The following is a 499,334-nucleotide window of genomic DNA, read 5'->3' as shown; positions in this document are numbered from 1 at the left end:
GATGACTAATGGAAAAACAAAAAAAGCGAGTTTAAAATAACACACAAGGAAAGCAAAGAAACATTCACTGTTATAAGACCAGAGAAGAGGAGATATGGCAACAGTAAAGTAGAAAATGTGGAAGAAGAGTTCAAAAAGGACACCACCAGGGAGTTGTACATGATCTTCAAAAAGAGGCTGCACGGATATTAACCACCAAATCTGTGCTTTAGGCGAATGGATAATAGCGTAGTTACAAGTGGCAAAGAAATCTGTCAGCTCTTGGCAGACTATTTCAAAGTGCTGCTAAATTGTGAAGAGCCTCAGGAAAGAATGTATGCTCAGAAACAAATCCACAATAAGCTAGATTGCATACCACCAAGCCTTAGTGAAATCAGGCAGGTGATCAAAGAGCTCAAGGATAACAAGGAACCAGGCGAAGATGGTACTGTGACAAAATGAACTGTTCACTTCTTTGGATAATGTCAAGTTGGTTTCCAAAAAGGCAGGGCATATATGGAACAAATATTCAACCACAAGAGCACTCTGATAACTATAGCAATAGGAGGCCAGAATACATTAACAATTTTTGTGGACTTCTTTAATAATAATAATAATAATAATAATAATAATAAAAGAGCATTAGACTCCACTGGCACCCCACTTGGGTGCATTTCTCCTCCCTTTGTATCTGAAACTACTTCAGCTGCAGGCAAGTCGACTGTGTAGTTGCTCAAAATAACAAGGAGAACTATGGCCGTTTACTTCACCCAGTAAGTGATGTATACGTTTGGGAAGTATGACCAGTGTCAGAAATTCAGCATAAGATCTCACAAAAAGTGTTAAACAAGTGACCTATTATCCCCTTTCGGCTCTGCTGGATCTGCACCTTTATACACTGAGAGAAAGAACTTGTAAAGTTACTGACCTCTTTTCTTCTGGTAATTATTAGGCTCTTTAAAAGTTGCACAACACAGTTGAGTTCATTCAATTTATTGTTTTTAAACACATGATGATCAGCTTTTAGTTAGTATAATGGAGGCCAGGAGCTTACTTAGGATATCAGTGGCCTAACAAAATTTCACAAGGGGCAACACAGATAATTAACAGAGTAACTTCACTCTTTGGCTGCAAGACAACAACTGTTACTGACATAAAAGTTTGCGTATTGTAGGATGGGTGATGACTGACTTGGAACTGACACAGATGTTCACGTGTTGACTGCTGGGGTACACGCTGACTGCGATTTATAGATACATGTAGTACAGGATACACAGAATGTTAAAACACAAGCCATTACACCTTTTATAATTATGTAAAAGATAGGAAAAAATACTTAATACATGTAGACATCAGATACCTAATTAAGTAACCTGGTTTAACTATGGCCCAACTAATCAAAAATTAGAAAAAAACTGTAGTTACTACTTTGAGGTGGAAATTTTTACGGGCAATGAGACTTTTTAAGCACACCTAGAATTACTTGGAAACTCAAATTTTCTAATTTAACTACTACACAAACTAACATTTCATTCTAGGGAAGTTATAAGTTTTTGGAATCAGAAATGTCAGTGATTTTCAGATCAGAATTTTGATAGGATTACATTTAAAGATTTGAACATTTCCAAGTACAATAATTTTGATTAAGTACAACTTTTTAAATACATAGTTTTTGGAAAAGGTAATGTTCTTTAGAAAGATAGGAATGAGTCTTTAATAGCACTCATTCCTGAAGAAGACAGACTGGGTTTAATGTACCATCAACATCGAGGCCATTAGAGAGGGAGCGGAAGATCTGATGGTATCATGGATGGGGAAGGAAATTGGCCATGCCCTTTTAAAGGAACCATCCTGGCATTTGCCTACAGCGATTTAGGGAAATCATGGAAAACCTAAATCTGGACGGCCAGACGTGGGTTGAACTGCTGTCCTCACGAATTCAAGTCCCGTGTGCTAACCGCTGCACCACCTCGCTCAGTGAGTGCTATTAAAGAAGGTAAAGCAATCCTTAAACAAATGACGAGGTCAAATCTTGAAGAGCACCTGGTTTTAGAGAATCGGAAATATAGAATATGTCGTCACTCTGTACACTATACTGTGAATAACAACATTTAGTGAAATACGGACACAAGAATTTGGAGATTTCATATATTCGAAGTACACGTTTCGCTTATGGAAGGGAAAACAGAAAATACATATATACGGCACTAATTATGGCATGTGCAGCTATTCCACTTTGCTACCTACCTACCCACCCACCAACCAACTCTCTCTCTCTCTCTCCCCCCCTGAGAGAGAGAGAGAGAGAGAGAGAGAGAGAGAGAGAGAGAGAGAGAGATATTTTCCACACGTTGACATGTGGCTGTTCACAGTGTTACCAAGCACCAGATGTACCATTAAATATGTTTTTTTTTACGTAAATAAATAACTTTCCTTGAGTAGGGAATATTTTTAATCTTGCATTTGCGATTTAAAAGGTTCACACTATTATGCAGTTAACTATCACCTTCAATTCCGCCACTCAGAATGCAGGTATGTTAAGACTGCAAGCACCACTCCTGGCCTGTTGAGTTGTATTTTGACAAGTCACTATGAAAAATACTGAAGTTTGTGTATCTATAAATGGAAAAAGGCCTCAGTTTGTAATTTCTTTTCTATTTAACTATTGGCCCCTTTTTTTCTTTTTCAAACATGTCATTTAATGATGACATTGGAATGACAAAAATAATGTGACACTGCAGCTGAAAAATCAAACAAAAGAATTTGGTTTGATTTTGTTTACAGCATGGCTACTGTTTTCTCTTTTGAAAATATGCCTATTCTATGAGAAGATGTAGAAAAATTACAGTTTTGTATGCCTCTAATACAAAGCAGTAGAAAAGTCACATTAAGTCCCACAAATGCTCAACACAGGTAAGGTCTGGGTTGGCACTAGCCAGGGGTTTGTTGAACATCATGGTTCAAATGGCTCTGAGCACTATGGGACTTAACTACTGATGTCATCAGTCCCCTAGAACGTAGAACTACTTAAACCTAACTAACCTAAGGACATCACACACATCCATGCCCGAGGCAGGATTCGAACCTGCGACCGTAGCGGTCACGCGGTTCCAAACTGACGCGCTTAGAACCGCACGGCCACACCGCCCAGCGTTGAACATTATGGAAAGCATGCTCAGTAATATGACAAGTCTTTTTGTGGGCAGCAAGAAGTATGAAAGAGCATGTCTCCCTGTCATTCTAGGAACACCAAGAGGATGAGATCAATGCTCTGGACATCTGCTATAGTGTATAGTGTGGCACCAATTATTAAATTAAGTGTAAGGCCATTCTGTGTTACTGCTTTCCACACCCTGATGCTTGTATTTCCATTGTACATCACTGCCTGAGAGGCTTCTGTAGTTGCAGTTCATCTGTTCATTGCTGCACCTGCAAATGACATCACTAATACCAAAACAGAATCCAGTCTATTAACTATATACAACTTTGCACCATTCATAGTCCGAGTTGTGTCTTTCATTACAGCAATAGAGGTGGAGAGCATTGGTTCTTGGTGACCTTAGCTACAATGGTGTAAAATTGGTTTACATTTGTAATGTGTTTACAGTGTGACCAGCAGCATCTAACAGCTTTTCTGCCGTGCCAATAATAGAAAAATTCCATATTCTAATGCAGTCTGGAACCATTAAAATGAGCATCTGCATCTTCCTCAAACTACTAACATCAAGGCTGATACACAACTGACACCACACAGGAATGTTGTGCTCAGTTCTTCAAAAGAAGCATCATGTCTCCAACAGCATAACAGTTACAACATTAGTCTTAAAGCTATGGACTACTCTTTCAAGAAGCCTACAACAGTGAAATCGGATAGACTGTTACCCACGACAGAGCAATTGAATTTAAAGTAGATTAAAATTTGTGAAGTTTAGGTGACGGTACTTTTAATGTGCCTGTCAGTTATTCAATGCCTACCTCTACATGATGAGTAGCAATAATTCCATTTCAGTGTTGTCTTTCATAAAGTCTGACACCTTTGTTACGTATTTACTAGTATAACGTCCATTATACGTTTTGTACTGTAGTGGCTTTGTTTTTAGAGAAAGTAATTTACATGTCTGCTCTGGCAGTGTATGCTTGCTACAACAGAGACACAGTGCAGATAATTTAACTTTCTACCATCACATATACTATTGCTTGCTGATTTCAGTCTCACAGAGGATGACAAAAATAAATCATTGTATCTTTAGACATTTTCCTAGCTAGACATGAGTTATTGTTCAGCTTGATTAAGTTATCATTTTGGGTATGGAGATTGAAGACAATAAGAAATCTTATATTCTGGCAAGCAATACAAAAAGCACTGATATTATTTTATTATCCTGGACATTTTCTATTAATTACATGTAAAGATTTGTTACAGTGTAGTATTTTTACTGGTTCAATGAAAGCAAGAAAAGAGAGGATTCATAAACAAAGAACCTAACTGTAATATGCTATTCCATTACAAACATGTAAATCATACTATTACTAATAGATTTTCAATAACTTTAATTACTACAAATGTTATGAATTATATTAAACTTTATTTTGTCAAAGACAAAATTTCATAAATCCAATTAATTATGTATATGGGTTGGACAAAATTATGGAAAGACCACTAGAAATGACACTTGTACATAAATGCAGATGCTAGCCAAGCCTGAAAGTTGCACTGTTGTATTTGAACATGAATGGTGCCAGTGCAATGTCCTCAACACGTTGCAAGTGCCAAAGATGGTCAGAACAGTGTTTTGTGTAAATTATATCAGTGCGTTTTGTCATGTTTACCCAAATATAAGATTTTTGATTGTCTTCAATCTCTGTACACAAAATGACGACTTAATCACACTGAACAATAACTCACGTCTAGCTAGCAAAATGTCTCAACAAACATGATTTATTTTCACCTTCCTGTGTGCGACTGAAGTCAGTAAGCAATAGTATGTGATGTCAAAGATTTAAATTACTTGTACTACATTTCTGGTGTAGCAAGCTTATGCTGCTACACCAGAGACATAAATAAGAGAATGACAGCTCCAAGTCACTGCAGAACCGAATGTTGCACTAGCAGACCTTGTTGGCACCGCAACAACACACAGATAGTACCATATGCAGCATGAGCTAAATTCCTAAACCTCTCACCAGTGATGCAAATGTTCATAATAGGACAACATGGTGTGAAAACCTGATCCATGGAACAATGGAAGAAAGTAATTTGGTCAGATGCAACTTTTGGGTGCGTTTATAACCCGAGTGTGAAAACCTGGCAGGTGTTTGGTGATGATTTGGGCAGCCATATCAAGGTGTTCCACGGCTCCCATGGTTGCTCTGCAAGGTCGAGTTACTGTCGAGGATTGTGTGACCATTTTGGCTGATTATGTCCACCCCACAGTACTATGTTGGTCTCCAATGATGATGTTATGTTCCAACACGAAATGGCCTGTTCACATAGCTCTCATCGTCCAGGGCTGGTTTTGTGAGCACATTACTGTTGTTGTTGGGGTCTTCAGTCCAGAGACTGGTTTGATGCAGCTCTCCATGCTACTCTATCCTGTGCAAGCTTCATCATCTCCCAGTACCTACTGCAGCCTACATCCTTCTGAATCTCCTTAGTGTACTTATCTCTTGCTCTCCCTCTATGATTTTTACCCTCCATGCTGCCCTCCAGTACTAAATTGGTGATCCCTTGATGCCTCAGAAAATGTCCTACCAACCGATCCCTTCTTCTAGTCAAGTTGTGCCACAAACTCCTCTTCTCCCCAATTCTATTCAATACCTCCTCATTAGTTATTTGATCTATCCATCTAATCTTCAGCATTCTTCTGTAGCACCACATTTCGAAAGCTTCTATTCTCTTCTTGTCTAAACTATTTATCATCCATGTTTCACTTCCATACATGGCTACACTCCATACAAATACTTTCAGAAACGACTTCCTGACACTTAAATCAATACTCGATGTTAACAAATTTCTCTTATTCAGAAACACTTTCCTTGCCATTGCCAGTCTACATTTTATATCCTCTCTACTTCGACCATCGTCAGTTATTTTGCTCCCCAAATAGCAAAACTCCTTTACTACTTTAAGTGTCTCATTTCCTAATCTAATACCCTCAACATCATCCGACTTAATTCGACTACATTCCATTATCCTCGTTTTGCTTTTGTTGATGTTCATCTTATACATTCCTTTCAAGACACTGTCCATTCCGTTCAACTGCTGTTCCAAGTCCTTTGCTGTCTCTGACAGAATTACAATGTCAACGGCGAACCTCAAAGTTTTTATTTCTTCTCCATGGATTTTTAATACCTACTTCAAACTTTTCTTTTGTTTCCTTTACTGCTTGCTCAATATAAAGATTGAATAACATCGGGGAGAGGCTACAACCCTGTCTCACTCCCTTCCCAACCACTGCTTCCCTTTCATGCCCCACGACTGCAATCTGCTTTCTGTACAAATTGTAAATAGCCTTTCGCTCCCTGTATTTTATCCCTGCCACCTTGAGTCTTTGTTATCTACTCTGGAGAGAAAGATGTGTGATCACTATCTGCCTTCATCACTGTTACCTGAACATGCCACTATTTTGCAGGAGAATGGTGGAAGATTCCCTTGACAACCATACAGTACCCATAGATATCCATTCTGAGATGACCGAAAGCTATTTTGAATGCCAGTGGACTTCCTACGCCATAGTAGGCATGGTAATGTGTTGTGTTTTTGATGTTTCTGTATATTTGTCTATCCTTGTATTCAGGCAACAGTTTCACCCAGAAAGAGTTAGCAACATTATATTACCCAATGCTCCACTTAATTGCTGTCTATTGGTATCCCACGGAAACTGATCATTTTTATGTCACATCTCAAGAGGCTTCAATTTTCATTTCCCTAATGACTTACAGGTTTCAAAAATAGAGATCAATGGACACCAAATGGTTGAGGGTTCATGTGTTAGTTTCCTAGACATATAATAAGTTGAGGTGGAACCAGAAACTTATCAAAAAGCTCAGTTCTATCTGTGTTGGGCTTTGAAATTCTGAGATTGCATTGACATGCAGACTAAGCTGCTTGCATACTTTCACCCAGTACTGCCCTACGACGTAATCTTTTGGGGCACTACAGCTATGGTCAAGAATGTATTTATTCTACAGAATAGTGCAGTAAGAATGTTGTGTAAAGTTGATAACAAAACATCCAGCAAAATTCTCTTTGAGGACCTAATGCACACATTAACAATAAGAGTGAATTTAGGATGAATTGTGAAAGTCATAACCATAACACTATTAGCAAAAGTAATCACGGAATTAAGTATACATCCCCCTCTAGGGTTTAGAGTGGAGTTTTATATGCTGAGGCAATCTCCTCGAACAGGTTGTCAGTGACATAATGCAGGAAACTGAAAATCCTAAGATGTTCAAAAACAAAAGAAAATATCCCACTTCCTCCACAATTTGTCAGAATAATTGCACTTAGGGGTGCAAGTTCAGCATGACTCTAATGTTTGTATTAAACAGGTCTTGATTTTGCCAGTGTATAAGACAGCTAAGATTGGTCTCTGTAACTTCTTTCAAAGTAGCTGCTTTTTATCCTAATATACATAAGGACACACATTCTGTTGTTAGTATACTTCAGAGAAGGGGCCTGCTGTGGCTTTTTCTGACTAATGTATTACTTGACTTATTCTGCACCATGAAGATTCTCCTTCATGGTGATTTTTGAATGCATGTTTATACAGATGAGTTGTCTGGAGTATTCACGCGAAGAGAAATGGAGGGAAAGGAAACACACACAAGACTGCAAGAAACACAATACTATGTCCACTTGTAAGGCACTAGGTAGCCCAGGTAGAGCTGGTTAACAAGTTAATTGGGGCCCATAGCCCTGATGAACTATAGGGGCCCTATTCAGCAACCTGTTTTTGTTTTACTTCCATATAATACATTATGGTAATGTCCACTAAAATTTTATTTAATCAATTTAAGCACTAACAGATGCAATACATCTTTGTTTTTTAGTCTTTATCTAACCACCACAATTAACATCAGTCAAAATGCCGAAACTACGAATGATATTAATTTTTAGCAGCTCCATTTACAAATCTAAACAAGTCATTGTTTAAACAAGTACAGGATGGGGCATGAAATGTCGTACATTGAAAATTGTTTATCTAACTTTTCACAAACAAAAACATCATTTTTTTCTTTTTACTGGTACATTTAATCATCAAATGTGTACGCTCAGCGGGCGTGTAGTAAATGTTCAATACATCCACTTTGAAGTACCACCTCTTCGAGACGAAACGCAATGTTTAGTCATCCTAAGACACAAGTCTTCTGTGGTTCTCTAGAAAACTGTTGTGATAGCCACCCACAGTATTAGATTATGTGACCTGTCGAAGCAGACTGTCACCTCCAAATGTTACCAAAAGAAATAATCACAGGGATTAATATCCGAGTTGTGTAGTGGCCATACTGAAATGTCCTGAAAACATTTAGGATACTGATGGGCATCACACAGTGCCAAATTGTTCATGCAGGAATTTCAGTAAATATTTACTGTATGAGGACAAGGTCCATCTTGCATGAACCAATGTGTCTCCTGTTAACCCTGTTGCTTAAAGTTGGGGAACAAAATTGTTCTGCAACATGTCTTTGTAGCAAGCACTATTAACTGCACAGCCAAAAAAGATTGACCCAGTGATTATATGGCTGGAAATAGCCTCTCATACACTCACTTCCCCTACATAATTTTCAATTTCATGAACAACATCAGGAACTTCTTGTGTCCAAGACCCGATAATTCTGCCATCTGACGCTACTGTTCAGAGGAACGTACACTTCATCAGAGAGCCGTGTGTTATGAATCGTGGCATCACCATTTGCAAGAGCCGAGGTCGCGAACTGTAATCGTCATACTTTGTCATTTTCCATTGGTTGGTACAACACTGTCATTTTGTATGGGAATAATTTCACACCAGCATTAAGTACTCTCTGAAGAGAAGAATGTGAGATCTTAAATTTGGCTGAAGCTTGCCTCATTGATTTCCTAGGACTTCGTGTTAAAGCCACTCTCACAGCCTAAATACTCTATGGAGCGCAGACTATGTTTGCACAGGATTGCTTTTGATCTGAAGTACTGCTGTAAATTTTCTAAATTTGTGGTTAGACTATACACTGTTTGTCTGCAGCGCACCCATGTGTACTTCATACAAAAATGACAAGAACGTCAATGAGTCTCTGCTACACACTTTATTTCCATGTAAAACAATAGTGTTCACTTTCTGTTCTAGTGTCAACCGACCTTTGTCTGCCATTTTACTGAAGTGAAGTGATGGTGACATGCATGTGTCTTCTGCTGAACCATGCATCAACCACAGCTATTCCTCACAACATTTCAACATAGTCTAATAAATATTTAATTTGCAGGTTAGCACGATGCATGACATTTTGTGCACCACCCTGTAGTCAAAGGTTACCCTGTGTTTTATCTCTCACCAGTAAGAAAATTGTGAACCCTGTGAGGTGGCTATGCAGTAATGTGTCAAGACCGTCTCTGACAGCAGGTGTTGTCCATTTGATCCCACGTTGCTACAAGACAATTCTGCAGGTCAGCCTTAACACGGTTTTTGAGCAGTTCTCTACATTCATTTAAGCTGTGGTGGGTTGCATGACCATTTCCAGATAACTGTGTTGTGATTCTTTCTGCACTTATACAGACAGCTTGTTAGTTGCCACGCCCATGTAGGAAGTGCCATCTATTTTCAATCAAGCTGCAACCACTGTGCTGCTTTCTATGTGGGTATGATATCTAACAAGCAGTCAGTCTGCACGAATGGGCACTTCCAAACTGAGACCAAGGGACTACATCTAACAGTTCTTGCTAAACAAGCTGCCCAAAATGATGTGCTTCATTTTACTGACTGCTTCTTCCTAACAATACCAGCTTTTCTGAATTGTACAGATGGAAACTCTCCCTACAACATATCCTTTGTTCTCGTAACTCCTCTGGCCTCAAACTCTGCTAATCCCTGTCTCTCACAAGCTCATCCCCTTCCCTGCTCTCACTACAGCACTACAAGTTGTCTATTCTGCCAATGTACCTACAAGAACTTTCTCCTTCTCTAAACCCCCCCCCCCCCCCCTCCTACAGCACAACCCAACTCCCTGACGATACCGCATCTAACAATCTTATTCTGCCCTCACCAAGTCTTGCAAGTTCTGCCAGTGGCAGCACTACCATCTTCCCCCATCCATAACTCGGTTATGCCTCCCGCACCACACTAGCCATGCCTGATTACCGACCTGTCAGGTGCAGTTGCATTTGGCCCCTGAAGCCTTGAGACAGTGGCCATTTGTGTGAGAATTGTAGTTGTGCTTTGTGTGTGTGTGTGTGTGTGTGTGTGTGTGTGTGTGTTTTCTACAGGAATACGACTTTGTCCGAAAGCTTTAATATTTTAGCAGACTCTTTCATTGTAGCTGTCTACAACTCGACACCTTCTCTGTATGGTGAGCAACCTATCCTTTCCATATTATTGTTATTCCATCCTGGAGTTTCCACTGTTTGATTTATCATTAAAATTATTGTGATTTACCTGATGTGTTCGACATATGTGGCCTTGTGACGCATATTACTAACACTTGAACTGATTTATTTTGTGATTCCAAAAGATACTCAAAATATTCTGTTAGTTTCTATGCTGCATAAAGTGATTACTTTATATATGTCTTAACTTTATTCGGCAACTTTTGAGTGAATTAGTAAAACAACTCTACATATAAGGCACATGGGTTTCCAATTTGTTAGTGTTCATGCACATAAAACCACATTACAAATACTGTATTATTCAACCTGAAGAAAGCAGTTTGTTAATGCTGAAGATGCATTATGATGATTACAATGTGACAAATAAAAATTTGTGCCATACATACGAGTTGAATTCTGTTCTCTCATTTTTTGCAAGTGTTTGCCTTCATCTAAGCATACTATCCAGACTGTTGAATTCATATGGTCCGTTTCTTTTGGCACTGATTTTTCCAACTGAATAGTCAAACATTTCAAGAAACTTAGGAGTAGTACAACATAAGGGATGTGTTGTAGGTGGACAGGACTAAGCACCATCACAGCCAACTAAAAGTCAGGTCTTTAATGCTGAATTTACATTTGGAGAAAATTTGTGAAAAATGCATGACAGAGGATTTGTATCAGTTGCTCGTGTAGCTTAACTGGTTAGTTCAAGTGCTTGTTAAAAGGAGGTAATCCAGTTTTGAATCTCGTACCTAACTTTTTTTGATCGGCATCTTGTACCCACACTGCAATTTTTCAGCACTGTAGCGATGACATACAGTATGTTATTTTTGAATGCCGAAGAAAAAACCAGAATTTTCTTTTTCGTTATATGCAGCTGGACTAACACCATCAGAGTTCTAAAAAGGTTATTCAGCTGGACTTTTGTGAATAAAATCACAAAATTTAAATAAAATTTTAGGAGCATACCTACTTAGGACATGTATGTACTGAAACTAGCGAAGTTGCTGGTGTTTTCTTGGCCATTTCCACTAAATGAGAGGAATAAGTTGAGCACTGATCGAGGTTTTTACTTTTGTTTGAATTAATGGCAAGCAGGACTGATAGTTCCCTGTCACTGCAGATGTTGAATAGTAGTGTTTCAAAATCGATGAGAAAATATTACAGCTTATGCTGAAAAGTAAAATGTGTAGTATTACAAGCTCATAACGTTAAACAAAATTTGGGGACATAGTAAAACTTTGCTATGCATCAACTGGGAAAGTTCGATTTCCATTGTGGCTAGTGGTGGAAGCTGAGCTGGAAACCTAACATTCAGAGGGAGAGGGTGTACACAGTGGCATATATAAATGTATTAAACCTTAAAGCATGAAAACTTTTAAAAAAGCTGTTAAAACACTGCAAATAAAACATATTGTGGTTCACTGTGCCTGAACTTGAAACTAGTGGAAGCAATGTGAGGTACTGTACAAAAACAGTTCTAAGTGAACTAGATTATCACTAACCTTAATTCGAATACACAGTTGATTGCAGTGTGGACGCCCAACTGCTTCACTTAAGTGGCCAATGTTGAGCTGTGTGAGGAATTTGTAATGAACAACACAGGGGACAGGGGGGGGGGGGGGGGTTGTTGGAGCTGAGGAACAAACAATTTTTACTTTTTAGCAGGTGATCTTTGTTAACAAAGTAAAGCAAACAATGTGTTGGCACTATTGTGACAAGTTCATATAATAATGAACTGATTCTTCAATCATGTGAAAATATATACATTTCAATGATCAATTATTTACAATGGTTTAAAAATATTACACAATCATGCACAAATAGTTCCAAACAGTATTTTTACTTTCAATTCACAACAGTTAAAAGTTAACTTTTCCAAAAAGCTGTGCAATATAGCTGCAAGTCCTGTGCGATATAGGTAAACTGCCTCTGCACATATTAAGAGTATCAAGCTTGAGGCATCTCGAGATAGAGAAAATAAGAGAAAATTGGAATATTTAAGAAATTGGTACTGGGGAAAATACATGACAAGAAGTTCAGCAGAAAAAGTTAGAAAGGAAACAAATGAACATCTTAAGGATGTAGAAAAGGGAATGTGTAATAACAACTGGGAAGGACTGCTGGATTTCTAATGAACTAGACAAGGGGGTTGTTGGAGCTTACGAAGTGCAAGGAATACCAGTAGAAGTTTTCACTTACGTAGTTCATAATAGCTGGCATTGTGGCAAAAAAAACACAATACTTTGTCAAAGCAGCAACTGTAGCTGTTGCAGATACTGTAAGAAACGACTACTTACGTCATAAAAAAATGAAAGAGTTTTTAAAATATCATAAATCCACAAAAACTGTCAATTCATGAGCAAATTAAATACAGAAAATATAAAACTTGAAATACAGAATTTACAAAGGAGTAGAAAAACAACATTATCAGTACCTGACACTAGAAAAACAGAATTTGTTCAAAGAAAGAAAGAATGTACATAATAACAGAAACATTTCTTTAGTGACCTTAAATTATTATCAACAGTGAGGTAAATTCTTAAATAAAAAACAAGAAACATATCAACATAAATGACTACAATTTAAAATAAAATATAATTCAACAGATACAGAAAATGCTACTAATGTCTAACATACTGGATAAAGAAAAATAAATAGTATCTGGTAAATATCAGCCTTACACATCACAGTGAAACAGAGATCTGAAACAAGAAAATTGAAGACTATTGTAGATGTTCAAAAAGAGATAACTCAGGATTGCAAACAAGTAACAACATAAAATCTTACTTGCTACTGAGTAATATCAAACGGCAGAATTTTCTGTCGACAGTTAACACTGTGTTACAGTTTACATACTACATTTTTATCATAACTAACTAATTTCGCATGATTTGACAAGGGATGGAAATTAACAAAAGCACGAGACCCGACATGAATGAACAATACTAAACCCTAAATGAATTTGAGGCATGTGTGTACACAAGATACAGTGATTTTTCCTTTTGGTGAGAGCCAAAAATTAGCAGGTTCGCAGCATTCTTCTTAAGTGCAGCTTCACTTATGATTTCAGTACAAAAATATAGAGAGATTTTTGTACAGATCACAATCTACAGTAAAAGCATCAATGTTTTATCTGCCACTGGTTCATCAATCCACCATATTCACTCACAAAAAAGAGCAGTTTATTTTCCTTTTTTGGGAGGTAGTGCCATGGGTAAAAAACTGAAAGCTGTAAGCAAAATAAAATCAATGAGAAAAATAAACAAAAGAGCAAATCATAATGAAACATTAATGATACACCAAATTGGAGATTGACACATCAGCATTTCCTCTCCTTAAAAACAACAATACATAATTATAGTAATATTCTAGGAAAATGGTACTTAAAGTAAAAATATTCCTGCTTAATAATAACATTAAAAGAAAGTACAAAGGGACAGATGACGCAAACAATGTTTGAGATAAGAGAAAGAAAGATTGTGCTAGGTGAAAACAGAAAATTTAACACAATTATGTCTGATACAAATTAACCAAGCAGTGACTCACAAGGCATTTGCTTTAGTTAGTTAAATATTCCAAAGAAAACTTTAACAATTCTTTCGTCGAAATGATGTAGAATGAGTCACTTTACAGGCTATGCACAATGTGGAATCCAAGATTTTCAGGACTGGTGCTGCCATCTGGAAAGTAGGAGTAGTAGATCTTTGCACCGCTAGGTGGCGAGAGCTGCATATCTGATGAGTGAGTGTGAGGAGTGACATTCAGCTGGGAGGACATGTTGCATGCCCACAGAGATTTCTCTGTGTTTGGTGTGTGGAGATTTTATGATGGATCCACGAACAGAACAGCGCGTGTGCATCAAATTCTGTGCAAATCTTGGTAAAAGTGCTATGGGGACCCTTGCAATCATTCAACAAGTGTTTGGGTGACAGAGCATGAGCCGTGCGCGTGTGTGAGTGGTATGCTCAGTTCGGGGTCGGCCGTGCAGACATTGAAGATGATGCTCACACTGGAAGACCCGTTAGCCGCACAACACCAGGCATTGTTGCCAAACTTCAACAATTGGTTTGTGCACATCGATGTCGAAACAATCATGACCTTGTGGATGAAGTGGATATTGGTTATGGGACATGTCAAGGAATGCTGACTGATAAATTGGGAATGCATCGTGTCACCGCAAAATTTGTGTCCAGGATCTTGACAGCCGATCAGAAGGCACAGCGTGTTGAAGTGTGCACGGACCTTTGTCAGACCGCATCTGATGATCCAACCTTCTTGTCACAGGTTATCACCGGCGATGAGAGCTGGATTTACGGTTATGAGCCACAGACAAAGCAACAATCGTCCCAGTGAGAGCCTGGGCTCTCCAAGACCCAAAAAAGCGAGACAAGTGAAGAGCAAAGTGAAGGCCATGATCATCATTTTCTTTGATACCAAGGGAACTGTGCACAAAGAAATCATCCCACCCAACAAAACAGTGAATTCCGCGTACTACTGTGACATTTTGCGATGGCTCCGTGAAAATGTGTGGCGACAACAGCCCAAACTTTGGCGTCAAGAGAACTCGCTGCTGCATCATGACAACGCGCCTTGTCACATGTCCTTGCTCACCATGACCTTTTCGGCAAAAAACAACATGGCAGTTGTACCCCACCCACCGTACTCACCAGATATGGCACCGTGCGATTCAAGAAGCATTGCTGGTGTTCATAAACACCCTCAAAGAACAGGACCTCCAAAAAAGGTTTGACCAGTGGCAGAAGCACTAGGACCGGTGTGTACGAGCAGATGGGAACTACTTTGAGGGTGATGGGACCATTAGTCCAAAGGTAAGGTTTTCAACAGATGGCAGCACCAGTCACAAAAATTTTGGATAGTGTGTGTATGCATCGTTAGTTTTAACATATTATTTTTCAGCCCTACTCATGCAACTCCACTTAAAAACTGCTACCAGCTTTTAAATAAAAATTCAGCTCTGGAATACAAGTTCGTTGAGAAGAAATGATTTTAGTTCATCTTGTGATGAGAAATTGCATTACAGAATACATGTATGGTGCAATTAAAATGCCGAACTCCTAGGAGAGGTACCTACAAGATTGAGTGGAAATATGCAAAATACAGGACTATTACAAATGATTGAAGCGATTTCATAAATTCACTGTAGCTCCATTCATTGACATATGGTCACGACACACTACAGATATGTAGAAAAACTCATAAAGCTTTGTTCGGCTGAAGCCGCACTTCAGGTTTCTGCCGCCAGAGCGCTCGAGAGCGCAGTGAGACAAAATGGCGACAGGAGCCGAGAAAGCGTATGTTGTGCTTGAAATGCACTCACATCAGTCAGTCATAACAGTGCAACGACACTTCAGGACGAAGTTCAACAAAGATCCACCAACTGCTAACTCCATTCGGTGATGGTATGCACAGTTTAAAGTTTCTGGATGCCTCTGTAAGGGGAAATCAACGGGTCGGCCTGCAGTGAGTGAAGAAATGGTTGAACGCGTGCGGGCAAGTTTCACGCGTAGCCTGCGGAAGTCGACGAATAAAGCAAGCAGGGAGCTAAACGTACCACAGCCGACGGTTTGGAAAATCTTGCGGAAAAGGCTAAAGTAGAAGCCTTACCGTTTACAATTTCTACAAGCCCTGACACCCGATGACAAAGTCAAACACTTCGAATTTTCGGCGCGGTTGCAACAGCTCATGGAAGAGGATGCGTTCAGTGCGAAACTTGTTTTCAGTGATGAAGCAACATTTTTTTCTTAATGATGAAGTGAACAGACACAATGTGCGAATCTGGAGGGTAGAGAATCCTCACACATTCGTGCAGCAAATTCGCAATTCACAAAACGTTAACGTGTTTTGTGCAATCTCACGGTTTAAAGTTTACGGCCCCTTTTTCTTCTGCGAAAAAAACGTTACAGGACACGTGTATCTGGACATGCTGGAAAATTGGCTCATGCCACAACTGGAGACCGACAGCGCCGACTTCATCTTTCACTTCCATCATGATGTTCGGCATTTCTTAAACAGGAGATTGAATAACCGATGGATCGGTCGTGGTGGAGATCATGATCAGCAATTCATGTTATGGCCTCCACGCTCTCCCGAATTAACCCCATGCGATTTCTTTCTGTGGGGTTATGTGAAAGATTCAGTGTTTAAACCTCCTCTACCAAGAAACGTGCCAGAACTGCGAGCTCGCATCAACGATGCTTTCGAACTCACTGATGGGGACATGCTGCGCCGAGTGTGGGAGGAACTTTATTATCGGCTTGATGTCTGCCGAATCACTAAAGGGGCACACATCGAACATTTGTGAATGCCTAAAAAAACTTTTTGAGTTTTTGTATGTGTGTGCAAAGCATTGTGAAAATATCTCAAATAATAAAGTTATTGTAGAGCTGTGAAATCACTTCAAACATTTGTAATAACCCTGTACATTAGGAGGCCGATTTGTTTCTTTTCGAGATTAACAATTATGCAAACAAGAAAAGTAGCTGAACTTAATTTGTTGCTTCTTTCTGTTAAAGTTTTCATCAATATGCACAAACAAAAATTTGGAACATTCTACCATATTTACTGACAGCTGTTCTTGTGTACATTAATTATTGTTATGACTATTTGTTGTGCAGAACTGAATATGGTACTTTATCAAAATTTATGGCAGTATATTTACAAAGAAGCACTTAGTAATTCTCTGAAAGAAATAAAAAATCATTAACAATCTCTTCTGTTAATGTCTCTCTAACAGGATTTATTAATATGCCTGCAAAAAGTACCAATTCAACTTGATTAATGTTAAGTGGAATATCATTCACATACATAAGGAACAGGAAGGGGACCCACAATTGAACCCAGTAGGACACTCTCTCTCTCTCTCTCTCTCTCTCTCTCTCTCTCTCTCTCTGTGTGTGTGTGTGTGTGTGTGTGTGTGTGTGTGTGTGTGTGTGTGTGTGTGTGTGTCCTTCCATCATTGTTAGAACCATTCAGCACAACCACTTGCATTCTGTTTTTTACATATAATTTAAACCAGCTGTTTGTAAAGTCATCAATTCCATAAAACTTCAGTTTTAACATGATCTATACAATAAAATGCCTTGGAAAAATCACAAAAAATACCACTTAATAGTTGTCAACAATGTATCTCACTCCAAAATTCAAGCACCGTTTCATTATCTGAATTGCAATGCCATACAATCTGCTGATGATATTTACTGCTTGGATAATTCCGAATCGTGGAATTTGGCTTAACTGAAGATCACTAGTCCACGCACTACTTTGCCTGGTGGTGCAAAGCTTGTACAGACATGCCCCAAAACATTGCACTGCATTACTCACAGCCTGGCTCTTGTTGTATCTGATTATTAAATAAGTGTTCTCATTCCATCCATACCATGTTAGAATGTATGGCAAGGTTGGAAAAATGGAGCTGGGTTCAAAGTCCTTCTTTGTAAAATAACTTAAGACCACAACGACAATGATCAACAATAACTCTCTGCTGAAACTTGCTGGCAGAAGAACTTGACAAAATTTTTCAATTTGCAGTTGGTTTCGAAGTTTAACGGGGGGTGGGTGGGGAGGGGGGGGGGGGGTGTACCACCGACAGAGTCATGCACAGAGGGCTAGCTAGTGGTAGCACTTACTGCAAGCTATGGTCTATTAACAGCAGTGCTTACGAGGAGAACATGGCAAGTGCCATCATCCAATTTTCCAACTTTGCTCAGTGCAAGTGGGTTCAAAATAAGTGAACACATGTCTTGGCTTATCTGTACACAAGATTTGCTGAAAAAACATTGGTCAAAGTTTTTGAGGTGCTTTATGTGCCTTTTACCACACGATATCCCCAGGCAAAATGGTGGTTCAGTGGTTAGCGGCGCCGCTTCTTAATTTTACCCTCTTTGTTTGACACATTATTTTTTATTTATTTCTCATTTTGATGTATCCACCCATGTTCCTCAAAAGGTTACTACAAGAATATTTCTTATCAAATTATGGAATGCATGGGCATTATACTAATTGCAAAATTAAAACTGGATTTCACAGTAAGTGTTACACATTTATTATATAATATATGTGTGTACAATATATTGAGGTGTTTTGAATCTTTTTAGATTCTCATAGTCTGATATTTCATTCTCATATCAAATCTTATATTTTATTCTTTGTTTATCCCTCACGAACATTTGGTACATTCCCCTGGATGATAATGATCGTAGATATATCCGAAACACAGATATTCCAAACACCACGAGCATGAAGTGAAGGTAGGTTTGCCACAGTGATATTTCTGCTTATGGATCTCACTTGGGAAAGACACTGGTGAAGATTTCGCACACTGGCAATAATTTCGTGGCAAATCATGCATAATGGGTCACTTTTCCGGAAACTGAATTATGACACGTTAATGGAATTTCACTGAAAATAATTTCAAATAATTTTCTCTCTCTGTCTCTCTCTCTCTCTCTTCTTAATTCTTTCATCTGACATACAATTAGTAGGTGAATAAGGACAATGTTATATCAATATACTGCAAAATATTCTTTTAGTAATCTTTTACAGACTTGGGTATGTAAATGAAAAAATAATGATAAAAATAATCGAGTTTCGAACATGGTGCGCAAAATGAAGAAGCACAACACTAACCACTGTGCCACCATTTCGTCTGAGGATATTGCGTGGTAAAAGGCACATGACATACCTCAAAAACTTCGACCATCGTTTTTTCAGAAACAGCTTAGTATCTACAGATAAGCTGAGATACGTGTTCACTTACTTTGACCGCTCATCCACTGAGTGAAGTTTTTGGGAAATTGGGTTATGGCACCTTGCCCTGTTCTCCTCATTAGTGGGCTGGTGCAGTTTCTCAATTTTTTTCTTAATGCACAAAATGATTGCAGAAATTAAATGTAATCTGCATAGGAAGGAGAGCATGTGGAGAAAAAGAGAAGTAAAAGAAAACTTAATCAGGTTCACACCGCCAGAAACGAATCCCACTGGTGTGGATTTGCAAAATAATATATTAAAAAGTTTGCGTAATTTCCCAATCAGGGGAGAGGGGGGGGGGGGGGGGGATTTTTGGTCAAAGAGTGGTACAAGTCACGAAGAGGCAAATCTTTGTCAAATTCCTCAAAACCTTAACTACCTGCAAATGTAAGGAAGTTTGCTTTGAAGGCAGATGTCAATGATAGTCTTACTCCAATAGATGAGTTGTAGAAATATTTAAATAAAAACTTCAACATGGAAGAAAATGTAGCTTCTTATGGCAAAATTAGGGAACAAAATTTTCTGAATCTTCAGAAGATGAACAGAAAAATATTGTGCATACAAGCATCTAGCTCTGCTTCTGCTAGAAACTGTAGTTGTGATGGTTTCATTCTCAACGTAAGGTGGTCACTTTTACACTATGGCAATGCTGATGCTCTTTTTTTATTTGTAGTAATTCTATAAGAGACGAATGAGTGACATCCTGTTTGGACATTATGTTTCGTTTTTCGTTGTTTGTAGCAGTGAAAAAGTTTTCCTTTATTGCACATTTTGTACTGTTTGTTTGATTTACGTACACTCTTTATCAAATTTGTTTAGTTTTTTAATATGAAATAAAACTAGCTTTATTTCCAAAACATTGTTTAGCAGCAAGGCCAATACTAGCAGCTTTATATCAGCTTCAATTTATCATGTTTTAAAGTTAGTATTTACAAAAATTTATAATTTTATTCACACGTCTCTTGATCGTAATTATTAGATATAGTATTACTGTAACCAGTTTTGAGTGTAATGAGTCATAATCAGAACTAAAAATGCTGTTCTTCTTACGAGGGTAACAACTGAAGTCGTATTAAAACAGTCTTTGTGGATCCTTAAAATACACCAAACAAGTGCGACCAAGACATCTATAAATAAAAATATCTTTCAGCGAGAGCGGGTGATGGTGGGATGCGCATGCAGCGTAGCAACATTTGGCGTGTCATGTGTGCTCCCTCAGTATTGCGGTATGTCTGACTATCATTGGCGCCACAGCATGGCTGGCGAGCTGTGACACAGCCCATCCAGTGCAGTGGGCTGATGTAGCCCAGAGGCACGGGCTACTAAGCAGCCACGTAGAATATGGCAGACTGGGCAGGAGAATGCCGCTAGCTTGGAGTGCTGTGCGAGGCCACTCTGCACTACTCTGAGACCGATGTCGGTTTCTCATTCAGTTCACAACAAATGACAGAATAAAGATGTCACGGAGAGGCACTGTGTAAAATTAAGGAAGTCAGGGATAAGAGAGACCTCACAAACTGTTTCTGAGGATACCTCACCCAATCCAGAGCATTACTCGCAAAATAAAGAAGGGTTGGTTACAATGGATTAACTTTCATACACAAAGATAGTTATGAGTGGTCCACATTACTTCCCTGCTCCAACTGCCACTACCAACAGCCAAATTAGAGTGTTTGGTATGGACATTTTTGTCAACAAGAATTCCTGGCACTGCAGCCACCACAGCCCCCAACTTCCTATGCTGCAAGTGAAAGTGGAGGCTCACCATCAATGACACCATAAGCCAGTGTTATGAATTGACAGAACAAGAGGAGACCGACATGGTATCAGATAATCCAGCAACACCAATAGTCATACAAAACCAAAACAACACAATATATACTGTCACAATTCCCACTGTCTCATATTGTCCAAAACCCACATTCCCCAGTTTCACAGCAGATGGCACAACCTACTGTAGTTTAATGGGCAAGTTTTATTTTTTAGCATTAACATATCTGATAGCTCTATGTATTAGATACATAATACAATTCTGAAAGAATCCACAATCAATGAGACTCGAGAGAGAGAAACCCTTCTCCAACCAACACAAATCTTTTTTATCAGTCAATAATTGAGATTACAGTGGCATAGTTTCAGCCGTACTTCCAATATAGAATCTCTAGAAACAATATAATATGGAATAAGGGCACAATGATCCTATTCATCCATAAGTGTATAGCGTAAAATTGTGTGGCACTATCATCACTCTAGTTTGTGGCAACAAGTGTCAAACTAAACATGTGGCCCATTTACTACTTTCTCATTTTATTGACAAATGATACTAAGCCATATCACATGCCACATGGCAAAAGCTGTCGCAGATACCCATCCAGCTTACTTAATTTTCAGCAACCTGCAAGCTATAGTGTAAATCTGCCAAGCAAAAGACATTTACAAATACAAGATGAAAACCTCGTGGTCTTAAAAGCATCCACTTTACTTAGCATTCAATAATCTGAATGCTCATGGTATAACATGGAGCTGCCAAGAAAGAGACTTTTACTAATACAAAATGAAAAACTTGTGCTGTTAAATAACTTTTCACCCATGATGGTATTTTCACCTTATCAAACACATTCAGATTTTGATATACCTGTGTGTTCTTCATTTATTGCTCCAATATGTGACTGCAAAGTCTCGAGATACCCATCAGGTCACCACCTTATAACATTTTGGTAGTATCAAACTCACCTCCTCCATTTCAAATAATTGGATGAGACGAACAGTACAGGGGCAAAACTGATTGGAAAGTTTGACACAGGTAAAAGAATAAGTGAACATTTTCCCTTTCCAATTTCTTAGGCATATGATATAACTGTTTCATTAACACATTGAGGATAGCAATGTCTGTAACCACAACAATACTGTCCACCATCTCCACAATAAATAGCCTACAGTATGGTGGAATCTAGAATGATTTCAGGTTATTGCTTTAAGGGAAGCAGCATTAAAAGAATTCATGCAGCAGCTCACATAGAAAATGCCCCTAAAATAAAAACACACCAGGATTAAAGTAAGGTGACACTTGTAACAATTAAAGAACAAATACTTGTATGCCATTCTTTGCCTCACTCACCCACAATGTTATCATGAATAAGTGGTAAGTTAAGCAGTATGTAAATAGGAGCAACATCTGAGACAAAAGCACAGACTGCACAAAAGTCTTGCCACTTGTTAACACCCAAGTATTTGATCTCATGGTGAAGGATGACTTTCTACGCATCCCAACACTATAAGGGAACTTCAACTGGCAATCAAGGAAATCTCTACTGAGGCCCATCCAGGAATGAAACATTTTCTATCTGAAACTAAAATATTTTCCATCAGAAACACCATTATATCCACTGTGCATCTTTATACTGAAATGTGGCTATGGAATATGTCAATCATTCTGAAAAAGGAAAGAGAGCTAAATGACACTAGTCTTACAGGTCAATTTCACAAAGGTCATGTGGCAACAATACTCTTGAAACAATTGTTAAAATACAACTAAAATGCTAGCTGGGACAAAATTATTTACTGATTAGCATTAAAAATGGCTTCAAAACACGAAAGAGGACATAAGGTACCTTGAAGTATTAACAATTCACACCTTACTGCTTTTATCCAGAGCAGCTGTGTATTTCAGCCCTTATTTTAGCTGATAAAATACAAGCTACATGCTGTTTGGATTCCAGGCACCTTAATTACTGATCTATGGAATGATTCATACACTATGCACATACACTAGCCAATCAAAAGTATTTGGAAATCTCCTCTGTAACGCAGAATTGATAACTATATGCCACGGGAGGTGGCCCTGCCAGTATAAAAGGTGGCGGTAAGTTTTGTGTTGACAGTAGAGAAGCAGTTACAGCAGAATAGGTATGAGCTCAACGACTTTGTACTTTCGACTAGTCATTGGATTTCACCTAAGTACCACATCAGTCAAGGACACTTCAACCCTTCTGAAGCTATCCAAGTCGACTGTTGTGACTGCAAACTTGAAATGTGAAGGAACAACCACAGTTAAACCAAGACGAGGCAGACTTCATTTACTCATATTGATAGAACGAGACTGTTGAACAATGTGAAGGGTGGTTGTAAGAAATCGCAAAAAACAGTGGAAGGAATAACTTGTGAAGCTCAAAGTGCTACCAGAAATCCAGCTAGTACAATGATTGTGTGTAGTGAGTTAAAAAGAATGAAGTACGATCACTGAGCAGTTCCTCATAAGCGACACTACAACACTAAACAAAGTTTGATATGGTGTAAAGAGTGATGCCATTGGACAGTGGATCACTGGAAACGAGTGTTCTAGTGATGAATCACACTACACACAATGGCAATCCAATGGAAGGGTCTGGGTTTGGCAAATACTTGGAGAATGTTATCTGTCATCACGTGTAGCGTGAACAGTGAAGTATGGAAGAGGTGATTATTATGATACGGAGTATTTCTCGTGGTGATGGCATGGTCCCCTTACTGCGCTTAAAAGAATACTAAATGCAGAATGATATTAACACATTTTACAGCATTGTGTATTGCTTACAGGAGAGGAACAGTTCAGATATGATTACTGGTTGTATCAGCATGACAATGCACAGTCATAAAACAGCATCTTTGAGGCAATGATTTATGGACTTAGTATTTAGTTAAATCTCCAATGCTCTAATAAATACAAAAATTCTCTTGGGCATTGAATGTGTAATGGCACTGATCTCTTCTTCCAGGACTGACGTCCACACTGTTTGAACTGTCGTTTTCAGCTCGGCCAGTCTCACAAGATCGTCCGTTGCGATAAACACATCATGTGGAGATCCTCCATAGTTTCTACATGGCATTTAAATCTGGATTTTTCAATGGCCAGCTCAGAAGTGGAATTCCTTTATTCTGAAACCAAAATTTTGTCTTGGCAGACCTGTGAATTCCAATATTATCACATTCGAATAGTAAATTATCATCACTGAATTCCTCATACATATGAACCAATTCAATTTCCAGCATTCTTTTACAATCACTGGACTTCATTTTGGGGTGTACCATTCTTTGTTAGATGTGCTGTCAGCACAAAATGCTGCCCACACCATAATGCTGCCACTGCTAAAGTTTCTATTCTTCTAAACATGTTGTTCTGTACGTAGATCATGCCAGTAATGTTGAAAACCATCTGGCCTGTCCAAATTAAACTTCTTCTATTCACTGAAAATTACTTTGTTTCGTTCTACAGTCCAAGGCTTATGTTCTTCCACAAACTTCAGTTGAGCTTTCGTACGCATGGTGTTTAAAGGTGCCTTGTGGAGCCATTACTTGAATGGCACATTCATGTCTTGAGGCAGGATTTGTCTAATGCATCCGGAAGCAACTGATAACTGCAGATCACCCACGATTTTAGAGAAACAAAAATGGTCAACTTTTTTCTTTGCACATAATGAAATGTGTATATGATTGCTGATGATTTTCATGTCAGGTCATAATTGCCATTTTGTTCCCAATCTGACAAAATTGTCAATAGCACCACAACTGGAATACCCTGCTGACATCCATGTCTATGTGTGTCAACTAGTGGACCTGGCTTTATACCAACTTCTGCCCCTCCCTAACCAAAAGATCACATTTTTTTTCAATTTTTAAGTAACTGGTCTAATTCTGGTGGTGAAATGACAATGTATTTTATTTTGTTCTGTTGTAAACTGTACGTGCAACATACGTACAACACCAAATAAATAGCTAAACTTGTTTTTTCCCGAATAACCACAAGCATTTACACTAATTTCCACCACTGTATGTGCTGCTCATACTGAAGTTGCTCTACAATCAAATGTTGAACTTTTCCAGAGTTCAGGTGATGTAACTTTCTACTCAAGAGTCACATCTTACCATGATACCTGCCATACATTAGATTATGTGTAATTACTAGGATTAATTAATGACTCACAGATGATATACCAGGCCTACGTCAGATGTCTCTTTCCATGTGTAGCACAAGCAATGACTGTTCTTCATGTGTTAGCCCACAGTTGGTGGGGTGCACATCTCATGACAATGCTCATCATTTACTGACTGCAACAGTTACCCCAATTAAATTACAGAGCTCTCTTTTACCACAGTGGTATCAAGTCGGCACTCTCAAAATTAAACAAAATTTAATAATGCAGCATTAGAATTTGCATCGGACCAATGCCATCAATGCTAAACACAATAACCAATGCTCTACTCTTGAAAGCAGCAAAATTACCTCGACTGATTTTGTGCCAGTAACTAGAAGATAAATTTATGTTGTGGAAAATCAAAACTCTGGTGCGCCACACTGATAAGAAATTAGCACACCTAAAGCAGATTCTTCAGAAAAATTAGTCTACTAAAACTAAGAGCTTGCAGCTCAATAGTAACCATTATTTATCAGAAATATTTCCTTATTACAAAGTTCACTGGACAAATCAAGACCTCAAAATCCCGTTTTCTCAGTTACTCGCTTCCTGCAACATCCATCAGGTTCCCAAACAAGAAACACCAAACATTAAAAATGAACTCATAACAGTTGTTCAAAGGCAGTGACCAGATGTAAATAAAATATTCAGTAGTGAATCAAAAGTGTCTGATCAACCATATGGGCGTAATGACTCTTTCCCTGATCACTGTGCAGAATGAATGTACTCTCTCCCATGGAATATGTCATTCTTTCCAATAGAGGGAGTGGCCATCGCTGCAACTCTCCAGTTTGTCAAGTCACTATGACTGAATGAGATACTTGTCGTACCTGAGGTGAACTGTTGGTTCCAAAATCTCAGCAGTATGGAGAGAGAACGATGTTAATCTTGTGAAAACAATGCAGAAAGTGGTCCAGCCAAATAGGCAAGGAATTTCTGCAAACTTTCTCTGGATAATAGTTCACCAAGGCATACTGTAAAATGAGTACAGAGAAGCAAAGAACAATGGGCATTTGGTTGATCCTGATTGTAATGCATCAGGACATATTTCCATGGAAATAAACAAAATAGTATATAGGCTGGTAGTACCCTTATCTAAAACTGCCCCCCCCCCCCCCAATCAATATTTAAAGACTGTATCTGTAGTAGAAGACAGCTTCTGTTCATCATAAGGATGTGTTCACATCATGGCCACTTCCCCATCATCTCCACAGGTCAGTGCGTTAAGCTTATCATCATGTCAGTTGCATGAGCTATTATTCAAGATAAACATTTACACGTTTTTTTTTCTGTAAAACTGACTAATTATTTCTACTTCCGCTGTTAGACATTTTAGTTGCAAATCTAAATGTTGTTGTACCTCTGAATATCCCTGTTATTGTCAGACTCAGATGGATTGTTGGTAACATATTTCATAAGTGAATAAGTTTACTGTGAGGCTGTGGTTAATAATCCCAGCTTTTTAAAGACACACCTGCAAGATGTACAAATGTGAACCTTAAAAATATTTCTCGTTACTTTCATTTGTGCAATGAATACTTTTTGCTTAATTGATGAGTTACCCTTGAATATTATCCTATGAGACACCACTGAATAAAGATATGCAAAATATGTTAACTTACTAAGTTTTGTACACACAAAGATGGCAATTATTCTTATGGCACAAGTAGCCAAACCTAAACATTTTTGTAGGTCTACTATATAGTTTTCACTTTAAGTTTTCATCACTTTGCGCACCTAACAACTTAAAACTACGCTGTTTACTATTTCTTGTTAGCATACTAGATTAAAAGGAGATGGGATATTTTTGATGGTACAAAATTACAAGGTCTGTATTTTTTCAAAGTTTGAAGTTAGCCCATTGTTTTCTCGGCTCTTCTTCACAACAGTGCCTGTATCATTTACAAACAGGACTAATTCTACCTCCTGATTCAAATACAGTGGCGGATCATTAACATAAAGAAAGAACAGTAGTGGGTCAATGATTGGATTCTACGGAAGTATAATAATGTCTCCCGATGCACATGATGAAGTATTTGTCTTTGTATTGCTACAACAACCTAAGGTAAATCTGTGCATCCTGTTTCTTAAAAGAAGAGCTATACCATTTGTGCTGAACTATGTATTCATAAAAAATTAACTTCTCTAATAGTATATTATTACTGACACAATCATATGCCTCTGATAAGTCACATAATATCCAAAATGGTGATATTTTATCACTTAAAGATTTTCCTATGTGTTCAATAAATGTATAAAATCTGTCTCATAAGAGTGGTGCTTTTGAAATCGAAATTGTTATTGGTTCAGTATCCCTTTACTACACAGGTGTGTGGCAACCCCAGAGTTCATTGTGTTCTCGAAAATTTTAGAAAATGTGGGAGGGTGACATTGAGCAGTAGTTATTGGCACCTGTGGAGACACCATTTTTACAGGCAGGCCTAGCAATGGCCTATTTCAATCTATTTGGGAAAACACTATTACACTTTAGAGGTGCACATCTTTTAGGTGTCTTTTTGCAGATATTATGTACCCAATACGAACTTTTTCTTTTTAGAGCCATGATGAGCTTCCATATTTCAGATGGGAATAAGAGGTTGATTTTTATTTTGCTAATTGTTCTCTGCATTGCTTCTTCATGTACTGTTTTGCTTTCTCTTCTGAATTATTTGCAGCAATTTTCTCATCTATTTTTAAAAAGTATGTTGTATAAATATCTGCTACACCCAACCAGCATGGCTGTGCATGACTTTTTTGGCACCCTGTAGCACCAGTCAGGACTGCATCAACAGCAATTCATGCTATGCACCTGATCACAGTTACATATTATTCAAGTAGCAAATTACCACATTTCACCTCCAAATCAATCCATCTCGTCTCTAAATGCTGCTCCTGTCATAATTTATGGTCCGACACTTATTTTGCCATGCATGACAAGCACTTACATTCTAATGAATATACTAATGTCACTGAACCATCCTACAGCCAACAGTACAATTTCTTCCTGCATTTTAATTTCTCGAACCCAGAAATTGTTGTTAATAGTTCACTTCACAACACAACACAAGCTAACATTTTCATTTGTTTATCTCTCATGCCTATTTCATGATTCTACTTCAGTTTTTTCATCTTTTCCCTCATCAAGCACCACACAGTTTTACCTCTAATATTCCTCAGTGTTTACTGACATCAGTTACAATCCTTTCCCCCTACCTAGAGACATCTCATTCAAACTTGAACCTGCTCTATCCATTCAGAATCCCTACCCCCAGCTAAAGCCCAGTCCAACGTCCTGTTCCTTAAACGCTGCCTAACTGTCCCTCTCCCCCAAATGGCTTAACAATAAATACTGCCATCTGTATGTCACCACTCCCCACCCACGTCCTTCAAATTTTCTGATTCTGCTAAACTCTATCCTTCACTAACCTGAACCATCTGTGCACCCTCTGCAAGACACTGTTAGTGGGTAATGCCAACTACCTGCACTGTATCGTCCAAATTGGAGCCCTTGCCTCCAATACCTAGAAGAGCACATCACTAATAATCTTGAAAACTTAACTAAATTCACTGATACCCTATTCGTGTCTTAAGCACCTTTAACCATCAACAACTTCCCACCCTCTGAGACCCACATTCTCCAAAATTCCCTCCCGACACCCCACAAAATCCAGGACCTGAACATATCCGAAGTATTGTTGTCAACCTATCCATCTAAAACCTCAATCCTACAGATGTTTCTGTCCTATCCAGCCCCACACCCAACTACAAACACCTACCCTCCTTCTCCTGAGCCCTACACTGGAAACACCTATTTGCTACTAAATCCTCCATCTAAAGCCAACCTAATCCCAACATTGACGTTTGCCTCTCCCAGTTCATACCATCTGCTAAACTCTATCCTTCACTAACCTGAACCATCTGTGCACCCTCTGCAAGACACTGTTAGTGGGTAATGCCAACTACCTTCTCGCTTCCCACACTCGGGTTCGATTCCCGGCGGGGTCAGGGATTTTCTCTGCCTCATGATGACTGGGTGTTGTGTGCTGTCCTTAGGTTAGTTAGGTTTAAGTAGTTTTAAGTTCTAGGGGACTGATGACCATAGATGTTAAGTCCCATAGTGCTCAGAGCAATTTGAACCATTTTTTTTTGCAATCCTTCCCCTCTTCCACCTAACCGCCCCTGGTTACCTGATAGGGATTCCTTGCCTCCAACTTGCCCTCATCATTTAACCACAGTCCCTTCCCAAGAACACAAAACTCACAACAGAAAAAAGATGAAAACATCTGTAACCTCAAGACAGAAACTGACTCAATCATATTTCCAGCAAAGTCTCTCCAGCACTGTCATTAGAGTGATCTCTTCCCAGAAGTCCAGATAACCTCCAGTCCATATTCAAATCCTTAAAGTTTCAAGAATCTTCCCCCTGAATAAATCTCACTCCAAACACCCCCACCTTCTAAGTGCTTCGCAAAATCCACAAACCCAAAATCCTTGACACTTCATTTCAGCTGGTTACTGTATTCCTGCTGACAGAATATCCACTATTGTCTACCAACACTTTGAACCAATTGCCCATAGCCCAGTACGTCATATTAAAGATATGAACCAGTTTCTTCACTGACTCGCAACCATCCCCATCACTTTTATACCTGGATCCCTACTTGCCACTATTGATGCAACATTCCTATACACTGCCATACCCAGGCCCATGGCCTCGCTAATATCAAATACTACCTCTCCCAATGTTGTTCTGACTCCAAACCCAACACCTTGTTTCCCAAACATCTAACCAATTATATCCTCATCCACAACTACTTCTTTGAGGGGAAAATATACAAACAAAACTATGACATGGCTGTGGGTACTGACATGGCGCCCTCCAATGTGAATCTGTTTATGGGTCATCTAGGGGGAAACCTTTCTAGCCTCCCAGAACCCCAAACCTCGCAGGTTCATTGATGGTATTTTCATGATCTGGCATTACAGCCTAGGCATCCTATTCTCAATCCTCTATGCCCTCAACCCTTTGTCTCCCATTTGCTTAACCTGATTCTCCTGAGCCCATTGTGCCACCTTCCCGGACATTATCACCTCCATGATGGATCCATGCTTACTTTTGTCCATGCCAAAACAATTAACCATCAATGATAATTTTATTTTGACAGTTATCATCCATTCCACAACAAATAATCACTCCCATATAGTCTGAACACCTGTGGACAACACATCTGAAATGACAAGAATTCCTATACCCGTATGCCAAAGGTTTTACTAAGGCTTTCGCAGGCAGGCACTACTATCAAACCAAAGTCTGCAGATAGATTTCCCACATAATGGCTTAACATATTCCTAATCCTACCAAGAAACCAAATAACCAGCTGCAAAAGAGCAACCCCCTCATCACCCAATATAATTCTGGACTGGAAACACTAAACCATATAATCTATCAGGGTTTCTACTATCTATAATCATGCTGAACTACATCATGATCCCTCCCACCCCTCCTCAAGTGGTATTCTGCCACAAATTCACTCTATCTATGCAATCAACTGATGCATCTCTATGCTACGTGTTCTGCCACACACTCACTCTATCTATGCAATAAACTGATCCATCTCTTATGTCACATCTACTTCTAACTCACGGTAGGAGACCATGGTACAAGACCTGTCTGATTCACCCACCCAGAAAATTCTACTCCAGTCTCATCACAGGCTTATCCAATCCCATCAGAGACAGAGCCCCGTCAAAGCAGCCATGTTATAAACCAGCTTTGCTCCAATTCTTCCACAGCGTATAATGTGGGCATGATCACTCACTAACTCTCCACCAGAGTCCACCTGCTTAGCTGAGTGGTAACGTGTTTGCCTACCAGGCTGGAGATTTTCTCCACTTGCGGACTGAGTATTAACAGTCCACATATCATCTCATCATCACCGACACACAAGTCGCCCAATGTGGCGTCACCTGAAATAAGACTTGCATCCCGGCAGCCAAACTTCCCCGGATGGAGCCTCCCAGCTATCAATGCCACACTATCATTTAATTTTTTTCTCCTCCAGAATGAATGGTCACTACCAGACTGTGGCCAAGACCAGTATTGACCACTCATTGGCAAAACACTCTGCTAAGCACCACACCATTGATATCAATGGCTGCTTCGCAACTCATGCCATCTTGATCCTTACCCATAGCACCAACTTTTCAAACTATACAGACGGGAGTTATCCTTTCAACACTGCCTTTATTCCCGTAGTTCTGTGCTAGATGTCTACCTCACACCCACCTCCACCTTACCCCAGGACCCTAACTCCATACTCTTACACCCACACTCTCTTCCCCACAGTCTCCCAAGTCCTCTGTTATATAACTTGCCTTCACATCATCATCATCATCATCATCATGCACTGCAGGAACTCATTAGTGCTGGCACCCATGTGCCACATGCTTTTTCCATGCACCTTCGGCCTCGCCCTCCAGCAATCCTATGCAGTACACCTACTGCATCCCTCCCACTACCCACTTCCTTTCTCTTCCTGCCCACTCCACCCAACACACAACCCCTCATCATATCCAATGACTTCTTTCCCTGTCTTGTCTTAATAGTATTCCATATTGATTTGATTATATTGCCTAATCTGTGAACTTAAGCCTCTTGGAATTTTTACAACCTTTCTTCTGTCTGGATCACTACTGTTTAGGATATTTTGAACATGTCCCTTTTCTGTCGTGAAGTGTAGTACCTGTAGTAATCCTACATTTCTTTAATGTCTTGCCGGTATTGCATTTAACCATTTTTTTTAGGGAAACTACTATCAAAAATAGATACAAACTAATTAATAAGTATGTTGAATTTAGCTCAGTTAATATTTTAAGCTTTCTTCAAAATTAGTACTTTTGTTGTTAATTAGCCTCACTGTTTTCTTTGCATGTTTCTGGACTGAATATGGAGCTTAGACAATGTGACTGACTGTGCATCATGATTTCACAATCTGTTTACGACAGGATAGACATGTGTTCCTTTAACTTCTGCTTGTTGAATGAATGTATTATTATGACCACCTAGTGGTTCTGCGCTAGAGACTATGCATGTTGAAACTAATTTCCTATCGGTCTCACCACCACAGTTACATCATTTAACAGAATCATCATTGACTGGCTGGTTCAAAGAACATATAAATGCACTCTGTCTTAACAACCTGAACAAATCCAGTTTTGTCACACAACTTGCTCAACATAGCCATTCTGCAAACAGAACAGAACAAAGGCTTTAGCTACTTTATCTTGCTGACAAAGACGTAAAACAAATAAACTGAAATTTTTATCAACACACCTAGATCTATCTTCTCAATGACTGAACCAGCGAACAAGTTTTTCCCTGAAGAGCTAATATTACTACCTGATAACCTATCAAAGAATAATCCTGTACCATTTCAATAGTTTAAAAGGGTTTTTGTTAAAATGTTGATGACATACAAAGACAGTAGGCACCAAATATAAAAAAAAAATGCCGTAACAATGTTTGAGTAGTTCATCATGTAAACTTATGATCGTAATTGCTGCAACAATTTGAATGCAGTAGTCCAATAAGTTTCTATAAACAGCTGCATCAATTTCACCCTGCATTTAATGTGAGGCTACATTTAATATCCATGTTAACACATGTCTAGTTCAGTGTATTTGCTCACAGAACAATTATATTTCGTAAAAAAAACTACAAACTGCTTAAAAGTGAAAACGTGTCTCAGTACCAGTACCTGGTAACTCAGGACATTAAAGAGGCCAACTCTATAAAGTAAAATTATGATGCTGTCACTAGAATAAAATTTAATGAATTCCTGAATTGAAACTGCTATTAACAGTGGAAATATCACAGAATAATCTGACAGGTACACAATCAAAATTTACATTATAATCTCTGTATACTGCAGGGTAGTGAAAAAAATCACATTTGCATTATGCAAGGAATATTCAAACAAGTACCTTAACACACATACAACATAAAGTTTGCTAAAACATGCAAATACAATGAAAAACACTAAATTTAAAGGACAATGAAAATCAGGCATAGATAACAACAAATACATTCACTGCAATTAAGAACATTAATCAGCACAAAGATACAGAAAGTTAATACAATAACGTGAATCAATGGGTGTAATCTTATGACAGTATGCAGAAAAACAAGCAGTCATCATATATAAAAGAGTTACGCAGCAACCAAGCACAGGGAAAGGGAGATACCCAGAAAGCTAAGTAATCTGCATAGAAGTTGAACCATAAATTAATTGACAAGATATAGGAACCCAAATCAAGTACTAAATTATACTGGTTGTAGCAAGTGTGGCCGAAATAAACTAGACAGTTACATCACACCACAACAACAATTATCTATAGTACTAGCAGCACAGCAAGTGATACGAACTGGCTATTTTTGTCCTGAAAAATGAGAGACATTCATAACTCATCATCAGTAGAAATGAAAACATTCAATTTCAGAAAGTGTGATGTACACAACGACAAATGAAGAGGCTTCTGTGTGGAAGAGAGATATTGACTCAAACACAATGCAAGGAGTGTTGGAAGCTCACACACTTCTTACTAATAAGAAATAATGAATATTTATGAATTATCAATTAAGCATGTGGTAATATCTCTTCAAATGGAATGCTTTGCAAATGGTTTTTCTATTTTGGTATTTATTAAACAACTGCTGATATTCACAAGTGCTTACATGAAGTGTATTAAAAAGGTACATTATAACTTACAAGAATTACTGAAAATTTGGAAATAAGACTGTGGTCTGTTCCCTCGGTGGCAATCAATTAGTTTCATATGTTTTACAACATACACTGAAAAGTTGCAATGCTTTTTTAGAAAAATATTTTGTACAGCATGGCTCTTACCTTCTTGAATTCTTTCAACTTAAGAATTAATTAGTGGAAACATTCTTTCTGAGTAATTATGATATACAAGAAACTTATTATCTACTGGAGTTGGAAAAAGATGGATGGAGGAGGGAAATGATCACCACTAATAGCCAATTCAGTGATATGCTCAGTTTATGTAGGACAGTACATCTCCTCTTACTGCTGGATACTGAGGACATTCCTTCAATTTTAAGAATTTGCCAGAATTTAGAAACAATGGTGGATTGCAAAACACACTACACAGCTGTGAGTGCATGCATATAAGGTTAAGCAAAAGAGCATAATTCTCAGTTAAAATGCAGTGTCTGATATGTAAGGAGTTCAGAAGAATACCGTATTTACTCGAATCTAAGCTGCACTTTTCTTCCGGTTTTTGTAATCCAAAAAACCGCCTGCGGCTTAGAATCGAGTGCAAAGTAAGCGGAAGTTCTGAAAAATGTTGGTAGGTGCCGCCACAACTAACTTCTGCCGTCGAATATATGTAGCGCTACACAGGCGTGCTTTGCAAGCACAAAGATAAATACTGGCACCACAACCTCTGCGTCAGTAAATAAATTAAAAAAAGGTGGAAGACGAGCTTTTTCCTCCGCTCCGAGTTTCGACCACTGCATTTTCATACATTATCCAACGAAGTAAATACAAATTCCGTATTGTTCTTCTTCGAATGTAACAGCATTTCAATGGGCTACGAAAATCTGACTGGCAAGACTGGGATGTTTGTCAATATGGCCAACTCTACGTTCTGAATTTTTTCCTACCTGCAAGAAGAGATGGTTGCTAATAGGAACTTTTATGAATTGTGAATCACATGCAGTATTCTCTTCACCATAAGATTAATACGAATATAAACATTTTGCCATGTATTCTTTCGTGTTTGCTGCTATGTCATTTAAATCCTGTCTGCCTAATAAACTACGAAACTAGTGTGAGACAACAGCAAACGCGGAAGAATATACATACCATGTCATGTTTATATTCGTATTATTCTTATGCCTAATAGTGATACAGTCAGAAAAGAAGAACGGCACTTAACTAGATTTTTAAATCTAAGATGACTCTAATTTCTGTGCAGAATGTAATGTACTAAAGAGGCGTCTGCAAAGATTTTCAAACGGAGAAAAATTTTCGCTATACTCTCGTTCAGAACATCATCTGTCATATGCTGTCTATCTTTTGGTTCTTGTTGATCATTATCAAAGAAAACAGCAGTGTAACTAACAACAAATAGTCTCTTGCTATTGTTTCGCTAATGTGACGATTCTTCTCTCTCTCTCTCTCTCTCTCTCTCTCTCTCTCTCTCTCTCGCAGCGGTAGCGCGCACACAAAAGCAAGCCATGCCGCGAGCGGCGATAGGCCGTAAACACTCATTATCAGAATGCGATAAACAATGCAGGACACAGTACAGTAATGCATTTTCAGCTTAGAGTGACGTAAACACCTATAACAAAGAGAACGGCACTTATCAGATCAAAGAAAAATAAGCAATCAATTCAAACCAGACGAAGCGTGTGAAAAAGGAAGGGTACCTGTATAAATGAGGACGGAGCGCCTGACACATAGCAATGGCCACCTGGTAAAGCTTAACTGCTAAGCTTACGACGCGAACCAAACTACTGTAGCTGTATCGTCATTCATTCAACCTAAATTGTGTCTCATATTACAATGGACCAACTTTGTTTCGATTTGGAGGTGCGGCATAAAACTTTTCTCTGCCCTTGAATTTCGAGTCTCAAATTTCAGGTGCGGCTTAGATTCGGGAAAATTTTTTTCTTTGATTTCAAGTCTCATTTTTCAGGTGCGGCTTAGATTCGAGTGCGGCTTAGATTCGAGTAAATACGGTATGTATCTCTCAATTTGTTGATGATGTAGGTTCAGTTGAACATTTGCTAGAGTCAATAAATTGGAGGATGGAATGATTTGCTTTTTTGGGTGGTAATGGTAACTACAGTGAGAGATATTAACATTATTGTTATAGTAACTGTCAATTACATGTTGGATAAGCTAGATCTGAGTTTTTGGCCAGATCCATATAGCATACACAGTGTCCACCAAAATAAAAGAAAATGTAAATCCGAATGGTAGACTTGGATTATACACACGAACAGACACAAACTGAGAGGTTGATATGAGCCTATCTCCTGAAGCCAAGCTCTTCAATGAAAGCCGAAGTTAGGGATTTACAAGAAGGAAAAGAGCTTTTTAATTTATCTGGGGGCTTCAAAGACATTTAAATCAAAATACCATGACATACTCAAATTTTTACACTCCTGGAAATTGAAATAAGAACACCGTGAATTCATTGTCCCAGGAAGGGGAAACTTTATTGACACATTCCTGGGGTCAGATACATCACATGATCACACTGACAGAACCACAGGCACATAGACACAGGCAACAGAGCATGCACAATGTCGGCACTAGTACAGTGTATATCCACCTTTCGCAGCAATGCAGGCTGCTATTCTCCCATGGAGACGATCGTAGAGATGCTGGATGTAGTCCTGTGGAACGGCTTGCCATGCCATTTCCACCTGGCGCCTCAGTTGGACCAGCGTTCGTGCTGGACGTGCAGACCGCGTGAGACGACGCTTCATCCAGTCCCAAACATGCTCAATGGGAGACAGATCCGGAGATCTTGCTGGCCAGGGTAGTTGACTTACACCTTCTAGAGCACGTTGGGTGGCACGGGATACATGCGGACGTGCATTGTCCTGTTGGAACAGCAAGTTCCCTTGCCGGTCTAGGAATGGTAGAACGATGGGTTCGATGACGGTTTGGATGTACCGTGCACTATTCAGTGTCCCCTCGACGATCACCAGTGGTGTACGGCCAGTGTAGGAGATCGCTCCCCACACCATGATGCCGGGTGTTGGCCCTGTGTGCCTCGGTTGTATGCAGTCCTGATTGTGGCGCTCACCTGCACGGCGCCAAACACGCATACGACCATCATTGGCACCAAGGCAGAAGCGACTCTCATCGCTGAAGACGACACGTCTCCATTCGTCCCTCCATTCACACCTGTCGCGACACCACTGGAGGCGGGCTGCACGATGTTGGGGCGTGAGCGGAAGACGGCCTAACGGTGTGCGGGACCGTAGCCCAGCTTCATGGAGACGGTTGCGAATGGTCCTCGCCGATACCCCAGGAGCAACAGTGTCCCTAATTTGCTGGGAAGTGGCGGTGCAGTACCCTACGGCACTGCGTAGGATCCTACGGTCTTGGCGTGCATTCGTGCGTCGCTGCGGTCCGGTCCCAGGTCGACGGGCACGTGCACCTTCCGCCGACCACTGGCGACAACATCGATGTACTGTGGAGACCTCACGCCCCACGTGTTGAGCAATTCGGCGGTACGTCCACCCGGCCTCCCGCATGCCCACTATACGCCCTCGCTCGAAGTCCGTCAACTGCACATACGGTTCACGTCCACGCTGTCGCGGCATGCTACCAGTGTTAAAGACTGCGATGGAGCTCCGTATGCCACGGCAAACTGGCTGACACTGATGGCGGCGGTGCACAAATGCTGCGCAGCTAGCGCCATTCGATGGCCAACACCGCGGTTCCTGGTGTGTCCGCTGTGCCGTGCGTGTGATCATTGCTTGTACAGCCCTCTCGCAGTGTCCGGAGCAAGTATGGTGGGTCTGACACACCGGTGTCAATGTGTTCTTTTTTCCATTTCCCGGAGTGTATATGAGTTAACCCTACTTCCCCAGTGCAGTGATCTCTCTTAGCTGCAAGGTGTTGGCACACCTGCATTTTGATACTTATACACTAAAGACGCTGATACTGTGCCCAAAACCCAGAAGACTCATCAGCCATAGCAAACAATATGTAATATCATATTCCCGAAGAGCAAACATGTAATAGCTAAAAAAGTTGTTCTGGTGTGTGTGTGTGTGTGTGTGTGTGTGTGTGTGTGTGTGTGTGTGATGATAAAAATTAAAATTTCTGGGGGAGGATTTGTTCCTGGGGGATGACATAATGTATCGTATTTCTTTACTTCATGGGGTGCATTGTATTACATGATACAGGTACTAATACCAAAAAGTAAAAAATAATGTAATTGGATAGATTTTTGAATTAATCGATTTCTGTCAAAAATTGATTGTTTTCATTGTTATATTAGCCCAACAAGTAAAAAAGTGTGAATATGCCAACATGTTTTGATTAAATGTCTTTGAAGCTGCCAGATAATTCAAAACGTTAATCCTTCTTTTACATCCCTAACTCTCTTCAGGATATAAATCATCTTCTTTGTGCTATGATACGAGCAGTTTTCACTCTGGTTATAAATGTTATCAAGAAATTACATGTTTTCCTATGCGGAACAAAATTCCGTTTGATCACAGACTGCTAGCCAATAATTTTGCTCTTTGGTTGCCCAAGTGAGTCTACCATATAAGACAACACAACTAGTACAGCACTGGCCAGTGCTTTTGGGCAACCACCATTAAGAGGTATAATACTGGCCCAGTGGTCAAAACAACACTACTGCCCTTCCACATCTATTGACGGATTCTGATCACAACTTCCACACAATCCCAGGAGGTGCCTAACTCACACATCAGAAGATGATGCTCTGCAAGGCACCATGTTATGCATATCTTGGGAACTTCTTTTTTGCACAACACAGATTCAGCGTTATTGGGGGTCCTTGTGCTGGGCACAGAAGAGACAAGAGTATCAGGTGGTGACACCAACTACTTTCTGGCCCACATCCTAAACCTGCTACAAGAGACATTACTGGGAATGTCGAGAACAAAGGCAATGGACAGGTATTATGTTTACTGCCTAGGCATTGAAATCAATGAGTGTGTCGGACGGACCTACATGCACAATGTGTCTCCCATAGCCTAATCTTGACGAGTCATGGACAGCCTCCACATTGACTTTGTGGGTCTATTAAAGTGTGTTATGTTGTTTTTTGTTGTGGAAACTCTCCCTAAGTTCCCATCCATTGCCCAGATCCCATCTATGTCAGCAACTACTGTCCAGCAACATGTGACAATCTTTGCCACTGAAGCAGTGCCACATAAACACTGTACACATCAATGCACCACACTTCACACTGGGAAGCTTCATTCCTTTTGGTCAACACAACATATCACAGTCACTTCTCTTCATCCTGCATCGAAAATAGAAGCAGAGTAGCTGATCATGAACACTTCCTCATTTCACATAGAGCCACCTATATACACAGCCATAACCGCACTGAGAGTGACAGGGCACAGGCACCGTATCTGCACCTACATCTTCTGCATCCAACCTTCAGCAACCAATCCTCAGAGCCATGATGGTATAGTGTACGGACCCTTGAATGTGTTCACACCTATGGTCACACTTCCAATGGAGGTACAAAATACTGTGCTAAGATAGGTCTGACGGATTGTGATCAACTTTTCATTCATACGGTTCTGATTCAAATACCTGGAACTAATTGGCAAAGCTATAGGACACCAACAGATTTGAAGATGTAAGGGGCAAATGAATAAATCTGACACAAATTACAATATATGTGTCTAGAAAAGTAATTAGTTTACTATTCAGCATATTAAGCAATGAAAAATCAGTCCACCAAAAAGGAGTATAGGAAATCTAAAGACTTACACATGCCAATTGCCGTCTTAAGGATTTCTGTTTCATAAAATACCACTGAATCAGCTGAAATGATTTCTTTAATTGCAGATGAGTTTTAAAAAAGAAAAAAAGTATTGGAGTAATCAAACAGATATGAATTTATACATTTTCAAAAATCAGTACAATGTTTCAAGAAGAAAGAAAAGTGAATTATTTTGTACAGAAAATTTTTAACAGAATTTACACTTTTCTCCTGGGCAACATACAAGTTATGCATGATCAATAACACATATTTAAGGCTAGAGGGTTTAAGATATAATATGTTATGTTTCACATGTGGTCCCTGCCTCCATTATATATGAGGTACCTAAATTTTTTCAGAACAGTTCACTGCTGTGAGATGTAGTTACATTTCGACACACACACACACACACACACACACACACACACACACACACAAAATGTGCCATTTAACATATAGTACAATACTATTTTCCAAAATTATTATGTTTTATTTGCATTAACAAGGAATATTCAGTTATGCCCAATGGAATGTTACTGTACATATTTTTCGAATTCCATGGGTATTTTTTTTCTTTCTTTTTTTTTCATTCTGCATACTTTATTAAGGAATGCAGTTTTTTCCCTACAAAACTGACACAGAGACCAAAATTTTAACAGTGGAGGAGAACAATAGTTATTATTTATTTCATTAACTGCACACTTTGAATTCTAAACATTTTGAGCTGTAAAGTTAAGCTCAGTACCACTAAAATATTGTACAGAACTACTCCTGACTCTTCGTCCATGTTATTCTGCTATTCGAAAAAGAATAAAGGTATGAAACAACATAATACCAATGTGTACAGCACTATCAGTCAGACAATAATAAACATATACCTCCACCACATGACAGAACGTGTGAGTAGCATAACACTTCATCAGATCATTGTACACAGTTCTTCATTCTCCAGCTCACATATTAAAAAATATGATATTGTTTACTACACAAATGATATGTTATTTACAGAAACACAGACTGGCAGAAAAGCTTCTTCTTCTTCTTTGAACTGCTGCAGCACTGTCCATCACAAAATGTAAATTGTTCTGTGAAGATTACTACACTTTTTTTAAAAAAAAGAAGTACTTTGTGGGATTAAACCTCAATTGTGCAATCAATATTTTCCCGCTTTGCTTTTACTCTCTTCATAAATAACATGATACACTCTTACAATTATATACATCTGGGATTTTACAACAACAAATAACAACTGTAACACAGTGCACACAGGTAGCATTCAAGTACAATGTATTAATGTTATAACAACAACAACAAATCCGACTGACTGAAAGAAAACAGAAACTGGAGAATTATACAGATATTATGACCCTGTCACATATTAACGAGGTATGTAGTATGACCAACACTTCACTGTTCACACAGAACTTTCCAGGCCTTTAAAAGAATAATTATTAATGTAACAACTTAGTTTTCAGTATGCCTGGGTTGCTCATGTTCCCACTAATTGATATTCCAGGTAACTCAAATCAATGGTCAGATGAAGGTAATACAAGTTTTATATAAACACTTGGGGGGGGGGGGGGGGGATGCTACAGCGTAACTAACAGGAAACATACGAGGGTGGTCTGAAAAGTTCTCAGAATCACCACGAGAGGTCAGCGCTAGTGCAACGAGTTGTTCATGTGATATTAATTGGACTGTTGCCTGTACACAAGTGCCACATCAGTGCTCTTGGAAGATAGCTGTGGCAGTGATGTGGCTCTGTTGTTGTTCCTGTGTAGTGATTTGCAAAGATGAAAAACTGTCAAGATTTGAGTCATTAACTACTTCACAAAAAAAAAGGTATGAAAGCAAAGGAGATTCATGCTGATTTGCAGAATACACAGGAGGACTCTGTTCCTTCAACTGTTGTCAAGTGGACAAATGAATTTAAATTTGGTCGGGAGAGCTTAGATGATGATGATAGGCGCAGTGGCCGGCCAAGATGTGTCACTACTCCTGAAATTGCTGCAAAAGTGCACAAAATATTCATAGAAGATCGCCGATTGAAAATGCGTGAAATTGCTCACGCTTGCCAGATGTCACCTGACATCAAATTTTAACTGAAGAATTAGAAATGAAAAAATTATCTGCAAGATAGGTGCCAAGATTCTTGTTGCACGCCCGCACACATATGCTGGCGTATGAAGGTATGAACTGTTGCCACACCTGCCTTATTCAGCTGATATGGCTCCCCCAGACTTCCATCTCTTCCCAAAACTGAAAATTTTTCTTGGTGGACAAAGATTCACTTCAAATGATTCAACTGATAGCCCCGGAATTGACAACTATTTTGCAGGCCTGGAGGAAACTCATTTTTGAGATGAGATCAGGGCACTGGAACATCGTTGGACCAAGTGCATTAATCTACAAGGAGACTACATTGAAAAATAAAAAAGTCAGGGCAATATAAGTAATTTTTTCTATTCCGTTCCGAGAACTTACAATAATGGCTTACACCAACTGTTAAAATTTCTAGGCACTGTTGTTTTGATTTTAAATTAGTATTTTCAACTAGTTTTTGAATTCAATTGTGTGTGTGTGTGTGTGTGTGTGTGTGTGTGTGTGTGTGTGTGTGTGTGTGTGTGTGTGTGTAGCCCTAATTTTTTAAGCTTCTGAAGATGACAAATTACACTGTCAAAACTAGTAAAGCAAAATAAAAATATACTTGCAACTGATGACTGGATTTTATTATGAAATATGTACTACAGTTGCTGAAAAATAGCTGCTATGAATAAAATAATAAATGAAGAACACATTACAGAAATGTAGTTATAAATACACAACTCTTAAGGGACTTAAGTGGAAGAGGTTTCACAAACTGAAGTAGTGAGTCGTGGATTGTGTGTGTGAGAAACACAATGAGGGTTTCTCATTACACAAGAAGTTATCAGAATGGAGGCAATGTCAAAATTTCACACAGTAGGGCACATGAGAATGATGAAGAAGGCAAAGAAAAGAACAAGAACAGAGAATTTTTTGCAGTGTTCAATGAAAATCTAATAGTATATTAACATCAAGTAATCAGTCTGATGAAACAATGGGATTATTTCAAATGGTTCAGACGGCTCTGAGCACTATGGGACTTAACATCTGAGGTCATTAGTCCTCTAGAACTTAGAACCACATAAACCTAACTAACCTAAGGACATCACATACATTCATGCCAGAGGCAGGATTCGAACCTGTGACCATAGCAGTCGCGCAGTTCTGGACTGAAGCGCCTAGAACCACTCAGGCACGGCGGCCGGCTGGGATTATTTGATAGGCTTTATGGGCACCACCAATCATATGGTTGTTCATGTTGATGTGACGTCGAACGCAATGGCCGACATGAAGAATGTTAAAAGTGGCCTTATAAGAAGCTCTCGCAGTAAAAAGGTACAATAACGTGCGCGCCGGTTGCTCTTGGAAGTTTGGGAAGGCAATGGCTCCACAGAGTGTGAAGGAGTGCAAGGTGAAGTATTTCTACAACTAGAATGATTTGTGTAGCCCAACGGTTAAGTTGTCCATTCAGTTTTTTTAAAAAGACATCACTACTAGGAACAGGATAGAGTGAAGAACAATAAACACGGAAGAGAACTTTTATTTTGTCTGAGGGAAATGTAATCCAAACAAGAACAATGAAAATATAATATATCAAGGAATAATGAACGATGTCTTCATTTGTATGGGAAGATACTTCTGAAACAGTAGGAATAGGTGGCAGGATCAGGATTAGCAATCACCAGAAGATCTCACACACACACACACACACACACACACACACACACACACACACACACACACGGTACATTTGGGAATGCAGGAGGGAGAGATAGTATGTATGGGATAAGAATGCAACAGGGGGACTGGCACCAGTGATTCTGTGCAAGAGCATGATGATGACATTGAGGAGTGGGGTTGGGAGGGGTTCACAGAACAGAGGAAGAGGAGGCAGAAGGAAAGAGAGTGTAGGTGCAGTTAAGAGTCCTGGGGCTGGGTGACAGAGCTGCTGTTGCGCGAGGATCCAGAAGGCACAGGTTGTTAAGCAGTCAGTGAAACTGAGAATGTTGTGCTTAGCAGCAAGTTCCGCGTATGGGTGGTCCACTCTGCCCTTGGCCACAGTTTGGTGGTGACCATTCATTTGAGAGGACAGCTGCTTGGTTTTTGTGCCCACACAAAGTGCTCTGCAGAAATTTCAGCAGAGCTGGAGTATGACTTGACTGCTTTCACAGTTGGCCCTGGCACTGTTGGCATTAGATAAGCCTGTGATGGGACTGGTCTAGGAGTTACTAATTAGGTGTACCACACAGATCTTGCATCTGTGCTTTCCACATGAATATTACCTATGTGGCAAAGGGTTGAGAGTGGGTATGGCATAAGGATGAACCACGATGATGTGTGTGAGCAGCAGAATACTTCTTCAGACAGAGTGGGAAGGATTGTGGGTACGATGTTAAGATGTTCTTAATTTCCAGGCATGTTAATACATAAAAGAAGAGCTGGCGAAGAATGAGATTCAGTTGTTCCAGCCCTGGGTGCTACTGACTAATAGGAAACAGGGGAGGGAGGGGGATGATCCTTTGGAGCTGGTACTTGGGAGGAGTGGGAGCATTAGGGGTGTGTGAGGATTATGGCACAGGAAATATGTCTGTGGGCTTGGTTTGAGGGATATAGCCTGTTTGTGAAGACTTTAGCGAGACCTGCAGCATACTGGGTAAGAGAATTTTGTCACTGCAGCTGTGGCATCCACAGGCAGGCGGTCTATATAGGTGAGTGATTTTTTGGTGTGGCGGGGATGAAAGCTATCAAATTCACGTTCTGTTGACGGTTAATGGACTCGATATGGACCAAGGTATGGATGGAGCCTTCAGGGAGGTGGAGATCAAAGTTCAGGAAGGTGTCACATTGGTCTGCAAAGGACAAAAAAAATTGGAAATTTGTGGTACGGTCTTACGGGACAAAACTGCTGAGGTCATCAGTCCCTTGAAGAGGACAAGATGAAGCAGATGGCACAGAAGGGGTTGAGGCTGTGGAGGAATGAGGATAGTGTATCCTGACACTGGGTTCAGATCATGAAGATATAATCAATGAACCTGAACCAGATAATTGGGTTTGCATAAGTGTGGAAGGTTTTCTCTATATGTCCCATAAACAGGTTGGCATAGGAGGAGTGCTACATGGCTACCCATGAATGTGCTGCAGTTTTGTTTGTGTACCTCCCCCTCAAAGAAGTAGTACTTAAGTGTGATGATATAATTGGTTAGATGTGTAAGGTGGGTTTAGCATCTAAAGGATACAATTTTCTCTGAATTATGTAGATGGGAGTTGCTCTTGCAGCACATTCATCATTCGCATAATCCTCCTGGCCCCAATCTCTGCCAGACCTTTGCCCCACATCCGTAACTTCATTCATTCTGCGCCCATACCCTCTTCGCTGCAGTCTCCCCTTATTCTTGTTCTTTCATCCACTCTCATTCAACTTCTCCATGCTCTGTCATTTGGCACTGAACCAACTCACTGGTGCTGGTACCTCTATTGTATTCTTATCTAGTGTACATGCTGCTTCCCTTCCAGTCACTGGTCTCCCTTCCCTTCCTCCTGCTCCCTTTATCCCTTCACTCACTTGAGCTGCCAAAACCCTATATTCTATCAATCTGCAGAACTGCAGACCCTGCACAATTCATTCAGCCAGTACAATGCTGCTGTAAGACGTGTGTGTGTGTGTGTGTGTGTGTGTGTGTGTGTGTGTGCTGTGCTGTGCTGTGCTGTGCTGTGCTGTGTGTGTGTGTGTGTGTGTGCTGCCAAAACCCTATATTCTATCAATCTGCAGAACTGCAGACCCTGCACAATTCATTCAGCCAGTACAATGCTGCTGTATGACGTGTGTGTGTGTGTGTGTGTGTGTGTGTGTGTGTGTGTGTGTGTGTGTGTGTGTGTGTGTGAGGGAGGGGAGGCATCTGCATGGGCATCCGTATGTATACTCCATCTCAAAAAAGGATATGCCCGAAAGCTAGCGCAGTCTTGTTTGTGTGCCTGTTGATGAGTCAACACTCCACTATTTGGTAAATTGTTACCTTTACTCCAAAACATTGTTTAATTCTGCTAGGGCTTCCCAGTATCATCCAGACACTAAAAAAATTTGCGTTAACCAGCAACAGTAATGCAATTCAAATGGAAATTTTGAAAATGTGATAATTAGGTGGAAAAGCAGGGCGGAAGATCAGGCAAGAGAAGAAATTTGCAGTTTTGAGGCACATGTTGACATGAGAGTCTTGTTGATGAAGCAACACGTTGGAGCACAAAGTGATTGACAGGAGTGCAGCTAGGTAACCACATGCAATTACCATGTTGTACAGTGCTGACAGAAAATAGCAGATGGTGTTTGGTGTTAGAGGTTCTGTTTGATTACTGATGAAGTACAGGCATTTAAGTACCAGATTATTAGTTGTCAATAGTAGGCTGAGAAGCTGAAGTGTATTTCTAAATGAGTTTCCCATAATGGATTCTTAGATTGGAGGGGCCATAAACATTGACTGATATTTCAGTGAAAATAGGAATAAAACTAGGAAGTATATTAGTGTTAAACTATTTATTTTGGTAATAAATGTATTTTACTTCTAGCATAGTTACTATTTCCTACATATAAAATTTTGCACAATTCCAGGATGTCTTAAAAATCACCCTTGTCTCTATCATGCAGTGGATTGAGGCAAATTTTATGACACTTGATGACAGGCCCAATTTGTGTAACTAAGATTTCATTTTCCTTCTCCAATGCAGTTCTTAGTGAGGCTGCCAACTCACAAAAATCAATTAAGTGATGAATATGTATACAAGTTGCAAAACCCCAGAAAACGATCTTAGCTATGGTAGCCACTAAGATTGCAGGTATATCAGTTGCTCTCTGACAGGCAGGCCATTAGAGGAAAGCTTATTCAGACAATGAACAATGACTTAACTGCTTTGGTAATACTTAATGGACAATCTATAAAGTGAGAAGTTATATTCGCCATGTCATGGCAAAGATGTAAGATGCAAGGAGATATCAGAAATAAATACGCCTGGCAGATTGTAACTGCAGGAAAAATATGAGGGAAATAAAACTAAAATGAAGTGCAACTGCAGAAGGAAAGTGAAATACATCTTGCCACCATTAAAGCTTACATTCAGAATATACCCGCTTCAGGAACTCGGCTCTCATTTTCTAACGTCTGAAATTAATTATGTGATAAATTAAGTGGTTTCATGTGGTACGCTTAGACGAAATTTAACTAGATATGCGACCCACTTTGAAATTCGTCCTCATAGCTAATGAGTCTACAATTGTAGAAGTTAAAATGGAAAGAAGGCCTTATAATCACACACACACACACACACACACACACACACACACACACACACACACACAGAGAGAGAGAGAGAGAGAGAGAGAGAGAGAGAGAGAGAAAGAGAGAGAGAGGGGGGGGGGGGGGTGTTCAGTAAGTATCAAAAGCAGTCTCAATGGGAAGGATGAGTGATAAAGACATGAGCTAATAGGACTTGCTTAGTTGTCTCCAAACCTTTAGAGTTTATAGTGTGTTTAATGCTCACACCTGCTGTCAACAAACAGCTGACCATCAATCAGAACTATTTCATCAAATTTTCAAATTTAACCAAATCAATTTGGTATGGAAACTTTTGATATGATCCATGACACTTACAATATGAAGCCATGTCCAGAGCAAGTATTTGTGAGTGGCAAAAAAACAAAAGAAAACAAAACACCTCAATGGTGGCAGGGAATCATTCAAAGACAACCATAATGCTGAATCTTCTGCTGTGCCCCAAACCAATAATAATGTGACCAAATGCTACAGATGTGTACATAGTTGGTAACAAAGGTGTAGTCAGATGATCAGAAGAACACAGTCCAATGACCTGTCAATAATGAATTCTTGAAATGTTTGGAGGTGGAACCAACCAATGATAAAAGTTGGATTTTTGCATAACAAAAATGCCCAAATATACATCAACACAATTGAAGGGAGACCACTGATACCTAGATGCTTCATTATGAGAATTCATGCAGTCACAAATTGTTAATTGTGAGGTACCCTATATCCAAACATAATGTGGTGACACTACTCATCCAATCTACAGTCCAGAACTGAAATAGCCAACAGTACGGTATTTTACTTGAAAATGTTAGCTATGTGAGAATTCTGTGGTGTACATAATAGACAGAAGTGAGATGATTCTCTGTGCAATGAAGTGGAAAACTATGTGACAAACACACACATGGCTAGTAAATGTATGCAGTAGAATGTGAAATTTTACTTACTGTATCTTTCAGTGTTGGGGAAGATGGTGGTTCCAGTAGCAGATGGTAGTAACAGTGCTGTACAAGGACTGATTATGTGCAGGTGTTTTGTGCCAAATTATTGTGTCCAATGGCAAACTCGGAAAGATGAAATACATGTGGAAATGAAGATGGGTTTCTTAGGTCAATGCGTCGGGTTCTCCCAGGTTAATGTGTTGGCTAAAACAGAAATGGAACTAGAAATGATATTGAAATTAAACTGATTATCTTAATTAATATGTATTTTATTTGTAGTGTAGTTATTATTTTCCATGTTTGTGATTTGTTGTGGTTTCAGCTAGTCATAGAAATATTTCATGTATCAGTACCAGCCAATGGAGAGACTGGGATAAACTACTGGGAGTACAGGCAATAGGTTTAGGATCAGCTTGTATATTATTGACTTCATTTCTGTCTTAACAGTTTTTACTGGGATTCCTGATTCTTAGAGATAAAGTGAGTCGTGAAAGTATAGACATGTTGCAAAATAGTAGGAAGTGGTCACAGCAGCTTTGCTATTTACTGGCAACAGCATGTAACTAACATAGCATAAATGATGAAAGTTTTGAACTCACTGAAAATGAGTGACATTGTGATGTGTGAAGATACTCAGCAGTGTAGACTGAGAGAAACAATGGATTAAATACATGATGCACAAAAATAACATAATATAAAGCTGCCCCTCACACAGGGCATGAAAACAGAGAACATCTGTGACACCATAACTGGGAATTTCTTTGGAGCATTCCTGAACATGAAATACAGAATAACTTCTGTCAGATTTATGCAAAGTGCTACAAAATGTGAACCAATACAATGTAAGATTGCTTTCTGCATCACACACTGAACCAAACAAATCACATATTGAAATATGACTTTCTGTACCTGGAGTACTGTATTTGATGGTTTTTGTATTGGAACTTGGATGCTATGAAAATATGCTGTTTAAGGCATTAACACATTAAAGACAACAAAACCGCATTTTCTGGATATGACTTGGTATAACTACATGTTGGGAAATTATATGTTGATGGTTGAATGTGCTAGCACAGTATATGAAAAAATACAAATACTTAGACAGGAACATGAACCTCTCTAGAGATTTTAGTCAACCAATGTCTGTGTTCATCCTCTTCTGATCATGTAGAAATAAAAACTTGGCTTGAACAAGTTTGGAATGTATGTTGGCAAACAAGGTCAGAATACAAGCTTAGATGATAAGATCTACTTGTACTCAGGCAGTGTATCACTAGCCCACTGCTTTTGCATTTGAATACCCATGTTCATTTCCTCGTCACCTTCTCACAAACATGTGAAACATTTGTTAGTTGAAATATTTAGCACGATAACTGAAATTTTGTTAATAAAGAAATAGAATATTTTTAAAGCTCCCCTGCATCTTGGAGAATCTCTTTTAAGTTAATGCAACTACTTCACATATCAAGTCCTGGATGGAATAATAACAATGTGGAAATGATACTTTGTTACTCACCACACAGAGGAGGCACTGAGTCACAGACAGGCACAAGGAAAAAAATTGCTAAAATATTAAGCTTTTGGACAAAGTCCTTCTTCCAAAATAAGAACACATACACACATTCACATGAGCTCAACTCACACACACATGGCCACTGTCTCCAAGTGCTGGAACCTAATGGCAACTGCATCTACTTATGATGCAAACAGCTATCTGCTGGGGAGGGTGTTGGGGGTAAGGAGGCAGGATGGAGCAGGGAAGGGGAAGGGGAAGGGGAAGGGGAAGGGGAAGGGGAAGGGGAAGGGGAAGGGGAAGGGGAAGGGGAAGGGGAAGGGGTGGGTTGGTTGGTTGGGTGGTTGTTTGGGGGAAGGAGACCAGACAGCGTGGTCATCGGTCTCATCGAATTAGGGAAGGATGGGGAAGGAAGTCGGCCGTGCCCTTTCAGAGGAACGATCCCGGCATTTGCCTGGAGTGATTTAGGGAAATCACGGAAAACCTAAATCAGGATGGCCGGACGCGGGATTGAACCGTCGTCCTCCCGAATGCGAGTCTAGTGTCTAACCACTGCACCACCTCGCTCGGTGGTAGGGGTGGGGAAAGATGCTGTATTTACAGTGGGAGCATGTGAGAATGCAGTGGGGAGAGGAGAGGACTGCTAGGAGCAGTGTTGGGAGGCTGAACTGAGAGAGGGGGAAAACATTGGTAGGAGTAGTGGTGGGACAGAAGAAGTGTGTATTGTAGGAGTGAGAGCAGGGAAGGGGATAGGTGGGTGGAGGACAGGGACTAACTAAGGTAGAGGCCACGTGGGTCAAGAGAACGAAGGACATGTAGCGAGAGTTACCACCTGCGAATTCAGAAAAGCTGGGGTTGGTAAGAAGAATCCAACCAGGCAACTTGTTAACAAGCTGTCTTATCAGCATGACAGAATGAGAAACAGACGGACTACCTAGTTTCTGAACATGCTGCCCAACATGATGTGCTCCACTTTAATGATAGCTTCACAGCCTGTGCTATCTTGGTTTTTTGAATTTCGCAAGTGGGAATTCTCCTTACAACACAGACCTTCATTTCCTTAACACCTCAAGCCTCAAACTTCACTAGTCCCTGTCCTTCAACCACCTATCCCCTTCCCTGCTCCCACTCCAGCAATATACACTCCTATTCCACCAATGCTCTCACTATTCCTTTCCTCTTCTCTATTCCCCCACCCCAGCACATCCTCCTGACACTGCACCTAGCAGCCCTATCCTGTTCCCACCACATCCCTGTATGTTCCCATAGGCAGTACAGTATGTTCCCCCACCTCTGCCCCACTATCTCTCCTCTTCCCTGCCCCACACGTCCTCCTTACACCCCACCCTGGTAGATCGTTGTTCATGTCAGTTGCAGATGTGGTGCAAGTGCACATTAGGCTCCAGCACCCAGAGACAGTGTTCATGGGTGTGCAAGATGTGCTTGTCCAAATGTGTGTGTGTGTGGGGGGGGGGGGGGGGGGAGGGGGCGCTTAATATTTTAGCAGTCTTTTTCATTGTGCCTGTCTACAGCTCAGCACCTCCTCTATGTGATGCAACCTATCCTTTACATGTTGTTGCTATTTCATATGTATCCATTTTCAGAAGAAAAATTTGTGTCTTTGTTGCACAACATGTAGGTACACATGCTGCTGTTGCAGACCACTGCAATCATAAAGAATGTCACATACATGTGCTTGTTTCAGAGCACACTGTTATGAAAACAGCATTATGAAAAATGATTAACTGTTAGACTTGCAACCCAGCAACCCACAAAAAATTACAAAAGGTTGTTGGAATTCTAAGTTACTTATTTGGAAGAAAGCATTACTTAACTGACACAAAGCCAAGCTGAAAATAAGTCATGGTCCTAGATCATGTTTAACATTTATTAGAAAAGAGTAACCTACAATCATAATGTGAAGACACAGGAAAAACCAAATAATAATGTGCTAATGTGGAACATTTTAGAAGAAACAATGGACTGTTATTTTATTTTCCCTATTTGTCCAATAAGACAATCAGTATCATTATAGCAAAACTTTTAAATACAGAACACCCTTTATTGCACAATGCTTTATTAAGCGTTACATGTTTCAAAATTTCATCATCAGACTTAATCTGTGGAATAATGTGTACAAGGAAATTAATGATAGCAAATATGTACATAGTAACATAAGGAGGCAGCTTAGTATTCCATACACAGAAATTTCAATTAGTATCGTACTTACATTACCAAATAAAAATTTAGTAATGAATGTAATACAGTTCTCATTTCATACAGGCATTTTCACAGTGCTGTTGTCTATTTGAAGGGAACCAGTGCCAAACTGCCTGTAGCGATTAAGTTATCTAAGAAGTAAATGAAGACCAGTAGGTGGCTCTAGCATTAATCACAGAAATAAAGTTTAAGAGTAAGTTTACAAACAACTATACATTGCTATGAACAACATGTCAGAATACTGTGAACAGCTTGAGAAAGCTACACTTATGCTACTTTTACGGAGGAGAAACTCTTATGCTGACAGCACGAAATGTGCGTCATTACGTAGCACTGTGAACAATATCACAGAAATAATCGTTAGTCAATAATCAAAACATAAGACACATTAGCAGCCATTAACTGGTGTGGTACAAAACAAACATGTATCACCAAATGAGGTCATATTACAACAACTGAACATATAATAAATGACATACAACAGAGTCATTTAGGTGACCCTATACTATTGGTAACAAGGACACATAAAAAGAGGGGCTTGGATTTTTTAATCTTTTTAAAAAGTTTTTTAACAATTTTTCAGTTGTTATCAGTTTACAACCATCACAAAATAAAAAGTTAGAAGAGTATGACCAACTGCAGTCATATGACAACAGACGACCACATAATGGATGACATACAATACAACCAATCAGTATGGCTAGGTAAGTCACAACAATTTGAAATGAAATAGAAGATAGTATTACAATTTTCTTTTCTCTTTTTTCCCTTTTCCTTTATCTTATACTAAAAGGTGTAAAAGTATATCATCGGAATGTATAACAGCCTAGCTTGAAGGAGATACGAGAGGACACCCAAAAAACATCTTAGCATACGGTGGTTGAGGGTGTAGAGTTAGGATAATTAGTTAACAAAAAATTTGTGCCAAGGCAATCATACTGCTGATACGTTTACAGTGTACCACACTAAGTAATAGCTGCAAATATGTCTTCTCTTTTGTTTACTGACTAAAGACTACTTCTGCGAAGTTCACAATGTTACCTTATGACACACATTCTGCGTTGTCAGTGTGAGAGTTTCTCCTCCATAAAAGAAGCATAAATGTATCTTCGTCAAGTTGTTCATGAAGTTCTGTGTTGTTCATCACAATGTTTAGTTGTTTATAAAATTACTCTTGGACTTCATTTCTATGATTAATACTAACGCCACTTTTAAGATAGCTTAATCACCACAGTCAGTCTGGCACTGGTTCTCTTCAAATAGACTCGGTACTGTCAAATATGCCTATATGAGATGAGATCTGTATTATACTCATTCTATGTGCTCGCTTTTATGAGCTTTTTACTAAAATTTGATTTAAATCTAAATATGATACTAACTGAAATTCCTGCATATGGAGCATTAAAGATGCATACTTATGTTAATATGTACATATTTGCTATCGTTCCTTGTACACTTTATTCCACAGCTTCAGTGGGATGATGAAATTTTGGAACGATGTAATGCTTTTTAAAGGACTGTGAGAACAAGTGTTTTCTATATTTCAAAGCTGTACCAAATCTGAAGGGTCACCTGCCTCTACCGCAGATGAATTTCTCCATCAAATAATGGAATGCAGTGGTAGTGTGCTCATTATAATCAGAGCTCATAGTTGTGCAGATTGGTTTACTGCTGGGGGGTATTGTATGGGGTAACTACTAGCCAGTAGGGGAAATGCTGTTCAATAAATGAAGTTTCTTCCAATATATGTTTAATTAGATCTCTCTCTCTCTCTCTCTCTCTCACACACACACACACACACACACACACACACAAGCTTCACTATGAAGCAGTCTAACTGTACATGACACGCTTTCAGCCCCTATCACTCTGTATAAGACAATGGTAGATAAAACAATAACTACAGTGCACTTGCTGGAAGCTCACAAGCAACCGAGGCAGCTGATAACTTCCAGAAAAATGAAAGTGACTTGTCTAAAGTTCAGTGTGAGAAAGTACATTTTATTTATGGTCATGTTGTCCTGAACACATTCAACACAGCCTACACAATTTTGCTTTAAAGTAAATTCCTGTAAATACACTTTTCTTTAAAACCCTGAATCAATAATTGCAAATATTTATAAATAGTTCTATATGTTTCTAACATAAAAACGCCTTAACACAATGGTTTAAAATCCCAAGTGGAATATAAAAAATGGAACAAATAACAGCAATTCTAACAGAGTTGCACAACAGTTAGGCACATGAATGAGAAGTTTAATCCTGGAGATTATTTACAGTATCCAACTTTCAAAGCTGAGCTTCAATGTTCACAACACTTATGAAAAAATGTTTGATATGTCACTGACAAATCACACAAGAATAAATAATTAGGAACAAGGAGAAACATTTCATTCTTATAGAGTTATGACTCCAAACAGTCATACCAAATACAGTTTCTTATCCCACCCATAAGTGTTTAACACCAGAGATTAAAGGCAAATCAATATTGTAACTATAATTGCAGTGACGTAAGAAGGTCCCCGACACCTTGCAGCACTATTGCAAGCTTTCAACTGCAAAGCGCTAATGGCTGTGGGCGTAAACGGGAGTCATCTACAGAGCTCTGACAACACCGAGGCGTTTCCATAGGGACATTTACAAAATCTCTTTATGTTATTGGGTGCAGTAGTCCCATAAAGTTGCCACACCCAGTGCACTGCAGCTGTCAAGGATCAACTTACGCTGACTCAACTACAGTTATTTTTATGAAATAACTTTGTACAATACAATCTCACTTTCATATAGGAGGTGAAAAATGAATATTGAGTTTTTAAGCATGGAAATGCATTATGAAGTAAATTAACGAGATCTGGTTATAGTTTATAATTTACTTTTGTTCACCGACTTGTCCATCTTATGACAAGCTTATGCCCCAATCAAAGGATACAACAGACTTTGTCAACATGATGCCACTTATATGCAAACAATTACATGCCTTTCAACTGTGGCTGAATGTTCTGTCAGCACAGACAGCATCATGTGATCCCTAATTTTTTATTTTTTGGTAGATCTTTGATTTCATTACCATTTCTTTCTACACTTAAATCAATGACTGTGCACATCCCTCTTTGTTTACTATTACTAGTTTCTACAGTATTTGGCCTGTTATCAAGGGAGATTATATTGTGCTCTTCATCTGTGAGTATTCTCGTTGCAGAAAAGGTATTACCCTCTTTAATTCCATCCTCTACGTTACAATATTTGAATGCATTCATTATACGTTGGAGGCTTCCATCTACTGTTCTGCTTTCATGTGCCAGAAGGTTGCAATTTTTCTTCTGAACACTTTTATTTTTGTATGCTGACTGTTTATCTATTTCCTTACCAAGTTTGATAGGTATTTCACTTCTAGAAATTTCATTCACAGATTCACTTGTTATCAATTCTTGTCTACTTTCCCTTTCACATACACTGATATTCCTCTGAAGATTTAAAGGACTACCTTCAGGTAGTTTGGAATCAGCAGGATATGTTTTATTCAGCAGAATATCTGTGTCTATACCAACCTCATCAATGAGAGACTGAGCATATGTCTCAAATTTTCTTTCCGACATCTCACTATAAACATTCACCTTGCCACACCAGTGAAAGATGCTATGGCTCAGAGATGTGCATGTATTGTTTAGAGGGCCACCATCCTGAATGAAATTTGTTTCCTCACTCTGTTCCTTAGTTTTTGAAGGTGATTTGATTTTTATGGTGGAACATAGATCAATGTTTAATTTATTGTCTTCTGTTCCCAAATTACCACTGATTTCATCCATATCCCACTGCAGATTATCAGGAGCTGCACTGTCTCCAACAGCAATACTATTTGTTGATCTAGATCTTGTCAAACATGTGGAATCTGTAATATGGCATCTTACATTTCCAGCACTATGGGGCTTAAAATGAACTGATTTCATAACATCTGAAGTCTCCTCAGCTAACATTTCACCTCCTCCCGCAAAATCTATTTGATTTGACCAATCAAAATGATCACTAAAGCTTATAGTAGTTGCTTCATATGAGTGACCTGTAAAACTGTGATTGCTTCTTAGATCAACTGCTGTTTCACAGAATAAATCATCCAATTTCATGTCCTTAACAAAATGCTGTTGGTCCAATTCTCTACTGAATGAACTGTTAATATCAGCAGATGTACCGTCGTATATATCATTAACATTTACACACTTGGTCTTTGAGGTGTCACTTGCATGGTTAAGGATACTGTCTGGTTTAGTGTGTAGGCTCTGCTCACTAAAAACAGAATTTAGTAGAGAAGTTTCAGATGTATTTACATGTTTGGGTGTGGCTACGCCTGAGTTTTCAACACCACAAAGTTCATTGCATGTGGTGTCGCTTGAAGACAGTATTTTTGGATCTTCCATAGTTTTAGTTGTGTCACCATCAAATGAATTAAATGTGAGAAAACTACCTACACCAGTGCTAGTTTCAAAGTTAGTTTGATCTAACACAGTTTTATTTTCTGGAACATGCTGCTCAGGTTGCTGACACGTGTGTGTAAAACAATACATGCCATTTTGAGTAGTACAGATTGAATTAAATGCATTCTCACAGTGTACATGTTTTATAGACATTTTTGTGGCCTTTTTAAGCTCATTGCAATTTATGTGAGGCAATAGGAGGTTTTTATTTAAGTTATAATGAACAGATTTCTCAGACTTACTCTTTACCTTCTGAAGCTCAGCAGAAGGTACTGGAGCTGACTGTCATTTGACGCATGTTGGAGACAGATGCTTGCCTCCCAGTTCACTGAGACGACGATGCTGGTATGTAAGAGGTGCATTAAGCCTTGAATCTGATCTTCGATAGTGCTCATTGAAGTCCAGACGGAAACTCAACAGTTGCAATGTTAGTTCTGGTTGACTTGTCAACATGAGCAGAAACTTCTTCACCAAATCCTGAAAATGCAATAACTACTTTGAAAAGTCAATAACGAAAAGGGTTGTTACTCAAACCTGAGGAAAAGGTGGGAAATTAATTGTCAGACACTGTAGAACATTTGGGTGTTTTTTGAAAGTCTCAAATCCTTGATTGTCATATAATTTCATTTAAAACTATAAAATCAGGCTGAATATTATTACAATGTAATATTTAAATAATAAAATATTGCCAGTTGGTATTTTTTGTGATCATTCCACTGCAGTTGATTGTGTAGATCATGTTAAACTCTAAGAAAACCTTAAGGTATCTGGAACTGATGGCTTTACACGCAATTGGTTTGAATCAAATCTGTGCTGAATTTCAAAAAACGTTGGAAAGGTAAAAATTTTAGTGGATAGGAAGAAAACACACACATAGTTCAATTTTGGTTCTTTCCTGTTCTTTACGTAGGTGAAGGATCGTCCACGTAACAGTCAACAAGCATAATTGGTATTTTTTGCAGACAACACTAGTGTTATGATAAATACAGTAGAGTCTCGATTATCTGATCTTCGGTTATCCGACCTTCTGTGTTAACCGACCCTGTCACCGCGCCAGCCGTGCGCCAGCTGACGACTGGTCAGTGACTAACGTGTTGTTTGTTGATACTCAGTTCATTGTCGCCGTCTTGTACTCCTCAGTGCTAACTTAGATCTGTAGTAGAGTGGACATGTTGCACTTTGTTTATTGTAAAAATTTGTGGTGATGGCTTCAAAATGGAAAAAGGTGGTCATTTCAATGGAAGAAAAACTTAAAGCTTTAAAAAGAATAGACAATGGTGAAACTTTATTAAAAGTGGCGCAAGATTATAATGTTGGGAAAACAACAGTTGGAGACTGGCAAAGGAACTGCAATGAAATTGTGAAGTGGTGTTATCAGCGAGCAACCTCGGCTGTTTTGGAAGATCGGAAAACCATGAAAAAATGTGATTATGAAAAAGTAAGTGAAGCTCTGTTCCTATGGTTTACTCAACACAGAGATAAAGGTGTACCCATGTCGGGACATATTTTGCAGGAAAAAGCCTTAAAGTTTAGCAACGAACTAAATGAAGGTGAAGCTGATTTCACAGCTAGTGTAGGCTGGCTTGATAGATGGAAGAAAAGGTACGGAATTCGGCAACTTATTGTCTGTGGTGAACAGCTTTCAGCAAATTTTGAAGCTGTTCAATTGTTTAGGAATAAACTTCACAAGGTATTGGACAAGGAAAACTAAACAGGCGATCAAATTTTTAACTGCGACGAGACTGGTCTCAATTACAAAATGTTACTGGAAAGAACATTAGTGTCAAAGGCTGAAAAGGCAGTGCCAGGCTACAAACGTAGCAAAGAAAGAGTGACAATTCTTGCATGCAGTAACGCCACAGCAATTTTGAAAATAAAACTGTCTATGATAGTTAAGCCAAAAAAACCAAGAGCATTTAAAAAGTATCTAAAAATGCTTTACCGGTGAAATGTTACAACCAAAAAAATGCTTGAATGAGCTCAGACATTTTAAAAGAATGGTTTTTTAATGACTTCGTGCCACAAACTGAAAAGTTCATGAAAGCCAACAACTTGCCCCGCAAAGCACTGTTGCTTCTAGACAATGCCACTTGTCATCCTAATGAAGATGAACATCAAGATATAAAGGCCATGTTTTTGCCTCCAAATGTCACATCCTTATGTCAGCCTATGGACCAAGGGACCTTAGAGACACTGAAGAGAAACTACCACAGAAACTTGCTTTCCTCTTTAATTAATGCTATGGACAAGGGAGAAGACATGCTGGAGCAGTTGCAATGTATTAATTTGAAAGACGTAGCTTATGACATGGCCCAATCTTGGGAGAGTGTTGGAGCAAATACAACTGCAAAATCCTGGAAAATTTTGCTACAGAAAAATCAAGAAAATTCTCCAGATGATGGAAATCTACAGCAACAGAGCGAACCAGAAAATACTACCCTGCTTTCATTGTTACAAAAAGTTCTGGGATGTGCTGATGCCACAGAAGATGACATAAATGAATGGATTGTCCAAGAAGAATCTGAAGTGACAGATGAAGAAATAGTTAACATGGTAAATGAAAGAGAAGAAGACCAAGAAGCGGATGTAGTGGAGGAAAGTGCACACAAGATTTCTCGCAACGAAGGACACAAGGCCTTAGAAACTGCTTTAAAATATGTAGAGCAACTGGAGAAAACACTGTCTACCGAGGTTTTACTTCTTAAGAGACTACGTGATTTACCGGCAAGAAAATGGCAAACAGCAGGCAAACAAAAGACAATTACTAACTTCTTCACACAGCAAATATCTATTCAGTCTAATTTGATTTGTATTGCATTAAATGTTTAATTCATTTGGCCTACTTTAATTTAATTTTTGTGTTTTTTTGTATTATTTTCCGCGTTATCTGACCTTCCTGCTTATCCAACCTTGCCGCATCCGGTTTAGGTCGGATAATCGAGACTCTACTGTACCACTTGAGAGAAAGCAAAAGAACAGATTCTAAATGATATTTTATAAACAATTATTAAGTGGTTGTTGGAAAATGGACTACCTCTCAATATTGAGGAAATATACTATATTCAATTCTGTTCAGAAAATAGTGTCTCCTCAGCAACTGATGTAAAACTAACAGGAGTCAGTAAAACACTCCTAATTTTTTGGTGAAGACATTGATGAAAATTTTAACTGGAAGAAGCATATTATTAAACATTTTGTATATTTTCACTCATTAATGTCTTTATTGAGAAAAAAAATGACTATTAAAGCTGTCAGAGGCTCAGAAAGGAGTTCAGAAGGCAGCAACAAAAATTTTTCATCATTTGTACAATACCATACAATATCTGACAGGTAGCAAAGCAAGTTTTAAATCTAACCCAAAATCATTTCCCCTGGACAACTCTTATTTGATGGACAAATTTCTGTTTAAAAATTGGTACAAAAAAGGAAACATAATTGTAAGTGTAATGACATGAAAAGGACTAAAAAATAATTTTTTCTTTAATGTTAATATTAATCATGTACCACATGCTGTTGCAATACAAACAGCAGGCACCACCAGCAACCCGCACAACATGTATCACAGTGGCAGTACCAAGGACCGCACGCTGACAGACCAAAGGCCACTCAAACAAGTGAACCGCAACGCCAGACCAACAGGGACCGGCACCAAAGTCTGGGTCAGCACACCGAGACAAGCACATAGATACAATCAGTACACACAGTCTGAACTATTTCCTGCTTTCGCAGAAATCGACAGGAGCCACTCACACATGGGGTATCACTCCAGTTAGCAATTATTTACCCTTGCCCTCTGGCTCTTGAAAGACTTTGCCAGGAGATCACTTGCTGCGACGAAGATGCTTCTCCACTATGTACATCACCAAGGGACCAGACTTCGTCAATGTAACACTGTCGTACTGGGAGGCCTTGGTATACACTGCTTCCCTACTTCTTCAATTCAATCTAGACAAATTTCTCATGTTCTCTTATTAGAACTTCATAAGCGAAGTATGACCCCAAGAAATTCCAAGTGTTTTGACTCCATTACAACTTGTATACTTTAACATCTGCCTAAGACTTCGGAGTTTAACTTTTGGTTCATATTTCCTAAGTTAAATCGTTCAAGTAATTGGGAAACTTTACATTACACTTTAGACTTTAATTTGGTAAAACTTATGAACTTTAACTTTGTGTCATTAATCACTCACTTCAAGAAGACCCTAGTGGACTTTTGACTCAGGATAGGCACTACTACTGAGATGAGAGTTTTATTTTGTGCGCGGCAAATAATCCAAATTCCTTACATGCTGGTTTTTACGTCATAAGATGTTTCTCTAATGCGTGCCATTCAGTTACAGAGCGAACAAATTCAGCAGTTCTTGCAAGCCGTGATGCAGCTAACACAACAACAGCAGCAGCAGAATCTACAAGCAGCCTCAGCTGCAGCCTATGCCACTCATTCCACCATTCTTCAGTTTCAACAAACTTTGCTCAACTGATGAATCATATGTAGGCACACCAATTGCATGAAGCTTACAGGCTCATAGTGAAATTATTTCCAGACAAACAACAAGGATAGTTTGAGTTTGACTATTTACTTAGCACTTTGATGAACACACACTCATGGCTGCTGCAAGGTATAAGTTTTTCCACCTTCAACAGGCAGTAGGTCAAACTCAAACAGTGGATCACTGAATTATGATGTTTAACTATGCATTGCATATTTTTGTGTCGTCGTGGACAATCATAGAGCGATGTCATACTGAATGACACTATACCTCAAAATATTTGTGAGGACAGAATTTGTGCTGATATTCTGAAACAATTTGATCCATCTTAAGATACAGGGTTACAGTTAATTGAGACTCAGGGCACTTACGATTTAGCGAAGTGTGAGATGAAAATGTCAAATATTAATGAATTGCATAGTGACCGTGTTAGTAGTGTTGTAGAATTTAAAAAGTCCCATGCCTGCTCAGCCTGTGTGACAGTGTGTGTGATGTCACATACAAACAGTAGACAGAAAAACACAGAAAAGTCTTGCCCAAAGTGCTTTAGTCGCCATAAGCATACTCAGTCGGGATGCTGTTTGTTATTTTTGACAAAACAATAGTACTGGACAGATAAAAAAATCTAATCATCAAGCAACGGCAGGACACACACATAAAAGAAGATTATAATTACGCAAGCTCTCAGAGTTAGCGGCTCCTCCTTCAGGCAGAAGAGTTGATGGGGAATGAAGAGGGGTCAAGGAAAAGCATTAGAGAGGTATAGGAAAAGGGGTAGATTTCGGGAAAGTCACCCAGAACCGTGGGTCAGGGCAGACTTACCAGTCGGGATGAGAAGGAAAGACTGGTTGTTGGGGACTGCATCTGAAGAGATTTGAAAACCTGAGAGCTTAGAGGTGGAAAACAAGGTAATAGGCTAGACAGAGATTACTGCTTAAAAATAGTGCACCAGTTAATAAGAGTGAAAAGCTTACTGCATTGTACGTAACAGAGGTGGACAGGGCGTGGCGAAAAACTGACAGGTAAGAAAATGAAAGATGTAGGAAACTAAAACGAAGGGAAGAAAGAAGTAGTTACTGTGAAGAAATGCTGAGATGGAAGAAATTAACATAAATTAAGGTCAGGTGGGTGGCGAGAACCAAGGACATGTTATAGCACTAGTTTCCCACTGTGGGAACGGGAGTATGTTAGTGAAGGTCTATGCCAGCTGTCTTGACACCTCTACATACAGCGTCTGCCATCAAGATCCCATCCCTGTAATTCAAACTGACCTGCAGTACCTCCTTGAAACCTCAGGTCTCCACAAGAACTAACACCTCAAACCATAGAACTTCTCACCCACCCAAACAACGCACCCCCACCTTTCATCTTCTTCCTAAGGAGTCACAAACCCACTCGCCCTGGCTGTCCTATAGTTGCTGGCTTCAGACCACCCACCAAACGAATATCTGCCTTAGTTGACCAGCACCTGCAACCCGCAGTACAAGAACTTCCCTTCCATATCAAAGATACCAATCAACTCTTAGCCTGTCTTAAGTCTGTGCCTGTCCCACTGCCACCACACACCTTACTTGTTACCACTGACGCCACCTCTCTCTATACCAACATCCCCCACTTACACCATCTGTCTGCTGCTGAACATTTCCTCAGTCATTGTCCACCTGATTTCAAACCTATGATGTCTTTCCTACTCACCTTAATCACATTCATATTTACCAACGACATCACCACCTCTGAGGGGCTGATGCAGAAATAGATAAGGGGAACAGCCATGAGAACCAGGATGGCTCCTTCCTATGCCAACCGTTTCATGGGTCGCTTGGAGAGGGCTTTCCAGGGACCCGTAAGTCTTAAGCCCCTGGTTTGGTTTAGATACATTGATGACATCTTTACCAAATGGACTCATGGTGAATCTCTGAATACCTTCTCTCAATTAATTTTCACATAGTCCTATTCTGAATTTCGTGCCAATTTCCTCGAAGTTGAGCTCATCCTCGCCAAAGGCCTGCTACATTCTCCTGTCCACATTAAAACTACTAACAAACAACAGTTCTTACGTGTTGACAGCTGCCATCCTTTCCATGTCCAATGTTCCCTCCCATACAGCCTTGGCATCCAAGACAAACATATTTGTTCAGATGTGGGTTCTTTACACCAATACACCACCATTCTCATCTCAGCCTTCACTGGAAGTAATTACCCCACCGGCCTAGTTCAAAAGCATATTTCCCAGGTCAATCCTGGTACTGCTAACCCTCCAAAAAACAACTTCAGAGCACACCACTGGTCACTCAGTATTATTCTTGTCTGGAATGTATGAATCACCAACTTCGACAAGACCATGACTTTCTAAGATCATGCCCTGAAATGAGATCCAGTCTGTCTGAGATTCTGCCCACCACACCTAGAATAGCTTTTCGCCGCCCTCCTAATCCACGCAATACTCTTGTCAGACCCTATGCTCCTTCTGCACCCATCTCCCTACCCTATGGCTCCTACCCCTCTGACCCTATTCCTGCTGCAAGACTTGCCCTAGGCACCCTCCTTCTACCCCCTATATCAGCCCTGGAATTGGCAAAACATATACCATGAAAAGGAAAGCCATCTGTGAAATGATATGTCATCTATTAGCTATTATGTAAACACTGTTCAACATTTTAACTGGCATGACAACCACCAAATTATTAGTTAGGATGAATGAGCATAAGCAGAGGGTGTATTCTGGCAACACACAATATCTTGTTGGAGAGCAAGCTCTACAACATGATAATAATGACCTCAGTGCCTGTTTCACCATATGGGGCATCTGGGTTCTTCCCCCGGACACCAGTTTTCAGAACTCTGCAGGTGACAGCTAGTACTACGACATGTCCTCGGTTCTCTCCACCCACCTGGCCTTAATTTATGTTAATTTCTTCCGTCTCACCATTTCTTCACAGTAACTACTCCTTTTTTCACTCCATCTTAGCTTTCTACAACTTCCATTTTCTTACCTGTCTATTTTTTGCCACCCCCTTTCAACCTGTTATGTACAATGCACTAAGCTTTTCACTCTTATTAAATCATGCACGATGTTAAGCAGTAATCTCTGTCTTGCACCTTTAAGCTCTCAGGTTTTCAAATCTCGTCCGGTGCCATCCCCAACAACCAGTCTTTCCTTCTCATCCCATCTGGTAAGTCTCCACTGACGTGCAGTTCTGGGTGACTTTCCTGGAATCTACCTCTTTTCCTAGACCTCACCAATCCCTTTTTCTTCATTCCTCTCCTTCCCCCTCAACCCTTCTGCCTGAAACAGGAGCCACTGGCTTCGACAGCTTGCCTAATTATAACCTCCTTTTATATGTGTGTCCTGCCGCTGCTTAGTGAGTAGATTTTTTATCTATCCATAGTTGTCAAAAATTGATTGATTTCATTGTTATATTTGTTGGAGCAGTGTGACAGTGGCTGCAGTAAATGTGTGAAAGGTCGCACCACTTACAAAACTTAGCAAACACCAGTTGGGTGATTTGCACGTGCCAAGCAAATCATACCAACGCAAACACTGATCCACTAATAAGTGTTTGCCCACTTCACCTGTCACACATTGTAGTGGCTCACAGCAACAGGCAGGAGGCGATAGTTCTCTCTTAGATGTGAAACATAGTCGGGACGAAGTGTTTGTTACCTTGACAGTGACTAAGAAAGATGTAAAATTGCAACTGGACACTGGTGCTTCAGTTACACTTCTGAACAAACTTACTTATGAATGCTTAGGTTCACAAATACTGAGTCCAGCTATGCATGAGTTGTCAGCTTATAATGGACAGGGAATTCCAGTTAGGAACTTGCAACACCTGCCCTTCAGCAGTGCCTCAGCACCGGCAATGTTTCAATGCTTTTTAGAACAAGTGGCTGCCAAGGTGCCTTCTTGCTCAAATTATCTGGATGACATCGTCGTGTCTGGATGTTCTACAGAAGAACATTTAGGCGGTCTCGAGCGACTTTTTCATGTGTCGCAAAGACAAGATCTCTTTTTTCCAGGACACAAACAGAATATCTGGAACATGTCATTAACGTGCACGGTATTCACCCCACCCAGACCCATCTGCGAGCCATCAAAGATTTGCCGGCTCCCAAAAATCAAAAGGGACTGCAAGCATTGTTAGGCAAACTGAACTAATACTTCAAATTCATTCCTCACACATCTCAGATCACATCTACGTTTCACAAGTTAGCTGTAAGGCACACATACAGGCATTCAAACAATCATTCTTCCCGCTCTCCATACGTGAATGGAAGACGAAGAAACCCTAATAACTGGTACCATGGGATGTACCCTCTGCCATACACCTCATGGTGATTTGCAGAGCATAGATGTAGATGTAGAGAGATGTCCCGTGCATGGACTATGGAATGTCAGTTGGCTTTTGATCAATTGAAATGAGTGCTACTTAGTAACACATGAGTGCTACTTAGTAACACATGCTTCATACATTTTGATCTGGGTAAACCTGTGGTGTTTGCAGTTGATGCTGCTTCTATTGGCCTAGGCACTATTCTGTGGCATCATGTCGGAGATTGTACAACAGCATTTGCTTCCAAACTTCTGACTAACACCCAGGCAAAGCAGCACTGCCGATCATTTACAGTGTAACCAAGTTCCATCATTACCTTTATGCAAGGAAGTTCTAACTGCAGGATTGCCACAAGTTTCCCTAAGTGAAATTCCCTGATATGTCCCTGATTTCCAGACAAGCTTTTGCATTTTCCCCTGAGAAATTTTCAGATCTCAAGGGTATGTAAAGACGTAAGTTGACAAAAAATGTAAGGACTTCTGTCTTTCTCCCCTTTGTGAGCAAAAATCTTACATACTAACATCAACATCTTTTGTAATGAACTGTTTTTAGTTGGAGAAAGCATGACAAATGGTATGTGTGTTTCATTGAGACCATTGTCGTTATTTCAATAAAACAAAACACATTGGGTGACAAAAATACGTATTTCCTTGGGAGTTGCAAGACAGATTTAAAATACCTTCGCTGATTTCAAAAATGACCTAAGAAAAAGTAGGCTTCTTGAAAGAAGTGTATAAGGCAGGGAAGAGCTGTGTATACCAACACTATAGGGTGACCACCAATAAAATGTTGGTTCTACTATATTCATTATTGTCAGTTATTACCCACTGTGTTATGTCTACTATTTTACAGGTATCGTGTGATTTTCCTTTCGAGAAATATATGAGTACACAGCGTACATACCACCAGTGACTGCCACAATTTTCTTCTACTTATTGTCCATGCTTTCTAATATATAAACTATTTTCGAAGTGCCAAAATGTACTAGAATAAATAAAATGTCTATAGAACACTGCACTGTACAATGTACTTAGGCTGAGACAGTTGCAATTCCTGGAATCCATTGCCCATGGTCTCTGGCCTGCCAAGGAGCACCGCAGTCCTGGATCCATGGATAAAACATTAAAGTCTGCTGCATTATGTCACATACAAACAGACCCGGCCAGAGGGCAGATTGACCAGACTTGATCTGACGAGCAGGGCTTGCACATCAGGGGGAAACGATGAGCTTCAGATCGGCAGACCCAGTCTGTTAAAGAAACCTGCAGAAATGGCCTGTGGAGTTGGCTCGCCGTAGAAGTCCACTCATGTGGCCAGCTATTCACGTCACAGACACCATGTTGATGAAATGAGACCACAGTTATCAACCCACGCAACAGATAACTTGCGCAAATACCCTGAGAATCAATACTAAGGAGGATAGGTATCAACTCACTAAGATGATCACTGAGCTGCAGACAGGCACATAGGAAAGACAATCGCACCCTCATAACTAATTTTTCAACCATAGTCTTTGTCAGAAAATGAGAGCACACACACATTCACACAATCACTCTGACACAACTCGTGCACACGTGACCGCCATCTCCAGCCACTGCATCGACAGTCTCTGAGAATCAGAGCCAAACAAACCACTCCTCATGCCTTCCTGCCTCAGCTGTTAGGCTAGCGACAAGAAGTGGTGAGAGCACTGACTGCAAGCTGAGGGGAGTGGTAAGAAGAGAAACATTATGAATGGTGGAGCAAGGGAAGCAGTGCACGTACTCAGTTGCGCACAGCCAGCAACGATGCATGACATCTCAGTAAACAAACCGTATCATCTACAGAGACAAAAACAAGATTTCTCCAGTGATCCAGTGATCTCACCCCCCCCCCCCCCCCCCCCAACCAAGCCTGTTCTGCCACATATGGTGCAGAAATTGCAGCAATGGGTTTTATTGCTGTTGAACTACAACTACAAAATCTTGTGCTTCCCTACAGCTCAACATTCAAATGCTGCTGTGTTCTCAAGGTTACCAGTGCACAAGGATGATCAGTTCCACTCCTCCAAAGCATTGTGTTGTCAGATAGATGCTCCGGATGCTTCTGTAGTTCACAGTTTTCCCATGAACTTTTGTCACATAGCACAGTAGACAGTAGGATGCAGATTTAAGCATTGTACTGAATTACATGTGCACAGGGTGGCCAAGGAGAGTGAAAGACATTGTTTGGCCAGAAGTATGTCGATACTTCACTCACCGTCAGCCTTGTCAGTGCAACAATTGTTACACACTGAGAATGACCCGGACCGGGTCATCATCCCACCTATCCTTCAGCATGATGCTGCCTTAGGAACACTGGGCATTGTGAGGACAAAGCAGCTTGCTCAGCACCATAATTCTTGTCCAGGGATGATGCCCAGATTGAAGACACTACGTCATGCTGCACCGCTTGGGTGGTGCAACAAGCAGTTCCAGCTCGACAATTTTCTGACTGGCCACACCCCAGCAGTCATGGACAAGCATCCACATTGATTTTGTTGGACCATACTGGGACACACTATTGCTTATTGTACTGGATGCCTTCAGTCATTTTCCCTTCCTTGTTCCAATGAACTGTATGATGTCGGCTGGTACTGTCAGAACACATACTTGTTGCTGGAAGTGTTAGTGTCCGATAATGGACCTTAGTTCCCCTCACAGGAATTTGAACAATTTTGCATGGCCAATGATACTGAGTGAGAGACCACAACATAGCTCCACCCACAATTGAATGGTGAAGCTGGACCTTTTGCGCAAACATTCAAGGCGCAAATGAGTAAATTCCATGGAACTCTTTCACGGGAGCACGCCTTGCAACTGTTCCTGTCCACCGACCATGCAATGCCTCCAGATGGACCTTCCCTAGCTGAACTCCTGCACGGCCGCTGGCACTGCACCCTACTCAATCTGCTGCACCTACCAATGAGGAGCACCGGTCAGCACTAAGATTCTTATTTTCAGATTTGGGGCAAGTTTTTGGTTTCCTTCCGTGCAGGATCGCTGCTCAAAAGACAACGGAACCAGCTGCAGCCTCCGAGATTCCACGATACTGCCACTACATTTTGTTTTGCAGATTCAGTATGCAGCCAGAATCAAAGCTTGCAGCCATTCACAACGGACCAGATGGCTTCTCAGCCTGAGGCACTTCCCATGGAGGTGGAGGTCGATGCCTCCCATGAAAGTGGACATGACCTCATCCCTGATGCCATCATCACAACAGTCCATTTTGCCATAGGCGATATCTCTGCACCCTTCCTCTCCGAAAGGGGGTCCTCCAGGGTTTGAGACTCCAGCCCTGGATGCACATGTGCGCCTTCCTTATGGTTTGCCAAATGCCAAGGAGCCTGTCACCAGCTTCAGTCACAGTTCCTGTCCAGTCTGCTGCGCCTGTACCTGGACCTTCCCCTCACCATCAGTTTGCACCACAACCATGGCCAGGAGATTTGGGGGGGGGGGGGGGGGGGCAGGAGATTGGGATCATAAACACAGCACGCACCTCTAGGCAGCGCCCACAGACATCAATAGGTTGACAACCTACTCCAGAGATGGCATATAGCACAACTGCCACACCGAGAGGTCACAGTGGCAGTGGCGGCAGAGAAGTGATATGAGTAAGCCCCCACAGCAGGGCAGGTAGTTCGAAGTTTACCAAGAAAACAGTCTTCTACTTGCGTACTTTGTGCTGCATTGTCTGCTTGTAGTGAGCTCATACCAGCCTGTCTCCAGTGAAAATTCTAGTGGGACAATAGCTGCTTACTATCCAGCCTTACCTTCTGGAATAGTAGTTGAACTTCAGGATCTGCTGTCTGAGCCAATTTGTGTGTGTTTTTGTCAATTATCATTATCAATGTTTTGGTGTTCTCCTCTCACAGTGTTTCCCTCAGTGCACTACAAATATTAAAGGGTGGCGATGAGTAAAATCTCCTCTTGTGGTTGTATCAAATGTACAACAGAACATCCTCTGTACTGCTTCTTGTGTACTGTTTTGCTTCCTGTTCTGGACCACTTTTACCAATTTTCTGATGCTATACATGAACTACCTTTTGTAATGCTCCCATTCTCTGTAATATAAATAATGGCATCTTGTATGGTGCCTTTCTGTGTGTCTGTTTTAAAAATATCACATATTGATTTTAAATCAAACAATGGAAAACCCAGGATGGAATGTAACAATACGAGAGAAGGAAAGTTGCTACTCACCATATAGCAGAGATGCTGAGTCGTGATAGGCACAATGTTGGTGCAGCATCTTATGACCCACATTACTCCCGCCATTATATTAAGCCTATACCTTCAAACTGATTGCGCTCCCTGTGTCAGTTCCCATATTTTTGCAGGTTATCTCCCGCACTTTTCCTGTGCCACACGATCTTACATCTCTAACTACAAACCCCTCCCCACCCCTCACACTTTCTCTGTTCTACACCTGTTCGCACCCACAAAATCCACCTCATCCAGTCACATCTGCCGTCCCCCATCTCTACGCTTATCCGCCCTCAAACCTGCTACCCACAGTAATACACATATATTTATTAATGATTAGTTATCTCTACTTTGACCTTTGTGACTTCTCACCAATTTTAGTAAGTTTTCACCTTCCACTATTGTTGCCTTCCTCAGATAATCTCTACCCCCCCCCCCCCCCCCCGCATCAATTTCGTACTTTTTACACGTATTTGGGTGTATTTTTGCATAATTTTTCGGACAGAATTCTACTTTCTTAAGTATTTTTTCACATTTTTGCACCACCATGGATCCTTGCTCCTCTTATCTGCATCAATACAGAAAAGTTTCCTTATCCCTAGCCAGATCCCAGTCCCACATACTGTTCCTGTGTTGTTGCTTGACTCATGAAATCCTCCCAATGGCCTTACCATCAAATTACCCATCCCTGGCTGCCACCCCTCCTTCCACAATGACCTCCACCTGTTCAGATTCCGCCAATCCTTAGCCCTCACCAACATAGTTCTGCAAAACCATATAAACCAACCCCAATTCTTCTTGCAGTACCTTCTCTCCATCCGCAAAATTCTCCTGCTATGTAGTCCCAAATTCCTGGAACCCATAACACACATTGAAACTCTTGCCCTGCAGGAACTTGAGCAACATGAACAATGCCACCTCAAAAAGCTCTCCATCCTGCTCACTTCCTACTCCCACCTCGGAGTACCACTGTCCACCACTTCTACAACAACCTCCAAACCTCCCTCAAGCCCCCTCATAGCTGACAAACCTTGTCTCGCAGACCTACTACACTTACCCCACCCTCCGAAACTCCCTCCCACCACCACACAGAACTCAAATCTTAAACAGACCCACAACACAGTCATGAACCTTTCCTCCAGAAGCCTTAGTCCCACAGAAATATCAGTCCTTTCCAAAGGCCTCACCTTTTGCCCCACTCCCAAATTCAACTATGCAGAACTAGTTAAAGACCTTCTCTCCTTCTCCCGGTCCCTACAGTGGAAACACATTTTCGCCACCAACCCCACCAATCAGACTCAACCAAAGACCAACATTGAACCTTGCCTAACTCAGTTCACTCCTACATCCAACTGTGATCCACCCCAACTGCCTCCAAACCACCCCGTTAACTTTCCAGAATTTCTTATCCTCGAATCTTGCCTAACCAACATGGCCCAAATCCCTCAACATGCATACTAAACTTACATCCGCAGAAAGAACCGCAGTCCACCATCTAAAAACTGATCCCGATCTTATAATCCTACCTGCAAACAAAGGCTCCACCACCGTAGTTTTGAACCGCAAGGATTACGCGGCAGAAGGATTCCATCAGCTGTCAGATACTTCCACCTACAAACCAGGCCACAGTGATCCCATTCCAGCAATCCAGCAGGATCTCCAGTCACTACCCAAATCCTTAGGCCCATCCCAGAACCTCTCCCCAGAGTCCATCTCTGATTCATTAATGACATCTTTGCTATCTGAATTGAAGGTGAGGACACCTTATTCATATTCCTCCAGAACCTCAATAACTTCTCCCCCATTTACTTCACCTGGTCCTACTCAACCCAACAAGCCACCTTCTTAGATGTTGAACTTCGCCTCAGAGATGGCTACATCAGTACCTTCGTCCATATCAAACCTACTAACCACCAGCAACACCTCCACTTCGACAGCTGCCACCCGTTTCATACCAAGAAGTCCCTTCCGTACCGCCTAGACACCCGTGTTTGTCGCATCTGCAGTGATGAGCAGTCGCTCTCTAAATATACCGAGGGTCTCACTGAAGCCTTCACTGATCGTAATTGTCCTCCCATTTTTGTACAAAAACAAATCTCCCGTGCCTTATCTCTCCAGTCTCCTACCACCTCCCAAAGTAGCACAGTCTGGCCACAGAGGAGCATTCCTCTCTTAACTCAGTACCATCCAGGACTGGAGCAACTGAATTACATTCTCTGCCAGGGTTTCGATTACCTCTCACCGTACCCTGAAATGAGAAATGCCCTACTCACTATCCTTCCCACCCCTCCTACCATGGTATTCCGCCATCCACCGAACCTACACAATATACTCACATACATCCTTACACAACCCCTGCTCCCAATCCCTTACCTCATACCCCTGTAATAGACCTAGATGCAAGACCTGTCCCATACATCCTCCTACCAACACCTACTCCAGTCCAGTCAGTAACATTGCCTATCACATCAAAGGCAGGGTTACCTGTGAAACCAGTCATGTGATTTACAAGCTAAGCTGCAACCACTGTGCTACATTCTATGTAGGCATGAGAACCAACAAGCTGTCTGCCGCATGAATGGCCACCGACAAACTGTGGCCAAAAAAGAAGTGGACCACCCTGTAGCTGAACACGCTGCCAAACATGATAACCCTCATCTCAATGACTGCTTCACAGCCTGTGCCATATGGATCCTTCCCACCAACACCAGCTTTTCTGAATTGCGCAGGTGGGAACTTTCCCTGCAATACATCCTATGTTCCCGTAACCCTCCTGGCCTCAACCTTCGTTAGTCACTGTCCTCACCCATCCAGCCCCCTCCCTGTTCCCATTCCAGCACTAAACAGACGTCATTTCACCGCCACACCCAGTCTTTTAATTTCTTTTACTTTTTATTTTTTATTATTGTTATTTATATTTTTATTTCTCTCCTTTCCGCTACTTATCCCCTCCCCCCTTCTCTCCTACCCTCCATCTAAAATGCAGCACTTCACTTCATTGTCCGCCACTCCCACCACACTACCCTTCCCCCTCCCCGCCTCCTCCTTACCCCCACCTAGTCGCCACTTCCATCATGCCCTGGTGCTGTTGCTCGAAGTGTAGTTTCAGCTCTCTGAGACTGCAGACGTGTGCAAGTTGCACTTGCGTGAGTGTGTGTGTATGTGTGTCTACTGCTGACAAAGGCCTTAATATCTGAAAGCTATGATTGTGTGAATCTTTTTATTGTGCCTATTGTGACTCAGCATCATATGGTGAGTTGCAACTTTCTTTCTCATATATTGATTTTATTTTGCTGTCTGATCCGTCATATTCAGACAAGATATGCACGCTCCTATATTTCTTTAACAATCCTTCTTAGCCTTCTGAATGTCAAGGTAACACTCTATTGTTACTCCCTACTGATGCCAGTACTGTCAGAGTGGCAATTCGTCGGTACTTTGTTTACTTTTTCTTAGCTTATAATAGCTACTGTGCTCATTATTGAAACCCAAGGATCTGATTTACAAGTACATTGATAGTAACCAACTTCTGAGTATTGTTGCAGTGAAATATTGTCGATCAATAACTTTGCTACTGCATTGTTTGTTTGTTGACACTGTGTTTTGAGATACTTGTTTACTTTTCGTTATTTCATCCAACATTGTTGATTATGTCCAGTATTGTTATTTAATACTGTTTTCTTTAAGTTAATTATTCAATTTGTTTATTTGATTCACTTTCATGATTTATTTTTTTAAATGTGTCCAACAATGAAATTCATGAGTAACTGGAAAATACTAGTGATAGAGAATATTTTAGTGAAAGTAGCAGTGGTTCAGAAAGTAATAGTGATATCCCTGCTGGTATTCTGATTGAAAGTGAAGGCAGACTGGAAAATACACAGTACACTGCAGCTGATACCACATCCATTTCATGAAGTAATTTGACCAAAGCATGTGCCACCAGTGGGATATTCAGCAATTGAATATTTCAACCTATTTTTCACTGCACTGTTACTTCAACTAGCTGTTACTGGAGCAAGTTATTCAGTTAAACAATTTATTTCTAAACATGTTGCTCCTTTGTCCAGCACACACAAAAAAAGAAGACTGTCACAATAGCTGAGGTAAGAGTTTTTATAGCATGGTTATTGAATACAGGACTCAAAGATGGAGCTACATTGTTTTCATACTGAAGCACAAAACCATCTAAGGCATTTACATGATTTGGTAAACAATATTCTGATCCAAAACACAAATGTTAGGCGATAGAGAACTGCAAACATCATGCAGATTGTTATTATTCCTGTAAATAATATCATTATTCCTGTAAATAATATCAATCATTCCATGTTTCTTATGCCATTTTACTTGGAAATTATGTATTTTAGGGAAGCTGGTGAGCTTTCCTTAAATCATGTGCAGTGTTCATTATACGGAAACAAAATCAAATTCACTTTTTTTTTTAAAGAAAATGATTTTTTTTCATCAGTTACGAACAATTGAAAGTGAAGAAGTATAACAATCTGGGTATACCATAATAAACTACACACTTTTGTGCATAAGTAGTATTTTTTCACATTTTTAAATTTAATACAGCATCATATATGGCCATTTAAATAGAACACTGCATGACAGTATAACAACATTTGACATTTTTAGCATTGAAAATGGCTGACAGCAAAAGGATTAGTAAGTTACAGTACTGTTTGTAATAAGAAAATATTTCTGGGTCATTACTTATGCTGGCTATTTTGTACAAGACCATTTTTCGTTATGAAGAGACTCTGATAATTGTATTTCAACACAAGATTTCTTTAATTATTTCCTATTATTACATGTAATTACCTTTTTAGGAAAGTTATTTTCAAAAATGAGTACAAACTCTTGAAGAAATATGTTGAATTTATGATATCTGCCAGGTTTCCTCAGCGCGACTTATTAACGGTGCGTTTCCGGGTAATCTACTGAGTTGTTTCATTTTATGCACAATATTTTGAGAAGTGACCTAGCATCATCTTCAACTCTGTGAGTTTTGCTGATATGCGCACTTGCTACATGGACTCCAACCAAACAGTGAACTACTGTTGGTCTCATGCTGCTGTTTACAGTCGAGTTCCATTCCTGTCGCCCACTATCCCCTTTGATGCTCTTTTCTTTTCCAGCACTTCCACAGATATCCTACGAAACACTCACTCTTTCACCATTTTCCAACTTTGGTGGGTGTGATGGCTGACAAAATTTTAATAAACTGACTGCTGGAGCCCAAGCATCATTTAAATTGAAAACCTTGTTTTCTGACATCTTTATTTCAATAGACTTCTTAATTATGCTGTCCCAGAAACTGTGTTTGCACTATTACACACATCTCATCATATTTCATTTCATGATTATATTTGAGGCAGTGTTTAGTGGCAGCTGATTTGCTTGCTTGTTTTAGTCGGGCACGTCACTGATGTTCTTTACATCTCTCCTCTACTGTTCTGATAGTCTGTCCCCTGTAAAACATGCCACATCTGCACGGAATACAACACACACTTGGCTTTTGGAGACGTAGACTGTCTTTACCATCAAAAAATACTTTTTTCTTAAATGATAGGAGCAAACACACTGGCTGCCATGTTTCCATACAAATGTATGGAACTTTCCGGATATAGTGCAGGGTTAAGGTAGTTGTTTCTCTTCCTCAGTTTCAGTCTCAACCTCTTTCCAGACATTCTTCATTTTGATTGCATCACCCATTCAATTTGATGACCTGAGTACCCATTCCTTTGGAAAATTATTTGCAGGTGTTGTAATTCTTAGGTGAGCTCTCCTTTTCTTTTTGTGTTCCAGTCTTTAGCACCAAATTTCTTTGGGAGGGTTGGCGATAGCTTGAGGTGTGGAGAAGAGTCAGTGTGTGTAGGTTTTGCACAAACAATGTGACTAAAGGATCTATCCATTCTTCTCTTAACCAACACATCAAGGAAATTATAATAAATAATGTATTTCAAGTAATTTTAAGCGTTTTCCATATCTTTGACTATTGGTCGAGTTAGATTCCAGGGACATTTCCACACATAATTCAAACAATGCTGAAGCCAATTTCGTTCTAATCACTGACTATTAGAATATATTATTTCAAGGCAAAAGCCTAATTTATCTTTGCGATATAACTACGTGGAAAGCATTCTAAGCTGGCGGACTTTAATTTTACTGTTAATAAAACCCCAGACATTTGTTATTAAAGTATTTGTGTGAATTATTTCCTCATCCTTATCACTGAAATATTTAAGACAGAAAAGGGATAATCTGGAAAAGTTGTATAAACATAAATTTCACATACAGTTTTGTGATCTTATCTGGAAGGCAGAATTACCTATTCACTACTCAGACTAAATCTGATGATATATGAACCTGCTATGCATATCGAATATTAAAGCCTACAATAATAAGAATCTTTTTCACTGTCAATTGCCACCAGATAAGACTAGTATTATTGTCATACTGAATATCAGCACAATGGAACATAGTGTAAATTTCGCTACTCTTGTGGCGGACGAAACTTTATCATAATGCCTGGCAAGCACTATTGTAAAAGGTAGTTTGGCCTCTTTTTCAGATTCCATCATGACTTTTATATTAAGATGGATGGAGTTTAAATGTTCCACAAATTTTTAAGTTTTTCCACTCCATGTGACCACGCTACAGAAGTGTCGCCCACATACAAGTAGAAACACAATGGTTTCAACTTGGCAGAATCCAGTGTCTTTGGTTCAAAGTGTTCCATGTATAGGTTCACAACAGGTGATGATGGACTACCCATCGCCATGTCACCTGTTTGTCATAATATTTTTTCGTGAAATAGGAAATAAGTAGCTGCCTGAAAATCCCAAAAATTTTCAGCGAAACAATCAACGGAATTTTCTGTGGTTAGTTCCAACGAATCCAAGTGGAACTCTAATAAGAGGGAGATTACATTGAAGCTAATCATAACATATTTAGCCTGGAACTGCAACTGACTGAGATGGTGTACAAATTCAGTGGAGTTGCAGATGTAGTGTTTGCACTTCCCCACATGTTCGCTACAAAGGCATTTCAGGTATTTTGTGAGCTGGTATGTAGGTGCACCTGTATTATTAATTATAGCTCTTAGAGGAATTCTTCCTTGTGTATTTTAGGTAGACCATACAGTCATGGGGGCACTGCTACTCATGTATTTAAGACTCTCAATGATGTTATGTGGGGAGCCTCACTCAATGGAAACAGTCATCATTTTCCTCTCGTTTTTATTCATAGGGTCTACGCAATGTCATTCAAAAGGTCAAAAATCATCTTATTAGGACCATCTAGTTGCTCTTGTCAACTGGTAGAACTACAGTTGCTCTTGTCAACTGGTAGAACTACAGTTCCCTTGTCCTCCTCAAGATTTTCTCTTGAAAATGTTTGATCTTAGCATTGCCACCATGGTAAGGCCTCTGAAGGTTTTGCTGTGAACTACTTCTGCTGCTTTTGGTGGGAGAGAAGCTACAACATGCTCCACAGTTCTGCTGTAATGTGCTATTGGTAGCATTTGCGGAGTGGGTGCAAAATTTAGCCTATTCGCAAGGATCTTTATTGTATCCTCATCCTGGTGTTTAACTGAGATTAATTACAGTATGGCTCCATGCATTTTGTCTTGGCTTTTTGTGCAAGCAATCAAATTTTGCTTTCTGGCATGTACACATGTTCACCTGCACTGATTCTGCTGGTGACCATGTCATATTGTCAACCATTCTCAGGAATCTGCAGAGTGTTCAGCTGTCATGGTTAAGACAGGAAGAAGCTCTTTTGAAGTGACATCTAGCATTTGTCGGGTGTCCCAAATTCTCTCTTGCACTAGAGCCAAGCTTCTGTAGTGCATATTACTATTTGTCACTGGTGTATTAATGTGATGTTTGATTATAGTGAAAATAGCTAAACTTGTTCATCTCAACACCTTGTTATGAAGGTCAATGTATTGAGAATTTGACCTTTTTTACTGGCGGAACTTGTCCAACTAAAGTACATTGTGGAACATCTACCTGTGGAGTTAAGTGATATGATATTGTAGGTTTTTCTTGGTGCAATTGATAAGTAGTGTGCTTCCTGATGTTCTGCCAGGTTGTTGTTTCCATTTATGCACTATATTTGAACAACTTACCCAGCTGTCTTCTTCAAGCGTTGTGAGTTTTGCTGTTCCATGTACTTGCTGCCTGAATTCCGACCAGACTGTGGTCTACTTTTGGTCTCACAATGCCATTTATAGCCGAGTCTGATTCCATTACACCTTTTGATGTCTTGGTTTTAAGAGCTCGCATTGATATTCTGTGAAACATGAATTCTCTCAGCATTATCCAACTCTGGTGACTGTGATGGCCAATCAGATGTTAATAAATTGAATGCCGGACCCTAAGTATTACAGGGTGTATACGTGGACAAGGAAAAAAAATTCCCGGATTTATCCCTGATTTCCCGGTTAAAAATACACTTTCTCCCGGGTGAAAATACACTTTTTCCGTGTTAAGTGACAGTATACTTTTCCTCGGAACTGTAAAACTTATCAGTTTATAGAGATTGCAACGCGCTTTTGTAAGCCAGTCGTAGTTCATGCCACGTGATCTCGCCAGCCGGATACAGCGGATATTCAAAGCAAAGGACACGTCATGTTGTCAGCCAATAGCATTATCACTGTTAAGTAGCGCGTACACACAAATAGGAAAACTTAATGGTTTAAATCAATATACATAGTGTTGCTACAAGAAAAGCAAAGCTTTCACATACAATATTGGTATCAACGATTAATAAGCTGCAAGAGAAGCTTGACTTTCACGTATAACGTTGATTTCCTTTGCATACGTTCCACTTTAAGAAACATCTCACAAATGTGCCAGTAAAAGTTTTAATAACAACATAAATGTATGATTTTCTGGGCTCGAAATTTTTCTAAATGGTCATCCTCAAAAAGTTGATTTTTAAATGAGAGTCAAACGCTCTGTGATTAAAGAAATTCATCGCACATAGTTCATCTTGGGTAAAAGGAAATTTACTTTGAAAGTAATGCTTTTCAGTCAATCATTTGCAATATTTTCCCGCGACCTGTTAGAAAGAGGTTTGTTTCAGCAGTTGCCAGAGAGCGCCAATTGCAGGCGCCACACCGCTTGCGCAGCTACGATGTCTCAAGAAGCCCGCATGTTCGCCGTGTAAAACATTAAAAGATCTTCCGTTACGTCATAAAAGAAACAAGACATCAGAGGATATTCCAAGAGCATCATAATTTCGTGAACCATAATAACACGCATAATTCGGTTTAAAGTGCACATTCGTACGTCCAGATTCGGTTGTAAATTTTCTTGGAATACCAGTACTGTATTATTTCATTTTTGGTTCTTTATTATGGCATAATGCCATACTTGCAAGAAGACGAAAACACGCTCTCTTGAAACGCAGAGAACAGTTGAAACTAGCCAATAGTGTAGAACTAAGCATTTCGTCGCAAATAAATTGACTGCCTCAGCAGAAAAGATTAATAAAAACCACTTTTCATTAGCAAACAGACAAAAATAACCAAGGTGATTAATGCTTGACTGAAATTGCCGCCCGGGGCAGATACCCCGGTTTGCTCCTAGTGAATATGGCATCTTGCGCGCGACAGTAAAATTTTTCTGAATAGCATCTTGTTGCTACTGCTTATATACTGTAGCTAACAGACACACTTTAGTAGCCAGAAGAGGGAGAAGGTACTACAGACACGCGACGCAACTGCGCATGCGCATGGGCCCGCACGCAACTGCTCACACGAATCTAACGTAAACAGTTGCGACGCCGCGCTCATCGGAGGCAATTTGTTGTTATGAAGCATTGCATAGTCTTCCTAAAGCCTCTGACACATTTTGCTGCTGGCAGATGCTTGTATGAGCACTGTGTTTTGTTGTTGTACATGGCACATTTCCTTTGCAACTTAAATTTTATTTTAGTTTACTTCTCTCGTTCATGTTTTATTGCTGCAGTATTATTCTGCAGTAGCGGGATACAGTAATATCCTTTGTTTGAATATTATTTCTTACCAGTCAAAATGACAAAAATTTAACTGAAAACTAAAACAACAAACTCCCGGAATTCTAAAAAATTCCCGGGTTTTTCCCGGTTTTCTCCCGGATGAGAAAATTCCCGGTTTTTTCCCGGATCTCCCGGTTGTCCCAGGTCATATACACCCTGTATTACATAAATGAAAACTACTGTTCCTGTCTTTTAGGTTTTCTGACAGCTTTATTTCAACGGACTCCTTAATAATGCTGCCCCTGAGAATTGGCATTTGCACCACAATACTGATCTTATTTTATTTCATTTCATGATTGTATTTGAAGCAGTGCTTAGAGACAGCTGATTTGCTTGGTTGTTTTACTCAGGTATGTTGCTGATGTACCTTGCATTTCTCCTTCACTGTTGCTTTCAAACTGTAGAGACCAGAGTCTTTAGCACCCAATTTCTTTGTGACAGAACATGACAGCTCAAGGCATGGAGACATAGGTCAGTGTGTGTCGGTTTCAAACATACACTACAATCCGTATATCCACCTGTTTTCTCTTACTTAACATATAGAGGAATGGCAGTTGGGCCTCTTTTTCATGTTCAGTCATGAATTTTATATTACAATGGATGGAATTTAAATGTTCCATGAATTCTTGAAGCTTTTCTGTTCCATTAACCACACTATAACTGTAGAACTTGGCTATAAATAGTGGTGCGAATATATGTAGGAGCAAAACTCAAAGCACCTATAGAGGACAGCTGCATCAGTCGTTGCATAAAATGGCAACAAAAATTTGGCAGAACACACTATTAATGTTGAATTTATATTTAAGTTTATTCTAGTCAACATATTTTAAGGTTTCTTTAAAATATTCAGTAGTTTTGTCATTAATCAACCTCACTTGTTTCTCAGACTGTCCGAATTGTACATACAGCTAAGTTATACTATGTGACTAACTGCGCACTCTCATCTGAATAATGTATCACAGATAGGTGTGCGTCTTTTTTAATGCCTGATTGTTGAATTAGTACATTATCTGGGTATGATTATCTTGAGCAATTTTTGTAGGGAAATTTATGGCTGATCAAACTGTACATGGTCTGAAGAACCACGACATCCTCTAAATTCATTCAAGAAATGTACACTAAATTACCACAAATTAATAATCCCATACCTCTGTCTAACAGACAGCATAATAATTCATCAAATTTAGATCACATGACTAATGGAGGGGTAGTGAATTGAACATGGAGAAAATATGTTTGTGGCACCAAGTTGACTAAAAGAAGGGGTCAAAGAACAGGTTCAGAGCCATCAAAGAATTATCAGTCTGGTAATTGTTGCACGTACATAGTTCCGCGTAGTCAGCGCGTACACAACTTTCCCACTAGAGCGCGCCCCGCTAAACACAACAGCACAGGCGCAGTGCTCGTCCGTCTCCGCACTACGAGATGGCGCTATCTTAGAGACAGACCAAATTCTGCTTCCGCTGATCTGCGTATTAATATGTAATGCACCCAATGAGATTGCTGCTAATGTAGAACCTTTTCTCCTCGTGGATCACACTCGCGCAGTGATACATGAATACGCGAGGTGTTAAAACGAGTGTACAGACCTCCGATTAGTCAGTCTGCATTTGTCTGTACCAGTCTATAGTCAAGTTTCAGTCAGCGCCTAATAAGATTACCATATTCCTGTACATAGCCATGAAGGTAAAGGAATAGACACTTGTCAAGTACCAGAGATATGTGAAAATAAGATTAACATACCAAGACCAAAGGAACTTCAGATTGTCAATTGTAAACAGCATCCAGAATCAAGTTAAGTAATTTCTATGATTTTTATTATTATAATAAATGTGTGTGAAAATTAATCAAGTTCTGTTTAAAGTTGGTCACCGTCAATCCGCTACTCTAAGCGTGCAAGTGGCATTTCTATCGTCTGACCTCACGGCGGAAGATGAACACGCCACGATAAGACCACGAGACATATTGCTGACACTCGCCTACTTCGTTAGAGCGACAAGTCAAATAATCTGATGGTGTATGTACTGAAGGTCTTACAGTACGCACACCACAGTAATGAAGGAAAACGTGTGTAGGGGACGGGAGGGTGAAAGGTGTTAAAATTTCTTGGGACAGATCAAGATTTGAGTACTGTAAGCACATTCAAGTTCACGGAGGTTGCAAATGTTCAGTAGTCATGCAGAAATGAAAAAGACTGCACAGGATGGACCAGTGTGGAGGGCTGCCTCAAAACAGTTTTTGGAATGATGATGACAAAGACGATAATGCAATAATTGAGTGTGGTTGTTATGCCTCAACAAGTATGCAGAGATTCAATTCTAAACAGATCATCAGTAGGTAGTTTTATATAGTCTCTTGAGTCACAGAACAGGTGGTGGGAAGATAGTCTCTTGAGTCACAGAACAGGTGGTGGGAAGATAGTCTCTTGAGTCACAGAACAGGTGGTGGGAAGATAGTCTCTTGAGTCACAGAACAGGTGGTGGGAAGATAGTTTCTTAAGTCATAAAGCTGACAGTATGACTGAAAGCAAGTTAAAGTGCGGTTCAGAGCTACCGAAGTTATTTCTCTGTTCTGAGGTCATTTTTGTGTAACAGTAGCATCATTTTTCAATGCAGTGGAATTAATTTTGGGGCTCAGTTTATTAGATGAAGTGATGCAAAGAAAATTTCAAATGGAGGAAGCCAACTATTAAAGAAAAGGTAGGGGTTTTAAGAAAGAGGTGGTAGGTACACGATAGAATATGGCGAATTATAGAAATATATTCATAACGTCTTTGAAAATATATCAGAAGCCACTGTAAAACTTTTATCGGTTAAGTGTAGTGATACCTGTGCTGATGCACCATTAAGATATTTGTTGGATGGCGAGCAAGTTGAAAGAAATCAGGAACTACAAACTATACTTATGGGAAAAAATGTATAGACTGGTGAATGAAAATATTTAGAAGGCCAACAAATATTTTAGTGCACAAAGTATTTATTTTCTTAATGGTCCATTCAGAAAACAACAGATGTATATAAAAAATTTAGGCTGTGTCTCATATCATAACTGTAGGAAAACTCACAGTAAAAGACTGTGGCATAAACTTATGTTTTGAAGACTGTAAGAATACTACACTGAAATTCATTTTAAGTAATCATGTACAGTTTAAACATAATAAAGAGCAGTTGTTAACAATTCCTGAAAATTTAATCACTTTCTGACAAATAATCCATCTGTTTGAGTAATTTAAATAAAATGCTGCCTCATAAACTAGCACCAGTAGGCTAGGCATGAGCATGGAAACAACTGGCTTGAAAGACTAACATGACAGTTGGCTCAGTAACTAACAGAAAAAAAGAATAAAAAGGTACAAGCATTCAAAGATCTATGTTTGTGTACTGCAGGATGTGAATAAAAAAACAGACAGTAAACAATGAAAATAATTAGGCTCGAGAAATATGCCAAATGATGTGTATAATACCATTTGATGTATGAAGTAGGGAAAAGTGCTTGGAGACGATGGTTCTTCAATTGAAATGATTATAGCTAAAGGCAAAGGAATACAAAAGGAATTAATAAATAATTTTACAAAGTATTTGTGAAGGACAAGAATTCCCCAAACTGAAACAGTGCTGTAATTGCTCTACTAATGGATACAGAGAAGTCAAACTATACTTATAAGTCTCCTCATGGCAAGGTTCACCAAATTTATCATCAACCACAGAGAAACAACAAAAAAAGTTTACAAGAGGATGTAGTACAATGAACCAACATGCAAGCCATAAATGAAATTATAGAATGGGCAGTAAGTATGAACTATTACTTAGCATGAGTAATTGAGAAAGGTTTTGGCTAATTATCAACAAAATTCATATTAATGTCCTTTGAGAAACTAAGCATTGTTTTAATAAATACTCTTACGCTGAAAAATATTCAAGTGGCTCCTTAACCAGCTGGCTTCAAATAATATATTGCCACACTCACAGTTTGGATTTCAAAAGGGTTTTGATACTGAGAAGGTTATTTACACATATATAGTGAGAATACACTTGCTACACTTATCCAACTAAAAGACAAGGTTTTTTTTCCCCCAAATTCATAATTTGTAAAATGTTTGTACAGAACACTTGAAAAGCATAAAAAAAAATGAGCATTAGCTTCAACAACAGTGCCAAAGCTGCTATTACTCTATGGCACGGCTGATTTTTAAGACCACCTACAGTGTTAATATGAAATGCTACACGAGTTCTGGTGATTCAGCTGTAGGTAGTTGAGTGGACAGCGTATTGTCATCATTCAGTCTGCTTATATTATCAGTGCAGAAGTAAATCATAGCACTCGATAATTAGTACAAATACAGCTGTGACTCTGTTGAGATATGAAGATCTTCGATTTTGCGGTCCACAACTGGCTCTGGCAGATACTAATTTTAAGTTAATGGTTATCCATGAAGCAGAGGCCACAAACAATTGTGTAGCAGGAAGAAAATTTGGTGTTGCAGAAGCAAATGTTTATAGGAGACATCAGACAAATAATAAATTAATGGAAACCAGTTCCACACACCAAACTTCCATGGGGCCGAAGCAGGGAAGGTTCTACAAATTGAAGTAGCTTGGTGTTAAGTATGTGTAGGAGAAACACTATGAAGACTTCCCAATTACTTAAGATATTACCAGATAGTACGCACTAGAAATAAAGGGAATTTTCCAACTGGATGTGTTACTGAAATCAGAGTAAGTACTGGCTGGTGCGTGACAATGATGGTGGGCTTACACTATCTCAGCAACTTCCTGTGGCATTTATCAGACACCTATTTTTTATCTGTCTTCAAATTTCACTGTTGATATGAAGGGTGTTAAAAGTGCTGGCATTCCGAGGACCAGAATAACAATAATGATGGGTGCACTAGCACATGGAACAAAGTTCCCTGCGTGTGTGATTTTTCACAAGAAAATGGCGTCAAAGGAAAACAGCTTTTAGGACCTACTTTTAGGTGCCAAGAAATGGGATGGATAAAAAATGACCTGATGCTAGATCAGCTGAAGACTGACTGGAGCAGAATACCAGGCTCTTTTCTTAACAGAAGGAAAATGATGGCACTCGATTCTTTCAGGGGACATCTCACACAGGGAGTTAATGGTTAAATGGCAAGGTAATAATTCCTCAAAGATCGATCTAAAAGCTTCATGTAATAGACATCATTGTGAACAAACCTTTTAAGATTAAACTGCAATCACTTTACAAAGATTAAAATGCAATCACTTTACAGTGAGTGGCTTCTTCAATGAGAATATGCCCTCACACCACAAGGGGGATGTTAAAAAAATTCCCAATATTCATGATTAATTTTTGAGGACATTTCTCGTGGAGAAACAGCGGTCTGGGTAAAAGTACTTTAAAAATGTAGACAAACAATCTTGACAACAAAAACATTTATTTTAAAAACAAAGATGATTTGACTTACCAAACGAAAGCGCTGGCACGTCGATACACACACAAACAAACACAAACATACACACAAAATTCTAGCTTTCGCAACCAACGGTTGCCTCGTCAGGAAAGAGGGAAGGAGAGGGAAAGACAAAAGGATTTGGGTTTTAAGGGAGAGGGTAAGGAGTCATTCCAATCCCGGGAGCGGAAAGACTTACCTTAGGGGGAAAAAAGGACGGGTATACACTCTCGCGCGCGCGGAAAGACTTACCTTAGGGGGAAAAAAGGACGGGTATACACTCTCGCGCGCGCGCGCGCACACACACACACACACACACACACACACACACACACACACACACACACACACACACACACATATATATATCCATCCACACATATACAGGCACAAGCAGATGTCTGCTTGTGCCTGTATATGTGCGGATGGATATGTGTGTGTGTGTGCGCGCGAGTGTATACCCGTCCCTTTTTCCCCCTAAGGTAAGTCTTTCCGCTCCCGGGATTGGAATGACTCCTTACCCTCTCCCTTAAAACCCAAATCCTTTCGTCTTTCCCTCTCCTTCCCTCTTTCCTGACGAGGCAACCGTTGGTTGCGAAAGCTAGAATTTTGTGTGTATGTTTGTGTTTGTTTGTGTGTGTATCGATGTGCCAGCACTTTCGTTTGGTAAGTCAAATCATCTTGTTTTTAGATATATTTTTTCCCATGTGGAATGTTTCCTTCTATTATATTCAAAACATTTATTTAGATATAGTAACCAGTTTCAGGCAGTTTTTGACCATCCTTTCAATGATGGTAGGCAGTAGCGGTGAATTGAGAGGGTACTGCAACTCCACAAATGTCAACTGAACAGTGGTATCGAGATAACACAAATACTGGCAAACTAGACATGTGGAAGCTGAATGCTGCACCACAAGAATCAAGTCTAATTGACTTTTCTAAATTAAAGAAAAGTTTCATTGGCCTGAAAAAAATATCTGAGCTAGGAAAAAGAAGTATGATAATTTGAAAAAGAAGAAATGAGAGGTTTATATGAGGCAAATAAATATTAAAAGTACATATTTTTCTATCAAGAAGAAGGAACAGCTAAACCAAAGATAAAAGAGTTGGAAAGGGAACGGGTTTATCTACACAAAGTGACTGAAAATAGTAAGAATACAGGAAGAAAGATGACACTGCGAAATCCACCACCAGTTCCGAATGCATTAAGTTGGAATACTAGAGTGGAATGAGGGTGGACAACAAAATTTCGAATGGCGTTGTGAGAAAGGCACAACAATGAAAGAAGATACAAAATAAACTGAAATGCAGATGTAAAAGAGCAATGTGGACACGTGATACTCGCAAGGAGAAAGCGAAGGGGGGGGGATTGCACCAAGACATTCAAAGCAAAGGGCGACTAAAGAAAAGGAGTGACACTGCCCAATTAACACTGTATACAGCTAGCATGACAAGGAAAACATCATGATCTCATTTAATCTGCTGCTGGTTTTGTACACAAGAGATGGTAATCAGGTACAAACTTTGCAGTATTTAATGTCAGTTTAGGCAGTAGCAGCAACGCCCAGGCGAAGCTAGTTAATATTTAGTTTTGTGACAGGAAGATCTGTAAAGAGTGTTTGGTCTAGGCCATACTGGACCACTGTGAGATAGGAACATACTATGCAGTGATCACATTATGCTGTAGTAAACTGATCTCACTGAGCCAGTGAAAGTAAGTTAATTTAGTTCTGCATGCGTAAGCACCAAAGTTACACGAAAGCTGGCATTTGTGGTACTTCAACTGCTTGCTAGTTCTACAGCACATGCGTCGATGGAGTAGCTGGTCATGATGTGTCATGTACACATCAACTATCTGGCACCATGATGGTTTCACGGAGCCCACTGGAGAAGTGAGATGATGTCAGGTGCGTGCAAGGTGGGCATGGGGGAGTATCAGCAGACAGCCACAGATCAACAGCTGACTATGCTTAGTGCTGCCTAAACACGCAAATTGCTGCCGGGGGAAAGGGGGGGGGGGGGGGGGGGCAACCACCTTCTCATTCATTAAATGACAACACACGTCTATGAGCAGCAGCTCATTGACCACATCAACAAAGATGGATTGTGCCCTTTCATGTATAATTCGGGCCACACTTGCAGATAAAAGTATCAGCTTGTGCAAAAAGTGGTGCACTCACTACTATACAATGAGGTCACTTTATGGGGCCAATACAATCACCTAATGCCACACAGCTAACGGATTGAAGCTTCAGTGTCACCCCAACTACAGGAAGCTACTTGCACATTCCCGCATGCCAACTTTTCGCCAAGAAGTTTCAGTGTTAGTCAGTGTAGTGAATGTGAGTACAGTCCAGTGTTAAGAAAGGGACAAAGCATTAAAATGCAGGTGAGTGTCTATCTGCATTTCTTTTCTCTTTTATAGCACACACTTTTACAGAGAAGGCCTAATTTATCATTGTCTATATATTATCTTGCCTAGTAATAGTATTTTGGCTGGGAACATTTTAAAATGTAAAATGATAGGGAAGAAAATAGATGTAGGTGCTTAATATCCTATTTATGCAATTTCTGGATGCTGTCTGTGTCATCTATATATTCAGGCCAATGTTGATGCTGTTAACTTACATTAACATTTCAATTTTAATTATTTGCACATAATATGCTTTCTAAGACAGGGAACAATATTTGAGCATTTTGGTTATTTACACTTGACATTCATGTTTAGAAAAGTACTTAGCATAATTTAAAGTTCTGAATGATTAACATGGCTAATTGAATTTGCACAAACACACCTTTCATTATTTGCTTAATATACCTACACATTTACTGAGTTTTTTTTCACAGTATGTTATATCTTTCAATATGATTTTCATGTATCCAGTTCATGTGAAATTTTTGTGTTTCACAACTGCTTGCCATTTTGATACTTGTAATAATATACCTGCTTAGATATTAGTAACCTAAACCAAACCAAGTCAAAATTATAAATCACTATAAACTTTTTGTGTGCGAATGAGTTGGAGTATTGTTTTACTGCAATATGTAATACAGTCATTGAAGCTTTTCAAAGTTTAGTTTGTTCTTTGTTCTAGATAGGGTATTTGTAAATGTCATGGTATGAATGAGATTTTAGCCCAAATGTTCAACAATATCAGTGATGCGCACAACTTAAGTGCAAAAGCAAATACTGTAACAAAATTTTCAACCTTATATACGTTCTGTATTGCTTACCTTCATTAAAAGATGGCTGCAGTTACATGATAATCTTCAAGTACAATAAATCCAGCAAATCATATACTATATATTCACTATTTATAGCCTACACAATAACATGTGACTTTTAACACAAACAATTCTACATTTCAGGAATGCCTGGGGAAATGTCAGTGCATGCAGTAAACTGCAAACTCAACCAACATGCTCACCTCCCATATGATGCCAAAAAGTGCCGTTGCTGTTAAGAGCGTACTAGCAAGCTATGGTCTGAGCTTTGTTGAAGACAATTATCTGGGTTCAAGTCCAACAGAATACAGTGTTGCACATTCCACTGTAGCATTGAAGTTTCATTCCACAATACATACAGTATCAATACAGTATTAAATGGTCACAGCAAATGTATTAGGATACATTACCACTGTAAGGGTGCAGGTGTTTTTGATTATGGTTTTAGGGCGCAAAACAGCTACGGTCATAAGCACCCATTCCGCAGCTCAAGTGAAGGGTGAAAACAGGAATTTAAATCAGCAGCAATGGGAGTGAAACTCAATAAGAAGGGAAGCTAAAAACGGATGGAAATATTAGAAAAGTGCTATTGAAGGGGGGATGTTTTCCCCAAAAAGAGCTTCAAAGGACCGATGTCATCTCACTAACACTAATAAACTCAAGGATGCAATCGGCTGAGCCCGCGTCATCTGCTAAAAGGGAAGATATATCAGGCGACAGCTGTAAACAGGTGAGCAGCAATTTAAAATAGGGGCACTGAAGTAAATGGTGTCTCATGGTCCCCAATTGGGAGCATTGGGGATAAAGCGGGGAGGATCACCACTTAAAAGATGTTGATAGCTAAAAAGATAGTGCCCAATCCGGAGTATAGTTAAAATGACCTCTTCCCGATGACAAGGCCGGGAGGAACAGGTCCAAGCACAGGGAAGAGGTTTCGTCTCGCAATTTATTACTTTGAACTGCAAACCAATGTGTGTGCCATAAAAGAGCAACACAATGATCTGTCATCGTGTTGCTCTTTTATGGCACACACACTGGTCTGTAGGTTGGCAAAGGGAACTATGCGAACAGCGCGCCAAGGAAGAGAGACAGCAGCCTTTGCCACTATATCGGCTGCCTCGTTCCTTTGTCAACCAACATGCCCTGGGATCCAGAGGAATGCCACAGAGATGCCCTCCAAGTGGACCATGTGGAGGCAGCCTGAATCCTGTGGACCAGAGGATGGGCAGGATAAAGAGCTTGGATGTTGAAAAGAGAGCTGAGCATATAGTATACTGTGTCTGCTGACGGCGATGGATGTATTGGACAGCCTGAAGAACAGTGTAAAGCTCCAGAGTAAAACTGAACACTGGTCGGGAAGACGAAATCTAATAGGGTTGTCGCCAATAGTATAGGCACTCCAGACACCAAAGGTGGGCTTGGAGCCATCCATGTAAATAAATGTGGCATCCTCCGTTTGTGCGCATAGAGCAGCAAATACCTGACAATAAACTATAGGGGGGGATACCATCCTTGGGAGGCTGACAAAGAGCACGGAGAAGGCAGGACCAGGGCCGAAGCCAAGGTGGTGTCATTCCCCCATTTGTCAGGAAAAATTTAGGAAATTTGAAGGAAAGTGAATGTAGCAGTTGACAGAAGCAGACTCCCAGTGGTAGCAGAGGAGGAGGGCTGCCTGCATACCCTAAATCCAAGGAGGTGTCGAAAAAAAGGGCATGGGTTGGATGAGGAGGCACTGAAAACAGATGAACAGCGTAACAACTCACAACAACAGCTTGACGATTGGACTGCAGAGGTTCAGCAGTCTCAGCATAAAGGCTCCCCACAGGTCTAGTGTAAAAAGCTCCAGACGCTAAATGCAATCCATGGTGGTGGACAGAATGTATACGCCAAAGAATAAACGGCCATGCAGAGGAGTAAACTATGCTTCCAGAGTCCAATTTTGAGCGCACTAAGGAATGATATAGGTGGAGTAGGTAGGACCACTCTGTCCGCTTCCCAGGAGGTACCACTCAGAACACTGAGGGTGTTGAGGGATCACAGACAGCAAGCCGAAAGATATGAAACATGGGAAGACCAACACAGTTTTCTGTCAAATATAAGTCCCAAGAATTCGGCGATATCCACGAACGGAAGGTCAACAGGGCCTAGATGTGGGGAAGGTGGATAACACTCCGTGCGACACAAAAAATTTACACAGACGGTCTTACTGGGAGAAAATTGGAAGCCGGTTTCAATGTTCCATGAGTGGAGGCGATCAAAGCACCCTTGAAGATGTCATTCAAGAAGGCTGGTCTGTTGAGAGATAAAGTACACAATACACAAAAAATTTGCATCACCTCGGTTCCCAGAACTCCTGAAGACAAACGTTGACTGTGGATATTGTATCACAGACACAGCCCCTTTGACTGTTCAGAGATGTCACAAAACCCGCCAAAAGATGTTAACAACCATGTATGAGCAGTGCCTATTAGACAGAGGGGATCCGACAGCTGATCAGTTCCAGTCATTCCACCAGGAAGGAGGTACACAGCTCGTGTTGTCTGTAGTTCAACCATGCCTAGATGGTCAGTACCACAGTTTGATAGCATCTACATTGTTACTTTGTGCTAGGAAGGGCTCTCAACAAGCGAAGAGTCCAGGTGTCTCTGAGTGAACCAAAGCAATGTTGTTCGGACATGCAGGAGATAAAGAGAAACAGGAACTCTCGATGGCATGCCTCACTCAGGCCGCCCAAGGGCTACTACTGCAGTGGATGACCGCTACCTATGGATTATGGCTCGGAGGAACCATGACAGCAATGCCACCACGTTGAACAATGCTTTTCGGGCAGTCACAGGATGTCATGTTATTACTCAAACTGTGCGCAACAGGCTGCATGATGCGCAACTTCACTCCCGACATACATGGGGAGGTCCATCTTTGCAACCACGACACCATGCAGTGCAGTTCAGATGGGCCCAACAACGTGCCGAATGGACCGCTCAGGATTGGCGTCACGTTCTCTTCACTGATGAGTGTCGCATATGCCTTCAACCTGACAATTGTCGGAGACATGTCTGGAAGCAAGTCGGTCAGGCTGAATGACTTAAGACACACTGTCCAGCGAGTGCAGCAAGGTGGAGGTTCCATGATGTTTTGGGGTGGCATTATGTGGGGCCAACGTACACCGCTGGTGGTCAGGGAAGGCGCCGTAATGGCTGTACGGTACGTGAATGCCATCCTCCGACCGATAGTGCAACCATATTGGCAGTAGAGATGGGAGATGCGCTCTTGAACTAATTCATAGAGTTGAATCTTTCAAAGGAGTGAACAATCAGTGATTCAGAAAAAAAGAACGGTAGCTCCAAACATTTCCCACGACAGAGAGAGAGAGAGAGAGAGAGAGAGAGAGAGAGACGGAGCATATCAGCACCGCCTCTGCTGGTCACAGCACAGTGCACGCCACACAACACAGCCGGCGCCCGCCTCTGCCCTGCTTCTACCTTGGCTGCCTGCATTGTGCAGTGCCCCATTGGATTTTGTGTTTCACATATGCCGTGCCGTCTCTGTGCGTCGTCTGCCGCGTGCAGTGAGTGTCTGGCGCAGCTTAACTTAGCATCGCACTCTGTCGGCGATCGTTTCAGTCGCACGTCCTGCCCTCTGGGCAGTTGATGCGAGCAACAGGACAGAGAGCCACCTAGCAGATAACATAGGAACTACTTGCAACAACCTGCTCGCAAGGGAACGGACGATTTGTCTCGGAGCGGGTGAGTTCACCGCTCCCCCCACCCTCGGAACTCGCCCGCTCAAAGCTCACCCCACCGTCTCGACTCTAGCCAGAGCATCGAGCAAAGCGACTCAGGTGTCACTCTGGTCTCTGCGGTCTCAGCTCACGCAGTAATACAGCTCGCGGCTTGACCTGCTCGACTCAGCGCCTCTGCATCGGAGTTCGTCCCTACTGGATATTGTTCTTCGTAATAATACCGCTATGTATATTACATTATTATGTTATGTATACATCAATTGTTTTTATTTTATTTTTATTTGTTTAAACTGATCAGATTAGGTTCCTGACGACTCCTCTTACTATAGGATTTTTATTACGGACACTCGAATTTACGCTTTAATTACGAGTGAACCGATAAACGTATCGCAAAATGTGATACACCAATATTTTCCTTGTTTTATTCTGCATAAGGCTATATGCAGCACTTTCGTTTTACAGTCAAATTGATATTTTTTTTTCTTATTCTGGTACGGATTTTGCGATTTTAGGCGTCTTCGGAAGGAAACGTTCACTTTTATGGCTTGCGATGTATTTGTATGAGGTTAATGAAATTTTAATACATTGTAGCCACATATATTGTTAATGTAAATCTCAAGTTACAACATTTTCTGATCACCCAAAAAACCACGACAGTGCAAAATAAATCAATAATCAAAAACTTTGTCATATCGTGGAAATTTCAATAAACAATACAAAATTCTTACTCATTATCTGTGTTACTTCAAAATAGGATCAAATAAGATCAAAATACAGGTATAGTGCTGGAATAAACCAAGTTTAAAGGGCAATGTGCCTTCCATTTATTTTCTATTGTAAATGAGTGGTGAGTCATGAAAAAGAGCTAATTCATTTCAGGGAGTGAACAGTTCTGATCGGATTTCTGAAAAGAACAGTTTTGCCCATCTCTAATTGGCAGCATATTGGCGATGCATTCATCTTCATGGAAGACAATTCGCACCCCCATCATGCACATCTTATGAATGACTTCCTTCAAGATTATAACATCGTTGGACTAGAGTGGCCAGCATGTTCTCCAGACATAAACCCTATCGAACATGCCTGGGATAGATTGAAAAGGGCTGTTTATGGACAACATGACCCACCAACCACTCAGAGAATTACATAGACTCACCGTTGAGGAGTGGAACAATATGTACCAACAATGCCTTGATGAACTTGTGGATAGTATGCCACGATGAACACAAGCATGCGTCAATGCAAGAGGACATGCTACTGGGTATGTGGACAGCAATCTGGACCACCACCTCTGAAGGTCTCACTGTATGGTGGTACAACAAGCAATGTGTGGTTTTCATGAGCAATAAAAAGGGCGGGAATGATGTTTATGTTGATCTCTATTCCAATCTTCTGTACAGGTTCCGGAACTCTCAGAACCAAGGTGATGCAAAACTTTTTTTTATGAGTTTAGATTGTAAAATTGTCAACAAAGAGGGAGCCCGAGACATCAGGAAGGAGACATTCCATAATTGTATTTATGGCGATGGCAAACAGTACAACACTCAGCACTGAGCCCTGGGCACCCCGTTTTCTTGGGAGAAAGTACAGGCTAGATTAGTGTTCACTCGCACCTTAAATGTGCACTCTGTCATAAATTCATGGAGGAAAAGGGGTAGCAGACATCGAAAGCCCCAAGAGAACAGTGTGCGGAGGATGCCTGTCATCCAACAGATATCGTATGGCCATCTCCAGATAAAAAAATATAGCCACTGTTTGTCGTTTCTTTAGGAAATTGTTCATGATATAAGTTGATAGAGTAACAAGATGGTCAACTGCAGAATGCAGTTGCTGTGGGCACTTGTTAAAAGATTTCGGGACTCCAGCCACCATATACTCCAAAACCTTACATACACTACCTGTGAGAGAGATTTGGCGATAGCTAGAGGGTAGATGTTTGTCCTTTCCAGGTTTTGGAACAGGAATGATGATAGCTTCCCGCCATCTTCTGGGAAATTGTTGGTCCAAATTCGATTAATAAGGCGAAGGAAGAAATGCAGAGTAGAGTATGAAAAATGCAGCAACATTTGGATATGGATGCCATCCGGTCCTGGGGCAGAAGAGTGAGAAGAAGAGTGTGCATGTCAGAGTTCACGCATAGAAAAAACGGTATTATAGCTTTCGCGATTTTGAGGGTAGACAGCAAGAGGTTGCACTTTCATGGCTTGTTTCTTTGGGAGAAAGGCTGGTGGGTAATTAGAAGAGCTTGAAGTATCAGCAAATTGTTGACCCAATGGGTTAGAAATTGCACCTGGGTCCACTAAGGTATCTTGTGCGACAGTTGGCCCAGATATCGTGGAAAAACTAGATGTGCTGGATAACCGTTGAATTCGACTATCGCGTAAGATGAGATGGCATTGTGCATGTTTCTGCTTATAGCCAATACAGCTGGCCAATGTAGGATGATGGCGGAAAATGCAAAGAGCACATCTCCGCTCGCGTATTGCGTCATGGCACGCCTCGTTCCACCCAGGAACTGGGGGCACCGGGGCAAAGGGGAGGTATGAGGTGTTGAACATTCCGCAGCTGTACGAGTAAGTTCTGCAACACGAGCGACCTGATTGTCAATGCTAGGAAATTGATGGTCATCAAATGTTGCTAGATAGGAGAAAAGTGTCCAATCGGCATGGGAAAACTTCCAGCATCTTGGGTGCACAGATGGCAGTTGTGGCTGCAATTGAATGACACAAGGAAAATGGTCACGCAAGTGTGTATCAGTAAGAGCGCACAATTTAAAGTGCCGAGCTAGCCGAACCATACCGACCAAAAGGTTCAAATGACAATAGGCTGACGTGGAGGCAGACAAAAACATAGATTCAACCGTGTTGAGGCAAACCAGATCTGCTTGGTGGAAGAGGTCAAACAATAGGGAACCTCTCGGATACAGACCCGGAGATTCCCAAAGGAGGTGGTGGGCATTGAAGACTCCAACCAGCAAATAAAGTGGTGGGAGCTGACCAAGGAGCCAAAGAAGATCGGCTCTTACCATTGGTGTGGACGATTGAACATATATGGTACAAAGAGAGAAGGTGAATCAGGAAAGCAAAAAAGCATACAGCAACATCTTGGAAGGAACTGTGTAAGGGGATTGGATGATAATGGATAGTGTCATGGAGAAGAATCGTAAGACCCCGCTTGCCAGAATGCCAGCAACAGAGGGGAGATCAAATTGGATCGATTGGAAATTAGGGAAGACAAAGCTATCATGGGGACGTAGCTTTGTTTCTTGAAGACAGAAGATGACTGGGGAGTAGGATCGTAAGAGGATTGACAATTCATCCCAATTGGAGAAAATTCTGCAGATATTCCAATGGATAATCGACATAGCGTGGGGAAGGAGGGGGGGGGGGGGGGGGGGGGGGGAAGGAAAAATCACACCACCGTTGCTGTCAACTCAATGATCGCTGAGAGCCAGTGGCCGGTGGCATTCAGCATTCAGCAGAAGATATTGATCGATAGGTTGTCTGGGGACAGCTCCTGCTGCCAGTGATCAGCTGGTTGATCGGCCTCCAGCGGTGCATCTCAGCGACATGAGAGACGGCCGAGGTTGGCTACCTCTGGCTGGCACTGTAGAAGAGACACGCCATGGCAGAGAAGGAGAGGAACTTTTTTTATTATGAGACATCTTGGAAGCAGGACGTTGAGATGGAGGAGGAGCTGATGGGTGTGGGGCCTGGGCACATAAAAAATCTTCATGAGTAGGTTCTTTCTTGGAAGTCTGGGTGTCCAATTTTGGGGCCTGTGATTTAGCAGGAGCCGATAAAGGTTGAGCCTTAGAGTGAGCGAGTGATAGTGGGGAGGTTGAACAGGCGATCTTTGGGTTGGCCGATCTACGACTGTGGCGCTAAAGGTGAGATCGCAAGTCTGCGTGGCTACCTCCTTAGTAGGTCGAGGAGAGGCAAGGACAGTGTTATATTTACATGCTGGGAGCACAGTGAGCTTTCTGCTGGCAAGTAACTTATCAACAGCAAAGGTGCACACCTTTTCCTTCACTTGGATTTCCTCAATAATTCGTTCATTTTTAAAAACAGGGCAATCTCTAGAGGAAGCATCGTGGTCACCCACACAATTGATGCAACGAGGGGATGGAGGTGGACAATCACCCTCATGGGCATCCCAGCCACAGGTAACACATTTGGCCGCACTGGAACATGACTGGCTGGTATGATTAAACCTCTGACACCATTAGCAACACGTAGGGTTGGGGATGTAAGGCCAAACTGAAATAATCACATACCTCGCTTTAATGTTTCATGGGAGTTGAACTCTGTCAAATGCCAAGAAGAGAGTGCGAGTTGGTACCAGTTCCTTTGCAATCCTTCTCATTACTAGATGTACGCCCGTTATTCCCTAATCAGATAGGTACCTTTGACTGTCCTCATTTGATAATTCATTGAGTGATCTTGTATAAAGCACCCCGCACGATTAGTTTAAAGTATGGTGCACTTCCACCCGGACAGCGAAGGTGTGTAGCAGTATAGTTCGAAGCAATTTGTGTGCCTGGAGGGCACTGTCTGTTTCTAACAACAAGGTGCCATTTTGTAACCGGGAACATGACTTCACAGGACCTGCAATCGTGTCAACACCTTTCTGAATAATGAACGGGTTGACTGTTGACAAGTCTTGACCTTCGTCAGGCCAAGAAACAACTAGGAACTGATGGAAGCATTTTCTGTGGCTGAGAATCATCTACCTTTCTCTCATGGGCAGAAGTAGTGGAAGTAGAAGAAACCATTGCGAAAGTATCCCCCATGATTACCGGCATCTCTGATGCCTTGTTCCTTGCTAGTGGGGGCCCTCTGTGAGGGCACTCCCACCTTAGGTGATTGTCCACACCTTACGTCACACCTCCTGAGAATCAGAAGGAGGGACCAATCAGCATGTTCGGAGGGTAGCAGCTCGAGTAATCACCCCTCCTTGGGCCTGGCCTTTACTAGGTGGTACGTACCCAGGGCGGGGAATTGCACATTACTCCATCGGCGACTACACTTGGGAACACACGAGTCGGACTTCAGACATGCACAGGGAGGAAAGAAAGAAAAAAGGGAGGAACAAAGAGAAGGAAAGAGTTCTCAAATGCGGCAGCAGTGAAGAAGGTAAACATAAGAATCAAGGAAAGAGAAGAACAAAGTAAGGATAGATACGTTAATTGGAGAGGTAAAGGAAAAGAAACCACTTCATTTGGTCACAAGCATCTGTTTCTGGGCGTAGGCATAAAATGCACTCCCAAAGAGAGGGAGAAGGGAAAGGGCTGGGGGGGGGGGGGCATGGAGGGATGTGGAGAGGGAAGGTATGCAGCCCAGAAAAGAAAGATAGCGGCACAAGCTTGAGGTTCCGTGTTTGCCACGCACATATCCACGAAAGAGTTGCAGACTCCCTCAGCAGGAAGTGTGTGTGCAGGTGTGTTTAACCCTCTGGGAAATGGCTCTGAGCACTATGGGACTCAACATCTTAGGTCATAAGTCCCCTAGACCTTAGAACTACTTAAACCTAACTAATCTAAGGACATCACACACACCCATGCCCGAGGCAGGATTCGAACCTGCGACCGTAGCAGTCCCGCGGTTCCGGACTGCAGCGCCAGAACCACTAGGCCACCGCGGCCGGCTGTTTAACCCTCTGGCTGCTGTTGACAAGTTAACTCATCATACTCTGCTGATTCCCAGGTGCTAAGGACATGTTTAAATGCAGTCCCTTGGTTTTCCTTAGTGCTACTATGTGTTTACACATCCTCTTCTGCTGAGCTCTCACTGCTGAAGGGCAAGTAACTTCCAAATCTCAGTAAATAAAAAGTTTTGTCTGTCAGTCATGTCATACAGCATACAAGCCTCTGTTCATGCTATCATTTGCAAAGAAACTTCATTTCGATATCTTGAACTGTTTATGAAGTATGATGATTGTTTTGACCACACGATTCCTGACGTACATGGATGAAAATGGGTGCATTGCACACAACCCTCTGACATATACTGAACCAAATAATATCTTTAAAATTACATGCAATGTTTTACTTAATTTGATGCAGTGCAGTAACTATGATGAATAACAAAAAGAAATTCAGTCCTTCAAAAACTGAAGATATTGGACTGTAAGATGAGAGAAAATCAACTTTTTCACTATATAGTTTTCTTAGAATCAGATGATAAGTACTTCATAACAGCAAGAAAGCTGTCTCTCAGCACAGGTAGCAGCATTTGGTGAGCAGTACAGCACAAATTCATGCTCAGCACATAATGCAGAGAACAAGTGTATTAGCAGCAAAAGGATTACTGTATTTTACGGTCAATAAGACGCTACGGTCTATAGGAAGTGTCTTAATTTTTACATAATTTTTTAAGAAGTAACATTTTTACATGTTACCATTAGACCGCAAAGACAGACTAAACAACAACAAGTTAGTTAATAAAACCAAACTGACCTTTAAAATCCCTGAAAATCGTCATCTGAACTTTCTTCTTCCTCTTCGTTGTCCTCTACATGTATAAGATTGTCTTCACTGCCATCAACAGCATCACTATGCTGCACTTCTTGAAAGATTAAACAACAATGTCTTCTCTCACTTTAAACCATGACTGTTTTATGCACTGACACACTTGTTTGATTGCACGCCGTTTTATAGCTCTCTTTGGTAAGAATTAATGTTGTGTTTCATACATCAGCCATTTGTTCCTTTCTCTCTCATATGCACTATAAATGATTTATTTATTGACACATCAAGAGGTTGCAATTGTGAAATAAGTCCTCCTAGAATAACAGCAAGCTCTGTATTTCTCTGACTCTATTTCTCTTTCACAGAATTTTTCAAATGACTATTAAAGCGATCTAGCATGGGAAGAGAACTATTCTTCAATAAAGCACATTTCCTTCTCTCCCACACACTGTTAATCCATAATTTCATACCAGCCTCACCCATCTAAACCTTGTTATGTATGTGAGCAACAACACCTAGCAGTACTTCGGAAGGTTCTGACATTGTTCTGTGCTTAAAAATGATCACTGGGTTAAGTTTAGTACTGTCAGCACAGCATGAAAGGACAACAGTGTAGTGCATTTTTTAATGTCCACTTGTTTTTATAGATACAGTTTTAGCACCTTTCAAGGCAACAGTTCTGTTATTCGGCACATCAAATGTCGGAGGACTTCCATCCATATGCACTATTTGGCTTAGTTCCACACTGGTTTTCTTTCGATGCTGAAAAATAAAGTGATGAAAGATAATATTTTCTCTTATACTCTTGTGGAATTTTCTGAGATACTTTGGTTTGCACGTTTAAGTCCATTATGCTTCATAGACCTGTAGCACCCTTAAGGTCTGTTAAGTTCCACTCTAGCACTATCTTACAAGCATGTATTAGAATCATTTTTGCATGATCCAATCCCATTTTGATGGTGTCCTTGAATTCATCTTAATACATCATCTTCAAGTTTTGGCCATTTTGTATTCAGTCCTCTATTTCCATATTTAGTCTCCCTCTTTTTTATCAGTTCTTCTTTAGTAGCCCACCAACCGCAATCCCCCCCCTTCTGTTGGTGGAGAAACACCACTCAGCTACTCTGTATCCATGTTCTTCTGCATATGCTATTACTTTCAATTAACAGCCCACATCATATGAATACCTTTTATTTTTTTTCCATTGTGAAACTAGCTACTAACAAAACTATTCTACTGTTACCGATAACACAAATCACTTTCAATTCAAGTTCACTGGCTCTGTTGACTGCAATGATGCATCATTGGCTAGACAATGTTCTGGCTTTGTGATGGTGGAGTGTGAGGGAGACAGTAAGTTTGTGAATCCCCACAACTCATGTTGGTTGTATTGACGCACTGCTGCTGCCAGTTGAATTCAATATTGGCAGATGGAGACAGATTTCCCACAGCATCAAACATATGGCCATTTTTAAGACTAATGGGAATTTTAAATTAAACACTGGACATTTTTTCATTAAGTTTGAGTATAAGATATTCCTGAATTTTGAAGGCAATTTTTCGATGAAAGAAGTATTTCTTATAGTCTGTAAAATATGGTAATAAACTGGGGGCAATGGGTACAATGAGTAAAACAACTGTACCCTTGATGATATAATGAACTACTTCATGCAGCAGTACACAGTATTTTACCAAACGAGTATCTCTAACCTGGTGCACTGGTGGGACGATTGCCTGAATCCTCATGGCAATTTTGCCTGACAGGCATACCAACTCTGGACAGCACAACCTTCGAACAGAAACTTTTTGGTCCCCTGTTGTGGGTTCAACTGAGTAATCATGAATAGTCTCGATTATAGGGCATTCAAATAGGTTCGGGTATTCTTAGTTGAAGTATTAATACGATTCTGGATTTGTGTGTTTGTTATTTTATGTTTAAGGTGCTCCTGGATCATTGTGATGTGATGAAGACTGCCACTCAATGTAATTCCCTGGAGTCTGTAGCACCATGGGCTGCATTATGGAGTCCTCCACAGTTAAGTTCTGTGGTTTGACTTCACAACAATTGAAGAAGTTCTCTGTTTGAATGTTATTATACAAAAAGGGGAACCAGAACCGTCAGGTTTACTATGTCAAAGTGTTTGAGTTCATGTTGTAAATTGGATAATAAATCCAAACTTGGTTCTGTGTACGCAACTTTTTACTTCATAGTAGAATTGTACATGAAAACATCTGACAGTGGCAAAGGTTCTGACTGACATACCCAAAATTGACTTCAAGACTGTCAGAACCCTCGCACCACCTCAGCTAATGAAGGCAGCGAAGTTATTTGGCAAAGCATATGGAACTAAATATTCAATATTTGATTATAGATTTGGAAACTTATAAACAACACACAGCTCATAAAAATCTCAGTAAGTGAGTTACTTAATTTAAATATCTGCACATTCTGTTGATCATAAATGTGACCTCTTGACATTGAATCAATCAGTTTTACAATTATAGTGCACTCAACACACACAACTAAATTTGAATGCCTTACAATATAAGGATGGCTTGGAAACTGAATTCTCATCATTTATCAATGCTAAAATATGTTACCTGATAGCTTTTAGCCAGTACACTCAATTGAGTGCGCATGTGAGGCAGGTATTTATTTGTAAATTCATTAACTCGTGTAGATTCCCTTTCCTCCATTGATATGTTTGTGCCAGACTTTTCAACTAGCTTCTCATACTCTTTACGAGCTTCCAGCTCCACTGATGCTCTATTGTGTAGCTGTTCTTCTAGGCCTTGGAGCTGTAGCATCAAGTCATACACAGACCGCAGTTGGGCTGCCAAACTCTGGAATCAAATTGCAGCAGTTTTTGTTTAATAATCTGAGGCAGCTTTACTAGAATTATTGTAGTGTTCATTAAGAAGTAATAGTTATATTGTTTCTAGTAGATGAAAACTGCCCACTATAATTTAATTTTGGGGAGTACTTTCTGGTAAAGGTTAGGAAGAGGGGATTTCTGCGATTATTTTCTAAAAAATTGTGAATGGGGATGCATACTGTGTTTCAAGTATTGTTCCTTCTTTGCTATTGTTGTCAGTAAAAACCAGATGCAATGCGAGTGAGTCACAAGGAAACTATCTATATATACAGGATGAACTTCGAGATGTATCGCACGCAAAGGTGCACACTCAAAAACTCTGTAATATTTTACTTAAAAAATAACATATTGAATTTTTTTGAACAGAATTAACTTTTAATTAATACTATTGGACTAAGACATTAGTTTATTTTACATTTTTTTCACTATTGTAAACATAAACGACCAAGTACTGTTCCAAATGTCCAGTAGTAAGATTGTATCTTCGATCATTCAAAACATTTTTATATGCAGAAAAAGACCATTCTACATAAACTGAGGTAACTAGGCAGTATCTGAATTTGGGTGCTATGTTGGCACTTATTGTTTATGGTAAAAGTTCACCCATCCCATTAATAAAACTATCAATTTGGCACAAGTGTTCAAAGCCTGCATTATTGTTTGAAAACATTTTAAACTGTTCTTTAAGTTTTCTTGGAAATACTTTCGGTAATGAGGAGTTCACTAGAATAATTTTATTCATTAACTGAATAGATTCATTCAACACCAAACCTTGAGTTTCAAGTTGTTTAATACTTGCAGGCATATGGGAAAATGAGCGCTGTCACAGCAATGTCTTCTTTAATACTGGAATCATTAAAAGCTCCCCTGCACTGGAAAACTGCCAAAGCCTCTGCACTATCAAAGTCGTTTACTACCCCTCCACCCCAATGAGATACCACTGATTTTGGAGGTAAAGGCAAATTTGATAGTTTTTCTTTCTAGGTCTTGATGCGAGCAGGAGCCTTTAGGAGCACTTTCTTTGTGGATGAAATCAGTTTATTTACATTCACAAATGCGGAACGTACTTCTTCAGCAATGATGTACTCCTTGAGCAATGCACATGAATCACATTGGGATAAAATACTCTGAGGACTTTTCCTGCTTTGATCATATAGGTAGCAGAATCTGAAATAAACACACACCCTTTCATCTGCAGAAGATTCTGGAAATATTTTTCTAATACACTCATTCACAAATGTGTCAATTGTAGAATGATTTACTTTTTCAAGGTCTTTGCAGGCCACTAGATAGGAAGAAGGCGGCTCTTCTTTTAAAGCACCAACAATTAAATTTGCAATGTAACGGCCACAAGTGTCTGTAGTTTCATCAACTGAAATCCAGATAATGTTGTCCTCGAGTTCATTGTGTATTTCTTCCAGAACATGTATATAAATTGTTGGTATGTAATTTTCACACAATGTTGATTCATCTGGTATATTTTGATTTAAGCAATAACTGCGCAGGAAGCCTTTGAGGATAAGGTTTGTAAGTTTGTGAGGAGGAATATTGCTTGCAATGAGTGCTTCGCATAGATCCATGTTAAACCAACTTTTTTGGTTACCTCTGGACAAATCCCTGCTACTACAGCTTGCTGTTGTCAGAAGTTGTTGTTATGGTCCTTTCTTCTGCATTTCTGCGATATGAAGACTTGTCTTGACATGCTGGTCTATTTGAAACTTTTTGTTTGCGCAAAAAGTTTCTCTCCTAAACTCGAAAATATAAAACAATTCCGTCAAATGTAATGTTCCAGGATGGTCAGCTATCCACGAAACGATGTTTCATCTTTTCGGGCAGCATGGTGCACAACACGTTAACATGTTCAACTGTGTACAACTAAATAGAAAGCTAAACTGAAACAATGGACGTGCCACTAAAAGCTCGCGTAGTTTAATTTAATTGTTGCCGACGCAGTCGGTATGTCAGCCGAGGAGATTAACTGGGGGCTCGGACACAGGGACATTGACTCCATCTGCCTGTTCCTGCTCCTCTTTTGTAGTGACTTTGCTAGGCAGTGACCTCTCAGTTAGCGACTGCATGCTGTTCTAGGTTGTGGTCAATCTGTGAGACATCAAAACTAGATTGAGCTAGTGATCGCCCGTGTAAATTTTTAAACTACAGGGTGTTCCACTCAAACCTCCTTGATTTCAAGTACCCAGGAGAGAAAAACCATAGTAGATACGACAATGAAAAAAGCACCACATTGTAGAGCATCTCAAACAATTTATATTCTTGCGTCAGAAGTGCGAAGTATGGTCACCAGAGTGCAGTATGATCGCCAGAGTGCAGTACGGTCGCATGAAGTGAAAATGGTGACTCCACAGCAGCATGCGCAAACGGTAGTGTTGTTTGCAGAAACACTGTCACTGTTTACTGTTCAAAGAAATTATCGTTGTGTGTATGAATGTGATCCACATTATGTGAAAACAATTAAGGAGTGATATAGGAAGTTTCTGGCAACAGGAAGTGATCTGAAACATTCTGACGGTGCACGTTACAGAGTTCAGAAGCGACAGTGGAGGACATCAGACAAACATTTCTCAGATGCTCACGTAAGTCAATTAGTCAACCATCTAGGCAACTTGATGTACCTCGATCAACATTGCATTGTGTAGTTCACCAGTGTCTTTGTATGTGCGCTTAGAAAGTGCAAATTCTGCAACATCTGACACCGAACGACAAATCGTGCTGACAACAATTTGCTGTGGATATGCTGCAGTGTATTGATATGGATGCCAGCTCCCTGGAAAGATGTTTATTCTCAGATGAGGCAACCTTTCATCTATCAGGAAGGGTTAATAGATATAATGTTTGGATTTGGCATTTGCAAAATCTGCACATTGTCATTGAACACGTTAGTGATAGCCCTAAACTAAACGTCTGGTGCGGGTTAATGCACGACAGGATTGTTGGACCGTTCTTCTTTACGGAACAAACTGTGAATGGGTCAGTGTATGTGGACATTTTGGAGGAGTTTGCGTACCCTCAGATACAAGACTTGCAACCCAACATCATTTTTCAACAAGATGGAGCTCCGTCACATTGGTCAATGGCTGTTCGCAAGTTCCTGGATAGGAAATTTCCCAATCGTTGGATCGAACGTGAAGGACCCATTGCCTGGACACCACATTCACCCGATGTTATGTTGATTGATTTCTTCACGTGGGGTTTCGTGAAGGACCGCGTGTATGAGACCAAAGAGGACAATATTCCTACGTTGCGACATCGTATCACTAATGCGATTGCAACAATCACAGAGGAAATGTTACAAAGAACTTGAATATGGACTCTGTATTCTTCGTGCTATAATTGGTTCACATGTAAAGGTGTGTTGATGATGAATAAATAAATTCTTTGAGATGCTCTAAAATGTGGTGCATTTTTCATTGTCGTATCTACTGTGCTCCCACATGGATCTTTCACACCAACACCAGCTTTCCTGAATTGTGCTGGTGGGAACTTTCCCTGCAATGCACCCTACGTTCCTGTAACCCTCCTGGCCTCAACTTCATTAGTCACTGTCCTCACCCATCCACCTGCTTCCCTGTTCCCATTCCAGCACTACACGGCTGTCATTCCACCATCACACCCAGTCTTTTTACTTCTCTCCTTTTCCAATACTCCCCCCTCCCTCTCCCCTGCCCACCGTGTAGCCTGCAGCACTACACTGTCTGCCACCCCTACCATACTATTCCTCCCCCTCCCCACCCAGCCCCCTCCTTACCGCACCCAGTTGCCACTCCTATCATGCACCGGTGCTGGTGCTCACAGTGTGGTTTCTGTTGCCCGTGTGTGTGTGTGTGTGTGTGTGTGTGTGTGTGTGTGGTCTATTTTTGGCCAAAAGCTTTATTTATTTGTGACAGTCTTTTCTGTTGTGGCTATCTATGACTTAGCATCTCTGCCATATGACGAGTGGCAACTATCCTTTTTGTAATATTGTTTCATTCCATCCTGAATTTAACTTTTTGATCCCCTTATAATAAACACATATCACTTTATCTTTGCATGTATACATCAATACATTTTAATACACGTGTTCAGTGAAATAATCATTGCTGGTCTTTATGTAACTTTTTTGTAAGTATCAACCCAGTTCAGTTCTAGGTTAACACTTCTCAGTTTTGCTTGGAGGCTGGAGGTTGCAAGTGGCCATTTTTGGGAAGATTGTTGTTAGGCACTGCGCATTGGTATGGAAAAGAAACTTGTTATTTATGTGATGTGTTGTGGTATTCTAAACGTAACAACAAATATTGCAGATAATGACTACAAGAAAGCCCCGCAGCTTATCACGCCAAAAAATTAATACACAAACTGGAATACTTGCAGCTCTCCTCTCACACCAGGAACCACTGAACTGGATATTCAGCAAACAAAAAGGAACTTCTGGGAGAACTATCACGAAGAGACAAACTAAGTAACTTATACATTTTTTAATTCGTGCTATTTTACCAAATCAAGATAATTTGCTTCATCTTAGTTGCCTTATGCAGAAGAAACCAATAGCCATAGGTGTCTGCTGAACGCTTTCAATCATTGGTTTTTATTGAATCCCCCCCCCCCCGCTCTCTCCTACACACACACACAATAATTTTTGAGTACGATGAGTCAATGATATTCAATACTAATGAAAATTTTACCTACATTTTCTGGAGCACAACTTTTATAAAGCCATGTTAGGGACTCTGTCATTGAATAAAATCCAATCCCCCACAAGATTCTCAATCAGCATTTTGGGTAGCAGCAGCAGCTACTCTTGCAAATAAAGATAGTAAGTATGAGGAAGAGCTATAAATGAGGTAAGTCACCATTCACCTGCAGATAAATGGTCAGTATTGCACAGAAACACTAAAAAAAGAAACACCCCAAAACTATATTCTGATCTTTTTATGTCTGGGGTGGCCCATCATACATCTGCAAATGTGCAGTTGTTTTTCTTTTTCTTTTGTCTATGTAAGTTTGAACAGTCTCTCAATGGATGGTCAACAGTTTCTAAAAGTTTAATAGTCTTCAGCTATGTCCAAAGCGCCTAAGGTAATTTTTACAGTTATTAAATTCCAGATATAAATATTCGATTGGCTACATGAAATCAATAGTAAAGTAACTGATTGCTGTTCACCTGGCACTTGTGATTGTATAGACTATCTCACCACATGCGCCACCTGAATACTCCTCCTCAATACTACTGCCTCCAAATTTCACAGATGAAATCTTACTCCGAAGTATGCGCTAGGTTCTCACCAATTACGTGGTCACAATTCACAGCAATTTTTTGAACTACTTACTTTTTGATCATTTCTTTTCCTTTTATTTACTTTTTTAATGCTCTTTAACTAGTTTCTTGTATCTAGTGGTCACCCTCTTACGGGTTGTTTATGACGTATTTCCACTTGTTTATGATTTGTCTACTACCTTCTCTGACTGAGACAGTGTTGTCAGCTGATGTTCCTGGCACTTGCTCTACATGAAGTAGCTATGATACATTACTGAAACTTGATGTCACTCATCCTGATTTCTTAAGCTTTATAGGTCTCTCTACCTTCAATCCTTTCTTCTCATATGGAAGGAGGAGCCCCTGGTTCTTAAAGCTAGCAGTTTTATATCTTTCTACATGTTTCCATATGCAGTTTAATTTGAGAGAAAAGGATGAAAATCATTTGAAGGATAACAAGTTGTTGGTATGAAACTTCTAAATCTAGTATGCAGTTTATCATCTCCTGTGTTGAAAATTGTGCCTTTTCCCAATAAATCACCACATCCTGCACATATAGTGAGGCACTTCAATGTATCGTTAGTTTATACACTAGCAAATTGTAGAAAAAAAACCTTAACGTTTGTTTAGCATTTGGCTGCTTGCTTGCAGTTATTTCACAAGAATAATACTTAAGTAAATAAATTTTCTTCCATAAATTAACTGATGACAAAGACGTTCTTGCTATGACTGCTACCTTTTCCTGAAAGTGAAAGACTGTGGGACGGTCCCTGTTGGATCGTGAAAGGGAATGGGTCAGCTGGTGCTGCCCTTTCTCTACCTGTCTTTGGGACACTTTTGGGTAATATCACTTAGTTAATGTGATCTGTGACATGAGAATACTTCCATTTAAGGAAACTGAAGTAAATAACGTGAGTATAATGGGTAACAAATGAATTTTTCAGCAAAAGTACTATTTTGCAAAGTATTTTCTGTTTTTGAAGGCCCAGGGGCACTCCTTCACCTTATGCTACATAGGCACAGACTAGTTTTATACAGAACAGAACCAAACTGGAGAGCAGTGCAAGAAAAATTATAAACAATTTAAAAAGGGCAAAATAAGAGCCACCCTGTGATCCATTCGTGGATTCAGGCATGTCTAGTGATATAAAATGCCTGGAAGTTCAGTGGGACAAATATCCAAAATTCACAAATGCCCAGGTATTTACGCATTTTAAAGGTTGATAAGCAGCACTCGTAAAGAAGTTTTAACCTCACATTTTGTATTGGAAAAGAAGTTTTGCAACACTGCTTCTGTAGTGGCTGGGTAACCAAGATGAAAAAGCTACTCGAGAGTTAGGAAAGATTTTCTAGCAGAAATAAATTGGACTGTAAATATACTACTACTGCTACTATGTAGCAGAGCTGCTGAGTCGAGTATAGGCACAACAAAAAGACTGTCATAAAATGAGCTTTCGGCCAACAAGGCCTTTGGCGGAGGTAGAACATTCCTCCCCCCCCCCCCCCCCAGCACCACACACACACACACACACACACACACACACACACACACACACACACACACACACACGAAGCAATCTCTCACTGCCACACTGAGAGCAGCTGCACACGATGGGAGATGTAACCAGATGGTGGGGTTAAGGAGGAGGCTGGTGGGCCGAGGAGTTGGAGGGATAGCTGGATAGGGGTGGAGGACATTAAAGGCAGATGGAAGGGGGAGGGGGGGGGCTAGCGGAAAAGGAGATAGGTAACAGACTGTGGGTGTGCTGGTGGAGTAGAGGAATGTGTAGTGCTGAAATGGGAACAGGGAAGGGGTTGAGCATATGGACAAAGCCTAACAAAGGTTGAGGCCAGGAAGGCTACAGGAATATATTGCAGGGAGAATTCCCACCTGCACAATTCAGAAAAAATGGTGAGATGGTGTTGGTGGGAAGGATCCAGATGGGACAGGCTGTAAAGCACTCACTGAAATGAAGAACAATGTGTTGGGCAGCATGCTCAGCAATGGGGTGGTCCAGCTGTTTCTTGGACACAGTTTGTTGGTGACCATTCATGTGGACAGACTGTTTGTTAGTTGTCATGTGCGTGAAAAAATGCAGCACAGTGGTTGCAGATTAGCTTGTTGATCACACAACTGGTTTCACAGGTAGCCCTGCCTTTGATGGGATAGGTGATGTTCGTGAACGCACAGGAGTAGGTAGTGGTAGGAGGATGTAATGGGACAAGTTTTGCATCTATATCTATTACAGTGATATGAGCCACGAGGCATGGGGTTGGGAGCAGGAGTTGTGTAGGAATGGACGAGGATATTTTGTAGGTTCGGTGGGCAGATGAACACCACTGTGAATGGGGTGGGAAGTATAGTAGGTAGGATATTCCTCGTTTCAGGGCACAATGGAGACATAGTTGAAACCCAGGCAGAGAAAGTAATTCAGTTGCTTCAGTCCTGGGTGATATTGAGTTATGAGGGGAATGCTCCTTTGTGGCTGGAAGATGGGACTTAGGTAAGTGGGTGGGTGGGTGGGGAGAGATAAAGCGTAGGAGATCTGTTTTTGTACAAGGCTGGGGATGGGGGAAAATAATTATGGTCTATGAAGCCCTCAGAGAGGCCTTCGGTGTGTTTTGAGAGGGATCAGTCTTCACTACCATGGGTGGTTAGGCTGTATGGAAGGAACTTCTTGGTATGGAATGCATGGCAGCTGTTGAAGTGGATGTTTTGCTGGTGGTTGGTAGGTTTGATATGGATGGGGTACCTTGTTCTTATATTCCATCTAGGAGTTTCCATTGTTGGACTGTAAGTATAACTATACATTTTAATGATGTCAATTCTTGGGGCAGTACACAACAAGAAAATAAAATAAAACTCAAGTTTAAAAGTAATTCATGAAATAAAGTATAGTTTATATTAACAGGGTGTATACGTGGACAAGGAAAAAAAAAATTCCCCGATTTTTCCCGGATTTCCCGGTTGAAAATACACTTTCTCCCGGATGAAAATACACTTTTTCCGTGTTAAATGACAGTATACTTTTCCTCGGCACTGTAAAACATATCAATCCTTAGAATGTTTATGGTTTTCTAAACAGACGTAGAATTTACCGGCACTTTAGAAAACAAAACCCAGGGGGAAAAAACACGTTTTGGAAAGATCTTTGATGTGCAGCAACATGTATGCTGCATTTCTTCATTTTACGGAGGTATAAATCCGAATTCCACCAAACACTGCATGATACTTTCCGAAGCAATGAAATCGAGACTGCGACGCGCTTTTGTAAGCCAGTCATAGCTCATGTCACGTGATCTCGACAGCTGATGACAGTACAAGACACGTAGTGTAGTCAACCAATAGCAAGATCACTCTTAAGTAGCGCGAACACACAAAAAGAAAAGTTAATGGTTTAAATAAGTTCACATAGTTTTGATAGAAGAAAAACAAAGCTTTCACAAATAATATTGGTCTCTAAGATTAATAAGCTGCAAGAGAAGCTAAGCTTCCACATATAATGCTGATCATTTTGCGCATGTTACACTTTAAGATACACGACACAAATGTTCCAGTAAAATTTTTAATAACGACGTAAATGTCTGATCTTCTGGGCTCTAAATTATTCTAGATGGTCATCCTCAAGGAGTTAATTTTTACATGAGAGTCAAACGCTCTGTGGTTTAAGAAATACACCGTACATTCTCACACATAGTTCATCTTGCGTAAAAGGAAATTTACTTTGAAAGTAACACTTTTCAAACCATCATTCGCAATATTTTCCCGTGACCTGTTAGAAACTGGTTCGTTTCAGCAGTTGCCAGAGAGCGCCAGATAACAGGCGTCACCGTGCCAGCGCAGCTACGATGACGCAGGAAGCCCGTATGTTCGTACGTGCGATCTTGCATTATGTCATAAAAGAAACAAGACATCAAAGGATACTTCAGGAGTATCGTAATTTCGTGAACCATACTAAAATGCGTAATTTGGCTTAAAGTGCACAATCGTATGTCCAGATTCGGATGTAAATTTTCTAGAGTACCAGTACTGTATTATCTCATGTTTGGTTCTTTATTATGGCATAATGTCATACAAGCTAGAAGATAGAAGATAGAAAATGTGCACTTGAAATGCAGCGAATAGTTGAAACTAGCCAACAGCGTGAGATTAAACACTTCGTTTAAAATAAATTGACTCCCTGAGCGCAAAATATTAATAAAAGCCCAATCTCTTTAGCAAACAGACAAAAATAACTTCATTGTTCTGCAAGGTGATTAATGCTTGATTGTCAGAAAGGTGGAAATAAAACCTGGAACTAACAACATATTTTAGCCTTCCGTAATTATGCAAACGTATTTTAATTTATTTGGTAGCTCCCGGCCACAGAAATCCGTTTTGTGTTCATTTAATGTGAGAGCAATAAACGAAGAGGAAACAGCAAAATCACTAAACGTAAACACAGGTCACGTGGAGACTACCCACCTCCCCACTACAACTCAGACTGCTCTGTGCATCAGCCCTGGATCTACGATATTTCCGAACCGGAGCAATTTAGATAGTGGCGCTCAGCCACACATCTGTAGCCAGAAGTGGGAGAAGGTACTACCCATAGGCGACTCAACTGCGCATGCGCAAGAGCCCGCCCACAACTGCTCAAATGAATCAAATGTAAACAGCTGTCATGCCACACTCATCGGAGGCAATTTGTTGTTAGGAAGCACTGCATATTCTTCCTAAAGCCTTTGACACACTTTGGTTGGCAGACGCTTGTATGAGCACTGTGTTTTGTTGTATATGGCGCAATTCCTTTGCCGCTAAAGTTTTATTTTCGTTTTTCTTCCTCTTGTTAATGTTTTGTTGCTGCAATATTATCCTGCAGACGTGGAATACAGTAATACCCTTTGTTGGAGTATTGGTTCTTACCAGTCAAAATAACAAAAATTTAACTGGTAACTAAAACAAGGAAAAGTTCCCGGAATTCCAAAAAATTCCCGGGTTCTTCCCGGTTTTCTCCCGGACGAAAAAATTCCCGGGTTTTTCCCGGATCGTATACACCCTGATTAAGTAGGTAGCCTGTAGGTTATTGCTTTTACTTACACTATACTACTGCAAAAAATCAGAGTAAAAAAAGTTTATTCATACGGATTTTAATTATGGATAAGTCAAATGCAGTTTCCAAATCCTCAAGTTCAAGAATAGGCGATTCTGTAGGAATCACATAGTATTGAAATCAAAACATTCCAGTATCTTGGGCATCGATTCTTTGTTATTAAACCTTTTTTTTGTTAGCATTTCCATTTTATCTTCATAGCAGTGCACACATAGTAAAGTAGATAAAGAAAGGAGCAGAATAGAAAACTACAGTCTGCTGAAAATGTCGCTACATCTGACAATAAAGCACTCCCCACCACCACCACCACCACCACTGAAAACCTTTTCAACATGGTGTGTGTGTGTGTGTGTGTGTGTGTGTGTGTGTGTGTGTGTGAGTGAGAGAGAGAGAGAGAGAGAGAGCAAATAGTAAAAATAAAAAGAACACTGTAAATGATAAGCAGCTATCAGTAACATGCACCATTCCTTGGTACAAGCAAGTTGGAATGCTAGTGGAAAAACACGTTTCTCTCTTCTTTCCTTTCGTCCTTAGTAATGAAGGCAATGAATGATATATGTATGTTTAAATGTAAACATTTCCTAATTTCTCATATCAAGAGTATCGTGCCATCCTTTATTTTACTTGGTAAATTATACATTCTACCACTGAAAACTTTAAAAAGTACTTTTATTATAAACGCCAAGATTTTGGGCATTTAAAATTGCTTTGGATAAATCCCTGAGCAAATGCCCAACCCACATCACTATGCATGTCACTCTGAATCAGATGGAAGTAAGCAACAATGTAGTAGTGTAAGTACAAACCACCTGCTGATAATTCTGCAGAATTTTAGGTGATGTACTGTCATACGACTAAGGTGTTGTGTCAAAGTGAATACAATCAGGACTGGTGACATCAAGTTCATGATTGTTGCATCACAGTTACTTCATTTTGATGAAACTCCAGGAACATCAGCTGACAACACTATCTCAAAAATTTCATCCCCATACAGAAAAGGATGTCAAGCAACAATAGCTCCCAAGTATATTTACATGTTTCAGGGGCTATCCATCACACAAGTTGATGGCAAAAGACATTTACTGCTTGAAAACATTTGTGTTACATCATGAATTTGATTTATCACATACAAACTGAAATATAATTTATGGTGCTTGTCTCCCGCATCTCTAACCTTAACAGTTTTTTATGCTTATTTGTCTTCTTGTTCAAAAATAAAATGGCCCTGCACTGAACCAGGAGGATGACCCATCAGACGAAGGTTCAAGTAAGACTCAATCAAATCCCAGAAATTATAAATAATGGGGTTGAACAGTTTGTTTCCAGTAAAAGAAGACTTTTTTCCTTGTTTGGGTTTGAATGATGAGCTCCTTAAGAAAGGTTTTTCACAGTGGCATGAAAATGGAGATTTCATCAACATTCCAGAACTAATTATTACACTGAAAGTTAAAATAAGAAGGAGCCAGCTAGCTCAGGAAGGACTGAACAAATAAATTATAAAAGAACCAGAAACAGAAGCAGTATGTCCCTCAGGTTGCATAAGTTTGTTACTTTAAGTTGCCAGGGCATAAAAAGGGACTTTTACCAAAGAATATAGATTTATAAACGAAAATTTTATTTTCTCATATTATTTCCTCTGCACAAATTGTATACAAAGAGTTACATAAATTGAATTATTCAAGTTAATACAACAATACTGCAAGTTGTTGGTTAATCAGCTACTATAATGTAATATTGTTTCAGATAAAAGTAAATAAGACTTTTAAGCGATTCCTCCCACTCTCCCTCAAATGTAGGGGCCTAGGGGCTCAGCTTCTCCTTTTCCTATGGAACCCAAATTACACATAACTTATTTTTGATACGTGTGAACCAAACTAGGGGTAAAAAAAATCACCTTGGAAAATAAGACGCATCCTAGGGAACAGAATATGAAATGGATGCACTGGCAGTATTGCATGTTTTGCTTCTTACAAAATGCACCAATTTCTGGTCAATGAATCATAGTTCAACACAGCTACACTGCTGTACAGGGTGAGGTGCACTTACTTAGTGATCGTGTTTGTTGATTTCTTTTTGAGATTTCTCTGTGTGAGACCCATATCCACAGCCAAAAGTGGGCATTAAAGAGTACACTGATGTTTCAAGTAGTAACAACTAACTGAACTTGCCTGAAATATTTCGATGATAAATAAGATACATATATATGCAACCGACAAAATTGTCTTCCATTTCAGCTCATTATCAACTTTTCAAACTGAAAGAGGTGATACAATCTGTCTTCTGGTCAGTTAGGAAGGACTTTTTGTCTGATAATTCACCATTCACCAAGTGGGACTGCAGCCGGACACGTAGTTGAATAATGATGACAAAATCAGTGGCCGTATTTGAATGTAATATTGGTTATTTTTTATAAAGCATGCTATCACATGGTGTCATCATCATCTAAACAGAATCATATGCAACGGGCCGAAATTAACTGGATTCCGTACCTTCCATATGACATCTGATCGTGCCGGACCTGTTATTGACACGGAAGGTACGGAATCCAGTTAATTTTGGCCTGTTGCATATAATTCTGTTCATTGCACATGAAAATGGATGTGGATGGCAGGTTGCGCTTGGGGCCTGAAGGTGACACCATGTGGTGTCAAAACTGGTACCATGTTTTAAAAAGAATAAATAATGTCAGACTAAATACAGTCACTGGTTCTGTCATAATTATTCAAGAATTATTTAATAATAAATGAAAAGCACCAGTTTGCTTTTGTTCTACAATATTATTTTTATTGCTAACCGGTTTTCGGCTTACAAGGCCATCTTCAGGCATCAGAACAAAAGCAAACTGGTGCTTTTCATTTATTATTATAATGTTGTTCTACCAAGAACCGACGGAATATTCTGTTAATACAAGAATTATTTTTTTCTGTCTTTATATCACGAATCTCAAACTACCCTTTCCTCAAAAAATAGAATGCAAAACCATAGTAGCAAGATCAAGACAGCATAGAAGATGATGCAATTCCATAAAATTACAGTTTCTGAGCCATGTCAAGATTTGCAGCTATGATGTGCAGGAGTGCACTGTTGAGAATATGAATAACACCACTAGGTAGACGTCCTCTGCACTGCTGGCTTTATCTCCTTGTCCAATATGCACAGGTTACTGTTACATCAGTGCTATAAAATCGGCCCGTTCGTATCCCAGACAAAAATAGAAAGGACTTACAAGGAAAAAGTTGACATGAAAACTGTTTCTTTGCCAAAATTACGAAGACTGCATTTTGCTTCCTAGTACACTATGACACACTGTGGTTTGACACACTTAATAAAATGTGACAAGAACATCTCTTTCATTGTTGCATTGTGCCTAAAGGGATGCAGAAATCTGCACTGTCCTCATATTGTGAATTTGCTGTTATCTTCTCAAACTCCCTTATGAATTAATGACCATTTATTACCAAGTAGAGCATGCCAGGTTAGGGGGGCAGTGGGAGTATGAAATGTGACATGACATTTTTAGGAAAGCATATCCAATTTCAAAGCTTTCATGACGACAAAAGATGTTTTTGATGTACAGCAGTGAGTAAGTGTTGGGACATCCCACTGTAGGAGGTAGTATTATGACATGTGCAGATGGGAGAATGTCTTGAACCCATCATGTCTACAAGGCGAGACAGCAAGTGAGCATATCCACCTGCTGTGTGGGATTATATGTTCTTTGGCATCATGCTTTGAAGATGTTTAGAAGACAAGGATAAAAAATGGCTACAATGGACACAATGACAGATGACTGTCTAAAATCTTGGTTTTGCACAAGCAACGTATGTTTAAGACAACCTGTCCACCTGATTAGTATACAAGATTATGTTATGAAAGACGTAGTTGTTGTAAAAGGAAGTATGAATACAGAAAGTATAAAGTTCAGTTGTTTATGTCACTCAAGTAGCTTGGAAGACAATTAACACTCTCTATCAGTACCCATCCATGCAAAACGAGACAAGTCCTGTCACACTGCTGGAGCACAGTTAGGTGGAAATGAATAGCAGGTCCACCTCAGTAAACATCAAACAGGGGAAGTGAAGGAAAATTTAATAAATAAATCTATTGATATCAAACATACGAGGGTTACAGATCACACACAGGAAATGTAACACTGACACTGCACCAAGAAACCATCGAAGCTGCATTGCAAAACCATGCCTGTTGATGTTTGTAACTCAAAACCATTCAGTTTCATCACAGGTGAATCAGAACATTAATCCAACACAGAGAGAATCTTACACAACTTAGAAGAACATTTTTTAAATTTATTTCTGTGAGTTATTTAAATCAAAAATAAACTTGGTATCACAATAAAAAATTACAGTGAACTTAAGCAACAGTCCAGCAGTAGTCTGTTAAAAAAATCTTCAGCTGATTGAGACAAGAAAATAAAAGAAACTGGCAATAAGTGTCATACACTGTCACTTCAAATAAAAATGATACATCCAGCAAGATTGTGCTGCAGCAGAAATTTTAAAATACCAGTACAGGTTAACTATTCAAAAAGTTCAACTAGTTGGGCAGCCTCACACACACCCAAATGGGATGGTGAAGGAGTGGCTGTATAAATGCTAGCATTCAGAATCCTTGATTTCTCATTCTTCTGTTAAAAACTGAAAATTAATTGCAGAACTGTAAATACATAAAAATATGTACTAATGCCTATACTGTGATTTTCAGTATCATTGTGAATAATTTGTAAATTGTCTTTTGATTATATGACTGAGAAAATTACCACGCATAAGCTAAAATATTGAAGAATAGTAGACATAAAAAGTTTAGGTTTTTTAGCTTCTCAACACAACAGAAAGCAATGTATATCCTTTCAATATGCACATAACAAAACACACACAGAATTCTTTTAGAAGTCCATAAACTTCTTCACAAATTTCACAATACTTTAAACATGATGCCGCAGTTGAGATTTGATGCCCACCAAGTTGTGTGTAAATTTCACAAGTCTTTAACTGCTCTGCTGTTCAGAGTTAAACGTCCACAATCATGCAACTGTTGAAAACTTGCTTTAAGTTCCCAAACACCTGCAGTAATTTTTGCAAGTACACTGACTTGTCACCATGAAAATTTTAAACACTTTAATCAAGACTGGCATGCTGCTCATCAGCACATCCAAATTCATCAACGTCTCAAACCAAACTGATCCAGGCCAATGTGGTCGCTGCCTTTATACAGGCTCGGTATGTCATTGCGAAACCCAGAAAATTACACATACTGTAATACTGTTTTAACAAATAAACACCTAGACACCTTATGTTGTGTACATAGTTCCGCGTAGTCAGCGCGTACACAACTTTCCCACTAGAGCGCGCCCCGCTAAGCACAACAGCGCAGGCGCAGAGCTCGTCCGTCTCCGCTCTACGAGATGGCGTTGCCATAAAGACGGACCAAATTCTGCTTCCGACGATCTGTGCATTAATATGTAATGCACCCAATGAGATTGCTGCTAACATAGAACCTTTTCTCCTCGCGGATCACACTCACGCAGTGATACCTGAACGCACGAGGTATTATAACGAGTGTATAGACCTCCGATTAGTCAGTCTGCATTAGTCTGTAGTCAAGTTTCAGTCTGCGCCTAATAAGATTATCATATTCCTGTACATAGCCATGAAGGGAAATGTATAGACACTTTGTCAAGTATCAGAGATATGTGAGAATAAGACTAACGTACCAAGACCAAAGGAACTTCAGATTGTCAATTGTAAACTGCATCCAGAATCAAGTTACGTAATATCTATGATTTTTATTATGTTAATAAATGTGTGTGTAAATTAATCAAGTTGTGTTTAAAGTTGGTCACCATCAATCTGCTACTCTAAGCGTGGAAGTGGCATTTCTATCGTCTGACCTATCGGCAGAAGATAAACATGCCACAATAAGACCACAAGACATATTGCTGACACTCGCCTACTTCGCTAGAGCGAGAAGTCAAATAATCTGATGGTGTGTGTACCGAAGGTCTTACAGTACGCACACTACACCTTACAAAACCCATGCTTGCACTCTGATACCCTTGATCTGTTAAAGAAGGCGGTTTAATTGCCTTTGTTATCATAAAACCTAAAGTAATGTCTTTCGTTTGATGCACGATCCTTACAATGAATAAAACTTACATTAAACCTATCACAAACACAAATATTATAGATAAATTAAAGTTAGAATTTTGCGAGTTTTTTTATGGTGACATTGGTTTTTTGATGGGCTTCTTGATTTTTTGTGTTACTTGTATTTTATTTGATTAGCTTAATTTGCCATTGTGTTGCACACATTAAACGTAACAATATTCAGGAAGGAAAGTTGCTACTCACCATATAGCGGAGATGTTGAGTCGCGATAGGCACAACCAAAAGACACACACACACACACACACACACACACACACACACACACACACACAAATCAACTCGCATACATGTCTGCAGTCTCAGGCAACTGAAACTACACTGTGAGCAGCAGCACCAGAGCATGATAAGGAGTGGCAACTGGGTGGGGGTAAGGAGGAGGCTGGGGTGGGGAGGGATAATATGGTGGGGGTGGCAGACAGTGAAGTGCGGCAGTTTAGATGGACAGCAGGAGAGAAGGTGGGGGATGGGAGGGGTGGGGGGGGGGGGAAGGGGGAAGAGAGAGAAATAAGAAATTAAAAGACTGGGTGTGGCAGTGACATGACGACTGTGTAGTGCTGGAATGGGAACAGGGAGGGGGCTGGATGGGTGAGGACAGTGATTAAGTCACGAATGTAGGTAGCGGCTAGGAGTGTTACAGGAATGTAGGATGTATTGCAGGGAAAGTCCCCACCTGTGCAAATCAGAAAAGCTGAGATGTGGGATAACATGTTTGGCAGTGTGTTCAGCAACAGGGTGGTCCACATGTTTCTTGGTCACAGTTTGTCAGTGGCCATTCATGCGGCCAGACATTTTGTTGGTTGTCAGGTCTACACAGCACGGTGGTTGCAACAGGGCTTGCAAATCATGTGACTGGTTTCACAGGTAGCCCTGCCTTTGATGGGATAGGTGATGTTAGTAAACGAACTGAAGCAGGTGGTGACAGGACGATGTATGGGACAGGTCTTTCATCTAGGTCCATTGCAGGAGTATGAGCCTTGAGGTAAGGGATTGGGAGAAGGGGTTGTATAAGGATGGACGAGTATATTATTTAGGTTTGGTGGACAGCCGAATACCACTGTAGGAGGGGTGGGAGGGGAGTTGCGTTTGCTTGAGTGTGTGTGTGCGCATGTGTGTGTATGTATGAGTGTCTACTGTTGACAAAGGCCTTAATGGTTGAAAGCTATAATTGTGTGAATCTTTTTGTTGTGTCTATCGCGACTCAGCATCTCTGCTATATGGTGAGTAGCAACTTTCTTTCTCTAATATTGTTACATTCCATCCTGGATTTTCCATTGTTTGGTATATCAAACATAATGAGACTTAATGTATACAGACAGTTATTTTACTGTACTATGTAACACTGAATTTGTTTTTAACCAAAACATATTTTCTTAATGCTTGGAATCAAAATTCCAGTTTATAATCAAATTGTACTGCTTTAAAAGAGACTCTGTTGACATTGTCCTTTAGGTCTGGTCAAAACACTTATAAGCTGTTAATTTTTAAAGGTAATAGGTAAATTCATATCTTTCATCATGAATACCTAAAGTACCATCACACCTACAGAGTACGTGTTTAGACACGCTTTCCCATCACATTTCTGTCTTTTGGGTGGTGCCACTGCCTATCCCATACTTTTATTAGTATACATTTTACTTATCTGGCATCCTTGAAATAATTTGTGGCTTCTTTTTGTGCCATGGCAGCACCCCCACATTATGCGTGGGCCAGTAACGGCCACTCATCCAGGGAAAACCACTGGCAAAAACTCTTAGACTACCTATTGCCCTTATGAAAGCAGGATTAGTTCTTTCATATTCTACCAACAGTGAATATGTAGGCTGCTGATCAAATGGACGGCTTCACATGCTACCTCCTCACGAGCTATGTTTGTTTGTTTCAGGACTTGTGCCGTTCAGCACCACATTACCTGTTGAACCAGTACCTGTCTCGCTGGAAGTCTGTCATCTCTCAAAGTCAGTGTACTGAGAAGCTGACATTTCTTCTGATGGAGCTTTAAGGTATTTTGTGGAACATAATCTCCCTGTAGAGGAAAGCGATGAGATGCCTCACATTTCATCTGTGGGACTGATAAATAGTGTGCTTCCAGGAGTTTAGCTAAGTTAGTATTTCTGTTTTTGCACGATATTCTGTTGAATGACCCACCCGCCTCCTTTAGGTGGTGTAAGTTGTGCTGTTACGTGTACTTGCTGCCTGGTTTACAACCAGATTGCGAACGAACAGTGGCATGAGACCAATAGTAATTCACAGTATGACTAGTCCACGCAGCAAGTACACAAAACATAACTCACAGCACCTGAAGAAAACAATATGGTTGGTGGCCAAAATATTTTGCAAAAATTAAAATACAAACTTAAATGAATACTGAGAAGGACCCATTCATCAACCACACTAAGAAACATGAGAGGTCACGTCTCACTGTTTCTCCTGGCAAACGCCAACTTTCTTGGAAAATAAACAATTTCCTGTAATCCCTTTTGCTGCTCTACATCCATGTTTGTCAACAAAGGATATGACAGAGCACCACCCAAAGAAAAAATTACAATCAGTTAACAACATATAGTTGGTCACAAGATGTAAGTCAAATACACAACTGCTCACATTTCCACAGAATTGAATGTTGTTGCTATTTACAAAGACAGATTTTTGTAATGGAGACAGTTATCACTTACAGCTGCAAATCAGATCAGTGTAATTCAGAGTTGCTGTACAGGAAAGCCATTGAGGTAAATCAGACAACAAACTTATTTGTTTGGTTTCATGTGTGTATTCTGTACTACACACCTGTCTCTGATCTGGAAATAAAAGATACTAACTTTTTTTAACTTAACTAATGGTGAAACTGAAACATAGCAAAATACTTTCCTTTCGAAAAGTTTAAAATTCCTTATTTTGACAACTTGCTTTCCTGACAGCTGAGTCTCCAAACAAGTCCTAATCAAACACACAAAAAGATAAATACATTACGTAACTTTTCAAACGGAGAACTAAAAAAATGGTTTATTATGACAAACTCATTTTCCAATATCAAACAATGGAAAATCCAGGATGGAATATAACAATACGAGAGAAGGAAAGTTGCTACTCACCACATAGCGGAGATGCTGAGCCGCGATAGGCACAATAAAAAGATTCACACAATCATAGCTTTCGGCCATTAAGGCCTCTGTCAGCAGTAGACACACACACACACACACACACACACACGCACACACACGCAAGCTCAACTTGCACACATGTCTGCAGTCTCAGAGAGCTGAAACTACACTGCGAGCAACAGCACCAGGGCATGATGGAAGTGGCGACTAGGTGGGGGTAAGGAGGAGGCGGGGAGGGGGAAGGGTAGTATGGTGGGAGAGGGGGACAATGAAGTGAAGTGTTGCATTTTAGATGGAGGGTAGGAGAGAAGGGGGGGGGGGAGGGAATAAGTAGCAGAAAGGAGAGAAATAAAAATATAAATATAAATAAAAATAATAAAAAATAAAAAAGTAAAAGAAATTAAAAGACTGGGTGTGGCGGTGAAATGATGTCTGTTTAGTGCTGGAATGGGAACAGGGAGGGGGCTGGATGGGTGAGGACAGTGACTAACGAAGGTTGAGGCCAGGAGGGTTACGGGAACATAGGATGTATTGCAGGGAAAGTTCCCACCTGCGCAATTCAGAAAAGCTGGTGTTGGTGGGAAGGATCCATATGGCACAGGCTGTGAAGCAGTCATTGAGATGAGGGGTATCATGTTTGGCAGCGTGTTCAGCTACAGGGTGGTCCACTTCTTTTTTGGCCGCAGTTTGTCGGTGGCCGTTCATGCGCACAGACAGCTACATAGAATGTAGCACAGTGGTTGCAGCTTAGCTTGTAAATCACATGACTGGTTTCACAGGTAACCCTGCCTTTGATGTGATAGGCAATGTTACTGACTGGACTGGAGTAGGTGTTGGTAGGAGGATGTATGGGACAGGTTTTGCATCTAGGTCTACTACAGGGGTATGAGGTAAGGGATTGGGAGCAGGGGTTGTGTAAGGATGTATGTGAGTATATTGTGTAGGTTCGGTGGATGGCGGAATACCATGGTAGGAGGGGTGGGAAGGATAGTGAGTAGGGCATTTCTCATTTCAGGGTACGGTGAGAGGTAATCGAAACCCTGGCAGAGAATGTAATTCAGTTGCTCCAGTCCTGGATGGTACTGAGTTACGAGAGGAATGCTCCTCTGTGGCCAGACTGTGCTACTTTGGGAGGTGGTAGGAGACTGGAGAGATAAGGCACGGGAGATTTGTTTTTGTACAAGAATGGGAGGACAATTACGATCAGTGAAGGCTTTAGTGAGACCCTCGGTATATTTAGAGAGCGACTGCTCATCACTGCAGATGCGACAAACATGGGTGTCTAGGCTGTACGGAAGTGACTTCTTGGTATGAAATGGGTGGCAGCTGTCGAAGTGGAGGTGTTGCTGGTGTTTAGTAGGTTTGATATGGACGGAGGTACTGATGTAGCCATCTCTGAGGCGGAGGTCAACATCTAAGAAGGTGGCTTGTTGGGTTGAGTAGGACCAGGTGAAGTAAATGGGGGAAAAGTTATTGAGGTTCTGGAGGAATATGAATAAGGTGTCCTCACCTTCAATTCAGATAGCAAAGATGTCATCAATGAATCTGAACCAGGTGAGGGGTTTAGGATTCTGGATTTTTAGGAAGGATTCCTCTAGATGGCTCATGAATAGGTTAGCATAGGATGGTGCCATGCAGATTCGTTTGTAGGTAAAGCCTTCAAAGGAGGAGTGGGTGAGGATATAGTTGGTCATGGAGACTAGGAAGAAGGTTGTTGCTTTGGAATCCATAGGGCATCTGGAAAGGTAGTGTTCGATGCAGTAAGTCCATGGGCATTAGGAATATTAGTGTACAGGGAGGTGGCATCAATAGTGACGAGCAGGGCACCGTGTGGTAAAGGGAAAGGAACTGTGGAGAGTTGGTCGAGGAAATGGTTGATATCCTTTATATAGAAGGATAGTTTCCAGGTAATAGGTTTAAGGTGTTGGTCTACGAGAGCAGAGATTCTCTCATTTTCCAATATCTTACCTGTGTTCCTTCATCTAGGAAAGCCCCAGCACGAACTGTTGCCAGGAACGCATCATGTGCTCTAATGACATCATCCAAGCCTTCTGCTTGCTGGACTTCTTTGTTGAATGCCTCCCAGGAGCATTCCAGCACCTCAAATAGTGTGTAGTACTGCACTTGATGTACAAAGTGCACCATTTCAGAGATAAGGAGATGTAATCTCTGCAATAAAGGCTTCATTCCAGGCAGACATCTCATCTGCTTAGCAGCTGTTAGCTGTCGCTTGACAGCCAGACTTAGCACAAATTCCATTCGTTTTGCTCGCCAAAGAGCATTGAACAGCATCAAGTAGGAAGACATGTTCATAGCAAAAACCTGTGAGGAAAGACATTATCATTTACTAGTATTGAAAAGATGTCCACCTTTCGAAGTATTTGTTGCTTAAACTGTCAGCCATTACATACAATTTAAATAAAACTGATGTATTATTTTTTTTATAATTTCATACTGTCAAGATATTAATGTTGTGTTAGAATAACTTAACAATTACAGAAGATTGGAGGACTAAAAAATAAAGTTAACAAACTACTTATCTGTTTAGATGATTTAGATTTCTAGAATGTCAAAAGCAAGTTGACGTATTATGTCTGTCAGTGCATCGTGTAAATACAGAGAATCACATGTTAAACATGGAGGACCATAACTTAGCAGCCCATTTCTGCAGAGAAAATTTTTCAATCTAATCTCCTCTAATATCAATACCTTTCACCCTGCAGTATTCCATTGCAATTATCACCTGTCAGTAGTGTTCTTCAAAAGTGCTGCAAAGTACCCCTACCCTTCTACAGCCGCAATGGCTTCTGGACTGGATGAAAAGTGCTGATCAGTGAGGAATTTCTTAAGTTTTGAGAATAGGTGGAAGTCCGAGGAAGCTAAATCTGAGGAATAAGACTAATGCACCTCATAGTGAAAATTCTTCAGTTTCTCCAATGCCACAACACTTTTGTGAGCATGTGCCTTATCCTGATGGAAGATAATTTTTTTCTTCTTTAATCAGAGTCTGTTTTCATGAATCCTCACATACAGTCTAGATATAAGGTGAGTTATAATAGTACTCTCCAGCTATGGTATTATATTTTTCAAGGCAGTCAATCTACAAAATTCCTTTTGCACCCCCAAAACATTTTTGCCATGGTCTTTCCCACTGAAGATACAATCCTTTTCTTCTTTGGAGCTGAAGAACCGGATTCTATCCACTGCATAAACCACGGTTTCAGTTTAGGTGCATAGTGATGAATCTATTTTTCATTTACTATCATGTTCTTAAAATGTACCATGCACTTTTCGGGAAATGCCATGCAAATGTGTTTGTGATCCACTGCGAGCAGATGCAACATCCATCTTGATCAAAGCTTTTTCCACGTTCAGTTCCTGCTGCAAGATGTGACTAACATTCCTTCAGTATTGCTAAAGCATTAGCAATGTCACACACCTTTACATATAGATCTTCCAAAATAATATCATGCACTTCGTCAGTGATTTCCAGTGTGCTTGCACCTCTTTGGACGTCCTTGGCATAGATAATCTTGGATGCTTTCACGGCCACATTTAAACTGCCACCTATGCTTTCATGGTGGAAATTGCTGCCTATTTTTTCATGGTGGAAATTGAAGATGAAGAGCTCCCATACACATTTACAAGCCACAAATGTTTGGTTGATGTTAAATCTTCTTTTAGGAAGAATTTAATCACAGCATGATAGTCGATTTTTTACATTTTTTAGGACCACACACCCCAACAGCCTCAAAAGACTGCCTACAGTCAACTGTTGCCTTGAGTGACTTGCAATTTTACGTGCCATCTACTAACAAACATAACAACATAACGGGGAAAAATAAAGAAATAATAAAAAAATAATAAAAATAAAAATAATACCAAGTGAGAAGTGCTGCGATCTTTGAGCGAGGGTGAGAACTTTTCAGACAGCCCTCATACACCGGCTCTCAATGTCTTGCTATAAGGGTCATATGCTTGTGGAAGATCCAGGTGCAACACCTGTCCAACACCATATCGTGCTACATTTCCGTCAAAACTTGTCCTCCTCTATCAGAGGCAGGGCAACATGTAACCCCTGTCATGTCAATATCATATACGAGATATGCTGTAGATGGTTTAAATGGCTCTGAGCACTATGGGACTTAACATCTGAGGTCATCAGTCCCCTAGAACTTAGAACTACTTAAACCTAACTAACCTAAGGACATCACATACATGCATGCCCGTGGCAGGATTCGAACCTGCGACCATAGTGGTCGTGCGGTTCCAGACTGAAGCGCCTAGAACCGCTCGGCCACAGCGGCCGGCAGATATGCTGTAACTTCCACAAAATATTTTATTTAGGAATGACCACAAACCTGCTATCCACATGGATGAATCGGCACCACCAAACTGTGGCCACAAGCAGAGTTCACCATCCCGCGGCAAAACGTTTTGCAGATTTATCAATTTCAAAAGTTGTTTCATAGCCTGTATGGTCTGGATCCTTGCCCCAAACATCAATTTTTCTGAATTACATAGGTGGAAGCTAACCTTGGGTCACATCCTTTGAGCCTATAATCCTTACAGCCTCATCTCTGCTAGCCCATGCCCACAACTTTACTCATCCTATACTTGCATCATCTTCTTCTGTTCTATGTCCTTAATCCGTTCCTCCATGTAACTATGCACTGCATACAACTCCACCCCCAAATGACCAAAATAAGTCCACTGGTGTGGCATTCCAATTATGTTAATCTGCTGCCTGTCCCTCCTGACTATCAGTCACTCTTCTCCAACCCTCTCTGCCCCTACTCACCTTATTTCTCTCCTTACTCACTCTACACAAAACAAACCCTAACTCCAGTTGATCTGCAGTGCTGGTACGAAGTAACGAGCCGTGACATGGTAGCCATCCGACTCGCTAGCTCTGAAGAAAGATTCGTCCAGTAACTAGCAATATTTTCCATCTAGTTTTATGCTTTTTGACAACTCAACACATCAAAAATTTACTTTGTTAAATCCACAACTCTCACGAAATTGAAGATAAGTGAGTTAACTAAAATGCCCCCCTTTTTTTAATGCAATGTATTCCATCACATACACGATACATACATAGTACGAGGGTTGTCCATAACAAAAGAGGTTCCCAATTATTTTTCACAATGAAAAACATGTTTATTGGTAATAGATAATACATGTGTGGAACGCTACACTCAAACTTTTACCTATTTGTCAATACAATCACAGTTGAGATCAATGCATTTTCGCATGTGGTGTCCATTTTCTGTATGTCTGCATCATACAACTCTCCTGTCATGCCACAAAGGTAGCGTAAAACCCCTTCTTTCAGCTCCTCTCTGGTTGTGCAATGCATCCCACCCATGTGTTTCTTCAATTCATGAAAGAGACGGCCATGTCTAGGCTGTAAGGCAGGTGTGTGACAGTACACTCCATCCAAATTTGTTGATGAGATTGATTGCGATATGTGGACAAGCATTGTCCTGATGGAAACACACACCCTTCGTGAGCATGCCTCCCCTCATTTTGTATCATGCAGCAAAGGTTCTTGACCATTTCACAGTAGTAGTCTGCACTGATTGTTGTTCCGGTAGGCAAGATTACCCAACAATAACCTCTTTCTGTCACCATTACTGTGCCAGCAGACAGTGTTCGTTTAAACTTCCGCAGCTTTGGTGAGGCTGGATGTTTCTGCTGATGGATCTGTTGTTTCATTTGCAGGCCACATCTATGTGTTTCCGTTTGTGGTTTTCCGTAAGAATTCTTGGACTCACATTGGAATATGCTGAATGGTTGGTCAAAATTTTGTCAACATTGGTCTTGCTAATGTCAAAGATCATCTCAAAGAGCTGCCAAATCATCAACCTTCAATCTTTCAGCATTGCTTCTTCCACTTTTGCAACTGTTTCACCTGTTTGTTGTGGACGTCTGTAGGTCCATCTTTGAATTCTATGCACCATTTGCACAAACGTTGTACGCTCATACACATTTCTCCACAGACTTCACACAACTGGGAATGAATGTGGACTGTCACAGTCTTTTCTGAACACAAGAAATGAATCATAGAGCGTAATTTGCACGTGGCATGACACACGAGAGGGATCTCCATTTCTAATGCCTGGCAAGCCAAAACTGAGCTTTGCAGACAGCTCACCGGGGCAGGAAATAGCAGAGGTAGAACCAAGTTACATGCTTGTGTTGCCGGATCCCATGAAATAGCGTTCCCTGTGATTGTAGATCTACGGGAACTGTATTTTACAGACAACCCTCATATTTTTCCAAACATACTGAAACATGCTATTGTTAGACCCCTTCACAAGAAAAATAAGACAGATGGATAATAATCATCAGCCAATACCACTGTTGACCTCCCTCTAGAAGGTAGTGAAAAAGATTATCTGCACAAGAATAATAACAATGCTATTCTGAAATAAAATACTTGGTCTCAATCTGGATTTGACAGGGCTCTCTCCACAGAACATGCCATTTGTAAATTTACAAATTGTACGAAACAGGATTTAAGTAACAAAGTGATGTTGCAACTTGTTAAAAGCCTTTTAAAATGCAGTCACAATTTTCTACAAAAGTTCAAATATTATGGTATCAAAGATCTTTTTGATTTCGTTCAGAGAATATTTTGTTGATACTTGGAAGGACAAAGACAAATAAAAATTGAAGTATACAGTATTAGTACAAGTTTTCTAAGGATGGCCCAGAAAACTGAAAGCCAGTTATATAAAATAATTACACTCCTGGAAATGGAAAAAAGAACACATTGACACCGGTGTGTCAGACCCACCATACTTGCTCCGGACACTGCGAGAGGGCTGTACAAGCAATGATCACACGCACAGCACAGCGGACACACCAGGAACCGCGGTGTTGGCCGTCGAATGGCGCTAGCTGCGCAGCATTTGTGCACCGCCGCCGTCAGTGTCAGCCAGTTTGCCGTGGCATACGGAGCTCCATCGCAGTCTTTAACACTGGTAGCATGCCGCGACAGCATGGACGTGAACCGTATGTGCAGTTGACGGACTTTGAGCGAGGGCGTATAGTGGGCATGCAGGAGGCCGGGTGGACGTACCGCCGAATTGCTCAACACGTGGGGCGTGAGGTCTCCACAGTACATCGATGTTGTCGCCAGTGGTCGGCGGAAGGTGCACGTGCCCGTCGACCTGGGACCGGACCGCAGCGACGCACGGATGCACGCCAAGACCGTAGGATCCTACGCAGTGCCGTAGGGGACCGCACCGCCACTTCCCAGCAAATTAGGGACACTGTTGCTCCTGGGGTATCGGCGAGGACCATTCGCAACCGTCTCCATGAAGCTGGGCTACGGTCCCGTACACCGTTAGGCGGTCTTCCGCTCACGCCCCAACATCGTGCAGCCCGCCTCCAGTGGTGTCGCGACAGGCGTGAATGGAGGGACGAATGGAGACGTGTCGTCTTCAGCGATGAGAGCCGCTTCTGCCTTGGTGCCAATGATGGTCGTATGCGTGTTTGGCGCCGTGCAAGTGAGCGCCACAATCAGGACTGCATACGACCGAGGCACACAGGGCCAACACCCGGCATCATGGTGTGGGGAGCGATCTCCTACACTGGCCGTACACCACTGGTGATCGTCGAGGGGACACTGAATAGTGCACGGTACATCCAAACCGTCATCGAACCCATCGTTCTACCATTCCTAGACCGGCAAGGGAACTTGCTGTTCCAACAGGACAATGCACGTCCGCATGTATCCCGTGCCACCCAACGTGCTCTAGAAGGTGTAAGTCAACTACCCTGGCCAGCAAGATCTCCGGATCTGTCCCCCATTGAGCATGTTTGGGACTGGATGAAGCGTCGTCTCACGCGGTCTGCACGTCCAGCACGAACGCTGGTCCAACTGAGGCGCCAGGTGGAAATGGCATGGCAAGCCGTTCCACAGGACTACATCCAGCATCTCTACGATCGTCTCCATGGGAGAATAGCAGCCTGCATTGCTGCGAAAGGTGGATATACACTGTACTAGTGCCAACATTGTGCATGCTCTGTTGCCTGTGTCTATGTGCCTGTGGTTCTGTCAGTGTGATCATGTGATGTATCTGACCCCAGGAATGTGTCAATAAAGTTTCCCCTTCCTGGGACAATGAATTCACGGTGTTCTTATTTCAATTTCCAGGAGTGTATTATTGTAGAAGATCAATACCATGTATTTCAGTTTTTAATTAATTTTTCTGGTAACTTATTTTCATCGTATCCAACTGAAAGCATGCAGTTTGTCATAATAAATCCACAGAAAGTATACAAACAGCATTTTCAGAGTGGGGAATAATCACTACAGGACAGCTGAAAATAGTTGATGGAAAAGACTAATATTTGAATATTTGACTAGTAATGGAGATGATGAGATGGACCCTAAAACCAAGTTGTGACACGTTTGTTAGAAGATATGGAAGCCATGAACCATCTAAATCCCATCTGCAGAAGTCGAGTTTGATCGGCTACAAGGGATAACATACCAACAACAAGAATATCTGTTTAAAGAGTCAACACAAAATAAATTCCAAAATGAATTTTCACTCTGTAGCAGAGTGTGCATTGACTTGGCACTTTGTGGCAGATTAAACCTGTGAGTTGGACTGGGACTTGAACTTGGGATCTTTGCCTTTCGTAGGAGGCAACTGCTCTATCAACTTATCTATCCAAACACAATTCACAACTTGCCATCACAGCATTACATCTACATTTACATCTACATGACTACTCTGCAATTCACATTTAAGTGCTTGGCAGAGGGTTCGTCGAACCAACAATCACACTACCTCTCTACCATTCCACTCCCGAACAGCGCGCGGGAAAAACAAACACCTAAACCTTTCTGTTCGAGCTCTGATTTCTCTTATTTTATTTTGATGATCATTCCTACCTATGTAGGCTGGGCTCAACAAAATATTTTCGCATTCGGAAGAGAAAGTTGGTGATTGAAATTTCGTAAATAGATCTCGCCGCTGTGATATTCGCTATTTTTGACTTCATTAAAACAGCAAATACGAGTAGTTAATACTTTCAGCCAGAAGGCAAATACTTGTTTATAAATAATGATTAATGTATAATAAGGCATTGCATGGCGACGGTGGAATTTTCTAAATAATGTAATTCGTCGTCTTTGGGCGGCAATATAAACAGAAAAATACGGATAGATATGCGATCCTTCACTATTTTGTTCGCTGGAGAACAAATGAAGCCTTGAGCGCTAAAGACTTGTACTGTTTTTCTCAAGTAAGACGGACGCAGATTTGTGGCAGTCTGATCTAATTTTTACTAAATGTATAAAAACGTGTTATGTCTAAGTTTGAGCGAAGTGTAAAGAACTGTTATAACTTACCGTGACGACGCACGAGCGACTCAAAGAAGACAATGGCTATATAAAAGAGCGCTCAATGGACATGATACGGACATAAAAATCTACCGTCATTGTAGTACTAAGCTTAAGGTACGATATACGTTTTAGTTATAATAAATATTTGTTCTGGGAATACTGAATCATTTAGCAGTGCTCATTCCTATTATCTCCTCAGTATTATTTTCATTTTAATTATGCATTTTGCTAATATTACTGACACCAAGATCAGCAGTCCAATGTGTGTGTTACATTGATAAAAAGAAAACTGTTTTATCGTCTTCTTGCATCAGCTTTAATATTGAATTTCCCTTTTGTGTGATGTTACAGTTGTTTTTGCGCCCTTAAGAACTTTCTAATCCCTTAGGAAATTGTTTTGTCATAACAATAACTTCACAACCGAGTATGATCGTATCTACGATCATGAAGTAATTAGAAAGACGATAACGCAATTTCTTAATCAACAGCATGCTAGTTGTGACTGCCTCAAGCCACGCGAAACTGCAAGTACAAAACTATTCACATCTCATAATGCAATATTTTATGACAATGGTCAATCCATGATTCTTAAGCCAATTGTGTTTGATAAAACAGTAAGCTAAATCTCAATTTCCAACTTTCCATTGAATAACAACATCACTTTTATTTTGTAACATCACACCGCGATGAAAAATGTCTTTGCTGTAATGATTTCCATCCCAATTCGCATATCATATCTGCCACACACTCTTCCCTACTACGTGATAATACAGAACGAGCTGCCCTTTTTTGCACCCTTTCGATGTCCTCCGTCAGTCCCACCTGGTAAGGATCCCACACCGCGCAGCAATATTCTAACAGAGGACGAACGAGTGTAGTGTAGGCTGTCTCTTTAGTGGACTTGTTGCATCTTCTAAGTGTCCTGCCAATGAAACGCAACCTTTGGCTCGCCTTCCCCACAATATTATCTATGTGGTCTTTCCAACTGAAGTTTTTCGTAATTTTTACGCCCAGGTACTTAGTTGAATTGACAGCCTTGAGAATTGTACTATTTATCGAATAATCGAATTCCAACGGATTTCTTTTGGAACTCATGTGGATCACCTCACACTTTTCGTTATTTAGCGTCAACTGCCACCTGCCACACCATACAGCAATCTTTTCTAAATCGCTTTGCAACTGATACTGGTCTTCGTATGACCTTACTCAGCTTGATTAGAAGTCGCTTGTGAGGAACAGTGTCAAAAGCTTTCCGGAAATCTAGAAATACGGAATCAACTTGAGATCCCCTGTCGATAGCGGCCATTACTTTGTGCGAATAAAGAGCTAGCTGCGTTGCACAAGAACGATGTTTTCTGAAACCATGCTGATTACATATCATCTACATGACTACTCTGCAATTCACATTTAAGTGCTTGGCAGAGGGTTCGTCGAACCACAATCATACTATCTCTCTACCATTCCACTCCCGAACAGCGCGCGGGAAAAACGAACACCCTTTCTTGAACTTGGGATCTTTGTCTTTCGCAGGAGGCAACTGCTCTATCAACTTATCTATCCAAACTTCACATAAGTTCTCCTGCATACCTTGATGAACTTACAATGGAAGAAATGAATTTTCATTCTCAGAGGAAACTCAAACAGCAAAGGTTTCCAAGTTTCATCTACAAGTAAAATGCCTCAAACTTTTCCATGTGAAACCCTACCCAATATCTCTGTCATGGCAAGAGACAATGAGGGATGGAATCCAAAGGACTTTACTTTATGGGCATTGAAGGCTGTCACAGTGTGTACAACAATCCATTTCAGATGGTTGGTAAATCACTTGATAAGAAATATTTGTCAATATTGTATGTACAAAATATAGGAGCCTGCCAGCATTTAGATCTGAAGAGGTATGTGGTGGGTCCGGTTGAGAGAAAGAACACAGAGTACTTTGTGAGCAGAGGTCCTCAAAATGCGGCAGTGCAAATTCCAGATTTTTATTTCTCTGCTATTAGTTACTCTTCTGGTGTACTATACACCTATCATTAAAAATGCTTATGCTCTTGATGCTGTCATTGAATGAGAAGACTTACAGGCTAATGTCGAGAGTAATGAGTAAGATGCACGAAGTATTTCAGTAATTTGAGTAATGTGGATGGAAATGGAGGGCGTAATTACAAAAAATATTATCAAAGGACATTAAATGAACAAAATACTTATGACTTCATAATGTAAAGAGGGTTTTTTAAAATAAGTACTAAAACATGAGTGAAAAGTGTGTCTAGAAAGAAGAGATTTGATATTTTTTTGTGTATTGCAGTATTAATTGATCTAAATACATTACAATATGTCAACTCAGGGTATTATTCAGAAAAAAAGGAGCTAGTAATATTATAATGGCAACGGTTAATGTTGCTTGAAATTCACTAGTAACTCAGTGTTTCCAGGGTGGGAAAGAAAACCAGTCTTGGAACGATACATAGCATTTGTAAATAAGTAAGTATTCTATGAGGGTGAGTCAAACGAAAACCTTAAATATTTTTTTAGATATTATTTATTGTGCAGAAGTGGTACAAAGCTTATCACTTTTCAACATAATCTCCCCCACGCTCAATGCAAGTCCTCCAGTGCTTACAAAGCGCATAGATTCCTTTAGAAAAAAATTCTTTTGGTAGTCCACACAACCACTCATGCACTGCTTGGCATACCTCTTCATTAGAATGGAACTTCTTTCCTCCCATTGCGTCTTTGAGTGGTCCAAACATATGGAAATCACTTGGGGAAAGGTCTGGTGAGTATGGTGGATGAGGAAGACACTCAAAATGCAGGTCTGTGATTGTTGCAACTGTTGTACAGGCAGTGGGGGGCCTTGCATTGTCATGTTGCAAAAGGACACCTTCTGACAGCAATCCACTTCGCTTTGATTTGATTGCAGGCCGCAGACGATTTTTTAGGAGATCTGTGTATGATGCACTGGTGAAAGTGGTCCCTCTAGGCAAGTAATGCTCCAAAATGACGCCTTTTTTGTCCCAATAGAGAGTCAGCATAACCTTCCCTGCTGATGGTTCTGTTCGAAACTTCTTTGGTTTTGGTGATGAGGAATGGCGCCATTCCTTGCTCGCTCTCTTCGTTTCCGGTTGGTGGAAGTGAACCCAGGTTTCGTCCCCAGTAACGATTCTTGCAAGGAAGCCATCACCTTCTCGTTCAAAGTGCCGAAGAAGTTCTTCACAAGTGTCAACACGTCATTCTTTCACTTCAGGAGTCAGCTGCCGTGGCAACCATCTTGCAGACACTTTGTGAAACTGGAGCGCATCAAGTACAATGTGGTGTGCTGACCCATGACTAATCTGTAAACATGCTGCAATGTCATTCAGTGTCACTCGGTGGTTTTCCTTCACTCTGGCTTCAACTGCTGCAATGTTCTGTGGAGTCACAACTCGTTGTGCCTGACCTAGACGAGGAGTATCTTCCACTGAAGTCACACCATTTGCGAACTTCCTACTCCATTCGTAGACTTGCTGCTGTGACAAACATGCATCACCGTACTGAACCTTCATTCGTTGATGAATTTCAATAGGTTTCACACCTTCACTACGCAAAAACCAAATAACAGAATGTTGTTCTTCCCTGCTGCAAGTCGCAAGTGGGGTGGCCATCTTTATACTGATACTGCGACGGTATGTGTGCATCTGCACTATGCTGCCATTCTGCACGCTGTCTGTAGCACACTTACTAGCTTACAGGGTAACGGCGCGAAATTTCGATTTGTTATTACAAATTTAAGATTTTCATTTGACTCATCCTCGTACAAATGAATATTTTAACAGATCACTGTTTTGACACAATAAAGGTTTAATTTTTAGGGTTCTGTACAAACTGAATCCTTATAGGAACATTTTGTTGTCTGTCTGACTGTTAAGACCCCTTTTTCTCAGGAGCAGGTAGAAGTATAAAGTTGAAAAGTCAATGCAATCAAAATATATGGTCATATATTTCAGACAATTTGACACTCACAAACTCATTCATCGCAACCTACAGATGGAACTGTTGTTAGACATTCAGGCCTGGTGGTTTAGCAGTAATGCACATACCTGGAAACCAAGAGGTTGTGGATTTTCTAATCAGACCGCAGATTTTTCGGTCTTTGTTTTAACCTAGCCTTTGTCTCTCAAAGGCATGTGGAGTCACCGGAAACAACACTTGGTTAGGTTAGGGACACACAAGTCAGCAAAGTGACAAGCAGGCTATGGAAACACACGAAATTATTATTGTTAATTAAGTTTGTGCTGAACACTCAGACTGTGGGTCCTACTCGCACTTGTCCTATTCATAGAAGCATAAAAAGATATACTTTATTAATGACTTATAAATAATATAAATGGCATTTGTTAAGTAGGCTAGACAGAATGGACTATTTTCGGCTAGGGTAACATAGTAAAGGTTCTGAAACCAGCAGATGGCGTTCTTTCCCATCCTCCTCACGAAAATGAGGGGATATGGACAGCGCAATGGGACACCCTCCACTAGCATTACTTTTCCTCAACAGTAGCTGTCATTACCAGTATAAATTTTTCAATTTTGGAGAGGTCAATATTATCTCAGTTGCTTTTCTGAAAACTTTCAAATAATTTTATACACAGTACGTTATACTTCAAGCGAAATTTAAAAAAGGAATTAGTTTGTAAAATATTTTAGTTTCGATGTTATAATCGATAAGAACTAGTTCTTAATGTACAGTTAAAATTATTCTTATTTAGAAACATTTGAAATTATGAAATATTTGCACACTTAAAATTTTTATTATTAATTACGCAATCCAGTACTGTTTACTATGTTTATTTCTGGGTTTATTTATGAACTAATAATCGAAATTAATAATGTAACAGTAACAAGTAGAAATTCATCTGTTAAGAAAAATTGTAAACCCTTTGGAATATTGTTATTTCTGCAGACTGTGGGAGTCTTAAGCATGTCTCTGATGTGATTGGACGTATTTTTGTGCGAATAATGTAATTTCTGCCTTGTTAATGTGAAAAATCAGAAGACTGTATGATATACTAAAATGCGAGGAAATACAGTTACGTAAAAACTAAAATTGTGCAACAACAATCTTCAAATTTATTTAGTTTAATCCAACCGTGACGACCCAAGGTGTGACATTTTCAGCTTCAAGAATCAGACCCCTACACAAGAAGAACTGGAGCGAACTCAACATGACATGCTATGTAAACTAGGAAGTTTATGGTAATCTTCGCTTCTCTCAAATATTCATAAAAGATTTTAATGTGGACAATAGATGGAAGTACGAAGGGCTGAGTAGATTACAAGGGGCAGTCACTAATGGGCACCAGCAATGAACTAATGCTGCTGAAGGAGTGACAGGCAATACAACCATGCCATCCACACTTGTGAGAGTTATATGTGTGTTGTCATGGTGCAGAAAGGAGCATCAAGGAACACTGTTCAATATTAGTGCCCAATTTTTGAGACTTGTTTAATTTAGTTCACACATGATTTACATATATGTAAATAAAGTATGGCTTGCATAACACTGGCAAACAACATTTTTATTACAAAGAATGTGAATGGTATTCTTTGTTAAGTCATGTGTGCTGAATTTGTAGTTACTGGCTAATGGACTCAGTTTTCTGGTGTCATGTTACTCTCTTTTCAATGAGAACCTGGAAAACTCAGTTTATTGGTTATTCTTCTGTAGCTTAAATATTCTGCAGATGTAATTGTTGAAAAATATTCAAAATATGTACAAGGAATTACTACATATAGAACACAGCTCAGGATTGAGGATTGAAAACTTAGAGCCACAATGTGTGTGTTTCCATTTCTGTCTCAGTACTGAGAATTCTGCCAATTGTTGAAAGTGCCTGGTTGTTGTTCTAAGTTTGTGAAGGCTTGTGCTTTGTGTCAATTTAGAATACAAAATGCATTATAACTGTACAAACAGTGCAAATTCTTTGTGTGTGTGTGTGGTGTGTGTGTGTGTGTGTGTGTGTGTGTGTGTGTGTGTGTGTGTGTGTGTGTGTGTAGGGGGGAACGGGGAAGGTGGAGGGGTGGGGGTGGGGGGGGGGGGGAAGGGGCGGGAAGGTGAAATATTCTATAATATTGTACAACATTGTGTCACCAGCCACAGCCAGTTGTGCATGAAGTCTTCCACACTCTTGTCATCTACAAATCGTCGCCCTCCTAGAGCTTCTTTATGTGGTCCGAATAAATAGGAATCGCAGGGCGACAAGTCCAGGCTGTAAGGAGAATGATCAAGTGCAGTCCAGTTCATTTCCTGTAGCTTGGAGACAGTTAGAGCTGCAGTATGGGGTTGCGCATTCTCATGGAGGAGGAGGAGGAGGAGGAGGAGGAGGATGACCTGTCAAATTGATTGGTCTCGTCTTTTGCGACAATTTGCAACTCTCGCCTTGTTTAACAGTTCACAGTAGTAAGCAGCATTGACTGTGCATCACTCATGCAAAATATCACATTGATTGTGTGTTGCTCATGCAAAAAAAAAGGCAACATTCTAAAACACGGTTGAAAGAATCTTGCCAGCTGACAGTCGAGTCTTAGCTTTCACTAGTGCTGCCTCCCCTTTCCTCCGCCACTCCTTACTGGCTTGTTTGGATTCTGGAGTGTAGTGGTGAACTCATGTTTCGTCGCAGGTGACAATCCGACTCAAAAATCCATCACCTTCTTCTGCAAATCTTGCCGCAAGCCTCTGATAGATCTCCAAACATCTCAACTTTAGATTTTTGCTCAAAACTTCAGGGACCCATCTGGAACACACTTTACGGAACTGTAGGCTGTTTGTGATGATTGCTTGACAACTCCCATAACTGATTCTGACTTTTTGTGCAATTCCTGATACTCTCGCCTGTCGATCATCACCAATAATGTCTTTAATCGCACAAATGTTTGTATCTGTAATGCTGGTCCGAGGACAGCGACCGTGTTGCTGATTTTCCACACGTTCTTGTCCTTCCTTGAACTTTTTATGCCAAGCAAACACACACGTCCTTGATAAAGTTTCATCACCAAAATGTTCAGTCAATCTTTGGCAAATTTCCGCCGCTGTAACTCCTTCATGAGCAAGAAATTTGATAATTATGTGTCGCGCAATGGAGAGGTGCACCTGTTGCTCAGACATCATGAGTGTAACTGACGAAATGGCAGGAAATGGCAGCACACTCTCCTCACTTCCAACAGTCCTGCCTAAGCATAACAGAGGTGCGGGGCAGTCCTACCAACTGTTGATGTTCAGGAACAAAAATCCCGTTTATATTTGATCCCCCCTCATATTAATATTATCTGCAAGGTCATTAATATACACAAGGAACAGCAAGGGTCCCAACACACTTCCCTGGGGTACACCTGACGTTACTTCTACATCTGATGACGACTCTCCATCCAAGATAACATGCTGCGTCCTTCCCACCAAAAAGTCCTTAATCCAATACTTTTGACAATATGCATAACTGAGGTACTGAGTCAAATGTTATTCCAAATCAAGAAATACCTCATCTACCTGTCTGCCTTAATGCAGAGCTTTCAGAATGTCACGTGAGAAAAGCACAAGTGGGTTCACACGAATGATGTTTTCGTAATCCTTACTGGCTGGCATTGAGGAGATCATTTTGTTCAAGTTACCACTTTACATTTGGACTCAGAATATGTTCTAAGATTCTACACCAAATTGATGTCAAGGATACTGGATGGTAGTTTTGTGGATCACTTCTACTACCCTTTCTGTAGATGGGTGTGACCTGTGCTTTTTTCCAAGAACATGGCATGTTTTTTTCCTTCAATGGATCTACAACAGATTATAGTTAGAAAAGAGGCTAACTAAGCCACAATTCAGTATAGAATCTGACAGGGATTCCATTGGGCTCTGGAGGCTTTTTCAATTTTAACAATTTCAGCTGTTTCTCAACACCACTAACACTAGTTTTTATTTCATTCACTTTTTCAGAGGTATGAGGATTAAACTGGGGCAATTCTCCTCGGTTTACTTAATTAAAGGAAAATTTGAAAACGAAGTTAAATGTTTCAGCTTTTGCTCTACTATCCTCAATTTCAATTTCTGTCTCATTTGATAGGGACTGGACACTAACTCTGGTCAGTATTCTGCTATGGTAGTCTCTGACGGCATCATGCACTGCTGTCTTGACAGCCAAAAGCGTTTCATTCAGCATCTCTCTATCTATAGCCCTACGTTTTGTTTTACACCTATTACGAAGTAATTTCTCTTTCTTAGAAGTTTCTTTACAGTGGTTGCATACCATAGAGATTCCTTCCCATTATGGACTGTTCTGCTGAGTGTGTGTGTGTGTGTGTGTGTGTGTGTGTGTGTGTGTGTGTGTGTGTGTGTGTATATATATATTTAAAAAGAAAGATGATGAGACTTACCAAACAAAAGCGCTGGCAGGTCGATAGACACACAAACATACACACAAAATTCTAGCTTTCGCAACCAACGGTTGCCTCGTCAGGAAAGAGGGAAGGAGAAGGAAAGACAAAAGGATATGGGTTTTAAGGGAGAGGGTAAGGAGTCATTCCAACCCCGGGAGCGGAAAGACTTACCTTAGGGGGAAAAAAGGACAGGTATACACTTGCACACACACACACATATCCATCCACACATACACAGACACAAGCAGACATTTGTAAAGGCAAAGAGTTTGGGCAGAGATGTCAGTCGGGACGGAAGTACAGAGGCAAAGATGATGTTGAAAGACAGGTGAGGTATGAGCGGCGGCAGATTGAAATTAGAAATTAGCGGAGATTGAGGCCTGGCGGATAGCGAGAAGAGAGGATATGCTGAAGGGCAAGTTCCCATCTCCGGAGTTCTGACAGGTTGGTGTTAGTGGGAAGTATCCAGATAACCCGGACGGTGTAACACTGTGCCAAGATGTGCTGGCCGTGCACCAAGGCATGTTTAGCCACAGGGTGATCCTCATTACCAACAAACACTGTCTGCCTGTGTCCATTCATGCGAATGGACAGTTTGTTGCTGGTCATTCCCACATAGAACGCTTCACAGTGTAGGCAGGTCAGTTGGTAAATCACGTGGGTGCTTTCACACGTGGCTCTGCCTTTGATCGTGTACACCTTCCGGGTTACAGGACTGGAATAGGTGGTGGTGGGAGGGTGCATGGGACAGGTTTTACACCGGGGGCGGTTGCAGGGGTAGGAGCCAGAGGGTAGGGAAGGTGGTTTGGGGATTTCATAGGGATGAACTAAGAGGTTACGAAGGTTAGGTGGACGGCGGAAAGACACTCTTGGTGGAGTGGGGAGGATTTCATGAAGGATAGACCTCATTTCAGGGCAGGATTTGAGGAAGTCTTATCCCTGCTGGAGAGCCACATTCAGAATCTGATCCAGTCCCGGAAAGTATCCTGTCACAAGTGGGGCACGTTTGGGGTTCTTCTGTGGAAGGTTCCGGGTTTGAGGAGATGAGGAAGTGGCTCTGGTTATTTGCTTCTGTACCAGAAATGAGATCCATCCTTCATGAAATCCTCCCCACTCCACCAAGAGTGTCTTTCCGCCGTCCACCTAACCTTCGTAACCTCTTAGTTCATCCCCATGAAATCCCCAAACCACCTTCCCTACCCTCTGGCTCCTACCCCTGCAACCGCCCCCGGTGTAAAACCTGTCCCATGCACCCTCCCACCACCACCACCTATTCCAGTCCTGTAACCCGGAAGGTGTACACGATCAAAGGCAGAGCCACGTGTGAAAGCACCCACGTGATTTACCAACTGACCTGCCTACACTGTGAAGCGTTCTATGTGGGAATGACCAGCAACAAACTGTCCATTCGCATGAATGGACACAGGCAGACAGTGTTTGTTGGTAATGAGGATCACCCTGTGGCTAAACATGCCTTGGTGCACGGCCAGCACATCTTAGCACAGTGTTACACCATCCGGGTTATCTGGATACTTCCCACTAACACCAACCTGTCAGAACTCCGGAGATGGGAACTTGCCCTTCAGCATATCCTCTCTTCTCGCTATCCGCCAGGCCTCATCTCCGCTAATTTCTAATTTCAATCTGCCGCCGCTCATACCTCACCTGTCTTTCAACATCATCTTTGCCTCTGTACTTCCGTCCCGACTGACATCTCTGCCCAAACTCTTTGCCTTTACAAATGTCTGCTTGTGTCTGTGTATGTGTGGATGGATATGTGTGTGTGTGTGTGTGCGCAAGTGTATACCTGTTCTTTTTTCCCTCTAAGGTAAGTCTTTCCGCTCCCGGGGTTGGAATGACTCCTTACCCTCTCCCTTAAAACCCATATCCTTTTGTCTTTCCTTCTCCTTCCCTCTTTCCTGACGAGGCAACCGTTGGTTGCGAAAGCTAGAATTTTGTGTGTATGTTTGTGTGTCTATCGACCTGCCAGCGCTTTTGTTTGGTAAGTCTCATCATCTTTCTTTTTAAATATATTTTTCCCACGTGGAATGTTTCCCTCTATTTTTTTTTAAACAAAAGCGCTGGCAGGTCGATAGACACACAAACAAACAAACACAAACATACACACAAAATTCTAGCTTTCGCAACCAACGGTTGCCTCGTCAGGAAAGAGGGAAGGAGAAGGAAAGACAAAAGGATATGGATTTTAAGGGAGAGGGTAAGGAGTCATTCCAATCCCAGGAGCGGAAAGACTTACCTTAGGGGGAAAAAAGAACGGCTATACACTCGCACACACACACATATCCATCCGCATATACACAGACACCAGCAGACATATATATCTTTCTGCTTGTTTTGGTTGTCTTTTTGTACTTAGGTAATCATTGTCGCCACAACCCTATCATGGTCACTCATACTGGTTTTGATGTGTACATCTTCATCTTCAACGAGATCAGTTCTATTTGTTGCCATTAGATCCAATATATTTCCACCATGAGTGGTGCTTCTAACTACCTGTTCTAGGTACTTTTCCAGAGAAGGGACTTAGTAATGTTTCACAGCACGTGTTATCATGGCCACCACTAACAAAACTGTAATTTTCCCAATTAACTGTTGGATGCTTTAAGCCTCTACCAATGTTTACAGTAAGACTGGGCAACTTACATTCAAATGTACTAAGGTTCTCTCTGAAGTTTTTGTTCTATGTACTGACTTGGCAGAAAATCCTAAGAAATTTTGGTCTTATGTCAAAGCGGTAGGTGGATCAAAACAAAATGTCCAGACACACTGTGACCAAAACGGTACTGAAACAGAGGATGACAGACTAAAGGCCGAAATACTAAATGTCTTTTTCCAAAGCTGTTTCACAGAGGAAGACTGCACTGTAGTTCCTTCTCTAGACTGTCGCACAGATGACAAAATGGTAGATATCGAAATAGACGAAAGAGGGATAGAGAAACAATTAAAATTGCTCAAAAAAGGAAAGGCTGCTGGACCTGATGGGATACCAGTTCGATTTTACACAGAGTACGCGAAGGAACTTGCCCTCCTTCTTGCAGCGGTGTACCGTAGGTCTCTAGAGGAGCATAGCGTTCCAAAGGATTGGAAAAGGTCACAGGTCATCTCCGTTTTCAAGAAGGGACGTCGAACAGATGTGCAGAACTATAGACCTATATCTCTAACATCCATCAGTTGTAGAATTTTGGAACACGTATTATGTTCGAGTATAATGACTTTTCTGGAGACTAGAAATCTACTCTGTAGGAATCAGCATGGGTTTCGAAAAAGACAATCGTGTGAAACCCAGCTCGGGGTATTCATCCACGAGACTCAGAGGGCCATAGACAAGGGTTCCCATGTAGATGCTGTGTTTCTTGACTTCCGCAAGGCGTTCGATACAGTTCCCCACAGTTGTTTAATGAACAAAGTAAGAGCATATGGACTATCAGACCAATTGTGTGATTGGATTGAAGAGTTCCTAGGTAACAGAATGCAGCATGTCATTCTCAATGGAGAGAAGTCTTCCGAAGTGAGAGTGATTTCGGGTGTGCTGCAGGGGAGTGTCATAGGACCATTGCTATTTACAATATACATAAATGACATTGTGGATGACATCAGAAGTTCACTGAGGCTTTGTGCAGATGATGTTGTGGTGTATCGAGAGGTTGTAACAATGGAAAATTGTACTGAAATGCAGGAGGATCTGCAGCAAATTGATGCATGGTGCAGGGAATGGCAATTGAATCTCAATGTAAACAAGTGTAATGTGCTGCGAATACATAGAAAGAAAGATCCCTTAACATTTAGCTACAAGATAGCAGGTCAGCAACTGGAAGCAGTTAATACCATAAATTATCTGGGAGTACACATTAGGAGTGATTTAAAATGGAATGATCATATAAAGTTGGTCGTTGGTAAAGCAGATGCCAGACTGAGATTCATTGGAAGAATCCTAAGGAAATGCAATCCGAAATAAAGGAAGCAGGTTACAGTACGCTTGTTCGCCCACTGCTTGAATACTGCTCAGCAGTGTGGGATCCGTACCAGATAGGGTTGATACAAGACATAGAGAAGATCCAACGGAGAGCAGCGCGCTTCGTTACAGGATCATTTAGTAATCGCGAAAGCGTTACGGAGATGATAGATAAACTCCAGTGGAAGACTCTGCAGGAGAGACGCTCAGTAGCTCGGTACGGGCTTTTGTCAAAGTTTCGAGAACATACCTTCACCGAAGAGTCAAGCAGTATATTGCTCCCTCCTACGTATATCTCGCGAAGAGACCATGAGGATAAAATCAGAGAGATTAGAGCCCACACAGAAGCATACCGACAATCCTTCTTTCCACGAACAATACGAGACTGGAATAGAAGGGAGAACCGATAGAGGTACTCAAGGTACCCTCCGCCACACACCGTCAGGTGGCTTGCGGAGTATGGATGTAGATGTAGATGTAGATGTTAAATCAGGAGATGAGTCAGTTGGGCAACAGAAGGATCAAATCATCATTTTATGCCTGTCCCTGATACTGAGTCTTGTCCAAACAATCTCATATGCAGTTTCAATTTCTATCTCGATCGATATGAGTTTCTTGTCTACTGCAACAAATACACCACCTCCATTTCCCATTTGCCTATCCTTTCAATATACACTTAAATTTCCCCCAAATATCTCGATGCTATCAACTCCAGGATTCAACCAGCTTCTGTACCTTGTATTACGTGAGCTTCACTGCTTTTCAAATGCATTTCAAACTCTGTCATTCTGTTGCATATGCTTCAACAGGTTACCATTACGGTCTTAATATTCTCACCTGTGAGAGGCATTTCTTTCGCTTTTACACTGATACTTCTGTGTTTCCTGAAGCTATCTTTACACGGATTGTATGGAAAGTCACTTAATCTAAATAGCCCTTGTGTACACCCCACACACAGTCAGCTATCTGAGTAGCAGTCTCTGACATATAGTGCACACTTGACCCATTTCATGAGACGCTACAGTTTTCAGCCCTATGGTGGTCCACGAAGTTGCAGCCTAGCTTGTGGTTCAGTCCTTCCATTCGCCTCAGGACCAAAGGACCACGATCCGTTCTGGGGACAATGGTACACACTGTGAGCTTAGTTGAAACTCCATGTGCAAGGCTGGTCTTCTCAATCTTCTCTTCCAGTATCTGAAATGACCCAAATATGACCTTGGATCCCAAACGACAAGCATAACTTGTTCCAACGTGTGCCACACTCTGCAGTTGGTTGCACCGTATTTTGTTATTGGCTTTTGGTGTAGCCTCTTCAACATGTTGGATGAGGTCCCCAGACATACAACCTGAGTGCACATGGTGTCCTTTCCTGTCTCTTGCTACCATTTCCCTAAGGGGTATCATCAATTGTTGTACGTTTGAACTGACGATAATTAATAGACTCCTATTGTGTTTGCCTCCTCTTGACTCAGGATGCAACAGGTTTCCCCAAAACAGGTCAAGTGAGTCCCACTTGCTCAGTTTCAGTGAAAGACAGTACCTCAAAGCTGTTGGTTAGGGGGTTCTGTACAAAACCCTGAGCCCTCCCTGATCTCCTTCCAATACAGGACGGCTTGATCTACCGTTGATGTGCCACTCGCAGTCAGGTGGACGAGTAATGACAGATCCTTTATTTTCTGCAGAGGAGACAGGTACTTGAGGTACCTTTGGTATCGGTATCACAGGTGCACAACTCTCGTGAGTTTTCCTAACACAGCGATTCGCAGCAGTTGCCAACTGTTTGACAGTAGTCAGGACAATTTCAGCTGTTTATGAGCATCTTGGTAGTCAGATCTTTGATTCCTTTGTGTAAAGATAGATTTTTTGTGCTGTTTGTATTCTGAAGTTTTGTTGTGAGAATGGGCCGTTTTGCCAGTACACATAATACATAGGATGCTATAAGCATTTACAGAAATCATTATCAACATAACATCACAACTAATTAGTTTAGGGCTAACTTTAACCAGTTAGAACCAATGGGAGTTATAAAGCAATTCTATACCAGTTAATAGACCATTTGAGTTGTCATGAAGATATACAACCCATAGACGTCTTTATCCAGGACATTAAAAACTTTCAAACTCTCTTTAACCATGTTATGTATGTTACTTGTGTATGTTATGTGTATATGTTTCTTGGTAATATAAACGATGACGTCAAAATCCTTAAATAAGTGTCTAAAGCTGTACTGCCAACTACACTATAGTGAAAGGAAGGCCACAGTCATAGTTTGATGAATTTCGGTATAAGGAAGCGTTCAAGGAGCTGAGCCTTTCATTGATTATCCTGTGTGTTTCCATTAATTCCATCACTGGCCAAAGAGCAGTACACAAATGCCAACACACTGTTAACATCACCGGCAGAGCCAAATGAAATATGTAATACATATGAGCCCTACAAATATAATAGAGGCATTACAGGATTTCATTATAAAAGCTGCCTCCTTAGCTTGTAAAATGGATCAGGATCTAATTTTGAAGCAGGCCCATATGGCAGAACTAAAATAAATAGTAATGATCCACAGATACAAATGCTCTATGACCTGAGGGACTGAAGATGTCATATCACTACAAATGGGGTAGTAATTACCTCGGCAGTATGAGCAAAAAGCCTTCAATTATTAAACTACACCCTTTGGAGATTATCTTGCATTAAGCACCTCCTTCACTGCGAGCAAAAAACAACCACTGAATGCTAATTTGCCACTTTGAAATTTACACAGCCAATCAGGAAGCTCCAGTCTGACATTATGTTCTGTAGTCTGCAAATACCATCTGCCCATGGGGCTGCACCTATGTTAATTTTCCTGGTGCACCCACTGCCATTCATGCATTTTACATATTTGGTAAATACATGCTCGACAATGATGGAAACAAAAGCAGGAATCCTAAAAACGAAATATGCCATTGGCAGATTGCTGCACACTACTGTACCTTATATGCCACAGATCACAGCCAAGATTTTTAAAGATTCATGTACTACAAATGGGGCAAAAACTTAAGTTTCAATTCCTGTGGAAGCTGGTAGACTACAATCAGGATGCAATTTTCAACCAGGTATCTTTCCAGCAGTGACATTTCTATACCGCCTTGTGCATCTTGTTAAATGGTATGCCACGGAATTATTCCATTCTACATTAATGCATAGAACTCAGCATTATATTTACAATGTTGAGTTCAGTGCATTAATGTACAATGAAATAGAATATATTAAAAAACCACAACTGATGTAACGATCTCCTTGGACTAAAAGTTACACTTTTATCCGAGTTGTAATTTCACTGTGGAATCACCCTGCTGCACTTATACCTGCCATGTAAGTCGGAAAGAAACAGACACATGAATTCCCACTGCCTACATTATCAGCTATAAAGTTGTGATAAGAGATACTGCAATTAGCTCTCTGTATCAAACACTGAGAGAAGAGGGAAATGACAATAACTACTATAAATATTCCATCATGACACTGATTATGAAGTACCATATTTAATAAGATAAATACAAATTTTATGAGTGGCAACAGTTGTCAACTGGAATCAAGAAATGTAAAGAACCAAATCATTAAAACATTTTAAAAATAATTCTAATTTCATTAATGGCCATTTTCTAAGCAACAACTTTAAAAAAAGTCATAATAAGAAAGACTTACTGTTCCTATCGGACCGACAACATGGTAGTCCAATGTGAAAACATCCCAACCAGTATCTCCTTTTGACATTTCGAGTAATCTCACATCCAACCTCTGAAGAATATCTTCATCTTCATACTGGGCATTAGTAGAACGAACAGCAGAGTCCAGGATCCCCGATAAACAGTGAGGATACAACTGTGAGGCAGGCTTTGCCAACTCAGGTCTGAAACACAATGTGCAACAGCTCACAACATTTCCTTATAGGCTGAGAGTTTTGATGCACAGAAGTAAATTGCATACACTGAGAATTCCATTCCTCACACAACAAAGACATAGGCAGTCTTCAAATATTTTTGACCTTAATATGAGAGGGCATGATCCTTAAAACAACCTCAACACATTTTTTGCATGCATAAGTTTCATTCAGGTAGCATTGTTCTTTTTTTATAGTTCTTTCACATGGATCTGTAAAGCTGTCCTTGGTTCTACAGTACCTGTTGACCAACATTTTCTATTATTTTTACATTTAGGAGCAAGGGAGATCTATCTGATGGTGCTAAATAATTTTACTAGAGGAGAGGTAATAAAAATAACATTAATGATGAAATGAGATCAACAATCATATGAGTTTTTCAAGAATATAGGATTCTTTTCGTAATATATCTTTCACTCTGCAACACTTACTATGCTATATTGAAACTTTGTGTGATATTTAAACTATGGCAAAAAAATTCAAATCTGAACCCTTGATTGGGTCAGTAGGAATGTTCTCATTAGCTGAGTCGCCTAAGCACACAGCACAATTAACTCAAAGCTTCCATCTGCCAGTACTTACAATCTGTGTTAGAATTGCATGAATTGCCTGTGCAGTTTGGAAATTAACAGATTCGGGTAGACTGATGCTTTAAGTCCGGTTATAAGCTATGGGTGGATAGTCAAGCAGTGACAGTATTTCCTGTGAAAGGCACTTAAAATAAGTGTGCACAAAGAGTAGCCAACTTTTGGTTGGCAGACATACATCTGTGAACACTCTCTTCAAGCACAAATCATTTGTTAAAACTGAACATACTAATCCAGTGCTTTCCCCCATCTCATTTGCTAGTCTTGGTGCTGTGATATGATGGTCATCCACAATCAAAGTCCAAACTTGCTCAATGACTTGTCATTTCAGCTTGTTGATAGTTTGCCTAAACATGGTTCACTGTCCAGTAATGAATGACCATCCCTGAAGCGAATGTACCACTCCTTTTTCCCTGACCCGCACACTGCATCGTCACCGAAAACCTGTTGAATCTTACGGCTGGGTATCTCTGAACTTTTCATAAAATTTGATGGAATATCGCAGCTCAATTTATTCCATCATTTTACAATTTACTGGAATCAGTTGAGTGCTCACTACACAAGCTAACTCATAGGTTGACTGTCAATTAAGGACGCTTTCTACTGGTGGGAAAAATTCACAACTGTACATGAATGTCACCACTATGAATCCACCACAGAAGGTCTTCCACACTTCACAGGTTTATAGTGGAAAGAAGAAGTTTCAGTACTTTCTGAACACACCTTTTGTGTGTTTGAATCCTGGTCTAATACACACTTTAGTCTGTTTTGAGAACTATTTTCTTCAATTTCATTCCATTATAATGACGAAAAATAAATTAATACACAGTTCTCTCCCTGAAACTTGTTACTGTTAGCTCTCCCACTCCCATTTGTTTTCTTGAGAGAAGGATATTAAAGTTATGTATTGTGTGAAGTTGCTAGAACACTAAATCCAATTCTTTCAGCCTTTACTATAATGTAAGTACGAGGGCTATCCACAAAGTACATTACGTTTTGGAATTAAAAATAAATAAAGTATTGGAATTTTTTTTATTATATACAGATGAAAGCCACACTTAAATACTACTTTTCTACATTGTTGCCATTTAAATTAAGGCACTTATCGTAGCAATGGATGAGCTTGGAAATTCCTTCGTCGTAAAATTCGGCCGCTTGCGCCTTCAACCACGTGGTTACCTCTTCTTGAAGCTGAGCGTCGTCATCAAAACGTTGCATAGCCAACCACTTCTTCATTTCTGGGAATAAGTGGAAGTCGCTCGGTGCCAGGTCGGGACTGTACGGCGGATGAGGAGACAACTCCCACTTAAAAGATTCGAGGACTTCACGAGTGGCATTTGCCGTGTGGGCCCGGGCGTTGTCGTGAATCAGCAAGATCTTCGAGCCCAACTTTCCCCTGCGTTTGTTTTGTATTGCTCTTCTGAGGTTGTGCAGAGTTTGGCAATACCTTTGAGAGTTTATTGTAATGCCTCTTTCCAGGAAATCCACAAAAATCACACCTTTTCTGTCCCAAAAGAGGTAACCACGTGGATCAAGGCGCAGGCGGCCAAATTTTACGACGAAGGAATTTCCAAGCTTGTCCATCGCTATGGTAAGTGCCTTAATTTAAATGGTAACTATGTAGAAAAGTAGTAGTTAAGTGTGGCTTTCATCTGTATATAATAAAAAAAAATTCCAATACTTTATTTATTTTTAATTCCAAAACATAATGTACTTTTTGGGTAGCCCTTGTACACAAACAGAAAAAAAAAACCAGTACAATTGTTTGATTACATTCTCGTCACTGCCCACTCACTAATAATAATTACTAAGTGGTTGATGGCACCATTACGATCACACCATGCTACCGCACATTATACCAATTATGTATGATCGACTGTTACAGCAGGCACTGCTTCCACACTGAATCCACTGGGCTTGCTTGTATTTTGTGAAGACGAGGGTCTCACACTGAAACAACATTTGGCTGAAATGAACTACAAACAATGATTACACGTTAATGACAGATGGACTGGAAGTGTAGTGGTGTCATCCAATGTCGCTTTGGACACTGAATAGCAGGTGTAACATTACTGTCGACCGCTGTGGCACCACTAGCCAGATGGTGCTTGTCACAGGACCACCCTCTGAGGAGACCACACCTATCAGAATTCTGCCTATAAACCAGCCCACGATCAATCTGAGCCACTTGCAATTCTATCACAGAGTTGACATAGTGGAAGTGCTAACAAGTCCATGGGGTTGGTTGTGATGGATTTGTTTTCTCACTTCCCTTTTGTATTCTGAATATTACAGGTCACATTTCACATGACTGCCTTTGCCTTGGAAAAAATCTTACCCACTGAAGGCACACTTGCACTTTGGTTTCAGATAACAGGACAGTGTTCACCTCCCATGATTTCAAACAGTCTTTTACCTGTAATGGGTTTTAACATCTCCATACTGTGCCCTTTCACCCGGTCTCCAACAGTTACGTGGAATGCTTTGGCTGCAGTTTCAAGTCCCAGATCCTGAAAGAAATAATGTATGACACTGCCCTATGTAGTTTCTTGACAACTTATAAGGCCACCCCAATTGAAGGCCACAGTCTGGCAGAATGGCTTCATAGCCATCATCTTCTTCACACCCATCCGGACATGTTGCACCAGGCACCAATGTCCATTGTCACTGAGGTCTCTCCTTTGTGGGTGGGCCTGCTATTTCAGATGCCCCTAAATCTGCATCTGCGGGACAAATTCTGTCTACAGAGGGTACATGTTGTATTCTGTGGTCCTCACCCATGGCCTTCTGCACCACCACCTACTCTGGGGAGCTTTCTTTAACATATCTCAATTCTTAGAATAAACCAGGGCGAGTCTCCATTAGTTTTGACTGAAGATCACCTTCACAAAAATCGAGATGATTCAGGATCTGTGACATGTGCCATTTGGATTTTGTGAACACTTTGTGATTAGTCGATTGCATGAGTCTTCAATCACGAAGCAACTAGAATTATTGATAATGCGAACGATGTGGGTTTTTCAAGAGCAAGTGGCAGCAATTTTATAGGCAATAAAAGCGTTAGCAAATGCAACAAGTATGTATTCTGTGCCATACACGTTTATGGCTTTTCCATCCTTCAACAAACCGACTGAAGAGTGGGACGATTATCACCAACAACTGCAGTTACAATTTATGACTTACAAAATTTCTGACGTGGAAAGACAAAAGACAACGTACTTGCAGGAAATTCTGAGGTGTATAATCTAATACAGCAACTAATGAATCTAGCATAACTTGAGTTTCACAGAATATTAACTACATGAACATATTTTGATGAAGAAACATATTATTGCAACTAGTTAGAATTTTGGCAGCAAAAAAACCAGCTCCAATCAAACTGAATCGGGTTTGGCCACTGATCGATATGGATTATGTAGGAATTGCAATTTTGAATGTTTGTGTGAACAGAAGTACGCTGACTCTCCAATGAAGGACGATATAATGCACCTTATTCCCAACTTGGAAGTGGGGAACCACACACTGAGGAGTCACATTCTGCAGTCTCTGGTGGAAGTAAGCAGATAACTCAAACCTATGAACCTGCCCATGTAGGCCAGAGTTAGTAGATGATGGAAGATGATGTGATGTCAGCTTTCTGGCAACTTTTAGTAGCTCCACCACAAACACATCCCAATCTGTGGAAATAAATCTACGGAAGGGCAAACTTCTTAAAATGCAGCCCAATATACTCAGGTGTGTTTGTCGGCAATCTTTCAGTGATGTTACACCTCTTCAGTGGTATTTATGTGACCTTGCTAAAACACTCCATCTATTTAAGTTCAGGGTTGCCATCTCTGTAGGCAACAGAAACAAACAAATGGGCCTATGCAGTTTCACACACTCACAACCAAGTCTCTCATCCAGTAAATTTTTTTATGGTACGTGACCAAAATGTGACAGTGCTCTTGGGGTAGACTCTTTCCACACTTACAGGTTCACAGTTCATCAGACAATACACACCTTGTAATCCGGAAGACCTGGCACCACTCCAAAGATTCTCTGTGGCAGATATGCTCAAATATTCTCACCTGGGCTAGGGAAAGGAACTGATTTCGAAGCTCATGACCCTCAAGAGACAGGTATCTAGCCTCACTCATAGATGTGTTAAAGCCTGTTCTCCATGGTCAAAGTGCCACACCACTGGTAACAGTGCACTAGCCCAACTGCACTCTGAGACTTCTTGTTGTCTTGTAATGATAAATGCAAAAGCTGAAGTGGAAACTTACCCCCTACTGACCCCAAATGAACACCCTGCAAAATTAAGCCACAGCACCTTACTAAGTAAAATTGACCTCATAGAGATATATTTTCAAATTCCCTTGAACGCAACATCACAAACTTACTTATTGCTGAACCTGTCTCTACCATTAAACTGAGGCGCAAAGGTCATGTTTTTTCATGTCGGACCTCCATATGCCTGTCACAGAGCAGCAACTCAATGTGGTGTGGACTCAATGAGTAGTTGGAAGTCCCCTGCATAAATATTGAGCCATGCTTCCAGAATGAGCTTTTCACTCTGCAGCGGAGTGTGCACTGATATGAAACTTCCTGGCAGATTAAAACTGTGTGCCGGACCGAGACTCGAACTCGGGACCTTTGCCTTTCGCGGGCAAGTGCTCTACCAACTGAGCTACCCAAGCATGACTCACGCTCCGTCCTCACACCTTTACTTCTGCCAGTATCTCGTCTCCTACCTTCCAAACTTTCCACAAGCTCTCCTGCATACCTTGCAGAACTAGCACTCCTGGAGGAAAGTATATTGCGGAGACATGGCTTAGCCACAGCCTGGGGGATGTTTCCAGAATGAGATTTCCACTCTGCAGCGGAGTGTGCCCTGATATGAAACTTCCTGGCAGATTAAAACTGTGTGCTGGACTGAGACTCGAACTCGGGACCTTTGCCTTTCGCGGGCAAGTGCTCTACCAACTGAGCTCAACTCATGACCTGTCCTCACAGACATGCTGTCTCTATAGCTGTCCTTAATTATGAAAGTGTTGCTGGTGCAGGATTTTGTGCACGAAATGACCTCTCAATTATGTTCCGTAAATATTTGATGTGATTCATACTGGGTGATCTGGGTGGCCAATCACTTGCTCGAATTGTCCAGAGTGTTCTTCAGACCAATCATGAATAATTGTGGCCAAGTGACATGATGCATTGTTGTTGTTGTTGTTGTTGTTGTTGTTGTCGTTGTCTTCAGTCCTGAGATTGGTTTGATGCAACTCTCCATGCTACTCTATCGTGTGCAAGCTTCTTCATCTCCCAGTACTTACTGCAACCTACATCCTTCTGAATCTGTTTAGTGTATTCATCTCTTGGTCGCCCTCTACGATTTTTACCCTCCACGCTGCCCTCCAATGCTAAATTTGTGATCCCTTGATGCCTCAGAAGATGTCCTACTAGCCGGTCCCTTCTTTTTGTCAAGTTGTGCCACATACTCCTCTTCTCCCCAATTCTATTCAATACTTCATCATTAGTTATGTGGTCTAAGCATCTAATCTTCAGCAATCTTCTGTAGCACCACATTTCGAAAGCTTCTATTTTCTTCTTGTCCAAACTATTTATCGTCCATGTTTCACTTCCATACATGGCTACACTCCATACAAATACTTTCAGAAACGACTTCCTGACACTTAAATCTTTACTCGATGCTAACAAACTTCTCTTCTTCAGAAACGCTTTCCTTGCCATTGCCAGTCGACCTTTTATATCTTCTATACTTCGACCATCATCAGTTATTTTGCTCCCCAAATAGCAAACCTACTTTACTACTTTAAGTGTCTCATTTCCTAATCTAATTCCCTCAGCATCACCCGACTTAATTCGACTACATTCCATTATCCTCGTTTTGCTTTTGTTGACGTTCATCTTATACCCTCCTTTCAAGACACTGTCCATTCCGTTCAGCTGCTCTTCCAAGTCCTTTGCTGTGTCTGACAGAATTATAATGTCATTGGCGAACATCAAAGTTTTTATTTCTTCTCCATGGATTTTAATACCTACTCCGAATTTTTCTTTTGTTTCCTTTACTGCTTGTTCAATGTACAGATTGAATAACATCGGGGACAGGCTACAACCCTGTCTCACTCCCTTCCCAACTGCTGCTTCCCTTGCATGCCCCTCGACTCTTATAACTGCCATCTGGTTTCTGTACAAATTGTAAATAGCCTTTCGCTCCCTGTATTTTACCCCTGCCACCTTCAGAATTTGAAAGAGAGTATTCCAGTCAACATTGTCAAAAGCTTTCTCTAAGTCTACAAATGCTAGAAACGTAGGTTTGCCTTTCCTTAATCTATTTTTTAAGATAAGTCGTAGGGTCAGTATTGCCTCACGTGTTCCAACATTTCTACGGAATCCCAACTGATCTTCCCCGAGGTCGGCTTCTACCAGTTTTTTCATTCGTCTGTAAAGAATTCGCGTTAGTATTTTGCAGCTGTGACTTATTAAACTGATAGTTCGGTAATTTTCACATCTGTCAACACCTGCTTTCTTTGGGATTGGAATTATTATATTCTTCTTGAAGTCTGAGGGTATTTCACCCGTCTCATACATCTTGATGATAGAGTTTTGTCAGGACTGGCTCTCCCAAGACCGTCAGTAGTTCCAATGGAATGTTGTCTACTCCTGGGGCCTTGTTTCGACTCAGGTCTTTCAGTGCTCTGTCAAACTCTTCACGCAATATCGTATCTCCCATTTCATCTTCATCTACATCCTCTTCCATTTCCATAATATTGTCCACAAGTACATCACCCTTGTATAGACCCTCTATATACTCCTTCCACCTTTCTGCTTTCCATTCTTTGCTAAGAACTGGGTTTCCATCTGAGCTCTTGATATTCATACAAGTGGCTCTCTTTTCTCCAAAGGTCTCTTTAATTTTCCTGTAGGCAGTATCTATCTTACCCCTCGTGAGATAAGCCTCTACATCCTTACATTTGTCCTCTAGCCATCCCTGCTTAGCCATTTTGCACTTCCTGTCGATCTCATTTTTGAGACGTTTGTATTCCTTTTTGCCTGCTTCATTTACTGCGTTTTTATATTTTCTCTTTTCATCAATTAAATTCAATATTTCTTCTGTTACCCAAGGATTTATACTAGTCCTCGTCTTTTTACCTACTAGGTCCTCTGCTGCCTTCGCTACTTCATCTCTCAAAGCTACCCATTCTTCTTCTACTGTATTACTTTCCCCCATTCCTGTCAATTGTTCCCTTATGCTCTCCCTGAAACTCTGTACAACCTCTGGTTTAGTCAGTTTATCCAGGTCCCATCTCCTTAAATTCCCACCTTTTTGCAGTTTCTTCAGTTTTAATCTAAAGTTCATAACCAATAGATTGTGGTCAGAGTCCACATCTGCCCCTGGAAATGTCTTACAACTTAAAACCTGGTTCCTAAATCTCTGCCTTATCATTATATAATCTATCTGATACCTTCTAGTATCTCCAGGATTCTTCCATGTATACAACCTTCTTTTATGATTCTTGAACCAAGTGTTAGTTATGATTAAGTTATGCTCTGTGCAAAATTCTACCACACGGCTTCCTCTTTCATTTCTCTCTCCCAATCCATATTCACCCACTATGTTTCCCTCCCTCCCTTTTCCTACTCTTGAATTCCAGTCACCCATGACTATTAAATTTTCGTCTCCCTTCACTACCTGAATAATTTCTTTTATGCATTGCCAGCCATAAAAATTCCATTGTTGTTTGGGAACATGAAGTCCGCGAATGGCTGCAAATGACCGCCAAGTAGCTGAACATTAACATTTCCGGTCAATGACCGGTTCAGTTGGACCAGAGAACCCAGTCCATACCATGTAAACACAGCCCACACCATTATGGAGCCACCACCAGCTTGTACAGTGACAATATAGATCGATGGATTCGTGTGGTCTGCACCGCACTGGACCTCTACCAACGGTGCTTGCCAACTGAAATTGGAACTAATCTGACCAGGCCACAGTTTTCCAGTCATCTAGGATCCAACCGATATGGTCAAGCCCAGGAGAGATGCTGCAAGCGATGTCGTGCTGTTAGCAACGGCACTAGCGTCAGTCAACTGCTGCTACAGCCCATTAATGCCACATTGCATTGCACTGTCCAAACGGATATATTTAGTCATACATCCCATATTTATTTCTGTGGTTATTTCATGCAGTGCTGCTTGTTTGATAGCACTGACAACTCTACACAAATGTTGCTGATCTCTGTCATTGAGTGAATGTCGTCAATCATTCTTCGTCTATGTGCCACAGAAAGATTTCTTAGCTTTACTTTGGTTCACAACCCCAATACAGGCCACAGCAGTCCACCCACCACACCACTGCATGTTGCCGAACCCAGAGTTATTGTGTGGTTCGGCCCCCAGTACCCCCCCCCCTCCCCCTCCCCTCTGGGGAACGTCTCATACCAGACGAGTGTAACCCCAAATGTTTGCATGGTAGAGTAATTATGGTCTATGCGTACCGAGTCAGAATGAGGGGAACCAGCTCACATTCGCCGAGGTAGGTGGAAAACTGCCTTAAAAACCATCCACAGGCTGGCCGGCACACCAGACCTTGACACTAATCTGCTGGGCAGATTCGAGCCAGGGACTGGCACACCTTCCCGCTCGGAAAGCAGCACGTTAAGACCACACTGCTAGCCAGGCGGGCTGTTGCATATGTAGTCTTTGTCCTAAGGCCTTTGACACATTTTGCTGTTGCTGACAGACACTTGTTTGCACACAATGTTTTGTTACTGTAAATGGCGCATCTGCTTTCGGAAAAGAGTAATATTATTTGTTAGAAAATCAATTCTTACCAGTGAAAATTACATAAATTTAATTGAAAACTAAAACAATAAAAAATTCATGGAATTCTGAAAATTTCCCAAGTTTTTCCCGGTTTTCTCCCAGATGAAAAAATTCTCAGGTTTTTCCCAGATTTCCCGGGGCGAATACACCCTGTCAGTGCAAAAATACTGTTGGAGAAAGCACAAACCAACTTGAAAGTCTCTGAGGGTGATGAAGGAGGGTCAACTTAGGCAAAACTCTTCAGAGTGACAGGACACGTGTCAAGGGGTAGGAAGTACGATTTTAATGCTTCGGAAAACATTATTTATAAATTCATCTAATAAGACAGAGCAAGAACTACTAAATAGTGAGACAACTGAATTCCTAGAATTTGCAAGTTAAAAACTCTTTTTCTCTTACTCAAGTAACTCCATAAGGTGCCTAATGAAGTCCCCTTGCCCCAGCAGGAGATATCTCCTTAAAGCTTGCAGGTGATCCATGAATTTGTACTGAGTGTTGAGAACATCCAAAACACGACGAGACGTTTCACGGTAAGCTTGTTCTAGCATTGCCTGCAGCTCTCCATCCTGGTCCTCAACAAAGAGTGCTTCCACTGCCAACAGAAACAAGTAAATCATTGTAAAGCAAAACTGAAAGTGTCCAATGCAATACCAACTGTAATTGGAATAATTATAACACAGCAATGACAACAAAACAAACTGTATGTTTCTGAGGTACTGTAAAAGAATTTTTGGTTTGGTCTACAGTTCAATGCCCAATTGGTACAAGGATTTTTTTGTGTCACTTACCTCTTCTTTGATTTTCAGTAACGACTTTTTAAAGTGAATGTGTGTTATGTCATACTGTGGTTCAGAGTCCACGTTAAGCTGTAGGTCCCTCTATAACCAACTGATAAGAAAGTTCTCTACTTGGAGGAAGGCTACAAGATACAATATCCAACAGAACCATACCTAGGAAACCACTCGAGAATTCAAACCCACCTTCAGATTGAGGATTGCTTTACCTTTAGTGCAGAAGAGCTGCTATGCACAGAACCCTCAAAGAACATGTAACAATTAAGTGCATTTCTTTAGGATGATGACACACAGTGTGGAAAAGTGATCCGTTGGTTGTTCACATTCTGTTTTGAGCTACCTTCCTACTACATGCCCCACAGCCCACTGTGCAGTTTGAATGTTCTAATACAAACCGTTCAGAAGTTATGACAGTTTTATTTAACATAGGTCAGTAATTGTCACCCTGTACATTCAGACCTCCTCCTCCTCCTGTTCGACCTCCCTCTTCCTCTGTTCTATCTCATCCTCCCAATTCACTACTCCACATAACTTTGCAACACATGTAAATTCCCTGCCCACGCCAGAGGGAACTCACCAGTGCCACATTCCTATCTCCTGCACTTACTCCCAGATTTCAGCCACCCTTCCCTCCAACTCTCCTTGCATTCTTTCTCACCTTCGTCCATTCAACCCAGTGAAACCTCTCATCAACTTGAGCCCATACAATGTATTCAGCTGGGACAATGTTTTCTGTGTTGGCTAGCTTTGATGTAAGACATCATCCAAAAGCTTGTCTTGTTTAAGTGCCTATCAACCTTTCAATGTCTCAACTTGCGTTGTTATCTTTAAGCTGCATTAGAATGCAGAAATGAAACCCAAATGCTTCTATGCACACGAGTGCTAGAAGTGGAGGAGATGTGTGTTTAACGACTCATGGACAATGAAGTCATTAGAGATGGAGCACAACCTTGGATTAGGGAAGAAAGGGGAAGGGAATCGGCTGTGCCCTTTCAAAGGAACCATCCTGGCATTAACCTGAAATGATTTAGGGGAATCACGGAAAACCTAAATCAGGATGGCCAACTGTGGATTTGAACTGCCGTCCTCCCAAATGCAAGTCTGGACTTATTTTTTATCCGCTCATTTCAACTGCCTTATTATTTTGAAACATCATATAGGGCAAATACTAGTTCAATATTATTTTCTGTAACAACAATATTAAAAAAAAAAAAACACATTACGCATCTTAAATGATACACCTACTTTAACAGCATACACAAAGTTTCAACAATACGAAAATGATGGATTGCTCCTCATCTCTTACAGGAGGTGCTGAGTTGCAGGTACACACAATGATAAGGTTGTTAAACTCTTAACTTTCAGACAGAAACACCCTTCTTCAGAAGCTACTGTCTATGGCTGCTTAGACCAGACTGCAGGCTTTGCTTGCATCTGCAGTGAGCAGCAGTCAGGGTGGGTGGCAGAAGTACAGAAGCGGCATGGGGTAAGAAGAGGGAGGGATAGCAGAGGAGAGGTGGGGAAAGACACTGTGCTGCTATGAGAGCAAGTAGGAATGTGGTAGGGGCAGGATGGGAATGCTAGTTGGAGAGTCAGGAGGCTGTGTGGAAGGAGAGGAAAGATGAGAAGGGAGGCATGGATAAGGGGAAGAGACTAGTAGGTGCACTGGCACAATAGAAGGCTTGCATAGGGGTTTGAATGGGGGGAGGGAAGGTATTGAATGATGGGGACTATCAAAGGATGAGACCAGGAGGGTTACAAGAATAAAGGATATTTTGTAGGGCCAGTTCGCACAGCACAGCACAGCACAGAAAAGCTGGTGGTGTTATGAAGGATCCTGATGGCACAGGATCCGAAGCAGTCACTGAAGTGTAGCTGATCGTGTTGGGCCATGTGTTGTTCAGCAGTTGTCTCTTGGGCACAATTTGGGAGTGGCCATTCATGTGGACAGACAGCTTTTTAGATGTCATGCTCACACAGAAAGCAACACAGTGGTTGTAGCTTAATTTGTAGATCACATGGCTACTTTCACGAGTAGCCCTGCCTTTGATGGTATAGGAGATGCCAGTGACAGGACCGAAGTAGGTGTTGGTGGGAGGATGTATGGGACAGGTCTTGCATCTAAGTCTAGTGCAGGGATATGAGTCATGATCTGGTCACTGTCTCAAGCTACGAGTCTGCTGCTCTCACTTTTGTCCACAGAATACATGGTTGTGTTTAATTATTATGGCTTGTAAATGATACGAACTTCAGGAGTTAATTTTATTTCAAAATCAATGCATTCTTTGTAGATGTGTATCCAATGCAATAGGAAGAATGCTCGCCACCATCAACAAAGATATTTGCTTGATGGTTCATTGAGAAAGAGACTATAATCATCTGCTAATTTGATTTTCACAAATTCTCTCATTTTATACTGGAGCCAACAATGCATCAGTCTGTCTGCAACTCAGCACCTTCTCTATATGGTGAGAAGAAATCTATCTTTTTCACATTTTTGTTATTCCACTGTGGACTTTCCATTTCTTGACACATATTCATTGCTTTAATACAACTGACTGATGAACACTATAGAGCTTATGACAGCACCACCGTAACAGCCAACACAATTGCAGGTTCATGTATGCGAGCATTGTATATACAACAAAAATTTACTGGGCAATAAAATAGTTTTGATAATTTACCTGATGATAAAAATGTGACAACAGCATTACTATTGCACTGTAATAAACTAAATGACTGAGAACACTACATCAATATATGGCTAGAGAGATGAGCTGCACTGCCACAACAATGAAGTAATGGTTTCCCTTTACTACTTTCACTATCTGAGAACATAATCTGTTGCTTTTAACAGATGTAGCTGTAGTAAAAAAACTATTCACTATAATTGACTAACAACTAATTACACAGACACAGTAAATAAAAATGCCTCAAACAGTATTCAAAAACTGAAAAGAAGAATAAAGTTGATTTTGCTTAATGTTATGTCTGACATTAACACTATATGATCAGATCCATGAGCCCCAGCAGTATTTCCATATCTGCTTGAGGTGTCATTGGCCTTTTTTTAATCAATAGGTAAGAAAAATTATACCGTTGGTGCTTTCCAAAGCGAGCCTGAGGGCTTCACGGCCTTTTATAGGCGTGTGGTCTTGGCACACTTCACGAAGGAAGTTTATGCTCTTGCCTGTAGCAAGAATTTTGCGAGCTTGTGCCAAAGATATGAAACTTGGTACAAGAGCTTCCCTGTATGGAAAAGAAAGTTAATATTAGTTAACTGCATTTCAATGATGATAATACCTAAGCCATATACTATCAATCAAAACTTACTGAACATAATATTTATCATGCCATAAGCGGTCTCCTTTCACATCAGGATTTGCAGCTATGAAGAATTCATTATAAGGATCCTCCAATTCCCCATCCAAAATCCACCGACTTAGCATTACATACATGGGACGACATACCTGCAAAAGTAAGTAGCTTTTCTTACTGAACACATCAGGAGCATAACTACACTAAATGCACAATAAATGATACACTCCTTTTTTCCCCCTAAGGTAAGTCTTTCAGCTCCCGGGATTGGAACGACTCCTTACCCTCTCCCTTAAAACCCACATCCTTTCGTCTTTCCCTCTCCTTCCCTCTTTCCTGACGAAGCAACCGTTTGTTGCGAAAGCTTGAATTTTGTGTGTATGTTTGTGTTGTTTGTGTGTCTATTGACCTGCCAGCGCTTTTGTTTGGTAAGTCTCATCATCTTTGTTTTTAGATATATTTTTCCCACGTGGAATGTTTCCCTCTATTATATTCATATCAGAAAATGTAGTGAGTGTGATATTTCCATTTTTTAAAGTTTTTTTGGGGTTAAGTGGCAATTAGAATAAAAATGGCAGTCCTGTGGAGTGTTGCCAAAATAACAAAAATTGTGTCATATTACTCCACGGGAGATATAACTGATCAAGCTGGCCTACTGGCATTGACTCCCCAGTTCATCTTTGGATTTCTGGGAGGTACTGGTTTAACAAAGGACAACAACAGGATCTCGTGTCCCTTCATGTGATCACAGGAGCAAAGAAGTGCAGGCACACGAGTTCACACTTCTTTAGCAACAATGACAGAAAGATATGTATGAATATGTGGTAACCAAATAGACCATCTTGTGATGAAGCAAGCTGGGATAATTTTAATTCCCCTCTTGTTTTGCGTCTGCCTCCTTAAATTCATTTTTTTCACTTATAACAATTTACCATTAACATACATGAATATAACCTGCATTTTCATAAAAGAGAGAGATTAGCCCTCAGTTTTAAAGAATATAACACCAGATTTAATTTTGTGTTTAGTTTTATGTATGTAATTGATTTCCTAATTTATTTTGACTACTCCTAGTTAGTATCTTCTGTTATACGGTGAAATCAGTAATGGCTTCGTAACTTAAATTCTACTGTTGACACATAAATAAATATAAATTTTGTAATAATTGTAAACATTTGGAAGGCGAAATGCTTGTGTTCTTTAAGTAGCTACTTGGTTCTAGTCGGAAATATATTAGCAAAACCAGCCCTTAATTAATTCAAAAGTTATTGACAGTTTTGTAAAAAGTACTGTTTGCATAACTATATTTGTTAATTTCACAATTTAAACAAATAATTCGACCTAACTCTTGTAGTAGAAGAAACTGTTAAAAAGAACCATTTTTTTTATGTATTCAGGTAATTTAAGAAGTTAAGTTTTAATTGTAATTTCTCTAAATTTAACTTCAAACAATGTGTAGTTTCGGCCCCTATTATTGTGAGGATATATAAGGGCCCAATTTTTGGTCACGAGACTGTCAGTCCATGGCTGAGTTTCAGACGAGAAACCTATGTTGGTTAGAACAACAACGTTTCAACTTAACAGTGAAATAAGTGTTACAGTAATAGGCCATGTGTTACAGCAATGACAGTGTCTGTACCATATGCACCTGATTATTCCATAGCTATGTTATTACTGCTTGTTGATGTTCAACAGGAAACTATTGTAGAAGTATGTGGATGTTTGCCTGCTAACTATTAATGACGCTTATTGGAAGTTAGAACAATACTGCACTGGCCAAATAACTGTGTATTACTGGGGGCAGGGCGGGGTTGTGAAAAATGAAATTAAAGTACTGTGAAACGCAATTGCACAACTGTTGGCTACATCATTTACAGCAGACTGTAGTTGTACTTCCACAACCAATTTTTCAGCCAGCGTAGCAGCCAGTACATCGACACCGAGGACAACAAATGAAGAAATACCTCTTATAAGTAAAGGGTGTCTCAAAAGGTATGCTACAACTTCAATGTGTTAAGAACCCAAACCACTGAAGATTCACAGCATGTTTGGCTTATGTGGAGACAAGCTCATGAAGTTTCATTTCTTTGTGTTCAAGGTTGACGTGACTGAAGCATAACGACACCACTTCAAGAAAAAGCTCAGTAGGTGAAACAGTTTATTCAGATCAAATCAGACCTACAGATTCAAAGGAACTTCCAAATAACAGTACAGGAAGCACCCATCGTCACAGACTTCAATATGCTACTGATACTGGAACAAGTGAAGCCAACACAGTACAGATACTGTTGACTTTTCAACATTCACCACATAAGTTTGTTCAGAGGGCATCGTAGGAGCTGCAAATCCCTTGGGTGACCTTTCACTGGGTCCTTCGGACTCGTTTATGGATGTGCCCACACCGATTGCAGCTGCTGAACGCATTGGCACTAGACAACAAGCCGTAACATACACAATTTGCTGTGGATGTTCTTCACCGTTTAGAGGAGGATGGACATTTTCTAAAAAATGGAACATTTTCTGCCAAAGCAACATTCCACAAAGGTACTAAGGTAAACAAACACAATGTTCACATTTGGGACACAACCAATCCACATATTGTGACAGAATAGGTAAGTGGTAGCCCAATGTGTGGGGTTTTTGATGTTTGATTGCATTGTGGGACCATTTTTGTTATCTTTAAAACAGTTAATTCTAACAGTTAGCTTGACATGCTGGAGCTGTTTGCATTACAACCAGCTGACTCCAAGACAAAGCTGTTTTCCAACAACACTGTTGCACTGGGCTCAGACTGTGCAAGATGTTCTAAACCAAGTGTTTCCAGATTGCCAGGTTATATTCATGTATGTTAATGGTATATTTTTATAAGTGAAAAAACGAATTTAAGGAGGCAGATGGCAAAACAAGAGGGGAAATAAAATTATCCCAGCTTGCTTCATCACAAGATGGTCTATTTGGTTACCACATATTCATACATATCCTTCTGTCATTGTTGCTAAAGAAGTGTGCACTCGTGTGCCTGCACTTCCTTGCTCTTGTGATCACACAAAGGGACACGAGATCCTGTTGTTGTTTGATAAACCAGTGCCTCCCAGAAATCCAAAGACGAAGTGGGGAGCAAGGATTCAGTTCTTTAAATCATTGAGTCAACAGACTTCTTTCTATGGGGATCGTTTCAAAAGCCTGTCGACCAACTCAATGATTTAAAAAAAACTGAATCCTTGCTGCCACTGCCACAGCTAATGCAGATATGTTGCACAGAGTGTGGATAGAGGTTGAATACAGACTGGATGTTGTGCATGTCACCAAAGGCACCCAAGTTGAAGTTGACTGAATGACATAAAAACTTTTGTAAGATAGTGTCTCACATAAGCCAAACATGGTGTGAATAATTTAGTTAGCTTGGATGCTATAATACCTTACAGTTGTACCGTTCATTTTATTTTGAGGCACCCTGTGTGTGTGTGTGTGTGTGTGTGTGTGTGTGTGTGTGTGTGTGTGTGTGTGTGTGCGTGTGTGTGACAGGAGGAGGCAATAAATATCATCAATAACAGTGGCTACCATCAATCAGAGGGTTATCTAAAGAAGCCCACACCTACTCGACACAACATCAAAAGTGCAACTGCAACTGTTGTTCAACCTGGGAAGGCAACCAGTCTTGACTAGCATGCATAACTAAAACCAGAGAGTCAACATTTAATGAATGGAGAAAGTGAGCAAAAATCAGTATACTGTTGCAGTGAGTTTAGCTACTACCTTCATGGTTTTAATTTGTAAATATACAAGAGTGAACTTAAGTTTCAAAAGACTTGGGAATGCACAATGACGGGGATAGTTTTATAATATGAAGAATAACCATCTTTAAGTGGTCCATTCAACCAAGTTCAGCATTAGAAGGGTAGGTTATGTAATATCTTTCTCTACATGTAAATATGACTACTGCCCCAACATATGTGTTTGAAATAATTAAATAAAAACCAAATTAATTACAATTAAATAAATTATGTTTGTCATTATCGGTAATGTGGATGTCTGCAATGTGATACATTTCACAACCATTCAGCCATTGTAGCAGGATGTACAATTTTGACAATACAACTTTAAAATTGGTTTAAGTTTTGGTTGAAAACACCGAAGTCTCAAACGTCAGAACACTGTCTTCATGCAGCATTCATATATTAGTAGGTTTGGATAAGTTATAGAGCACACTTGGAAATTTAAAGTACAAGGCAATTTTTCCTGAATTACGACAAAATTGAAGGAAAAATGTTCAATACAAAATTATACAACTTACTGCTGCCAAGAGTGTGCGTACACTACGGCGTAAATTTGGATCACCGTGCTGCAAAAAACTATGTACACAGGATGCTAGAGCACCACCACGACGACCACGGCATGCTTCTGCCAGTGACAGCAACAGCTGCAACCTCAGTGTGGGGCTCCGTACACATACTGCCAATTGACTCAATGTCAGTGATGGCAGTTGCTCTTCTGCTAGCGGTGAATCGACTACAGCCTCTGACTGCTTCTGTAACTTTCAGATAAAGGAAAGAGAGTTTACTTTGTGAAAATAAAACTGAAGTGTACACAGAATAAATGGGAAACTAACCATAAAAAAGCAGAGAATGAAAATACCACTACAGATGTAAAGTTCTTTTATTATCACACGACTGGTTTCGGGCTCTTAAATGCCCATCTTTAGGTGTCGTAACTGGGTGCTGTGACCCCCGAGCGCTGCAGTGGACATGTTCGAAGCACTGTGTGCTACCTAGAAACGCTGAGCATGACTCCATGCTCTGACCCATTCTCACAACTTTCAAATAGAACAGAACTAAGGATACTGATTCTCAAAGAAGCGTTATTTAAACTTTATGGTTACTAATGAGCAGTCATACATTACCTAAATTTTAGGTAAAAATGGGCACAACAATGTCAAAAAGTGTCTAGCAAGTTGAAGCTGGATACAATTGAGAGTATTTTTATCAAAGACTCAAAGTTGTTAATTTGACTAACCATAACATAATAATAATAATAATTAGTCCATCCCCAACAAGTTAAATAACATATTTCTGACAACAATATCTGTACAGAAAACCAGTAAAATGGTATTATCATCAAGGGCAGATATCGTATAAAATGGCACTGGTTATTATAGTTAATATTTATTGTGCCTGACTATGTGTCAGTTTCTACAGCCACTTGGCATGCAGATTGTCATTCTCTCATACCTGACAGTAATTTTTACAATTAATTTTAACACCTGTGTATCTTTTCATGTGTTCTCCTGTTGCCTACTTTCAGTTAATTAATTACCCAAATTATTTCTCCTTTGTTCTCTTTCTGTGGGAAAACTCTGCCATTACAATGAATGCAACAATCTGACATGGCACACAAGTGGTTGGGTTTATACTGTGGGCTGTGGCAGCTAAGAATGCAAGGGAAGAGAGATAAGAGAATACAATGAAATGATTGAATACGAATGTAGCCTTGATATTTTAATTTACAAACAATCACCATGCAACTCTATTTAAATGTGACATTACTATTGTTTTAAATTTGTTATTTGTTACTATTAAAAATGGAAGCTCATAAATTGGCAGAGTACTTTATTTATAAAGAGCATTTAAAGAAATATTCTGTGAAAAAGTGAAATTTACTGTGAAAGTTTTTGCTGAACAACTCTCATAAAAGCCTAACTCAAAAACAACCATCACGAATTGCTTCTTCCAACATTTGGTAATCAATCATCATCAGAAAAGACTGATCACAACTTTGACACTGTTTCTATGCAGCACAACAACTGCTCCATTACATGCTCGGTGTGCAGCCAAATAAATTATTCTTGCTTCTTCGTCTTCTTCTTCTAATATTTCAGCTGTATATCATTCATTCAGCCATTTTCAGACTGACGCTCCAATAAAACTCATGGACCACACCATTGCTCATGTGGCCACAAATACACAGGTGCCAGCGATGTTGATCAGCAACAAAGAAATACACATATGCATTAATAATATCCATGGCTGCACAGCCAATCCTTCCTGAGATGTGGCTGTATCACTGTAAACCACACTGTGGTGAGGTATTTGAAAGTTTATTACAGAAAGTGCTGGATTCCATGACTTATTCAAGTTGAAGCCGCTACTGTTATTAAATAAATTCATCACCAAATGAATTTCAAATGCTTCTTTCATCATCGAGTCCCAAAACAATGAAAGATGAAGTAGACGCTAAAATTTTGACACTTTTGTACAACACAGAGTGACCAGTATCAACACCGCACTTTGTCACAGCTGAATTACTGGGTTGTAAGAGACAGTTATACCTGTGGTGTCCTCCACATCTTTCATGGACTTTGCAAGTTGTCTGTATGATGTATGGAAGGCAATACTGGCGATATTGTAAACAGCCGCGCAAGCACTGTGAGCATTCTTTTTTATTGTTTCCCAGTACTAAGTGTTGCCAAAGTGATCATTATACCACTGTCAAGGCCGAGAGATTCTGTATGACCACGTTCCAGTGTAGGACTGGGAGTGAATGGCTACTGTCCACTTAGGAATGATTTACTGTAACAAGAAATTGTAGTCCACACTAAGCATAAGGCAAAATCTAGTGAAATGTGTGCGATATACATTAACTGAAGAGAACTGGATGACCCATGAACTCTTTAGTGAACATCAGCAAGGTGGGGCATTGATTAGTACATGGGACTAGCATTCAGGAGGAAGATGGGTCATATTCCTGTCCTGACCATCCGGGCTTAAGTTTTCTTTGAATTCCCTAAATAACTTACGGCAAACGCTTGGGTGGTCCCTTTGAAAAGGGTGTGGCCAATTTCCTTCCTCAGGTTTTCCTAATTCCAGCTTGTGCTTCATCTTGAATAAGGAAGGAGTATACACAACAATTTCGACTTATTCATGCAACACAGAGTGACCAGTATCAATAGAGTGCCCTGCCACAGGTGATTCACAAGAGCCGGTTGTACCTGTAGTGTTGCACGCTTCTTTCATGGACTTTTAAGAGTTGTCTGTCCAATTTATGAAAGGTCACACCCCCCATGGGATATTGTAAGCCTCAACTTTATGGATATCAAATCATGTTTAACAGAACTCAAGAGTGCTGCTATTTTCAATGGAGGGCAAAAAATCACTTTTACTTTGCGTTTGCTGAGAATAGACTTCCCAAATATGGCAGGAAAAACAAGAATTTAAATCTTTCTGTGTCTTCTTCTGCATTCCTTATGCCAGCCTTCGGTTTCATTCATGGCATGTTGTGTTTCTGCTGTGGAGAACATCCACTGGCTTCTTAAACCCTCTTTAAGTGTAGGAGTTCATCCCGCAGACTGCTTTCATCATCATCATCATCATCATCATCATCATCTGGGAAAGATAGTGGCAGCTATTTGAACCTAAATATAAATCCGTATGTCTTGGTTTCCAATACGTATGTCTTGGTTTCCAATATATTGCCATCATCTTTGCACCAAACCAAAACATCCAAAAGCGGAAGGCATACTATCTTTTTTTTCCATTATAAACTGGATATACCTATGGATGGAATTCAGATGGTTTAAAAATTCTTGTACTTTATTTTCACCACAGGGCCACACTATAAATGCACCGTCAACATGTCTACACTGAAGGTATTATTTAACTTTATTAGTAAATTATGCACCTATGAAGACAATTTAGAAGTGACTTCTGAAGACCATGTGTCCACCACTTGTATCACTTTCCTTCCACAAGTATGTTGTCATTCATCAAACCTCTTTAGCAGCACAGCTTTAAAAAAATATACTAGATTTTTAGTTGCACACAGAATCACTAAGTACCACATCAGGTAGTCATTATTATGAAAGATTTGCCACCTAAGAGTTGCCAAAAACATAACAGTCCAAAGCAGACTAACAACGAACTGGAAGTCGAATGATACAATATCTAACATGGATGATGATGATGATGATTATGACGACGACAATTAGTTTGTGGGGTACTCAACTGTGTGGTCATCAGCACCCATGCAAAGTCCCAATGTTTACACAGTCCAATTTTTTTCGCAATCCAGTCTGGCCACTGTCATGAATTATGATGATGATGATGATGATGATGATGATGATGAGGGTAACACAAACACGCCATCCCCCGGCAGAGAAAATCCCAAACCCTGCCGTGAATCGAACCCGGGACCCTGTGATCCAGAGGCAGCAGCACTAGCCACTAGACCATGACATGCGGACATGGAAGTTGTTGAACAGTGGTAGCACATGTGCTTTGGCTTGATTATGAAACAACAGATTTTTTTTAATGCAGCCTCAGCTTCCAACTGCGAACTGGAGGCATACATATAACAACTACTGCCCCCAGTTTCTGTGTGTGTGTGTGTGTGTGTGTGTGTGTGTGTGTGTGTGTGTGTGTGTGTGTGTCACTAAGGTGGTAGTGCTGTATCTAATAATGTTTGCATTGAACAACTAACATAACTTTCCCACCACAAGTTGCTACAAATCTCTTTAATTTTTTTTTTTTTTTTTTTTCTTTCTTTGTTAGGAGAGCATGTAAGTTGCCACTGCATGGATTGCATTTTTCTCTGCTTCGTGATAATAAAGCAAAGTTTCAACATCCCATGTCAATAGTACTACTCTTAGGAATAAAAAGCCTGTAACAACTGGCACTTTTAGACTCATTTCCATCAATAAGCTGCCTTAGCTTTAGTTCATAGACAGTGAAATTTCAGTATCTAGTCAAATATACAATTAACAAATCCAACAGTTTTAGTTTTACAGCAACACTGCAAACAGATACTTACCTAAAAATGGTTATTATACGTGCAATATTTTCACCACCGACAGCTGTCAAGACAACACAAGTGAATCAATCACAGTGTAGTATATCAGATTAAGATAGCTATACTTGCTCTGATACATTTCACTTTCTTTTATACAACAGCAATGTCAGAAGTACTGCCACTGTAAGATAGAACTGAAGAAAATAATTTATTTCATAAAATACGTTTACGGTCCTTCAATATAATCCCCATTCTTGCTTATGACAGCTTCCCAGCATTTTGGCAACACCCGTATTCCAAACAGTGCAACTTCACTGTTGAGTTGTTTGGTTAATCAGGTCACCTCAATCGTATGAGAATGTTTTCCACAAAGGTGCAACAATTCCTTTCAGAAACTGTTCTCTTTCTGTTTGATAACACTGAAGCAATTCTTCTGTAATTCTTTTGCAACCTGCTTTCAGCTCTTCATTCAGATCATGCGGAACCCATCTGGCAGCAACTTTTCCCATCTTTAACTTTTCAGTTACGATTTTGTAAACTGAAGTGACAGACATTATAGCCTCATATGCAATTTCCTCAGATGTATTTGGTGAGTCTTTCCCACAAGGTGATTAACAATAACCTGAGAGATTTAGTCTGTTGCAGCTCATGGCCTTCCACTACTTGGGTTGCCCTCAGTGCTTACCCAAACTTCACGGAAATGAGCCCATCACTGAGAGATAGTGGGCTGTGATACACTACGCTATTCCCACTCACATCTCCCAGAGTGTTATAAATTTACATTGATTTCTCTCCACATAGTGAATCAATCTTGAGGTACAACTGCTGGTTTCATCTTCCCATGCAAACCACACAACACATACTAGACCATCATGCCTAAAGTCTCACTCACAATTGACATGAATTCCAACCTGATCATGTCACAGTATGGTAGCACATGTGCCACATGCAGGACTTTTGAAATGATCCTCATATATCCTGCTCTACAATGTGATCATTCTCAATATTTTCCAACCAGAAAAACACTGTTACACAACACCATTCTCTAACAGTGCTGATTTCTTGTGATTTAGTCCTGTTTTCAGAGTGTACTTCCTAGGCATGTGCACTGCCATAATTTGAAAACTAATGCCCATATTAAATTGTTCTTAATTATTGCACTGTTCCTCAAGATTTTATATATTCCCCGCTTTCTCTTTTCACCTTCTCTCATTTCAAACGTAGTGTCACTTGATCTCAGCACAGTCGGTACAAAGCAGAAGTGTTTGCACGCTGTGCTGATATTTCTCAAGGAGAATGTCAAAACAGGATCTAAGCCATGTGTCTCCTCTTAACAGATGCCGAAATGTGCTCTACAACACTGAGATCAGGTGATACTGGAATCCGGGGAAGTACCTTTACATCCATACTGACAAGTGGAGGCAATGATGTTGCAACCACAGATTTACTTCAAACTTTGTACATTTTTAGTAGGTGATTAAAACAACATAATGTGAAAGTAGTCAGGTGTACTACTCTAGCAATTTCGAAAAAATTGCAAGAGAAGTATTTCGCATCTATTATGTCAATTGCGTATCTGTGCAAAGGGGTCAAGTGCCAAAATGCACTGTGGTCACGTGGTTAGCGTTTAGACCTGGGAAGAGGGACATGGACAAGGTGATTATTCGAGTCCCACTAACACTTATTTTTTTAATCTATATTTTTTTCATCACTGATCTTGTTATTTAACTTATATGACTTTGGGAGGTAATGTGATGGGAGAAAAAAAAAAAAGCATGTGTATTTGCCTGAAGTTTCAATTTATGTTTTGCATGCCTGTATGACAAACAACATACTGCAACATGTGATGTAGGGAACACATCCGACAAGTAATTCTCTTGGTCTAGCACACTGTGTGACTTACTATACTACTGATGGTGAATAATGTCACTTGCATCATTACTTATCGAGGTTTGACCTGGGCTTTCCAAGCCTGTCCCTCGTCCCTGTAAATTTAATTACAAATAGTAAATAGTCAAATAACATATGAAATTCACTACCACATCATGAAAATGCATTTTTTCCCCATTATATTACCTCTCAAATGTCATATAGATTAAGAAACAAGTGTTGGTGGGATTCGAAAGGTCACCTCATGCATGACCCTCTTGCCATGCGCGAATGCTAACTACAGGGCCATAATGAATTCATACACTCTCCCCCTTTTGCACAGATACATGACTGACAAAATACACGCGTAACACTTCTTTTGTGATTGTTTCGGAATTGCCAGGGTAGTGCACCTTACTGCTTTCACATTCTGCTGTTTTAATACCTACTAAAGGTGTACAAAGTTCAAAGTAAATCTGTTATCCTAACATCGTGGCCTCCCCTATTGAGTATTTCAAATCATTCTGACATGAGTCACAATTGATAGACTTGTGACATTCGTTTCCTTTATTTCTTCGTTGATTGTCCTCTGTGTCGAGGTACTATGTTGCTGTATTGGCTGAAAAATGGAGGTGGAAGTTGAACACTGTCTACATTAAATGAGGCAGTCGACAGGTGCACATTTGTGTTTCACAATTATTTACTTTCTCTGTTGACAACAACTCCCCCCCCCCCCCCCCCTTCCAATAATACACAGTTATATGGCCAGTGCACTATTATTTAACTTTCAATAAGCCTCATTAATAGTTCGCAGGCAAACATCCACATACTGCTACAATAGTTTACTATTGAACATCTATGAGCAGTAAAAACCTAACCACACGGTTCACAGTTCTTGTAAAATAATAAGGTAGGTATGGAACAGACACGCACTGTTTTATCACACGGCCTAATTGTGTTACACTTATTTCACGGAGACACTGTTGTTGATCTAACCAATACAGGATCCTCATGTGAAACTTTGCTGTGGACTGACCGTCTCTGAACCAAAAATCGGGCCCTTATATATTATCACAATAATAGGCACTGAAACAAAACACTGTTTGATGTTTAAGTCACAGAAATCACAAATAAAAGCTAACTCATTAAATTAACTGAATACATTGAAAAATTCATTCCTTTTAACAGTTTCTTCTACTACAAGGTTTAGGCCGAATCATTTGTTCAAATGATGAAATTAACATATATAGTTACGCAAACAATACTTTTGACGAAACTGGAAATTACTTTGGAATTAATTAAGGGCTAGCTTTGCTAACATGTTTTCGAATAGAAACAAATAGATTCTTTAAGAATACTATTAGTTGTTCCTCCAAATGTTTATAATTATCATAGAATTTATATTTGTTTATAAGTCAACAATAGAATTTAAGTTACAAAACAATCACAGATACTGCCCAATAATGAAAGATACTAACTAGGAATTTTCAAAATAAATTAGAAAATCAATAACATACATAAAACTAAACGCAAAATTAGATCTAGTTGTTTATTTTTTAATACTGAGGGCCAACCTCCCTCTTTTATGAAAATGCATATTATACTCATGTACGTTAATTAGTCAGACATTAAAAAAATTAATTTTAAGGAGGCAGATGGCAAAACAAGAGGGGAAGTAAAAAATATTCCAACTTGCTTTGTCATAGACTGGTGAATTATTTTGCTGAAAGTAGGTCTTCACTGAGATCAAAAGCCTCAGAACAGGTGTCATTTACTTTTGCCAATTCGTTCATAGTTTTCATATGTTTTAGAGGGGGAGAGAGGGGGGGGGGGGGGGAAGGAAGAAGAAGAAGAAGAAGAAGAAGAAGAAGAAGAAGAAAGAGAGAGAGAGAGAGAGAGAGAGAAACTGATTTTGAAAGTTATGTCAGACTGTTTCTTCATGTTACATGATACCTTTAAAATTGTATCATACATCATGTCACAAGGATACCACCAGATCAAATACTTGTGATATTACAAGTAAGGTCTTAATAATCTATCTTTACTTCTCACTCCGTCCCCACCATCTCTGGATTGAAAGTGGCACACTGCTACCACTGTAGTACTGTCTTTGACAACCTATTCTCTCTGATGCCTCCCCATCTGTAACTGTCTCCTAGTTATTCCAATAAACAAAAATTATCAGTACTTTATGTAGTTTTGAAATCGGATCTGGTTTCTGAATTGCTTTGCATATCTAAGAAACCATCATTCTAAAAATTGCTAAATGTGAAACAGTAATTATTAAAGTAAAAGTATTCTGGCTATTTATCAATTAATTCAGTTTTGCTTGTATGTGTATTTTTGACTGCATTACCACAGTGCTGACATGGTATGAAACATTACAGTGTTCATACATCATTTCAAGCAATAAGAGTTTACTATTAATGAAGTGCATGGTGATATTTATGAATATGAGTCTGTTTAGGTGGTGAATATTTTTTATAGGTCAGTATTATTGGTCTGTAATACTGTCACATTGCTGTGTACTTGTGTAGTTCATTTACTACTAACTTCAGCAGTATCTTAGTGCACTATCAGAATTGTTACGCAATGTAAGCGGTAGAAAAAATCCTGTATGAACTACAGGGATTGTTCGATGAGAGGATACGGACCGGCAATGCATGAATTCCATGCTAGAGACCATTTATTCAGTCATACTTTGTAACAGAGACTGTGTTACAATACGTGCTGTACCATGCAGCCAGTCACAGTATGCATAGTTTCCTCCTAGAAACAGTTACTGTTCCTCATATGTCATGCCTTAGCACTCTCTCCTACCATAGTAATTGGTAATGTTGTGCCTGAGTCACTTCTCTTGCTGATTCACCTTGTAGCAGATGAAATAAAGTGTTGTACACAACGGTTCCTTATTTGAATCGAGAGCTTGCCGACATGGTGTTTACTTACAGAAAGGCAAACAGCAATGGGTGGCAGGCAGCAAGGCTGTATCATAAGACCTATACCCGCCGACAAAACCACTGTGTTCAATGTTTGCAGCAGTATTTTGCCATTTGTCTGAGGCAAGGTCATTTCAGGAAACAGGAAATCATGACGGACGTACCGGAAATGTTCAGACATCAGACTTGGAGGAAAATGTGATTAATACTGTATAATGCAACTGACCTGTCAGTATAAGGCACTTGGACTGCTGTTACAGGATAAGCCATTTAACCATGTGGATCATTCTCCATGACAACTGTTACTAACCATATCACTTACAGCACGTTAGGGCTTACTAGCGACAGACTTCTTTCTGCATCGGAGCAGTTTTGTCTATGGTTTCTTCACCAGGCAACTGTGATTTCGGGATCTGTGTCATCCATCCTATTCACAGATGAAGCCACCTTCACATGGAGAGGTATCTTCAACTTTCATAACAGTTGTAGCGGCACCACTGTTTAGGATAGGGAAAGTTAGTTTTGTGTGATATTCTGAGAACAAGTTACAGCCAGGTGTAGGCCGGATTGCAGTGAGTTATGCATACTAGCAGTTGCAAAGGCAAATAGAGGCCACAGGGCAATAGAACTGCCGGAGAGGGCACACACAGCAGTTTTCATGTTGCAAGTCGCAGGCAGAAGGGACCACTGGCCAATCTAGTGTGTTATGAGCACGTGACGTGAAGCGGAGCGCTTGGCAAAACAGAGGCGCACAGCTCTGTATGAATAAGCGCCGTTTTCTAACGAGATTCATTCAAATGTGGCAGCTCTCCTGAACGGCGAGGCGTGTCACACCACCAACCACACGCAGCAGCAGATGGGGCACCAGCGTTCCAGTCCACGGCGGGTCGTAGGTTCAACTCTCTGAGGGTAATGCGGGGTCCGTAGCCAGCCAGCGGCTGGGCCACTCGTCGGCTCACTAGCACGGGCAGTCGTCCAGGCTTCCAACACGCACCAGTGTCACTCGGGGTGAGGGTCGCAGATTTGGCAGTGGATCGCGGTCGCTTGTCTTCGCCATGTCATAAGCCACACCGGCAAGGGAACATAGCGCGGACCATCTTGCAGTTGGGTCAATCCATTTCAAATCACCTAGGCGATGTTGCTCAACATTTTTGATTTTCTTGATTTTTTTTATCATGACTTCCCTATAGACAGACATTCACAAAACACTGTTTTAAAAATTTTTATAAGTCATAGTTTTTTTCTGGCAGCCGTTTTTACAATGGCGGTTGGGCAAATTTTAGTGGAAATTGACGTTTGCGGAAAGTTTAATTGCCAAGTTATTTTAAAAGATATCAGAATAATTCAAAAACCAGTGTGCTCAGCATGAAATGAACTTCAGGCATAATTTTTTAAAAATTTTTCTATCATGCAAGAGTGTCACTCAAACTCTTTCTGTAAAGACTCTGAAAAAATTTATCAATCTTCACTTTTTAAGGCCTCCAATTTTCATGAAGGAAGAGAGACTCACTAATAATATGTTATCTCTGTGTTGTGTACTTACATAACTACCGGCAGTAAAAGTTGCAGTCCTGAGAATGCACTCCTGTTTTTTCTAGAGCTTTTCAAAAATGGCCAAAACCCTTCTAACGTCAATTTCCGCAGTTCAATATCTAAAAAGGGACTGAATGAAAACAAGTGAAAATTTTACAGAGTGTTCTTTATTCTCATGGCAATATCTCACAAAAAAATTATGGCTGAGACTCAACTACATTGAGAGTAATAGAGCAGCAAATTTCAGTAAAAACACTACTCCTCTACATGCTCGTGCAGTGCCAAGTTAGCAAACAAGGGCTTGAAATTGTTACAGTTGACATTGGCCAAATGATGTTTAAATCATTACAGACAATAAATGATCAAATATTTCTACTTTTAAATAACAATGGGCAGAGATAACAATTGGTAAAGAGTTCTAATTCTTAAAATTAACGGCACATTTGTTGTACTACACTTGCGTACAGTATACACATAATAATGTTTCTCCATGTAGACAGATTTAAAACTTCAGTTGTAACTACTTGCCAGCTGCAATTTTCATTAGGGAGTTAAAGAAACACGATATTTCATTGCATAGTTTATCAGTTATGTTGTGTGTTCTACCAGACACTTTGTGAATTCCATTGGAGTTACTTTTCATATTACTTTCTTTGCAGGACCCAAGACAATAAACAAGTGAATAAGAGTTTTGTAAGTGTAGATCAGAAGTCTCCCATCTTCAACTGTTTTCAAGAATAGTAGATTTTTCAAGTATTGAAATGAGTTGTTTTGTGGGTGAACTAATAAGTGAACAGTGCCATAAATAACACTACAAGAAGAAAGTGCATCAAGAATTAATAAGAGTGAGTGACTTGCCAGCTGAAGAACAATGTTTGTTAAAATTAAGAATTTCGAAAGAAATTTCTAATATTTGTTATTACCACAAAGATAAATATTTAGACAAATACAACCACATTTTTGGTAAAAGTGTTGTGACCCATTTGGTACTCACAAAAAGCCAGTTAAAAATGGTTTGCGTAAAATACTAGTTGAACATCTAAAAAAAAAAAAAAAAAGTGGATATTAACCTAATTCCTGAACAAGCTCTATGCCCAACTTACGCATCAAGAATATTTGTAAATAAACCAGCTGAAAAAGTGGCAATTAGTGTTGAGAATGATCCTGAATTTCTTCCTGGGCCTTTTGAATCGGTCAAGAATATTTGTAAATAAACCAGCTGAAAAAGTGGCAATTAATGTTGAGAATGATCCTGAATTTCTTCCTGGGCCTTTTGAATTGGTTGAGGATGATCCTTTGCATCAAGTAGAATCAATCTGTGAAACTTTGGAATTATTTCCTTTACATAAAATAACAAAGCTCAACAAAGACCAGCGACTATCAGCTCTACAAAGAAAAACTGATAAAATTACAAGTGCTGTCAAACGAAAATTGGAAGAATCTTTCCATAATGACTTAGATGCACAGAATGGAAATAGTAAAGAAAATGTACAAAGTGAGTATGATATACTTATTACCAAAATGAAAGAAAAATTCAAAGTTTCCAATAAAGATGACAAAATTAAGATAAGTAGCCTCTTGCCAAGATCATGGTCAAAGAAAAAAATAATCAAGGAATTTGGTGCATCTGAATACATGGTGAAGTTAACTAGGCAGCTAGTTATGGATCAAGATATCTTACCACATCTTTCAAAAAGACAAGGTGCCAACAAAATAAGTGAAGTTGTTAATAGTGTTAAAGAATTTTACGAGAATGATGACAATAGTCACATGTGTCCTGGTAAAAAGGAATGTGTTTCAACTGTGATTGGCAATGTTAAGGTGCAGAAGCAGAAAAGGTAATTCTTCTCTTGCTGAATGAGCTCTACAGCCTCTATAAACAAAAATACCCAGATAACAAAATTGGCTGCTCTATGTTTGTGTTCTACGACCAAAGTGGTGTGTTCTTCCGGGTTCATCAGGAACTCATACTGTATGCGTTTGCAAGCATCATCGAAACACAAAGCTTATGATGGAAGGAGCAAAACTTAATGCAAATTATAAAGACCTGATAGCTTTCATGGTATGTGATATTGATAATGAAAAATGTATGCTTGACATATGTGCAGGATGTCCTGGACCAGATATCCTACTTGATACCTTAAATAATGAACTCGACATCTTGCCTGATGAAGTAGTTTTCAAACAATGGGTACAAACTGGTAGAGTTGAGCTTATTACACAGGTAATGCCCAGTGAGGAATTTTCACAGTCTTTTGTCGATAAGCTGGTGCTTTTAAAATCCCATCACTTTATCTCAAAAGCTCAAGCTCAATACTTTAAGGAAACGAAAGAAAACCTGAAAGAAACCCACTGTTTAGTGATTGGTGATTTTGCAGAAAACTATACATTTACAGTACAGAATGAAATTCAAAGTTTTCACTGGACTAATGCACTAGCGACACTGCATCCGTTTGTCATCTACTTTAAAAAAGAAAACAATGTGTGTTGCAAATTTATTTGTGTAATTAGTGACCACCTAGAACATAATACCACAACTGTGTATGCATTTCAATGTCACCTCATTAGAGAAATTAAGAATATCATACGTAATGTTGAAAAGATAATCTACTTTAGTGATGGCACAAGCAGCCAGTAAAAAAATAAGAAAAACTTCATTAATATCTGTCAACATGAAAATGATTTTGGTTTACCAGCAGAGTGGAATTTTTTTGCCTCATCACACGGAAAGAATTCTTGCGATGGGATAGGCGGAACAACAAAAAGAGAAGTTACACGAGCTTCCCTTCAAAGACCTTACACAGAACAGATCCTGGCTCCACACGATTTGTTCAAATACTGTCAACAGAATATTACTAGAATTAGATATATATTTGTTTCTTCAACTGAAATTGAACAAATCAAAACAAAGCTGACTGAGAGATTTGATTGCTGTTTACCATTGAAAGGAACAAGAAGCTATCACAGATATGTTCCCACAAGCGACAATCAAATAAGAAGTTTTGTTACTTCCAAAGGCTCCAACTTTGATGATCATCAAACTTCAATACTTTTTACAAATGTATCATCTTTTACAAATAACGATTTTGTTGTTTGTATGCATGATGAGAAGTGGCAGCATGGAAAAATTGAAGAGAAAAGTGAAGATAACAATGCATTTCTTTCACCCTTCTGGTCCAAGAACTGCCTTTCAACTTTCCAAAAATGACACTGCTTGGGTGCCTGCAAATAAAATATTACGAAAGCTGACTCCACTGGAACTCACAACAGTGTCTGGTAGAACACACAACATAACTGGTAAACTATGCAATGAAATATCGTGTTTCTTTAACTCCCTAATGAAAATTGCAGCTGGCAAGTAGTTACAACTGAAGTTTTAAATCTGTCTACATGGAGAAACATCATTATGTGTATACTGTACGCAAATGTAGTACAACAAATGTACCGTTAATTTTAAGAATTAGAACTCTTACCAATTGTTATCTCTGCCCATTGTTATTTAAAAGTAGAAATATTTGATCATTTATTGTATGTAATGATTTAAACATCATTTGTTTTGACCAGTTTTCTTTTGAGTTTTGGATGTTTTCTTGCCTTTGTTTTGTTTTTTCGAGTATGGCTCCTGGCAAGTCACAATTTAGGTGTTTTGCATGGGCATAGTATTTTGTTGTTGTCAGAGTAAGTGTTAGGGTATTCGGGGCAGTAAGATTTATTATTTTTTTCTGTGGCATTTAATTACTTTTGTATTGGTTTATGATGATACTGAGTATGATGATACAGATCTATAAGAAATCAGGTTGTTCTTGTACTTAAATGTTTTGTTTCAGGACTAAATGGGAACAAAAGCAACACAATGGCAGAGTCCGGGATGCAAGGTGTGTCGGAACCAAAAACGGTGTGGATTTTGATGGAAAAGATAGCAGAATTGACAGCAGACAATACACAGTTGAGAAATGAATTCACATCTAGAAGTGAGCGGGAAACCGCATCTGATCAGTCGTTGTTGCCTAGGGTGCAGGAGATTGATTACTCCATTTTCTGGCAAGGCATCTGAGGATGTGCGTTTGTCTGTGGAGGACTTTAAAGGGAAGGGGAGGACAGTTTTAAGCAGTTGAAGGGGGGGGGGGGGGGGGGGGGGGGGGGGGGGGGGGGGGGGGGGGGGGGGGGGGGGGGGGGGGGGGGGGGGGGGGGGGAGGGGGGGGGGGTGGGGGGGTGGGGGGGGGGGGGGGGGGGGGGGGGAGCTTTTACAAAGGTACAAGAAACAGAACAGGGCTTGGTACTTTAGGAGAAGTTGAGGAGTACAATGACGAAGAGACAGGGGGAGACAGTAGAGATATTTGCGGACAGAATAAGGGAAATTAATGTATATACTTACGAGTTGGATAAGAGTAATGAGGCAAATGGTGCTCTGTTGCAGGAGGCCGAGGAAAGAGCACTTGATGTATTTTTGAGAGGGTTACCAGCGCATATTTCACGGAAAGTGCATGAAGGAACTCCAAAAGATTTGTATTCGGTCATTCAGCGGGCAATTCAATGTGAGGAAATAGACATGGCAACATGGTACGCAAGAGGCAAACATTGTTTACAGCGGGTATAAAATGTTATAAGTGTGGTCGTACAGGACATGTGCAGAGGCAATGTACCCAGTCACCAAGGAATAGAGGAAGGAGTGGAAATCAGCAGCGTGGAGGATGGAGAGAGGAGAAGTGGACAAGCACTAAACGGCAGAGGGGGCCCCAAGACCCACCTAGATTTTGTTGGACACAGGGGTGCAAGTGTCAGTGGCTACTAGGAATATAATGGGACAGAGGAAGTTAGACCCACCACATTATAGGTTGCATGGAGTGGGGAATAAGGTGGTCACGCCTTTGCGGTCGGTGACAGTTGACTTTCGAATAGAGAAAATCCGATTTAATGCATGCATGGAGGCAGTACCATGGGTAAGTAAGGGCTACGACATGATCCTAGGAGTATATTTCTTGCATTAACATCATGCCAAAATTGACCCTGGACAACGAACTGTGGAACATGGTGGAATGTTATTTTCGCTAGAAGAAACTGTTGTCAATGCAGAGCTGTCGCGAGGACCGTTGAATGTAATGAACGAACCAACTGAACACCGTACATTAGCATTAAGGCTTAATTCACATGAATGTGTGTCTGGTGGCACCAGGAAGTCGCCTTGGGTAAGTGTGGAGCCGAATCTGCCTGTCGGTACGGTATGTGTTATTGAACCATTGGAGGATAATGAAGTTTTGGGTTCACTGGGTTGTTTTGTGAAAGGTAGTGTTGTACGCGTACAGGAGGGAAACAATGGGCGAGTAGTTCCCGTGAATGTGGACAATTTTAGCGCTGTAGACACGAATTTAAGGAAAGGAGTTTTTAAGTAGCAAAATTGCATGTGCCAGACGACGAAGACTGGTGTTCGAGAGGTAGGCGAAGTGATCAACCACTAACTGCCGATACAACTGCACAAGGGCCGTTACCAACAACTCCATTAGTTCAACACAGAATACCAAGAGGGAATGAAGCACCTGTTTACCGTAAACCATACAAAATACCGAGGTATTTGCAGCCGACTGTGGAAGATTTCATTGATTAGCAGCTTGTGGATGGTATTATAGAGCATAGTAATAGTTGCTGGGGAGCGGGCATTGTCTTTGTGCCTAAAAAAATCTACGAATGGAACTAAGAAATACAGGTTCTGTTGTGATTACCAATACCTCAATCATAAGACAGTAACTGACGCATACCCCATTCCAAACATATTGGAGACTTTGGATCACTTAGGACAGTGCCAGTACTTTTCTGTGATGGATTTGACAAGTGGTTATCATCAATAAGAGGTGGCTCCAGAGGATCATCCAAAAACTGCTTTCTCTACACCTGGAGGCCATTACCAGTACATTAGAATGCTATTCAGTTTCAGAAACACTCCGGCAACGTTTCAGAGGTTGCTAGACAGTGTCTTGAGGGGTCTGAAACTACGAAAAGGTCTTGTCTATTTGGATGACATTATAGTGTTTTCAAGTAGTATGGAGCAACAAAGACAGCGTTTAAGGGAAGTCTTTATGATGTTAAGAGCAGCCTGGAGGAATGTCATTTTGCACTAGAAGAAGTAAAATATTTGGGCCATATTATCAGTAAGAACGGAGTGCCAAGAGATTCGAGGTTGGTGCAGGCTGTAAGGGATTTTCGGGAACCGAAAACAGTTAAGGAAGTGTAGTCATTCATCGGAATTTGCAATTTCTATCGAAAGTTCGTGAATGGTTTTGCAGATTTAGTACAGCCATTGACACGATTGTAATGGAAGGGTGTGAAATTTGAGTGGACAGAAGAGTATCAGAAAGAGTTTGACAAACTGAAAGAAATGTTGGCATCAAGTCCAGTTCTTGTGTTTCCATATTTTGAAAAGGAGTTTATACTAGCATGCGGTGCATCAAATCCAGCATTAGGGTGTGTTCTTAGTCAGAAAATTGATGGGAAAAAACATCTTGTAGCCTATGCGTCTAGGCAGTTGACTGCAACAGAGAGGAATTCCTCAACAACAGAGAGGGAGATGTTTAGCGTAATCTATGGAATCACATATTTTAAATGTTATTTATATGGGAGAAGATTTCGGGTAGTGACAGATCATGCTGCGTTGAAGTGGTTGTTGGGGTTGAAGGATCCGTCCACTAGATTCGTTCGATGGGCTGTGAGGCTTAATGAATTTGACTAAGAGGTGGTGCACAAGCCTGCGAAGAAACACGGTAATGTGGATGCACTAAGTAGGAAGGTGGCAAAAGTAGAAGTCATAGGTTATGACCTAGCAGTATGGCAAACGAAGTTAGGGCCAAGGGTAGTAGTGCCAGCGAAGTTGAGGGATGAGGTTTTAAAGGAAGCACATGATCACGCGCTATCTGGTCATGGAGGGTATAGAGCGACAAATAGGAGAGTGGTGGAGAGGTAGGAAAGTAGATGTGGATCAGTATGTCAAGAATTGTGTACCATGTGCACAGAAAGCAGATTTGAGTCGGAAACAGATACAGCTACAACGATTACCAGAAGCAACATGTCCATTCTCTTTGCTGGGGATCGATGTCTTAGGACCTTTTAGCGGGAACACCATCGAGGAACAGATTCATCCTGACAATAATAGATCATTTTACAAGGTATGTGGAGATGGTGGCTACGCCAAATCAACAGGCAGAAATGGTCACGCAAGTGTTAGTAAACAACTGGCTTTTGAAGTTTGGTGTACCAGATACAATAATTACTGACCAAGGGACCAACTTCATGTCAGATTTAATGAAGGAACTGTGTAAATTGTTGAATGTAAAGAAGTTGAAGATGAGTGCGTTGCATCCACAGGCGAATGGAAGACAGAACGAGTACAAGAACAATCAGGAAGATGCTGAGCTTTTATGTGGATTCTCATCACCGTCAGTGGGACGAGTATTTGAAGCATATTGTATGCGCATACAATTCAAAAGTCCATACAAATACTGGTTTGTCTCCATATGAGGTAGTGGTAAGGGCAAAAATGCCGTCACCATTTGATTTAGCGAAGCTACAGAAAGGAAGGACTGATGAATCTCTATGTCAATTCGCAAGGACAATTTGGGATGTTTCGAAATGGGTATAAAAGGCCAATACAAAGGCTTTCCAAAGGCAGGGAGACACAGTGAAGTGGAAAAGAAGTTTATTGTAATATAGAGTGGGGCAATGGGTAATGCTGTCCAGCCCCTACACACAAAAAGGGAAAACGAAGAAGTTCCTCACGAGGTAGCAAGGGCCATACCAAGTTATTGACATCACATCTCCTGTTAATGTTAAACTTCAGCTGCCAACTAGGATGACTATAGTACACATTGGGCGGTTACGGACATTAAAGGGTTGCCCGAATGTGATTTCAGGCATGTCACAGAAAGGAAAGAGGAAGAAAGAGAGAGTAAAGAGAGGTGCTAAGCACAGAGAAAACCAGGAAGATAGAGTACAGCATGAAGTACCGTATGCTTTGCAATCCAGAAAGTAGTAGAGTATTTGTAGTTTCTTTTTTTTGTTTTCGTGTTATGTATCATTGGGTTTGCACAGATTAATTAGGCATTGTATTTTTATATGTTGTATGTATTTTCGAAAATAGCCTGCTGTGGACAGCAGTCCTTTTGAAGAGCGAGGAAGGGTGATGGTGATCCCCGTCCTCAGGTCACTGAAAAGGGAAGTATAGCATCTGATGTATGCGGAGTGTTGTTGGATGAGAAATGAAACGCTGTTCTGGAGAAATAAATGAGTCGGAGTAAATTTTGCAACAAAGCCGTAATAAATATGTGTTGAACGATGTCAGTGTTGTACGACTTCCTGTTTAAATTTTTTGTTATTGACAGTGTTGGGTCAGAAAAGTCATGTTTACTGCACCAGTTCATATAATGTAAATTTAACGATGAAAGTAGTCACGCAATCTGTGTTGGGTTTGGATCAAAAATAGTGAATGTTGCAGGAAAATCTGTGAAGCTATAAATATGGGGCACATGCACGGTGCAGTTACTTTTAGCCAGGGGGGAAGGAAAAGACTGTCCAACTGAGCTTGCAACGGTTCGGGATGCATTGGATATTCTCCACCTACGAGAATTTGGTAGGAGTATCAAGTTGTTTTCAGCGGGGAGTATTTGCAGAACTGATATGTACAGAGTTTGAGGGGAGCGGAATTCTAATCAATGGAACTAACAAGGGGAGGCCACGACGTTTGGAACGCGGATTTACTGTGAACTTCGTACACTTGTAGTACTCCATAAGGACAACAAAATGTGTAAGCAGTAGCGTGTACTTCTCAAGCATTATTGACAAAATCACAAGATAATTTCGGTCGTCGAATATATATTTGTGCATGGCCATTTTAACCATGAAGCAGCTGCAGCCGAGTGGTGATGGCACGGTACCTCAGCGTGTTCGGTCACAGTGTTAACTTCCCTTTCTAATATTCTAATAATAATAATAATAATAATAATAATAATAATTAAAAAACTGAACGAATGAACGAACAAACTGAATGAGCGTCATCATTTGACGTCTGCCCTGAACAATACATATTGATATAACAGGAAAAATACGTGTAATCGGATAAACTTTCATTAAATTTACAATGTTATTTGGCAGTCTACTAATTTTTACTATCACAAATAATATCATATTCATAACTATCGACTAGTAAACAACCGAACGCATAAAGTGATATTGAAAATGTATACTTGTCCATGTCTTCAAAACTGTTCATATTTAATCGAAAGAGAATGAGAAATTGCTTCTCAGAAGATACTATTAAAATACACTCGATACTGCATAACCAATTATCAGCGCCGATTTTTAAGGACATACTGCGTTATGCATGGTTTGCTTCCAAACTATCACCTGAAAGAGAGGTTTTTGAAAATGTTAACAAGGTTTGTTTTTCAATAAAAAATGTCAAAAGACCTTGCGTATGCGGAAACATAGCATTTATTCACTGCAGCTTGTGCCGTTTAACTTCAGGTTTTCCATGTTTTTACGAAAAATACCATCCTGCAACTTGTATTCGTAATGTCTAAAGCGACGATTAATTGTACATCTTTCGAAAGCCGTCTGTGCCGGTCAAAACTTGGAGGTAACAAGTCGTTTCGGGCTCCTTCCAAGTATAAGGGATTTCTCAAATCACGGACAAGCATACATGTTCAGTATGACTTTATGCATTTGGTCGTTTACTAATCGATAGTTATGAATATTATATTATTTGCAATAAAAAAAATTAATAGACTGCCAAATGACATTGTAAATTTAATAAAATTTCATCCAATTACAGTTTCCCCATTATATCAATTGTAATATAAATAATAAATAAAATGACTGTGTTGAAAATAAAAACTGACAAACAGAACTCGATCCAGTGGCTTGAACACCAAACTTCACACACAAAAAAAAAAAAAAAAAAAAAAAAAAAAAAAAAAAAAAAAAAAAAAAAAAAAAAAATTAAAAAAAAATTATGCTGTATAATGTTCGTGGAATTTGTTCAGGGCGGGCGTCTGATGACACCCGTTCAGTTCGTTCGGTAATCCGTTACCTTAGTTTTTTTATTATAAAGGGTAGCTAATGTTGTGACCGAACACGCTGAGCTACCGCGCCGGCACGGCTCGGCTGCAGCCGCTTCTTGGTTAAACTGGCCACGCACAGATATATATTCGACGACCAAAATTTTCTTGTGATTTTCTCAATAATGCTTGAGAAGTAAGCACTACCGCTTACACATTTTGTTGTCCTCATGGAGTACTACGATTGTACGAAGTTTGCAGTAAATCCGTGTTCCAAATGTCGTGGCCTCCCCTGGTAAGCGTAACATAATGGTACCAACCTTCCATTTGCCAGGGTCAATTTCAGGAGTCTCGCAACTGAATGTTACGCAGCCACAGCTGAACTGGTCAGAAGCCACTTTAAGAGTTTTTGCCGAGGCAGAATCTGACCTTGTTAAATCAAACCTTGGAATCAGGTCTGTTGAGATTCATAAACCAGTTTATTTTAGAGCATGACGGGGCACATATCAGCCGAACAGCTTGTGTAACATGTTTTTCTGTATAAGAAAAGGCAACAGCAAATAACGATCATTTTGAACACCTCTGTGCCATGTGTCACCGCAGCCTTAACTTTCTTATGTGTTGTTGACTTTCTGATCAAGTGGAGAGCTAAGTCCAAAAGGAAACCAAGGGTAGTCCAAGACCCAGTGGATTGGATACCGAGGGTGTGAGACATGTAGGTAAGGGGTTGATCGAGCAGTGGTCGTCCAGTAAGGAATATTATTTTTTCCCTCCATGGTTTTAAGAGGGCACTAGACCACATTTAAGTTTTCTAGTAGTAAGGAAATATGTCATAGGTGCCGACCCAAACAAGTTAAGAGCTACTTAAGGGTCAACCCAGGAACCAGGTCTTTCCGAAGAGGGGAAAAATGTAGCTGCACCACTGTTTAGGAGAGGGAAAGTTAGTTTTATGCGATATTCTGAGAACAAGGTACAGCAATGTGCGAGCCGGATTGCAGTAGTTACACATAGCAGCAGTTCCAAAGGCAAATAGAGGCCACAGGGGCGTAGAACAGGCAGAGAGGGCACACACAGCAGTTTTCATGTTGCAAGTCGCAGGCAGAAGGGGCCACTGGCCAACCTAGCATGTCATGAGTACGTGACACAAAGTGGTGCACTTGGCAAAACAGAGGTGCACAGCCAAGTATGAATAGGTGCTGTTTTCTAATGAGATTCATTAAAGTGTGGCAGCTCTCCTGAATAGCAGGGCATGTCACACCACCAGCCACACGCAGCAGCAGATGGGGCACCAGCATTCCAGTCCACGGCGGTCGTAGATTCAACCCTCTGAGGCCCACGCAGGGTCCATAGCCAGCCAGCAGCGGATCACTCTTCAGCTCAATACCACGGATAGTCGTCCTGGCTTCCAACACGCACTGGTGACATCTGGGCTGAGAGTCGCAGATTTGGCTGCGGATCGCGGGCGCCTGTCGTCGCTGCCTCCTAAGCCACGCTGGCAAGGGAACACGGCGCAGACCATCTCGCAGTTGCAGTTGTCAGCAGGCCGCTCAGTGGTTCCTCGGAGCAGCACGGAGGCAACGAGGACAATAAATCATTTGTAAAGTTCTCGCCGAGTTTTAATACAGCACATTCTACCTCCTGGCAACAGCCACTACATAGTCATCTGTAGCACTGTACGCAGAAACCCAATGGTATGGTGACAGCAAATCATCAGCATCCGTGCAGCTAGAACGTGTGGGCCCGGGACAACTGGAGACCATGTTCTGGCCATAATCCTTCCATATCACCTAACAGGCTGGAACTATAAGTGTTTCTTGCTGGTGACTTTGCCTCCCACACTGGAAGAAGTGCCATTGATGATTCGAAGGGTTATGTGGCTGCTACATGATCATGCTTCAGCCCACTTTGCTATTAATGTCCGGACACATCTCAATTGTGTCTTTCCTGATTGAGAGATCGGCCGACGGGGTCCAGTTGCATGGCCTGCTTGTTCACCAGATCTCAATCTGCGTGATTTCTGGTTATAGAGCCATCTCAAAACTATCGTGTATGCACAGCCAATTCCAGATGTGGAGACACTGGAGCAGCTGCCTTTGTCACTGTTCGGATGCAGCCAGCCAATGTGAACATGGCTTGTACATGCATGCATTGAAGCACATGGAAACTATTTTCAAGCCATACTGTAACTGTGGCTGCATTGTATAGCACATTCTAGATTGTTGTCCCTGTAACAGTGTATGATGGAATAAACAGACTCCGAATAGAAAACAAGGATTTCTGGACATAAGTTCATTTGACCTTATTTGTTTCATATCCTCTCACTAATCAATCCCTAGAGTTTGCAGGTGGTGGGGGGGAAAAAAAATCACCCTACATTTTTTTGTATGGGAGTGGCAGATTTTCTCGAGAGTCAGCAAATTTATGTTTAATTATGCATGTGGTACAACTGTGGATTGATAGCACTAATGCATTGTAATTACACATTCCATTGTTACTGACTGACTAGTCGGACTGCAAAATTATATGGTGTGGAGACAGTATTACATTACGTGATCAAAAGTATCTGGACACCTGGCTGAAAATAACTTATAAGTTCGTGGTACCCTCCACCGGTAACACTGGAATTTAAAATGGGTTTGGCCCACACTTAGCCTTGATGACAGCTTCAACTCTCACAGGCATACGTTCAGCATGTGTTGGAAAGTTTCTTGGGGAATGGCAGCCCATTCTTCACAGAGTGCTGCACCAAGGAGAGGTATCATTGTCGGTTGGTGAGGCCCGGCACAAAGTTGGCATTCCAAAACATCCCAAAGGTGTTCCATAAGATTCAGGTCAGGACTCTGCACAGGCCAGTCCATTATAAGGATGTTATTGTCGTGTAACCATCCACCTCAGGCTGTGCTTTATGAACAGGACCTTGATTGTGTTGAAAGATCCCTGAATTGCTCTGAGTGGGAAGTGAGAAGGTGCTTAAAACCTCAATGTAGGTGTGTGCTGTGATAGTGCCATGCAAAACAAGGGGTGCAAGCCCCCTCCATGGAAAACACGACCACACCATAACACCACCGCCTCTCGAGTTTTACTGTTGGCACTACACATGCTGGCAGACGACATTGGGCATTCACCATACCCACACCCTGCCATCGGATTGCCACATTGTGTACCATGACTCATCACTCCACACAACCTTTTTCCACTGTTCAATCGTCCAATGTTTACACTCCTTACACCAAGCAAGGCGTCGTTTGGCATTTACTGGCGTGAAGTGTTGCTTATGAGTAGCCACCCGACCATGAAATCCAAGCTTTCTCACCTCCCGCCTAACTGTCATAGTACCTGTAGTAGATCCTGATGCAGTTTGGAATTCCTGTCTGGTGGTCTGGATAGATGTCTGCCTATTACACATTACAAACCTCTTCAACTGTTGGCGGTCTCTGTCAGTCAACAGACGAAGTCAGCCTGCACACTTTCGTGCTTTACGTGTCCCTTCATTATCACATCGGAAACAGTGGACCTCGGGATGTTTAGGAGTGTGCAAATCTCACTTACATCTGTTAAGACACAAGTGACACCCAATCACCTGACCATGTTCAAAGTCCTTGAGTTTCACAAAACACCCCATTCTGCTCTCTCACGATGTCTAATTACTACTGAGATCGCTGATATGGAGTACCTGGCAGTATAATGCACCTAATATGAAAAACTTATGTTTTTGGGGATGTCCGGATACTTTTGATCGCACTGTGTCAGTTACTTCAAGAATCTTCCATCATCATCATCATCGTCATCATAATTTAAGACTGATTATGCCTTTCAGCGTTCAGTCTGGAGCATAGCCCCCCTTATACAGTTCCTCCATGATCCCCTATTCAGTGCTAACATTGGTGCCTCTTCTGATGTTAAACCTATTACTTCAAAATCATTCTTAACCGAATCCAGGTACCTTCTCCTCGGTCTGCCCCGACTCCTCCTACCCTCTACTGCTGAATCCATGAGTCTCTTGGATAACCTTGCTTCTTCCATGCGTGTAACATTACCCCACCATCTAAGCCTGTTCGCCCTGACTGCTACATCTATAGAGTTCATTCCCAGTTTTCTTTGATTTCCTCATTGTGGACACCGTGCTGCCATTGTTCCCATCTACTAGTACCTGCAATCATCCTAGCTACTTTCATATCCGTAACCTCAACCTTGTTGATAAGGTAACCTGAATCCACCCAGCTTTCGCTCCCATACAACAAAGTTGGTCGAAAGATTGAACGGTGCACAGATAACTTAGTCTTGGTACTGACTTCCTTCTTGCAGAAGAGAGTAGATCGTAGCTGAGCGCTCACTGCATTAGCTTTGCTACACCTCGCTTCCAGTTCTTTCACTATGTTGCCATCCTGTGAGAATATGCATCCTAAGTACTTGAAACCGTCCACCTGTTCCAACTTTGTTCCTCCTATTTGGCACTCAATCCGTTTATATTTCTTTCCCACTGACATTACTTTCGTTTTGGAGATGCTAATCTTCATACCATAGTCCTTACATTTCTGATCTAGCTCTGAAATATTACTTTGCAAACTTTCAATCGAATCTGCCATCACAACTAAGTCATCCGCATATGCAAGACTGCTTATTTTGTGTTCACATATCTTAATCTCACCCAGCCAGTCTATTGTTTTTAACATATGATCCATAGATAATATGAACAGCAATGGAGACAGGTTGCAGCCTTATCTTACCCCTGAAACTACTCTGAACCATGAACTCAATTTACCGTCAACTCTAACTGCTGCCTGACTATCCATGTAAAGACCTTTAATTGCTTGCAAAAGTTTGCCTCCTATTCCATAATCTTGTAGAACAGACAATAACTTCCTCCTAGGAACCTGATCATAAGCCTTTTCTAGATCTATAAAGCATAGATACAATTCCCTGTTCCACTCATAACACTTCTCCATTATTTGCCGTAAGCTAAAGATCTGGTCCTGACAACCTCTAAGAGGCCTAAACCCACACTGATTTTCATCCAATTGGTCCTCAACTAATACTCACACTTTCCTTTCAACAATACCTGAGAAGATTTTACCCACAATGCTGATTAAAGAGATACCTCTGTAGTTGTTACAATCTTTTCTGTTTCCATGTTTAAAGATTGGTGTGATTACTGCTTTTGTCCAGTCTGATGGAACCTGTCCCGACTTCCAGGCCAATTCAATTATCCTGTGTAGCCATTTAAGACCTGACATTCCACTGTATTTGATGAGTTCCGACTTAATTTCATCCACCCCAGCTGCTTTATTGCACTGCAATCTACTGACCATTTTCTCCACTTCCTCAAATGTGATCCTATTTCCATCATCATTCCTATCCCATTCTACCTCGAAATCTGAAACATTACTGATTGCATTTTCACCTACATTGAGCAACTCTTCAAAATACTCCCTCCATCTGCCCAAGGCATCCACAGGATTCACCAGCAGTTTTCCTGACCTGTCCAAAATATTTGTCATTTCCTTCTTACCTCCCTTTCGAAGACTGCTAATTACACTCCAGAATGGTTTTCCAGAAATGATAAATACTATAAAGAAGTAATTGCTGGTCTCAAGTTTGATCTCGCAACCCACAACACACCACCAAGCAGTGACATTAAACACTACACTATACACACCAATGTTCACGGCGTTGTTTCCTCTGCTTGCAGCAACCTGCTGTTTCAGAAGTTCTCATTGGAGCGAACCGCAGCACCCTGGATCTAGATCTTGTCAATGGTCCTCTGCATGGTGCACTAGTGGATCCTTGTGTCCTGGTCGTGTTGTTACATCATCTTCACTATGATGATCCTCAAAGGTAGCCCCTTCCAGAAAAGCTTTGCGACTGTTGAAAGGAATTTCAGTTTCCCTGAGCCTCCCATCATCGATCTTAGCCTCTGAACTATAATATGGCTTCATGTGGAGGACATGGACTATGTCTTTGGGCGCCCCCTTTTTTTTCCCCCTTGATAAAGGATCATAATCCTCTACTTCATATGTGATGTCCGACAAGCAACAAAGGCTTTAGTAACTTTCCCAACAGTCTCATAAAAATCCATACCAAGTCTTCCAGGCTGTATCTCACTGGCCAGCACTTGGCATTATAGCAAATTTTCTCCTGGGCGTTACGAGTCCGTATGTGAGCCAGCTGCCTTGTTTTTTCAGTTCTGGTGGTGAGGTGCTTCACATAATCATTCGGTTGAAATTAGAACAGTGTATCCATTTTTGTTTTGGCCTCAAGACTGTGGAGCACAAAGAATGGTGTGAAGCCTGAAGTGTCTTGCTTTGCTGTGTTCTATGCAAATGTCACAAAGGGCAGTACTGTATCCCACTCTCTCTGTTCAACATTAATGTACATTGAGAGCATGTTTGCCAACATTTTATTAAAGCGTTCTATGAGGGCCTTATCTGTAGATCATATGTACGCAGTTGTCATCCTGAGGGTGATGTCGCAACATGAAATTATCTCTGATATAGTCTTGACTGAAAAACTTTTTTCAGAGGTGCTCCATACGTCAAAATGATGTGTTCTGCATGCAACTTAATAATTTCTGGAACTTTGGGAGTCAATACAGCTTTGGTGATTGCATAGCAGCCAAGGTAGTCAGTGTAGACCATTAACTACTGATTCCCATTTGTTGACTTCAGGAATTTCTCCAAGAGATCAAATCCCATTCAGTGGAATGTCGCTGCTCCAGGCAGTATTGGCAGCAGATGGCCTGTAGGCAACAGTGTCACTTGCTTCTATCATTGACATTCTTAATATTGGCTCAAAGAGAGTCTAATGGTTCAGTAGCAACTGGGCTAGTAATACCTGTGTCTGAGTCTGTCTTAAGTTTTCAAAAATCCCAGGTGACCAGATGTTGGGGCATCATGGAAATACTTCATGTTCGCTGGTCACAGATCAGCTGGAATGACGGGAAACCATTTCCACCCCACCGGGTCATAGTTTCTCTTACAAAATGTTGTGTTTGTTAATTGGGACCCTCTTTTGGCCAGTTCCGCATTCTTACAGGCATCTGTGGTTTTCAGAAATGCTGGATCTTCCCTCTGTTCAGGAGCAATATCAGTTAACGCAGTGATGACTGGGATTTTGTCTGCAATGTTATGTTCCACTGAAGGAAACCTCACGAAGATAGTCAGTGTCCTTTTGTTTGTGCAATTTTTGTATACCACTGGGACAATGTACTCCTGAACCTTTAGTGCCCATCTCACGAGTCAACCAACATACATAATAGTGATCCGTCACAATGCTGAATAATCTGGCAAATAAATACTGCAAGAACTTGTTGCAAGGGATTCTCTCAGTTGCAGATTAGTTCATCTAAGAACTCAAGTGTACTCTGCAAGCACAAGCAATCACCTTTATAGCACCTTCCTGCATCTGTGCTAGAACTATCACTATCCAAAAAACCTATTAGTGTTAGTGCGAAGTTGTGACTCAGTATTTCGGTGAAACAATGCTAGAACTGGAAATGTATGGAAAGGTCTTTCTTGTCATTTGTTCCACAAAAATTTGGCACCCCCCTGCAGTAGTTCTTGCAAGAGATGTTTCTTGATAAATTAATCATTTATGAATCACCAATAGTACAAGCACATTCTGAGAAAACTAATTACATCATGAATCTGTGACTGCTCTAATTTTCCCTGGATCAGGATGGACTCCACGCCAATCACTACGTGCCCCTAAATTTTATTTCTTGCGCAATGAAGAGGAGCTTTTTCAGATTCAAGCACTGATCTGCAGGCGGAATGCACGTCAACAGGGTTGTCAAACAGCTTGGAGTTTCTTCAAATATGTTAAAAGATCCCTCTGTGAACAATGGACCTTGACACTGGTGGGGAGGCTTACGTGTCTCAGCAGATAGCCATACCATAGTTGCAACCACAATGGAGGGATATCTGTAGAGAGGCCAGACAAACGTGTGGTTCCTGGAGAGGGGCAGCAGCCTTCTCAGTAGTTTCGGTGGCAACAGCCTGGATGACCGAGTGAGCTGGCCTTGTAACATCAACCAAAACGGCCTTGCTGTACTGGTACTGTGAACGGCTGAAAGCAAAGGGAAACTACAGAACAAATGACATGCAGCTTTGCTGTATGGTTAAATGATGGCATCCTCTTGGGTAAAATATGCTGAAGATAAAATAGTCCCCCATTCTGGTCTAAGGGCAGGGACTACTCAGGAGACAAGGCACGCCTACCAGTTGCAGTGCTGGCACTACAAATTGCGCGTCATGCTTACACGAAAGCAGAGGAAAGGCTTGGAAGTAAAACTCGCTTTAAATGTTGTTCGCAAACGAAACTGAAATCGTCATGTACAATAAAATCTATATATATATATATAAATGAATGTCTACTATGCGCTCACAAACCATTCATCCGATTGCAATGAAATCATCGATCATTACTTCGATTTCTCCGCTTCTTTTCCTAAGTTAAAAGAGAGAGAAAGATTTATAAAAAAATGCCTTCTGCACTGCATGTATTTTTTTGAATTTGGAAATGTACTGTAATATGAATGTGTTTCGAAATAATACAGTAACCAGTGGTGTTTCCATATAAAGCAATACGGTATCAAGGAAAAATGAAATATAAGGTAATTCGGACAAAATAGGGGGCTCCTCCAAAGTGATCGCGAACAAAATATCTGAAATGCAAACTCACCTTTTCTTGCCAGGCGTTTGTGGTGATACACCAGGATGATTCTTGGAAAACTGTTTGAATCTTCCAATGCTACGCATGCTTTGTCCTGTGTATGTAGCAGCTCCCACCAAAGATTTGTAAATGGGGTGAAGCAATTTTTTCTGCTCCCTTTCCCTTTTGCAGCATTCAATCACACGCTATATAATTTTGCGAGCATCGCTACGTAATACTGGTTTCCTTCTAACCGTAGGCCTACCGGTAGGGGTGGTTGGCGACTCCCGAGATGGGCCAGCAACTGCCTCTTCATTCATTTTGATAATGTTTGGCACAACTGCACAATAAAAACACGCAGAACAGTACAACGCAAAACAATAACGAAGCAGACGATAATGGCTACCTTATACAACACAGTCAGCTACGTAATGTTGGCATCAACTGCATGCCTCCCAAAGCCGCCTGGTGTTTACCGACTTCTACCGATTCAGGACTAAAGAGAGGTCTCCCATCTAAAAGTTTACATGCTGTACTAAGCAAAGAAGGTAAAGCAAAAAGGTGGAAAGAGCATATAGAGGGTCTATACAAGGGCGATGTACTTGAGGGTAATATTATGAAAATGGAAGAGGACGTAGATGAAGATGAAATGGGAGATACAATACTGTGTGAAGAATTTGTGAGCACTGAAAGACCTAAGTCAAAACAAGGCCTCAGGAGTAGACAATATTCCATCAGAAGTACTCATAGCATTGGGAGAACCAGCCGTGACAAAACTTTACCATCTGGTGAGCAAGATGTACTAGACAGGCGAAATACCCTCAGACTTCAAGAAGAATATAGTAATTCCAATCCCAAAGAAAGCAGGAGCTGATAGGTGTGAAAATTACCAAACTATCAGTTCAATACGTCACGGCTTCAAAATACTAGCATTAATTCTTGACAGACGAATGGAAAAACTAGTAGAAGCCGACCTCAGGTAAGATCGGTTTGGATTCTGTAGAAATGTTGGAACACGTGAGGCAATTCTGATCCAACAACTCATCTTAGAAGACAGATTAACGAAAGGCAAACCACCATTTCTGACATTTGGAGACTTGGAGAAAGCTTTTGACAATGTTGACTGGTATACCCTCTTTCAAATTCTGAAGGTGGCAGGAATAAAATACATGGAGCGAAAGGCAACTTACAATTTGTACAGAAACCAGATGGCAGTTATAAGAGTTGTGGAGCACGAAAGGGAAGCAGTGGTTGAGAAGGGATTGAGACATGGTTGTAGCCTATTCCCAATGTTATTCAATCTGCATATGGAGCAAGCACTAATGGAAACAAAAGAAAAATTTGCAGTAGGAATTAAAATCCATGGAGAAGAAATAAAAACTTTGAGGTTTGCCGACAACAATGTAATTCTGCCAGAGATAGCAAAGGACGTGGAAGAGCAGCTGAACAGAATGGGCAGTGTCTTGAAAGGAGGATATAAGATGAACATCAACAAAAGCAAAACAAGGATAATGGAAAACAGTCGAATTAAATCAGGTGATGTTGAGAGAATTAGACCAGGAAATGAGACACTTAAAGTAGTAAATGAGTTTTGCTTTTTGGGAAGCAAAATAATGGGTGATGGTCAAAGTAGGGAGGATATAAACTGTGGACTAGCAATGGCAAGAATGGCATTTCTGAAGAAGAGAAATTTGTTAACGTCTAGTACATATTTAAGCATTAGGAAGTCTTGTCTGAAAGTATTTGTATGGAGTGTAGCCATGTATGGATGTCAAACGTGTACGATAAATAATTTAGACAAGAAGAGAATAGAAGCTTTTGAAATGTGGTGCTACAGAAGAATGCTGACGATTAGATGCGTAGATCACGTAACTAATGAGGTGGTACTGAACAGAATTGGGTAGAAGAGGAATTTGTGGCACAACTTGACTAGAAGAAGGGATCAGTTGGTAGGACACGTTGTGAGGCATCAAGGGATCACCAATTTAGTACTGGAGTGGAACCGTGGAGGGTAAAAATCTTAGAGAGAGAGCAAGAGATGAATACACGAGGCAGATTTAGAAGGATGTAGGTTGCAGTAGTTATTCGGGGATGAAGAGACTTGCACAGGATAGAATAGCATGGAGAGCTGCATCAAACCACTCTCTGGACTGAAGAAAACAACAACAATATCTTAAAAGAAATAATATCCGGATAACAAAGACAAATCATCCATTTTTTAAATTGGCATTTGGCCACTGCTATACAGCCATCCATCGCATTTACCAAGTATCTTTCTTAATGGTTATTCTACTAGACACTTCAAGGATAAAGCTATTTTAGGCCGCTGCTGCCCGTGTTAAACTCCTTTTAATACCTTGGTCACGTCCCATTGCATCTGCCAGTAGATTCTCATTTTTTCATGCATCATACTCATTTAAGATTTCATAAGTTCAGCAATTAGAGACATGTGTGGTCACACACCAACATTCTTTCATAGACACATGCTAGTGTGTGTCCACATATTTCCTCTAGACAATGTGTAAATTTGGCATTCACTTATTCCTCATAGACACTGTTTTGATGTTATTGTTTACCATACACTAAAAATAGGATATTACGTATTACTTGTTGGATAAGTGAACTTCAGCCTGAGGTCTGCCCTCCTTGTATTATTATCATCATCTTCTTTCCTTTCTCAGACCTTAGGTCTGGTTAAAAATGGAAAGTGACGCGGACCTTGATCAAGCGTGACTTCCTTTTAACTGTACGGTATACGTTATATTGCATTTAGGAACTTATTTAGGAACTTTTGGGTGATTGAACATGTATCAATAATTATGGATTTCTGTAGTTGTACATATAAGTTTGGATGTAGCTGTATTGCATTGATGTACGGGTGGATATTGTGTGGTATGACTCCTGTTGTTGATAGTATAATTGGTATAATGTCAACTTTATCCTGATGCCACATGTCCTTGACTTCCTCAGCCAGTTGGATGTATTTTTCAATTTTTTCTCCTGTTTCCTTTTGTATATTTTTTGTTGTATTGGGTATGGATATTTCGATTAGTTGTGTTAATTTAGTCTTTTTATTGGTGAGTATGATGTCAGGTTTGTTATGTGGTGTTATTTTATCTGGTTCCAGTATAATTTGTATTCATCATTCTCCAGTACATTTTGTGGTGCATACTTGTATGTGGGAACGTGTTGTTTTATAAGTTTACGTTGTAAGGCAAGCTGTTGATGTATTATTTTTGCTACATTGTCATGTCTTCTGGGGTATTCTGTATTTGCTAGTATTGTACATCCGCTTGTGATGTGATCTACTGTTTCTATTTGTTGTTTGCAAAGTCTGCATTTATCTGTTGCTGTATTGGGATCTTTAATAATATGCTTGCTGTAATATCTGGTGTTTATTGTTTGATCCTGTATTGCAATCATGAATCCTTCCGTCTCACTGTATATATTGCCTTTTCTTAGCCATGTGTTGGATGCGTCTTGATCGATGTATGGCTGTGTTAGATGATACGGGTGCTTGCCATGTAGTGTTTTCTTTTTCCAATTTACTTTCTTCATATCTGTTGTTATGTGATCTAGAGGGTTGTAGAAGTGGTTATGAAATTGCAGTGGTGTAGCCGATGTATTTATATGAGTGATTGCTTTGTGTATTTTGCTAGTTTCTGCTTGTTCTAGAAAGAATTTTCTTAAATTGTCTACCTGTCCATAATGTAGGTTTTCTATGTCAATAAATCCCCTTCCTCCTTCCTTTCTGCTTAATGTGAATTTTTCTGTTGCTGAATGTATGTGATGTATTCTATATTTCTGGCATTGTGATCGTGTAAGTGTACTGAGTGCTTCTAGATCTGTGTTACTCCATTTCACTACTCCAAATGAGTAGGTCAATATTGGTATAGCATAAGTATTTATAGCTTTTGTCTTGTTTCTTGCTGTCAATTCTGTTTTCAGTATTTTTGTTAGTCTTTATCTATATTTTTCTTTTAGTTCTTCTTTAATATTTGTATTATCTATTCCTATTTTTTGTCTGTATCCTAGATATTTATAGGCATCTGTTTTTTTCCATCGCTTCTATGCAGTCACTGTGGTTATCCAATACATAATCTTCTTGTTTAGTGTGTTTTCCCTTGACTATGCTATTTTTCTTACATTTGTCTGTTCTAAAAGCCATATTTATATCATTGCTGAATACTTCTGTTATCTTTAGTAATTGGTTGAGTTGCTGATTTGTTGCTGCCAGTAGTTTTAGATCATCCATGTATAGCAAATGTGTGATTTTGTGTGGGTATGTTCCAGTAATATTGTATCCATTATTTGTATTATTTAGCATGTTGGATAGTGGGTTCAGAGAAAGGCAGGACCAGAAAGGACTTAATGAGTTTCCTTGGTATATTCCACACTTAATCTGTATTGGCTGTGATGTGATATTATTAGAATTTGTTTGGATATTAAGTGTCGTTTTCCAGTTTTTCATTACTATGTTTAGGAACTGTATCAATTTAGGATCTACTTTGTAATTTCCAATATTTGTAGTAACCATGAGTGGGGTACACTATCAAAAGCTTTTTGGTAATCAATGTATGCGTAGTGTAGCGACCTTTGTTTAGTTTTAGCTTGATATGTCACCTCTGCATCTATTATCAGTTGCTCTTTACATCCTCGTGCTCCTTTACAACAGCCGTTTTGTTCTTCATTTATAATTTTGTTCTGTGTTGTATTTGTCATTAATTTCTGTGTAATGACTGAAGTTAATATTTTGTATATTGTTGGTAGGCATGTTATGGGGCGATACTTAGCTGGGTTTGCTGTGTCTGCTTGATCTTTAGGTTTCAGATAAGTTATTCCATGTGTAAGTGTGTCAGGGAATGTGTATGGGTCTGCAATGTAACTGTTAAATAATTTAGTTAGATGTGAATGTGTTGAGGTGAACTTCTTAAGCCAGAAATTTGCTATTTTATCTTTTCCAGGGGGCTTTCCAACTGTGAGTAGAATTAATTGCTTGGGTGATTTCATGTTGCAAAATTATCACTTCAGGCATTTGTGGTATCATCTTGTATGTGTCTGTTGTATTATTATTATTATTATTATTATTTGGGTCAACATGCCTGCAAGTACACATACTGTTTGATAATTATCTATCGGGATTAGATGTAATTTCCTCTTAAATAACTAGTGTAAATGAATGGTAGCTGACAATATGTACCTATTTTAAGCACTTTAATATTTAATCTGTTTTACGTTACAAACACGATTTACATTAAGTTTATGTTTGACTGAGGTCTGTTTTTATACACCTCATTGATTATTATGTAATGATTTAACACCGTAGCATGTATCTTTCCTGCATCAGCTTTTTTGCTTTCTAAATACACTGCACATTGACCGTTATCTGTGGATTTGTATTTTTAAGTTCCATGGAAGTTTTTTTTTCTGATGGTGGTAACTATTCCTGATCTACATGTATCTTTTTCTATCATGTGGACACAGACCCTGTCATTATTATTGATGCTGAGAATCACAAGTAGCGCCATCTGTTGTGTCAAATCCAAAGTTTGTCTTTTGTCATAACCTTGAATATGCTTGTTATTGACTGATCATTTTCCTCCAGCTGAATCATATTCAATTTTATGACAAATTATTTCACTGTTCAAACAACACATATGCTACTATTGTTATCAGTGAAAATACTTTCTCCTCTGCTGTAGCCCCTCCCCCCATATCAGCAATGCAATGTATGAAGTCTGATTATAAATCTCTGCTCCTGCAGCTGCTGCTCAATGATTCTTATGTAATAAAGCACAAATATCAATTGCATAAAGTACATGTTTTCATCCTCTATCAGACTAGCAATAATCACATTCCACAATTCACAGACAATTATTTCATGAGAATTAATTTCCAGTTAACAAGTGGCAGCCATCTTACCAAAGTGGTGGTGGTTAGTGTTTAACGTCCCGTCGACAATGAGGTCATTAGAGACGGAGCGCAAGCTCGGGTTAGGGAAGAATTGGGAAGGAAATCGGCCGTGCCCTTCCAAAGGAACCATCCCGGCATTTGCCTGAAATGATTTAGGGAAATCACGGAAAACCTAAATCAGGATGGCCGGAGACGGGATTGAACCGTCGACCTCCCGAATGCGAGTCCAGTGTGCTAACCACTGCGCCACCTCGCTCGGTTCTTACCAAAGTATACATCATCCATTTAACGTGCCAAAGCACGTCATCTATCATTTTCAAACTTGTCTGGTTTGTTACGTAGTCCAAATCGTATAACTTTGAACTCTTGTTGGCCGTCAATAGTTATGTCGGCAGTCTTTTCTTATCAGCCTCATGAACCTCGATTTTTTCAGTAGCCAGTCTGCATGTCCTTAGTTGAGAAATACATCATCACTCCTTTCCAATCTAAGATATCAAGTTATTGCAATGGATAGACATCCTCCTTTGTTATTTTGTTCATCATCAGTAGTTGATACAAATACAGTGTGCTGCTGATCTCCTTCACAAAAACCACAGGGGAGGACCAAGGACTCCATGAAGGTTCAAATGATATCTTCCAGTATCTTGTCAACTTCCTCCTGGATTATCTGTTGTTCAGCCCGCGAGACACTATTTGAACGCACTCTGGATTTGGCAGTATTTGAAAACAGGCAGAGAATGGCTATCCCTCACCGAAACTGTTCCTCCGTCAGGGTGGATCCTATTGGTAGTTCAATAGTAGTTTCCTTCCCTGCATGCATTTAGTGGTAGTGTAGCACAATTCTCTGTCGATGTCACTGATCTGCCATTCGTGCCTGGTTTGGATGTGGCAAAACCTTTCGGTTGACTTATGGTTGTTAATGACAATTAGCGATCCAACTTCTTATTGAGCACCTACAATGATTACAATCATCACCCTCATGTAGCTTTTTTTTGTGAGTTTGACTAACTTTTTGCAGTCGACAACAGCTTCACATTTTAATTGACCATCTCACTTGACAACTGGCATTCATCTTGATGACGATGGCATGGATCTATATCTTCCACAGGAAATAACTGCCCAGAGTAATTATTGTTATAAGTGCTTGTTTGAACAGCATTGTATGTCCGGATCTCCGATATTCCACAGTCTGACTGTTTGTGATGCCTGCAAGACGTTCCATCTGAGAATAACTTCATGACTACATTTTGTTCAAATGACAGACTGGAAGAGCTCTGTTCTGCCACAGATTGTTATTCTTATTCTTGCAATACATATTTCTGTCAGGTGGACATACTTCCCATTGTGAACTACAACACAATTGCTTTTGAATCACAGAACATAGTTTTCTTAATTGGCAACAATGAACATTCAAAATCTCTGTAGGCCATGGAACACTTTTGCATGAGTTTGAACATTATGGGGTTAGGAAAAAAATCAACAATGGTTTACTTCATATCTGGAAAGCAGAACGCAGAAGGATGTCCTATAGTGTCAACAGCAAAGAGGTTTGAATCTGACTGGGGCCATTTAAAGTTGGAGGTGCCACACAGTTCTGTTCTGCGTCTATTGCTTTTCTTCATATACAGAATTATTCAAAAGACATGGACCTTAGGTAGGGAACAGAAAAATTCACATTTTACGATAAATGCAAAATACATGTGAATTCTGCATGAAAATGCAAAAATGCAAAATTACTGAATAGTCACAATTTGATAGTGAACTGTATCCAGATTGAAGTATTTTATCAGAGATTAGAGTTTGAAATGGCTTTAATTTTTGTGCATAAATATAAAAAATTTAACCAATTTTCAGTTACTGGTATTGTACATCATCTGGTGATCAGAAGAGATCGCAAATCTCTCTGACTCTGACAATGTGTCAGTTCTGCTGCAGGTGGGTGCCTGAGAAAGGGAGAGGTTTGTTTCGCCCCAGCTTTCCTATCCCCTCTGGTGGTCAAAATTCTCACATGTTTATGTTTGTGACCATCTGCCACCACAACCCGTAGTTCTCACTCTGCACTATAGTGATTGGAAAAGGAAACCAGTAACGTTTTTTGACTGCGCCATAATTCTTCCCCTAATGTTAAAATAGAGAAACCGCACGTTTGGTTCTACTTCTATGCTGTCTTGTCAGTTCTACCTGTAGCATTGTCACACATGGGTTACAGAGCTAGAAATCTCCATGAAATGTCAAAATTAATAGTCTGCAGAATTTGTGCCCAGAAACACCTTAAATTGGAGACACATTCAGTTCACATGAGGGAAAATGCTGCTGCTTTCCAAAAGAACAACCAGTTTTGAATGGGTAAATACAGGTGAATGAAAAAAAGGCCATTTCGGTAGAAAATGGTGTTGATGTTTTACTGAAATCAAACATTCCAGTCAAGAAGTTCCCTATTAGCAATTTTTTTAATTGTCAGTTTCAAAGAACTACGGCTTTGTTTGCCTTCACTTACATAGCATAACAACCTTTTTAAATAAAAAAGACGTAAATTTCGACAAAAATAGACCTGTTTTACAAAAAATAGATGCGAATTTTGCCAAAAATATATGCTACATTTTCCAGTCCCTACCCATAGGACAAAGTCAACACTGGTGGTTCAATAGTCTTTTGTCTACATGACGAAGTCGTATTAAGGGATATGACAAGAATGATTACTTGAAGCAAAGAAAACTGGTAAGCGCAGGTTTTAAAATGCATACCGTATTTACTCAAATCTCAGCCGCACCTGAAAAATGAGACTCGAAATCAAGGAAAAAAATTTTCCCGAATCTAAGCCGCACCTGAAATTTGAGACTCGAAATTCAATGGGAGAGAAAAGTTTAAGGCCGCACCTCCAAATCGAAACAAAGTTGGTCTATTGTAATATGAGACACAATTTAGGTCGAATAAATTACGATACAGCTATAGTAGTTTGGTTCAAGTCTCAAGCTTAGCAGTTCCACTTTACCAGGTAGCCATTGCTATGCGTCAGGCGCTCCGTCTGTGTTTATATGGGTACCCTTCCTTTTTCACATGCTTTGTCTGGTTTGAATTGACTGCTTATTTTTCTTTGATCTGATAAGTGCCGAATCTTTGTTATAGGTGTTTACGCCACTCTAAGCTGAAAATGCATTATTGCACTGTGTCACGCATTGTTTGTCGCATTCTGATAATGAGTGTTTACGACCTGTTGCCACTCGCACTTAAAATTAAGAAAATAAAAGAGGAGTTGTCTCATTAGCGAAACAATGGCAAGAGACTGCTATTTGTTGTTACTTACACTGCTACTTTCTTTGATAATGATCAACAAGAGCCAAATAATAGACAGCATATGATAGAAGATGTTCTGAACGAAAGTTTGGCGAAAATTTTTCTCCGTTTGAAAATCTTTGCAGACGCCTACATTACATTCTGCACCGAAATTAGAGTCATCTTAGATTTAAAAATCTAGTCAATTGCCGTGCTTCGTTTCTGACTGTATCACTATTAGGCATAAGAATAATACGAATATAAACATGACATGATATGTATATTGTTCCGCATTTGCTGTTGTCTCACTCTAGTTTCGTAGTTTATTAGGCAGACAGGATTTAAATGAGATAGCAGCAAACACGAAAGAATGCATGGCAAAATGTTTATATTCGTATTATTCTTATGTTGAAGAGAATACCACATGTGATTCACAATTCATAAAAGTTCCTATTAACAACCGCGTCTTCTCACAGGTAGGAAAAAAATTCAGAACGTAGAGTTGGCTATATTGACAAACATCCCAGTCTTGCCAGTTGGATCTTCGTAGTACATTGAAATTCTGCTACATTTGAAGAAATACGGAATTTGTATTTACTTCGTTGAATAATGTATGAAAACTCGGGGCGGAGAAAAAAGCTCGTCTTCCACCTTTTTTTAAAAAAGAATTTATTTACTGACGCAGAGGTTTTGGCGCCAGTATTTATCTTTGTGCCTGCAAAGCATGCCTGTGTAGCGCTACATATCTTCGACAGCAGAAGTTAGTTGTGGTGGCACCTACCAACATTTTTCAGAACTTCCGCTTAATTTGCACTCGATTCTAAGCTGCAAGCGGTTTTTTGGATTACGAAAACCGGAAAAAAGTGTGGCTTAGATTCGAGTAAATATGGTACCTTAATAACTATAAGCACTACTTCATCTTTGATATTGTGACACAAATCTCTTCTATTGAAGAAGTGCTAATATTCCTAAGGTGTGCATTTTAGTGCCCATATTTACTAGATCATTTTTTCTTGTTTTGATCTATACTACCACCTACAAAAATATAGAATTAACATCTTTATGTAAAACATTGTTTACTGACGTAGACACTCATATTTACACAAACTAACCAATGTAAATCCATGTAAGCTATTACTGTTTCAAGAAGTTCATGTTTAAATGAATTTCCATCCACTATCCAAATACCGTATTTACTCGAATCTAAGCCGCACTTGAATCTAAGCCGCACCTGAAAAATGTGACTCGAAGTCCAGGAAAAAAAAATTTCCCGAATCTAAGCCGCACCTGAAATTTGAGACTCGAAATTCAAGGGGAGGGAAAAGTTTTAGGCCGCGCCTTCAAATCGAAACAAAGTTGGTCCTCTTTAATATGAGACACAATTTAGGTCGAATGAATGACGATACAGCTACAGTAGTTTGGTTCGAGTCGTAAGCTTAGCACTTAAGCTTTACCAGGTAGCCATTGCTATACGTCAGGTGCTCCGTCCGTATTTATACGGGTACCCTTCCTTTTTCACGTGCTTTGTCTGATTTGAATCGATTGCTTATTTATCTTTGATCTCATAAGTGCCGTTTTCTTTGTTATAGGTGTTTACGTCACTCTAAGCTGAAAATGCATTAGTGTACTGTGTCGTGCATTGTTTGTCGCATTCTGATAGTGCGTGCTTACAGCCTGTCGCCGCTCGCGGCATGGCTTGCTTTTGTGCGCGCTACCGCCTCTTACAATTTAAAAATAAAAAAAAAAGAGAGAGGAATCGTCTTCATTAGCGAAACAATGGCAAGAGACTGCTATTTGTTGTTACTTACACTGCTACTTTCTTTGATACTGATCAACAAAAACCAAATAATAGACTGCGTATAAGAAGATGTTCTGAACGAGAGTTTAGCGAAAATTTTTCTCCGTTTGAAAATCTTTGCAGACGCCTCTTTAGTACATTAAACTCTGCACAGAAATTAGAGTCATCTTAGATTTAAAAATCTAGTCAATTGCCGTACTTGATTTCTGACTGTATCACTATTAGGCATAAGAATAATACGAATATAAACATGACACGATATGTGTATTCTTCCGCATTTGCTGTTGTCTCACTCTAGTTTCGTATTTTATTATGCAGACAGGATTTAAATGAGTTAGCAGCAAACACGAAAAAATACATGGCAAAATGTTTATATTCGTATTATTCTTATGGTGAAGAGAATACTGCATGTGATTCACAATTCATAGAAGTTCTTATTAGCAACCATCTCTTGTCACAGGTAGGAAAAAATTCAGAACATAGCGTAGGCTGTATTGACAAACATCCCAAACAGTCTTGCCAGTCGGATTTTCGTAGTACATTGAAATTCTGCTACATTGGAAGATGAACAATACGGAATTTTTATTTACTTCGTTGGATAATGTATGAAAATGCAGTGGTCGAAACTCGGGGCTGAGAAAAAAAGCTCCTCTTCCACCTTTTTTTTTTTAATTTATTTACTGACGCAGAGGTTTTGGCGCCAGTATTTATCTTTGTGCCTGCAAAGCATGCCGGTGTAGCGCTACATATATTCGACGGCAGAAGTTAGTTGTGGCGGCACCTACCAACATTTTTCAGAACTTGCACTTACTTTGCACTCGAGTCCAAGCCGCAGGCAGTTTTTTGGATTACAAAAACCGGAAAAAATGTGCGGCTTAGATTCGAATAAATACGGTACTCAGAAAGGTAGAACTTTAGCTGTAATTTGTGAAAAATCAAACAAACAAAAATGGATAATTTTGATTTTAATTACTGTAAACTTATAAATGAAGCATGGTGGAAAACATATTAGTTTACTTTGCAGTTTGAAAGCAAATAGTTAACATCCGTGTCAGATGCACTATTGTTTACTATATTGACTTATGTTTCCACTGTATGTATTCTTCAAGTGAGAATGCACAAGCTGTTCACTGCGAAACTCAAGAACTTTAATGTTCAGTTACTTATGACTGATTCCTGCAACTTAATTAAAGAAGGTTTGAACTGAACTTGTTATAATTACCAAGAGTGTGAAACGTAATTTTAAGCAGAGAGAATTACTGTCGTAATCAGTAACTGATGTTATGAAATTTAACAAATTGCTGGAAACTGTGCTGAAGTTGAACTGCCTTATTTTTGGATAAAAGTGAAGTGGCAATCTTGTGCCACAATAGAACAAATTACTTGCCACTACTATTTTGAGTGCTGGCCTGTGAACTTATGCTAACTATGTTTTGTAGTGTAAAAACTTTTCATCATAGTTAATAGTTGGATTATGTAAGAAGTAAAGTGTGTTTTAGTATCAACTCAACTATTGGTGTTGTGTACATTTTTGAACACCACCATCCCATTCTTTTGTGAACTTTCAGCTTCAGAGTGATGGAGAGGAGGGTCTACTGAGGAGTGGCTACGAACTACAGTCGATGTTACTACGTTGTAAGTGACTTTGGTAACTGACTTGGCTCCTGACAGTCTATTTCTTGGAAGTGACTATACTGTGTACAGGACTTAATCTCAGCTAAGACTGATACATTTTGGTGTTTAACCTGACCTGGGTGTTATGGTTTGTGTGTATTGCGATAAGTTTCGCTGTACATTTTACTAACTCATTTTGTAGCAGTGTTTCAGAACCCAATCATTATGATGGTGCAGTGATAGGAAACAAACTGCAGATACATCAGTGAAAAAAATTCTTCTCTTTGCAGCTGACAAAGAGTGTTACCATGAAAGACATGGAATGTAATATAAATGATGTAGCTAATGTGTAGTCAGTAAGATCAGTAAGTTCCTTTCTGAGATTAGGTTAATACTTAACTGTAACTGAAATGGAACTCTTGTAAAAATATTTTTTTTTTCTTTTCTTTTCTTTTTTTTTGCTGAAGGTGGTCAAATAATCATTTAAATTGACAATTTTAAATTCCTATGACTGTGGGTACATGATACGCTTTCTTTGAAGTATTATGTTCATGATCTTGTGCTGAAACTGAATGCTGCTATTTTCACCAAAAGGTGATGGTGGTGGTGGTGATATTCAGTTTGTGGGGCACTCAACTGCGCAGTCATCAGCACTCGTACAGAGCCCCAATTTTACACAGTCCAATCTTAGCTACTGTCACGAATGATGATGATGAGGATGAAATAATGAGGACAACTCAAACACCCAGTTGCCAGGCAGAGAAAACCCCCAATCCGGCTGGGAATTGAACCCGGGACACCGTGATCCAGAGGCAGCAACGCTAGCCACTAGACCATGAGCTGTGGACTTTTCACCATAATATCTCAGCTGTCATTGACACCGAGCTGCAAAAGCCTGTTTACTTTCACTCCATTATCGTATGTGGTACTATATTTTGAGGCAACAGATGGTCAGGCTGACCAGCAGCATCGGTTCATGAACTTTATACAGGCTGTTGTTACAGAGTCCTGGAATTCTAATTCTACTGTCACTGTACGTATACTCCATCATGAGATTTATTGACAACAATACAAACCTCAAGTATTCAAATCCAAGTTAAAAGGTTTCCTTGTGACACACCACTTCTACTCTGCACAGTTTCTCATAATAGTTGAAAACTTTTCCCAGCAATATGTCATTTATTTGTAGTCTCTATTTTTCTGTGGCTCATTAATTCCTTAATTCTTTGTTTATAAATTTTCAAAGCAGCATTCTGCAAACTATGTACCAAATAGTTCCAAGTACCTTTGACTTGCATAGTCCCATAGTATTATATAAATGAAATAAAATAATAACTGAGTATCATACAGTCAGTGCAATGCCCAATGACACCACCAGCAATTGCCCCAGCAAAATATTCTGTAATTTATACCACCAGAAGAACTGTGTCTTCAACATAGTATTTTTACTTTGTCTACTCATTAGTGTACAACTTACTTAGTAATATAACCCAAATCAAAAGATGAATTTTGTAAATGTCCTGATAGTACCATCGATTAAGTTTCTCCCTGTGGTACGAATTTATGATAAACTAATCCTTCGAAGTCCAAGAAAATCATCAGCATGATTTTGACGTTTGACTTGTCCTGATCAGCTGTTTTTGTTCTTAGAGAAACTATCTCTCTCGACCCATAATGAAGACTGTATCCTTTGCATCAATATCATAACTGTAGCCTCACTTCTCATCAACAATTATGATTCTCTTAAGGTGCATCTCATTCTCGTTTGCGTGATCCACAACCTCTTCACATACCGCAAGACAAATGTCTTTCTGGTCTTGACTAATGAGCAGTGGGACAAACGTGGTGGCAATGAGATGCATTACAAGATGCTGTGTCAGGATTTCATGACATGATCCAACATGACATTGGTGTGAAATTGTGAATGTTCTGGAATTTTTTGAACAGACCTTGACAAGCACAACTTCATTGACATTCTTGATACGAGCATTTAGTCCAGTCAAATAGCAGATACACCTTGCAAAAGGTGAGGTAGAAGAGTTTATTTTCTCAACTCGTTCATATGGTTGGAAAGATTAGAAAACCAAGTTTTGCCAACAAAATTTCGCTTGGGAAAACTTTCTGCAGTCAAAAAACTTCGAAAATTCCGGACTTTTTTCAGTTTTTTTTAAATATCTCAGTTTCAGTCGCTCCTATCGCTTTAACATCTACCGTATTTACTCGAATCTAAGCCGCACTTTTTTTCCGGTTTTTGTAATCCAAAAAACCGCCTGCAGCTTAGAATCGAGTGCAAAGCAAGCCGAAGTTCTGAAATATGTTGGTAGGTGCCGCCACAACTAACTTCTGCCGTCGAATATATGTAGCGCTACACAGACATGCTTTGTAGGCACAAAGATAAATACTGGCGCCAAAACCTCTGCGTCAGTAAATAAATTTAAAAAAAAGGTGGAAGATGAGCTTTTTTTTCTCCGCCCCGAGTTTCGACCACTGCATTTTCATACATTATCCAACGAAGTAAATACAAATTCCGTATTGTTCATCTTCGAATGTATTAGAATTTCAATGTACTACGAAAATCCGACTGGCAAGACTGTTTGGGATGTTTTTCAATATGGCCAACTCTACGTTCTGAATTTTTTCCTACCAGTGAGAAGAGATGGTTGCTAATAGTAACCTGATGAAATGTGAATCACAAGCAGTATTCTCTTCACCATTCACAATAAGAATAATACGAATATAAACATTTTGCCATGTGTTCTTCCGTGTTTGTTGCTATCTCATTTAAATCCTGTCTGCCTAATAAACTACGAAACTAGAGTGAGACAACAGCAAACGCGGAAGAATACACTTATCGTGTCATGTTTATATTCGTATTATTCTTAGCCTAATAGTGATACAGTCAGAAATGAACCACGCCAACTGACTAGATTTTTAAATCTAAGATGACTCTAATTTCTGTGCAGAATTTGATGTACTAAAGAAGCGGCCGCAAAGATTTTCAAATGGAGAAAAATTTTCGCCTAACTCTCGTTCAGAACATGTTCTATCATACGCAGCCTATTATTTGGTTCTTGTTGATCATTCTCAAAGAAAGCAGCAGTGTAAGTAACAACAAATAGCAGTCTCTTGACATTGCTTCGCTAATGAGACGATTCGCCTCTTTTTAGTTGTAAGCGGCGGTAGCGCGCACAAAAGCAAGCCATGCCGCGAACGGCGACAGGCCGTAAACACGCACTATTAGAATGCGACAAACAATGCATGACACAGTACAGTGACGTATTTTCAGCTTAGAGTGACGTAAACACACATAACAGAGAAAACGGCACTTATCAGATCAAACAAAATAAGCAATCGATTCAAACCAGACGAAGCACGTGAAAAAGGAAGGGTACCCGTATAAATACGGACGGAGCGCCTGACGGCATAGCAATGGCTACCTGGTAAAGCTTACGACTCGAACCAAACTACTGTAGCTGTATCGTCATTCATTCAACCTAAATTGTGTCTCATATTACAATGGACCAACTTTGTTTCGATTTGGAGGTGCGGCCTAAAACTTTTCTCTCCCCTTGAATTTCGAGTCTCAAATTTCAGGTGCGGCTTAGATTCGGGAAATCTTTTTTTCCTTTGTTTCGAGTCTCATTTTTCAGGTGCGGCTTAGATTCGAGTGCGGCTTAGATTCGGGTAAATACGGTATGTCCTATTTTAAAGAGCACAAAATTCTCTACAAATTTGATTCTCCCCATTTTTTTCTACTCCCAATATCTAAGGCGCTACAGTGCCTCAAAAAATACCAATTTTTCAAATTTTGAGCATAGTGGCACGATACCTTATTTTTGAACACTATTTTTTCAGTTTCTGTTTGTGTAGTATAAATACATTACACATCATGTTATAAGTTGGAATTTACCACCTCACTTTCAGGTATTCAATTTCTCTGTATGCAACACGAGGATTGCTGGGCATCCAACTATTGTGATTCTTACATCACTACCTGAAGTTCACTATGGGCCACCTCAGCCCTGGTATTTGTAAAACTATAAATATAAAAATACATCATTAAGACACACACACACACACACACACACACACACACACAATTAATTGTCTCAGGAAACTGAACTATTATCAGCTGCAATAGGCACCCTAATTAGGTAGGTAATTATTCTTGTGTATAAAAGTCACACAGATGACATTAAAAATAAGTAGCTTTATTACAATTAAAATGCATTGTCAGTTACTAAAAAATATTGACAGTTCTGGGTGTGTAATGCTTGTAATGTTGCACTTGAGACAGATTGAGACAGATATGAGCATCACTTCCAACGTTTTGATGGGCCAGGTTCCTCAGTGTCACCAGAAATACCTTGAGTTACGGATTCAGGGTCTGTACATAGAGTTGATACCAGATTGACCTCTTCTTTAATCAGTGAGTCATCCTCAGCAAGTTCGTTGGTTTTGTCAGCGGTTTCCTCAACATCCTCCATAACATCTTCTTCACTGTCTACATATAAAAATTTTGGCACGTTTTCACAGTTGACCCCAATACATTTCTTGCAAATTGAAGAACATTTCAAGCCCACTTTTCTGCAGGAACACGCTCCGCCACAGTTCAGCTTGCATGAGCATGAAACAATGTGAAGAAGTGCTTCAGGTGCTGGATCTTGGCTCATTATAACGGGTATTGGACCGTGGTCACTGTGATTCCAGCCCCATTTCTCAGGAGGTTCCCAGTTTCCCATCTAACTTTGGACTTGTTGGTAAGTCCGCAACGAATGATGTTGTGCAGCATCTTGCGTAGGTGGCAACCATGCAAGATTCAGTTTGCTTTTTGTGGCAGACTTGGCGAATAGCTGGTACCGCAAATGGTCTAGTGTGTGGGAACTGCTGACACCTCCACTATACAATGCGATAGAACCTGTTCTCCTGCAGTTATTATTTCTTCATGGGTAGCATGTGGTTTATTGAACGTGCAAAGCACTAAGGTTAGGTGTTCATTTTTCGCAACAATATTGCAGCACTTAATTTTTCCTTGACCAAAAAAAGCAGATGTTGTATCACATCCACTAAAGGTGTGAGTGAACAGAATATATTCACTGTCAAACTTGTAAGATGCAGTGGAAAACCACTTGTCTTCTGCCATTTCCTCTTCCTGGCTTTAAGAAAAATAAGTTTTCAATGCCTTGCCTCAAACCGGTCATGAGTACAAGCAGGTCAATATCATCTCCTACAATGACAACACTTCCAAAATCTTTGGTTCTTGAAATGGCACATGTTACAATTATAATGTCAGCGTCTTCTTGTGCCTGGTGCACTTCAATGCTACACTCCAAAAATTCCATTTTAAGAAGTGTGATCAAACACATCTTGTTTCGTTCGTTGTACAAGAACTTGTCCTGAGGGACTTGGTTCACCATCTCTGATTCAACCACAACATCAACCGAAGAATGTTGTTTGGACCTACGAATCCTCTCAGCACTCTTTGTGCTACATTTGTCTCCCTCACATGGATACCCATCAAATACAATAGCAAATTGAGATCCAAAATGACGTTGCAGGTAAGAAACATAGCTTTGGGCTATTGACTTGAAGCAAACATTTTGAGTCCAAGTCACTTTATGGATAAGGTACCCTCCATCAATGTAAAAAATTTACCCGGTCCACCTGACTTCACATCTTCCACTGGAACGAAGGCATTGTAGAATGAAGATTTCGTTCCTTTTCGCATGCCTTTTTCTGAGAATATGGTCATTGGATAAGGAGCAAGTTCATATTTCAGAAAGGCTTTTAACTCTTCTTCACTTTGTTTCATTAAACAAATCCTTTGGAAAAGAGTTAACACTTACGCACCGACGCCTGTAAAAATACGGGCATGCGCGACCTGCTCGAAAGTCCGGCGCCCGTAATTTTACGGGCGTGTGTTCTCGTTCTTCCCCTTCCTTCCTTTGTGTGTTCTTAAGGCTCCGCTTGTCTGGGAGGAGCTGCATGGACTGAAGTTCGAGTATTGGTCACTAGATAGTGCGGGTATGCTGTGGGTGTGCTTCCCTTTTTATTTGTCGGCTTTTGTCAGCAGCGATTTTTTCCCGCGCGGTCTCAGTAGCGTCGACATGGCAAAGCGTGGCTTGACAGACGAAGAAATTGCTCGCGAGTTATATCGTGATTTAGAAGAAATTGACATTGATTTGTCAGAGGAAGATATTGTAGATGACTCTGATGATGATGTGGACTATGTTCAAGAAGAAGTTTCTGGCAGTTCAGGTAAAGAATTCTGACAACAAAACATCTATAATTTTTGCTCAGATTTTCACTGAAAAAACTCTCAGTACTTAATTATGATTTTATTTGCAAATATTACTCTTCTGATATGACTCAGAAGAGGAGAGCAGGAGTCCAAGCACTTCAACAGCAAGTAATCCCGTCGATATTATGCCTGAAGAACGAGTGAGACTAACGGCAAGGGGGAAGGCGAGACGTGCGCGCCGCACCGATTCTGAGGAAGGTTGGACGACTACTGATCGTGCACCAGATATTGATCTATTCTCAGGACAATTTGGAATATGCAATGTTGTCAGTTTAGACCAGAACAGTGCACCTTTAGAATTTTTTTCATATTTCCTGACAGACAGTTTGATGAAACACATAAAGGAACAAACTAAACTGTATGCTCAACAATGCATCAGGAAATTGCGAAGTACAAATTCCCTTTCACCAACCTGCTCATTATCAAAGTGGAAAGGAGTTACACTTATGGAAATAAGGAAGTTTCTGGCAAAGTGTGGCGAAAAGACACAAGCTACCAGTGTAGTGAATGTAAAGTGGCATTGTGCAAAATGCCGTGCTTCAAAATTTACCACACAAAGACCAAAATTGCATCCTAAAATAGTTACAGGAGGTTACTGTAGATAAGACATACTGTATCCATCATAATTACAATTTTTGTGTAAAATAAAAAAAAATTTCCTTCTAGAAAATACAGTGAATATAACTTTGACCAATTTTTCCTTTTTTCAAAAACAATGTTATAATAATAACGCTTGTCAAAAGTATGTATTAATCCAAGAGAAAGGTATTATATATGGTTTTAAACAAGAAAGTCTAGGTTTTTCAATAAGAGTAATTTTATTGCTATAACTGAAACCTTTCATGAGTTGTAGTAGTTTAAAATACGTTAAAATCAGCCAGTCTTTATGGTAGACACCCGCGCGGAATGGCTCAGGACCAAAAGTGTTAAAGGATCAACAGGAGTAATTTTAGTGCTCCCACCTTTTACAGAACTGAACGCAGAAAGGAGAGTCACAACTTTATCTTTTCTATGGAACTTTACATCACGGAAATTGTCACCAACTACTCTTTGCTCGAAATTTGAAAAATTTCGATTTTTTGACACGCTATAGTGCCTTAGATACTGGGAGCAGAAAAAATGGTAAGAATCAAATTTGCAGAGAATTTTGTGCTCTTTAAAAAAGAAAATAGACATCAAAGCGATAGGAGCAAATGAAACCGAGATATTTTGAAAAAACTGAAAAAAGTCCGAAATTTTTGAAGTTTTTTAAATGCAGAAAGTTTTCCCAAGAGAAATTTTGTTGGCAAAACTTGGTTTTCTAACCTTTCCAACAATATGAACGAGTTAAAAAAATAAAATCTTCTACCCCACCTTTTGCAAGGTACAGGCTTTTTTTCTGACAGTTTCACTGGACTAATTGTCAATAGACATCTAATGGTGTCCTGAACAAGGGACATCTTTAACTTCTGTCTGGCCATTTTTAAACCATGAGAATCATTCATAGCACAGAGTATGGTTTAAGCACTGATCAATGAAGGCTTCCTGCATCATTTGGTGTGTGTCTGTGAACTTTTCTCGAGTTTCACGCAGAATTTAATACAGACCCGTTGCTCCTCTAAACCTACCACCTCGGAATTCACAAACTGTGCGACAACATTCTGTTCAATACAGCACTGAACAATAACTAACAGACACATGATGAACTTCCAGGAGTAACGCATTAAACACAGATGTGTGCAGGGATGCCAACTGCGTTTTGCTCCAACACACCATTGGTGTGAAATTACAACTGTTCTGGAATTTTTTGAACAGATCTCATATTTGACATTTCTCAATAAATTATTTAAAAAATACAAAAATGTAGAAAAAGACAATATGAAAAGCTATTTTAACTGTCTCAGTGACTGTCCAAAAAAGGATGAAATACAATGAGCACGAAAAGTATTTTAACAGTTCCTACAGATGAAGTAGTTTGCTGGTTGCTGGCAAGTGAACAGACGTGGTGTTTCCAATGCTAAAATATATATTCTGTACAAAATGTACTTTCACAGCATACACTCTGCTGGGAAAAAAACTCAAATATACATCTACTTACAATGCACTACAATTATTACCACTGAACATATAATATTAAATTTGAATATTATGATTTTTTTACTGTGAAATGTACCTAGGAATATAAATCATTATTGAAAATAGATACTGTGTATTTAAACAAGTATTTAAATATTTTAACTTTCTGAGTCCGAAATGATGCTCCAGAAGATCGAATATGCTGGCGACAAACAGATGTGGTGTTTCAAATGCTACAATATCTATTCTATACACAACATATATAAGAAGAATTCATTCTGCCAGTTAAACAAAACCTATGCTTATTCGTCATTTTACAATGTGATGAAATTATTCCACTGTGTCGAACAATTATATTCACTTACTCTGATTTTCTGGCTATGATACTCGTATGAACACATAAGGACTGGGAATACATACTGACTATTTAGAAAAGTATTCAAACAATTAAGTTTCATCACTTTGGAGCGTCCCTCCAAATGATGAAGCATGCTGGCAAGAAACACACTTTCTGTTTCAGATGTTGCTACATCTATATTGTTCACGATGTAATTACACAGCACCCATTGCACCAGCATAACAAAAATTCTACGTATCTGGCATCCTGAACGAGGGTAATTTTTAACTTCTGCCTAGCCATTTTTAAACCGTGTGAATCATATTTGTAGCACTGAGTACAGTTTAAGCACTCATCACTGTAGGCTTCCTGCATTATTTGGTGTGTTTCTGTAGTTTTCTCGAGTTTAATGCAAAATTTAACGCAGATGTGTTACTCCATCTCGAAATTCGCAAACTGAGCGACACAACGTTCTATTCAACACAGCACTGGACAATAACTAATAGACACAACAATGAAACTTCCGGCAGCCACACACACACAGACATGTTACATAATATAGACTACAATATTCAGGTGTCACGATTTTTGTCCGGGAAAGTTGTCAACGGGCATATAAAAAGACTGAAAATGAATACTGCACATTGCAGAAAGAATTCAAAAGCTAAAAGGTTTCGAGCTTGAAGTGTCTCTCCAGATGAAATAGTGTGCTGGCAACAGACAGACCGATCTTTTTATATGCAGCAATATCTATTCCATGCACAAAGTAAATACACAGCATCAGTTAATAAAAAGGTCTACAGATCCATTTCTCTACAACTTGATCAAATTTTTTTGACATAAAGGAAAGATTTCATAATTGGAAACATTGATTTCCAGCCTTGAAGTTTTCTAGAGAACAAATAACTTTATTTATGTACTTGGAATGTATTCAGATGCATCAGAAGTGTTTACCCGCAAGCAATTCATTTCCCTTGTGAAGAGTCTGTGACTTGAATTATTGTGCTAGCATGCACTTGGAGCACAGACAAACTGGGAGTGTGGGTACATGGATTCTACAGTGTTAGGCTTGCAAACTACCTAGAAAACATTCAGCACAGCACCAGAAGTGCAACAGTATTGAAGGAAATTGACAGAGATCAAAAATATGAAATAATTTGGGTGAAGGTCATGGTTAAAGCAGGCTCAGACATGGTAATTGGATGTCTCTATAGGCCCCCTGGCTCAGTAGCTGTTGTGGCTGAGCACCTGAAGGATAATTTGGAAAATATTTCGAGTAGATTTCCCCACCATGTTATAGTTCTGGGTGCAGATTTTAATTTGCCAGATACAGACTGGGAGACTCAAACGTTCATAAGTGGTGGCACGGTCAACGAATCCAGTGAAATTTTTTAAAGTGCTTTATCTGAAAACTACCTTGAGCAGTTAAACAGAGAACCGACTCGTGGCGATAACATATTAGACCTTCTGGTGACCAACAGACCCGGACTATCTGAAACAGTTAACGCAGAACAGGGAAACAGCACTCATAAAGCGGTTACTGCATCGATGATTTCAGCCGTAAATAAAAATATTAAAAAAAGTAGGAAGATATTTCAGTTTAACAAAAGTGACAAAAAGCAGATTTCAGAGTACCTGATCGCTCAACACAAAAGTTTTGTCTCAAGTACAGATAGTGATGAGGATCAGTGGACAAAGTTCAAAACCATCGTACAATACGCGTTGGATGAGTATGTGCCAAGCAAGATCGTAAGAGATGGAAAAGAGCCATCGTGGTACAACAACAGAGTTAGAAAACTGCTATGGAAGCAAAGGGAACTTCACAGCAAACATAAACATAGCCAGAGCCTTGCAGACAAACAAAAATTACGCGAAGCGAAATGTAGTGTGAGGAGCACTATGCGAGAGGCGTTCAATGAATTCGAAAGTAAAGTTCTATGTACTGACTTGGCAGAAAATCCTAAGAAATTTTGGTCTTATGTCAAAGCGGTAGGTGGATCAAAACAAAATGTCCAGACACTCTGTGACCAAAATGGTACTGAAACAGAGGATGACAGACTAAAGGCCGAAATACTAAATGTCTTTTTTTCCAAAGCTGTTTCACAGAAGAAGACTGCACTGTAGTTCCTTCTCTAGATTGTCGAACAGATGACAAAATGGTAGATATCGAAATAGATGACAGAGGGATAGAGAAACAATTAAAATCGCTCAAAAGAGGAAAGGCCGCTGGACCTGATGGGATACCAGTTCGAATTTACACAGAGTACGCAAAGGAACTTGCCCCCCTTCTTGCAGCGGTATACCGTAGGTCTCTAGAAGAGCGTAGCGTTCCAAAGGATTGGGAAAGGGCACAGGTCTTCCCCGTTTTCAAGAAGGGACGTCGAACAGATGTGCAGAACTATAGACCTATATCTCTAATATCCATCAGTTGTAGAATTTTGGAACATGTATTATGTTCGAGTATAATGACTTTTCTGGAGACGAGAAATCTACTCTGTAGGAATCAGCATGGGTTTTGAAAAGGACGATCATGTGAAACCCAGCTCGCGCTATTCAGCCACGAGACTCAGAGGGCCATAGACACGGGTTCCCAAGTAGATGCTGTGTTTCCTGACTTCCGCAAGGCGTTCAATACAGTTCCCCACAGTTGTTTAATGAACAAAGTAAGAGCATTTGGGCTATCAGACCAATTGTGTGATTGGATAGAAGAGTTCCCAGATAACAGAACGCAGCATATCATTCTCAATGGAGAGAAGTCTTCCGAAGTAAGAGTGATTTAAGGTGTGCCACAGGGGAGTGTCTTAGGACCGTTGCTATTCACAGTATACATAAATGACCTCGTGGATGACATCGGAAGTTCACTGACGCATTTTGCGGATGATGCTGTGATATATCGAGAGGTTGTAACAATGGAAAATTGTACTGAAATGCAGAAGGATCTGCAGCGAATTGACGCATGGTGCAGGGAATGGCAATTGAATCTCAATGTAGAGAAGTGTAATGTGCTGCAAATACATAGAAAGAAGATCCCTTATCATTTAGCTACAATGTAGCAGGTCAGCAACTGGAAACAGTTAATTCCATAAATTATCTGGGAGTACGCATTAGGAGTGATTTAAAATGGAATGATCATATAAAGTTGATTGTTGGTAAAGCAGATGCCAGACTGAGATTCATTGGAAGAATCCTAAGGAAATGAAATCCGAAAAGAAAAGAAGTAGGTTACAGTACATTTGTTCGCCTAATGCTTGAATATTGCTCACCAGTGTGGGATCTGTACCAGATGGGGTTGACAGAAGAGATAGAGAAGATCCAACGGAGAGCAGCGCGCTTCCTTACAGGATCATTTAGTAATCGCGAAAGCGTTACGGAGATGATAGATAAATTCCAGTGGAAGACTCTGCATGAGAGACGCTCAGTGGCTCAGTACGGGCTTTTGTTGAAGTTTCGAGAACATACCTTCACCGAGGAGTCTAGCAGTATATTGCTCCCTCCTACGTATATCTCGCGAAGAGACCATGAGGATAAAATCAGAGAGATTAGAGTCCACACAGAGGCATACCGACAATCCTTCTTTCCACGAACAATGCGAGACTGGAATAGAAGGGAGAACCAATAGAGGTACTCAAGGTACCCTCCGCCACATACCGTCAGGTGGCTTTCGGAGTATGAATGTAGATGTAGAAGGATGGTACAGGTAATACAGCATGCAGGAAGTGGCCATGGATGAGAGAGTCCTGGTGCAGGTAGTCTACTCAGGTCATAATGACACTACACTTGGCATGGCCTGTAGCAAGCATGTCTGTAGCAATGAAAGGGTTAAGGATACTAAAATTTAAGAAACAAATCTTACAAACATATTTGCTAGATGTGCACACACAAGATTTACAATTACATGAACAATTCTATAATATGATTCTTGAGTTTCTCCCGGCGTATTTCATAATCAAAATATCCACGGGTGTGCTGCCGGTCTATAGTGTCCAACGGGCACAATATTTCGGCGATCATACACGTCGCCATCATCAGGTGAACTGACGGACTGAGCTCCTGTGAACGTGCCGGCACAGAGATCCTTACGCTATGGCTGCTCAGAGGGAACTGGGTTCGGTCGCGGCGGCGGTCGATTTAAATACTCTCCGCCCGCGGCGCACTCCCTCCGCCGTCCGCGCCCCGCGCCACGGTCGCGGGGTGGAACAGATTGCGACGGCGTCTGAGACGACGTCGGTGTGATGGCTCTGTCCGCCGTGGTCGTCACAACTATACGTTTGCTCGATTTACTCTTGATTAACCCAATCGCTGGTTCCCAAGCCTTGCTAAGATTATAGCCACAGTCACGGTTTATGAGGTCGTCATTGGTGCGAATTTCGATGGCCTCTCTAACAACGCTGTCCCAGTATATCGACGTCTGTACCAGAATCCTCGTGCGGTCATACTCCATGGCATGATTTTCCGACAAACAATGTTCAGCGACCGCCGACTTGCTCGGATACATCAGTCGAGTGTGCCTCTGGTGTTCACGGCATCGATCCTCGACAGTACGCATCGTCTGACCAATATACGACTTGCCACATTCACACGGAATCTGGTACACGCCGGCCTTCCTCAAACCGAGGTCATCTTTGGCGCTCCCCACCACTGCATGAGTTTTATTTGGCGGACAAAACACAGTTCCGACCTGGTGTTTCTTCAGAATGCGGGCGATTTTCCCCGAGAGTGCACCTGTGTATGGAATAAATGCAGTGCCTACCTCCTCCCTCGTGACTTCATCCATCTCAAAAGGTTGTGCTGCAATGGTTGGGCGGAGGGCACGTTGAATCTGCCACTCTGAGCACCCATTTTTTCGAAATACAGTTCTCAGGTGTTCCAATTCCTGGGGTAGACTCTCTGCGTCAGAGATAGTGCGCGCCCTATGTACTAGAGTTTTAAGTACCCCGTTCCTCTGTGAAGGGTGGTGGCAGCTGTCTGCGTGCAAATACAGATCAGTGTGTGTTGTCTTCCGATACACCCCATGACCTAGGGTGCCGTCAGCCCTTCTCTTGACCAAGACGTCAAGGAAAGGTAATTTACCCTCTGTTTCAACCTCCATAGTGAATTTGATGTTGGGGTGTATGGAGTTCAGATGTGTAAGGAAGTCAAGGAGTTTATCCATACCATGTGGCCAGATGACGAACGTGTCATCCACGTAACGGAAAAAGCAAGTAGGTTTCCATACGGATGACAACAGGGCTTCCTCCTCGAAGTTCTCCATGTACGAATTCGCTACAACCGGTGAGAGTGGGCTACCCATGGCGACTCCCTCCGTTTGTTCGTAGTATTCTCCATTAAAAAGAAAATACGTGGAAGTCAAGACATGCCTAAAAAGTTCAGTGGTCTTCTCGTCAAACTTCTGACTAATCAATTCTAGTGACTCTCGAAGGGGTACCCTCGTAAACAAGGAAACGACGTCAAAACTCACCATGATATCTGACTCATCCAACCTGAAGCTATCAAGGCGTTTAACAAAATCCACGGAATTACGGATGTGATGAGGGCATTTACCCACATAAGGACTTAATATTCCCGTCAGGTATTTGGCCAACAAATATGTAGGTGCCCTGATGTTGCTGACAATGTGGCGTAATGGTACCCCCTCTTTGTGAACCTTCGGGAGTCCATATAGTCTAGGCGGTACCGGACCTTGGGGTAACAATTTCTTAGCGTTACCCTCCGGTAAATCTGCGTCCTTGAGAAGCGCCCTCGTCTTTTTCTCCACCTTCTTTGTAGGGTCAACGCTGATCTTCCGGTAGGAATCGTCATTTAGCAGGCTCTGCATCTTATCAGTGTAGTCCTTATGGGAGACAACAACTGTAGCATTGCCTTTGTCAGCCGGTAAGACAACAATTTCAGAGTGCTCCCTCAGATCACGAATGGCCGCCCTCTCTTTACTGCTGATATTTGACTTCATCGGCTTGGATTTCGTCAACGCACGACAAGTTTCACGACGTATTTCCTCGGCTGATTCTGGCGGAAGTCGAGCTGCAACCTGTTCAACAGCACTAACAGCAGCCCGTTGGACACTATAGACCGGCAGCACACCCGTGGATATTTTGAATTCTATAATATTTTATCTTTAAGATGCATCATGTACAAGCCATTTTCAGTTGACATGCATGGGTGAGATACGTTTATTTAAACTCATAGGTTCAGTTGAAGTACATTTGAACGTAGCTATATATAGGTCAACACCTGTATTATACATTTACGAAATAATTTTTATTGCTAAAGTTACCTTTTACTAATATTTATTAGCATGACATGTTTCGTTAGCATGCTGCAGTCATCTGGTGCATTACAGTTACATGCACATAAGTTTGAAGTGTGATCAGAATTCGTGTGTGTCGTTCAAATTGACAGAGCAATGATGAAGAGAGTGGACACCAACTTTTAAGAGCGGCTTGAGTGGCCTTCACCTGGGAGATTATGCTTTCCAGCATTAATTTTGTAACATGGCAACATCATTGGAGTTAAATTCTGGGTGTAAAAAACATTTTTTTTTAAGCTCAAGTAATTTTTTTTTTTAATTTTTTATTTTTTTAAAACATCCGTCCTTTACGCCTCAACCACTACAGGTTCACCCCTTAGATTGTAATTATTCACCCATTATTCAAGGAATACCTTGATTAAACTGTGCAGAGATTACAGAATCTGTTTATTACTGTCTTCTTCCTTATATAAAATACAATAGTTCCAGGACTAAGGGTAAGTCCTGGATTACACTATTAAGGGAGCCATATGAACCTACCCTCACAGATTTGATTTGTATTGACAGGAAGTATAGGGCACAACTAGGATTTTAACTTGAGTAAGTAGGAAGTACAACTTTCAACCAGGGAGGAAAAAGGGGCTTGAAAATTTTAGCTTGCTTATATAGTTCGTAGGGTCATTAATAGGCAATGAGTTTGCAGCCAAATGAGTAAGCGCTTACATTCATAAGCGCGACGTATCTAGACCGAATCTCGCTGCAGGTGCTACTACATTTTGTGAGTTATCTGCACCAATATTTGGTGCTATGCTTCGATATACGTGGTATGCTGTGAAATTGTGTGACGACCGAGAACTGTTTCTGAATTTAAATTAAGTTTGCTTTGCAACAGACACACTGAAAAACCCACGGACATACAAAAGTTCAACAATCCCTACATATTCTGTATGTCATGATAATTATTGTTTTCCATGTTTCTACGATCAGTATCAACCTGATTTGTGCAGTGCTGCATAGGTTATACATTATACTTGCCACAAATTAGATACAGTAATATAAATAAAATGGATACAATGATTTGATTGTAAGTTTAAGTGTACCATTTTTCGATTTCCAATCTCCTTAAGAAAAAAAACCATTTCTCCTTTCTTCATGTTACAGATTATGAAAAAAGTAAATGAAAGACTAAATACTGATACTTCTCAAACCCATATTAAATGTGTTGTTAGAATTACGTGGAACTGAAAAATAAACTACTGGCAGCGAGAATTGATGCACACACCTCGCACATATGAAACTAAGTACTTACTAGCTCGGCTGAGGATCCCTTAACACTAGAGGCCCTACAAAGCATACAGCACAAGCACACCTATGATTTTCAAATCAAATTTTCTCAAGAATGGTTGAAAGTTCCATCTTCCTATTTACATATGTTAAAGTCCTAGTCGTGCCCTACATACAATGTCAGTAAGAATCAAATCAATGTGGCCACGTTCACACTGTCTCTTTGTAAGATTAAATCAATCAAGATACGTTTGGATTAAAAACAGAATCACGATCAGCGTGGCATACTCCCGAGCAGAATAAGATACATTTAATGATAGCATGTTCACCATACTGAAAATTGAGGTATTTTTGTGATGGATTTTAAACAATCTTCTGAGAAATTACTCCTATATTGCAAATGCTGTGTGTGTTCTTCAATCTTGTAGTCTTGAAAATGTCTACCACTTTCCATGTTAAAAGGTGGAACCTTGTGGGGTTATCATAACAAAGTCAGTGCATAATGAATGATGAAACTAATAAATATCTATTTTAAAAATTTTAAACAGCCAAAGATGGCAAAATTTTGTTTTGTGACAAACACACTGAAAAAATCAAAATGCTTATTATGGCCATGGATCTATGCACAAGGAAATTCAATCATCTTAACTCCCGTTTGAGGACAAATTATTGAGATATTTTAACATGTCCAATATCAAGTACGTTTGATAACAACTTCATTTTTCAATATCAACTTCCTGTGGATAAACAGTACTTTATCATGAGAAATTTTTAAGACTCATACCCTAGACTGCAGTACAGCAATCAATCTGTAGTATTCTGTCAGTTCATCATGTAGGGCAGCTACTAGGCTCTGGTTAACAAGTCCAGCCGGTCTCGTAGCATCGCAGAACTGTCGCACTTGGTTGTGCAGCCACCCAACCTCCGCCAAACGGAGTACTTGCTGCCGGACCGATGGACGGAGGTCCACCTGCAGAAAGAATCTTGTCAGTCCCAATGGCTCTATATTTACATATATCTTGTGTTGAAAAGTAAGTTGGATGTTACTTTCATCTTTAAATAAGTCAGATGACAAAGAAAACTTTGTGTTAAATGTGTTTCACAGGGCGAAGAACATTCTGTAGTCTCCTAACTGGAGAAAATTCTGAATTTTAGAAGTGTTAACAACAAAGATTTATTAAACATTAACCAAGTACCTCCAGGTATGAAATCAATATGGCAACAACACATAGTAAGAAGTCTAGCCAGAAAGATAAATATATTAGTAACTATAAGGAAATGCAGTGTCATAAATTTCCACAGTAACTACATCTGTCCATCACTTCACAATGTTTTTCTGTATTAATTTCAGAAAACTTCTTTTCAATATTTTTATCATCATCATCATCGCAGTTTTGAGGTTGAAACTTCCTTTGTGCTTTGCTTCGCTTACTGGTCACACCCCTGAACTCTCGTGCTATGGTTTGCATTCTCTAGTGGGAATAAAAAGATGTTCCAATCACAATAGATAAGAGGCATAAAATACAATATCTGATCAAGAAGGGCATATGGACACTTGCCAGTGGAAAATAATATGGGGTGTGTCCACCCATCATACAGGGCGTTTCAAAAAGAAAGAGCAGATTTCAAACATTTATTTCTCAAAAACTACAAATGATAGAAACACAATTCAAACGTTTCTTGTCAGAGAAAGGTTCAAAGTTTTTCAATGGTCCGCGCAGAAGTTCCATGCAAATCCGCAGTGGCGCTGGCGTTTGTTTGTAGGAAAATGGCGACGACACCACAGGAACGATCATTTTGTGTGCTGCAATTTGCAAAGTTAGAGTCCATTGTTGGTGTGCAACGTGCATTCCGCCGTCAATTCAACAAACAGCCGCCTCGTCATAAGCAAATTTATGAGTGGCATCACAGATTCGTAGAAGATGGTTGCATCTGCAAGCGAAAAAGCACGGGTCGTCCACGCACATCGGATGAAAATGTCGAGCGTGTCCGTGCAGCTTACGAAAGGAGCCCTAGAAAATCCACGACACGGGCAAGTCACGAACTAAACATGTCTAAAACAACGGTATGGCGCGTTCTGAGTAACCGTCTGCACATGAAGCCGTACAAACTGCAGTTATTGCAAGCATTGCGTCCTGACGACCACAACAAAAGGTTCGAATTTTCAACTGCAATTCTACAGGACATGGAAGAGGACAATTTTGCCGAACGATTAATTTTTTCAGATGAATCAACGTTTCACATTTCTGGTAAAGTTAATCGGCATAACGTACGAATTTGGGCGAGTGAAACTCCGAGGGACGTTATTCAACATGAAAGAGACTCACCAAAGGTTAACGTCTTTTGTGCAATTTCGGTAAACAAAGTTTATGGACCTTTCTTTTTCATGGAGAAAACTATCACAGGAACCATTTACCTGGACATGTTAGAAAACTGGCTATTTCCTCAACTTCAGGAAGATTCAAATCACTTCATCTTCATGCAAGATGGCGCCCCACCACACTTCTCTGAACCTGTACGACGGTACCTAAATAACACCATTCCAGGACGGTGGATTGGAAGAGCAGGAGCACAAGATCAATGTCATCGTCTGTGGCCTCCCAGGTCACCAGACCTTACTCCCTGCGATTTTTATTTGTGGGGGTACATAAAGGACTGTGTTTATGTCCCACCTATGCCCGCTACTCTTCAAGAGGTACGACATCGAATTGTTGCGGCCGTGAATTCGGTAACTAAAGACCAGTTGCGTCGTGTGTGGCAAGAAATGAGATACCGGTTTGATATTTGTCGTGTAACAAATGGTGCTCATATTGAGGTACAGTTTTGATATTTGTTGTGTAACATTTGGTACTCATATTGAGTGAAGGACCGTTGGAATTGTGTTTCTATCATTTGTAGTTTTTGAGAAATAAATGTTTGAAATCTGCTCTTTCTTTTTGAAACGCCCTGTATTTCTGAGGGCCTGAACTCTACAAGGGACACTTTTAATGAGGTATCTGAATGTCTGTGGAGGAACGGCAGCCCATCCTTCCTCAAGACCCAGAACCAGAGAAGATATTGATGTTGAACACTGGAGTCGGGACCAAAGACAACATTCCAGCTCCATCCCAAAGGTGCTCCATGAGGTTCTGGTCAGGACTCTGGGCAGCCTAATCCATTTCAAGAATGTTGTTGCTTCACAAACGTTGCTTTATGACAATACACAATACTATAAAAGGTGTTCATATCCTTCCACATTTATCGTTTCATTAAATTCAGTATAGGGACCTAACCCTAAGAACAAAAATACACCCCCATACTATAAAACCACCTCGAGTCTTATTTCACTGTTAACATTATACATGATGGCACATAATGTTATCCAGGTATTCGCCAAATCCGAACCCTTCCATCAGATTGCATGGGTTATATTGTGATTCATCACTCTAAATTACTCGTTTACAGTCATCCACAGAGTCAAGTGGCATCACTCTTTATCCCACCTCAAACATAACTTTCATTGGCTTCATAAATGTGTCTCTTATGAGGAGCTGCTCAACCATTCTATCCCATTCTTTTTAGCTCCATATGCTCTGTCATTGTACTAAATGGACTGCTGGTAGCACTTCGGGAATCACAAATAATTCAGTCTTCTCATTTGTGGTCCCTTTCTGACCATAGGTTAGGTATGCCTGGTCTTAGATTAACTGTGGTTCTTTCTTCACATTCTACTTTACACTCACATCACCAGTAGTTGTTTTGGGTAGCTTTAGAAGGGTTGAAATATCTATGATGTATGATGTATATATAATACTCAGGTAGCAACCAATGTCTAGTCCACATTCATAGTTATTAAGCTCTCCTGACTAACCTATTCTGCTGTTAGTGCTTCTCTACTGATGACATAATACTCCACTCGCCACCTTTTACACTGGTGGATCACACTCTCGTGACATCTAGTGGTCAATTCTGCATTACATAGTGGTGTTTGAATACTTCTCATCAGATAGTGTATGATGCTCATGGAGTAATTGCTGTTCGCAAAAAGTGTAGAGCACATCATGAAAAGTGAGGGGCAAGACTTTTGAAGGAGTAGGCCCAATAAATTTGTCATATTTCACTGCAGTGAGCCATCATGGCCAGTAATATATATACCTGGGCTGGTGAAACATGTCACCTGACAGCTCGCTTGTTGTGGCTATACAGCGATTGCGAGGTCGCAATAGCTTCCACCACAAACGCCAACAGCTCTGAAGTATACTTTTTAAACGTAAACTACAATCAAAGTTTGTGCTTAAGTACAACAAAGCACGTTTTTCTAACAATGGAGAGAACAGCAACTGAGACGAAGCGTTTGATAGTTTATGAAACCGGGAAACAAAAAACACCCGAAGTTATGACAATATCTACGAAAAGTCATTCCAAATTGTTACCATGATAGCTACATATAAAATGTCGTATTAATAATGTAAATCTAAGCATACCAAATAACACGGTATCCAAACTCGTAGAAAGAAATGAAGCAAAACATGCATAGCCTACTCGGTTGCAGAGAGAAAGAATTAATTCTGTATACATTTACACTCACTAATTTACAATGTCAGTGGCACAATTCCATCCAGTTCCCCTTCACTATCATCGGAATTGGTGCCAAAACTGTTATCATCATCGTCTAGAGAAATCATGAACTGTTTCTTTTCATTTATAATTCCATCTATAGTCTGTGCTTCTGTTATGAGTTCAGCAACATGGTCTATTTTCTTCTTCCGTGAGGCAGCATTTACCATAGCAAGACCTTTGCATATCAGTCTTTCTACCTCTGTTATTGTAAAGGTCTTGTTGCTTCTAATGTATGCCTTGACATCACTCCAAACCAATTCAATTGGATTAAAATGGCAGTGATAAGGCAGTAGCCTAATTACCACATGACACTGTTCACTTGCAACTTCATCTTCGATGTATTTAGGTGTCATAGGCTTAGTCTGTTTTACGAGCAAATATAACAACAGCTTTGTGATGCTCATGTCCACAGAAATGTCTCTCGCCTGCCACCACTGCACCATCATTTCTTTACAGACACTAATGATGGGAGTTTTGTCTAAAATTACAGGATGGTATGGTACATTGTCCATTACAAAGACTGTCAGAAAACTAAACTGGAGCAACAAATTTTTAAACCACTGTAAAGAGCGTGGGTGGTCCATATCCCCATGTTAGTCACTGGTTTTTCTCGACTGAAAAACTAAAACTCCTTCACGCACAAAGCCGCTCGAAGATCCAGCATGGGCCACAATTGACTGGAATCCTCTTCCTGTTGGGCTGATGACCACTGCTATTTGGAGTATCATCTGTTCAGCATTTATCAACTGATTCTCCAGCGTTGACCCAAGTATTGTGTAACCATATGACTGAGTGTATATTCTTTCCCACTATTTTGTGTAAAAAAATGCTATGAGCAGCAACAACGTGTGCTTTCTCAAGTAAGAGTTTTTGTCCTAACTTTTAAAAACATAAGCCAATACTTTTTACTACCATCTTAAGTAACGGTTTCCCCCCTGATAAAAGTTTCAGTATCTTGTAAGTCTTGAAGTAGCACATCTTATACAATTTTTAAACGGAAGCCGGCAACGTGGTAGCGTCAACGCCAGAGCTGGCTTTTGTTGCGGTGCTGTTCAGAAGACACAGCGCCTCACGTTCCCTACTGGTTTGTTGGTTATATTGCCACCTTACAGTGCTTGGGGAATGACCTTGAAAAGACACATTTCAGCAGCCCGGGTATAGGACCTAGTGTTATTACTGTTGCCAATAATCACCTATTCCACCAAGAGACAATCATCATCAACAAGGATGCTGATTAATTACGTAACAAATTGTGTGAGGCACTTTTAATGATAATTTTGTATGGTTTTTGAAAAACAGTTTTGATAAAAACTTTATTATTGTAATTTCAGTATCGCTACTCTTCATTCATTTTTACCATTCATCAATAAATGTAAAAAAATATTTCACACATGAAACAAATATTTAATAAATACAGTAATACGGTCAAATATTCTCTTGACTGTAGTCCGAACTGGTTCAATACTACTCTGTATGTGTATGAGACTGTCAGACTCAAGCTTACTATAAAAAATAATGAAATCATTGATTTAAAAGTTCTCCTGAAATGCAATGCACATATAGCAGAGCACTTGGCCTTTCAAACCACTAATGCCACTATTAATCGGATGAACTGTGTGGCTGTTCAGTTTAGACTGCTGTCTGCATCATTCTTTCCTTTTTTTATTTTCCTGCAATTGTGAGCACTTTGTACAATTTTCAGTTTTTGTTGTGATCTACATAATTAATCAATATTATTAAAAGCTATAGTAAACACTCTAAAATTAATGCAGGACAGTTGTCCATCTGAGAGCAAGTTTTATGCACTGCTCTTACTATCCTTTACATTTTGGGAACAATGACTATTTCCAAACAAATAGGCACCCTATTAGCCATAACTGATTAACTTGATCATAGGGTTGATGGTATTTGTGGCTCAGTGTGACCAGATGTACAAATGGTATATTCCACTGCCCAGACTACTGTAGGCATTGCCAATCTGTAGGAATAAAAGTATGTACCTTACACAGACTGAGCAAAAAACAAAGGTGAGAAGTGCCAAAGAAAATGAGTCTTCTTTTTACTGGGCTCTACCCTGTATCTTCAAGGGGTCAGCATGTTAATCTCAGTTTGGCAATGTTACTGATATAAAGTGACCAGATGTCAATGTTTCAGAACTACATTCTTAAGTCAACAAATAACTGTATTTATGTTAATGGAAAATCACAATAGTAGATGTGCTGCCAGTAACTATTCTGGAATTTAGACCAAAGTGGCCAACATGGAGAAAACCTAGCGCAATCAATGAGTTTGAGATAATTGGTTTACTATGTCCACTACATCAAAATACTGTTTACTCCTGATTATTTGGGATAATATGGGGGAGAAGATGCACAAATAACCGAAAAACATAAATAATCAAGATATTTTCTTACATGCAGTTTTATCTACATCTACATCTACATCTACATCCATACTCCGCAAGCCACCTGACGGTGTGTGGCGGAGGGTACCTTCAGTACCTCTATCGGTTCTCCCTTCTATTCCAGTCTCGTATTGTTCGTGGAAAGAAGGATTGTCGGTATGCCTCTATGTGGGCTCTAATCTCTCTGATTTTATCCTCGTGGTCTCTTCGCGAGATATACGTAGGAGGGAGCAATATACTGCTTGACTCTTCGGTGAAGGTATGTTCTCGAAACTTTGACAAAAGCCCGTACCGAGCTACTGAGCGTCTCTCCTGCAGAGTCTTCCACTGGAGTTTATCTATCATCTCCGTAACGCTTTCGCGATTACTAAATGATCCTGTAACGAAGCGCGCTGCTCTCCGTTGGATCTTCTCTATGTCTTGTATCAACCCTATCTGGTACGGATCCCACACTGCTGAGCAGTATTCAAGCAGTGGGCGAACAAGCGTACTGTAACCTACTTCCTTTGTTTTCGGATTGCATTTCCTTAGGATTCTTCCAATGAATCTCAGTCTGGCATCTGCTTTACCGACAATCAACTTCATATGATCATTCCATTTTAAATCACTCCTAATGCGTACTCCCAGATAATTTATGGTATTAACTGCTTCCAGTTGCTGACCTGCTATTTTGTAGCTAAATGATAAAGGATCCATCTTTCTGTGTATTCGCAGCACATTACACTTGTCTACATTGAGATTCAATTGCCATTCCCTGCACCATGCGTCAATTCGCTGCAGATCCTCCTGCATTTCAGTACAATTTTCCATTGTTACAACCTCTCGATGTACCACAGCATCATCTGCAAAAAGCCTCAGTGAACTTCCGATGTCATCCACCAGGTCATTTATGTATATTGTGAATAGCAACGGTCCTATGACACTCCCCTGCGGCACACCTGAAATCACTCTTACTTCGGAAGACTTCTCTCCATTGAGAATAACATGCTGCGTCCTGTTATCTAGGAACTCTTCAATCCAATCACACAATTGGTCTGATAGTCCATATGCTCTTACTTTGTTCATTAAACGACTGTGGGGAACTGTATCGAACGCCTTGCGGAAGTCAAGAAACACGGCATCTACCTGTGAACCCGTGTCTATGGCCCTCTGAGTCTCGTGGACGAATAGCGCGAGCTGGGTTTCACATGACCGTCTTTTTCGAAACCCATGCTGATTCCTACAGAGTAGATTTCTCGTCTCCAGAAAAGTCATTATACTCGAACACAATACGTGTTCCAAAATTCTACAACTGATCGACGTTAGAGATATAGGTCTATAGTTCTGCACATCTGTTCGACGTACCTTCTTGAAAACGGGGATGACCTGTGCCCTTTTCCAATCCTTTGGAACGCTACGCTCTTCTAGAGACCTACGGTACACCGCTGCAAGAAGGGGGGCAAGTTCCTTCGCTTATTCGAAAGTTTATCCAAGTTCTCTGTGTACATAATGTAGTCCTGTTTATTTCTTAAAATAGTCTGCGAGGTTGGTCTGCTTCTGATAGAAGTTGATATTTATTTGCCTGGCATTTCAAATTTTTCTTGCAGCAATAGTGTCATTCTACTGAAACCCTGTGGCCCATATAATTTAGATGGACATCAACACATTGCAATGCAGTACAATGACTGAAAATGTCACTGACTTTGTTCCCCACTTTCACATTCACTGTCCTCTTCTTTGTTTTGTTGTGAAGCAGCAGTCACAATTTTGGCATAACTCATGTACTGGAAGCCAGGTTCACAAGCATCAATCGTCAGCCTCTCATTCAAGTTGCCTTCATCACCACCTGAAAAACCATTTAAACCCGTAGTTGGATTCATTACTTGTGCAGTTGTTATTTACTCATCACTGAAATCTTGAAAACCACTTTCTTCTATATCTGGAGGAATTTGCCACCAAGATCAAACCAGTGTTATGTGGCTTGACTTCCTGACAGGCATCATAAATATCATGTATGGCATACAGAATTGTCAACTTCTTCCTGCATGCCACCAAATCACCCTCATTAACCAGCATTCTCAGTAGAAGAACACTATGGGGCCATTTTACTGATGCAATTACACCTTGGCCCATTGGCTGTATAACAGCAATAATGTTAGGATGTAAAAACTAAGTTACGGTGAAACCAATCGCCAGATATAAGAATTCTCTCATCGGGACTTGCAGGAGGGTTATCAAGCAAGATAACAGCATTTTGTGGCAATCTTTTATCTTTTAGAAATCATACACTGTACTTTCAGAAGCTGGTGGTTTCAACCTACACAAAAACTGGGTAGATGGTATCGTGTTGATTTTTATTTTAAAAAATTGTGACTGGGTCAAAAAATATTAATGTGATTGTTGGAGGGAACAATAAAGAGGTGGGGATTAAACCCATCTATGAATGTAATTGCTTTCCATGAATTCAGGGACTACTTTCTAGAAGAATTCTGATCTGAGTAGAATCGAAGTGTTCCTGGCCTGAAAATCACAGACAAAGAAATTATTAAGACAGAAAAAGAGAATAATAGGAACAAACGAGGAAACAACCAACCAAATACGGGAAGCAGAAAAATGCAAGAAGTACATGGTGAACTCAAGCACCTCTTAGAATAGAGTGTGAAAATAAGAGTTACAAACTTGAGGGAAGACAAACAGAAAAACAGCAGCTACACTATTTATGGACTCCAACCACAGCTTACAAAAGAGGAGGTATGAGAAAGCTACATGGAAAATGCAACCAACAGATCTCAGACGACACCAAAACACAGAGTGGAGGAAATAAAAATGCACAAAATTGAAGCAAAATAGAAATGGTAGTAAATGATAATGAAAACAGGGTTGCCCAACAAAATGTGGATTACTGTACAAAATCTGAAAATGAAGAAAACATCCATTATTCGGGATAATGAAGTGTCAGATCCTATTATTTGGTGGAGGCAATACAGGTGTATGACGAGTTAGCTACGTGTATCAAGGGCACAGGAAGGAATCTAATTTGGGGAAGGAAGGAGTGATCAAAGGAAGATGGTACCCACCCCAAATGATTCTAGCAAGAATGAGGGCAAGTACATCATCCAATAGATGAGAAGCATCTACAGGCTTTGTTTAAGTCACAGTCAAATTACACCAAGTAAGTAAAGACAACTTTATGAGCAGACTAGTGCTGTGGGCCAGAATGAGTTCACATTTGATGAATGGGTACAAATCATCCAGGAACATGTAGATTATAAAGTTTATGAAATGATATGGTGAAATTACTGCATTGTTGAAGCCACAAAGTTGTAGGCAGATGCAGCATGAATTGTTATTCTTTTTCTTAGAAAACATCATTTCACTGGTCACATTTATTTGAAATAGGATGTTCTCAGCTGTCGCCTCATTTTCTTACCTACAGTCTTGTCTTCAAAAATGTTACATAAAGAAATATCATGTCTAAGTTTCCAATGAGCTTTTCTTTGTGTTGTTCTATAATTTTCAATAGTTCTTTATTCTCTCCTATTTCTTGTAGAACCATCTCATTCATTTTTCTGTCAGTCCAGCTTCTTGTTCTAAATCTGCTTCAGAGGTGCTCTCTCTCCTGTTGTTTGCAAACACCCAGGTTTCACATCTGCATGCCAGGACAGACCATGCGAAGGTCTTTATAATTTTTTTTTTCTTAGTGTGGAAGATGATGTCCTTGTTCAACAGAATGTTCTTCGTATTCTGGAAAGTACTTTCAGCCAGTGCTGTTCTCTTGATTTCCTCAAGACATCTACTGTTTTTCTACACAGTGCTACTTAGATAGTAAAATTTCGTTGGTTCCTTCTTCAATTGTTCACTGCCTATTTTGGTCATTCTTACATCCATCTCTTTTCTTGTCTATAATCATTAATTCTGTCTTCTTGGTATTTATTTTTTAGCTTCTGTATTTTTTATCTCTTGATTTAATGTAGTCAATATGAATACCATTAATTTTGATTCCAGTCATTTTTTCTTCCTTTTTTTGTATGAATTCAAAAGAGCAAAAAATATGGTAGAGGAAGAAGACGGAAAACCAATTAACTTACATAACAAACTTATGCAGTACCAATAGATAGATGCTACAATAGTTGTGGAAACAAGGGTGAAGAAACCTGCACGTAAGACACAAAATACAGTTATGTGGTCCCTCGTAGAGCAATGTTACTGCTGTACAAGACTTACTGCGGGAAGGTAACAAGTCAAGTACAGATTTGTGTTAACTAAACAGAATTCCAAACAAAATATACAGAGTAAATTTGGGCATTTTAACTTTCATTGCTAAAGATATCTGCACCATTAAACACAAGTTATCCTTGTTTTAAAGAACTTGCTTCAGCAGAAGTCTCCGATGCAAGTGTTTAAGTTACAATTACTACTGACAGTAACAGCAAATCAATAAATAAATAATAAAAAACAGGTATTTTTTGTTATTAAGATGAATGATGTGGGTTTTGAACACAAGTTAATGACTGTACCAAATTAGAGCACAACCAAAATTTTGGGAACCAAAACTTTTAATCAGATGATTATTAGTTGAAAAAATTAGAGCACTGAGTTGCAGTCAGGACAACCAGATAAATGTAAAATTTAATAAACAGCATAATTTGGGAAGATATGCCATACAAATCTATCCATACTGTGATGATACCAAGAAATGTTGGTTTAGATAATGGAGAATAATGTTACTGTGTCGGAAACCTGCATGGGGATCACCACTTATATAATGAAGTTCATCAAATTGGAAGTGATGTTCAAGACATCACAATGGAAAAGTGTGAGAAGATGTATCAGATATTGTTGCAAAACAAATGTGATTTTGCCTGAAAAATCAAGTATTAATGCATGACTACAAGTATTTTCTAGATGCTATAGAAAATGTCTTATGTACAACTGAACCCTGTATCTTTAGCCAATACAGAGGTGGTGTAGAAGGAGATCAATAAAATGGCAGAAAGGGTGTAGTGGAATGGACCAACTGTCTATTTAACAACCAAAGACTTATTATATTAGCAAATAAAAGTGTTGTCACTGATGCACATGCCTTTAAAAAAAATTGTTAAATGAATGGCAGACCAACCGGACTACTTACATCAAGCATTGCAAAAGTTTCACAGTGTATGACCCTATTAGCTCTTACACATGGACACTGGCAACTATCATCTGGGCAGAATCTCTAAATTAAACTGCAGTCTTCTTTGCAGGAAAATATTATCATTATAACATGATGCCATTCATATTACATGTTGCGGAGTTCGTGTTTATGATTGTACTTGATAATTTCTTGGGAAACATCCAAGGGTCAAAAATTGTGATCTACACTTAATGATTTACTATGCATATCACATGAAAAGAAAACGCAAATGTTCAGTGTGGTAGACAGTGCTGAAATGACACTCACACTGGAAACAAAAAATTGAATTTGTGAAGAGAAAAATATCATTTCACAGCTTTGTTGTTGCCACCATAGGTATGAGAAAGGGCCTTCAGAAATGAGACTCAATATACTTACAAATGAAATGCTCCTCACCTAGAATGATTATGCAATTGTAAGTTTTCTTACACCTAAGTGGTTTTGCAGAGCATGTGCACTTGCCAATTACTTATACCACTCAATAAGTAACTAGTTGAACAATTGTGTTGTCTATTTTGGTCTGAAAGTGCCATTATTCCTTTATTTGATTGAATCTGTAAGGACTTTTAAGCATTTCAGTTTTGTTGTCTGCATTATTAATCAACACCTATGACAATACCCTTAATTAACAGAGCTGCCAACTGGGCTGCTATTTGTAGGCATTGCCTTTACTATCCAATAACTTTTCAGAACCAATGCCTTGTTTCCAAATGCTTATGCACGTTATTACATTTTATTAAATGATTAACTTGGTCAGAGTGAGTGGCTGCGTTACAAATTGTGAACACTTCTGTTCTTGTCTATCTTTCCAATTTTGTTCCTGCCTATCTGGCCATTGTATTCTAGATCTTTCCCTGTATTTTCCAAATTTTCTGATCTTCCTATTTCTACTAAACAACTTCCACACTTATGTCAATTATTACTTCAGACTTTTTCCCTGTGCCTTGTGCCTGTCTTGATCCAAAGTTTATAAGAACTTTTTTCCCCAGTATATCAGAATATCTTCCCCTTTTTGTTCGTGATTTCCAACCTTGTGATTTTTCTTGAAGGAGGAATGTTAAATTTCAAATGCTATAGTTTCAAAGGTGTTTTCTACATTATGTATCTTCTGCCTTACTTTTGTTCAGTAAGTCCACAAAATGTTATCAATTACTGTATTTTCATGAGCAAACAAAATCATAAGGCATGCATCAAAGTATTTTCATTTCCTTGGAAATATTTACATAACAGAAAATAACCAACTCAAACACTTCACCCCAGCCAACAACACATATTACAACATGGGAGATTGTACACACGTAGTAAATTTCAATGCATAAAATACCTTGGCCAGTATCTTTCAAGAATGTGAATTGATAGGTGCCAGTAGCATTTGAACGGAGAAAAAAAGCAAATGGCACTCATAATTTTGCACATGTATCTTGCATACTACAATTACTTCACTGCATTATTCCATTTGTGGACAGAAATACAAATGAGGAGCTCTTACTTAAGAGGAAGAGCCTGAACTCTTTTTGTGTTGCAGGGCCCACTAACCTACCGACTTACGTTACAATACATGTTGTAACATGTGTATTCATTCTTTATAAAGCTCTGTGGTGATCATGCTAACACAGCGATCACACAGCATGCATATAACACCACCAATGGCCCCAGGTTTATGCAGTCTAAGGATTTAGTAATGATGAGGAAAAGTATGTTTTGACAAAAGTGGGCAAGATAAATATTTTAATGTTATTTCTTCACACTTGTGGCTGAAATGCTGGAAATCACAAGGCTATGAATAATGATTACCTCAGGCAAGTGCTATCAATAATCAGAGTTGCTCTGTTCATTAGATTTTACATTTAGATGTCTGTGTGGTTGAAAGTGTGAATGTGAGTACTTCTGCTGAAAAAGACCTAATGCTCAAAAGCAAGTGTGAATGCTATTTTCTGTTATGTGTTTCTGAGCTCCATGCATCAATCTGCTATAAATGAGTGGTTGCCGTACATATTATTCCATCCAGGAATTTTCAATATTTTTGTAGACACTGCTTTCTAAGGAGTATTACACTGCTAGCACTTTACATGTGTCAATCCCATGTTTCAAAAAATATTTTCACTCTATTCATAAATCTGCAAATTTGTGCCCTTGCATCAGTTATAAACAAAACTTTAGAATGAAAAGGTTTCCAGTGGACTCTAGAACAGAACTAAGAGCCTGGAGTGCAACAGGTACTGAAGGGGGAAAAAGAAATTATCAATAAATATTGTTCAAAGAAACTGCAGTGTTTTTGTGTTGACTGATGCAAATTCAGCGCTGCATCAGGAAATGAAGACCTGCATTCAGGTTACTAGAAGTAGTAACACACTAAAATATTTTACTGCGTTAAGACCACAGGATAACAGTTCTAAATGATTAACAGCTATATTTTTCACTGCATCTGTTGGTTTAACTCCCTCTTGTATAATGATGTCTACTACCAATCTAATGAAGAATGGCTCTGAGCACTATGGGACTTAACTACTGAGGTCATCAGTCCCCTAGAACTTAGAACTACTTAAACCTAACTAACCTAAGGACATCACACACATCCATGCCCGAGGCAGGATTCGAACCTGCAACCGTAGCGGTCACGCGGTTCCAAACTGACGTGCTTAGAACCACACGGCCACACCGGCCGGCTAATCCAATGAAGACAAAATTACAAATGATTAAGAACAATTTTCTACCAACACCCAGAAATAAACAAAACTAAAGAAATTCTTTGTGAAAATATGTAATTCCTTTGAGGTTAATGAATTCTCTAGTCACAGCTTTTGGATTAACATACCTTTGGATCTATTTTGAAGCCTTGAGAGACAGGATCCTCTATTAAGATTTTTCCTCCTATTCCTTGAAAGCAATATATCAGTTCTTGGATCAAGACAGTTTCTGATACTGACATCTTATCTGAAACATTACAATTGAAAAATTAAAGCTAAAGCAACTTTTCAAAGAATGAAACTGAACAGCCTGTAACTGAAAGAATTATGTGAAGATTCAAATATTTTTAGAAAAATAAAAACATGTTTCAGTGAACAAGTACAACCAAATTGATATATTCACATCATCAAACAAAACAATATAATAAATGTTAGTCCCTCTACACACATGACTGTTCACTTCAGACAAGATTTTTAATAGTTAAGATGATATAATAAGTTGTAGACAAGTAGTAAGATTGACTATGAGTTCCTACTACATAAGGTTTCACACTTCTCTGTACTTTGAGTAATACAGAATCTAATATTAAACAGTGGAAGGTCCAGGATGAAATAACAGTAGCAATCGGGTTAAATTGCCTTGGGACACTGACATTCTGTGTGTGTGTTTTAGAAGGAGTTAGTCCAAAAGCTTTAATAATTTAGCAGTCTTTTTCAATGGGCCTGTGACAACACCTGCTCTATGTGATGAGTAACAATCTAGTATTAAATACATAACACATTACAGTGTTGCCTATTCAATATTATTGTCATATCCTGTCAAGCACTGATAGAAAATTCAGTTAACAAAGCATGTATAGATATAGGGCAGCCACTCATGAAAGCATTCTGAAGTTCCTGGACACTGATGGGAGCATCTACATCTACATCTATATCCATACTCCGCAAGCCACCTGACGGTGTGTGGCGGAGGGTACCTTGAGTACCTCTATTGGTTCTCCCTTCTATTCCAGTCTCGTATTGTTCGTGGAAAGAAGGATTGTCGGTATGCCTCTGTGTGGGCTCTAATCTCTCTGATTTTATCCTCATGGTCTCTTCGCGAGATATACGTAGGAGGGAGCAATATACTGCTTGACTCTTCGGTGAAGGTATGTTCTCGAAACTTTGACAAAAGCCCGTACCGAGCTACTGAGCGTCTCTCCTGCAGAGTCTTCCACTGGAGTTTATCTATCATCTCCATAATGCTTTCGCAATTACTAAATGATCCTCTAACGAAGCGCGCTGCTCTCCGTTGGATCTTCTCTATATCTTCTATCAACCCTATCTGGTACGGATCCCACACTGCTGAGCAGTATTCAAGCAGTGGGCGAACAAGCGTACTGTAACCTACTTCCTTTGTTTTCGGATTGCATTTCCTTACGGTTCTTCCAATGAATCTCAGTCTGGCACCTGCTTTACCGACGATCAACATTACATGATCATTCCATTTTAAATCACTCCTAATGCGTACTCCCAGATAATTTATGGTATTAACTGCTTCCAGTTGCTGATCTGCTATTTTGTAGCTAAATGATAAAGGATCTATCTTTCTGTGTATTCGCAGCACATTACACTTGTCTACATTGAGATTCAATTGCCATTCCCTGCACCATGCGTCAATTCGCTGCAGATCCCCCTGCATTTCAGTACAATTTTCCATTGTTACAACCTCTCGATACACCACAGCATCATCTGCAAAAAGCCTCAGTGAACTTCCGATGTCATCCACCAGGTCATTTATGTATATTGTGAATAGCAACGGTTCTATGACACTCCCCTGCGGCACACCTGAAATCACTCTTACTTCGGAAGACTTCTCTCCATTGAGAATGACACGCTGCGTCCTGTTATCTAGGAACTCCTCAATCCAATCACACAATTCGTCTGATAGTCCATATGCTCTTACTTTGTTCATTAAACAACCGTGGGGAACTGTATTGAACGCCTTGCGGAAGCCAAGAAACACGGCATCTACCTGTGAACCCGTGTCTATGGCCCTCTGAGTCTCGTGGACAAATAGCGCGAGCTGGGTGTCACATGACCGTCTTTTTCGAAACCCATGCTGATTCCTACAGAGTAGATTTCTAGTCTCCAGGAAAGTCATTATACTCGAACACAATATGTGTTCCAAAATTCTACAACTGATCGACGTTAGAGATATAGGTCTATAGTTCTGCACATCTGTTGGACGTCCCTTTTTGAAAACGGGGAAGACCTGTGCCCTTTTCCAATCCTTTGGAACGCTACACTCTTCTAGAGACCTACGGTACACCGCTGCAAGAAGGGGGGCAAGTTCCTTCGCGTACTCTGTGTACAATTGAACTGGTATCCCATCAGGTCCAGAGGCCTTTCCTCTTTTGAGCGATTTTAATTGTTTCTCTATCCCTCTGTCGTCTATTTCGATATCTACCATTTTGTCATCTGTTCGACAATCTAGAGAAGGAACTACAGTGCAATCTTCCTCTGTGAAACAACTTTGGAAAAAGATATTTAGTATTTCGGCCTTTAGTCCGTCATCCTCTGTTTCAGTACCAGTTTGGTCACAGAGTGTCTGGACATTTTGTTTTGATCCACCTACCGCTTTGACATAAGACCAAAATTTCTTAGGATTTTCTGCCAAGTCAGTACATAGAACTTTACTTTCGAATTCATTGAACGCCTCTCGCATAGTGCTCCTCACACTACATTTCGCTTCGCGTAATTTTTGTTTTTCTGCAAGGCTCTGGCTATGTTTATGTTTGCTGTGAAGTTCCCTTTGCTTCCATAGCAGTTTTCTAACTCTGTTGTTGTACCACGATGGCTCTTTTCCATCTCTTACGATCTTGCTTGGCACATACTCATCCAACGCGTATTGTACGATGGTTTTGAACTTTGTCCACTGATCCTCATCACTATCTGTACTTGAGACAAAACTTTTGTGTTGAGCAATCAGGTACTCTGAAATCTGCTTTTTGTCACTTTTGTTAAACTGAAATATCTTCCTACTTTTTTTAATATTTTTATTTACGGCTGAAATCATCGATGCAGTAACCGCTTTATGAGTGCTGTTTCCCTGTTCTGCGTTAACTGTTTCAGATAGTCCGGGTCTGTTGGTCACCAGAAGGTCTAATATGTTATCGCCACGAGTCGGTTCTCTGTTTAACTGCTCAAGGTAGTTTTCAGATAAAGCACTTAAAAAAATTTTACTGGATTCTTCGTCCCTGCCACCCGTTATGAACGTCTGAGTCTCCCAGTCTATATCCGGCAAATTAAAATCTCCACCCAGAACTATAACATGGTGGGGAAATCTACTCGAAATATTTTCCAAATTATCCTTCAGGTGCTCAGCCACAACAGCTGCTGAGCCAGGGGGCCTATAGAGACATCCAATTACCATGTCTGAGCCTGCTTTAACCGTGACCTTCACCCAAATCATTTCACATTTCGGATGGATTTTCTTCAGCAATAAATGGTTGAAGCATATAACAACACAACAAGAACTTTACAAATATGGACCACACAACGTACCATAAGTTATTGAAATGGAAGATACTATTAAGCAACCAAATTCTTTTTATTAAACTTGGTTATGAATGTAAGTTGGAATCCAAATGTTGAATTCTTAGCAAATAAAACAACCACCTTATCTATCTGCAATGTGAATATTATACAATGGTATATTGTGAGGAATCTCCAACAGCATATCTTACACACTTATGCTACAGGAAAGAAGTGTTGTGTGTTACACACATGTACTTTGCACTGCCAAGAGAATGTTATCAACAGTTGCTTATGGAACACCAAATGATGTCCGTTCCCTACAAATTTATAAAATTATAATCTTACACTGCAAACTGAAAATATTTGAGAAAAAGCTTTTTGCTCGCATATGGGGGTGGGTGGAACTGTATTTTCTGTCACTTCTTGGCAGAGAACGTAGTAGTAGTAGTAGTAGTAACAATAATAATAATTAGCAAACACTTCCCAATGTTCTGCAAAATTACATTTATTTAGTCATGACTCTCAGAAATGGCCTAGGGAGCCAAAAATTGGTTCATGGCCACAGAAATATAATTTTGCAGAATATTAGGATGTGTTTCCTACTAAATATTAAATGGAGAACCTTATCCTTCTTTCACCAGTTGGAAATATGTGAACACAGCTCTCGATATACGAGATGAAAACTTAGCGATTCTTGCCATGGCCACAGGAACATGCGTTTGGATGTCTGTGTGGTCGTGTGTGTGAATGCGTGTACTATTACTCAGCAAAGAGCTAGTGCTCAAAAGCTAGTACGAATGCTGTTTTCTGTTGTGTGTTACTGTGTTCCAGGCACTGATCTGCTCTAGGTGCAAGGTTGCCTTTCCCTTGTTTTACATATTATTACACTTACATTTTTGACACTTACTATGGTTTTGAACTAAACAAATCGCTATTTCTGTAGCAGTAAACATAATCGCAAGTAAAATAATCTCCAAAATCAAATAATTTAGTACAAAGAAACTGAACTATAATTTTAGCACAAACATTTTTCTTTATCCTCTACAAATCAAATTGTACAATTATCTTCATTTTCATGAATATCATTTTGGGTACAAATGCATAAAGTTAAACGCTCTTATCCTGGCCCAATGGAGATGTAGGCTCCAACTCAGGTATCGCTAAGGAGACTCCACAATCACTGACGTACAAGACTGCCAGTGCTAGGCAGCACTCACAAGGCACTGCAGCCAGCACTAGGAGACATTTGCAGTGAGTACAGTGGTGCCCTCAATTACGGAGCATGGCCAATATTAAGGGGCCAGCATCGGCCATTCCACTTCCTACAAACTGTGTAGCAGTTTGTGACATCACTTGCCTGTTCGTCAAACCTGCCATGGTCACTGGACTTGAATTCTTGCTGGATTGCAACTTTGGTACACTTTGTTATTTGCGTACAATAATTTGGCTTAGATGTCTGGACTTTCTGGTTAATATACTATTCTGTTTAGGGTGCTAGTGGACTTTTGACTCAGCATGAACAGTACTTACTGTACTCTGTGTTTGTGAATAAAACAGAGTATTCACCTATTCAGTGGTGAAAACATCAGTGCTGATGGAGACTCTAGTTAGAGCATCAACTTGATTTAAACTCTGCTCTGTGTCTGCAACAGTGGACTTAGAAATCTTGAAGTTGTGGCATCTGCAATGGCAGCAACAGACTGAGCAACACGCACAACAGCATTCCCTACAACAATCTATTAGAATCTACTAACACAGCAGGCCACCCCTCCAGTGCAGCAACCTCCAAACCTGAACAAGAAGAAGACTGGCACAGATTCCATAACAGATATCTCCTCCACTCTCAGGTTGTTATTCAGTGCAGTTGTTTCCAGCTAATCTCAAGTAGCTCTGTATCCTTAATATATTGTATCCTCTTCTAGAATCTAAGAGATATTATCTTTTACAGTAATTTGTAATAGGTTGTCTTCCTATTATGAGAAAAAGTGTCCTCTGGTTGCTGTTATGCTCTAATTTTGCAGCGTCACAAGCAATTCTGTCAAACTTATGTGGTTTGGGTGGCAGATTTGAAAGATCTCTCTCAAAAGTATTGCTTTATTTGTGACAATCTCGACTATAAACAGTTGTATTCAGAATCTTTAGCATGTGAAATCATAACTCATTATGCTCCAGGCAAGGAAGTAGCACTGCAAGCCTTCAAGTTGGACAACATCATCCTATATGAAGTTCTTGCAATCTTTAATGATTATGAAATTTCCTTGTTTGTACACCATTCCCTCAATGAACAGTATGTGTCTTCTATGTCTTAACTTTACCAATCCTGTAAAATTGATTGTATGTCGACAGATAGGTCTTCAGACAGTGATCCCTCAGAATGTTTGTCGTCAAATGGATAGTAGTTCTGTTGTCAGAAAAATCTTAAGCATGCTGACCACATGACGTGTGATAAAGTAATGAGAATTTTTCTTTTCTTCTTAAAGAATCTTTATTTATCAACATCAACTTTGTCCCCTTTGAAGTTATCCCCTTCAGATACAATATACTTGTGCCAGCACTTTTTCCAATCCTGGAAGCACTTCTGGAAATCACTTTTTGTTATGGTGTTGAGCTCCTTCTGCGAATCTGTTTTTATCTCATCAATGGTGGCAAAAAAAATTCCATTTCATGTTTCTCCTCAGCCTCAGGAATGGAAAGAAGTCACAGGAGGCCATGACTGGTAAATGCTGTGGTTGGTCCAATGTAACGCTTTTGTTGTTTTCCGAAAAAAATCACCAACAAGCACTGAGATGTGAGCGTGAGCATTATTGTGATGCAATTTCGACAAGTGGTTTCGCTACAATTCTGGTCATTTTCTTTGGATTGCTTCACAAAAACAGCACATAACTTCCAGGTAGTATTCCTCATTGGCCATTCGACCATAAGACAGGAACTCGTGATGCATTATCCCATTATATTCACAGAAAACAGTGAGAAGAACCTACACAGGTGATCAAACTTGTTGAATATTTTTTGGTCTTGGCTCTTCATGCAGTTTCCAATAGAACAGTTGGACCTTGCTGTCGATGTCAAACCTGTTATAACCTTTTTTTTTAGAAGTTTGTGATCATAGTTGATTTTGTTCAGCAATTTCTGAGCGATGTCTACACAATGGCGTTTTGGGTCAAGATTCAAAAATTTTGGAATACCGTATTTACTCGAATCTAAGCCGCACTTTTTTTCCGGTTTTTGTAATCCAAAAAACCGCCTGCGGCTTAGAATCGAGTGCAAAGCAAGCTGAAGTTCTGAAAAATGTTGATAGGAGCCGCCACAACTAACTTCTGCCGTCGAATATATGTAGCGCTACACAAGCATCCTTTGTAGGCACAAAGATAAATACTGGCGCCAAAACCTCTGCGTCAGTAAATAAAATTAAAAAAAAATTGGAAGACGAGCTTTTTTTCTCCGCCTGAGTTTCGACCACTGCATTTTCGTACATTATCCAACGAAGTAAATACAAATTCCGTATTGTTCATCTTTGAATTTCAATGTACTACGAAAATCCGACTGGTAATACTGGGATTTTTGTCAATATGGCCAACTCTACGTTCTGAATTTTTTCCTACCTGTGAGAAGAGATGGATGCTAATAGGAACCTGATGAAATGTGAATCACATGCAGTATTCTCTTCACCATAAGAATAATACGAATATAAACATTTTGCCATGTATTCTTTCGTGTTTGCTTCTATCTCATTTAAATCCTGTCTGCCAAATAAACTACGAAACTAGAGTGAGACAACAGCAAACGCGGAAGAATATACGTATCGTGTCATGTTTATATTCGTATTACTCTTATGCCTAATAGTGATACAGTCAGAAATGAAGCACGGCAACTGACTAGATTTTTAAATCTAAGATGACTAATTTCTGTGCAGAATTTGATGTACTAAAGAAGCGGCCACAAAGATTTTCAAACGGAGAAAAATTTTCGCCAAACTCTCATTCAGAACGTGTTCTATCATACGCAGTCTATTATTTGATTCTTGTTGATCATTATCAAAGAAAGCAGCAGTGTAAGTAACAACAAATAGGAGTCTCTTGCCATTGTTTCGCTAATGAGACGATTCCTCTCTTTTTTTAATTGTAGGCGGCGGTAGCGCGCACAAAAGCAAGCCATGCCGCGAGCAGTGACAGGCCGTAAACACGCACTATCAGAATGCGACAAACAATGCATGACACAGTATAGTAATGCATTTTGAGCTTGGAGTGACTGACGTAAACACCTATAACATAGAAAACGGCACTTATCAGATCAAAGCAAAATAAACAATCGATTCAAACCAGACGAAGCACGTGAAAAAGAAAGGGTATCCGTATAAATACGGACGGAGTGCCTGACGCATAGCAACGGCTACCTGGTAAAGCTTAACTGCTAAGCTTTCGACTCAAACCAAACTACTGTAGCTGTATCGTCATTCATTCGACCTAAATAGTGTCTCATATTACAATGGACCAACTTTGTTTCGATTTGGAGGTGCGGCCTAAAACTTTTCTCTCCCCTTGAATTTCGAGCCTCAAATTTCAGGTGCGGCTTATAGATTTGGGAATTTTTTTTCCCTTTATTTCGAGTCTCATTTTTCAGGTGCGGCTTAGATTCGAGTGCGGCTTACATTCGAGTAAATACGGTAAACCTTGCAGCTGCACGTTTCAAGCCCAAAACATCCGAAAAAATTGCTTGGCATGAGCCAAAGACATGCTGATATCAGCAACTTCTCTGCGATTTGCTGGAACTATTTTCCTTATTTCTTCCACATCGTAATCAGGAATTGATGCGCTGGAGTGTCCAGGGCAGTCGTTGTCAACCGTGTCTCAACCTCTTTGAAACATTTATGTCACTCATTAACTCTCATCTTACTCACAGAAGATTCGTCAAAGGACACAGTCATTCCAAGTATTCCAATTTTCAAGCAAAATATAATGCAGTCTCTCTGATCCATCTTCTTCGAAAGTAAAAATTCAGTGAGCACTCAAAGCCACATGCAACCTTTCCAACCACCAACAATAAACTTAATATTCAAAATAGATGAAGATGCAATCACTCATCAGGGACAAGTGTACTAACAAGACAAAACAAAATTAAAAATTAGATATATAAATCCCACAATATTAAAATATTCCCATTGCTTTTATGATCACACATCTTATAGTGCAGAGCCATTAAATAGTATATAAAATAATGAGTGGCAATACAGTTCCCAGAGAGGTAGGTCTACAAAAGATGTAATTAACCAACCTGCAAAACATGTTCACTCATCAATATGAATGTATATTGTATGCTGTTGGAATAATGGTGGGTATTTATGGACCCTTCAACAACCAATTTGTAGAGGCCTTCACTTTTATCCCATTTGTAAGAGGCTGAATGTCACCAGTTACTACAATGTTGTCTGAAGCACATTGTCACTTGATGTCACTGCTTCTAAAAGAATTACCAAGAAATGATCCTAGCATGCTGTTTGTGGGCCAGTATCCTGAAATGAACATGCTTGTGATAGAAGATTGAGTTGGAGAAGGCAAGAGCAATATCAGCAATACAATACAAAGAGCTAGACTCTTGCTTCTGGGTATAGTGGTACAACTTTTTGTGCTCTACACACAAATGATGGAAGCAGAGTTCAGAAAGCAATGCATCCCATACTTTAACGAGGCATAAGTAGTGGAGAAAGAGCGCTATGGACCTGGTCTTTTGGCAATTACTGTCTGAGTGTTTAGTATATCACAAATTTGGGTCTGGCTTGTGTGTTTATTTACTGTGGTACTATCCTGTAAATTTGCTAAAAAAACATGAATGTATCAAAATATACCAATGTTCAAAGTCATGGGTTTTAAAGTGGACACCTACCACATTACATTCATTAACACCATTCAACATTTCACTCTATTAGAAAAACTTATTTTCATTTTGGTGTCTCTTTGGGTAAGGTGCAAAAATTCCACCTAAACTTTTGATTTTTTTTTTTTTGTAATTCGAGAAAAATCCTTTCATTGGTCCATCTTGGTGACTGGTAGCCCCATCGCCAAGGGGCCACGCCTGATTGCCATGCAAGGTCAGCCACAGGTGGTTTCTTTTTTTACTGCAGGTTCCCAAGCCTGAATGTGGGTATCTAGCAGGTTCCCAGGCTTCGTTTGGGTCTCTTTGTGGTTTCCAAGCCATAATGCAGAATTCTTTAGCTGTTAGATGCTTTAACTTTGTTGCAGATGTCCAAAACTATTGCTTCTGGCAAACTGTATTGCCACCCCATCATTGAAGCAGCTGGAACTGGTACGACTGCAATTATCTGTTGTTGTGGAATCCAGCATATGTCTCTTTTAGCTGGCCAGTGAAATGATTGAGCAACTCCAGGAGGATGCATGAAATTAATCAAGGTGTTTTTTTCTTCACGTGAATGTTCACAGATATTTCCTATCCATCATTTTCCATCATAAACACAAGCGACATACTGGCCAGGCTGTAGTTCAGTAATGGCAACATGTTTAGTAGCAGCTTTAGCATATCGGTTAACATTTGCTATAAAGGACATTGTATCATTTGATACTCTATGAATCTAAAGTCGCTTTTCATCAATTGGCACAAAATGGGGATGATATCTTGTACTAAACACAGTATCCATCCTCAAAACATTTTTCTTGATTAATTTTTGCTTCTTCAATAATTTCTTTTGTAATATAGATAAATTCAGTGCCATGCCTCTTTTTATCAGTTGGTGTTAAGATTTGGTTGTCATATGGACGCTGAAGGATAGCTCTTGCTGCTAAACGCTTAACTGTGCCCCCAATTCTGTCACATGATGATTTCCCGTGGCTCGTTCTGAAAAAATTCCATTATGCAGTAATGCCAAAATCTTTTTTATGATGGCGAAGATTTAGGAAGCTCTTAAAATTTTTGTACTGTGCAGCAGAACCGTCACTAAAATAATGAATATGCTTAATTTCTTTAAAAATGCTCTTTAGGGATTTGATGAAGTATGTTTAAAACATGTACACTGCAACTGTGTCATGTCGAAGGCTATCACTGATTATGCAGTAGCTGACACTTTTTAGGTCTTCATTATCTTTGTAATAAATGACAAATGGATGTATTGTAGCTTTACTATTTTCCCAATGGAATCCTTGAACTGCATTTTGGACAATAAAGGGGTAATTTTCAGCAAAATCTGTTAATATAATTAACTCTCCTGGCTTGAGACCTTCTTTAGTGAACTGCAATTGCTTGCTCTGATGCTTTGCAATCTAGTGGTGAGTAGAAAAGGCCAAAAGTTTTGTAACTAATAGTTCTATGAATTTGTCAACTTTCATTTCTCTAGTTTGAAGTGCATCTCTGTCAGTATTAGTCCATTGTTTGAACTGAATTGTATCCTCGGGATCAATATCTGCAAAAGCGCTTTCCAAATATTTCTTTAGAGCTTCTGTTCCTGAATATACTTCACAGCAATGAAGCATGCAATCCTTCATTTCCAAATTACAGATAATTTTTCTCACTAATTTTGTGAAATACATTAACTTAATCTTGTCTTTCTATTTTAGCAACAACTTGATATGCTTCAGACACTAAAATCAAATTGTTGAGTCCTAAATATAGAAAAGAAATAAAATTAATAAGCAATTAGCTTCACAAAAATTATGTAGCAGTCTCTAGTACAGTTAAATGGTTAAATTTAGCAAGGAATCTGTCACAAACAGGTTTAAAATCACCAAATAAATATCAAAATGAATATTTAAACACTGCAGACATAATAAACAAAACTTCAAATTTAAGCCACAATTTTTTCGCCTTACCCAAAGTGACACCAAAATGACAATAAGTTTTTCAGTAGAATGAAATGTGCTCTGATGAATGGTGTTAATGAATGTAATGTGGTAGGTGTCCATCTTGAGACACATGTCTTTGAACATAGGTATATTTTGATACATTCATGTTTTTTAACAAATTTACAGCATAGCAGCACAGTAAATAAACACAGAAGCCAGGCCCAAATTTGTGATATACTAAACACTCAGACAGACAGTAATTGGCAAAAGACCAGGTCCATAGCGCACTTTCTCCACTACTTATGCCTCGTTAAAGTATGGGACGCATTGCTCGTGACACCATTTGTTGCCCACTTTGAACTGAGATTATGCCAAATGCATTGCTTTCTGAACTCTGCTTCCATCATTTGTGTGTAGAGCACAAAAAGTTGTACCACTATACCCAGAAGCAAGAGTCTAGCTCTTTTACATTAGGAACAGTGGAATGCCAAACTTTAATATTTCTTCACGACTTTTTGGTCTTGGTAAAAGTGGTCTTCACAGCAGTGGCTCTAGCATCTCAACCAAGTTACGGGTGAGCCTGAAACTGCATAAGTTCATGTTGGGGCCTAAGGTACATCATGTACAAAATTCATCAAAACCGAAGATGGTTGAACTGGAAGCCCTAGTACACTTCATGTGGAAAGGCCCTTATCCAACCTTAGGATGTATTGAGGAACTTATCAAGATCTGAAATGTTCTTACGGCAAACAAAAACAGAGGGTAAACAATGTTATTCTTGCATATATTATAAATTGTTGATGATCATTTCTTGAAATGTGTTACTATTGTGCGACAGACTTATTAATATATCTGAAAAGACAGTCGGCTATGATTACATAGTTAACATGTCTGACTGGGATTTTAGTTCAGGGGTTGCTTAGGCAAAATATGTGTTGCGATTAGGAGAACAAATGAGAGATCTTTTAGTTGTTTATGCATGGTACTACTTACTGTCTGCCTTAGAAGGGTTTAACAAATACTTTTAACAATCCAACGGTTGCTTTTATCAATGACTGAAATAGACTGGAAGCAGGCTTATTTCCTGTCTGCTGATCACTGTTTATTTCAAAATGAGCAGTTTCCAGCAATATTCTCATTTACTGATCATAAGTCATAGCTACAGAGTAACCTGTTCTAATGGAACTGTCAGTTCATAGCCAAATGACTGAAATCTTTTTTAAAATGTGCAACTTTCTCCTCCGAATGCCAAAATATTTGCTGCCTCCCCTAGGTAGGGATGAATGACCATCACAATAAAATAAGGAAAATCAGAACTTGGGCATTCCTTCCACACATACGTTCTGCTTTAATTGGACTCCACAGTATTTGCCAATTTTCACAATCAGAGGTTGCCCTGAAGACTATAAAGATGATACTTGGTTGTAACAGCGATAATCTGATCTGAATAACCCTCAGCTTATTTGTTTGTCATCATTCAGTAACTGCGTCTGAACAATTCTTCTATATGCAACAAGTACTTTTTCACTGCATACAATTATGATCAGGGGGGAATATGTGGCACTCTGCACTCATCATAGCTGTAGAGTTTCTAACCTTCAAATAGTATGCATTAACAGTTTTCAATCTCCCCACTATGTTTCGTTATCAGATTTGTTTGTCTGCCTGTAAAGGAGGGATGACATGATAAGGTTTGGAAAATTAATATAGACTTAAGCAATCAATATATAACCTTTAGGAGATTTAAGGACCCAACACTGCTTATGAGCAAATATATACTTACAGGGGTTTCTGGACGGTGGTGGTACAGGCATTACTACTGGACACCCATTTAGGTGAGCAATGGTTCCTTGTGGCAAGTCATGAGCATATGAAATGGCTCTGGATGAATGGTAAGCATCTATGGAATAACATTTGTTTAGTGCACTTAGTAAGCAAAACATTAAAAGAAATTTCACATACAACAAACAACAGGAATACCATTGGGAAAAAAGTTTTGCACCACTCTCAAGACCTGTTTAACTTTTTCATTTGAGAACATTTTTCTAATTTTTTTTTACCATGAGAAATTACTATTTAGGCCACACGAAAAAGTTACTAAAGTTAGAATGCATTAGTGCAGTTTACAGGTGTGATCTGTGTCTCTACTCATGAACATGACAATACTGCTTTGCACTGTACATTCTATCAAAGGCCTCAAAGCATTATTTCAAGATTGTGCCATGTATGCGTTGTCACTCTACAGTAAGGCAGATTGTCAGCACCAGAAGCTGGCTACCAAACTGGAATGCAAGATGATAAATCAGTCTAATATTCAACTGCTACTGTGAGACACAAAACATTGAAATTCAACCATGCCAGTAACACTAGACGATGACCACTATTTACGAACCGTGACCCATAAGCACTCTTCAGAGAATGGAACAGAACTGCATGCTGCTGTTTTTGGAGGCAACTAGGAGGGTTGTGATGACACAGAGAGTACACAACCATCCCACACAATCAATTTAGACTTGAGGCATCAATTATCAAACAACACCACAAGCAATATATCCACATTGTGTATTACGCATACATAAGTTGAAAAAAAAGCAAGCGAACACCGAAAATGGAACCAAGTCAATGGCATCAGGTTCTCTACGCCAAGTGCAGAATTTGTGTGTTGCTTGATGACTGTCATGAAAAGAGTACATGTCTCAGGGGCCAGTCACATTTCTGGCTGATATCATATGAAAGCGATTCAAATATACATGATAATTACTTTTTGTACAGTTATGATTAATCATTTACACAACTGAAGCCTTCAGTTTATCTCTACACAGCCTCCTGCATGCTCTACAGACTTTTTCAGTGATTTGGACGCTTGAACATGCCTGGTTAATAAAAAGTTTGAAACCACGTCATCAACCAATTTTGCACATGTTCATCGATGTCTTCATTGTTTTAAAATCGTTACCTTTCAAGTGATTTTTCAAGGATGTGAGCAAAAAATATTCGGGCGGAGAACAAATATAGACTATAGGGATGGTGGTCAAGGGTCTCCCAGTGCCGGTCCTCCAATTTGTCCCTTGTCAAATTCACAGTGTGGGGCGTAGCATTGTCACAGAGAGGACTGACATCTCTGATGCAATTCCTCATCTTTGTTTCAGTAGGAGGCATTTTCTGAGGTTAACAACTAGCAGCAGTAAGCTGCATTCACCATGTGTCATTTGTGAAAATAGTCAATCAGTTACACTCCTCTGCAGTCAAAAAACATAGTTGCAAGAACTTTTCCTGTTAAGAGGTGGGTTTTCGCCTTCACGGGGCAGGCTTTCTTTCTTCGCAACTCCTTACTCGTCTTTTTGGAGTCTGGAGTGTAATGCTGGACCCATGTCTCTCCTAATGTGACGAAGTGCCTCGAAAAAATCTCCCCTTCTTGCAAAAATTGATTCAGAAGTGTCTCACATATCTCCAACCTGACCTGCCTTTACTGTTCCATTTACAACTTCTGAACCCATTGTGTATTAATTTTTTTAAAGCCAAGCTCCTCACTGATGCTGATACCCGCTTCTGCTGCCATTTCTTCAACAGTGCACTAGCGAGCACCTTCAATAACCTCTCTAACAGCACAAATGATGCTATCTGTGAGACTTAACCATGAGCATCGAACATGACCTTCATTTTCTACACTTTCTCGACCACCCTTAAATTGTCTGACCCAAATAAAACAGTGCAGCATCCTCAAATCGAACCATCAAACAAGTCAAAATGTGCAAGGATTAACACCTTCATGGGTCAAAAACATTATCATAAAACATTGCACAGCAGCCAAAGAAACCTTTTGTTCACTCATGGCTGTACCATTTTCAGAATAGAGTACAGCACAAACATGTTGGCTCCCCTTCCTTGACACACTGCACTTCAACCCCCCCCCCCCTCCCTCCACACACACACACACACACACACACACACACACACACACACACACACACACACACACTCCTCTCTCTCTCTCTCTCTCTCTCTCTCTCTCTCTCTCTCTCACCCCACCATACTGGTCACAAGAGCATGGGTGTAATTACCATTTATATTCAAATCCTTTTTATTATAAATGTCAGAAGCTGCTCACTGCCACCAAATGTACTTACAGGTCACTGGAGTACAAAATTTACTGGTCAGTTCTACAGTAAAATTTTCAGCAAAGAGTTCATCTTTCTTAAGACAATAATTAAAAAGGAGATAGAGCCTGTCTTGTGAACAACTTCCTCCAGGAGACAGCTACCAATAAAACAAAGGCCTGTGATGCCTGACAAACTCAACTGAGCATCCTTGGTGCAAGTAGAAACTTGCAGTGAGTTGTTGTATGAACCCTCGTCACACACTGGAAGATTTCATTATAATTGCAATCAAGGAGAGGGATAGGCTTGGGCAGCAACATCTTACCTACCTTAATAACAATATGCCAAGGAAGATCTAAGCATGTGAAGCAACGTGGAAATGAATTTACTGAGCAGTAAATTTTGATTTTACAGATGTGTACTTTCAAACAGATTGACTTTGTTATGGTTAAGGTTTTATTTTTATTTCACAGTTTCTTAAGGTTCATTACAGCATTCCATGCTCCCCTTGGTTCTATGCCCACACAAGTTTGCTGAAAGGCAAGTGGTGCAAAACTTTTTTGGAGACGTTTATGTACTGAATACTTTTCATGCATTAAAAATTATGCGAGTTATTAACCATCAAATACGAAATAAGAGGTTAACAGTGCCAATCACTCAAATAATATCAGAGATACTTACTTGTACTAAATGCCACATCTAATTTGGCAATGATTCCCATTAAAAAGACAGAATATTGTTCATAACTGTTCATGCATTTAAACAAAGAGCCTAAAAACCTGAATAAAACCATTACTTAATAGGCTAATGCAGATACACACACGAAAAAAAGAAGGAAACAAGAAAAGAAAGAAAGAAGTTTACACAAAGCTCTAGTAGTTGATAAAATTCCAACATTTGACAACATAGAGGAAAGGGTTGGATGAAATGAAACTATTCATGTATAGTCACAGAAATTTGCACGAAAGGTTTGGAGGAACACGGCAGGGCAGCACCACACAAAACAACAATTAACGTTAAAAGTTAACAATAGCCGAGATTTGAAAACCTCTCAAGTTAGAAATGATTAGGAATGAAGTTGGGAAAATATAAATTGGAGCAATGGTATACTAAAAGTGGAAGCACAGATAAAACAAAAATAGGTAAAAACGAATACACAATACAGAAGATGAATTTGATGGAGGAGAAATAGCCAATGATGGAAAAAACACTACAGGTACAGATGAAGTAGGTAAATGTAAGGACTAACACATCTAAATCGTATGATCCATTTTGTCTTTAGTGAATTTTTTTTTTTTCACTAATAGCAGTAAAAGTCACATTTCTGTTTTCAGCAAGTCAGTGTCATTGACATACTCTTATTTGACACAACCTGTGAGGCACCCAGAAGACATGATCGGATGTCAATGTAATGTCATACATGTACACACCATTTGTGGGTACATAAATGATAACAGAGCTACTGTTCTGAATAACAGGTGGAATGGCCACCAGAGTGCAAAAGTGTTGTTCATGTTTACTGTTGTTACAAGGCTTGGTTGGGTAAAGAGCATCAACAGCATCAGATGTTGAGTGAGCACTATGAAGGACACGAAGCTGTCCCATACTTATTTTAGACAAGATTATCTGCCCCTGACAGTTTTGAAAGGGGCCTCATGGTATGCCTCAATTTTGGCCGACTGGTCAAATAGTACAATGTACAGCTTTGCGGGGCAGTGAACCAATGTTGAATTTCACGGGAAAGACAGGACATGCATACTCACCATCAAGGTTCAGGTCAACCACATATGACCACCACAAGGAAGAATCGCTGTATTGTGTACCAAGCACACACTAACCTCTTCACATCTGCACCTGCCATGTGAGAACAAGTAACGAACTCTCTGCAACATTCTACATCATCCTACACCACTGATCAGATATTAGTAACAGCTGGACTAGGGAATTACCATGCCATGTTCCAGGGTGCCACTAGCACACCACCGATTGTTGTGTTTGAAGCGGTGCTGTAAGCAGAAATAATGGACAGCTGGTGAATGGCATCGCTTTGCATTCAGCACTGAACAACAGTGCTGCACTACCCCAGGTGATCACCATTGGCAAGTATAGTGGCGAACTGGGATGAGGTCCCATTCTTCCAATGTTTTGGAAAAACATAGCGATGTTACTCCTGGCGTCATGGTGTAAAGAGCCATCGGGTATAACTTCGGGTCTCAGTTGATAGTGATTGGGGGAGACAGAGTACATCGTGGATATCCTGCATCCTTATGTGTTGCCTCTTGTGTGACAGTATTGTTGTGCCATCTTCAACAGGACAATGTTCATTAACACATGGCATTTAACCCTATAAACTGTGTGTGTGATGCTGAGGTACTCCTGCAGCCACCAAGATCGCCATATCTGTTCCTCATAGAACACGTGTGGGACCAGCTCAGAAATCAACTTTGTCATAGTGCCATTATTATCCAGGATATAAAGAACCAGTTACAATAGTTGAAGGTCATCTTACCTGAGGAGTGGATCCGATGGCTTTATGACACTCCTCCTAACCAGTATGATGTTGCTGCTCCTCTGACCTGTAAGTGAACTCACACTGCCATGTTCTCTGTAAATGGGACTTGGTGCATTTAATGTGAATATTCATTAAGAGTCCCATCCACAATTACAGAAAATAGCTCCCGTATATACGGAAAAAAAAAAAGTTTATCAGATGGGAGAAAGGGAGGGAACAACAGAGCCAGGAGTAACATTCAGCTGGGCTGGTGTCCTGTTCCACTACAGACAAGATTTGGTCCTACAGCAACAGTAAGAAGATGTCTTCTGCCAGAGAACATCTACATCTACTTGACTACTCTGGAATTCACACTTACCATCTTCACAGATATTTCATCAAACCACTTTCAGGCTATTTCTTAACTTCCATTCTTGAATTGTAAATGGGAAAAACTAATACCTATATCTTTCCATGCGAGCTCTGATTTCTCATATTATTACAATGACCATTTCTCCCCAGGTACGTAGGTGGGAGTCAACTGAATATTTTTTCCCATTTGGAACAGAATGTTGGCGACTTAAAATTCGTGAAAACATCTCATCGTCGTGAAAAATGTCTGTTTTAATGACAGGAACCAAAACTCGCATATCACATCCATGACACACACTCTTCTATTTCATGATAATACGTAATGAGGTGCCCTTCTTTGAAATTTTTAGATGTCCTCAATCTTATCTGGCAAGAATCCCATACTGCACAGCAGTCTCTTTAGTAGATTTGCTGCATCTATTAAGTGTTCTGCCAATAAAATGCAGTCTTTGATTCATCTTCCTCGCAACATTTTCTATGTGACAGTTACAATTTAAGTTGTTTGTTGTCTGTAATTATAATCCCTAGGAATATAGCTGAGTCAAAAACATTTAACTTCGTGTTATTCATTGTGCAACTGAAATTTAAAGGACTCTTTTTAGTAAACACATGGCAGATATCTCTTTTTTATTGTTTGGGGTCATTTGCCACTTTTTTTCACCACACAGATATCTTGATCTTTTAACGACTTTACTATTTGGTGTATGAGAGCATCAAATGAAGGACTGAAGTTAGTGTTTAACATCCTGTTGACAATGACTGAGCACAAGCTCGGATTTAGGAAGGACAGGAAAGGAAATCGGCCATGCATTTTCACAGGAAGCACCCCATTATTTACCTGGACTGATTTTTGGAAATTACAGAAAACTTAACATCAGGGTGGCCGGAAGGGCATTAGAACTGCTGTCTTCCCAAATGGAAGCTCAATGTGCTAACAACTGTGCTACTTGACTCAGTAAATGACATCATCATCATCTGAAAACAATCCACAAAGACTGCTCGTACTGTCTCCTAAATCATTTATACTGGTTAGGAACAGCAGAGGGCCTGTAACACTTCCTAGCGGACTACTATCACCTGTGTTTCCCTTTATGACTTCCTACCAATTACTATGATTGTGACCTTCCTGACAGGAACTATTAAGCCAGTCATATAAATGAGATGATATTCTCTCTCTCTCTCTCTCTCTCTCTCTCTCTCTCTCTCTCTCTCTCTCTCTCTCACACACACACACACACACACACACACACACACACACACACACACACACACACAGCCTACATTGTGCCAACACAAGACACACCGCCAGGCTTGCAGTTCAGCAGATGGACTAGAGTGAAGTTTGTATCACGTGGGTAGAGGGAGAGAGAATCGGGAAGTATGAGGAGGGTTGGGGGCATGGAGCTAGCTGCTCGGAGGGAGCAGTTGATGTGCAGGCTAGGACTGTGGGAGGGACAGGTGGCACATGCATGGGCTAGACATATGACACACAGATACTGGAGCCAATGAGGTGCACCACATGATTTAAGATGACATGGAGGTGTGGATTGGGAGAGGGCAACAGAACAAAGGGAATGGAAAATGATTGGCTAGGGTGAGAGGGCAGTGGGTTAGCAGAGGCTGAGGGGGGAGGATAGATGATGATCCACAGCAGGAGTCGGATGCCAACAAGTTTTAAAATTTATGGAGGTGGTGGCTGGAGTGTTCATCCAGGTATGGACGACAAGAGTTTCAATTTCGGCAATAGGCATTACCAACAAGCTGTCCACCAGAATGAATGGTCACCACCAAACTGTGGCCAAGAGCAAAATTGAGCACAAGATGATAGAGCTCAATGGCTGCTTCACAACCCATGCTACCTGGCTCCTTCCCTCCTACACCAGCTTTCCTGAGCCAAGCAGATGGGAATCATCCTTGCCAAAACACATCCTTTACTCCCATAAGCCTCATGACCTCAGTTTCTGATAACCCACAGTCTCCATATGATCTACCCAACAGTTTCCCCTTACTCTGTTCTCTCACTGCTCCCAATCAACATCTACCAGTCATCTTTAAATGATCTGGTCCCCATGTATCACATGGCTAACCCATACATCCGTCACCTCTTCCCCTCCCCCATTCCTATCCTGCACACCTACTGCCCCCCCCCCCCCCCCCCCCCCCTCTGAGAGCCGCCTGCTAACCTCCCAAACCCCTCCTTCTACTTCTCACCTCTTTCTCCCTCCACCCAAACCACCCGACACAACTTCCTCGTCAGTCCCAATATATCTGCCAAACTGCAAGCCTGGCCCTGTGTCCAGTGGCACAATTTAGTGTTATATGAATGTGTAGTGTCCGTTCTTCCAGACATGTCTGAAATAACAGACACCACACATTCACAAGGAATCCACCCCTTTCAGTGCAGATGCACAATTACATTCCATCTCCTGCAGGAATCTCACAGTAGCAAGCATGGAGTACATGGAAAGAGACTGCTGATAAGTGGTGCTGGATGAGAATGCAGGTAGGCATAGGTTAATGCAACTGCCTAGTAAGCAGCAGACCTAAGTTTGAAACCTGTGTGTGTGTGTTTTTGTGTGTGTGTGTGTGTGTGTGTGTGTGTGTGTAAGGGGGAGAAGGGGGTGGGGGGAGAAAAGGAAAGAGGAAGGGAAAGGGGAAGGGAAAGGAAGGAACAACTGATACCACTGCATTATGAGGAATCCGTGGTGACGATTGAACATGTGTTCCGGACTGGGATTTGAACTTAGGATCTGCTGCTTACTAGGCAGCTGCGCCATCCGGACACATTTCCTTTTTGTGTGATGCACCTCTCGTCAACTCAATGTTTCTGCTACTTGGCGAGTATTCTCCGTTACTCCTAAGCTACATATATTCTGCCAGAACTTTCCTTACTACATTAATGTATTTTTCCTATTCCATAGTGTCATTAGAAAATAAGACAAGATAATTTTTCTAAATGGTTAATACTAATCTTTTTATACATATACCATGAATCTGCACTACTATTTTTTGTTAATGATAATCCATTTTTTCACTAAATCATTGCTTTAAATTTTATTATTCTAACTGGCAGATAAGACGAAAATTTAATCATGCGCTACTTGCCACTGAATGTTAGCTAACCTCATTCCTCTCCACTCATTGTTGTGATACCACATTTTATGGCTATAATAACAAGCTTCATTTTCAGTTTAACATATTATCAGTGAACCGTATCTGAATTTAAATAAACTTGTGTACAGTTGTGTACATGTTTTTCATATATAACATTTATTTTCTATAGCTTTGTATGAAACATTCTGTGAATATTCATACCACATCTGTCGATGGTAATGACTTGCTGAAGCGTAATGTGCCATCCTGACTAAATAAACAAAATATTTACTAAAACATCTAAAAAGTGAAACAAAAAATGAAAAATAAATAAATATGAAAAGTTAGGAAAGCTATGGCAGAAATGAAAGAGGTGAGGGAGAAACGAGAGGGGACAGTGAAAGGTGTGAAACAAAGGTACACAATAAAAGTGATGAATGTAAACTGAGGTCAGATGGCCAACAGCAACCAAACACATACTGTAGAGCAAGTTCCCACCTGTTTAATTCTGGTGTACCGATGCTTGAAGGAAGAATCCCAGTCAACCAAATGGTTAAGGAAGTGCCAAGGTCATTCTCTGCAACAGGTTACTGGCTGTTAAAGATGTTGACTCTCCGAGCAAAGATCATGTCATCACAGAAAACTGAAGTCATTGCATGTCAACTGGTACACAGCAACAGTTCTCACAGGTGGCTCTCCCTTTCCTATGGCCCTAATAATCGGCTGATCTATTACACTGGAACGTTCTACTTATCCAATCCTCTGCTTGTTGCTTCTCTCATCACGTCCTGCTCTCTACAGAGCTGATGTTTCATTTCTTTATTAATCAGGTTGAACGAAAATGAATGTATCCAAACAGCAACATATAGTTCTTGGATTTTGAGTTAACTCCTGGAATATTTCAGTCAATTTTGAAGACTGTGTGAGAATCAAAATTCGAAATATAACCCTGACAGTGAAGGCTAAGACAATGATGAAAACAAAAACAATTTTGTGGTTCGAATTATTTTTTTAATGATGCAGTTGAAGTAATACAAAGTAAAAACCATTGGACAGGAAATATATGTGTAAAACAGGATCAAAACATATCATGAATGCCAGTGATTTGCAAATGAAAGAGAAAAAAAGGTCAATTAAACATCATCATCATCATCATCATCATTTAAGACTGATTATGCCTTTCAGCGTTCAGTCTGGAGCATAGCCCCCCTTATACAGTTCCTCCATGATTCCCTATTCAGTGCTAACATTGGTGCCTCTTCTGATGTTAAACCTATTACTTCAAAATCATTCTTAACCGAATCCAGGTACCTTCTCCTCGGTCTGCCCCGACTCCTCCTACCCTCTACTGCTGAATCCATGAGTCTCTTGGGTAACCTTGCTTCTCCCATGCATGTAACATTACCCCACCATCTAAGCCTGTTCGCCCTGACTGCTACATCTATAGAGTTCATTCCCAGTTTTCTTTGATTTCCTCATTGTGGACACCGTGCTGCCATTGTTCCCATCTACTAGTACCTGCAATCATCCTAACTACTTTCATATCCGTAACCTCAACCTTGTTGATAAGGTAACCTGAATCCAGCCAGCTTTCGCTCCCATACAACAAAGTTGGTCGAAAGATTGAACGGTGCACAGATAACTTAGTCTTGGTACTGACTTCCTTCTTGCAGAAGAGAGTAGATCGTAGCTGAGCGCTCACTGCATTAGCTTTGCTACACCTCGCTTCCAGTTCTTTCACTATGTTGCCATCCTGTGAGAATATGCATCCTAAGTGCTTGAAACCGTCCACCTGTTCCAACTTTGTTCCTCCTATTTGGCACTCAATCCGTTTATATTTCTTTCCCACTGACATTACTTTCGTTTTGGAGATGCTAATCTTCATACCATAGTCCTTACATTTCTGATCTAGCTCTGAAATATTACTTTGCAAACTTTCAATCGAATCTGCCATCACAACTAAGTCATCCGCATATGCAAGACTGCTTATTTTGTGTTCACATATCTTAATCTCACCCAGCCAGTCTATTGTTTTTAACATATGATCCATAGATAATATGAACAGCAATGGAGACAGGTTGCAGCCTTATCTTACCCCTGAAACTACTCTGAACCATGAACTCAATTTACCGTCAACTCTAACTGCTGCCTGACTATCCATGTAAAGACCTTTAATTGCTTGCAAAAGTTTGCCTCCTATTCCATAATCTTGTAGAACAGACAATAACTTCCTCCTAGGAACCTGATCATAAGCCTTTTCTAGATCTATAAAGCATAGATACAATTCCCTGTTCCACTCATAACACTTCTCCATTATTTGCCGTAAGCTAAAGATCTGGTCCTGACAACCTCTAAGAGGCCTAAACCCACACTGATTTTCATCCAATTGGTCCTCAACTAATACTCGCACTTTCCTTTCAACAATACCTGAGAAGATTTTACCCACAACGCTGATTAAAGAGATACCTCTGTAGTTGTTACAATCTTTTCTGTTTCCATGTTTAAAGATTGGTGTGATTACTGCTTTTGTCCAGTCTGATGGAACCTGTCCCGACTCCCAGGCCAATTCAATTATCCTGTGTAGCCATTTAAGACCTGACATTCCACTGTATTTGATGAGTTCCGACTTAATCTCATCCACCCCAGCTGCTTTATTGCACTGCAATCTATTGACCATTTTCTCCACTTCCTCAAATGTGATGCTGTTTCCATCATCATTCCTATCCCATTCTACCTCAAAATCTGAAACATTACTGATCACATTTTCATCTACATTGAGCAACTCTTCAAAATACTCCCTCCATCTGCCCAAGGCACCCACAGGATTCACCAGCAGTTTTCCTGACCTGTCCAAAATACTTGTCATTTCCTTCTTACCTCCCTTTCGAAGACTGCTAATTACACTCCAGAATGGTTTTCCAGCAGCTTGACCCATAGTCTCCAACCTGTTTCCAAAGTCTTCCCACGATTTCTTCTTGGATGCTGCAATTATCTGTTTGGCTTTGTTTCTTTCTTCAACATAACTTTCTCTGTCTACCTGGGTTCTGGTATGTAGCCATTTTTGATACGCCTTCTTTTTCCTTTTACAGGCTGCCTTGACTGTATCATTCCACCAAGCTGTTTGCTTCATCCTACTTTTACACACTACTGTTCCAAGACATTCTTTAGCCACTTCTAGTACTGTGTCCCTGTACCTTGTCCATTCCTTTTCCAATGACTGTAATTGACTACATTCAACTAACTGGTACCTTTCTGAGATCGCTGTTATGTACTTGTGCCTGATTTCCTTATCCTGAAGTTTCTCCACTCTTATCCTCCTACATATGGACCTGACCTCCTGCACTTTCGGCCTCACAATCCCAATTTCACTGCAGATTAAATAATAATCAGTGTCATCAAAGAATCCCCTGAATACACGTGTGTCCCTCACAGCCTTCCTTAATTCCTGATCTGTTATTATATAGTCAATGACAGATTTGGTTCCCCTGCCTTCCCAAGTATACCGGTGAATGTTCTCATGTTTAAAAAAGTAGTTTGTGATTACTAAGCCCATACTGGCACAGAAATCCAAGAGTTGTTTCCCGTTCCTGTTGGCCTCCATATCGTCTCCAAATTTACCCATAACATTTTCATACCCTTCTGTTCGATTTCCAATCCTGGTGTTAAAATCACCCATGAGCAGAGCACTGTCCTTGTCCTTTACTCTAACAACTACATCACTGAGTGCCTCATAAAAAAACTATCCATCTTATCTTGATCTGTCCCTTCACAATGCGAATATACTGACACAATCCTAATTTTCTTGCTAGACACTGTCAAATCTATCCACATCAGTCGTTCGTTTACATACCTTATTGCAACTACGCTGGGTTCCATTTCTTTCCTGATGTAAAGCCCTACACCCCATTGTGCTATTCCTGCTTTGACTCCTGACAGGAAGACCTTGTATTCTCCCACTTCCTCTTCTTTCTCACCCCTTACCCGAATGTCACTAACAGCTAAAACGTCCAGCCCCATCTTACTTGCAGCCTCTGCCAGCTCTACCTTCTTCCCAGAGTAGCCCCCATTGATATTAATAGCTCCCCATCTCATTACCATTTGTTTGCCAAGTCGTATCTTAGGAGTCCCTGGTTTGTCAGTTAGAGGTGGGACTCCGTCTCCTCCAAAGGTCCGACGCATTTTGCTCTGATTGTTGCCAGCATCATATTTAAAGTACCAGGGAAGCAGGTTGCTAGCCTTACTTGCCCCGAGTCCCATTGGGTTTTACCCCTAACGGCTGAGGGACTAACCGGTGGATTTGGTAGTCTTTGCCGTATGAGCACAAAGGTGACCACGACTCAGAATATGTCCAAGATGCCCAGCCTTATTCCAAAGTAACTGGTATCCCGACTGTCGGGACCACTTACTTGGCCACTCATACGTTGCCCGTGGTTCATGAACTAGGACATGACTACAGGAACCCACACCATGAACCAATTAAACATTAAGCGTATTTCTTCATTACATTATAGAAAGAGATTATAAGCATACTGCTGAACTGTAATGAGCAATAAAGGAACTGACAGGAAAAAATAGCAAGAATCTTTAGCTTTAGCTTTATATGGAGAAGACAGGAAAACTAAAAGGGGAAGGGAATTTATGAACCTTTTACTGAACGTAAACCTATACACGACTTTAAAAAGAAAAAAAGAATAGCTCAAAATAATTTTTTTTATGATCTTGGGAAAATAAACAGCATTCTGGCACAGAATTTATGGGATTCAGTAACAAGACAACATAACAGAGCACAAATACAATACATGCAAGTCAGAATTTTAAACTAATGAAAAATGGCATAGTTATTTACTTACAAGATTAACAACCTTCTCTCCACGAGACAAACTGGACTTAACATCAAATAGCATAGAATTCTCATATTAAAAGGACTGTAGTTTATTAAATTGCATACCAGGCATAACTGAGACATAATCAACAATTTACAAGCATTAGAGCCTACCTGATAAAGTGTTAGAAGCAAAATTGGATGGAAGAGATGACACAGTGTCAAACATGTCTGGGTGTCTTTGAATTGTTGATGCAAATGGTGTTCGTGAAGCCTGCAGATCAAAAGTACATTAATTTTATACAGTATGTAAACAAACTATTATTACAAATTAAAGCATTAGTTACCTAAATTATAAAACACAAACCACTGAACACGTTGGACAGAGACAGAAATTTGCCTTAGTTTTTTCGTCTTTTAAATATTATTTCATCACAATATATTATATGAGCAACAGTGTATGTAAGAGTTTAATTTCATCCACACATAACTACAGCACTAATTTTAAAACAAAAATAATTGTTATTTGTAATGCTTGCTATATTCTATATGACACTATTTTATTCTACACATTTTTTCTGAAAAACTGAAGGGTGCATACATTTTTACCAATTTGAAAATAACACTCTCCAAATGCCAAAACATAATCACCAGGAACATGTCTGAGAAAGACAGAAATTTATGATATTAGCAACAGGATAACTATACATTCTGTATCTGAAGAAATGTAAAATAAAGGACATGGTAAAGGAGTTACAATGGATAAACAAGAAAAATTCATGCTCCAGACTACTGTAGATAATAAGCCAAAGGTAAGAGGAAGAACAGACGAACAAGAAACACATTACAAAATTGCACAGAAAAACGTAGGTACAGTAAATGTAATAGTATGTGTGAAAATGACTGAAGTGTGGGAGAAATCAAATACTGGGATACAAGAAATGAAGTAAAAAACATTATGTAAGTACACGAAATAAGGAGGTGGCAGACACTGCGATAGATGATTAGACACACACACACACACACACACACACACACACACACACTCACTCACTCACACACACACAGGGGGGAGTGGGAGAGGGTGGAGGGGGGGAGGCGGAGGGGGGAGGCGGAGGGGGGGAGGCGGAGGGGGGGAGGCGGAGGGGGGAGGCGGAGGGGGGCGGCGGAGGGGGGGAGGCGGAGGGGGGGAGGCGGAGGGGGAGAGGCGGAGGGGGAGAGGCGGAGGGGGAGAGGCGGAGGGGGAGAGGCGGAGGGGGAGAGGCGGAGGGGGAGAGGCGGAGGGGGAGAGGCGGAGGGGGGGAGGGGGACGGGGAGAGGGTGGAGGGAGAGAGAGAGAGAGAGAGAGAGAGAGAGAGAGAGAGAGAGAGAGAGAACCACCAAAGGGAGGATTCTGATGACCCAACAGATGAAACAGGTAGTATAGTCTTTTTTTTTTAATGTACACATATTGTGTTGCTACAACAAGTTGTCTGAAACAATTTATTTGTGTGTGGTACTTGGTGGCAGTCATACTATGGGTATAACTAACAGATCACTTGACAGTTCACATGCGTTTACTGTTATGTTGATAATATATGATTTGTCAGATGTGCAGCTTGAGCATGTGATACTGGAGGAATACTTGAGGCAAGTTTCACAATTAGGCCAAAGACAAAATTAATAGCAGAAGAGTAAGATAGTATGATCAGGGGTGTCCTATAGCTTAATAAGTGCATCATGTAGATTAGAAAATCACAATGTTTGGTATCAGAAAGGGTTTTGGCAATCAGAATCTCATTTCACAGCTTTTCTTAAGTTCCTCTTATTTTTGTTCCATGTCAAACTGAGCATATATAGAGAACTTTTTATTCTAAATCTTAAGAATAGACAACCTTTTTTTGCTTTGATTAGCCAATTCACAAACGAAGTTTCCAGTGTGCTGATACTTAGTCAAGCTATGTGGAAGTGTAACATTGCCAATTTAATGCTCGCCACACTGATTGCTTTTGTGCTCTATACAATTATCAGTTCATCATTCTCGAGTCGTCCTGTTTACATTGATCGTCTTGCAAGCAGGTATCTTTCTTCAGTAGATTCACCTGGCCTGTCATTAAAAATTCTTACACATTTGTAGCTTTCTTTCTTCCAAAGTTTCACCTCCTACAGACAGATGATCTTATCTGTTACTGATGTAGACAAAGATCCCGCTGCTTGTTTTGGAAGGCCGGAGAGCTTATTATCCTACAAGGTTTCCCTACTACTTTTCTTCTGTGACAGGGTTAAAAAGGTGCAAATTAATATCTGTTTCTCAGTTGATTATCTGTTGGCCTGAAGAAATGAGTTCAGCTTTGTAATCAATTATCGCATTAACACTGTTACAGAAGATTTTACGCTGTTTTTAAATGGTGTTACATGTTTCTTGGAGATTTTACACAGTCCATGACAATTTTATGCTGTTCTAAAGAGTAAACAAATTTTTGTAGAAAGTCATTTCATTCAAAAAGTTTTACTTCGGAAGAGGGGGGTGGGGTGGGGGTGGGGGGTGCGAAGTCATACTGTAATTACGAGAAAATGCCACAAGCTTTTAGAACTAAACCATATACTTTGGCCAATTTCTTCACTGTTACCAAAACATACAAAAACAACAAACTGATAGACAGTACATTGTTGTTTAGTTGTATCCTACACTCAGATACTTGACTCAATGACAGGAAAGTCACTTTGAATTCAGGGTAGAGAGAAGTACATCACAGACTTAAAATAATAATCATCATCCTATATTGAATGCCCTCATTATATGCGATTATAAGCATGAATCAAATTGTATTTTTTATGTTTGAATACAAAGCTCCCTAAAAACTCTTGAAGTCATTTTCATGCACCAGGCTTTTTTAAAATTGGAGCAAACACTTTATTCCATTGTCAATCAGAGAATTTTCCCCTCTTGTGCACTATTAAGTAACCTGTCAGTAAAAACAATGGACAGCTTAAAGCAAACAAGTAACAAAACACATATACAGTTAGGTTAGACGGGGGCAAAAACTACTCATGTGCTACCATATATCAGCATCTTGTCGTCCACACAGCAATGTAGAATGAATCAATGTGCAATGGGATTTAAATAGTGCCCGAAGTGGCAAAATTATTTAATCAGCAATTAAATAAAGTGTTTTGTTTCAAACAAAAACCAGCCAGATCCAAAAAATTACTTATTAAAAATATTAATTATGATCAATTGTATAGGGTGATTATAATTAAACTGACAAAGCGGTGTAGAAATAAACCACTGGTCAGTATGACGTTAAACTGTAATGGAATATTATCAGAGATGGGTTTTAAACATATGGCAGAAGAAAAAAAATAGTGTGAAAATTGATCAATTTATGGTGCTGTATGTGTCAGAATATGTAAATGAAAACACCTGTCCTGCACAATACCCACTGAAGTTGGTATAAACATGCCGGGTACACGGCTTTTCCTCCTTTCGCATCTGCGACGTTCGCCATGACTGTCACAATGCAGGACTGCGCTCTGCTTGTAAAGCTGTACTACAAGAACGACTAATGTGCACACGTCAGTCTGCGGAAGTTCTGGACACTGAACAGTTCAAAAAGAGGTGTTGGTCTGATGACTGCCGTGGGTCTGGAAAAAGTGATTCGGAAATTCGAAAAGACGGGTTCTTTTGGTGTGTAACATGGTAGAGGTAGGAAATGAATTGATTCGACATCAGTGGAAGTAGTGGCCACAGCAATGCAGGAAGAGACGAGTGGTGGTGTGCAAACGTGTGGTGCACAGATAACTGCCCGAACATTGGACATACCCGTGAGCACAGCGCATAAAGTCCTACAAAACATCCTTCTTTGCTGTCCATTCAAAATTACCCATGTGCACGAGTTAGTTCCTGTTGACCTGCCAGGAAGAGAGACCTTTGCTTTAGAATTTCTTGCTCACACGGAAGTGGACAAAGATTGGCCGTGGACAGAAAAAGCCCACTTCCATCTGACAGGATCTGTCAATACAGGAATTGTCCAATATGGGCAATGGAAAATCCACATGCAAATCAACCAGTACCAGTTCATCCTGAAAAAGTCACTGTGTGGTGCGGGTTTATGGCATCATTTATCATAGGGCCATATTTTTTCGAAGAGACAGGTGCTTCAGTCCTGTTACCTGTACCGTCACTGGTAAGCGCTATGAGTGTCTTTTGCGCAACCACGTCATTCCAGCTCACCAACAACAGGGATGTGTGGATGGGATCATTTTTATGCAAGATGGCGCACCTAAGCACATTGCAAATCCAGCTAAGCAGCTGCTGAAGTGCCAATTCAGAAATGCTAGAATTATCAGCCGCCGTTTCCGTACAGCCTTTCCATCTCAATCACCTGATCTTAATCCATGTGACTTCTGGCTGAGAGGCTATTTGAAAGATGATGTGTTCAGTGTCCTGACTGCAAACTTACCTGCACTGAAGACACGCACTGCACAACACATTCTGAATGTGACCCTGGAAACACTTTGATCAGTTATGGAACATGCTGTTTCTTGATTTCAACTTTTTGTAAAGAACAGTGGACAGCATACTGAACATGTTTTGTGCCAGTCACATGGAAATTAATAATTTGATTTGATTTAGACAGATGCTTTTTGTGCAGTTTTTGGCCTCAGGACAATTAAAAAAATTTTTTCCCATCCAAAGCGATATGACCTTGCCGTGATGGATGGACTTGCGTAACTAACAACATCACACCTTTACACCCACGCACACTACGTAGTAGTTTGTTTAACGTAAAACGTACACTTTAGGCATTGTTGCTATGATTCCTTTGTCATTTGTAGTTGATCACTATTAAATAATGATGCTACATTTTGTAACTATTTATTTTTCTTCTGCCATACGTTTTCCACCTTCTCCAATAATAGCCCGTTGCAATTTGATGTCACTCTGACCATTTGTGTTATTTCTACAGTGGTTTGTAAGTTTAACTTTAATTATAATCACCCTGTATAATTAGCAAGACAAATTGTGACATTGGAAGCTACCTGTGATGAACTACGAATAGTAATATTTCTCAATGATAAATTTTGTGAGTCAAATGATGAATTTGCATCATCCGCTGATTCTTGTACAGCGCTTCTCTGCATGAAGGCCAAGGTGTTTCTCAAGTTGGTTAGAAGAGTCTGTAATAAAGAAACAAAAAATCATTAATTATACATTGTAAATAAAAATATAAGTTACTGTGGTATTTGCATGACCTGAAAAGCTAAGATTCTAAAATCACTTCTAGATAGAGAAAACTGAATTCAGAAATTTTATGTTCAGCATACTTTTCTGAAGTTGTTAAAACTATTTCTCAACAAGCTTCCGTATTCCTTAACCCATTAATCTGCAATGTAAGTTCCAGTTCCAATGGCCAGGACCCAAAATGTAACCACCATCCCCTAACCTTTGAGCCATTCAATGGTTCTACAAACCAGTACAACATAGTATACCAACTGCACACAACTTATGGAATGTTAAGTACATGTGTAAGATCCAACTGATTTAATTGGTTTAATTTTGTGAAATATTTCATAATCAATTACAAGTTTGTGTAATGATTTTGTTAGGAATATCACAAAAGATTTATTATCAATTAATACAATATAATATAAATCAATACCATGTATCTCCAATACCTCAATTCATTCAAAATGCACATAAATAGCACTCTTCCAAAAAGCACAAACACAAATCAGTAATCTTCAAGAGTATGATATCATTCGAAACTTATAGGGACATGTGATCGAACTTTGCATCTTTTACTCTTCCACGTTGTTTCACTATCTCTTATTTCTCATGGAAACTTTACAGTCTTGATTTTGTGCTGTTGGGTGAATATGCTTAGGAAAATGGCCCACTGTTTCGCGTGCAGTCTCCCTTGTAAATTTCTGCATGATAATCATTCTTGTCCATTACAATATGGTTTTGATATATTCTTCATTAATGATTTTATTGCAATCCTATAATCAATGTAACCTAAATCTGACTCATAATTTGTACAACTTAATAATGAATCGTGCCCTGTTTCATTGCATACGCTTCTTCAAATTTTTGATGAAAATACTTGGTCACAGGTCTTATTTTGCTCAATGCTTGTATTAGCAATCAAATCATTATTTGCAAAGTGCAAACACTTTTAAATTTCTAAAAACGAGTATTTCCATAACAGCCCTATTTGACCAAAACAGTTGAATTTTTGCTTTTTTTCAACTGCGACATTATTATGGACAAAACAAAATATCTTAATTTCATTATCATTCACAGGAAACCAATTGCTGTCAATTCTTCCAACTCTGTATGGATTTGTTCGTATTTGTTCTGTGAACTGGCTAGTCTTGGGTACAATATTCTACTACAACATGTTATCAAATATTATATTAAATATACACTGAAGAGCCAAAGAAACTGCTATAGGCATGCATATTCAAATACAGAGAAAGGTAAACAAGCAGAATACAGTGCAGCAGTCGGCAATGCCTATATAAGGCAACAAGTGTCCGGCACAGTTGTTAGATTGGTTGCTGCTGCTACAATGTAATTATTAAGATTTAAGTGGGTTTTAATATGGTGTTATAGTCTGCACATGAGCAATGGGACACGACATTTCTGAGGTAGCAATGAAGTGGGGATTTTTCCATTGTGACCATTTCACTAAAGTACCATCAGCATCAGGAATTTGGTAAAACATCAAATCTCCACCATCGCTGGGGCCAGTAAAAGATCGTACAAGAACGGGACCAATGACAACTGAAGAGAATCGTTCAATGTGACAGAAGTGCAACCCTTCCGCAAACTGCTGCACATTTCAATGCTGGGTCATCAACAAATGTCAGGATGTGAGCCAACATCATTGATATGGGCTTTCAGAGCTGAAGGCCCACTCGTGTACCCCTGATGACTGCATGACACAAAGCTTTACACCTCGCCTGGGTTCGTCGACAGTGACATTGGACTAATGATAACTGCTAATATGTCTAATTTCAAATTGTATTGAGCAGATGGATGTGTATGGGTATCGAGAAAACCTCATGAATCCAAGGACCCTGCATGTCAGCAGGTGGAGGCTCTGTAATGGTGGGGGAATGTGCAGTTGGAGTGATATGGGACTCCTGATACGTCTAGATACGACCGACAGGTGACACGTATGTGAGTATCCTGTCTGATCACCTGCATCCATTCATGTCCATTTTGCATTCCGACTGACCTGTACAATTCCAGCAGGACAATGCGACAACCCACACATCTAGAACTGCAACAGAGTGGCTCCAGGAACATTCTTCAGAGTTAAACACTTCCGCTGGCCACCAAACTCCCAAGACATGAAACTTATTGAGCATATCTGGGGTGCCTTGAAACGTGCTGTTCAGAAGAGATCTCCACCCCTCGTATGTTTACGGATTTATGGATAACCCTGCTGGATTCATTGTGTCAATTCCCTCCAGCACTACTTCAGGCACTATTCGAGTTCATGTCACATTGTGTTGCGGCACTTCTGCACACTCGTGGAGGCCCTACACTATATTAGGCAAGTGAACCAGTTTCTACATTTACATCTACATCCATACTCCGCAAGCCACCTGACGGTGCGTGGCAGAGGGTACTTTGAGTACCTCTACCGTTTCTCCCTTCAATTCCAATCTCGTATTGTTCGTGGAAAGAAAGATTGTCGGTATGCCTCTGTGTGGGTTCTAATCTCCGATTTTATCCTCATGGTCTCTTCACGAGATATATGTAGGAGGGAGCAATATACTGCTCGACTCCTCGGTGAATGTATGTTCTCGAAACTTCAACAAAACCCCGTACCAAGCCACTGAGCACCTCTCCTGCAGAGTCTTCCACTGGAGTTTATCTATCATCTCTGTAACGCTTTAGTGATTACTAAACGATCCTGTAAGGAAGCGTGCTGCTCTCCGTTGGATCTTCTCTATCTCTTCCATCAAACCCATCTGGTACGGATCCCACACTGGTGAGCAATATTCAAGCAGTAGGTGAACAAATGTACTGTAACCTACTTCTTTTCTTTTCGGATTTCATTTCCTTAGGACTTTTCCTATGAATCTCAGTCTGGCATCTGCTTTACCAACTATCAACTTTATATGATCATTCCATTTTAAATCACTCCTAATGCATACTCCCAGATAATTTATGGAATTAACTGCTTCCTATCCCCGATGTTATTCAATCTGTATATTGAGCAAGCAATAAAGGAAACAAAAGAAAAATTTGGAGTAGGTATTAAAATCCATGGAGAAGAAATAAAAACTTTGAGGTTCGCCGATTACATTGTAATTCTGTCAGAGACAGCAAAGGACTTGGAAGAGCAGTTGAACGGAATGGACAGTGTATTGAAAGGATGATATAAAATGAACATCAACAAAAGCAAAACGAGGAAATGGAATGTAGTCGATTTAACACGGGTGATGCTGAGGGAATTAGATTAGGAAATGAGACACTTAAAGTAGTAAAGGAGTTTTGCTATTTGGGGAACAAAATAACTGATGATGGTCGAAGTAGAGAGATATAAAATGTAGATTGGCAATGGCAAGGAAAGTGTTTCTGAAGAAGAAAAATTTGTTAACATCGAGTATAGATTTAAATGCCAGGAAGTCGTTTCTGAAAGTATTTGTATGGAGTGTAGCCATGTATGGAAGTGAAACATGGATGATAACTTGTTTGTACAAGAAGAGAATAGAAGCTTTCGAAATGCGGTGCTACAGAAGAATGCTGAAGATTAGACGGGTAGATCACAATACTAATGAGGAGGTATTGAATAGAATAGGGGAGAAGAGGAGCTTGTGGCACAACTTTACTAGAAGAAGGGATCAGTTGGTAGGTCACGTTCTGAGACATCGAGGGATCACCAATTTAGTATTGGAGGGCAGCGTGGAGGGTAAAAATCGTAGAGGGAGGCCAACAGATGAATACACTAAGCAGATTCAGAAGGATGTAGGCTGCAGTGAGTACTGGGAGATGATGAAGCTTGCATAGGATAGAGTAGCATGGAGAGCTGCATCAAACCAGTCTCAGGACTGAAGACCACAACAACAACAAAAACAACAACAACAACATCATCATCTACTTCCAGTTGCTGACCTGCTATATTGTAGCTAAATGATAAGGGATCTTTCTTTCTATGTATTCGCAGCACATTACACTTGTCTACATAGAGATTCAATTGCCATTCCCTGCACCATGCGTCAATTCGTTGCAGATCCTCCTGCATTTCAGTACAATTTTCCATTGTTACAACCTCTCGATATACTACAGCATCATCCGAAAAAAGCCTCAGTGAACTTCCAATATTATCCACAAGGTCATTTATATATATTGTAAATAGCAACAGTCCTACGACACTCTCCTGTGGCACACCTGAAATCACTCTTACTTCGGAAGACTTCTCTCCACTGAGAATGACATGCTGTGTTCTGTTATCTAGGAACTCATCAATCCAATCACACAATTCGTCTGATAGTCCATACGCTCTTACTTTGTTCACTAAATGACTGTGGGGAACTGTATCTAACACCTTGCAGAAGTCAAGAAACACGGCATCTACCTGGGAACCCGTGTCTATGGCTCTCGGAGTCTCGTGGATGAATAGTGCAAGCTGGGTTTCACACAACTGTCTTTTTCGAAACCCATGCTGATTCCTACAGAGTAGATTTCTTGTCTCCAGAAAAGTCATTATACTTGAACATAATACGTGTTATAAAATTCTACAACTGATGACGTTACAGATATAGGTCTATAGTTCTGCACATCTGTTCGACGTCCCTTCTGGAAAATGGGGATGACCTGTGCCCTTTTCCAATGCTTTGGAATGCTACGCTCTTCTAGAGACCTACGGTACACCGCTGCAAGAAGAGGGGCAAGTTCCTTCGCGTACTCTGTGTAAAATCGAACTGGTATCCCATCAGGTCCAGCAGCCTTTGCTCTTTTGAGCAATTTTAATTGTTTTTCTATCCCTCTGTCATCTATTTCGATATCTATCATTTTGTCTTCTGTGCGACAATCTAGAGAAGGAACTACAGTGCAGTCTTCCTCTGTGAAACAGCTTTGGAAAAAGACATTTAGTACTTCAGCCTTTAGTCTGTCACCCACTGTTTCAGTACCATTTTGGTCACAGAGTGTCTGGACATTTTGATTTGATCCACCAACTGCTTTGACATAAGACCAAAATTTCTTAGGATTTTCTGCCAAGTCAGTACATAGAACTTTACTTTCGAATTCATCGAACGCCTCTCGCATAGCCCTCCTCGCACTACATTTTGGCTCTTCAGTGTATCTAGTTCCTTATTTAATCCTACCTGATGTAAGTTGTCTCTCTTATGCCAGAAGTCATTTCGCAGTTCCAGATTTTTGAACTATTTCACATTTCTTCCAACTCTGGTAGTTGATCTCCATCAGCAGTGTCATCTTCAATAGCTAACCACCTGCATTTTTACCATACAGGACTTACGGTGTCACTACCGTCACTGTCGGTAGCAGGAGTATCAACATACAAAGCTCACTGTCCTCATCACATTTATGTTTCGAAAACATTTTGTGGGATACACCTCTAATATTCAAGAACAGATATTTCGAAGTGTGAACGTGATTAAGAGTAATATGTAACTGAGTGTGACACAAAGAGGTAATAATAATCTATCACAAGCTTGGAATGGCCAGTGCCTTGTGTGGTGTGGCACATCACAAGTTGTGACCGCACACCATGGGCCAGGCCCATGAAGTTTACATTTTGCCTGACTGAAGTACCACAGGTCACAGCCTTGTGATAATTACATTTACCCTGAATACTGTACCATGAGTCTCGTGCATGGCTATAGGTTAAGGGGTTAATATGAATAAGCAGTACATGACAACACATGTACAGAGTTTAGCCATTCATTATCTACTGCAGTAATTCTCTACGGACTGACTGGACCACACAGGATTCTCCCACACTGCACTGTAAAAAAATAGCAGTAATAATGCACAAGGAACTAGTCTCAATGTCCACACATACACTGATTCGTTCAAATAACAGAAATCCCAGCCAAGATTACTGAACCATGGTCTCAATTATAAGTCTTTCTGACTTGCAGTAGTAAATGAACATTCAGATGGGAGACCTTTATCAATTGCCTATATAGGTGAAAAATAAAAGATGTAGCTCCAGTTTTATTTATTTAATCTTCTTCCACTGTCTGGAGCACACCATGCATGCTATACCTCACAGATCTATAATTCATTGTACTTATATTATTATGAAAAGGAAAGTTAGCCACCACATAGTGAAGATTCTGAGTCGAAGATAGGCACGACAAAAACACTGTCACAAACAAGCTTTCAGCCCAGGCCTTCGTCAAAAATAAACGACACACACACACACACACACACACACACACACACACACACACACACACACACACACAAGGCTGCAGTTTCTGACAGCTGAAGCCGAGAGAGAGAGAGAGAGAGAGAGAGAGAGAGAGAGAGAGAGAGAGTCTTGTAATCTATTTGTTGCCTTGTTGGATGAATGCTTATTTGTTACAGTCTTTTTGTTGTGCCTATCTGCAACTCAGCACCTCCACTATACGGTGGAGTAGCAACTTCCCTTTTCATAATACTTCTGCAATTCATCATGGATTTTCCATTGTTTGATTCATTGGATTTATTTATTGCTTATTTATGCTGACAAGCTCAAAACAGGCAAGGCAGACCAAATACAAATGGGTAAACGAATATGGATACAAAATTGTGGGTGTTGTAAAACTGCCTCTTTTAACACTTTGAAGACAAGCGACGTACGTGGTTCCTACACCACACCGATTATTCTCTAAAATGATAAGCGATATAGGGCCTACGCTGACCACTTCTTAGGTTTGTAAATGTATTCCAATATTTGTCGGTACATCTCATAGGCCTAAGAACACAATGTGATGCTTTTACTACTACAAACAACAGAGTTGACATAACTTGTCACTTGTATTCATGAACAATGAATATAGACAAGAAGATGGCCTTGCAATGCAGTACTAAAAAATAGAAACGGTGTAGCTAAAGCTCTAATTGGTCAGAAGCTGGAAAAATGAGACGATTTACTGTTTGTAAAATGGAAGGACATCAGCAACTTATTTCTTTTGACTGCAAAACGTAAAATGACTGCATCCAATGTCAGTTTCAGAACAAAATTAGAAATTTTAGAGAAGATTAAACCTGCCTGTATTTTGGATTATAATATAAACAAGGCTGGTGTCAACCACAGTTACCAGCTAATGGCCTACTACAGAGGAAGCAAATGAAGTGGTGGAAGAAAGCTCTTTGTCACATTTTCATGACAATGACTGCAAATTTGTATGTTTTCTATAAAAAGTCAATGCCAACTAGCAAACATCTTGTTGAATTCATCACTGAATTGATCGTGGGGCTAGATATGAAGGCACCCGACTGTTCAGCAGGCATTTCTCGACTCACTGAATGCGGAGAAGATCGGCCGGTCCAGCCGTGTGCCACTTCGACCATCCTCTCCTCTGCATTGATTCTGAGACGTTGCTTCCGTCATGTTAGGCTATCTACCAGATGCTAACAGCTGACTTCGATGTGGAACAGTTGTACGAGTATATAGTTGAAGGGAACCCAGATTATAGGAATTAGTTGTTATTTGCTTGATCCGCAGAGGGAACCCTTAATTGTTTTTTGCTTTTGAAGAGTGTGTTACTGGTGGTGGTTTACTGTAGTTTCCTTAATAAAAAAAAGTTGCTGCGTAGATTTAGCAGTGGCGACGAGTTTGTTCGAATTCCTGCATTGCTCCGTTGTTTGTTGGCATGGCTGAAGGTATTCTGGCTTGTGTCCTTGAGGTACTGGATCGTCTGCAACACACGACTGAACTGATTCAGCGTTTGCAGGCTTTGACTAGTGTTCCTCTGGTGGCGGGGAGAGCATCAGCCTCTCCTGCCGCATTGCCGCCATTTGACAAGTCTATTGAACCATGGAGTAATTATGCGGCTCGCTTGAAACAACATCTCCTTGCCCATGGAATCAACACCGGCCAGTGTTGTGCATTTTTTCTTGCCTATGTGGGTCCTGACATTTACCACTTAGTGCAGCAGTTGCATCCAGAGGTACAACCTCATGCCCTCCCTTACGAACAGCTGACCACCAGTTTAGCGGAATAATTTGGTGCGCAGGTCCATGTTGCAGCAGCTTGCCACAAGTTCTTCAGCTGTCATCAAGCGTCCATCGCCGTCTTTAAGGAATGGATTGCTTGCCTTCAAGGGCTCTCCTGGGACTGCCGCTTCTCTTGTGCGACCTTGGGGTGTAAGCTGTCGTATGGTTCGGCCCTCGTTCGCGCCATGATTCATGTCCATGCTCCTGACAATGTCCTGAAAACGGATCTGTTGAAGGATCCCTTCTTGAACACGTTTTTGAAGCTGAAGGATCCCTTCTTGGACAGGTGTCTTGGCAGTAACCCCTACGAACAGTCTTCCCATTTGTCTGCGGCGCCCCAGGCCTCGCCACAGGTCTTTGCTGCACAGCCACCCCGTCAATGGCCAGCAGCGGGGGCCCCACCACCGCCGCTGCCGCCTCCTCCTCCTCCTCCTCCTGACCGTTACAGGTTATCGGGCTTAGCAACATCAGAGGTTGCCCTCCTTTCGTCACTGCTTTGTTACGCACCAGTGCCGTAGTTGTCATTTCCGGCGGGCGGTCTGTTCTGCCGGCAGGATGAAGGGTCATTGGACTGACATTTGCCACTCCTCTTCGTCACTAGAGGTGGATTACCAGCGTTGAACCCTCTGAACTTGGTCTTGGAGGATTCTGACCAGCTTCCGAGTGTCTCCTTTGTCCAGACGGTGCTTCCCACACAGTGAGGTCCATTGATCTGACTGTACAGATCAACGGAACTCCTCACAGTTTCAGGTTGGACACAGGGTCCTCGGCTACTATTACTGATGGCAACACACTGCTGCTTGGATGCCCCAATGCTCCGCCCGTTCCCAACCCAATTGAAGAGCTATAGTAATGACATTATCCATATGCAGGGGTGGTTCCTGGCACAGGTATAGTATTTTTTCATTCTCTTGGCCTTGAGATACATGATTCGGCCCTGGCGGTCCAAACTCTGTCCCCTGATGCTCTTTTACCTGAGCTTTTCAATTCCTTCCCCAATGTCTTCTCTGATTCTTCTACAGGTGTGTCCGGCTGCAAAGCACATGTAGAACTACTTCCCTTGGCAGTTTGCAAGTTTCACAAGGCTCATCCAGTGCCTTTCGCCCTGCAGGACAGCCTCCACAAGGAACTGAGTCACCTCAAGGAGGCGGGCATTCTGACACCAGTTCACCATATAGTTGCTGGGCTCGCCCACTGTCATCCTCAAAAAACTGAACGGGTCCCTCCAGGTATGTGGTGCCCAATCTGTGATCAACTCTTGCCCTATCCTGAAGGTTGATGATATTCTGTCCAAGTTGGTGGATGGGAAGATCTTCGCCAAGATTGTTCATAGAGAAGCATACCTCCAGCTGCTGGTCGACACTCCCTCTCAGGAGATCCTTGTCATCAATACTACCTTTGGGCTCTTCTGGTACAACTGCATGCCATTTTGGATTGCCAGCACTCCAGCCATCTTTCAACAATTTGTGGAGTCTGTGACTAAGGAGGTCCCCAGCACTGCCAATTACTTAGACATCTTAAGTCACAGTAATCTCGGTCCCGGACTTGGCTCAGAATCTTTGGCAACTTTTGGAGGTTCTGCAGGCTGTGGGGTTGCGGTGCAACAGGGCCAAATGTCAATTTTCGGTGTCGCAAGTGACCTTTCTCAGCCATGTCTTGAGCACCGCGGGCATTCGCCCAAAGTCACAATACCTAGAGGCCATTCAGCAGCTCTGGCAAACATATTGCAGCTCAAATCCGACTTGGGTCAACTCAACTATTATTGGTGTTTCATCCCACATGCTGCGGATCTGGCGGAGCCTCTGCATCACCTGCTCCGCAAGAATGTTCCCTGGACCTGGTCGCCGGAATGTAATCGGGCTTTCCAGTGTCTCAAATCTGCTCTTCTCACTCTACCGTGCCTCGCCCCATATGACCCCACTAAGCCTCTTATTTTGGCCACTGACGAGTCGGATTATGGGCTGTGTTGTCTCATATTGTTGTTGGTGTCGAGCACCCAGAGCTTTCGCCTCAAAAACCCTATCACATGCACAGCACAGCTATAGCCACATCGGAAAGGAGGCCTTAGCCTTCATCTTTCGATTCAAGAAGTTCCACGACTTCATCTACGGTTGCCGGTTCACGCTCTACGTGGACCACAAGCCTTTGCAAGCCCTTGGTTCCATGTTCGGCACCACATCCGCCATCCGTACCCCGATACTTCGCTGCTGCATCGCTGCCTGCAGTGCTGGGCACTGTTCCTTGCAGGGTACACCTACGACATCCATTACCAGGCCACAGGCCTCCATGCCAACACCGATCTTTTTCGACTTCCTGTAGAGGTGGATTCTGGCGTCAGTGCTGATCCGGTTGCTTGTTTTCATCTGGATGCCGAGGATTCTTCCACCACTGCTGCGTTGCCAATGGACGCCTGGCTTATCGTACGGCACATGCCCTTGGACCCAGTTCTCTGGACGATTTTGCACCACGTTCAACTTGGGTGGCCCTCTGATCGTCAGGATTCGACCTAAAGGTTGGGGCTTCTGGACTCATTGGAACAACTTTGTGGTCTGCTACGGGGTTGTTGTTCTCTTAGGCAACACTGATCGTTGGCGTGTTGTGATACTGTCCCCCTCCTTCAGAGGGTCTTCATGCCCCTACTTGTCGAGCACTGGGGTATTGTCCTGACAAAGCGCCTCGCCCACCAACATGTCTATTGGCGGGGAATGAAAGGTTACATCACCCACATGGTGGGTTCCTGCACCTTCAGCCAGCGTCAGAAGTCGGCGCCACCATGATGCCTGCTTCCGCGGCCTCTGACCCTTGCCTCATGGTCCTCACTCCATCTGGATTTTGCAGGTCCAATCCTAGGGGCCTACTGGCTCATTTTGGTGGATGCCGCCAATGGTTTTCTGTATGTCGCACACATGTCCTCGATGACCGCCGCTCGCACCATTCAAGACCTCCCTCATATTTTCACCATCGAGGGTCTATCGGAAACGATTGTGATGGACAACGGTCTGCAGCTGATGTCGGCAGAGTTTACTTTCTTCTGTGCTACGTCAGGCATCCAGTTACTCCATACGGTGCCATTCCATACCACATTCAATGCATTGGCTGAAAGGATTATTCGCATGTTTAAATTTCAGACGGCCAAACTGTATCAGCATTACTTCTTCCCATCTACTTATTGTTCTTCTGGTTCTGAAGGGTCCTCTCTGGTGGAGAAGCCACACGGATGCCCTCATTGGACGCCCTTGTCGCTCCTGTTCCCTGCTTCCCCTCATCGTGGCTGCGATTCTCTCCGCAAGATCCAGTCTGGGCACTAGTGTTTCCCAAGGGTTGGCCTCGCTGGGTTCCCACCAAAATCTCCATGCTTCTCTGCCGCACCACGGTGACCATCGTCCTCAATGATGGTTCCCTCTGTTGGAAGAACTTCAACCAGCTATGGCACTGTCGTGGGCAGAGCCCAGCACTGCCATTGTCTCTGGTGCCGTGCCTTTGGTCTAGGGTCTTCCAGGAGGCTGGAGGCTCATGGGACGTCCCTTTGCAGCTGCCGTCGCCACAGCCGCTGTCATTGCAGCCGTCGCTACAGGCTTTCGCAGAGTCTCCATGGGCGGGCCCTCACCTATGGATGTCGATGAGACCCCCTCCCCGCCACCGGCACCTCTGTCACCACCTGTGGTCCCGTTCCACCAGCAGAACCTGGGACCGACATTGAGATGTGCCTTTGCCCTCCCCTGGGAGGGGTGGGAGGGAGGACTGCCTCAGTCACCACAGACATCTACTGCAGCAGAAACTCCGCAGAGAAACCACCGATGTGGGTTGCTGACTCTGTTGCGAAGTCTGGCCGACGCAAGAGTGTTTGCAAACAAGTACCACAGTTGACAACAAACATGTAGGTAGAGCCAATGTCCATCAGAGGGCATCAACCAGCAGCAGAAGAAGGAGGCACGACAATCAACAAATTATTTCCTGGTAATCAAGTGTGTGCAAATAAGACCCAGAAATATCCTCCGGCCAGGTCTAGATAATCCAGCACTCAGCCATTCAGCAGGCAGTTATCGACTTGCCGAATGTGGAGAAGATCGGCTGGTCCAGCGGTATGCAACCACAACCATTTTTTTTTTATTGCAAATTACGGTTCTACGGCAAAATCTACATACATTTATTCTGAAGTATTTTCTTCGTTTCACCACAGATGATGCAGTAATTGGAGGAACAGAAATTGGTAAGCAATTGTAATTTACAACAAGCTAGTCAATGGCCCCCAAATTCCCAATGGCACATGGGACCCCACCTCCGTGCTGCGAGGGTAGGCCAATACTTCATAACTTCTAATTGGAAACCCCATTCACAATGTTGTATTCCTCCAACATATGGAAGAGCGGGCTGCTCGACATGCCACTGTGGCCATGGCTCGAGATAAACGCTGCTGTCCTTTTCCAAATCGAGTAAGTGTTACAATGTAGTATCGCCAACTTCAATACACTTAGTGATCCACTTTTTAAATGACCGTGCAAAGGTCTGAAGCATATCTGCGGGAATGTCAGCACAGGAGTTTCTGATGTGGTCAACCACGTCTTCACGGCCTGTTGGCACTTGCTGTTAGACCTTATCTTGTGAATATCCCCATAGTAAGTAATCCAGCAATGTCAAATCTGGTGACCTAGCAGGTCAATTAATAGGATCACCTCTGCCAATTCACCAACTAGTGTAAACATGGTCAAATACCTCCCGTGCTTCAATTTCATAATGTGCTCGGCATCTGCCATGCTGAAACCACATATTTTGTCAAATGTGAAGTACAACATCCAACAGTATTACCAGTAGTTCCTGTTCCAAATGTTTTCTATATTTGCATCCATTCACTGTACTGTCAATGAAATCCAGACCAACGAGTTTGTTCCTCATGATGCCACACCTTATGTTAACTGACCATGGATGTCGACGGTCAACTTGCCGTAACCAGTGAGGATTGTCTACACTCCAGTAATGCATGTTATGCCGGTTAACACTACCATGGTTTGTGAATGTAGACTCATTGAAAAATAGTACCTTGGCAAAGAACACGGGCGTCATTTGCGTTTGTTGATGTGCCCATTCACAAAATACTATCTGGTTATGGAATTCGAAGCCATGAAGTTCTTGATGCAGTGTCACATGGTATGGATGATATTTATGATGATGCAGTATTGTGACAATACTATCTACGGTGTAATTGCCGGGTTCTTATCCGGGGATTGTGGGGCACTGCTGCATTAGCTTCTGATATAAAGGCATTCACAACCTTGTAAAATAATGAGCAAGAGTGAACTTTCCCTGGGAAACATTTGGCATACAAGGCAATAGCAGCCTCAACATTTCTCTACATTCTCCGTAAACCAGGACAATTTCAATTATTTCTTCTGTGTTTGCAACATTCATCATCCACTTGCACGTCTGTTCTCCAAATCACAGGTAGGTGTGCAGGCAATAAACACTGCACAAGTATAGTAACGTTTAGAACCGCTATCTGTTGTATGTCTGCACGCTTTACGTAGTGTGAGCTCCAGTAGCAGTTATGATATGCCTTAGTTCATTACACAGCCACAGTGCACGTCAAGTAGTCCCCTCTTCGATATGCCGAAGAAATAAAACATTGCAAATGGGCTTTCCAATTAGAAGTTATGAATAGCTTCACAGCATAGAGTTGGGGTTCCAAGTGCCATTAGGTATTCAGGGGTCATTGAGTAGCATGTTGTAAATTATGATTGTGAATCCATTTCTTTTCCTCCCATCTGTGGTGAAATAAAGAAAATATTTCAGACAAAACGTATGTAGATTTTGCCGTAGAATCGTAATTTGCAATAAAAATAAGGGTTCCTGCTAAAGATTTCGAAGTTGTCTCCCGCCACCCAGGCATGGTGTCGGGTGGTAGCTCGGGGGTGGTATCAGTGGATGTACCCCTCCGAGAAAACAAATTGGAATTATAACTTTTTTTCATTCTTCACCCTGTATACGACACTGGTATATTTTATTACTGTTCGAAAAACAATATTTAGGTTACAAATCCTTTAGCAGTATTATTAAAAAAATAAAATAAAACAGCATTCCCACTGATGAAATTCAAACTAGATCTTGTTAACTGTATGTTTCTCAATGAATCAATTATTCATAAGCACGCAGTTAAGTTCAAGGAATTCATACATTCCAACATCGGCTATGGAAGTGCAAAGTCAATTCTTTTCCAAGAAAATTGGAAGAGGTTTATTGAATCAGTTCTTACTGAAATCAGAATTAGCTTCAATCAAACTGAGAGCAAGACAACCTGCAGCTTTTGTCAACAAGTAACTAAAAATTGTATGTATAGGTTTTAGATCAGTTCTTGATGTGTTGCTTTAAACTTTCCTTCAAACTGATTGAATTCTGTCACCTTGGTTTTCTCCAGCTTCAGTTTCTTCTGAGTTCTGAAACCTAAGTAAACAAACTTTACTCTTACTGTGAATAAATGTCATTGTTTTGAACATTTCTGATTCAGAATTGTTCATCTTTCAAGCTTCACAAATTATTCCATAACATTTATCAAAATTATGGTCAGGGCACTGTGTAGAAACCAAATGGACTTTTATGCTGAAATACTTAGAACAGTTTCACATCAAATGACAACAAATTGAGAAATAAGAGTTAAGCATATATTTGTGGAATGCTGGTAAACTCTAGATGTATTTTCATGCTACTCCTTGTTATGTGTACAGAATTGTCCTTTGTGTGTCACTGGAATTCTGCAACCATGTGCACCACCAGGATAATCAGAATATTAAGTTTTTCATGTTGATACTCCTTTGAATATACTGTATGAGACTGGAATTGGAAATAATCAGCAACAATTACAAATAACATTTTACAAAGATGTGTTGAAACAAAAAGGTGGTTGCTTCTCAACAAACACATACTCAAAGTACTAGCTCCTAACATACACCTCGCACTAACATCAATCAACCAAAGCTAAATGTACCTGGACACAAAAATGAAGACTCCCAAGACTCGTGAGGACACTAAAGGCAGTTGCAGCCAAGCAATGGACACTATGACTACTCAATGCACTACTACATCTTCCCAATGTGAAGAATCCACAACACATTGTTCTCTAACTAGTATCTCACAAGGCGTTTGAAACAAAATAATATATTATCTCTGTAACTTATGCCTACTTGATTTTTCTAGGTAAAATAAATTTCTCTGAGAGTTCAAGGTTTACCAAACAAATCGCAACTGTCAATAAATAACTTTTCTCAAAGATAGGAGTTCTTAGGTCATAAAAGCAGCCGTTTCTTTTTTCCTGGTTCCTGCACGAGTGCTCAAAATAATGTTACTTATCAGCATTGCATGTCTGCCAAGTACTGGCACTGGATATAGTTCTTTTCTATTTGTCTGGGACACTTTGTAAATTCTGTGCTTCTCTTAGTTGAAGAAAACTATAAAAACTACGTCATCACACCATTCACACAAATCCACTTTAACATTTTTGTTGTGACTCAATAACTAAAGTTGGTCACAACAGCAAGTGATTACTCTGGCTTAATCTTCTGGTGTTTTCTAGTTTCCCTAAATTAAGAATAAAAAATTTTTAATTTAGCCAATCAATATCAGCACAGGGAAGAAAATTACCAAAGTTCTGCTTCCTCTTTATATCAATTTCACTGCATACATTATGTTTCGACTATACTGCATCAGTTGGAAGTGTGATGAGTAGCTAATGTTGCAAATTTATTTTCTTGCTTTTATTGCCATGTGGTCACAGCAACAAGGAGCAAGAAAAATGGGGAAATGAAAATATGCATACTTTTAAAAAATTTGGAAGAACCAAAATAAACAGATTGGTGTAATTCAAATTCTGAAATGTAGAAATAAGGATTGTACATCAATTCTCAGGTCTGGGAACAGTTAGGGGAAATGAATCACAAAACTGACATATTATGAACTGTTACTTACACATCCTCGAAGATGCCGGTAAATACCAGAGAAACGATTTGCTTCTCTCTCTCCATGACTACTTGCAATTTTATTTTTTATTTCCTCTGCTATGCTGAACTCATCAGCTTCATCCAGTGAATCATAGCTACATCCTTGTCTAAGCTTTTGTAATTGCTTTTGAAACAGACGGAACACTTCATCTGGGAACGAAAATAAACAAAAATGTCAAATTAGTGTGCATGATCTGGAAAAAATTCTGAATATGCTATACTTTAAAATAATATAATGATTTTTATCTTCAATGATATTTCTTACAGACTCTACAATAATTTAATAGTTTGAATAACAATTTCACTGAAATCCTACAGCATGTCACAGACAATAATATCAGAAAAAAAACTGTCACTCCCTGCTACGATTAACAATGAGCTATGGTTTGCTTGTCCCTTTTTTTGATCAATGGGAATAAAAATTATACATAACATGCAAGTTTAAGAAGGAGAACCTTATAAATTGGTCTAATAACTAATGCAAGCCACTTAGCAGTGAGAATCTAATATTACTACCACAATCAACAACAACGACTGCACAATTTACAAATAAATAATATAAATAATAATAATAATAATAATAATAATAATCCCGTGTGGAGTTGATGGTCTCCCATCGGGCGCCTCCCCAGGTGGCAGATAGGGGAATGCTCTCCAGATATGGAGGGTACCAGGGAAATAAAATACCCGGGGTGGACCAAAACTATCAACCGAAATCCACTAACGACTGCTTGGTATCCAGCGGTTAGTGGTCAGCGTCTGTTCGCCTAGATGGTGCGGCTGCAGCAACCTTCTTGATCTCAACAATCAAGTCGTATTCCTCGTGATCTTTCCTCGGAAGGACCACCACCAAGTTGAAAACTAACTTGAAAACCAAACATGATGATAACACAAGGAATGAATCCACTACCCTGGGCACCAGTCGCAAGGCTGGCTTTACCTGGTCATCGGATTCCGGGGGACCAGGAGCATCATGTTACGCCTAAGGTTGAGAACCAGACGACATCCAAATTATTACACACAAAACAAAGACACTTCATCAGTACACTTAATACTAATACTCTTTTCAAACTGGGCAAGATCAAACAACTTACAGAAGTGCTGCAAAAATTCCAGATCAAAATCCTTGCAATCCAGGAAACACGATTTACGGACGAAAACCATTTTGATACAGACAACTACAGGATCTACAAAGCAAAACCAGCAGTTAAAACTAATGAGAAAGGACTCAAACAGTTTGGCACAGCATTTGCAGTCCACAAATCTATCAGCGACTCTGTCATTGACTTCCAGTCTGCATCAGAACGTATATCAACGCTCTCCGTCAAATCGGCCAACAAAGCATATACCTTGATCAACGCACACGCACCCACAAATAACTATAACAAGAAGAGCCGCCAGAAAGTGGATGACTTCTGGAATGACCTCGAAGAGACGACAAACAAAATTGCCAAACACCATGTAATAATCTTGTTAGGCGACTTTAATGCACAATTAGGTAAAGAGAAAAAATACAGGAAAATCACCGGAATCCATACAGCTCACAAGAGAACTAACAAGAATGGGGAAAGATTTATAAGCTTTTGCGAAAATTTCGGCCTCGTAATTATGTCAACACAATTCAAAAAACCTAACAAGAAACTGTATACTTGGAAGTCGCCCAATACAACGTTGGGTGAATTCCAGATAGACCATGTGGCCATCTCCAAGAGTACCACAGCAGAAATTCTGAATGTGAAAGCGAGAAGAGGATTTTTTGACTCAGACCACCACCTTCTACAGATAAAGACCAGATTACAACCCAATAGAAAAATGCCAAAACTAATCAAAGTGCTGAGACCAGACCCCGAATACATAAAACTCAACAAGGAAAACATCTTACAGGAAATTAGTCAGACAAACACCACAAACTGGACAGAACTTGTGGACGTCCTCAAATACACGATGAAATTGGGTCAACCCCCGAGAAGGAGAAAACGCAGGTGGTGAAATATAATATGTGACCAAGCAATAGAAGAAAGGATCGATGCCTGGAAAAACTTCAATAGTCACAAAATATCAGAAAAATGGCAACAATTTCTAGTAATCCGAAAACAAACATAGAAAACTATTCGGAGGGAAAAAAGAAATTATGACAAACGGCGACTAGATGAGATAGAACAAGACTGTAAGAAGAACAAAACCAGGAATTTTTATAAGACGTTTAAAGAACATATTGCAGGATACCAGCCACCCAATCTTTGCTTCAAGAAACCGGATGGTTCACTAGAAACTAACACGAAGAATAACTGCCAAATCCTCGCAAACTATTTCAACAAACTTCTCAACTGCGAAAGACCTACAGAGGATATTCACTACAAGACGTCTACACCACATCCTGACGCTAAACCACCAACCATCAACGAAATAGTAGAAATTATCAAGACACTGAAAAACAATAGAGTCCCAGGAGAAGATGGAATTATTGCAGAACTATGGAAACTAAATGATGAAAGATTAACAGGAAAAATTCACAAAATCATATTAAACATTTGGGAAACAGAACAGATCCCTTCTGAATGGAAATGCGCACTCATCCATCCAGTCGACAAAAAAGGGGACAAAACTGAACCAAATAATTACAGGGGTATCTCACTCGTACTGGTCACATATAAAATCCTATCAAAAGTTCTCATGAATAGATTAGAAGAACAAGCTGACCCACAAATAGGAGAATACCAGGCTGGTTTCCGCAAGGGACGATCATGCATAGAGCAGATCTGGAATCTAAAAATGATTCTCCAGATGAGAAACACCCAAAACACAGTGGTTACTTTTGTAGATTTTAAAAAGGCCTATGACTCAATAGACAGAGTAGCGCTCTGCAAGACGCTGGAAGAATTCAGCATTGACAGAAAGACAAGTGCAATCATTCGGGAAACATTAACTGACACAGTCTCCAAGGTTAAATTTATGGGGGATATCTCGGAACCATTTGAAATCCAAACTGGAGTGCGACAGAATGATGGACTTTCACCATTACTCTTTAATATCGTTCTTGAAAAAATTATTAGGACATGGGAAAAAGAAGTCAAAGGAATCCAAATTGGCATTAGAAAAGATAATAGATTCAATTTGAAGTGTTTAGCTTTTGCGGATGACCTTGCAATCCTCACAAATAATAGAAAAGAAGCCACTAACGCCATAGAGAAGTTACACGAAATTGCACAAAGAACTGCCCTGCAAATCTCATATGAGAAAACCCAGTACATAGAAACAGTGCCACAAGACAAATTGCCTATTGTGACAACCCATGGGAAAATCGTACAAGTACCACATTTTAAGTACCTGGGAGCAATCATCCAGCCATCAGGGATCAACCTAAAGGCCAATGAGGAAAGAATAAAAAAACTACAGAAAGCATATAAACTCACGTGGAACTATTATAACAAAAAGTCCATATCCATTACCGCAAAATTGAGGCACTACAACACTGTCGTACTTCCGGATGCACTGCATGCATCTGAAACAACACAAATAGGTGGGCAAACTAAAATCAAAGAAATAGAGAAAATTTTTGGCCCGATACAAGAGCAAGGAATCTGGATGAAGAGATCAACATCAGAATTATACAAATACACAGACAAGATTACGGATACAATAAGGAAAAGAAGAATGCAGTTCTATGGACATATCCACAGGATGAATGAAAACAGAATTTCAAAGCGAATTCTTAAAGTCATCAACTCAGGCAGGGGAAAAACAAAATGGATAAAAGAAGTTGAAGAGGACCTCAGACAAGCACACATAACAGTAAACGATGCAGAAAATAGAACTGAATTCAGGAACATCATCAAAAAACATAAATTTGACACCACAACACAGAAGAGACCAGGATGCAAATAGACAGCGGAGCGAAAAAAACAACACAGTGAACACATGAAGAAACTTTGGGCTCAGAAAAAACATAAACAATCATCATAAAGGAATTCAAGTTCAAACACTCTCTTAAATGGGAATAATCGAAAATAATAATAATAATAATAATAATAATAATAATAATAATAATAATAATGACACCATGAAATTTTATTAGTTGTCCTTGTATTTATTTTAGAACCCAGTGCAAACAGGAAATGAGAAAAGTGATCAAGAAACAGTGCACAACGAACAAACAGAAACAGAACTATGTAATAGGACACATTCCTTTGCATTGAAGACATTAAAACAGCGAAATGCAATAAACAGAAGTAAAATCAATTAACATAAAACAAATATATTATGAAATTTTATGGAACAACTTGACAAAAAGATAGCTCATGAATTTAATGGAAAGGGGATGGATTTTTTTTAATGTTAATTATGGAGAATTCGTCAAATAGTCATTTTCTTAAAGGCAAGCAGTCTCACTTGCAGCTTGCAATTTATTGACAGCCAGTTGTGAATGGTAAACATGTATTACGCTATCAAGTTTCAAATAGAGATGAAGCAATTGATCTTTGTAAAATCACTGAGGAAGCAATAGCTTCAGCAGGATCTGAAATTTGATAATTGATACTAGGCATTTGTAACTAGTTGTCAGCACACAGTAAAAGTGACTACAGACAAATGTTTTTTAAGAATAGTTCACAAGAGATGACCTGGGATGAAATTTATAATGAACCAACTACTGGCATAAAATATGATCTATTACATGATAAATTCATATCATTACTTGAAAATAGCTTTCCGCATACGCTAATCAGACATCATACAGCCATGTAAAAAACCATGGATCATTAGGAGGATTAAAGGTATCTTGAACAGAAAAGGTAAACGTCTCTCTAAGCAAGAACAAGTATAAATTCTGTAGTAGTTGGCACACTACAAAGAAATACTCAAATTACTAAGTTTTTTTATCAAGGAACATGCATGTAATGTCAGAAATCCGTAATTCCGACAACAGACTAAAGGCTGTTAGGGATGTGGTAAAACAAGAGACAACTGGCCAAAGAACAGAGTAACATAACTATTGAATTAAATGAAGGGGCTATATATGATAGGTGACAGGTAGAAAATGTTTTCAATAATAATTTCTAAGTAGAAAGTGTAGGGACAAACAGTTCAAGAGAAAAATCATGTCAATATGTTGAAAAAGTAACTCTCATACAATTCAGTCGTATGAATGTATCAACAACTCCTCCCTCTGAAATTAAGAAAATCATATAGTCCCTTAAAAATAAAAGCTCATCTGGATTTGGTGGTGTAATCCATGGTATATTTCCGGATAGATTGAACTATGCCATTGTTAAATCCCTCTATAAAATGGGTTCCCGACCTTTCTTTAGCCATTACCCCTTAGTACAATCAGTATCCCCTACCCTCCACTGTGGCAGTTTTTGTATGCTCATGTCATACCAGCTTGCCGCCATGGTGTTCAGAAAGTTATGATAATAAAAAAATAAATGCTATTTAGTTTTTTTAATGTGTTTTAAAGACAAACTAATGAATCGATGAGCCAACTGCTGTTGCTTATTCCTAACAACCTTTTAAATATGCAGTCAGTGCACATTGTAAGTCTTGCTCCAAGACTATTTAGTTCTTTTATTTTATTTTTCAACTCATCTTCATAAATAAAAGCTAACAATGCACAGGGAGGGAAGACTCTTGTTACAAAACAAAGTTTTACCTGCACCATATTCCCTGAGTGGTACTAGCTTCACCTGTACCCTGAGCCCCCATTTAAAATCACCCAGGCTAAAATGTGTGCACTGTACTTATCGTTTATAAATCACGTGATTGCTGGATTCCTTACTTCTTAACTGGCAGAAATCAGAAGACTTCTGCCAATGCCTTGTGTCGGACCACTGCTGCTTAATAATAATAATAATAATAATAATAATAATAATAATAATACTGTGTACAGCACTGTAGCAACCATTGTGTAGTTATTGTTGTGTTGTGCTGTCACTTATTTTATTTCTCTGTTTCAAAGTGAGAGATGAAAATTTTTTGTTCCATTGTAAGAGCTATCTACAAGGTAGAGAAGCCATTTTCATGGGAATTTGGCATTTGATACACATTTGTCTCACTTTTACTATCACAGATGGATGATACTAAGCACAAAGCATGTGTGTAGTTGGTGGAGTATGTGAAGAAGAAGTTCTTCCTTGTTTCACAAGCTGTAACCTCTGACACATCATGACACACGTTAATGCTGGTGACTGAGAAAAATTATTATTGTAACTTATATAATCAGTGTTAGAGTCTTAAAAAATTGTAATAACAGTATTTTTTTAATAATTTAATTCTGTGACAAAAACAATCAAACCGTTTTATTTTTACCCCTCAGGTAATTACGCAGGTTAGGAACTACTACTCTATTTGATATGGAGAGACGCCAGTAACTGCCAACCTGTTTCACTACTGAGAAATTTTTCCAAAATTTTTCAGAGGTTATGTATTCTAGAATACCACCTAAGCAATAATAATATCGTCAGTAAATTGATGTTTGCTCTTCTGACAATGCCGTTTACACATCCACTCACCAAATTTTATAAGCATTAAATAACAAAATACCCCCTGGTTGGTATTTTCTGTGACCTATCTAAGGTTCTTGATTGTGCGACACACAATATTCTCCTGGCTAAACTGAGGCATTATGGAACTGATGGTACAGGTAACCAATTGATAACGTCATATTTTAGTAATTCAACCAGCACAATCAGGGGTGATTCTTCTGAATGAGGAGAAATCGTTTGGGGTTCCAAAGGCTTAATCTTAGGTCCCCCATTGTTATTCATACATGTAAATGACATTCCATCTACTATACAATAAACAGAATTATTTATTTTTGTGGATGACACTAGTGTTGTAACCAAGCATAGACAGAGCAACAGAAGAAATGGTAAACAATGTTCTTAAAAGTGTTAATGACTGGTTTTTCTGGAATGGTCTCACTCTCAGTTTTAAAAGGACACAACATACTCAGTTCTGCACATCTAGAGGTGCTACACCACCTATTTCAAAATTTTTAAATGTCCGTAGTGATGAGAAATTGAACTGGAAAAGGCACATTTTTAAACTGCTTAAATTACTTAGGTCAGCCACATTTGCACTTAGAATCATTGCAAATCTTGGTAGAGACAAGTCATTATCTTCACATATCTTGCATATTGTCATTCAATAATATCACATAGAAAGCAATCTTTAAGAAAAAGGAGTCTCCATTGCCCAAAAATGTTTTGTAAGAATCAACATCTACATACAAATTCTGCACGCCACCACACAGTGTGTAGCTGAGGGTAACCTGTAGACTTCTCTTTAAGGAACTGAACATTCTGACAATTTCTTCGAAGTATATTTATTCCCTTACCCCCAAGAACCATGAACCCTGCCATTGGTGAGGAGGCTTGCATGCCTTAGTTGATAGCCGTACCATAGGTGCAACCACAACGGAGGAATATCTGTTAGGAGGCCAGACAAATGTGTGGTTCCTGAAGAGGTGCAGCAGCCTTTTCAGTAGCTGCAGGTACAACAGTTGAATGACTGATCTGGCCTTGTAACACCAACCAGAACGGCCTTGGTGTACTGGTACTGGGAATGGCTGAAAGCAAGGGGAAACTACAGCTGTAATTTTTCCCAAGGACATGCAGCTTTACTGTATGGTTAAATGATGATGGTGTCCTCTTGGGTAAAATATTCCAGAGGTAAAATAGTCCCTCATTTGGATCTCCATGTGGGGACTACTCAGGAGGACGTTTTTATCAGCAGAAACAAAACTGGCATTCTAGGGATCAGTGCATGGAATGTCAGATCCCTTAATTGGGCAGGTACGTCAGAAAATTTAAAAAGGGAAATGGACAGGTTAAAGTCAGATATAGTGGGAGTTGGTGTAGTTATGTGGCACAAGGAACAAGGCTTCTGGTCAGGTGAATACAGGGTTATAAATACAAAATCAAATAATAAGGTAATGCAGGAGTAGATTTAATAATGAATAAAAAATAGGAACACTAATAAGCTACTATGAACAGCATAGTGAACGCATTGTTGTCGCCAAGACAGACACAAAGCCCATGCTTACCACAGTAGTACAAGTTTATATGCCAACTAGCTGCACAGATGATGAAGAGCTTGAAGAAATGTATTATGCAATAAAAGAAATTACTCAGATATTGATGGAGACGAAAATTTCAGTCATCGGGGACTGGAATTCGACAGTAAGAAAAGGAAGAGAAAGAAAAGTAGTAGGTGAATATGGACTAGGGGCAAGGAACGATAGAGGAAGCAGCCTGAAATAATTTTGCACAGAGCATAACTTAATCATAGTAACACTTGGTTTAAGAACCATGACAGAAGATAGTATATGTGGAAGAGGGCTGAGAACCATGACAGAAGGCTGAATACATGGAAGAGGCGTGGAGACACAGAAAGGTTTCAGATAGATTATCTAATAGTAAGATGAGATTTAGGAACCAGGTTTTAAATTACAAGACATTTTCAGGGGCAGATGTAGACTGTCCACAATTTATTGGTCATGAACTGTAGATTAAAACTGAAGAAACTGCAAAAAGGTAGCAATTTAAGGAGATGGGACCTGGATAAACTGAAAGAATAAGAAGCTGAAGAGAGTTGACAAGAACAGAGGAACAGAGGAAAGAGATACAGTAGAACAAGAACGGGTAGCTTCGAGAGATGCAATAGCAAAGACAGCAGAGGATCAAGTAGGTAAAAAGACGAGGGATAGTAGAAATCCTTGGGTAACAGAAGAAACACTGAATTTAATTGATGAAAGGAGAAAATATAAAAATGCAGTAAATGAAACAGGCAAAAAGTAATACAAACAGCTCAAAAATGAGATCGACAAGAAGTACAAAATGGCTAAGTGGAAATGGATAGAGGACAAATGCACGGTGGTAGAAGCATGTATCATTAGGTGTATCATTAGGTGTAGAAATTGAAGAGACCTTTGGAGAAAGGAGAAACACCTGTACGAATATCAAGAGTACTGCCTATAGAAATTGAAGAGACCTTTGGAGAAAAGAGAACCACCTGTACGAATATCAAGAGCTCTGAAGGAAGACCAGTACCAAGCAAAGAAGGGAAAGCAGAAAGGTGAAGGAGTATATAGATGGTCTATACAAGGGCAATGTACGTAAGGGCAATATTATGGAAATGGAAGAGGATGTAGATGCAGATGAAATGGGAGATATGATACTGTGTGAAGAGTTTGACAGAGCACTGAAAGACCTGAGTCAAAACAAGGCCCCACGAGTAGACAACATTCCATTAGAACTACTGATAGAGCCAGCCATGATGAAACTCTTCATCTGGTAAACAAGATGAATTAATTCCAGTCCCAAAGAAAGCAGGTGTCGACCGGTGTGGAAATTACCGATCTATCAGTTTAACAAGTTACGGTTACAAAATACTAGCACTAATTCTCTATAGACGAATGGAAAAACTGGGAGAAGCTGACCTCAAGGAAGATCAGTTTCGTTCCCATAGAAATGTTGGACCACGTGAGGCAATACTGACCCTATTATCTTAAAAGATAGGTTAACGAAAGGCAAACCTTCATCTCCAGCATTTGTAAACTTAGAGAACACTTTTTGACAATCTTGACTGGAATACTCTCTTTCAAATTCTGAAGGCGGTAGGGGTAAAAAAACAGGGAGCGGAAGACTATTTACAATTTCTACAGAAACCAGATGGTCGTTGAGGGACACGAAAGGGAAGCAGTGGTTGAGAAGGGAGTGGGACAGGGTTGCAGCCTATCCTTGATGTTATTCTATCTGTATTTTGACCAAGCAGTAAAGGAAAACAAAAGAAAAATTCGGAATAGGAATTAAAAACCATGGAGAAGAAATAAACACTTTGAGGTTTGCCTATGACATTGTAATTCTGTGAGAGACAGCAAAGGGCCTGGAAGAGCAGTTGAACGGAATGGACAGTGTCTTGAAATGAGGACATAAGATGAACATCAACAAAAGCAAAATGAGGGTAATGAAATGTAGTCAAAATAAATCAGGTGATGCTGAGGGAATTAGATTAGGAAATGAGACAATTAAAGTAGTAAATGAGTTTTGCTATTTGGGAAGCAAAATAGCTGATGACTGTCGAAGTTAAGAGGATATAAAATGTAAACGGGCAGTGGCAAGGAAAACATTTCTGAAGAAGCGAAATTTTTAACATCAAGTATAGATTTAACTCTCAGGAAAATATTTGTAAGGAGTGTACCCATGTATGGAAGTGAAACATGGATGATAACTTGTTTGTACAAGAAGAGAATAGAAGCTTTCGAAACGCTACAGAAGAATGCTGAAGATTAGATGGGTAGATCACAATACTAATGAGGAAGTACTTAACAGAATTGGAGAGAATAGGAATCTGTGGCACAACTTGACCAGACAATTCAGAAGGATGTAGGTACAGTAGTTATTCGGAAATGAAGAGGCTTGCACAGGATGGAGTAGCATGGAGAGCTGCATCAAAACAGTCTTTGGACTGAAGCCCACAACAGCAACAACAACATTCTTGTTCCCTCATGAAGTTTGTTTAACTAAATGACTGCAGTTCTGAAGAACAATGATAAGAATAATAACAATACCAAAAGAAAAAATAACATTCACTGCTACACATTAGTGTTGTCTTTTAGCATAAAAAGTGCCCCACAATGCTGCAACAACAATTTTTGATCACATACTCAGTGATATAAAATGTCTGGCAGACAGCAAAGTAAAATTAGAAAACAAACTAAAAAAATTTCCCCTTGACAACTCCTCCTATTCTGTAGAAGGATTTCTGTTGTTATAATGTGTAGAAGGTGGTGGGTAGGAATTACTAACTCACAACTGTTTATTTTTTAAAACTTATAAATATTCAACATGTAGCCATATTTACAAATTAATTTGTGATGGGAAATGACTCATTCCACATCTTCGATTAGATTAGATTCTGTTTTCGTTTCATAGACCCAAAAATGAGATTATTCTCATTGGTCTGGAACAAGTCAGAAAGCATAACATTAAAAAACTCAAACATCTGAATGAAATACTCACTTCCCTAATCATTTGTCTGGAGAGTGTCAAAATATGTGAATATATTACAGTAAATTTGAACTGCTATTATCTACAGAATTAATAAACTGTCAGACTGAAACACAGTTACGAACTTTTGATAAATTTATCATACACAAGATACCTAATCTTGACTGTTGTAACCAAATGCTGTCAAAACTGAAATCTATGTACTGAGCTATTGATTGACAACATAGTGAAACCTCTACTTTACGTTTTTGTGTGGTCTACACTAAAAAATGCAAAATTGAGGAAAACGGAAAATTCTGGAAAATTTTAAATCCCCCCCCCCCCACACACACACACACATGCAATTGGCATATATGATTAAAAATCACAATCCTCTCCAATACTCTGTACAAAATCTGTCCAAGTGAAGGACATTAAATGTACAAGACAATGTTTATACTTTAATTTGTGGTAATGAACATCAGTTTTTAAAAAGTCACAGATGCGTAACAGCAAGTAAAAACTCATCAAAAAACTGAAAGATATCTGGTCACAAGGTAATCGCGCTGTTTTCCAACATACTACGCCCACAAATTTTATGTTCAAGAGACACATTTTTGAGAGATCATCCTTTGTTCTCACCCAGAAAAAAAGCAAAACTTGATGAACATCTTGAATTAACTAAAAACATCACAGGAGCTAAATGGTCAAACGACAAGCATAAATGCAGACATCTGCTTGATGACATAGTCTGTCATCATTGCTGTTACTGTTTAATGCTTTTCTTACGGTCCGCACTTCATGTACTCACCATCATTAAAGTGTTATTTTATGCTAAATGAGAGAAACAGAGATGTGAAAAAATAACTGTACTTCCGTAACTGACGTTACAAGCTTATTAACACTCAGCTCAGTGAATTTTTGTATAATGTGTAAAATATAAACTTGAAAGAAATTTCAGGTGCTACAGTTTCGCTTCATGCCCACTACCACTGCTGACAATTTTATGATCTACAGTGTATGGTGTGTGCAGTGCAAAGTATAAACACGAGGAGTGTATGTAGTTGTTACACAACTGTGTCAGGTCAGTTTTGAACAAGAAAGTCTTTAAAATATGTAGCTTTTAAATACAATAGTAAATGGTACACAGGACACATTACCAAGGCATCACATGAATTTAAAGATGTTGAGATTACTGAATGGTTGGTTGGTTGGCTTGGGGGATGAAAGGGACCAGACTGCTACGGTCATCGGTCCCTTTTTCCAAATACAAAGAACACCCACAGAGAATAAAAACGAGGAACAGAATAGATCACAGACGATACAGAACAAGAGAAACTGAGACAAAGACAACACAAAACGAACTAAAACCACACAGAGTGTGACAGTGGTTGGCCGACCATAGAAATAAAAAAGGAAAAGCCAACCACTTAGAAACACATTAAAAAATCAGTTTAAAATCATAGGCCAAAGGCCAGAATCAACACAAAACAATAAAATAAAACAGAAACACTCAGATTAAATGATAAAATCCCCCTGCCCAAATAAAACATAAAACTAAGTCAGCCAAAGTGGAGTCGTCTGTTAGAAGGGCAGGGAGCGTATCAGGCAGCGCAAATGTCTGCCTGACCACAGCTAAAAGGGGGCAGGCCATCAAAATGTGAGCCACTGTCAAAGCTGCCGCACATCGACATAGAGGAGGGTCCTCCCGGCGCAGTAAATAACTGTGTGTCAGCCGGGAGTGGCCAATGCGGAGCCGGCAAAGAACTACTGAGTCCCTGCGAGTGGCTCGCAGGGATGACCGCCACACAACCGTCGTCTCCTTGACATCACGGAGTTTATTGCGCGTTGTCAGTTCACGCCATTCATCGTCCCATAGCGCCAAGATTTTGCGGCGGAAGACTGCCCGCAAATCAGTCTCTGGGAGGCCAACGTCCAGAGATGGCTTACTGGTGGCCTCTTTCGCCAGGCGGTCAACATGTTCGTTACCCGGGATACCGACATGACCGGGGGTCCACACAAAGACCACAGAGCGGCCGCAACGGGCAAGAGTATGCAGAGACTCTTGGATAGCCATCACCAGACGAGAACGAGGGAAACACTGGTCGAGAGCTCGTAAACCGCTCAGGGAATCGCTACAGATAACGAAGGACTCACCTGAGCAGGAGCGGATATACTCTAGGGCACGAGAGATGGCGACCAGCTCAGCAGTGTAAACGCTGCAGCCATCCTGCAAGGAACATTGTTCGGAACGGTCCCCTAGAGTGAGCGCATACCCGACACGACCAGCAACCATCGAACCGTCAGTGTAAACAATGCCAGAGCCCTGATACGTGGCCAGGATGGAATAAAAGCGGCGGCGGAAGGCCTCTGGAGGGACTCAGTCCCTATTGCTGAATCACAGTTCCTTTCATGACACAGTAGGAATGATGCTCTTTGGGTTTCTTTCTTTAATGGTATATGAAAGGTGGCTGTATCATTATTAAGACACAGTGCTTGGTTGTACAAGCTTGACAATAAATGCCATGAAAAAAATCATATCTCTCACCTTTAAGTGAACTCATTATGCTTTTGTATCAAGATGTCACGGAAAACAAAGTTATATGCAAGGTAGAAGAGTTTTGAAATTACAGTTTCCTTCTTTATATTAGAATTTGTTTATGAAATTTTTATTCACAGAATTTTTATATTTGTATATACCGGTATTTATTTAAAAAGTTGGTAGTGTCTCTCATTACTGCTAGCACCTTTTCTTATGTGTCACTGAAGTATCTTTTATATTTACAGTAACAGAATAAGGATATATCACCTCTATTGTGAACCCAAGATGCCACTTGTAATTCCATACACTGAAAAGACCATTAACATTGAAGTACAAAATATACACAGAGTAAAATGATTGATAAACTTTTTCAGCTCTTATCTCTTTACAGTTGTGATCTACAGATCAACCACAAATATTTTAGGAACAGTTTTTCAAGGAATACACTTGGTTTTTATTTACCAGTGTCCTGTGGTGTTGAATGTAAATGGCAAGTGTAAATGGTGATTTCATTTTATTTTTTACCAATGAATAAAGGTAGTTAGGATATTCTTCTTTGTACCTAAGACTGCTACCAGATGTTTAAACACTACAGAAAAAAAAAAAAATTGGAGACTCAGCTCTTTAAGTACCCCCCAGAGCTTTGAAATTCATCAAATTTGATTCTTGTCCCCCCCCCCCCCCCCCCCCCGTGCCCCGCCACACTATTTCTCTCTCTCCCCCCTCCCCACCCCACCCCCCCTTTTTTTTTTTGATAAATCAGAAATTTAAAGCACAGCATGGAGAAAGTGCATTTGACAACATTTTTCATATAAAAATCTGAATGATGTATCCTACTTTTTACATGTTATATTAATTTAGTGTTCTAGATACTACATGCAGAAAAAAATTAGGTCCATAGGTCAACTCATTACTGAGTAGTAGGTCTCGGAAAATAGGGGAATTGGTGCCTGACTAATGACCAGCAACACACTCTTGACTCCTCAAACCTGAATTAATTGCTGCCTGACTAATGACCAGCTACACACACTTGACTCCTGAAATCTGAATTAATTGGTGCCTGACTAATGACCAGCTACACACACTTGACTCATCAAACCTGAATTTATCAAAAGTGCTTAGAGCTAGAAATGTGCTGTTTGGCAGTTTTACTATTACAACATGTAGGTATCCATGTACCAAACACGACTAAATTCTGAAATGGTCATCTTTCACCCACTGTGAGATTACAGGGAACAATCATACAGTCCAGTTTAAATTTGATTGGGCAAAAATAATGCCCTCATTTCCGAACTATCACAGGCTACCAAAAACTAACTATAAATTCCTGGGGGTTACAATTTATGGACACATGATACATGAAAATCATATCCAAATGAGCAACATAATATCCATCAAGGCAACATAATATCTGTGGTGTCACCGCCAGACACCACACTTGCTAGGTGGTAGCTTTAAATCGGCCGCGGTCCATTAGTACATGTCGGACCCGCGTGTCGCCACTGTCAGTAATTGCAGACCGAGCGCCACCACACGGCAGGTCTAGAGAGACGTACTAGCACTCGCCCCAGTTGTACGACGACTTTGCTAGCGACTACACTGACGAAGCCTTTCTCTCAGTTGCCGAGAGATAGTTAGAATAGCCTTCAGCTAAGTCCATGGCTACGACCTAGCAAGGTGCCATTAGCCTTACAGTGCTTGTATTTAAAGACTCTCAATTGTATCGTCAAGAGCAATGTACCACAATGATGGAATAAAGTTAAGTATTCGAGGAGCTACGTACTTTTCTTTATAGCATTCATTAAGTATCCTGTTTCAGACCTCACGCCAGTCGGCGTGTGTGTACGCGTGCCTTTCGGTTACCTGTCACTGTGGACTGGCTGTCTTGTCAGTCCACAACAATATCCATCAAAAAGAAAATACTGGAAGAATACATATAGAGACAGTAAAATAAAATAAAGGTTGGCGAAGGAAATATGTTGTCCCTAAACGGAATTAATAAAATATATGTGAATATCGTACTGAAAATAATGAATTAAAACTATGAGAAATAAATCCCATTGTTGTTATGGAATTAATAAAATATATGTGAATATCATACTGAAAATCATGAATTAAAGCTATGAGAAATAAATCCCATTGTTGTTATGGAATTAATAAAATATATGTGAATATCATACTGAAAATAATGAATTAAAACTATGAGAAATAAATCCCATTGTTGTTATAACTATAAACTTCTGTGAATATTTTCTAGTTAATAAATGGGAAGCCACAGTTTGACAAGTAATAACAGTTTATTAGAATCACAATTACAGCACAACCACTACTATGGACAACATGTTGTTGTTGTAGTCTTCAGTCCAGAGATTGTTTTGATGCAGCTCTCCATGCTACTCTATCCTGTGCAAGCTTCATCATCTCCCAGTACCTACTGCAACCTACATCCTACTGAATCTGCTTAGTGTATTCATCTCTTGGTCTCCCTCTAAAATTTTTACCCTCCACACTGCCCTCCAATACTAAGTTGGTGATCCCTTGATGCCTCAGAACATGCCCTACGAACCAATCCCTTCTTCTAGTCAAGTTGTGCCACAAATTTCTCTTCATCCCCCTTCTATTCAGTACCTCCTCATTAGTCATGTGATCTATCCATCTCATCTTCAGCATTCTTTTGTAGCACCACATTTCGAAAACTTCTATTGTCTTCTTGTCTAAACTATTTATCGTCCATGTTTCACTTCCATAGATGGCTACACTCCATACAAATACTTTCAGACACGACTTTCTGATATTTCTCTTCTTCAGAAACATTTTCCTTGCCACTGCCAGTCTACACTTTATATCCTCTGAACTTTGACATCATCAGTTATTTTGCTCTCCAAATAACTAATCTCCTCTATCACTTTAAGTGTCTCATTTCCTAATCTAATTCCCTCAGCTTCACCCAATTTAATTCAACTACATTATATTATCCTCGTTTTGCTTTTGTTGATGTTCATCTTATATCCTCATTTCAAGACACTGTCCATTCCATTCAACAGCTCTTCCAGGTCCTTTGCTGTCTCTCACAGAATTACAATGTCGTCGGCAAACCTCAAAGTTTTTATTTCTTCTCCATGGATTTTAATCCCTACTCCAAATTTTTCTTTTGTTTCCTTTACTGTTTGCTCAAAATACAGATTGAATAGCATCGGGGATAGGGTGCAACCCTGTCACACTCCCTTCTCAACCACTACTACTTTTTCATGCCCTCAACTCTTATAACTGCCATCTGGTTTCTGTACAAATTGTAAATAGCCTTGCGTTCCCTGTATTTGACCCCTGCCACCTTCAGAATTTGAAAGAGTATTCCAGTCAATGTTGTCAAAAAGCTTTCTCTAAGTATGCAAATACTAAAAACATGACAACATACTAAATTAAAATAAAAGACTGAGAGAAATACATGTAGCAAAACAAAGAGGAAATAGGTCACACTAACAGGGCCAAGACAGGCGCAGATCACAGCAGAATTATGTCAATGGACAGCTATACATAAAATCCAAAGGGGGGAGAGGGCATAAAAGAATGGAATACTGACATAAACAAATTGAAGGACAATGACAAGGCACAGGAGTTTGTCAGTAAGCTTCAAAGCAGATCTGAGGTTCTAACAATGGAAGACAATCTCGACACTGATGGTCAGCAGCAGCAGAAGTGAATGGAAAAAGACAATAAGGAAGAAAAATCCATAATTCTCATAAGGATATGAGCAAAAAGTGAAAAATAAGAGTAGCAAAGGACAAACACCTACAGAAAGATAGCAACAAAAACAAAAAAGCATATGAACTGAAAACTAAAAATTTGCTCAGAAGGAAATAACGAGAACATGTAGATAGTCTAATTAAAAGAGCAGAAAAGCATACAACTACAGTGAATGCAAGAGATTTTTACAGGTCAATTAGGTTCTTCAGAAAAGGATATACACCACAGATGTATGGCATTAAAGATGAAAGTGACAATACAGTTTTGTAAAGAACAAAAGGTACGGAAGTTAGGAAGGAATATTTTGAGGAGCTTCTAAATATTGAAGATGGAAGTACAGAAATGGTGGAACAACATAAATATCAGAAATCGGATCCCTTAGTTGCACTGCCAATAATGAAAGAGACAGCACATATACAATAAAATACTACAAAACAAAATTACAGGGAGAGATGGAATAACAGATGGGCTACTTAGAAAGAGAGTAGATACAACTGTGAAATAAATACAAAAACTTGTGGCCAACATGTGGAACAAAGAAAGAATTCCACATGAGTGGGCACAAGTGATCTAAGTATCAGTCCATAAAAAAGTGATAAACAAGAATGCAGGAATTATAGAGCCATCTCATAAATTAGCACAGCTTACAAGGTATTGTTCAAGATTATCCACAAAATACTTGGAACCATATTTAAAAGAGATAATGAATGACAAATGAGTGGAATTTACAAATAATCGATCCACTACTGACCACATATATGTACTGAGAGATGCCATGTCAGAATACTGTGAATACAGCAATGCAATTACAATACTGTTTGTTGGGTTTAAGCACGCCAATGATGGTATACACACAGAAAAGTTGTGAGAGACAATGCTGAAGTTAGGAATACCAAAGATGATTAAAAATCTTGTAAATGTTCCACTGAAAAGCTCAAAAGGGACAGTGAAAATGCATGGAGAATATTTCAGGGTCTTGGTCATAAAAACAGGGGTCAACTATGACATGGAATATTACACCCCTTATTCAACGTTATAATATAGGAAGCACTGGATGCAGCAAGCAAAGCAGTACAGCGAATTAGAACAGGAATAACAATGAACATACTGCTCTTTGCAGATGATGCACCACTAATCACTGATAATCTAGATGACCTGAAAATACTTGTAAGAATGTTATTTAAAGCAGCAAAGGAAGTTGGATTACAGATAAATGATAAGGGAAAAAATCATGAGGATGGAAAGACATTATAAGACAAAAAGGTGTCAAGCTCTGCAGATTGATAAATATGTGTTTGAAAAACAGATGAGTCTAAATGTCTAGTAAACGACATAAATGATGTACAAGAAAGAGAAGGAAGGGTCAAAGCTACATCCAGAGTGTCGCATTCACTCAACAAACTAGTCACCGAAAATTGTTTCCAGAGAAACCAAAATATGGATATATAAAACTATAATCAGACCAGCATTACTACATGGGGCAAAAAGAGACAAATATACAGTGAGTAACATATAGAAATTTGAAAATTAAATGCTGTGAAAGATATTTGGACAATCATGAGGAAGGAGAATAGTGGAGGGAAAGGACAGGGAACATAGGGAGTTATATGACGAACTAGATGATGTTGCAGAAGCCAAGACAAAAAGACTGATGTGGGCAGAAGAGAGAAGGGATTAATATTGAGAGAAGTGCCAAGAGAAGAAACCTGAAGAATGAAGACCTTTAGGCAGACCAAAAATAAGATTGAGAGACCAGGTGGCCAAAGATCTTTAAATAAATGGAGCAAAGGAAGAAGATGCCAAGGACAGAATGCTGTGTGGAGGAGGCTACTTGATGAAGGCAAAAACTGACTGTGGTTTGTGGGGCTAGGAGAGTAAGATTACGAGTCGTACTTCAAGAGCCCCACCCCCTCAATTTTATAGGTTCACTCGAGGGTTTCAAAAATGACATGTTTTTTGTGATATACTACAAGTGGGGTGGATCAAAACTAGCAACGCGGTGACGTCTGTTCTCTAGTGGAGCGGCCTACCAAAGGCTTCTGTACCCCATGTCAGGGGCGGCCTGGAAATTATATCGCCAATCCGTTCTGAAGCAAGAGTGGCAATCATGCTTCTCACCTTCGAGTTATTATGTGTGACATTAATGTTAAATTTTCCGGAGTAATAGCCCCACAGTCGGATCTCCGGGCGGGAGCAACTTTGGTGTCCCAAACACCAAGAGGCGCTGAGAAGAAGATACAGACTCTCAAGTCTGTACATATAACTGTCGCTCTCTAATAGGCAACAACAGACTAGAAGAGATCGAGAAAGAGCTTACAAAAATCCACTGGAGTATTGTTGGTTTAAGCGTAGTACACAAAAAAGGGAAGACTGTCTCTGCACTCTGGCAACTTATTTTACTTTTGTGGCGACCCAGAAGGAAAACTCAATGGAGCTGGGTTGTTAATCAACAAGAATATTGCTGATAGAGTATCTGCCTTAGAAGGAACTTCCAGCAGGACAGCTCAAATGGTCCTGAAGGTGTCGAATAGGTATAAAATACAGATTGTTGAAGTGTACGCTCCCACCTCCAGACACCCTGACGAAGAAACTGAATCCTTTTATGAAAGTCTGGATAGCACCTGTAAAAAAGGTAGCGATTGTCAGTTCCAGATGCTCATTGGCGATTTCAATGCAAAAGTTGGCACCAAGAAACAAGGCAACACAGTGGTGGGCAACTAGGGGATTGATGACCGATACGATAGAGGTGAGAGATTAGTCCAGTTTACTGAATACACCAATGTCCATCATGAATACATTCTTTAAGAAGCACCCTGAGCGAAAATGGACTTGGAGGAGCCCAAATTTCAGTGTCGAAAATGAGACAGACTTTATTGTGTCAAACATTCCGCAGATTGTAAAAGACATATCAGTGCTAAATCAGTTCAACACTGGCAGTGATCACCGTCTTATGAGAGCAAGGGTTGAACTCAATGTAAGAAATGAAAGGAATAAACTTATGAAAGGGAAGAGAAAAACCTGGAAGAACATTCCTCGAAATTCCAATAAGTCCTCCAAAGCAAGTTCCACGTAACTAAAGATGGTGATTTGGCGGAAATGATTGTTTCAAGTGCACAAGAAGTCGGTGGCCTATGCAAAAAAAAAAAAAAAAAAACCAAAGAAATTCAGTGCCAAAACTGAAACCCTTTTACAACAGAGGAGAGAAATGAAAATCCAAACCAATTGCGACATGGTAGCATATTCCCAACTATGTAAGGCAGTGCGAAGAGAAATAAAAACTGACATACAGAAATTCACTGAAGACACCTTACGAGGAAGCTTGGAGAACAAGACAAGTTTAAAGTCGGCCAAACGCAAACTCACAATCTGTAAAAAGCAGATTATCGCACTCGATGGAAATGACAGTCGAATCACTGAAAAGTAGGAGGTTTTGAAGTTCATCCGAGACTTTTATAGCAATAAAGGGAAAATTTGAGTGTATCTAAATTAAATGATGTACCTAGTGTTCCAGATATACTCCCATCGGAAGTCAAGTGTGCTCTAGATAGCATGAAGAAGAAAATAGTGCCAGGTGATTATGAGCTCAGTGTTGACATCCTCAAATTGACAGGAGAGGTAACAATAAATCACTTGGCAAAAGTATTTACTTCCTGCCTGCACTATGCTTCAAGGCTAAGATTATTTTGATACACAAGAAAGGAAGTATTCACAATATTAAAAGCTACCGTCCTATCAGCTTGCTCTCAATTTTGTACAAAATTTTCACAAAGATCTTGTTAAACCGAATTACTTCCACCCTAGACTCAGCGCAACCTATAGAACAAGCAGGATTCCGAAGCAATTTTAGCACTACTGACCACATTCTGACCATTAGTGAAGTGATAAGCAGAGCGAATGAATACCAACTGCCTCTCTGCATTGCCTTTGTTGACTTTGAAAAGGTAATTGACTCCATTGGCCACGTAGCTGTCCTCCAAGCTTTGAGTGAGCAAGCTGGGACACTCGGATGTTTAGGACGGGCGGTAGGGACAGAGCATCGAGTGACATTATACTGAGTGCACTATCCGAAAATTACCTCGAGCAATTAAACAGAGAACTGACTCGTGGAGATAACATCTTGGACCTACTGATAACAAACAGACCCGAACTTTTCGACTCTGTAAGTGCAGAACAGGGAATCAGTGATCATAAGGCCGTTGCAGCATCCCTGAATATGGAAGTAAATACGAATATAAAAAAAGGGAGGAAGGTTTATCTGTTTAGCAAGAGTAATAGAAGGCAGACAATGTTGAGTGTTTATGGAAAAAGTTCAAGGCAATCGTAAAATGCGTTTTAGACAGGTACGTGCCGAGTAAAACTGTGAGGGATGGGAAAAACCCACCGTGGTACAACAACAAAGTTAGGAAACTACTGCAAAAGCAAAGAGAGGTTCACTGCAAGTTTAAACGCAGCCAAAACCTCTCAGACAAACAGAAGCTAAACGATGTCAAAGTTAGCGTAAAGAGGGCTATGCGTGAAGCGTTCAGTGAATTCGAAAGTAAAATTCTATGTACCGACTTGACAGAAAATCCTAGGAAGTTCTGGTCTTACGTTAAATCAGTAAGTGGATCGAAACAGCATATCCAGATACTCCGGGATGATGAAGGCATTGAAACAGAGGATGACACGCGTAAAGCTGAAATACTAAACACCTTTTTCCAAAGCTGTTTCACAGAGGAAGACCGCATGCAGTTCCTTCTCTAAATCCTCGCACAAACGAAAAAATGGCTGACATCGAAATAAGTGTCCAAGGAATAGAAAAGCAACTGGAATCACTCAACAGAGGAAAGTCCACTGGACCTGACGGGATACCAATTCGATTCTACACAGAGTACGCGAAAGAACTTGCCCCCCTTCTAACAGCCGTGTACCGCAAGTCTCTAGAGGAACGGAAGGTTCCAAATGATTGGAAATGAGCACAGGTAGTCCCAGTCTTCAAGAAGGGTCGTCGAGCTGATGCGCAAAACTATAGACCTATATCTCTGACATCTATCTGTTTTAGAATTTTAGAACATATTTTTTGCTCGAGTTTCATGTCGTTTTTGGAAACCCAGAATCTACTATGTAGGAATCAACATGGATTCTGGAAACAGCGATCGTGTGAGACCCAACTCGCTTTATTTGTTCATGAGACCCAGAAAATATTAGATACAGGCTCCCAGGTAGATGCTATTTTCCTTGACTTCCGGAAGGCGTTCGATACAGTTTCGCACTGTCGCCTGATAAACAAAGTAAGAGCCTACGGAATATCAGACCAGCTGTGTGGCTGGATTGAAGAGTTTTTAGCAAACAGAACACAGCATGTTGTTATCAATGGAGAGACGTCTACAGACGTTAAAGTAACCTCTGGCGTGCCACAGGGGATTGTTATGGGACCATTGCTTTTCACAATATATATAAATAACCTAGTAGATAGTGTAGGAAGTTCCATGCGGCTTTTCGCGGATGATGCTGTAATATACAGAGAAGTTGCAGCATTAGAGAATTGTAGCGAAATGCAGGAAGATCTGCAGCGGATAGGCACTTGGTGCAGGGAGTGGCAACTGACCCTTAACATAGACAAATGTAATGTATTGCGAATACATAGAAAGAAGGATCCTTTATTGTATGATTATATGATAGCAGAACAAACACTGGTAGCAGTTACTTCTGTAAAATATCTGGGAGTATGCGTGCAGAACGATTTGAAGTGGAATGATCATATAAAATTAATTGTTGGTAAGGCGGGTACCAGGTTGAGATTCATTGGGAAAGTCCTTAGAAAATGTAGTCCATCAACAAAGGAGGTGGCTTACAAAACACTCATTCGACCTATACTTGAGTATTGCGCATCAGTGTGGGATCCGTACCAGATCGGGTTGACGGAGGAGATAGAGAAGATCCAAAGAAGAGCGGCCCGTTTCGTCACAGGGTTATTTGGTAACCGTGATAGCGTTACGGAGATGTTTAACAAACTCAAGTGGCAGACTCTGCAAGAGAGGCGCTCTGCATCGCGGTGTAGCTTGCTCGCCAGGTTTCGAGAGGGTGCGTTTCTGGATGAGGTATCGAATATATTGCTTCCCCCTACTTATACCTCCCGAGGAGATCAGAAATGTAAAATTAGAGAGATTAGAGTGCGCACGGTGGCTTTCAGACAGTCGTTCTTCCCGCGAACCATACGCGACTGGAACAGGAAAGGGAGGTAATGACAGTGGCACGTAAAGTGCCTTCCACCACACATCGTTGGGTGGCTTGCGGAGTATAAATGTAGGTGTAGATGTAGAGTGGGAGCAGCATACGCTGAAGTGCTCAGGAAAATCTACGAGAATTCTTCAGCGTATGTTAACATCGGCGAATCAACTCAAGAATTCCACATCATGAGGAGTGTCAGGCAAGGCGATCCCATCTCCCCAAAACTGTTCTCTGCTGTATTAGAAATGGCTATGTCAAAGCTGAGCTGGGAAGGTAAGGGAATTAGAATTAATGGAAGAAGGCATACCAACTTGAGATTTGCTGATGATATTGCCTTACTGGCCAAAGATTTCACAGAGCACCAAAACTTAGTTATAGATCTTGCATCGGAATGTCCGTTGGTTGGCTTGAACATGAGCCTTTCCAAAACAAAAGTAAAGACCAACAAATGGGTCCCAGCTGGAGATGTGAAAGTCAAGGACAGTCTACTAGAAGAGGTCAGTGAATATGTCTACCTTGGCCGAAGGGAGACACACAAGGCCAGAAATCTATCGACGCATCAAGCTCGGCTGGCAAGCATTTGGGAAGAATTCAGCAGTATTCAGATAAAAAATTCCAGTAAATCTGAAGAAAGCAGTATTTGATCAATGCATTCTTCCTGTGATGACATATGGCTGCGAGACACGGACACTGAACTCATTTACAAAAGGGAAACTTACGACAGCACAGAGAGCCATGGAGAGATCAATGCTGGGCTATACAAGAAAGGTTAGGAAGAGGGCAGATGACATTCGGTCTGTGACAAAGGTTAATGACATCTTAGAGACAGTAGGTTCCTTGAAATGGCAGTGGGCTGGCAACATCGCAAGAAGAAAAGACAACAGATGGACAAAACTAGTACTGGAGTGGAGTCCGAGAGAGCACCGGAAGCCTAGAGGAAGACCACCAGACAGATGGGACAAGATCGCTGGTAACACCTGGCAGAGAACTGCCCAAGACCATCCCACTCGGAGAAGACTGCTGAAAGCCTACCTGAATCCACATCTCGAAGAGGCCACATCATTTAATGATTGAATTGGCTGCTGCTGATGATGATGATGACTACAAGCACAGCCATTAAAGCATCAAATATCTCTTAATTTCATTATTCCCATATTGAGAAGACACAGTCTATTGAAATCTACATTCATAAGTCTTTTGTGAAGATATCTGCAACTTGTTGCATGGAGCTGATATACTGAACAGCCAGACTTACCTCAATCTACAACTATCAAATTATTTTCAATATCTACATGCCTCTCTCATTTATGTTCCTATTTCTGTAACAGATGTATGCATGATCAATTATCTTCATAAATTGTTGCAGTTTCCACAAATATTTTAAATTCTTCAAGGACAGTCTTCAACCACTCAGTTTTTGTTGTAGCTGTTGACAAAGTAATATATTTTGCTCTGTTCAAGATAGTGAAACAGATGTATGCATCTTTGTAACTTGAGAAGCAGTATCTCCAAAAACATGAATGATGTATCCTGTTGCAGAGCTTTGGTGCTCTTCCCTTTCCCCCTTCATAATTAGCATAGCAGAGAAGAGCAATTTGAGTTTTCCTTCTCAGAACAGAGATCAACATCAAGCATCCATCAAACAATCTATTAATTCTCTGGATTTAAAAAAAGGCTATGTTTCCACAAGCATTTTCAATGAGTTTGGTTTCCATCTGTATCTTCCATACTGAATCTTTTCAATAAGTTTAGAAGATACACATACTGATTAAGAAACAGATTGCCATTGGTTCTCTATACAATAAGTCTCAAGAAGAATTTTGGTTCACCAATGTCCTGCATTTCAAATGATGTTTTTAGCTTATTTTTAATATCTGTTAGTATGTTTTTAAAGCTCTCAGCAATTAGAATATCTACTGCAGCAGATACATATCAGACTCATCAGAGCTTTCGACACAGACACACCAATTAACTTCAGACTGTTGACAACCGATTACCTTTCTAAAATTTTCAGATGTACAGTTCCTTTATTGATTCTACATACAAGTCTTTCCTTATTCTCAACACTATAGGACACTTTAACGTAATTTTCTTTACTTAGTTCTTCATGTAAGAACACATTACGTACATCCATTTTTCCACAAAAAGATCATGTTCATTCATCACGCTAAGAAAATTTCTCAATGAAGTGAGTCAAGCAACTGGGACATACGTCTCCTTGTAGTTATACCCCATTAACTGTGCAGAACCTTTAATAACCAAATGCGCCTCATGTCTTTCAATATTTCAAGCTTATTTTGAACACCTACTTGCTGTCAATGGCTGTTTCATTTTTCGAAGAGGTATATAAGCCCAAGTTCTGTTAGATGACAGAGTCAAATTCTTCCTTTACTCCTTTTACCCATTCATCCTCATCATGCTGATCCTTCACATCTACAAGATTCTGAGGTAAATTTTCCAATAAACGCTCCTACATTCATGGCTATTAGTAGCCATCCAGGTTTTCTTGTAAATCTATTGCTTTTCTGTTGAGATTCTGTTTCCTTCACCTCTTCTGAACTCACAGGCTCTTAGTTATCTCCAGCAGTTTGTTCAGTTTCCTAAAAATTAGTTCCATTCTGATGTCCGCAATCTTCTACTTTATACTGTCCATCTGAACAGTCTGCTTCATGATTAAATTATCAGTGCTTCCATCTTCAAATAAAAAAAAATAGTCTTTTCCAAAAGTTATACCTCTGCCAAATACCATACAATTTTATTTGAGAAACCACAATCATAATGGTACACTGCCAAACCATTCAAAGTGCCCAAGTTTGAATTGCTCATGAAAAGCAGTGAAGCTTACATTATACTAGGTACGTAAAGCTGGTTGAAACTTGAAATTGATAACACAGAACATTTTGTGGAAATTTAAAAGTATATTGAAAGGCTAGGCAAATGGGAAACGGAGGTGGTGTATTTGTCACAGTAGACAAGGAACTCCACCAAGGTAGGAACTGAAGGTGCACGTGAGATTGTTTGAGCAAGACTCCTTATCAGGGGTGGGCATAAAATGATAACTGGATCCTTCTATCGCCCACCCGACTATTCTTCTGATGTAACCAAAAACTTTAGAAAAAAACTTCAGTTCACTTGAACATAAGTTCCCCAATCATACTGTAATCATCAGTGGAGACTTTAATCATCCAATAATTAACTTGGAAAATTACAGTTTTGTTAGTGGTGGCAGTGATAAGATATCCTGCAAAACTTTACTAAATGCTTTCTCAGAAAACTACCAAGAACACATAGATACGAATCCCACTCACCATGGAAATATTTTGGATCTAATCATAACAAATACACGTGACCGCTTTGAGAATGTCCAAATAGGAACTGGTATCAATGACCATGACACCATTGTGGCAACAATGATTACCAAAGTACAATTAAAACAAGCAGAAAGATGTTCAGTAAACTAGATTAAAAAATCTAGTAGTGTCATATCTCAAAGAGGAACTTGAAAACTTTCGGCACAGAGCAGGAGGATGTAGAGGAACTATGGCTCAAGTTTAAAAGAATAGTTGACCATGCACTGGACAGATATGCATCCAGCAAAACAGTCCACAATGGGAGGAAACCTCCACTGTATACAGTCGGTGTAAAGAAACTTCTAATGAAACAGAGATTAGTGCATAATTGGTGTAGAACAAAGCAAAGAGCAGTTGATAGAAAGATGCTGCATGAAATGCACTTGGCTGCCAAGAGATCAATGTGTGATGCCTTCAGTGACTACTGTAGCAGAATATTGTCAAGTGGTCTTTCACAGAGCTCAAAGAAATTCTGTTTGTATGTAAAGGCTGTTAGTGGCACCAAAGTTAGTGTCCCGTCTCTACAAAATGATACAGGAACTGAAATTGAGGGTAACAAAGCAAAAGCTGAAACACTGGACTCCGTTTTCACATGTTGCTTTACAAAGGAACACCCAGGAAGTGTTCCCAATTTAGTCCTTGTAGCACTGAAAAGATGAATGAAGTAAGTATTAGTGTTAGCGGTGTTCAGAAACAGTGGAAGTCGTTAAAACTGAACAAAGTTCCAGGCCCCAGTGGAATCCCTGTCAGATTCTATACCGGATTTGCGATTTAGATAGCCGCTCTTCTAACTATTAACTATCATACATCCCTCGAACAAAAAACTGTACTCAGTCTTTTTAAAGAAAGGCACTGGTCACACCCATATACAAGAAAGATAGTAGACATGATCCACATTCCAATACGCTTGAGATCAATTGTTTTAGAATATTCTGAGCTCAAACATAATGAGATATATTGAACAGAATGTCCTCCTAACTATCAACCAGCACTGCTTTCGAAAATATCAACCATGTAAAACCCAACTCGCATCTTTTCTGATGACCTGCTGAAAACTTTGGATCAACGCAACTAGGTAGATGCAGGATTTCTTGATGTTTGAAGAGCATTTGATTCAGTACTATATCTATGCTTGATTCAGTACTATATCTATGCTTACTGTCAAAAGTACGATCAATGGGGTATCAGGTGAAATTTGTGACTGGACTGAGAACTTTTTGGTAGGGAGTATGCAACATGTTGCAGAAGCAACAAAAAAAGTGTGCCAAATCTAAATGAATGCAAAATCTCCAAGATTGGTGATCTTTTGTAGAAGCTCGAAATTTCGTGCAGACTTCAATGCAAGATGCTTATAATAGTTTCCATAACGAAACATCGTCTCAAAACCTGGTAGAAAACTCAAAGAGATTCTCGTCGTATGTACAGTATGCTAGCGGCAAAATAAAATCAATGCCTTCTCTGCACGATAGCAATGAAAATTGCTGTTGACAACAGTGCTACCAAAGCAGAGTTACTAGACACAGCCTTCCAAAATTTGTTCACCACAGAACAGGAAGTAAATATTCCAGAATTTGAATCAAGAACAGAAGCCAACATGAGTAGTTTAGAAGTAGATATCCTCGGAGTAGTGCAGTAACTTCAATCACTTAATAAAAGCAAATCTTCCAGTCCACACTGTATATCAATTAGGTTCCTTTCAGAGTATGCTGATGCAATAGTTCCATACTTAACAACCACAAAAACCGCTCCCTCAACAAAAGATCTGTACCCAAAGACTGGACTGTTGCACAGGTCACACCAATATTCAAGAAAGGTAGTAGGCGTGATCCTCTAAATTACAGGCCCGTATCACTAATGTCATTATGCAGCAATATTTTGGAACATATACTGTGTTCGAACATTATAAATTACCTTGAAGAGAATGGTCTATTGACACAGTCAACATGGATTTAGGAAAACATCGTTTTTGCGAAACAACTAGCTCTTTACACACGCAAAGGGTTGAGTGCTATTCACAAGCGATTTCAAATTGATTCCATATTTCTAAATTTCCAGAAAGCTTCTGACACTGTTCTACGCAAGCAGCTTGGAGTGAAATTTTGTGCTTATGGAATACCACCTCACTTATGTAACTGGACTTGTGATTTCCTGTCAGAGGGGTCACAGTTCACAGTAAATGATGGAAAGTCATCGAGTAAAACATAAGTGATTTCTGGTGTTCCCCAAGGCCCTCTGCAAAACAATTTAGAAAAGATATGTGTATGATGCAAAAATTGGTAATTGATCTTAAATAATGAGAAGTGCGAGGTCATCCACATGAGTGCTAAAAGGAATCCATTAAACTTCGGTTACAGGATAAATCAACCAAATCTAAAGGCCATAAATTGAACTAAATACCTCGGAATTACAGTTACATAAAACTTAAAAGCAAATCAAAGACTGTGTTATACCAGCAGAACACTTAGAAAATGTAACAGACCTACTAAGGAGACTGCCTACACTTCAATCCTCCGTCCTCTTTTGGGGTCAACAGAAACATCCGATCTCACGCGTCGGCTTTGACCCGTGACGTAAGGGTGTTTGGTGTGTGACGTCATTACGGCGCGGAGTTTGGTTTGTGAGTGTGGCGTGTTTGTAGATGTCGTGTTGTTGTTTGTTGTGCCCTCTGGTGGTATGTTCATGGTTTTCGTTTGTTTGGTGTGTTGGGCTCAGTTTGCTGTTGCTCAGTGGTGAGTGCTGCGTGCGTCTTTTTGAAGCGGAATTTGTATCAGAGAGTTAACGGTTTTGTGTGATGGTTAATGTAATGATGATTGCTGTACGTCGGGTGGGTTTGTTATTAAGTGTATTCGGTTGTGATTTTTTGTTCAGGAATGGATATGAAAGACAAGATTAATAGTTCTCGGTTGAGGGCTATGATGGGGGAGACAGCTTTAGAAGCTGATTAAATTTCTTCAGCTATTTAGCTTAATTGCCGAGGTCGTGAAGTGCGGTGTGTGCCGTGAACCTATGAAATTGGTTAAAGTTCCGGCCTCTCGGACCAGGGACGGTTACATGTGGCGCTGTCGCAAAGATGACATATGGCGTTCCATACGGCGCAGTATCTGGTTCGAGAAGTCTAGATTGGGCATGCGTGAGATTGTGCTTGTTACATATTATTTTTGTTATAGATCTCCACAGAGTTTTTGCGCGCATGAGACTGGTGTGAGTGAGAGGACTGTTTTAGATTGGTATTCCTTTTGTCGTGAAGTGTGTTCGGAATTTATTAAGTACAGGGGTAAGTTGGGGGGGGGGGGGGGGCATGGGGTGGTTGTGGAGGTGGACGAGTCACAGTTTGGGAAAAGGAAGTATGGGAAGGGGAAGTCTGTGGCTGGTCTTTGGGTGTGGGGGGGCTGTTGTTCCGGGGGGGTGGGGGTTCCGAATGTGTTTTTAGGGTTGTGGAAGGGAGGTCGAAGGCTGAATTAGTGGGATTAATTGAGGAATATATAGAGCCGGGGTCCACAATAGTTTCTGATGCTTTTTCTTCTTATAGGGGGTTGGGTGAGAGGGGATTCAATCATGTAGTAGTGAACCATAGTTTAGCGTTTAAGAATTATGAGACAGGGGCTTGTACTAATACAATAGAGGGGATGTGGGGGGCGGTTAAGTCAGTTCTTGGGAGGGGGAAGAGGCGCTCTTCCAGCCTTCAGTCTCATTTAGATGAGTACTGTTGGCAGAAGAGTGTCCCAGAGGGCTATTGTATTGTTCGGGTTTTCTTAAGGGCTGTGGGTAAAATGTATAGGCCAAAAGTGGTTAGTTAGGGTGGGCTGGGTAGGTGGGTGGGTGGCTGTGGTTCAGGGTGGGGTGGGTGGTTTATTTTGTTGTATAGTGTTTGTTAAGGTGGGGGGGGGGGGGGGGAGAGGGGGAGTGTGTTTGTTTTTTGTTTTAGTTGTGGAGGATCTATTTTGTTGAAGTTTTTGTTGAGTTGTAGTGTGTGATTGAGATGTTTTTTATGTTGCATTTGGTTTTTGTTTTTGTGGGTTTTTTATTTTGGGGTTGGGGGGGGGGGTTGAGGTGTGGGTGGGTTGGGTTTTTCTTTTGGTTCAGTATTTTTTTGTTGGTTTGCACACGCGTGTGTGTGTGTGTGTGTGTGTGTGTGTGTGTGTGTGTGTGTGTGTGTGTGATTGTGGCGGCCAATCTAGTTTGTGGGGCTGGAACTTTCTTGTGGTAAGTTCTCATATTTTTGTTTTTGGCGTATGTGTTGTGTATTGGGGTATAGGGAATTGTTTCATTGAAATTTGTGGCTGTGGAGGTTGGTATTGGTATTTGTATTGGGAGATGTTTTTGAGTCACATAGGTCAAGGGTAGTGGTCGATCCTAAGTTATGGGATTGGGAGCTGCTGTTGAGCTATATAGTTGGAGGGAAGTGTTCAATCTCAATGTTTGGTGGAGTATGTTGATTTTTGCAATGGGAGATGGGATCGGGAGCTGCTGTTGAACTATATAGGTTAAGGGAAGTGTTCGATCCCAATTTATGGGATCGGGAGCTGCTGTAGATATATGTAGGTGAAGGGAAGTGTTTGTTCGTAATGTTTTGCGGTGTATTTTGATTTTTGTATTGGGAGATGGGATCGGGAGCTGCTGTTGAGCTATATAGGTTAAAGGAAGTGTTCGATCCCAATTTATGGTATCGGGAGCTGTTGTAGATATATTTAGGTCAAGGGAAGTGTTCGATCCCAATTTATGGGATCGGGAGCTACTGTAGATCTATATAGGTCAAGGGAAGTGTCCGATTCCAGATAATAATGTGTTTTGTGGTATTTGGTGAGGTTTGTGATGTCGATTTTTTTCGTCTTGCGTGGTTTTGTATGGCGGTGGGTGGCTAAATTTGTTTATATTTAGTTTCTCCCCACCCAAACCCCCCCAATTTCCCACGCTTGTCCCGTTAGAGTCATTAGGCTTTTTGTGAAACCTGTGTGTGTGTTGTTTTTCTATGTATTTTCGTCTTTATGATACGTATGCAACGATTTTATATCCGCCATATTGGAATTGTCGTTTATGGTTGTTTCCGCCATATTTGTGACGTCATGGGTCAAAGCCGATGGGTGGGATCAGACGCTTCCGTATTTCCCTCTTTAGGAATACTGCTGCGCTGTCTGGAATCCTTACCATATAGGATTCACAGAGTACATTGAGTAAGTTCAAAGAAGAGCAGCATGTTTTGCATTATCACGAAATAGGGGACAGAGTGCCATTGGCATGATACAGGATTTGGGGTGGAAATCACTGAAACAAATGTGTTTTTCGCTTTGGTGGAATCTTCTCACAAAATTTCAAACACCAACTTTCTCCTCCAAATGTGAAAATATTTTGTTGACGCCAACCTGCACAGAGAGAAACGATCATAGTAAACTAAGGAAAATCAGAGATCACACGCAAAGGTATAGGTGTTCGTTTTTTCTGCGTACTGTTCAAGATTGGAATAATAGTGTGTTATTGTGAAGGTGGTTCAATGAATCATCTGACTGGCACTTAAGTGTGACTTGCAGAGTATCCTTGTGGATGTAGATCTTGGATGGTGAGTCATTGCCAGATGTAGAAGTAACTTCGGGTGTGTCCTAGGGAAGTATGCTGGGACCCTTGCTGTTCAGGTTGTATATTAATGACCCTGCAGGCACTATTAATAATAAAAGCAGGTTTTTTGCAGATGATGCAGATATCTATAATGAAGTACTATCTGAAAGAAGCTGCATAAATATTCAGTCAGATACTAATAAGATTTCAAAGTAGTGGAGATACTGGCAACTCACTCTAAATGTTTAGAAATATGAAACTGTAGATTCACAAAACGACGAAACATACTTTCCTATGACTATGATATCAACGAGTCACTGTTGGAATCAGCCAACCCATACAAATACCTGGGCATAACAGTTTGTACGGATGTGAAATGGGTTGATTAGATAGGTTCAGTCGTGGGTGAAGCAGGTTTATTGGTAGAAAGCTGGGGAAGTGCAATCAGTCTACAAAGAAGACTGCTTACAATCATTCGTGTGACCCGTTCTAGAATATTGCTCAAGTGTGTGTGATCCATACCAAATGGGACTAACAGGCGATGCTGAACATATACAGCGAAGGGCAGCACAAATGGACACAGGCTTGTTTAATCTGTAGGAGATTGTCATAGAGATACTGAAGGAATTGAACTGGAAGTCTCTCGAAGATAAGACGTAAACTATCCCGAGAATGTATAGTAACAAAGTTTCAAAAATCGGTTTTAAATGATTACTCTTACTACAACCTCCCATGTATAGCTCACATAGGGATTGTGAGGATATGGTCAGAATAATTACTGCACGCAAAGAGACATTCAAAGGATCATTCTACATGCACTCCATACGTGAATAGAAAAAGAAGAAACCCTAATAACCAGTACAAAGGGATGTACCCTCTGCCATACATCTCACGGTGGCTAGCAGAATATAGATGTAGATCATAACAGAAATGTTTGCTTTCTGAATTCAGTTATCTTGATGGCTTGCAAATGAATATAAACACATGCCTCAGCATCAATCTTTCTTTTTTGTGCCATGGACTTCGAAATAATAGGATAATGCGAAACTTTTATTTATGTTTTATTTTATGCACAAGGCCTTATAGAAATATGAAATAATTTGAATACTTTACACTGTAACTCATCACCTGGACATGCCTGGAGAGAGGCTTACAATGAAAACATGCTAAGTGGGCAACAGGTCAGAGGATCCTGCTGGCCAAAGTAGTTACACACCTTGGAGAGCATTTTGGTGGTACAATATACATGTAGAAGTGCACTGGGTTGTTGGAGAGGCACATCGCCTTGTTGGTGCATGAACGATAGCAAAAAATGGCTCTGAGCACTATGGGACTTAACATATGAGGTCATTAGTACCCTAGAACTTAGAACTACTTAAACCTAACTAACCTAAGGACATCACACACATCCACGCCTGAGGCAAGATTCGAACCTGCGACCGCAGCGGTCGCGCGATTCTAGACTGAAGCGCCTAGAACCGCTGGGCCACACTGGCCGGCGAACGATAGCACAACAGGCTGAATGATTATTGGGTGTACCAGCATTAAATGTTCCCTCTACATTCACCAGAGGAGAACGACCATTGCAAGATATGGCTCCCTACACCATGATGCTGGGTGTTTGCCCTGTGCCGCTGTCTTATACACTCCAGAGTTGATGCTTACCCCCATAACACCATATACATGTATGGCCATTATTGGCATCAAGGTAGAGGTGACTCATCTCCAAAGAAAAAATGTCTCCATTCATCCATTCGGAGAAAACAAGTGCCTACCATGACACCAGTGGAAGTGGGCTGCATGATGTTGGGGAATGGGAGAAAGCCACACAAGATTGTAGCCCTGCTTGACAAGTGACAGTTGCAAGTGGTTCTCGCTGATATTCCTGGACCAACAGTCACTAATTTGTTGTGAAGTCACAGTGCAGTCCAAAACGGCGCTTTGCAAGAGACAACAGTCTTCGCATACATCTGTGTATTGCCTCTGTCTGGACCCAGGCTGACAAGCGTGTGCACCACTGGCAACAACATTGATGCACTGAGGAGACCTTTCACTTGTAGCACAATTCTGCAGTATGACAACCCAGTCTCCCAAAGGCCCACTATAAACTCTCCTCAAATTCCATCAATTGCACAAACAATTCAATTCACATCCATGTTGTTGTCCCATGATTACAATGTTGCAGGCACAGACAGAACTCCATATACCATGGCAAACTGGCTGCTACTGGCTCTGGAAGTTGCTGTGAAGTTTGCAACATTGCATGGCTGATAACACAGTTCCTTGTTTGTTTGCAGTGCTGCATGTTTGATCATTGCATTAACTGCCATCTTTTAGTGTCCCATGTAAGTATGGAACACCTTAGTCACTTGAGTCAAAGTGTTCCTTTTTCATTTTCCAGTAGGGTAAATAATATGTTCTGAAACACTTCGTCAAATGTTTCCCTATCACCTACACAGTATGTTTCTCAATTTTAGTTGCTTATAAAAATGTGCACATTAAATATGAAGTGAACATTGGAAATTATTAATACTTTCAGAAAAGGTTAATATTTATCATGAGGAGAATTAAATACGGAGAAAACAACGACATTGGCTAATCTAGACATAGTGGGATGTCACAGCTCAATTATTTACCATAATCTTCATTCCACATCCATATTCACTGGCTTACCTGACTTGCAATCAAAATGTTGGGTCAAGAGCAATGTTCGACCATTGACTTTGGCCACTGACGTAAAGATTAAGAGCTACTGCCATGTAACTTTTGGTGCACATATTTATAGTTTTGTTCTTAATTGGCAAAGCCTATGAATGTGGGCAAACGAAAAACCGAAACAGATTGATCTGTAGCTTAGACTGAGTATAGATTTGCAGACTGGTCTGTACCTTAGCCCTTTTGAAAAAACTGCCAATAACATTACATTACACTCACCATATTGTTTACAGTGTTTATTGTATGCTTCCTATGTCACCAATCAAAGTGGAGGACTTGTGTCTAACATTTCTCTACACAAAAAATGTCAACTTTTGGTATTAGTTAATAGCGTGATAATATTCCAACACATTGACATCATTAAAATGGCCTTGAGAAACAACATGTGGTTGATGTCCCTAACAAGCCATTAGCAAAATAAAATATGATAATTACCTAGATCTACAGGATAAAAAGGAGTTCTGAGCTGGGAATGATTTTGTCATTAATGGTTTCAAACCCATAACAGACTTAAAAATATCAGACCACAATGAGAAAATACAGTTTCAATCAGGGTAATGAGTATAACTATGCAATGCATTATAAGCATATAAACAAGACATGACTACCCAACCTATGCCTTGGACTACACTGCATCTCAGTATGTTATGAGAAGCTTTAATGGATCACATCTCTATTTGAGCTATGTTCCAGTAAACAACATAATCTATGCAATCACCTACAAGAAATAAACTACATACCATAAACTAAACACAGCCAACATACGCACCGAAACTTCCAAACAAAAGCATCTACATTGCCGTCTACATAATGTATGACGTCACACTTCAAAAATATACCAATTGCTCTTGTAATAAATTTCATAACTAGACAAAAAGTATGCTGTGTTAAAGACGTGGCTTTTAAAAAAATATTTTTGCTGCTAACGTTTCTCTTTGTTCAGTCACATGCAAGTACACAAATAATCACAGGAATCAGCAGAATAGGTGAAGTGTGGACAGTGATGTGCAAGCAAAGTAGCGCAGCATGAAATACATATAGCCTATGTCACTGTGAGTTTTGAGAAAAAAATTGAACATTTTTACACATATATTATGCGATTACACTTATATTTACATGTTACTGCACAGCTTGATATGTCTATTACCATTGCATGTCCAAGGTCAAGTAAATATAGTAAGAGTTACGTTATGCTCCCACCCCTGCATATTTTATTTGATGCAGGCCCCTATCACAATGGTAAACAAAACGCAATGAAACGCCTGTCAGAAATTTGTTTAGCATCTAATGTAGCTTTTCTGAATTTAGCTTGCAGAGTACATTCAATATGGTGTGAACGGAGGAATCTAAGTATGTGACCTGTTACCACAAATTTATCTCACGTTCACATAGATTATCTTCGCCAACTCATAACCAAACCTTCATCTTCCAATCCCACCTAGAACTCGATGATGAGTCCCATTCTTCTTTACAGAGTGTAGGGGAGCGACGCGGGAGACCCGCGCTGCCTTACTAGGCAAGGTCCTAGTAGAGGTGGTTTGCCATTGCCTTCCTCCAACCGTAATGGGGATGAGTGATGATGATGACGACGACACAATAACACCCAGTCATCTCGAGAACTAGAACTCGAACTACACTAAACATCTGACTATTAGCACATTTGAGGGCCGGGTGGGGGTGATGGTGGTGTAAAGGGGGCAAAATGTGTCCCAATTACACTTTCGGGATGAATATTGCATTTACTGTCTCACACATTTGCTTACACTATTCCACAAACGGTAATATAAACAAAATACTGGTTTTAAAAATTTACACATAAACTCAATAATATTTGACATTCTTGACCTGTCCATCTTTAATTCAGATTCAGGAACTGTAAACCCTTCAAACATGTTTATGTTAAAAAAGCAAAAGTTATTTCAAAATATAAATTCCAAGTCGTTTTCCACTATACTACAACTTACAACGTAGGCCTACTTGACACTTACTCCATATGCAAACAAAAAGTTAAACCCCTATAGCTCTGATCTCATGCTCACTATCCAGTTCTTGGCAATATATCCCACTCCCCTGGATTAAAGCTATCTGGATAAAGTTTGTACACTGGCTGCGAGTCACGCAAATTGCAATAGCGCAACTTGAATACGTCTGTCCAAAGGACACATCACGATGAATACAAATTTAGTCAGTTCGTATAAAATTCCACAGTGGTTATGCAAAACCTGCCTGCAATGGGCACATATCAATGCCCATCTCCAAACTGACTACCTATTATCAACTACTGTCATTTACGAAAAGAACAATCCTATCAACAAACAGACATAACCGAAGCAAGCAAAAACAAAACATGTCACTTCAGTATGCTAAGGGGCGAATTTCAAAAATTCAAGTTTACAAATCGTCTAGACAACCGTATTTCTTCAGTAGACAGATACTGTTTCATTCAAATGAAATCTCACCGGAAAGTACCCATATCAAGGCATCAACAATCATTTTCAATTTTCACTGGGAATACTATGACTAACGTAAAATTTACTGCAAACTGTTCAAGACAGTTACTAGGTCCAACGGAACTGAGAAATAATGACCACGATGTGTTTCAGAAATACATATCATTCACAACAATGTCGCTTTCTAATGTCAAAAAACACAAGAAAGTGTCAACAAACCTTTATGTTTTCCACTGAGATGAAAAATCAATTCTTGAAGCAAAGAAGTAAATGTTTCACTGTTTACATCTGAGCACCAGTCTTTAGCTAACGATAACACATTATCTTCATATTCTTTATACGACATACTGATAGTTCGCGTGCCCTCCCGCCCTTCATTACAGTTGACACTGTCTAACGCACGAGAGCAGATCCACCTAGCGGTAGCTACTGAAGCTAATTGATAGTAACATCTTTAACGTTGCTGATCTGTAATACCTTAGACAGTGATGGGGGAAGGTGCATGTGGCCAGTGAAAGATTTACGCGGAAGATATTTCTTATTGTCAGACCAACTGGCATGACAGTGAGCCAGTAGAGTGTACCTACAGACCACATGACTGCCCGATATGGGAGTAGGAACTTGCATGTGCATTTTCGCTGCATATGGAAAAACGTCTTTATTACTTATGACTACATTCAAAAGTTACCCATAATGGAGATTTATCGTGGAGCACTTTTTAATATCTTTGGAATTTCATCTGTTTGTGAGCTATTTAATTTGCTTCGCGAAAGTAACAGAAAGCAAATTCAGCTTCATTGCCTGTAATGCTTAATAACCATTTTATTCCAATAACCAACTATGAACGTTACAAGAATATGCGTACAAATCGCTGAGAGGTGTATGCATACTGACATTTTTGCTACAGAAACAAGCTCAGTTGGCCATTGTTGATTTACTGTCTTGAAAGTATCTTATCTGTGGAGTAAACTTTTCACTATAAATGAAGAGTCCTAAACAATGACGCTATGAACGCCCGAAGATTCATATAGTAAGTATACTAATATCCACAATACTGCAGCATATGCATAACCCCGACAATTTTATTTTAGACAGGATTAGTTTATTACGTACAATAACAACGAAATTAAAATTTAACATTCTTTGATAGAGACAGGTGGGGCAGCTATTTCTTAGAAGTTATTTTTGTTCAAGCCCACTTCAGATACCAGGACATTCTTTGTACAAAGTCCTGGTCAATATGCAAAGCTATGGAATAGATTCATTGGATGATTCCAATAAATGAAAATAGCTTGAACGATCCCATGTATTTTATTTATCAAAAGACTTTTTTCAAAGAAACAAACTATTCTTACTTTTGAAAGTATGTAATATACAAGCGATATTTTCGTAGATCTCTATCTGCATTTACCTCGATTAAACAAAGGAACGTGTTGTTTTCATGGCTATTTTAATATTCTCGTCTGTAGTCTTAAATCTGTGAAGTTTGTGTCACACGATTTTCGATCATGTACTGAACTACCCGAATTCACCATTATCCTTGGGATAGTTTAATTATTTGTATGTTCTAGGGACCATAGGAATCGCAAATGCAATCTGTGAAGTGTAATGAGCCGGTTTTACAATGATACATTTTTTCTCAGTGAAAAACTGGCAACATGCTGTCCATTTACATGATTGTCTGAAGCTACTTTTTCTGTTATTTCTTTTTTTTTTTTTACATGTAATGAGCTTACCTGCCTATGTTCTCTACTTCAAAAACATCTGCCCCGTCATCCACAGACACATGAACATACTTAAAAATTATTCTCTAGAGTAAGAGGAGTTGTCAAACGGGTATGATTTCAGTTTGTGTTTGAAATTAATTTTATTATCTACTAGCTGTTCCCAAGCATGTGTTGCTGTGGCTTAGTCTGGTTAAGTGAAAAAGAAAGAAAACAGAAAGCACATGTTTACAACATGTATCGGAATGGGATATATGTCCTATCTCCTTTTCCTCCCATCTCATTCCATCTCCTCCTCCTCTTCTCTTTGTCCATATCCTCTCCTTTCCTTCCTCTCTTTTACCATCACCTTCTCCCCACTTTATTTATCCATCTTCTTCTCCACTCTGTTTCTCCATCTCCTCCTGCCCGTTCTCTCTCCCCCTCTATCTGTCCCTACCTTATACTCATTTCTATTCCATCTTCTCCTTCCCCTTCCTTTCTGTCTCCTCCTGTATCTCCCTCTATCCATCTCCTCCTTTCTGCTTCCTATCTCCATTTTCTCCCATCCGTCTGTCCACCTGCCCTCCCCCATCTCTGTGATCTTGAGACTTGTTCATTCTTATTGCACAGTCAAATTCTGTAGTAGTATACTAATCATCAGCTGATAAACTGAAAATACAACTTTCCCATTAGCTAACAACTTTTATAATACATTAAAATATATAATCCACATCTGTCCGAATGTTCATTAGAGTATTGTGTAAAAATTCAAAGTAAACCAGTCAAGAACTTTTTGAGATTTTTTCCTCTTTACGTGTGTTACATATTTATTTATATATCAAAATAGGTCACGGTATTTAAGAACATGCACATATTTGAATAATTTTGCAGCAATTTGTGAAGAACTTTCAGACATTTACGATTTTCAACAAACGAATATTTACATTTTTATGTATATGTATGTAAATGTTCATTTCTCTAAAATCGTTAATCTCTGAAAGTTCTTCACCAATTGCTTCAGAATTTCGACACAATGTTGCATTCCAATTCACATGTATTTTTATGTATCTGCTGAAGTACCTAATGGCATGTGTGTGTGTGTGTGTGTGTGTGTGTGTGTGTGTGTGTTACACGGTAAATATACATATTAAAAAACAATTATATATATATATATATATATAATGTAATATATATTTACCTTTTGGCTCTATAGTACGAATATAAAAACAATCACATATTAGGATACAACGTTGCATTAAATTTCAAAGAAATCATAAAGAACTTCTGGAGATTATAAGATTCTGAACAAAGAGCATGATATTTTGCTAGCAACTTCATACATGTATGTTCAGAAGAAAACAACACCTCGAATGACTAGAGATAAGACGTTCATATTCACAGGACATGTACATCAGTATGTTCTGCAGAAATGGTTAGCATTTCAGTGACATTGGTTGAGCATGTATCCTGTTGCCTAGTAGGCACTGTGTCTGCCACAGGCCCCAATACATGATGGCATCAACATTTATAACACGCAAATGGCGCCCTGTGGTATAGCCATCCAATCTGCATTTACCAGGTTCCAAAGTACATCTGAGGTGGTCACAGAACTGCACCTGTTGTTTCACCATATCCCCCCACTTATTCGAGTGGCAACAAGTCTAGTGATCTGGTGGGCCACGGCAATAGGCCGACATGCTGTGACACCGAGAAGGCATGTATTCATAAAGCAACATGTGGTCATACGTTGTCTTGCTGAAAAATGACTTCTGAGGTGGTGTGCAGAAAGGGTATGGCTATGGGTCGCAGGATGTCATTCATACATGTCAGACTGCTCACAGTGCCTTGGACAAGCACCAACTGTGATTTGTAGCTGTACCCAGTAGCACCCCATACCACAAGGCCTTGAGCTGGCGCTGTATGTCTTTTGCGAATGCAGTCACTGTAATGCCACACCCCCAGTTCTTAGCGAAACAAAATGCAGCCATCATTTTCAAACAAACAGAACCTGTATTCGTCTGAAAACACTGATACCGTTTCTGTCCCCAGTGATGTCATTCCATACAGCATTGTCATCTAGTATTTTTCTGCACATTCATCAAAGATAAGCAGAATAGTGGATCACGTGCATGTAACCAATGCCATAATAAATTGCAATGGACTGTCCCCCCATAGTGTATGATGTGTTACGCTGTTCCACGGTTGCGCCAGAGCTGAGGATGCAGATCCATTTGGATGAGGTGTTGATCTTTATGGAGCGTGGCCTAGGTGCTGCAGCCTGACCTATCTTATCGTTTTCTACAGCCTTCCATAAATCATTCTGCACGCACTCATTGCACTGCCAAAACATTTATCCCACAAGGGTAAAAATTTCTTGGATGGATGCATCACATTCTCTCATGCCAATAAAGTACCCTCTTGCAAACTCATTAATTTGATAGTACTGCTCATGCATACATCTTTGATACATACATTCAGTTTTCTTAAGAGACACTGATCTATTAACCTCAGTTTATAGCAACAACAAGATCAAAGGCACATTTTATCAGAAGATGATGTTGCGCCATGATATCGATGTTGGTCTTGACCGATATGGTTCAGATGTGTGTGTTCAGCAAAACAATATTTACAATTTGTTTATATATACATAAATGTTCATTGGTATAAAATCGTTAATCTATAAAAGTTCTTCACCAATTGCTTTAGACTTTAAATGTTGTGCCAAAAGTCTAAAGCAATTGGTGAAGAACTTTCATAGATTAACGATATATATATAAAGTTGCTAACAAAATATCATATCCTTTGTTCAGGATCTTAAATCTCAGAAATTTCTTCGCTGATTCCTTTGAAATTTTCACACAGTGCTGCATTCAAATATGCAGGTGTTTTTGTATTCCTACTGTAGAACCATTTGGTGTATATATATATATATATATATATATATATATATATATATATATATATATATATATATATATATATATATATATATATATATATATATATATATATAATATGTATTACATTCTTGTTTAGTATGTTTATTTATACACTGTGTAACAAATACATATGAAAAGTCCATGCGCAGAATTGCAGTTTGGGGCAGGTGCGGAGCAGGGTTCGATGCTCAGTTACTATTTGAGACGAACAGTTTCTGATTTAGCTTGGAGCAGCAGCCATTCACATAGCCATTCGAGCAACTGTTTTATTGTAGCTATGTTACGATATGTTAAGAAATGTTTGAATGGCAAACTGAAGCTGGTGGCAAGGCAGCTTGGGCGAATCGATTAATTCGTTTTGCATAAGATTTTAATTGGGCTCAAATTAATGCTCAGTTAATGGCACCATTTGTATATGCACCATTCAGATATTATGTGTGAAAACAGTCATCCTCCAGATTGGAGCAAGACTGATGATTCAAATTCGGTCCACTGCTGTATCGTATTTTGGTGTAAGACATGTTTTAACCATCTGCAAAACTCTTGCTTTATTTGAATTTTATGTGCAAGGAAAAACACATTTTTCTGGTAGGTTTTTGAAGTGCACCGTTTTTATACTTTAAAATTGTATGTATCAGTACAAACTTCGAACTAAGACAGATATAATGGAAATTGGTTATAACAATCTCAAAGTCACTGACAGATTATATTCATTACAGCTGATATTGGAACAAACACGGTTTTTGCCTCATTTTTCGGTAAAAATTTCATATCTGTGAATTAAAACTTTAAAACATAGCAAAAATATAGTACACCTATAGTATATCCAATGGACGGGAATGACGAGGAATTTTTCTTATTTTATGCAGTATATACAACAATAACTTGCCACCAAAATGTAAAAACATTGAATAAGAGAAAAAAGAAGCAGCAGGAATGTAAATTGCTCAATAATGTCAAATGCTGTCTTTGATAATGTATGAGATAGAATGTTGAGCATGTTTGAAACTTTCTATAAGTGCTTTATAGCACTTGTAGCACTTTATGACAGTAACTGCATTGTGAAAATTAATCGACAGTACCACAATAAGAAGCCAGTATTCTATAAAAACAATAACACAAAGGCCTACATTTCCTCCTACTTTTCATTTAAAATGTTGCACAGATGTGATGCACTGTATATAACACATCGAAAATATACAACACAGATAGCCATAAAACATCAACAACGAATACACTATTATTTTGCTTCTGTGTGCTGAAAAAAAATTGGAATTTAATTTTCTAGCTTTCTACAATCACAGACAAGGAAAGTGTTGTTTAGTTTTTTAACCAGTTGAATTAACTTTAAAATGCTGGACTATAACACATACTACAGTATACCATCCTAGTTAAGATAATCATTTATCTTTCTTTCCTTTTTGCGATTAAGAAATACATACACATTCACAATGCATTCGTTTTCAAACATCGATATTGTCAATTGTATAACTCTTCTTTGAAAATAAGAAATGTTTGTAATGTTTTCACTGCACTGAGAACTTCGTTAAGTAATGGCACAAGTAACTGTTCTTCTAGTTCATTTTCATCTTCACCAGTCACATGTTGGCTATGGATGTCAGTTACAATTTATTCTTCACTTGCTGAAGCATACACAATAAGACTGCTGTTTACTTAGGTGAAGTCTTCTTTTTCACAAGTTGACAAACATGAACAAAGTTCTTGCACTAATTCCATCAGAGTTACATCATCGTCATCTTTATCATCAGCACCATCAGCAGTTGCTGAGAACGTGGCACCCTCACTGTGGGATGGAGAAGAACGAACTCTGAAACCTGCATGTTTAAAACAACTGATAACTGTACTCTCAGTGACATTTTCCCACTTTACCGATATCATTAAAATTGCATCAAGAACGTTGAGAACTGTTTCTTTACCTTCTTCGATTCTCTATAACATTTTCATCACCTGTAGTGTCCAGTACTGTATTTTCAGGGATGTTATAACTCCCTGGTCTATAGTTTGCAGAACTGAAGTGACGTTCGATGATAAAACTACTAACTTTATGCAATGTAAATTGTCGACTACTGGATGAGGGGGCAGTTATCGACCTGGAGAACTATTTCTCGTTTCTTTGATTTCAGTCGTGAGTCCGGTTACTCAATCACTTTTCAAAAAGTCAGACATCATCCAAGATTTTGCATTGTTTTCAACTACAGGTATGGTCTGAATGTTACTAAAATATCTAAGTTTTCTCGATTTTCCGATCACCAAAAGCTTTTCTTTATATGACCCTGCCATGTTTGCATCACCTATAACAGTGATTCTTTCCTTAGACGTTTTCCCACCCAAACACTGTTCACGTTTAAATTTCAGAGTCTTATTTAGAGGCATGTTGTAAAGCAAGCCTGTTTCATCTGCAGTGAATATATCATCTGGCTTGTAATCTTCACACAAAGCAAAGCAAAGTCTGTTATGCCATCAAGTACACCAGCAGCCTCACCAAAAATTTTCCTGGCAGTAATATTATAGAGAGCTCAGAAACATTTTATCTAAGATGAAGAATAATTGAAGTTTGGGTTTCCCAACAGACATGCAAATTTATTGGCTTTCACTAGGTCCATCGACTGGTGGCACATTATTTGATCTTTTCCACTTAAACGTTGTAAGTAGAGCTTCTTCAGTACCTTTGTGTTCAGATTATATCGCCTCCTTCAGTGTAGAAATTGTTGAGTGTGGCACAACCAACACTGCGATGCTAACGTTTATCTCCACATTTTTTATTTGCCGTATTATGTGTAACTTTTCTACAACATTAAATACTTCCCTCCTTTTTACGACGTATTTAAAGAGATGCTTGCATTGTCTGTCTGACATAGACACACTAATTTGAAACCAACAATCTACAGGAAACAAGAGTTTAAAAGTAGTGTGACATTGTTATAATCCGTTTATCATAAGAATAAACCTGATGTAAACAAACACAAACGAGAAGATTTGTCAGAAGCCATAGCACACATACACTAGTGTTGTTACGCCCTTGGAAGTAGGTGCTACTTGTGTTCTAAATATATTATCACTAATTTACGTTAAATGAAACTCTATTATATTCCTATGTATGAAGAGCCATCATCGTTTTTCTTAATCGCGCTTTAGCTAAGTAGTTTTTATTTAAAAAATCGTGTACTGTCACAGCCTCTGCAGCTCTGTGCTCTGATTGTCGCGCTGGTAATGTGAATATGATAATGGTTGAGTTTGTTGTCTGTTCTGTAGTGAAACACCCGTGTGGAATGCGGTTCAAAATGGCTGAGAAATGGGCTGTTCTTAAAGTGTTTTCATAAATTTATGGAGTTAATCGGCTTTGAAGTTTTCCCAGCCACTGTATGCAATACAGTTGATACATACACCCACATTGTTCGGTCAGAAGGTTAGCTGCCCCTGTAATAAAATAACTGAGTGAACAGATCAACGATGAACTTGAACCCGTGTTATGACACGTCCGCCCCGAATAAATGCAACAAATAATAACGAACAAAATGAGATCAGCAAATAAAAGAGGTTGCACAGTCTGTAGCGTATTGGAATGGTAACCATATGCACTTAAAGATGCTTTGGTTCAAATCTACTTACAGTCATTTTTTTCTCGTTCAGTTTTAAATACCTACATCTAGTAATTATAAAACTCATCATTGTTTTTTATGAATAATGCACGTCTTCTTGTTTCTAACTACATACTGGACGCGAAATTTCTGTTTCCATTTCAAACAGAAATTCTTAATTATCGATGTTTTGTGAAAGCCATTATAAAAATTCTTAAATTAAGATAACATAACAATTTAATTTTTAAGGCTAAAATGAGAAACCAAATCCTCTTTATTTGGACTGTGTCCATCGTTTTATACCACACAGGTAGATAAGTATCTTAGAAACATGAAAAGCAATAATTTTGACAGCACTGAGCAAATCATACAAATGCTACAATTTTACAGTTACCTCTGTACCATTACAATATGAGCCCAACAGAACTGATCTGGAGCCAAGTTGCAGGATTTGTCCCAAGAAGTAACAAGACTCATAAGCTGCCAAGCATACTGGAACTTAACGCTCGCAGCTTTTTCACATGTCACTGCCGAATGCTGTTGGGATAAAGAATGTCTTGTCATTCTGTCATTCTGTCGTTGACAAACTCGTTATCAATGTAGCAGGGGACACTTAAAGAACTGAAATGTATGTCTCGGATTTGGATAAGGAAAGAGCTAAGAGATTACCAGACCACTGACTGTAATCAACACTACTGTGAAATCCTTGTAGTATGCTTCCGCATTGCACACAGCTCACTCAGAAAAATTACCCTATGTTTAAGTTATAAATTTTCACCACTCTTGTTTCCAATTAGAATACTATATCAGGTGAGAACGAGTGTATTTTACACTTTCCGCCTGGTCACCTAAGAATATTTTATTCTCTTTAAAAATTATCACATTGACTGCCACGTGAGCCAATTTTGGCTCACAGTTACACAGGTTGTGACACCACATGAGACATATTTGTTTCATGTATATGTTGTCCTGTGGGCAGCGTGAGCTATAACTGGCTCACATGCAAAGTTGTGTTTAGAGGCCTCATGAGCCTCATAGGGCTCACTGATAATGCGTTTCAACTATGGGTTTAAAAGTGGTGGCTCCACTGAACACTCTCATGTTCGCAGCACTCAATATTTTTGCAGTAGGTAGCCATGGTGATTCCTAACTGCAACTGTCACAGATATACTTAACAACGACTCATCTATGGTAGTCCTTTGTTAGCTTTGCTGATTGGTCGTGTATGCTAGTTCAGGTTGCATTGATGTATTTGATTAGTTTCCTAGTTTATTATTATCGCCAAAAGAACACAAACCTTTGAAGAACTTTAAAGCTTGTGAGTGAGGCTACGCAAGATAGCTTATGAAGTTGTGAAAGTGACATAACACAGACAGCGAACCTGATTATGAGCCTGATAAAGAACATTGTGTTAGAGACCATAAAAAACAACAGAAGTTTATTGAACGTGATGTCAAAGAGAATGACTTTGAGGAATTGAATATCTGTGATACCTCTAATCTAGATAACACTTCCCTTTTCGTCCTATCTCTCCACAAAATACATTAGGCCCACAAGACCCTTCCCACTCTACAGACCATAATTATTTAAAACATGCACTGTTGCAAAATGATGTGGATGTGAGTGTTATACAGGACAGCTACAATTCCGAAAATGACTCTGATGAAACGCCAGATGGGAATATCACCAATATCACAGATCTAAGTTGTTGAGAATCAATTTTTTTTTTTGCATATCGATTTGTTTCAGCCACAAGAAACTCAAACACATCAATATAAATGAAATGAAAATAGGCTCCTTCTGGTGAACAATTGCTCAACATATCCAAAACATCATTTGATAAAAGAGGGGAAAAGCACTTAGGACATATCTTTGGCTCCTCAGTAGCATCTGCTCATATTAGATCTGTGATACTGAAGACTTTTACCCATACCTATGACTTTTCTTGGATGCATATTGCTAAAATGACAGAGGCCCTCTAAATGGGATAATAGTCTCATCAATACAAATTTCCCCTTGAGGATAAATCGTGTCCTTGAATTTTGGTACTATCAGGTCTAAGAGAGGTTGGACTTTGCGGAGTCTATCCCCCTCAAGCCTAGTTTCATTATTAGAAGCATGAAATAATCTGAGGAGTATTTCATACCAATTACGTGACTTAATGGAGCTAACCTTGCTCTGATAGCAAGCTAAATTTGGCATTTTTACCAAGCCCATCAACATTATAATGCCACAAAAACGTTTCATCTCTGCTATATTTGTTTCTTTCCATTTCGTTAGCCTGGAATTGCGACTAAGTTGTTGAGAATCAATTTTTTTTGTTTTGCATATCGATTTGTTTCAGCCACAAGAAACTCAAACACATCAATATCAATGAAATGAAAATAGTCTCCTTCTGGTGAACAACTGCTCAACATATCCAAAACATCATTTGATAAAAGAGGGGAAAAGCACTTAGGACATATCTTTGGCTCCTCAGTAGCATCTGCTCATATTAGATCTTATTCTTGTGATGAACAGTGTAGTAGTAATCCCCAAATATGTAACAAACAAAAATAAACATTGCACGCTACAACCGATATATTTCTCCAAAAACTTAATAAAAAATACGTCGTTTTATGAGATAAGATGCAATAAGCGATGTCATACTAAGCGATTTTTTTAAGATAGCGTTTACATATGATTTAGATGGAACCATTTAATTTCGCCGCTATGCCCAATACGTCGTTAAAAGCAATAATGATACAGACGTTAATGCCGGCCGAGGTGGCCGAGCGGTTCTAGGCACTACAGTCTGGAACCACGCGACCGCTACGGTGGCAGGTTCGAATCCTGCCTCGGGCATCGATGTGTGTGATGCACTTAGGTTAGTTAGGTTTAAGTAGTTCTACGTTCTAGGAGACTGATGACCTCAGAAGTTAAGTCCCATAGTGCTCAGGGCCATTTGAACCATGACTGTAAATGGAAAAAGTCAAAACGAAGTTTTTCTTCAATAATGTTCACCCATTGTCGAGATATGATGGTTTAATGTAAAACTACCTGTAGCACCCAGAACTTATTCTTACATGAACTGAATGCATGGAAACGATTTAAAGTGAATCAAATAAATTAAAAAATGCTATCTTATGGTACAATTTAAAACTTGCTTTCAAAAATCTAGCTTCATTCCGATTTTCCTTGGAAAAAAACACACTTTTTGTTCCTTTTTTTAACGTGCACCATTCTATTTTTCAAATTGTGTAAGAAGTAGACAAATACATGTAATTAATGGTCGTCCTGTTTTGTGAGAGCTTGATGCATTGCCACAATATAACACTCTCAAGCTGTACGTAAGATGTACATAACATCCAGTTTTAAGCGAATCACACGTCCTTAGACAGTGTAAAGTGATACAGATGGTACTAAAAATATATTCTTATGGTAATTATAAGAAGTGTTTGTAAAAGTATTTTGTTATTCAGGTCTTATAAGTAAAAAATCACGCATTTACACATGAAAATGTGTTTTGTAGAAATAGAATTCCATTTTAAGTGCTGCATTTTGATGTAATTAAAAAACTGGTTATTATACTTGATTATCTTTTTGTTGTTTATATGATAAATATTTTATTTGCCAGTGGCTTAAAATCATCAAAAAATCTTAGGAGAAGCAAAACAATGCATACACCAAGTTGGAATTATGCCCAGCCCTGTACAAAATGATGTAAAGTTTGATCATGCATTTAAAGCTTATCAGTGGCTATGCAGGAAATCTTACTAACACCAATATTGCTATAAAATAATTGTCAGGCAAAGGTCAACTTACTTATAAGCAGTAGAATAAGTTTTACTGCGTTTTTGTCAAAAACTATTACGCTACCTTGTAGAAAATTCATTTTGAACAAAACAAAACAAAACAAGCTTAAGTTGTCAATTTTCGTACAAGACAGAACAGTTGATAATATTTTGCTGTGGATACATTGTTTCACAGTTCTGCTTATTTCAACCAATGATATTCATACTTAATTTGAATTAGTTATTGCAACATTTCCCACATTAATTATGCACATGAGTTTTTCTAGTGGTGATTTTGTGGTTTTCAATTTCTATTATTGCACACTTTAAATGAGCAATGTCAAGATTTTTAAGGCCAGATGTAATAACAGGAGGTATACTTTCCAATAATCTGTTATTTTGTCACACAAATTATTCACCTTGTAAATTTATCTGCATAATATTGTCATATCATATCATTTTGTTTGGCATCGTGTGTATGTTTATTATTATTTTGTGCACTGCAGTAAGTATTTACGGTTATTTTTCATATGTTTGTGTAGACAGTCTCATATGTGTGTGAATATAATGTGTGTAACCATAACACAAAAAATTATAAAAACGATAAAATGGTAAAAATCAAACAAAATTTTTAAAAGTGAAAAAAGAAAAAAGATGGCAATACAAAAATAATTAATAGAGAAAAATTTGAAAAATTAAAAAAGCAAAACAAAGAGCGGTGAGTATGTGATATTGATATGGTGATGAGGCTTGTGTGCTCTGAGGACACAGTAGACTATACTGGACAGGTCAAACCATACCAGACAGGTGACTAGAGAGGAGCCAGACTAAAGGCCAATTCACACTGGCTATCAAGATGCTGTGAAGTCATGGCACTCTCACATCAGGGTGTATTCACACTGTCCATCACATCTAGTCAATTCAGGTCATGTGACCTCAGCTCGCACAGCTTTCGTTAACAGTCTTCTTGTGGGATTTTCTGTCTCCACAAGGTGATTCTCAACCATTTTTATGCAGAAAGTGCACATATACAGTGCATAAACTTGTAGTCCACATTTAAATGAAAATAACATTTATCAGACTCATATGGTTTGCAGAGTACAGGGATTGATTTTATATTACAGGAGAAACTCCAAAGTGTGAAACAACACAAAAAAAAGAGTGTGAGTCCAAAAATGATGTCATTACATGGTACAGAAGGGCAATTTCACTCACACAGTGACACCATGGAAGATGAATCTGCATTTTACAAATATTTTAGAATTCTGTAGCAAAAAATTTTCTCCTTTCTTTATTTCAAATTACACCCAGAAGTACTAAAAGGAACAATTGTCATAGGCTACCATCACATCCCATGAAAAATTGGTTTGTTTAAGGTTGAGTTTAGTTGCCAGTCCAGTGCAAATTTTTTTGCTATAGACAGATCTCCCCCAATAATGTTCCATGCAAGATTTATAGGTTTTTCTTTACAGTTTTTATTTGGCTTTTAATAGCTCAAGTGCCTTATTTGTCACTGGGTTTAACTAGTGGAATCACATATCACATAAATATTGACCATCACTGCTCCCTAAATTGTTTCACACACTCCATAGAGCTATTGAACAATGTATAAGCCTACCACAAATATATATTTAAACGAAAAACTCTAATATGTTACTTGAAGTATACTTCACACGAAATGCATTTTGCCACTGTTGCAATATCTGAGGGTTTCAGTCCATTTATTATCAAAAATTAAAAATGCCTGAAACACGCAAATAAATTCCTGTTACTAATCAATGTGATCCTACTCAGCACTTTGTTCACATCATGTTGGAGCCATACTGCAGTCCATTATATAATAAAATATTAAATACTTGTATGTATAAAACCCACTCTATAAATGTATGGGATGTTCAAAAAGTCTCTCCACAGTGCTGTATGATTGTTAGCCGTGCATGCCGTATGATTGTGAGTCCCATTTTTTTTCAATGAAACAATAAACACACAACGAAACTGCAGTGATATTCTGTAACCATTCATAGGAGCACTTGTGTTGAGTGAAATAATGAATGGTTATTTTCAACACGATGGTGCAACTGCGCATACAGCTCGCGTTTCAATGTCACGGCTTGCTGATGTTTTTGGTGATCGCTTAATCTCACAGGGACTTTGGCCTCCACGATCGCCTGACCTAACACCACCTGACTTTTCCTTCTGGGGTGCAGCGAAAGCAACTGTCTATAAAAACCGTTCAAAATCCATTGATGAATTGAAAACTATAATATCCACTTTCACAACTTCTGTTAAAGAAGAAATGTTACAGCTGGTGTCTGGAAACCCGATTAGACGAATTGAATTGTGTATTCAACAACGAGGGGGACACTTTCAACATTTAATGTGAAAATCTGTAAGTAGAAATGAACATTCAATAAATTAATAACTTGTATTTCACTGAGCTTCATTTCGGTATATTCACTGTGGCATACAGCACGCACTGCTAACAATCAACATCTAGTAAAATCATCAGACGATCAATTCAATTACAAAATGGTCTAAAGAGAATTTCTGTATGGTGTGATATGAGGCACTAAACAATTAAAAGTGCGAGGCCATCCACATGGGTACTAAAAGAAATCCGATAAATTTTGGGTATACGATAAATCACACAAATCTAAGGGCTGCCAATTCGACTAGGAATTACAATTACAAGCAACTTAAATTGGAAAGACCACATAGATAATATGGTGGAGAAGGCGAAACAAAGACTGCGCTTTGTTGTCAGAACACTTAGAAGATGCGCCAAACTCACTAAAGAGACAGCCTACGTTACACTTGTCCATCCTCTGCTGGAATATTGCTGCTCAGTGTGGGATCCTTACAAGGTAGGATTGATAGAGGATATCGAAAAAGTGCAAAGAAGGGCAGCTCGTTTCGTGTTATTGTGCAATAGGAGAGAGAGTGTCACTGACATGATATGCAAGTTGGGGTGGCAGTCACTGAAGCAAAGGCGGTTTTCTTTGCGGCGCGATCTATTTAGAAAGTTTCAATCATCAACTTTCTGTTCTGAATGCGAAAATAGGGAGAAATTATCATCATAATAAAATAAGAGAAATCATAGCTCGAACGAAAAGACTTAGGTGTTCCTTTTTCCCACGCGCCATTCGAGAGTGGAATGGTAGAGAAGTAGAATGAAAATGGTTCCATGAACCCTCTGCCAGGGATTTAAGTGGGAATTGCAGAGTAACCATATAGATGTAGACGTTCAGCATTACGATCTTGCTTGGATGAACGCAATACGAAGGAGGGTTTAGCATACTACTCCAAACTAAACACTGAAGTGAATGAAGAAGCATACTTGTGACAACATCATACATAATGTGCAGCGTGTCATTTACCTTTCCAGCAAGGTGTGTCGTTGGACTTGCATTGCTCTGTGCTGCCTGTAAACCTACAAAACTGCTTATTCTTGACTGAACTGTTAATCATATACTCTTACAGAGTTCTTCTGTGAATCAGAAGACTCTTTGTCTCTACTCTGTCTATAATGGCTGTGTACACCTACCTGGTTGGTAGGGCGACGTGCACAGTGATGCCCTCACAGTCCTTGGAAGAACAGATTAACTGGCACAACTCTTCTCTATCTCTCCACTTAAGAATATATGATACTCTCATTTTATTTAACCTGGCCTATTTAGAGACCATTGCGATCAAAGTGGCCACAGAATAAATCTCTCTCCTCGACCTATGGAGCGTTAAGCACTCTGTGTATCAACACAACGTTTCAGAGAGAGAGTGTTCTTTCTTGTCTGTAAATTGCATACATCGAGCTACTTCTTGCTCTTTTGTCAAGGACGTTGCCTCTGCAAATTTGTAGCCTGTCAACTAAACAACTGCTACTTACTGCAGTTATTTCTCCCATTCTCAAAACATTAATTTTAGTCGTCCTATCCGCTAAGTCCACCTCTGTAAAGAAGTGACATAAAGGGTGCAAACTCCCTTTACTCGAAATTTTCAGGCTGTTACGCTAATGAGAGAGCATTTTACAAAAAGACGTGTCCTTACTAGCATATATATATATATATATGTTCAAATGGGTGCTACATGCTGTTTTAACTACATATTTTCACTCCACCTCTAAAAATGTAGCCTATCCAATTGGTGTGACTGTGTATCTCCTTTGAGACTCCTGAGGCAGTAAAGGCACCGTTGGCCCCCTGTGGTGAAACAGGCTACCCATCTCTATCGAGATCTGCACTGCGTCCCTTGCAGGTGTGATATTTATGATCCATCCCTACCCTTCGACACAGGTCTGCAAAGTGACTTTTAAACAAAATTTTTGTGTTGTGGCTCATTGCCTCCTCCCTGTTACAGGTCTGCGTTGCTACCTTAAAGTATGTACATGCAAAAGGACAAGGGATAACTAAGGAATTATCTAGTATCCTATTCTGACCAGGCAAGTACACTTTCATTATCATTTGATATGCAAATTAAGTCTGTCACACTCAAAGTAGGTTGTTTTGACACATCACTGAAATCGTCTCATCGAGGAGATGCCCACGGAAGATGATTAAAATGGGCTTCCACCTTTCAAAGAGGAAGGTAGATGGTGGAGATAACGCAGTGGGAGCAAAAGAGACAGGAGACAACGGAAATGAAAAATAGAGATGAGTGGAGGCCATACATAGGCTTGGGGGTTCTGGACCCCCCCATACCGGTGAACTTTAACATGTAGGTACAGGGGAGGGTGCGTTTTGGACCTAATTTTAAACAAATGGGTATAGAAGCAAAAAATTAGTAGGCCTCCAAACCCTGAATTTTTGAACTGTTGAGATATAGTGGAGACGGTGGCAATGGCATAGAAAGATAAAAGGAGACAGTATAAGTGAGAGCAGAGATAGTGATAGTGGGATGTACTGTAAATAAAGGGAAGAAAAATCAGACATTAGCAGAGAGATATAGACAGTGGCAGTGAGAGGGAGGTGATGAGTATGAAGGCTTCACTACAAAGAGAGACTGGATAAAAGGATTTAGAATGTTCTTTGTTAAAAGAGCACAAATGCACTGCCATGCTAAAACTTTGGTGAGGAAAGCAGAATGAGGATTGAGGCAGCTGTTACCCCATTTTTCTGTCAGACTTTTAAAGACGGGCATGTTCGCCTTTTTGTGCTTCGACAGGATCATTTTTCCACTATGGTACTATGTGTTGCGTGAGGTACTGCTGGAGGAATTCGAATGAATTAACAGTTGTTCATGGATCAATAGGCTGATTCAAAGTGCACATTAGTGTACACACGTGTGTCATCGAACCACTACTAACAGTACTAACTTTGGTTGCATGTTGGATGCAGTGTTGTCCTGTATTACAGAACATTCAAGAAAATTATACAGACTGTGACATGTCACCACATTCCATTTAGCTAGTGACGCCAAAGAGATAGTGCGAAGTGATATGACACAGAGTAGATAGTTTATATATAAGTGTATTGGAGTCACTGTTGCTGATTTTCTGATGTTTTAGAGGGCAAGAATGTAAACATTACTTGTCAGTAATGCAGTGTTTGCAAATGCTTCGTTTTCTGCATAAAAGCCAGTGCTCGTCACTCAGATTTCAGATACTTTTATTTCACTTGTTATTCTTACCATATAAACCATCAACTATGGAAGTTATTTACTATTTGTCACAGAATATCTTCTATGAAATTTGTTTACTTAGTTCTGGGTATTATAAGTGGGGAAAGACTGGCTTCTTAATTACAGAACTGACACTGAAAGTTAAATTTGCTGCCTCCAGTATGTAATATTTTTGGGCATACACTTCCTGCATTCTCATTTCCACATTTTCAGTCAGAATGAGAGTAGACTGTGATAGCTAAAATTTAAATAGCATTTATAATTGTCTTTGAAACTTTTATTGTATTTAATGATAATAATACCGTAGAAAGAAAAAAGTGAGTAGGACACTGCATGTTGTGGCTTTGCTAAGATAATACTCTAAATTTCATAATCGTTTTGCTATGAAGTCCTTCCAACATCTACATCTACATCTACATGGATACTCTGCAAATCACATTTAAGTGCCTGGCAGAGGGTTCATCGAACCACCTTCATAATTCTCTGTTATTCCAATCTCGTATAGCACGCAGAAAGAATGAACACCTATATCTTTCCGTACGAGCTCTGATTGCCCTTGTTTTATCTAGATGATCGTTCCTCCATATGTAGGTTGGTGTCAACAAAATATTTTTGCATTCAGAGGAGAAAGTTGATGATTGGAATTTGGTGAGAAGATTTCGTCGCAACGAAAAACGCCTTTCTTTTGATGACGTCCAGCCGAAATCCTGCATTGTTTCACTGACACTCTCTCCCATATTTCGCGATAATACAAAACGTGCTGCCTTTCTTTGGACTTTTTCGATGAACTCCGTCAGTCCTATCTGGTAAGGACCCCACACCGGCCGGCCGGGGTGGCCGAGCGGTTCTAGGCGCTACAATCTGGAACCGCGCGACCACTAAGGTCGCAGGTTCGAATCCTGCCTCGGGCATGGGTCTGTGTGATGTCCTTAGGTTAGTTAGGTTTAACTAGTTCTGAGTTCTAGGGGACTGATGACCTTAGAAGTTACGTTCCATAGTGCTCAGGGCCAGTTTGATCCCACACCGTGCAGCAGTATTCTAAAAGAGGATGGGCAAGTGTAGTGTAGGCAGTCTCCTTAGTAGACCTGTTACATTTTCTAAGTGTCCTGCCAATAAAACACAGTCTTTGGTTAGCCTTCCCCACAACATTTTCTATGTGTTCCTTCCAATTTAAGTTGTTCGTAATTGTAATACCTAGGTATTTAGTTGAATTTACAGCTTTGAGATTAGATTGATTTATCGTGTAACCGAAGTTTAACGAGTTTCTTTTAGCACCCATGTGGATGACCTCACACTTTTCGTTATTTAGGGTCAACTGCCAGTTTTCGCACCATTCAGATATCTTTTCTAAATCGTTTTGCAGTTTGTTTTGACCTACTGATGACTTTATTACTCGATAAACGACAGCGTCATCTGCAAACAACCGAAAGCGACTGCTCATATTGTCTCCAAAATCGGTAATATAGATAAGGAACAGCAAAGGGCCTATAACACTACCTTGGGGAACGCCAGAAATCACTTCTGTTTTACTCGATGACTTTCTATCAGTTACTACGGACTGTAACCTCTCTGACAGGAACTCACAAATCCAGTCACCTAACTGAGACGATATTCCATAAACACGCAATTTCACTACGAACCGCTTGTGTGGTACAGTGTCAAAAGCCTTCCGGAAATCCAGAAATACGGAATCAATCTGAAATCCCTCGTCAATAGCACTCAACACTTCATGTGAATAAAGAGCTACTTGAGTTTCACCGGAACGATGTTTTCTAAACCCATGTTGACTGTGTGTCAATAGACCGTTTTGTTCCAGGTAATTCATAATGTTCGAGCACAATATATGTTCTAAAACCCTACTGCATATCTACGTTAACGATATGGGCCTATAATTTAGTGGATTACTCCTACTACCTTTCTTGAATATTGGTGTGACCTGTGCAACTTTCTAGTCTTTGGGTACGGACCTTTCGTCGAGCGAACTGTTGTATATGATTGTTAAGTATGGAGCTAATGCATCAGCATACTAAGAAAGGAACCTAACTGGTATACAGTCTGGACCATAAGACTTGCTTTTATTAAGTGATTTAAGTTGCTTCACTATTCCGAGGATATTTACTTTTATGTTAATCATGTTGGAAGCTGTTCTCGATTCGAATTCTGGAATATTTACTTCGTCTTCTTTTGTGAAGGCATTACGGAAGGCTGTGTTTAGTAACTCTGCTTTGGCAGCACTGTCTTCGATAGTATCTCCATTGTTATCGTGCAGAGAAGGCATTGATAGTTTTTTGCCGCTAACATAACTTCACATACGACCAGAATCTCTTTGGATTTTCTACCCGGTTTCGAGACAGAGTTTCGTTGTGGAAACTATTATAGGCGTCTCACATTGAAGTTCGCGCCAAATTTCGAGCTTCTGTAAAAGATCGCCAATCTTGGGGATTTTGCGTCTGTTTAAATTTCGTTTGTTTGTTTCGTTGTTTCTGCAACAGTGTTCTAACCCGTTTTGTGTACCAAGGAGAATCAGCTCCTTCGTTCGTTAATTTATTAGGTATAAATCTCTCAATTGCTGCCGATACACATCTGGTCTGCACTTATATTATTAATTTGGTATAAGTGGAGATTGTCTCTCAGGAAGGCGTCAAGTGAATTTTTATCTGCTTTTTTGAATAGATATATTTTTCACTTATTTTTCGAGGATTTGGGGATTACAGTATTAATTTTTGCTTCGATAAACCTGTGTTCACTAATCCCTGAATTGGTTTTGATGCTCGTTATTAACTCAGGATTATTTGTTACTAAGGGGTCAAGTGTGTTTTCACAACCGTTTACTATTCACGTGGGCTCATGAACTACTTTTCAGAGAATGCATTTAGCACAATTTCGGATGATATTTTATGCGTACCTCCGGAATTAAACATGTATTTTCGCTAACACATCGAGGGTAAATTAAAGTCAGCACCAACTATTATCGTATCAGTCGGGTACGTGTTTGAAACCAGACTCAAGTTTTCTTTGAACCTTTCAGCAACTGTATCATCTGAATTGGGAGGTCGGTAAAGGGATCCAATTATTATTTTATTTCGTTTGCCAACAATGACCTCTGCCCATACTAACTCACAGGAAGTATCTACTTCAATTTCGCGACAAGATAAACTACTTCTAACAGCGACAAACATCCCACCGCCAACCGTGTTTAGCCTATCTTTTCGGAACACCGTTAGGTTCTTCGCAAAAATTTCGGCTGAGCTTAAATCCGGCTTTAGCCAGCTTTCAGTGCCTATAACGATTTGAGCATCAGTGCTTTCTATTAGCGCTTGGAGCTCTGGTACTTTCCCAACACAGCTACGAAAATTTACAGGTGTTATACCAATGATACCTATATCTACGTTTTTCCTGTGTTCAGCCTGCACCCTTTCTGACTGAAGCCCTTCTTGTGATTTCCCGAGGCCCTCTAACCTAAAAAACCGCCCAGTCCACGCCACACAGATCCTGCTACCCGTGTAGCCGCCTCCTGCGTATAGTGGACACCTGACCTATTCAGCGGAACCCGAAACCCAAACACCCTTTGGTGCAAGTAGAGGAATCTGCAGCCTACACAGTCGCAGAACCGTCTGAGCCTCTGATTCAGACCCTCCACTCGGCTCTGTACCAGAGGTCCGCAATCAGTCCTGTCGACTATGCTGCAAATGGTCAGCTCTGCTTTCATTTTGCAAGCAAGACTGGCAGCCTTGACCACTTCTGTTGGCCGCTCAAAATCAGAGAGAATCTCTTCTGATCCAAAGTGACACACATCATTGGTATCAATGTAAGCCACCACCTGCAGTTGGCTGCACCCTGTGCTCTTCATGGCATCTGGAAGGACCCTTTCCACATCTGGAATGACTCCACCTGGTATGCACACGGAGTGCACATTGGATTTTTTACCCTCCTGGTCGGCCAAGTCCCTAAGGGGCCCCATAAGGCGCCTAACATTGGAGCTCCCAACTACCAATAATCCCACCCTCTGCGATTGCCTGGATCTTGCAGGCTGAGTGGTTTCCTCTGAAACAGGACAGGCGACAGCATCTGAGTCAGCGACAGTGTCGGCCACAGACAGCACCTGGAACCTGTTTGTCAGACAAACTGGGGAGTCCTTACGTGTGGCCACCTGAGATGTCTTTCGCTACCTGCTTCGCCCCGGCCGCGACCTCCCACTCGACCACAGATGAGGATTCAGCCTCAGTGCCAGCAGTAACTGGGTTTGCCCCCCGGTGAGGACCGGTTGGGTCCCACAGCCGGCTCACAACAGAGGTGCTCATCCACTGCAGCCTCAGGCTGTGTAACCAAAGCCATCACAGCCTGAAGCTGAGAGCGAAGTGTCATCAACTCGGCTCGCATCCACACACAACAATCGCAGTCCCTGTCCATACTAAAGGCCGTGGAAAACTAAACTATTCAGATAAACTGACTATCGGCACGTGCTGCGCAACTCTACTGTAGACCCTGACGAAAACGCACGAACTGTGTCTGGTAATACGCAGATATTCAAAAACCTATCTACCGAAGCACTCAGGTTAAACTAAATAATTTGCCCTTGACTAGGAATTGTCACAAAATCGGTTTACTTTCCGACGCAAATAAAAATGCGACAACTGTGGCTGTTAGATATTAAATGTACACGCAGAAACACAAGAAACTGAACTATTAAAGCACACAGATGATATAATAAAAGCCATTCCTGGTTAGGAACTCGTAAATGACAAAAGCCGTTTACTTCCCTGTTGCTGCATCTGTCTTGGTCAGCTACTGCTGCCTGACTGACTGGGTTTTATTACAACATACAGCTTCCTTCATCGCAGTGCAAGTTAAAAATAATGCATTACTTATCATGAATAGCGAATTTTTAATAAAATCTACACATTTCTCTGGTTGCCATATCAAAATTTGCATTTTTTTTTGCCAAAACACAGCGGAGTTTACACAGTCTCACTTCACTAACATGTTGTGCAAACACAACTGCGAGGGAATTCTGAAACAGTGGTTTATTTAATTTATTAAGTGAGGAATTGAGAAAAAGTGAGGTTAGCAGCTTATGAAAAACCACATCCTTTGTACAAAAATGCGTGTAGTGTCTTCACATATGTTGTTCCAAAAGCCATAGCATTCCCCTCTTGCTATCGATGGCCCTTAAAGATTACATTCTTTCATCGAAAAATTATGTAGTTATTGGAATAACACAATACGTAATAATGTTTTCATAATAACGATATGGTAAAATACTCTCCTCTTTGTGTGCTATCGTTTGCCAAAATCTCATTTCAATATCTCAAATTATTAATGAAATATGAGGAATATTGTGGATATTTCATTCTGGCCTTATCGCTGGCGTGGCGCGATCGCAAATGAATGTGCTACATCTGATCAATTTTCTCGAGATTAATGGCAGATAGATACCTCTACCCATGTATAAAGAAAAATTCAATATGTTAGCTGAATTTCGTACACAACAACATATTATGTTATATACACCAAACGAAAAACCATAGCAATCTCTATTTTTCATTGCACACTTTTCCGAATTTCGCCAAATGTCTTAGATCCACCTAAATATCATAATAACTATGACCATTAACAAAATGATGGGCACATAATTATGAACCTGACATATAAAGCTATGAGTAAAGCAAAAAAAATTTTTTACTCAATAGTTTCCATAAAATCGTTTGAGAAAGATTACAGAGCGTGCGCCTCGATTCTGTCACCGCTGACCAACAGAAAGGTGGAAAATATCTGTCGGCCTTCCCTTCCAAACAAACGAAAGAACTCTCCCAGTGCTTTGGGCGAAAACTGCTCACTGTACATCGGTCACTGTATCCTGTGCGAGCTATAGCCTATTATAACCTACTTGCCTCCAACACTGTCAGTGGTGCTTTGTTAGAGTTTCGTTCAGGAAATATTTGAATCATGGACTAGATGCGTTGTAGAATTGCATTCAGTTGCCAAAGTTTCCAGGTCTGTGAGATGTTCTTGATGAGAAGCTGATCTGAGACAACTCTTAACACAACCCATAGTGCTCTTTCTCCCTCAGCTACAGTCACTGGAAGAGAGTAAAAGATGAACATAACTTCACATACATTTCGAAAAAAGTTTAAAATTTTAAGCTCAGGCATATTTTTCAAGAGTTCTAGTAGTTCTGAAGAAATGTATTAAAATTTTTAAATGTGAATTGTTTCCAAATATTTAATTCCTTTTTTAAATCTCTTGTGACATCACTATGGTATTCACTGATAAATAACTTGCATGTCTCAGTGACTTGTATATCAGTTATATTATAGTATGTCTATGAAATACAAACGTTTTATTTAATTTCTTCACTCTTTCATATCAGGATTTCAAGTTAGACACTAGATTGTCATAATGATATAAAATACATTTATCTTGATTAAATATTTTGAATTCTCATCTGTCAGTTCACTCCTGGTTTCATCAGGGAATGATTCCCTCTTCTTAATGTGCGTCTCTGGAAATTCAGGGTCGACATTAATTGCACTGGCAACAACTTAAGATCAGGGAGAATGGTATCACTATTTACGCCAAACTATTTTTAATCATTTAATAAGCTCTCAAAGTATCTTACTTAAACATCAGTGGTAGTATTTCGAGCTTGTAGTAATTTGCTTCTATAGTCAACTGCTGTAAATACTTTAGCTAAATACTTGAATGGTCTAACACAATCAAAACACACAATACTGCAGAAAGTGTTTCATACGACAGTAACCTACTGTGAGGTTAAACAACATTGGCACTCTTATCCAAGTGAGCTACAATTGGTCTTGCAGTGTCTACTCAAGCATACCAACAAGCATCAGGCATGGAATGATGGAATGTAAAGAACTACCAACACACTGTATCAGAATTTTCTATTGTCATGAACTGCTATTGAACAGGTTGTAAATAAGTCAAATCATTCCCAAAATGTATCTACATTATGACTACTCTCAGCTGCACATAATTCACATAAGGCTACGACAACCACACAGAAAAAATTTTGCAAGAGAATTTCACAGAAGAAAATGTGTCTGACCTGATTTGTAAAACCCTCTATTATTACTTTCGTTACCATAACCTTGTCCATAGCGTCCACTGATAGGAATTGAATGATTCATAAGTGTTGATAGAATTATATATGTAAGAGCAACTCTCGTTTTCTGGTTGCAGTTTACAAATTCCAAAAACTGTTCATTTATTTCGTATTTATCAGTTTTCGTCTAAGTAAATATGCAGGATAAACGTTGTTTGTTCAGTATGACTTGAATCAGGAATCAATAATACTTCTCATTTTCTCTCGTATCAAGATTGCACCCTGACATCATGGGCACAACTAGAAATAAATTCATTCTGAGAATCACTTGACAAAAAACGCACTTTGAAACACTTTCCATTTTCCTGTCTTGCTAAGGCGTTTCGCAACCATTTTTGAGCAAAGTAGGGTGTAGCGGACTTGCAGTAACAATTGTAATAATGGGGCGGGAATAAAGTTAAGCAGAAAGAAAACAGTCCTGCTGTTAGGTAGCAGTCGTGGAAGAGGCGTAGGCCAGTTGCTACAGGATAGGCTAGGAGTCGAGTACCAGGTCAAAGCATTGTGAAAACCAGTGCTAAGCTGAGCCAGGTTACAGAAGACCTAGGGGCCTTGTGCAAAGATTTTGATGGTGAGGACCATGTTCTTATAGTAGGAGGAGCAGGAAACAACCTGGCTAGCAATTCAGACTATAGTATTAGGTGTGACTTGGGTGTAATAGGAGCATCAACAACTCACACTCGTGTGGGGTTTGTGGATGTTTTGCAGCGCCATACCTAGCTCATGGTTAATACAGCTGTCAACTGTGTTAACAGACAGCTGGGGGATTACTGTTGGCAGAAACTAAATCTCATTTCTGCGCTGTGCCTGTTGATACAATTGGGAGGCGGGGTTACACTAGTCATGGCCTGCACCTGAATTGGAGGGGAAAGGATAGATTAGTTGATACTCTTGCAGAAAATGTAAGGGGAGCACATGCACACAAGACAAAGTACCTGTGATTACTGGAGTCAGAGGGACACATTTTTTAGGTTACAGACAGAGAATATTGAAAGAGATTAAAACAGAACAGTGTCATAATGTCTGTAGCAGTATCCAAAGAAATAAAATTTGTGTATTTCAGCAGAACATTAGAGGATTGAAAAATAAGATAGATGAGCTTCTTGTATGCCTATAAAATGTGGTAAATTCTGAAGGTGTAGATGTTCTGTGTCTCTCTGAACACCATGTAACCACAGGGATGGAGAAGTTAAATTTAAGGGATTACAAATTGCATTTTATTCATATAGAGTCAACATGGAAAAAGGAGGAGTTGCTACTTATATAACAACTACATCTACATCTACATCTACATACATACTCCGCAATCCACCATACGGTGCGTGGCGGAAGGTACCTCGTACCACAACTAGCATCTTCTCTCCCTGTTCCACTCCCAAACAGAACGAGGGAAAAATGACTGCCCATATGCCTCTGTATGAGCCCTAATATCTCTTATCTTATCTTTGTGGTCATTCCGTTTATACGTTGGCGGCAGTAAAATTGTACTGCAGTCAGCCTCAAATGCTGGTTCTCTAAATTTCCTCAGTAGCGATTCACGAAAAGAACGCCTCCTTTCCTCTAGAGACTCCCACCCGAGTTCCTGAAGCATTTCTGTAACACTCGCATGATGATCAAACCTACCAGTAACAAATCTAGCAGCCCGCCTCTGAATTGCTTCTATGTCTTCCCTCAATCCAACCTGATAGGGATCCCAAACACTCGAGCTGTGCTCAAGAATAGGTCGTATTAGTATTTTATAAGCGGTCTCCTTTACAGATGAACCACATATTCCCAAAATTCTACCAATGAACTGAAGACGACTATCCGACTTCCCCCACAACTGCCATTACATGCTTGTCCCACTTCATATCGCTCTGCAATGTTACGCCCAAATATTTAATCGACGGACACTACTAATGGAGTATTCAAACATTACATGATTCTTTTTCCTATTCATCTGCATTAATTTACATTTATCTATATTTAGAGTTAGCTGCCATTCTTTACACCAATCACAAATCCTGTCCAAGTCATCTTGTATCCTCCTACAGTCACTCAACTACGACACCTTCCCGTACACCACAGCATCATCAGCAAACAGCCGCACATTGCTATCCACCCTATCCAAAAGGTCATTTATGGAGATAGAAAACAAAAGCGGACCTACCACACTCCCTTGGGGCACTCCAGATGATACCGTCACCTCCGATGAACACTCACCATCGAGGGCAACGTACTGGGTTCTATTACTTAACAAGTTTTCGAGCCACTCACATATTTGGGAACCAATCCCACATGCTCGTACCTTAGTTAGGAGTTCGTACCTTAGTTAGGAGTCTGCACTGGGGCACCGATTCAAACGCTTTCCAGAAGTCAAGGAATATGGCATCTGTCTGATACCCTTCATCCATGGTTCTCAAGATATCATGTGAAAAAAGGGCGAATTGCGTTTTGCAGGAGCGATGCTTTCTAGAGCTGTGCTGATGCACAGAGTGCAACTGCTCTGTCTCAAGGAAATTCATTATATTCGAACTGAGAATATGTTCGAGAATCCTGCAAGAAACCGATGTTAAGGATATTTGTCTGTAATTTTGAGGATCCGTCCTTCTACCCTTCTTATATGCAGGCGTCCCCCGCGCTTTTTTCCAGTCGCTCGGGACTTTACGTTGGGAAAGAGATTCGCGATAACTGGACATAAAGTCAAAAATATTGATACAAATAGCTTTTGTGTAAATCAGATACTTAAAGCATGTGCTTGTGAGTTGCTACTGAAACATACTTCAATAGTAATTGTAACAATCTACAGATCCCCTCAAGGTAACTTTCAGCCATTCCTGAAAAATCTAAGACATTATTGAGCTACCTGTCAGACAAAAAGAAGCAGTTAGTGGTTTTTGGTGATTTTAATGTTGATTTCTTGAAAGATACAGGTAGGAAAAATGTGCTAGAATCTTTGTTTGGTTATTTCAATCTAGTATCTGTTGTAAATTTTTCAACTCATGTGCAGCAGGATAGTAGGTCACTTGACGATAACATTTTCATAGACAGTGCTCAGGCAGAAACAATTCATTTGTATCCAGTTGTTAAAGGGTTATCTGATCATGACGCACAGTTAATGGAAATAACACATACAGCACCTTACAGGCTTCAGGCAGGCTCATACAAGGCAGGGAGGATTATTGATGCGATCAGGATACAGAGTTTTAAGAGCAGCCTAGAAGAGGTTGAATGGTATGAGGTATACACAGAAAATAATGCTGATGCCAAATTCAATTTATTCCAAAGTAAATTTGCTCAATATTTGAGAGTTGCTTAGCTGAAACATTATCCAAAAAAAGCCATTACAAAGTCAAGTAAGCCATGAATTAATAAGGGAATTAAGATATCGTGTGAGAGGAAGAGGAAAATATATGGACATGCCAGAATAAGTCAGCATCTGATGTTACTTGCTTACTACAAAAGATACTCTAATATTTTAAGGAAAGTCATTAAGAAGTCAAGAAGCTTATGTGTTCTGACAGAAATTAATAATGCTGATAATAAGAAAAAAACTATTTGGAATATTGTCAAATAGGAGACGGGGCAACCTGACAGTGCACAGCATACCATAGCAATAAAGCTAAATGATGATGTGAGTGGTAATTCACAAGTTGCAAGTATTTTTAACAATCACTTTCTGAATGTAGCAGCAAAAACAGGGTTAAAGGATTCAGTTGAAGAAGCAAAAAAGTATCTTAAAAATGTCATTCCTCAGGACTTTAGGTCTTTAGAAACAGCACCAACATTGCCCACTGAAATTAAGAGAATTATAAATACTGAAAAACAAGAGCTCATGTGGTGTTTATGGAGTCTCTAACAGAATTTCAAAGTGTTGTTCTAATTTAATAAGTGGTGTCCTTAGTGATATATGTAATGCTTCGCTGGCACAGAGAATTTTTCCAGACAGGTTGAAATACGCAATTGTCAAACCTCTTCAGAAGAAAGGGGACAAGTTTAACTTAAATAATTATAGACCAATCTCATTACTGACTTCATTTTATAAAATACTCGAAAAAGTTATGTATTCAAGAGTAGTCTCACATGTAAGTGAAAATAATTTACTTAGCATGTCACAGTTCAGAATCCAGAAGGGTTAGTCGACTGAGAATGCTATCTACACATTTACCCATCAAATAGTACAAGCCCTAAATAACAAATTATCGCCAGTTGGAATTTTCTGTGATCTTTCCAAGGCATTTGTCTGTGTGGACCATGTCACACTCTTAGAAAAACTCAGGTCTTATAGAGTTGAAGGCTATACATACAGCTGGTTTGAATCATACTTAACAAACAGAAAGCAAAACGTTGTGCTGAATAACACAAATAATGTTGGAAGGGTGGTAAATTCTAGTGAATGGGGAGTTATCACAAAGGGAGTCCCACAGGGTTCAATTTTGGGTCCTCTGCTGTTCGTTATTCATGTGAATGACCTCACACTTAACGTTCAGCAAGCAGAACTAGTACTTTTTGCAGATGACGCAAGTGTTATAATAAATCCCATTGCAGACAAAGCAGCTGAAGATATTTTTAAGGATGTCTTTCAAAGAATTATTAAGTGATTCTCAGTAAATGGACTCTCCCTTAATTTTAATAACACTATATCCAGTTCTGTACATTGAATAGAGTCTTACTTACAATTGATGTAGCATATGAACAGGGCTCAGTTAACAGGGTAGATTTCTCCAAATTTTGGGGTGTTCACATTGATGACAACTTGTACTGGAAGAAGCATATTACTCAGCTTCTCAAACAATTACATTCAGCCTCTTTCACTCCTCATATAATTACTAGTCTTGGCAATAAACAGCTCAGCCTCATAACGTGCTTTGCATATATCCACTCAATAATGTCTTATGAAATATTTTTCTGAGATAACTCACCACTAAGCATAAAGTATTGATTGTACAAAAGAGAGCAGTGAGAATAATTAGTGGTGTTCGTCCAAGGACGTCATGTAGGCACCTATTCAAGGAGTTAGGTATTTTAACTGCACCATCAGAGTACATATATTCGCTAAATAAATTCGGTATAAATAATCCATCTCAATTCACGAAGTACAGTGATATTCATACATAGAACACCAGAGGGAGAAATGACCTTTCCTATCCATTATTGAAGCTGTCAGTTGCTCAAAAAGGAGTACATTATTCAGCAAAAAAAAATCTTTGATCATTTGCCCAACAACATAACGTGTCTGGCAGGTAGCTGAACAAGTTTAAAATCTAGCTTAAAATCATTTCTTTTGGACAACTCCTTCTATTCCATGGACGAGTTTCTATTTCAGAACTGGTAAAAAAAATTCTACCTCTAAATGTAGTTGCATGTGTAGAACTAAAAATTTCAGTAATATTAACACTTTACCGTCCACACATCTCGTAGAAATGTATTCGCTTGGCGCCGGCAGCGCTAGTTCGGATTACTTGGCTTGTCGCCGGCCGTTCTTGACATTACCGAGAGATTATAAATCGTTAAGTTTTACTAATCTCGTCATTAGTTCTCACAAATTCACAGCCCTGTTCCCCTACTTTCATAAAATGTCGAAGATATACATACGTAAATAAATACTAAAGTTGTTTGTTTCATACATTTCTTTATTTGCATTGTCTTTGGTACTTAGTACTTCTCTTTCGTTTGATATGCAGCAAAACATTCTCCAACATGTAACGCCATTCCACAAGAATTCCACATTAGTTTGTTGTTCTCCTTTTATGTTTTTGGAACATACACGGCAGTTCTTTCGTTTTCGTTTATTCGTTTCGGAAATAAGTATTAGCTGGTGTTGCTTTATGTGACCATAAAGTCTGTCAACCGGATCATAATGGGACATACGCGATATAGTGGTAACCCCCAAGTTTTGCTCAGAAGCAGGTACATGGTCTTTTATCAACGAATCAGACACTTTCAATAAGAAATCGTTAAATTTGAGACCATTGTGATCTGTATTGAAATATTTCCACATACGCAATTAAAGAGGTACATGCAAACCTTTTTTTGCCATTTTATAGTTTTTCTGTATATAGGGTAATAACTCAAGTGTTCGTCTGCCCGATCCACTCCTTTCATGTGTTTGTTGTAGTCTAATACCCTTTCAGGTTTTTTAATTGTGTATTTGGCTTTTCTACATTTTCTTTGAGTGTCAGTCATAGTGGCATTATGTATTGTAGAGATTATTCATATCGTTTTAATTTTCGAAGCTCTCCATACCTCTGCGAGTACTTCACCTTTCTGTTGATGACAAGCTTTGAACACATTGACTTTTGCAGCCTTTAATTTTTCCAGAAATCTTATTTTTTGCCGTATTGTTTCACGAACTCAAATTTTTTTTCAAGTAACTTCTCTGCAAGTTCTACACTGTTATAATAATTATTCATGTAGAGGTGATGCCACTTTCCATCAGAAGGTATCAATAGTTCCAACATTGCTTTATGTCTTGAATGAGAAAATGTATCCCATACCGGAATCACAGAGCATCCGAATGAGTATGCCATATTTCGTAATTTTCGACAGATTTAACCATCCACGCCACAGTATCATTCCTTCATCAGTTGAGATGTTTTGACTTGGATTAAAGGTTTCTTTAAACTTTTTGCAAAAATAATCAATTACAAATTGCACTTAGAAAAGCCAGTCGGCATTATCCGGTTTATTGTTGACGTCGGTAAAGTTTAAAAATGATATTTATCTGAATCTGTTGCGGGACATCGTTTTGCGAAATATCGGTGTGTCTCAACGGATTCGTTGACCCATAATCATCGATCTTTGCTTTTTTTACAGTTTCCATAAGGATATCAAGCCCAAACCTTTTTTTAAGTTCGGTTCCCGTAACGTCGAAAAATTTGGCATTTTTTAATCCAGTTCCCTTCTATTGCAATTTTGACTGCAGTACTTGTTGGTTTCATTGCTAATATATTCAAATAGATCGTTCCCAATATACAATTCTACGATATCCTCAACGCTCTGTGTGTTTTTGGGAAACGTGTTTGGACTGGGAGATCCTTCATATTTATTATTGGTCCTGGGTAAATCAAAGTCTGAGAACTGTCCACTGTCGGCTTCTTCTGATTCACCCGAATCAGTTGGAAACCGTAGTAGCGTTCGCCGAATTCTTCTTGGACGTATTTCACTATCTTCGGACGATTCTGTTTCACTTTCATATTTTTGATATTCAATGTCTTCTTCTTACTCGGCCAAGTCGTCCGAAACGACAGACAAGACGTCCGCGCATTCGTCGTAAATAATCGTATCGTATGTTTCGTCTGCCATGATGAAAGGGCACGTACTTGTTGACGTGCGTAACTTATTGTTACCTAAACAAAACAGCAACAGAATGCAAAAGATACTAAAGGGCTGTCGCCGGCCATTGTACGGTACTATGCTCCCGATACCACTGTGTTGTTGCCGGTCACTGAGCGATACTATGCAGACGACACCACTGTGGTGTGGCCGGCCGTTGACCGCTATTTCGAGCACGACACCACTGTGGTGTTAATATTAGCACTATTCATGTGTGTATATATATCTTGTAATCTGACTTCGTCCATATCATATCGATAAAATAATCGTAAAAATTATCTAAGGAACATGACATAAAAAATAAATAAAAAAGAAGTGGATCATAGTGACTCGAGGGCTCTAATATTATGTGGAAGTTTCCGTTACTCATATCTCCAGTTTTCTAAGTTTAACCTTCAACTCTTTGACTAAGAAGTAATGTCACATGAAGTAACCTGAGACTTCCATTCTAAACTGGCTGTGCTACAGATGAACAAAAGAACAGTATCCCGTTACTTCTGAGTATCAGCATGGCTCATTTCATTTCTCCTCTTTTATACTTCTTCCTGGTCGGCTTAAACCAGTAGAAATATTTTATTTTGTGTTTATTCTTGGATGCAAAATATTCTGTGTATACTCGTTTTTTGTGTAAAATTACCTTGTAATAGTACATCTTTGAATTTTGTTGGCAAACCTACCAAATGGTAACAACGTTTCACAGCTGTTGCCCTGTACATTTGTTGGGTATATTTTTTGGAAAGATTTCCAACAACATTTAAAGAAAGCACATTTCAGCTCCATCACAAGGTGGTTTTAATACATGATATCTAAAGAAAATAGTGTATGGTACATTCAAGATCAAACATGACGTAGAATTGTATACAATTGGCCTGTATGACTCATAAAACTCAAGAAACGAAATGGAAAGGGAGAGTAGATTGATTGTGCTGGTGCTAGGATAATATTCTTTTATTTACTGTATGATACAAAATTTATTTTACGAATAGAATAGCAGTCCAGTCTGATATTTGCCAACTGAGGACCCTGGGTAATCCGAATCTTGAGAGATTTGGGCCCCACTTGTACCTTGTGGCATGGGGATTTTGCCCCCCCCTCCCTTCCCCTCCCTCTCTTCAGATCTGTGTACAGGAGTTGAGTGTTAGTTTGTGGGATGGAATTCCATGCCTGTTGTACTTGGTCAGTCAATACAGGGACAGTTAACATTGCTTGAGGATGACAATGGAGGTGTCGTCCGATGATGAGCCATATGTGTTCGATTGCAGACAGATCTGATGATTGAGCAGGACAAGGCAACATGTTGACACTTATAGAGCATGTTGGATTACCACAGCGGTATGAGGGCGAGCGTTATCCTGTTGGAAAACACCTTCTGCAATGCTCTTCATGAATGGCAGCACTACAGGTAGAATCTCGAGATTGACATACAAATTTGAAATCAGGGTGCGTTGGATAACCAAGAGAGTGCTCCTGCTGAAATACGAAATCGCACCGCAAACCATAACTCCAAGTGTAATTCCAGTGTGTCTAGTATGAAGACAGGTTGGTTGCAGGCCCTCAACTGGCTTCCTTCCAACTAACACACAGCTATCAATGGCATCAAGGCAGAACCAGCTTTAACAGACGTCAAATCCGTCTTCCAATGAGGTCAACCTTGACATCACTGAAATTGCAAACGGCGGTGTTTTGGGATCAGTGGAATGCGTATTGCTGGGGGGTCTGGCTCGGACCTGACCTTGAAGTAACCAGTTTGCTACAGTTCGTTAATTACTGTGGTGTCAAGTGCTGCTCACATTGCTGGGGCAGATGCAATAAAATGTGTCACAGTAATACGCCATACACAGTGATCTTACGTCTTGGTATTGCCGAGTAGCTGTCTGGAGCCAGCTCTTCTTGCGACCGTACATTCTCATGATAACTTTAATCATGTACAGTGGCTATACTCCCGCCAACTTGTCGCCATAAAGCCATCCTTGACTAACATCAACTCACCACGTCCAATCTCTAAGGCGACTAATGCTCTAAACCGTTACAGTGAGTATTTGAAGGAAACCTGATTTGCATCTGAATAGTGGCGCTGCTAGCGTCATTGTTGTGCGACTGGCGTGAAATCTGAATAGACATCATCTTTCAGATGCATAAATACGCCCACCAACTTTCGTTTAGTCACACAACTTCTTTGTGTTGCGATTTTTTTCCCATCAGTGTGTTATCTTTTAGACTCTGTCACCACGCCTTTGGATGAGAGATTCACTCAGCTGAAGTGTCAGTGTGATCATTTTGATTTTCTACACGATATTGGCAAGCTGAAGAATATACCTTCTGGCACACTGGAGGAAAAGCATAGAAATCTCACAGCAGTTTTGGAGAATTAGGCACGTCTATGTTCTGGAGTTGAGAGAAGAATTTAAAATGCTTTCAACGTTGTGAAACCCAGAGGTTCAAAGAAGGAAGACATAATTTTTGCTCTAATATTAACTTTGCTGTAAGAAATCTCCTAACATTCCTGGCGACACCTGCGAGTGGATGGAGAAGTTTCTCAAAATTAAAACTAGTAAAAACATGTCAAATGAACAATGAACCAAACTCATTTAAGTGAACTTGTAACAATACTTGAGAAGCACGAACCTGCAGAGGACTTAAATTATGTGGACCGAGTAAAAGAGTTTCTGCAAGCGAAAGCCAGGAAGCTTTGATTTGTCTAGTTTTCTTTAAATGTTCAGTTGCTTAGTTCCTTCCTGTGTTGTTTTTTATTTTGTTCAAAGAAAAAGAAACAGTTATCGTACACATTATTGTTCAAACCAACTAATATGTAAATTTTAAATTCTGTTGTAATTATATTTTGTTTTACACGGAATACATTGTTGGTACACAAACATAAAAAGTGTTCTTTTAGGGTAACCATAAATTCACATTGTTTATTAAATTATTTTTATGGCTAAATTTGTTTAAATCATATGACTAACTTTTCAAATCAAGTTTCCAAACATACTAAAAAGTGGACAGATTTTAACATTATACAAACTAAAAAAAAAAAGGGGGCGTGACAATTTTGCAGCTCACGTGGGATGGCAGTTAGGCTTGTACTGGTCCTAACCATAATGGCATCTGAAACTGAAACACTTATCATCATGGTCCCGTGGTGCTGGCTAACTCAATAGTTCTGTATATGCTGGAGTATCTGCCCTACCGTTATGCACCCCTTTTAGGTTGGGATTAGTTTGTCCAATGAGAGGAGCAGGTCAGGTTCCATGGAGTCATTGAAGGTAGAATAGATTCTGGGCCAGGAATACTTTCAGTGGTTTGTCTGGTCAATAGAAAAAATCGCATTCACACTGATAGTTCCAGTTATGGTAGCCACAAGATGAAAAGTTGATCCTGACTTGTTAAGAGTTACGCCACTGATTAGCAAATTACTGCCTTGCACCTGTAATCAGATTACGCTCCTAGATTGACCTTGCTCATAGCAACTCAGTGTAACCGCTTTGGGTTCATAGATGGAATATATCAGATGTACCTCTGCTCTCTGAAAATAGGGTTTGGTACCAGGATATGCTGCAAGCTCCACTCCTGCTCTCTGTGGGGATAAATGCACCTTGCACCTTCCTGTATCAGTCTGCACCACTTGGGTCAGGCGTATTGGCACCTGCTCAGTGCATAATTCTTCCCTCCTTTAGGAATGAGCTTAACCGCTTTTGTTCCAAGTTGTACGTACTTCCCCAAGGCTTCCCGCCTTACTGGATTGGTGTGGATGATATCTTCATACCAGGTGTTGGTGCTTCCTACTGGGTCATTAGACCATCAGATATAGTTTGGCCTGGTTTGTGCCGATTCCTAACGTTTCAACATGGTAAATCAGTGATAGGATTTCTTCGTTTGACGTGGGATTAAGCTCTAATGCACTTGGTAGTTCCTTTTGAGCCTCTGTATGTCAACCAGGAATTGTCCAGAAGGCAACAGTGTAGGACTGAACTACCACTGCGCTGCATGGTATATTGTCTCCAGGACTTCTACTCGGGTATCCTCTGTGTTGTCGACCAGTGTTGGCAAGAGTCTTGGTGTTCAACTAATCTAATCAGGACTGTATGACATTCAGATACTTTCAGTGAGCTATAGCTACTTTCACATAACCTGTCAGTTCCACTGTTGCCTACTGTAGCATTTGAATGTTGTTCATTATGCCGTGTTCCAAATTTGAAACGTGTATAGTGTACCACTTAGTTATAGTTTTATTCCTATTCACAGTTCCTCTCAGCTTCACTAGCATATTAACAGTCCTGTATCTCATCAGTAGTTGAGGTTCTGAATGTCATTTTCAGCAACCTAGCACCCACGTCCAACCGTACTCTCTTACATTGCTGTGCACATGGGGTATTAAATCCACCACTTGTAACTATTCCCACAGATGTTCGTAGGAGAGACATAATCTCACAGAATCTCTGTATACTTCTTCCAACACCTCCTTCTCCTCCGCTTTTGGGTACAGTTCTACAGATGCTCCAACAGCCTGCGAATTTATTCCTTACTTCCCAAGTATTGTGTGTTAATTTTAGCATCCAACAGTGGCCGTTTAGGATAACGTCTTTCTGTCTGGAGAATATTACCCCTTCTTTCAGTCACTGCTCTTGCAATGCACCTACACGTTCCTCACTGTAGAGGTGCAGCACATCCAAAACTATGAACCTCACATCTTGGAAGACTCATTGTCTGCAGTCTAGACCTATAAATACACTTAAAATACTCTAGCGTACCCCATCAATTTTCGTGACTGTAATGAATATGAAATTCTGCATGTGGCCTACATGAGTGATTCTAGTGCTCAGCTCCTTCTATCCCCTATGTTCTTCTTAGGGAGCAGTGCCATTACTTATGCTAATAAATCTAGTGTGTCTTTAAAAGAACAAAGGTGTCCTACATGCAATAGTTGTACACTTAGACAGCTGTGTACTGAAATTCACTAGCATCACTACAACAGCTTAGTACTGACCATGGTACCAAGTCATGAACCTCTTTGTCTTACCCTGCAGGCTATATGGGCTCATCATCACAACATTGCCCCTACATGATACTCTAGTAGTAGTAGTAGTAGTAGTAGTAGCAGTAGTAGGTATTCTGCCCTATGGCAGCTCGTGTTATGGGTTAAACCTCTTCCACTTTTGTCTGTCCATAGCCAGTTTTTTTCATTTCTGAATAGTTGTCTCCTTGGATATTGTCCAGCATTTGATATCCTCTTTTTCCACTTCCCCTTTTTCCCTCCATAATTCCTTCTAATCCTTCCTCCTCAGACAGTGTCCAATCCAGTTCGTTTTCTCTTTCTAATGACTTTCAGCATGTTTCTTTCTTCCCCATCTCTTCTTAATACTTTTTCATTCCTTACTCAGTCTTCCCATTTCACTTTTTCCATTCTTCTCCATATCCACATCTCTAGTGCCTCCAATCTTCTTTCATCTTCCTTCCTCAATGTCCACGTCTCTGCACCATACAGTGCAACACTCCAGATGTAACACTAGCAAGTCTTTTCCTCAGATCTTTGTTTGGTGGTCCGCAAAGTAATTTCTGTTTTCTTCTGAAGCCTTATTTTGCCATTGCAATTCCTAATTTCTGTTGAGCAATACACATCCTCTATTATTACACTTCCAAAGTAATGAAGTTATTCACTTGCTCTATTTCCTCTCCCCCTATTTTCATATGGAATTTTCTCCCCTTTCCTCCAGTTACCATGCTTTTCGTTTTCTTCTTGTGGTCTGTATTGAAATATTTCCATGTACACAACACATTAAGTAATGTGCAATTAAAGAGGTACATCATTCCATATTCTCCTAATTTTGTTTTTAGATCATCTAACATTTGTTTCATCTCTCTTGCACTCTCTGCCATCACAACCATGTCGTCTGCAAATCTTATACACTCCACTCTCCGACCTCCTATACACACTCCTCTCCTTCCATCAGAACTTTCATTCATAATTTCCTCCAGTAATTTATTATTACGATATTCCATTTTTTCGTGATGTTCAAGGGCCTTTCTGTTAACTTTTTCCACCCACTTCCACACACCTTTTAATGTCCAGCCTAGTTCTCTAGTCTTCCTCATATTCAGCTTGACTGTCAAATGTTGAAGAAATTTTCCTACCATACACCACCTTATATGGTGACAGACATGTCATCATGGGTTTTCAAAGTACACACTGCCATCACATACTATAAGAATACATCCTGCTCATTATGACGCCTGTTGACATAATAACTCAGCATCTTAATGACTGTATGATGAATCGATGAATTTGCTCTGCCCTTCCTGTAATCTGTGGATGTACAAGGCTACTTCTCACCTTATGAGTATAACAAATGACATAACTGTCTCATCAGCTGTGACACAAAGTTGTTGCTTTAATTCATAGTTTTCAGCTTTGGAACACTGAACTTTACCATTGCGTCCACTACTTTGTCTGCCAATTGATTTGGAACAGTGATCATTGCAACACAGTGAGGAAAATGATTTATAATATCGGCACACAGCGGTTTCCTGCTGGTGCCTGGCTAAAATGCCCTAAAATATCCATCCCAATCATCTTAATATGCTTAACTGCATCTCAGAACCTCTATAGCGGCACACAATGATTACTTAGTACGTTATGCACATGGCACACAGTTTCTTTCTTAAGGTGGTTTGATAAGTCTGATAAAAAAGAAGGGAAGATTTTTGTTTCATAAACAACTCACCTTACTACTCAATGTAATCTCCTTTGAGTGATATGCACTTGGTCCAGCGATCCTCCAGCTTTTTCATCCCATCAGAAAATTGGGTTTGTCAAACTCTGTAAAATATTCTTTGAATGCAACTATCACTTCCTCATTTGATGAAACTTTCTTCCCAGCATGACTAAGCTCTGAGTTAGGGACCAGGAAGAAGTCACTTGGTGCTAATTCTGGTGAACTAAGTGGACGAGGAACCAAACTAGCTAGGAAGTGCCAAAGGGTTCCGTGTTAGGCCCTCTGTTGTTCTTGGTGTACATAAACGATTTGCCAAACCATCTGACAGTTACAGAAATGGTGATGTTCGCTGATGACACTAGCATTTTTATAAAAGGATACACTGAGGATGATCTACAGCAGAGTGTCTCTATGACACTAAATGACACAGGAAAATGGTTTAGTGATAATGCTTTGATCATAAATAAGGATAAAATGGTATTGCTGAATTTCAGTAGTATTAAAAGTAAAGCTAGAAGAAGAGTAAAAGCTGAGTTAGGGAACTATGTTATTGCACAAGCTCCATAAACAAAATTCCTCGGTATATGGGTGGATGAGCACTTGAGATGGCAAAAGCATCTAGAAGTTTTGAGTAAAAAATTAAGTAAATTCTGCTATCTGCTAAGAATGCTTTGTGGATGTTGAAACACTGAATCAATGCTGCGTGCCTGTTATGCTTACATGAACAGTTTACTTAGATATGGTGTGATCTTCTGGGGAAATACAGGTGTGGCAAAACAAGCTTTCAAACGTCTAAAAAGGGCTATTAGAATAATGAAAGGGGTTCCTTGCAGAGTGTCATGCATTAAAATATTTAAAGAATTTAAAATAATGACTCTTTCTAGCTTATACATCTATGAATGTGTGTGCTTTCTGACAGCTAACCAGAAATTTTCAACATTAAATAATCAGGTTCATAAACATGAAACAAGGAACAGGGATGATTTTCACAGAGACACCCACAAAGGAGCATGCTACCAAAAAAGTGTAAACTACCAGCCGAAAATACTTTTTAGTGCATTGTCTTCTACAATAAAGGAAATTAAAGAATTTCATAAATTCAAGGTAGATCCTAAACAATTTTTGTTAACACACAGTTTTTATAACACTGAAGAATATCTGAATTTGGAAAAGTAATATTATTTATATATACTGATATAAAATATTCCAAGATTTTTAAACAAATTAAATATAAGAAACTGTATTGTAATTGACTACATCCATGCAATATAAATTGTTAATTGATGAATAAAGAGATTGATTGATTGATTAAAAGCCTGATTCATGCACGTTTGCCTTCATTATCACTGATGTACAGGATGATGCATTATGACGTGAAAGAACCCCTTTTGCATGCCAACCTCTATTTTTTTCAGTCAAGGCAAGTTTCAAATGATCCAGCAATGAAGCATAATAGAGTCCTGATATGGTTCTGTCTTTTTCCAAGTAATCTATGAGAATTATTCCTTGAGACTCCCAAATAATATTGGCCTTCAGCTTACTGAAAGACAAAATGGTCTTTGCCTTCATTGGTGCAATTTCATCAGCCTTAGTCCATTATTTTGACTACCATTTTGACTCTAGTATGTAATGAGGGATCCAGGTTTCATTAACAGTCACATATCGATGCAAAAAGTCTTGCTAATTGCAATTCGACATCACTAGACATTGTGCTGAAACATTGTGTCACATGCAATTTTGGTCGACAGTTAGCAGTTGCGGTACACACCATGCACACAGTTTCTTAATGGCCAGCACCCCATGCACTTGCTTGGCAAGCTCAATAATGTTTATTCCATGGTCTTGCATTATCATAATATGGACTTAGTCAGTGGTTTCCTTTGGGGTGACCTCAATTGGATGGCCAGGGTGCACTTCATCTTTGTGCTTGAACAACCACAGTAAAATTCATTAATGCAAAGTAAAGGATCTTCAGTGATGTTGCAGAGTCTGTGTGAACTTTATCCAGTTCCGTCTTGAACTATGTGACAGTCCAACCCTTCAAATTAAAATGTTCGCTAACAGAACGAAATTCAGTTTTCTCCAATTTCAATTGCAGTTGACAGACTGATCAATTCAGACAGCTGTCAATCAACTATGAAAGTGCAACAAAAATGTTCCATTCTTTCATGGAAATTTACCAAACTAACACATTGTCATGCTAACAGCTTAGCCACAGTGGTAACACCAATACCTGACAGATCACCGAAGTTAAGCACAGTTGGGCTGGGCTAGCGCTTAGATGTGTGGTCATCCAGTCTGCCAAGCACTGTGTGATGCACTCAGCCCTTGTGAGGCAAACTATGGAGCTACTTGATTGAGAAGTAGCGGCTTCAGTCTCGCAAACTGACATATGGCCGGAAGAGCAGCATGCTAACCACATGCCCCTCCATATCCAAATCCAGTGACGCTTGTGGGCTGAGGCTGACATAGCAGCAAGTCAGTATCGTTGGGCGTTCAAGGTCTGTTTGAACAGAGTTACGTTTGGTTTAGTTTTTTACACATTATCATGTCCTTCTTTTAGTGCTCCTTCTCACAGAGCAGTAGGTACAATCATGTGTGGTACAAGCTGCTGTTTTGCATAACATACTAATGTGAAACATAAAGTGCGGTTTCATCGGCAAAAAATTGCATCAGCAGCTTGTGCTCTCTGCCATTCTGGAGGGTTAATCTTTCTCCTAAGTCCACTCATGTTACTATGTTTCTTATCTGATTTGTGAACCACTTCAAAATCAAATTTACTTAGTTTTACTGCCCACCTTGTCAGTCTACTTGCCACATCTTTTAAACCTAACAACTACTTCTGTCATATCTGTCAGTAGTCTAAACCTCGTTTCATACAGATAACATCAGAAGTATATCACGCTATATCTTAAGCTTAACATCACCTTCTCAGTCGTTTTGCATGGTTGCTAGCATCACATAAAAACATAAACTCCTTTTCATAATCTGGAAAGTCAAACACAAGGCTGATTGTTAATGCCTCCTACACTTTTGCAAATATGGCTTGATATTCTCTGTCAACTGTAAACTGACATCTTTCTTTAAAAATGTGTGAATGGTCGTGCAAAGTTTGCAAATCCCATTACAAACTTTCTATAGTAATTAGCTACAGTGTGTATCAATCAGGGATCCATTTTCACACCATCTTGGCTAATCATGTGTCGTAAGTAGTTCACTTCTCTTGATGCAAAATGGCATTGTTTGATGTAGAACACAGCATCTCAAAAACTTTTTTAAACTGACACATATGTTGCACCCAATCTTATGTAAATACAGTGATATCATCGATTTATTGATTGATTTATTGATCGATTTTCATCTACTGCTGCACAATGTGCAAGAGATATTTGGATTTTTATATTAATATTAAGAATTTTACATATAATATACCTTTGTAGATAATAACACACATTAATATATCAATTAATGATGAATACTTAAATTTTGTTACGCTATATACAGAAAGATAATATACAAATGTTCTTCTGTATGAGACTACACTGGGTTAACATAGAAAAATTTATTTTTGTAGATATTCATTTACTGTGTAAAAGTAGTGATCAACCAAGTATGACTTCAATTTGGATCTGAAGTGACCATCCAGGTACTTCTTTCATTGTCTTGGCTTCAAACCATTAACACTCCATCTAGGAACATTTGAAACGTGGCTGGTGCATTTTTTAAATCAGATGGCTCTTGCTGATGTTGTTAATGACCCCAAGTCACTGTAAATGCACTCTTTGGTTGCTCATCTGGCGCTTTTTCCAACTGATGACAACCACTCTGACCTTTTATTGCGGAGAAGTATCTGCAGAGTCACGAGTTACCCAAAATTTTTGTTATATTTAGCGTCAGATACACATCCTTAATCAGCCTGCTACTCAAGTACTGATAGTCTCAACAGAGTCAAACCTGACCTTTTTGGCACTGTTACAAGTAGTGCTCCACACATATTAATACTTCCCTCAATAATGCCATTGTTTAGTTCTTTTTGACGAATTCATCAGTAATTAGTTGTAAATAATGGGATAATCTAAAGGGTGAGTCACTAACTATTGCCACCAATAATAGCTCCGAAAGTATGAGAGGAGGAGAAAAGTTTGTGGGACAAAAGTTGCATGGGACAACGGCGGCTATAATACGACGTTGGTTTTTTGTTGCTAGGTGGGGTCGCATCAGAGATATGAGAGTCAACTTTGTTTTTGTTTTTTAAATGGGATACTTTCTCATTTCTCATAGTGGCTATTGAGACGAATCCAATGATGTGTAACTGTAAGGTCTTTGAAGGTCAAAGAAGGTCACAAAGGTGGCAAGAACGTCCATTTACAGAAGGCGTTCGAAGTGATCACCATTGATATCAATGCAGTGCTGCAATCTTGTTGCCATGGATTGTGTGGTACTCCTTATCATGTCAGCACTTATTGAAGCACATGCTCTGACAATTTTCTCTTGCATATCTTCAGGTGTAGTTGGAATGTCTTTATAAACAATGTCTTTTACGATCCCCACAAGAAAAAATCCAGAGGCGTCAGGTCTGGTGAATGGGCCGGCCATGACACATCTCCTCCATGTACAATCCAATGATTAGGGAAGTGTCTCTGCAACTCTTTTCTAGCCATCAGCAAAAATGTATCAGACACCCATTGTGTTGATACCACATGCTGTTCCTTGTTCCTAAAGGTATTTCTTCCAATAACAGACCTAATGTTTCTTGCAGGAATGTAGTGTACTTCCTACCATTAAGATTTCCTTCAATGAAATAGGGATCTATAATTGTGTCCTCCAGAGCCCCATACCACCATACACTCACTGACCACGGTTTTTGGTGTGCAACATGCAGCAGCCAACATGGATTTTCAATTGCCCAATAGTGCATGTTATGCAAATTAACATTTCCATGGTTCGTGAATGTAGCCCCGTCAGAAAAATAAAATAAAATTAATGTATGTGTCATCCCTCTGAATCTGAAGTTGGCCACATCGGCAGAATTCAATGCGACACATACAGTCCGTACCAGTTAATTCTTGGTGGAGACGATATGGTAAGGATGATATTTATGGCGATACAGAACATGAACAACACTACTCTGGCTCATGCCAGATTCCCTTGCGATTTGACGCAAACTAACACAAGGATCTCGAACTACAGTGGCACGAGTACCAATTTCCGTTTCCTCGTTAGTAACTTTCCTTTGCCAGATAGGTTTTAGATCCGCTAAAGATCCAGTTGTTCTCAGTTTATCATACACATATTTAAATGTACGACGTGTATGGTGAGTACATTGAGGATATCTTTCGGCACATAAGTCTATAGCTCTCACTGAGTTTCATTGGCATTCTCTGTAAATGAGAAGCACATCGGCTTGTTCTTCAAAGGAATACATTATTCACATTCGCTTGATCCGACGATACTTCTCTTACCGTTCCTATTAGTGTTGTATTGTGGAACCGTCGAATGGTGTTTACATGCCAATGGCATATTAGATAGATACGCTGTATTCGGCGAATATTTACTATTTGCATGATATATGAGGGAGAATTGTCACAGGATATGCTTCGATAAGTACCGGAATGATAAGGAATACCACGCAATCCATTATAAGAAGATGGCAGCACTGCATTCATACCAATGGTCACCACATCGAACACTTTCGGTAAATGGACGTTCATGCCACCTTTGTGACCTTTGTTGACCTTCAAAGACCTTACTGTTACAAGTTATTGGATTCGTCTCGATAGCCATTATCAGAAAATAAGTACCAAACTATAGCATCCCATTTAAAAAAAAAACACACACACACACAGTTGACCTTCATATCTGTGATGCCACCCCACCTAGCAACAAAAAGCCAATGTCATATTATGGCCGTCGTTGTCCCATGCAACATTTGTCCGACAAACTTTTCAGCTACTATCATAATTTCGGAGTTATTCTAGGTGGCAACAGTTAGTGACTCACCCTGTATATTGCTGATTATACATAGGTGGTTTATCTTCATCTGGAATCTTGCACTGCATCACTTGGTTTGCCGATAGTTGACCCCGAATTCTAACAATAGCTTCCCCACTGCTACTGTCTCTGCTCCTTCTAAATGTCCCACTTTTACATATAATGCTGTCACACCAGCTGTTTGCTTAGAGCATACTTTTGAAATTGTGTGGTCTAGATTATTCTCGTCTATAACTTCTAAATTGGCTCCTGTCAATCCTTTTGAAAATCTCATATCAGTGCTGAAATTATCCACAGTGCCAGGAACCACTCATTCACTGTCCACTTCATGTATGTACCTGTTCAACAGTCCTGCATACAAAACTACATGATGCATGCAGTTCAACTTTGTGCTCCAGTGGTTATTCCGCAGACGAAACGTTTACAGATTGTCCCAGTCCCACATTCACCCAAAGTACACTGCACAACACAATTAAAGGATCAAGTTTTTTAAAACCCATAATTCTCTCCCATTGTGATGTGGAAGTTTTAAATTTGGTCAGAGGTGCCTATGACCGATGTAATGATGCAGAAGCGTGGCGTCCTGCTATGTCACACTCGGGATCAGGGAGACTTCGAACAGCAGGATATCACACATGCAAGAGAAAGGTCAGAGCTCAAATGTTCATGTGAAGTGTGAGGTGGGTTAATGATGTAACATTGGCACCAGGTTTCACCAAAATGCTGCCCAACGCCACAGTAGACGTGGCACAAGATGAGAAGGTCGTCCCACTGCCCCCCTTCCCTCACCCACATTTCACCCTTTGTTTGACGGCTATGAGCTGGAGGTCAGAGCCCTGATCACAGTGTTTAAATCACACGGTTTTATTATGGGTGGCTGAGGAAAACATTTCAGACACAACCTCTCAGGAGGTGACATAAAGAGTGTCAATGCAACCACCCCTTCCCTAGTGGTGTTCATTTTCACACATTTCGCGATCGAAAACGACACTTTGCAGTGACACATACAACAGGACAACGTTCTTCAGAAATTTTGCCACTGCAGACATCCCCTGGACGATTCAACCCTCTTCTAAGGAGATAGTGGGGCTATGACCCCCACTGAATGTGATCTCACCCAATTGGTGTGTAGCGTAATTGCAAGTTTTACTCTGGTGTACATGGTGGAACCACTAGACCCCTTCAAAATCATTCAACTGAATTTGAATGTAATCCAAAGCAAATACGAGTATTTTTGCTTTTTCATACCTCATTTTTCATACCTTCCTGTGGCATGTGCTTGGGCCAGGGTGGAGGGTGAGGGGTGCGACATTGAAACAAACGTGAATAAAACGACAACAGGTACCTCTAAGGATCCCCCTGTTCGATAACACCATCTTGCCACCTGCAAATCTTTGTTGGCCATTTTACAAATGTCTTTGTGCTTAGACACCTATCTACTGATCTGTATACCCCAGCCAGATAGGCACTATTGCTGACACCCCTGTGATGATGCATGCGGCCATCAGGCTCAAAAGTGAAGTGGGTTGAATGTCCCACCAGCGGGTAGTGATCGGTGAATGAGTATCTCTGTACAGGAACATTTTTAATGTGCCCAGAAGAGGTGCTCAAAAGCCGAACTGGGGGTCCTAGACGGACACTTTGCCATTTCATTCACGTGGATTTCAGTATAGCACCCTATCCCCCTTTAAATGTGTTGCAGAGTAATTTCCTTATGCAGAGCAGCACTTTATGACGTGAATCAGGATTTAATGACCTTGTACTCAGTTTAGTTTGTTTGTCTTTCATGACAGGTGAATCTTGCGACTGTGTGCCATAGGCGATAACTTCCCCCAGTCGGGACAACTCTCCAAGTTCCATTGTGCGTTGCCAAAGATCAACTTTTTCCATAGGTGTTCATACAGAAAATCCAACCCTAGGATCGTTTAGTACCCTTCATCTAATTAGTATGGAGATGGGGCTCTTGAACTTGGTGGGAAATTAAAATGGTTGTGCCCTTTCGAGAACTCGAACTCTGGTCTTTCTGGACAGAAAGCACAAGTGTGCCCTCCAACACATGGAAACTGCCCAAATGTAGAAGAGGAAGGCTAGGTTAACATAATTTATTTATTTACTGAAGTAAAAATCAGTCTTAATTACGTAGTTAATCATACAGATCGGTCGTAATTACACAACTACACTGAAGTGCTAAATAAACTGGTATACGAATGCATATTCAATACAGAGATATGTAGACAGGAAGAATACGGCACTGCGATCAGCTACGCCTATAGAAGACAACAAGTGTCTGACGCGGTTGTTAGATTGGTTACAGCTGCTACAGTGGCAGTTTATCAAAATTTAAGTGATTCTGAACGTGGTGGTCGGCACATGAACGATGGGACACAGCATCTCTGAGGTAGTGATGAAGTGGTGATTTTCCCATATGACCATTTCATGAGTGTGCTGTATCAGGAAACCAGTAAAACATAAAATCTCCTACATCACTGCAGCCACAAAAAGATCCTGCAAGTACAGGATGAACAACTGAACAGAATCCTTCAATGTGACAGAAGTGCAACCCTTCTGAAAATTGCTGCAGATTTCAATGCTAGGCCATCAACAAGTGTCAGCGTGCAAACCATTCAACGAAACATCATGGGCTTTCGGAGCCAAATGCCCACAGGTGTACCCTTAATGGCTGCACGACACAGAGTTTTACGCCTCACCTTGACCTGTTAACACTGACATTGGGCTGTTCATGAGTGGAAACATGTTGCCTGGTCAGACGAGTCTCTTTTCAAACTATATTCAGCAAATGGACTTGTCTGGGTATGAAGACAGCATCATCAATCCATGAACCCTGCATTTCAGCAGGAGACTGTTCGAGCTGTTGGAGACTCTGTAATGGTGTGGGGCATGTGCAGTTGGAGTGATATGGGACCCCTCATACGTCTAGATACGACTCTGACAGGTGACACGTACATAAGCATCTTGTCTGATCACCTGCATCATTCATGTCCACTCTGCATTCCGACAGACTTGGGCAATTCCAGCAGGACAATGCGACACTCCACACATCCATAACTGCTACGGAGTGGCTCCAGGAACACTCTTCTGAGTTTAAACATTTCCACTGTCCACCAAACTCCCCAGACATGAATATTATTTAGCATATCTGGGATGCCTTGCAATGTGCTGTTCAGAAATATCCACCCACTCGGACTCTTATGGATTTGTGGACAGCCCTGCAGGATTGATGGTGTCCATTCCCTCTGACACTACTTCAGACATTACTCAAGCCCATGCCACATCGTGTTGCAGTACTTCTGCGTGCTCGTAGGAGCCCTACACGATATTAGGCAGGTGTACCAGTTTCCTTGCCTCTTCAGTGTATATGCATAGTGCTACACAAAGACTGCCTTAAACCGCAATACACCACAAAAATCGACGATGCCATACAACTGTTGTCATCCTGCTGGAAAAATTGTAAAATTTGTCATAAGTTCTTATGGGACCAAATTGCTGAGGTCATCGGTCCCTAAGCTTATGCACTACTTAATCTAACTTAAACTAACTTACACTAAGGACAACACACACACCCATGCCCAAGGGAGGACTCGAACCTCCGACGGGGGAAGCCGCGCGGACCGTGACAATGCACCTCTGACCGCTCGGCTACCCCGCGCGGCCCTGCTGGAAAAACATTTCGCAATACCACTCAAAACTAGTAACAGATGCACTCAAACTCTACTTTTCACGTACAAGCTGGCAGGAAAAAGGCTGGGATTTAAGGTATTATTTTTATTATTTTTGTTGTGAAATATGTTCAGCTGACGAGACGCTGGTGTTGGACAGAGAGGAATTTAATATTACCTGTAAACATACAGTTGAGGACCGTATCTTTTGCTGTTTGACATCAGAATTTGCTTCAGATGCCTGCTCAACGATCACCCTGCAAGCGACGTAATCGAGACCAATACACGCCATCACAAATTGCGGTAAAAAAAAACAAACACTCATAGTGAACGGGTCATAATGCAACACACGTACTGGGGAAAATCGCCATCCTAAAAGATTGCAGAGGGGATGGTAGCTGAACATGCGATCACACGCTGTCGAAGATTAGAGCTCCCTTTAACCTCCCCTCAACCCTCCCCCACCCTCCCTCCCTTCCTCCACCTAAGGATGGACAAAGACTTGTTCAAACAGTTAACTGCTACCACCCAGCGCTTTGCGGTTTTTCTGCTGTCTACCTTGCTTTCATGGCAGACGAGCTTGACGCAGTCGCTGACCGCCTTGAGGCGGCGGTCCTTCGCCAACACAAAAGCATGTATAGTCAACTGAACAATAGGAGATAAATGAGGGCCACTCCAAGTGCAACCTGCTCGACTAAAATATAGGGAAACAGCCGCGCCCCCACATCTCGATCACCCGGTCGAGTGCAGCTGCATCAGCGGTCTCACACACATGGATCGTCCTCCACACCACCCAACCCCAAGCGATTGCAGTTCTGTGGTGGAGAACAACTGTATTTAACGTCTATGCATCTTTTATAATCAAGCATCTTTTAAGAAGGAAAACACAATCGCGACGATAATCAGTGTCCTCTTTCCACAGAAATAGGCGCAGTCCATTTTCTTTTAGTTTTTGAGCAAAATCGGTAGTTTTTACGTTAGACTACAAGATACAATTTGCGTCTCATTATTTTGCGACATCTAATGAAGTGCACCACCACCAATTACAAATGATCAGGCTATATGCTCCCTATATACGTCCACCATGTGTAAACTTCCACTATTTTGCTGTGAAAACTGCCGATCACCACAGAATGTCATCGGAGTAAAAAAAAAAAAAAAAGTCTGGAAATAAATTGTCATGCACGTTTGTATTACAAATATTTCAGACATGTGAAATAATATTAGAGAATACAATCTTTCACGCCACTGGCTCACATGTCGGAAAAAACACAATCGTATTACATTGGACAACAACATGCTAATTCAACAGGACGTTGTTGGTTTTTACACTCTGGCAAGTGTGAAGCAATGTCACACCTATGTTTACGAAACAAATCATGAGAGCCTGCCTTGTAACAGAACCTCCTATAAGATTTTACGGCGTCTCTCTCTCTTTCTTCCATTACATCGAAACCAGTTACTGTCTGCATACTTACATTTGACATTTTTGGTCCATAACTTCCATCTACCACCATGTCTGTAAAGTTTCTAATCATACATCAGATTCTCACGTTCTAGTTTTGTAAGCAATTTGATCATCACAGCCTGATTCATACAATCTACTCACATGTTGGGAAAAAAACCTTTATCATTTCTAGGTTCCACAATGAGCTATAATTGAAGTGGTATCTACTTTATAATTAGAAGTTATGAAGTACGAAATGACACAGGACTTGCGGTAATACCTGTTTTTTTAAATACATAATCGTGAAGATAATAATAAAAACAGTCCTGATTCCACGAGAATACGTACAGCCGATTTGTATTAGTTTTATGAGCAAAGTCGGCGTAGTTTTGGGACTATCTGCATCCACACTTTAACCACTTATACCACTCCTTGTAATAGAACCTCCTATAAGATTTTACCACATCTCTCTCTTCCGATATATCGAAAACACAAATACCGTCTGCATGTTGACATCAAGCATATTATATATACACATGTCCCTCCATTGCAGCAGATGGCCAGCGCTCGAAGTTGCTTACACAGATCTGTGTAAAGCTTTGTCGGCTGTACTGGAGGAAGATCATATCTAGCAGACTATCAATCACAAGAGAGGGTTTCTGTATTGTTCCTTCATAAGCAGTTTAATACATTGTTTTTTCAGCTGAAATACATCCAGGCAGTGTACAGCTAAAGTTTTGTACACTGTCACACACTTTTTTTTCTACTATGACTTCGAAGTTTGTGTCAGGTGATAAACCAACATTAACACATTTTGATCCTTTGGCTCTCACAGAAAGCTGAACACTGCATGGTGTAAACTACACAGCTCCCACAACACACAGGTTGGTAGAAATGAAACACAGAGGCGATGTTTCTCACTGCCAAAAATGTGGACAACATCGCAACATGTGAAAACTGGAAGAGTTTGCGGCATTGTAGAGGGCTTCCAATAGCTATCTGAAGGTCATGACCTATACAGTTAATCTCATCTTCTACAGCAATGAGGTAGCGGATGTCTCGGTGTTATGTTTCGATGAGCATTGTTTCTTCATTTTGCTGCCATGTTCATGAATACTGTCTGGTGTTGACCATCGCCAGAAGGTACCTTTCCCATCACGAACGAAGTAGTAGAAACAAAAAGAGCTACTATTATCTTATTGGTGACAAAAAAATAAAAAATAAGGAGAGCTTAGCAGCATATGTAATAGGACGACTCTGCAGCATTGAGGAACGCTTCCAAACAACTGTCTAAAGGTGATGACCTTTACATTTCATTCTGCGCTCCACAGAGACAAGTAGCAGATATCCAGTGTTTCGCCAAGGCTCCCTCCATCTCAACCAAGTAGTGTCATTCAATCATTATGCCGTAATCAACAGTGTACCAGTGGATGAACAGGATGGGAAAAACACTGTTGATGTGGGGCAATGTACAGTAATACACACCATAGTTAATAATGTGATCAATTTTAGCAATTTTACCAGTTCTTCTGTAATTACAACGCCAGGCAATAACACAGCAGAATGCTTCCCAATTTCTGCATCATCGCTAAATCACTCCTCCACTACTTTGCAAGTACCATATATTAGATTGCGAATGCAGACGGATGACTGTGCAGTACATCCATTCGGTCATTTACATCAAAGTATACCAGTTGTTCTGTAATTTCAATGTCAGCCAATGACACAGCAGAATGCTTCCCAATTTCTGCATCATCGCTAAATCGACCCTCCACTACTTTGCAAGTACCATATACTAGACTGCAAATGCTGATAGATGACTGTGCAGTACATCCATTTGGTGATATACATCAAAGTATACCAATTGTTCCACAATTTCAAAGCCAGACAACAACACAGCAGACTGCTTCCCATTTTCTGTACCACCGCTAAATTACGCCTTTACTACTTCTCAGCTACAATATACTAGATTGCGAAGGCACCTAGATGACTGTGCAGTATGTCCATTCGACAATATACACCAAAGTATACCAGACAGTGGCCTATACTGATGCAATTAGGTTATCTACACTCCTGGAAATGGAAAAAAGAACACATTGACACCGGTGTGTCAGACCCACCATACTTGCTCCGGACACTGCGAGAGGGCTGTACAAGCAATGATCACACGCACGGCACAGCGGACACACCAGGAACCGCGGTGTTGGCCGTCGAATGGCGCTAGCTGCGCAGCATTTGTGCACCGCCGCCGTCAGTGTCAGCCAGTTTGCCGTGGCATACGGAGCTCCATCGCAGTCTTTAACACTGGTAGCATGCCGCGACAGCGTGGACGTGAACCGTATGTGCAGTTGACGGACTTTGAGCGAGGGCGTATAGTGGGCATGCGGGAGGCCGGGTGGACGTACCGCCGAATTGCTCAACACGTGGGGCGTGAGGTCTCCACAGTACATCGATGTAGTCGCCAGTGGTCGGCGGAAGGTGCACGTGCCCGTCGACTTGGGACCGGACCGCAGCGACGCACGGATGCACGCCAAGACCGTAGGATCCTACGCAGTGCCGTAGGGGACCGCACCGCCACTTCCCAGCAAATTAGGGACACTGTTGCTCCTGGGGTATCGACGAGGACCATTCGCAACCGTCTCCATGAAGCTGGGCTACGGTCCCGTACACCGTTAGGCCGTCTTCCGCTCACGCCCCAACATCGTGCAGCCCGCCTCCAGTGGTGTCGCGACAGGCGTGAATGGAGGGACGAATGGAGACGTGTCGTCTTCAGCGATGAGAGTCGCTTCTGCCTTGGTGCCAATGATGGTCGTATGCGTGTTTGGTGCCGTGCATGTGAGCGCCACAATCAGGACTGCATACGACCGAGGCACACAGGGCCAACACCCGGCATCATGGTGTGGGGAGCGATCTCCTACACTGGCCGTACACCACTGGTGATCGTCGAGGGGACACTGAATAGTGCACGGTACATCCAAACCGTCATCGAACCCATCGTTCTACCATTCCTAGACCGGCAAGGGAACTTGCTGTTCCAACAGGACAATGCACGTCCGCATGTATCCCGTGTCACCCAACGTGCTCTAGAAGGTGTAAGTCAACTACCCTGGCCAGCAAGATCTCCGGATCTGTCCCCCATTGAGCATGTTTGGGACTGGATGAAGCGTCGTCTCACGCGGTCTGCACGTCCAGCACGAACGCTGGTGCAACTGAGGTGCCAGGTGGAAATGGCATGGCAAGCCGTTCCACAGGACTACATCCAGCATCTCTACGATCGTCTCCATGGGAGAATAGCAGCCTGCATTGCTGCGAAAGGTGGATATACACTGTACTAGTGCCGACATTGTGCATGCTCTGTTGCCTGTGTCTATGTGCCTGTGGTTCTGTCAGTGTGATCATGTGATGTATCTGACCCCAGGAATGTGTCAATAAAGTTTCCCCTTCCTGGGACAATGAATTCACGGTGTTCTTATTTCAATTTCCAGGAGTGTATATATTTCCAGTGCATTGATCATAATACAGAATTTACGATTACGACTGGCCATCTTTCCCTGTGTGGATGGGTGTCACAGAGTATTCTCACATTTGTAGTATAAAGTCGGAGTTTGACAGATCTCTCCCACATTTTCCTTGACCGATCCTCCTTGCAACACCAATCTTACCGATAGCACCGATCCAACTGCACAAGATCTCTCCAGAAGAGTTTGTGTTGAGGAGGGTAGCGCATCTCATCGGTGTATAGTAGACATGAGAGTGTTGAGGTGATAGACGATTAAAAAGAAATGTATGGTTTAAACATGATGGAGCTCCAGATGGATGGGGTTTGAAACATTTCATGTACATCAACCATGCTATAATTTCTGAAGCGTTATTCCACTGTCCAGAGTCAGTACTAGGAATGTATCAGCGTGATAGAAATGATCATAGAGCATGAACACACATTCTGATGGTTACACAGTTATGCACCTAAAAATTGCTATATTGTTAATTCCACTCGGTTTCTGAAGTATTAGTCATGCATAATACAACGCTCTTAATACTGTAATGCAGGATATATTTGTCCAACATCAGACATACAATCACCACACAAGGTTCCTACCACGATTACTACTGTCATAAACATTAAAATGATAAACTACTTCCTTTGACACCAATCTGGTGTCTTCATCAGGATATATCCACCGATCAAGCTGCAACTATCACTTTCTCATTTGATGATAATTTCTTTCCAGCAGACCAACGTTCCAAGTTAGGGAATGGGAAGAAGTTACTTGGTGTTATGTCTGGTGAACTGAGCAGACGAGGAACCAACAGACCAGAGTCCAGAGACTGCTGTTCTGTCTCTTAGGAAATTAATGGATTCCATACGTCTTTTTAAGTTGGAAACGTACAGAATATCAATCACACTTCCGGAATCCGTCGTGCATATCATTAATAGTAGTATTGGTTTCCACAGATGTGGCTTTGTCTCACTAGGAAATAGAGCAAAGAAAAACGGGCATGAATATTTTCGATAGATGATGGATTGAGGTACCACCCACTCCCTACTGCACGATAATGCTCACGAAGAAGTAGCAATTTCTTACAACTGAGTAATCACCACAATCAGTAGCCAAAGAGGTGTGACAGTCTTATTGCTGTTTACAGTAGCATCACAACAGCTCTGGTAGCACTCCTCTTGCACAAAGAAGTACTGGTCTCATGTTAGCTAGTTTGGCTCATGTGTAGGATAATATAGCAATTTCGTCCTAACACCACATATCTCGAGTACACCCCCTCACACTATTAGAGATAATACATGTGACACCAGCCCACTCATCTACAGAATACTCTAGGGAATGGCTTAAGTCTGATAAATTCATGGCTATTTAAAATGGGTAATATTTAAGTGAACTCAATCCATCATTGTTTCTGAAACAGTAGTGTTTCTCTCTCCTAAGTTGCAACAAAATCAAGGTGCAAAGTGTGGCCATAGGTAAATCGTGACGTCACTGCCTCGGTGTGCTTTAATGGTATAATTTCGCCTTTCAGAAGCCCTGGGCTGTTATTTCTGCAATATCAGCATGGTATGAATATGGCTTATTATACAAGACCGCCTATATGCTCTTGTTACTGAAGTCCCTTGTGTAAATCTTGTTACGACCACATCAGCTCAGTCACAGGGCCCTACAGTGCGTCAGACAGGGTCATGGTGCAACACAGGATACTCATAAATTCATAAACCTTACAGCCAACATTGCTAGCACAACAGACGTCCTTACAGTCAGCTTTATGAAGCTTTGTGTAGTAATACTACATTGTTTTAGTTGCCTGTTGATCTTTTGTATATGTGCTGGAAAGCTTCTGTCTGCTTATTTGCATCTCGCATGGCCACAACCAGCACCAGGCGGTTATCATCCGAAACTTCGTTAGAAATTTTATGTAGTGTACAAGAAGTTGATACATCGGTGCTAATAAAAATACCATCAGTCGCAGAGGAGCTATAATTTGTTGTTCTTGTAGGTCTGTCGTAGATGTTTTTCGTGTTATAATAGTGTACCACGTTTGCTATTTTCAGGAAGCAGCAGTTCTACACTGAAGAGCCAAAGAAACTGGTATACCGACCTAATATCGTGTAGGGCCTCCACGACCATGCAGAAGTACCGCAACACGACGTGGCTTGGACGTCTGAAGTAGTGCTGCAGGGTACTGACACCATGAATCCTGCAGCGCTGTCCATAAATCCGTGAGAGTGCTAGTGGGTGGGTATTTCTTCTGAACAGAACGTTGCAAGGCATCCTAGATGTGCTCAATAATGTACATGTCTGGGGAGGTTGGTGACCAGTGGATGTGTTTCAACTCAGAAGAGTGTTCCTGGAGCCAACCTGTAGCTATTTTAGACGTGTGGGGTGTCGCATGGTCCTGCTGGAATTGCCCAAGTCCATTGCAGTGCACGACAGGCCTGAATGGATGCAGGTGATCAGACAGGATGCTTACATATGTATTGAGTCTGCACATTGTTTTAATTCGCTTGAGGTGAAACGCTCGTTTTGCAGGGAGCTCGTATTCTTATCCCTCCGCAAGTGGTGTATTTCCTTGTTTGCATCGATCAATTTTTGGGGTTCATTTGAGTCAGTTTTCTTCGTGAATAAGTTCCACAAATGTATTTCTAGGCGGCAATCACTCTGATTGTCGTTATATTGCTTCATTACCTTTTCCTGAAACACAGCTTGTATCACTCCGCATCCGCAGATTGTCATCGTTTCTATCGATGTAGTCCCTGTAATCACAGTCTTTTTGGCGCACGAGTTCGCTGTTTTCGTTTTATAACGCTAACTAGTCTTCTTTGAGGGATTCCGTTTCTTTTTGCAGCATTTGACTAACACTTTTCTTTTGCATTCACTTCACTTTGGAGATCAACCTTTTCGTCACGTAAACAAGTACGTAGTTTTTTGCTGACAAAATTGTAACCTTTCTGCGAAACGGCGCGCAAAGTAGTCGAATTGCAGATGATCTCTCTGCCTCATGAACCTGTTTTAACCTATGTAATACACTTCTAATTTGAATGGGTAAAAATATTTTGCCCAGTATTTGATTAATTCCACGAGACCCCAGGGGTATTTTCATTTCTGTCTTTTTTTCTTGAAGACGTCGTTTCGTTCATGATAACTGACTAGAAGGCCAATATTACATGGTCGCAATTTCATGCATTTGTTTTTCATATGAGCATTTCTCCTCTATAATACCTCAATAGAATTCATTAAGCTGTCTTTACCTCAGTCATTACAAACAGCTTCATCTGTAAATGTAGATATATCAATGCACTTCCTCCATGGTGAAAGCTTTGATAAAGTCTCTGTGCTTCATCTATGGATGCCACGTTTATTTGAAACGTTCCTTCCTTCCTAATGTTGCCCATGGTGTGCGGACTGCAATTAAACATCATTAGACATTGTGCTGAAAATTTTGTGCCAGATGCACTTCCCCTACAAGACAAATCACACAATGGAAATACGTCACTCGTAGGGGTCGGTTTGATAAGTCTGGTAAAAAAAGCAAGAAAAATGTTTGTCTCCTAAACAAGTTATGTTCTCGACATAGTCTGCTTTGAGGGATATACATCTGGTCCAGTGATCCTCTGACTGTTTTTCCCATAAGAAAAATAGATTCTGTCAAACTCTGCAAAACATTCGTTGACTGCAACTATCACTTTCTCATTTGATGATAATTTCTTTCCAGCAGACCAACGTTCCAAGTTAAGGAATGGGAAGAAATTACTTGGGGCTAAGTGGTGAACTGAGCAGACGAGGAACCAGTAAAAAGCCTAATTCATGGACTTTCGCTAGTGTTATCACTGATGAGTGGAATGGTGCATTATCTGATGAAACAGCACTTTTTTGCATGCCAACCTTGTTTTTTTCCTCCCGCCAACACAAGTTTCAAACGACCCAACAATAAATCATAAGAGAGTCCAGTTACGGTGCCGCCTTTTTCCAAGTAATCTATGAGGATTTTTCCTTAGAAATTGAAAAAAAAGTAACGGCTATCACATTAACACGTAACAAAATGTATTTGCCGTCTTCACTGCACTTTCACCAGCCTTTGTCCATTGTTTTGACTACCATTTTCAAACTGGTGAGTAAGTATGGCTCCAATGTTCATCGACAGTCACAAATTGGTGCAAAAGGTCTCGCGGATTGCGATTTAACATCGTTAGACACTGTGATGAAAATTTTGTGCCAGATGCACTTTTGGTTGACTGTGAGCAGTTGTAGTACCCGACTCGCAAACAACTTCTTCACAGTGAGTTTTCCCTGTGGGATATTAAGTACTCGCTCAGTTGAAGTGCTTAAGGACAGTTCACACTGCATTCATGTCACGTCACGTTCCGCCCTGTCAAAACATTCTACAGTGCATTTCAATGACGGCATCCACAGTAGCCGTCCAGTCCCATCACGGAGCTGTCAAGGTTTCTTGGGGAGAAAGTTTTGACACCTGATGTCATTCTCCATTGGATATCACATGACCACCAAGCTCGTTTCCTACTGATACACAGCCACCCACAGATCTCCATATTTCGTTTGTGGTCTTTGTGGCTACTGTCCGCTATTTTTTTTGTCCGTTATTTGTTGTAAATTGCTTTAATTGGTTATTTCTTTTATTAAAATTTGGAATAAATGGCTAAAGATTAACTGAAGCAGTGAGGCAGCAGTCTGAATTGCACAACATGAGCGAACTTAATTACTTGTCCTCTGTTGCATTTATGAAGTGGGTTTTTACACACACAGCTCGGTATGTAATATTTTAAAATGAAATGCATTACAATGTGGCTGCAACATGAAGTGTGGGTAAAATAAGAGTGATTAGTAGATGGAACTGATTAGTACGTTGTCATACATCTGCATCGTTCCATAAGGAAATAGACTGAAACCTTCAGACACTGCAAGTTTGTTTGAATATGTGCTTGTGGCAGCCAGATTTATTGTTAAGTAGCTCTCTGGATTGAGTGTGAAACAGTTTTACTACCTTACCCCAATACACCTAAGGCACTTGAACTATTAAAAGCCAAATACAAAATTTAAGGACAAAAGCCTATAAATCTTGAAAAGAGAGGTATTGATGGAGATGTGAATATCGCACAAAAATTTGCAATGGACATGCAACTACACTTAACCTTAAACAAATCAGTATTTCAAGGGACATGATGTCAGCTTGAACACTGTGTTGCTTTTAGTAATTCTGGGTGCAATTGATGTAAAAAATGAAAACACTGATACTTCTACTTTCTGAAATACAAACTGAAGATTCCTCTTCCTTGAGCTCCTTGTGCAATGTGCGATATTTCCCTTCCATATCACGCACATGTTTTGGACTCAAACTTTTTTGTGTTATTTTTCACTTATGACTTCCTTCTCTCATATACAAGCTATCCCTGCAAGCTGAAAAACAATTGAGTCCAATAAATGTCATTTTCATACAAATGTGGACTGCAGCATGAACTTATACACTGAAGCGCCAAAGAACTGGTATAGGCATTCCTGTTCAAATAAAGAGATATGTAAACAGGCAGAATACAGTGCTGCGGTCGGTAACGCCTATAGAAATTAACAATTGTCTGGCGCAGTTGTTAGACTGGTTAATGCTATTACAGTGGCAGCTTATCAAGATTTAAGTGAGTTTGAACGGGGTGTTATAATTGGCGCACGAGAGATGAGACACAGCATCTCCAACGTGGCAATGGAGTGGGGATTTTCCTGTACGGGCATTTCACGAGTGTACCCTGAATATCAGGAATCCGGTAAAACATGAAATACCCGACTGCTGCGGTCAGAAAATGATCCTGAAAGAACAAAAAAAAAATTGTTCAAATGGCTCTGAGCACTATGGGACTTAACTTCTGAAGTCATCAGTCCCCTGGAACTTAGAACTAATTAAATCTAACTAACCTAAGGACATCACACACATCCATGCCCGAGGCAGGATTCGAACCTGCGAACGTAGCTGTTGTGTGGTTCCAGACTGTAGCGCCTAGAACCGCATGGCCACAGCGGCCGGCCTGCAACAACAGGACCAACAACAACTGTAGAGAATCATTCAACGTGACGGAAATGCAGTCCTTCTGCAAATTGCTGCTGATTTCAATGCTGGGCCATTAACAAGTGACAGTGTGGAACGAAACATCATTTTTATGGGCTTCCAGAACCAAAGGCCCATTCATGTACACTTGTCGAAGGCACAACATAAAGTTTTACACTTCGCCTGGGCCTGTCAACACCAACATTGGACTGTTGAGCACTGGAAACATGTAGCCTGGTCGGACGAGTCTCATTTGAAATTGTATGGAGCAGGTGGACATGTATAGGTATGGAGACAACTTCATGAATCCATGGAAGCTGCATGTCAGCAGGGGACTGTTCAAGCTGGTGGAGGCTCTGTGATAGTGTAGGGCGTGTGCAGTTGGAGTGATACGAGACCCCTGATATGTCTAGATATGACTCCGACAGGTGACACATGTGTAAGCATCTTGTCACATCACCTGCATCCATTCATGTTCATTGTGCACTTTGACGGACTTGGGCAATTCCAGCAGGTCAACGTGACACCCCACATGTCCAGAACTGTTACATAATGACTCCAGGAACACTCTTCTGAGTTTATACACTTCTGTTGGCCATCAAATTCCCCAGACATGAACATTATTGAGCATATGTGGGATGCCTTGCAATGTGCTGTTCAGAAGAGATCTCCACCCACTTGTACTCTTACGGATTTATGGACAGTGCTGCAGGATTCAAGGTGTCAAGTCCCTCCATAGCATATCTGGGACACCTTGCAACGTGCTGTTCAGAAGAGATCTCTACCCACTCGTACTCTTGCGGATTTATGGACAGCGCTGAACAATTCATGGTGTCAGTTCCCTCCAGTACTACTTCAGACATTAGTCGAGTCCATCCCATATCGTGTTGTGACACTTCTGTGAGCTCCTGGGCGCCCTACATGATATTAGGCAGGTGTACCAGTTTCTTTGGCTACCATATTGTGCACGTGCAATTCATGGTAAAAACCACTGAAACTCATATTGTGAAGACTGCAATTTCCATGGGGAAAAAAAAAAAAAAAAACAGGGAAGAATAGTGATGCGAGTTGAAATTACATGACTTGAATTGACTTGACACATCATAACGTGAAGGACAGTTTGACTACACCTTGGTGTGATGGTGTTGTGACGTGATGGCGCTGTGACGGCCAATGTGAATTGGCCTTTACAGGCTCAGCAATGTAATGAATTTTTATCCCGCAGTCTTGTATTCCCATATCATGGACTTTTCCAATGATTTCCTTTGTGGTGACTCAGTTGGACACGTTTGCTGTTTGCGAATTAATTCAGAATGTGTGGTTATAATATTCACTTACTTTGTAAGGGATAGTACTAACAGAGGTGGAATGAAATAGATGAATCACGTAAGCATTGCTGGTTCCCTGGAACATTTGGACCAGAACACACCTTTTCAGGGAGGAAGCACTGCGATACTGTTTTGTTCAAGAATGTCCAAGCGCAGCCGTTCTACATCTGCATCTATACTCTGCAAACCAATGTGAGGTGCATAGCAGAGGATACATCCCATTGTACCAGTTATTAGGGTTTCTTCCTATTCCATTCACATATACAGCACAGGAAGAATCATTGTTTGAATGCCTTTGTATGTTGTAAAGGGGCACCCTCTTCTAGCATTAGTTTTCCTCAACAGAAGTAGTCGATACCAAAAATAATTACGAATTTTTACACAGTTTAATATTATCTCAACTTTTTTCTAAAAGAATTGCATATGATTTTGTGCATGATGTATTATGTTTCAGGCTAAAATGTATAAAAAGAAATTACTTTATTTTTGTTGTTACAATCGATATGTGCTAGCTTGGAATGTACAGTTAAAATTACTTTTCTTTTCGAAACAATTGAAATTACGAAATAATGATGTTACAGAGTAAGTTGTGAATGGTGTTGACAATGCAGGTAAGATAAGTGATGTATGTGATATTGTAATTGAGAGCCATGGAACACCAGTAAAGTCAAAGCAGTTTTTCATTAATATCATGCAGAGTAATGTTTCAAATGGTAAAGGTGAGTTATCTGTAAGCCTGGAGAATAAAGGTGAAAATATTTTGAAGTTTGTTTGGGACCAGATTGATCATAGCACAGAAAATGCACATTCTGGAATAAGTTAGCTATGGTTAGTCAGAATTTGTATCCAAATTGGTTGAATGAAATGAAAGAAGATCTAAGCAGGAAGTGTAATTTTGACAGTAATATATTTTGTGTTCCTTCTGTAATAGGTGATGTTAGTGGTGACATGGAATCCATTCATTGTGTTCAATCTTTACTTGACAACATGAGTAACCAAAGTAATGCTATAATACCAGTTAAATTGATAAAGTCCCATAAGTCCCATGTGTATGTAGCATTTGATGAAATTGAAAGTGATCATTTACATGAAGTGTCTAACATCACAGAAGATGATTCAGATTTTGGGTGTCCTTACATTAAAATTAAGATTGATTAGTGGGAAGGTAACTGTTTGCTATAGGTAGCCTAATTTGTTATATATCTGAACAATTTAGAGGCAAGATCCAGTATCATAAAAATTTTGTGGGAATGCCCGTTGTAGATGTAAAGATAAGTGGAGCTACAGGTAAACAAAGTAAATTGGTAAAATCTCAGGTACTGTTTTTGGTATAGTGGCAAGACCTTTGAACATAGATAGTTAATGATCCCTAGCCTGGAAGAAAGTATAGACTATATTTGCAGATTCATTTGACTATATAATTGTGTTTCATTTATCAGGTATGTAGTATGGAAGATGATGTGATTTCTAAAGTTCTCTCTTATCTATTGACTGAGTTTAAATCTGACACACTATGTTTGCAGATTCATATGACTATATAATTGTGTTTTGTTTATACGGAATGTAGTGTGTAAGATCATGTGATTTCTAAAGTTCTGTCTTATCTGTTAACTGAGATAAAATTTATGACACACTATATTTACAAGTTGATACAACTATATAATTATGTTTTGTATATTTAAAAAGAAAGATGATGAGACTTACCAAACAAAAGCGCTGGCAGGTCGATAGACACACAAACAAACACAAACATACACACAAAAATCTAGCTTTCACAACCAACGGTTGCCTCGTCAGGAAAGAGGGAAGGAGAAGGAAAGACAAAAGGATATGGGTTTTAAGGGAGAGGGTAAGGAGTCATTCCAATCCCGGGAGCGGAAAGACTTACCTTAGGGGGAAAAAAGGACAGGTATACACTCGCACACACACACATATCCATCCGCATATACACAGACACAAGCAGACATTTGTAAAGGCAAAGAGTTTGGGCAGAGATGTCAGTCGGGACGGAAGTACAGAGGCAAAGATGATGTTGAAAGACAGGTGAGGTATGAGCGGCGGCAGATTGAAATTAGAAATTAGCGGAGATTGAGGCCTGGCGGATAGCGAGAAGAGAGGATATGCTGAAGGGCAAGTTCCCATCTCCGGAGTTCAGACAGGTTGGTGTTAGTGGGAAGTATCCAGATAACCCGGACGGTGTAACACTGTGCCAAGATGTGCTGGCCGTGCACCAAGGCATGTTTAGCCACAGGGAAATCCTCATTACCAACAAACACTGTCTGCCTGTGTCCATTCATGCGAATGGACAGTTTGTTGCTGGTCATTCCCACATAGAACGCTTCACAGTGTAGGCAGGTCAGTTGGTAAATCACGTGGGTGCTTTCACACGTGGCTCTGCCTTCGATCGTGTACACCTTCCGGGTTACAGGACTGGAATAGGTGGTGGTGGGAGGGTGCATGGGACAGGTTTTACACCGGGGGCGGTTACAGGGGTAGGAGCCAGAGGGTAGGGAAGGTGGTTTGGGGATTTCATGGGGATGAACTAAGAGGTTACGAAGGTTAGGTGGACGGCGGAAAGACACTCTTGGTGGAGTGGGGAGGATTTCATGAAGGATGGATCTCATTTCAGGGCAGGATTTGAGGAAGTCGTATCCCTGCTGGAGAGTCACATTCAGAATCTGATCCAGTCCCGGAAAGTATCCTGTCACAAGTGGGGCACTTTTGGGATTCTTCTGTGGAAGGTTCCGGGTTTGAGGAGATGAGGAAGTGGCTCTGGTTATTTGCTTCTGTACCAGGTCGGGAGGGTAGTTACGGGATGCAAAAGCTGTTTTCAGGTTGTTGGTGTAATGATTCAAGGATTCCGGACTGGAGCAGATTCGTTTGCCACGAAGACCTAGGCTGTAGGGAAGGGACCGTTTGATGTGGAATGGGTGGCAGCTGTCATAATGGAGGTACTGTTGCTTGTTGGTGGGTTTGATGTGGACGGACGTGTGAAGCTGGCCATTGGACAGGTGGAGGTCAACGTCAAGGAAAGTGGCATGGGATTTAGAGTAGGACCAGGTGAATCTGATGGGCCCAAAGGAGTTGAGGTTGGAGAGGAAATTCTGGAGTTCTTCTTCACTGTGAGTCCAGATCATGAAAATGTCATCAATAAATCTGTACCAAACTTTGGGTTGGCAGGCCTGGGTAACCAAGAAGGCTTCCTCTAAGCGACCCATGAATAGGTTGGCGTACAAGGGGGCCATCCTGGTACCCATGGCTGTTCCCTTTAATTGTTGGTATGTCTGGCCTTCAAAAGTGAAGAAGTTGTGGGTCAGGATGAAGCTGGCTAACGTAATGAGGAAAGAGGTTTTAGGTAGGGCGGCAGGTGATCGGCGTGAAAGGAAGTGCTCCATCGCAGCGAGGCCCTGGACATGCGGAATATTTGTGTATAAGGAAGTGGCATCAATGGTTACAAGGATGGTTTCCGGGGGTAACAGACTGGGTAGGGATTCCAGGCGTTCGAGAAAGTGGTTGGTGTCTTTGATGAAGGATGGGAGACTGCATGTAATGGGTTGAAGGTTTTGATCTACGTAGGCAGAGATGCGTTCTGTGGGGGCTTGGTAGCCAGCTACAATGGGACGGCCGGGATGATTGGGTTTGTGAATTTTGGGAAGAAGGTAGAAGGTAGGGGTGTGGGGTGTTGGTGGGGTCAGGAGGTTGATGGAGTCAGGTGAAAGGTTTTGTAGGGGGCCTAAGGTTCTGAGGATTCCTTGAAGCTCCGCCTGGACATCAGGAATGGGATTACCATGGCAAACTTTGTAAGTGGTGTTGTCTGAAAGCTGACGCTGTCCCTCAGCCGCGTACTCCCGACGATCAAGTACCACAGTCGTGGAACCCTTGTCCGCCGGAAGAATGACGATGGATTGGTCAGCCTTCAGATCACGGATAGCCTGGGCTTCAGCAGTGGTGATGTTGGGAGTAGGATTAAGGTTTTTTAAGAAGGATTGAGAGGCAAGGCTGGAAGTCAGAAATTCCTGGAAGGTTAGGAGAGGGTGATTTTGAGGAACGCTGTGACGGAGGACGGAACTGTTCCAGGCATGGTTCAATTTGGATAGTATCTTGGGGAGTTGGATCATTAGGAGTAGGATTAGGATCATTTTTCTTCGTGGCAAAGTGATATTTCCAGCAGAGAGTACGGGTGTAGGACAGTAAATCTTTGACAAGGGCTGTTTGGTTAAAACGGATAAAGGGATACGACTTCCTCAAAAACGGATAAAAGGGATACGACTTCCTCAAATCCTGCCCTGAAATGAGATCCATCCTTCATGAAATCCTCCCCACTCCACCAAGAGTGTCTTTCCGCCGTCCACCTAACCTTCGTAACCTCTTAGTTCATCCCCATGAAATCCCCAAACCACCTTCCCTACCCTCTGGCTCCTACCCCTGTAACTGCCCCCGGTGTAAAACCTGCCCCCTTGCACCCTCCCACCACCACCTATTCCAGTCCTGTAACCTGGAAGGTGTACACGATCAAAGGCAGAGCCACGTGTGAAAGCACCCACGTGATTTACCAACTGACCTGCCTACACTGTGAAGCGTTCTATGTGGGAATGACCAGCAACAAGCTGTCCATTCGCATGAATGGACACAGGCAGACAGTGTTTGTTGGTAATGAGGATCACCCTGTGGCTAAACATGCCTTGGTGCACGGCCAGCACATCTTGGCACAGTGTTACACCGTCCGGGTTATCTGGATACTTCCCACTAACACCAACCTGTCTGAACTCCGGAGATGGGAACTTGCCCTTCAGCATATCCTCTCTTCTCGCTATCCGCCAGGCCTCAATCTCCGCTAATTTCTAATTTCAATCTGCCGCCGCTCATACCTCACCTGTCTTTCAACATCATCTTTGCCTCTGTACTTCCGTCCCGACTGACATCTCTGCCCAAACTCTTTGCCTTTACAAATGTCTGCTTGTGTCTGTGTATATGCGGATGGATATGTGTGTGTGTGCGAGTGTATACCTGTCCTTTTTTCCCCCTAAGGTAAGTCTTTCCGCTCCCGGGATTGGAATGACTCCTTACCCTCTCCCTTAAAACCCATATCCTTTTGTCTTTCCTTCTCCTTCCCTCTTTCCTGACAAGGCAACCGTTGGTTGTGAAAGCTAGATTTTTGTGTGTATGTTTGTGTTTGTTTGTGTGTCTATCGACCTGCCAGCGCTTTTGTTTGGTAAGTCTCATCATCTTTCTTTTTAAATATATTTTTCCCACGTGGAATGTTTCCCTCTATTATATTCATATCATTAATTATGTTTTTAAATAGATTTGTGCTTTAGAATTTGATACATATATGCTTTGAGATTAAATGAGTAGATCCTTTTACAATTTTGGAATGTGACAATGTTCATAATTCATATTGTAAAAATTGGGTGTAGTATCTTAGTATATCTGCATGTATCACCTTATTAGTACAATTTTTTCATTGTGTTTAGTTCTGTTTATTGAAGTTTCATATGTGAACACCTTTTAACCCTATCTGACATAAATCCTGTATACTTGCTTTTGCAATATATAAATAGGCAGAGCATATGCCATGGGATGTGAGGAAGACATTGGCCAGCATATTTAGTACACAAAACAATGTTTCAGGATTTGTTGTCAATGGTAGACAGGAATTTACCTATCTGTTGGAGCACGTGATGAGAACTCTAGGGAGGAAATTAGAAAATGTGGGTGGATACACTACCCACACTGCTGTATGGCTGTTTCCTGCTGGGCCCGTCGATTTACAAGAGATCTTAGGTGCTGGACAATGTACTCAAGCATCTGTAACTACATCAGTGTTGTGTCTGAGATTTGTAAATTGTTAGCCAAGACTGCCAAAGACAGTGTTATTGCACAGAAATGTATGTATTTTCAAGTAGGGGGATTAATTTCCCATTACATTATGTAACTTTAAATCAGTATACATATTTTTTATCAATTGTAAGTGAATCTACTTTGCCTTTAGGGTACATAGGTTAGTTTGCACAGACAATTAGCAAATAGCACGGAAGACATTTATTAGTATTGACAGCATAATAAGAGTTATACATGCCTGATTTCATACATTGATTTTGGCCCTCAAGCTACTCGATTATGTCTTCATTCAAATCTAATTATGACTCTATTTACCTGTATTTATCCTGAATACTGCAATATTGTACCTCATTGGAACTTGAGTTGTGGGCAAACTCATACTTAACTCTGTTTTTGGGTACCACTGTTCATTTTAACTGTGTGTGTGTGTGTGTGTGTGTGTGTGTGTGTGTGTGTGTGTGTGTGTGCTCAAGGAGAGCGTACAACTATGGATTTAGGCCAGATGCTTCCTATAATTACTCTTTACATATGATTGAACTTATTGATATGATTGTGATTTTTTTTCATTATGTTGTGTCAAAACATTTTTTGCTGGTTTGTACCATGTATGGTTTAGATTCGTGGGTCAGCCCCCGTATCCTAAGCTTAGGTCCTAATATTTTTTTATTATTTCATCCTTTTAAGAGTCAATATATCCTTAAATACTCTGGTTTATGTGGATAATTGATTTTGTGCTATATTTCTTCTCATGATTGAGTAGATTTTTCTGGTCTGTACCTGTTGTTGTGAGTTTTTTGAGTTGGCTCACTCGTTGTACACTTAGGCTCTGATTTTTTTTCTCTTTTGAAGGTGTAATTTTATGGATGTGAGCTTGCAATTTGTAGTTCTAGTAGTTTATATTATCTCTGTATTTATTTCTGTAGTTTAATGTTGTAGTTTTGACTTTGTATTATTTGTCTTGTGACAGTATGTTCCACAGATCTGAAAATCTGAATGCCATTTCCTGATATATGTATAGATTATGACTTCTATAGTAGATATTTTTCTTATGTTTTCTGTAATATGTTATGTATGAGATACTTCTGTACATCTGTATTCTATCTTTTGGTATCATTTTTCACTCCGTTTGGCAAACATTATAGTCTGTTACAAAATATTGTAAACATATTGTTTCCAAATTTTGTGAGGGTGATATTGTAAAGGGATGCCTTCCTTTAGCATTACTTTTCTTCAATAGAAATAGTCAATACCAAAAATAATTACGAATTTTTAAACAAGTTAATATTATCTCAACTGTTTTTCTAAAAGAATTACATATGAGTTTGTACACGATGTATTTTATTTCAGGCTACAATGTATAAAAAGAAATTACTTTATTTCTGTTGTTACAGTTGATATGTGCTAGCTTTGAATGTACAATTACAAAATATTCAGCACACTTAAAATTTCTATTATTAATTACAGTCTGATGCTTATTATAAAAATTTATTTCTGGATTCACTTATAAAATAATGATAGAAATTACTAGAAAGTCATTTGTCAAGAAAATTTGTAGACTCTTGGGAATGTTGTTAGTACTGCAGAATGAATTAATGGTGGGCATTCCTCTGATGTGATTGGGCATGTTTTTATTTTGGCAGTAACAGTGTAATTTTCAGTTTCTTGAAGTGTACATTCTGAAGACAGTGTGATATAGAAGAATGTAAGAGAATAAAAGTATCATGAAAACAGAAATTACTGTTCAGACAATTCTTCAGAAGTTATTACATCAGTTGGAACCATGAAAATCTATAATCTCAAAAATTTAAGCTTCAATAATCAGCTCCTAGATGTGAAGAACTGGAGCCAGCAATGAGAAAAGAAGATAAGTAAAAAGTTTATTCTAAATCTTACTCCTGTCTAAGCTTATTAAAGGAGCAAACTATAAATCCAGTGACAATCAACAAATAATGAGAGGAATGGGTAGATTACAGTGTGAAGCAATTATTCTAATTGTATCCTCATAATCCCTATGTCAGTGATACAGTGATACCACTTTGCTTGCAGTATCTTATCCTCATAATGTCAGTGATACATAGGGGCTTGCAGTATATTTATAGAGTCACCATTTAAAGCTGGATCTTGACACTTTCTTAATAGACTTTCTCAGAATAATTTACGTCTATCTTTAAGAGTCATCCAGTTCAGTTTGTACAGTGTCTCTGTAACATTCAGCCATGGATGAAACAAACCTGTGATAATTCATGCTGCCCTTCTGCATATGTTTTCAATATCCCTTTGTTAGTCCCATTTGCTATGGATGCCACAAACATGAGAAATATTCTAGAATCACTCAAACAAGCAATTTGCAAGCAGTCTCTCCGAGCGAGGTGGCGCAGTGGTTAAACACTGGACTCGCATTCGGGAGGACGACGGTTCAATCCCGCATCAGGCCATCCTGATTTAGGTTTTCCGTGATTTCCCTAAATCACTCCAGGCAAATGCCGGGATGGTTCCTCTGAAAGGGCACGGCCAACTTCCTTCCCCATCCTTCCCTAATTCGATGAGACCGATGACCATGCTGTCTGGTCTCCTTCCCCAACCAACCAACCAACCAACCAACCAAGCAGTCTCCTTTGTAGACGGATTGCATTTCCCCAGTATTCTAGCAATAAACTGAAGTATGCCACCTGCTTTACCTATGACTGAGCCTATGTAATCATTCCTTTTCATATCCCTAAAAAGTGCTACACCCAGGTAGTTGTATGACTTGGATGATACCAGCAGTGACACATTGATGTTATAGTCATAGGATAATATGTCTTTTCATTTTTTGAATTGCACAATTTTACAGTTCTGAACATTTGTAGCAAGTTGCCAGTCTTTGCACCACTTTGAAATCTTATCAAGATCTGACAGAATATTTATGCAGCTTCTGTCAGATGGCACTTCATTATAGATAACTGAATCATCTGCAAAAAGCCTGCTGATGTTACTATTAATATTGTATCTGCAAGGTCATTAATACAAAATATGAACAGCTAGGGTCCCAACACACTTTCCAGAGTACACCTGAAATTACTTCTAAATCTGATGATGAGTCTCCATCCAAAGATAACTTGTTGTGTCCTGAATCCAGTCACAAATTTCACATGATACACCATAGAACTTTTTAACAATAAGTATATATGTGGTACCAAGTCAAATGCTTTTTGGTAATCAGGAAACACCGCATCACCTGATTGCCTTGATTCAAAGCTGTCAGTATGTCATGTTAGAAAAGTACAAGTTGGGTTTTACATGATCCATGTTTTTGGAATCCATACTGGTCGGCATGGAGGAGGTCATTCTGTTTGAGATACATCATTATGTTTGAGCTCAGAATATGTTCTAAGATTCTACAAAAAATTGATGTTAACAAGTTTTGTAGATCACTTTTGCTACTCATCTCGTAGACAGGTGTGACCCATGCTTTTTTCCAAGAACTCGGCATGGTCTTTTATTACAGGTATCTACGATAGTTTATAGTTAACAGAGTGGCTAACTCAGCCTCAGATTCAGTGTAGAGTCTGACAGGGATTCCGTGGAATTTCAGTTTTAATGATTGCTACTGTTTCTCAACACGACTTACACTAATATTTATTTCATTCATGTTATCAGTGGTATGATGATTAAATTGGACCAGTTCTCTTTTGTTTTTATTTGTAAAGAAACATGTGTAAATGGAGTTAAGCATTTCAGCATTTGCTTTTCTACCATCAGCTTCAGTTCCTGTCTCATTCTCCACTGACAGCCTTTACATATGACAGAATTTATTTGAGTTCTGTGACAGCAGATTCCTCAAACTGGGGGGCTATCAAGTACGGGGTCCCACAGGGTTCAGTCTTAGGTCCTTTACTGTTCTTGATATACATTAATGACTTACCATTCCACATTGATGAAGATGCAAAGTTAGTTCTTTTTGCTGATGATACAAGTATAGTAATAACATCCAAAAACCAAGAACTAAGTGATGTAATTGTAAATGATGTTTTTCACAAAATTATTAAGTGGTTCTCAGCAAATGGAATCTCTCTAAATTTCGATAAAACACAGAATATACAGTTCTGTACAGTAAATGGCACAACTCCAGTAATAAATATAGACTTTGAACAGAAGTCTGTAGCTAAGGTAGAATTTTCAAATTTTTTAGGTGTGTCCATTGATGAGAGGTTAAACTGGAAGCAACACATTCATGGTCTGCTGAAATGTCTGAGTTCAGCTACATATGCTATTAGGGTTATTGCAAATTTTGGTGATAAGAATCTCAGTAAATTAGCTTACTATGCCTACTTTCATTCACTGCTGTCGTATGGCATCATATTCTGGGGTAATTCATCGTTGAGTAGAAAAGTATTCATTGCTCAAAAACGTGTAATCAGAATAATTGCTGGAGCCCACCCTCGGTCATCCTGCAGACATCTATTTAAGGATCTAGAGATCCTCACAGTAACCTCACAGTATATATATTCACTTATGAAATTTGTTGTTAATAATCCAACCCAGTTCAAAAGTAATAGCAGTGTGCATAGCTATAACACCAGGAGAAAGGATGATCTTCACTATGCAGGGTTAAATCTGACTTTGGCACAGAAAGGGGTAAATTATGCTGCCACAAAATTCTTTGGTCACCTACCAAACAGCATCAAAAGCCTGACTAACATTTAAAAATAAATTAAAAGAATTTATAGATGACAACTCCTTCTACTCATTGGCTGAATTTTTAGATATAAATTAAGGGAAAAAAACTTTAACATTGGTGTCATGCAATATTTTATGTAATGTAATATCTTGTACAGACATCTCTCTATCCATAACCCTAGACTTTGATCTACACTTATTATGTAGTAATCTTTGTTTCCTTAGAAGTTTGTTTACAGCGATTGTATACCATGGAGGTTCTCTCCCATTGTGGACTTTTCTGCTGGGTACATATCTATCCAGTGCATGGTCAACTATTCTTTTAAACTTGAGCCAGAGTTCCTCACATAGTACTGCCGAGTACTGAAAGGTTCAATTCCTCGATGACATACAACATTACTGATTGTTTTGTCTAGTTTACTGAACATATACAGCCTCTGACAGTAAAGTTTGGTGAGTGAAGTCAGAACGGTTGATTGGGCAACACTGGTGACTCACAACTCTGCACCTGCGTAGTGGCCAGTATTGACAGCCTGCCTCCAACGTAGTTCACGTGAGCATTGTGTGTGTTCCATGTTAGACCTGTTCCATGTTAGACCTGTTGGACAAAGTGCTTGTTTAGTGCATTGGTTCTGAACTGAGAACAGAACAATGAATGAGCAAAGGATCAATTTAATTTTTTTTTTTTTTAAGCTTGGGAAGACACTGAAAGAAACTAATGCAGTGCTGGTACGTGTTTAGGGGGACAAGAACTGTCCATGAAGAGTATGTAAAAGTGGTATGCCCATTTTCAATTAGGCTGGAATGTGTTTCTGACAATCGCTGTAGCGGATGACCAGCAACTGCCATCAGTGACAAAAGTATTAAGAAAGTGAGGACATTAATCACAAATGACCATCGATTAACTGTGCGCATGATAACGGATGAACTGCAGATTAACCATGAATCCGTGCAACAAATCCTTACCCAGGAGTTAGAGAAGAGAAAAACTTGTCGTCGTCTTGTACCACATCACTTGACTGACAATCAGAAGTAGGCACATTTAGAGGCTTCATAGGATTTTGTTGAAACCAATTTCTTGAACCGTATTGTCACTTAGGATGAAACCTGGTGTCTCCGGTACGGCCCTGAAATGAAACAGCAACGCGTGGAATGGCATTCTCTGACATCATCTCATCGGAAAAAGGTCAGAGCCAAAAAATCATGCATCAAAACAATGCTCATCACTTTTTGCGATAGTCAAGGCATTATCCACAAGGGATTTCTATCTGAGGGAATGACATTAAATGTTGCACGGTATGTTGAAATTTTGACCTGTTTCATGCAACGTCTACACAGGATGCACAACAAGGTTCCTGGTTTTTTGTTCACAACAATGCTTGCCCACACACAGCCAGTGTTGTCAAACAGTTCCTGGCAAAAAAGGGGTGGTGCAACTTGAACATCCACCATACTCGCCGGATCTCAATCCTCCATACTTCTTCCTATTCCCTCAACTCAGTGCATAGTTATGGGCTGTGACTACACTCCTGGAAATGGAAAAAAGAACACATTGACACCGGTGTGTCAGACCCACCATACTTGCTCCGGACACTGCGAGAGGGCTGTACAAGCAATGATCACACGCACGGCACAGCGGACACACCAGGAACCGCGGTGTTGGCCGTCGAATGGCGCTAGCTGCGCAGCATTTGTGCACCGCCGCCGTCAGTGTCAGCCAGTTTGCCATGGCATACGAAGCTCCATCGCAGTCTTTAACACTGGTAGCATGCCGCGACAGCGTGGACGTGAACCGTATGTGCAGTTGACGGACTTTGAGCGAGGGCGTATAGTGGGCATGCGGGAGGCCGGGTGGACATACCGCCGAATTGCTCAACACGTGGGGCGTGAGGTCTCCACAGTACATCGATGTTGTCGCCAGTGGTCGGCGGAAGGTGCACCTGCCCGTCGACCTGGGACCGGACCGCAGTGACGCACGGATGCACGCCAAGACCGTAGGATCCTACGCAGTGCCGTAGGGGACCGCACCGCCACTTCCCAGCAAATTAGTGACACTGTTGCTCCTGGAGTATCGGCGAGGACCATTCGCAACCGTCTCCATGAAGCTGGGCTACGGTCCCGCACACCGTTAGGCCGTCTTCCGCTCACGCCCCAACATCGTGCAGCCCGCCTCCAGTGGTGTCGCGACAGGCGTGAATGGAGGGACGAATGGAGACTTGTCGTCTTCAGCGATGAGAGTCGCTTCTGCCTTGGTGCCAATGATGGTTGTATGCGTGTTTGGCGCCGTGCAGGTGAGCGCCACAATCAGGACTGCATACGACCGAGGCACACAGGGCCAACACCCGGCATCATGGTGTGGGGAGCGATCTCCTACACTGGCCGTACACCACTGGTGATCGTCGAGGGGACACTGAATAGTGCACGGTACATCCAACCCGTCATCGAACCCATCGTTCTACCATTCCTAGACTGGCAAGGGAACTTGCTGTTCCAACAGGACAATGCACGTCCGCATGTATCCCGTGCCACCCAACGTGCTCTAGAAGGTGTAAGTCAACTACCCTGGCCAGCAAGATCTCCGGATCTGTCCCCCATTGAGCATGTTTGGGACTGGATGAAGCGTCTTCTCACGCGGTCTGCACGTCCAGCACGAACGCTGGTCCAACGGAGGCGCCAGGTGGAAATGGCATGGCAAGCCGTTGCACAGGACTACATCCAGCATCTCTACGATCGTCTCCATGGGAGAATAGCAGCCTGCATTGCTGCGAAAGGTGGATATACACTGTACTAGTGCCAACATTGTGCATGCTCTGTTGCCTGTGTCTATGTGCCTGTGGTTCTGTCAGTGTGATCATGTGATGTATCTGACCCCAGGAATGTGTCAATAAAGTTTCCCCTTCCTGGGACAATGAATTCACGGTGTTCTTATTTCAATTTCCAGGAGTGTATTTCGAAGGACAGTAAGGTAACTGTAGTTCATATTTCATCTACATTAATGTTACAGGACTATTCACCAAACTTTAATTGCCAGGGGTTGTATATCTTTCTGTTTGTTTTAGTTTTCCTTTGTACTTTGGTAATCATTGTTGCCACAATTGCATCATGGTCACTGATACCAGTTTCAATGTAGACATTGTCAAAAGTTCATGTTGCCGTTGGATCCAATTCGTTTCCATCATGAGTGAGGTTTCTAACTATTCTGGGGCAATGCTACAAATTATGAGCTTTGTTGAAACTTCATGTGCAAGACTGGTCTCCTCAACCTTCTCTGCAAGTCAATGGAATGACCCAAGTATAACCTCAGAGTCCAGACAACAGGCATCATTTGTTCCAACATGTGTCACAATCTGCACTTGGTTGCATTCTGGTTGCTCAATGAAGGCTGGAAGCCGGCCGGTGTGGCCGTGCGGTCTAGGCGCTTCACTCTGGAACCACGTGACCGCTCCGGTCGCAGGTTTGAATCCTGCCTCAGGCATGGATGTGTGTGACGTCCTTAGGTTATTTAGGTTTAAGTAGTTCTAAGTTCTAGGGGACTGATGACCACAGATGTTAAGTCCCATAGTGCTCAGAGCCATTTGCACCATTTTTTTGAAGGCTGGAATAGCCTTTTCAACATGTTGAATGAGGCCCCTAGGCATACACACTGAGTGTACCTAGTGTACCATCATTCATCCTACATTTGGTCTGCCAATTATTAATAGACCCCTTCTCTTTTGTTTTTCCTCCTCTTGACACGGGACAAAACAGGTTTCCCCAAAACAGATGAAGTGATTCCCAATGGCTCAGTTTCAGTGAATGTGGCCCTGTGTGAGGTGAGGGCATTCACTGTTCAGGCTTCACTTGGAATGGTCTTATACAATTGAGTCAACCCAGAAATATGTGAACAGTTTGCATATGTTGATAAAATATGAGTTTGGAATTTTTCCGTTAAATGGTAGGGCAGCTGTTGGTGATTAATTGGTTTATTCATAGAGGGTGCACATAGTTACAGATGAAATCAGTAGACAACTCAGTATTATCATTCTTAGTCAGTAGTATCCATTGGGGGATATATTAGTATTTGAACTTTTATTAAGGCTATTTTGAGCTGTTACAGTGTGATAGTTTAATTTAGAAAAGTAATACAGCAATGACAAACTTAACAAAGAAAGTAGAACTAAATTTAACTGCTAATATGAGCACAGTTTGGTTCAAAATGGTTCAAATGGCTCTGAGCACTATGGGACTCAACTGCTGTGGTCATAAGTCCCCTAGAACTTAGAACTACTTAAACCTAACTAACCTAAGGACATCACACACATCCATGCCCGAGGCAGGATTCGAACCTGCGACCGTAGCGGTCGTGTGGTTCCAGACTGTAGCGTCTTTAACCGCTCGGCCACTTCGGCCGGCAAGCACAGTATGGTCCACCTATTGGTAGGAAGTGTGTTACTTCTGAACTCAATAAACAAAGTAAATGGTATGAACTGTCACCCTTTCAAAGTACTGATAAACTTTAAGATTCATAAAGAAAATAAACACAATAAAGGGTTCATCAAACCACCTTCCACCTATTTCTCTACCATTCCACTCCTGAATGGTGCACAGGAAAAATGAGCACTTAAATCTTTCAGTGTGAGCTCTGATTCCTCTCATTTTACTATGATGAACATTTCTCTTTATGCAGGTGGGCACCAACAAAATATTTCACAATCAGAGGAGAAATTTGGTGATTGAAATTTCATGAGAAGACCCCACTGCAATGAAAAACACCTTTGTTTTAACAACTGCCACACCAATATACAGATGGTATCAGTGACACTCTCTTCCCTATTTCATGATAATACAAAACAAGCTGACCTTCTTTGGATTTTTTCGACTTTTTCTATCAGTCCCATCTGATGTGGATGCCATATCACACAGCAGTACTCCATAAGAGGTCAGACAAGCATTGTGTAAGCAGTCTCTTTAGTACATCTGTTACATTTTCTAAGTGTGCCACATGGGTTGCGACAGGTTTTTTTAAAAACTTCTGAAGCCGTTAACCATAATCTGTTTCTCACTACTTTTAAACAGTTTTATGTGGCTATGTTTCAGTACAAAATTCACAAATTTTCGGTTCACATACAAATGACAAGATCACTTGAGGACAAATGGTAAGATAGAGACAGTGACTGTCCAATGAGATGCGAAACAAGATACTACATGAGTGAAACATTTAACATGGTAATTGGCAGAAACTGTAAACACTTATATACTTTAGCATGCCTCATTGTGTCATTCACACTAGAATAACAGTGAAATGATGGCTATACACAATGAAAGCCAAAACGCAATGACTGCCTGCTTAATAGCATGCTGGCCCTGAGTGACAAGGATTTGCGACGCTGATGAGGTCGACACCAGCATCGATATACATTTGTCTCTAGACTTTGAGCATCATCTTTGGACACTAAGCTGAGATTATCTTTGCTCTCTTCCGCCATAGGCAGTTATTTGTAAGCTTTGCGTGTGCAAAGAGGTGAATAAATGAACTACTGTTAAAAAGGTGTTGTTTGGTGTAACTGACCCGAACATTCACCTCACTGGTGACTCCAAATCTTCCGTTTTTGCCATTTTACTGTGTCTGTGGCCTCCACGTTGGTTATTTTCCTGTGTATTACATTGACACAGCATTCGAACAATGGCTTCGGCACAACGCCTAACGCCAGATTTTGTGATCGACATGCATCGTGTTGCAGGTGATGTACACCCACCAGGACTGCAACACGATGCCTCTCACTCGACGATTGCGACGATTTCGCTGGACGTTTTCGAGCCTGCAACAATAAGTGAGCTTAGGAGTGTGCATGACTCCGGCTATCAGACGCCTTTGTTCCCACCACATGTGCCCCCCCTCATCGACGGTGCAGTTACCTCTTACAGATCTCTGTGCACTGCGGGACCATTGCCGATTTCTGCAAATGCTTCATTGGACAACCTACCACCACCTGGACAACGATTTGCCACGTCACAATCCGTGCAGTACCACGCAGATTCCTGCCATGTGGTCAGAACTGCTTTGTTCACAGGTCAACCTCCTCAGCATCTGACCACGCCAGCGCCTCCCTCGGTTCAGCATCAGCACATGCCTTCCTGCTTCGATACCTTGGCCTGCAACAGGAACAATAGCTTGTTATCTGTGCCTGACCTCCATCTCTGTCCTACTACTATGCCTCAGTGTTTTGTGCCATGACATTCACCTTATCCGCACACCGTTTTGAGTGGAGTGACTATGAACAGTGAACATTCACACATTCTGTCTGATGTTTGACATCATTTTCCACACTGTGCTTCTGGACAGCCTGCACCTCCGCAGCCTCCTGCAACACAGGTGGCTCCGGCTCTGATCGTACGTCGAGCTTTCCGTGGAGTAGCATGCATTTTCAAACTTTGAACCTGTCGCCTCCGCGCTGGCTCCAGTCGAGCTTCCACTACCGTTCTCGGCACATCTCGGTGCCTCATCCGCATCAGTCTTCCACGACAAGTCAATCCAAACACACCTGCAGCGTGTTGAGCTTCCACAACTGCAATTGACACATTACGGTGTATCACCCGCTGGAGGCACACTCTCCTGGAATACTGCAGCAAACAACAGTTCGTTTCAGGCAGTGCCCCGACGAATTCAACTCAACCTGTTCTTCCAATCATGCTACAATGCTTACCGACGCTGCCGCCATTTAATCCCGACAGGGCAATAATCTGGTTCAAAATTGTGAACAAAGTGTTCGACCATTACAAACTCGACTAGTCAACCAGATTTCTGTGCCTTTCACCCACCTGCACGACCAGGAGGACTTGATTGCTGACCTGGTCAATGCCCCGGACTCATCTACCCGGTACACTCTAGCCAAAGAGACAGTTCTACATCGGCTTGCATGCTCAACTGGGGCAGCAATATGGCAAGTGCTTCATGTCAAGCAACTAGGCAACGACAAACCTTCCTAGCTCTGGAGATGGCTACGTGCCCTGGGCAGCGCCGATCTATTCTCTGACACAGCTCTCCTCGCCATCTGGTCAGATAAACTATCTCCTCACATCCGCTTTGCTCTGGCTCAAAGGCCTCCTGAACCTGTCGAGCAAAGAATGACGATTGCTGACAAGCTACACAATGCATCACTGCTCCACTTCGCCAGCCACTGCCTATCTGACAAGTCTCAGGTTGAGGCTCATCGTCCTGCAGCCGTACACGGCTGGGACTGTACTGTGCCGACCTTTCTGCTCACTCTGGGAAGCAGTAAACAAGCAACTGGGACGTCACCGGCCCTTCCCACGGTCACGGCCCCTCCTGCAACTGAACCTGCTGTGGCCACCGAACCTCGGCCACTGCCACTGGCAATGAACTTTCCACAGGAAATACAACCACACTACCCATACTGTTACTTCCACACACGGTTTGCTGAGGTGGCACGGAACTGCAGACCACTCTGCTAGTTCCCAAACGCCAATCACAGGTAGGTTCTGGTGCCACCACCTGTGCACAACATGACAAGCACCGCCCAGTGTCACGACCGGATAATTGTGGATGACTTTACATTAAAGACATTTCATCGGGATACCTTTTCCTAGTGCACACAGGCGCCGATGTTTCACTGCTGCCCATGTCCTTAGCATCGTCAAACATCCGCCCTCATCATACTTCACTGCAGGCCGTGGGTCAACTAAACTACAATGCTCGGGTTCAACTGCACACGTCGTCTCACTCTCCGCAAACTGCAAACTCGAGTGGACTTTTTTAATGTGAGAAATTGATGAACCTATACTGGGCATTGACTTATTGTGACACCACAAACTTTCACCGGACCTAGTGCGAAACACTGTGTATCATTGGACATCCAAGAATAACTTCCCATGTGCTCCATCACGCAACCCCCCCTCCCCCCCCCCCCCCAACGCCCCGTGACACACCGGTCTGGGCTCATCTCATCCATACATGCTCGTCTCTGTCAATGACGTTACAAGAAACCACACATAAGTGCCTTGTTGAGCTTGAACATGTTCTTGCCTACACAAGGAAAACTTTGAGCTCTCCCTTTGGCTCCACAAAACACAGCTCCAGCTCTCCGATGCAGCAAAGGAATTACAGACACTACAGCAAGGACAAAGCAAGGTCAGTAAGTGTGCCGAATCTGCTTGCAATCCCAGAAATCGAGCTTCCGTGTGTTCACCTCCTGCTACCTCTCACAACCGTGCTATCAAGACTGCCATAACGTTTACTGACAGTTCCGCAGGGCCACACCCTCCTAACATGGCAGCGTTTGACACTCGGCTGGACACAAGTGTGCATGTGCGACAAGTGTCACATGTTCCTGAACTGACAGCTCCTACCCCACCCCTTGCGGATGGCACCTCAAGCAATGCAACTTTGGCTCCTGCGTACCGCCATGCGACCGCCACTAACAACACAAACAGTGCACTCGCGCCAATCGTTTTGCCTGTGACCATGCTGCCACCAGCCGTGCCCTCAGACAATGGACTCACTAATGCTTCACAAGCTCTACCGAGCTCACCCGACCACGGTGCCCCTGCTTCGGACCAGCGGCCATCTTGTCACATTGACTCCTGGGACACTTCCCCGCCTCAGCTCCCTTCGGATCCGCCGAGTGGCGCCGAACACCACGACCACGCCTCGCCTGCCCCGCCCCCCACACATTGTAAACAAACCGCCTCCCGTGCGACCAGCAACATTTCCGTCATCACCAACGCATGGTTCACAAGCTGTGCCTCACGCCAGGCCCCCCGATATCCAGTAAACCACATCAACTTTGTCCCGAACACCTCTCCAACCTTAAAAAACAGATTTCTGAACTACTAAGCTCCGGCATCATTGAACGCTCTGCCAGTAGCTGGTCTATGACCATACACATGACACCCAAGAGAGATGGGTCCTGGCGCATGTGCGGAGACTACCGTCAACTAAACGCATGAACAATTATGGACACCTACCCCATACCCAACATTGTCGACTTTACCAGTTCCCTTGCAGGTGTGACCACGTTCTCTGTCATTGATTGCAAATGGGCCTACCACCAGATCCCCATGGTATCTGAAGACATCAAGAAGACAGCAGTCTCCACCCCAATCAGGTTATTTCAATTTCGATTCGTGCCCTTCGGTCTGAAAAACGCAACCCACACCTGGCAACGCTTCATCATAGAAGTACTACTCGACCTAAAATTCTGCTTTGCATACCTTAATGACATTCTTGTGTTCAGCTCCTCCGTCGAGGACAACATTTGACATGTGCAAACTGTTATGAACTCTCTCGTGACAGAAGGCATCGAGACCAACCAAGACAAATTGCAGCTACATCAGCCCGCTGTCACTTTTCTTGGTTTTCGGGTCTCTGCTGATGGCATTTCACTGCCCCCTGAGAAGGTACAAACAATACTAAACCTACCCAGACATGTGTCATTCAAAGAGCTCTGGCGCTTTTTGGGGACGGTTAATTATTATCGCCGGCATCTACCTCAGGCTTTGGCTCCACTGACGGATGCCTTGGCAGGCACCCACACTTCTGGATCTCGGCCTGTTCCATGGACCCCTGCTATGACTGACTCTTTCACCGCCATCAAAAGTCTTCTTGCCAAGGCCTTAACCATCGCACATCCTCATCCCAGTGCACAGCTTTTCATCACCACAGACGTGAGCGATACTGCCATCGGCGCTGTCCTCAGCCAGACAATCGACCGCCAGACTTTGCCTCTGCAGTTCTACTCGTGCGAGGTCACCAGCGTACAACGGAAATATTCTGCGGTTGACAGGGAGTTGCTCGCAGTCTACAAAGCAATCAAGCATTTTAAGATTGACATTGAGGGACGCCCTTTCTATGTTTTAACGGACCACAAACCCCTGGCTGCGGAATTACAAACCCGTCAGCTGACCCGCCTCCTCGCCACTTCAGATACGTGGACTTCATATCTCAGTTTACCACCAATGTCAGACACATAAAGGGTGCTGACAATATAGCTGCTGATTTCCTTTCACAGGTCAACGCCATCCATTCGCTGTTAGACCTCTCTGATCTGCCTAACCTCCAACCCGCCGCCGAGGAAACACAAAACCTGATTTCAGATTTTACCTCTTCACTACACTTCGTCCACACCACCTTCCCTGGCATTTCTGGTGAGATCTGGTGCGACGACAGTACGGGCACGTTACGCCCCCTCATCCCAATGATGCTCCATCGAGCTGTCTTCAACGCATTGCATAATTTAGCCCACCCTGGTGTTCATGCATCTGCCTGCCTCGTAGTGGAGTGCTTTGTGTGGAGAAATGTCAACAAGGACTGCCAGCAATGGGCATGCTCCTGCATCACGTGCCAATGCTGCAGAGTACACAAGCACACTTCACCCTCCCTTGGCGCCTTTTCGATCTCTCCTGGACGTTTCCAGCACATTCATGTTGACATTGTCAGCCTCCCCCCCCCCCCCCCCTTAATGGCTTTCGTTATGTTCTCTCGTCTATCGACTGAACAACGCACCGGGTTGAGGCTGTCCCCCTCCCCAATATTATGGCAGAATCTGTTGCTCTAGCTTTCGTCGAGTCATGGGTATCATGTTTCAGATGTCCAGCTATCATCGCAACTGACCGGGCAGACAATTTGAGTCAGCCCTGTTCAACAAGATTTGTAACATCTGCGGCATCCAGTGCATCCATACCACAGCATATCACCCGCAAAGTAACGGGCTAGTTGACCGCTGGCACCGCACTTTCAAGGCGCCTCTACAATGCCACAACTCTCTAAGGACAGAGGCCCTTTGCCTTGTGCTACTCAGCATTCGTGCGGTCTATAAGGAAGACCTCAAAGGCACAATAGCCGAGTTCGTATACGGCCAGAAAATTGTTCTCCTTGGCAAACTTGTGAGCCCTTCCACTTCTCTCCCTCAGTCTGACTTACTTTCCTTCGTGGACCGCGTGAGACACCACTTCATCAACCACCATATCCCTCCGCCCGCCAGCCACTCCCGCCCTAAGGTTCACGTCCTGAAATCTCTGGACAACTGCGAATATGTCATGCTCCGAGATGACACTGTCCGTGCTCCCATCCAACCTCCATATACCGGCCCATACTGAGTTCTCCAGCGCTCAGCCAACACCTATGACATCCAGATAAAAGATTCAGCTGTTACAGTCTCTCTCAACAGACTTAAGCCTGCTCATGTTGTGCCTGCTTCTACCCCCCCTTTAGGCCACGATCACACCACCCACTGTCATGGACCACGCTACTCACTGTCATGGCTCACGACGCTCCGACCACCCCCTCCATGTTGGACTTACACATTCGGTTGAGTGACTTCCAGCTCCAATCGTCAAGCTCTTCTCCAACCTCACCCTCTACTCCGGTCTCACGCACTCCATCAAGTGATCACATGCTCCCCATGTCGAGCTTCCCTACGATCACGCCCTCACTGCTGGGCCCTTCGCCAGTCCCTTCTACCTCTCCCCCGTCGCCTGCCTCACCCTGTCGAGGTTTCTCACGTACCCCCTCTCCCCTATCTTGCTTGCTTGAACATACCCTTGCTCGAGGTGTTTGTGCCTGTCCCCCCGGACATAATCCACAACATCTCAATAATACTACGTGATGATACACTTTTCGTCGTGTCTTTCCCTTCATCCAGTGCTCATGACACGACCTCTGCCATTCCCTGCGACCTGGTGAAATGTGTTCCCCTCTCGCCTGACATCGACCTGGACATGTTTTGTGTGTTCGCCGCGCCCACCAGAGACATTGTCATCGTTGCTCTGTTCCACTTGCAAACCGCCGGCCTACCTGTTGCCGCATGACCAGCACGCCCAGGCCCAGTACAACGCCCACCTCACTTCAGGTTCGGTGGCTGAACCTTCCTTCACAACATCTACTGACACAGCTCCCCGACGATGCTGTCTAGCTGACCGTGGTCTGGCTCCCGTGGACCACCCCTGCTGACACCATAGTCACCCCCCACCCCCGGCCTTTCAAGAGTACTCTGTACAGTGGAGGGGGGGGGGGGGGGGGGCTATGTGGCGCCGATGAGGTCGACACCAGCATCGATCTGAATATAATCTTTGAACTAAGCTAAGATTATCTTTGGGCAGTTCCGGCATGTTAGTTCTTTGTATGCTTTGCTTGTGTAAAGAGGTGAATAAAGGAACTACTGTTAATAAGGTGTTGTTTGGTGTAACTGACCCGAACATCCACCTCAGACTTTTTGTAAACATAACAAATCATCAAGTAATGATATTTTAGGAAGGGAAAATGAATGCGTGCTTCCATACAAAGACTTGATTTATCTCATCTTTGGGCTCCTTGTAGCTGTACTTTGTTCTGCAGTCTGTCATAAATTTTTCTCAGAACACCTGCATAATTTCAAACTGTTTCGATGTCTTTCTAAACTGATGTATACAGTGGTGCATCCGTCTTCAGTGAAGGGAGGCATACCACAGTGACAGTATGGCATGGTGCTTTAATCACACCCCAGTTTTAGAACTGAGTGATACTTGATAGTGCTGACATGATCACAGCAATGTAACCTGGTGCAGCAGTTGGTTGTGGCAACCCAAACAGATTGCCATAGCCTGGTATGTCCTCACTTACATGAACTGATGGTGACTTTACAATCAGCATGTGTAAAAACCACGGAAGAGGGGCTCTCAGCATGGAATTAGTTCAGATGTAGACATAATGGTCATATTTTATTTCTACTATACAGCACAAGGGTAAATTGTTAAGCTGTGATGTCAGAGGGGTGGAGGAAATTGTTTGAATTTGAGAAAACTGAAATTTAACTTAGAACAAGTGGTGTGTGATGAGAGCGGAAAAAACAGTGGCCATCTTGGATCATCATCTTGAATTCTATACTTGAACAAGTGACCTGACAACCATGCAAGCTGCACCAGTATCTTAGGGTCAGCCGTCTTATATTTTCGACAAGTGCAGTGTTTCCCTTGAGTTCTTTCCTGCTTTGGATAACTGCCCTAATTCAGTAGAGATTCATTAGTGTGTAGGAAAACCCCTATCTATTTTGAATTTCCCAAAAATTTTTGAACTTCCCACCTTTTTATACACAGGACAATTGGCTTATGTCAGAGGGGGTTGGAGAAAATCTGGCAACAGTGCATGATGTCTTGGGGGGAAAGGGGAAATCTGCTAAAAATGCAGACTGCACCAGAAGGCACGCAATCCCATTACTGATGTTGAACACTATGGTGGACCCTTTCAGTATTCTGTACTGTGTTTTAAGCTCCATGATGTACTTGAAGATATCCCTCAAAGAAGATTGTGATCACATTTTTGACAATACTGAGTTTTTGCACTTCATATGAGACATACTCCCATACCAATGGTGTCTTTTTTTCTGTTTACAAGGTGAGCTATTTGCAATAGTATACAGCTGACCATCCTGGAAGAACGTTGTACATCAGTAAAATGTTGGATGTGGGTAAAGTAAGTTTGACCCCAAAGGACATTGTATCATTAAATAAAATCATAGAAAGGAAAGTACATCCATCAAATTGGAAGCAGAGTGTCAAGAAACATAGAAGGAACAGTGAAAAATCTTATATTTCTACAGCTCATAAAAAGGTACCTGAAGAAAACGATGTCAAAAGTTGTATCCATAAGGATGTTGTATATCATTATAATGTAAGATTTGAATACTAGAATAATCTGTGTGGTCTGGCCATTAATCTAGGCAAAACAACAATTGTACAATGGTACTTTTGTACAGCTACCTTGTTTTGACAAGATATTTTACAATACTAAATCAAAAGTTTATTGTTTAAGGCATAGCTTTTTGCATGGGACAGCACTTCTGTATTATTCAAGAAAAAGAAGGATAATGGATTTCATGATTATGTATGAATGTTTGTAATATCTGAAACTTGCATAAGTATACCTTTCATTATAAAGGAAATGAGCCAGAATGACTTCATAGCTGTCAGTGTTCTTGAAGGAATTATGAAATGTGACCCAAACTTGAAAATTACTAGTTAAATCTTGGAGATCAATGCAGGTGATACAAATTCAGTGTATGTGTGTCTTTATCATAATGGCATTCAACCTTGAGTAAATCATTTTCTGATAAAAACGAAAGAGAAAATCAACCTCAAGTTTACATCCCTATACCAGTTATGAGGTATCCCTATTGACAGAGAAAATCAAGGACTTGTTGGATGTGAGTAAGTACATTGACGTACAATCCAGGGAATTTTATGTGAACTACTTTCTGAGTGAACAGTTGACATTATTTTTGTGCCGTTTAATTTTTTCTTTGTTATTGTTTCTTGCCCTATATAGAACTAGCTTTCTTTTAGTTTGGAGGTTAAATAAATAAATGCATTGTATTATTTCAGTATGTCAGATAATATAGTCTTTTAAAACTTTGCAGTATTTTTGCCATTGTAGCAGAAAATTAAGATTCTTTTTGTGTATGCCATTCTTTCACAAAGTACTTTTACAGGATTTGCAACATTCTTATACAGAAAGTTACCTAGAAATTAAGATAACTTTCTAAATATTGTAAAATATCCCAAATACCTGTTGCTGTTCTATAAGACATACTATATCACTTGATCTTATATAATAAAACCTATAAACAAACAGTATCAAAGGAAAACAACAATCATTTTTCTTCATGAAAAAGCATGGAATTGTGATATACAATTTTCTTTGAGGAAGGTCTTCATTGCCAATTGCCAATTGTTTTGTAATTTCAAATGTTTCTAAACAAATAATTTTAACTCTACATTCAGAGCTAGTATATATAGATTGTAACAACGAAAATAAAGTAATTCCTTTTCACAAATTTTAGTTTGAAATATAACACATTATGTATAAAATTTTATGAAATTTTTCAGAAAAACAGCTGAGATAGTACTGACCTGTCCAAAATTTAAAAAAATATTTCTGGTATCGACTACTTCTGTTGAGGAAAAGTAATTCTAGAGAAAGATGTCCCTTTACAATATCCCCCTCACAAAACTTGGAAACAATATGTTTACAATATTTTGTGACCTACTATAAGGTTTGCCAAACGGTGTACAAAATGATGCCAAAAGATAGAATACAGATGTATAGAAGTATCTGGTATATAACAATTACAAAAACATAAGAAAAATGTCTACTGTACAAGTCATAATGTATACATATATCAGGAAATGGCATTCAGATTTTCAGATCTGTGGAACATTCTGTCACAAGACAAATAATACAAAGTCAACACTACAACATTACAAAACTAAACTATAGAAATAAGTCCAGAGGCAATGTAAATTACTACACTTACAAATTGCATCTATAAAGTCACACCTGTAAAACTTCAAAAGAGAAGAAAAAATTCAGAGCCTAAGTGTACAATGAGTGAGCTGACTCCAAAAACTCATGACGACAGGTACAAACGAGAAGAATCTACTCAATCATGAGTAGAAATATAACACAAAATCAATTAGCCACATAAACCAGAGTATTTAAGGATATATTGACTCATGAAAGGACGAAATAATAAAAAAGGAATGTTAGGGTCTAAGCTTAATGTGTGGGGATTGACCAATGAATCCTAATCACATCGGGTACAAACCAGCAAAAAATGTTTAGACACAACAAAATGAATAAAGTTCACACTCATATCAATAAGTTCAATCATATGTAAAGAGTAATTATAGGAAGCATCTAGCCTCAATCAACAGTTGCACTCTCTCCTCGAGTACACACATACAGTCACGATGACCAGGGGTACCCAAAACAGAGTTAAGCATAAGTCTGCCCACAACTCAAGTTCCAATGAGATACAATAATGCAGTACTCAGGATCAACACAAATAATCAGACTCATAAATAGCTTTGAATGATGACATAACTGAGTAGCTTGAGGACCAAAATCATTGTGTGAAATCAGAAATGTATACATCTTGTTATATTGTCTGTACTTGTAAATGTCTTCCACACTATTTGCTAGTTGTTCATACAAACTAACCTACATACATAGAAGCCTAGAAGGTTCATTTACAGTTGATAAAAAAATACATAATGTATTGGGAAGCTAATCCCCCTACTTGAAAAAACGTACATTTATGTGTATTAACACTGTCCATAGCAGTGACTGCTTTTCTAAAAAATAGTCCCATGAATTCTTCATATAGGGCAATTTCTTGGCTAACAATTTACAGATTCAGCCACAACACTGACATAGTCAACATATGCTTGAGTAAAATACCCAGCACTTATGATCTCTTGCCAGTTGACTGGACCAGCAAGGGTACAGCCATACAGGAGTGTGGGAGTGGCTCCACCCACCTCTTTCAGTTTTTGTCCTAGATTTCTCATCACACGCTTCAACAGACAGGTAATTTCCTGACTTTCACATCAAATACTGCAGCTTTGTTTTGTGTACTAAGTATGCAGTTCAGTAGTGGTACCTCTCTCACAGCACACAGCACATGCCCTGCCCATGTTGAAAACCACATATACAGGGTTTACGTCAGAATGGATTAAAAAGTGTTCACATATGAAACTTTAATAAACAGAGATAAATGCCTTGAAAAAATGAACTAGTAAGATGGTATACACAGATATACTAAGAAACTATTACTAATTTTTATAGTACATATGAATCAAATGAGTCTTCACTCAAAATTGTAATAGGATCTACTTATTTAGTCTCATAGCATTCATGTATCAAATTCTTAAGCATATACCTATTACAAAACATAATTATATAGTTGTATCAACCTGCAAATATAGTGTGTCATAAATTTAAACTTAGTCAACAGATAAGACAGAACTTTAGAAATCACATGATCTTACATACTACATTCCTGACCAACAAAACACAATCATATAATAATATGAATCTGAAAATATAGTGTGTATTTTCTTCCAGACTAGGGGTCACTATGCATCCATGTTCAAAGGTTTTGTCTTCTATACTAAAAGTTCAAAGTACCTGAGATTTTACCAGTTTCTTTGCTTACCTGTAGTTCCTCTTATCTTTACACCTACAATGGGCATTTCCACCAAGTTCTTACTATACTTGATCTTGTCCCTAAATTATTCAAATATACCACAAAGCAGGCTACCTGTATCAATCAAACAGTTACCTTCCCACTGATCAACCTTAATTTTAATGTAAGGACACCAAAAATTTGAATAATCCTCTCTGTTGTCAGACACTTCATGCAAAAGATCACTTTCAATGTCATCAAATGTTACATCCACACTTGATGCAAAAGATCACTTTCAATTTCATCAAATGCTACATCCACACTGTCTTTATAGGCTTTATCAATTTCACTGGTGTCATAGCATTACTTTGGTTACTCATGTTCTCAGGTAAAGATTGAACACAGTGAATAGATTCCATGGCACAACTAACATCACTTGTTACAGAAGGATCACAAAACACTTTACTGTCTAAATTACTCTTCTTGTTCAGATCCTCTTTCACTTGATTCCATCAATTTGGATACAAAATCTGAGTAACCATAGCTAACTTATTCCACAATGTGCCTTATCTATGTTATCATCAATCTGGTCCTGACCAAACTTCAAAACGTTTTCACCTTTATTCTCTAGGCTTACAGACAACTCACCTTTACTGCTTGGATCATGAATCTGCATGACGTTAATGAAAAACTGCTTTGACTAGACTGGTATTCCATGACTCTCACTTACAACATCACATGCATCACTTACCTTACCTGTATTGTCAATGTCATTCACAATTAACTCTGGAACTTTATTACTCTAAGCTCCAGAAACATCTGATATTCCTCATCATCATCATCATCATCATCATCATCATCATCATATTCCTCCAAAATTACTTCACCAAAAACGTCACTAACAGTACAAGTCTCATCTCTATCAAAGTCACTAACAGTACAAGTCTCATCTCTATCAAAGTCACTTACCTCGCCTACATTCATTTGCAATAAGCCACCGGTCTCGGACTTACCAACCTCAGTTATTTCACAGCTCTCACTCACAACTACATCAAAAATATCACCTAGTTCAGATCCAATACAGTCATCAACTGATTTAAATACATCAATAACACTGTTTTCCAATCAAGAGAAGAAATCATTAGTACATACATCAAAATTCTCACACCTCTAACATTCTGGTTTGTGATTAGCAACTACATCACCATAATTAAACATGTTGTTGTTGTGGTCTTCAGTCCTGAGACTGGTTTGATGCAGCTCTCCATGCTACCCTATCCTGTGCAAGCTTCTTCATCTCCCAGTACTTACTGCAACCTACATCCTTCTGAATCTGCTTAGTGTATTCATCTCTTGGTCTCCCTCTATGATTTTTACCCTCCACGCTGCCCTCCAATGCTAAATTTGCGATCCCTTGATGCCTCAGAACATGTCCTACTAACCGGTCCCTTCTTTTTGTCAAGTTGTGCCACAAACTCCTCTTCTCCCCAATTCTATTCAGTACTTCATCATTAGTTATGTGACATAAGCAATCTAATCTTCAGCATTCTTCTGTAGCACCACATTTCAAAAGCTTCTATTCTCTTCTTGTCTAAACTATTTATTGTCTATGTTACACTTCCATACATGGCTACACTCCATACAAATACTTTCAAAAACGACTTCCTGACACTTAAATCTATACTCGATGTTAACAAATTTCTCTTCTTCAGAAACGCTTTCCTTGCCATTGCCAGTCTACATTTTGTATCCTCTCTGCTTCGACCATCATCAGTTATTTTGCTCCCCAAATAGCAAAACTCCTTTACTACTTTAAGTGTCTCATTTCCTAATCTAATTCCCTCAGCATCACCCGAGTTAAATTGACTACATTCCATTATCCTTGTTTTGCTTTTGTTGATGTTCATTTTATATCCTCCTTTCAAGACACTGTCCATTCCATTCAACTGCTCTTCCAAGTCCTTTGCTGTCTCTGACAGAATTACAATGTCATTGGCAAACCTCAAAGTTAAACATAGTATCCCAAAACTTTTGGTTAAAACATAAATGAGAAATCTGATATTCCTTCTGTTCAACTTCAGATGCATGTGCCATTTCATTAACACTGTTATTATTGTCTAATTGAAAGTGTAACTTGGAGGTCCTGTGCTTGTTATGTTTCCTTGTCCCAAAACTGTGGACCTTCACTCTGATGTTCAAAATTTCTCTCCCTCTGTTAACACTTTGATCCTGATAGAAGTTACCATTATCTCTGTTTCTGTAATTACTACCATGGTGATTTCTATCATTCTGTGTATTATGGTACACACTTGTTTCTACTGCCCTATACAGCCTGTCAACACATGATAAAAATTGTTCAAGACAATTGCCAGGTCCATGTACTAAATCCCAGTGCTATCTTTCTCGTAATCTAATTTTAAGTGTGTGGCGTCGATCCACGGATCGATAGGCCAGAACATCATATGTGTATTATGTCTTCGAGTTGATCTTTGTTTTGTATACTTCTGGGACCTCAGTTCCTGCCTAGTCTTTGACCTGTACGTTTGTCATGTAATAAAAGTATTGATGATTAGAAGAGAGAACCATGGTCATTACCTTACCACCTTCATATCTCCTTCAGTGGTGACCCAAAAGTTCGAATAATCCATTGAACTGAGTACAAATTGACTACCACTCCGACTTCCGCATTCCTCGTGGACCTTTGTCCTTCTACAACACGCCACTGCTGCCCAGTTTTCACAAGCAACAGCAACTGAATTCAAGCACGCCAGCTGTAGTTGGTGTCCGACATGAATTTCCACAATCCTATAGCCTCAAGAACCCAGGGACCTCATCAGGTGCAATGGTTTTGAACATGATGCCAGTGGTCTCTAACTCCGGCTTTGTTAGCCCCAAAGTGCTTCAGTTTTCGCTGCACAGCACTACAAGAAACCACTACACACTGATACTGAACTTTAATGCAAGTACTGTAAATAGTGGGGAGCATAGTTTTCATAATGTGCCACAACAGGGCGCCTTTTTGAATGTGCAAGCTCCATGTGTGTATCACTCCGCACTGGTTACACACTACGTGAATGACATTCGTGAGCCTGTTACTCCAAGTGTTAATCAGTGCAGTAATATGAGCATGTCAGGTTCCACCAAGCTTATCAGTGACTCTGTGATGGACAATTTTGCTGCAGATGTGGAGGACCAATTGCATAATAACCTGTTGAGCAACCGCTGTGACCACTTTGACCTCCCGCCACAACAACGGTCCCGCTTCGTTCCACGCCGGGCTTCCTGCTAATGGATTTCGTTTCCCCTCCAGCTACTGTACTATGAACACAGCCGGCATGTCTGCTTCCTCTCTACCACCCTCATGACACAGAGTTAACTTTGACTTGCCTACTCCTGCGCCCACGAGTGGCTGCCTGCATTCTTCGACTGCCAGTTCGTCGAATCTATCGAAACTTCTAGCATTCAAACCTGCCCACCCAGAGTTTTGGTTCAACCTGGTTGAGCAAACTTGCAGTGTCTGTGCACTTGATGACAATGCCCATTTCACATGCTTCGTGAACCACCTCCACAACCATGTCAACTTAATTAATGACCTGGTTAAGTCACCTCCTCTGAACAAAACGTGCCCTATGGCTAAACGAGCAATACTGGAACGTGTCTCCAAGACAAGAAGAGAAAACTTTCGACAGCTTGTCTATGAAGAATGCCTCGGCAACAGATCTCCGTCCCAGTTGTGGCGATGCTTTCGACTTCTCATCAGTGAATGCGACATGCCAGATGCCACGCTCACCGAGATTTGGACAGAAAAGCTACCTCTGTCTGTCCAAATGGCCATCTCCACCTACGAAGATAGACCAAATAGTGAATGCTTGCGAGCCGCCAACTGAGCTTACTCCGCCCTATTACGTGAACACCATGGCCAGCAGTCCGGCAGCTACGCCAGTTCCCAACCACAACCAGGGCCCCAACGTGGACGCCCCACTAAACCTAAGTCTGTCAAGTTCGCCACACTACCGGCACCTTTGCGTCCTCACAACAACAGCGCATCTGAGTCCACAGAAGATTCTGGGCCGCCGCCGTCTGACCACTCGCAGGAGCAGACATCGGCCCATAAATACTGTTCCTTCCATGCAAAATTCGGGAAACACGCATGCAATTTTAAACCGCCATGCTCCTACCCAAACTTCAACTGCAGGTAGGCAACAGTGCCACCTCCTGCGACATAAACAACAGGCGCCGTCCCACAGTCCATTCTGTGTCCAACACCACTAATGCTTTGAATGGATGAGTCTACGTGCTGGCACAAACTCTCTCATCGACATGGGCACAGATGTTTCCCTACTTCCATCTCGTCTTGCTACTGAAAAGATCCGACTACACAAAACTGTCCTACGTGCTGTAAACTCATCTAGTTTAAGTTCTACTTCATATGCAGTGTCCCTCTCAACTGAGTGCAACCTGAAGTGGTCCTTCCTGGTGGCTGACATCGATGATCCCATTTTAGGCAATGACTTTCTACGACACCACAAACTGCGGCCTGACCTCATCAAGAATACAGTGTTCTACCACCCTACACAGGAATACATCCCGTGTGCTTTGTCGAGTGTCAATAGTACTGCTAAATAGGTCCACCTGGCTAGGAAATGTAATAACCCCTCCTCTGAGCTCTTGTCATGAACAAATAAGTGGCTCACAGAGCGTGTCGAGTCTACATGCCTGCGCCTGGAACAACTTGAGCTACGCCGTTGCCTCGACGACTTAAGTAACAAGTTATCTTCGGCATGGCAGCAGTTTGCAGCAAACGATGCCTCGGCAACACGTGAGGTTAGTCAGTGCCACTACAGTGTCCTCGCACCTGGGTGCACTTGTGACCATGTGCCACATAAACTGTACAGTGTCTGCACACCCACTAGCTCTAACTGTGTTAATTCAAGTGCACATTCATCCCCCTCCTCACTTGGGCAGCTAACTTCCCAGGTGCAGGTTAATGTTTTTGATTTACCGCCATCAGCTGTTCATTCGTGCCTGCTACCACTACCAAGCTTGACAGCGGCACCTTCGGTTACTAATAAACAGTGTACCAACCTTGTTTCGCGTAGCTCACTTGTTTGTCACTCTCAGCCAGTCGCCTCGTGTACCACGTCTGTGGTTACAGACGGCACCACCCACAAACTTCGCTTGGAAGACGGACCGCCTATCTCTTGCCGACCACGCCATCTCAAGCCAGAACTCATGAAAGTGGCTCGCGAACAAATAGACGATCTCTTAACAGCCGGAATCATTGAACCATCTGCCAGATGCTGGGCCTCACCTATCCACTTCGTCACAAAATTAACGGCACCTTGCGTATGGTTGGCGACTATACTAAGTTGAACTATCGTACTATCATAGACAAGTACCCAGTTCCTTACTTCGCGGATTTTAACCATGCTCTTGCAGGCGCCAAATATTTCTCGGTAGTGGACTGTAAGAGGCCCTATCATCAAATTCCAATGGCACCATATTGAAAAGACAGCTGTTACAACACCTTTCGGCCTTTTCCAGTACTGGTTGATGCCCTTTGGCCTCCGCAACGCTGCACAAACTTGGCAGAGATTCATAAACAAGGTGTTGTTTCGTCTGGATTTTTGTTTTGTTTACTGGGACTACATTCTTATTTTCAGTCCAACTTTGCAAAAGAACAAGGAACATTTGCAGATTGTTAAAGACACTTTTACCGCTGCTGGTGTTGAACTGAATAATAAGAAGCTCCAGTTGCAGCAGACTTCGGTAAGATTCTTAGGCTACATCATGTCAGCTAAGGGCCTCACTCCTCCCGAGGAAAAAATCAAACCTGTTTTGGATTTGCCACGCCCTCACTCGTTTAAGGAGCTGTGCAGGTTCATCGGAACAGTTAACTATTATAGGAAGCACTTACCTGGCGCAGCCGAGGTTCAGGCTCACCTAACAGACACCCTTGCTGGCAAAAATATGACCGGTATCCGCCCAGTCCCCTGGACCCCTGCCCTGGAACAAGCTTTTGACAAACTGAAGCACCTACTAGCAAACGCAGTGACTGTTGCGCACTTGCATCCGGACACTACATTTTTTATTACCGCGGATGCCACTGATACCACAGTAGGTGCTGTCCTCAGCCAAACCATCGGAGATACTACCTCTCCCTTGCAGTTCTTTTCTAAGAAGCTCAACAGCGCTCAAAAAAAGTACTCAGCCTTTGATAGGGAGCTCTTGGCAGTTTACAAGGCTATGAAACACTTTCACGCCGAGGTTGAGGGTAGGGACTTCTACATTTTAACCGACCATAAACCTTTGGTTGCGGCTGTAAAGAACCCCCCCGACTGACCCTCCACCTAGATGCTTCCGTCATTTGGACTTTATATTGCAATTTACCTCTGACATACGATACATCGAGGGTGCAGATATGTGGTCGCAGATTTTTTGTCTTGTGTCGGCACTCTCATAACTCTGATAGACCTCTCTAACTTGCCTCAGCTGCAGTCTGCCGACATGGACACTATGGACCTTATTTCCGATCACAGCTCGTCACTCAAACCTGTGCGATCCACCTTTCCCGGTGTCATAGGTGAGATTTCATGTGACGAATCAACTGGTACACTGCGTCTCTCATACCTAAACCTCTACAGAGACAAATGTTTGACAAATTACACAACCTAGTTCATCCAGGTGTGAGAGCCTTTGCCAGACTTATCTCAGAGCGCTTCGTCTGGCGCGACATGCATCGCGACTGCCAAGCCTGGGCCCGTGCCTGCATTCCGTGCCAACAAAATAAAGTTTCGTGGCACACATTGCCCCCACCAGGCAGCTTCACCACTCCTCCCAGTCGCTTCCAGCACGTTCACATCGACTTGGTGGGCCTCCTCATCCCATCCAGATACATGCTATCTATTACAGACAGAACCTCTCATTGGGTGGAAGCTGCCCTGCTACCCAATATTACATCCGAATCAGTGGCACGATCCTTCGTAGACACTTGGATTTCACGCTTTGGCTGCCCTGTTTACTTGACGACCGACCAAGCCCGTCAATTTGAGTCTGCCTTATTTTCTGAACTATGTAGGCAGTGCGGCATCAAGAAAATTCATTGAACAGCATATCATCCCCAAAGCAACGGCCACGTGGAATGTTGGCATAGGACACGTAAGACGGCCCAACATTGCCATGGCCTCCTTTGGATGGAAGCCCTGCCATTCGTCTTACTCAGTTTGCGGACCACTTTCAAGGAAGACCTTAAAGGCTCAGTGGCCGAGTTTGTTTATGGCCAGTCCCTTACACTGCCAGGCGAACTTGTTGCTCCTACTCCAGTTGCCATCCGAACTGCCATCCTTGGTAGAACGGGTGAGGTTACACTGTAACAAACTTCAACCCCTGCCCCCTTCCAGCCACACTCCACTGCACACATATGTTCCCAAGGCACTCGACACTTGCGAATTTGTGTTCCTTCACGATAACACTGTAAAAGCCCCATTACAGCCCCCTTACACAGGCCCATACAGAGTTGCCAGATGAACCAGTAACACAATGGACATCGTAATTAAGGGCTCAGTAACTCCTGTCTCCCTCAACAGGGTTAAACCTGCTCGCATCGAGTTTTCCCCTACCTTACCCTCAGCCTTCTTCCTCTGCTCATGATTCGAGTAAACTCACGCCTACACTGGCCCCCTCAACGAGCCCACACTCATTCCGGGGTTTTCCACCTCCCTGCTCCCATAGCAGAGGCTCCAGCTCCCAGGGCTCTAATATAACAGTTCCATCTTTGTGCGACAGCACACAGCGCCGCTCTTCTAACCGGTGCAGCCCACAGGTTCCTGTCATGCCCACTCAGATCTCACCATCCAACACTCACCCCTCTACTTGCAGCACACCGCCCTCACCATGCTACGGTTTCCCCACCCCACCGGCTCAGCATACCTCTCCGTTAGCAGGCGCCAGTTACGAGCTCTCTACTGACGTTCATCCTAATGACATTTGTGGTTTATCTGTTGACGTTAGTGGTGATACTGCATTAGTGCTGCTTGTGTGTGACGATCCATGTGACTCGTTAGGTGGTGTGTCACAACGTGTAGTGAAGCATTTCAGAATCTCTCGAAGTGCTACGTGTGGCAACCTACATGCTTACATTAGGCCAAGTGGAAAGGTGATCATTAGGTTCCCTGCTGACGACACCCTTCCACACCAGCACTCCCGCACCGGCCGATGACTATGACCACTGATGTCGCTTCAAGATTTCAGCATCAGCATTCCAGGATTTGCTCCATGCTCTCTTCCCACACGGCCCATGCCGCTATACACGGAGGAACCCACTGTAACCCACTTAAACTCTCCCCCCCCCCCCCCCCCCCACGTTAGGGTACATACTTCATACTGCAGGGAGGGGGGGGTCTATGTGGTGTTGATCCACAGATAGAACATCATATGTGTATCATGTCTTCGAGTTGATCTTTGTTTTGTATACTTCCGGGATCTCAGTTCCTGCCTAGTCTTCAACCTGTATGATTGTCGTGTAATAAAAGTATTGATGATTAGAAGAGAGAACCATGGCCTTACCTTACCACCTTGATATCTCCTTCAAGTGCATCAATCACAGTCATTTTGTCAAATGGTTTGTCAAGGTGTGCTAATTTTTTAAGTTACTTCTTACAAAACTCTTCCAAAGTGCTGTACCTGTTCCTATAATTAGGACCATTCAAAAATTCACTTTTGGTTCTCCCCTGTTCAACTTCTGACCAAAATTTTTTTTAAAAAACTTTTCTTGAACTCTGATGTGTTGCCCACTGACTTCAATTTAGATTTACCCATGATAGAGCTTCTCCTTCAAGAAATCTCTTAACAAATTTAATTTTTTGGTTGTACTCATGCCTGATTTGTATCATCTCTGCAGTGATGCAGAAAATCCACTGGATGTAAATTGTCTGATGGAAAAATTTTGACAGGAATGTTGGACTATGCAATACCATTGTTTGCATGCAAACTTTGGTTCACATAAGTTTCCTGAACTACTGAAATTTTTTGACCTAAGACAGTTACATTAGTTTTCATATTGTTTTCAACATTTAAAATTTTTGCGTTTAAACTGTCTATGCTTTGTTCCATTTTTTTGCTGCGGACTTCTGTTCGACTCTGATGTCATTAATGTACTTAGACTGTCTTGCCAAAATGGTTATCAAATCGTTTTCCAAAACAATAAATTTATTTTCTACGAAATCAATGTTATCATTGACACTTTTTAATCCCTCTGATAACCCATTTTTTAACTCTGAAACTTGATCACTAAGTTGACCTCTCCTAACTTGTACTTTGTCTAATGTGCTATTGTTTTCAGTTCTTATTTCAGTTAACTGATAATTAACTGTACTAAATTCGCTATTGTTATCTGTCTTCATTTCCTCTAGTTTTGCCAAAATTAACTGCAAAATATCAGTTTTTACTGTTTCTTTACTATGATTTCACTCGGCTCAGACATGTCCTGGTTGTAATTATAGCAGGTGACACTAACATTAATTTTCTGTGCACTAGTCCTTCCTGTGGGAAATTTAAGAGGATGCGTTCTTGCTCAAATATGACACTACTTCAGCTGGCACCTACTCATCACATGACTACCAGTCACACTTTCATAGATACTGGTATATTCACAATGAAATCTCCAAACAGAATAATCTGCATCTCTCAAATATCTGCACCTGGCATGTCTGCCCATGACATTATTTTCATGACATATTCACTAGAATGTCCTAGAAAGAAACAAAAACTGTCTACATACCGAGACCTCAAATGCATAAATTTGCATGAACTCAAAACTGAGGCACAAGAAATAGTTTGGGGGATGACCTCTACTCCCCTCACAGACATAAACAGAAAACTTCAGGATTTCACTAACAAAATTACTGAACTATATGACAAATATGCTCCAATAAAGACCAGAAAATCGAATAATTGATTACTTCATGGGGATGAACAACTGTAGCAAAGAAAAATTCTATCTACAACACGTCACTTGCAATACTGTCAAGAAAGCCATCATGCGGATTAGATCAGCATCTACTGGAACTATCCAGATAATAAAACTTATTATTGATCCACTACTGCCCTCTATAACAGAGATTTTCAACGATTCCTTAATCACAAGTGTTTATCCTGAGGCCTGGAAACTTAATTAAGCCACTGCCTAAAAAGGACATTGCCACAGCACCCTCTGACTACCATCCCATCTGAATTCTTCCTGCACTATTAAAAGCCTTAGAATATATAGTCCATGACCTGCTCACCAACTACCTAACTACTAATAACCTACTAGACGAATACCAGTCAGGTTTCTGTAAACATCGAAGCATAAAATCCGCTTTGATAAAAGTGACAGATGACCTGAAACTTGCCATGGATAGACAAGAAGCAACTATCATTTGCTTCTTAGATTTCAATGAAGCATTTGATACTTTCAACTTTGACATCTTACTTGCCATACTTAGTGGTCTAAATTTCTCACCAAGTGCAGTGCAGTGGTTTCGCTCATACATGACGTCTTGTCAGCAGTGTATCCTGCCCAAGAATATAAAATCACAATGGCGGCAGTTAGTGTCTGGCATTCCCTAAGGCTCAGTATTACGTCCTATATTCTTCTCTCTGTATGTCAATGATGTGTCATTGGTTGTGACTTACTGCAAATATCACATGTATGCTGATGAGCTTCAGTTGTATCTAAGTGCAAAACCAATCAATCTTAAGAAAGTATTGGAAATTTCAATACTGGCCTTGATGCACTATCAAAATGGGCACAGAACATGGAGTAAAACTCAACCCATCTAAAACCCAAGCAGTACTTGTTGGTCACTCTAAGCTCATTAGCCCAAAACATTGGGAATCCATACCATCTCCAATCCTAAATGGAACAAATATCAACTTCTCTCCATCAGCAAAGAGTTTGCAAGCAATAATAGATGAAAATCTAAATTGGACATAGCACGTAACTGCAGTGTACCAAAAAGCATCAGCATCCTTTATGCCCTGCAAAAATATAAAAAAGGTCTCTCCCAGGAAAATTTGCGACATCTGGAACTAGTCATGAATACCCACATCCGATATATCCGTGTCGTTCGACTTTTTGATCACATTTCACCAGCATATCCACAACTGTCTTGGCTGCGTGCAGACAAACACAGAGATTTCCATACCCTCTGTCTCATCTACTGTCTTATAAATGTACACTGTCACTCATATCTCTCCTTGTCCGTAACACTCATGTCTGAACAACAGGACGAAAACACGTTCCCATCATAATAAAACCCTCTCTGTTCCACTAAATCGCTCAGTCGCCTTCTTGAAGTCCTTCACAGTAGCAGGAATCCAACTCTGGAATAACCTCACTCATTATATTAGACAAATTAAAAACATGTCTGGATTCAAAAAACAGTTAATGATGTATCTACTTAAGCAACAGTAATGCCTTCCTCTGTACATGAATGCACTTCACCCCATAACTTCCTTCTTTCCTACTAGATCTTCCTCAGTTCCCAATTTTTCCTTAACTGATGCAGCCTCCTTAAATCTCCCTTCCCCAAAACTCGCTATACCAGTAAACATCTACTTTATACACAAGTATATTAATGTACATCTGCACAAATCTTTTGCTTTTATCATAATTTTAGGTATAACAGCTGTTGTAAAAATACTTCCAGTATTTACTTCATTAGGTCTTAGTCATTACTCTTTATTCATATTGTCACTGGATTAAACTATTTTTCTTATTTCAAACTATTCTCATGATGTAACTATGATGTGTAAAATGCTGCATGTGTGGAACACTGGTCCGATGTAAGAGAGGGCCTGATGGCCCTAATCTGATCAGGTTAAATAAATAAATACAGCTTTCATTTCTACCTCACTCCTATCCTCATCACTATTCATTTTGTTAACAAGCGCATGAGTCCACAAACAAATTAACTTCACAGATAGTTTGTACTCGTCTTTTCTTTTTTATGTCCCTGGTAGTAGTTGTAAAGTCTTCTTTCATTTGATCTGGTTCGTCATTATTGGTAGTACATCATCACTGTTAGTATGATTTGCTTTGTTAGGCAGCTTTCAGTCTTCTTGCTTCATGTGATCGGAAATTTATTCATACACAAACTGCACATGAAATAAATCACTTTGCTTTTCTGCAACATGTAAAACTTCATTATTAGTCCATTAATTCTGCACAATGCCCACACTTGTAATCTAGCCTTCCCTCCTTTGTTGTCACTATGTCTATTGTGAAGAAGTCTTTTCATAAGATTCAAGAGGAGTAAGATTTGCAATAAACTTTTTACTTATCTTTTCTCTCATAGTTGGCTCCAGTTCTTCATGTCTAGGTGTCTGATTCTTGAAGCTGAAATTTTCACATTTTAGGTTTTCATCGTCCAGTTGATCTAAATAAATTTAAAGAATGCCTGAGGAGACTTTTTGTTTTTTTTTATGTTTATTTGTGTCACATTTTCATTATATCACATTGTCTTTTGAATTTCCACATTAACAAAGCCAAAATTACATTATTCATCCAAAATACAAAAATATGTCTGATCTCATCTGAAGCATGCTTACTGCTACCTCACTCTGCGGTAATAACTATATTCCAAAGGGTATAAAATCTTTCTTGACAAATGAATTTGTATTAGTTTATTATTATTATTTTATAAATGAATCCAGAAATAAACATAATAAACAGTACCAGATAGCATAATTAGTAATAAGGCCTACATCTGAAATTGAAATAGAAAAGACACTTCATAGCAAAATTAAAAAAAAAAAAAATCATCTGCTGTATAAGATCAAATTCCATGCTTCCTCCTTCATAATTGCAGTAACTCTATCAGTAAACCCGTAGCTCACATAATAAACTTCTCATTCCTGAATGGTACATTTCCTGGTATGCTCAAAATTGCAAAAATTATACCTGTCCACAAAAATGGAAGCAAAGAGGATCGCAGTAATTATCGACCCATTGCACTGCTTTCAACTTTTAGTAAAGTATTTGAATATATAATGGCCACCAGAATCATGTCCTTTCTAGACAAAGAAAATATCCTGTCACCTGCTCAGTTCAGCTTCCAAAGTAAGAAAGCTACAACAGATGCAATACAAGAATTTCTAGATCATGCACTGGAGCTTGTGGACAAAAAACTCCCAGCCATAGGTATCTTCCTAGATCTAATGAAGGCATTTGACATGGTTAATCATAGTATACTTCTGCAAAAGATGCATTCCTATGGAATAAGAGGAAATGCCTATGACTTGTTTAAAAGCTATCTGGAAGATCGACAGCAGTATGTCGAATTAAATGAAACTAAGCTCTCAGGTACAGCTAGCACTGTACATTCCTCCATACATACCATAAAGCAAGGCGTTCCCCAAGGCTCCGTCCTGGGCCCTTTGCTGTTCTTACTTTACATAAATGACCTTCCTCACAGCCTACCAAACACAAAAACCCTTTTATTTGCTGACGACACCTCTATACTCATATCTGCACCTGAACAAATTCTCCAATCTAATATAGATAGAACCACAGATCAAATAAGTCGATGGCTTCAAAGTAATAGGCTGCTGATTAAGGCAAAAAAGACAATTGGAATAACCTTGCACACTGCCCAAAACAGAAATCCATTACTACCAACTATATCACTGGAAAAAAATAATGTTAAACTTGAAAATGAAATAAAATTTTTGGGGGTCACTATTACTGATACGCTCACATGGAAAAGGCACATTGACGTTACCAGCACAAAACTTAGTAAAGTATGCTTCATGATTAGATCAATAAGGAACGTCACTAACACAAGTACCCTAACCACAATGTACCATGCACTCTTTCACTCCGTACTTAACTACAGAATCATCTTCTGGGGCCAAAATTCTGAATCAATTAAGATATTCAAACTGCAAAAGAAGATAGTCAGAACAATTATGTTCAAAAAACAAAGAGACACTAGTAAACCATTATTTAAGAAACTAAATATTTTGCCCCTCCCATGCCAATACATACTAGAATTATTATTCTTTACCAAAAAAAGTATCAACAAAATTAGCAAAAATATGGACTACCACGATTATGACACAAGATCAAAAACCTCTCTAAGAATACTTCCCCACTCAACAAAACTGTACAGTGATGGTGTCAAGTGCATGGGAATAAAATTATATAATCATCTTCCAACTTTTATACAAGAAATCCAAGAAATAAATAAATTCAAACAGACAGTGAAATCTCTCTTAATAAAAGAATGCTTTTATACCATCCAGGAATATTTGGAATCAAAATTGTCTTAGTGCATGATAAAGTATCAAAGCTGAATGTTGTTAAGTCAGTTTTGTCACATCATGTAACAATTCTCTGTAAAGCTGTAACTTTAAGTAACATAATTTTGTAGGTAATGTAAAATAATCTTTCCTCTGTATTCTTGTTTACTATTTTAGACTCCTGTAAACTGTATATTTGTATTGACTTATCCCATATCAGTTGTACAAGCCATTGTACTGATTTGATCTACGGGACAAATAATAAATAAATAAATAAATAAAAAATAGAAATTATAAGTGTGCCAAATATTTTTTAATTTCAAATGTTTCTAAAAAAATAATTTTCACTCTACATTCAGAGCTAGTACATATCGATTGTAACAATGAAAATAAAGTAATTCTTTTTCACAAATTTTAGTTTGAAATATAACACATTATGTATAAAATTATATGAAATTTTTCAGAAAAATGGCTGAGATAATACCGAACTACCCAAAACTCGAAAAATATTTCTGGTATCGGCTATGACTACTTCTGTTGAGGAAAAGTAATGCTAGAGGAGGATGTTCCTTTACAGTCTCCACTCTGCTACTCATGTATCCTATTGACCAGTCTGTCATCCCCCCTGCCCTCCAACCACCGTCCTTATCCTACCATTGTCACCACTCTTTGGGTGTCCAACTTAATGAGGCGACACTTAGCATTTTTGTCGATCAATAACACTGTGACGTGTTGGCACCAGCAGCAGAGATCACCCAAGCCTCCAGGAAGAATAAAAAGAAGAAGACTGTCAAATTTGAATGTAATGATTAACCCTCCCATCTCAATGCTCATTATTATTATTATACATATGCTTTTTTCATTTAGTATTATTTTTCTTCCATGGACCAGCAGTCCCATGATGATGATAATGCAGGCCATCAGCCATATTCATGGGAGCCAGTAGAGTTTTCATGTAACCTACCTGATACATGAGGCTTCATGTTTCAACCACCTGATTCTAATTCATACAGCTTTGAGTGTCCAGCATAATAGCAGTAGCAGCAGCACTGGTGTACCAAAAATATGTCACAGCAGGACATAAAAGAACTCTTTTTCCAGGACTGTAAGTTCCAACTATCACCGACTTTGGTACCAATCATTGGGAGTTACAATGAAGTACCTCATCTATTAAAGTGATGCTTTCCTCAGTTATGTACAATATAAATGCTAATGGTAGTAAGCATGTGATTGAGGGCATGTCCTCTAGTGAAGAGTTCAACACTGTGATATAATCCGTGACAGTGTTAATGGCCTGTCACTGCGTCGTGCAGCTTCCAAGGAGTGCTGTGTTGTCAACTCGGCGCTGGGCGAACTGACAGCAGCTATGCTACGGACAGCTGCTTTAGCCAATGTTTGACCTCTCTCGCTGCTGTCAGGTTCATGGTGCTCTACTCCCCATTCTGTGATAAATTTATTAAGTGTACCTAACAACTGCGACATACGCATAACAGAATGGAATGTCTATTCAATTTTTCCCAGTCATAACTACATTACGAAATAGTGATACATACTCTCTCACTGCAGAATAGATTCTATAATAAATTGCACCTTACAGAAAGATTACGCCTTTCGTTCCTCTTGCTTTAAAAATAAAAAGACGAAAGAATCAAATCTAAAATACCCACCCCAATCCCCAGCACAAACAGCATTTTAATCTACATTATATCGTAGACAGAACAGAGAGAGAAGTAAAATAAACAAATTTGTTTGAATGGCCATTATCCGCAGCAAGTATATACCGTATTTACTCTAATCTAAGCCGCACTCAAATCTAAGCCGCACCTAAAAAATGAGACTCAAAGTCAAGGAAATAAATTTTCCCGAATCTAAGCCGCACCTGAAATTTGAGACTCGAAATTCAAGGGGAGAGAGAAGTTATAGGCCGCATCTCCAAATTGAAACAAAGTTGGTCCATTGTAATATGAGACACAATCTAGATCGAATGAATGACGATATAGCTACAGTAGTTTGGTTCGAGTCGTAAGCTTAGCTTAGCAGTTAAGCTTTACCAGGTAGCCATTGCTATGCGTCAGGTGCTCCGTCCATATTTATACGTACCCTTCCTTTTCCACGTGCCTCGTCTTGTTTGAATTGATTGCTTATTTTTTCTTTGATCTGATAAGCACAGTTTTCTTTGTTATAAGTGTTTACATCACTCAGCTGAAAATGCATTACTGTACTGTGTCATGCATTGTTTGTCGCATTCTGATAGTGCGTGTTTACAGCCTGTCGCCGCTCGCGGCATGGCTTGCTTTTGTGCGCGCTACCGCCGCTTACAATAAAAAAATAAAATAAAATAAAAAAAGGGAGGAATCGTCTCATTAGCGAAACAATGGCAAGAAACTGCTATTTGTTGTTACTTACACTGCTGCTTTCTTTGATAATGATCAACAAGAACCAAATAATAAACATCGTATGATAGAAGATGTTCTGAACGAGAGTTTAGCGAAAATTTTTCTCCGTTTGAAAATCTTCGCATGTGCCTCTTTAGTACATTAAATTCTACACGGAAATTAGAGTCATCGTAGATTTAAAAATCTAGTCAATTGCCGTGCTTCATTTCTGACTGTATCACTATTAAGCATAAGAATAATACGAATATAAACATGACATGATATGTATATTCCTCCACGTTTGCTGTTGTCTCACTCTAGTTTCGTAGTTTATTAGGCAGACAGGACTTAAATGAGATAGCAGCCAACATGAAACAATACATGGCAAAATGTTTATATTCGTATTATTCTTATGGTGACGAGAATACTGCATGTGATTCACAATTTGTAAAAGTTCCTATTAGCAACCAGCTCGTCTCACAGATAGGAAAAAAATTCAGAACGTAGAGTTGGCCATATTGGCAAACAGTCTTGCCAGTCGGATTTTCGTAGTACATTGAAATGCTGCTACATTCGAAGATGAACAATACGGAATTTGTATTTACTTCGTTGGATAATGTATGAAAATGCAGTGGTCGAAACTCAGGGCGGAGAAAAAAAGCTCGTCTTCCACCTTTTTATTTTTTAATTTATTTCCTGACGCAGAGGTTTCGGCACCAGTATTTATCTTTGTGCCTACAAAGCATGCCTGTGTAGCGCTACATATATTCGACGGCAAAATTAAGTTGTGACGGCACCCACCAACATTTTTCAGAACTTCCGCTTGCTTTGCACTCGATTCTAAGCTGCAGGCGGTTTTTTGGATTACAAAAACCGGAAAAAAGTGCGGCTTAGATTCGAGTAAATACGGTAAATAATCATTTTTTTAAGTAAACGCCTTTTCTAGCTGGATTCTGTTTTATTAATCCAGATGTGTTCCACATTTTATTTTAAGGCATTATTGGTGGATATTATATGAAATGGTACACTGTGGTTATATGCCATCATTGTAGAGTTAAGAACAGGTTCACGCCCTCATTTTTGCACAATAAAATTATTACTTACAATTATATGCAAAAATAATTTTTGTATATAATTGTAAGTAATAATTTATTTATGCAAAAATAAGGGTGTAAACTATTTTCAAATCAACATGACGGCATATAATAGCTACAGTGTACTATATCAGATGATATCCACCGATGATGCCTTAAAATAAAATTCTAAACGTGTCTGGGTTAATAAAACAGATTGCAGCATGAAAAGGCATTTAATTTAAAGAAAAAAATAAAATAAAATAAAATTGTCACTACAGAATAGATATTCCACTGAACTACTTTCTATGGCACAGACAGCTTGAGAAGAAAGTAAATGTTCATGATAATTATAGAGTAAGTTTACATTCCATTCACATACCTTTTTACTTGGAGCTTTCATTGTCGCTGCCTTTGGAACTGGAGCTGCTGGATGTGAGAGCTAGACTGACGATTAACAAATCCATTATTTCATCTCTGACAACTTCTTTCTGGTAATCTTCTTCTTGCAGTTTGTCAGTGTGACGCAAGCAAGCTTCCCAATCAGCAACGGTGATTTTCTCTATTGCTTCATGAGTGAGTCATTCAGTGTCAGCTATTTTAAATGTAGTATTTTTGTCTACCACGTATTTCTTCACCTGTGCCCACACCAGTTCAACGGGGTTATAATGGCAGTGGTAAGGAGGTACTTGTATCACTGTGTCCATGTTGCTTAGCTATGGAGTCAATATCGTAGTTTTTAATGCTGGTCTTTGACATCTTCACAAGTTCCAAAAGCTCTGCCCTTGTTTGTGTTTCACTGTGTGTTACATTATTATTTCGCAACTAAGAAACAATATCACTCTTCTGTGTGCTTGTAGTGGGAGGCCTGTTGAGAACAACAGAATGATAGCTTGCATTGTCCACAACAGTGACAGAGTTTGGATGCAAATAAGGCAACAGCTGATTCTGAAACCATTCTTGAAATGTTTCTCCATTCATTTCGGCATGGTAGTCATTTGTGGTTTTTGTTACTTTCAGGCACAAACCCGGTAGCAGCAGAACCAACATGACATATTATAAGACGCCCTCCTTTTCCCTCTGGAACTTTCAAACTGCCTTGTCCATCTGTTGTTTGCCAAATAAAATTTCTAGTATGGTTTTGATTTACCCAAGTCTCATCCAAGTAATAATAGACAGTTGATGTTCCTTTTGATCTGATGTTATGCATTTTTCTTAGAAACGTAATCCTAGCAGCAGCAATATCATTACGCTCCATTAAAAATTTGCGCCCATCATTGGACTTAACATATTTAAATCCAATGTTCTTCAACATTCTTTGCATTGATCTTGCACTTCCATCAAACCCAGTAGCTTCATGCATAACAGTGCACAATTTCGCTGCTATGGGGAACTCGCCTCTGTCATAAAATTCAAAAACCTTGCTACGTAACACATTTTGATCGAAGTCATCAATTCCTGTTACCCTCTTTGGAACCTATGTTTCTTCCCTGGATACCAAAACACCACATTGACAATTGCCTGCTCTGACAGCTTCGCCTCCTGTATAACTTGCCTGACAGTTCGTACACCAATATTGCCACAGGCCGTTGCAGTGCGTTCCTGCACCTGGGCAACCTCGCAGATCAGCTCGCCTGAAACTGCCTCACGCTTGAAGAAAGAGTACACTCTAAAAACAAGGTCTCTTGCCTGTTTTTTAAACACTTGATGACATTTAGGTGCTTCAGCCATTACGACAAAACTCGGAGAAGACCCAGTATACAACAGAAATCGGCCAACCGCACTTTTCCACATGTAAAACATGGTAGAACTCTGAAATATAACAGAGCTTCGGACAGCACAAGGCACGGAAACCAAATGAGCACTCACTGGCCAGCTGCACAGCTGTCTGCTGTGCATCATCGGCCGAGAGGCCATCAATGCTGTTGCAAAGTATAGTGTTTGAAAATCCTTAATTTAGTGGGATGAAGGTTTGCTTTCATGACGTGAGTGGTGGAAGTTATGTGAGAATTTTTCAAAGGTGACATCACTATTCAATGTTTGTACGGCCCAAGTGTTACTGAGATGTCATACAGTGCCTGTTGTACACTACCCAAATAACAACAAGAATAGTGTATAGGGCAGAGGGTAGAGTGTTAGCTCTGCCTTCCAATATGCTGTGAATGACCATCTCAGGTTGTGGGAGTAAGTGTGTGGAGTTTTTGGGAATGTATAGCTTACAAAGCTCACTCATGAAAACACTTTGCAGAACGTGCTCACTAATAATTTTGAAATGTGTTTTGATTCCGTATGTAGTACGCATGATGCATCACCCCTATCCAATATCACTAATGAAATGTGTGCATACTTGCACATATTCATATATTCTACAATGTTTCTGAAATTATAAAAGGGTATAAATGATTTTTCATGTCTAGATTTTTTTTCTACTGTATATCAAGTAGGTAAAGATGCACAGCCATTGTAGCTCAATCAGAGGTGTAGTTACATAAAAAAAAAAGAAAAAAAATACTGACTTACTAAGCTACAATGGCCATGTGTTTTTACATGCACCGGAACTACTACAAGTATGGTTTTTGTAAATAAAAAGGTCAATAGGGCTATATATTAGATAACAGAAAAATTTCTGCTTTATTCAATAGATATGTGTGATATGTACAATTTTGTTTCTTTTGTACAGAGATACATAATGTTGATTAGAAAAAAATATAGAGATACATTCCTTTCTTTGGTAAATGCTTTAATAAGAATGATCAGATACTGTTTAATAATACCAATGACTAGAAACTTTTTTACACTAATAGTGGTGTGTTTCCCATGGTAGTCTAAGATTGTTATCATTCATTCATTTAGCTGTTTCAATCAAGAATTTTTTATAGTCTTTTATATAGCTGTTTATGAGGAGAAGCATCCACACTACTGCGCATGCACTCCAAGTAACCATCAGTCATGAGAGCCATTGATGTTGCATTACACACCCTTAACTTGCCTTTGAATGGTGCCTGTTTCTGTAAGGTACATGTACATTTTTAATCTAAGACTCTAAAACTTTACAAGATGCAATCCATTTGCCTCGTCTTTCATCAGGCTGATAATTGTTTAGTCTTCAGGTGTAATTCCATAAGGATTATCAGCCACATATCCAGACTTTGTGAATATGTCAGGAAGGCACGTTTTTGCAAATGATGCAGTTGTCTATAATGAGGTACTATACAAAGCTGCAGAATATTCAATCAGTTCTTGATAAGATTTCAAAGTGGTGCAAAGATTGGCAACTTGCTCATGCACTTCACAAAACAAAACAAAATGTAGTATGCTATGGCTATAAGATCGATGAGTTACTGTTGGAATCGGTCAAGTCATCCAAATACCTGAGTGTAACACTTCACAGGGATGTGAATGGAGTGATCACATGAGCTCAGTTGTGGGTAAAGCACATGGTAAGCTTCGGTATGTTGGTATAATACGGGGAAAGAGCAATCAGTCTACAAAGGAGATTGCTTATAAATCACTCATGCAACTGGTTCTAGAATATTGCTCAAGTGTGTAGGACCCTTACCAGATAGAGCTAACAGGGGATATTGAAACAATACAGAGAAGGGCAGCACAAATGGGCACCGGTTTGTTTAATCCGTTGGAGAGTTTCACAGAGATACTGAAGGAATTGAATTGGAAGACTCTCGAAGATAGACATAAACCAGCCCAAGAAAGCCTGTTAACAGAGGTTCAAGAATCAGTATTGAATGATCATTCCAGGAATATACTGCAGTCTTCTATGTATCACTTACATAGGGATTGTGAGGATAAGATTAGAATAATTACTGCACACACAGAGGCATTCAAACAATCATTCTTCCTGCACTCCGTACATGAATGGAACAGGGAGAAACTCTAATAACTGGTACAATAGGATGTACCCTCTGCTATGCACATCACAGTAGTTTGTAGAGTGTAGATATATGTGTAGATGTAGAGCCTTGATTGAAGATCATGGCCTGTTTAAAACTTGGTCTGGCTATATAATCCCATGCATGATAACCATGCATAACAGCAGTAAAATGCATCAATTTCATTATGGTTTCTCAAATTATACATTGTTTTTCCAAAGACAACAGCATTCATTACTTTAAAAAAAATACTCCTTCAACCAGTGTGACTACTTGAAAGAGACAGCATGTGTGATGCTAATCAGTTCCATTCCTAAACTGAGACACTGCTGGAAGTTTACACAGTGTGTAATGTATGTCTGTTTATCCTTCAGTGTTGTCCTCTGCTTTGGGATGGAATAGTTGCACAGAACTAGTTGCCCTTTACTTAGTGGCAAATCACTGAGTGCATCATACAGACTATTAGTATATGCCACATCTGTCTCCACATCATATCTTTTACCAAATTCACTGCCCTCTCTGATAATTTACCTAATCTGATGACTTCACCATCTGACTGCCATTGAAATCCTCCAACAGGCAAAGTTTGTTGCATGGCACATCCATGGCCTGGCAAAATAAATGTGTTTCTTAACAGTCTCAGGCAGGACAATACCTGATTTTTGCACAAACCTTGTTAACATCAAGGTAAATAATGTTATTCAAGTTGTCAGATGCTTTGAAATATCCACCATTTGTGAGTTCTTTGCCTTAGGAAGCCTACAGACATACTGGCAAAGTCCTCTGTGAGTCCCATATTTGAAAAAGAGCAGCATCTTACCATTGGAAAATAATTCAGTTTGAATGTGTCTTTTTCAACATTGCATCCTATAAAAGCCCCAGTTTGGTATAATAGGATGCAGGATCAACTGTGCATGTGGTTAATTACACACCTGGCATTTCACAAAAAATATGAGCAAGCAAGTGTACAATTGTGTTCAGATGCAAGGTAATTCTGTAATGATTTTACATGCATTCAGGGGTGATTTAGAAAGGTAAATGTATCAATTTCAGGTAAGGGACAATGGTCCGGAAGTGACTGAGTCTCACCCCATCCAATTTCTTCTTGTGGAAAGTCTTGTATACGTCAAAACTGAAGAGGATTACCTGGCAAGAATTCTCACTGCCTGTGTCACTGTTCAAATGACACCAAGGATATTAGAATGAGGATGGCAGAACTTTGTGTGACAGTACCCCACCTGCATTGACTCTGGGGCCATTTTGAACAACTGTTATAAGTGTAACAGCTTGTGAAACTTGTTCAGATAACTGGAATTTATTATTACAACATCATAGACTTACAATCTTCAGCTTGCATCAAGTTGCTTTATTTGAGGATATTGGGAAGTACTTGGTGGAAATTCTACAGATCAAGATCAGTGTTTGGAAGATGAGGCCCTTAGTCTGAGTGCTGTGTGTGGCTATGGTCAAACTTGAGTAGATTTTCGTTTGTACCTTCTGTCTCGGTCATTTCTGGACCAGGATCCTTTACCTCAAATTGATACATTTACCCTTCTCCATCACCCCTAAAAGTTTGTATCTCCATCACCCCTGAAATTTTGTATCATCATCATGGAATCATGCTGTATAGCTTTGAATATTTCTTTAGATTAGGGATCTTGAATTCCTGCCAAACATTCATCAGATGCTCACATTCCACATGTTATGGAATTGCCTATGAGGTTACTGGTGAATGCAGCTATGCCAGCCAATGTGGTTTCACTGAGTCTCTGCATTGAATCAAGGAATTCATATGGGAAGACCCCTTCTTCATCACAAGCTGAAACTTTGCATTATCTGGACATGCAGCTCTAGCAAGGTGCGTGTCCTCATGCATTCTCCCAGCAAGTTTCTGAAGTAGTATGTGCATAAAACATAATGAATTCAGGAATTTCAACCTGTTCAGCATCATCTGCTTGGCAAAAGAAATGTGTTTCTTAACAGTCTCAGGTAGGATGATACCTGATTATTGCACAAACCAAAATCACCCAAGTGCTCACCATTGAAATGAGCATCTTATCCACTCAAATTTAGAAAGGAAATGGATATCTGTTGTGGCACCTGTTAGTTCAAATTGCTGCATCATGGAACTTCCCCATTAGATGACAGTGATCAACACATGGAGTTTCTGCTTCTCTATCTAATGGCAGCCCCCAGATATGACAGTCAACAGCTTTCTTGTATAATGCATCATTCTCCTGTGATTTGGCCATCGGAATGTTGCTATCGTAAGTGCCATCAGCATACCGTGCAAGTTGTTTGAGCTCAGACAGAAACCATCTTACAGGATTTTCCCCAATATATCATTCAAAATGGTTGCAAGTCAAGTCATATGAGCATAAACTTGAACAATATCATTTCTGGTATATGACACTCTTTGAAGGTTGAAGGTTGTATGGGAGGGAGTGGAGCCACCCTCACAATGCACCACTGGAGTGTGGAGGCACTCGAAATATTTGAAATTACAAAATATTTGGCACACTTAAAATTTTTATTATTAATTACACAATTTGGTACTATTTTATATTAATTTCTGGATTCATTTATAAACAATAATATTAATTAACAGAAATTCATTTGTCAAGAAAATTTGTAAACTCTTTGGAATATTGTTGTTCACAGAGTGAAGTAGTAATGGGCATGCCTCTGGTGTGATGTTTTTGAAATTTGGAATGACAATGTAATTTTCAGCATTGTTAATGTGAAAGTTCAAAAGACAGTGTAATATAGAAAAATGTGAGAGGATAAATTATTGCAAAGAAAACAAAAAATGTGCAGAGGCTTACTTTGAAATTAATTACATCAGTTGGAACAATGAGAATCTATAATGTCAAAAATTTCAGCTTCAAGAATAAGTCTCTAGACATGAAGAACTGGATCCAACTATGAGAAAAGAAGATAATTAAAAAGTTTATTGTAAATCTTACTCCTCTCGAAGCTTATTAAAAGAGTTAATCATAAAGACAGTGACAATCAAGAAATTATGTGAGGTAGAGGTAGATTACGTCCTCCATCTCAAATTTAGGTATATCCTGAAGTTTAATGGGGGAAATCAATGCCATCAAAGTTATTAACTACACAAACATCTTCTGTTCCGTATGTGCTTGGAGGCACCACATGATCAGCATAATTTCATTTGCAAGCCAGTATTGATGAAGTAAAGCAGAACTCATCTTTGAGATTTTGGGCATTAATGGAGGCCTGTTTAACAGCTAGATACATTGAAAGTTTGATATAGCTAGTTTGATATAGCTGGAAGTCTGATATAGCTAGTGTCACAAATATGTGAGTGGACATACAAGTGGAGTATATGGCTGCATGTCATACCAGAGCCCCTTGTATGACTCTTGGGATTAAGTCATGGAACCAATCAATGATTCAGTCTCCCTGTGATATTGTGCCAAATTCTCCACAGATTTCGATGATGGATTTCTCCTCCGCACCACATTCTTCTTTGGGGGGTACACTAATTCACAGCAAAGCACTGTGCCACATTTAATGCTAGGATGTCACAGATCAATGATGATTTTAGGTAACTCCCTTGCCAGAATGGGTGTACACACATTAAGGAATAGGGATGGGTCTCAGTGGCCCAAAATAGAGTTATCTATGCAGGTATATGAGATCTGCTCCCTAAATGTGGCTGAAACAACAGAGTTGTTAATGCTGGTGTGCAACTGACCTGGGGCAGTCCTAAACCAGTAGGATGGGCAAGGGAGCTGCTGCTAGTGGGCTGGTGATTATAACAAGCTGTTGAAGGCTCTGGGTGAGATGAAGGAACTATTGATGGCCCCAGATTCAGCAGTGACAGCCTCGAATGTGGAGAAGGCACTTCTGCTGGCCCCAGATATGGTGAAAACACAATTGATGGCCCACATGTGGTGAAAGTGCTGTTGACAATTCTAGGCATGGTCAAGATGCTGCTGATGGCACTGGATATAGTGAAGGTCACAGGTGAGTTGAAGACACTGGGTACATCTCTGTCAGGCTAGGGGGTGCTGTTGTTGCTGCCACTGCAAGTTTGCCTCTAGACAACTCCAAAATTCCTGCAAGAAACAACATTGATAACTGTCTTATGTGTGTGTAATTATTTCAAAAACAAAAATCATATTATAGTGTAAATAATAATTTCTGCTACTTACAGATATATTCATATATGTCTGCATCATTAAATATGACCCTCACATTGTCATCAATTCATGTACTGCTTCTTAACATTGTCTCAATATCATCATCATCTCTCATCCTGATATCATTATCAAGTGCACTTAGGAAAAAGAAGAAACATCTCATAAGCATTGAAAGTAAGCGTAAAATTATTGTAGAAGCAGGAAAAGTGAATTAGTTATGCATCTGTTCATCTACAATGGGGTGGTCCCATTCCTTGTGAACTCATGGGGGCTTGATTTCTGCTGCTGCAGCTCAACCCATTCCTCATGACTTCATTGTTGTCAATAGAACCTAGAAATAATGATATTGCATAAACAAAGCATGCAAATGTGAATTATTATTGCAGAAGAAGAATAAATTACTACTACTACATACATATGTACTCATCTACGACAGGAGCCCAAGATGGCCGCGAGGGTAGAAGTCTGTGATTCTAACTTGAGAAATAGTTATAGTTATGCTGTTAAAAAGGGAGTTTGTAAGAATTGTAACACTGAAATTACAACGCTAAAAGAACGAATTGCTAGCTTACAATTCATAGTCAGTTCCTTACTCACTCACTCACTCAAGAAAGAAAGAAAACCGTGATCTACGATCGAAGCCAACATTAAGTGAAGTGATGCAAGACAAAAGTAATATATCGTCTGAGTGGGTAAAAGTGTCGTACAAAAATAGTGTTACAACTACAAAAAGAACAACAAAGTCTGCTAAAACTGTCACATTTTCGGAAAAAAAACAAATATCATGTTTTGCAAACAAGTGACTGTGATAACGACTCTCCAAATGATCGTGATCTTGAAAAAGTCAGTGAACTGAAAATGAATAGCGTTTTTTTCAAATAATGTCAACAATAAACACAGATCATCAGGGAAAAAGAGTAATGTACTATTACTAACAGACAGTCATGGCAGCAATCTATCCAGCATGCTCCGTGAGAAAAATCGCGACATAGCAGTGACTAGTGTAGTGAAACCGGAAGCGGGATGTAAAAACGTTGTAGACATTAACTATCAGACGAAATTAATGCAAGATAACGACTTTATCGTCTGCATAATGGGTTCAAACGATGTGGCAAAAAATGAGGCAGAGGTTTGCGTGAAAACACTGCAGAATTTTTTACAAGCTAATAAATGCAGAAACACAGTAGTTGCCACACTTCCTCATAGGCATGATCTGATTTATAGTTCGTGTGTATACAAAGAAATTCGGAAAACAAACATTAAAATAAGAAAACTGTGTTCTCAATACGCTAAGTGCGATGTACTGGACATAAGCAAGCTGCATCGAAATCTGCACACGAAGCATGGAATGCATTTGAACTATGAAGGGAAAAGGTTTGTTTGTGATCGTGTTAGTGAAATAATTAAAGACAGACTTGTAAGGGATAGAACAATCTATCAGCTTCCTGAACATACTTCCAACAACAGCGAGGAAAACAAAATAAACAAGAAAGAAGAATGAAAATACAACACTGCTGACGTTACTAATTTAAACTGGAGGTATGTGATGCTGTAAATATGATTCCCAATTACCAAATCGTGAATATGCTCGAACTAAAAATTTATCACCACAATGTGCAATCCCTGCATAATAAGACTGATGAAATTAACATACTATTAACACATGAACTTAATGATATCTTAGTGTTATGCATTTCTGAGCACTCGCTTAACCCAGAATTAATCCAGAATACGAAAATAAACAAATTTGTGTTGGCTGCTTACTACTGCAGGAAAAACAGCAAGCAGGGTGGGGTAGCAATCTACACAAAGGATAATGTAGATTTTATTACACTACCTGACTTAACTAGGGCAAATGTCGAAAAGGATTATGAAATTGCAGCTATAAAAATTACTCAGTTCAACCTGGTTATTGCTACAGTTTACTGATCACCATCTGGGAATTTTGAACTTTTCTTAAACAAAATGGAGTCATTGCTAAATAAAGTAAATAAAATGGATTGTGGATTGATAATCTGTGGTGACTTCAATATTGACTTCCTCACAAGTAGTGGAAATAGGGAGACCATTTTGAATCTTGCAACGTCCTACAACTTACAAGCTGAAGTAAAAGCTGCTACCCGAGTATCAGAAACTTGCCAAACAGCTCTTGATCAGTTTCTAATCAAGAAGAGTTTACACAACACCTCACTAAAAATTTTCAATGCAGGTTTTAGTGATCATTTTGCTCAAATATTAAGCATAAAAGTACAAGGCAGTATTATTAACAACATGTCTTTCAGAACAGCATATCAAAGTTATAATCAGCATAATGTAAACTACTTATTACAGAAAGAAAAATGGGTAGGAGTGTACAAAATGAACGATATAACTGAAAAATTCAACACTTTCAATGATACATTAACCCATTTCTTTGAAATTTCATTCCCACTGAAAACATTAACCATACGGGGGAACTCTAGAACAAACAGCTGGATCACAAAGGGAATAAGGGTTTCATGCCAGAAGAAAAGAGTACTTCATGAAATATGTAACTCAAAAAATTCCTCACCTGCAGTACGCGCATACTATAAAAAATACTCCAAAATATTAAGAAAAGTAATAAAAGCAGCAAAAATAATGCATAATGATGAAATCATTTATAATTCAGCTAATAAATCAAAGGCTATGCGGAGTGTTATAAAAAAAGAATGTGGAGAATACAGACAACCTTGCAAAAATATAACACTATCACATAAAAATAAAAAAAGTAACAAACCCCTTAGAAGTAGCCAACACATTTAACAACTTTTTCACAGGTGTTGCTGATAATATGTTACAATCAAACTTTAAGAGCACCCAGGCAAATGAATATAAAATAAGTGCATGTAGAGGATCAATGTACATCTGTTCTGTTTCACAAGATGAAGTAGCTAAAGCAATAAAAGGACTAAAAAATTCCAGATCGGCAGGTATTGATGGTATACCTACAACAATGTTAAAGAAGACCGCATCAAACCTAATTGAAGTACTCACTCACTTATGCGACTGCTCACTTCAGGCAGGCACTTTCCCCGATGTGTTGAAAACATCAAAAGTTATTCCTGTATATAAGAAAGGGGTAAAGACAATGTAAATAACTACAGACCCATCACAATTTCCTCCTGCATCTCTAAAGTACTGGAAAAAGTTATGTATGAGAAACTTACGAAATTTATAAATAAAAACAGCATCCTATGTAATGAACAACATGGATTCAGAAACAAGAGGTCAACGACAACTGCTGTCTATGAGTGCATCAATTCCATCCTAAACCTGATGGACAAAAAACAGGAAACAATAGGAGTCTTTATTGACTTGTCAAAAGCTTTTGACATGGTGGTCCATAAAATTCTGCTATAAAAGCTAGAAAGATATGGTATTTGAGGTCTGTCCAACAAGTGGATCAGTTCCTTTCTGACTAATCGTATGCAGGCAGTGTGTATCAAGCACACAAATATTGAACTAAAAACTGTATCTAATCACTTATCTGACTATAAACAAATTAAATGTGGTGTACCCCAAGGATCAGTATTGGGACCCCTTCTGTTTCTTCTGTACATAAATGATCTAAGCTTAAATGTTGATGCACACAAAACAATCATATTTGCAGATGACACCACGATTCTACTAAAAGGAGACAACAATGAACAATTACAGCAGACAGTAAACACGGTCACGAAACAACTTAGCAGCTGGGCACAGAGTAATCAGCTTGTAATAAACAGTAAGAAAACCATTGCTCTAAAATTCCACAGTGTTCCTAACAAGGACATGTTTATCCCATCAGTCACTATCAATGATGAACCAGTTGGTAACAATACTGAAACCAAATTCTTAGGACTTCGGCTGCAGAGTAACATCAGATGGAATAAGCATATTGAATATCTCAATGCAGAACTGAGCAAAACATGTTACCTTCTTTGTTCATTAAAATCATGCTGTAGTGAGAAAACAGTATTGAATGCATATCATGCGTGCTTTCATTCTCGTCTTAGATATGGGGTCACCTTCTGGGGAAACTCTAAAACAGCTAATAGCACTTTTAAACTACAAAAATGGGCCATTAGAATCTTCTTTGGGTGCAAGCCTAGAGACTCTTGTAAACCCCTGTTTAAGAAATCTGCTATTCCTCCATTACCATGTGTATACATTATGGAAACCCTTTTTTTCTTTAAATTAAATGTAATAGGCAAGGACCAGAGACCGCAAAAAAACTGTGATATACATGAGCACTTTACCAGACAAAACAGAAACTTACATATGACTCAAATCAGCACAGCACTGTGCCAAAAATGTACTTTTCACATGGGAGTTAAGCTTTATAACAAACTTCCTGAAAACATAAAAGCTGTCACTGAGGTCAATACATTTGGAAAATCTCTTAAGTCATATTTACAGCATCACTGCTTTTACTCCATTGAAGAATATTTAAATTTATGAAATGTATTATATAAATACTTACGTGTAAAGTGTATTATTGTAACCTTAAATATGTATGCCTTGTAATGACTTTCAGCCTGTATATTTATAACTTGACTTGTCCAATGTCTAATGCATAAGCTGCTATGTAGACAACAAGACCAATAAAAAATACAATACAATACAATCCCTGCAAGGCAATGGATGAAAAAGGAGTTATAGCAACTCATACTCCTTGTCAACTGCATCTTGAAACAAGAGCAACTTATAAGCAATACATTTAGACATAAGCAGTAATAATAATTGTAGAAGAAGAAGAAGAAAAATATTTGTCAATTAATACGCATAGATTCATTTCCAGTATGAGTCTATCCTAGGAGCTAAGGGCTGAAATGGCACAATGGCTCCCACAGCATAACTTACACGAGTGCTAGCGATCCCATCAGGGACCTGACCAGCCCTCAGTAATTCTATTTTTAAAAAAGTGGATGGTACTTTATATGTATCATGCATAAGAAAATATAAGCACATCCAGAAGGAGGAGGAGGATTATCACTTGGCACATACCATGGTGTGTAGCCATTGTACCACCTTCACACCAGGCATCAATTTGCAGAGTGGCCATATCGTGGGACTGAACAGCCAGAGGAAGAGGACTGTAGCTCTGTTCTGTATCAGCCATACTGTTTGGTTCCATAGGTTAGCCTCGGTAGTGACATCATTTTTGGCTTAGTAGCTGAAGTTGCTATTCTGTACACCACTGAAGGCCTGTTACTGATCGATCCACCTGCCAATTTTTTGTCTACTGTACTAAGAGGTGGTGAGGTGATAGTAAAGCCATTCATTCCATTTAATATGCTTTGATTATGTAGAAAATATGTTATTTTAGAAATATTGAGTGATTTTTAGTTTTGGATGTAGTGATTATGATTTATTGAAGCATCAATGGGACACATCCAAGTGGAAAGCAAGTTCATAAATATTGTTATGCATGCACTTCAGCTGATAAGCATGGGAAGTGGACATGGTGCACACAGTACTGTTAAGCGGAAGGTAAGAGCCACAAAGCAGGCAAGAAGCTTGAGGAAATGTGGTGCCATGCAACTTGCCAACACAATCTGCGCCATGAGATGAACCCTTTTGAAATGGCCAAGAGCAACTTTGTGATAAAGCACTAACTAAGCAGGGAGGCGGCCCGTAATTTGATTGAGGCGCTGTGGCTGGATATAAGAGCCATGGAAGAGGTGCAGCCACCTCTTTTCTCTTGAAAGTACATTTATTTAGCAAGTCCTGAAATGACTAAATCAGTTGAACAATCTTTTCAGTCATCAAATTCTTAACACAAGTACTTATTCTGAGGAAGGCAAGACATACTATTCTGAGGAAGGCAAGACATACTGGTCAAAACCAGTCCATTATAAAGTGTCTGGTTTTGTTTCAAATGTAGCACAAATAGACAACAGACAGATAATGGCAACATGCAAAGCCATTTCAGTGTCACTGGGATGTGAACACACTAATCTTTTTATCTCCTTCCACCACTTCCACTGTTGTCTTATATGACCAATACTGTTGACTGTAAACACACTTTTCAAAAGCAATAATGGGAATAGTGTGTCTGGTGGTTGTGTTGGCTGGCTGCTTCATGTGTGGGGTGCCGTGTGCACTGCGGTGCACCATGCTGCATGCACAGTCGTTGGGTGAGCATGCCCGCAGCTGTGGTCACTTGCCTTTAATTGGCTGGCACAAGAAAAGATGGCAACATAACACAGGCCCACCTTGGTACCTCGAAAGCCATACCGACTCACTACTGAACAGCTTATGGAATTACATGGAGGCTCGAATGTGGTACCACCTACTGATCCGATCGACAGAGCAACCGAACAATACAGAATAGGGCTGCAGGGCTTAACTGTGTTCATACCCATATCTGAAATAGTGCTAAAAATTTTTACAACAGAGAAGAAGAAGAATTATTCAGGTAACCATGATATTCACACACAGAGATATGTGCAAGGATGTGTATTTACAACTGCAGTATTTTCCCATTAATGGTGCTCGTTCTGGAAGTCTTGAACCAAAAGGCAATGATGACCCCCGCCCCCCTCCTCCTCCTCCTGCGAGCCAGAGATTTGACAATTGAGCATATCGCTCCCCATTAATGGCAGCAGTATACTGCTAATATCTGCAACAGAAGCAGAAATCTTCAAATTGGTGCTTTACAACAAGGAACAAGTACATAGAAGCATAGTTTGTGGTGCATATCAGCACCAGTATGGGAGTGCTTGCCCATCTCTCCATCAGAGGAAGAAGATACAGAATGCTTTCACTTCATAGCTGCTACTCTGTCAGCTGTCTGTTCAGGACTGATGTGCGTCCCGGAGTGAGCCTATTAATAGTCCTCTAGGCAGGGAGATAGCTTTAGTGGTGGGATGAAATCTGACCAATAGGCTACCACTCCTCCTCCCCACTGTATTTTCGAACTATTAAAACAGAGGACATTGATGTCATATTTTCGACCAATCACAGCAAAGAATGCTGACAGCATATTTTTGACCAATCAGAGCAGAGGATGCTGACATCACTGAAAGCTCAGACATGACATTGGTTCACAGAGTGGGTACTGATACAGATGCTGCATGGTCCTGGATGATGTAATAAATTTTCTACCAGCATTCTTAAGGAACACACTGTCTGGAATGACATTGCTGCAAGTGCAGACATGCTTTTATTGACACTACTATTTCACAGAGCAGATAATGATTCAGTGGCGCACACTCCTAGACGATGTACTAAATTTTGTATCACAGTTCTTAACGAATACACTGTCTGGACCTGTTATATTTACACGAGCATGTCTTAAATGCATTGTTGTGCAGGATGTGATAAATTCTTAATGTAAACACTGTCTGGAGCTATTGTATTTCCAGAATTGTGTCTAAAGGTATCACTATCCATGGTGTGTGATGAGTTCTTCTTAACTAATGCACTGCTTATATTTACATTTTGCTGTGCTGGTGAATTAACTGTAATTATATACCTGGTGTCTCCACCAAGACTTCATCAGGAGCATTTTCTCTAATGTTTTGGCACATTTTGCATCTTCCTTCTTGCAGTGTGTAGCTGGATTCAGCCCAAGTAAATAATGATCATCACATCTTTCATACAACACGCAGCATCGGTTTGTTTCTCATTACAAACAAAATGATTTTTAAAATGGAATTTTACATACCATTCTACATAGCGGTCGCAAATCAGTCTAGTGCATATTCAGTTTATCTAAGCATGTTTTACGGGGACAGTAAAACACAAAGACTAAACAGTACTCCAGCAGTGACAGCACCACCCTGGCCTGCACTGGCTGCTACCACCAAACAGAAGCACTGCACAGTCACTGCTGGAATGCTGATTATTCTTTATGTTTTACTGTTAATGTTAATACATATTGATAAAATGAATAATGCACAAGACTAATTTGGGACCATTCTGTCAAACGAGGGTGTATAACCATGTTGTTATACTGGCCACACAAACTGCAGCTGGTCCTTGGGCCCACTCAGTCCAGCCTTCCACACTTTCCTGTCATCTGTATCTTCATCTCCCAATTTTAAAATTATTTTTTATGTAATGGCATATAAACCAATGCTTTCCAGCAGTGCTGGGCATTGTGTGTGAGATGTGATGAGCAGGATTTGTTTGGGCTGATTCCAGCTACAGGTTGCAAAAATAAAATTGCAAATATCTGCCAAAACACCATAGAAAATGCACCTGATGACCCATAGGAGAGACACCCAGTATATGTCATGCACATGTTATTGTTATTCAGACCACCTCAATGTGGCTGAAGTGTGATAATACACTGCCAGTGTTTGTCCACCACTGTGAATGCTTCTGCAGCATATGTATGCATTATTATTCAGATGGCTGTGTGTCAGATTGTGTTATAAGATCACCACAGATCAGCAGTCTTGTCTCTCTCTTTAACAAAAAGCAGATGCAGCAATTCATGGATACCACGGCATGTGCTTTGCAAACACATACAGGGCAGTATGCTGGTAAACTCCCTCTCCTGGCATGAATGCATCACTGCTGCATCAAGTGCTTAAATGTATAAGGTTTATACATGTTTATTATGTCACTGTATCAGGACCTGTCAGCAGATTTATTGTCTATACTGCAGTTCTGCTCAATGTTGCTGACAAACTGTACAGCCACTCCTAGCTTATCTGTACCTTGTCATGAATAGGCAGACTGCCTCCAGGGCAGCTCACCAGTGTAAACAGGGGTCCAGCACAGACCAGGGTATTGCACTACTCCTATACACAGCATGTACTGTGAGATTCAGTGGAATGTATGAAGTGCAATTGTATGCAGATGAATGTAACTCAGTTCAGTGAATAATTGTGTGGAAGTTCATGTCTCATGCTGCATCATCATAACATTAGTTGGAAAATTCTTGTAATCAATGTAGCAACATCTGGAAAAATGAAAGAGAGTAATTTTCAGTATTACATTTGAAAAATGTTCCTACCAGTTGCAGAAAATACAAGCTCATCCTCAATGACACCCATACACTCACAGAGTTGAGATCTCCCTGCCCATTGCTTCACTGCTGCCACCAGATGGAGTCACAGGTGATGCTCTTCCAGTACCCCCAAGCCAACACCATATCTTGCCACCACACCAGCACCTCATTAGGACATCGAGCAGACAGCAACAGCAACACTTGCTGTCACACATGTCAGCCACAAAGTGCATAACTGTACATGCCCTGCTTGGCTGAGTGCCTGTCCCCCACCCCTCAGTGAGATGCAGCAGGTCACAGCTCCTCGTGCTTTCCAATGTCTTCTCCGCACTTGTTGCCCTATCATGCACCATATTGTTTACCGAATTGCAGCCCCAGCCACGTCACACCTCAGCAGGTGCTCCTGCAGCCATACAGTCGAGTGCATCATCTTGCTGGTCATTCCTCATGTGTTCTGGACTGTGACAAGCTGCCACGCACAAAATGCTGCCGTCATACACTGCCATTGCCAATGCAGCACCCCAGCTGATGGCAGTGGTTGGCTGTTTACCCCACCACATGCTATGCTGCTATGTGCCTCTGTCAAGAAGGCAGCCATCAACACAGTAGCTGTCAGGTGCTGTAGACATTACCTGCTACCTGCCCATACCACTGATGCCGATGTTCCCTGCCGCAGCACCCACTCTAGTGTTTGACTCTCAGGACCCACATTAGGCGTTGTTCGTCTGATGTCCTCTTGCAGGAGGGAGAACTGTGTGGTGCCTTCCTAAATTCTAAAATTTTGTGAGATTCCAGTCTGCCCTTGCTGTTGCAGCTAGATGCTCTCCAAAGCACCTGCATCAAGTGGACACCTACCAACTGGAATGACTTGCCCCCACTGCTGCCTTCTGGCTGCTGGTGCTTCTACCTGGAATTCCCACCTGTGTGCAAGATGAGTAATTTTCCAGCATCTGCCAGTGATGAATGGTCAATGCAGCATCTGAGCAAATGCTCCTACTTTTGTTGTGAGCTAGTGCTATTGTTTGTTAACCAGTGCTAACATCTGTAAACCAGTGCTTTCATCCAGGACCTGCACTTTCAATAAGGACCCAAAGACCACTGCACAGTGACCCATTGAGGACAGATCAGGTGACTCAGCCTTGCACATTGCTTCAGGCAGATAGCTTGTGAGTGCCATAGCTTCCTGAGCAGTCTCAACCCAGTGGTTTATGGCTTGCACACTGTTTTCCATTTAGTTTTCCTGAGACACTTTCTAGATCCACTTTCTGATTTCTGGAGGCCATTAATTCCATGTGCAGGGGCACACATAAACACCCTGTACATTATACTGGTTTGTACCAGTGCCAAACTCACATGTGGACCAGCCTGTTCAGTTATCGCACAGCTTTTTATCTTCCTGCACATGTGATGGTGCCTTGCCACCATCTCCCCTTTACTTTTATTCACCATTACCCACAGCCTTGGCTAGAGACAAACTTTTAGTGCTTATGGTGGGTTTTTGAACTTGTGTAAATTTTAGTGAAGGCTCCCGCCTCCATGTCTTGTACCAGAAATGAATCTGAGAACTTTCAGTGTAAGCACACCTAAATTGTGTGCAGATCACATACTGCCCTTTTTGTTTTTGTTATATGAAACGTCTCTGTTAATAAATAGTTTGTATTGCAGAAAGTTAACCCCCATGCTTTTATGTTGCTTCACTGGAACATGCACTCCATGTCATTTCCCACCTTCTCCTTCTTTTCTCCTTAATTTCCCTTGCACAATAGTTGTGGTGTGAGTTGTGATGTGTGTTGTGCAGTCAAATATTTTCAGCTCTGCCAGTGTTATTACAGTGTGATTCAGCCTCTCGATAAAGAAATTTTTTGACAGCGTATGCCTTTTTTCAGGAAATTGTCTGCCAATATAATATCTGACAGCCCTTTGTCATTTCAGATTTATCAGCACAGTATTATTCTTAAACTTCAGTCATTTGCGCATTGTCAGTTTGCATCACCAGGTTTTACAAATTTTATCAAGCATGCCTGCTAGGCAGCATGAAGACCATGCCCATTTCTAACTCCATCCCAACTCTGACTAAATAAAACCAGTAATTACTGTGAAGTGCCTCAATCATTAATTTTTCTCTTATCAGGTGTGCCTGGTGTAATGAAATATTTATTTTCATCATGCAATAGACAATCTGCAATTTCATGATGACTTCAGGGAATAAAGAAGACACTGTATCATTGTTAGTAAAATAGACATTATTCAAAAAGTATCATAAGAAATGTGCTACAGGGACTGTTATAAAATATTTCATGTTAGCAAATTAAAGTCTTGATTGATGGGTGTTGCCTGTAATGTAATATCATACACTGCTTTGATTTTCTTTCCTGTACTATTCACTTGCGTAACAATTACATCTGCAAGTAGCTGTTGATATGAAGCACAAGTTACTCAAAATATTAACGATTTGAGACATTTTTGGTAAGGTTTAAGCACTTAAAATTCACTTGTGTGCACTTTGGATGCCACACTATGCAGCACTGTGTTATCTTGTCATGGCTACATATGCATATTTGCTGAGGCACCTGCTAGGCAGGAAGTGCTGTACAAACCACTGCTATGAGGTTATAAGCTTTTCTTCATAGACTGAAAATGAGTAACTTTAACGTTTAAAAAAATACTTGCAGTGAACCTTAACAACCAAAATTTTGACAGTCATTCATTTTTATTATTTCTTGCAGGTGTCAAAAAAATATGCTAGTGAGAAGCTGCTGTTAGCAAATTTGTAGATTTCATCATTTTTATCCTGATCTTTACCAAAACTTTGATGTTTTTATCTATAGCCAACTAACTATAGCTTCTAATGTGGGAAGTTAACAGCAGTTTACTCATACAAAGAATATATTTCATGGCCATAGACACATAATTGCCAAGCTAGAAAAATGTATCTGCATGGAAAATAAAGGAAATGAGGAGAGAGAAAGAAAACAACCCTCTTCTCAAAAAATTCTGACCCTTTTTTTCAAATATCTAGTAAGATAATCATTAGATTTTCAAATGAAAATGTTTCATAGATCACCCACATTTCTGCTTTTATTCTACACTAGACAAATTTAATAGCTAATGGAGGGTAAAATAATGCAAACTACCTATTTGGAACCTTAACTTCACTTCAGCATTTCAGTCCCACGTTATTCAATTTAGAATAAATAAGTATTCACCACTTCAGCCTTGTTTATGAATCTTGATGTTTCTTAAAATGATAAAAGACTCAGGGTTTAATATTCTGTTGATTATAAGGCCATTAGAGTTCCTCAGACTGGGGAAAATTTGGAAAATAAATTGGATGTCTTTTTCAAATAAAATATCCTAATATTTGTCAAAAATGATTTAGGGAAACTGAGAAAATCCTAAATACGGATGTCGGGACAGGGATTAGAATCTTGTTTCTCACAAATGTGACTCCAGTGACTTAACCACTGCAGCATCTTAAAGAGTGATGTTTAATGAGATACTGTTTAAGGAAACCTGGCACATGATGTTGGGTAAGTTGACCCTCTCTAGAATGAAACTTCCTTGTTCTGTTGAAAACTCTCTCACTCCATTGTAACATTTATTCTCAAGAGAAATAATAATTTGAAAAGTTTCAGAGGATGAGTGCAGTGTATTTTAGTTTCACTTGAGCCTTTTAAATTTTATTTGATGTGTGTGTGTTTGGGAAAGGGGGGGGGGGGTTAAGACATTTATTATAGACTTTCTCACACTGTGATTCATCAACATTCACTTACTTTCATTTCAGGTGATATGGGCTTGTAATGCAATTTGTGTTCACAATGCAGCCACATATGGAACAGCATAAGGTTTATGAGAGTCTGAAACCCAAAGAAGACATTTTTGATTACTACTTGCAAGACATAAAGGAAGAAACAAACACACCAGTCAAATGTCGCTGCTGTGATCATAATGAATATGTAAAGACATGTGATATGCCTGTTAGTCAGAGTGATAAAACTGACTTGTCAGAAGGGTCTTTTTCTGAGAGGAATTCTGTGGAAGCTCACATCTATAAAGAAAAGGATCATCAACTATTTACAGCTGAAACAATTCCTGAATCATTTTTTCCAAGTTTTAATTTATTGGTTGGAAATCATAACTCATGTGACATAAAAACGACGACTTCCAAATATCATGAAAACCAGGAAATTCATTCTGAAGTGAGAGATAATATTTACAAGAGGTATGATATAACATCTAGTTCTCAGAGTGAATATGATAGTGATACAGATTCAATTATGTCAAATGGAATCCTTGATACAGAACATCCTCCTAATTACTCAAATGATTGTCTAAAAAATGCAGGTATTTACACATTGGAAGAAGTTTTAAGAATCACTTCTAGTAAATTAATAAGACTAAAATATCTGTATAAAAAACAACTTGGAACACTTGAATATCATCTGAAGGAAGGTTACAGGAAATACTTATCTCAGAAGAAACAGGAGAAAGAAATGTGGGGCTCACAAATATTTCCCACACTAATGAAACATGGACACCCAAATTTTGAATTTTCCAAGGCCACTACAAGGTACCATCAACATTCAGGTCTTGCCAAAGAAATGCGTAAATTGCATGATCAAAGAACGGAGGCAGGAATGGCTATCCGTAAACAGAGATTTCGGAAGTGTATGTTTACTGAGGGAGGTGTCAGATGCACAGAACAAGTACTTCCCTTGGCAAAGCACTGTATTAAACACATACTCTCTGATTCTAAGCAGATTTTATTTCAAGCCTGTGGTTCTGTTAGTGGTGAGGTTGAATGCAGAATACCTGTCCTCACTGTATTCCCAAATACAGCTTGTGTTTATCACACAGATCTAAAGCAATATAGTGCAGACAAGAAGGTAAGACTATTCCTCATAATTCCATATTATTGAAGTTTTTTCATTAAACATAATGCTGGTTTCATTTTTCTCTTATTCATGGTTCTATGAATATGTCTATCTATGCAGTGCACTAACTGAAGTCTAATTGATTATTTTCCTTCCTGGGCTGTTTAGACACTTTCCAGCACATCGCTGCCATGAAATTATGTATGTTACTGATCCCGTTTTTTATTTTATTTGATTGTGTACCTGCTCCACGATCCATACATGCATACTGATGCACCTCTAGTTTCCATTCTCTGTCCGTCGTTAGTATCCTCTCTCTCTTTTGAATAGGGATGTGGAAGAGAATGAATAATTGCTAGAATAATTGGGAAAATTGATCAGAAAGAACAGTTGAAAAAAATTTTGAAGGTAATTTATGGAATTCAAGGTCAATAAACAATTTGCATTATGTACTGCTGCTTCCAGTAGTGTGTGGTGCAAAATAATCACTGCAACCAGTGAAATTGTCGATCTGTCACATGAAGCACAGTATTTTTAGTATAATTAAACCAAGTTCAATTGGTGCCTATCAAGTCTGAGTCATTACCTTCATAGTAATTCCATTGTGTTTAGTCTTGAGTGTAACAATGTTGGTGCAGAAACACTCCTCTGGATACTGTGTAAATTATTCTTGTCTGCATTGAACCTCTTGTAGCAGGATCTTGGCTGTGAGTAAAATGATGAATAGATAGGAGTTGACCTTATAACCATACAAATAAATATTCCTTTTTTAATAACTTTTTATAATACTTTTAATGAATGATTAGAATACACATTTTTAACAAGGCTGGTATGACGGATCCAAGCATATGTCTGTACGCTACCACTTCCCAAAACAAAAGGGTGAAGATATATGAATTAATAAATTGAAAAGCGTGTTTCTTACTTTGTTTTATACAGATATTTAATGATGGATCAAAACATTATCCTTGCCACAAAAAACTCGTTAATTTACCTTTGGCGGTGTCCATAACTCATTCAGTTTTTATATATAAAATGGATGTACACCTGTGTGTATGTTCCAGTATAACTCTAGAATGCTTAGCACAAGGAATGCTCATTCTAGAACATTTGGAGCATTCTACCATACCTAGGTCACACATATCTTCCCATCTAGAAAATAGTATTGTGGATGATGAGACAAATCTTGCATCCTTAGCTGATGAGCTGGAATGACATGTAAAATAAGTATAAGAGAGAGAGAGAGAGAGAGAGAGAGAGAGAGAACAGCAGCAGTAGCAGCAGCAATAGTAACAGTATCTTAGTAGTAGTAGTAGTAGTAGTAGTAGTAGTAGTGGCAGCAATAGTAACAGTATCTTAATGGAACCTATGGTTTACAATTCACTAGGATGATTGCTGTCGGCTCTGATGGTATTTTAGTCCAAGTTTCATTGAATAGAACCAGCAAACATGCAAGACATTTTTTTTCCATATCTTAACATTCGGAGAATGTGAAATAAATTAGTAATTGGAGAATGATAGATTATCAACTACTCAAAATGTACGAAAGAGAAAGTTGGATTCCTCACCAAGTGTTACTGTTACAGAGAAAGTACAGTTTTGGCTCAGGGGCCACTATGTGGAAGAAGAGGTTAGCAGAGGGCTGTACCTTTTAAAATGATTGCATGCATCAGTTAACTTTGCATTTCAGAAAAGGTATAAATTGTTACATAAAAATTCTGACTGTCCTGGTTGTCCACAAAAAAATCATTAGCAGACCACATGTGGCCCATGGGCCACTACTTACCTGGACCTGTTGTAGATGTAGAAAAAGGAAAATTTAAGGTTATGTACTTCAAGTGAGAAATATGTGCTGTGAATGTGCTGCTTATTATTCAAGTTCTCAGCCACATAAATTGACATTGTACTGATCAGGTTTGGCATGCTAGTGCAAAAAGTGTCACTATACATATTGAGTGTGAAAATGAGTGGATATCTATCCATGTTTCTTAATTCTGAAGGACTTCTGCTGGCTTTCATCTTCTCCTTTGTGTGCAAGTCAGACAACACGTGCCAGAGAAAATCACTCTAAATCAAAAATTTACGTGGAAACTTACACATTATTTGATTGTTCCTCCTGTCAATTTTCATTGATTCTGTGTAAATTAATGTGTTATACACAGCATACCCTTGTGAAAGTATGTATCACAGATAATTTGTTTCATTATCTGTGGATTCTCAATAAATTGTGAATAGTTCATTACTTGTGGATTTTCTATGAATTGTGACTATAATACATATTTCAAATGCATGATTGCTCTTTGTTAAAGTGTACATTTGTGTTGTTATTGATATATTTGTAACTTTTTATCCCTATGTTTCCAATTGTCAGTTTGAAGAATGTCAGATCTTGAAAAAATACATTTGTAATTCAAGTTTTCTGTACACATGAAATTATTTTATCAATATAGCTGTTTCTATAATCAACTTCTATTCTCATCTAGTACATATGTCTGTGTCTCATGTTGCAAACCTAAATTTTTACCCACTGCTATAAATTTTTGTTTTTGTCTGCTTGAACTTCTCTACATTAGCACAACTTCAGGATATGAGGTCACTGATTTTTCATTACAATGTAATCCCATAAGGACTGCTGTCTCCAGATAGAGAATGACCTAATTACAAATTGTGCTCAATTGAAATATACCCTGACTGTTGTAAATTGATATTACTTTGGCCTTTCTCCAGTGTCTTGGTAATTTTCTGTTGTCAGCATGTATTATAAATAAAGCTCAGATATTTAGATAAATAAACATTTTTAATGCAAATACATATTTTAAACATTTTTCCTACAATTACATTAATTCCTGTTTTTCAATTATTAGCACATAATATTTACAGTTTTTTTTATCAATATGCTAGTTCTTTATGGTCATTTCATTTCTATTTTGTGTTATTCAGCTGAGGAAGAACCTGTGAGCTATTTAATATTAACATAAACATCTGCTCCCCTAAATGCAGTGTGTGTTATTCTGTTTCTGCATATCAGCTTGCAGTGATTTGTCTATCATCCTATCAGTCACGCTCACACTAGAAGCCAGGGACTACCTTGTCCAGAGCTTTATTGCACCATATGCCTCACCTTCCTCCCAACTCACACACGGATAGTTCATTTTTGTAGTTGTAAATGCAAAGTAATACTACAATGCCTAAAATAAAAATGACAACATGTTATAGTCTGCAGTAATGTGTTGAAAAATTTAAGGATAATTTTAGTTCAGATGGACACATTCTGTTATACTAACTATGTGGAAAGCAGTGAAGACTAAACAGCAAAACCAAGTTAATACAACACATGGAGGGCAAGCAATATATTGCTGCAGTTCACGCCTGATGAAAAAAATGACCCCTAATTAGTGACGCAGTTCCAGATTCTTCTGCAAGACCTGACACATTTCCAGTTTACTGTGAAGATTTATGTATGGCATTTGTGTCTGTCAGGAAACCTCTTTCTAAGGTGAATAATACAATACTAAGGAAGTTGCACTACAAATATGCAAATCTTGACACTTCTGAAGAGTCAATGTTGAGAAAAAATTATCTTCCCAAGCATTACCAATCTACTCTACAGCAAACCCAATCTGTGTATGAAAATGAGAAAATCTGGGTTACATTAGATGAGCCCTCACTCTACTGGTAGGAAAGTTGCAAATACCATTGAGGGGTATTAAAAATGTTTAAGTGATTTTGAAGAAATGTTTTCTGTCAACAAGCCAAGATATGACTACTGCATATGGTGGTAAGATTATTTAATGAAGAAAAGTCTACAGGTCTTGTTGTTAGTTATCCTAAAATGATCATTGTTACATGCATTGTGCATGGTTTGCACAAACTATGTGGAGAAATTGGAGTAATGCATCCTAATGTGGATAAATTGATTTCTATTCGGACAAGAGTGTTTGTTATGTCACTGACAAGAATTCTCATATTCAGGACCAAAATTCCCAACATATCACTGCCACCCATCCAAGTAACAACATGATGGGAACTTGTCTCACTAAAGTGCAGTATTATGCAGAAGATTTCGATGATTTTGCCTTAGTAGCAATTGTACTATATAAAGATGATGCAGCTTCTCTTGGAATCCTTCAGGAAACATTGAGTGACACAGTGTTAAAAAATGACTTGGCATATATATATCTGCCAACTTGTGTTTCCTTATCAGCACAAATTGACAAACTTGAAAAGAAAGAGATCCTCCTGTCTGAAACAGTTCAGCATGTTCATGACACCAAAAGAAACCTTATAGTTTCAGTGGATCTACAGCACAAAGGTTACAAAATAAATTCAAGCACGTGTTTGAAAACAACAGTAGATATCAAACTACGTACAAAATCTCAAATGTGCTAGATGGCCATGCAACTGTGACTGACACCTCCAGCTATAAATCTACCAGACTGATGTCTCATGATGTGGAGCGCTCATTTTCCTACTATCAGGTAGAGTTTTGGGATAGTTACCAGTCATTTATGATTGATGCCTTGAGGATTAATGTCATTGTGTATTGTAATTTTTCAGCAGTGAGGCATAGTTTAGGGGAATTCTTCTTTCACTTTTTATACACACAATTATGATAGTAGCCAACATTTTATTGCATTTACTCACTATAGGTAGAATAATGATACAATGCACACAATAGAAACACACACCATAATAGTTACCAAAGATTATGAAAACATAAATAATATCATCCAATACAAAGATAAATCCCATTTTCATATCACAGCTAACTCATGATCATGCCTGCATTCACTCCATATTGATTTTCCATTTTATTCCAACACATCAGACCCTTCCCCATCTTTTGGGAGATTTGTAGCTCAGCAATTAATGTGTGTCTCATATTTACTAACATGATTTGTTGGTCCATCAACTGCACTGAACTTCAAAATGCTGGGCCCCTGGACCATGGTGTGTCAACAAAATATTTGTCTGCCAGACTGTGTGAACACATTTGGATTTTCAGTCCATTTAGGGAGGTAAATTTGTCTATCCCTGTCCAACATGTCATGCCAAGAATATAACAATGGGATCTTTCACTGTGTGGTTCATCCTGACATGGTTTAGAGTATGCTGGCCAAAGGGGGTCAACTGACACCGTGTCTTGTTTACCATTTTTTTTTAACTATAAACATTTTGACACTTATGGCAAGGGCCTTAAAGAGATTTATATGGAGGGGGAAGAGGAGATGTAGCAGTGGCATCTCTTATCTGTACAAACTTTCATTTGAACAAATCTCTCTTGAAGAAAATTTGTTTATCTCCATGGCGCGATGCATTGATAGATTTGAGGAGTTGCATATGAGTTTTTAGATTGTGTAAAAATATGCCATCTTCCATAACCAATAGACTGGAAGGGGTCAAGAGTGAGAAAAGTTAGCTTAGTATTTTCAGTTGCTCACCACAGACAGGCAGAGGAACAACATAAGTCTTCTTCAATTACGGTGCAAAGTCATAGACCTACTAATGGTAGTGAAGCTATCCAGGATTCTGCACAGTAGGTGCTGGTGGGATGGTAGCTTGTAGTTAATCTGTATTTGTATCTCCATAATCTCAATAGTTCCTCAGACAGTTGGCATTCAAACTCTCTGTCCCTGTCAAGAAATGCCAAATCTGGAGAATCAAATAGAGATCAAGGCACGGGCAACAGACACTGCTGAAATATATGGTACTGGGACAGCCTCCCATGGTAAGTAGGAAACAAAACCATTCTGAAGGGGGAAGAGGGCCTACAATATCCAATTGCAAGTATGAGAATCTCCCTGAAAAAGAGGAGAAGTCATCCACTGCAGAAAAGTTGTGGTGAGATTTCCTCAACAGCAGTATTTCTGCATTCTCTACCAAACAACCCCATCTGATACTAGCTTAGCAGTAACTCTTATCACTTGGTGTACTAGGTTGTGAATGGTGTCAAACACAGGACTTGCCACTTTTCTGGGATAAATGGACATCACTTGTTTCCTGAAGTGTTTCACCAAATCCCTTGATTTGTATTTTGCAGTGCCAGGGGCTCAAGGTATAGGCCTGTTGATGCAGGACCAGTCCGACACTGCTGAAGGAAACTGTATCTGGCTCTGCTGCAATGTCACTCATGTTAATGATGGAAAATGCTGCACAGTTGCATGACAAGCAGTCAGCCATGATGTTATCCTGCCCTGTGATGCATTGCACATCTGTGGAATGTTGGGCATTGCACTCTGCTTGGTGAATTTGATGTGGTAATTTGAGACCAGTAATATATTGGAATATGTTCGTCAGAGGCTTATAATGTGTGAGAATCATAAATATCTGTCCCTCTAGGAATGGTTGGAAATGTTTGGCAGCTAGATGAATGGCCAGGAATTCCCTGTCAAATGCACTCCATTGTTTCTGCTTCACTGGCAGATTTTTGAAAAAAAAGGCACATGTTGCTATTTCACTGCAATGTATTGTGACACTGGGCCCAGCACTGTCTGACTTGTCACCCCACAAGGTGATTGGCACATTCTGAACAGGATATGCCAACATGCAATTTTTAGGTCTGTATGCAGATGTACATTCAGGAGTCTATGGTACCTTCCTGCTACCGGATGTGTTTTTAAGAGTGAGCAGTTTGTTAAGTCACTCCTGTAGCTCTGCCAAATGTTTTCTGTAATAATTTAAGGTCTCCAGGAAATGTCTAAGGCCTTTAAATGTAGAAGCAGTGGACATGTTTACAAAATCTGTCACTTTTTCAGGAAATGGTGTGACATGGAATGATGCATTGTTAACTGCAACAGGCAGAAAATGTACTTTGTTGGTGCTGCAATGTTTAGTGATTTTGACCATGATAAACTCATGGTGCAGTGTTCTTCTTTGGCCTGCCCATGTAGAAGTGTGAACAGAACCAACTAAGTGAAAAATCTATGCAATACGTCCTTTTCTTTATGCATAAAACTCAACTTCAGAATTTTCCTTTGTTGAGACTGCGTGCACAAGATTCATGTACCGATTTGAAGTTCTAGGCTCCTTATTTTACAATTCGCTTTGCTTCTGCATAATATTTAATTGATTGTATCAATACCCATTTGTACTGTGATATACTGAGAAATTTCCAACATTCATGAGTGTTGCAATAAACTCTTACTGTTATCGTCAATTATAAACTTAATGATGCTCTTTTAAATTTTTGAGAACAGTAGGCCTATTCTTGTTTGAAACAGTCTTTCTCTAATTTCATTGTACAATTATATGAGAAACAGGTTTTTTTAAAGAATTTTTGGATGATTACAAAACTATATTTTCATAAGTTACCAATACGAGTGTTTTGGATACGTAATTTATATCATAGCAAATCACAATTTGTGGGTCATAGTTCTGCCAAAGAATACATCATCCTTGAACTTCATTGTATATCAATACAGATAAACGTTCATTTTTCAGTTTTTAGTAGCTACAATTGTCATGTGCATAATCTAACTTATAGTAAATGGAAGTTTGTAATTAAGTTACTGTAGCAAATATTGTAAAGTATTGTGTTATGTCTAGTTTTCCCTTAAAGAGTAGTAGTCCCCCATATTATCTACATTTACCACAAATTACCTCTGTTTTTGAGTTTGTTAACAACTATAATTTACCTTGAAAAGTTTTAGAAAACTGGTAATTTTTACCTCAGGTTTTTGTGTTGCCTAAATAGAAATCTTGTTTTATGTATTTGCTTCATGTCTTACAGGGAATTAGCTACTTTTTAGCTCAACGGATTAAAAGACAATCAGCCAGCTTAATTTAAAGTTATTTTTTCATTCCTTGTAATACATTGCCTCAGCCGAAATGGAGCCCAATGTGAATGCTGTTCTAGAACACAGGATGAATTTGTTGATGTTCATAAGCAGCTGGAAAATGCCCCAACTACTGTCAAATGATTGGCACTGTTGCGAATCAGTGTGTTGGAAGAGCTCCCGAGAGTCATGTACCTGTGGTACCAGTACCAGAGGCACCTCAAGTAGTATCCTCTCCTGTGGATCTAGTTTCCTCTGCAAAAAGTAAAGAATCTGTCATTACTTGTCCACTTGCCTGCATGTGGCATGTCAGTGGTAGTTTAGGCACCCTGTACAGAGTGGATGGGGACCAGAGAGAACTCAGGGTATTGTACTGTTCCCCTTAACCAGTGAGTTTGAAGTGCTGTCTCTCACTGAAACTGAGCCAGCTGGACTCACTTCACCTGTTTTGGAGAAACCTGTTTTGTCTGGTGTCAGGAGGCAGCAAATGCAAAAGGGTAGAGGTCTATTAATTGTTGGCACTTCAAACATGTTAAAGAGGCTATTCCAGCAGCCATTTAGGGAACAGTGTGCAACTAACTGTAGATTGTAGCACACAAAGGAACAAACGATGTCTGTCATCTGTGTTCTGAGGTCATACTCGGTTCATGTCACTGATTAGCAAAGATGGTTGAGAAGACCAAACTTGTGCATGGTGTTTCAATGAAGCTCACATTTTGCAGCATTGTTCTCCCAGACTGATCACGGCCCTTTGGTTCTGAGTCATGGAAGGACTGAATCAGAGCCTTCAGAGGTTCTGTGACAAGCTAGATTGCCATTTCCTGGACCTGTTCCATAGGGTTGAGAATTCTATGGTCCCCCTAAATACGTCAAGTGTGCACTACACATCATAGGCTGCTACTCAGTAGCTGACTGAGTTTGGAGTGCACACAAGGGTTTTTTAGATTAGGTGACTCTCCATCCAATCCAGATAACAACAGTTGCAGGAAATTGAGAAGTATCAGTGTAAGATCAAAGACATACCTCCCACAGAGATTGATTGGGCAATCAGGGGTGGACATAATATGATAGTTGGATCCTTCTCTCACCCACCAGACTCATCTTGTAATTTAACCAAAAAAATTAGAGAAAACCTGGTTCACTTGAACATAGGTTCTCCAGTCTTTCTGTAAACATTTGTGGAGGCTTGAACCATCCAACAATTAATTAGGAAAATTACTGTTTTGTTAGTGGTGGGTTTGATAAGACGTTCTGTCAAGCATTAATAAATGCATTCTCTGAAAACTACCTAGAACAGATAGTCAGGAAAGCCACTCATGATGGAAATATATTGGATCTAATGGCAACAAATAGACATGACGTCTCTGAGCACATCCACTCCAAAACTGGTATAAGTGTCCATGATGTGGTTGCAGCAACAATGATTACCAAAATACAAAGGGCAACTAAAACAAACAGAAAGACATATATGTTCAGTGAACTGGATAAAAAATCGGTAGTGTCATATCTCTATGAGTAACCTAAAATTTTCACCATAGGGCCGGAGCATGTACTTGAACTATGGCTTAAGTTTAAAAGAATAATTGCCCGTGCACTGAATAGATATGTACCCAGTAGAACAGTTCATAATGGGAGGGAACCTGTATGGATACAGTCACTGTAAAGAAACTTCTAAAGAAACAGAGATTACTGCATAACAGGTGTTAAACAAAGCGTAGGGCTGTAGCAAGAGAGATGCTGAATAAAACACATTTAGCTGTCAAGAGAGCAATTTCTGATGCATTTAAAGACTGCTGTACCAGAATGTTGTCAAATGATCTTTCACAAAACTGAAAGAAATTCTGGTTCTATGTAAATGCTGTTAGTTGCACCAAAATTAATGTCCAGTCCCTAGTGAATGATACAGGAACTGAAATTTAGGATAACTCTGTTTTCAAATGTTCCTTTACAAAGAAAAACTTAGAAGAATTGCCCCACTTTAAGCTTTGTACCATTAAAAATATGAATGAAATAAATGTTAGTATCGTGGTGTTGAGAAGCAGCTGAAATTATTAAAATTGAACAAAGCTCCAGGGCCTGATTGAATTCATCAGGTTCTATAATGAACTCACAGATGAGTTGGCCCCTCTTCTAACTATAATCTATTGGTAGATCCCTTGGACAAATATCTGTGCCCAGTTCTCGGAAAAAAGTGCAGGTCACACCTGTGTACAAGAAGGGTAGTAGAAGTGATCCACAAAACAACTGCCCAATATCCTTGACATTAATTTTTATTAGAATCTTAGAACATGTTTTGAGCTCAAACATACTGAGGTATGTTGAACAGAATGACCTCCTCCATGCCAATCATTGTGGATTCAAAAAAACTTTTATCACATAACATACTGAAAGCTTTCAAACAATGTAAAATCCAGGATGGAATGTAACAATACAACAGAAGGAAAGTTGCTACTTACCATATAGCGGAGATGCTGAGTTGACTCAGCATCTCCGCTATATGGTGAGTAGCAGCTGGTATTGATACTGAAAGCTTTGCACCAAGGCAATCAGGTAATGCAGTATCCCTGATTTCCAAAACGCACTTGATTCAGTACCACACCTATGCTTATTGTCAAAAGTATGACCATATGGGGTATCATGTGAAATTTGTGACTGAATTGCAAACTTTTTGGTAGGGAGGATGAGCATGTTATCTTGGATGGAGAGTCATCAGATGTAATGTAAAAGTAATTTCAGATGTACCACAGGGAAATGTGTATTAATGACCTTGTCAGATGATATTAATAGTAACATCAGGCTTTTTATGGCCGATGCAGTTATCCATAAGGAAGTGCTATCTGAAAGAAGCTATATAAATATTCAGTCAAATCTATGTGGTGCAAAGATTGACGACTTACTTTAAATGTTCAGAAATGTGAGGTTGTAAACTTCACAAACTGAAAAAATGTATTATCCTATAACTATAATATCAGCAAGTCACTGTTGGAATTAGCCCACATGTGCATATACCAGGGTGTAATACTTTATAGAGATATGAAACTGGATGATTACATAGGCTCATCCATGGTAAAGCAGGTGGTAGACTACATTTTATTGGTAGAATACTGACAAAGTGCAATCAGTCTATAAAGGAGATTGCTTACAAATCAAATACGCAACTGCTTCTAGAATATTGTTCAAGTGTGTGGGACCCATACCAAATAGGACTAATAACTAACAGGGTATATTGAATGTGTACAGAAAAGGACAGTATGAATGGCCACAGATTTGTTTAATCCATGGGAAAGTGTTACAGAGATACTAAGGAAAATGAACTGGAAGACTCTTGAAGACAGATGTAAACTGTTCCAAGAAAGCCTGTTGACAAGTTTCAAGAACCAGCTTCAAACGATGATGCTAGGGATGTACGAGGGTAAGTCAATTATTATCCACAAAGTAGTTATAACATTTTATTGTAATCAAATAGGAAACTTACATGACCATAATTTTTTGACATAGTCTCCTTGTGTTTCAATGCACTTGGTCCATCATTGTACAAGCTTCCTGATGCCCTCATAAAAGAAGCTGCGCTGCGAGCCAGGAATGCACCACTTCTTTCACTGCAAATTTGCAATGCAGGCAAATCAACAGATCCTTAATGCCTGTTTGAGTGGACCAAACAAGTGATAGTCAGAAGAGGCAAGATCGGGACTATATGGAGGATGATCCAGTACTTCAAATTTGAGTTTCTGGAGCGTTTCAACAGTGTGGGCAGCAGTATGTGGACGGGCATTGTTGTGCAACAACACAATGCTTTTTGACAGCAATCCCCAGTGTATGCTTTGCATTGCAGGCTTTAGCCTGGCAGTAAGCATCTAACTGTAACATACACTGTTTACTTTTGTGCCCCTTTCCCCATAATGTTCCAGTACTGGACCTTGTGTGTCCCACAAAACTGTAAGCATCAGTTTTCCTGCAGATGGTTGGGTCTTGAACTTTTTCTTGCACTGCGAATTTGGATGTTTCCATTCCATACTCTGCCATTTACTCTCTGGCTCATAATGATGGATACATGTTTCATCAACAGTAATGATCCTGTGTAAGAAGTTGTCCCCTTTGTTACCGTAGTGATCCAAATGTTTTTTGTAGATGTCCAAGCACATTTGTTTATGCAGCTGTGTGAGTTGTTTTGGGACCCATCTTGCACAAACTACATGAAACCCAAGTCTGTTGTGGATGATTTCGTAGGCACAAGCGTGACTAATTTGCAGACAATGTGCCACTTTGTCAGTAGTTAATTGTCTGTCTAAGAGAATCATTTCACGTGAACACTCAGTGGATTCTTCATTTGTGGCGGTAAGCGGCTGTCCTGCTCCTTCATCGTGCATAACACTCATGTGACCATTTGGGAATTTTTCAATCCATTTGTATACACTCTGTTGTGGCAAAACACTGTTCCTGTACTGTACTATGCATCTTTGATGAATTTGGGCCCCCTGGTATGACCTTCTGACCACAAAAAACAGATCACTACACTTTGCTCTTCTTTGGTGCAAATAGACAGCGGAGCAGCCATGATTAACAACACAGCAGTGATAATAAAACTAACCTAGCAGCTTGAAAATTGCAAAGATATAACAACAATTAAACAAAACATGTGTCATCAATGTAAAATGACAGTACTCCCAAAATAAACAAAAATATAACTAAATTGTGAATAATAATTGACTTACCCTCGTACTTCAGTCTCCTATGCGTCGCTCACACAGGGATCACAAGGATAAGATTAGAATAATTACTTCTTGCACAGAGACATACAATCAATCATTCTTCCCATGGTCCATTCTTGAATGGAATGGACAGAAACCCTTATAACTGGTACAGTGGGATTCACCTTCTGCCATGCTCCTCACAGTGGGTCGCAGTGTATAGGTGTAGATGTAGATACTATAGTGTGATACAGCGTAGCCAAGAAATATTACTACTTCTTTAGTCATCCTTATTAATCAAAACACCATAGTACTCTAGTCTATCGAGCAAAGTACACAGGTGCTCGATGTGCTGCTCTTTGGTTTTTGAAAATACTAACACATCATCCATGTAGCAGAACATAAACTGGAGTCCACACAGGATCTAAAGCACGGAATGCTGCTAAGTTTGTGCAATGTTTCGCATGCCAAAAGGCCTAGTATTGTGCTCAAAAGACCAAAGGGTGTAGTTGCAGCTGTATTTTCTCCCTCTCTCTCCATTTTCTATGATACATTTTTCTTTTCTGCCATTTTCAATGTAGCTGCCCATGAACTATGTGATCATGATACAGCTCCATCAGTGATCGCTTTATTGAACTCCAGTTTTGCTGCAGATAATTTATCAGGAGGCAAGTGCTGCAGTCTGAGAGCCATCAGCTGACCCACAGTTGTCCTAATAAAATGTTGAGTGGTATGACTTCTGTTGCTCTTGGCCAATACTGGATCCATCAGCACAGGAAACTCAAGCAGCAGCTGTTGGCTGAATTTGTCTGATACCACAGTAGTGCAATGCAGACACTATAGTTCTTCAAATCTGCATTCCAACTCTTTTTGTGATGTGGAAATTTTCCTTTGCACTTTAGCAATTTCTTCTTTTTAATTCATGGATGATTGATATTTCCACAGAACACAGTCCTTGTTTCTCAGAAATTTACGATTCAGGCACCTTGCAGGTTTCTCTCAATTCCGAATGATCGACTGTTGCATGCAGATAAGAGTCCAGTGTCTTCTTGCATAACGCACACATGTGCACTCTGCATTGAGGTGGTAGCAATCTCAACTCTTTTTTAGACAATGTGTGTAGCCCTGAAATATTTGTATGATCAAAAGCAGCTGATCTGGACAGTACATAGTCTGATAAGGCAGTGAGTTTGGGAGAGAAAAGGAACATCTTCATATTTGCAATGATTATTGGATAAACACTGATTTCTGAACCAGTGGCCACTAGGAAAAATGCACTAGATTTCTGTCTTTGATAAGTAATCGAGTCAAGTCTGTAACAGCTCGCACCATAGCATTTGTTCTGCCTTTTAGATGCTGTGAAAAATTCAGATGAGTTTGCACACCTACGGGCACCCATTGCTCCCATTTTGGTATGTGCAGGGGCATGTGCACTGCCTCACTGCATCAGCAAAATGCCTGTGGTATCAATACCACTTTTCACATCATTGATTGTGATTGTCTCGAATCTCATCATTGTCAAAATGCCTATTCGGCCAAGCATTTATTCTGTCTAGTTCCTTCATCAACTATCCCATAGGTGGCTTTGCCAGTGGGCCTTGTCTGTGCTGCCACAATGCGCATATTGAGGCTCCCTGCAGTAGCTGTGGTCCCAATGTGCGGTCTGGGGCCTCCTGCTGTAATCTGATTCACAACGGCACAGGTTGTATTATTCATGCATGCAATCGCAACTGCATCTGGTTTGTATGCCAGTTTGTCAAGGGAGAGATTCATAAAAACACAAAGAGATGCCCTCACATTCTGTGAGAGTCTTCAGTGCCAGAAAATTTTTAAGACTATTCCGATAGCAGTTCATTACCTGTCATTACATGTTATGAGCAAAGCACTTGGGATGGGGAGTCACTGGCACATGCTTTACACCTAATTTTTTTTATAACCTTGAGTCTGGTTGTAGGACAGAATGCTGGAGTACAGCTTTCTTAAACACAGCATAAGACTGTTGATGTAAAAGATCATCCAGTTGTTTGATCAAGTTTAACTGCAGCTATAGACTCATATTCAGAAAAAAATAGAACACTTGAACAACAAGAGATAAGACATTCATATTCAAAGGACATATATATTAGTGTAGGTAGTGGAGAGCAGGCATGGTAATTATGATGATAAATAATCACTCACATTCCTGCCACTTACTATGAATGCTTTTATTCTCACAGCGTATACACAATGCGTTTAGCATAGAATGCATACTACAGAGAATTGATCTGGCAAAGATACAGTTGTTCTTGCTGTGGTAGGGCAGCAGTATTATTGGGGAGAGGGGGGGGGGTGATCTAGTGGTTCTACATCCCCACATTAGTATGTTCCGCAGAAATGATTAGCATTTCAGTTGCCTCAATTCAGCGTGTGTCCCATTGCTTAGTAAGCAGAGGTTTTGCCATGGGTCCTGATAACTTGATCCATTGTGATGGCATCAATATGTATAAGGTGCAAATGGCATCCTGTGGTATAGCCATCCAAGCTGCATTAACTTGGTTCCAAAGTACATCTGTGGTGGTTGGCATTGGGTCACAGAGCAGCACTTGTCACTTCACCATATTTCACACATTTCTGACTGGTGACAAGTTTGGTGATCTGGCAGGCCAGGGCAAAAGATTGACATCCTGTGACACCAAGAAGACTTGTATTCATTGTGCAATATGTGGCCTTGCTTTGGTTTGCTGAAAAATGGTGTCTGGGGTGTTGTGCAGAAAGGATATGGCTATGGGTTGCAGGATGTCATTCATGTTCATCACTCTGGTCACAGTGCTCTGTACACACACCAGCTGTGATCTGTTGCTGTAACCAATAGCACCCCACATCATAAGGTCTCAAGTTGGCATTGTATGCCGTGTGTGAATGCAGTCACTGTGGCAAAACAAAATGCGGCCATCGTTTTGAAACAAACTGTACCTGGATTCATTTGTAAACACTGTGTGGTGCCCTTCCTGTCCGCAGTGATGTTGCTGCATATACCATTGCTGTCTACCATGTTCATGCACATTTGTCAAAGCTACACGGAGAAGTGGACAATGCACATGTAAACCCTACCATAATAAACAGTGACCGAATGTCACCCTTGATAATGTATGATGTGTTTCACTGTTGCGCCAGAGCTGAGAAGGATACAGAACTGTCCTGAAATGCCTTTAGAACAAGGTGTTGATCGTTGATCTTCGTGGTTCAACCAGACCCATCTTCTTGTGTTCTATGGCCTTCTGTGAACCATTCTGCACACACCTGTTGCACTGCCATAACACTTGGTCTTACATGAGCACATTCTCTCATGCCAGTAATGCACCCTCTTTTGTAACTTACTGATTTGGTGGTACAGTTCACACATACATCTGCGAGGCATCCTGCATGTCTGCTCAAGTCACACTGATCCATTATCTTTGGTTTATAGCAACAATTAGAGCTGCAGGCACATTTTACTGATGGGTAGTGTTGTGCCATGATATCAATATTGACCTTGAACCAGCAGGCCAATATGGTTCAAATGCTAATAATTTCTGCAGAACATACCATTGCACATGTCCTTTGAATATGAATCTCCTATCTCTACTTTTCAAAGTGTTTTGCTTTTTTTCTGAACATGAGTATATAATCAACATAAACTGTTCCATATCAGATACAATTCCATGTAATCGAAAAATGGCCTCCACTTGTGTCAAAGTTGCTCCCTGGTACACTAGGACAGTGGGAATTTTTATGTTGTAGTTGTTGCAACATGCCTTGGAGATGTTATTTGCATTCCAGAATTGCTATCAGTATTGTAACTCACAGTTGCGCTATTGAGAATCATAATATGCAAACGTTATTATGAGATGAGCCTACTAAAACAAAAGTTGTTTACAAACACATCATTTGTTGACACAGTTTGCCTGTTGTTCAAAATGCTTCCTCCAGTGCATGGGAAGTGCACGGACTCCACTGAAAATGTGGTAAACATTCAGCATGAGGTCGGGTGAGTATGGCAGATGTGCCAGAGTATCAAAGTACAGGTCATCAACAGTTGCAAATGTTGCATGGGCAATATGAGGATGAGCACTGTCATGCTGTAAGATGGCACTTGTAGTCAGAGTCAACATCACTTTGATCTTATTACAGGCTGAAGCTGATTTTTTAACATAATGGAATATGACACACTGGTGATAGTGTTTGCCCTAGTTGTGTAGTGTTCCAAGACAATGACTCATTCATCCATTCCCTGTAGATGGCTATGTCCAAAACTTTTTGGATTTTGCTGATGAAGAATGGCACCCTTTCTTGCTTACTGTCTTTGTTTCAGGTTGGTTATAGTGACCCATGTTTCTCCTCCTGTAAAAATTCTCACAAAGAAGGTATCACCTTAAAAGTGCCACAAAAGTTCTTCACAAATGTAAACACATCACTCTTTCAGCTCTGGAGTGAGCTGCTGTGATACTCATCTTGCAGACACTGTTAAACAGAAGCACTTCATGAATGACAATATGTGCTGAGCCATGACTAATGTTGAAATTTGCAGCTCTTTCATCCATCATCGAATGGTGATTTTACATCATAATGGCTTCACCTGCTGCAGAAGACTCTGGTGTCATAATGTGGTGTGCATGACCTTGGTGTTGAGGAACTGCTTCAAACACCATGCCATTTCTCAACTTTATATTCCACTCACACCCTTTCTGCAGTGATAGATATGAATCACCATGCTGGGCCTTCATTCACTGATGGATTTTGGTAGGACTCATACCATCGCTGCACAGAAAAGGAATGACAGAACGTTGTTCTTCTTTGCTGCATATCCTAAGTGGGGCAGATAATTTAAACTGGTACGTGGCCGCATTTCAGTTGTCTGTAGTACGCTGCTACTTGTAGGGCCTTCCTTACATCATTAGTAACAGAACAACTGCCTGAAATATCAATTTTTAATTGCACTTAAGTTTTCATTTGACTCCTCATACATCCATAGTGTGCACCACAGAAGCACCATTTGAATATTCAGTCACTATCAAGAGACACAAAACACTGATAGTTTTCCTCCTAGTGGTCACCTGCAGCTAGCAACACCAGCTGATGACCACTACCTATAAACAGTATCTGACAAGAATGTAACAGAACTGCAGCTGCCTTTATAGAGCCTACTGGGAAGACTTGCTGAACAGGATAATATGCAGCCATCTCCATATAGTCAGTTTGGCCAATAGAATTCTATTACGAACAGCACAAATCCTCCAGAATTTTGATGTGTTACAGAGGAGGGCAGGGGAACACTCCTAGTGGAACCTGAACTAGTGATGTCAGGTCTTCTTCACCAACAAGTTCATTATTTTTCTGTTGCCTGATTGCGGAGGTAGTCAAGTTCCAATGCACATCACAGGAATGCAGCCCAACAGTTTCAACAGTGAGATGGGTTTATCATATTTTTGGGCTGGTATCATGTATAGATCTTATATCTCTCATCACTTTTGAATATAATTTGATGGCTGTGCAGTATCAGGACAGGATCCTCCAATACATGGTCCAGCGCCAGAGTCAATATTTTGGTGATAGGTCTTCTTTAATGACCATATTACACAAGTGCACCACACTTACCTCACAAATACCTTCTTCTTACAGGAGACAGGAATCATCTGGATGAAACAGCCTGCAGTATCTGCTGATATGAACTCATGAAAGCATACTTGGTACAAGTTGAAACTGGGGTCAACTTGAGAATTCAGTATTGCCCATTAGCATTGAGCCCTGACATGGTTATGTTATGGTGGGTGATGTCATTTGTTAATGAACTTCCACTTCTAACTGGTGAAAGAGATTAAACACTATCATTGGTTGTCTTAGTAATGGATGAAAATAGTAATTACTATTTATGTGGACTTGGAATTGTTAACTGTTGCACCCTGCTACTAGTGTGTATGAGTGAGAGTGCACAGAGTGTAGTGTCACTGAAGATGTGTACTTATATCAATCACCAACTGTTATCAGCGTGAGCCAGCCACTAGAGGCTGCCTTTAGGAAGCGTGAACACAGCACGGTCTCCACCATACAGTCTACTGGGGACTCGTACCTATATTTGTGCGGAGCAGCTCTGACTTCCTATGTCCTTTTAGCACACATCATTTGTCCTGTATATCACTTATGGTGCACCTTCTGTATGATGCTTATGTCTTGTTATGTGTGGAGTCAAAAGAAGCTTATTTCCATTATTGTTCAGAGGTTACGAATGAATCCATATTAGTGTTACCTGGATTGATTTCACGTACACTCCTGGAAATTGAAATAAGAACACCGTGAATTCATTGTCCCAGGAAGGGGAAACTTTATTGACACATTCCTGGGGTCAGATACATCACATGATCACACTGACAGAACCACAGGCACATAGACACAGGCAACAGAGCATGCACAATGTCGGCACTAGTACAGTGTATATCCACCTTTCGCAGCAATGCAGGCTGCTATTCTCCCATGGACACGATCGTAGAGATGCTGGATGTAGTCCTGTGGAACGGCTTGCCATGCCATTTCCACCTGGCGCCTCAGTTGGACCAGCGTTCGTGCTGGACGTGCAGACCGTGTGAGACGACGCTTCATCCAGTCCCAAACATGCTCAATGGAGGACAGATCCGGAGATCTTGCTGGCCAGGGTAGTTGACTTACACCTTCTAGAGCACGTTGGGTGGCACGGGATACATGCGGACGTGCATTGTCCTGTTGGAACAGCAAGTTCCCTTGCCGGTCTAGGAATGGTAGAACGATGGGTTCGATGACGGTTTGGATGTACCGTGCACTATTCAGTGTCCCCTCGACGATCACCAGTGGTGTACGGCCAGTGTAAGAGATCGCTCCCCACACCATGATGCCGGGTGTTGGCCCTGTGTGCCTCGGTCGTATGCAGTCCTGATTGCGGCGCTCACCTGCACGGCGCCAAACACGCATACGACCATCATTGGCACCAAGGCAGAAGCGACTCTCATCGCTGAAGACGACACGTCTCCATTCGACCCTCCATTCACGCCTGTCGCGACACCACTGGAGGCGGGCTGCATGATGTTGGGGCGTGAGCGGAAGACGGCCTAACGGTGTGCGGGACCGTAGCCCAGCTTCATGGAGATGGTTGCGAATGGTCCTCGCCGATACCCCAGGAGCAACAGTGTCCCTAATTTGCTGGGAAGTGGCGGTGCGGGCCCCTACGGCACTGTGTAGGATCCTACGGTCTTGGCGTGCATCCGTGCGTCGCTGCGGTCCGGTCCCAGGTCGACGGGCACGTGCACCTTCCGCCAACCACTGGCGACAACATCGATGTACTGTGGAGACCTCACGCCCCACGTGTTGAGCAATTCGGCGGTACGTCCACCCGGCCTCCCGCATGCCCACTATACGCCCTCGCTCAAAGTCCGTCAACTGCACATACGGTTCACGTCCACGCTGTCGCGGCATGCTACCAGTGTTAAAGACTGCGATGGAGCTCCGTATGCCACGGCAAACTGGCTGACACTGACGGCGGCGGTGCACAAATGCTGCGCAGCTAGCGCCATTTGACGACCAACACCGCGGTTCCTGGTGTGTCCGCTGTGCCGTGCGTGTGATCATTGCTTGTACAGCCCTCTCGCAGTGTCCGGAGCAAGTATGGTGGGTCTGACACACCGGTGTCAATGTGTTCTTTTTTCCATTTCCAGGAGTGTATTACTTTTTTACCACATGACTGGTGATGAGATTGGGATGGTTTCCACAAGTGTATCGTCAAACCGGGTGATTTCGGACAGTTTTGTCATTATTTTGATTGTAACTTTCGTATATATTGTTAGATTAAATTGATTGTTATGGAAGTGGTAGGGTATATGTGTAATGAATAAAATATCCCAGAACCAGAAAGTGTATGTGTAAGTATATTCATCTGAGGCAGTTAAATAAAGTGACCAAAGTCACCCCAAGGATTGGGGTGCTTTCAGAAACTTGTGTTTTTTAAATCTCTGTCCAAAGTTACAGTATATAGAGGGCGAATTCGGACAGTTACTGACTTCTTTGAAATTCTACATGCTTTTTATTTAATTTTGGTGACATTTTACACATTTTAAGGTAGACCTTTGTTATGAATAAGTGATATGGAATGATATAATGAATCTTATATATTACAGGTAAGTTTTTATTTTGCATGAATTAAAATAAAAAAAATTTACAGTTCTTTAACTTAAATATTAGAAACAGACAGAAACAAACAAAGTAATTTAACTAAAAGGTCAAAATAATTTTTCTCACTTATTATTCTAAATCAACTTGCAAACACTTAATTTAATGTTTTAATTTATTTAAATGATTGTCTTTGAGTCTAAAGCACATCTTCTCGAAAAATGAACATTCCTCTCTTCTCAACTGGTGTGGGAAGTATTCTTGAAATTTGCAATTTTTGTATTGTATCTTCATTGGGGACATTAGAAAACACAAATATGTTTTTACTGTTCTCGTGTGGACGCAAGAATTTCACACTTACTTCCATAGTACCAACATTTGTTGCCACTCCAACATAGTGCTTGTTTGCTCCTTGTTTCCACATTTATATTTGTACTCTTCAACAAAAGAAGCCTCTTCTTTCAGCAGTAAAACTTCATTGGATGATGTGTCATTTTCACTTTCACTATTGCTAGAAGCACTGTCACAGTTTCAGCACTGTTTTCATTTCCTTAAAAATCTCAGCCAGTGATTAATTTTCCAGGTTGAATGTCTAGTTTGCAGTGGCAGCGAGAGCTACCAAGCTTATTTGGAGAATAACAAATTTCTTTGGGCATTTCTTCAAAAGTGGAAGACCATGCGTCTGTGTTGCTTTGCTGGCTCTCCTCATTATCAAGCAATTTTCAAAAGACATGATCTGGATCAAAAGGGATTAGGCCCGTGGCGCAAAATCCACCCTTTATGAAAGAAGAAAATATAAAATTGCAGTAAATGAAGCAGGCAAAAAGGAATACAAATGTCTCAAAAAAGAGATCGACAGGAAGTGCAAAATGGCTAAGCAGGAATGGCTAGAGGACAAATGTAAGGATGTAGAGGCTTATCTCACTAGTGGTAAGATAGGTACTGCCTACAGGAAAATTAGAGAGACCTTTGGAGAAAAGAGAACCACTTGCATGAATATCAAGAGCTAAGATGGAAACCCAGTTCTAAGCAAAGAAGGGAAAGCAGAAAGGTAGCAGGAGTATATAGAGGGTCTATACTAGGAGGATGTAGATGAAGATGAAATGGAAGATATGATACTGCGTGAAGAGTCTGACAGAGCACTGAAAGACCTAAGTCGAAACAAGGCCCTGGGAGTAGACAACATCCCATTAGAATTAATGACAGCCTTGGGAGAGCCAGGCCTAACAAAACTCTACCATCTAGTGAGCAAGATGTATGAGACAGGTGAAATACCCTCAGACTTCAAGAAGAATATAATAATTCCAATCCCAAAGAAAGCAGGTGTTGACAGATTTGAATATTACTGAACTATATGTTTAATAAGCCACAGCTGCAAAATACTAAATCGAAATCTTTACAGACAAATGAAAAAAACTAGTAGAAGCCAACCTCGGGGAAGATCAGTTTGGATTCTGTAGAAATGTTGGAACACATGAGGCAATACTGACTTATCGTAGAAAATAGATTAAGGAAAGGCAAACCTACGTTTCTAGCATTTGTAGACTTAGAGAAAGCTTTTGACAATGTTGACAGGAATACTCTCTTTCAAATTCTGAAGGTGGCAGGGGTAAAATACAGGGAGCGAAAGGCTATTTACAATTTGTACAGAAACCAGATGGCAGTTATAAGAGTCGAGGGGCATGAAAGGGAAGCAGTGATTGGGAAGGGTTTTAGCCTATCTCTGACATTATTCAATCTGTATATTTAGTAAGCAGTAAAGGAAACAAATGAAAAATTTGGAGTAGGAATTAAAATCCATGGAGAAGAAATAAAAACTTTGAGGTTCGCCGATGACCTTGTAATTCTGTCAGAGGCAGCAAAGGACCTGGAAGAGCGGTTGAATGGAAGGGACAGTGTCTTGTAAGGAGGATATATGATGAACATCAACAAAAGCAAAACGAGGATAATGGAATGTAGCCGAGTTAACTTAGGTGATGCTGAGGGAATTAGTTTAGGAAATGAGACACTTAAAGTAGTAAAGGAGTTTTGCTATTTGGGGAGCAAAATAATTGATGATGGTCAAAGTAGAGAGGATATAAAATGTAGACTGGTAACAGCATGGAAAGCGTTTCTGAAGAAGAGAAATTTGTTAACATCGAGTATAGATTTAAGTGTCAGGAAGCCATTTCTGAAAGTATTTGTAAGGAGTGTAGCCATGTATGGAAGTGAAATGTGGACGATAAATAGTTTAGACAAGAAGAGAATAGAAGCTTTTGAAATGTGGTGCTACAGGAGACTGCTGAAGATTAGATGGGTAAATCATGTAACTAATGAGGAGGTATTGAATAGAATTGGAGAGAAGAAAAATTTGTGGCACAGCTTAAGTAGAAGAAGTGATCGGTTGGTAGGCCATATTCTGAGGCATCAAGGGATCACCAATTTGCAGCAAAAAACTAAACATCAGGATTGGTGATCATGAAGTAAATGAAGTTAAGGAATTCTGCTTCCTAGGCAGCAAAATAACCCATGACAGATGGAGTAAGGAGAATGTGAAAAGCACACCAGCACTGGCAAAAAATGCATTTCTGGCCACGAGAAGTCTATAAGTATCAAACATAGACCTTAATTTGAGGAAGAACTTTCTGAGACTATAAGTTGGAGCACAGAATTGTATAGTAGTGAAACGTGGACTGTCGGAAAACTGGAGCAGAAGAGAATCGAAACAGTTGAGATGTGGTGCTACAGAAGAATGTTGAAAACTATGTGTACTGGTAAGGTAAGAAATGCAGAGGTTCTCTGCAGAATTAGTGAAGAAAGGAATATGTGGAAAACATTGACAAGGAAAAATTACAGTATGGTAGGACATCAGTTAAGACATCAGTGAATAACTTCGATGGTACTAGAGGGAGCTGTAGAGGGCAAAAATTGTAGAGGAAGACAGAGATTGGAATATATCCAGCAAATAATTGAGGACATGAGTTGCAAGTGCTACTCTGAGATGAAGAGGATGGCAGAAGAGAGAAATTCATGGCTGGCTGCATCAAACCACTTAGAAGACCAATGAGTCAAAAACTTTTTTTTTCCAGATTTCTTTCTACATTACTTATATTTACATATTTTTACACATTTTTATCCTCTGCTGTGGATCCTTGCTCCTTGTACCGGTATAGAACCCTAGCCAGATCCCAATCCCACATACTGCTCCTGCAGTTACTTGGCTCATGGAATCCCCACAAATGGCCTTACCAGCTGCAACCTCTCCTTTCACAATTACCTCCATCTGTTTGGAATCCTCCAGTCCTTAACCCTCACCAACATAGTCCTGAAAAACCATATCAATCAGACCCAAATCTCCTCACAAAACCTCCACCCCATCCATAAAATTCTCCTGTTGTTCAATCCCAAAGTCCTGGAACCTCTATATCAGAGGATAAAGCAATTGCCCTACAGGAACTAGAGCAGCATGTACAATACCATTTAAAAATATTCTACAACCTGTTCAGTTCCTATACTCACCTTAGACTACTGGTACCTCTACTACAACCTCCAAACCTCCCCCACATCCCTCATAGATGACAAATGTACTACATTTACCCCATCTTCAAAAACTCTCTCCTACCACCGTACAGAATCCAGAACATAAAATTACCTGAAGCAAAGTCATGAACCTTTCCTCCAGAAGCCTTAGCTGCACAGTAGTATCACTACTTTCTAAAGGCCTCACCTTTTGCCCCACTCCCAAATTCAATCATGCTGGACCTTCTCTCCTTCTCACAGTCCCTGCAGGGAAACACTTTTGTGCAAGCAACCCTATCAATCAAACTCGACCAAAGACCAATGTACAACCCTGCCTGATTCAGTCCCCTTCTCCATCCAACTGTGATCCACCCCCATTGCCCACAATCACCCCATGTTTACTTTCCAGAATTTATTAATCTCAAACTCTGCCTCACCATCATTCCCTGAATACCTCAACATGCAAACTAACCTTACATCTGCAGAAAGAACCACAATACACCACCTAAAAACGGATTCCAACCTAATAAACCCACATGCTGACAAAGGCTCTACTACTGTTATTTTGAACTGCAAGAATTACCTGGCAAAAGCACTCTGCCAGCCATCAGATTCTTCCACCTACAAACCTTGCCACAATGACCCCATTCCAGAAATCCAGCAGGATCTCCAGTCACTACTCAAATCCTTAGGCCCATCCCAAAATCTTTCCTCCGGAATCTATCTCTTTCCTCACCCCTACCACTCCCCACATTCATACCTTCTACATGCTTCCTAAAGCCCATAAACCCAACTATACAGGACAACCCATTGTGGCCAGTTACTGTGCCCCCTTTGAGAGAATCTCTGCTCTCATAAATCAACACCTTCAGCTAGTTACCTGCAACCTACCCTCCTATATAATATAAACCAACCATTCACTTCACCAACCCACCACAGTTCCCATTCCTTTCCTAGATGGACCCTGCTCGTCACTATTGATGCCAAGTCCCTTTACACTAACATCCCTAATGCCCACGGCCTTACTGCTGTTGAACACTACCTTTACCAGTGCCTGACAGATTTCAAACCCACAACCACCCTCCTCGTCATGATGACCAACTATATCCTCACCCACAATTGCTTCTCCTTTGAAGGCCTCACCTACAAACAGATCCTGGGGAATGGCAATGGGCACCCACATGGCACCATCCTATACCAACCTATTCATGGGCTATCTAGAGATATCATTCCTAATCATCCAAAATTCCAAACCCTTCACCTGTCCAGATTCACTGATGACATCATTGTGATATGGATTGAGGGTGAGAACACCCTATCCACATTCCTCCAGAACCTCAACATCCTTCCCCCCCCCCCCCCCCCCCCATTCACTACACTTGGTCTTCCTCAACCCAACAAGCCACTTTCCTTGATGTTGACCAATACCTCAAAGCTGGCTACATCAGTACCTCTGTCCATATCAAACCTACCAACCACAATACCTCCACTTTGACAGCTGTCACCCATTCTATATCCTTCCATACAGCCTAGCTGCCCATGGCCATTGCATTTGTAGTGATGAGCAGTCCCTCTCAAAACATACCAATGGACTCAGTGAGACCTTCACAGACTAATTACCCTCTCAACCTTGTACAGAATCAAAAATCCTGTGCATTACCTCTCCAATCATCCACAACGTCCCAAAGTCCCATCATCCAGCCACTGAGGAGCATTCCTTCGTGGATCACTGCCACCCAGGCCTGGAGCAACTGAGTCACATTCTATGCCAAGATTCTGGCCATTTCTGGTCATGCCCTGAAATGAAGGCTGTCCTACCTACTATCCACCCCACCTCTCCCATAGAGGTGTTTCACTGCCCACCAAACCTACAAAGTATCATTGTCCATCCGTGTACAACCCCTGCTCCCAACCCCTTGCCTAATGGCCTCCCCTCGTTTATTAGATCCACCACTGTATTGTATGCAGATAATACGACTTTTCTCCATAGCTGTAACAATCTTAATGACCTTAAAACCTGTGCTGAAAATACACTCACTCATGCAGCATATTGGTTCAGAGCAAATGGTTTCCTGCTAAATGAAAATAAAACTCAGCAGATAATCTTCACTCTAAGAGAAAAGCCACTATCTGATGACCCTAGTTCTGTTAAATTCCTGGGAGTTTATTTAGACGAAAAGTTAACCTGGAGCCAACATGTAAACTATATTAGTAGTAAACTATCTAGAGTAATTTATTTATTAAGACAACTCAGAAATTGTGTACCTGAAACATACATCAGATCATCTTATTTTGCATTTTTCCAGAGTATAATATCCTATGGCATTATCTTGTGGGGTAACTGTAGTCATATACATGACATCCTATTATTGCAGAAGAAAGCCATTAGGATAATTACAAATTCTTCACATAAGGCTCACTGCAAACCCTTATTTACTAAACAAAAAATTATGACTGTAATAAACCTCTATATATACAATGTCCTAATCTTTACGAAGAAGAACCTACAAGATGTGAGACGTAGAGAAAATGTACATTGTTACAACACAAGAAGCATCAAACACATATACACGCCTTACCACAGACTATCAAAATCAATAAACAGCTATGAAGTCACAGGACACAAGCTATTTAATAAGCTGCCACATGCCTTACAGGATCTTCCTGAACATACATTCAAAGAAAGACTGCATGAATGGTTTATTGCCCACCCGTTCTATGATATCAATGAATTCTTCAACTGTAAAATGCAGTAATCCAACAGATGACCCACTGTACATTTATTGTAATATAAGCTAAAATATTTCAGTAGTCAATACCTTATCACACTGTATTATAAATTGTAACTTCATTTGACGTTGTCAATTGCTGTAATGGCCTAAAGACAATAAAATCTTTATTATTATTATTATTATTATTATTATTATTATTATTATTATTATTATTATCATATGCCTGTAACAGACCTAGATGCAAGACCTGTCCCATGCATCCTCCCACCACCACCTACTCCAGTCCTAAGCATCACTTATCCCATCAAAGACAGTGCTACCTGTGAAACCAATCATGTGATCTACAAACTAAGCTGCAACCAATGGCTGCATTCTATGTGAGCATGACAACCAACAAGCTGTCTGTCTGCATGAATGGCCACTGACAAACTGAGGCCAAAAACAGCTGGACCACTGATTACGGTTAAATAATTGGTAGCTCCTGCACGTTGTGTTGGAAGAGCTCTCAAGAGTCATGTACCTGTGGTACCAGTAACAAAGGTACCTCAAGTAGTATCTGCTCCTGTGAGTCCTGTCTCCTCTGCAGAAAGTACAGGATCTGTCATTACTCATCCACTTGAATGCAAGTGGCATTTCAATGGTAGAGTAACACTCCTGTACAGAGTGCTCAGGGAGCAGGCACAGCATATTGCATTGATCCCCCCAACCAAAAAGTTTGAAGTGCTGTTTGAAGGCTCTAATAACAGCACCAGCATCTAAAATAAGTTTAATCAGGCAAGCACCAACTACATACATAAAGTGAGCACCAATCACATACATAAAGTGAGGCATATATTGCAAAAATGAGTTAAATAAAATAAATGGTAAACTGGTGGTAACATATGTATAGGTGTTGCAAAGTTAAATTTGCTTTACATAAATTTTGTGGAAACAAATCAGAAATTGTAGTCAACAGGGTGAAAAAGTGAAGTTTAAATTATATAAATTGTTCACTTTGAAACATAAAAGATATGATGGCCATGCATCAAGTAATTAAAAGTGTATAGATTTCACTGTATGGTTAAATGATGATGGTGTCCTCTTGGGTAAAATATTCCGGACATAAAACAGTCCCCCATTCAGATCTCTGGGCACGGACTACTCAGGAGGACATCGTTATCAGGAGAAAGAAAACTGGCGTTCTACGGATCGGAGCGTGGAATGTCAGATCCCTTAATCAGGCAGGTAGGTTAGAAAATTTAAAAAGGGAAATGGACAGGTTAAAGTTAGATATAGTGGGAATTAGTGAAGTTCAGTGGCAGGAGGAACAAGACTTTTGGTCAGGTGAATACTGGGTTATAAATACAAAATCAAACAGGGGTAATGCAGGAGTTGGTTTAGTAATGAATAGGAAAATAGGAATGCGGTTAAGCTACTACAAACAGCATAGTGAATGCATTATTGTGGCAAAGATAGACACGAAGGCCACGCCTACCACAGTAGTATAAGTTTATATGCCAACTAGCTCTGCTGATGACGAAGAAATTGAAGAAATGTATGATGAAATAAAAGAAATTATTCAGATAGTGAAGCGAGATGAAAATTTAATAGTCGTGGGTGACTGGAATTCTGTAGTAGAAAAAGGGAGAGAAGGAAACGTAGTAGGTGACTATGGACTGGGAGTAAGAAATGAAAGAGGAAGCCGCCTGGTAGAATTTTGCACAGAGCACAACTGAATCATAGCTAACACTTGGTTCAAGAATCATGAAAGAAGGTTGTATACATGGAAGAATCCTGGAGATACTGACAGGTTTCAGATAGATAATATAATGGTAAGACAGAGATTTAGGAACCAGGTTTTAAATTGTAAGACATTTCCAGGGGCAGATGTGGACTCTGACCACAGTCTATTGGTTATGAACTGTAGATTAAAACTGAAGAAACTGCAAAAAGGTGGTAATTTAAGGAGATGGGACCTGGGTAAACTGACTAAACCAGAGGTTTTACAGAGGTTCAGGGAGAGCATAAGGGAACAATTGACAGGAATGGGGGAAAAAATACAGTAGGAGAAGAATGGGTAGCTTTGAGGGATGAAGTAGTGAAGGCAGTAGAGGATTAAGTAGGTAAAAAGACGAGGGCTAGTAGAAATCCTTGGGTAACAGAAGAAATATTGAATTTAATTGATGAAAGGAGAAAATATAAAAATGCAGTAAATGAAGCAGGCAAAAAGGAATACAAATGTCTCAAAAATGAGATCGACAGGAAGTGCAAAATGGCTAAGCAGGCATGGCTAGAGGACAAATGTAAGGATGTAGAGGCTGATCTCACTTGGGTTAAGACAGATACTGCCTACAGGAAAAGTAAAGAGACCTTTGGAGAAAAGAGAGCCACTTGTATGAATATCAAGAGCTCAGATGGAATCCCAGTTCTAAGCAAAGAAGGGAAAGCAGAAAGGTGGAAGGAGTATATAGAGGGTCTATACAAGGGCGATGTACTTGAGGACAATATTATGGAAATGGTAGAGGATGTAGATGAAGATGAAATGGGAGATATGATTCTGCATGAAGAGTCTGACAGAGCACTGAAAGACCGGAGTTGAAACAAGGCCCCGGAAGTAGACAACATTCCCTTAGAACAACTGACAGCCTTGGGAGAGCCAACCCTGACAAAACTCTACCATCTGGTGAGCGAGATGTATGAGACAGGCGAAATACCCTCAGACTTCAAGAAGAATGTAATAATTCCAATCCCAAAGGAAGCAGGTGTTGACAGATGTGAAAATTACCGAACTATCAGTTTAATAAGTCACTGCTGCGAAATACTAATGCGAATTCTTTACAGACAAATGGAAAAACTAGTAGAAGCCAACCTCAAGGAAGATCAGTTTGGATTCTGTAGAAATATTGGAATATGTGAGGCAATACTGACCCTATGACTTGTCTTAGAAGCTAGATTAAGGAAAGGCAAACCTATGTTTCTAGCATTTGTAGACTTAGAGAAAGCTCTTGACAATGTTGACTGGAATAATCTCTTTCAAATTCTAAAGGTGGCAGGGGTAAAATACAGGTAGCGAAAGGCTATTTACAATTTGTACAGATATCAAATGGCAGTTATAAGAGTTGAGGGACATGAAAGGGAAGCAGTGGTGGGAAGGGAGTGAGATAGGGTTGTAGCCCCTCCCCGATATTATTCAATCTGTATATTGAGCAAGCAGTGAATGAAACAAAAGAAAAATTTGGAGTAGCAATTAAAATCCATGGAGAAGAAATAAAAACTTTGAGGTTCGCCAATGACATTGTAATTCTGTCAGAGACAGCAAAGGACTTGGAAGAGCAGTTGAACGGAATGGATAGTGTCTTGAAGGGAGGATATAAGATGAACACCAACAAAAGCAAAACGAGGATAATGGAATGTAGTCGAATTAAGTTGGGTGATGCTGAGGGAATCAGATTAGGAAATGAGACACTTAAAGTAGTAAAGGAATTTTGCTATTTGGGAAGCAAAATAACTGTTGATGGTCGAAGTAGAGAGGATCTAAAATGTGGACTCGCAATGGCAAGGAAAGGGTTTCTGAAGAAGAGAAATTTGTTAACATCGAGTATAGATTTAAGTGTCAGGAAGTCGTTTCTGAAAGTATTTGTATGGAGTGTAGCCATGTATGGAAGTGAAACATGGACGATAAGTAGTTTAGACAAGAATAGAATAGATCCTTTTGAAATGTGGTGCTACAGAAGAGTGCTGCAGATTAGATGGGTAGATCACATAACTAATGAGGAGCTATTGAATAGGATTGGGGAGAAGAGAAGTTTGTGGCACAACTTGACTAGAAGAAGGGATCGGTTGGTAGGACACGTTCTGAGGCATCAAGGGATCACCAATTTAGTATTGGAGGGCAGCGTGGAGGGTAAAAATCGTAGAGGGAGACCAAGAGATGAATACACCAAGCAGATTCAGAAGGATGTAGGTTGCAGTAGGTACTGGGAGATGAAGAAGCTTGCACAGGACAGAGTAGTATGAGAGCTGCATCAAACCAGTCTCAGGACTGAAGAACACAACAACAACACAACAGCCAAAGAGTTATCATACACACCTTAGCTGTGAGAGCTGTACAGTATTCCAACGAGACAGCTGCTCACCATCCTCAGGAGCTTTTTGACAAGTTGCTGCAGTGGCTTGTTAGAAAAGTGTAGGCACCAAGAGGTGGTGGCATGATCTTAGCACGTGCATTGTGAAAAAAGTGTAGCTGTAAACTGCGGCCCAGCGCATGTGCATGCAGAGTGTTGGTGCCCAGTTTAAGTATCCTGACTTTGATTCCCAATCTGTTTGACTTGTTGATTTGTTCATCTGCAGCAATCTCAATTGATCAAGTCTTTAGTTATATGTATTTTGACTGCTTCTTTAATAATGGAGTACCAGTACATGGAGGTGGATGAAAGGATCTCTGTCTTTCTGTTGTTTATGCTATGTCCAGCATCCAGACAGTGTTCAGCAACAGCAACTTTTATGACTGACCTAATCTGATGTGAATTCTGTGTTCATTGCATCGATCTTTAACAGTGCAGCATACCTGACCAATATATTATTTCCCACACCAGCTCTGGATTTTATATATGCCTGGTCTCCTGTGGCTTAGGTTGTCTTTAACAGAACCCATCATTTTCACTCACTGTGGAGGCAGAAGTCACACTTAACTTGATGTTTTGCAAATAGCTTGCTGATTTTAAAGGACACATCACCAACATAAGGTAGAAAAATCATTCTTGTGGGGGTTCTCAACTTATTCTGGCTGTTCTTGATGTTTAGTGCATGGTGGTTGAAATGCTTTCAGAGTACTGTAGTACAAAACATGCCTAATAAATAACATAAGTGAAGAGACAGAATTGAGGTGTGTCCCTGGGAAGTTGCTTTTTTTTCATTTCCTGCAGCAATTGTACTCTCCAACAAATGCAATGCCCTCTAGAAACATTTGATGGCCATGCTGCTCCAAGTCATTGTTCCACTGACTGCTGTAGCCAGTGACTGCAAATAAAATATGGGAAGTGATTGTGATAGTAGATCCAGTATTGAGTGTCATTATGAGAACCACCTAATTGGAAGGAAACGTAAAATTCAGAAAGGGAAGTGGAAGAAATAGGTTGCAAAGAAGAAGAAAAATTCAGGATAGTTTTATGTTTCCCCAAAAGCCAGTAAGAAAGTCTATTCTAAGAAATTTGCAGTTAGTAATAAATGTTGGACAAAGGAATGCATTAGAAAAACATGCCCAACAGATCAAAAACAGGATCAATGAATGATTTTGGGCTTTAAGCGACAAGAACGCACAAGATACATTGATGTTAAGTCTAATCAAAAATAAAAAACCATTTATAACATCTAATGCACCTAGGTATGGTTGGAATTGGAGCTCCACCTATATATACCACCTAAAATGCAATAATAATAAGACAGTAGTCTGTAAATCCCTATTCCAAAATATCTTGCACATTACTGAGAGTCGTTTGAAAACAGTTTCAAAGGCACTGAGTGCTACTTCTCTTTCAGTAGAAGGTAAGAGATGGAAACACAGCAACTGACTGTATAAAATCGCAACGGAAATCTGGGACATGGTCTGCTCTCACTGGGACCAGTTTCCTTCCAAACTGTCACATTATTGTCAAAGCAAGCCTGAAAGGAAATATTTTGACATCCCTGATCTTGGTGTTGCAAAATTATTAACATCATTCAGAGATAATTTTCACACTGAAATGCATACAGTACGCCAGATGAAGTATAAAACTTAAGTTCTTTAGGGAGAATAGTCTGTATTCGTTTCAAAAACTAAGAATTCATAGCTGTGATTTCTGACAGGAGTGTGAAATTATACTGAGTGTCAATGCAAATGATCTTCATAAAAATATGTAAAGAACACAGACTAAAGGTTGCAGAGTGCATTAAGCTCAAGGACAAGTATCTGATGTTTGCAAAACTTGACTACACAGATACCTCAGTACCAGAGTTTGATTACACACAGAACCTGCCTCTGCCTAAACTGAGCATTACTGCGCAGTTCTATAACAGGCTACTGTGGCTCTAAGTATTTAATGTTCCCTGTCATAATGACCAATGACTTACATTTTATTTGTTTCTTGAAGGTTCAACAAAAAAAGATTCAAATTATTCAAAGACTGTTCCTTTTTATATGACTTCATAAGTAGAAAACTCCAGGAACCAAACAATAGTATGACTATTATACTTCTATCAGATCCATGTGGAGGGCAAAATAAAAGTATGAGCATGATACTATTTTGTACTTGGTTTTCAAAAATGGTTCAAATGGCTCTGAGCACTAAGGGAGTTAACTTCTGAGGTCATCAGTCCCCTAGAACTTAGAACCACTTAAAGCTAACTAACCTAAGGACATCACACACACCCATGCCTGAGGCAGGATTCGAACCTGCGACCATAGCAGTCGCATGGTTCCAGACTGTAGCACCTAGAACCACTCGGCCACCCTGGTAGGCCTTTGGTTTTCAGAATCAACATAACCGTACAATACGTATTTCCAGTTTGGGGACCACTCATGCAGTCAATGTGACTATAACTTAAACCTATGGGGAAAAATGCTAAGGAATATTGAAAACATTGAGAATGCATGCCAATATATCTCAGTGCTTCAGAGCTGCAAAAAGAATCCAGCATACTTTGATGTAAGTGAAAGGAGTGAACATTATTAAGGACTGGACATCAGCTTCATCACAATACTGTGTAACAAAACCCAAAGGAAAGACACTATTTGGAATACAGAAATACACCATTTTGTAATACAACAGAAACGCATTTTCCATCTTGTCTATTTCTGCAGGAACATTCAGTCCTTACCAAACAAAGAAACAAGGATGTACATTGCCAATGAGGAAGATGGATGTGGTGATGGCAAAGACATCTTGTCCTGGGATTATGGATGCAAAGAGGAAAGATATCTTTGCACTACTCAAGTTGCTTTGAGATGACAATGCAAATATGCTAAAGAATATTGTCGTATTCTCGATGGTTATGCATCTGTGACAGACAATGACTGCTCCGGATGTGAAACAGACATATGATCAGTAGTAACCATACATAGACTGTTGCAGATCATTGTTGAGGACGGTGGTGTGTACTATTTATGACTGTTTCTTGCACTTTGTGGATGATTATATTAATACTAGATCTTTAAAGAGGGTTATTATGTGTTATGTTTGTTGGTATATATAATGCCTTTACAGTATACTGTTGCTTTGAAAACTAATTTTGTATGTGAAATAAAAATATATTTTGTTGCTTTACAGTTGAGTACCCTACTTGTAAATTTAACAGGTGTTTGATAGCCAAATATGGAAAATGTCATTTTCTTGTTCTTATTATACAGTGATATATGGAAAAACAACTTAAGTGTGGTACTGTATAATCATTTCAAATCAGCATGTAAGTTACATGTAATAGTGTCATTTATTCTGAAACAACAATACATTGTTTCTATTTGACTGAACTTCCGTCCATGTACCAGTGGTTGAAATGAATGAAAACACGATGTCAAATATTTGATGCTCTGTTTCTCGATTTCCGTATAATGCAGTTAAGTCATTGTTCCAGAGAACAGTTAAGTTAATGGGCACATATTGCAATATGAATCATTGTTGTAAACTAGTGGAAGGGATGGTGAAGGAAGGAATCACAGGGTCAAGCCTATAAATGGATATAGAAGGCATAATGTTAATGATGTGTTGCTGAAATGAAGAGGATAGATGGCAATCAACATGATTGTAGAACTTGGTCAAATAAAATTCAGAGTTTAAGATCCAAGGAACTACAATAGTAAAACATCAACCTTACCTAGAGCTTACACCCTCTGATTTCCATATACTAGTTAGCACACTTCCACTTAGGAGGGTCCGAGTTCAAATCCCCATTAGGTTTTCTGTGGTTTCCCTACATTGTTTAAGGAAAATTGCAGGGCAGTTTAATTGAAAATGACAAAACTGATTTCTGTCTCATCTTTCCCTGATAAGAGGTTATTTTTCCCTCTGTGATGACCTTATCATTGATGGGACATTAAACCCTCATATCTGCCATAGATGGGTATTCTGTACCCCTTCCAGTGCCTCGGTTCAGGGCTGGAATCTATTTGGTATGCCTTTGCAATGGAACAGTTTTAAAAATCTTAATAGGAACAGTTTTAGAAGAGAGTTCAACAGTGTTATCAAGCAAATAACTTACTGAATTCAAAATACCTTTGTGAGTTTCTTGTAGGAACTGAAATGAATAGCTCTCTTAATTTAATTACATTAGTGTATCATGCAACAACATAAAATCCTTACAGATACATGAATTCCAGAAATAGGGTGAAAATGAAGGAATGACTGAGGTATAAAGTAGTATTATGAGAGTTAATGTTGAACCCCAGGCAACTTCATCCTTAATTATCCTGTTCACTGTATGTAAGCAACCAGACCATGTGAAAGCTGGCTGGCTTCATCCCCTTCAGTATCAAATATTTAATCACCCCTCCAGTGATATGCTATAAACTCCAGAAATCTGTCCTCAGTTTCCTTGGATGCAAAGTGTGGGCAGCATATGAGAAATGGAGTTTGGATACACATGAAGCTGAAACTGAATGTATAGGTCCATTGAAATGGGTTAGTTGTCAACTGTCTGGAGTCATAATTGCACATTGTTCATGCATGAAACAGTAACACAGGACACTTATCCTATGTGGACATGAGATAGGCATATAATGCATTATAGTCAGCAACTTTGTCTCAACTCTGAAACAGCAATGGCACCAGTCACAGTCACAGTCCATACAAAAAATAAAAAAAATAAAAAAAAAGTGGCAAAGCCTATAATGATCTGTGTGAAAGTCTCTGTTATAGTCACTGAACGAAAAATCATGTTACCGTAGACTCTGAATGTGAATATACTGTAGACACTGAATGTGAATATTGCTTTGTAGCTCTAAACTTACATCACTATCCAATGTAGGCACTTTGCTGTGACAGAAAAATAGAGGGAGAGAAAAGCACATTACCAATGAAAAGTACATTCCCTGCCTGTATTAGGGGGTATGGCTACCACACAACAAACAACCTCAGTCAGGTAGAGAAAGAATAGCAATGTGACCCTTCTTGTGAAGTACAAAACATGAATCCTTTCCACTTGCCATTTAACACCACATCATAAGGAGCTGCTGCAATAGTGGACATATGATATAGAGTGACCATGTGTTTACTATATGTGCTGATAATGAAGCCCTGGAGAACAAGGCTCACAAAAATCACATCATGCAACCTGACACTACTGACATTTTCTCTTCGATGGAGACCTTCTTAATGCACATAATGTACAATGGAACTTTGCCATCACATGCCCCACCAACAGAAACCTATTGGGAGTCTCATGTAAAAATAAAGAGCTCTGTCTTTAAGCACATGTGCTTCTGTAGTGTCACTTTCCATCATCAGGTACTTGATGGGTTCCTTAGCTATCGTAGATACTACTCAGTGGGAGGTAGTAGACAACTGAAAGATCAAGCAGTGGTAGGAAATGGATACTGAGCAAGGCAGCTGGATGCTGTACATTCAACTTGCTGTAAATATCTTGACAGTGTCCAAAGAAGAACGAATCACATTACAAACATGACCCACTGAGCAACTGATGCCCCCAATGTAAAATCTTTAGACTTAATATGAAGACCACCTGCCCCTGGTGGAATGTGGAGAACGAAAGTTGCCTGTCTGCCATATGAGATAAGAACATTCGAGGAGGATTTCCTTTGATACCGCTGGTAAATGTCAAAGCATACAGTAACAGATCTGGTTGCAACCGGGTGCAGTGTCATGAGTCTCAGATAGTGCCGATTCCAGCTCCCTCATGGAGAAAGGGAAGTTGCAGTCCTCAGAACTGTTGGATCTGAAGTCCAAATTGCCCCTCTATTCAGTTGCATGGTAGTGATGAAACCCTGGATCCTGACTTGGATTGGCAGTAGTTTCTGCAAAATGCTTGGCCACTGTCTGAGTGAAGTCTCCGGGTGTTGTTTGGAGCCACCCGTGTTTCAACACTGCTGCTATTGGTAAACAACTGTGTTTACCAGAAATCCTGCAGTTGCTTTCCCATACTTTCGTAGAAGAAGTGGAATGGTTGATGGAGTCCAGGAACGCTTGCCATGACCTTTTATTCCTCTGCCTAATGATGCATTGAGCCTTGCCCTCATGACTCAAAACACCCTGAGGTTGCCTGCTGTCAGTCGGCATTTAAAATGTCAAAGAGCTGCACACCTGTCCTGGATTGCTGAACGGCACTCATCTCTCCACCAAGGTACAGGTCACATGAGGACTTTGGGATGGATAGGTCAGCAGCATGTTGAATCACTTGTGTGATGTGGTCCACCCACCTTGGAGGCTACTGTAATGTTTGAACACAGCTAACTGGCAGAACAGCATCCAGTTAGCCCTGCTGACCATCCATATTGGTGCTTCTCTTCAGGTACTGCTCCATCCTGTAGGTAAATGCAGAGTGGAAAGTGGTCACTGGAATGAAGTTCATCAATGATCTCACACTGAACTGGAGTCTGTGAGGGCAGAAGAGTGAAAGAGGGGTCAATGTCTGAGAATGACACAGTAGCAGTACAGAAATGAGTGTGAGTACCCTTCTACTGACCCTTGTATCATACAGTCTTTTGTTTGTTTTGCTTAGAACAGCTCAATGTCGGTTAGACCATCAGTGACAGAGCCACTCGAGTTCCTGCTGCTAATAAGGTGAGTACACCATTCGTTTATTACATATTTTTTACAAGTTTCAAACAGGAGTGACTTCAGTAATGGACAGGCACTGTGATTGCTGTGTACAGATGCGAGCTGAGTTGGTGATCTTTTGCTCACAGCTCCAGGCAGTGTTGGCTTCCATTACACAGCTTGAGGCTGCTGCCAAGGGGCATCACTGTGAGGGTTCAGATGCGGGGATGCAAGGGACATCGAGCACGATCCACGTGTCCCCCAATCAGTCCACTACTGTGACTGCCCTGGGTACTGCCTGCACTGAGGTTGGCCTCTCACATATGGTCAAATGGGAGATCATTCCAAGGTCTGGCAGGAAGCGAAAGACTTTCTGAGGAGCCAATCATACGGCCTCCCCGGTTTGTTTGACAAACAGGTTTCAGGGATTATCTGTGGCTGATGAGGTCCCTGAGCTGGAAACAGTCACCCACCCTGTTCCAGAGGAAGCTTCTCAGCCCACAAGGGTGGGGCATTCACAGAGGGTGGGTTTCCTGGTAGTTGGGAGGTCCAACATTAGGCACATAATGGGGCCCCTTAGTAAAATGGCTGCCAAGGAGGGGAAGGAAGCCAGTGTGCACTCCATGTGCATACTGAGGGGAGTCATTCTGGATGTGGAAAGGTTGCTTCCGGATGCCATGAAGAGTTCAGGGTGCAGCCAACTGCAGGTGGTGGCCCATGTCAGTACCAATGAAGTGTGTCACTTTGGATCAGAGGAGATTCTCTCTGGTTTCGGGCAGCTACCAGAAATGGTAAAGACTGCCAGTCTTTCTTGCAAGATTAAGGAGGAGCTCACTATCTGCAGCATTGTCGACAGAACTGACTGTGGTCCTTTGGTACAGAACCGAGTGGAGTGGCTGAATCAGAGGCTCAGGCAGTTCTGTGATTGTGTAGGCTGCAGATTCCTTGACCTGTGCCATCGGGTGGTGGGTTTCCAGGTTCTGCTTAATAGGTTATGAATCCATTACACACAGGAAATGGCTACACAGGTAGCGAGCGGATGCTGTGTGGAAGGGACTGGGTGGTTTTTTAGGTTAGAGGGTCTCAGGAAACCACAGGAAGGGTATCCGTCTAAAAGGGGGCAGATAAAACACAGTAAGGTAGTTGTAGAAATGATCGGTATTGTAGTTGTAAATTGTCATAGCTGTGTTGGGAAAGAACCAGAGCTCCAAGCCCTAATAAAAAGTAAGCTCAAATAGTTATAGGTACAGAAAGCTGGCTAAAGCCAGAAATAAGTCCATCTGAAATTTTTTCAAATAACCTAACAGTGTTCAGAAAGGATATATTAAATACAGTTCGTGATGGAGTATTTATTGCTGTCAGAAGTAGTTTACCTTGTAGTGAAACTGAATTAGATAGTTCCTGCGAAATAGTATGGGTGGAGATTATACTTGACAAATGGACTAAATTATTAATTGGATCATTTTACTGTCCCCCCCCCCCCCCCCCCCCCCCCCCCCCACTCAGAAGATATAGTTGCTGAGCAGTGCAAAGAAAACTTGAGTCTTATCTCAAATAGGTACCCCACTCATACAATTATAGTTAGTGGCGACTTCAATTTACCCTTGACAAGCTAGAAAAATTATACATTTAAAGCCGGTGGCAGGCATAAAATGTCATCCAAAATTGTACTGAATGCTTTCTCAGAAAATTATTTTGAACAATTAGTTCATGAGCACACTTGAAGCGCAAATGGTTGCAAAAGCATACTTGACCTCTTAGCAACAAATAATCTTGGACAAATAGTGAGTATAATGACTAATATAGGGATTAGTGACCACAAGGCAGTTGCTGCTAGGCTGAATACTGTAACACCCACGACCATCTAAAAGAAACACAAAGTATATCTATTTAAAAAAGCTGATAAAAATGCTGTTAATGCCTTTTTAAGAGAGACTCTCCACTACTTCTGATCTGATGATGTAAGCATAAAAAAGTTTTGGAATGATTTCAAAGAGATAGTATTGACAGCAATTGAGAGATATATACCACATAAATTAATAAGTGATGGTACTGATCCCCTCATTGTACACAAAACAGGTCATATCACTGTTGCAGAAGCAATGAAAAAAACATGCAAAATTTAAAAGAACACAAAATCCCAAAGACTGGCAAAGTTTTGCAGAAGTTTGAAATATAGTGCATACTTCAATGTGAGATGCTTTTAATAATTTCCAGAATGAAACTCTGTCTTGGAATCTGGCAGAAAACCCAAAGAGATTCTGGTCATACATAAAGCACACCAGTGGCAAGATGCAAATCAATACCTTCACTGCATGATAACAACAGTGAAGTCACTTATGATACTGCCACTAAAGCAGAGTTATTAAACACAGTTTTCCAAAACTCCTTCACCAAAGAAGACAAAGCAAATATTCCTGAATTCCAATCAAGAACAACTGCAAAGATGAGAAACATAGAAGTAGATATCCTCAGTGTAGGAAAGCAGCTTAAATCATTTGATAAATGCAAGGCCTCCGGTCCAGATTGTATACCAATCAGATTCCTTTCAGAGTATGCTGATGCAATAGCTCCATATTTAGCAATTATATACAACTGCTTGCTCACAGAAAGTTCCATACCTAAAGACTGGAGAATTGCTCAAGTCACACCAATACCCAAAAAGGGAAATAGGAGTAATGCACTGAATTATGGGCCCATATTACTAATTTGATTTGTAGTAGGGTTTTGGAACATATACTGTATTCAAACATTATGAATTACCTTGAAGAAAAGGATTTATTGACACTTAGTCAGCACGGATTCAGAAAACATCATTCTTGTGAAACACAACTAGCTCTTTATACACATGAAGCAATGAATGCTATTGACAGTGGTTGTCAAATTGATTCCACATTTTTTTTATTTACAGAAGGCTTTCAACACCATTCCTCACAAACATCTTCTAACCAAACTGTGTGCCTATGGAATATCACCTCAGTTGTGTGACTGGATTCATGATTTCCTGTCAGAAAAATCACAGTTCATAGTAGTAGACAGAAAGTCATCGAGTAAAACAGAAGTAATATCCAGTGTTCCCATAGGAAGTGTTACAGACCCTCTATTGTTCCTGATCTATGTTAATGACATAGGAGACAATCTGAGTAGCCCTCTTAGATTATTTGCAGATGATGCTGTCATTTACTGTCTTGTAAAGCCATCAGATGACCAAAACGATTGCCAAATGATTTAGATAAGATGTCTATGTGGTGCAAAAAGTGACAATTGACCCTGAAAAAAGAAAAGTGTGAAGTTATTCACGTGAGTCCTAAAAGAAATCCACTAGATGACAATTATGTGATAAGTCACACAAATCTGAAGATTATAAATTCAACTAAATACTTAGGGATTACAACTACAAGTAACCTAAATAGCAATGATCAAATAGATAATGTTGTGGGTAGAGCAAATCAAAGACTGTGATTCATTGGCAGAATACTTAGAAGGTGCATTAGATCTACTAAAGATACTGCTTACATCACACTTGTCTGCCCTATTCTGGAGTATTGCTGTGCGGTGTGGGATCTCCATCAGGTGGGACTGACGGATGACATCGAAAAAGTTCAAAGAAGGGTGGCTTGTTGTGTATTATCATGAAATAGGGGAGATAGTGTGACAGACATTATATGTGGATTGGAGTGGCAATCATTAAAAGAAAGGCATTTTTCTTTATGATGGGATCTTCTCACGAAATTTCAATCACCAGTTTTCTCCTCCAATTGCAAAAACATTCTGTTCACACCTACCTACATAGGAAGAAATGATCATCATGATAAAATGAGAGAAATCAGGGCTCGCACAGAAAAATTTAAGTGCTCATGTTTCCCGTGTGCCGTTTGAGAGTGGAACAGTAGAGAAAACTTGAAGGTGGTTCTTTGAACCATCTGCCACAGACACTTAATTGTAACTAGCAGAGTAATCACGTAGATGTATATGTTGAGGATACACAGCTTGTGAGATGTCATGAGGCTCACCAAAGCCCAACCCTGAGGGCAAGTAGAGGTCAAACCCCACAAAACTTGATGGAAATTGAAATCTCCCAGGAGGAGAAATGGTCAGGAGAGTTTTTCTATAAGATCTGGGACTACTGCACCTTGTTGAGTATTAAATACAGTGATCCTCTAATACACTTGAATTTCAGCAGTAACTGCCTGCACATCAGTAGTCATGGGTAGAGTGGAGGATTGATGTGCATTAGTGACAAACACTGTGACCCCTCCCTTGGCTTGTAGCACAAGGACACCTGTATCTTTAAAATGTGTTTCTTGTTAACACAATGGTAATACTTGTGCAAGAATTTCAGGATGAGTCCTGAATTCACTCAAGTTCCACTACAGTATGAGAGCCATTTCACCAGCATAGTTTTAGTTTACCCCTATCTTTGCATCAGGAAGGTGAAGCACTTGTAGAGTGAGGGAGAATGCAGAGACCGCCTGGATCTGAGGCATCTAACTCAATGATGTCCTCCTTATCAGTCAGACATGTCAGAATGACGTCTGATGGTGCTGGGGACCGCTTTTGACCTGAACATTGGGATCCTTTCCCTGCAACCTGTCCCTTCAAGGATGAACATTGTTTTTCATGTACCTTCTGGATGCTCACTGTCGAACTGTTGTTGGTCTTCCCTGTTGCAGTGCCTGGATTGCTTTGTCCTTACACTTTCTTTCTTGGCATGCAAACTTGCAAGTACAGGTGCTTGTGGTGGATACAGGCATGCTGGACATCATCTGCGTCAACATGTCCAACTTGGGAACAGGTTTCTGCATCATGGAAGAATATGGAGTGGCAAAGACAGGAGTTTCATCACCTTATATTCTTTTCTTTTTTGGCTTCAGCACAAGGGATCTGCTTGGCCACTTTTATTTTCTGTATTTCACTTTCCTTGGTGAAAACAGGGCAGTCTCAGCTCCAGATTGGATGGCTCCCAGAGCAGTTGATGCAGCTCGCTGGAGATGGGCAATCAGTCCTGTCGTCAAGGGCTTCTTTCCCATGCTTCCCACAGTTCGCTTCACCTACACAACTCATGGTTGTATTGCCAGATCGCTAGCATTTATAGCACCATGTAGGGTTTGGTATGTGAAGTCAACTGTAAATCGAAGGATCCCTACCATAATATGTTCAGGCAGCGATGGAGAATTGAATGTGGCAACTCAAGTGACTGTCTTTCCAGTTTCTCTGTTATTCCTTCATATTTGTTGCTCTACACTGTCCATCCACTGGGATGCCCATTCTTGTTTCATCTATGCTCTGTCCAGATTCATGATATTGCTCGAGTTGAGAAAGTTGTGCATCTCAACAATGATGTCATATTCACCCAGTCTGTGCAATTTCTTTAAAAGTTACACTGCTTTGACCTGTTAGTTTTGACCCACAAGGAACCATTAGGCAATTATTTTAAAGTGTCAGCATGTCCTTCCAAACCCTTATGGATATAGAAGGATGAAATTTCTTCAAATGTACCTTCCTTTCTCTTTACCACCAGAAACACATTTTCATTGTTAACCACACGAGCCTTGTTGCTGGTTCTTACTATCATGAGGGCTAGCCTCCCACATTCTTTTGGATGAATGGGTGTGAGTACTCCCATGCAGTACACCATTCCCATTGGGAGGAGAAGAAGAAGATTTTAAGGGTTCCGTCTCAGTCCCATGAGTGGCTAGGGAAATAAGCATCCACTCAGACAGAGCTCCATGGGCCTGAGTACACCTTATACGACTGAGGTGTGGCTGGTTCACCAGAGGTTGTCTGCTAATGACTGTTCCGCCTCAACAGCCATGAATCTCACCAGCGTGCAGCACGCCTTGAGTTTCAGGTTTTTTTTATAGAGGTTTTTACCATCCTTGTGATCCGGGCCATTAAGCCAAGATCCCCATTCCCTGTGACACACAACATTCCACCATCACACCACCTGTGACACACAACATTCCACCATCACGCCACATGGTGGTTGCTGAAGCATGCCCACAGCTTACAGTGACAGGGGACTGGCAACGTTTACCCTGGGGTCACTGGGCCTGTACTCAGCAAATCAATGCCGAGCCCCTGAGGGATGTTAACTAGGATCTTCCACCATTTTCTCATCATAGAGCTATTAAAGAGAGGGTAAGTTGGGGCTACAGTTCCAGCCATGAATAATTTCATAACTCCTTCTGCATGTGGGAATTGGATTTGACATTGTCTGCAGCTTGTGGTGTACCACTTGGGCATGACAAACAGCACCGCACCTTGCTGCAGCATTTTACAGGGAAAGCAAACGAAATTTTCATTACCCTGTTCACCTGGATTTAAGAGACAGAATGTAGGCTTAATTCATGGAGAGAAGTCATCCTAATCCCTCTTATGAAATTATGGGAAGACCTTGGAATAGGTGCTGATCTGATGTCTCGCTTAGTTTCTCAAATTCAAGTAGTTTCTTAGCTGTTTCCAGCCTGAGTTCAGGATATATCACTGCACCACTGATAGCCTGACCTAGCTGGAGGATGGTGTACAACAGGCATTTCTGTAATAACACCTCATAGGTGACTTTGTCAATCTTGAGAAGTCAGCGACACTGTGTGGAGAAGTAACGTCCCCAGACAGCTCCACAATTTGGATTTCTAGGGATGTCCATTCATCTTCATATGGTTCTTCCTGGTGTGCACTGTTTAAGATACAAAGTCAGGAAAAGGTGAATGGTGTACCACAAGGAAACACAATAAGCATTTTCATTTTAGTACATGGACTTCATTTCCCCATTTACAACTTTTTAAGTCCACCTACAATGATAACGAGGAACACTGTTTTGAGCCTCATATTTGATTATAAATTGACATTATTAGGCACATAAGGGATTTAAAACAAAATTACTTAGATACTAAATATGTTTAAATACCTTAGACACAGCTCTGGCAAGCAAATTTTTTAAAGCACATCTCGTTTTTTAAGGCTTTTGTTCATCCGAGAGTCTTCTTGGAATGTGCAAACAGATGTCCCCAAGAGGAGCCACCAGCCTATGGTGCTTCTGGTGTACCACTGTCCATATGCCACATATTGGAAGAGTATCTAGTGAATCATCAGTCCACAGCTTTACTGTGAAATTTCCCTTTATTTTGGAGCATGAGCCTAAGGGAATCAATTGCCCTATCAAATACTGTTTTCCTAACTAACAACTTCTTTAAATCTTAGATAGGAAGACTTAGTTAAATACTTTGGTAGGCTCTAACATAATTTCTTCCATTTTTAACTGGTTATTTTCTGTATATTTATGCAGATTTTTAACAATTTTTTTGCTTTTACTGTTTTAATATTAATTTGTTTTGCATTTTGTCTGTGTTTATTTTAGATGTGTAGCTCCTTCAAGCCATAGAGAAGAAAGTAATTGCTCTTAACTTACCTCCTCTGATCCATAGATTTGTTTTCCAGTGAGAGAGGTCACCACTGTGTGGTGTTTCTTGCACACAAATTTCCATTTACTACATAGTCGAATAGTGCACCATATTTTATAAATAAAGGGTAGCCATCAGCCATTTGAGGATGAGCCCCTATTTGGCTGTTGACCCAAGCCCATCAAAGGCTTTGTGAACTATTGTTTGTCAGCAGGAAAGGAATGCTGGAACTAAGAGCCTACATTCATAAGTTTATCATTTTTAACTGATTGTGTTTGCTTTTTTACATCTAATCTGATTTTTTACTGTATTTACTTTCACTACTTGCAATTTATGATGTTTTCTAATCCTGCAAGGCAGTAAAATGTTGATTCAGTCTGTGATTTGCGATTCGCAGTCAAATTGTTTATGTTGAGGTCTAATTGTTCTGCTTTTCTTGGTATGTCAGTTCCTGAAGTAAATGCCACTACTGTTTCAATATTGTGAAATGCTGTACTGGATGCTGAAATGGGGCACATGTTAAAAGTTTGAACCTCTGCCACTGTTTTGGTAGTAACCAATCTAGACTTCATTGTTGCAAATAATGATCACAGAAACACACAGTAATAAGTGCACTGCAACAGCTCAGTAGAACATGACCATGCAGAAATATACATTATGATGGAGATGAGTAAATTTAGTGTAGTAAATCTAGAAAGGAAAATACAAATAGCATAATTAATAAGAAGTTAATGTGCTATAACTAAATGTAATACCAGTCAAGTTCTGTCACATGATGGTAGTAATCAACAGTAATAATGTCATGCCCAACAATATCCATTAGGGATGTACCAATAGAAAGTTGAGTTATATGTACAAGGATTTTCTGGAAATTCCCTGTCATTTTCATGGAGCATAAAAAGTAAGGGGAATGATAGAACAGATTGGCTCATGCAGTAGGTCAGTGTGCTTAGAGCTCTGATAGCAAGTAACCCACCACATTGCTTCTCATTTACCTACAGTAGTGTTGCAAAAGCCAACGGCCTTGCCGCAGTGGTAACACCGGTTCCCGTCAGATCACCAAAGTTAAGCACTGTCGGGCTGGGCTAGCACTTGGATGGGTGACCATCCGGTCTGCCTAGTGCTGTTGGCAAGCGGGGTGCACTCAGCCCTTGTGAAGCAAACTGAGGAGCTACTTGACTGAGACGTAGCGGCTCCGATCTCGGAAACTGACATACGGCTGGGAGAGCGGTGTGCTGACCACATGCCCCTCCGTATCCGCATCCAGTGATGCCTATGGGCTGAGGATGACACGGCGGCCGGTCGGTACTGTTGGGCCTTCAAGGCCTGTTTGGGAGGAGTTTAGTTCTTTTTTTTTTTTTTTTTTTAGTGTTGCAAAATGAATGTTATAACTGAAAATTCTGCCAATTCCATTATGTAACATAGCTTTTAGTGTCAAATAGGATGAATGTTAATTATGGGACAGATGTGGTCATTTATCTATAGTCAACAATGAACTGGAACACAAAACTGACAAACAGTCCATGAAGGACAACATTTCACAATATCTTAGCTGTCAGACAACATTTCATATATTTCTTGGAGTGTTTTGCATGAGCTCATGACTATAACAACTAGGGTCTACTAGTTCTGTGATTGTTGGGCTGGCTGCAAACTCAGACAGCAGAATTTCAAACAGGGGGAATCTGCCATATTGTTAAATTTGAATGGTGAGCAAGTAGAAAAGTAATAAAAAGGTATAATTTCTAGATTTTTTCTAACAAATTTGCTTAAATTATTCCTGTATTTTATAATGAGCAGTCAAATGAAAATTAGACAGATGGAAAGAAGTAAGTATACTGTTCACTATTTCAAAAGTAAAAGCCATTACTGACAATATTTTTATCCCACTGTGAGACAAGATGGTGATGCCTTCATGGAGAAATGTGTGAAGCTGCCCTAGGGAACCACGATTGTACCCAGGCAAGCACATCTTCTTCCAAAGCAAATTGACATCTACAAATGTCTTTCTTCAGGACTCCACAAATATGGAAATCACATTGGGACAGATTGGAACTGAAGGAGGCTGTGTAAAGGGCTTTCCAGTAAAATTTCTGCAGTGTACATGAAACAACCTTGGCAACATTTTTGTTTTTTTTTTCTTTTTAGTCCTGAAGAACGACATTTGTGGATGTCAATTTGCCTCAGAAGAAGAGATGCATGCCTGGGTACAATCATGGTTCCACAGATAATTGAAAACATTTTTCCATGAAGGCATTGACCATCTTGTCTCACAGTGGGTTAAGTGTGTTAACTTAATTTTGAAATAATAAACAGTATACTTATATTTTTTTCCAACTGTATCATTTTCATTTGACTGCCTCTTATATTTATTGCTTAATGGAGATAACTTTCCAGATAGCCCTTCTATCTCACAATAGTTCAGCAGGAACAAAGTAGAAGCAGCTCACAGTGTTCACTGCAGTGCATATGTCGATCAGCAAGTTTGCCTAGTGGAAGGAAGTGAGGCTGTACCCTCAAGGTGGCAAGACATCCACTTCAATATTTGCAAGTCTTCTACACCCTGTACCTTTGGCCAGAACATCAGAGTCAGTATCCCATGAACAGTCTATCATTACTGCTAGCCAGAAGCCATTATAGCAGAAAAAATCAATTTATAATATCTACTTTTCTCTATAAGTCCCTTGTCTCCACCTAACCCTGGTATCCAACCAGAATGACAATGACAGAGACAAGAGCAAATGTAAAGAGTTTTAGCAGAACAACTGAAAGCTTTGACTTTGATGAAGACATGAAGCAATGTGATAGTCACCCCACTGTCCTATTAAATATAAACCTGCATAGCGTAGTAAATAAAATTCACAAAAGAGGCACCATATTTATGAAAACTATCCACATATGTACATACACTAATGACATAGCTGCTGTAGGAAGAAATATCAATACACTCCAAGAAATATACCAGGCAATAGAAACAGAAGCATTAAAAACTGGCCTCATAGTAAATGATACCAAAACAAAATGGATAGTAATGCCACAATCTGAAGCTAGAAGAACCCCTGAAAAACTAAACATCAATGGGAAATGCTTTGAAGGAGTGTCCTCTTTTAATTACATGGGAGCTCTAATAACAAGTGATAAAAGTACAGGAAAAACTATAAAAGTTAAGGAATAAAAGCAGGAAACAGAGCTTACTTCATAAATATGCAACTTTTCAGAAATAGCCTTGTTAAAAGAAATACAAAACTACTGATATATAACTCCTTACTTTGCCCAGTTATCACATACAGGTCAGAGGTATGGATGTTGACAGAACATGGTAAAAATGCACTAAGAACCTTTGAACAGAAGATACACTACAACGCCAAATTACAAGTATTAATACAAGGTAGGAACACAGTAAAATTTGCGAAAGAACAGTGAATATGATGGCTAGGACAGAATAGCAGAGGACAGAATTCCAAAGAAAATGATGAAAGGTGTCATCCATTCAGCTAGGCAAAAAGGGAGATCTAGAAGAAGATGGATTGATGACCTAATAATGAATCTCACCAGTATGGGAGTCTAGGCATGGGAAAGAACAGCAAACAACCACAACATGTGGAGGAATATTGAAGAAGCCGTGGTTCACCAAGGCCCATAGTGCTACAGAAGAAGAAGAAGAAGAAGAAGAAAAAGAAGAAACAAGTTGCAGTACACTTCTTCATCCAAGCTACTTCTCCAGTATGGATTGAGTGAGTGGTGCAGTGGTTAACCACTGGACTCACATTTGGGAGGATGGCAGTTCCAATCTGCATCCAGCCAGATTTAGGTTTTGCATGTTTTCCCTAAATCACTCCAGGCAAATGCTATAATGATTCCTCAGAAAAGGCAGGGCTGATTTCCTTCCCCATACTTAAAAAATTTTGAGCTTGTTCTTTATCTCTAATGACCTAGTTGTTGATGGGACATTAAACCTCAGTTTCCTATGTTTTCCAGCTCTGGCATTAACAGTACACATTCGAAAATCATGTTGGAAAAAAAAATAAAATAAACGAGTAGTATTTTATCCAGAAAACTGCAGCAATGTCTTTCCTAATGAAGATCAAACACCCAAAAATACCTGTACGGAGGAAGTATGTTAATTTCAGAAGTCTAATTTACTGTAATAATGAAGTACTGCATTCCTATTGAACTAATTACATAGTTATGGTATTATACACAGA

The 499,334-nt window shown here is 40.1% G+C and overlaps 2 protein-coding genes and 1 pseudogene across 7 annotated transcripts; 2 read left to right on the top strand and 1 right to left on the bottom strand.

Annotated features, from left to right (window-relative positions):
• Nucleotides 1-12,220: 12,220 nt before the first annotated feature.
• On the bottom strand, nucleotides 12,221-322,748 carry LOC126161894 (gamma-tubulin complex component 3-like). 6 transcript variants are annotated; one of them, XR_007534969.1, is made up of 17 exons: nucleotides 322,546-322,748; nucleotides 284,749-284,930; nucleotides 268,647-268,784; nucleotides 263,799-263,898; nucleotides 250,533-250,649; nucleotides 237,572-237,690; nucleotides 223,386-223,571; nucleotides 164,266-164,505; nucleotides 159,987-160,123; nucleotides 159,751-159,902; nucleotides 156,259-156,451; nucleotides 146,206-146,410; nucleotides 122,747-123,100; nucleotides 100,880-101,122; nucleotides 56,572-56,806; nucleotides 48,134-48,331; nucleotides 12,221-13,775 (listed from the first exon to the last, which is right to left on the bottom strand). XR_007534969.1 is itself a non-coding variant. In XM_049918039.1 (16 exons), exons 1-15 carry the CDS (start codon nucleotides 322,670-322,672, stop codon nucleotides 56,615-56,617), a joined length of 2,679 nt encoding a protein of 892 aa, XP_049773996.1. In that variant the 5' UTR covers nucleotides 322,673-322,748; the 3' UTR covers nucleotides 12,221-13,775; nucleotides 56,579-56,614. The 6 variants fall into 6 exon arrangements, 4 of the variants coding, with proteins under 4 accessions (XP_049773996.1, XP_049773995.1, XP_049773994.1 ...); XR_007534968.1 differs by having other exon boundaries at nucleotides 56,579-56,806; XM_049918039.1 differs by lacking the exon at nucleotides 48,134-48,331 and having other exon boundaries at nucleotides 56,579-56,806; nucleotides 164,266-164,499.
• A 126,357-nt stretch (nucleotides 322,749-449,105) lies between these two features.
• On the top strand, nucleotides 449,106-450,206 carry LOC126154661 (KAT8 regulatory NSL complex subunit 2-like). Its single transcript, XM_049916176.1, has one exon. It carries the CDS (start codon nucleotides 449,106-449,108, stop codon nucleotides 450,204-450,206), a length of 1,101 nt encoding a protein of 366 aa, XP_049772133.1.
• Nucleotides 450,207-496,143: 45,937 nt separating this feature from the next.
• LOC126164098 (5S ribosomal RNA) lies at nucleotides 496,144-496,261 on the top strand (annotated as a pseudogene).
• Nucleotides 496,262-499,334: the final 3,073 nt, after the last annotated feature.

The sequence above is a fragment of the Schistocerca cancellata genome, chromosome 2 (assembly GCF_023864275.1).
Source record: "Schistocerca cancellata isolate TAMUIC-IGC-003103 chromosome 2, iqSchCanc2.1, whole genome shotgun sequence".
NCBI lineage: Eukaryota > Metazoa > Arthropoda > Insecta > Orthoptera > Acrididae > Schistocerca > Schistocerca cancellata.
This window is presented reverse-complemented; position numbering and strand designations above follow the sequence as displayed.

Excerpts from the sequence above, each read along its gene's own strand:
- LOC126161894 (XM_049918038.1), bottom strand. The coding sequence starts at position 322,672 with ATGTCGTATAAAGAATATGAAGATAATGTGTTATCGTTAGCTAAAGAC. Across the intron at positions 268,785-284,748 it reads ACCGGCATCTTCGAGGATGT|ACTCTTCTAACCAACTTGAG; the intron begins GTAAGTAACAGT and ends TCTTTATTACAG. Across the intron at positions 160,124-164,265 it reads TACGCACACTCTTGGCAGCA|GTATGTCGTCCCATGTATGT; the intron begins GTAAGTTGTATA and ends TTACTTTTGCAG.
- LOC126154661 (XM_049916176.1), top strand. The coding sequence starts at position 449,106 with ATGCAGCCACATATGGAACAGCATAAGGTTTATGAGAGTCTGAAACCC.